This window comes from Equus przewalskii, chromosome X (genome assembly GCF_037783145.1).
Source record: "Equus przewalskii isolate Varuska chromosome X, EquPr2, whole genome shotgun sequence".
In the NCBI taxonomy this organism is placed as follows: Eukaryota; Metazoa; Chordata; class Mammalia; order Perissodactyla; family Equidae; genus Equus; species Equus przewalskii.
This window is the reverse complement of record NC_091863.1, coordinates 34,120,806-34,674,013: the sequence shown is the minus strand read 5'-3', so window position 1 is coordinate 34,674,013 and position 553,208 is coordinate 34,120,806. Positions and strand designations below refer to the sequence as shown.

The 553,208-nt window shown below is 38.8% G+C and overlaps 3 protein-coding genes across 31 annotated transcripts; 1 reads left to right on the top strand and 2 right to left on the bottom strand.

The window, feature by feature from the left end:
• Positions 1-172,796: 172,796 nt before the first annotated feature.
• Positions 172,797-534,539, top strand: CASK (calcium/calmodulin dependent serine protein kinase). 23 transcript variants are annotated; one of them, XM_070605844.1, is made up of 27 exons: positions 173,041-173,342; positions 243,632-243,762; positions 305,799-305,904; positions 350,396-350,473; positions 355,354-355,426; positions 402,399-402,501; positions 408,247-408,422; positions 412,903-413,025; positions 425,065-425,148; positions 440,551-440,650; positions 444,088-444,105; positions 453,886-454,007; positions 471,646-471,723; positions 474,050-474,130; positions 480,782-480,970; positions 491,680-491,758; positions 497,690-497,775; positions 498,848-498,916; positions 501,578-501,646; positions 503,048-503,083; positions 504,757-504,953; positions 508,723-508,838; positions 515,932-515,997; positions 516,103-516,183; positions 518,638-518,840; positions 528,999-529,082; positions 532,522-534,539. In XM_070605844.1, exons 1-27 carry the CDS (start codon positions 173,284-173,286, stop codon positions 532,696-532,698), a joined length of 2,784 nt encoding a protein of 927 aa, XP_070461945.1. In that variant the 5' UTR covers positions 173,041-173,283; the 3' UTR covers positions 532,699-534,539. The 23 variants fall into 23 exon arrangements, with proteins under 23 accessions (XP_070461964.1, XP_070461945.1, XP_070461944.1 ...); XM_070605843.1 differs by having other exon boundaries at positions 515,917-515,997; XM_070605849.1 differs by having other exon boundaries at positions 173,055-173,342; positions 243,632-243,744.
• Positions 363,026-378,521, bottom strand: GPR82 (G protein-coupled receptor 82). 4 transcript variants are annotated; one of them, XR_011536201.1, is made up of 5 exons: positions 378,383-378,521; positions 367,862-367,987; positions 365,593-365,660; positions 365,286-365,452; positions 363,026-364,237 (listed from the first exon to the last, which is right to left on the bottom strand). XR_011536201.1 is itself a non-coding variant. In XM_070605870.1 (4 exons), exon 4 carries the CDS (start codon positions 365,416-365,418, stop codon positions 364,408-364,410), a length of 1,011 nt encoding a protein of 336 aa, XP_070461971.1. In that variant the 5' UTR covers positions 365,419-365,452; positions 365,593-365,660; positions 367,862-367,987; positions 378,383-378,521; the 3' UTR covers positions 363,026-364,407. The 4 variants fall into 4 exon arrangements, 2 of the variants coding, with proteins under 2 accessions (XP_070461971.1, XP_070461972.1); XR_011536200.1 differs by lacking the exon at positions 378,383-378,521 and having other exon boundaries at positions 367,862-369,136; XM_070605870.1 differs by having other exon boundaries at positions 363,026-365,452.
• Positions 385,569-392,717, bottom strand: GPR34 (G protein-coupled receptor 34). Of its 4 annotated transcripts, XM_008507512.2 has the most exons (5): positions 392,587-392,675; positions 392,372-392,469; positions 391,588-391,680; positions 390,837-390,924; positions 385,569-387,322 (listed from the first exon to the last, which is right to left on the bottom strand). In XM_008507512.2, the coding sequence occupies exon 5, from the start codon at positions 387,242-387,244 to the stop codon at positions 386,108-386,110; it is 1,137 nt and encodes a 378-aa protein (XP_008505734.1). In that variant the 5' UTR covers positions 387,245-387,322; positions 390,837-390,924; positions 391,588-391,680; positions 392,372-392,469; positions 392,587-392,675; the 3' UTR covers positions 385,569-386,107. The 4 variants fall into 4 exon arrangements, with proteins under 4 accessions (XP_008505734.1, XP_008505733.1, XP_008505731.1 ...); XM_008507511.2 differs by lacking the exon at positions 392,372-392,469 and having other exon boundaries at positions 392,587-392,717; XM_008507509.2 differs by lacking the exon at positions 390,837-390,924 and having other exon boundaries at positions 392,587-392,672.
• Positions 534,540-553,208: the final 18,669 nt, after the last annotated feature.

Genomic DNA, 553,208 nt, shown 5'->3' with positions numbered 1-553,208 from the left:
GCGGCCTTAACTACGTAGAGTAGATGTTGCGCTGCACTGCCCAGATTCCCCCTTCAGGACTGAGGCACTCATTCTCCCAGCTGCTGGGAGCATCGGAGGCCAACAGCTCTCAGCTGAATCACTCTCCAGGAATTGCCCTCGGCTGAAGAGAGCTGCCTTGTGCCCACTTCCTAGGGCTTCCCATACCTAGTGACTGGTCAGTGAAAGGGGTAAAAAAGCCCAGTCACCTAATGCCAAGGTGGGACGGTTCTAGAGGGTCATCCCAGCTCTTCAGCATACCCCATAGGATCAGCTAAAGCCTCTACTGCAAATGCATCACAGTTCAACTTCTTCCGCCGGATCCTAATTCTTTCACTCCTCCCAGGTGACATTCCCAAAACCACTCCCCCGCAAAGCTCTTGCATGAAAATCTGAGTCTATTTCGCAGAGATCTTGACCTCAGATACGAGGGTTGCAATTTCACTAACTCATTGTGATGGAGGAAGAGAGGGGCAAGGGAACTGAAGGCTTAAGCAAAGGGTAGATCGCAAGCATATACCATGAATTCTAATCAAGGTTTCTAAGGATATCCGAGGAGGTGAAGAGGAGGTACAGTCAATGCATTGGAGGTCCTGGAGGGGTCGAAGAGTTAGAGTGGGTGTATTTGAAGCAGTAAGCTAGGAACACGGGAGGTAGTAGTCAAAGAGTGAGATGCTTGAGACTGAGAGCTTGAAGGAGGCAAAGCCGTTGAAAATGACCGTGACAAAATGTGGCTGAGATGGAGTGGAGGGCATAACAAGAATTTATGGGATCTCAGCCCTGAAGCAAGTCTTATATTTTATCTAGTCTAACCTAGAGTGAGGTTACAGTCTTACATTTTATATAGGTCTAGTCTTATATTTTATCTAATCTAGTCAAATCTTGTATTTTATCTAGTCTTTACCATTCTACAGATGAGAGAAGTGAAACCCAAAAAGCATCTATGAATCTCCCAAGGTCATGCAGTCACTCTAAGATAAGAGGCCAGGTCCGCTGACTTTCAGTGACATGGGGTGGACTTCTCCCCCTATAATTTCTCCCCCTATAAAGGATAACAGTGGTTACATTCTATTTCCCCAAGACATAGGTGATAATGTTCTGCTGTATTTTTTTCATTTTTATTCCCGGTGCCCACTTGTTGGAACAATCTCTGGGGGGGAAAAAGGATAGTTGAATAAAAGGATTGTCTTTGCCTATGGAACTCACACATAACACCCCACAAGGCATAAAATACACCTGAATCCACACTTACATGTATCTTTTTCAAAGCATCTTGATAAACGTTATTTTTTTTTTGAGGAAGATTAGCCCTGAGCTAATACTCCACCGCCAATCCTCCTGTTTTGTTTTGTTTTGTTTTGTTTTTGCTGAGACAGATTGGCCCTGAGCTATCATCCATGCCCATCTTCCTCTACTTTATATATGGGATGCCTGCCACAGCATGGCTTGATAAGCAGTGCATAGGTCCACACCCAGGATCCACACCTGCGAACTTGGGCCGCCAAATGGGAGTGTGCAAACCTACCTGCTATGCCACCCGTCAGGCCCCAATAAATGCTATTTTTTAAATAAGTTAGGCCTTTAAATTATTTGATGTGCTCTGTCTCCATTTGCTGCCTGTACCCATTTACCTTTGTTCTTCTGTATACAGTCGTGACTCAATCCATCATTGTTAGGACAAACTGTGTTACATAAGTTCAACTTCCAGATAACCGAAACATGATTCTTTGAGAAACAAGGCTTTTATGGAAATATGCTTTAAATGCACAATGATCTTCCCTACCTTCTAAAAGAGATATTTACCAGAAGTTAATCTCTTCATGACTGAAAGCCACCAGTAGCACCATCAGTGATCACACAGAGCGATAGAGTGACGCCCTCTTTTCTAAATGGCCCTACTCTGTTGATACTTGGGCTTACTTCTACAGCTTTCTCCATATCCTTGAAGGTCAGCAATCCGTTTTCACTCGTACCAGGGTGCATCCCCTTCTTGATGACCACTGATATCACCTTTTAGTTGTTTTTTTCTGATCACTCATATGCAAGAAAACCATATAATCAAGTGTGCTAAAAAATAAAGTGGGCTTGACTATGTTGGCATTGTGATAACTATTTCAAGTGCATGGGGATATATTCAGTATAATTCCATAATTAAGCACAAGTCTCATTGGAAACAAAAGAATTAAACATAGTACTTGATTATATTGGTAAGCCTTTTGCCCTATGAAAAAATTAAAGTAGGATTTCTATCTTATGTAAAGGAAGAAAATGTTTTGATTATTTGGGTATAAAATTAATCCCAAAGCAAAGTATTCTTTAACTGACCAAGTAATAGATGCAACACTTCTGGAATAGGATTATTTGAAATCTTAGGGTGAAAAAATGTTTTATGCTGCATAATTGTATGTATTTGCTTTTGAGAAGTCTAACAAGCAAATCTTCCAAGAAACTCCTTCTTCCCACTTAAGCCTATTTTATTCTTGGCCTAGGTAAGCGCTTCTCAAACTTTGGCATGCATTCAAATCACCTGGGGATCTTGGTAAAATGCAGATTCTAATTCAGTGGGTCTAGGGTGGAACTCAAGATTCTGCATTTCTAATAAGCTCCCAGATGAGGCCTATGCTGCCATTCTATGGACTCCGCTTTGAGTGCAAAGGGTCTACACAGCTCTGCTACCGCAGGTCACCAAGGCTTGCTCTCTGGCCACGTTCTCCAGAACCCACTCTTCCCTCTTTTGTCTTTACCACATCTGAACCACTTCTGCCTGAGCCCACCAGCAAGCCAGGAGCCACTGTACCTCACCTAGAGAATGGTTCAGGGCTTCCCAGTGCCAACCAACAAGGCTTACGGAAGCATGTAATGATTCCCCAGCTGTGCCCTGGTTTGGCATCCCTTTGGGTTCCTTTTTGCTGCTCCTGGCTTTGGCCCTAGCCGGCTTTCTATTAGGCCCTATTAAGTCGTTCCCATGTGATAATTTGTTCCACCTCTACTTGAAGATATACTCAGTTTATTTGCTCTCAGACAATAGACCATCTGTTCATACATTCCTTCTGGGTTCCTACAGTCTAGGTAAGAGCCCTAGGCAAGAGCCTAGAGCCCCAGGTGCTTTTTTGCTGGCCTAGCATGGGCCCTAGACTGTTGTGGCGTGGGCTCCAATGCCTCTCCTGGGCTCCTCTGGGAGTGCCAACAGCCTCACATCCATCCCACCTCAACCCTTCAAGAATAGTTGCCACTTCTCAATTCTTACTCTTCCTCTGCCCGCCCCCCAAATAGTCACATCTCTGCAAAAGTCATTATCATAACCAGAAATGATCATTGTTAACATGATGGAGCACTAAACATGTGCCAAGTACTTTATAAGTATTATCTCATATCTTCACAACTAACCAGCAAAACAAGAATTATAATTACATTTTTAAGGACATGGAAACTCAATCTCAAAGATTAACAAACTTGCCCAGGGTTACACAGATGAAAATGACAGCTAAGATTCAAACCCAGTTCTGTCTGATTGCAAAGGCATTGTGCTATACAGTCAGCCCTCGGTATTCACGGGTTCCACATCCACAGATTCAACCAACCTCAGATAGTGTACTACGTTTATGACTCGCAGATGCGGAGCCCACGGATGCGGAGGGCCAACTAAGGAACTCCAGCATCCGAGGATTTTGGTATCCACAGGGCGCCTGAAACCAATCCCCTGCAGATATCAAGGGACAACTGTATTGCCTTCCTCAAGGAATTTCGAGGAATATTTTCTCCAATATAGACCCAAGGACTGTTGTCAGGCTTTGGGTAGGCTGCACTGATACAGTGGACAGTTCTATCATCCTGACCATTTTGTGACTTAGTATCCTCCTTCTTAGCCAATGACTACTAAAAATCTAAGTATTTACAGTTTGCGGAAAGGAGCAGTAAGTGGGTAGTCCAGACTCTGTAGATATAATGCACTCTCCATCATGCCCACCAAGATATAGCCCACAAAGATAACCTGGGTGAAGAAAAAAGTTAATGTGCAGGGTGTAAGCAAATAACTAGAAATTCGTTAATTAAAAATAATAAAAGTAAATCCTTCACATCATACAGAAATATAAATTGCAGGTCAATAAAAGACCTATAAAGAAATCAACAAATAAATACATATTTAAAATTATTATAAGCAAATATAGAGTGATAGCTTTGTAATCTAAGGGTAGGGAAAGCCCTCTTAAGTAAGACTCAAAAAGCAAAAACAGTAAGAGAAAAAATCAATATATTTGACTACAGGCAAATTAGAAACTTCTATACGGCAAAAGACATCATAAACAATTTTAAAAGACAATCAAGAGACTGGGAAAAAGTACTTGCAATAAATATAACAGTCAAATAGTAATAACCAGTGTAAAGAACTCTTTCAAATTAACCAGAAGAAGACAAACAACCCAATGGAAAAAACGTGGGCAAAAGATAAAAAATGGTCTTTTAAGAGAAGATGAAATATTAAAAATCAATAAATGTGAAAATATGTTCATCCTCACCAATAATCAGGGGAAAATAATTTTTTATGAGATACCATTTTCAACCATAAGATGGGCAAAGTTAATGTTAGACAACATCAAATGCTGGCTAGGTTGTGGGGAAACAGATACTCTCATCCTCTGGCCAGCACTCTGCCAGGATCTATTGAAACTGAAAATGCACTCTGCACACAGAGTGCAGACACTCTGATGCAGCAATGCCACCTCCAGGCATCTCCCTTAGAGAAATACCTATACACATATACGAGAAGACATGGACAAGGATGCAGCATTGCTTGTAACATGAAAAAAACAAAGGAAAAACTCCAAATGCCCATCACTGAATATACCACATCAATAAAAAGTGGTATATACACATGATGGAATACTACACAGCAGTGAAGAGTGAAACTATAGGTATATATCCAGAGAGAGAGAGATCTCAAAAATTCTGTGTTGAGTGAAAAGTTAGCAGAACAATGTTTAAAAAAAACGATTCACAAAAATTAACTTGAAATGGATCATAGACCTGAACGTAAAATACAAACTATATAACTCCTAGGAGATAACATGGTGAAAATCTAGATGACCTTGAGTATGGTGATGAGTTTTTAGATACAACACCAAAGGCACAATCCATGAAAGAAAGAATTAATAGCTCAGATCTTATTAAAATTTAAAAACCTGCTGTGTGAAAGACACTGTCAAGGGAATGAGAAGACAAGCCACAGACTGGGAGAAAATATTTGCAAAAGACACATCTGATAAAGGACTCTTATCCAAAATACACAAAGAACTCTTAAATCTCAACAGTAAGAAAATGAACAGTATGATTAAAAAGTGGTCAAAAGACCTAAACAAACACTTCACCAAAGAAGATACACAGATGGCAAATAAGCATGCGAAAAAAGTGCTCCACATCATATGTCATTGGGGAATTGCAAATTTAAAACAACGAGATCTCACTGCACACCTATTAAAATGGCCAAAATCCAGAACACTGACCACACCAAATGCTGGCGAGATGTAGAGCAACAGTAACTCCTTCATCGCTCATGGGAATGCAAAATGGTACAGCCATTTTGGAAGACAGTTTGGCAGTTTCTTACAAAACTAAACCTACTCTTATCGTATGATCCAACAATCGCACTCCTTGGTACTTACCCAGATGAGCTGAGAATTTATATGCACACAAAAACCTGCACACAGATGTTTATAGCAGTTTATTCATAATTGCCAAAACTTGGAAGCAACCAAGATGTCCGTCAGTAGGTGAATGGATAAATAAACTGTGGCACATCCAGACAGTGGAATATTATTCAATACTTAAAAGTAATGGGCTATCAAGCCATGAAAATACATGGAGGAACCTTAAATGCACATTACTAAGTGAAAGAAGCCAATCTGAAAAGGCTACATATTGTATGATTCCAACTATATGGCATTCTGGAAAAGGTAAAACTACCAAGATAGTAAAAAGATCAGTGGTTTCCAGGGGTTGGGAAAGAGGAAGAGATGAATAGGAAGAGCACAGAAGATTTTTATGGCAGTGAAACTATTTTGTATGATACCATAATAATGGATACATGTCATTATACATTTGTCCAAACCCCTAGAATGTAGAAAACCAAGAGTGAAGCCTAATGTAAACTGTAGACTCGGGGTGATGATGATGATTTGTCCATACAAGTTTGCTTATCGGAACAAATGTACCGCTCTGGTGCAGAATGTTGATGGTAGGGGAGGCTGTGCACGTGTAGTGACAAAATGTATATGGGAAATCTCTGTACATTCCAGTCAATTTTGCTATGAACCCAAAACTGTTATAAAAAATAAAGTCTACTTTAAAAAAAAAGAATTGTCACACAGAAAATATCCTGTATATTTAATATGACTAATTAATTAAGTTACTCAAGAAACATTTATTAAACATCAACTACATGCCAGACTCGGTTGCAGGTACTGGGGATATGGCAATAAACAAGACTATGAGGTCCTAACAATGCCCTGTATTCAGGGGGCTTATACTCTAGCAGGAAGAAGTGGCATACAAACAAATAGACAAAGGCAAAAAAATATCCAACAATAATAAATGCCGTGATGAAAAGAAAACAGGAGGATATGTTCAAATGTAACTGGGAACTATTTTGATTAGATGGTCAGAGAAGGCCTGAGGCGCTATTGACAAAAGGATGCATCCACGTGGAGCTGAGGACAGAGAGCAGGCCATTCAGAGGGAACGGCTGGTACCAAGGCCCTATTAGGGGGAGAGGAAGCTTAGGTTTTTAGAGAAGCAAAGAGAAGGCCAGTGTGGCTGGACCTCAGTGAGCAAAAAGAAGAGTAGTCACAGTGAGGACAGAGAAATAGGCAGAGCTCAGCTCATATAGAGCCACTGGGGGCCATGTAGGAAACTTGTATTCTAAAAGGAAATGGGATGACGCTGGGGGGAGGGGAGATGTTTAAGTGGGGAAGTAGCATGCCCTGCATTATGTTTTTAAAATATCACTGCAGGGGCCGGCCCGTGGCTGAGTGGTTAAGTTCACGTGCTGTCCTTCAGCAGCCCAGGGTTTCACCAGTTTGGATCCCAGGTGCAGACCTAGCACTGCTCATCAAGCCATGCTGAGGCGGCGTCCCACATGGCACAACCAGAAAGACCTACAACTAGAATATACAACTACGCACTGGGGGGCTTTGGGGAGAAGAAGAAGAAGAAAAAAAGAAGATTGGCAACAGATGTTAGCTCAAGTGCCAATCTTTAAAATAAATAAATAAATAAAATATCACTGCCTTGTGGAGAAAGGGCTCAAGAGGGACCAGAGTAGAAACTAGGAGACCAGTTGTTTGGAGGGCACTGCAGAAGTTGGGAGAAGATGGTGACTTGATCTGGGATGGTAGTGGTGGGATGCAGAGATGTAGGAGGACTGGGGATCTGTTTTAGAGATAAAGTCAATAGGATGGCTGATGACTACATGTGTATACATGTAAAAGGATTTTTTTTAACTTTTTATTGAGATTATGATAGTTTACAACCTTGTGAAATTTCAGTTGTACATTATTGTTAGTCATGTTGTAGGTGCACCACTTTACCCTTTGTGCCCTCCCCCCACCCCCCCCTTTCCCCTGATAACCACCAATCAGTTCTCTTTGTCTATATGTTTAACTTCCACCTATGAGCGGAGTCATACAGAGTTCATCTTTCTCTATCTGGCTTATTTCACTTAACATAATACCCTCAAGGTCCATCCATGTTGGTGTGAATGGAACAATTTTATCCTTTTTTATGGCCGAGTAGTACTCCGTTGTATATATATACACCATATCTTCTTTATCCAATCATCAGTTGATGGGCACTTAGGTTGATTCCACGTCTTGGCTATTGTGAATAATGCTGCGATGAACATAGGGGTGCATGGGACTTTTGGAATTGCTGATTTCAAGTTCTTTGGATAGATACCCAGTAGTGGGATGGCTGAGTCATATAGCATTTCTATTTTTAATTTTTTGAGAAATCTCCATACTGTTTTCCATAGTGGCTGCACCAGTTGGCATTCCCACCAACAGTGTATGAGGGTTCCTTTATTTCCACAACCTCTCCAACATTTGTCACTTTTTGTTTTGGTTATTTTTGCCATTCTAACAGGTATAAGGTGATATCTTAGTGTAGTTTTGATTTGCACTTCCCTGATGATTAGTGATGATGAGCATCTTTTCATATGTCTACTGGCCATCCGTATATCTTCTTTGGAGAAATGTCTGTTCATGTCCCCTGCCCATTTTTTGATCGGGTTGTTTGATTTTTTGTGTTGAGCTGTGTGAGTTCTTTGTATATTATGGAGATTAACCCTTTGTCGGATAAATAACTTGTAAATATTTTTTCCCAACTAGTGGGTTGTTTTTTTGTTTCAATCCTGTTTTCCCTTGACTTGAAGAAGCTCTTTAGTCTGATGAAGTCCCATTTGTTTATTCTGTAAAAGGATTTTTTTTAATGGCCTGGAAACATATATGCTAAATGTATAATAGCAGCTACATCTCAGGTTTGGGACTAGGGTAAGGGAGTGAGGCACAAAATATAAGTGGGTATCAAAACACTCATTTATCAAGATAAATAATATTTTAGTGCAGAAGTTTTTTAAAAATCAAAATCAATGCAAAAATGCATGATGAAGAAAATATCAAAATTTTAAATATAGACAGGGTTGGTATTACTAATTTTTCCTTTTGCCTCAAGCTCTGCTATGACTTGGCACAGCACAGTTATTGATCCTGTCTGTATTTAAAATTTTGATATTTCATTCATCAAAATATCACTTTTTTGCACTAGTTTTGATTTTTTTTAAATATTACATTAAAATACTCCATATCTTGATCCCTGAGTTTTCTGGTGCCCTCTCACATTTTGCACCCCAGCCAAATGCCTCACTTGCCTCACCTTAGTCCTGGCCCTTCTGGAGTCACAGGGATGGGACTAGGAATGGAGGAGGTAGTCAGAAGAACTTTCTTTATAATATTCTAACACTTAGAAGATTATGCTCATGTTACTTGAGTAATTTTTCAGTATATACATAGAAGAAGGACAAGAACTGAATGCATCAAAATGTCAGCAGTGTTCATTTCGGGTAAAAGGAGTAGGGGGATGGTTCTGGGCATCACTGTACTTCCTGGTCTTGTAGTGGACGGCGCTGCATCACCAGATCTCCCCTTGGAGACAAGGCACTTGTTCTTCCAGCTCCAGGGAGTATTGGCTGCTGACCGCTCACAGCTGAGTCCGTCTCTAGGAGTTGCTCTCTACTGAAGGAAGCAGCCTCATCCAAGGCTACTCCACTTCCCTGGGGACAGTCCTCTTCAATCACTAGTCAGTATAAGGATACAACTTTCCTTAACTTGTCCCATTTTCCTTCATTTTAGACATATCTGAGGGGCCAGCTCAACTCTGGATCTGCCCATGGCTTCAGCTGAGGCTCCTGTTACTACACTGCAGCCCAGCTTCTCCCTCTACCTAACCCTGCTGCCCTCACTCCTTCACAGGAGGCGTTCCCGGGGGAAGACCCCAATGAACCTTCTGCATAGAAATCTCCATCTCAGAGTCTGGTTTCAGGAAGCCCATCTAAGTCAGATATTTTCCAAATTGCCCCAAATTAAAAAGCAGAAGGAAATTCATGTCCACCAAACATGAGTGATTGGAATTTTTTGCATTGTGAGTAAAGATTATCAAAAGAATTTTAGATGGTATTAAAACTAAACAAGAGGCCAGGGGTGATCTACTTCATTCAGTGAATATTATGATGAAAACAGGGTTAAACAGAGACAAGAACTGCTATCAGTGGCTCTTACTATAGAGGGCAGTTGTGGATCCCGTTTGACATGACCTAGAACAAAGGGCCCAGCGTGTCTCTGAGTTTAGTGTTTGCAGGAGGAAAACTGCCATTTGCCCACAATTATAGGAAAGGAGTTGGAAAGGGGTCAGCATTGCTCCACTCAATTTGAGAGACAGATTATCTTTTTAGCAGGAACAGCTGCCAATGTTAATTTTCAGTTAAATTAGATAGCCCGCCTCAGTTGACCATCTGTCAAAGAGAATCTCACAACACTTTAGAGGCTGTGATACAAATCAAACCATGACACCACATATTCTCTGTACACTAAAAAGATTTCCAAGTTCCAGCCCACATATTTCAAATGATACTTGATACCAATTCCAATACAACCAAAAGATCTGAAGCTTATTATTATGAGCTTTACTCATAATATTACCATTTTGTACTTTCATAAAATACCTTTGATTCAAGGATCTCTGAGAGCTTTACAGGCCTTAATTAATTAGACCTCATATACCCCTGTGAAATTATCATTGTCTTAATTTAAGGGTGTGTAATTATCAGGTAGAAAGATGGAGTGGCTTATCGTGTGTCTCAGCAACAAGTCAAAAGCTCAGAACAAAACTCAAGAGGGAGAAGATCTAAGACTTACACAAGAATCACTATGTCTGGGAGAAACAAATCGTTAAACGTGATTTCAGATTTTATTCCATCTCATTGATTTTATAGCATTTCCCTCAGAAACATCCAGTTATTTTACTAGAATTTCATTAAAAGGAGGTGGAGATTAGAGGGCCAAGATGATAGGCAGAAGAGTCACTGAGGGAGATTCCCTGGTGGGAAGTCCGCCTCTTCTAGAAACAGAAACCTGTGAAGAACCCATTTCATGTGGTTTCATGTCAATGAGAGGGCATGCGCCCCCAAGACTGGGTCAGGACACCGCTTCCACCTGTCATAGTTGACTCAGCGATGGGCACATGTAATCAATCAGGCAAACAGGCATCCTCTCTGGGACTTGGCTGCCAGAGCAATGGGGAGAAGGCACTCTCTCTACTCTGGTTGGTAAGATTTGGGGCCAGCAGTGGTCAGTCATTAAGCCTCCAATGTGGAAAGAGGCTGTCAAAAAGATGAAAAAGAAGGTAGACTAAACCCTGATGACCTCTTTTCTGTCTTTGTGCCTTCAGGCTGTTCTACCTCTGAACTTACTAGAGATTTTTAAAAGATGATAGATGGATGGATCATAGATAGATAGATAGATAGATCTAGATAAAGGGACCAACAGCCCACCAGAGTGGCATGAAGATTACTTTAAACTGAAAACATCTGAACAAGCAGCAGCCGCAGAAAGAAACCTTATTTAAACTTAGGCAGAGCCTCCTGAAAATACAGATGCCATTAACCTCCCTCCAAGAATGTTTCCTGTTTGGGAGAAGACTGACCCTTAGCACCCTGGAGGTGTGAATTCAGCTGCCATAAATCCCCCTCCGGAGGAGCTTCCAGCTAGGAACAGAACCTTCCTACTTTCACACTGAAGCCCTAAAGCACCCCGCTTTTGTTAAACTGGTACACAAACCCTTACCCCCGGCTGTTCAGCAAGCCAGCTTTTCTTAGTGTTCCCACGTGTACGTGAAATCAACTTTTCTCCTAAATATATCTGTTGCCAATTAATTCACAGGCCCCCAACTACTCGAACCTAAGTTGGTAGAGGAAAAGTTGTCCTCCCAACAATAGATAAATAGTTAGCAGTCCTTTTATACATTCCATGTATACTTAGCTTAAGCTGTCTTGAATTCAGCTTCTGTCTCTTATAACTAATAATAGTGAGTAGGCTGGGTTAGTGGCCTGTCATGGGTCCCCCTGGATTAGAGTCAAGGTAAGCGTAGGGTCCCTCTCTCCTCACAATTTTCCTTTCCTCCTCTGGCAGCCAATTCTATCACACCACTCAAATCCCTGGGATAGTCATATCACTCATGGAGGCAGTTCAATATTCATTCACAACTTTTTAAAAGGAAAAAAAATGGAGATTTTACCTTTATGTGCATTTGCCCCATCAAGGAATCCCTAATGCTTGTTCAGCACAGACAGTTCCTGGGAGATAAAAAGCGATGAGGATTTGAAGCATTGTAAGGTAGAGGAAAAGGGAGAACAGAAAGAGAAGTGACCAGAGGAGGAAGTGGCCCTTCCAGAAAGCGAGAATGGGAAGAAGCAGACCAAGAGGCCCAGGAGAATGTTCTAGTCATACCGCTTTCCTAATAATGTCACATTACGACAGTGGGGAGGTCAGTTAAAAAAAATCATCTTCACCTTCAAAAAATGGATGCATTCACAGGTCAAAGGATTTAGAAACCAGAAGACCATTAAATCAAGTGAATGTGCATGGTCTTTGACTATTTAAGGAGCTAAGGCAACATTTTGCAACTTTTATTCTGTTTCTAAATATGATGGGAAATTAGGATTAATACTATGGGCCCCTAGCTCACATTCAAACGGAACTCAGTGCTCATTTATGTGTTAAAATACACCCCCACTTTTCATGGAACCACAAAAGACCCCAAATAGCTAAAGCAATCTTGAGAAAGAACAAAGCCAGAGGCATCACACTTCCTGATTTCAAACTATGCTATAAAACTATAATAATCAAAATAGTGTGGTACTGGCATAAAAATAGACACATCAATCAACGGAACAGAACAGAGAGCCCAGAAAAAAACCCAGGCACATATGGTCCATTAATTTATGACAAAGGAGCCAAGAATATACAATGAGAAAAAGGAGAGTCTCTTCAATAAATGGTGCTGGGAAAACTGGACAGCCACAGGCAAAAGATTAAACTGGACTCCTCTCTTACACTATACACAAAAATCAACTTAAAATGGATTAAAGACTTGAATGTACGACCTGAAACTGTAAAACTCATTAAAGAAAACCTTGGGGTAAGCTCCTTGACATCGGTCTTGGCAATGGTTTTTTCATATTTCACAACAAAAGCAAAGGCAGGAAAGCAAAAATAAAGAACTGGGACCACATCAAACTAAAAAGCTTCTACACAGCAAAGGAAACCATCAACAAAATGAAAAGGCAACCTACAAAATAGGGGAAAATATTTGCAAACCACATATCCAGTAAGGGGTTAATATCCAAAATATACAAGGAGCTCATACAACTTGATAGCAAAAAAAGAAATAACCCAATTTAAAAAGGGGCAAAAAGCCTAAATTGAAATTTTCCCAAAGAAGACATACAAATAGCCAACAGGTACATGAAAATGTGCTCAACCTCACTAATCATCAGGGAAATGCAAATCAAAACCACAGTGAGATATCACCTCACACCTGTTGACATAGCAATTATCAAAAAGACAAGAGGGGCCAGCCCGGTGGCGCAGTGGTTAAGTGCGCACGTTCTGCTTTGGCGGCCCGGGATTCTCTAGTTCAGATCCCGGGTGTGGACATGGCACTGCTTGGCAAGCCATGCTGTGGTAGGCATCCCATATTTAAGTAGAGGAAGATGGGCATGGGTGTTAACTCAGGGCCAGTCTTCCTCAGCAAAAAGAGGAGGATTGGAGGCAGATGTTAGCTCAGGGCTAAGGTTCCTCAAAAAAAAAAAAAAAAGAAATGTTTAAAAAAAAAAGACGAGATAACAAAGGCTGGCAACAACCTAAGTGTTCATCAATGGATGAATGGATAAAGAAAATGTGGTGTATATATTTAATGAAATATTATTGAGCCTTAAAAAAGAAGGAAATCCTGTCATTTGCAACAGCGTGGATGAATCTAGAGGGCATAATGCTAAGTGAAATAGGCCAGACAGAGAAACAAGTACTGCATGGTATCACTTATATGGGAAATCTTTTTTTAAAAAAAAGTTAAACTCATAGTAACTGAGGGTAGAAAAGTGGTTGTCAGAGGCTGGGGGGGTGAGGAAAATGGGGTGAGGTTGGTAAAAGGGTACCAGCTTTCAGTTATAAGATGAGTAAGGTCTGAGGATCTAATGTATAAGATACTGACTATAGTTGATAACACTGTATTGTATAATTGAAATTTTCTAAGAGAGTGAAACTTAAATGTTCTCATCAAAAAAAATGAAAGAAATGTATGAGATGATAGATGTGTTAATTAATTCAGTGGGAGGATCCATTTACAATGTATACATATATCAAATCATCACGTTGTATACTTTAAATATCTTACAATTTTGTCAGTTATACTTTAATAAAGCTGAAAAAAAAACACAGCACCATTAACACCCTCAAATCCTTTTGTAGGGTGGGCTCTTTCATGCCAATAAGGAGAGTTTAGGGTTCAACAAGTGAATATCAAGGAATGCTCTAAATTTGGGGTTGCAAGAAACTGAAATTTCATTGCAATAAACACTTCAGCACAAACCTTGGAAATCTATAATAAGAAAGATATTTTCATTGTCATTGTCTTTCACTGTAATTGAGTGTAACATCTATTGATTATATGTATCAGGCAGCTTTTGCTAGGTTATGCTGCAGTAACAAATAACCTGAAAAACCTCAGTGGCTTACAACAACAAAGGGTATTTCTCACTTTAGATTTTATGTCTGCCATGGGTTGGCTCCAGCTCTCGGTTTTCATTCTAGGACCCAAGATGAAGGAGGAGCCCCTATCTGGGACAGAGGACAAAGAGTAAGAGAGGTGGGAAATGCACTTAAAGCTTCTGCTCTTATTTCATGAGCCAAAACAAGTCACACAGTCAAGCCTGGCAATGGGATGGGGAAATACAGTCTTCCTCAGGGAGCCACAGCAAGTTTACCCGGCAATAGGTGAGGATATATAATTCTCTTATAGGGAAAGCAGGATTGAATAATTGGGAACAATGATACTGTCATCCATGGTGAATAAAAATGAAACCCATTTAGTAGACATTCCTAATATCCCCACTCAACTAAAACATGCACAATAATACGGTAAAAGGATTATCATCCTTCTAGAACAATGAAAACAGTGGGATTGAAGAAGAGGAAGAAGGGAGGAGGAGGGGAGGAAAATGAGGAGATGACCACTAGAAATAATATTTATTGAGGACTTCATGGACCAGCTACCCTGTGATAAGTTCTCTGTAAATAGTTTCTCTGTAAAATAGAAAAAAAAAATTAGACCTCCTACCCTGACAAGGCCTGCAGAACTTTGATCACATCCTTACTCCCAGGCTTAAGTACAGTGTATACTGTAGTTATTTTCACTTCATAAATCATAAAGTAATCAAGCCATAAGAAACTCTGAAAGGTCGTCTGTTAAACCTTTAAACCTTCTCTCTTTAGTTAGAACAGTTGAACCATTCAAGACATTTTCTTCCTTTTTGCACAGAAAAAGAATAGACATTCTTTCCTTGAATAATTCTAGAGGTAGAAGGACAAATCCTTCCATATTTCAACATTTTAGCATCAACAAATTCTTTCTTATGTAACCCAAATGTCTCTTGTCCTCAAACAAGCTAATCATTAAAAATTCCCATCAGCATTGTTATAACTACTCTGATTACAGCCACTGAATATCTGGAGCCACACTTATATCTGTCTAGGCTGGCATGCTCTTTCTAAAACAGAAATCTCATCATGGCATTTTGCTGCTTAAGAAGCCTTCAGGGACTCTCCTATGCCTATTCTATTGGAGAAAGATCTGGTTACTTAGTGAGACCTACAAGACCTCCCGGCACCAGAATGTAAGCTCCTTAAGAAGCAAATTGTGTCTGTCTTGCTTGCAGCTGTAACCAGAATGCCTAGAACACTGCCTGAAACATTACAGACATTCAGCAAATAGTTGTTGAATGAATGAGTGAGTAAATGAATGAATGAATATAAGGCCGTCCATGACCCAACTTCATCTCCCACTCTAGTAAAACTGAAATACCAGGATTTTCCTACGCAAAGGCCTCTGTGGGTTTGCTTCGTGTTAGATTCCGTGGCCATATCACTCTTACCTCTTTTCTCAGCCAGGTTAACTCGAGTACATCCTTCAGGACCTAGTCCAGGCTATCCTCCTCCAGGAAACCCTCCCTGAATCTCTAGGCTAGGCCAAGTTCCCCTTTTCTGCGCGAGCGTAGTACTGTGTGCTTACCTCTATCACAATTCTTAGACCTGTAAACAGGTAAGAATGCTTATAGTTTCCAAATGACGAGCTGCCTTCCCTAATTTTTCTGTTACTCCAAAATGTTTATAATATCCTAAATAATCAGCATAAGTGTGGTTGTCAATGTTTATCCATTCCATTAAACGATATTCTGTCTTTTCACGTGTACAATCCCTGTGTCCTATATTTTGTTCATGATCCCACTGGAACATGTACCATTCCCTGTACACACTGGATACCCAAGCAGCCCTTGGGACTGTCAGGGATGCTGTGAAAATGAAAGAAATCACATGTAGAAAGTTCCTACTTCATGTGAAAACAAAGTTGCCAAAACACATCTGCCTACAAATTGTTCTTAGCTCTCCTGAGCCATTTACCACCATCCTAGGTATCTCATACCCTCCCTTCTGACACCAGAAGGCTAAAGAAAGACCTGACTAATGTGGCAGAATGTATTTTAATTTTTGTTGCAGTCACAACATATTTGAGGGTACCTACTATGTTCCAAGCACTGACATATTTATTCTTTTTCCTTTTTACCTCACCTCCTTTTCCTCATACACATTTTCATGGTTTGTATAAAGCACATGTTTCTTGACAGCAGAAATGGGTTGTTTAAGTATCCAGGGGCCCTTTATTTACAGTTTTGGTAGCTGTTGGGAATCCAGAGGCCACAAGGGATGGCCAGATGGATTAGATTACGGAAAAGGATTTATAAACAGGAGACAGCTCTGTTGAATCAAAAGAACTAAAGGAGGCCAGATTCGCTTAATCATTTTTATAGATGACCGTAAGATTGCTGAAAAGAAAATATGAAGCTTATAAAGTTATCTATTTAAAGCCTAGCCAGAGGTCTAGTATGACTGTTGGAGAGTTTTCTGACCAAATGCAGCATGAGCCCTGGCATGAAATTGGAAGCAAGACACCTCCATCAATCAGACATGGAAGAAACTGGTTGAACTGAGACCAACAAAAGGACCTAACCCTGCCCAAACAGGCAAGACACAACTGGAGGTTTCCTGGGGAGAAGAGCTTCCTCTGCTGTATCTCACAGGGCTGCCATTTCCATTGCCTTGGCCTGCCTTTTCAGTATAAGGGGGACTTGCAAATCCTATGGAACTTTCTGCAGATTGGCAATACGACAATTCCATTCTTAAAATGGTGGCCTTGAAGTCAGACTGTAAAGCCTAACAATATTTCAGGGTTAAAGGCTTCTCTTGACCCAGATTTTTCAGACTGTCTGAGTGAGAGGTTCTTTTCGTACATCTAATGAGGTGTTCACCAATATCTTGAAGACTCCAACATAGATTGACCCAGAAAAACACACAGACTTCAGGGAGTGGAAGGGGTGATTCTCCTCCCCAGCCAACACATGGATATCCCCATGACCAGAGATGACCGTCGCTCTGAGAGTTCTGCAAAGCTTCTCAGAGACGTCCTGCTACACCTCAGATAGGACTTCGAGAAATAATTTTTCTTTTGACTTTTTCTGGCAAACCTTACTAGAGAGTAATCTATGGAGAAGAAGTCATGAATGAACTTCACAGCATTTCCAGTTAATTGAGAAAAACCATACCTAAATTTTCCTCTTGGGCACAGTAGAAAGGGGATTTAAACACTATTAGTCAATAACAATTGGACAAGTGTTCCTTAACTTGACAAAGAAATTTACCATTCAGCCAAGATCAAAATCAGGCAGTTCCAGTCAGGTGGAGATTTCCCCACTTAAAAGTGGGTGGCAAGGGCCAGCCTGGTGGCGTAGTGGTTAAGCCCGCATACTCCACTTTGGCAACCCGGGGTTCGCAGGTTCAGATCCTGGGCGCAGACCTAGCACTGCTCATCAGGCCATGCTGTGGTGGCATCCCACATAAAGTGGAGGAAGATTGGCACAGATGGTAGCTCAGCAACAATCTTCCTCAAGCAAAAAGAGGAAGATTGGCAAGCTACTAGCTCAGGGCCAATCTTCCTCACACACGCAAAAAAGTGGATGGCAGAGAAAGTTCACATATAACCTTTTCTACTGAAAATACTATGTCAATATTTAGCTGTAACTAGCAAACTGCATGTGTATTAATTCACTATGCATGAGGTTTTTCTACCATTTTTTTCTTTTTATAGTTATGGGTTGATTTCATATCAACTAAGCTGATTAACCAGGCTCCTTCATTTTCCTATAAACTGAGGCAGAAAGAGGCAAAATGGTTTCCCAAAGGAAAGTCAGAGTATGGAGCTATTATAATTAACTCGCATTCAGTAACAAGTTGTGGGTGACTTGCAGCCAACATCTGCTTCCGTAACGATGCAGCTCCATTCATTCTCAGGAAAAAGAATTTGCAAAAATTCAGTCCCGTGGCAAAAGAAAGTTAATAATACATATTCCCACTGGGATGTTATAAAAGATAAATGAGATAATATATGTGAAATGCCTCAAGCTCCTCAGAAGAAAGGTACTATACAAATTCAAAGTATTGTTATGAATAATAACAATAATTAAAAATAATGCAGCTTTCTTTGGTCTACTCGCCTAAAATAAAGTGGCTCCTTTTGAATATAAACTCCAGGACTGTATTTCTCAGTCCACATGTCTGCCACTCAGTCATTACCAACAATTTTGTGTGAGTCTTCTGAATATGAACCATTGTAGCTTCATTATTTTCTATGATTAATAAGTTGCTTTTTCCGTAACAGTGCCATTTAGTGAAAGCAATTTTTGTCCCCGTTCGTTCATTTCCAATTGCCTCAAGCTAACAGCTCAGATGCCTAAAGATATCTTTGGTCAACACTCAAATCGTGGAAGAGTCTTGTTTCCTCTCTTCCTTTTTGCCATATATGGGAATCATTTGAACACATGCTTCGTTCTACCTGTCAGGATTATAAACTACTAGAAGGCGGGCGCTGAGACTTACCATCTTCGTATCACTCACAGCACCCCATGATGAATTTGAAAGCACAGCTGAGACCTCACACAACCACAAGGGCACCAGGTACTTCTCCTGAACTCCAGGCAGCTGTGCCCTTCACCTGGCCAACCACGGACAGAAAATAGCTTTGTCAGAGCTCCCCAGTGAGGGCGGCTGATTTCCTTGTGGCAGCACTGAGACCCTCAGCCACACCTGGGGCACCAAGATGCCCTCCAGCTTTTTGTCATTTTGGTTACAAAGGCTCTGTCTTATGTGTGTTATTGAGCTGGTTACCGCTGTGGGCAAATGGAGCTTAGCCCTGCTAGGGAACTCTGGGAGACGGGATGGAACACACCTCAGAGGTTTCCCTACCAATGGGCTAGGAAGCTGGGGTATTTGTCCACCAGCTCGTATCTGTCATTGTGGAGGGCTGCTGGGGGGTAAGGGAGAGCATGGGGAAATTAACTCTCTCATTTCTGGCCTGCCCCTGGTGCAGACCAGGCAGGTGCCCACAGCCAGAGAAAACCTGCTGGAAAAACTCACAGGTGCTTTCATTCGAAAGCTGGCTGGCCACTGGCCGTGCCCAGGAATGCAGACAGCCCAGTATGGTCACCCAGGGATGCATAAAGAGAAAGAAGCTGACATACAATCCCCTTCTCACTCTGCACAGGGCCTCCCACCTGCCCTTCTTCCTCAGAGCCCCAGCAATCTGAAGCAGGAGGATCCGAGGGACAGATTTTCCCTCTCTCCATTGGCACTCCCACCATGACCACCTTCTCTTCCAGGGGGATGTTATTTGGGACAAACTTCCCACTCTAGTCAGTTGAGAGCCACCCATCAATATAAAACCCAAAATGTTCGGACAAATCTCAGAGGCTGAGGCCCAGGAATACTTTCACCTCACAGATCTCATTGACACTTCTAGCAGAGTTACCTTCTCTCTCCTTTCACCACTCTTGCCTCATTCACTCCTCTAGGAATGAAGAAATAAAAGTAGACCTCCCCCAAAACATTTATAGACCATTACATATTAAGTATGAATTGTCATACTGGAAAACTAGAAGTAATACTGCTTTGTTTTTATTTCACAATTCTTTGGAAGAAAGTGTCTTAACTGATTTTTGCTCCAGAAGTTTCTGTGATAGCCTTTGGCTACAAGTACTAAAAGTCTAACCTATCCAGGTGAAGTGTCAGCAGCTGAAATTAAAATCCCATATAAGTGCAAACTATTTCCACTGAACTAACTCAGCAAATTCTTGTGGTGACAGGTCACTGCACATGTTTGAAGAAATATCCTTAGAGAGCTTGGAACAGGACAAAAAGAAAAAGAACTGTAAACATGGTCTCTTCTTTCCTCATTCCTGACCATCCCCACCCCCCACGCCCCACCACCCCAACGAATGTTCTGGGGAGGGCCAACGTGAAGAAAAGTTAATAGGGGCTGGGGAAGGGGCTTCAATGTTCAGAAATTGAATCACAGAGGCACTTGGTGGAATTGCTCTTCCTTCCTCCATATCAAGCCTTATATCTGTGGACAATCAGAGAACAGCCCTTAAGAGTCTATCAATCTATCAATCAATCAACCAATGAGGATTTAATGATGGAAGCAGCCTGGTATTCTGGATCAATGAAAGGGAAGCTAGGAGGCCTGGGTGCTCACCTAGCTTTGTGAAAATTGGGGAAATATGATGAATTTTGGACCCAGAAATGAGCCTGGAGCTCCAGGGTGCTGGCATTGTCACTTACTTGCTCTGTGACCTTGGGCAAGGTACTTAGCCTCACTGAGACTCACTCCTCAATCAGGAAAATAGGAAATAGTAATACCTTCATCACATCGTTGTTACATAAAGTACCTTACACATCTTGGGCACACAGTAGGTGTTCAATAGCTGCCTTCTTCCCTTTTACAGGGACCAGCATAATCAAGTTGAAAGAGCCCAGCTTCAGAGGCAAAGAGTTGGGTTCAAATCCTGGTGGCACCACTCACCTTAGGGCCACTGATCAATTTCCATGTGTACCGTGCCCTAAGATGATTTGATAACTGATGTTTTCCCTTCAAGCCCACGCTGGTATCTTAAAACTTACAAAAATAAATCCAATTGCCTTATATGTTCATTAAAAGAACAATGGGTTAACCATTCTGATAAAGTAAGGGGAACTATATCCTTCAATCCACCCCTACTGGTTCTCCCTAGGCAATTGGCTTCCTTAGGGAAGCAGGAGCTTGTAGCCACTTAGGGCTCCCCAGCCGAAAACTAAACCAGGCCATCCTCCCACTCATTCATCCTGGAAGAGCCCAGAGCTCCAGGGGCCAGAGCCTGCCAACATAGCAGCTGCCTGGAACAGGAGAGATTTGATGAAAGAGAAACTTTAAAAGGATTTTGGGGAAATTTTACTTGATATGTGCTTTGACACCCTCTCCTTAGCAGTCTCAAGAAAATTTTCATGAAAACAAAGTTGATTTTCACAGATCTTTTAGAGTCAGATTAGGTTTTTTTGGATGTGATATCATGCCACAATGGGTCCAGGGCCCATTTCATGAAGACACAAGCTGTGTAGTCCCAGAGGGGCCCATGCTCAGAAGGGCCCTGGGGCTTGATTTAATGTCCGTTGTCGCCATCTTGAAATTCTAAATAATTTTACCTTTAAACTTATGTTTCATAAATGAAGTCCAATGGGACAACAGAGCATGTGCGTGAGCTGAGGAGATATATGCAATATGAGTGTCCACTATTTTTTGCCACCTCATTCATGTATAGTTTTTGTGATGCCCCATAAGCACACAATTCCAATGGACCCATGACACATGGGAGTTCAGTGAGACTCAAAGCAAGTATAAGGCAAGTGTGTGATATCTATGACTAAACAAGTGGGGTTGCTGGCAGTCCCTAGAGGCCATGTTTCCACACAAACCAGAACTTGCTTTGAACAAAGAAAGAAAGCATTGACATTCCAAGAAATGCAAATACCAAGGAACCCTATGTCCTTTCTTACTCCTGTTACTTCTCTGTCTTAGCCAACCACTTACAGAGAAAACGATAACAGAAGGAAAGGGAAAAATAGGGCAACCCTCTTCCTTTCCTTCAAGGACTTCCTTACTCATCAGTAACCCAAAGGTAGAGAGTGTTGGTAGAAAGCATGGGCATCAAAAAGTGAATTAAAAATGGTAGAGTTCCTTTTGTGCAGCATTTCTGCCATTTTGGTAAGAAGGAAAGACATATTCACGAACAAGCTACAAAACACAAATTGTGCAATTTGGTGATTCCACATATGAGTTAAGTGCTGTTATATTTGCATTTAAAACTGTCATTGTGCAATATAAAAATGAATGGTAAAATTCATGCTAATAATTTAAATTTTTAATTTTTCTTTACTGAGAACCACATTAAATAGCAGATAAAAAAACACCATGAAAAGATTTCTCAAAAAATTAAAAATTGGGACTGGCCCAGTGGTGTAGTGGTTGAATTCACATACTCTGTTTTGGCAGCCTGGGGTTCACAGGTTTGAATCCCAGGTACAGACCTAGCACCACTCATCAAGCCATGCTGTGGTGGCATCCTACATAAAATAGAGGAAGATTGACATGGATGTTAGCTCAGTGACAATCTTCCTCAAGAAAAAAGAGGAAGATTGGCAACAGATGTTAGCTCAGGGCTAATCTTCCTCACACACACACACACACACACACAAATTAAAAATAGAAATACCATATGACCCAGCTATTGCACTACTGAGTATTTATCCGAAGAACATGAAATCAACAATTCAAAAAGATATATGTACCCCTATGTTCATCGCAGCATTATTCACAATAGTCAAGATGTGGAAGCAACCCAAGTGCCCATCAATGGATGAATGGATAAAGAAGATGGGGTGTATATATATACAATGGAATACTACTCAGCCATAAAAAAGACAAAATTGTCCCATTTGCAATAACATGGATGGACCTTGAAGGTATTATGCTGAGTGAAATAAGTCAAACAGAGAAAGACAAATACCATATGATTTCACTCATATGTGGAAGATAAACAAACACGTAGATAAAGAGAACAGATTGGTGGTTACCAGAGGGGAAGGGGGTGGGGGAGGGCAAAAGAGGTAAAGGTTCACATATGTATAGTGAAGGACAAAAACTAGACTATTGGTGGTGAACATGATGCATTCTACACAGAAAGTGATACATAATAACGTACACCTGAAATTTCCACAAGTTATAAAGCCAATATGACCTCAATAAAATATGTTTTTTAAAAAGAACACCATGTAAGTCGAAAGACGGATCATAGAAGAAAGGAAAAAGCTTTGTATTTTCATACCTTTAACTGCACTTTTTCCCCACTTTTTGAACAGGGGACCTTGCATTTTCATTTTACACTGGGCCCGCAAATTATGTTGCTGAGCCTGGATGGGTCCTCTGGTGAGAACTAGAAAACCCAGATTTATTGGGCCTATATTTATGTAAAATAACCTGTGTATTCCTTAGACTTTCACTGCCAAAAAAAATAGATAATCAGATATCTTGGTTGATTCTGCCATTACACCCCTGGTCCACCAGCACAAAAGTGGGGTCAGAATAGAAGGAAATACTGAACCAAGACATTTCTGAACCAGGTTCTCAATATTTACCCACTCTGTTCTTATATTGGTAGGTTTGAAAGCCAATTGCTTTAAATAGGAAGGAAAGAGTTGCCTCTCTTACTCTTCCGGGTAGAAGAAGAAGGAGAGGAGAGGAAGGCTGGACCCACTGAGCACTTCCTTCCTCTCTAACTGCCAGGGAACCTGGTGCATTTCATGCATGTCATTTAATCTAGAAGGAGGAGGCGTTCTGGGCAGCCCTTTCCTGGGATCCTATGGTGCTTGTACAAAGATTGCAAGGAGGGAATTGCCTTAAGCTTCTTTTTCTTTTTTCCTATTGTAGTAAAATATATGTAACATAAAATTGATCATCTTAACCATTGTAAGTGTACAGTTCTGTGGCATTAAGTACATTCATGTTGTTGATGTACAACCGTCGCCACCATCCATCTTTCAGCCTCTTAATTGCGGCTAAAACCTGCCAGTGGTTGTTCCTCTGAAGTGTCCAGCTTAGACTGCGCTTTCAAGTTAGAGAGGATAAAAGAAAAAAAGTAAAACGTGAAAAAGAAATTGTAGAAGTGGCTGAATCCGTGGATGAAAGAGAGCCAAGAATAGCAAAATGTCACCAGCGTGAATCTGAGAAAGTGAGAGATAAAAGGGATTTCCAAGAGTATAGTGTCCAACGACTCTCTTTTACATATTGCCAAGTCCTCCAAAAACTTCCAGAAAAAACCTGTTATCAAGCAAAGCAGTTTATCACACTCACTGCAGTAAGGGAGAACACCATCTTGACAGTTTTAGCAGTGTCTCAGGAGTCAGTTGTAAGGATCTTTATAGAGTTTGAGGGCCTGAGCCGGGTGATTATAAGGTAGGTTTCGCACGGTGTGAAACTGCTTGAGATTGGGCTGAGTTGATGGCATAACAGCTTTGGATTGGTGGACACAGCAAAAGAAGGGTTCTGCACAAGTCTTTATGAGTAAGCTGTTAGTCTTCATTAGTAAGTTATTTTAGTTAATTAAAAGTCATAGCTTCTAGGGACTATTATTTCCTAGAGCAAGAAGCTTAAGTTATTTGGCTTGTTCTCAGTATTTTATGACATGGGGACAGGAAAGTATGCCTAGTCTCAGTATTGTTAAACACAGGAACAGGAACTTACGTTGGTTTCAGTTCTCAACATGAAGAAGCTAAAGCAGGGAGGGGTTAAATAACTAGCCCCAAATTCCATGTCGTTGATAACAGAGCTGAGGTTGAACTCAGAGCCTCTGATTACAAGTTCACACACCCACGCACAAACACACACACCCTCAAACTACTGGAATCACCTGACTTTCTCTTCAAATGAGAAACTTACAATATAGTCACATCACAGAAAATTTGGAAAAAAGAAAAGATATCCCAAATTCTATCACCATGATATTAATCACCTGTTATTTCCTTCTAGTTTTTCTTCATATGCTGTTTTTGTTTTTGTTAGTTTGTTTTAATTCTGTTATTCACTTGCTTCCTTTCTACAGATTTTCTCTAATGCTTTTGCCTGGTTCCCCTTTGTGCTCTTCGCTACTCCCCATTATGGAAGAGAGTCCTTGCTTTGGTCAAAAAAATCATCTCAAAGCAGGCTTGGGCCACAGGGATTCTGCTAGAACCGTCTGAAAGAGCAGCTTTAACAGACATAGGCCCCAGAGAATGGCTTTTCCCACTAGTCCAGCTTATGGGGCCCAAAAATCTCCAGGCAGCTGACCAATGACGCCAAAGTAATGTCACTTGGCTCTCAGTCACACTCATTCCTTGCATTACTTTTTTTCGTCTCTCTCTGCTTTCATTCTCCCTTTTCCTACTCCCTGTTCTTTACGAGAGGTCACCTACACCCTTCCACATAAAATATCTCACTCCTTTGGTGGCCCTCATTCCAGTAATCAGCAAGACCTTTGCCAGAATTACGATCACATTCTACAATGGGAGCATGTAAGTGTTAATTCGTTCTCAATAACCTCATTCTCAGTAAAGGGGTTCTTGAAAAGTTGTAAGACAAATCCCTATTAACTTAATCATATTTAATATGCACTTGAGGACTTGCCAGTTAGAGAAATCTCACTGTGAGATCTCTTATATATCAAATAATTGCTTAAATTTCTTCATCCTCTAAATAAAGATTTTTCCCATATCAGGTGATCTGGCACTGTATTTGAGTGAACATTATAGAACACAACCTTCTGAAATCTAAAATGCATCCCTAAAATAAAACCGCATTCCAATGTCCAAAATAATACAATAATATAAGTCACCAGTACTCTGTCTCATATAATTACATTCCTATAAAAAGAGCCCTAACACTTCAGGAGCTGTGGCAAGATCTGAAATGCAGAGCAGATGTTGACAGATGTAAAAATCATTTAGGAATGTATCTCCAAAGAAAGACACCACTCCATGAGAATGGTATATTTCACCCCAGATCTATTTTAAACAATGCAAACTGGCATTATCTGACATTCTAATCGGTCCCATTTCATTGTTGACCAAACGGCCTATGTTCCTCATTATTCTAGTCATTTTGCACTATTCTTCTCAGAGCACTACACAGCGTGAGGCCCCATTACAAAAGATAAGATGTCTTCATTGATTGGGACTTCTCTTCACCACCCTCTACTTATTTGTACGTGCACTGTACACGTTGCCCAATCATCCTCGGCTTGACTTTGAGAAGCAGATTGCTGAATAAGGGTGTGGGCTCCGACTGTGTGGAGGCCAGGGGGTCAACTGCGAAAGGCCCAAGAAGAAGTGCTGGAATCAAATATTCACCTCTTTGTTGATTTCATGCCTTCATCTTGGATCCTTTGTTTGTCAATGGAGGCTATCAGAACTTAGACCCGAATCACAACTGAACAATTTGAAAACTTTCCTGTCAAAATTATTCCACCTGAACTGAGCCTATCCCAGAGAGACCCCCTGAGAACCCCTGGGGAAAATGAATGGGGTCCAGCCAAAGAGGCTGATATTGACTAAGTCAGCAGGGGTTTCAGTCAACCAGTCTCAGGAAAACAGAACTTCCTGTGGACAGAGGCCACTTACTAATCCTTGAAGCCAAAGCGCTTAGGGCGGTAACTATTAGGGACTCAATACTTGTTGGCCCATCTTATACAGCTCTTACACAGCTCAAAAGTCACTTTCTGAGCAAGGCTGTCTCACAGTCTCCAGGAGAGAGCAGGTAGCCCTGTTATATACTCTGATACTCCTTACACATTTCCTTCAAGGATTGTTTGTAATTTCAAAGGTGTATTTACTTCATTAATATCTACATTTCCCCACTAGACTCTAAGCTCTGTTCATGCATAGATCAGGCTTAGAGGCACTCAAATCATATTTGCTGAATGTTGTTGAATGAAAGTGGAAAACTCAACAGATATACCTTGGCTCCAAGCTAAACTGTTCTTTTGTAGATTGCCTTCTCAATAAGATCCATACTTTCTCCCATAACATTTGATAGCTTATAATGGCCACATCACTTGTTTAGTTTGATTTCTTCTTTGTAGTTTACTTAAAGCACCTGATGTTTTCCAGGTAGATGCTTACTGAAAATGAACTACTATTTCTTGCCTGCAAATATAACTGCGATTTCAAGCCAGATCCAGAGATGCAGAAGAGAAGTAAATAGAAACTAACACTCGGTTGACCTGCCAACTCCTTTTTTAACTTTATTCACAATAGGCAAGCAGCCTTTTAGAAATGATAAATGGGTCCTGAAATACAAGCTTTAAAACTGGAATAAAAAAACTTATACACAAATGTCCATAACAATTTTACTCACAATAGCCAAAAGGTGGAAACAATCTGAATATCCATCAATGGATGAATGGATAAACAAATGTAGCATATCCATACAATGGAATATTATTTAGCTATGAAACAGAACAAAGTACTGATACATGCTACAAATGGATGAACCTTGGAAACATTATGCTGAGTGAAATAAGCCAAACACAAAAGGTCATATACTGTATGATTCCATTTATATAAAATGTCCAGAATAGGCAAGTCCTAGAGACAGAAAGCAGACCAGCAGTCAGCAAGGACTGAGGAATAGGGAATAACTACTTAATGGATACAGGATCTCCATTTGGGATGGTGAAAAATTTCTGAAACTAGATAGGGGTGATGATTGCACATTATTGTGAACGCACTTAATGCCACTGAATCATGCACTTTAAAATGGTGACAGTTACAGTGATAGATTTTATAGCTGTGTATGCGTATTTTACCACAATAAAAAAAGAGCTAAAAATAAACTGGAATCAAAATTCACACGCTCAAAAAACAAAGAGAAAGAAATCTCCAGCTTTATAAGAGAAAACGATTCACCTAGTATTATTAATTCACATTTTCACACACTGGGTTTGGTTACTATCACTACTACTAGTACACTACCAATTCTACACAACCAACACTGTTTCCCAAACAATCCAAGGAAAAAAATTAATGAGATTTACTTGAGACCTAAAAGATCAATTACTGTGTTTAAATCAGTTCTTCTAGATTTAAGAAGATAAAAAATTAAAATGGCATATTTATAAAGGAATACATTTCCCTAAATATATCCATTGATATTTCTAAGCATACCAGCCAAAAGACCAAGAAGTAGCTTTGTGACACTAGGCAGGTTATTACTTACTCTGGCCCTCGGCTCTTTCATCTCAAAAATGAAAGGGTCAGATGAAAGAATTCTGCATTTTTAAGATAACCTCCTAAGAATTAGGAAAAGAAATTGATGGTATGGTTTCTCATGGCCACTATTCAGGGATTTTATTGGGCTATCCAATTAGTTGGGCCCAACCATTTCTAATAAAGGAAGCTGAGACCAGGAATAGCAAACTCAGTGAGGTATATGGCTCTACAGGGCAAGCAGATAATTAAATAAGTGAGGGATCCTAGGCGGTAACAATGATGAATTGAAGAGCTAACGCCCCACTGAAATGGGGCAGCCCCTACTCAACTCCAGTTGATTATTGCTACAAGGAAATATGACCCCAATGATGCCAGAGCTTCCTGAAAAAGGAAAAGATTTTTACACGAAATCTCCATATTTTGAAATGTTTGAAAATAGTTCAAATTTTTCCCAAAAACTTGTGCAAGCCAAACTAAACATTTCTACCAGACTGCATGTAGCCCAGGATCACCAGTTTTCAACCCCTGGTTGGAATATTTATCAACACACTTAGTTGGCATTGTTGGCGGGAAATCCACTGTGTACACCCAGGCTTCTCCAATACCCCTCTATGAGACACAGTATAATATAGCTTGGCTCAACCCATTTGTTCACGTATTTATTCAACACATTTATGGACACCAGTTGTACTCCAGACACTACCAAGCACTCTGGCAAGACAAGGGTAAGCAAAAATTGACACTGTTCCTGCCCTCATAGGACTTACAGCCTAGTGGGATAGACAAACCTTAATCAAAGAATCATAGTAATAGATGGGTCATTATAAGCTATGCAAAGTGCTCTCAAGGAAAGTTACCCAGTGCTAGAGGGACATATAACAAAGGGGCTCTAGCATGATCTAAATTAGGACATCAAGGAAGGCTTCCATGAGCAAGTGGCATTTAATTTGAGATTCAAACCACGAGTAGAAGTCAACTGAACAGAGGAGGGGGGGGGATTGTTCTGGGCAATCTGCAGCTGCAGAAGTCCTGTTGGAGATGCGGAAGTGGGGAGCAGGAAGGACAAAGAAAAAGTCTGAGTGGCTGGAGCATAAAGAGAAGGGAGGAAAGGTGGGGAGAAGTAAAGCTTAAGAGGACAGCAATGGCCAGCCCTTGTAGGGCCTTCCAGGACAGATGAACCTTTTGGTCTTTGTTCTATGAGCAAAGGAAAAATCATTGAGGTCTTTTAAGAAGAGAATAGCACGATCCTATTTAAGCCCAGAAAGTTTCACACTGGCTCCTGAGTGGAAGACATATTAAAGTGGAGGGCAGAGTGGGTTCAGATTCAGGTTGAGTTCATGATTGTGGCCAATATGGGAGTTGGTAGTAGCTTAGACTAGGGTGAAGAAATGAATGGGTTTGAGAAATATTTTGGAAAGTAAAATCAACAAGAAATTAATGGATTTGATCTGGGGAATTAGGAGAGAGAGAATGGTCAAGACTGTTTCTCCAGCTTCCAGAATGCAGACATTGATGGCTGGTGGTGCTACTTATGATAAAGAGGAACACTTTTGGAAGGAAGATATCATGAATTCAGTTTTGCAATACTGAGTTTGGCCTGCTTTTGAGACATTCAAGTGGACAAGTCAAGTAGCCAGTTGGTTTTATAGGTCTGCTGCTCAGCAGAGAGGTACCTAGGCTAGAGATAAAAATTTAGTTATCATTAGCATATACATCAAAATAGAAGTTATGAGTACCTAATGGGATCACTTAGGGAACGAGAAACAAAAGAAGCCCTAAAATTTCCATCATGTACTGGTTTAGCCGTGGGGAATGAGCTAGAAAATAAGACTGAACAGGAATATCCAGAGAGATAAGGAGGAAAGTAGGAGAAATGGGGTCACAGAATCCAATAGAGGAGAGCATTTTAAGTAGAGGGAGTGGCCGATGGCGTTGAATACAGCTGAGACTTCAGGTAAGAGGAAACTAGGAGAATATCCATTAACTCTAGCAACGTGGAAGGCACTGGTGACTTAAGGAGCACTGTTTCGTTGCAGTGAAGATAGTGAAAATCATATAAATGGGAGCTGAGTGCAGAGGAAGTAAACAAATGATGGTGATGAGAAAGTGCAACTTTTTCTAGAAGTTTGACATGACAGGAAAGAGCGAGATGGAACAGAGCAGGAAAGTGTGGGGTCAAAGAATGAGGGTTTTGGCTTTGGATGGGTTTTGTTTCTTAAGTAATTCCATGTTGAGCACGGCAGAATATTCCACTCTGAGTCATTCTGGCCTCTTACCCACAGCTCGGCTCCCTCCTCCTAAAAGGAAGGCGAGCCTGATCAACATCCACACCTACTCATGCAAAGTTTGGCTCACTTTTAAAATACAGCATTGTGAAAGAAAAGAGAAACTGCTTGCTTCTGTTCTGCCTTTCCTCTCCCTCCTTTTTCTCTCTGAACCCTCTTTTTTCCTAATTATTTCTCATATTAGCTATTCGCTCCTTTCTATCCCAGCCAACCTAATACATGCCCTCATTAATTCTTCCCTGGACTACTAAAACAGCCTCCTAAAACATTATCACACCTTCAGTCTTGCAGTTTACCACTGCCAGAGCAATCTCTGCAAAAGGCATCTCTGATTATGTTGCTCTCACCAAAAACCTTCAATGGTTCCCTATTGCCCACCAAATAAACAAAGTTTGCAACCCAGCTCCTGCTCTGGCTCTGTCCTCCCTTCTGATGTGATGTATTTCTACTTCTACTCTCCACACACCCTACGCTCTGCATCCTACCATTTGTAATTCCCTCACTATGCCCTAAGTTTTGCCTCTCCACACCTTTCCTTAGGCTGTTCCCTATTATTATTATACCCTTCCTGCATCTCTGCTACTAAAATCTTACCCATCCTTGCCTTAACCTAGGTGCCACCTCAAACTAGTAATTTTCTCTGATACCCACTCCACCCTCCATTTCAAACCCAAATATGCTGTCTTTTCAATGAAGAGTCATAAATGGTAGGGGCTGGCGTGGGCGGGGGGGGGGTCACAGACACAGGACAGTGGGGATTTACATGGTATTTCCTGATATTGTAGTTTTTTGTATATTTGTCAAATCCCTTACTGAATGCACTGAACTCTTAGAAGACTAGAACATGTGAAATTCATTTCTGAATCCACCATGGCACCCAGCCAAGGCCTGGCACAGAGCAGGGCCTCAGCAAATGTTTACTCACTGATGGATTAACAGAAGGAAAGAAGGAAGGAGTGGGGAGGGAAGAAGGATGGGAAGGGAGAAGGAATCCTACCTAACACCAGGTCCTCGAAGCAAGGAGCAAACAGAAAAGTACATTAAAAATTCTCATGTGGCAATTCATTTAACTCACGGCAAACCCTCTCATTCCCGAAACCCTCCCAGGCTCTCCTAGTAAATTTCTTCAACTATTTGCAGTGTCCACAATACAATAAGAGCTCTCTCAGGCAGATTAATTAAAGGTGACCACACTCCTCTGGTTACAGTTAACAGCAAGTGACTTAAATGCCGAAGGATTTTTCTAGATAGAAGAGATATACTGAGAACAGAGCTCAGAGTCTCTGCCAAACTCTGTTAAGTCACTCAGTTTAAACCTCTCCTCCCTAACAGCTCCTATATTGCCCCAGGCCAGGTTCTTGAGTCCTCCCATTGGCATCAGGACAACAGCTTTTTAATTGGTTTACTTGTGTCTGTCTGGTCTCCTCCCCCAGCCAATCCATCCTTTACTTAGTCTATAATTAATCTTTCTTTAAAAATTAAAAAAAAAAAAGAGGGGCTGGCCCCATGGCGAGTGGTTAAGTTCGTGCAATCCACTTCAGCAGCCCAGGGTGTCCTGGTTCGGATCACGGACGCAGACATGGCACCGCTCATCAGGCCACATTGAGGTGGCGTCCCACATAGCACAACCAGAGGCACTCACAACTAGAATCTACAACTATGTACTGGGGGACGTTGGGGAGAAGAATGAAAAAAGAAGAAGATTGGCAACAGTTGTTAGCTCAGGTGCCAATCTTTAAAAAAAAAAATTTTCACTGTGTACCCACCAGAATGGTAAAAATTGAGAAGACTAACAATACCAAGTATTGACAAGGTATGGAGAAATGCATCTCTCATCCATTGCTGGTCTGAGTAAAAACTGATAACAACTACCTCGGAGAACTATTTGGCAGTAACTACTGTAGCTAAGAATATGATTACCTTATGACCCAATGACCCCACTCCTAGAGAAACGAGTGCAAGTGTCCACCAAAGGACACACAAGAATGTTCACAGGTGTATTATTCATAATAACCCACAACTGGAACCAACTCACATCTCCTTTAACAGGAGAATGGATAAACAAATTGTAGCATATTCATTCAATGGAATGCTACTCAACAATAAAAAGGAGCAAACTACTTATCTCAAAATGTTAAGTTGAGTGAAAGAAGCTAGTCATAAAAGAATACATACTGTATGATTTAAATTTATAGAAAGTTCAAAAACAGTTCAACAACACTTCTTAATAGTAGTTAAGAGGTGAGGGTGGGGCAGTTATTCACCAGGAAGGTGCATAAAGGGCCCTTCCTGGGTGATGGAAATGTTCCATGTCTTTATGTCAGTGATGGTTACACGGGTAGAAGCTACCCATATAATGGTGGTTGCATTTGTAGAAAGTAATCACACTGTGCACTTAACAACTATCTTATTTTATATAAATTATACCTCAAGTAAAAATAAACAATCTCACATTAACCAGGAAAATAAAAAGTCTTTTGAACCTGCCTCTTCCCTAATTTCCAAATTAAATCCGGTTCCAAGACCTCTGCCTGGTTGTCAAGGTCCTCCATCCCCCAGACCTACCTGGCCCTTCATCACTTGGTCCCACTTGCTCAGTTTCACAAGTCTCCCTCTGCAATTTAACACCTGATGGAAAACCACCATGATATTGCTCCTACCGCTCCACCTCTCTGCACGACCTCCCTCTTTTCCATAAGCCGGATCCTCAGGTCAAGTGCTAAATTTACTCTCTCCTGAGCTTGCTCTACAGTGATGTTTCCCTTATTTATCATTCCTTTAGCATTACCACATATATCCTACATGACAATGCTTTACTCTGGCTTGCATTTAACCTTAAAATTAATTTTTAGTAAATTACAGAAACTACATAATCTCTGTAACTTCTACCATATGACTTTTCTCCCTGCTCTGTTATAAATTCTAGAAGACTGGGACTAGAGTTTCTCTACCTTCCAAATCCCTTTCCTGCCTCCCAGCGCCTAGCATAATGCCACATAATCAGTGGGTGCTCAAAAGTACCCCTTGAAGGGTCAGCCCGGTGGTGCAGTGGTTAAGCTCGCATGCTCTGCTTCCACAGCCTGGGGTTCACCAGTTCGGACCCCAGGCATGGACCTATGCACCACTTGTCAAGCTATGCTGTGACAGCCCTCCCACATATAAAGTAGAGGAAGATGGGTTAGCTCAGGGCCAATCTTCCTCAGCAAAAAAAAAAAAAAAAAAAAACAAGGATTGGTAATGGATATTAGCTCAAGGCTAATCTTCCTCAAAAAAAAAAGTACCCCTCAAGCCTCAAAGCCAAATTAAAAATAATAATAAATATTAGTGAGGTGGAATAGAAAAAGGCCCTCCATTAGAATTTTAAAATTATCAGATTATCTATTTGACATAAGCAAATAGATATAATTCTTAATGGTAATCTCTATGGATTATTTTTTATAAGTTATATATGCACATAATTTGATACATCAAATAGTTCTACAAGGCATATAAACAAAATCGGTTGTCCTCAAACACACTTCTTTTCCCTTTAACTTTATTTACACTAAATAACCTAGCTCCCTCACCCTTCCAGTGGGACAACTCAGAGTCATATTCTTCACTATCTCCCAGAGGTCCCCAGTTGGACTGAGCCCCAATTTCCCACACCAATAACCTGCTCATTTTTCCTTTCCTTGTCTCCCTTCCTCCCACCCCCTAATTCTTCTAATTTGATCACTTCTCAAATATACCCCTTGACCTCAAATCCTTATTTCAGGGCCTGCTTCTAGGGAAACCCAACCTAAGACCATGGGGAAAAGCATCCCTGTAAGTCAAAGTTGAAATATTTGTGAATATGGGGTTAAAGAAAGGGGAAGGACAGAGATAGGAAGGGAGAGTGAATGGAAAGGGGTACAATAAGAGCAGTCATGACAAAGACGCCATCTTTTATGCCCAATGCTCACAGGTACATCCATGTGAGACTTTCTACTAGACAAGACTCATCAGGGCCCAGAATTCTCCACATTAACACCAAGCACAGCATCTTGCACAATAAGACTCTTGATGGTGCTTTTTTGCTACTCTTAAAATTGTGTGTAATAGTTCACGAACTCTAAACTCTCCCCATACTCACTCGTAGCACCAACGGCCTTTGTGGGAAGTTTTCTGACTTCAGTATACATTGTAAAAGACTCTGGAGATAAAAGGGTGGTACAAAGGTTAAGTATTATTGTTTTAAATATCTCGGGAAAATGTCTTATTTAAGACATTTATCACAAAAGAAAAGCTGAAAAAAGAAAACCAGGCAAGTGATACAGGAGGAAAAACATATCTTTAGTAAAAAACAATGTGACCTTTCCTTCGTCCACATGACTCCAGGAAATCAGTATAATCTGGCAGGTGAACTTTCTAACAGTAATAAAGGAATCAATTTGTGCTTTAAGATACAGCAGAAGTCACTGGTAAAATCAGAAAGCCTTCTAGGAGTGGAACAATTTTCATAATCTTTAGTGAGAGTCAAGAAAAGAGAGCCTGAAATGAGGATTGAAGAAATTTCACATCAAGATATCACTTCCATTTACCATAATTTTCCCTTGTTAAAAGCCCACCTTGGAAAATATTTGAAGGAATACCATGGAGCCCATGGTTAGTGATGTTTTCTCTGGCCTACCATTGGTATTGCATTTTTCTTTTGTTTTTCTGACATTGTTTGGGACCAATCTCAAATAACCTAATGCCAGACATAATTTTTGCACCAATTAAGATTAGCTTTGCCAGAGATAGACAGAAAACACTTTGCTTTACAAAGGTAGACCTTTATTTTACTCTCCTATAAAACTCTAGAAATATGCAGGCCAGGGTTAATATGGCAGCCTGCTCACAAAGTCCTCAGCAATGCAAATTCCTTCCAACTCACTGCCCTACTATTCTGAGGATCTGGCCCTTATCTTTATGAGTCAAGATGGCAGCAACTGGATTATAGGAAACAGGCAGACAAAAGGATCATAAAAAAAGCTATTTAACACTTCTGCTTACAGCCCATTGGTCAAAATGTAGACACATAGCCACACCTAGCTGCAAGGGAGGCTGGGAAATGTATTCATTATTGTGAACAACACATGCCCAGCTACAAATCCCAGCACTATGAAAAGAGAGAAAAAATTCAAGGAAACTATATGTCATTGCTCCAGCTTCTTTCCTATCCTTCCTTCAATTCCATCTTAAACAACTCTCTGAGACAGGGGTCCACATAAGAGGTCAATATCAGGCTAACTTTGACCTGTGAAAGTGACCTCCTCCTCCAGGGTCACACTGTCTGCCGCCACCACCATGAGACCACCTCTAAAAAATTGCTTTGAGTGTATAGAGTAATGGAGACAGGAGAATGCTATAAAAAGCAGAAACAGATCTGGGAGCTGACCCCAGGGGCACAGTTTGAGATAGGACAGCCTGTCTATGTGGTACTCTCCCATACACACACACATCCACTCATTCACAGTGGTGAATAAAACAGATGATCTATATCCTCAAGAAGCTTACATATTATAGGGGAGGCAAATGACAAAGAAATAAACATAAAAATAAATATCTAATTACAAATTGTAACGCATACTAAGAAGGAAAAGAACAGGGGCTAGAAGGTCAAAAAGAGGAGGTCAATTTAGACAAAGGACTGAGCAAAGGCCTTCCTGGATGAGTGCCATTCGAGCTACCATCCCTAGGCTAAGTGGATTTTAGTCCATCAGAGTGGACGACAAGCTGTTCCAGGCAGAAGGAAAGACATACACAAAGTTCCTGAAGTGGGAAAGAACCTGGTGCATTTGAAGAATTAAAGTAAAACCAGTGTGGATGGAACTTTGCACTCAAATATGATTCACCCAACACACACTTCCTGAATTCATTTTGTTTTTATTATGCAGCCTGAAAACCCACCAAAGAGAGATTTGTTAATATATATGTAAGAGGTTCATTAGGATTAACTTTAAAAAATACACTATACTCCTCCAATAGCTCAGGAACATGTTCAGGGCAGGATCCTTCAAGGAAGAATCAAGAACACCCAAAGGAGAAGGACCCAGAAAAACCCTGAGCAGGCCCTGGAGGCTGGAAATAAGGGAAAGCACTCTTCATCAATAGGTCCCATATGTGGACAGGCCCGACCAGGAAAGTTAGTGGGGGCTAGAACATCAGTAGCTCCTGGAGTAAATGATATATCAGGGCTTAGTGTTGGGACTGAAGAAACAAAAGAATTATAAATCTAAAATTGTGGTGAATTAAAGATGGCTCCCCATTCTTTGACACGTCTCCCATCAAGAGGTGAGGTCTGTTTCTCCACTTGTTGAATCTGGTCTACACTGTAACTCCTTTGACCAACAGAGGTTGGCAGAAGTGATGCTATGCTAGTTCTAGGCCCAGCCTTTAAGAAAACAGAGGCTTCCAACTTGGTCTTTTGGAGCCCTGAATCACCATGTAAGAAGTTTGACTATGCTGCTAGAGAGACCCGGTAGAGAGGCTCTGAGACTACATAGATGGTCTTCCAACCATCCCTGGCGGTACCATTGGTGTAAAAAGCTAAACAGTTCCAGAAGAGAAAAAGTAGGAAGTGGGAACATGATAGGTACACAATCAGGGCTGGCTGGATGTTTGTTGTTGAGTGGAGACAAAAATGACCCTCTGCATAACTGTCCAGCCCAGTTAAGGAGGAAGGAAAGACTGCTCTCAGATAAAAGCTATTCATTGGGCTGGATTTTCCTCTTAAGCTGAATCTCTTTTGAAATACAAGAATGTATCAAATAGGGTTCCAGAAATGAGCAGCACCATACTCACCACCATTTATAAGATTGTTTCAGAACCAAATCCACTTGTAAAATGGTGACTGCCTGGTTTGCAAGCAAAAGTTGAAAAACGCTGTAGTAATAGACTTCTTGCTGGTCGGGTCAGTCTTTCATGTCCTCTGTGTCTGCTTACATTTTCCCTATATAAACACTTGGAATTTGCCCAAATTATTAATTATTCTTGGTAATTGGGTCAGCAGTGACAAGAATAATCGCAAAGAAGTCCCAAGGTTCAAATGAGCGTGTAGTTTCAAACCAAATATCAGAACTGCCTAAAGTGAGCTACCCTGCCTCGCTCTGCCTCCGTGCCTGGATTTATTCAAAATAATTTAATGGCAGGGGAATGAAAAGAATACAGAAGCACATATACAATAGAAAGCAGAAAGATCTAATAAAAGGGGTTAGAGAAGGAATTAGGAGACTTAAAGCCTCTAATTTTGCCAACAATTAGTAACCTTAGACAAACCTAATTTCCATGAATCTCAGTCTCCTCAACTGGCTACTGGGGAGAAAATCTTAAAAGGTCACAAGGTTGTTATGTAAATCTATGTGAGCTTTCGTATGAAAGTGCATCTCACCCAATGCACACACAGAGTTAAAAGTGTTCTGCGAATGTGAAGTGTTAACATAGAAAATCCAAAATTTATTTGCCATCGAAGAATAAACAGAGAGCTAGATAGAGATCATGTATGGAGATTATCTATTTATTTATTTTATTTGGCAGATGACAAAATTCAAGTCTAGAAGAGGTCAGTGGTTTGCAAAGACTGCAGGGTCATCGCCTGGAAAAGTGTTCTCCTCACACCCAGCCTAGTGCTCTCTCAGGCCCCCTGATCACCCTTGAACACCTCTGAGGTTGCAGGCGAGGTCTAGAATGTTCATCAGCACGTGTGTGGTTCTCAGGGCTTTTTACTGATTCAAGAGAGATCATGAGTCAGTCTCTGACCCTCGTAGCCAATCCATCAGCTACTGCAGCTAAGTTTACTTCTTAAATCTCTCTGGAGAGCCATTCCCTTCCCTCCGCTCACACAGCCAAGTCCCCAGACCAAGCCTTCATCCTCTCTCACCTGATCTACCCTAACTGTTCTCGCAGCTTCCACTCTTAGCCCCTCCAATCTATTGTCCATACCACAGCCAAAAGAACTTTCTCAAAATGAAAATCTGATCACACCCAGCTGCCTAGTATTCTTCAAAGATTTCTCATAAAAAAACAATGCCTTCCCATGGCCCGTCAGGCTCTACAGAATCTGGCGCCTGCCAATCTGTTTAGCCCCATTTCCTGTTCTCCTTCCTGTTCCAGGGTCAGGCCACACCCTGCCAGTGGGCCATTCCCTTCTTCTGGTATGACCATGACCACTCCAATCTCCTTTGCCTCATTAGCACCTTTCACCCACAAATCCAAATCAACTCAAATTCGCCCCTCCTCCAGAAAATCTTATGAGTCACCCTCTAGACTAGAACAGGGCTCAGAGCTTTCAGTAATTTCCTTTCCAGCTCTTTTCAGAGTTTGGCATCATATATTTATCCATATAATTATTTGATCAATGCCGATTTCCATTGTCATAAGTTGTGAAGTCCATGGGGCAATGACCATGTCTGTTTTTCCTACTATTTGCTCACTAATCAGTGCCTGACATTCAGCAGGTGCTCAACAAATGTTGATTGGGGAAAAGAATGGAAAAAAAGTTGATGACCCCAGGACACAATAACTAGCATTTTTTTCACTGAATCCTCTAAAAATAAATGGAAATAACCTAAAAAAAGTAACTAGTCTTCATTTCATGAGGACACTTTAAGCGCTAGCGATTCACAAAGTCCAATGGAAAGGAGATCTAACTTCTGAAAGGAATCCCCACTTTCAGAACATTACTCTATCTAAAGGTCTTCCTTTAGATCACCCAAGAGAATGTCAACTCCTCTCTCTCACCGTCACTGAGCCCAACAGTACCCTAAATCTAAGGTTGAAATGCGTATGAAAATTTAAAAAAATAGTGAAAAATAAATTTAAGTTAAAAATTTCCAGTTAGGCAGAGAAAGATATAGAGAGGGCCAAAACCCTCTCTACCCAGATTGTTCTAGTATAGACAGAGAAAATCCAAAATCTTTCTTTTTTAAAAGCAGGCGATAAGGAGAAACCCATTAGTCTCCAAGATTCTAACACATTTCAAATATGTGCTAGGTATTATCATATCATTTAATCCCACAACCATGCTATCAGTTGGGTACTATCTATTTTATACATAAGGAAGTACGGAAGCAGCTAACCCAAGGTCGCATAGCTTTATACATTGGCACAGCTAAAATTCAAACTCAAAGCAATCTGATTCTAAAACTTATCTGCCCTTTCTTAAACCATTCCATCACCTCTAAGAGAGTTGCACAGAAGCGCTTCCCACTGTAATCCAATTATGTTCATTTTCTCCCCCAAAACTATCTTCCCAAACTAATTTCTGAGCATTTGCAGGGAATAGGCTGGAGATAAATGTTCTCCCTGTACCTTCATTCATTCTGTGCATTCACGATCTTTGACTGCTGGAATCACTGAGATGGACACACACACATTTATTTATACCAGTCACACCTCTATGCCCAGCCTGCGAGCTCCCTTGAGAGCAAGAGCCATGTTTCATTCATCTTTGGAGCCCAGGTGCTGAGTGCAGTCTCTAACTCTCCATAAATCTTTGTTAAATTAACTGGATGAATGTAGACTGATGCAGAGATGAATAAAACATGGTTCTTGCCCCCAAGACATTTAAGATCTAATAGGAGAGAGAACACATACCAGAAACAATAATAGAGGACAGTAGTAAAAGTGTCACAGAGAGTTAAAAGACCAAGAAAAGGCTTCGAGAAAGAGAAAATGCTGGGCATGGCCTTAAAGATTTGGTGGGATTCCAACAAACCAAATAAGGTGGGAACAAGGTTCATGGAGGGTTTTCCAGGTGGACGAAAAACATAAAAAGAGGTCCAACAGAGACAGACTTTAGCTATGACCCAAGATAGTCTCATCTGGATGGAGCATAGAGTGCAGATAGGACAGGTGCTTGGCAAGTAGGCTGGAATCAAATTAGGGAAAGGAATCTTAGAAGACAGGTAAGGAGGTGGGCAGGGGAAGGAGCAGCATTCTAGGAAAGGCTTATTTGGGAACCATGTGAGAGAGGAACTGAGAAGTAGGAAGAAGTTAGAGCAATCCCTGTAGAGGGGAGAGTTACAGCTCAGGTCACAAGCAGCTGTGCTCCCAGGCCCTTCAACTAGCCCAGAGAACTTGGGCCCTGTAACTTAATGCTGCACCACTTTCTTCCCCCAAAGATGGAACGAATGGAAGTAGCTAAAAATCAAGATGGGCGCTGGCTCTCCTGAATGTGCCACTGTTTTCATTTTTTATCTAAACCAGCAGGTCTCTCTCTTCCTTGGTATTTATCATGAAGTTGGATGAAGCAAACGCTCCAGGGAGCTAATTCTCTTGAGATCTGCCCTCAGCAGATAATGGATGGGAGCTGGAGACCAAATATCCCAGCTTCCTTGTTGGGGCAACTCAGAGGCACGTTCCTTGCTATCTCCTACAGGTCCCCAGTGGGACTAAGCCCCAGGTGTGCACAGTAATAACTTGTTTGATATTACACCTTTATTGGCCACCTTCTCTTCCATGTGTCGCTTCCTCACTCCCTCACTGCTATTTCCCAGGATAAATTCCCAAATAAACTATTTGCCCTCAAATCCTTGTCTCAGGGTCAGCTTCTGGGGGAACCCAAACTAAGCCACAGGGATTCTCGGCTTCTTCAGGATAGTTAAGCTTCTACCACCAAAAGGAGGAAGACCCAGATAGTACTGGGTTCAGGACAGTGTGGAGTTAAGTTTGGCTTGGAGAAAACCTTCCCCAAGGCTTAGGACACCAGACCTGCCTGGGCCAACATAGGATGACACGCTTCCAAAAGAGAGAAAGGTATCTCAAAGGCCGACCAGTCAGTGAGCCATCATAAATCACTGACCAAACATTTTATGTACACCCATGGCTGCCACATTCAACAGACAGCCAAAGAAGGATATTGAAACTAGCATTTAGGTCCCTGTGTTCTTTTCCAATCTAAATTGCCACTCTCAAATATCTGGAGCTTCCCCAAGCCCTTTTATAGAAGCTTCCTGAAGGCTTGGGCTACCGTGGGCTGAAAAAGAGAGAGAGAGGCAAGAAGAGCTTGTGTATGAAACATCAAATGACTCTGCTTTTAAAACGGAAACGTGTTACCAGAAGGAGAAGCTCCTCAGAAAGGAAACTCAGCAGCTAAGTGGACTAGGAGGAGTTTCCAGTCAAGCCTTGGCTCTGGCCCCGAATCACGGTCAAGTTCTCTATGGGCACAAGCTCAAGAGGTAAGGGAAATACCTCATCACAACTCAGGAGGTAACTTTCCTAAATTGCATTTAGCTAGACAGTGCTAAAACATCCATCCAATCCCTCTCTTGGCAGCAGTTCAGAAGCAGGGAAACTGGTGTCCTTCTAAGTGACAAAAAGCATATATGTGCATATGGGTGTTCCCTCCTCTTCTAGTTTAAAAGCTACAGGCCTGGCATGTGTCCCTGAACCTTGCTGCCTGTCATGGTGTTAAATTAGGTTTTACTGTCCAAACACAACATTTAGTTCATTTCAATTGTCCAACAAAAGAATGCTATTTTCCTATTGAGAAGGCAATATTCAAATACACCAAATCTCTAAGGCATTGTCGCCCACAGCCTTGAAGAACTGGCAAACCAGAGAAACATCTTTATTGAATAATATATCAAAGGACAAATTCCACATCTGGAATTTTGAACATACCAGTCATGAGACAACAGGATCCAACAGAAAGCATTGAATCAAAATATTTAGATGATTAACACAAGAACTTGACATAGAGATCACCAGGAAAGAAGCACGCAATTTTAGATCATTTTCCATATGTTTAACGGCATGTAAATAGTTACTTGTTTAATTTTCTCTAGAGATAACCATAACTCCAGTGACTAAAATAGACAGCAACTTTTGAATCCATTGCAATGAAAAAAAAGACCATGACCAAAAGTCATTTAAGGCATAGCGTGTAAGTCAGGGTACACAGCACACAGCATAATTGTAAAGGCACAGAACAGCTGTCAAAGCTCTGAAACTCGATTATTATGTCACCTTATGTTAAAACAAGCACACAGTGAAGCTCATGGGCTTATAATTTGGGGCAGAGTTCTAGACTGATGCTTCAAATCTTTCAGATATATGAGTCCTCCAATTAAATCAATGCCACACTATGGGATAGGAATTTGACTTTCCATAGAACAAGAATGGACACTGCCTGTGATTGTTTGGCTCACACAGGCGAATGAGGCCCAGTCACGGTTTTGACACCCAGCTAGGCCAGTTAGCTCTGCTCCTCTCTGCTCCGCAGGCTGCTCGCCTGTTTCTCTTACCTCCCTGCCCAGTCCTTCAATTTCTTTTCTTCACTCCCTGTCAACCTGCCTCCACCACCTCCTCCCCCAAGACCTGGACCTTGGCTTCCTCTTTCTCATCTCCCTAATCTTCCTGCAGGGTATGATCGTCTCATATATCTTCAATCTCCACCTAATAGCAGATGTCTCCCAGACTTTCTCTGGGCCCATGTTGCTAGTTATTTTAGTATATCTGTCCCACAGCATCCTACAAATAAAATATCTAAAAGTAAGTTCATTGTTCACCTCAACTTCCCTCTTTTTAGGCTTCCCATTATCAAAATGAAGATTTTGCAGCTATGCACATCCCTTCCCTACTCTTTCCAAATTCCCACTCCAGACCAAGCTCACATCAACTCAAATGGAAATTATTGAAAAAAAAAATTTTCTAACCCATTTCCCTGTCTCTACATTCTTCCCACTTATCCATCTGATACTAAACTTGCATCTTACGTTCAAAATAACTAGCCTATTCTTGCACACTGAATCAAACTCAGACAAATTTTGGTTTTCAGAGCTAACCTTTCTTGTGTACCCAACAGATAGGACTAACCCTCATTGCATGCGAGAATAGCTGGTGTCACCCTTCACATAGCTCGCCTACTGATGATTATGGGCTTTGAGGGGGCCTCCCCCCTAGTACGAATCCGGCCTCTTCCCTTCACTAGTTTGCCACTTTAGACAAGTTCTTGAACTTCTGAGTCTTAACTTTTTGACTTGTACATAAAAAAAGGAGAGATTAATTATACCCAGCTCATAGTATTGTTTTTTTCCAACTTTATTTGAAGTATACTTGACAAATAAAAAGTGTACATATTTAAGATGTACAATGTGATATTTTGATATATGTATACTTGTGAAATGATTATCACAATGAAACTAATTAGCAGAACTATCATCTCTCATAGTTGCCCTTTTTTGTGGTGAGAACACCTAAAGGTTTGCCTTCTTAGCAAATTTCAAGTATACAATACGGTATTATTAACTACACATAGTTACTATGCTGTACATTAGACCCCCAGAACTTATAAATGGAAGCTTGTATCCCTCGACAAACATCTCCCCATTCCCCCCACCCTCCAGCCTCTGGAAACCACCAATCTACTCTCTGATTCTATGAGTTTGACTTTAGATTCCACATATAAATGAGATCATGCAATATTTGTCTTCATGTGTTTCACTTAGCTAACGTCCTGCAGGCTCATTAATGTTGTCACAAATGGCAGGACTTCCTTCTTTGTTAAAGCTGAATAATATTCCATCTTATATCTATACCACATTTTCTTTATTCATTCATTGATTGACATTGGTTATTTCCATATCTTGGCTATTCTTACAATATTGTTCTGAAGTTGGAATGAGTTAACATACGTTAAACTGCCTAACAGAGCATCCAGAAAATAGTAGAGGTTTAATTAATTAGTTTCCTTCTTTATTTCTTTCATCATCTTTTCCCCCACATCCCGACCTCCTTTAAAGCTGAGTGTAAAGCCCACTACCCTTGGAAACTTTTGCTTGGTAATTCTGGGCTCTTCTGGTCAGATTCTCTATCCTCTTTCAGGTAGAGTTATCAGATAAAATAAGTATACACTTATACTTTAAAAACTATATTCAAACTTAATGGGGCATCCTTATTTTTATTTGCTAAACTCCACAAGTCTTCTTTCAGATACGTATTGGCCTTTTCTAATCTGATACTTTCTGTAAATCTTTTAGGTTTATAGAATCTGCTTCATGACTGGAAGCACATCTTTCATTTCTTTCGTGGTTCACACAGCAGCTAGTCTATCTGTGTGCCCAGCCCACTCTCCAAGCCTGAGGCAAGGCTGCCTCCTCTGTAAAGCCTCTCAGGTTATTGCAGCAACCTACTGAGACCATTACATCTTCAATAATAGCGTATTTCCCACATGGTTCCTTTTGCAGTGAATCTGTTGCTTTTGTGACATTTGTATACTGGGATGTTGAATTGTTACTTCACTTTTCATGTGTTTGTTTCTTATTATCCTGGATCAGTCAGTATATTGAGTTGTCAGCAACAGAAACCAACTCTAACTGATTTAAATGGAAAAAGGATTTATCAAAAGGATGTTGGCTGACTCACAGAAATGCCCAGAGGTCTGGAGAACCCGGCACAAAACAATACTCTAAATCTTTCCACAGATGAGAGAATATTCTGCTGCTAGCCCCCCACCCCCAAGTGCCAGACACTGCCACTGCACTACCCACGCTGCTCTCTGGAAAGCCAAGAGTTTCCCCCAGTGCCAGCTTCTCTGAGCCACTACTCCCATGTCCAGTGTGGAAGGAGTGTGTCTGAATCATTGAGCCTCAGTCATGTGCCCATGCCTTAGCTGCAAGGGAGGCTGGGAAAGTGTAGATAGGGCATTTTAAATTTTTCAAGAGGGAAGTGGACCCTTCCTACCACCAAGACTCATAAAGGGGACATCTCTACATGTAAGGAGATTCAGAGGCTTAGTGCCAGAAAAGGAAAGCTGATAAGGTTTGTCTAGAGAAGAGGGACCACAACCCCACAAAAATCCCAAGAACGGCATTTTGCAAGGGAAGTAGACAAAAAATATTTTTTGATTGGATGATTGATACTGGCTACTCAAAATATGTTGCTGAATTTTTAAAACTCATTGCAGCTCCAGTCTGGGAATATTTGAAAGAGTTACATTATGCATTCAATTGCCTGGATACTATCATTACAAAGATAAAGCAAACTTTGAGCTCTAGGGGCTTCAAATGAAGAAGCCCTACTGGCAACATTTACAACACAATCAGGTAGATGCTCAGATGTAGGGAAAGGAGAAGGTACTGTGAGAAATCAAATAAAAGAGGCTCTAGCTCAGGGCAGGGGCTGGGGCATTTTCACAGAGGAAATAACACTGGAGCTCAGTTTAATATGGTAAACTCAGAGGTGGTGATAAACTGGTCATACAAGCTGAACTCAGGAAACAGCATCCACAGAGGAGAGGTGAAGTGAAGGGTGAGTGGTTGGGGAGAGGAATGCTTTTGGTAAACACACACAAACACACGCAGACACATAATGTCCTTTAGGGTAAGTAACACTCAGTTTATGCAAATGAGACTTCAGGGGAATGTGATAACTCTGCTGTGATATGTGAAATCCTGAGAAGGTGCCAATGACCCTAGAAGATATTTAGAGTAAATAATATTCAGAAACATGAAAAACTACCTGAAGTGCCCAGTTCTTGCTTTACTTCACAAGACAAGTCATTGCACAAAGACGGAGAAAGCAGTGCTTCTCAAACTACTTTAAATAACACCCAAAGTGGCCTATACCCACAAAGTTCAATAAAAAATATGACAGCTGCATGTGTGATTTTTAATTTTCTTAGTAGCCACATTAAAAAAGTAAAAAAAAAACAGGGCTCAAGATGTCAGTTTTTCCCAAAGTGGTCTACAGATTTGATGCAATCCCAACCAAAATCCCAGCGAGTTACTTTGTGGATATTGACAAACTGGTTCTAAAGTTTGTAAGGATGGGCAAAAGACCCAGAATAGCCAACACACTATTAACGAAGGAGAGCAAAGTTGGAGAACTGACACTGCCCGACTTCAAGACTTACTATAAAGCTACGATAATCAAGACAATGTGGTACTGGCAATAGAATAGACAAATAGACCAATGGACCAGAATGGAGAGCCCAGAAATAGTCCCATATAGATACAGTCACCTGATCTTTGGCAAAGGAGCAAAGGCTAATACTATGGAGAAAAGCTTGTCTTTTCAATAAATGGTACTGGAACAACTGGACATCCACATGCAAAAAAATGAATCTAGATAGAGATTGGAAAGGATGTAAATCCTTTACGAAAATTAACTCAAAATGGATCATAGACATAAATGTAAAACACAAAACTATAAAACTCCTAGAAGATAACATCAGAAAATCTAGGTGACCTTGGGCATGGTGATGATGACATTTTAGATACAACACTAAATGCACGACCCATGAAAGAAATAAGTGATAACCTGGACCTCATTAAGTTTAAAAAACTTCTGCTCTGTGAAAGATACTGTCAAGAGATTGAGAAGACAAGCCACAGACTAGGAGAAAATATTTACAAAAACATACCTGATAAAGGACTATTACCCAAAATAAACAGAAAACTCTTAACAACAAGAAAAAAAAACTGATTAAAAAATGGGCTAAAGACCTGAACAGACACCTCATCAAAGAAGATATACATGCAATAAATAAGCATACAAAAAGATGCTCCACGGGAGCATCTTAGGGAAACGCAAATTAAAACAACAGTGAGATACCAACTGCACGTCTATTAGAATGGTCAAAATCCAGAACGCTGACAGCACCAAATGCTGGTGAGGATGTAGAACAACAGGAACTCCCATTCACTGCTCACGGGAACACAAAATGGTACAGCCACCTTGGAAGACAGTTTGGCAGCTTTTTACAAAACTAAACATACTCTTACCATACAATCCAGGAATTATACTGCTTGGTATTTACTCAAAAGAGTTGAAAACGTATGTCCACTCAAAAACCTGTACACGGATGTTTATAGCAGCTTATTCACAATTGCCACAACTTGGAGGAAACCAAGATGTCCTTCCGTAGGTGAATGGATGATAAACTGTGATACATCCAGACAGTGGAATATTATTGATCAGTCAAAAGAAATGAGCTATCAAGCCATCAAAAGACGTGGAGGAATCTTAAATGCATATTACTAAGTGAAAGAAGTCAATCTGAAAAGGCTACATACTGTATGATTCCATCTATATGACATTCTGGAAAAGGCAAAACTATGGAGACAGTAAAAAGATCCGTGGTTGCCAGGGGTTAGGGAGTGGGAGGAATGAGTAGGCGAAGTACAGAGGATTTTTAGGGCAATGAAACTACTCTGTATGATACTATAATAATGGGTATATATCATTTGTCCAAACCCATAGGATATACAACACCAAGAGTGACCCCAGCGTAAACTATGGACTCTGGGTGATAATGAGGTGTCAATACAGGTTCAGCAACTGTAACAAATGTCCCACTCTGGTGGGGGATATTGATAGTGGGGGAGGCTATGCATGTGTGGGAGCAGTGAGTATTTAGGAACTTTCTGGACTTTCTGCTCAATTTTGCTGTGAACCAAAACTGCTCTAAGAAGTCAAGTCTACTTGAAAGTAAAAAGAAACAAGTGATCTTAATTTTATAATATATTTATTTAACCCAATAAATGCAAAATATTATCATTGCAACATAGAAAAACAGTATTAATGAGATATTTTATAGTCTTTTTATCATACTAAGCCTTTGAAATCCAGCATGTAGTTTACATTTACAGACATCTCTATTCAGACTCGCCACATTTCATGTGTTAATTAGCCACAAGCAGCTAGTGGTACCATACCAAACAGTGCAGGTCTATAGCCTGTTCAAGGAGATGAGTTCAGTGAATATGCACTTGGGTATCTTTGCAACGTCAAATTGCTATGACAGTTTTTAAAAGTTTACTCTCAATTTTTAATGTATCGTGGACCAGCAGTGAATAGTTCGCCAACCACATAGAATGGACCATACTTCAAGCAGCTGTGGCTTAGAAAGCTCCATTCTGCTCCAGAGAGCAGGCAATCAGTAACATAAGCGAAGACATGATGAGCATGGAGTCTTAAGAATTTTTGTTCAGGGTGAAGCCAAACAAGGCTTGTGAGAGGCTCTTATGCTAGGGAAGTACAGACATCTTTCCTTCCTTGCTCTGCCACCCAGCCCCGTGCAAAGAGAAATGGAAAACACAAAATAAGGCTCAGAACAGGGAGTTTCACACGGCCATGGATACCAACCAGCAAATTTTCTAAGGGGCTTGGAAATGGGTAAACAAAAGTGAGATTTGAATAGATAAAACAAAAATCAATTATTTTCAAATATAAGTTTGAATGGAGACAAATAAAAGAATTCTCTTAAGTAAAAATGGCAGTTCTGGGGAAATGGCCTTGTTTATAGATGTATTAAAACCATCACAAACCTGCAGGGAATCATTTTTCTGAGAAGCAGTTCCCTTGAAAATAAATAAACAAAACATTTATTCTTAAAGAGGAGGCAAAATTCACATAAAACAGCTTCAAACAGCAACTTTTCAGCCTAAATGAAACAGAAAAGCTTCATCCCTGAAAACCAGTCATAACGTAGCAAATCAGTTCTCAGAAAAGAAAGTTGAAAATACAAAAGAAATTTGAACAGAAAATAGGAACTAAAGGATGAAGATTTAAATGTCCCACAAGTAACCATTAAGAAGAAATCTCCAACTGAGAATAAATAACCAAATTTAACAGATCCAGTCTGCAGACCTTACAACGTCAAGAACAAGGTAACGTCACTTTGTGCGTATACAGTTATGTATAGTTAACTCTTAAATAGCTAATGAATAACAGCCGTGAGTGATTTGCCTAACTGATTACCTGGTGCTTGGATAATTACGTGAGAGCCAAACTCAAATTTAGAGTTTATATTATTATAGATTGAATTGTTTCCCCCTCCCCGAAGTTCATAGATTGAAGCCCTAACTCCCAACATGACTATATTTGGAGATGGAGCCTATAAGGAGGTAAGGAAGGTTAAACCAGGTCATAAAGGTGGGGCCCTAATCTTACAGGAGTGGTCTGCTTATGAGAAGAGGAAGAGATACCAGAGCTCTCTCTCTCTCTCTCCCTGAGCGTGTGCACAGAACAAAGGCCATCTGTAAGGGAGGAAGAGGGGCCCTCACCAGAAACTGATTCTGCTGGCATCTTGATCTTGGACTTGTAGCTTCCAGAACTGTGAGAAAATAAATTTCTCTTGTTTAAACCACCCTGTCTCGGTATCTTGTTATGGCATGCAGAGCTGTCTAACACAGAGATATTTTGGAAGTCCACAGTATACAAAGACAGTCCCAGACCATCTTTAGGGTCAGCTGGCACACAGCAGCAGCTAATTGGCTCAGCTGCTATAATGCTGAGTGATCAAAGTGCGTGTGGGCATGTGTGTGTTTGCGTGTGCGTGCATGTGTGTGTGCATGTGATATCTAAGGGTGATGATCAGTCACAAGGACTTTAGGCCTAACCAATCAATAGGAACTTGGCCCGCCGAGAAATAGGAGAGACCATTCCTGTCAACTAAAACTCGCCATCTAGTTAGGGAGAAAAAATAATGTGTATAAAGTACTTAATTATTCTCGCTGGTGTTCTTCATGCAGCAGGAATTCTCTTTTTAAAGATATAGGGTCAGGGCTTCCTTCACAGGAAGCTGGCAACAAAGGAATATCATTTGGTGCTACTGGTTCTGACACTGTTCCGAAAGACTTTCTTCATGTAATTCTTCTAATTACCAGAAATATCTGAATACACAGAGCACCAGGATGGCCAATGTAGCTCATTAAAACCCGGGTGATGATAGGCAGAATACTAATGAGATAAGAGTTAATTGTGTAATGTGCTCTAATGCGTTGAATCACAGAATGTTACAACAGAACGTTAAAACATTGGAACTAAACTTAAAGATCAAATGGTCCAAGCTCCCAATTTTACAACCCATCCTTCTAAGTTCTTTAAGGACTATTAAGAATTAAGTGCGCACAGGCTCCACATTATCAAAAGGAACAAAACGCCTTGAGACAAATGCTAGAGACTGAGAAAGGAGGAAGAACAAGGAAAGGAGTACATAGTGAGCATCTACAAAGCACCAAGAGGCGCAGTGCTCAATATCTAACACTAGTCATCTTATCAAAGTCTCTTCTGTACCCCTTAAGGGGAAAGGTATTGTTTACTCCATGTTACAGATGGAAAAGCAAAGGCTCGGAGTGTGGAAGTGACTTGCATACGGCTATACAGATACGACGGCCAGAACCAGTGTTCCGACCTAACCTCCATCCAGTTCTGAAGACCTCCCTGTTCTTTACCCCTCAAACACACCTCCGGCCTAATTCTAAGCATACCTTAGGGTCAAAAAGATGTTCAATGTAAGAATACCTCAAAAATAATAGTCTCTGAGAAAATCACCCAGATCCCCCTTTAGAGCCAAGGCGTTTATTCCCTGCTGGCCAAGAGTATTGGTCACTAAAGATTCCCAGCTGAGTGCTTCCCCACGATTTGCCCTTGGTAGCCAGGAACTGCAAAGTTATTCCCACTCCTTCCAGGGCAGCCACATCCAAGGACTGGTCCATGGGTGTGTGGTACAGAGGTCCAGCCTCCTTGCCTCAATTTGAGGCGACTCTGAAGAGCCCTATAAGTTTCAAAACTCCCCACAAGATCTGCTGAGGCCTCTGTTGTGACTGCATCACAGCTCAACTACTCCCTCTGCCCAACCCTGCTTCACTCACTCCCTTACAAATGATGATCCTGTGGGCACCGCCCCCCGACTCCAAGAAGAAGTCGGGAACTTGACCGAAGAAATATATCATTTTTAATTTTACCAAAAATTTTACATAATGCTTCTGAAACAATGTGGAGAAAATGTTGTTTTCTTAGCAACTAATACATAAAAATCACTCCCTCTTGATGGGAGAATATGTTGATAAATCCTTTGGGGGTGGTGGAGTGAGGAGAACCTCAAAGGGTATGGCTGGTTAACACATTAGGGTCACTGATTGGCTGAGATAATAATAGGACATTCAAGGACTGGGGAGAACTTGGTGAGCTCAAGTGCCGCACGGAAGGAAAACTGAAAGAAGACCCTGGACATTGGGGCAACAGTGAGAGGAAAGACAGGAGCTTGGAAGCAAGCCAACCATCCCAAGAAGATTTCAAGTTTGCAATAAGATGTGCAAGATCAACTCTTTCCTGTGTCTCGCCTGCAAAATCTTCAGCGAATTGGACACTGTTTACTTTGTATGAGTAGATTCCCCTTGGGGAGCTCAAAGAGGTTGCCGTGGAGGTATCTGGTACCTGGACTTCACTTTCAATGAAAAAGAGCCCAAGTTCTAGCACAGGAAATGGAAACACGAACTCTCAGAAGCCAAGGAGACAGACACACTGTGCCTCTCTGGTTGTAAGGATCTAAAGATGAAGCCCACAATTGATTGAAAGAGAAGCTACATCAATACACCAAAAAAGGACAAATTAAAAACAACAGCATGCCATTTTCGCTATCAGTCTAGCAAAGTGATTTTTAATGAAATTACCAATACAGGAAAAGAAAGTGTGTAGAAATTGACTCTCCTACACTATTTGAAAGATTGTGTGTTGTTACAACCCCTCTAAAGGGCAATGTGGTGATCCAGAGCAAGAAGCTTGTACATGTTCATGCTCTTTGACCCACTAATTAGCCATTAGGAAATGTATCCCACAGAAATGGTGAGAAACACAAAAACTTATGTACATGAAAACACTTTGGAACATTATTTACAGTAGCTAAAAACTATTCAACAGTGGGAAGATGTTTAAGTAAATTATGCTACATTACTGGAAATTCTTTCCTCAAAGAACATTTAACGAGATGGGAAAATACTTGTGATAATGTTAAATGAAAATATGTGTACATCAGCTTTCTATACACTAGAATTCCAATTCTGTTAAAAAGAAAAAAGTGTAAATCTTTAAACTGTTTGATCCGGGTTATAATATGTGTAGATGTGTAAACAAGCATATACATATACCTGTGTGGATATATACATTTGTGAACTAGGCAAAATGGGTCATGCGGGTTTTTTTAAAAGCAGAAAAAAATGGCATGGAAAAGAGAAATCAAACTAAAAGACAAAATGCAAAACCAAATCTCAGATTTTATATCCCTAAACATAAGAGTAACTTGTTTCTTCTCATTTATATTAAACAATCAAATAAGCCATTCGACCACTCGAACTAAGTATCTGCCTTGTTGTGTAAACCATAGAACTAATAAAAATCATCCCTTCCTATTTTCCCAAGATATGAAAGAAACAATTCCTAGGAAGTCCAAGTGTTGGGTCATCTTATTTAACAACATTTCACTAAAGGAAATGTGATGATGACATCCAAAACATAAAGAACCTTGATCACCGTTTTCCTGTGAGGAGGCTGCCTGGTCTTCCTGAGAGGCTTCCCTCGTGGCTGTCACTGCCTCCCTGACATGGCCAGCACTAATAGGGATGTTGTCAGGCAGAGAGGCATGTTCCAGTTTGCACTTTCACTTTGCCCTTCACTTTCCTATGAAATGTGTGAGAGCTCAGGCTTTCCATACACAAAAGGCTCGTTAAAGTGATGAGCCTTTTTCCTTGAATAAAAAATTGTCTTCCCCACAGATGAATCTCCTACCCCTCCAGGAACAATAGGAAACAGACAAACAAAATGTTATTAGCTTTAAAATAACGCTTTGTCACTCCTACCAAAAGTGAGATGAGATACCATTTCTCCCCTCCAGGACCTCACAGTCTACTAATAAAATTAAATGTGTAAACAAACAGTTACAACATGATGAGATAAATATTATAAACAAGTAGAGACAAAAGGTGGTGGGACCATAAGGAGTTTGCCTCTGTGTTCTCAGCGCCCAGTTTCTGGCTTATACAAGATACCTAATATTTTCTCAGTAAATGGAAGAACGGATGTCTGAATTAATGAATAGAATAGGAAATGCTTGCACACAAATTTGACCTTGAAGGGTATGTAGGCTGTGATAAATATAGCCGCTAGATTTTGTAGCTCCTCCCGTTGAAAGGTGGAGTCCATTTCCTCACTCCTTTAATCTGGACTGGCTTGTGTCTTGCTTTGACAATGGAATGTAGTGGAAGTGACACTGTGAGTTCTAGAGCCTGGACCTCAAGGGGCCTTGCAGCTTCCACCTTTGATTTCTTTGAATGCTCCTGCCACCATGTAAGGAAGCCTAGTCTAGACCACAGAATGATGAGAAAGCCAGCACCAAGAGCCAGGGCTCAAACCCAAGGTATGCAAGCAAGGCCATCTTAGACCTTCCAGCCCCAGCTGAGCTGCCAGCCGACTACTTGAGTGAGTCTAGACGAGACCACCCAGTTAACCCATAGGATTGTGAGAAATAATCAATTGTTGTTGTCAGCCAGTAATTTTTGGAGTAGTTTGTTACACAACAATAGAAAACTAAGACTTAGGCATTAACTGAGAAAGGAAGGAAGGAAAGAGGGATGGAGGAGGGAGAAGAAAGAGAAAAGAAAAGAAAAAAGTGGGGAAAAGACTTTCCAAATGGAGGAAAGAACAAGTGCAACATTGCCGAGTGTGCAAGAACGCAACATGTTTAGGGAATGAAGAGAACTCCAGGCGGCAGGAGTATAGGATTCCAATGAGGAAGTGGCAGGTGGATGAGGCTGGAGAGTTTGGCTGAAATCAGATTATGAAGGGCCTTGTTTACCAAGTTATGGAATACAGGGGTTGGGAAGGTTACATAGAGCACTTTCAAATTGATATGATTGGATTTGTTTTCTAGAAAAATGACCATGGCAGTGGCAAGGAGACTGAATTGGAGGGTGAGAAACCGGTAACAAAAGAGTGGATGTGAGACTGTGGCACAGATTCCAGCGTGCGAGAATGAAGACCCGAACGAAGGCAGAGCCAGTGCAGATGAAAAGGGATGGATCCTGCTGATGCTTACAGTGTTGACACACATGAACTCGATGGCTTCAGATCAGGGCTGGTGAGGTGGCATAAAAGAACCACCATTTTATGGGGCCAGCCCCGTGGCCAAGTGGTTAAGTTCGCGCGCTCTGCTTCAGTGGCCCAGGGTTTCGCCAGTTCAAATCCTGGGCGTGGACAGGGCACTGCTCATCAAGCCATGCTGAGGCAGCGTGCCACATGCCACAACTAGAAGGACCCACAACTAAAACTACACAGCTATGTACCAGGGGGCTTTGGGAGAAAAAGGAAAAATAAAATCTTTAAAAAAAAACACACCATTTTATTATGCACGTGGGTTCTGTGGGTCAGGTATTCAAACAGGGCACAGTGGCAACGTCTCTTCTCTGCTCCACAATGTGTGGGATGATGAATTGGACAGCTGAAGGTGTCTCAAATGGCTGGGGCTGGGGGATCCTCCTCCAAATGACTTCCTCACTCATATGGCTGGTGCCTGGCCTGGGACAGCTGAAGGACAGGCTAAGCTGAGGCTGTCTACTGGAGCACCTACACGTGGCCTTTCCATATGGCTTGCATTTCTCACATCATGGTGACTGGGTTCTGAGAGGGAATGCCCTGAAAAGGAGTGACTAGGGGGCTACGACTCCAAGACACCAAGGAAAAGGAAGCTGCATGGCCCTTTCTGACATGGCTCTTCACATGGCATCATTTCTGCTGCATTCTATCAATTATTAACCTTAGTAAATATTATAGATAGACAGACTGATAGATGATAGACAGATAGATAGATAGATAGATAGACAGATAGATAAACTTGACCAATAAAATGTGGTGTAAGTGGCACTCTGTGAGTTCCAGAGCCTAGACCTCAAGGGACCTTGCACCTTCCACCTTTGCTCTCTTGGAATATTCCTGACATCATGTAAGAAAACCTAGGCTAGACTCCTGAATGGTGAGAGACAGCTGATTAATAATAAATAATATTAATTAATAAGAACCTTAATATTCATTACGAAACAAGTCACTAAGGCCAACCCACATTCAAGAAAAGGGGAATTAGACTCCATCTCCTCATGGGGGAGTGGCAAGTCCCATTGTAGAAGAGCCTGTAGAATGGGAGCTTTTGTTGCAGCCATCTTTGGAAAAAACCAACTGCCACACTCAGTGACGTTGACAGGGAAGAGAGGAGGAAGCCAGGGCCAGGCAGAAGAGGGCCCGAGGGAAATGGACCTTCAATGGACAAGGCCCAACTAGCAGAACTACAGCTATCGTCGAAGGTAGGAGGAGACGATCCTTCACGGCTCAGGGGTGCAGATCCTGTGCACAGGGCATGGTTGGTGATTCTCGGAGTCAGTGGGAGGTGGCACCAGGTCAAAGCAATTCATCCATTCTCCACTGACCACCAACCAGCCAAGTGAGAGAAGTTTTAAGGTAGAGAAATCAAAGCCTATTAATTAACCAGACTATAGCAAAAGGTGGCAGAGGTAAGCTAGGCTTCGTGGTGACAAAAGCATGCAGAGTGAATACTTGGCCCAACCAAGAGCTGGTTTTAGGCAGCAATGTTTTATTCTAGGCCGCACTACACGCAGGGGCTGAGGCTGCTATAAGCCTCCTGTCATAATGATAGTAATGATAACTACTAGTATTTACTAATGTTTATTGAGCACTTAAGACGCATCAAGGCACTGAGCTAAGCACCTGACATACATTAAATCCCTGAGAGCTGGGTACTATTATTATAAGCATTTTTCAGAAAAGATACCATGGCTGAGAAAGGTCATAGGCTAGCAAGTTGTAGTGCCACAACTCGTACATGGATCTCAGTCAGTCCTGCTTTCTAGAAGCCAAGCTCTCCCGGTCCAGCCTAGATCAAGTTACATAGCTAGTAGCAAGGGGTGAAGTTGGGATGGGAGCCCAAGCTGACTGATTAAATGGAAACATTTTTCCATCAAAAATTTCTGCCTTCTGTGACCAGTCTGGGCAGCAAGGTGAGCCTCACCTCCAAGGAACCCATTCTACGAGTGCAGTGACTGAGAGCTGCAAAAGGCAAAGTCAGGGCATGGGGGAAGGAGCTGAAGGGGAGAGGAGGGGATGATTTGGAAGATTCTAGATTGGGGAACTGGGAGGATGTGGTGCTGTTACCCAAGATGGGAAATGCTGGAGAAGAAGGCAGTTTGGGGAGAATATAGCACGGGAGAATGTGATTTATTCACTTTTTGAACGTGGACTACAAAAGAATACCATCCCTCTCTTGAATTCCCTACTTGAAGGAAAAGAAAAAAGCTATTAAAGACAATTTGTGTCAAGCAATTTAAGGCCCCAAATATAGAACATGGAATTTCATATATGGGAAAGACCTTAAAATTCATGCGCCATCAATCTCCTCATTTTACAGATAAATAAGTTGGGGCTCAGAAAGGTCAAAAGTTTTGCCCAGAGTTACATATCCAGTGTAATGAAGCAAGGTTTGTTCACCAAATCATAAATGGCCAAGAATTTTTTCCTTCCTTCCTTCTCTTACTTGGAAATACGTGAACATTTTAAATCCCCAAACAAGGACTACAGCTATTTGGGGAAAACCCAAAAAAAGCCCCACCGTGGTTTGTGCTATGCATGCAGCTCTAAAGGAGCCGTTCTCCAATCACTGCAGTTGCCATAGCTCAGCTCACATCCTACATAAATCCCCTGACAGCAGCAGAAACTCAGCGCAAAGAGCCGGCTTATTCTGAACACTGTTCAGCACCAGACAGAGAGGGGAGGAGACACAAGCCAACATTTATCATTTGGGACAAAAGGCATAGTCAGTGGGAAAATCTGATTTTCAATCATTTAAAGGGTATTAAAGTGAAAAAGAGACCTGGAAAGATGTGTCTGAGGAAGCCTTTTTTTTTAATGAAAACAGCACATGGTGGGCTTAGCCACTGTATGGATTTAGATCAGATGTGATGTTAAATCTATACGCCAAGGGAGAGCATGAAAGACCCGTGGCTCATTGATTCCCCTCATTCAACTCCAGCTCAATATTATTTTTATTAGCTTGTTATTGATATTTTGATTCATGGAGCAGTGTTAAAATTCAGTACATAAGCATCAACACAGTGGAAGTGATTATTCGAACAACAACCAAAAAACACCCTAACATAAGGATGATCTGGGTGGCATCATCAAGTCTTTCAGCCCATCATAGTATTTTTTTAAGCTCTAGGGAAATAAAATAGAGAAATGGGGGAGAGGGGAGTGTAGGAGCTGGGTGAGTCAATATAGGGAGCTAAATAGATATAATAATTCTCTTCTCAATAGAATGCATATTTGTCCCCAAATTAATTTCAAAATTAATTGTTTGGAATTCATGTAGCTGAGAAGCTTCAAGACCTCATGAATAGCAACCAAGGCTTTCACATAGAGGCCTCACTGGAATTTGGCTCAGGGCTTGCAATAGAAAGAGGGGAGAATGGATTGGCCCTTCTCTCCTCACCCACACCCCTGTTAATAACACACCCTGTTAATATGGCCAAGCAAGATTGATCCATGCCCTCTCTCCCCACCCCATCATCCTCTGCCACTTTGGCCTTTATTCATGAACGTGGAAGGAGAAGAGAAAAGAGGAAAGGAAGGAAGAAGCAACAAGAAGGGAGATCTCAAGGGAAAGCAAAGATTAAGCTACCAAAACATCTGAAACACCTATTCCTAACAACTTCCCCCTAAAAATGGTTATTCCATAGTCTGGAGACCCAGCTGCCATATGCATGTTCTCTCCCATGAGAAGGTAGGGCCACATTCCTTTCAGGTTCTCAGACATCTGTAGATATGAGTTATGTCCCTGTGGCAAAAATGGTTAGCTGTCCACTAAAATTCTTGTTCCTCTTCATAGTATAGACTTGTTACTAAGATACACAGAACTACATTCCCCAGCACCCCTTATCATCAAGGTGTGGTCATATGACTAGCTGTTACTGATGGAATGCAAACAGAAGTAAAGTACGTCGTTCTAGACCAAGACCTTTAAGAAACAGGAATACCTTCGCCATGCTCTCTTTCCCTTTCCATGATTAGATGCAAATAATGAAGATAAGGTCCTAGGGAACAGTGGAGCTACAAGATGGAGGGAACGTGGGTCCCTGAATCAGCATATGGAAGAAAACCAACCATTGATGAGAAATACCCACTTGGAATGTTATTTGAGCAAGAAATAAACTTCTATTATATTGGGGCCATTAATTACACTGTGGTCATCTCACAGAAACAGAATGGACCTCCACCCAAAAGTTGGTTTGGATGTTGACATTGATGATGCCACACAAACATCATTAGCATCTAGAAAGATTATTCACATAATGAGGCTTTCTGAGGAGAGCAGGGCAGGGCCCCAAGGAGATCCGAAAATTGCTTGAGAGAGCAGAGAGGGGCAACTGGTTTGGAGTTTAATGGTGATTAGGGCATGGGGCTGGGGTGAGGGCTCCCACGCAAGGACCAGGGCTTGAGTGGTTTGATCTTCCCACCAGCATCAAAGGAGGGAATGCCCAGGCTTTCTCCTTGGCTTGCCCAGATGTGCAGTAGAAGGGGAAGGGGAAGGCTTGGCCTTGAAATCTGTCAGCAGTCACACATCAAAAACTGAGTCAGACTCTTTATTGCATTTACCCTTGATGTTTGATGACTGAAGTGTGCCATGTTTCATTTAGTTGAATGAATTTGTAAGTAAACCATTGTAGTGCTCTATGAGGCCTGTAGCCTAAAGCCTGTAAGAGAAGTAAAAGTTCTATTGAATGCTTTGTCCAAGAAACCAGCATTGTGTATTTTGAGAAGTAAAATGAGTGCCTTGGTCACTATCAATAATGTCTGGAATTCTGAAGGTGATAAGAAATGTGTTGGTGAGAACTTGTGGCTTTAGTATGTGCAGAGACATGTGTGACATTCATTTATACATATATGAGGCAGAAGCTTCCCAGAGTTCTTTAACCCAAAGAGGGCAACCTTGGACAAAGAATTGCTGTTGCCGTTGGCCAAGTCAGCCAGACCATTGACAATGGCCCATGAGTGTGTAAAATGTGCAAATAGGGCCAATTGCTGGCCAGGGCATCCATTGCTAAGATGACTGCCTAAAGTTCAGCCAATTGTGCTGCGATCCTATCCTTGATCAGATAAGATCTGGCTGCAGGATGAAAAGCAGCAACTCTCCCGCAATCTCCATCATGTGCAATGGTGGCAATACCATACTTAACAGTATATGAATTCCCATTGTTCGCTCGGTTGATCCTAAGGAGCTTCCCAGGTAGTCAATGAGGTCTTGGAAAGAGGTGACCTCCTCCAGTACCAGGGCATCTAGCAAGAAACTGAGGGCAGGAGAGACCACCCACCCCCCTGCAGGTGGGATACACCAGAAGACCCAGGTTTGGCTCCATCTGGTAGCAAAGAAGCCTCAGTGGCCATGCTAAGCTTGCAGGGTGCTGCTTTCATGACCCAAGGCATAATGGTCAGCTGGGTACAGAAAGTCACATGCTCAGGGCCTATGAGAACCTCCATCTTCAGAAGGGCCCAGTATGTGGCCAGTCCTTTTCCCTCTAATGGTGTATAATACGTGGGCAAGTAGGGCAGTTTCTTGTACCAGAAAGCACTGGCAATTTATGACCATCATGGGTGATCCAGAGACTCCAGGAGGCATGATAGGAGGTTGCTAATGCCTCTATAGTGACAGAGTCTCTGGGGGGCACTAATAGGAGTGCCAGTTTTATTTATTATAATTTGGACAGATTCTAGAGCCTTTTGTTGTAGATAACCCCAATCAAAGTGGGCTGATTTGTATGTAACAGCATAAATAGGCTTAAGTAAAATTTGAAAATGAGGAATGCACTGTCTCCAAAATCCAAAAAGCCTAAAAGATGCTGGGCTTGTTTTAACGTTATGGGCGCTGAGAGAATCAATAACTGTTTCTTGATAATGGCAGGAATGTCACTGAGGTGGCAGGGCCTTGTACTCTGTGTGAAGCAATGGCCCATTCCTCTTTTGTGAGCTCGATTGTGAGTGTATGTCCTGAATAAGTGTGTCAAATGAATCTCCTCAGAGAAGGATGTCATCAGTTTGATGTCATATCTGTGCTCCTACAGAAAATCGGATGTGCTTAAGATCTTGTAGGCAAGATCGTGTGTGACTGTAGGGCTTGCTGAGATACCCCAAGGGCAGCCTGGAAAAGGTAAATTGAGTCCTTTCAGAAGTGAAGGCAAACTGTGGCTGAAAGGCTTTGAAATAGGCACTGAACAAAGCATATTGCCCAAATCTATGACTTCAAAGTATTTACCGCTTGCTGATTGGATGGAATAAGTAATTTCAATAACATTTGGTAGGGGGCCCTCAATGGATGGGACCATGGAATTGTGGTTGGAATAATCCACTGTGAGGTGCCATCCATTCTTTCCAGGTTTAAGAATAGGCCAAATTGGGCTGTTAAATGGAGAAGTATTGGGGATAATCAACTCTTCTCTAAAACATAATGAGTTTCAATCTTTGAAGGCCCTGCTTTAATTAACAATAGGCCTCCAGACCAAACTCACCTTCAATTTGCATGTTTTTCCACAGCTGCAAAAGTGGAAACTATGAAAGGCTTCTTTCGTTTCCACAGCTGGTTGTTTGTATGATTACTTCACCCTACAAAGCACTCCAAAATCCAGACTCTGAGACAAGATGGCCTCCGAATCCACCAACCAGTTGTGTGGCAGCTTGTATTCTGTTATGTGCTGTCCTTGTATGTGGTGGTCACTTCCAATCCCATTAGGAACTCACCATCTAAGTTACCTGTTGCTTCCAACTGAGCTTGGAAACTCAGGGTGAGAAGGATTTACGCAAAGCTGAAGAGAAAGGGGTGAAATTTTCCTTCATGGTATGACTAATGCAACTTTCCTAAGGAGGAGACAGAAAGCTATGACTCACTCTCTGCATTTGTTTCCTATTATGGCATTTATTTATTGACATATGGCAGAGAAGTGTTGCCATTGATGAAGCCTCGGCCTGCTGAATGAAGCCAGCCTAAACTTTTGAGCATGGTGAAGCTTCCAGCTCTTGAATCTGGGATCCAGACCAACAGCTTCCACATGGAGAACACCATTGACACAGGAAGGAAAGAAAAAGCAGTCTGTGTAAAAGTCAAGCATGAAGACTCGGGTTAAGTAAAATAATGCTGACACGAGATTTGTACATTTTTGCTTAATGTTTTCCTCCTGATATGCTGTTTGCATAATTCACAGTGTATATGGCAGTTAATTTCTAGTTTGCAGGCTGCTTATCGTTTTCTTTAGAAAATTAAATTAAATACTGCCCCTAGTACATATGTATGGTGACGGATAAAAATTAGACTATTGGTGGTAAACACAGTGCAGTCTACACAGAAACTGAAATATAATAATGTACACCTAAAATTTACAAAATGTTATAAGCCAATATGACCTCAATAAATAATTTTTTAAAAATACTGTCCCTTGACTCATATAATTAGTAGGTATCCTTGGTATTTTTATCATGTTGTTTAATCTTCGACAAGGCCCAACCATTTGAGCCAAATGGTCTGCATGTTTTGACGTTGGTTTTTCCTGTGATTGGCTCCAGTTGCCAAGCCCCATTTCTCAGGAAAGTCATTTTCATGGCCCAGGTTTCCTGCTGGAAAATACAAGATCTCATAAACTGGGATTGCAGAAGCGCCTATTGCTTGTTAAGTAGAGAAATTAATGAAGAGTTAATTTCTACAAAGTTCATCACATCAGCTGAGAAACCCCTCCCTTCCTTCTGAGGATGCACAGAAGGGACTATAGGCAAAGGAGCAGACGTAACTGGGTTTGAACCCTGGTCTACCGTCTCATCATTTACTAGCTGTTTGATCTTGGACAACTTGACCTCCCTTGAGTCCCATTTTCCTCCTCTGGAAAAGGAAGATGATAACAGTGTCTACCTCAAAGGATTGTTATGAAGAACCTGGGAAACAATGTGTGTGTTCTTAGTTTTCTTGGGTTTGTCCCCTCCCGCCTATCCCATTCAAGCTCAGAGTCAACTTTAAGTTCCATACCTGCAGGAGGGGTAGGGAGAGGGGCTAAAAGCTGAAATAGTCTACAAGTTTCCTGGCTTTGGTTTCCAAAAGCTTAATCCCCCAGGACCTACATAAACAGAGAGCCTCTGGGGTACAGAACAAAACTTTGAGGGAAAAAAAGGAAGGAAGAAAGATTTCACGACCCAGACTAGTGCAAGATTCCTTTGGGAAGAGATGAGAAGAGAGGGGAAGAGCAGAGACACCAGACTATCTGATAGTGTGAGCCTTGAACCCTGCTCCCAGGGAAGAAAAGACCCTAGAGATGGGCCAGGACCTTTCCAGGGATTTGAGGGTTTGTCATTCTAAGCAATGACACTTGCTTGTCCTAACCTATCCCGCCTAAAATTTGCTACATTCTTTCTTCCTTCTTAAGCAAGGACCCTTTTCTTACTGACTTAGTCATTACGCACAGTCATTCCTGAGCAGCTCTAGTGAGTGATGCCTTTAGGTTCTTCCAAAATCTACAGGACCATTTGTCCCTGCATTCAATGGCCCCAGACCACTGTGCTAATTCATGCTTGAATCTTCTTTTCATATTTTTTCTCTTGTCCCCTGATCCCACACAGTCTCTTATCCAATGTCCCTTCTTGCCTGCAGTCAGCCATTATGTTTTCCTACAGCAGCTCCTCCTTCATTCTAATTCATTCTTACAAATTTTGTGTGGTCTTAGGAATGAAATAAAAATTTCTTAGAATTAATTATAGAATGAGGTAAACAGACCCTGAGCGAGGGACCAAAGGAGTTAGTAATGAACTTTGTAATATCTGTTTTGACTGTGTTATGGACTGAACAGCATCCCCTCCAAAGTTCATATGTTGAACCCTAACCCCCAATGTGACTCTGTTTGAAGATGGGGCCTTTAAAGAGGTAATAAAGGTTAAGTGAGGTCATAGGGCGGTGCCCTAATCCAAAAGGACTGTGACCTTATAAGAAGAGGAAGAGACATTGGAGCTCCCTCTCTCCCGACACCCACACAGAGAAAGGCTAGGTAAGGACACAGGGAGAACGTGGCCATCTGCAAGCCAGGAAGAAATGCCTCACCAGAAACTACCTTGACCTTGAACTTCCAGTCTCCAGAACGGTGAGAAGAATGAATTCCTTTCATTTAAGCCATCCAATCTGTGACATTCTATTGTGGCAGTCTGAGCAGACTAATACAGACTGCATAAGGAGCTTTTAGGGTTTTTTGCCAACCTTCAGGATCCTGCTGCCTGTGTTATTCAGAGTGAAGTTGCTGGATAAGTAAGAAGTTACTTTAAAAAATTCAAATAAAATATTATAAAAGAAAAATTAATGGAGATGCTCCAGTATGTGACCTATTAAAAAATATAAGGTAAAATTCCAGTTCCACAATTAATCTTCATCTGCATATTTGTGCAATAAATCCTTTTTGTCAATGTAAAGCACGACTGATTAGCACTCTGGTGATGCAAATAGAAGAAGGAAATAATATATTGGTGTGAAGCCCTTTCAGTGCCCATGTTTTAATTTCATTCTAACAGATTCTTACAATCATCACCACTAGTTGTCCCAATGCGCCATCAGGAAATGCAGCCATTTGGGTTCTCATCACAAGACCTCAGAAGTGCAGAAAATAAACCCAAGCTCCAAATATGGTCTGACAGCTTTGTTTTCTTTTTTAAGAGAATACCACCAACTAATCAAAAATAACTGTGTTAAGACAAATGATATTAATCATTCAGATGGGGCCCATTCTCACTGCCATAAATGTGCTTTTTTTGTTATTGTTTAAAAAGAAAAATAAACTAGCTACCTAATCCTATTCATGCATCATTTCACTCCCAAGGAAAAAGGTAATAATCTTCATTCTTTTCTGAATACTTCTAGATCAGGGATGGCCAACTATAGGTCACATGCCAAATTCTGACTACAGCAGTTTATGTAAGGCCTAGACCTAAGAATTCTTTTTACATTTTAAAGGACTGTTGACAACGACGACAACGACAAGGATAATGACAATGACAATGAAGAAGAATATGCAACAGAAATTTTATGTGGCCAGTAAAGCCTAAAACTATCTGGCCCTTTACAGAAAAAAATTGCCTGATGGTAAAATTATGTGTTGACTTTGGGGCAAGCCCTAGGAATGGTGGAATAACATATTTATATGAAATCACAAAACGGGGTTAAATGTACACGACTCTGCATACATTCATTCCTCTTACAGTGGAAATGTTGAATAATCAATCTCCACTAAAACGAAAAGTCTGGGGAAAAGTGAAAATATTTGTGAAAAGTACTCGTGGTTAATCATTGATATATCCCTTCCAATGCAGAAAGTAGATGGATGTTTCCAACATCAGGGTAGGGAAAGTGGCAGGGTAGAAGGTACAAAGGGCCATCACACAAAGTGATCAATTGGCTGCGATTGGTAGCAAATCAAAGAAAATTCAAGAGGAACACTTTCGTATAAGGCATTGCTAGAAGGCACACATCTTGACGAAATAGATCATAGATGTTAAAACCTGCCATTTAATTTAGCTGAGAAAAAAAAATCAAAAGCTAAAGACATTTGCATTATTCTTGGAAGGCTCTTTTGAAAGCGGAAATCTGTCTCTTCCTCAAGGACGGGTATGCCGAAGAACTCTTATTTATATTACAGGGGCTGAACTTTAAAAGGAAGGTTTTAAAAATAAAGACTGCTTTTGCTGTGAAGAGCCACCCCATGCAGAACATAAAGAAAAAAAGAGCATTCCTTTTCATTAAGTCTTGATTTGGATAGATTGAGGGGAGGGTATGAACAAAGGACGTAAAGATGTACTTAACATTAGGAAATAAGATATGAGAAAATGCTTATCCTCCCAAATAAAGAAATGCAATTTAAAGTAATCTCAAGGTATCATTTTACACTATTAAATTAGCAAGATTTTCTAATGGAAGAACAAGGTGTGCTGGCAAAGTTGGAGTAAAACTAACACACATCTACTGCCCTAGAGTGGGATGGGGTAAAGAGAATGCCCACTGAAAATTAAAAGAAATTTGGCCCCTTACATTAAGAGACAGAAGATGCTCCTTCCCTTTGATGTAGATGCTCACTTTGGGGGAATTAATCTTAAGAAAATAATTCAAGAGAAGAAGAAAATTCTTGAATCAAAAAGATGTTCACTGCTGCTCTATATATACAAAAATAGGTAATTAGAAACAACCAAATGTTCAAAACTGGGAGACATGAGTAGATAATGATGTTATATCCATTTGGGAGAATATTATATAGCCATTGAAATCCTAATAATAAAGACAATGTAGTAACATGGAAAAATATTTTAGGACATAGTCAGAAAGTAAAAAACAAAGCAGTATGTACAGAATGTTTATAACTATTAAATATGTGTTTATTGAACAAAAACTTAACAACCATACCCCAAAATAAAACATTGTGTGAGGGAGTAGCATTGTAAGAGGATGGATGTGCATATGAGCATTCCACTGAATGAAACTAGACCCACTGGAATTTAATACATCCCATCTTGGGCTCTTCTAGCATGTAGTAACGAAAAACCTAAAAGCGCCCACTCACATAGAAGAGTTTACAGTCTGCTTTGTGAGCCAACCAAAGACCTGAACCCAGAAACTTGCTTCATTTGATGTACTTTCTCCTTTTACTCTCTCGAGCTAGACTTTTATTTCTACTAAGAGAATCTTGCTGGGCTGGTATTTGAGTGTTACCAGGCAAGCAAATAAATTCAGCTTTGTTTCCAACTGCTTTAGTAGTCTTATCTGTCTAAAGCTCTCACTTAATATGTATAGCTCTCACTACTTTTGGGAAACTCCCTATAAGGACCACGATGACAATTTAACTGCAAAAAAGCACCCCATTGACCCCCACTTGTTCCAGGAAATGGCCAGCCCTATAAAACCCTCCACCCCAACACTAAATAATCCTTTCTCCTTTGAAATGTCCCCAAAATGCTCATTTGCCCCCTTTCAGCCCACCAGGAACTGCTAAGTATACCTAAAGACAATTAGAAAGTCTCCTCTGCTTCCAAAACTCCCACATTAATAGAATGCTTGCCAATTAGAAACTGTCTCTGTATTTCCTTACTTTCCGCCATAAAATTGACTCTCCTCTCTAACACCTTTGAACCCCTGCTGAAACCAAAGTGACATGCAGAAGGGTTCCCTTGCTGCAAGTTTATGAATAAAGAACCTTTGTTAATTTTGCCTCTGACTTAGTTTTGTCTCTGACACTTGATCTTGACAGTTTTTCTAATCTTCAAATAATTAAGATGATACAATTGAGGAGTAAAAACCAAGTGGTTCCTCAGGATTATAAACAAATCCCATTAAAGGAAACCGAAAGTCAAACTTCTAGTAGTTCAATTATGAAACAACCAAAGATGAAGATGAGGCAAAATTCAAAAACTTATGAATGTGAGATTTCAATCACCTCTCAAAGCTATTCAAATTAGAGAGAGGCATTTTACTCAAATCGTGGGTCATTGGACCAAGACTTCTTTCCTTCTGGACTCATCAAGAATTCCAAGAAAGTCATTTAATTGCTATTTCTTTGTCCAGTTGCAGCTCCTCTGTCTTCTCAGCTTCCTCTTCCTTGTTATGATCAAAGTGGCAGAGAAAACCCAGGACCAGGGCAGACCCACCCCCAGCATTAATGTACAGTGAGCAGCGTACCCCCAGGCTCTTATCTCTGCCCCACCTCCACCATCATGTCCCTGAGATTATGAAAATTCCTTCTCAAAGAAAACCTGCTAAAAATGCTTCCTTCGTACTAATCTATAAGTAACTGGAAATAATTTAGTGCTAACCCTTGTTGTGGGTTCAACTGTATCCTCCCAAAGAAATGTCCAAGTCCTAACCTTTGGTATCTATGAATGTGACCTTATTTGAAAATAAGGTCTTTACAGATGTAATCAAGTTAAGATGAGGTCATAAAGGATTAAAGTGGGCCCTAAATCCAAAGACTGGTGTCCTTATAAGGAGAGAGTGGTTTGGAGAGACAGAGACAGACAGGGGTGAAGATTAATGACTATGGAGGCAGAGATTAGAGCAATGGAGCTACAAGCCAAGAGACGCCAAGAATTGCAGGCAACCACCAGAAGCTAGGAGAAAGGCATGGAACAGAGTTTCCTGCAGAGCCCTCAGACTCTTTGACTGTGGCCCTGCAGACACTTTGGCTTCAGATTTCCAGCCTCCAGAACTGTGAGAGAATAAACTTCTGTTGTCTAAAGCCACCCAATTTGTGGTGCTTTGTTACAGCAGCCCTAGGAAACTAATATAACCCTCTTAGGCTATTTGCACTTAAAAGATGTGTAGCTCTAATGGTGAAATTGCAGGAATCAGCCATCTGGTGGAAAAGACTTTGAAGAGTCACAGGACCTATAGGCAATTACCCTTAAACTACACCATGTATTTTAAGGCAAAAACCAAACACTTAAAGGGACACAGACGTCAGTGTGGTCCCTGGAGTTGTGAGGATAGGGAAGAAAGGACATCTAAAGTGTTACCAAATGTTATTCACACATGGTATCACTGTATATATAACTTGCTATCAGTTACTAATTCAGGAACTCATCATTCAGGTTAAATTACATTAGTTCCCTAAATTCATCTTTACTTCTTTCTCTCTTCCTTTAACCACCTTACTAAGAAACTCCACTAGAGAGTAGGCAAGCAGAGACGAGAAACCTGTTCCGACAAGCTAATAGTAACCATGGAAGGGATATTTATTGATAAACTAATTTGATATTTTTCACTGTATATTTCCCTTCCCCAAGGAAAGGAGAAAGGCCTTTGTATTCCTTTGTCTAGGGGATAGGGAGATTGTGTAGGCAAGAGAGGGAAGTGCTGTTGCACAGCAGAAAGCAGGGTAAGAGGAATGTACATTTTTTGGCTTTTCTTTTCAAAACTTTCAGATTATTGAGGTGATTAAATTAGGCTCTAGAAAGGAACAAGCTCTCCCTTGTGTTGGGGTCAGGGGTTCCAAGAGTGGAAGCAGCTAAATCAGAGCAGAAAGCATCTCTGAGTCTCAGATGGAACCCTGACCCCTGACTTGGGGAGGACCTCAATGGGGAGAAGCTAGGGAGCCTCCAGGAGGCTGGGCAACCACACACAGACACACACCATGACACCAGAAACCCCAACAAAGTGGTTTATTGACCTGGAAGAAGCCTAGGCTTAAACAATGAGGCAGAATTAACCATGTGATCTAAATACCAGGCTTCAACACAGCCCAAGGGAGGGAGAGAAAAGGACCTGTTCATACCTAAGGTGGTATTTCCCACAGCCCAGGCAGGATGAAGAATAGAGTAAGATTTGATTTGATTTTAGAAAAATTAAAGGATGCAAGGTAATGTCTCTTGTCCATCCAAGTTTGTGGACCCAAGAAGAGTTAGTGAAAGGGCCAGGGGTAGTTAATACTTAAATTTGATTTGGGGAGTTATATGTAGATTTCAGTTCTGCAGTCTTTTTCATAGGTTAAGTTAGTACAGAGAATTAGTACTGACATGAATATAATTGTCCTTCATTTGTGAAGAGGTTTATTGCTGCCAAATAACAGAGACTTTGCCTGTGTGAGGGCACCTCTGTGTGTCTTTAACACACAAAAAAGTTACTAGAGATAGAGACAGGCACTTTATAATGATAAAAGGGTCAATCCATCAGGAAGATATAACAATAGTAAACACATATGCACCTAACAAAAGAGCATCAAAATACATGAAGCAAAAATTGACAGAAATGAAGGGAGAAATAGACAATTCAATAACAGAAGGGGACCGCAATACCTCACTTTCAATAATGGATGTAACAACTAAGCAGGAGATCAACAAGCAAATAGAAGACTTGAACAAAACTATAAACCAACTACATCTAACAGACATCTCTATAGAAAACTCCACCCAACAAGAGCAAAATACACAATCTTCTCAAGTGCATAGGGAACATTCTCAAGTATAGACCATATGCAGAGCCATAAAACAACCTCAATAAATTTACAAGGACAGAAATAATGTAAACTATGTTCCCCACTACAATGGAATAAAATTAGAAATCAATAACAGAAATGAATTTTGGAAACTCACAAATACATGGGAATTAAAAACACACTCCTAAACAATCAACAGGTCAAAGAAGAAATCAAAGAAGAAATTTAAAAATATTTCGTATAAATTAAGACACAACATACCAAAAGTCATGGGATTCAGCTAAAGTGATTCTTAAAAGAAAATTTATAGCTATAAATGTATTGAAAAAGTTTTTTTCAGGAATAGAAAAACCATCCTAAAATTCATATGGAATCTTAAGGCATCTTGAATAACCAAAACAATCTTGAAAAAGAACAAAGTTGGAGAACATAAACTACCTGATTTCAAAACTTCCTACAAAGCTAATCAAAACAGTGTGGTACTGGCATAAGTATAGACACATGAACAATTGAATAGAATCAAGATCCCAGATATAAACTCAAACATATATGGTCCATTGACTTTTTAAATAGACTTTGTTTTTTAAGAGTAGTTTTAGGTTCACAGCAAAATGTACAGAGATTTTCCATATACTCCCTGCTCCCACGCATGCATAGTCTCCTCCAAGATTAACAATCCCAAGCAGAGTGGTACATTTGTTAAAACTGCTGAACCTACATTAACACATAATTATCACCCAGAGTCCATAGTTCCCACTAGGGTTCACTCTTGGTACTGTACATTCCATGGGTTTGGACAAATTTACAATAACATGCATCCACCATTATGGTATCGTGCAGACTGGTTTCACTGTCCTAAAAATCCTCTGTGCTCTCCCTGTTTCTTCCTCCTAATCCCTGGCAACCATTGAACTTTTTACTCTCTCCATAGTTCTGCCTTTTCTTGAATGTCATATAGTTGGAATCATACAGCATATGTCCTTTTCAAATTGGCTTGTTTCACTCCATCATATGAATTTAAGGTTCTTCCAAGTCTTTTCACGGCCTGATATGTCATATCTTTTTAGTGGTGAATAATACGCCATTGTCTGGAGGTACCACAATTTATTTATCCACTCACCTACTGAAGATATCTTGGTTGCTTCTAAGTTTTGGCAACTATTAATAAGCTGCTACAAACATCTGTGTGCAGGTTTTTGTGTAGACATAAGTTCTCAGTTATTTGAGTAAATACCAAGGAGCGTGATCATACAGCAAGAGTATGCTTACTTTTGTGAGAAGCTGCCAAACTGTCTTCCATGGCTATACAATTTTGCATTCCCAGCAACAACGAATGAGAGTTTCTGTTGCTCTACATCCTCTCCAGCATATAGTGTTGTCAGTGTTCTGGATCTGGGCCATTCTAATAGGTGTGCAGTGGTATCTCACTGTGGTTTTAATTTGCATCTACCTAATGACATACGATACGGAGCATCTTTTTTTATGCTTACTTGCCACCTGTATATCTTTCTTGGTGAGCCATCTGTTCAGGTCTTTCACTCATTTTTTTTAATCAGGTCATTTTCTTATTGTTGAGTTTTAAGAGTTCTTTGAATCTTTTGAATAACCATCTTTTTTCAAATTTGTCTTTTACAAATATTTTCTCTCAGTCTGTGGCTTGCCTTTTCATTCTCTTGATGGTGTCTTTTGCAGAGCATAAACTTTTTATTTTAATGAAGTCCACCTTATCAATTATTTCTTTCTCTGGTGTCATATCTAAAAGTCATCACCACACCTAAAGTCATCTAGTTTCTCCTATGTTATCTTCTAGGAATTTTATAGTTTTGTGTTTTACATCCATTTTGAGTTAATTTTTGTGAAGGGTGTAAAGTCTGTGTCTAGATTCATTTTTTTTTTTTTTTGCATGTGGATGTTCAGTTGTTCCAGCACCATTTGTTGAAAAGACTATGTTTTCTCTATAGTATTGCCTTTGCTCCTTTGTCAAAGATCAAGTGACTATATTTGTGGACCTATCTGAGCTCTCTATTCTGTTCCATGGACCTATTTGTCTATTCTTTTGCCAATGCCACTATCTTCATTGCTGTAGCTTTATACTAAGTCTCAAAATCAGATAGTGTCAGTCCTCCAACTTTGCTCTTCTTCAATATTGTGTTGCTATTATGGGTCTTTTGTCTCTCTATATAAAGTTTAGGATTGGTTTGTTGATATTGCTCATTTGATTTTTGACATGGACGCCAAGACTTTTCAATGGAGAAAGTACAGTCTTTTCAACAAATCATGCTGGGAAAACTGGATATCCGCATGGAAAAGAATGAAGTTGAACCCTTACCTTACACAATATACATAAATTAACTCAAAATGGATCAAAGACCTAAAACATAACAGCTAAAATCATAAAACTCTTAGAAGAAAACATAGAAGAAAAGCTTTATGACAATGGATTTGGTAATAATTTCTTAGATATGACACCAACAAAAGCAACAAAAGAAAATATGAATTGGACTTCATTAAAATTAAAAACTTGTGTGCATCAAAGGACACTATCAAGAAAGTGAAAAGACAAGTCACAAAATGGGAGAAAATATTTGCAAATCACGTATCTGTAAAGGGATTAATATCCAAAATATACAAAGAACTGCTACAACTCAACAATAGCAAGCAAAACAAACATCCAATTCTAAAAGGGCAAAGGACTTGAATAGAAGTGTCTCCAAAGAAGATATACAAATGGCCAATGAGCACATGAAAAGATGCTCAACAGTATTAATCATTAGGGAAATGCAAATCAAAACCACAACGAGATACCACTTCACACCCATTAGGATGGCTATCATCAAAAAAAAAAAAACAAGCAAACAAAAACAGAAAATAACAATGTTGTCAAGGATATGGAGAAATTGGAACCCTTGTACACTGTTGGTGGAAAAGTAAGATGGTCCAGCTGCTATGGAAACCATTTTTGGTGGTTCCTCAAGAAGTTAAACACAGAATTTACCAAATGATTCAGTAATTCCAATCCTAGGTATATACCCAAAAGAACTGAAAACAGAAACTTAAACAGATATTTACACATCAATGTTAATAATAGCATTATTCACAATAGCCAAAAGGTGGAAACAACTCAAATGTCCATCAACAGATAAATAGATAAACAAAATGTGGTATATACTTACAATGAAGTGTTATTTGGCCTTTAAAAAGAATGAAATTTTGACACATGCTACAACATGGATGAACCTTAAAGACATTATGCTAAGTGAAATAAGCCAGGCACAAAAGAATAAATATTATATGATTCCACTTATATACCTAGGACAGGAAAATTTGTAGAAATAGAAATTAAAATAGAGGTTACCAGGGGCTGGGAGGAGGGAGAATGGGGAGTTATTGTTTAATGAATACAGAGTTTCAGTTTAAGATGACGAAAAAATTCTGGAAATGGAGAATAGTGATAGTTACACATTGTGAATATACTAAATGCCACTTAATTGTACACTTAAAATGATAAATTTTATGTTATGCATATTTGATTATAATAAAAAATACTTGTATTTGAACTTGGATCTCAAAATATCTGAGACACTTGTTAAAAATAATAGTATCTTTGGGGCCGGCCCAGTGGTGTAGTGGTTAAGTTCATGTCCTCTGCTTCAGCAGCCCAGGGTTCACCAGTTCAGATCCTGGGCACAGACCTACACACCACTCATCAAGCCATGCTGTGACAGCATCTCACATAGAAGAACTAGAAGGACTTACAACTAGGATATACAACTATGTATTGGGGCTTTGGGGAGAAAAAAATAATAGTATGCTTGTCTCATAGATGCATATCCCAGAATAGATCTAGGTAGTAGAGATACAACAACACACACTTGAGATCAGAGACACTACACAATTTATGATTGAACCAGCATGTCTGCCTGAGCAATATACCTGCCCCCACTCCCCAGTGTGCCCACAAAGTCCAATATTTTGCCTAAAACTTTTCTGATTGAGTGCTAGGAACTGTGCTAGTCAAAGTCAAGTGGCACATGTTCCCTGCTCTAGGTCAGGCTTGCTGACTAGCATGCTGGGTGCCATGAGAGAGGTGGGCATTGAAGCATAGAGGAAGTCCCACTAAGGCTGCTAAATTAGCCTGGACCTGGTCAGAAAAAGAGGTGGCATTCGATTTGCATTTTGGAGGAAGTAGGAGCCGGTCACGTGAGAACCCGAAGGAGGGCATTTCAAGAAAATAAAGAAACAATACATGTGCAACTATAAATAGTCTAAGACTAAGATTGGCATGTTCCAGAAACTACAAGTAGTTCAGTGTGCCTGGAGCAGCAGAGTAGGGAGAGGTGAGGTAGAGAGGCAGGAAAGTGCCAGATCAGAAAGGAATTTTTCCTTGACCTTGAAAGGGAAATTACTGAAGGAGCTTAAGACAAGGAGTGACAGATAATCTGAACTTCAGAATTAGGGTAGATTTAGTGGCAGCATTGAAGAAGGTAGACTAAAGGGAACTGGAAGACCACTAAAAGGCTCTGGCTATCATGGAGGTGAGGGGTAAGGCAGGTCTAATCTAAGGCAGTGGCAAAGGAAGGAGGAGAAAGAGATAAAGGATATATAGAAGGTAGAACCTTTAAGACTTGTTGGCCATAAGGATATCTGGCATGAGGGAGAGGGACAGCTCTAGAATTCTTTCATTCATTCATTCATTCATTCATTCATTCAATATGTGTTTCTTGAGTCCACCAGTGCCAGGCATACTCTTCTAGAATGAACCCCCCAGGCTTAGTTCGGATTTCCCAAAAGCAGATCCCTGAGTTGAGAATTTGTGTACAAGTGATTTAATAAGAACTTGCTCTCCAGCAACGCCAGGAAAGGAGCCGGGGAAGCAGGACAGAGACACGGAGGAAGTCAAGCAAGGGAATGACTTCAGGCAAGTCCCTCAGAGAGTAGCTGCGTTCTGACCCTGCAGGAAAGCTCCAGGGTGTGAGGTATACCTCAGAGATGTCCAGATCTAAGGCAAGGGAACTGGGCTTCGATACTCCTGGTGGAACCTCCACAGTGTAAGCTTTCTAAATGTGTCTTAACTTTTTTTTCTATTTGACTTTTTATTTAATTTTTTGACATACAAAAAGCGGTACGTAATTAACATAAACAACTTGATGAGTTTGGAGATAAATATACACTCATGAAACCATCACCACAATCTATTCCATAAACCTATCCATCACCTCCAAAAGTTTCTCCACAAAAAACTAAAAATAGAACTACCATCTGATCCAGCAATCCTACTTCCTAGTACATGTCCAAAGGAATTGAAATCAGGATCTCGAAGAGATAAATGTGTCTTAACTCTTAACCTATCTGTCTTCCTTTTTTAATCTAGTGAGTGACAATTCTACTTTATTGCATGGTTTCCTCTCACCTCCATCCCCAAACTCATCCCTGTTAATCCTCACTATCATTCTTTAAAGTTTTCTTCCCTACGCCCTCCACTTAGCTCAGGCACCCCTGCTCATTCATTCAACAGACAGTGATGGAGAGCTTCCTTGTGCCAGTCACTGAATTAGGAGCTGGAGGTAGAAGGAAAAGCAAAGATAAATAAAGTTCAAACCCTCACCCTGCTCCAGCCTCTGATGGCACCATGATGTTGTGGTAAGACCTCTAACTTTGTAATCAGACGGACAGAGCTCCTTTCTTACAGACAATCTTGGACCAATTCACATAACCTCTCTAAACCTCAGTTTTCTTAATCTGTAAAACGGGAATGCTAATTCCTCCCAATAACATCTATCACCAAAGGTTTTTATAAAGATTAAACAACGTATGTAAAGCACTTACCATAGTGTCTGGTACATAAAAATCACCCAGGAAAAAAATTTTTCAATTGCGAGGAGTTTGGGAAAAGGGAGGGAAACTAATTCTCTGTTCACTTTCAAATAGTTATAGCGAAGCAGCTGTAGTACAATGGAAAGATTAATCACAGACTCGGAAGCCCTGGATTTGAGTTCAACTCCACGCTTACCAGTGTCCTCGGACACATAAATTCCAGTTTCCTCATTGCGGTAGACTTTTATCAGTGGTTTAGAGGCTTCCTAGCGTCTGATCCCCCCTCACATTTAGTAGGGGACGAACTGCTAAATGTGTGAACCTTGGAGGAAGCGCCTGCAAAAGCCACAAAGCCCAGCCCTGGCAGCTAGGGCAGGTACAGGACGGCCCAGCCAATCAGAGACCCCTCCTAGGACTGAGCCAATGATTTGAGGACGCTGAAACAGTGGAATCTACCATTCTGTGGGAGCAGTGAGAGCAACATCCAGTGCTCCTGGGAGTGGTACCAACAGACGTAATTCAGGGTTCACGATTTAGAAAATGCCCAGGATACACTTTTCTGAAAATGAAGAGAATACCATTTCACAGGGTTTAGGGGGAAATTAAAAGTGAAAAAACTGATCACAGGGCCTGGAGCATAATAGATGCTTAATAAATGTTTCTTGAGTCCGTTTAAGAGGCTTTCCCAAGTTTCTCAAAAAAGGCTGAGAGTTTCTGGGCTGGCTCCACCTTAGCATAGAATTCCCAAGGATTGTTTTTTCTGTCGCTCATCTCAGTTATGTACTTCTCACTTCAGTTATATGTTTTCCCTTGCTCTCCACTATGAGCTCAAAGTACACTTTAGCTCTGATATGCAGAAGAATTCAGTTCATTATCGCTAGTATTTGTACATTCTGTCTTGCTCTTTGGTTAAAAAGTAACTACTTTATCTGGTGCTTTTTGCAAGGCAAGATTGGAAGGCTTTGGAAATAGCTTCTTGCTCTCTATTTTAAGGCCTAGGTGACGGAGAGAAAACTCACAACCAGAGAAATCATCTCAACAGCTACAATGAAACAGATAGCTATGTGCTAGATACGTTCTATGTCAGCAAATCTTGTCACAAAGAAGAAAAGTCTCATGTGACAATGTTCTATACATATGGGGATTCACCAAGGTCTGTTTCCCAACCTCTTCCTTGGCTCTATAAGGTTTCTCTTTGGGAAATCTCTTCCTTTTTTTCAGCTCTAGCCATCACCTCCAAGCTGGTGGCCCTCCAACGTGGTAATGCCTCATTTCCAGCCACCCGTTGTGCCCCTCCACCTGGTTCCACCCAGACCTCTGTACTGCACTCATTGTCTCCTACTTGTCCCTACCCCTTTTTCCAAACCACTCCTTCCTCTGAGTTCTTTATTTTTATTCATGATACCACCACTCTCCCAGTCACCCAGGCTCCAGGCCCTGGTGTTATTTCTATTCCTTGCTTCTCTTTCTCCTATAATTCATGCTTGGCATGGACGTTCATATCCACCCTCTCCTTTCCATTCCCACTGCCACCACCCTGGTTGAGGTCCAAATGTTTTTTCTCTCTCAATTATAACAATAGCTTCCTAGTTAGCCTTTATCATTTTTCCCTTCTTTCCTGGCTATGTGCTTCCCTCCTTACAGACCTTAAATGACTGAACATTGCCTATTCAAGCCAAGAAACATTTATTGCAAAACTAATTGTGCATAAAACTATTCTAGGTGTTCTCTAAGATTTAGTAATTGGAAAAGATAGCTCTTAATCGGAGGAAAAAATGGATTGTCTTTAAATTAAATTATTTTTTTATTTAACAACTACCTTGAGAGAAGTATACATACTCACATACATACGAAACACATCGGTGTTCAAAGAGAGGAATAAATGGATTTGGTATAAATTTTAAAACAAACTTGAAGAACTCCATTTCTATAAACTGAATGTTTGTGTTTCCCGCAAACTCATATATTGAAATCCTAACACTCAAGGTGATGGTAATAGGGGTTGGAGACTTCGGGAGGTGATTAGGTCATGAGAGTGGAGTCCTCATGAATGGGATTAGTGCCCTGATAAAAGGGACCCCAGGGAGATCCTTGCCCCTTCTGCCATGTGAGTTTACAGCAAAAAGATGGTGGTCTATGAACCGGAAAGCAAGTTCTCACCAGACAATGAGTTTTCCAGCACCTTGATCTTGGACTTCTCAGCCTCCCGAATTGTGAAAAATAAATTCTTGTTGTTTATAAGCCACCCAGTCTGTGGTATTTTTGTTGTAGCAGCCCAAATGGACTAAGACATCCATCATTTGTACAAGATCTTTGAGGATGAATAGGATTTTGACAGGTGGAGTTGAATAACAGAGAGTTAAGAGAAAGGGAACCACATTAGGAAAGATCCTGAGGTGAGAGCATGTTGGGGGAGGGGCATTTCAAAGAACTGCAAAGAGTCCAGTTAGGACAATTAGATAGAAGAAGGCAAGTACAGAGAGATGAGCTAGAAAAAGTTGGGAGAGCCCATATAACAGGGGGCTTTGAATGTAAAACTGAGAAGTTTATACTTCATTCCCTCTGCATTGCCTAACAGGTTTGGGGCATTTTGCTTGTTTTTAAGGATATTGAAGATTTTTGATCTTGGAAGTAACACAGGCAAAGCTAAGTCATGGGTCATGTGATGTTTGGAGAGAAGGAACTGGAAGCAAAGAAGTTAGGAAGGTTTTGCAATGTCACAGATCAGAGGAAATGAACACCTGAACTAGGGCAGTGGTTGCAGAGGTGAAAAGAAGAAAAACGCAAGAGGCATCATGAAAGTGAATCTGCAAGACTCAACAAATCATTCAAAGTGAAAGATGATGGAAAAGGAGAATCCAGGAGGGCTCCAGGTTGACTTTGAGAGTGGAAACTCCATTAATAGGAATATAGGCATCAGGATGTACTCAGGATTTAAGATGCTGCGGATAGGGTGATGTATCAATCTTAGCTTGGCATTCATAGTTATATGAGAGTCTCAGCAAGAAACAGAATTCATCCAGATGATTCAAATGAAGAGACTTAATGAAGTGACTATGTATTTACAGATGTGTGGTTAATGTCAAGGGAGCTAACAATGGATGTTGAGACAGAGACTAGCAACAATGGGAAGCTGTTAGCACCCCTAAGGCTGAAGGGACAAAAGGAAGGTATGGTATTGCTATAACCTTCTAAGAGCTGAAGCCCTGGAAGAATTGCTGTCTGGTGGGAGCTGAGATTGAGCAAGTGTGCAGATATTGCACCAAAGCAAAGAAGGAGTGGAGGAGAAATACCCTGAACTTCCTTCTGAATATTCCTTCCTGCCAATCTCCTGCTGGTGCCTCCCATTGGAGCTTTAGAGAGGAAATCCCAGGAGTCAGCCACCCTCAGCACAGGGCAGGAAAGAAAAAAGCAAAAAACAAAGTGGGGATAAAATTGAGAATAATAAAGAGAAAAAGCCAACACAACAGTTTTCCAAAATCTGCCTTTAAATATTCGCTAATATGCTTTTTTACTTCCCTGCCTCCATACATTTATTCATGCTGTTCCCTTTGCCAAGAATATTTTCTCTCTCTCTCTTGAAGTCCTACTTATCCTCCAAATCCCAAACTCAAGACTCTTCCTCCAAGGATACTTTCCTGATAAGTTCCAATCAGAGGTGACCTTTCTTACCTCTCAATACCCAAACCCTTGTACTGATCCTTCTGTGTTCAGTATAGGCCACCTTGAGTTAATTACTTATGGCCATCTTTTACTATCTTAAAGAAAATAAGCTCAATAAGTATAAAAATCCTGTTTCATTATCATATTGCTCAAAAAGTCTACCATATTGTTTTACTCATGGTAGGAACTCAACAAACAATTTTGGAATACATGAGTAGGAACTGAACTCTTTGCTTTTATCCCAGGATTTTAGCTAGCAATTTCTCTCTAAGCCCCTTATTCTTTCCCCTCTGGAGTATCCATTAATATAAGCTCCAGACCTAAAAACACAACAGAACAGCTCAAAAAATATCCAGGAGTTTGGAAAAGGACATGGTTAGAGTAAATGCTGAGTGGGAAACTTCCTGTTTCTTTTATTGAAGGACTTTAGCAGGAGCGTCTAGTACAATGGTTACACAGAGTAAGCACGCAATAAATATTAGATGGATGAATGGATGGATGGATGCTTGAAAGAATGGATAGGGAGGGACACTGTCAAAGACTTTTTTCACTTAATTTAGTTTAGAGAGGCTAGATATGAATTCTGGTTCTTCATTTCTTGAAGACTAAGAATGTAACTTTTTCATAAAAATGTTCATTTTTAACATTCATTTCAACCTAACAACTGGATATTAGGCAGGGCTCTAGGGATGTTACCTATTAGGAAAATGAGTAGATGCTGAGAGGCTGCCAAGTCAGAATGGATCCAGGGTGAATGCTGAAAAGTCAGCCAGCAGAGGTAACATCCCTGTCTTCAGAAGGAGAAAGACTAAGATACTCAGGAGGAGTAGAGAGGTCATTGCAGCGGAAGGAAATGGCGACTACAGCAAAGATTCGTCTGCATAGACTGATGAGTTTGGTTGTGTGCTTGGAGGCAATGCTACAGAATATTCAAAACTAGAAACCTCAGGAGAAACCTGATAAACTGGGTTACTAGGCATGAAGATAACCAAGTGTCAGCAGCTACATTACCTTTCTGGCACTGGGACTCAGGTTAATACGTCTAGAGAGATTTTTTCAGAAGTCCTCAGGGCCAGCCCCATGGCCGAATGGTTAAGTTCACATGCTCCACTTCTGCAGCCCAGGGTTTCGCGGGTTCGGATGCTGGATGCGGACTTGGCACCACTCATCAGGCCATGCTGAGGTGGCATCCCAAATGCCACAACTAGAAGGACCCACAACTAAAATATACAACTATGTACTGCGGGACTTTGTGGGGAGGAAGAAGAATAAGAAAACAAAAAAAGATTGGCAACAGATTTAGCTCAGGTGCCAATCTTTAAAATAAAAAAAAGGGCCTCATCTAATGTGTAATGTTCTGCTTCTTTATCTCATTGCTCTCCTTATCATTTGCGTTCTGTATAGAGCCTCTTGCTTTGAATTTGTTTGTTCTCTTATTCTCATGAATCTTTGTATTCATTAGGAAATGCCCTAAGTTTTGCTTTGTAAAGAAGGTAAAATTCTGACTTCTATCTGGTAGGCACTATACTCTAGGAAATGACTTCAAGACAACACTCTAAACTGGTAGTTACGCAGGGCAGAATGTGCGTAAGCTGCTATCTCCATGCGTGTTCATTGTAACATGTCAATGAAAGACCTGGTTCCTAAGGTTGGCGGGCTGAGCCTCCTGTTGCTGCCAAGTGTGGTGATGTTCAACAGGGACAGAATTTTTGACACTGACAGTTTAGAGTTCAGGGGCTGACCTTCCTAGTGGACTCGGAAAGGCATAAAATAAGAACAATATGCTGGATTTATTTAAAATGTATACCACCCATGATAAGCAGAACGGTGAGGTGCACAGAGCACCAGATGGGAACATAGGATGAAACAAAGACCCTGTGTTTTACGAAGAGCAAGTGGCTCATTTTGGCTGAAATATTTGAAAAAGGTAAGGAAGTATTAAGGATGAGGCCCAAAAAGTAGGATGGGATTGTGTTCTTCGAGGGCTTGTGTACCAAGGTGAGGAGCTGGTACTTAATTTGACAAACAATGGGAAGCCTAGATCGTGGGTTGTTTTTTCTGTTTTGTTTTGGGGCAATTAACTAATATGATTAGAGCTGCTTAATTCATTATCACTGCACGAGCAAACTTAATTAAGGAGATAGAGGAGACCAGAAAACAAGTTAGGAGAGTATAATAGAGACAGCTAGCTGACCGATAAAAATGATCCTTACATTTTGTGGTGTAGAGTTGGTGCTTGAGAGTGACTATCAGACAGACAATGTTAACCAGTACCCCTGCATCCTACCTCTAGCTGGGACTGTGTGATTGATTCTTGCCAATGGAATGTAAACGTAACTGACGCTCATCACTTTCAGATTAAGGTAGTCAAGTGTACACGATCCTCCATGCTTTCTTTTTCCACTATCTGCCAGCCACTTGACACCATGGCAAATCTGAAGCCACAAGATGGTCAAGCCATGAAATGGAAGCACAGATCTTTTCCCTACTCCTGAGAATTTTTAAAGTTGTAGGAACATGTTCAGGGCCACTTAGTTTAGATACAGCATGAGGCTCAGAAGCCATAAATCATAGATTTCACTTGCAAGGAAGCTAGTTTTTTTGCACAGAGAAAAGCTGGAAGCTACCCTTTCGACATTCCTATCTTTCTCTGTCCCATGTCTTTCTTACCATAGCCCACCTTAACATCTTGTCCCAAGGTGGACCTGATGAGGTAGTATGCCTCAGTCATTAAAACTGTAGAATTTAGAGAAGAATTGATTTTTTTTACTCATTTATGGTAGAATAGGAGTCAATTGAACAATTCAATGGCCCACGGGTATGTCTCACCCTAAATACCTTTCTTACATTATCTGAACTTCAAGCACCTAGAGATTCATTTATTTAAAATACAAATACATACGCACGTGCGCATGCACGCACACACACAAAGACACGCTTTCATAGGCTAAACTTCAATGTGTCTGCCCTAGCTTCTGGGAAAAGCACATGACCTGCAGCTCCACAGAAGAGCTGAGCCAAAGTGGCCATGTACAATACCATTTATAGGTATAGTGAGTTGAGGAGGACCAAGCAAAGGACCCCAGCTGGTCAGTACACTCAAGACCCCCAGCCTTCAAGCTAAAATTCCCTAAGAAAATCAGAATATGTCACCCCACAAAGTGACTTGGTGAGCCCTGAGTACCTGACAGCATCATGGGAAGCAGAAGTCAAAAGGAGGGCAAGAGCAGATCAGAGCCAAGTCAGGGCAGATCCCTGTGTGAAGCAAAGATTATGCACACAGAGGAGAGAACTGAGAAAGGGAGACTCGTTCCTAGAACCACATCAATTGCTGATGTCTTTCCACTCTTTATTTTCTAGTACATGGATCTCCAAAGAATAAATTCCCCTTTTCCCGAGGTAATTTGAGGGAGTGAATTTAAAAGTCAAACTAGCACAACATTTAAACAAGCTTACAGAAAAGGCTCTCGTAAGCTTAAATCACCAATACTGGTATTGCTCCAAAGTCTCTCCCAATTTTTATCAATATACAGGAATATATTTTTTTTACTTAGTTGTACCAGTATACACGTCCTATTCTTTGTCCTTTTTTTGCTTCACATTATTTTGTAAACATATTTCCAAGTAACAACAAATTCACATCATTTTTTCTATCTTTGTGTCATGCTCAGGTGTTCATATGTCTAGTTTGAAATATTTGTGTAGTTTTCTATGATTTGTTATTATGAATAAACAGTGCTATAAATATCTTTGGACAAATTTCTTTTTTAAAATTTCACTGGGATTTCTTCTCAATAGGGAGCTAACCAGGTTAAAAGATACAAACAAGATTTTCATTCTTATTATTTGGTGCCAAATTATTCTTCATAAAGATGCATATCTTGTCAAAAAGCAAATAACCCAAAATATATTAAATTTTTGCATTTAAAAGGAATGGGGGCATCTATAAATCTATCCTAAAGAAATAATCAAAAATATGTACAATGATTTATGTAACAAGATGGTCATCATAATACTATTTATAACACTTAAAACCAAACATTCAGACCACTGGGAAATGTCTAAATGAATTATTTCAATAGATATAGTGCATATGTGGACTTTTTATTGCCATAAAAATGATGCTTTCAAAGAATATTGAGTGTTTATGATATAAAGGCAAGTGAAAAATACATTACCAAACTCAATATGCACTACAATTTGAATTGTGTAAAGAGAAAAAATTATCTGCAAATATACGCATACAAAAAGACTGTAAACAAAGACACTGAATGTTAATAGTAATTATCTCTCAATATGTTTTTATTAGCATGTATGCATTTTAGAATCCAAAATAATGATAAATGTTATTTAAAAAAATAATCAACATAGTGAAATTCTAGACAAAGAATGACAAAGCAATAGTGAGGTGAAAATAGTGACACAGTCAAGCATGAGTGTGAACTTTGCTTCTAACTTAACCTGAAAGCATGCACATGTTACAACTGTAATAGAGATGAGGAACTGAGAAGATTCAGGATGTAGGAGAAAATTTTAGAACTTGAGGAGGAAAAGTCTAGTCCAGAGACTTTCTTTGGTCAATAAACTCAAACAGTAAAATTTTTATACTCAAAAATACGGCCTTCGTCATTTACCATTATAATATAATAAAGAACGTATCTGGTCTTTGACCTCCATTCCTGGCACAGAGCTTCAAAAATCCTTGGAATTGCCTGATAGGAGTGTCTTACCTAAGGGAACCCCTTTCATTCATACTTGTGTTTATGCTAACGAGGTGACTCATGGGGGGGTCCCCTAAACAGCCTCAGACAGGGTCTGGCTGCCAGAAAGACCAAATACATGATTAGAGGGTTGGAACTTTCAGCTTCACACCCTCTACCTCCAGAGAGGGGAGGGGGGCTGGAGATTGGGTTCAATCATGTGGCCAATGATGTAATCCACCATGCTATATAATGAAATCTCAATAAGAACCCTAAGGCTCAGTAGAGCTTCCAGGTTGGCGAACACATCAATGCTCTTGGAAGGTGGCGTGTCCTGATTCCACAAGCAGAGGGCATAGAAGCTCCGTGCCACCTGCCTCCCCACTGACCTTGTCCTATTCGTCTCTTCTATTTGGCTGTTCCTTGAGTTGCATCCTCTATAATAAAACTGTAATCATAAGTATAGCACTTTCAGTGAGTTCTGTGAGTCATTCTAGTGAATTATTGAACCTAAAGGGCGGAGTACTCATGGGAACCCCCAGATTTGTAGCCAGCCAGGCAGAAGTGTGGGTGGCTTGGGAATATCCAAAACTTGTGACTGGTGTCTGAAGTGGGAGAAGCCTTGTGGGACTGAGCCCCTTAACCTGTGGGGCCTGGGCTACCCCCACATAGTTAGTGTCAGAATTGAATTGAATTGTAGGACACTCAGTTGGTATCAGAGAATTGTTATCAGAAGACTACCATCATCTACATATACAAAGGACAAAACAGTTCTCAAATACGTTTAAGGAGAATTGTATTAGTTAGAGTGATGTTAGCTGATAAAACAGATAAACCCTGCAATTTCAGTGGTTGAATACAGTAGAAATTTATTTCTTGCTCATATGAAGTCTAAAATAGGTATTGCTGATTGAGTGGCCTTCCACATGGTCACTCAAGGACCCAGCCTACTTCCATCTTGGGTCTCTACCTCCTCTTGGGCCTCAGAGTCCTTCATACTAATCCAACAAATGGGGAAAGAGCACGGGAAGTTATATACGGGAAGTTGTTTGTGGGCCAGCCCTGAAAGGGGTACACTCTCTTCTCTTCACCTTTCATTGCCTAGAATTTGGGCCACCTCTCACTGCAAAGGATCTTGGGAATGCACTCTAGCTGTGAGCCCGAGAAGAGGAAATTGGTTTGATGTTCAAGCTAGTCTCTACTACAAGGATATAAAATAATTCCTTTATTTCTGAAAACGTTAATCACATAATCTAGATTTTAACCCGATTAATCTCAGTAGCCAAGAAAGACAGCTGTGATGAGGTAAGTTCTTCATTGCCAAGTGCCACACTAACATATTTCAAAATGGATCAGAACTCCAGTGTTTCAGTTCAGTGCAAGAAAGAGTTCTTCAGCACTTACGATGCAGGACCTACAATAAGCAAAGGGGATAGAAAAATAGCTAGATTTGTCCTGCCCTGTCCAGTAGGGAAGCTTACAGACCAATGGAACTTTGCATTTAGCTGTCATACATTAAAACTATATACAATCAATGCAGACAAAAAGTCCTTAGCAAGTAGAAGGATAGTTCAAACGTAGAGATGCTTTAAAAATACTATATCAATAGCACATTAAAAATGAGCATATTATTCAAAGTAATTGGATATATTGATGGTTGGATGGATGGACAGATGTTCTGGTATAATTTCAGAGAAAATTATTTTAATTGATGTAGCAAAACACATAGTATAAGATTCAAAAAGTATGGCTGACCTAAGGAAAGCAGAAGAAAAGCCACTTTTTGAAAACAGCTAAGTTCTTAGCTTCCAGAACAGGCAGTTCTCAACACAGGCATTGGATGTGTTTGTTTATCAGTCAATTACTTGGAACTCAGAGTGCATTTTTCCTTAGAAGCAATGTCATAAAAGGTTGTTTAGATTCCCAAGCAAAAGCAGAGCTGTCTGTCTATTTAACCCATAATGTATCTAAAAGATTACGCTGCACTAAGGTCCTATTTCAAGTGTAACTCAGCACCATCATCATTTCTACAAGTAAATGCATCTGATCTTCAACTCGGAAAACCGCTGTCAACATTCTAGCAAAGAAAATAGCAGGTGAAGAGGGAGAGACATTGTAGTCCAATTGCAGCTGAAGCAGCAACAGACTCCTTAAGATACCAGAATTCAGCATGGAACAAAGAGGTAAAGTTTCCATCAGAGAGGAGGTGGCAAGGGATAGATGTTTCTGGGCTTCTGTAGCTGGTTAACATCCGCAGCTCCAGTTTCTTTTGAAAGCCCAGAAGATCTCAGTTCACGTTCTCACACAGCAAAAATCAGATCTTGAGTTCATCCAGACCCCACCCTCCCTATAATCTTACACTGGCTCCCTGCACTTATTTAAGCTTCCTGTCCAGCATGGTCAGTAGTATTAAATGCTACAGAGAGCTAAGGGAAGATAAGAACTGGACTGACCTCAATTTACGGAGATGCTATGTATCCTGAGGGACTTCATGCCTAGCACGTACCTGTTTTCTCTGCGGAGATGTAGGTTCATCTCATCCATTGAAAGTAGAGGCGAGGACCTGGGGTAGGTGGATTGGTGTGGGCGGCATAGGCCAGTTGAAGTTAGAGGGTGTTATTACCTGTGGCGTTTTCCCCAAGGTTATATCACTTCAGCAGAGATTGACAGCTTGGATGTCAAAGTGGAAAACCGGAAACATCTCAACAGATTTTCATAACAGAAGGTACTTCTTGGAAAATTATTTCCCAGAATGTCCAAATTGGAGAGAAAAGGACAGCTATGTCTGAAAGGGGAAAAAGGAAGATATACAAGATTTTTCTTCACAAGCCACCATCGCTGGGTCTGTACGGGTCATCTTTTTTTTTTTTTTAAGGATTTTATTTTTTCCTTTTTCTCCCCAAAGCCCCCCGGTACATAGTTGTATGTTCTTCGTTGTGGGCCCTTCTAGTTGTGGCATGTGGGACGCTGCCTCAGCGTGGCTTGATGAGCAGTGCCATGTCCGCGCCCAGGATTCGAACCAAAGAAACACTGGGTTGCCTGCAGCGGCGCGCATGAACTTAACCACTCGGCCACGGGGCCAGCCCCTGTATGGGTCATCTTTTAATACAAAGTTTCCTTGATCAGGTTTTTAATCTTCCCAAGCAACTTGAACCAATACCTCACAGAACATGACAGATCCATGAAAATAAAATAAAGTTAGATTTTTTTAAATGAACTATTATATCAGGATGGCATAGTCTAAAAGAGTTTATTTGGGTAAAAAATGCTTCATTGAGGACTGCTTAAATCTTTTGGCAGTTTCGCATGATGAACACTTTTTAAGGAGAAACCGCTAAACAAAAGTGATCAAAGCTTTCCTTTGGGATCTTTTACAGAAAAAAATGAATATGACACAGAAGTTATTATGAATAAAGAACTTGAGGAAAAAGTGAATTACTCAAAGAATCTAGAAAAAAATTAATTGGCTCACTTGGAAAAAATCATTTCCAATTTGTAAATGGTTAATTTTAAATATTTTTTCCTTTATATTTTTATATATTTTATAGATGCTAAATAATAAGTAAAACATTTAAGTAAATTATAAAGCATGAGAATACAATAAAAATCAATTAAATCACTACCTAAGCACTATGATATTGTAAATATTATAAATACATCTATTCATGTATTAACCACTGATCAATCTTCCTATCTCCCTACCAGAAGCATTTATTATCCTAAATTTTGTATTCGTCATCCTATTCCATTGTTATGGTTTTATCAGTTATATATGTGCACCCTAACACTATGTTATTGAGTTTCCTTGTTTTGACTACTAAAAAGCTGTGTGTACCTGCATATAGTCTTTTAGAAGTTTATTTCTTCACTGAAGGTTATGCTTCCAAGGATAATTCATATTGTTGTTTGGAGATATAGTTCATTCATTTTCACTGCTGTATAATATTCCATTTAATACATATAACACTTTTTAATCCATTTTTCTGTGAATTAACATTTGGAGGTTGGGTTTTTTTCATATATTTTAGAGCACATAGAAAAGATTTTATTTAGGGTATTTGCATAAAAGGAACTGCTGGCTCATATGGCAAGCAAATGTTTAATTTTACAATATAAATGCCAAACTGTTTTCAAGAATGGTTGCAACAATTTATAGTCCACTAACAATATATGAGTTTCCATTAATCCAATCCTCTCCAGCATGGGGTATTGTCAGATTGCATTATTTTTACAAATGTAGTGGGTATAAAATCATATTTCATATTAATAGGCAAAATAATGGACAAATCTCAAAAACATTATGTTAGGTGAAAGATGTCAAACACAAAAGAATAAATACTGTATTACTCCATTTATATGAAACTCTAGATGATTCAAAACTATAGCAACAGGAAACAGATCAGTGGTTGCCTGGGGACTGGGGAGGGGATCAACTGCAAAAGGATGTGAGGAAACTTTTTAGGATAATGGAACAGTTTTATATCTTGGTTGTGATGGATGTTACATGAATGAATGCATTACCAAAATTCGTCAGACTGTGCAGTTAAAGTGAGTGAATTTTATTGCATGTAAAGTATACCTCGTATTAGTCAGCTCAGGCTGCCATAACAAAACACCACAGACTGGGTGGCTCAAACAACAGAAATTTATTTTCTCATAGTTCTGGAGACTAGAAGTCTAAGATCATGCTGCCATCAGTGTTGGTTTCTGGTGAGGGATCTCTTCCTGGCTTGTAGATGGCTGCCTTCTCACTGTGTCCTCACGTGGTCTTTCCTCTGTATATGCAAGGAGAGAGAGAGAGCTCTCTGGTGTCTCTTCCTTTGCTTATAAGGACATCAGTCCTTTCAAATCAGGGCCCCACTCTTACGACCTCATTTTACCTTATTTATTTCCTTAAAGACCCTATCTCCAAATACAATCACATTGGGGGTTAGTAGTTCAAAATATAAATTTTGAGGGACTCAATTTAGTCCATAACAAAACTCAATAAGCTAGAAATGAATAAATAAAAGGATTTTTAAATCATATTTCATTTTAGTCACAATTTCCATTTCCTTGATTACTAATGAGAGTGATTGTAATAGACACTATTAGTGCCCTGCCCAGATCCCCTTTACTGAGCCAGTGCATTTTTCCCCTAGATGCTGCTGGATTGACTGCTAATGGCTCTTCTTCTTTTCACATTTGTGGTGCCACCCACACTCCAGAGTTCCCCATGGGATCAGGCCAAAACCTTATCTCTGTTTAGCTCCTTCCTCTGCTCTATCCTGCTTCCCTCACTTCCCTAAAGGTTTCGCCTTCGAGCACTCCCTTGCTGAAAGCTTCTAGAAACCCCAACCTAACACGGTACCCATTTGTCCATCATGTTTCTTTTTCTTTATAAAATTCTCACTAACGTCTTTTGCCCATTTTCCTAATGGGTTGCTGTCTTTTCTTATTGATTTAGGAGTTCTTCATATATTTTGGATACTAGATCTTTGTCAGTTTTACGTGTTGCAGATATATTTTATTTATCTAATCTGTAGTTTATTTTTCATTTCCTTTTAAGCTGTCATTTGATAAACATAAGTTCTTACTTTTAATGCAGACGAATTTATCAATATTGTTTTTACAGTTGGAACTTTTTACCTTGTTTAAGAAATTCTTCCATGCCCCTAGGTCTGAAATATATTCTCCCATATTTTCCATGAAAGGTTTTTAATTTTTCCTTTTCACATTTTCCTCTCTTATCCATCTGGAATTGAATTCTGTGTATGGCGTGGGGTAGGGATAAAATTTCATTTTTTCTACATATTCATATATATGATAATGACCACTTATTTGATAATCTCCTGGAAATAGATTTCTAGAGTCAAACAAGATGGCAACATAGAAGGCTCCTGAGTTCCCCACCTGTCACAGATGCACCAAATGTACAGCTACACCTGGAGCAATTCCCTCTGAAAGAGATCCAGAAACTAGCTGAGTGACTCCTATACATTGAATGAATGAGAAACTACCCACATTGAAATGATTAGGAAAGACTGAGACACATTCTCACCATAAACCCCACCCCTAGCACAGCACCATACAATCAACAGGGAATCTCCAACTCCTGGCTTCTTCCTGAGCAATGAAAGGTTTGGACCTCACATCTAGCACCCCAACCTTTAAGAATCCCATCAGAAGGACAGACTCCCAAAACACCTAGCTCTGAAAACCAACTGGACTTTTGTCCACAAGACCCACAAGACTATAGCAAACAAAGAAGCAATTCTTAATGGGTGCACAATGCTCATCATGGCTATCTCCCCAGGGCTTATCACAGAGGGAGAAGGCAAAATCACCCATCTCTGTCTTTCCCTAAAAGAGGTTTACATACATACTTTAAAAGCTGCTGCCTGAGGGCCAGGTTTCCAATTTAGCAGGCATCTAGGTGCTGGCTGCAATCTCCCCCAGACACCAGGGAAGCCAGCAGATACTTCTCATGCCTTCTCCCTCCAGTTAGCTCCAATAATAAGACCAAGTAGCCAGAATCTCCCTGGAAGGAGCTTGTACACACATCTGGCACCCCACCTTTTGCGGCAGCCACCCAAGGGATGGGCCACTGGATCACCTGGTTCTAACAGCCAGTGAGACTTGCATTTATGAGTCCCACAGGACTAAATAAAACAAAAAACAGTTATTAATGGATGCAGGAGCATACACACATACACTCATTCTGTGGCTACACACTTGGGCCCCAGCACAAAGGGAGAAGGTAAAAATGCCCATGTCCCAGTTTCTCCCTGGAAGGGACCTAACTGAATACTTTCCCATATGCTGTCTGAGGGTCCAGATTCCAATAAATCTGCATCTAGGTGCTGACTGCAATCCTCCTCCTCTATGGGTCACTGACAGATCTTGGCACACCCTCAACTACTGGGAGGTACCAAGAACAAAGAAGGCAGCTTGGACAATCACAAAAGTTTGAGAGACAACCAAGAGCACAGTGTGGGCTGATCAGTGAAGTTCATCTCCTACACAAGACCATTTTGTCAAAACTGAGAGAGGTAGCAGTTTTATCTAATGTGCAGAAACCAACATAGAATCAAGGAAAACGAAGAAACAGAGGAATATGTTCCAAGCAAAAGAACAAGATAAAACTTCAGAAACAGATCTTAATGAACCAGAGATAAGTGATTTACCCGACAAAGAGTTCAAAATGACAATTATAAAGATGCTCATCAAGATCAGGAGCACAATGCATGAACAAAGTGAGAATTTCAACAGAGACAGAAAATACAAAAAAGTACCAAACAGAAATTATAGAACTGAAGAATACAATAACTGAACTGAAAAATTCAATAAAGAGGTTCAATAGCAGACTAGATCAAGTAGAAGAAAGGATCAGTGAACTCAAAGACAGGGAAGTAGAATTCATCCTATCAGAAGAGCAAAAAGAAAACAGAATGAAAAAGAGTGAAGATAGCTTAAGAGATTTACAGGACACCATCAAACAGAACAATTTACACATTATAGGGGTCCCAGAAGGAAAACTGAGAGGGAAAGGGGTAGAAAGCTTATTCAAAGAAATAATGGCCCAAAACACCCCTAACATGGGTGGTTGGGGGTTGGGGGGACAGACATTCAGATCCAGGAAGTGCCTAGATTTCTAAGTAAGAGGAATCCCAGGAGAACTGCATCAAGAAATATTATAATTAGATTGTCTAAAGTTAAAGACAAGGAAAGAATCTTAAAAGCAGCAAGAGAAAAACAGCTTGTTACACAAAAGGGAAGCCCTATTAGACTTTCAGCATATTTTTCACCACAAACTTTGCAGGCCAGAAGGGAGTGGGATAGTATATTCAAGGTGCTGAAAGAAAAGAACTGTCACCCAGGAATACTCTACCCTGCAAAGTTGTCCTTTGGAATTGAAAGACAAATAAAGAGTTTTCCAGACAAACAAAAGCTGAAGGAGTTCCTCACCTAGAGCAGCCTTACAAGAAATGTTAAAGGGAGTTCTTCAAGCAGAAATGAAAGGACGTTAACTAGTAACAGGAAAACATATGAAAGTATAAAACTCACTGATGAAGGTAAATACATAGTTAATTCAGAATACTCTAATGTGTTAATGGTGGTGGGTAAATCACTTATAACTCTAGTATAAAGGTTAAATGACAAAAGTATCAAAAACAAATATAACTACAATAATTTGTTAATGGATACACAATGTAAAAAGATGCCAGTTGTGACATCAACAACATAAAATGTGGAGTTTGGAGATCTTTGGTATGCATTCAAAGTTAAATTATTGTCAACTTAAAATAGATTGTTATGAATATAAGACATTTTATGTAAGCCTCATGGTAACCACAAAGCAAAAGGACAAAGCAAAAGCCTATAGTAGATACATAAAAAATAAAGGAATCAAAGCATACCACTACAGAAAATCATTAAATCACAAAGGAAGAGAGGAAGAAAGGAACAAAGAAACTACAAAAGAACTAGAAAAGTAACAAAATGGCAAGAGTAAATCCGTACCTACAAATAATTACTTTAAATGTAAATAGACAAAATTCTCCAATCAAAACACATAGATTAGATGAATGGATAAAAAATAAACAAGACCCAACTGTATGTTGCCCACAAGAGACTCACCTTAGCTTTAAGGACACATATAGAGTGAAAGTAAAGAGATGGAAAAAGATATTCCACGCAAATGGAAACCAACAGAAAGCTGGGGAAGCTATACTTATATCAGACAAAATAAAATTTATGATAAAGACTATAGTAAGAAACAAATCCCTGATGAACACAGATGCAAACAATCCCTGACAAAATACTAGCAAACTGAATTTGACAACGCAGGCATACCTCAGAGATATTGCAGGCTCGGTTCCAGCTCACAGCAATAAAGTGGATATCTCAATAAAGAGAGTCACACAAATTTTTTGGTTTACTAGTGCATGCAAAGGTTATGTTTACACTATGCTGTAGTCTATTAAGTGCGTAATAGCATTATGTCTAAAAAAACAATGTACATACCTTAATTTTAAAATACTTTATTGTTAAAAAATGCTAACCATCATCCGAGCCTTCAGAGAGTTGTAATCTTTTTGCTGGTGGAGGTTCTTGCCTTGATGTTGATGGCTGCTGACTAATCAGGGTGGTGGCTGCTGAAGGTTGGGGTTTTTGTGGCAATTTCTTAAAATAAGACAACAGTGAAGTTTGCCACATCAATTGAGTCTTCCTTTTATGAACAATTTCTCTATAGCATGCGATGCTGTTTGATAGCATTTTACCCACAGTAGAACTTCTTTCAAAGTCGAAGTCAATCCTCTCAAACTGTGCTGCTGCTTTATTAACTGGGTTTATGTGATATCCTAAATCTTTTGTTGTCATTTCAACGATCTTCACAGCATCTTCACCAGGAGTAGTTTCCATTTCAAGAAATCACTTTCTTTGCTCATCCATAAGAAGCAACACTTCAGCCATTGAAGTTTTATCTTCAGATGGCAGCAACTCAGTTACATCTTCTGGCTCCACTTCTAATTCTAGTTCTCTTACTATTTCCACCACATCTGTGCCTACTTCCTCCACTGAAATCTTGAACCCCTCAAAGTCATCCATTAGGGTTAGAATCAACTTCTTCCAAACTCCTGTTAATGTTGATATTTTGACCTCTTCCCATGAATCACAAGTGTTCTTAACGGCATCTAGAATGGCGAATCCTTTCTAGAAAGTTTTCAATTTACTTTGCCCAGACCCGTCAGAGGGATTTATGAATCTATAGAAATCTGGGAATCTATAGGAATCACTATCTACAGCAGCTATAGCTTTACTAAATGTATTTCTTAAATAATAAGGCTTGAAAGTTGAAATTACTCCTTGATCCAGGGCTGCAGAATGGATGCTGTGAGAGCAGGCATGAAAAAAACATTCATCTCATACATCTCCATCAGAGCTCTTGGATGACTGGGCGCATTGTCAATGAGCAGTCATATTTTGAAGGGAATCTTTTTTCTGAGCAGTTGGTCTCAGCACTGAACTTAAAATATTCAGTAAATCATGTTGTAAGCAGATGTACTCTCATCCAGGCTTTGTTGCATTTATAGAGCACAGGCAGAGTAGATTTAGCGTAATTCTTAAAGGTTCTAGGATTTTTTGAATGGTAAATGAGCACTGGCTTCACTTCAAAGTCACCAGCTGCATTACCTCCTAACAAAAGAGTCAGCCTGTCCTTGGAAGCTTTGAAGCCAGGCATTGACTTCTCTTCTCTAGTTATGAAAGTCCTGGATGGCATCTTCTTCCAGTAGAAGGCTGTTTCATCTACATTGAAAATCTGTTGTTTAGCGTAGCCGCCTTCATTAATCATCCTAGCTAGGTCTTCTGGATAACTTGCTGCAGCTTCTACATCAGCACTTGCTGCTTCACCTTGTATTTTTATGTTATGAAGACAGCTTCTTTCCTTAAACCTTACAAACTAAGCTCTGCTAGTTTCAAACTTTTCTTCTGCAGCTTCCTCACCTCTCTCAGCCTTCAGAGATTGAAAGAGAGTTAAGGCTTTGCTCTGGATTAGACTTTGGCCCAAGGGAATGTTGCGGCTGGTTTGATCTTCTACCCAGACCACTAAAACTTTCTCTATATCAGCAATAAGGCTGTTTCACTTTCTTAACACTCACGGCTTCATAGAGTAGCACTTTTAATGTCCTTCAAGAGCTTTTACTTTGCATTCACAGCTTGGCTAATTGTTTACTGCAAGAGGCCTAGTTCTCAGCCTAGCTCAGCTTTCGACATGCCTTCCTCACTAAGCTTAATCATTTCCTGCTCTTGATTTAAAGTGAGAGACGTGTGACTCTTCCTTTCACTTGAACACTTAGAGGCCATTGTAGAGTTATTAATGGCCCTAATTTCAATGTTGTCATGTCTCAGGGAATAGGGAGGCCCAAGGAGAGGGAGAGAGATGGGGAAATGGCCACTCAGTGGTGCAGTCAGAACACACACAACTTTTATTGATTAATTTTGCTATCTTATATGGATGCAGTTCGTGGTGCCCCAAAATAATTACAATAGTAACATCAAGGATCACTGATCACAGATCACCATAATAAATATAATAACAATGAAAAAGTTTTAAATATTGTGATAATTACCAAAATATGACACAGAGACACAAAGTGAGTAAATGCTATTAGAAAAATGGTACTGATAGACTTGCTCAACATAGGGTTGCCAGAAACCAATTTGTAAAAGAATGCAATGCCTGCAAAGTGAAATAAAGCGGAATGCAATAAACTGAGGTCTGCTATACATTAACAGGATCATACAGCATGATCAAGTGGGGTATTCCACGGATGCAAGGATGGCTCAACATTTGCAAGTTAAATAATATGATACACTACATCAACAATAGAAGTATAAATATCATCTGATCATATCAATGGATGCAGAAAAAGCATTTGATAAAATCTAACATTCTTTCAGGATATAAACTCTCAACAAAGTGTATATAGATGGAACATATCTCATAATAAAGGCCATGTATGACAAGCCCACAGCCAACGTCATACTCAATGACGAAAAGCTGAAAATGTTTTCTCTAAGATCAGAAATAAGACAAGGATGCCCACTCTCACCACTTTTTGTCAACATAGTATGAGGAGTCCTACCCAGAGCAATTACGCAAGAAAAAAAAATAAAACGCATCCAAATCGGACAGGAAGAAGTAAAATTGTCACTGTTTGCAGATGACATGATATTATATAAAGACTCCACCAAAAAACTGTTAGAACTAATAAACAATTTCAGTAAAGTTGCATGGTACAAAATCAGTATATAAAAATCAGTTGTGTTTCTATAAACCAAAAATGAACTATGAGGAAGAGAAATTAAGAAAACAATCCCATTTGCAATAAGATCAGAAAGAATAACATACCGAAGAATAAATTTAATGAAGGAGGTGAAAGACGTGTACACTAAAAACTACAGGACATTAGTGAAAGAAATTGAAAGGGCTCAAATAAATGAAAAGACATTCCATATTCATGGATTGGAAGAATCCATATTGTTAAAATGTCCATACTACCCAAAGTGATCTACAGATTCAATGCAATCCCTATCAAAATTAAAATGGCATTTTTCACAGAAATAGAAAAACAATGCTAAAATTTGTAGGGAACTACAAAAGACCCTGAATAGCCAAAGCAAACTTAAGAAAGAAGAACAAAGCTGGAGGAATCAGACTTCCTGATTTCAAACTATATTACAAAGCTATAATAATCAAAACAGTATGATATTGGCATTGAAAACAGACGCACAGACCAACAGAACAGAACAGAGAGCCCAGAAATAAACCCATGCATATACGGTCAATTAATTTTTGACAAAAGAGCCAAGAGTATACAATGGGGAAAGGGTAGTCTCTTCAATAAATGGTGCTGGGAAAACTGGGTATCCACATGCAGAAGAATGAAATTATACCCTTATCTCACATCATATACAAAAATCAACTCAAAATGGATTTAAGACTTGAACTAAGACCTGAAACCATAAAACTTCTAGAAGAAAACATACAGGAAGGCTCCTTGACATCAGTCTTGGCAATAAATTTTTGGATTTGACACCAAAACCAAGGCAACAAAAGCAAAAATAAACAAATGAGGCTACATCAAACTGAAAGGCTTCTACACAGCAAAGCAAACCATCCACAAAATGAAAAGGCAACCTATGGAAGGGGAGAGAATACTTGCAAACCACATATCCAGTAAGGGGTTAGTATGCAAAATTTACAAGGAACTCATACAACTCAATAGTGAAAAAAAGAAGTGAGCCAATTAAAAAATGGACATAGGACTTAGATGTTCCCAAAGAAGAAGACATACAAATGGACAACAGGTCCATGAAAAGGTGCTCAACCGCACTAATCATCAGGGAAACGCAAATCAAAACCACATGAGATATCACCTCACACCTGGTAGGATGTCTATTATCAAAAAAACAAGGGATAACAGATGTTGGTAAGGATGTGGAGAAAGGGAACATTTGTGTCCTGTTGGTGCAAATGTAAATTGGTGCAGCCACTATGGAAAACAGTATGGAGATTCCTCAAAAAAATTAAAAATGGAAGTTCCATATGATCCAGAAATCTCACTTCTGGGTATATTCCCAAAGGAAATGAATTCATTACTTTAAAGAGTTATTTGTACTCCCTTGTTCATAGGAGCATTATTCACAATAGCTGGGTATGGAAATTACTTAAATGTCCATCAACATGCAAATGGATAAAGAAGATGTGGTATATATATACAATGGACTATTATTCAGCCTTTAAAAGGATGGAAATTCTGTCATTTACAACAACATGGATGAACCTAGAGGACATTATGCTAAGTGAAATAAGCCAGACAGAGAAAGACAAATACCACGTCATCACTTATGTGGAATCTAAAAATAAAATAAACCAAAAGTTGAACTCATAGAAACAGAGAGTAGAAAAGTGGTTTCCAGGGGCTGGGGGGTGGGGGAAATAGAAAGAGGTTGATAAAAGGGTGGAAACTCAGTTATAAGATGAATAAGTTCTCAGGATCTAACGTACAAGATGGTGACTACATTTGATAATGCTGTATTGTGTAACTGAAATTTGCTAAGAGAGTAGAACTTAATTGTTCCCACAAAAAAATAAAATCAAAAAAGTAAATACATGAAGTTAATTAACTCGATGAGGGAAATTCTTTCACGATGTATACATATATCATATCATCTCTTTGTACACTTTAAATATGTTATAATTTTATTTGTCAATTATACTTCAATAATGCTGGGCAGAAAAACACACACAGAGAAAAAAATAATAGACAAAGTGGAAACAAAACTTTTTGTTCCATTCCTTTAAATGTCTTATGGCAACGATTGTGTGAAGCTAAATAATGTTTAATAAATGCTATAATAAAGCAAAAAAATCTCTCATTTCCCCACTCATCTGCAATGCCACCCACCGCGTATATCATAGTTCCATATACGCATGGGTCTCTTTCTGAGCTACCTATTGCATTCCTGGGATAGACCCAACTTGGTCATGGTGTATTACCTTTCTTATACATGGCAGGATTAGGTTTGCTAATATCTGTTAAGGATGTTTGCATATACTTAGCAATGAGATTGGTCTGTAATTTCCTGTTGTTATAATACGCTTGCCTGGTTTTGGTATCAAGCTTATAGTATAACTTGGTGAATATACCAATTCTTAAGTTTCCTAGAAGACTTTGTATACAACTTTGTATAAAATTGGAACGATCCATTGGTTACAATTTTAAGAAACTCACCTGTATAACCAAGTAGAACTGATGTTTGTAGGAAAATATTAAACTAATTCAATTTCTTCGATAGTAATGAGACTATTAAGACTTTCTTCTTGAGGTATTTTTGTAAGTCACATTTTTCTGGAAATTTTTCCCTTATGTCTGTATTTTTTTAGTCGATTGGAGATTATAATATTTTCATAATATTTTGTTACATTTTTAATCTCTACTGTGTCTACTGTTGTATCTCCTTTTTCATTCTTAATATTGTTTATTTATGCCTTCTCTTTCTTTTTTTGATCAATCTGATAGAGGTTTATCTTTTTTGTTAATATTTTCTAATAGCCAAGTTAGGCTTTGTTAATCTTCTCTACTGTATCTTTATCCATTCTCCTACTTTCTTTTATATGTTACTGTTTTTCTAATGTCTTTGTTGATGATTTCACTCATTAATTTAAAGTAGATTTCCTTTTCTAATACAAACATTTTAATATTATAAAGTTCCATCCTAATACTGATAATACTGACTTCTCTACCTCCCCAAAATGATATGTAGCATTGGCATTATTCAGTTCTAAGTATTTTTTAAATTTCTATTATGATTTCTTCTTTAATTCAATTACAAGAATTTTGGTAAATTCCAAATATTTGAGAATTTTTCGTTATTGACTTCTAAATCAATTACATTATGGTAAGAGAATGTGGTCCATATGATATTAGTTATGTGAAATGTTTTAAAACTTGCTTTATGGATTAGTATATGATCAATTTTTATAAATGTTCCACATGACCTTGAGAAATATGTATATTTTTTAATAATTGAGTGTGGGGTTATGTCCATTAGATCAAAATTTTTACTTGTGTTGTTGAAAACTTCTATGTACTTATTCTTTTCATATACATTGAGAAATGTATATTGAAATCTTCCACTATGATCTTTTATCAATTTTTGTAGTTCTATCAATTTTTGTGTTATATATTTTGAGGCTATTTTACTAAATGCATACAAATTTAGGATGTTTATATCTCCCTGGTCAATTGAGCTTTTATGATTTTGTGTTGATGCATTTTTTACTGCGATTATTAATATAAATGAACATGTTTCATGTCTTATATTTTTATTTATATGTAACTTGCTTTTACTTCTCTTTTCCCCTTTAATACATTTCAAGATTGATTGAGTCTATTCAGTTGATTTTTTATTCAATTTTATCCTTCTACTGATGTGGACTTTTTGTACTTTGTTTTTTATTCTTTTAGTAGTTGCCCTTGAATTTTTCAGCATTACCGTTTAACTTGCAAAATGTAATGATAAATAATATCTTAACCTACCTCCTGAACACTTTAATGATGATTACCCCTTTTCTGACTTATATACTGTTGTCCACATGTTTCACAATGTTATCATTGTTTTATGAGACAATTGTTGTTTGGATTTGCATACATATGTATGATTTTATTTATTCACCATTCCTTCGTGCATCTGATACTGTCCTTATGAGGTAATTTTCCTAGTTCACAAAGAATATAATTTAGAATTTCTTTTTTTTTCTGCTTTTTCTCCCCAAATCCCCCCAGTACATAGCTGTATATTTTAGCTGTGGTCCTTCTAGTTGTGGCACATGGGATGCCGCCTCAACATGGCCTGATGAGCGGTGCCACGTCCACACCCAGGATCCAAACCCTGGGCCGCTGAAGCGGAGGGCGCGAACTTAACCAGTCGGCCATGGGACCAGCCCCTAGAATTTCTTTTAGTGTGGGTATCTTGGAGGTGAACTTTCTTAGGTTTTGTTTACTGAAAATGTCCTTATTTTACTCTCAATTTTGAAAGGTAGTCTTCTGGTAACAATTCTAGTTAACAAGTATTTTCTTTGAACACTTTTGAGATATTATTCCACTACTTTTTTGTTTTCATTGTTTCTGTTGGAAGTCTGATGTCATTCTAGTTGTATTTTGCGTATCCTATTTGGAGTCTGTTGTGCTTTTTGAGTTTGTGAATTCATATTTTTCATCAAGTCTGGAAAATTCACATCCATTATCCCTTCAATATTGCCTTTCTTCATCCTTTCTATTCTCTCCTTCTAACATTCAGAATAGATGCATTTAGACAACCTTCTCATTGTATTCTCTATTTCTCTTCATTATTTCCCATTTCCTTGTCTTCCTTAACCACATTCATTAATTTTCTCTTGTTTTATCTAATATGCTGTTTAATCTGTCACTGAGTCTTTTATTTCAATAGTTATATTTTCCATTTCTAGGACTTAAATTTTTTTTTCAATTCTCTCTGGTCATTCCTGATAGTATCTTGCTGTATGGTTATATTTATTGTTGTGCCCTTTATTTCCTTAAACATTTCATACTCAACTGTTCTATGCTCAACCTCTGATCGTATTCATATCTGTATCCTTGAAGAGCCCAAATGTATTGTTTGTTGTTTCTGCTGATTTTCACTCATTGTGCATCTCCTTACCATGGGTTTCATAATCTTTGATTGTGAGCTCATTGTTTCAATTTAATTAGTGGGAGTTTTGTGGGCAAATTTTAGGGACTCTTTCTTCTACAGAGTGTTTGCTTCTGCTTCTTCCAGAAACCAAGGGTTGACTTCAGTCTGAAGGTTTTGCTCAGTGCAGCAATCCCTATATCATCTTCCCTACCTCCTCCTTGTCTCGAGGCTCACTACCCCAGGAGCAATGCCTCCATTGCCATATACTTTCAGGGAAAATCTGCATCTCATTGGACCCATTTCTCTGGTCCCAGTTCCCTACCTCTGCAGGTCCAGTTTGAGGTACATTGGAAGTGCTCCTTGAAGATGTCCCTTTCCTCTCATAATACAAGCAAAAACAAATGTGTTCTATACAGAATATGGTTGTTCTGAAGTAGCAGGGTTCTTCAAAGCTCTTATTTAGCCATAATGCCAGAAGTGGAAATCCAAGTAATTAATCTTTTTAAGTAGCCTTATTTAATTCACGTCAACAAATTTAGTTTATCTAACATTTATTGAATGCATACTATGTCCCAAGCAATATTCTAAGTGCTGGAGATATAAAAATAAAACTATTTCTAGGTAAACTACTCTATTACCATCCCTCGCTCAAAAAGTATTCTTTTTCTTCTTCACTTTCATATATTTCAAATTTATTGACCTATCTTAAAACTATTATTAACAGATTGAAAATCATGTCTAAAGTCAAACTCTGTCTTTGCTAAACTGATTCGTTCTCCATTTCTGCTCATGGCACTCCTATTCTTTCCTTTACAGAGAATAAAAATCTCAAGAGCGCTTTGACTCCTTCCCTTCATACATCAAAGTAGTCCCTGAAAACTTCCCGTTATAGCTCCTCTACCAACATCTTTTCCATCTGTCCCTTCTTTTTTCATTCCCGTAAACTCTGACTGCCACATACCTAGATTCTTAAAATTGCATTCTTCCTCTTCTCCATGTCTTTTTTGTTTCTAGTAAACACTCCATATTGTTGCCAGACCAATTTCCTTAGGCACAGCCCCAACTACGTCACTCATATCCACAAAATTTTTCAATAGGTTCCCATTACTTACCTCAATATTTCTCAAATTTTAGTACGGTATGGATGTCCTTTTAAAGAGAAAAATTTTTAATTATTCTTATCAGATTTTACTTACAGAAAATATAAAAGTATCATAAACTCTGTGTTTAAATGTTGCATATCACCATAAACTAAAATAACTTTACAAATTACATAAAAACAAAACTACCAAACCAATGAAAGTCAAATTAACAGCATTACTTTAATGTGACAGATAATAATTGGCTTAAAGTAAGTTATCATCTTAACGTAAGTATGGTACCGAATGCTACAGCACAGGTTTGTCTTTGTTGCTGTTGTTTTTTGGCACACGTATATTGCAATATACCTGTGATGACTAAATCCTCCCACTTCTCTATTCAAAACCCTGGGATATCTTCATTGTATACTGGTGATGTCATTTGGCTTCAACCAGGGCAAAGATATCAAGATCATTTACTTTCTCCAACCACCTCTGATTGCCTAGGGAGTGCTAATAAGACAACCCAGTGGTACTATTTGATGCTAGCTAATCACTGAAGCCAACGTAAGTTCTGAAATCTTATGGTTCTCAGTTTAAAGATGAATGTTCCGGTCATCCAAAATACCTCAAAAATTTTTTTAGATTATCATATAAACTAAAACATAAAACTTTTCAGTTCTCATAAACATTATTTGGCCAATGAAATGCATCAATTCTGAACAAAAGTTTTAAATGACATGGCACAGCTTTCCATATTCTTCTTTTCTTCTGCCCTGCCAACCAGAAATGTTCCAGATAGATGCTGTAGCAATAGCTTGAGTCCTAGAGGGAAGCAGAGCCACAGCTAACCCATAATGTAGATACAATGTAAACGAGAAACAATCTTCTTTGTTGTAAAAACAATCTAAAAGAAAAGACATAGGTCTTGTAGAATAGGTCTGTAGGTCTCATATTAAGAAATATTGGCAAAAAAATAAATAAGCATTCACACTCGCATGTTTTAAAAGCCTCGAATAATCTGCCCAATTAACATTTTTCAAATACCAAATCCTCCCTCATCACTCCCCTAAACAAGTCCTCCTATATTTTCTTACCATCGAGCTTTTGCTCGTGGAATTATCTCTGCCTACACATTCCTCTCCTCCCTCCTCACCTTTGCTCCCCATACATACTGAGAGAATTCTTCGATCACTTCAGTAGATTAACTACTGCACTTTATAGCTTTGTAATGACATGTATTACATCTTTATTCCTTTTTTTACTTTTTCTCTATGCATCTTATATTCCCTACCAGATTCTCTCCCTAAGAGTTGCAATGGGTCTTTTACATCTTTGTATCCCTACCAGTGACTAACACAGTGTGCTGTTTATACTAACTGCTCAATAAACAGTTGTTAAATAAGCGAGTTTATTTAATCTTTATTAATGAGTTTAACAACAACATTAAGATTAGTGAAAATGACAAATCCAGACCATGCAACTTTCTTTGTAATGCAGCTGCAAAAACTGCTGTCCTACAGTGACTGATTATGTTTTTGAACAGTTGTAAAACGTTAGCTATGGAAAACACCACAAAGGCAGAACTAATTTATCTGGTACTTAGTTAAAATTCCACGCAGCGTGAGGCAAGAGAGGAATTCTTTTAAAAGCTCATTCTTACAAATTAATTAATTAGCCCTTTCTACCTATAGAACAAAATTAATTTAGAAATTAATATTGCTGGCAAAGTTCTTTAAAATATAAACTTTTTCAAAGCTAGAAGTATTGGTTATTCAATCTCCTAAGAAGATTTAAAAATAATGCAAAACAGTCCCCTTCAACATCAAGGTAAGTTTATATCAGCTACCTTTGGGAGGTGGGGGTGGTGCAGACAAGCTGGGGAAGACAAAGACAAAGGATAGAGAAGGCATTAGAGTTCAGAGCCTTCAACTCTTTGCCCTCCCAGTCTTGCTTCAAAGCCCTTGACTGCTCTATGGTCCGTGTCCCTCTAGACCCTGATTTCTGGCCATCCTGACCTTGGTTAATGGCCAGCCTGTCCTCCAAGGCCCTGCTGTCACTCACTGTTAGTTTCATGAGAGTTGGGACAGCAGCAAAACAGAGAGTTCAGTCTTTCCCTACAATTCCTAAATCACCTCTCGGAAGCTAGCTGACGCTCTGGCGCCCAGTGTTCACCCCCATAGTCACAGCAGGAGACTAATGCATCAACCCACCCTGGAGTCTCAGTAGATTGAGAACTGGGGAGAGGGAGTCCCAAATACTCATATTCTGAGAAAGGCCTGGGGCATAATCTGGGGACAAAGAGAAGGAGACATACTGGTTATAGGCAAAGAACCATCATGTGTAAAGGTAGAGAGCTTTGTTACCTTTAGGAAGCCGTCGCATGTTCAGTATGATTGGGGCATACATGGAGGTTGAGGAATGATGAAAGACAAGGTTTGGGAATATCATGATCAAATGTTTGTTTTGCAAAGCTCCTTCTGGAATAAGAGGCCAAATTGGTGCCAGGGAAGTTGATTAGGAAGGGATTTCAGTCATATGGATGAGAGGTAATGAGGGAAAAACTGGGACAGAGAGAAGTGAACAGATCTGAGAAATTTATGAAGACACAATCGAAGAATTAGTCGCTGTGTTGGGAAGGGGGGGAGGATGCACGTTAAAAGCAGGCTGAATGGTCAGGTGGACCAGAACCAGTGTGTTAAAAGGCTCTGGATTCTGGACACACCATGGGAATAATTTCCCTCTGGTAGTCAAATATGATATCATTCCAAACTGAATTAACTTCCCTGACCAGGACATTTGCTACTCAATCCAAATCCTCAACACTCTAACAGCTCCACTGCCCACTCACTTCAGCTTCTGGCTCTTGATCCTCCTCCAGTCCAGGTCTCTGATGGTTTCTTAACCTTGTCTGTGTTTCTGACCCAATGATTCCCCTAGACCTTTCTCTACCTCAGCCTGGGGAACAGAAGATGGTGATTTGCTTAAGTCAACCAAGGCCACCCCTAGAGCTTATACTGGGGCCAGCTCTCCCCAACATACTTGGGCTGTACAGAAGAGGGTACAGTTAGAGCAAGGGAAAAGGGTAATGTGTCTCTTGTGAATATTTTCCTACCTGCCTGTTAAAATTCTACCCATTCTCAAGGATAAGACTCAAATGCTACCTCTTTAAAGAAATCTTCATATACTCCACCACCACACCACCAAACTTGAAGTGATTCTCCCTCTTTTATATTTTTTAATATTTTCTAACCTATCTTCAGGTACTTACATAGTCTATATTTTATAATAGTCATTTGACTACATGTGTTCTGTCTCCTACTCAATTATAAATCACTTAAAGTTGAGAACTATGTCTTCCTAATGTTTCATTTATTTGTTCAACAAATATTTGAGTGATTGAATGAACAAAGGAATGAATCTCTCTTTACTCCCCAGTGCCTTATATATGACATCATCCTTCCTCAGCAAATCTTCCCAGAGATATTAAAAGGCTACTTTTCATAGTCATGACTGTCACCTCCTTGTTTGGGGCTAGGAACAAAACTGCAAATAGCCAAAATAAAAAATGGAAATAGTAAAAAGAGGAGTTTGAAAGAAGTGGCTTAGACTTAATTCATCTTCCTCTTTCCTTCACACTACATTTTCCTTTTTTATTTTTCAAGTAATTGCTTTGAATCGCTGATAAAAACCCAAGGCTTCAGAGTTTTTATAGCCCAATTTGAGGTAAACGGTTGTTCTTTACCCTGTCAAATCTCTTCTCCATAAATATATTGAATATATTCACTTTATTTTCCTTCTCATCAATATAAGTGTAAGTGAAATGATTTACAAAACAATGGTCTGTAACAGTTTGCCAATATGTGACACATATTTGAAGCACTGTCATAATGGAATTTTTAAGTAATTAAAATTATTTCATGACTAATTAACAACGGTTTAAAACTCCATAAAGCATTCCAACTTAAGCATTTCTATTCATACTCCATCTGCCAAATATTAAGCAGAACAGTACAAAAATAGGAGAGGGGAAGCCATTTCCAATTATACCCCCATTTTTTACTTATTTATGGCAATAGCTTCACTCAGATTACTTCTCTTGATTAATAACATTTAATATATTAAAATGACTATAAACGTTCATTATGAATGCAGAAGAAACCGTTTTTTCTATTAAAAAAGCAAAAGGGAACTATCCTGACTTTTATGTTTATCTAAACAAAAGGCCAATACTAGTTAGAAGAAACATCTGTCTGAATAAAGTCAGAAAATTCCCAAGGATATACTTAACTACTTCTAAGCACGCCTTCAGAGCAGACCCACCCATACACGTGTCTCGCAGTCCAGATGGAATGATAAAATTTTCCAGCCCCTCCTGGCATTTATTTAAATGTTTGGCCACCCAGATACAAACTTCATCCAGCAAATGAGAATGACTGTTCCAAACATAAGTGATTCGAGCCATCCTCTTACTTGTAGAAGTAACGATTGAATTCTTCATGCGTTAAGTCATTCTGTGCTAATGCTGTTTCTGTTCTATAATTTGAAGACCTTCAGTCATTCAACAAACCTTGATTGGGCTCCTCTCCTGCACAAGTCACTGTGCTAATTGCTGCAAGCATATCAAGATGAATAAGATATGTCCTTCTATTCAAGTGTAAAATGTCTTGGTTAGAGAGCTAGAATTTAATTTAATTATGAATAACTATAATGCAACAGGAAATTGCATAAGAAAAGACCAAAGTTATTCAAGTAAAGGTACCAGAGTTGGTTGATAAGTTCCTCAGCTTCTTCACCTCTCAAGTAGAATATTCTATACTCTCGCCTAGAGGTCCTCAGCAAGCCTGATCTCCAATTACCCACATTAACGCACTCTGTGTTGGCTATTTTCTCTTCCCTGTCTCACTTCCCTATGTCCCTGGTAGTGCTTCCTGACATTACCTCTCATATAAAATTCTCCTCTCAGACCTACTCATAAGATATGCTTTGGGGGGAATTCAAACTAAAACACAATAGCTCAGCCAAGTGAGGATGTTGTTGATGACTAATAGAACGATGTTATTTCACAGGTCCCTGAAATAGAGCAATATTTCCCCAAAGAGCAATCACTAGACTATCTGTGACCACCGATTTCCCCTTGCTGGATATTTACAATACACATAAGGATAAGAAGGGTATTGAAAAGTCCAGCAGCAAAACAGAAACCTATTTAACATTGTTTAAGAGTCAAACAAACCTATATGGCGCCCTTATTAACCTGGTTAAAGCCAGTTTGGAAAGTGCTGGAATTGATATTGACACATTCCTAACTTTTATGAAATTTTATTTACTCTTCTTTCATGGGGACCCAGAGGGTACTAAAACATATTTGCCGGTATCATAATATTCAGAGTTTTAGCCAAATTTTTATTTTGCTAAAGTATATTTTAGCTTGTTAGCTAATGATGACAGACTGATTTTTAAATGCCTTAACCTAAGCAATATTTTTTTATTTTATCCCTTTCAAGGAACCTGCTTTTTTTTTCTTTTTTTTTTTTTTTTTTGCTGGAAAAGATTCACCCTGAACTAACATCTGTTGCCAGTCTTCATCTTTTTGTTTTTTCCCTCCCCAAAGCCTCTGCACATAGTTGTATACTCTGGTTCTAAGTCCTTCTAGTTCTTCTATGTGAGCTGCTGCCACAGCATGGCTACTGACAGACACATGGTATGGTTCCATGCCTAGGAACCAAACCTGGGCTGCCAAAGCAGAGCACACCGAACTTTAACCACTAGGCCATCGGGGCTGGCCCTTAAGCAATGTTTAATACTATTCAGACTCTCAGCTCACATGATTTTCTATGGACCAATGGCCTTGACCTAGTTTCCTATGGGAACCACTTATATTAAGAGGCGGGAAGGAGGTTAAAAGGGATTCTGGGACGATATCAGCAGAAACGTGAATCCCTACTGCTCAGTGCCTCACAGTGCTAATCCAAATGCCGCTTACCAAGTTCCTCTCCTGAGCAGGAGCATCCACAGGGCCTGGCACGCAGGTGGGGCTTAAGAGACTGAGGAAGGCCTGGCCAGACGCCTTAGAGCCCTGAGGAAGGAGCTGACATGGAACTTTGCTTCCCTACAGACCTAACTACAGTCTAGGAAATTCTGGTGGCAAAAAACTATCGAAGTGAGAACCAGAGCTTTTCAGTTCCTAGAGATAAGTTTGCTCCCTAAAAATCTCTGGACTTATCCCACCTCAGAGGAAGGGTAGTACGAGCCATAGGGAATGGTCCAGGGAGGACCCATGAGGAAGCTGAATCTGGAGGTGAGTCCTCCCTGCCAGAGGAGCAGCGAGAATCTGATCTTTCAATCTGAGAAGAGAGTGAGCAGTGAGGCTTCCCCCTGGTGCGTCTACAGAGGGCAGACCACATGCCAGAGAGGAACTACAACGCTGACACAGAATTACAAAAGGACACAGATAACAACATGGAGGAAAAGAAGGAACACCCAGTGATGGTCAGCCACAGTTCAAAATAAGACTTTCTGGGACCCAGAAACATGATCTTTTTTTCACTTTTTAAAAATCGGTGGATGAAATGAAAGAGAAGATGGTGACTTTTGAGACACATATTGATGGTCTGAAAGATGAACAAAGAAAAATATTACAAAACACAAAACAATGGACTTTGGCTTCCAGCCACAAAGGAGCAACTTGTCTTAGAATAGCCTTCCTGCCAAGAATGATTATACAAGCTGGGGCAAATGCATAAAGTATCCGTGTGAAGTCACTGGGGAATAACAAAGTAGGCAAGACTCCAGGAGTCAAAATTTCAGAGAGTTAGGAGGTACATTGAGGTGAGCCCCTCATCTGCCTTTGACTTTTCCTTTAGTACATTTGGCAGTTCACTGCACTGGGAATAGAGACCTAACAGAAAGCAGTGGTCAAGGATTGTGGAAATCTCTCAGGGTTACAGAGAAAATAGTCAAAGTATGGTGTTGCCAAGGAGACCACAACTCAAATAGGAGGAGGGAAGTGAACCAAAAAAATCTAGAATCAATCTCACCTTGAGATGTTTACTCATCCCTAAGTTGTGTGCATACTCAAGATGGAAGTCCCAGAAAACCAAGAAGAAAGCAACGTCTGGGAGGCTGAAGAGTTAATAAAAGACGTCAAAATTCTGATAGTGCTAGGGAATCAGAGAATGGAGTTCAGGCTCAACTAAGTGGGCTAGCCCTTTTAAACACACAAAGCTTTAAATTGAGATGCCAGAAGGGAAAATCTCTTAGACTAAGGGTGATACTCCACCAATAAGAACAAACTAGAAATAGACCAGCCACGACAAAGGCTAATGCCTGCCATCAACTGGATTAAGGTGATCTTTCAGTGCTGTGTCTGCCTGCCAGGAGAAAGTTAATATCAGCTGAAGCATCTACAGTTTTTCATACACAATGTCCTGAACCAGTGATCTTAGCTAGATATTCCAGATAACTTGCTGGCGCTTCTAGATCAGCATTTACTGCTTCCCCTTGCACTTTTATGTTATAAAGAAAGCTTCTTTCCTTAAACCTCATGAACCAACCTCTTCTAGCTTCAAACTTTTCTTCTGCAGCTTCCTCACCTCTCTCAGCCTTCATAGAATTGGAGAGAGATAGGGTCTTGCTCTGGATTAGGCTTTGGCTTAAGGGAATGCTGTGCCTGGTTTGATCTTCTATCCAGACCACTCAAACTTTTTCCAAATCAGCAATAAGGCTGTTTCACTTTCTTAACATTCACGTGTTCACTGGAGTAGCACTTTTTTTTGCTGAGGAAGATTATCCCTGAGCAAACATCTGTGCCAATCTTCCTCGTGCTAAACTTAACCACTATGCCACGGGGTCAGCTCCTGGTGTAGCACTTTTAATCTCCTTCAGGAACTTTTCCTTTGCATTCACAACTTAGCTAACTGTTTGGCACAAGAAACTTAGCTTTCAGCCTATCTCAGCTTTCGACATGCCTTCTTCACGAAGCTTAATCATTTGTAGCTTTTGATTCAACTTGAGAGATGTGCAACTCTTCCTTTCATTTGAACAATTAAAGGCCATTGTAGGGTTATTAATTGGTCTAATTTTAATATTGTTCTGTCTGAGGGAATAGGGAAGCCTGAGGAGAGGGAGAGAGATGGGGGAATGGCCAGCCAGTGGCGCAGTCAGAACACACACAACATTTATGTATTATAAAGTTTTGCTGTCTTATATGGGTGCAGTTCATGGTGCCCCAAAACAATTATAATAGTAACATCAAAGATCACTGATCACAGATCAACATAACAAATATAATAATATTGAAAAAGTTTAAAATATTGCAAGAATTACCAAAATGTGACACAGAGACACAAAGGGAGAAAATATTGTTGAAAAACGGCACTAGGGGGCTGGCCAGTGGCGCAGCAATTAAGTGCGCACGTTCCACTTAGGCAGCCTGGGGTTTGCTGGTTTCAATCCCAGGTGCAGACATGGAACTGCTTGTCAAGCCATGCTGTGGCAGGCATCCCACATATAAAGTAGAGGAAGATGGGCACAGATGTTAGCTCAGGGCCAGTCTTCCTCAGCAAAAAGAGGAGGATTGGCAGCAGATGTTAGCTCAGGGCTAATCTTCCACAAAAAAAACAGATAGTGGCATAGGAGGACTCTAACTGACCTCCTCCCATGGACACAACAAATTTACAAGTACTCTTGGAACAATTACCCCTGAGAGAGAACTGAAAACTGGATTAAAAACAAAAACCCACAAGAAGAGATAGTGCTGACTGAGATGGAAGAGGCAGAAATTCCTTTCTGGAAAGGAAAAAGCCACCTTCTAGCTGCAACACTTCATGGCTGGGAGCAATCTTAAGGTACAAAGCTTTTCCTGGAAGAGTGGAGGATCTGAGGGGGATAGCTATGCCACAATAAGCAGCTTTTGGACTCAGCACAACCAAGACAAGCGTCACAATATCTGACTTTACTGGATATTAACAACAATGAAGAATACCCCTAGAAAAGCTACTGGACATAAGGGAAAGAAAACTCTGCTTTTAAAGGGCCCACACACAAATTCACCTGTTTCGGAAAGCAACCTAAAATCATCAGAAAGAAAGGTGCACAGTCCTTTGGTGAAAAGAGACTTACTTGGTAGGCTCTGGGAGCATCTCAGGGAGGTGGAAAGTGGCTGAGACCACCTCCTCAGGGACTGAGGCATTGGCAGCAGCCATTATTGTGACCTAGTACAGATGTACTGACATAGATGCTGGCAGATGCCATTGGAGTTCTTCCCCTGGCCCCTTGGGGCAGGGGTCTGCCCCATCCACTAGAGCACTGATTTACTCCAGCTCAGACAGGGCAGACAGCCCACCCTAGGGACTGGCCACACCCACCAGCAAGCCCTCAGGCAATGTGTGGACCTGCATAGGCCGGGTGTGTGGGACCTCTTCAGCAGGGTGAATGGGTCCACATCTGCAGGGCAGGGTGTGCGTGAGGCACAAGCCTGCATTGGAAGAATGTGTAGGGCCTCTGAAGCTGGGCAAGTGGGTACATTTCAGTGTGTTGGGGTATGTGCATGGGACAGGACTGTGTTGACAGGGTGTGTGGGCCTGTGGGTGGTGGGGCTTGTCAGCTGCAGCACACTTGTGCTTCTCAAACAGCTACATGGGGGATTGGCCCCATTTTCCAACACCTGAAAGAATTGTGTGCTCCCATGCCTGGGGCTGACCCCACCCAGCTGCGCTCCTAAGAGAGCTGACAACAGCCTTGCAAGCCAGAGGCTTATAGGAATTGTAAGCCAATGAGCCTAACAACCAGCCGCACTGGAGCCCTACTCACTTAGCAGAAAAACTGAAGCAGGAATGTGCTAGTAGTCCTTGCAGCCAAATATACTTGGGTTCCTCATGCCTGATAAAGTGGCTGAAGGGACCATAGCAGCCACATGCAGCTGAGCATTACAACCAACTGGCCAGGGGGACTGCCTAGCCTCCCCATGCACCTGCAGCAAAAGCAGTCCTGCCACAACAGAAAGACACACATAAGTCCACACAGGGGGCCCTCCTGGAACATTTGGAACTGGTGACAAGAGGAAGGAACACTGCTGGGTATCATAATGCATCTCTTACAGAAGGCCACCTCTCCAAGATTGGGAGACATGGCTGATCTACCTAATACATAGATATAAGCACAGAGAAAGAGGGAAAATGAGGACACAAAGGAATATGTTCCAAATAAGGAAACAAGACAAATCCACAGAAAAAGAAATAAATGAAACAAAGATAAACAATCTACCTGATAAAGAATGCAAACTGATAGTCACAAGGATGCTCACTGATCTTGGTAGAAGAATGGATGAATTCAGCAAGAATTTCAACAAAGAATTGGAAAATATAAAAAAGAACCAATCAGAAATGAAGAATACAATAATGCAAATGAAAAATTCACTAGAGGGACTCAATAGCAGAGTAGATGATAAAAAAGAACAGATCAATGAGCTGGATGAAGGACTAAAGGAAATCACCCAAGCTGAACAGATAAAAGAAAAAAGAATTAAAAAGAATGAGGAAAGTCTAAGGGGCCTCTGGGACAACATCAAGCACACTAACATCTGTATTACAGGTGTCCCAGAAGGAGAAGGGAGAGACAAAGAGGCAGAGAATCTATTCAAAGAAATAGTAGCTGAAAACTTTCCTAACCCACGGAAGGAAACAGACATCCAGGTACAGGAAGCACAGAGAGCACCAAACAAGATAAACCCAAAGAGGCCCGCACCAAGACACATTATAATTAAAATGTCAAGAATTAAAGACGAAGAGAGAATCCTAAAAATGCTGCAAGAGAAAGGCAACAAGTTACACACATAGGAATCCCCATGAGGCTATCAGCTGACTTCTCAGCAAAACCTTACAGGTTAGAAGGGAGTGGCACAATATATTTAAAGTGTTGAAAGGGAAAAACCTACAGCCAAGAATACTCTACCCAGCAAGGTTATCATTCAGAATGGGAGGAGAGATAAACACTTTTCCAGGCAAGCAAAAACTAAAGAAGTTTACCACCAAAAAATCAGCCTTACAAGAAATGCTAAAAGGACTTATTTAAGCAGAAAAGACCACAAGTAGGAATAAGAAAATTATTTTTTTTAAAAAACAATAAAATCACTGGTAAAGGCAAATATACAATAAAGGTAGCAGATCAACAACCTATGAAGCTAATGTGAAGGTTAAAAGACAAAAGTATTAAAATTATCTATTTTCATGATAAGAAGGTAACAGATACACATGCACAAAAAAGAGGCTAGATATAATATCAAAAACATAAAATGTGGGAGGAGGGGAGTAAAAGAGTAGAGCTTTTAGCAAGAGGTCAAACTTAAGAGACCATCACCTTAACATAGATTGCTGTATACGTAGGTTATTATATAGGAAATTCATGGTAATCGCAAACCAGAAAACTATAACAAATACACAAAAAAATTAAAAGAAAGGAATCCAAACATAATACTAAAGAAAGCAAACAAACCACAAGGGAGGAGAGAAAGAGAATAAAAAAGGAACAGATAAGAACTATTAAAACACCCAGAAAAAAAGTAACAAAATGGCAATAAGTACATACTTATCAAAAGCTACTTTGAATGTCAATGGACTAAAAGGCCCATTGACTATGCTCCAATCAAAAGGCATGGGGTGGCTGACTGGATGAAAAAAATAAGACCCATATATATGCTGCATACAAGAGACACACTTCAGACCTAAAGACACTCACAAACTGAAAGTGAAGGGATGGGAAAAAATACTCCATGCAAATGGCAATGAAAAGAAAGGTGAGGTAGCAATACTTCTATCAGACAAAATACACTTTAGAACAAAAAACTGTAACAAAAGACAAAGAAAGGCACTACATAATGACAAAGGGAACAATCCAACAAGAGGATAGAACACTTGTAAATATCTATGCACTCAACATAGGAGCACCTAAATATATAAAGCAATTATTGACAGACATACACGGAGAAATAGACAGCAACACAATAATAGTAGAGGACTTTAACACTCCACTTACACCAACGGATAAGTCATTCAAACAGAAGATCAACAAGCAAATATTGGCTTTAATGACACATTAGACCAGATAGATATATACAGAACATTCCGTCCAAAAACAGCAGAATACACATTCTTTTCAAATGCACGTGGAACATTCTCCAGGATCGATCACATATTAGGCCATAAAACAAGTCTCAATAAATTTAAGATTGAAATAATGCCAAGCATCTTTTCTGACAACAACAGTATGAAACCAGAAATCAACTAATACAGGAAGAAAATCAGAAAGGCCACAAATATGTGGAGATTAAACAAAATGCAACTGAACAATGATTGGGTCAAAGAAGAAATCAAAGGATAAATCAAAAAATACCTAGAGACAGATAAAATGAAAATATGACATGCCAAAATTCATGGGATACAGCAAAAGCAGTTCTAAGAGGGAAGTTTATTGCAATACAGGCCTACCTCAAAAAATATGAAAAATCTCAAATAAACAATCTAACAGGGCACCTAAAGAAACTGAAAAAACAAGGATAAACAAAGCCTAAAATCAGCACAAGGAAGGAAATAATAAAAACCAGAGCAGAAATAAACGAAATAGAGACTAAAAATATAATAGGAAAAAATCAATGAAACCAAGAGCTGGTTCTTTGAAAAGATAAACAAAGTTGACAAACCTTTCGCTAGACTTACCAAGAAAAAAAGAGAGAAAGTTCAAATAAATAAAATCAGAAATGAAAGAAGAGAAATTATAATGGACACCTCAGAAATACCAAATATTAGAAGAGAATACTATGAAAAGCTGCATACCAACAAATTGGATAATCTAGAAGAAATGAATAAATTCTTAGACTCATACAACCTTCCAAAACTGAATCAAGAAGAAATAGAGAATTTGAATAGACCAATCACCAGTAAGGAGATCGAAACTCTAATCAAAAACCTCCCAAAAAAAAAAAAAAGTCCAGGAATTCTGGTGAATTCTACCAAACATCCAAGAAGACTCAATGCCTATCCTTCTCAAACTCTTCCAAAACATTGAAGAGGATGAGATGCTTCCTAACTCATTTTAGGAAGCCAACATTACCCTGATACCAAAACCAAACAAAGGCAACACAACAAAAGGAAATTACAGGCCAATATCACTGATGAACATCGATGCAAAAATCCTCAACAAAATACTAGCAAATCAAATACAACAATACATTAAAAATATCATACACCATGATCAAGTGGGATTTATTCCAGGGAGGCAGGGATGGTTCAACATCCGCAAATCAATCATCATGATACACCACATTAACAAAATAAAGGATAAAAATCACACAATCATCTCAATAGATGTAGAGAAAGCATTTGAGAAGATACAGCATCCATTTATGATAAAAACTCTGATAAAATGGGTATAGAAGGAAAGTACCTCAACATAATAGAGGCCATATATAACAAACCCACAGCTAATATCATGCTCAATGGAGAAAAACTGAAAGCTATCCCTCTAAGAACAGGAACCTGACAAGGATGCCCACTTTCACTACTCTTATTTAACATTATTGGAAGTCCTAACCAGAGCGATGAGGCAAGAAAAAGAAATAAAAGGGATCCAAATTGTAAAGGAAGAAATGAAACTGTCAGTATTTGCAGATGACATGATTTTATACAGAGAAAACCCTAAAGAATCCACCAAAAACCATTTAGAAATAATCAATGAATACAGTAAATTTGAGGGATACAAAATCAACAGACAAAAACAAGTTGCATTTCTATACACTAACAATAGAGTAGCAGAAAGAGAAATTAAGAATATAATTCCATTTACAATTTCAAGAAAAAAAATACTTAGGAATGAATTTAACCAAAGAGCTCTACACTGAAAACTATAAAACATTGTTGAAAGAAATTGAAGAAGACGCAAAGAAATGGAAAGATATTCTGTACTCTTGGATTGTAAGAATTAACCTAGTTAAAATGTCCATACTTCCTAAAGCAATCTGCAGATTCAATGCAATCCCTATCAAAGTTTCGACGACATTTTTCACAGAAATAGAACGAAGAATCCTAAAATGTATATGGAATAACAAAAGACTCCAAATAGCCAAAGGAATCCTGAGAAAAAAGAACAAAGCTGGAGGTATCACACTCCTTGATTTCAAAATATACTACCAAAGCTATAGTAATCTAAACAGCTTGGTATTGGCACAAAAACAGACACACATCAATGGAACAGAATTGAGAGCCCAGAAATAAACCCACACATCTACAGACAGACAATCTTTGACAAAGGAGCCAAGAACATACAATGGAGAAAGGAAGTCTCTTCAATAAATGGTGCTGGGAAAACTGGACAGCCACATGCAAAAGAGTGAAAGTAGACTGTTATCTTACATCACACACAAAAATTAATTCAAAATTGATTAAAGACTTGAACATGAGACCCGAAACCATTAAATTTCTAGAAGAAAACATAGGCAATACGCTCTTTGACATCAGTCTTAGCAGCATATTTGGAAGTACCATGTCTGACCAGGCAAGGGAAACAAGAGAAAAAATAAGCAAATGGGACTACATCAAACTAAAATGCTTCTGCACAGCAAAGGAAACAATAAACAAAATGAAAAGACAACCTAACAATTGTGAGAAGATATTTGCAAACCATGTATCTGATAAGGGGTTAATATCCAAAATATATAAGGAACTCATACAACCCAATAGCAAAAAAAAAAAAAAAAAGAGAGAAAGAAAAAGAAAACGAAAACAATAATTAAAATACAGGCAAAGTTCCTAAATAGACATTTCTCAAAAGAAGACACACAAATGGCCAAAGATATATGAAAAGGTGCTCAACATCACTAATCATCAGGGAAATACAAATCAAAACCACAATGAGATATCACTTCACACCTGTTAAAATGGCTATTATCAAAAAGACAAAGATAACAAGTGTTGGTGAAGTTGTGGAGAAAAGGGCAATGGTGGCAATGTAAATTGGTATAGCCATTATGAAACACAGTATGGAGGTTCTCCAAAAAATTAAAAGTAGAACTACCTTATGGTCCAGCAACCCTACTTCTAGGTATATATCTGAATAAAATGAAATCAGGATCTTAAAGAATATCCGCACCCCATGTTCATTGCGGCATTGTTCACAATAGTCAAGACATGTAAACACGTAAACGTCCATCAACAGATGAATGGATAAAGAAAATCTGGTGTATATATATACATATATGAATATTATTCAACCTTTTAAAATAAGGAAATACTGACATTTGCAACAACATGGATGAACTCGGAAGACATTATGCAAAATGAAATAAGCCAGACATAGAAAGACTAACACTGCATGATCTCACTCATATGTGGAATCTAAAATAGTCAAACTCATAGAAGCAGAGAGTAGAATGGTAGTTGCCAGGAGCTGGGGAGAGGGAAAAATGGGGAGATGTTGGTCAAAGAGTACAAAGTTTCAGTTATACAGGATGAATAAGTTCTGGAGACCTAAAGTACAGCAATGTGAATATAGTTAACAATACCGTGTTGTATACTTGAAATTTGCTAAAAGGATAGATCTTAAGCATTCTCACCACAAAAAAAAATGGCAACTACATAAGGTGATGGATATATTAATTAGCTTCATTGTGGTGGTGATTTCGTAATGTATACATAAATCAAAACATCAAGTCATAAACCTTAAATTACAGTATACAATTTTTATTTGTCAATTATTCCTCAACAAATATGGAAAAAATATAACAAGAAGATATCATAAATAATCTTTTTGGAAATTAATTGGCAATATTTATTAAAACTGTAATTACACATAATTTTCAACTCAGAAACCCTATTTCTTGGACTCTATCACATAGAAATAAAAACTCCAGTATGATAAATCTCCAGTATGTAAGGAATATATCCAGAGATATTTACTGTAGCAATGTTTGTAGTAGCACAAAAAAAGGAAGCAAAATTAATATCAATCAATTGGAGCCCAGAACATTAGGCAGCCATAGAAAAGAATAACACAAGTCAGTGATCCAGGGAGATCCAGGGAAGTACATTACAAAGATCCTGGTTTTTAAATAGTTCTTAACTCTGTGTGCATGTGTGTGTGTGTGTGCGTGTGTGTGTGTGTGTGTGTGTGAAAATTATATGATCATGGAGAAAGTTCCAGAAGAATAAACACCAAGTTATTTACATTAGTTACTAGGGATGTCAGTGAGAGGTGGGGTTATCAATAAAAAATTAAACAAAACTCAGTTTTTCAAAAGTTTTGCATGATTTAAAGAAGCCAGCATGTATGATATTATCTCATTTAGGCAAAAGTAGAGCTGTGAATACGCATGCATAAATGTGAAAGTACGGTCTCCCAAAACAGAAATGGTGAGGACCTGGGGTGGTAGGATTTCAGAAAACTTGTACTTTCTCTAGCACTTTTTTCCAAATTCTTTGAATTTTTCGGAAAGCAAAACTCAAAACAATAAAGCTATTTTCATTGTTAGAAACGATAAGTAAAAATAAAGCTAGAAAGTTGAAGAAAGGGAATTGATAAAGAAATCAAAGCAGAATTAGAAATCGAACCATGAAGCATCCCAGAAATATGGTAGGAAGATCTCTGTCTTGTTTGACTGGAACCTGTCACCATGGCGCCAGAGAGGAGGATCCCAGATAATCTTTTTTATTGTTCCTTAAATCATCCTCACCTCTATCTGAACCAGAGATGATTGATGATCTACACATGTATAATGATCCTGGGTCCCTCTGAGGAGCCAGGTGGAGAACCCAGGACATAATGTTTCTGGCAGGCCCCCTTGCTTTGTCAGCTTTCCTATGGTCCTACTTGGGGTGGATCAGTGTAATTCTTTCCTTAGGTTTGCTTGTTCAAGATGACATCATGGCCCATTATGCCCAGGTACCAGGTTCCATTATCAAATCCATCAATTTCTCTCTGTTCTTTGTGTCTCTAAAAACAACTCTGCCCCAGCCACCGCCCACCCAGGCTATAAAACAGGTTTCAGGCTTTCACAGTGAATCACATCCCTGAGATGTTACAGGAGCCGGCTTTTCCCAGACTGACACGTCTTTCCTTGAGGGTGACACCTTTCATTTTCTACCCACGCACCACCCATAAAAGTTCTTTAATCATCTTCAGTTCTGTTTGCTCTGAGTAAATCTCATTTGCAGTTCCTGATGGGAATGTGGGGTAGGAGGGTGCTATCACTTTTCCTTTGCCCAATAACAGTAACTATTTTCTCTTTCCTAATGACTATTTCTGAGCTTTTCCTGAACCACTGAAATCATGTCACATTAACTGTTTGTGAATTCTCTCAACCTCTTTCACTGTCATCTTGCTCAGGCCAAAAACCTTGAAATCATGCTTGACTCCTCATTCTTTCACATTCCACATCCATTCCATTGGTAAATCCTGATGGCTCTACTTTGCTCAACAACATTAGTCATTAGGAAAATACAAATTAAAACCACAATGAGATACCGCTCCATACCCACTAGAATGGCTAAAATAAAAAATGCCAACAATACCACATGCTGACAAGGTTGCAGAGCAACTGGAACTCTCATGTATTGCTGGCAAGAATGCAAAATAGCATACTCTGGATGCAAAATAGTTTGGCAGTTTCTTATAAAATTAAACATACAGTTACCATATATGCCAATCACACCCCCAGATATTTACCCAAAAGAAATGAAAACTTATGTTCATATGAAAACCTGTACACAAAGATTTATAGCTACTTCATACATAACCAAAAACTGGAAACAACCTAAATATCCTTCAGTTACTGAATGAAGAAACAAACTATGGCATATCCATAAAAGGGAATTCTACTCAATAAAAAGGAACGAACTGCTACATTGATTCACACAACAGCAGGGGTGAATGTCAAATGCATTTTGCTTAATGAAAGCAGCAAGATCCAAAAGGCTACATACTATATGATTTCGTTTATGTGAAATTCTGGAAAAGACTAAACTATAGGGACAGAGATAAGATTAGTGGTTGCCAGCATTTGGGGTTTGGGGGGATGGTGTGACTACAAAGAGGCAGCATGAAGCAATTTTTAGCATAATGGAACTTCTCTATGTCATGACTGTGGTGGTGGATACAGGAAATATAAGAATTTGTCAACCCTCCTGGTCCAAGCCACCGTCAACCCTTCCCCGGACTCTTACAGTAATCTCCTAACTACTTTCTTGCCCCCTCACAGTGTATATGATAGCCAGAGTGATACTTTTGAACCTACGATATATCATGTCATACCCATTCTCAACGGGCTTAAAATAAAATCCACTTTTCTTACTTCGGTCCCTAAGGCCCTACATGATCTGTCTCCTGCCTCCTTCTCTGACCTCATCACCTAGTACTGTCCCCCACATATTCTAGCCATGTTGGCCTCCTTGTTTGTCTATGAACAAGCCAAGGTCACTCTGACTTCAAGGTCTTTACCCTTGCTGTTTCCTCTCACTGGAATGTTCTTTGCCACTTACCTGCATGGCTTACTCCCTTGCTTAAAACTCTCAGTGGCTTTCCATTGCCTACAGGATAAAATTGCAGTTCCTCAATGTGGCAATTAAGACCCCTTGTGATGTGGTCCCCACTCATCTCTACATTCCTATCTGTCACACATTTGGGCCCCAAACACAGCGAACTCTGTTTCTGAATTCTATCCTCTTCTCCTTTTTTTCCTGGTGAATAAATATCTACTTATTTTTTTGAAATTCAGCTTAATCATCACCTTCGGGTAAAATAGACAACTCTCTTTCCATGTACCCGCTGTGCCCTGCATGTGCTTCTAGGTTGGCATGTGTTGTCATCAAGCTCTCCAGGTGATTTCCACGCATACTAAAGTTTGAGAAGCACTGGTCCAGCATTTACCATGTGTATTATATTTTGTGTATAATATCATATGTATTATGTTATATTTGATTGTACGTCTGTCTCCCCTGGCTGTCCTGAAAAGCCCTCAAGGCCTTTAATCTATCCCCACAGCCCAACACAGTGTCTGACTCCCAATAGGAGTTCAATAAATGTTAGATGAAAGAACAACTGAACAGATGTGTGCCTATGCTTCCTTTCTTTCTACTTTCATGTTCCTGACAAAATAGAGTTCTCTCCCTGTATTGACCACAAGCCCAATCAGAGATCAGAATGGCACAGAAGTGCAGTCGGGTCTGGCACAAACTTGCCTTCTGTTGTTGGAACCAGACTGTGAGTCACCTTTCTTTTGTCAGCTGGCTCGTTAGGCCATTACAAACTTACTCAGGTTGTTGATTATTTAGATAGTATTTAGTCATCAGACTTAGCCCCTGAAGTCTGAGTCTGAGGGTTACGTTCATTAAGTGCACAGCCTTAGTGCAAAGGTCTAGGGGTCACTGTAGATTTTTTAACTTAGAGCAATTATTTCACTGACTAGAGCTCCATCTTTATCTGGAGGAAGATATCCCTTAGATGTGGATATTTTGAGATATTCATGCTGGGTTCTTTTTTTTTAAGTTGAGCCATTTCATGGCTACTGCTTATGATTGGAGTTCACTATTCTAGGAAATAATGCTTTGAACAACATCTTTACCAATGTTAGTTTTCTATTGAATTTAATTTGTGCAAAGAACTTTAATCTATAAAGTCCTTGACCTTCTCAGATATTTACTGAAAGACAGCATAGGTTCTCTCCACCCACCGCCCTTTCAGTAGTATCATTAACTGTTCCTTTTCTGGCAGGAATGATGTATTACTGAACAAGGCCTTTGGCAATAGGGGTGGGGCACATGATATTGTTCCTAGTAATACCATTAATCCAGAGAACTGCCCTGAGACTTCATTTCTTTCACCTAACAACTTATCTCCACTCTTTCAACCACCAACTCCAACTCAAACGCTCTCCAGTAAAGCAAAGAGCTAGAAGAAATGGAAGGTGGGAGGGAGAGCAGGAGAGATGAGGAAGGAAGTGGCTTTCTGATTGTTGTAAGGAAGATGGGAAATCAGGAAGGGAAGGCAGGGGCTGCCCAGATATTTTGGAGTACTGTGCTCATGCCTACATCAGCCTGAATGTTAGGTAGGTGTGGCCCAAGGAAAAGAAAAGGTTTTTAACTGATCGTGACTCATTCCCACTTAGTGTACACTAATTAAGCTCCCACCCACTTATTTTTCCAGCAAAAAAAATTGATTCATGGCAAGATAGCCTTGGTCATCTGAACTGTGACTCAACAGTTTCTGTCTGTGAAACCCAAATTGCTGCAAAATCCTTAAGAGATTGGGATCATCTCTAGAGTTGGGTTATTATATATCAGTGGATCATCTATCCCCAGGTGTGTTTAATTTAATTCTCCCAAATAGATTCCTCCACTGGACATCAGGAGTGCACACAGCCCTTCTAGGTAGGAAATAGAGCAATCCAGAAGCATACCAATGCCATCTGACACTTTCCCTCTTGCATCCCCTTTATATGGGCTGTGAAACTCAGCTAAAAACTGACACTGATTTTTACATGATTAAAATTATTGCTGTATAAATCTTTTGTTATTAAGACGCTGTGGCTGTGTCTCCCTAAATCCATTCTCCTTGACTTCCATAGTGATAGCAATGGCACGTGACCACCCAGAATACATTACCCAGCCTCCTTTGAAGCTAGGTATAAAAAGTGATCCAGTTCTGGCTAGCTGAATGTGACCAGAAGTAGCATGTTCAACTTCCAGGTTGTGCCCCTATAGAGCAAAGGCCTGCCCTCACCTTACATTCCTGTTGACTAGAATGTTGGCATAATGGTAGGAGCTGAAGCAAACATCTTGGGCACAAGTTGGAAGCAATGAATTAAAGATGGAAGAGAAACAAACAAGATAGAAGCTACCTAGACTGTGATGATTGTGGAGCCACCTTTCCAGCCTTGCCATCTACCCAGATTTTTATATTAAAAAGAAAGAAACTTCTATCTTATTTAAGTCACTGTTACTTTCAGTTTCTCTGTTATAAGAGCTAGATGTACCAATATTGTAACTAGTATAGATATTTTCTTTTTGTTTTCTAAGCAGAATCAGCCCAGTAGCGGTCAAAAGTAATAAAATTTGAGATTAAACCAGAACATGGTCAGTAATGACAGCATATGAGGAAAAGACAAAGTATTATCTTAGATGGATGGGCCAAGACCAGGCCTAGAGGCTGAACCAAATTACTTTGGAGAAAGGGAGTTGCCAGCAGTCTCTGTGAGCAGAAAGGTGTGGGAGCCACAGCCTTTACTGGTTTGAAGGGAGGAAAGAAAGCGGTGCTCCTAAGTCCTGTGTCATGATGGGGTTGCAATACATCCTGAGGCTTCCCCTTCCTTACTGTGGGAGTCATTGTATTCCCTCAACTTCTACCTGTGTCCCTTCTCAAGCAACAATGACGAGGGGTGGGCCCCGTGGCCAAGTGGTTAAGTTCACATGCTCCACTTCGGCGGCCCAGGGTTTCACCGGTTCGGATCCTGAGTGCGGACATGGGACCGCTCCTCAGGCCATGCTGAGGAGGAATCCCACATGCCACAACCAGAAGGTCCTACAACTAGAAAATACAACTATGCACTGGGGGGCTTTGGGGAGAAGAAGAAGAAAAAACAAAAGAAGATTAGCAACAGGTGTTAGCTCAGGTGCCATCTTAAAAAAAAAAAACACAAATGACCAGGGTGGCCAAATTTAGGCTAATTTGAACATCAAAATAAATAATAATGGTAATAAATTACAACACATTCAACTTTTTAAAAAGTATCCATAAGTCTATAGTGATACTTGAAAAAAGAGGAAGGAGAAAAGGTTCTTTTTTCAGAAGAATGCCAGCTAATAAACAGAAAAGTGATAAAAATTGTAACTGTCATTTACAACCACCATTGTAATAATTGATTCAGACCTTGGTGAAAAGTTCTTGGAGAAGAGGATATTTACAGTCTCACTCTCTACACCACAGATCACTTTCTAGGCACAAAGCAGAAAAGGCACAATGGAGAAATCTGGCGAATTCTACCTCAACCAAGTGCTCAAAGTTAGCACAACAAATAATGGGAACGCGTGACACATCGTGCCTCCTAACGTGATGCCCTGAGCAGGACACTCTGGCAAGTCCTGCCGAAAATGTATAACCTGAATCTAATCCTAAGGAAACAATCAGACAAAACTGGATTGTGGGGCATTTCACAAGACAACTTATCTGGACTCCTCAAAAATGTCATTGTCATAAAAGCCACCCCCAAAAATGGCTAAATGGACTGTTCTACATTAAAGAAAACTAAAGACATGACAGCTGTGTGCAACACATGGTCCTTGAAAGCATCCTGAATTTTTTTAAATAGCTATAAAGGTCACTACTGAGAACAATTGGGGATATTTTGAATATAGACTTCAAATTAGATAATATTATAATAATATTAATTTCTTTGGTGTATAATAGGATTTTCATTATGTATCCTCATTATGGCCTTGTTCTTAAATACATGCTGAAGTATTTAGAGGTGACATGTCGTGATGTCTGCAATTTACTTTCAAATGATGTGGGGGAAATTAGACATATATGTACATATAGAGAGAAAGAGAGAGAGAGAAAACCAAATGTGGCAAACCATTAACAATTGGTGATTCCAGGTGGATGGTATATGGGTGTCCATTGTTGTATTTATCCAACTTTTTTTATTTGAATTTTTGTCAAAAACAGAGAAAAATGCGGGGCCAGCCCTGTGACATAGCCGTTAAGTGCCCACGCTCCACTTCAGCAGCCTGGAGTTCACCGGTTCAGACCCCGGGCAGGGACCTCCATACTGCTTATCAAGCCATGCTGTGGCAGGCGTCCCATGTATAAAGTGGAGGAGGATGGGCACCGATGTTAGCTCAGGGCTAATCTTCCTCAAAAAAAAACACACAGAGGAAAATGGCCATTTTGCCTAATAATCCAGATTTATCCTTATCCCACATCTTTTTTTTCATAAGCAAATTATTCAGGAAAAAGGGATTTCTTTCATAGTCACTCACAATCCCCTATCAATCTCCAAAAGCTATTATTTTTAAATGGAAGCCCAAAGATTATGAAATATATATCGTTATCGAAGATCCCACTGCTTATTCGACAATTAATAAAAGCTAAGGAGACCTTTAAAATTTTGTTTTGATTCTGATTGCCTCAGTCTAGTCAACTATGACAAGTTGAACAAAATCTTGGCTTACTTTCTGAAGAATCTAGGTAACTGTTTCTGCCCAGACCAGCAACCTTGAGCATCTATTAACACATGTGAAATAGCCATTTGAAGTCCTTGAAGCATGTCAATATTCAAGTTCTTGCTCCAAATATTTCCAGTGGAGGATTCGGCATTCTCTTATGAATGAGGGCAATTGGAATAGTGGCAAGATGGGTGCATGTTTAAATTTTGCTGAGGTTAAAAGAATATCATTTCATATGGATTTACCATATACTGATATAGTTCAGTACTTTTACAGAAAGATTGTCTTTGGAATGGTTCATAAAATCATCTTTGAGTCATCAAACGTGCCATGGGCTAGGCCAAGTAGAAAAGTGGACTCCATCTCGAAAGCCAAGAATTAAAACTCAAAGAAGTAAATATCTGACCAATGAGTTTCCATATGGAGAATGGGCATTATTATTTACTAGATATATTAATGATCTAAATTGTGGGGCTATTCTCCTGGACTAATGAGCCAAATCTTAGAGACAGTTAAATCCCTATTCCCTTCAATCTGCTGATTTGGATAGCTAAACTGAGGTACCTCAGTAGCTGTCATGATATAATAGAGCAGCAAGTCTTATTTTCACTCTTTTATCTTCCCAGGGCACTCTCATGTATGTCTATAACTTTGATTGCCATGTCTATGTGCTGACAATTCCCAAATCTATGGCTGCAGCCCAGATCTCTCTTCTAAGCTTCAGACCAATATATCCATTTGCCTAGATGACATTTCTACTTGGAGGACCCACTCCACACATCCAAAACTGAATTGGGGATGTTCTCCTTAAATCCTGCTACTCCTGTGTCCCCTCCTTCAGTGAAAGGCACCACCATCCACTCAGTTGTCCAGTCCAGACATCATCTGTGATTATTCTCTCCCTCACTCCCCACATCTAATCAATGACACGGGCTTGTAATTTCTGCCTCTTCTGCATCTCCCAAATCCATCCACGTTTCTCCATCCCCACTGTCAATTGCCTAGAACAGATCAGTTTTGGGAATTGACAGTTGGGATTGTAAACGGTGGTTGGATTCGGGAGATATACTCCAAAATAGGTTACTGCCACTCCAGTTTTGCCCTCTTCAAACCATTCTCCACATTATGACCAGAGTAATTTTCCCAAAATGAAAATCTAATTCTAAGCCTCCCCTGCTTGAAACTTTTTAATGGATCCCAATTGCACTTAGGATGAATTTCAGATTCCTTGGACTTAGAACGTCCTGTATAATTGGGCTCCTGCTAACCTCTTCCCAGTTCATCTCTCACCAGTCAAACCCTGCAAACCCCATGCTCTGGGAATACTGAGCTTCTTTCAATTTCTCAAAAATGACTTACTCTCACCATAGGACTCATCATACTATATTGTGGGATAATCGTGTGTATTGATAGTTTTCTTGAATGTATTCCTTCACCAGACTGTAAGATCTGTGAGAAGAGCTGTGTCTATCTTGTTCACCATTTTTTCTTCAATTCATATACAGTGCCTAGTGCATAGTAGGTGTTCAACAAATGTTTGTTCAGTGAATGAATGGTGTGATCTTCCAGAAGTTTGACTATTTCACTATTTATTTATTCTAACAAAGAAACTGATTCGGGATTTCCAAATCTACTTTTTCCCTTAATTTTGTTAGTATGGTAGAGGGCCCTCTTTCCCCTCCCAACACAAACTGAGAAACGAGGCATAGGAAGTAGATGGAAATGAACATGTCAGTTTTATTACTGATAAAGCTGATTTAAGAAACTCTCTTCAGAGCTGCAGCCAAATGGGTTGAATTAGACAGATTTGAGCCCCAACTGGACAACAGTGGGTCTCCAACACAAGGACAGTGACTAGTAGAAGATATGTGCAGCCTGTGGTCAGGGTGTCTCCACAAGAGAGAACCTATAAAGGGCTAGCAAAGTATGCTCAATTTCTTCTCCCAAACTCACCAATCAAGTGAGTTACTTTCCTCCTCTGAGAATGATTGAGTGAGGGGTGAGGAGGCCAGGAGATTTACTCTAGCAGAAACCCCTGAATTCTTGAGTTGATTGTTCATCTACTTTCATTGTGTATTATTAATAATAGGAAACATTTAAAGTTATACATGCCTCTGAATATAGCTATAGCAGCATCCCATAATATGGGCTGTTGTTAATCCATAAATTAGAACTTTATTCTTTGAAGAAATACTAATGTAATAGAATAGCTTCAAATTCCTTAATTTAAAGTTTGGGAGGTTTCTTAAACTACTGTAACCATTTTCTGGTTTTATTGCAATGTACTGAAGTGTATATACTGCCTGATTTCTGCTTTTTGAAATACAGCAGAGTTTTCTTTGAGGCCTAGTAAAATAAATTTTTGTAATTATGGCATGGCTAATTGGAAAGAAAATACATTCTCTGTAAGGTATAAAGTTCAATATATTTTTATTAAATTAACAAGCATATTATTCAAATTAGACACATCCTCTTGTTTTTATATGTTTTTATCTGATAGAGTTGTATTAAAATCTCTAAAAAGCTTTTAGAGTTATATGAGTTTGTCGATGAGTTTCTGACAGTTTCTGACTTATAAATATCAATACTAAGTTATTTGGTATATAAAGTTCATAGCTGTTATATCTTTGCTCTGTATAATGATTTTGCCTTCAATTCTGCTTTGTCTGAAATTAATATTGCCACCTCTTGGGGTTTTTTGTTTATACTTACAAAGATAAATTTTTGTCCATTTTGGGGCTGGCCCTGTGGCTGAGTGGTTAAGTTCACGCGCTCCACTGCAGGTGGCCCAGTGTTTCGTTGGTTTGAATCCTGGGCGCAGACATGGCACTGCTCATCAAACCACACTGAGGCAGTGTCCCACATGTCACAACTAGAAGGACCCACAACAAAGAATAGACAACTGTGTACTGGGGGGCTTTGGGGAGAAAAAGGAAAAAAACAAAATCTTTAAAAAAATTTTGTCCATTTTTAATTTTTAAGATTCAGTGTCTTTTTGTGTCTTACAACAATATATAGGTATATTTCATATTATAATCTAACCAGAGGGTATTTCTATTTTAATAAGAAGTTTAATAATTTTTGCTTGTTGTTATAACTTATGTTTCATTGATTTTATCCCATTTTGGGGGGTTCTTGTTGTTTCTTTAAAGACATATATTCTATGCATGATTTGTGTTTATCCCATTTAGTCATTTAGAAAATATAAACATTATAAACTTTTGTAATCCACATAGTAAATGTTTACACAGATGGAGTAGATCTTCAAGTTATTTTCTTCAGAAAGTACATGGATGGCATATTTTCTGAGTCTATAATACTCATGTCTTTCTGTTGCCTTCATAAATAAATATTGGCTATTTGAACTAAATCTTTCTCTCCAAATATTTCAGACGTTGTACTGTAGTCTTCTAGCGTTTATTTACTTTAGTTAAAAACACTGGAGTTAGCCTGATTTTTCCTTCCTTTATAAGTAAACTAATTAAATGACCCAATATTTATAAGATATGTTTAAATCCATATGATTCAAAATATGTCTACATGAGAATTTCTTTTTATTTTTTGTGCCTGGAAGATTCTGGACTTTCAATCTGCGCAATCAGATCTTTTATTGGCTCATGAACATTTTCTTCAGTTATGTCTGATTATTGCTTGTGTTCTAGTCATGCTGATCTCTTTCTCTGGTGTATCTATAATTTTTAGGTTTGATGATTTTTCTCTTTGCTTAAGTCTTTTCATCTTTTTCTACTTGTTCCCTAAATTCTGGGAAAATTTTTCATGTTTGTTTTCTGAGCTACCAATTCAATTTTTTGGCATCAATTCTGCTCTTTTCTGTCCCCAGAAAGGATATTTGATTCTGCCACTGCATTTCTATTTCTCTTACACTTTTTAAAATTTTTTTATTTATCTCAACCACTTTCCTGTTATTCTCCTACAGCTGTCTTTATTTCTGCTACCACTTTCCCTAAGGCTTCTAGTCCTGTTTCATAGAAGTTACATCTTCTCGTAACTTTAAGGATACAATTTTCTACTGCTTTCAATAGTAAATCGTTTCGCAGTTGGCATTCTTCTCTTGAGTCTTCAGGGTGGTGTTTCTCCTGTTTCGCCGTATTTCTTCACCAACCTGTATGTAAGTTGTTTCTATTTACTCATCCCCTAAATAAAGAGAGAGCTAGCCTGACCCAGTTCTTGCCAAAAGACAGACTTTTTTTGTCCTCATTTTCCCCTGGGCACTGCTCTCAATCCATTTTTCAGTGCCCAGGAGATATTTATTTTCAGCAGCTCTGAGGTACTAGGAACCTTCTCCCACCCCAATAGCTTGGTTTTATGATGCTCTAAATCAATAAAGAACATGAAAAACCATAACTATCAACACACACTATGACAGGGGTTCTTCTGGTCTCTTCAACTGCAATAAGATATTATCAATTCCCTCTATACTTCCTTGCAAATAGTTTTCTCGAAGATTTTTGGTCCCTACTAAATATAAGAGATATACTAACAGAAAAGGACACAAGCAAGGAAGAGTATTCTAGCTGTCTCATAAAAGCTCCCCACTAGTGAGTGGATGGCTACCATGTTTTCTGATAGGCCCAGATCTGATGATTTTGAGCCACCCAAACCCTCCATTTCATGAAGGAAGCATAAAATAACCTCTTTCATCACACTGGCAGATTTTCTTCTGTAACTGACAGCAAAATACCTGTAGATCACAAATTGTATTTTTGAAACAAGTACATCACTCTTACAATTGAGTGAAACTCTAAATAGGAGTTGGCAAATGACTAAATGTCAATCTTGATTTTCTTTGTTACTTTGAGTCCATCTTTTTCTGTGTTCATGATCATTTTAGTGACAAGTCAAGAATTACAGCATCAGAGACCACCAGCCGGACACCACCTTAAGACAGAAATTACACCTTGATTTTGATGCACCTCTCTCCAACCTGTCAAAAGAAAAAAGTAGAACCTAACCTGAGCCTGTGACTTTTATTCATCAGGTTTAGCTTGGGATGGCATTAAGCTGTTTCCAAAAAGTTAACTCATCCTCAAAAGATAAAGTATTGGCAACATGGACTGAATCAAAATGCAGGCCACAGGCTCCCAAAGGGCAGTTCCAAAGATTCTTTGAGTCATGGCCATATTGAAAGAATGAGTTGAAACAATTCCCATGAAACCACTTTGAAGAGAATTGTTCTCATTTGTATGCTGAAATTTTAGTATGTTGTTAAAAATTCAATCACATTACTTTATAGCCACACCTTTATACAGGTGTTTCTTTCTCACTCAGATACTGCCTCATTAACTGCCATTAATCAAGCACCCATGTTGATGTTCTTAGGCCTAATCTTTACTTTCCTTGGGACAAAAGTCTTATTTTTCTGAGTTGCTTGATGGCCTAATGTTGGTGTACCAGTTATTAAGCTGGTCTCTCTCAGCTCCAAACCCAGCCTTCTATACCTTGCTTTATAAGGCTGGGACTGGGATTGTGCCCTTTCAAGCTTTGCCCATACAGAGTGCTAGAGAGATGTAAGGCTGGAGGAGGAAGAAGGGACGTGCTCCTTCCTGTTTACTTCCTGTTTACTTCTAGGGGTTTCCTATCTGCTTCCTGCTCCTGTGAGAGTCACCCGAAACTCACTTTTTTTTCCCCCCAAAGTCCCCCAGTGCATAGTTGTATATTTTAGTTGTAGGTCCTTCTAGTTGTGGCATGTGGGATGCCGCCTCAGCGTGGCCTCACGAGTGGTGCCATGTCCACGTCCAGCATCCGAACTCGCAAAACCCCAGGCGCCGAAGCGGAGCCGGTGAACTCAACCACTCGGCCGCTCAGCCAGCCCCAGAACCTCACTTCTTAATCCCAGAAGTGGCAGTCCCTTCCCTAAGCAGCAGCCGAATCCAGTGTGCAGTTTTTCCAACACTTGCAGAACCAGTCTCACCATGTCCCTGCCCGAGACACCAGAACCAGCCCACTAGCACCCCCTCCTCGGGGGTCTGAGCCCAAGCCCCATGAGGTCTTTTCTTTCAACACAAAGACATCAGCACCAGCCAACTGGTGTCCCTTCCTCAACCATCTGTCCGTCAGCCTTATGTGGTCTCTCCTCCGGGTCTCTAAGTTTTAATAATTTCAACATCTTTCTTTTGTTCCCAGAGCGCTAGGGGTAGTAGCTGTCTCCTGAAGTTTCTACCTCCATGATACCTTAGAGATCCCTTTTTTCCTCTTCAGGTACTGCTATGGGTTGAATTGTGTTCCCCCAAAAGATATCGAAGTCCTTATTCCCGGTCCCTATGAATATGACCTTACTTGGAAGTAGGGTCTTTGAAGATTATCAAGTTAAGATGAAGTCATTAGGATGGGTCTTAATTCAATATGATTGATGTCCTTATAAAAAGGGGAAATTGGGTCACAGAGATAAACATGTACAGAGAAAAGACAATGTTAATACACAGAGAGAACACCATCTAAGCCAAGGAAAGCCTGAGGCTACCAGAAGCTAAGGGAGAGGCATAGGATAGATTTCCCCTCATGGGCCTCAGAAGAAATCTACCCTGCTGACACCTTGATCTTGGACTTCTAGCCTCCAGAACCGTGACACAATAAGTTTCTGTTGTTTAAGCCACCCTGTCTGTGATACTTTGTTATGGCAGCCCCAGGAAACTAACACAGATGCCAAGTTAACAATTTTATACCTAGTTAACAATTTTTACATTAAATTCTCCTGTTAAAACAACTGGCAGAATTCCTGTCTCCTGACTCGACCCTAACTGATATACTTGGGTTTCCCCCAGAAGCAGACTCTGCAAAAAGGATATGAATGCAAGTAATTTATTTGGAAGTAGTTTATTTTGGAAGTGATGCCAAGGAGAACTTGTAAGAGAGACAGGGAAGGGAAGGAAGGCAACGTAGGGTGGGTTAATGAAGTTGTAGGGCTTGACCCTACCGGGGACCTCTGAGTGACTCTATAGAACACGGCTCAGAATTGTCTCACTCAAGGAGTGATGAAGCTGGAGTATTTAGTCACCAACTCCTGTCCTTCATCACTTGAGGGCTAGTCCTGGAAACATTAACTCCCCAGCACTTCCAGCCTTCGTTGTACATAGTCCAAGCATGCTCCTGTGGCCAGAGAAAGCCCTCAGGCAGAGGGTCACAGGTGCTTATGGCAAGTAGCTGCGGGCATATATAGGAATGGTGAGAACAACAATAAACGTGGGCACCAACGTGGGCATCTGCTACGCTGATTGTTAAGTCTTCAAGGTCTAGCTATTCAAATCCTGAAGAGGCACAGGAGATTATGAAATGTGGACATCTTTTATTTTGCTGAGAAATCGTAGTGAAGCAGGAACATTATTGCCCTTGCAAATCAAGAGCACCAGCAGAGCTGCATGACACAGTACAATACAACTCCCTTTTCACTCTCTGTCTGAACTCATCTAATGCATGAAGGTAGATTATGAAGATATATTTAAACTATTTTGTTTGTAGTTCTGATCCTATAGCCTCTTTCCAATGACTTGACAGAACCATAGAATATAAGACCTAGAGGAGGCCTTAGAGATCAGCTAGTATGAAACTTTTAACTAAAAATTAGATTCAGAAACCTTTGTACAAACAAAATCTTACAGTCTGAAAAACAGACGAAAGTGGAGTCACTCTGGTTGACACTTTTGAGGGGCACGGGTTGAGGAAGCTTTACCTGTTGGGCACCCCCTCATCCCACTGGCACCCCTGAAGGGAGGTCACAGATTCCCCAGTGCTCACGCAGTCCAATTTGAAAAACAGTGATCTGCTCCAACCTTCTCATGTTAATGGAGAGAGAATCCCAATTTTTCTCCCCTGAAGTCTGCAAGACAATATCCATGATATCTAACGTTGATTTTAGCTTTCTTTTAAAAATCCTCATAATTTGAATTACACTAATTCAGAGTGGCTGACAGGGTGCTTACTTGAATGCTACTACTGAAAATGGGATTCGCAAAGCAAATTAATTAGATTAAAAATGTAAAGTATGATGACCATCCCCACTTAAAATTCATTCCGATCATTTTAGATCATGAGTTCTCATTTTTTTAGAAAATTGGGGAAAACATCTAAGCGGAGGGGTGGAACTGCAGAGTGGGTTAAGAGAAAGAATTGGGAGATACAGACGTAAGAATCAGTAAGTAATTCTTGAAGAAGGAATAACTTAACGTTGTGGATAAGCTCCCTGAAGGTATGAGGCCCAGAATGAAAAGAGCAGAAACCACAGGATGGGGCTTTGAAGACAACTACAGTTAATGGGGGAGAAAAATTAACAAAGACTCAAGAGAATCAAACGGATAAAAAAAAATTACAAACCAATGTAGTGTACCAGAATGTAAGGGAGAAAGATTTCGAGAGGCCAAATTATTTAATATAGCACAGCTGAGTAGTTAAGAATGACTGTTGAATTAGTACCACCAGTTTTGGCCAAATGGTCTTATGGTGCTCTTAAACGATGCAGTTCTAATGAATGATGATGCAGATTCCAGAGGTTCTAAAGAACATAGGTGTGGCCATATGTTGAGATCTTTACTAATCAAAAAATAAAAAGCAAAACCGTCTTTTGTGAGTTTCCTTTTGAGGAATCTCTTGTTAAACCTCACTGTTACCGATTGTCTACTTTTTCCCTTAATTTTGCTTGTGGTCAAGATTATGGGTACCAATTGTGATGAATCTCTGGTTCATCTAGAGGCTTTCCTATTTTAATCTGCATCACTACTCGTTTCTTGGTACAGTTACGTTTGTAGAATGCTAAGACTGCTTTTTATGAGAGCATTTCATTGGTTCTTCTGAGGATGACTTGATTCTGGACATAATTCTTTAACCTCATAATTTTTTTCAGTTTTGTATATATTGAACAGTCATAATTTAGGTCGTTCTAAAAGGCCTGCAGCAAGCATCAATGATCGTTTTCATTATTTAACAGTTTTTCATAAGAATTCTATACCATCGAATGCATTCTTCATAGGTACTTCAATATGCAGATCTGTATTCTGCTTTAGCCAACTGACAATAATTCTTGTGGGCTGGTCAGCCCTTACTCAGGGTCAGCCTGGCTGCACTAAACTGAAACTTCAATACTTTTGAGAATTACAGTGGTATTCTTCATAGTGCTGAGAGTGGCTATAGGGAGGCCAATCCCAAGCTTTTCATCAAAACAGAAGGGATCCTTTATTTCGATGCTGCTCCATAGAGATCATGCTGCTTCATGACCATGCTTCTCTCTTTCCCTGATTCCCTTCCATCCCTGGCAATCTGCATTTCACAAGTAACGAGGACCACCATTCCCCTAGCCTAGCAAGAGACTCTGTAACGATCTATGCCTCTTCACTCCCTTGCCTCCCTGTGGATGTTATTAAATTCTGTTTCTTCTTCTTTCACGCTTATTCTGGTTATCTATTGCTCTGCAACAAAATGCCCCAAACTCAGTGACATAAAACAACAACCAATTAATGCTCACAGATTCTGTGGGTCAGGAATTTAGACAGGGCCCATCAGGGATGGCTTGTCTATGTGCTGCAATTTGGGGGCACATAGATTCAGACTCAGCTGGAGATGACTCAAACGACTGTATATTGGAATTATCTGGAGGCTTCTTCATTCACCCATCTGGCATCTGGGTAGGGATGACTCCAAGTTGGGAATGTCGGCTGGAGCACCTATACGTGGCCTCTCTGCGTGACTTGGTCTTCCTCACAGCATGGAGCCTGGGTTCCAAGAAGCAAAGTCCTAAGAAGTAGCGTACGGAGAACAAGTATTTCAAGGGAACCAGGCGGAAGCTGCATGGTGTCTTTTCACCTAGCCTCAGACAACATGCGGGTTTACTTTGATTACATTCCGTTGATTACAGGTAAGTCACAACGGCCAGCCCAGATTCAAGGGGAGGGTTTTTTTTTTATTGTGGTCATAATAGTTTATAACATTGTGAAATTTCAGTTGTACATTATTATTTGTCAGACACCATATATATGTGCCCCTTCACCCCTTGTGCCCACCTCCACTCCCCTTTCCCCTGGTAACCACTAAGCTGTTCTCTTTGTCCATGTGTTCGTTTATCTTCCACAAATGAGTGAAATCATACAGTGTTTGTCTTTCTCTGTCTGGCTTATTTCACTTAACATAATACCCTCAAGTTCTATCCATGTGGTTGTGAATGGAATGATTTTGTCTTTTTTATGGCTCAGTAGTATTCCATTGTATATATACATGCCACATGTTCTTTATCCAATCATCAGTCGATGGGCATTTGGGTTGCTTCCATGTCTTGGCTAGCGTGAATAATGCTGCAATGAACACGGGGGTGCACAAATCTCTTTGAATTATTGATTTCAAGTTCTTTGGATAAATATCCAGTAGTGGAATGGCTGGATCATATGGTAGTTCTATTTTTAATTTTTTGAGAAATCCCCATACTTTCTTCCATAGTGGCTGCACAGTTTGCATTCCCACCAGCAGTGTATGAGGGTTAAAGAGAGGGGCTTCTTGATGGGAGAGTGGCAGGGTCTCATTGCAGAAGAGCACGTGGGATTGGAGATATTGTTGTAGCCATTTTAGGAAAAAAATAATCTGCTACAACACTTCTGATGGTCATTTTTTGCTCTCTGTTTTCTGATTACTCAGCAAAACTCCTCATCTGGGCCCTGACTGTCTTCTAATCACAGAGTAATAGCCACCTCCACAATAGCTTCTCTCTTTTTTTTTTGACATAAATTATTTTATAGTTCTGTAAACCCACACAGGTCTCACTAGGCTAAAATCAAGGTGTCTGCAGGGCTGTATTCTTTTCTGCAAATTCTGAGGGAGAATCTCTTTCTTTGTTTATTTCGGTTGCTGGCAGGATTCAGTTCCTTGGGGTTGTAGGACTGAGGACACATTTCCTTGCTGGATGTCAGCTGAGGGTTCTTCCCAGCTTCCAGAGGTCTCCTGAATTCCTTGCCTCACTGTCCCCTTCCCCAATCTTCAAAGCCAGCAATGGTGGATGGTTCAAGGCCCTCCCACACTCTGAACCTCTCCTGCCTCTTCTTCCATAGCATCTCTCTGACCTCCTCTTCTACCTTCCCCTCCTACTTTTTAGGCCCCATATGATTACAGTGGGCCCACCCAGACAATCCAGGATAATCTCCTAATTTTAAGATCTGTAAGGTTAATCCATCTGTAGTCTCTTTTGCTAGATAATATAATGTACAAAGGCATAAAACCAGAGATTAGGGTATGAATATCTAGGGCAGGGGGAGCATTATTCCATCTATCATAGTGACCCCAGGTGAGAGCATCACTTCTCCATTTCTTTTTTTTTTAATTATTGTGGTAAAAAAATATATGTAACACAAATTTTGCCATTTTTAAGTGTACAGTTCAGTGTCATTAATTACATTCACAGCATTATACAACCATCACCACTATCCATTTCCAAAATCCTTTCATCATTTCAAACAGAAACTCTGTAACCATTAAGCAATAACTCCCCTGCCTCCCCTCCTGCCCCCCAGTAACTGCTAATTTACTTTTTGTGTCTAGAATTTGCCTATTTAGATATTTCATAAAAGCGGAATCATACAATATTTGTCTTTTTGTGTCTGGCTTATTTCACTTAGCATAATGTTTTCAAGGTTCATACACTTTGTAGCATGTGTCAGAACTTTTCCTTTTTATGGCTGAATAATATTCTAATGTATGTATGTACCACATTTTGTTTATCCATTGATCTGTTGATTAACACTTGGGTTGTTTCCACCTTTTGGCTATTGCGAATAACGCTGCTATGGACATGGAAGTACAAGTATCTCTTTGAGTCCCTTATTTCCATTCTTTTGGGTAAATACCTGGGAGTAGAATTGCACGATCATACGGTAATTCTATGTTTAACTTTTTGAGAAAAGGCCAAAATGTTTTCCACAAGAACTGTACCATTTTACATTCCCACCAGCAATGTGTGAGGGTTCTAATTTGTCCACATCCTCATCAACACTAATTTTCCTTTTTTTTAATAACCATCTTAGTAGGTGTGAAGTGATAGCTCATGGTTTTGATTTCATTTCCCTAATAACTAATGATGTTGAGCACCTTTTCATGTGCTTATTGGCCATTTGTATATTATCTTCTTTGGGGAAATATCTATTCAAGTCCTTTGCCCATTTTTAAACTTGGGTTGTTTGTCTTTTTGTTGTTGAGCTGTATGAGTTCTTTATATATTCTAGATGTTAAATGCTTATCAGATACATGATTTGCAAATATTTTCTCCCATTCAGTATCTTAACCAAGGGCCTATGCTGTGTTAGACTGCATTATTCGCTCACAATTTTTCCTTCTTGCTATGTCTCCTCTCCACGGGAGGAGGACGCTTCCCTGTTCCATTAACATGCCTTTGGCCAATGGAATGTTAGTTGACATGACACAAGTAGAGGTTTTTAATGTGGCTGTGTGGTTGGCTTTCTACCTTGCACTTCTGCCATCCACCATGAGGGAGCATAGCCTGAGTAGCTTCTCCAGAATAAGGAGATATGTGGAAGAGACCTGAACCTAGCCTACAGCTGAACCCAACAGAGCCACAGTCTTGCAATCCACTGGCTTGCAAATGAGAAAAATAAGGGAGATTTGATAGTTATTTTACACAGCATTATTTCAGCAAAATCATGACTAATACGTACGACTAAGATGAGGAACAACCAGAATTCAGACTGCATATCCCACTTCAATTTGAGCCACAGCTCAAAAAGTACTCAGTTCACAGCTATTTGACATGGAATGCGGCCTACCTGTGTTCAAAGTATTGAAGCTTGAAAGCATGTCTAGTATATAAAGGGGATGATACTGCTACCATAAAGAGCAACTCAAGGCAGACAGCCTTGTACTTATCTAGACTTGCTCTAACTCCACTAAAAATAACTCATGGATTTTGCTCTTGGGGGCCACATAGCCCAATTCAATATATTCTGTAAACTGACTTAGACAAAGAGATGTGTAGTCAATATCTTTCCTTAGATTTACTAATGGCTTTATTTTTCTTTTGTAATAGAATCGTAAACTTGGGCAAGATATCCTGTTTTTATGATGCTACACAAAGGACATGTGAAGTCTTATAATAGTTCTTTCAAGATTTTGTCTCCTCCGCTAGCACCTGAAACAATGCTATAAATTGTGTTCAACTCTATGTGGCAACCATGAAATTTGGTACCAGCCTCAGCTCACTAGTCTGACTCGGCTTGTCTGTGTGGGGCCAAGTCAAATGGTGCCTTCACTCCCAGATGGCATCCTTGACACGCCTAGATGCCTGTCTCAAGATTTTCTGAGTCTTAGGTAATCAGGAATGTAAATCTATTCATTCACTCAGTAAATAATTATTGAGCATTTGCAGGATGAGGCATTGTGCTAGACAGGCACTGAAAGGTAATTTGCTATTTCTTCTACACCATAAACAAGCGACAAAAGAGGATGCAAAATTGAGAGGTGGGCAGAGTGAGCCTGTAAAGCTCTCCTGCCTCATCCCTTCACTTCTCTTCTAGTGAGTCTTGGCGTAGTCTTTCCCCCTTCCCCCCCTACCTACCCTCAAGTATCCTTCCAGTTTTTCTCAGCCCTGTCAGACCTCTGGCTACCCCCTTTCACTTCCACCCCACACATATGCCCTTTCCACAGGCTGGGGGTCTTGATGTACTCCCTTGAGTAATATCATTTGCCCCTTTACATGAATCAAACTGCCTTGACTCCAGTTCAGGGGTCTGACACTCAGGGACAGCTGATATTTCTGGCATATGTAGATAGGGCAAGGCCAGTGCTGGGGATGAGGCTGCTGTTGACAATGTTTCAGAGGCACAGGACATGGTGTGACTTTGGTATGCTCAGACTACCTTAACCTCTTTAAGCCTCAATCCTTTCACTTATAAAACAGATATACACACATGCACACACATAAAGCAACCTGAATGTCCCCCAGCAAAAAGACTGGTTAAAGAAAATATGGAATACACATACTTGGGAGTTCTATGCAGCCATTTTTTAAATAAGTTAGATTTATATGAATTCACATGGAGAAAAACTGTAAATTATTATTAAGAGTAAAAAGCAAGTCATAGTATGCATGATTCCGTTTATAATACAAAACATATATATTACTAGGGCTTACTATAGTCAAGACCTGTGCTAAGCACGCCTCATGTGTGGCCACATTTAATCTTCATGATAACTGCAAATTAGGTACTATCGTTTCCCCCACAGTACAGGTGAGGAAACAAGAGATGGTAAGTCACTTCCAAGACTAGAAAGAGTTTGGAAAAGGATTTGAACACCACACCCTCTTCTCTCCTGGAGGTATAAGTCTCCTGTAGAGACAAGGAAGTAAAAAAGAGAAAAGTGGCATTCCTAGTCTTCTCCCTGCTTCCAGGCTTTTAGTCCCTCCAGAAGAGTGGATTTCCTATTGTGTAAAACTTGTACTGCTGAAGGTAGGAGAGAGAATTTCAGGGATGGCTTTGGCAGGCCTCCCACCCTACATTAAATAACAGTATGCCACATAGTGAGAGCACATCCTTTGTTCTTTTTAATCCTCTGATTACATCTCTACTAAAGGCTCAACTCAGGGCTGGTCATTAACACCCCTAACACTTGTTGATCTTTTTCTTATAGAAAACCAACCTCGCACTCTGAGCACACAAGTGTTACCTAATTAGACTTTAGGAACATTGTGCTGTTTTCCTTATATTTATATCTGTGGTTATCTTCTATTTAAGGCAAGCGATACAGGGTATTCATTTATTGTAATGATAAAGTGTTTTGTCTTTTAAGGAAATATAGTTAAGACGTATCTTCATTTAAGTGTTAATTTAAAGAAAAATATTAACTAGTAGGATAAGTGGTAAACAAAAACAACAAAAGTCAGTACTTATGTGACTAAAATATTAAATACTTCACTGTGCTAAATAATAAGGCAAATAGCCCAAATATCCATGAAACTGAACTTCCCTGTCTACACACAGCAACCAATTGATGCCAATAAGAGAACACAAATAATATTTATTTTTATATAAATAGAATTTGAACAATAAAATGCAAATAAAAGTTTATACTGCCACTCGGTAAGGAACCCTAATGAGAATGTAGTTAATAACATAATAACTGACGCTTATCTATCACTTAATACAAGCCAGGCACTATTCTAAGTATTTTACGTATATTAACTAACAACACTATAATATGAGTACCATTACCTCCATTCTACTCACGAGGAAACTGAGATATAGAGAAGCTAAACAACATATCCAAAGTCACATAGACTATCAGTCTGACTCCAGAGTCTATGTTCTTAATCATTATGCTATACTATCTCCTCATAATAAAACTATTCTAAATATTTATGCAAATTCTTATCCTTCTTCCTAACTGCTGACTGGGACTCCAGAATCCCAACTTTTAGGTGACATACCAATCATTACTTTGCCACCCATATTCTCGTCTTAGAAAATCTGCATCATCTTCCACCATAGAAGTGTTATGGCACCCCCATCCTAGTCACAGGTAATTGGACCAGGGGTTTACACCTAACTTTTTCCTGGGACTTCAGAATTGGAACACTACAAAACTTAATTCAGAAACTGAGACACTGAGAGACTGAATCTTCCAAATAAAATCAGGCAGAGACAGGACAGGAGTCATTGCCATGGCAAGCCAACGCAACTCATGAGCTGAAGTTGTGGAGGTGTGAAAAAGTCACAAGAGATAGGACCAAGCAACTCTACCAAGAGAAGAAAGTGTGCTGTGCCTCCTTAAAAGTTGGCAGGACCCCCTACAGTACCTGACATCCCAGTTCTCATTCCTGTGTGACATAGCCATAATCCAGTTCTCATTCTCAAGTCCCCATGAGATTATAGCACTTAATGTTACAATAAATCCTGTTTCACTTCAAGCTAGCATGAGTAGATTTCTGTCTCTTGCTATCAAAACGTGCCTAGACAGAAGTGAAGTTGCGTACAATAGACCTTGAGTGAAACTGTGGAGTAATAGTAGGATTGGTGGTAATAAGGTGCCCCCAGTCCCGAGATGGGAAAATGGTAGTCCATGTAGGGTGGCAAAGCAACTGGTTAAGTTGCAGCCAGCTGACTGAAGGGTCTCTGAATGGGTACCCATCAAGGAGGAAGATTTGCAGGACTTGGTAGCCAAGTATAAGGATATCTGAGTGAGTTGGTTATTACATCTGGTGATTTAAGTAAAGAATATCAAGAAAGATAAATTCTTTCCAGAGTGCCCAGCTGGATGAAGATAAGGAAAAACAAGGCACTTCAGTAATTTTCACGGGCTGTTCTTCCTATCTGTAACAGTTTGTCCCAACGCAATACTGGAAACTTCCCCAAGGTTTGAAACGGCTTCAACAGGAAACTTTATCAGACTCTACTGAGTGATGCTTTGGAAAGTTGTCAGTAGGCCTGACAGTCGTAAATAAATCATCTTGCAGAAATTATTTAAATTATACATCATTGGTAATGATTATTCAGGTGTAATGAGTTTAATTGATTACAAGAGTATTTTTTTAAGATGATGTAATAACTGCCAGTGTTGGTTTGTTGTTTGAAGTGCACACTAGTGGGAATGATTTAAAATTTTAAATCATTTGATTTGCATTTGTTGTGAGAGATATTTTAAAATATGTAAACAGGATTGGTGCTGTCCCATAGCCTTGGATTGCCCTGTCACTAAAAGATAAGGCTTCAGTTAATGCTCGAAAGCTCCTATTTTGAGGCAGATATCTCAAGCAAATTCATAAAGGCCACTTAGTTATTGGCTCTTGTCTCCTCCAACCAAAGGGAAAAAAAAGAAGAAAGAAAAGAAATCTTGCCACCAACCAATCCTCAGCCAATTGAGGTCAGGGGACATCTCTCAGATACAGTGAACTATTACATAAGTCTGCCTTCCATATTCCTCCCTCCCCAACCCACCATGGACCAACCTGGAGATGCAGGGCTGTCAAAATGATGTTTAAGTGAGTATATGTTGCAGTCACGGAAGTGTGCTGTTCAGATCACCCTTCAACAAAGAACTTACCATTCAGTGCCAAGGAGCTCAATCAGCTGACAGCCTATAGCTGTAACATTTTCAGGATCCACCTCAGCTTTGGAGCTCCCAGGAAGTCTCAGCCAATGACTCGGCACAGCAGAAGTCCAGGGACTAGCCATTCTGCCCAATGCGGGATGCCTCCAACAGCATCTTTGCTCCAAAGCTCATGGTTGGGTTGGTAAGACTTTGATGGATCTGCATCTCAATCTGCAGACTTTCCATGCCCAATCCTGTTTCGGTCCCCTTTTGTCTTTCATAAGCCTTATCCTCAACAAACCTATTGCACTCCTAGCTCTATTTCCGTGTTGGCTTTGCAGAGGACACAACTGACACAATATAATTTGACTTTTGGCTGCTGCCATCCCTGAACCAAGACCAATACTATTTTTATGAGAAGCTGTTAGGTAGGAAAAGAACTAGGATTTTAAAAAAGGCTCATAAAATCTTCCACTACTGATTTTAAGCCATAATCGACCCAACATACTGGAGGTCTGAGTCTACTGGGACCCAAATGAGGAGACAGTTGTGAGCCTGGCTGAATCGCACTATCTGGCTTCTATGTTGTGCTGGGTTTCTTGGGTTAAAATAAATGCCGTAATTGGAAAAGACTCAAATCTTGGTGGTTGGAATGAGAATGTTATGGAAAAGCCAAAGAAATTGAAAAACTCTGAACTCTGGGACTCTCCAAAGCCCTGAGTCCTCCAAGTTGGACAAATGTGATGATCCCTCCAAACAGAAGACCAAACCTGAGATGCAGCTGGGCTGGTTACAAGCAAAGACCACCAAAGCCCCTCTTATGTGTCAAGTACCAAGATAGGCACAGGAAACATAGCAAAGGAGGGGAAAAAAAACACCTGCCTTTATGGAGTGCGCAGACTTTGACTTTGATAAGAATGAGGAGTCATTAGAGGATTTTGATCAAAGGAGCGACATGATCTGGCTTATTTTAACAGGTTCACTCTGACTGCTATGTGGATAACAGCCTACTGGGGAGTTAAGTAGAAGCAGGGAGGCAAGTGAAAGGCTACTGAAACAATTCAGGAGAGAAATGATAAAATGATAATGGCTTGGAACAAATGAGGTAGCAGTGGGGGTGAAAAGAAATGGTTGGATTCTGGATTTATTTTGAAGCAGATCCAATAGGATTTGCTGATTGCTTGCTTGCATGGGGTAGAAAAGAGGAGAATTAAGGATGACTTCAGGGGTTTGGCCAGAGTACTTGAAGGACAAAGTTATCATTTGCTGAAATGAATGACATTGTAGGAGGAGCAGGTTTAGAAGGAAGACTGGAAACTCCATTTGGGACATGTTGAATGTACGATGCCAATTATGCACTCAAGTGGACATGTTGAGGAGGCAGTTGTATCATCCAGAAAATTCTCAGGATCAGGCCAGCCCCAGTGGCCCAGTGGTTAAGCTTGGCACACTGTGCTTTGGTGGCCCACATTTGGCTCCCAGGCAGGGACCTACACCACTCATCTGTCAGTAGCCACGCTGTCGCGGTGGCTTGCATACAAACAGAGGAAGATTGGCAACAGATGTCAGCTGAGGGTGAATCCTCAGCAAAAAAAAGAAAAAAAGAAAATTCTCAGGATCTATTCTTGACTCAAACAAACCCAGCAGACAGTCTAGCCAAGTAATTGCTAGGCTTCAATTCAAAGGATTCCAACCCTCGCCAGAAGGAAAACGTTTTGATGTTACATCCCCCCGCAAGAAGATCCTCCCCAATTTTCTTCCTCCAAGGTTCCATATCTCAGTAAGTGGCAACACCGTGTGTCTTGAAACCCAGAAGTCACTATCCTCTCTCTAAATTCCCACACGCATATCTAATCAATCACCAATCCTAATTATTCTCCCTCCTCTGTATGTCTTAAGTCCATCTACTTTTTTTTTTTTATCATCACTGCTACCCTGCTGGTCCAACTTCCAACATTGTTCACCTGGACCACCACACCTGCTTCCTATTTTGTCTTCTTTGTTCTTTTGCCTCCCTTCTATCCATTCTTGATTCCACAGAAAGAGGCAAAGTTAACACACAAGTTTGCACAGGATTGCCCAGGACCCCACCCCCTCATCAGCCCTTGAGCTCAAAATCTAGGGAGTGGGAGGATTAGAAACTCCTAGATAGTTGTGTAGGAATCTGATAATATCAAGAGTGGTGTTGAATAGTGGCAAACGATGATAATTTACACACTTTTGAATTGGCTAATGACAAATAATGGTCACTGAATTTGGGGAAAAATTAATAAATTGGAATGAGCATACTGGAAAAGGATAAGTTAGCTGCTTTAGCTAAAAAGTTTCCTTGATGTAAAGCTGAGTTTGATCACAGAAAATAATGTTGTATTTCTTTGCACATCTGCATCATGGTAGGTGATGTCAGCCTGGCTCAACGGGCCATTACCCTTCCATCTGTACACACTCTTCCCCCTGCCTGACTGCTCCCTCCCCACCCCAAACAGATTGCTATTATCCTTCACTTCTCAGCTTAAATGGTTTCCTTAGAGAAACCTTCCCTGACCCAAGATTAGATCAGTTCCCCCTTATACCTGCTCTTAACACCTTCTGCATGTTCTTTACAGCACTTATCACAAGTGCAATTGTGCAATTACTCATTTAACTCACTGTTTAATGTCTATCTCCTCTAGAATGTAAGGAGACGTGAGCAGGGACCACACCTGTCATGTTCACTGCTGTATCCCAAGGGCATAGCACAAGGTCTAGCATCCAGTAGGTGCTAAATAACCATGTGTTGAATGAATAAATGGCTACGGATATTTCACAATAGTAATCTGGAATTTTTCCTTCATTTCTCTTGCCCACCTTCAATCAGACAGCCAGCTCTGTGCTTCAGAGGGGAAGTACTTCGAGGGGAAGGGCAGAAAGTCGAAAAAGCCTGCACATCCTCCTGGGTTTTGTTTTCTAAAAGCCCAAGTCTTTTGAAGAACATTCACAGGTCTATATAGTTTCTTGAAGAAAAACGTAAGGAAAAGGATTTCCCTCAGACGAGAAGAAAATTTCCAGAGACTAGCAGAGGCAAGTGTTTGTGGGTCTCTAGAGCAAGGAGACCTGCATCCAGCTTCTCAGCAATGCCCTTGGGGAGGGAGCAAGACCCCAGAGAGGAATGGGCACCATGTGGTCAGGGCCAGCATATGTCTCAGTGTAGACCAATCACAGGGGACTAGATGGACACTTACAGGCACACACAAACACACACACACCCCCAGTACTCTAACCCTGGGCAAGATCCCGGATGTGGATAACAGCCTGTAGGGAAGGGAAAAATGACTGAAGTGATATTTTAGAAAAATGGAAAGGTCATTTCTTGCACCCATGGGTTTGTGGAATGATACTCATTAATTCTATAGTCTTGCTTTATATACAATTTAGCTTTCACATCATATGCAGTTTGTTCTAGCCTAGTAATTTAAAAGTGGATCCCCCAGTGTGTATGGTGTTAACAGAACCTTATACTTTACGATCACATTTGTTCCTTGTCCTAAGCCCGTGAGATAGGAAGACTATGTGTTACTCCCGTCACCAACCCATTGTACAGGTGAGAAAACTTACTCAGAGAGGCCAAAGGGATGAACGAAAGTCACAAAACTCTGCTAGAAGCAGAGTTGATCTTCTGACCTCTAATTGCATAAAATCCTTTATGTAATACAATGCTACTTCTATTAATCAAAATGTTGATTTATAAGAACATTCGATACCCTGACCACATTAGACAACAATGAGTTTTCTGTATTTTGGATCAATTTTTCCCGGCAAAGTTAATTTGCATTTTTCCAAGTTCAGTTAAAATTTCAAAATAGTCTTTATAGCACTGATGCCACATTGTTTGTTAATTGTGGCTTAATTGTTGAATTTTCCTGTCTGTTGGTACAACTAAACTTTTTTTTTTTTTCCGGATGAGACACATTCTGCTAAAACTACCTGCTGTTGTTTGTGATTCTGGTGGTGATGCTGCCAGGTGGAGAGAGGGGAGGCAGCTTGAGTGAAAGTCTCATGTTTGATATCTTCAAAGTGGGGCCTGCAATTACTTCCCTCCATTTTAAATTTTATAACACAGTGGGGCTACTCAGGTTGTACAATGTGGTTCTAAGGTTTTTTGATGTTTCCCCAAAATCCAAGACTTGTTTTATAATCATGACTATATAAAAACTCTCAGTGGCTGAGCAGACTTACACGGCTACAAAGGAAGCTCGCTTCCATGGAATAAAAAATATTTTCTTTGGTATTCCGCTATGTTAATGCCATCGAGAGGATAATCCCATGTCAGTCCTTCACCTTAAAATTGTATATTATTATTACAAGAGCATCCCAAAGGCATTTGTCAAAAACAAAAATATGATAGACCACTTCATTTCTTTCTAACATCTTCACATAGAAGGACAAAACAGGGGCCAAAGTACTAAACAGAAATGATTTTGTAGATGCAAACATGGATCAGTGACTACTTGAACTATATGATGTAAACAGTATGACGGAAGACCTGCTTTGTCTAGTTTTCCATTTTTGACCCAAAAGCAAGTATGTGGTTTACAATGAAAACCAGTTTCACTGAGAGTATGACTATAAAAACAGAAGCATGTTGGTGTGGAGCAGAGGATTCTGGGCCAGAAGGCAGCCATGAGGGCTGCCTGCCCAGTTTTGTTGCTGGCTTGTCAGCAAACCAGTAACCTCTTTATGTGTAAGGGTCTCATTTGTGAAATGAAGATCCTTCCACCTGTTCTTAATCAAGTGTAAATGGATGTTAGGAGGATTATTCGTACAATCCCTTGAGCTCCAAGGGGGAAAGTGAGGTACGTAGGCAGCAGCCAAGTCTCTTAACTGGACGCTCTCTAATAGATCACTATAGCAGTAGGTTGCCTGTGTGTTAACACTTTCTTTCCCTTACTTACAAAAGTTAAGCCATAAACAGTGAATTTTCAAAGAATCAATAGCTTTAGAATAACAAAAATGTTAAGTATAAGCACCATTTATCACTATATTAGAAGCTCCTAATCAATTAATCCATCAAGTTAACAATGAAGAATAGAAGCACCGTCTAGAAATTTGCTCCCCCTTATTGAACCCTATGGGAAAGAGGGATATTATCCATGAACACCAAATTCTTAAGTCATACAAAGAGCTCAGTGCATAAGACCCCATGTTACCATGTGGAATCAGAAGGCAAAATTGTAAATATAAAATTTCAAGCAAATACTGTGTCCTAAAATGTCATCAATTTTTAAAATTAGACAAGCTATATCTGGTCATTATATTGTTCTTATTAAATATATTTTTAATGAATAATAATTGTTTTAATTTTCAGGGTTTTAAAAAACTAGACTAAGGCAATAATATGAAAAGAAGTCTTAGCCAGCACACTTAAAATATTTATAGGATCTATCAGTTTTATCTCTCAGATAAATGTTACCATATAATAGCTGGTCTTATACCCTTCATAAACTTTCAAATTAAGCTTCTACATGCTCTCCTGATTCAGAATTTTGTTCTTATGGACACCACTGATAGCAGTTGAAGTCAAATCACCTAATTGCTTTCTCTTTAGGAAACTCACTACTAGCTGCTCATCTAGAATGAACAATTATCTTTATAAGACATTGAAAATGCACTAAACACATTCAAAGAGAGTGGATAATGAAGAACAATAACCAAATCAGAACATGGAATCCTCAGTCTAATCTTCGACTGAGAGAGTTCTATTGTTTCTGAGTAATAGGTTGAAACTTACCAAAACTCACATCAGTGCTTTTAAAGTCAGATTCTGTCACCCGGAACATAATACAGTTAAGTTACTCACAAATTAATCAAAACTTGTTTTAAGAAAAGGAAAAAATTGTTTTCTTAGAAGCAAGCAATGGCCATTTAGTGAACGCAAGACCCTAAAAATGGAAAAGAAATATTAAGGTGCCATGGACATTCTTCTGCTTGGGGAAATTGACTTCTAGAAAGAAGATAGGCATTCAATCAACTGAAACACAAATTAGTGATGCTAGTGTAGTGTTAAAAGAGAGTAAATACTAGTTTTTGTTTTCCGTGGCCTATATACAACCTCATCGCTGGTTTATCTCACCGGACATAAGATTTACATAGTGTATTAGTTTTCTAGTGCTGCATAACAAATTACCACAAACCTAGTGACTTAGAAAAACACATATTTACTATCTCACATTTCTGTAGGTTAGGGTCTGGGCACAGTGTGCCTAGATTTTCTGCTCAGAGTTTCGCTAGCCAACATTAAGTTGTCAGTCAGGGCTGTGGTTCTCATCTGGGGCTCAGGGTCCTTGTCTAGGCTTATCGATTGTCGGCAGAAATCAGTTTCTTGGGATCATAGGACTTATATCCCCACTTTCCCACTAGCCATTGGCTGGGGACTGCTCTCAGCTTCTGAAGGTCGCCCCTTGTTCCTTGCCATGTGGCTCCCTTGGGAATTTACATGGATGTTTGCTTTCTTTGGGCCAGCCAGAGGGTATCACTCTGCCTTCCTCTTCTGTGACTAGCCAGAGAAAATTCTCTGCTTCTAAAGGGCTCACTGGATTAGATCAGCTTCACTGAGGATAATCTCTCTTGCAGTGAACTGTGCCATATAACATAAAATAACCATAGGAATGATATCCTATCACATTTATAGGTCCCACCCACATTCAAGGGGAGGGTATCATACAAAGGAATGAGTCATTGCAGGTCATCTTAGAATTCTGTCTACCTCAGAAACCTTATGTTTTTTTTTAAAAAAAAATAAGGAAACCAAAGTGGGAATAGGACCAAAAAGGGAAGAAACCATCAATTAAAGGATTCCTACTGTGTGCCAGAACGATACTTGGTGCTTCTTATGCAGTGTCTCTTTTCATTTTCACAAAATTTTTGAGATGGTGGCCTGATCCCACTTTTGAGATGAGAAAAACTAGGCTCAGAACAGATGAGTGATTTGCCCAATGTCACAGGCATGTGAGAAGTATAGCCAAGACTTGCACACAAGTCTTTTGATTCCAATTTCCTTTTGTTCTTTTTCTTTTTAAAGTGTTATTCAGTATAAGAACAAAATACTTCATGTAATGTGTGCTTGATAAAAAGAATACGATTAGAATCACTGATATAAGAGGGTCCCTGGGTGTGGCAGGTGAGTAGAAAACAGATAAATGTGCAAGTGTGATTCAAATACAGTGGTGGTGCTCAGAAGGGAACATAAGACCAGCCCACTGGACGAACTTTGTAGAGGCCAATTGGGCCACATCTATCAAAATTACAAAAGCACATGACCTTAAACTTAACAATTCCACTGCAAGAATGTATCCTACAGATATATTTGCTCATAGGGAAAATGAAGCACGTACCAAGTTATACTTTTCAGCACTGTTTGTAATAGAAAAGAATGGAAACATCCCAATTGTTCATCCATAAGGGGCTGGTTCAATAAACCATGACACATCTGTGCAATGGAATGCTATGGAGCCATAAAAAAGAATGAGGAGGCTCTTTATGCATGAAGATGGGGATTATTTCACTATTTTGTTAAGCGAAAAAAGCAAGATGCAGAACAGTATGCTTGGTATGTCATCATTTTTATAAAAAGGGGAAAAGGAAACACAGACATACGTATATAAACAATGTATATGCTTGTGTGTGTGTGTAAATTATATAGGCACAGAATATCTCTGGAAATACACACACACATGGAAACTGGTAACATGATCTAACTCCAGGCAGGAAAACCGGGTGGATAAGAATAAGAATTGAACAGAAACTTTCCATTGTCTAGACTTATGTACCTATTTGAATTTTGAACCATGTGAATATGAATATATGTATATCTACATACATAAGGATACAAAGGGAAGGAGAAGAAGATGCTCAAGAGACATAGAAAATATTTGCACATAGAAATCTATTTATTTGTCAAGGGACATGGAGTTATTCCTGAAATTTTTGAAGAGCCAGTATTTAAATTTAAGTCACTGCCTATGAAGTCCAAAAAGGTAATAGCAAAGAAAAAATAAAAGTGAGTAGAAGCCACTAAGAGAAGTAGGAACATTTAGAATGTAAATAAATCAATAGTGAAGCAGTGTAAGAAGTCGAACGGAGCCAGGAGTGGAAATATGAGAAAATCACTTAAATAAAAGAAGTTATTACTTTTGGTTCATGCCAAGCAAGTAGAGTAGATTCAGTTTACTATCTTAAAACTTATCCTTTTCAATAGAACTGGTGTGTTTATACTTTTAATTGGAACATAGGGAATAACCATCCTCTGTTTTCCTAAAGCAACTACAATTCTTGGGAGCTGAGTCAGGCGTGGAGGCTATCACTGACTTGGTGGCGGAACATGGGACAGAGAAAGAATTTAGATATCAGTCATCGTGCTCCACATGGGGTCTGTCTAGTGCCAGGAAAACCAAGCTTATCCTCAAAACTTCAACATAAAGGTTTTCGAAGTTTGGGGCTTCTGGATGGCATCTGCATTAAAGGCTCCCGGGATTTACACGCAGAAACTTCTCCAGATAGCAGTCTCTTTGAGCCCTTCTCCTCTGAGGCTGCCTGGTGCTATTTAATGTCACAGGGGGAGGGCCAAGTGGGGGAGAAACTAAGCTTGGCAAAAGGAGCAGGCCCAGAGGGTCAGACAGGATGCTCCCCTTCCTCCTGTTTGCTCTGTCCTTAAAGGCGTCATTGCCTCCTTTCGGGGCCAGGAATCTATGAGATTTAACTATAGTTGGATTATGCCCCGTGTACTTAGGCTGACACCAGAGAGTGTCTAGAAAGTAAGTTACTTGTTCTGTCATGCTTATGCTGTCCTCAGAACCTTGCCTTTCCGTTTTGCACCAGAACTGACCACCCAGTAGACGCTCATGGACCACTGGTAGTTTTAGACCTTATTGGGTGGACAATCTGCTCCAAAGTACGCTCCTCCATCATTTCCCTGAAAAGATCTCCCTTATTAATTTGTTTTTCTTATGCAAATGAAAAATTCCCCTGTAGGGGGCTGGCCCGGTAGCGCAGCGGTTAAGTGTGCACGTTCCGCTTTTCGGTGGCCCAGGGTTCGCCAGTTCGGATCCCGGGTGCAGACATGGCACCACTTGTCAAGCCATGCTGTGGTAGGCATCCCACATATAAAGTAGAGGAAGATGGGCACGGATGTTAGCTCAGGGCCAGTCTTCCTCGGCAAAAAGAGGAGGATTGGCAGTAGTTAGCTCAGGGCTAATCTTCCTCAAAAAAAAAAGAAAAAAATTCCCCTGTAGCTGTTATGACAACAGTTGTTCAGGTCTCTGTTTGCCCCGAAATTATATACATTCTTTCCACTCACACTGTTTCTAAAGAACTCTATTTCTGAAATGTGCCCTTTATTTTTGTCCCTTCCTCTCCCTCCCAACCCTCAGGTGGTGGACATTTAAGTAATTAAAATCTAAAAGAAAAACTCTAATTTGCATTTCAGCCTTAAGATGAAATCATTTTGCTGCAGAAAGTGCCACTGCACTATACATAAAAGTCATGACATATAATGGGACCCGCAAAGTTTTGTTGAAACAAATTAACTCAATGTATTGTAGCCTCGCAGTTCACAGGACAGTAGTAGCTTCATGGAATTCCATGTTTAATCAATCCACTGGGGACAAAGAAATCTTTTCAGTTTGGTCACTGACTGATTATTTGATGGGTTTAAGTTTGGAGAATCCAAATGAACCCTAAATATTTTCACTCACGTTGCTTGGGCAAAATTAGGCAAAAGAAAAGAGACCATTAGGTCTTTTAAACACAGCAGTCACGTAAGGCCACAGAGGGTTGTAAAGATTTAAAACTGGAGGCCATGTGTGCCAACTGTTGCATGTTTTTAAATCTCAGAGAACAAAGGGTACAATGCATCTGTCACACCTAGGATGCTAGAGGGAGAAAACACAACATTCAAATGAGAACAACGACCTTTACCCTTCAGAGGAAGATGATCTTGAACTACGGAAGAATAAATAGCATTGTGAGTGTTTTGAAAAGTTTCCTTTAATCTTTTAAGACTAAAATCTCCACTTTTCATTATGAACTCTTTGAATTTGAGAGATATTTTGAAAGTAAACTCTTAGGGCTCTACTCAACTCTGCTGACCCTTTGTTTCTTGGATTGCAAATTGCAGAGATTATGAAAGCTACATATAGGAGTAAGAATTACAGAGCAATTCATCAAAGTAAAATGTAGGTCAGGTATAGGCCTTAATTTGGGATCCCCAAAAGCAGACTCTGAGACAAGGATTGGAGTATAAGTAGTTTATTTGGAAGGCGAATGAAACACCCAGTAGCAGGGTGGAGAGGTGAGACAGAGAAGGGAAAAGAGCCAACAAAGCCACCTGTTTTCAGAGTGGACAACCTGAACTCAGGTCCACTGAGGAACTCTGGGAGCCAACAGAGCACATAGACCTCAGAGTTATTCCACCCAAGGGGCTAGAGAGCTGGGATATTTATACACTGATTCCTGTCATTTATTGGCTGAGCAATACTCCCAAAGAAGCATTAATTTCCTGGCATTTCTGGCCTGTTGCATGGATGGCAAAGCAGACTATGGAGGCCAGAGAAAACCTTCAGGCCTGGATGCTCTGAAGTCGTAAAAGCAAAGGAATTTGGGCAGGGCACCATTAGCAACTGCCACCCTCTCACTGTATGATGCGGTTTTCCACTGAAGTAGTAGCTATAACTATATTTACAAATCCTTATCAATGTCATTGCTGACCTCAAGTCCCCAGCCCTTTACACAGTGCTGTCACATGTCAGCTCATAAAACATATTGGTTGAATGAATCAACAAGTGATTTATTCCATCCACTAATATTACTATTATTATTGTAATTTAAAGGAAGCAAAAGTTTATCATACAATTTTGAAACTGTTTCCAAATGGGCTTATCTCCCAAATAGCATCTAAAAAACTAAGCAGTATCGCCAAGGGTGTGAGGAAATAGCAATTTGCACACTGTTAGTGAGTGTGTAAATAGGAGCAAGCTTCCTGGAGACCAATTTGTCAATATTTATCAACATTTTAAAGGTGCATATTTTTGGACTCAGCAACTACGCTAACAGGAACTTATCTTACAGACACATTTGCATAAGGGTATAGCAATATATGTATAAGATGTCCACCACAGCTCTTTTTAGTAACAGTGAAAAACTGGAAAATAACACCATGAAAGTTAAAAAAAATTATAGTAAAGCCATACAATGAAATGCTGTGGATATCATGCAGGCATTAAAAAGAGTGAGGTATATCCATATTTGACAGAGAAAAAGTCCAAGATATATTAAAAGAAAGTGCTAAATTTTAAATAGGATGATCCCCTATGTGTAAAATGATGGGGAGGTCGGGTATTTACAACATAGGTATGCTTATTTGGCCAGATAAAATACCTAGAAATCAAACACTGGAGTTTCCAAATCTATGAGACATCACAGAATCTTTTTTATTTAATCTGGCCCTTACCCTCCAGTTAAATTGATTGGCTATTTTAACAACTCTATTTTACATAAATTTCATCCTTACCAAAAAGTCCACAAAGTGAGCAGTAACACCCTCGGTAGTAGTCTCCGTCAGGGCCCCATTCATATCCCATGACCCACCTCAGAGGTCCCCTACAGAAAACTCCAGTAGAAGCCCTTTTCCTGCATCTCTTTGCTCTGGATGCAGGAGACCTCTCAGCCTGCATAAGGTGTGGGCTGGAAGTGTCAGGGAATGACCCTCGTGCAACGAGTGACAGGAGTTGGTGGATAAATACCCCGGCTTCCTCAGCTGTCAGGGGGAATGTTTCCAGGCGTGTTCTACACAGTGTCTCAGAAGCTCCCCAGCAGGACTGAGCCCTTGCCCACAGCAGTAACCTGCTCATCAACACGCCTTTGTCGGCTTTCTCTTTTCCTTATCTCACTGTCCCCACCCCTTCACTGGGCTTCCTATAAAATCCTCCCAAATGAAATAATTGCACCTAACTCCGCGTCAGAGAGCATGTTGACCAAATGTTTATCTCAGGGTCTGCTTAGGCTACAATACCATTTAATAGGTTAAGAAACTGAGACTCTTAAAAGGTTAGGTAATGCACACCAGGCCACATAGCTACTAGGTTGAACTATACGAAAATGCCATCTCTACAGGTCATAAATGGCCAAATATCAGCAATTTCATATGATTGGACCTAATAGTAAGTATTAGGGCAGAGGTTTGAATCCAGATTGAGAACAAAGCTTGTGGTTTCAAGAGTGATCCTAATAGGTGTGGCCCAGAGTAGACAGTAAAGGGATGTTGTACACATTTTCCACGCTGGTTGCAAGCATGGGCTTTGGATTGAGTCAGACCCAGATTCAAATCCTGCTTCTTATTAGTGTGCAATGGGGATCAAGTTACCTAACCTCCGGGAGCCCCCATTTTGTCACATAGATAATGAAACTACCTCATAAATCTGTGAAAATCATGTGAGATACCATGTAGCAAGTATCTGATACATAGTAAACCCTCAATAAACGGTTATTTGCTCAAAATGGAAAAAAACAATTTTTCTTTCTTTTGGTTACAATGGACAGAAACTTAAACAAGCTTAAGCACACAAGAGCTTGTGCTGGGTCATGAGATCAAACAAAGAACACGGGTAAGCTGGCCTCAGGTGACTGGATCCAGGAACTTTGGACACCCTCTTTCCGCCCATCATTCCTGCTTCTCCCTGTTTCATTCTTTGAGACATTCGTCGGGTGTTGGAGCCCCTGGCTGCAGGTGACTACTGATGGAAAGGGAGCTCTCCCCAGGGAAGGTCTCTGAGGGGTCCAGCTTTGATTCAAAAACTCTAAACTAACTCCTGTGGCCAAAGAATAGTGGCTAGGCCTGGGTTATTTACCCACTTACTGGGATTGGAAGAGGGGCCTGCTGCCAGCAGAGGCATGGAAAAGGAGCTCTTGGCAGACTGTTCATCTCAATTTTAACAGTCATTAGCATAGACTGAAATAGAGTTTTTTAATTAATAGATTTTTAATATTTAGAGCAGTTTTAGGTTTAGAGAAAAATTGAGCAGAAAGTACAGAGAGTTCCTATATACTCCCTCTCCCACCCTCCCACCCTCCCACACCCAGTTTCCCTATTATCAACATCTGGCATTAGTGTGGTACATTTGTTACAACGGAGGAACAATATTGGTACCCTATAATTTACCAACATCCATGGTTTACATTAAGGCTTACTCTTTGTATTGTACATTCTATGGGTTTTGCCAAATGCGTAATGTCATGTACCCACCGTTACAGTGTCACACAGAATAATTTCACCACCCTAAACATTCCCTGTGCTCCATCTATTCATTCTTTCCTTCCATCCTCTCCCAACCACTGATCTTTTTACTTTATCTACAGTTTTGACTGAAATATTGTTTTGAATAAACACTTGCAAAGGATTTGAAAATTATAGCATTTCGTTTAACCAAAATTTCGATCATTTTCAGAGGACAACATGGATACTATTTTACAGACCGATAAATCTGCTTTTTTGAATAGACAACTATACCAAGTCTTCTTGTGTTCTCACAGATTGTCTTACCCCAATTTGCCTCTTCTCATCCTTCCACACTTAAATGCCCCTCTCCCTTGTGCTCTAGCATCTTTTGAGCTGCAAAACCCATTGCATTTAGATTAATTTAGTGCCCGTTAATTGGAAATCAAAGTTGCCGTACTTGGCATGACGTTAGATTATTGGAGAGAGAGTTTTTTGCGGCTTTTTGTGGTGGGAAGGGTGGATATCTTCAGGAGGGCGGTAGGAGGGGGGTGTTGTTTGGCTTTTTTTTGTTGTTGTTTTTTTTTACATTTTTCTTCCAATTTTATTCCCAGTCCTAATTGCACTGGGAACTGATTTAGCAGCTGTAATGTCACTCACAGCCTCTTGACAGTGCTAGCAACTTGTTTATTTCTTCTCTTCATTGCTTCCTTCAGTTCCCCCAACCTGATTTCTCTTCTGAAGCATCTTGTTCAAAAATAAACAAACAAAAATGTATTATAAGGAAAACTCATAACTAAGAATCCACGCCGCATTCCTCATATTAAAAAGCACTTTGGGGATCGCCTTCATTTCTACCAACAAATAAACATTTTCCCAAGGTTTAAACAAAGGCACCCTTTAACAGTCTATAAAGAGACTGGCAAAGTCTGATACTATATTAAAATGCCAACATCATCATGTTAAAAAATTATACAGATAACACATAAAGATTATATTGGCTGAATAATTTGTTTAAAGGTATTTCAGCACCACCTTACTACATTTTTCTTTATTGGTGGTATGTTTAACATTAATAAGCTCCACAATGATTTTCATCCTATGTTTTTCTGTGAAAGGGAGAGAGAAAACCAAGAATAATACTGTATTCTTTAAGTCCATAGGAAACTGTTCAGTTCAACCAGTGTGGATTTGGTTTGTACTGTGGCAAGGTGCTAAGATTCACGAATACAAAAGCATAGTTTGTGTCGTAGACTGGATTCTCCCAAAGCAGACAGTCAGATGGAGATAGGGGTACATGATGGTTATTAGGGATCAACACCTGCAAAGGGAATGTGCAGACAGTAGGAATGGGCAGAGAGAGAAGTTGAAGTGCAATGCAAGTCTGACAGAGTCTCCCCCAACCCAGCAGGGAGCTCTGCAGTAAGAATTGTCCATCACAGTTGTCCTGAATCTGGCTTGAACTGGCTGGGACTTGATATCCTCAGCTTGATCAGTCACTGATTGTGGGCTGCCCAGGAAGAGGCATGACCTAGGGCCAGGGGGCTGTCTGTGATGGAAGCAGACGCTGAGGGGGCTGCCCACACTTTTTGCAGCTGGGCAGCAAGTCTTTCATTGAAGGGGGACCTGGGCAGCACATCTCTGTCTACCACAGTGTGGTGGGAAGAACAGACCCAAATATAATTTATCACAATGTGGCAAAAGTTGTGATAGATGTGTATGTAGGTTGCTACAGAAGCACAGAGCAGGAACTGAGCCAGAGAGGGCATCAAAAAGACTTCTAGAAAGAGGTAACCCCTCAGCTAAATAGGAGCTAGGGGCTGAAGAAGTGGAGGAAGATTTGCATTTTCAGAGCATATTTTATCTGAGGCTCTCCAAGTGTTAATTTCATTTGGTATCTCTCTGGATTGGGACTTAGAGGAATTTAATTATTTTCCTTTCACAGCAGCATGAAATAAGCTATTCAAGGTAATTTAAACCCAGAGCCAGGAAGAAACTTCAGCAGTCTTGGGAGTTCATATTTTAACTACTAACCCAAGAGCCAGACTCAAATGGTTTATCAGTTGAATAAAATATTCCAATCTGCTGAGGACAAGCTTGGTAGGGTGAGGGGTTCTAGAGGCCACACAGTGAGGTCGAGTCTAGTCATCAAAGGTTGTGCTTCCATTTGTTTGTTGCATAACATGTAATATCTAGCTTTAGGGAAAGATCTGGGTAACTGACTGAATGTTTCACATTTTATTATGCATTTTGGTATCAGTTAGAAACACACTAAAATTACTGTCAAAACTGTACAAAGAAGAAAACACCAAAAAGTGGCAAAGTGGTTATTACCACACTTAAGGCTTGTTTCTCTTCACCGAAATTTGCAGAAGCTAGTTCCAGCTCTCAGATTTTGCCTAATGTGATGAAAAGGCCATTGTAGCTATGTGTGACAAAAATGACAACCAGGGTTACCTTCATGGACATACGACCTATGCAGTCACACAGGACGCTGCACTTAGAAGGGGCCCCACGCTTCATTTAAAGCTCTGCTGTTGTTGCTGTCTTGGAATTCTTAAGATTTTAGAACCAGGTACCCATGTTTTCATCTCACCCTGGGCCACACAAATTATGTAGTCAGGCCCGATTACAAATAATTGCTTAAATTAAGAAGCAGGTTTGTTTTCTGGATCTATGCAAAATCTAGTGTTAATTGTTAATATGGAATTTGAATTTTAAGAGCTGGAAACTGGAACCATTTTACCTTTTTATCTTGTACTTTTATTTAATTAGAAAACTATGTGTTCCTTGTAGAACATTTGTTAAGTACGTAAAGTATAAAGAAAATCATCCAGAAATATTCCTTCCTTATGCCCCTTCTGTGATTGCAAAGATATTTAATATCTTTGCTTAATCTCTCTGATTATTTCCTGTAATATTTAAAACATTTCTAGAGAAGTGTGTTTTGTACCAGATTCCCAAACTGGGCATGCGCAGAGGATACAGAGGAGACCCACAAGAGTCCTCAAAAAGTTTTTTGAAAAAAGCGATGAGAAATAATTAGGGCAATGAAAACCTAAAGATGAGATGTGTGTTTTCAACACAGGTCCAAGCAGCTAGAGCTCAACTCCGCCCCTTGGGACTCCCCTCCCCCAAGTGTAAGTATAGTGGGGAGGTTTCAGAGGGAATAGACATATTAACAGTGTCTTGTTCACCACTGTATCTCCAAGTCTAGCCCAATACTCAAAAAATATTTGTTCGATTGCCATTGAATTGGAGGAAGATTTTGATATGTGGCTAGGTCATAGTAGACTACTTAGGCAATAGGAACAAATATGGTAAAGTGGGAAAGAGGAGGTGTGTTTGGAATAGGCCAATCAGAATGAAGCTGTGGAGGGCTGAATAATGGCCCCCCCAAAATGACCACGTTTTAATCCCAGAAACCTGTGAATATGTTACCTTTCATGGCAAAGGGGATTTTGCAGATGTGATTAAGTTAAGGATCTTGAGATCAGGAGATTATCTTGGTGGGCCCAATGTAATCACAAGCTTCCTTATAAAAGGGAGGCAGGAGGGTCGTAGACACAGAAGGCAATGTGATGCTGGAAGAACAGAGAGAGAGAGAGAGAAGAGAGAAGAAAAAGAGAAAAAAGAGAGAAAGAGAGAGAGAGGAAGATGCTACAATGCTGGCTTTGGAGATGAATGATGGGTTATGAGCCAAAGAAGGCAAGTGGCCTCTAGAAGTTAGAAAGGCAAAGAAGCAGAGTCTCCCTTAAAGCCTCCAGAAGGAACACAGTTTTGCCAACTCATTTTAGGACTTCTGACCTCCAGAACTGTAAGAGATGAAAAGTGTGTTAAGTCACTAAGTTTGTGTTAATTCGTTACAGCAGCAATGTGAAACTATTACAGAAGCTAAAGGTTAACTCCAGGAAATGCAGCAGACAATTCTGGAAAGATCAAGTTTTCAAGTAAATAAATATCTTTTATTCATAGTATAATGTTGAGCTAATCTTAGTCCCCACAGAAATCAGGAAGGGGCATACACTATAACATCATTAGGCATTTTCATTCATCAGAGAAGATTGTGGCATCATCTTCAGATGGAACTTAAAAACTGGAGAGGTTTTATTGACCACTCTGGTATGGTTTAGGCAATCCCACCAAACCAGGGCCAACACTAGACATTTCTGAGTTACACAGGTCACAAGCGACCTTTTGATAGATTTGCTTGTATTGCCCCATGATTGGAAAGGGTTTAAGAGTAAAGCCCAGGGGATGCTACCAGGGAATACATGTTAGCAAAACAGGTAGGGTCATTGGAGAAGGTCTTTGCCTAGAGTTTGGATCTAGAGCTTTACAAGTGGCTTTCCCATTAATATATTCAACAACAGAGTTATGGAAGAGGAGAACAGGGAAATTCAGAAGAAGAGAAAGGGAAGGTAAAAGTGGAATTACCAAATATTACTTTCCCATCACTGTTGTCTCCCTTTCACTATTGGAATCTTGCTGCTTTTGAAAAATCATAATTCTTGCAAATGATGAACACAAATATAATTTTCAGCTAATACTCCATGGCATCTATTTTGTTAGTGGTAAAAATAAAGGTACTACTACTATAGTATTGTTATGTCTATAAGTAATGCTTTTTACAATCACCAATCCTGCCAATTTAACTTCCTAAGTACATCTCTAATCTGTTTATTTCCTTACATAGCCTTCTACTACCTATGTTGTTGAGGGTACCAACAGGAAACATATGACACACTCAAATTGGAGGAGGGATTATTTACAAAGGAGTGAGCTCAGAGAAACCACGGAGTAGAAAATAGAGAAACCCTTGGTAGTAAGAGAAAAGTTATCACCCCTAGGGCTGAAGGGACCAGGGGAGGGAGCAGTTATCTAGAGAGAAAGAGTCAGGTACAGAAGGTAGATTGGAGAGGAGTATGAACGTCTGTTGAGGGACGCAGCCAGCCAGAGGAAACCCAAGAAAGAGTGAATTGGGAAAATATGTACCCTGACCTCATTCTCCTCCAAATTTCCAGCCTCCTACAGTGGTTCCCCATTGGCCAAATGCAACCAGTAGCCAGAGGACCCGGGATCTTGTTTCTGTAGTTCACACAGGTCAGCTTCCCAGGGCACAAGGCAGGATGGAGAAGGTGGAGAGTAAATTTGGAGGGGCAGATAGAGAACATTCAGCACACCGCCCTCTTACAGTTTATCATCATCTCTCTACTAAACTAAAGCCAAAGTCGTTTCTCACCATCCACTGTGGCTCCCCTCCAATATGTTCTCCAAACTGCAGTGGAAGTGATCTTTTTCAATATGCAAGTCTGACTATGGCAAATCCCTGTTTAAAACACATCAATTGCTTCCCAAAGGCATCAAAATCCTTGCCATGCCCCCAACCTCATCTTGGATTGCTCTCCCTCTCGTTCCCTTTGTTCCTGTCACACAGGCCTTCTTTCACTTCCTAGAATAAGCCACAAGGCCTTTGCATCAAGCTATTTCTTTTTTCTTTTTTCTTTATTTGAGGAAGATTAGTCCTGAGCTAACTACTGCCAATCCTCCTCTTTTCACTGAGGAAGACTGGCCCTGAGCTAACATCCATGCCCATCTTCCTCTACTTTATACGTGGGACGCCTACCACAGCATGGCTTTTCCCAAGCGGTGCCATGTTCGCACCCGGGATCCAAACCAGTGAACCCCGGGCTGCCGAGAAGCGGAACATGTGAACTTAACCGCTGCGCCACCAGGCTGGCCCCCAAGCTATTTCTTTTGTCTGGATTTCTCCACTCCCAACCAAACCCTGGGCCTAGTCCAGGACTCTGCTGGGGAAGCCTTATCTGACCTCCCCCAGCAGACCCCCAGTCTAGGTTAAGCTCCCACTTTACGTACAATGGTGTCTTCCCTGAGAGCACTTATCTTCATTTCCAATTCTATATTCCTTTCCTGTGATGCTTTGATGAAGCCCTCTTCCTCTGTTTTGTTCCCCCTGGTGCCTCCCATGCTGAGCACTGTGCCAGACACTTAGTAGGCACCAAAACAAAGAAAGAATGAATGATTGACTAATATTAACAAGTTACTTTAGAATTGAGTTTATTTCTTTGAATTCAAGCAGAAGCTAAAGTGGATATGGAAAAGAAAATTAACTTTAAAACCCAGTTATGTAGGAATTGGCTAAAGAAAGCCATTTATTCCTTGCCAAACTGTGTTCCATCCCTTCATTTCTGAGAGCGATGATGCCTTCCATCATTCTCCTGTAACCACTTTCTCCAGCACAGCCTCAGTGCCTGCTCTCCCAGAGGAGCCAATGCTTCCCACGAGTGCCTGGTAAGGTACAATAAAACTGCTTAACTGGAAGCCTCTCCCGCCTCCCTGCTCAACATTTGTCCTACCTCCCAGGTCATGAAGGATAAGGATTCATGACTCAGGAAATTTCAGCTTACAGACCAGCTGCAGTGTTTATTCCTCGTCAGTCAGAAGGCTGATGTTGAAGAGATCATAGTGGTATAATTATTTGTGTGTGTGTTGGTATGTAATGACTCTTAATGGTGGGTTTTATGACTTCAAATAACCCCAGGTTAAAAAAAAAATGACACCCTATGTCTTAATATTCCCTGAATTCTAGACATTCAAGTTTAGTGGGTTTTTCCACAAGCCTACTACTAATTTAGTGGTCTTAACTGAACTATTCATAAGGAAATGGGCCTCTTTCAGTTCGGCCTGAAGCCTCAACTTACTATTCCAAGTAGTCTATGTGGTCCTTTATGTGATAAATCCACTCAAATGATAGTCCTTGTCTCCTTAAAACATTCATTCCAGACCATCATGGATTCTAGTGTTCTTTTTAACGTTTGTTATATTGCTTTCAGAGAAAAGTAATTGTAAGGAAAATAGCTCACAGGCTAAGGGGAGCGAGAGTTTGCCCAGGTTTTTCTTCTTATTGAAAAGCATCACTTTGGGTAGAGAAGCTACGTTATCAAAATACCCAGAATCCTTTTTGCAGCTGTTTTTATATTTTCAAGTTCATAGTTAGGAAGAATTTCTAGAGAATTTTAGGCCTTCTGGGAATGAAGCTATAATTTGCTTGTGCAACTGTGAGCTGTCTCCCGTCTCCATGTTACCTGGGTGTTTTTGAGCTCACGGCAGGGCTGCATTCCTTTGCTTGACCAAAGCTCTGTCCCCGTTTGTTCCCGCTTAAGCAGGTAGCTCTTCAGCCTACCCCCAAGTCCATTCTTGCCACCCACTGCCTGTATTTCTCCTTTGGCCTAGCACACAGTCCTCACAATAGTATTAGCCTTGGTCTGCTCAACGGTATCAGCCTGGAGTGCTTTCTTTAATGTTACACTAGCTTCGCTCTAAAGTTCCTCGGAAGCTTCAACAGGTCATAGTCTCCGCCCCCACTCCCCACCTTCTGTTCTTCCCACTGCCCCCCACCCCAACTCCCAGGATCTTCCGGCCAGGGCATCTGTCACCTTTTGTTCTCCTTTCCCTGGAAAAAGGGCTCTCTGGCTCACATCTGCTAGTTGCCTTACTTAGGCTAAGGCAATCTGTGATTTAAATGGAACTCTGGGGTGTTAACCAAGGGCGTTATCTTAGGAACTCATGCTGTAGCTGCCATTCTGCCCTGACAACGGGCTTTTAAGGTAGCTACTGTATTAAAACTTTCTAGGCTCTATCGCTTTTTGGGTTTAAGGTGTTATCTTCAGTGGAGAAGGAAAGACATAGAAAGTTTATGGAACAGAAATAAAGGAAACCAAACTGCTATCTTGATTCTACACTTAGATGCAGTTCTCATCTCGGGGGAGGGGAGAGGAACTGGTAAAATCACGAGAGACAGGGCTTTTGTCAGCACCCTTGACACCCACTGCTACCCACACTCCACTCTCAACTGGGTGCTCTGTGATTTCTCCAAATGCAGTGACCAAACCCAGCAAGACGTGGTTTGGTTCACTTGTTTGAAGACTTGGCTAGCTAAATCAGGTGACAGTTTAGAGCATGAACTTTAGGTTCAGGAAATGGGCTCAAATTCCATCTTCACCCATCACTAACTGTCACCTTGGGCAAGTGATTTGGCCTCTGTAAAATTGAGTTTATTCTATAAAATGACCACAATAAAAAGCTCTCTCATAGAGTTGTTAAAAAGATTAAAGGAGATAAATGTTTTAATTATACATTTAAATTTTTAAATTTGCAATTGTGATCAAATATATATATAATATACCATTATAATCATTATTAAGTGTATAGTGTTAAGTATATTCACATTGTTGTGCAATCAATCTCCAGATCTTTTTCATCTTGCAAAACTGAAACTCTATACCCATTAAACAATAACTCCCCATTTCCCCTTTCCCCCAGCCCCTGGCAACCACCATTGTACTTTCTGTTTCTATGAGTTGAACTACTCTTCATACCTTATATTTATGAAATGATACGGTATTTGCCTTTTTGTGACTAGCTTATTTCACTTAGTATTATGTCCTCAAGGTTGATCCATGATGTACCATGTGTCAGAATCTCCTTCTTTTTTAAGGTTGAATAACATTCCATTGTATGTATACGCCACATCTTGTTCATCCATTCATCCACGGAGGGACATTTGGTTGCTTCTACGTTTTGGCTTTTGTGAATAGTGCTGCTGTAAACATGGGTGTACAAATATCTTTGAAACCCTGGTTTCAATTCTTTTAGATAAATACCCAGAAGTGGGACTGCTGGATCACATGGTAGTTCTATTTTTAATTTTTTGAGGAACTGCCATACTATTTTCCATACTGGCTGCACCAGTTCACATTCGTACCAACAGTGCACAAGGGTTCCAATTTCTCTACATCCACACCAACACTGGTTATTTTCTGTCTTTTCTTTTCCTGATAGTGGCCATCCCAATGAGTGTAACGTGATATCTCATTGTAGTTTTGATTTGCATTTCCCTAGTGATTAGTGAGGATGAGCACCTTTTCGTGGGCTTGTTTGCCACTTGTATATCTTCTTTGGAGATATGTCTAATGAAGTCCTTTGCCCATTTTTTAGTTGGGTTATTTGGTTTTTTGTTGTTGTTAAGTTGCAGAAGTTCTTCATATATTCTGGATATGAACCACTTATCAGACATACAATTTTCAAATATTTTCTCCCATTCCGTAGGCTGCCTTTGCACTCTGTTGATTGCATCCTTTGATGCATGGAAGTTTTAAATTTTGATGTTGTCTAATTTATCTATTTTCACTTATATTGCCTGTGTATTTGGTGTCATATCCAAGAAATCATTGCCAAATCCAATGTCATAAAGCTTCTCCTTTATGTTTTCTCCTAAGAGGCTTATAGTTTTAGGTCTTACACTTAGGTCTTTGATCCGTTTTGAGTTAATTTTTTATATGGTATAAGGTAAGGGTCCAACTTCATTCTTTTGCATGCAGATATCCAGTTTCCCCAACACCATTTGCTGAAAAGATTATCCTTTCCCCATTGAATAGTCTTTGCGTCCCTGTGGAAATAATTATGTGTTTGTTGTTGTGATTATTTGATTCATGTCTGCCTCCCTCACTAACTTATAAGCTCCAAGAGGGCAAGAATCATGTTGATTTTGCTCACTTAACTTGAGTGAGTACCCTCAGTGCTTAGTATATAATAAAGGCTCCATAAAGTTTTATTGAATGAGCAAACAAATGCTTGAGAAAAACTTAGCACAGTGCCTGGCACTAAATAAAATTTCAATGAGCAGGAGCTATTATTATTGTTACTGTTGCTATTCAACCTATTGTATGTACCCTTCGCCTGAGGCACATTTTGCTTAATCTGAAAAAAGTGAAAATAAAACTTATTGCCTCCAAGAAACATGAGAAAGCCAATATCAGAATGCACGATGATTCAGGCTTTGGGATCTGGCAGACTTGGTTCAAACATTGGTCCATCTCCTTCTGGCCTTGTAATCCTTGGCACATTACTTAACCTCTTCCAAGTCTCAGTTTCCTCATCTGTAAAATGAGGGCAATAATATTTACTTCATATAGCTGTTATGTGGATTAAATGAAATATGTATAACGTCTTTGCATAGTGTCTGGCTTTTATAATAAGCCCTCAATAAATGGTCCTTCTGTTATTTCTTTACAGACCATTAGAATCTCTATCTTTTCCCCTTAGTTTGGTTTTGCTATTGTCCTTTAAAAGGTTACTTTCTTAACTATTGCCTCCATTTACAAGACAATTTAAAATAGATAACAAGGGTAAAAAGCTTAAATGGGAAATATTTGATTAGAATACTTAAGGCAAAATATCATTGAAGAGTTCCTCTCAGATCTGGGAATTACCAAAGACAGCCTGTGGAAAAGTTAAGAGTTATTTTTCCTCTTGACCAAAATGGAAACCATCTTATTAGTGCAGATCCTGACACTATAATACATGAGAATGAAGAATAAAGATTTTTCAGGAAAAGAATCTCCATTGAAAAACAAGTATCATTTATGGGAAAGTATGGTAAGAAGGAAATATCTCCTTGAGAGTTTTACAGGCTCATACTGCCAGAAAAGACCCCTAGAGAGGATCTGCTCCATCTGTGCCCAGGGGAGGGTAAATGATTAAACCTACCAGTGTTGACAGGCTTGTATTTCATATTGGCGACTTATTCATCACTTGACCTTTTCTACAGCTCACTTAGCATATACTCCTTTCTATTGAAGTTTGGGTGACTTACATGACTCTTTGCAACTTAGCCAGAGCTGGGCTCAATATGTCACCCACTGGACATGTTGCAGCTGATTGTGCATTTTTACCAAGTAGTGTGACAGTTTAGTGGCAGCCTGGAAAGAAAGCACCAGGAAACCCAGAAAAGGAAATTAAGGAAAAGATACCAATTTAAGTCCCCACTTTACCTTTGAAATCTCTCATAGCTAAGACAGAAGGAAAAATTCCAAATGCTATGTAAGATTTTCATTTGTTTTTCTACACAAAAGATAGCTAGTAGAATTACTTTTAATTAGTAGAAGTAAATCCAATGCCCTTTTCTCTGTTTCTGCTCTCTTTAATACCTCTTCAGCTCTGATACTGTTGATCTCCCCTCCTCTGTGAAAATCATGTTTCTTCTGTTGTGCATTTTCTTCCCAAGAATCCAACCACTTTAACTGTTTCTGTTGGCTCCTCAATCTCTTCCTAATTATAAGTGATTCTCTAACACAGTTCAAGAAACATATAATCATTTATTTATTTATTTGATGAACATACGTGGAATACTGACCATGTTCCAGACACTTTCTAAGTTCAAGGGTTGAAAGAGAAAGGCTATAAACAAAACAAATAATTGAGATTTCCAGGAAGTGATAAGGGCTATGGAGCTATTCATTCATTCATTCATTCCTCATTCCACAAAATCCTTTGACTTCAAATATCTTGAATGCCTACTACACAGCAGGCACTGTTCTAGATGCAGAGAATTCTCTTCCATGGACCTGAATTGTGCCTCCCCATGGTGAGCAGGATGGGACAAGAAGTTGGAGGCAGGAGCCCAGTGGGTAAAGTGAGACAACATCTCAGTATGGGTTGATGGGGGAGTGGATTAGAGTGGAGAATGGAAGAAAAATTGACAGGATTTGATGACTAGCTGAACATGGAGAAAGAAGTAGAGTGCTAAGAAAAAGCCAACGCCAGTATTTGGGTGACTGGCAGAACAGGGAGCCTTCCATCATTCATTCTACCCTTCTCCTGCTGAAAGTGTCCTGATGTTCTTCTGGGGCCTTTTCCTACCCCTCCACTCTCATCAGGAGATTGATTCCCACATCCAGCTCAAGTGTGGGCCCTGATTGGTTAAATTATTCAGTGATTCTTATTCCATGGCTACAGTGATTTGTTCAGGAATGGTCATGTGCCTCAATACGAGACCAATGAGACAGAGTGAATCCTAGAACATGGGCAAGACCTACTGGATAAGATTCCTCTTCTCTTGTCCTGGATGCTGATATATAAAGAGGTGAAGTCTGGAACAGTGGCAGCTGTTTTGCTACTTCAAGGGGAGAACTTGGAACTCTGGGGGCCACCTTGTGAAACCTAAGAATGAAGCCAGTATCACAGAATGCCCAATGATGAGACGGGGAGAAAGTGCATCTTCAGTGACGTGATTTGAGTCCTGGATCAAGCCTCTCATGAAGCTGGCATACATCTCAACTTTTCAATTATGTGAGCCAAAGATTCTCTGTATTGTTTAAGATGGTTTGAGTTTCCTTTCACTTGCAACCAAAAGAATCCTGACTATTGCAAGCCCATTAGCACAGCACAGTGTTGAGTCCCAAGGAGGCCAATCACTACTTGTGGTCTTAAACTACTTGTGATCACACTACTTGTGATCCAATGAATGGATATCTTTTTATTAACTTTTGAGATACAACATGTTCAGTGTATACCAACACTATGTTGTGTCCAAAGGCAATCTTGTTTTCACTGTCAAACAAAAGTTCCCAGTCACTTGTTGACTGATAATAAAGAAAGAAGGGTAAAATGAATCTTTAGACAGAGGTTTACAGAAGCAAACACGTTTGTATTCAGATCCTCCTCTACTCCCTGAAGTGTTCTTTTGCGTTTCTTATGGGTTTCTCCACCCTAGTGATGAAGTCAGCCCTGGCCCCTTTTTTTTCAGTGAGCTTATGCGCAGCCAGTGTTGGGACAGTGGTTCTTAACTTTTAGGTGTACAAGACTCACTTGGGGAGCTTATAAAAATACAGATCCCTGCGACATGCTCCAGGAGATTCAGATTCAGTTAAGTCTTTGGTACTGCCCAGGAGTCAAGATTTTTAACATTTTTTCATAAGCTCCCAGGTGATATGGATGCAGTTGTCATTTTGAGAAACGTCACTATCTTACATTGGGTTCCCCTAAAGCAGATCCTGGTAAGGGGTTTCATAAGCGAATGATTTGTTAAGGAAGTAGTCCCAGGAGAAACCTGTTAGGGAATGGGAGAAGTAGTAAAGGGAAGGGGAGGGAGTCAGGCAAAGTCCTGCGGAGGGTCGCTGCAGCCTGATCCCAGACGCGGGGGGTCCCCCCCCCACCCCGCCACCGTCCCCACCTCCCCTCCCACCCCCACCCCCCACCCCGCATGGGAGCTGGGCTTTCACATCCTTGCACTAATAGCCAGGTGCGGGAGACCTAAGCTCCCAGGCATTTTCATGTAGGCAAAATGATTGCAATCGCTTTCGAGAAGTCCTCTGAAGTTACAGGCCTGGGCTTTGGAAGCAAAAACTTGCTGAAGCTGGGGGAGGGGCAGACAGAAATGGTAAAAGGGATTGGGGGGGGGGATTCCAGCGGAGCACCTAATAGTGTCGGCTCAAAGCATTAAGGGGTTTCATATTTAGTACAGGAGGATCTGCATTTTAAAAGTAACTAAGGCAGAGGACAGTTTGCACCAAGCTCGAAGGGAAGAGTTACTTAAAAGTAGAATTCCGTTCATGCATGGGTCTTTGGGGGGCTCAGTCTACACATAAGACTTTAGTGCCACTGAAATCCGCAGTCTTCTAACGAGTGAACTCTTTAAAATGGCGTTAGACACCTTCTGCTATCTGGCTCCTGCGTATTTCTCTAACCTCCTCTGGCCTCTCTCCTCCTACACGCTATGATCTAGCCATGACCTACTTCTCCAAAAGAGCACGTTCTTCTTCCAAAAGAGCATACGTATTCTTGGTCACCTCCAGGACTTCACAAATACTGTTCTCTCTGCCTAGGATCAACAGGTCCCCACTCCTTTCACCTGGTCAATGTCTATACTTTCTTCAGTCTTAGATTAAACATTTCCTCAGTTGGCCTTCCCTGACTCATAGGTCCCCTTGCTATTTGCTCCCCCTACTTCCCACACCCTACCGACCATCACTCTTCATTGTAATTACTTGCCTGATACTTGTTTTCTTCTAGAACAAAACTTGGAAAGAGCAGACACCACGTCTGCTTTATTTGTAGCTGTAGCCTTAGTGGCTAGCATAGACATTCATTGAATGAATATAAAATACAGTTGTCCCTGGTATCCGCGGGGCATTGGTTCCAGGACTCCCTTGGATGCCAAAATCCGCGGAAGCTCAAAGCCCTTAGTTGGCCCTCCGCGTCCACGGGTTCTTCATCTGCGGATTCAACCAACCGCGATCCTCGGAACACGCAGATACAGAGGGCCCACTGTAAATGACTTGCAACATGACATCGGAGTTTGTGTAGTACAGTAGCTTTTTCTGGAGAGACAGATGGTGTCTTTCATTTGAGCTTAGAGCACCCTGCTTATACTATGAGGCAATAACTTTATTCCAGTTTAGAACAGTGTCATTCTTAATTTTATCCATTAATTCAGTAATAGTTTACATTACTGAATATAATAGCTACAGAATGAGGCTGAACCTTGAATTGCCTAAATTAACACTGACCTCTGTGTTGTACTCATGCTAATATTTCTCTAGAGTGTGTCTTCCCCTTTTATGTCTGTGTCATGTTGAAATTATGTGGGAGCCCAACAACCTGAGACTGTCTAATGCAATTGTGAGAAAGTCCAATACCTCAAAATTATTGAAGATTTTCACTGACATCTGAGAATCAACTCTGTTTAGCACCAACTCCATCCTTGTGGGTTTTTAGATGTTTCTGAATTTTGAAAGGCCTATCAGTTACATACTCAAGGTATATCTACATTATGATGAAGATACAGAATTATTTCATTGATAATTTTCCTGGTATTGGAAATACTACTGTTTGGCTACCAAAGTGCATTCCCCACCTGCTTCTCCCTTGCGCACCTCCAAAGAGGAGGCAGGAAAAGTCAGATACTTACGTCCCTAGCTTCCCATGCAGGTAAGGATTGCCATGTGACTATTGTGGCCAGTAAGATGGGAAAAAGATATTTTCTTTCCCTAATAGGAGATAGAAGAGAGAGCAAAAGGGCCTTGCCTACCCTTGCTGCCTTCCTGATTCCTGCCTTTGAATGCAGCTTGATGTTGGAAATTGCAGCAGCCTGAGGATGAGAAGCTAACATGTCAAGGCTGGCAGAATGGAAAGAAAGAACCTAGGTCACTAATGACACTGTTGAGGAGCTGATCCAATGTTAGTAACCACCCACCTGCAGACTCCTTGCTCTATGAGAAAGATAAGCCCCCCCCATTGTTTAAACTGCTGTTATTGAGTATTCACTTATTAGCATCTGAACAGAATCTAACTGATGCACCTAGTTACCTTAACATTTTCTTTATAGAAACAAAAACAGAACTAAATTTTTTTTTTTTTTAAAGATTGGCACCTGGGCTAACAACTGTTGCCAATCTTTTTTTTTTTTTTCCTGCTTTACTTCCCTAACCCTCCCCCCCTGCCCCGTACACAGTTGTATATCTTAGTTGCAGGTCCTTCTAGTTGTGGGATATGGGACGCCGCCTCAACGTGGCCTGATGAGCGGTGCCATGTCCGCACCCAGGATCCGAACCCTGGGCCGCCGCAGCGGAGCGCGCGAACTTAACCACTCGGCCACGGAGCCGGCCCCAGACTAAATTATTGACACCTGATCATTTATACCGGCACTTATTTGGAAGAATACTGGATTTTTGGAAGAAACCCAGAGAAGAATTAACTTCATTTCAAAGGCTTGGACATTTTAATTGTAGAAGCAGAAAGGAGCTACCTCTAGCCGCAGTGCAGGGTACAAGTTGTGAGGGCTGTGTATTGCAGACAACGTCTGTATGACTAAATACCACACTGGGAGCTGGGAGATCTAGGTTCATATCAGATGTTCAGCTAAGTATGTGACCATTGACAGATATTTGTCTCTGAATTTGTTTTCTTGTCTGTTGTACCATTTGTAGGATGCTTTCTCTGAAAGTAACAGAAAACTCAACTCAAAATGGCTTAAACAATACGGGAATTCATTGCCTTATACTACCAGAAAGTGGAGAGTTAGCTAAACAAGAGATTGACAACGTCATTGAGGACATCGCTACCCTGCTGCCCCTCAGTTCCACCTTTATCTTAGGTCTGACCACCCTCATAGGTACGAGATGTCTGATGGCAGCAATTGAAGCTGCATACCTCTTTATTCAAGGCTAGTGTGGTGGTTAGAGGGTGGAGTGGAGAGAAAGAAAGTATTTCCCATCTTTAGGGGGGAAAAGTGCTGAGCTTTGCGCCGATTGGAAGACCTTACATCATTCAAGGCCAGTGACCAGGGAATGCCAAGAGCTGATTAAGTTAGGCCAATCATTGTTGCTAAGGGACTGCATTTATTAGTTTAATGAATCAGGACCCACCTCTCCAAGCGAGGCGGCTACAATGCCATCTCAAACCCAGAGCTGCTACCCCATAGTGGAGGGGTGGAACGGCTCCTGGGAGAGCAACCACTACATCATCCACATCTGTAAATGACTGAGTTGGACTGGCTGACTTCTGAGGCTCTTCCCAGATCTAAACCAGCTGGGATTCCATGAACACAGTGCAAACCTATCTCTGTAGTCATCTTTTTTATTCAACTCCCCTTCCTTTTATTTTATAATTGTCCTCTTTCACCTCTGAGCATAGGCCCCTGTAGAAGATAAGAAACCTCAAAATGAAGTCGACTAGCCTTGGCATAGCTCAGATTTGGGCTGGGGAGAGGAAGTGAAGCTGGTAAGGTGACTTGTGAGGGTCATTGTGCACTTCAGGGCAGAATGAAGTGATGACTTATTCATCAGGCACCAGGTGGACATGCCAACTTGGGGTGAGTGACTTGGAACTGTTGGATCCTCAACTGAGGCAATGTTTCTCAGGCTCTAAAGCTCCCTTCTCCAGAGAATGCACGAGCTCTTTGGGAAAGGAGGAAAACCTTCTCATACAATTATATGTTTCCTCTGATTTGCATTTTTTAAAAAAGGTTTAGTACTCAAATTCTTAACACTGGCAAATCTCTCAGCCTCTTGAGGGAGTGGTCAAAGGTTTGCACAAAACGTTTCTGAAAACAAAATGGGCTGTGGGTCTCCACCCCCCCAACACACACACTTTGGTAAATACTATCTTTGTCTTTTTTCTTACCGCACTGAGATTACCAGATGATTTCTAGAAGCTGACTTATGAACTAATTGGGCACTTCTACTGTGCAGAGGAACAAAGACTTTTTTTATTGGTCCTCAACTGAGGCATATACCTGTCTGATGGCGTTGGCTCATTCCGCACATGCCCAGTTGAACAGAAATCTTCATATTGAATACAACCTAGCACAGCGGCAACACCCAGAACCTCACTCCCTGGCTGACCCTGTGCGTCCACTCCCTCTAGTTGCATTTTTATCTGACATATCTAACATTTATAGGGAGTTTAGGGAGCAGAGTAAGTGCTGGGGGCTTGAGGGCGGGGGGTGGGGGCAATATACAAAGGGGCTTAGAGTCTCTGTGTGTCCTTGCTTTCCTGACCTGTCTTTGGGCTGTCTCTAGTGGGTGCAGGCGCTGGATATATATTTGATAAGTTTGGGGCAGAATGCGACAGAAGCTGTCTATATAAATTGCCATTTGTTGTTGCGCATCTTTCTGGACAGTTTTTGTTCGGTCCTTTACTTGTAGGTGGACGACCTCCCTTCTCCAGCCCTCCTTTTCATTAAGGAATGACAGAGTGGTACTAAGAGCGTCCGCCGCCTAGCACGGTCTGGAGTGGCAACCTCTCCACCTCTCTTCTCGCTTTCCCATTCATTAGGACCCTTTCCAGCCTCTTTCCCCGGCAAAAATTGGCAAACGGTTCCTGCAGTTACAAAAGAAGGGGGGGAGCGGCCGGAGTCCCCAGCCTTTCGCCGCAGAGAGCTGAGAACATGCGCCCGGTCGTGGACCTTTTGTCCCCAGCCCCTTCCGCGGCTTGGTGGCGGAGGTGACGACCCCGACCCGCCCCCGCCTAGGCAGCTGCCGCCCGCGCGCCCCTGCGGGCCAACCCCCCACCCCTTCCAGATTCCCGGCGCCCGCCCGTTCGCCGTGACGTGGCCGGCGGCGCGCGCATGCGCCGCGCAGCCCCGTTTCCTTTCCTGGGCCACCGCCTCCCGGCGGGCTGGAGTGGGCGGGGCCTGTGGTTCGGGAAGCCGCGCGGCCGTAGCGGGAGGAGGGCGTGTGTGCGCGAGGCGGGTACGCGGGGCTGGCGAGCAGGTCGGCGGCTGAGCGGAGGAGGAGGAGCTGAAGGCGGCGGTCGCGGCTCCCGCCCGCACGGAGAGCCAGTCCCGCGAAGCCCCCTCCCACTCCCAGGCGGGCGGCGGCGGCGGGAGGAGGAGACGGAGGAGGGAGCGTCTCTGCCGCCGCCTCCTGGTCCCCAGCGCCGATCTGCCGCCGCCACCTCCCTCCGCGGCGATCCTCCCTCCATGGTCCTGCCGCGGGCCCCTCTGTAGCCGGAGCTGCCCCGCGCCGCACCGCGCCGCGCCGGAGCCAGCCTCAGCAGAGGGAGCGGTCGCGGCCTCGCGGCCCGCGCGGGCTGACGAGTGGAGAGCGCGGCGCCGCGCGGTCCCCGAGGAGCCGCACGCCGGGCAGCGCGGCCCGAGCAGCGCGAGGAGCAGCGGGCGGGCGGGCGGCGCCGGGCCCGGGCCGCCCTCGCTCCCGCGCCCCGGCCCCGCCGCCCGCGCCGGGGCGGTCGCCTGCAGAGGAAGGCGCCGCAGTCTCCGGGCCTCGCAGCCCCGCTCGCTCGAGCGTCCTCAGCGCCGAGGGCTCGCGGGTCCTGAGGGGAGGAGGCGAGCAGGGGCCGGGCACTGAGCTCTTTGGCGCCCCCACCCCGGTTTTCGGAGCCCTCCACGCTGCGGCCGCTGTCCCCTCCGGACCATGGCCGACGACGACGTGCTCTTCGAGGATGTGTACGAGCTGTGCGAGGTGATCGGCAAGTGAGTCTTCACGCGAGGGAGCGGGAGTGTGGAGAAATGCAGTTCAGTGATGCCTGGGTCTTCCCGCACCCGCGCCCGCGCCGGGCCTGCCCCCTGCCCTCCCTCCCCTCCGCCTCCCTTGTCCTCCTCACCCGGGAGTATTTATAGACGTGTACCTGGACCTCCTGCCGGGCGGGGGTCTGGGGGTTTCTCAGCGATCCGTGGAGGCCAGCGAGCCGAGGTCAGCCACCCCGTGAGGCGTGGGGCCGGCTGAAATCTGCTGTCTGCATTTTATCTGACGGTTGCACAGGGACGTGGCAGAACCGATTTTATAGTTGCTTCCTGGGAACAGTTGGGGTTATTGTTACCTTGCGTGTAGCACAGACCATTAACGAAAAGAGCAGCTTGCATTTCCTTTGCTTGCGTGGAGAGAGAGAGAAAGAACGTCCAGGGTTTTTAATTGTGGGGTGTGTGTCTATTGTGCAGGATATTAGATAGATGCCTTTGTGTTCATCCCATGCGCGGATTGGAGGGGGTCATTTAAGACGGGGTGCGTTCAGTTTCAGCGAATTCCTCCCCTGGTATGGACGAACGTGGAAAGAGTTGGGGGTATCCGAATTTTTAATGCCTCGTTATGCAATGACTGTTAAATCAGTGTTCGAGGCTTCCTTCGACTGTTGTTGGGATGGTGGTTAGGGTGGTAGAGCCGTCTGCTTTGAGTCACCGGGCTGGTCTAGAATATAGAACTGACAGTCCAAATGCTCATCCTTTCATCTGCGTTGTATAATTACACTAGGGAAAAGCAGAGAATCAGATTAATCACAGTGCTGATTGAGAATTAAATCTGCAGTTCCTCATCTAATTGTCCATTCCTTAAATCTGTTTTGAATAGTTTCCTTTTCATTCTTGTCAAACAGTATTCCAAGTGCACAATCCTGCTAATTTGCTTGTGAAGGAAATGCTGGCGATCTGAAGTTGATTTCCTAGTTCAGTGTGTATTCTGTGGCTTTAGAAGTTGAGGAGATAAGATTTAAGAGCAATTTTTGCTTATTTATTGAGGATTGCTAGATAACTGCCATTGAAATATTTTACCTCTTTTTGGAAGCGGTGCTTTATTGTCTATTTTAAGGTCCGCAGTTTGGAAATGAAACCAAGACCTTAGAGCAGTTGGCTCGCTCTCTGTTAAGTTGTCTGCAGTACTGAATTTCAATTTGTTTAAGTGCTGATAACTCATTTTTTTCTTCCATGTTGAGGTATTTCAGTGTTGCCTCACATGGTGAAATTGTGGATGGAGCTTGCTACACACTTTCCTCAGACCCAATTGATACAAGGACATGTTACTCCTTGCATCTATTGTTACATGACCAGCCTGTCTACTAGAAGAAGGATGTCCAAATGTGCCCTGACAAAGTGCTTGTGGAAGTGCTCTAGAGCACAGCTGTCCAAAAGATATATAATGCCAGCCGCATATGTAATTTTACATATGTAAATTTTACATATGTAAATTTTCTAATAGCCACATTAAAGAGATTAAAAACAAAGAGGTTCAATTAATTTTACTAAAATATTGTATTTAGCCCAATAGATCCAAACTATTATCATTTCAACATGTAATCAGTATAGAAATTATGGAGCTATTTTACGTCCTTTCTTTCATCTTTGAAATCTGACGTGTATTTTACACTAACAACACGTCTCAATTCTGACACTAAGCTAAATTTTCATCGGAAATACTTGATCTGTATTTAGGTTTCATAAAATTTGCATTTGCAAAAGTAGATTCACATACCCAAGTTGTTCCAAACATCCCTAAAAGTTTTCTAGTTACTGAATCAAGTATCTCTTTCTAAATTTAAATTTGTTAATTAAAATTAAACAAAATTAAACATTCAGTCCCTCAGTTGGACTAGCCACATTTCAAGTGCTCAATAGCCATATGTGAATAGCACAGTTCTAGAGACAAATATGTCAAAACATCTCCTTGGTTTCTTCATTCTTAGCACCCACTGAAGGTAAATTAGGTGTTTCCCAAAAGCCCCCAAATGATTTTGTGTGTGTGGGGGAGTGAATGATGTTTGTTTTGTCTTGGTTGTATTTGATTTAAATGAGGCATAATTGGAATTGTGAAGTAATTGGAAATGTGACATTAAAAAATGTTAATTATATTGTGATGACGAAATATAGCCATCATTGAATCAATGTTAGTAACTCATTCTGATTCCTTAAGGTCTGGAAGAGTGATGATCTGATCTCTTTGGATATTGAAAAGAAGTGGTCAGCATCACATTAGCACCATGAGTATTCTGCTGAGATATAATTGATAGAATATTTTCAGGAAACACCTCTCCTAGAACTAAATTCATCTCTTCTGTTGCTTTGAAGCTGCATGAGGAGGGAGGGCAAGCTAATTTTGAGAGGATACGTATGCTATGGCTACCTTAACTACTATGAACGTGAAATCTCATTCATAGCCTACAAAATCTAACTTGGTCAGTGCCATTTATAATATGTTGTTCCATGAAATAATGAATTCAAGGTAGCCTTCGTGATAAAGAATGTAATGATAGTGTTCCTCACCCTGTGTAAAGGTTGAAGGTTTCTCCCGTAAATTGTCTCAGCATATATTGATCTGGAAATTGAAATTCACTTGAGATTTTCTTGCAGAGACCTTGACAGCAGACGTTTAACTTACAATTTGTTCAGCTCTGGATTTAAACAGAAAGGCCTTGAAGATGTTCACTTGTACTGAATACCTTTTTGTTGATTTCTCTCCAAATTCTCTGGAATTATGATTTTCTTTTATACCAAATTAGTATCACAAGTTGTTTTTGACCCTTAGGTCTTAATAGGTTGAAATTTTCACTGAGGTACTTTAAAATGGATTTCACTTTTCAGGATCAGTTGATCACCCACTCATTCCACTACGTCACTACTTACCTACTCACTCATCCACTATCTTCAAGGGAATGATGAGCTTGATTCATTATGGATATTGGGAGGATGCTATATCTTTTAAAAAAAATTTAAACTCTTTTCCTCTGTGTTTCTTATTTTTGAAAGTCTTACAAAAACTCTTCTGAATGCCTATTGTTTCCTTAACATTTTCCCATGTAACGTCTTTCAAGTGACTGAAACAAAACTCCAATGATGGGACCTTATCATAGTACCCAAACTTCTTATCTTAGCAAATGTGGCAATTACTAGAAAGGAAAGGTATTGTGCAAATACAAGTAATTGGCTAATTTTTATGTCATGATCATTTACTCTATCTTTTGCAAATTTATAGTTTTATAAGTGAATGTACAATCAGTAATATTACATGAAGGAAATTTTAAGATGATTCATCCAAATTAAAACATAGGAATGCCTACCTTCATGGTACAGCAGTTTTGTGAAAGAGAATAGCAAAACGCACACTATTTTCACCTTGTGTAGGCTGAATATTTGCCTGAGTGTTTAGTAACCTGTAACTTCTGATTTTCCTGCCTTGCTTGGTAGGACACAGACTAAAATTGGACTCATGCAGCATGACCCCATCTTTCTGCTCAAGGATGACATGCAAGTTTGAGGCATGCTGTATTTGCTTACACCTCAAGAGCGCTTATCATATTTAATTACAGTTACTTATTTATGGGTCTCTCCACCTAGCTAACAGGGAGCTTCTTGAGGGCAGGGAACATATGTTACACATCTTTCTCCGTTACTTAACACAGTGTCTGCATTGTTACAGTCGCTCATTAACTATGGAATGAATTGAGTAGTTTTAATAAAATCTCATTCAAAGGCAAAAAGCATGTTTATCAACCTCAGAGCAATAATTGTCTCGAAAGGCTGTATTAGTTTAAGTAGTGGATCTCCACCTGGCTGCATATTAGAATCACCAGGGGAGCTTTTAAAAAAGACCAGTGCCGGGGCTGGCCCGGTGGTGCAGCGGTTAAGTGTGCACGTTCTGCTTCGGTGGCCTGGGGTTCGCCGGTTCAGATCCTGGGTGTGGACATGGCACTGCTTGGCAAGCTGTGCTGTGGTAGGCATCCCACATATAAAGTAGAGGAAGATGGGCATGGATGTTAGCTCAGGGCCAGTCTTCCTCAGCGAAAAGAGGAGGATCGGCAGCAGTTAGCTCAGGGCTAATCTTCCTCAAAAAAAAAAAAAAAAGAAAAGAAAAGACCAGTGCCAGGGCCCTGTGTCAAAGCAGTGAAATCATAATCTCTGGGAGTGGGTCCTGGTTAGTATTTTTTTTTTCAAGCTCTGTAAGTGATTCTAATGTGGCAGCTATGACTGAGAATCATTGGTTTAAAACGTAAGTTATGTCTAATATTTTGGGACTGTCTTTTCAGAGGCTTACAGTTTTTAAAAGGTAGAATAAATGTTTTGGGGGAGGTATTGAAGCCAAAAGACCAAAACATGGATTTTATTTTCTCTACACTGTGTTTCTGAGCCTTGTTGTGTAAGAATTTTGTTTCAACCTGTGTTTGGCTTTGATTTTTGGGTCTTATAAGATTCGCATTGATTTATGGCACTCATTTGATGCTAACACGGTGATTGTCTGATGTTTGGAACAACACAGAACAAGGATTACTTCAATAACAGTTGATGATGGCTGTCTACTATAATGACTTAATTTAATATCAAGAAACTTATCAGTTTAGTATGGATTGTGTTTACACATTCACTCTATTAAAAGAGTATGGTTAAGTTGCTTATATACTTTAAATACTGTACTGGAGATTCCCATAACGGCTGTTTGCCAGATAATTGAGTTAAGTGCAGCCTTTATGTAAATATTGGGTTAATAATATGTAAAATACATAATTTAGCATAGAGAAGAATTTAACTTTACTGATTTGTACTAATCACTATGGCTTTCACATATATTAATTAGCCCAGTGATTTCGGTTTCTAGTCCCACAGTTGGGAATGTTACCTCATGTTGGAACATCTTTCTGGGAATTTTAACTGGACATTGTAGGTAGGTTAGTTTTTAATGTTAGGAAAAGGTCAAGTGTGAGCCTGATGGAACGAAGAATTTTCCAGAAATGAGTAAATGTTCCATGCAAGAAGTGCTTGATCAGAATGACAGTCATGTAACAGAAGCAACACAAAAGGTAAAAGAAACATAGTCACCAGCTAACCTGCTGGTGGCCCAGAAAGATCCAAGCCCGTGGGGGTTAAACTGAGGTTCTGCAGTGGAAAAACCTGTTAAACGTGGGGTGTGGATTCCTATCTGCCACAGGCTTTATTGGGAGTAGGTAAGCCGTGTTGATTCCTGACGATGGAGTTTGATTCTCGGACCATTTTGGAGGGAACTGAGCTACTCAGTTGCCTTTCTGCATGTGCACAACCTTCTCCCAGTCTCTTCATGTCTGTTTTCTACAGTCTGATTTAGGACTTGGAGTTTGCGAAGTGTCATTTGCACCTTGTCTTCGTAAATGCTTCCTGCGACTTCCTTACCTTCTGTATGTCCTTGACATAAGTAGTTCATCCCCCTCCATTTTCCCCTTGTGTCTGCAACAGTTTCACCTGACAGACTATGTCTCTAATGTCCCTTAAATTGTGTTCCTGGATAGTTCCTTTAAATTAAAAATTCTTTTGCCATCTCCCGTTGTAGCCCTACTCAATAAATTAAAGAAGCAAGTATACCTCACTTTTTGAGATTGTTCTTGAATTACTGCATTTTTGTAAATGTTTTCACATTTTGAATGTGGCAGAAGCACTGTTTAAGGGAACTTTGACATAAGATTGTTTATGAGTAAAAAAAAAATCTTTCATAACTTAATGCCTACTTTGTAAGGGAAATTGACATTTATGCCTTCTAATGTTAGGCATTTTACATATATTATCTCCTTTAATTGTACCCATTCTACTGAGAACACTGAGATTCAGAGGGGAGTAAGTAACTTACCTGAGATCATACATGGGATTCCAGCTGGTTCTAAAGTGCATTCATTTCATGCTGCATTGTTGATTCCAGTTGTGAAAGTGCTGCACTGGGTTTCCTTAAAAGCACGTCTTCATTTTCAGAGTTTATTTACTGCAAATTTTAATTGTTTGACACACTAGTTAAATTTCTTACCTCTTCAGCAGAGGTTCCATACTACTATTCATTGTTTCATCTATTTTGTTTTTCTTTTTGTCTTTCTCTTTAATGAAATATCAGCGTTTGCCACCAAACTGATAAGTCTGTGCATTCTTTAGCAATGGAAATATAGAATCTTGGCCATCCATCCAAAATATGATTTGTTTTGGAACTTTATCCCTTTTACTCTCCAAGTTTTTCCTTCCAATTTCCCTGCCCCAACAGACAGAATAGTTGATTGATTACTCCTAACTTGCCAAACCAGAAGTAATGAGGTTGCAGAGAGAGGTGTTTGTTGGGAGTGGGGTGGGGTAGTTTCCACAGGGTAGTTATTCCTGTATCCTGTGAGAAAAATACTGAAATTGTTCTCTCTGTCTCTCCGAACTGTGTACAGGATCACAGCAGCGGAGTTGTGAGCATCTCAGCTGTTTGTCAGCACCACACATCTAAGTAATCAAGTGACTGAGTCGCTGCTGCAGAGCAGGTACCTAACCCCAGCCAACAAGGTGATGGGGTGTGCACTGATCACATTTTTGGTTGTGCTTTTTAGTTGCAACTGACAGTGCAGATTCTAAGACCACCAAATATGGCTCTGGATTTATGTTACAGGGTTCAAGGTGCTATAGGACCAGCTCTCCTTTCTTTCTCTCCTGGGGCCACCCAGTATCTTGGTCTCCCCTCTTTCAACTCAGTACACTATAATTCCCCTGATGGCCATTGTGGTACTTTGGTATGATTGGTTGCAGAGTCCAAGTCAGTATAGGCAGAGTCTCTCTTTGGCTGTCTACACTGGGAAGATTTCATTTCTGAAGCTAGTTTGACTTAAAAGAAGTTAATGTGTATTTCCAATTTTGAGATTTAATAATTTTCTACTGCTTTCTCTTCATTAATTCATTTTTATAAAATTAATTTAAAACTATAGATGGTACAAGGGTAACTAGCGAGTCTCTCTCCATTCTCCCACCATCCAAGACCCCATTCTCCAGAGGTAGCCATTGTCTAGTTCTTGTATATCTTTCTGGAAGTTTTTTGTTTGAAAAACAGAAAAGGATCATATTTGTACACAATAGTGAAATATTCATTTTCCATTGAAAAATAGTATATCTGATGACCTTTCTGTATCCATCTATGTGTCTGTCTTAACTCTGTCTCTTCTTAGACTGCTGCCCAGTATTCCATGGTGTAGATTGGTACTTTGGCTTTGAATTGAGTGAAGGCCATTTCTAAGTGTACATTGCTGGAAATGCCTGACAGGAGTTTGAGTGAGACATCTGGAATGACAGTGAAGATTTGGGAATCATCTGGGGAAGTGAAACTATGAGTGAATGCGTTTTGGGGGGTTGACTGAGCTGGGGGATTGTGGCTTGGAGTGTAACTCACAGAGTTAGAAGAATTACAGTAGCCGGACATCGCAGAAGTTTCACAGTGGGGAGGATCAGTAGTGTAAAATGGCAACACATTCTGATTGAGGACCCAGAAAGGCTCGTCTATACCAGAAAGTCAATTTACATGAATATAATGTTTAATATTCAGTTCATGGTGTGACTGAAAAGCAAGGTGCTGGGTTCATTTCTGTGGATGTTGGTAATATACTATCTCTCTGTGAATCTTTCTCATCACCATCATATTTAGGGTAAAAAAAGGAGTAGATTTCTTTTTCACTATAGCTGTGTTTTGCAAATTCTCATGGCTGGCTTCTAGGCAAACCATTTGGTTTTCCTAAGATTAGGTCTTTTTGATTCCTGAGCTTGGTGCATAATTTTCAATTAAATGGAAGCCTTTAATGAAATGACAAAGTAAATTTTGGATACTATAAATTTACTTTGAGTTCTTGATATTTGTCAAACCAGTGTTGTTTTCTTAAATCCTTTCCCCCTGTAGGGAACTGAATTCTTCCTTGCCTCAAGGTTTTTGGTTCCAGTTGGTGAGTGTAGTACTCTCCTCCCCTTTCACATTGCTCTTCCCCCCAAACCCCAACTAAATTTGATAATTTGCTTTTTTTAGTTGTCTTCATCCATTCACAATAAGAAATTATTACTTTATTGCACTTAAGCCAATTTTTTTGTATCTAAGTGCACATTATTTCATTTCAGCATCTTGTGTTCTATTACTGGGCTGTTGCATTCTTTTTTTTTCAATCTTTTTTATTTCTGTTAATACACTTTTTTTTCCTGTTACCATTGTTTCAAATATTTGAATCATTTACAGATAGGAATTATGATTGTTCTCTCTCTCAGTGTAGTTTAATAATATCCAAATATACTATCTTGAGTCTGTATTTCAGGCTTTTAATTTTAACCCTGAGTTTAGAGTATTTGGGTGTATTTAGATCTAGGATGGAAGTATTACTGTTTAACCATATGCAGATTTTAATGTTTTATTAAAACACTTGAAGTTATTAATTCAGTTACAGAGGTCTCTAGCCCTGCTAAAATGTACAGATTACCATTATACCCCTGCTATTTTATAGAATCTAATTCGTGTTTTTAGGAAACATCATGGATTTTTTACCTTTCTGCTTACCCTTTATATGTCCTTCCCCCCAAACATATGGATCAACATTGCTTTGTAGCTTGTAAGGCAGCCCCCTAAGATCTGATCTGGTAACCTTTGGGCACAGGGTAGCCATTTTCTCCTTATTTATAGAAGGAATGATAGCTGCTTCGCAAGCCATTTCCATGGATTAGTGATTGTAAAGTGCAGCATAAGTATTTTTTATTTCCAGAATGTCTCTGAGATACTCAAATTACTTTTGGCAGCTATGTAGATAAGTTTCAACAATTTCTAAATGTGCACTTTCTCAGTGCTAAACACAGGCTCTATTACATAAATAATATGGTGAAGTGAACATTCTTTTCTACCACATGCGTAAAATTGTTAGTGGTGCTAACATTTATTCCTTTGTTCATTTATGCATTCATTTCTAGCTCTGTGGCCCTGGGCAAGTTACTTAATCTCTCGGAGCCTCATTTCTTTATCTGTAAAATAAGAGTGATTGTATATACCTTGCAGAGTTGTGAGGATTGAATAACAAGATCTATGTAAAATGTCTAAAGGTGGTTGTTGTTATTTTAATTGCCACTATCATTATCACTCACCAAATACTTGCGTTCTCTGGCCTCAAGGAGCTCTCTGTCAACGGGAGAAGTTGACAAATAGTTCAGATCTAATCCAACTAGACCATAAGGCCTGTTAAGGCCAGGGTCACGTCTGACTTGTTCACCTAGTATCCTCAGCAGAACTCGGTAACTGACGCGTAAGTACTCAGTTAGGAGTTGTTGAAGGAGTGAGAGTGTTAAGTGAGCAATCCAGAGACTGTGACCACTGAGTAGAAGGAAGTTGAGGACATCTTTACAGAGGAGGTGAGGCTCAAATGATTGGTTGGTCTTCTTGATAACTCATTTAATTATTTTAGGCCTGTTTGCTCATTTGGAAAAAGGAGTAGAGGAATACAGGTAGGGAAAATTAAAGAAATCTTAAGAAAATTCTTAAAAATGTTTATCCTGTTTTATCTTTTTAAATTAATAAACCTTATTCTTTTAGAGCAGTTTTAGATTCACAGCTCCTATTTTAGTTTTAGTGACCCAGGTAACATAAGAAATTCAGACAATAAGTATAAAGCTACAGTTTTCAGGGACAACTTGAGGAATTTTTTTCCTTGGTTCTCAAATTCTGTGGTTTGGGTGCTCATTATATGCTGGACATGGTGTTAAATTCTTAATATTTTTGTAACGGAACTTGGGCCACAACACTTCCCTTTGAGTCAGTCATCCCACTTCTCATCTTACAGTTGAGGAAACTGAGGAAGAGGGAGATTAGTAACTTGCCCCCGGCTAAGTGGCAGTAACAAGTGGCACCACGGGGATTCTCACCTGGGTAAATGTGACCCATCTAAGCACCTGCTCTTCCGTACTGTTTTACTTGTCATTTAGTATGAGCAGAGACTGTCTTTTAAGGAGTATTCCTAAATATAAGACTCTAATATTCTGCTTTTGGATGTTTTAACAGATTAATAGAATGCCTTTTTTTTTGGTAACAGCTTCATTGAGATATAATTCACATGCCATATAATTCACTCATTTAAAGTGTACAATTCAATGGTTTTTAGTATATTCACAGAGTTGTCCAACCGTCACCACAATAAATTTTCAAACATTTTCATCACCTCAAACAGAAACCTTGTATACTTCACCTCTCACCCCTCTATCGCTCCCGAGCCCTGGGAGCGACTCCTGTACTTTCTGTCTCTACAGATGTGCCTATTCTGGACATTTCAAATAAATGGAATCATACAATATGTGGTATTTTGTGACTGGCTGCTTTCTCTAAGCATAATAGTTTCAAGGTTCATCCTCGTTGTAGATATATTAATACTTCATTCCATTTTAAGGCCCAATCATATTTCATTGCGTGGATATACCATATTTGTTGATCTATTCTTCAATTGATGGGCCATTTGGGTGGTTTTCACCTTCTGGCTATTATAAATAATCCTACGATGGACGTTCATTTACAAGTTTTTGGGTGGACTTATGTTTTGGTATTTCTCTTGGGTATATACTTAGAAGGGGAATTGCTGGGTCAAATGGTAACTCTTTTTAACTTTTTGAGTTATGCTAGACTGTTTTCCAAAGTGGCTGTACCATTTTATGTTCCCATCAGCAATGTGTGAGGGTTAGAATGCTTCTTAATCAGGTGAGTACTATCAGAATTTGCCTATAGAGTCTGTTCAACACACTGTGACAGAAAGCAATTTTGTGGGTTGTTGGTCAGCCTTTTACCTCATGGACATATTCATACTGATTTTCAACAATTTTAGATATTGTAGACCAAGGGCTGGCAAACCATCTGTAAACTACCAGATAGTAAATATTTTAGGCTTTGTGAGCCATACAGCGTTTGTCATGGCTACTCAACTCTGCCATTGCAGCCTGAAGACAGCCATATGAAAACAAATAAGTATGGCTGTATTCCAATAAAACTTTATTTACAAAAATAGGTGGTGGGCTAGATTTGGCCCTTGGGCTGTAGTTTGCTGATCCTGGTGTAGATTAAAAATGAAACTAGAGCTTATTGTCCAGTTCCCGTTCTTGTCTACCCTCAAGGTTGGATGTTCTTTCAGTGGTCTGAGTAGCCCCATGGTGGGTAGGTTCTTTCTGCAAAATGTAAAGCTATTAAGACTGGTTCACTGAACTTTTTTCAGTGTTAAATGGGGGAAATCCTACCCATTTAGTCTTTTTTTTCTTTTACTGCTTTTGGATTCTCTTTCTGATCCTAGATTAAAGGGAAGAAACCCACAAAATTCTTTTAAGATTGTCTGACTGGAGGCAATATAAATGTGGAGTTCTTGAAAAAACTTATTTCCTTCATTCTTGAATATTGCCTGTACAATGGATGAAAATAGAGCTGAGAACATACTAGAAATTATCAGAAATGGAAGATTATTTAAAATAGCTTTAATAAAGTTGGGGGGAAAATCGCTTGCTAAATCTTCATCCATAATTAGAGAGTTGTGATGTGCCAACTGTGTTTATTTTATGGTTTCACCAAGAACCCTTGATAGAGTCATTCTTTGGGATTAGAGTGTGTGTGTGTGTGATGTAAATAAAACTTCAAATTCTATTTTGTGTCTGAAATCCATTTTACTCAATGTATTTCGTGGTAGTACACATATACTGTTTAGAGTGCTTTGTGGCTTTTAAAAAAACTGTCATTGCATCTTATGGTCATAGGAAAGATAGTATTATTTGAGCTTATAGATTTTTATAATTTGTTTGCAAGACTGTTCTAAATTCTAATTTTGCAGTGTTGTGGAAAGCTCCTAAGGTTATGTTAAAAGATGGAATTTTTTTTTTTTAAAGATTTTATTTTTTCCTTTTTCTCCCCAAAGCTCCCCGGTACATAGTTGTATATTCTTCGTTGTGGGTCCTTCTAGTTGGGGCATGTGGGACGCTGCCTCAGCGTGGTTTGCTGAGCAGTGCCATGTCCGCGCCCAGGATTCGAACCAACGAAACACTGGGCCGCCTGCAGTGGAGCGCGCGAACTTAACCACTCGGCCACGGGGCCGGCCCCTAAAAGACAGAATTTTGTATCACAGCTTTTATCTTTGCATTTGGGCATTTGACAGATGAATTAGTTGTTCATAGTGTGAAATTTCTTCAGAACAGAGACAAGGAAAATCTCAGAGTATATCTTTAGGAAGCAGCCATATACAGGATTTATGAATATTACACTGTTCTTTTATGTAACTCCCCCAAATTTTATTATGGCAGCAGTGTCCACATCTTAACAGCAAGAAAAATGAGGTGGAAAGATCCTAAAGTTGTAGTCTCTGATACAATTGGGTACTGAATCTAAATAACCTAAATTTACAGAACACATTTCATCTACTAGGTCATATTGCATTGTCAGGTGGAAGAATGATCATGTTGGAATCTATTTAGACCACTTACTTCGATGAAAATACTTCTTAGGTTGGCTTCAGAGGACAGTAAAAGGCATCTCCTCCTAAGATAATCCTTGGGTAGTGTTATTTAAAAATTTTATTTTTTTCCTTTTTTTCTCCCCAAAGCTCCCCAGTACATAGCTGTATATTCTTAGTTGTGGGCCCTTCCAGTTGTGGCATGTGGGACGCCGCCTCAGCGTGGCCTGATGAGCGGTGCCATGTCCGCGCCTACTACTCGAACCAATGAAACACTGGGCCGCCTGCAGTGGAGCGCGCGAACTTAACCACTTGGCCACGGGGCCAGCCCCGGGTAGTGTTATTTATGTTGCATTATTTAGGTTAGAAATTTTTGCTGAATTCCATTTGAGCCATTAGTTCAAAAGCAGAATAGTCAGCCTTTATTTATATAGAATCTTTACTGGTCTTCTTAGGCTTGCTATCATCTTAACTGGGTTTTTGTCCCAGCAGTAATATATGGCATTGAATTTGAGATTATTTTTTTAATAAATAATTTTTCGTTAGTCACTTGTAAAAATAATTATGTACTTATAAAACAAACAAGAAGGAGTTTTCACTGAGGACTTTAATTATATTTCATATAAATTAAAAAAATTGTTACTGGAGTATTCAGATCACAGGTTAGAGTGAGAATGTAATTATCTCACATTATAATCAACATATATAATACTTTCAAAGCTAATAAGGATGGAAAAAACCTCTACTGACCATACATATTGTAGGTTATGCTTCTTTCGTCTTTCTTTTTTTAAACATTTCCCTCTCATAATGGATGGGAAAATGATTTGGGTAAATATCTATTCAGATGAATAGACTTTCATTATCATCATTTCAGAAAGAGCCTGGGAATCTGGAGAGGGAGATTCTAGGCCTGCTGCTCTACTTTTTGGATTATCTCCATTAATAGTGTTTCTCCCATTGCTGAGTGCTTCTATTGTACTGCTGGAAGGGATCACCACACTTCCATAATCTATGACCCACTTGCACTAAAGGTCGAGTGTGCTTTAAATTGCCGTCTGATTAAAGTTCAGGCTTCTTGGTTAGACTTGCCAAGGTGGCTTCAGAACTAGGTCCACAAATATGAAATACAGACTTGAAGATCTTATTTCACCATAAAGGCACACTCATAGACATAGTCCTGAACAGATATTGTATAAGTTGGATTTGATAAATGCAGTTTAAAACTTACTGGGAAAAACAGTATTTTAAAGAAATGTTTCTGTGATTGTGTCAGATCATCACTTGGTTTGTTTTCTTCAGTTTCTTCATCCTGTAAAACAAGGATAGAAAAGACTACATTGTCTACCTCTTGGAATTCTTATGAACATAAAATGACATAATTCGGGGCTGGCCCCGTGGCCGAGTGGTTAAGTTTGCATGCTCCACTGCAGGCGGCCCAGTGTTTCGTCAGTTCGAATCCTGGGCGCGGACATGGCACCGCTCATCAGGCCACGCTGAGGCGGCATCCCACATGCCACAACTAGAAGGACCCACAAGTAAGAATATACAACTATGTACCAGGGGGCTTTGGGGAGAAAAAGGAAAAAAATAAAATCTTTTAAAAAAATGACATAATTCTTCAAAAGTCTTAAATTATCTTACATATATTTATTTTGATTTTATTGAAATGAGTCACTTGTAATTAGAAATGGGCTTTGTTGAATTTTCTTTCATTTTGCAAGGATCTTTAAAACTGAGTCAATTCTGTGTTTGATTTCTAGAGCTTAATGCTTCTCAGCTCTTTATAGGACTTGGACCATGTCAGGTGAAAATGTTGAATAAAGAGATTTGAGGATGAATTATGTGTATTTTACTGACGGGGCGATGTTTAAACTGAAGTCAAAGCAAAGAAAAAATCCTTTTTCCTCTTGCTTCTCTTTAAATTATCTCATTTTATTTGAGCTTTGAAGTTTGGAACTTACTACAGGTGACAAATTTTTTTTCTTGAGGAAGATTAGCCCTGAGCTAATATCCTCTGCCAATCCTCCTCCTTTTGCTGAGGAAAACTGGCCCTGAGCTAACATCTGTGCCCATCTCCCTCCACTTTATATTTGGGACACCTACCACAGCATGCCTTGACAGCAGTGCATGGGTCTGCGCCTGGGATCCGAACCAGCAAACCCAGGGCCGCCAAAGCAGAGGACAAATTTTTGTGGCCAACCAGTTGTGAACTTTGGCAGCTACTTAAAATGTTGAACTTCCTGTTTAGTAGTAATGTCTGGGGCAGTGGTTCTCAAAGTATGGACCTCATCCTGACCAGTAGCAGCAGTATCATCTGCGAACTTGTTAGAAATGCAGATTCTTGGGCCCCACCCCAGGCCTACAGATCAGAAGCTCTGGGGATGGGGCCCAGCAATCTCTGTTTCAGTAGCTCTCCAAGGGATCCTGAGGCACACTAAAGTTAGAGAACCACTGATTTAGAACTCTAGATCAGGGCTTAGTAAACTCTGGCCCATGGGCCAAATCAGCCCGCTGTTTTTATAAATAAAGTTCTTTTGGAATATAGCCATGGTCATTTATTTAAATATTGTCTATGGCTGCTTTCACACTACAAGGGCAGGGTTGAGTAGTTGCAGCAGAGACCATATGGCCCACAAAGCCTAAAATATTTATTTTATGGCCCTTTATACAAAAAAGTTTGCTGGTCCCTGCTCGAGTTGAAACCTTGGTACTGTGTTTTTACCCATAATACTGAACTGCAAATATCTGAAATCAGTAGGTAAACACATTTTTCTTTAGCCTTTACACCTAACTCTCTTATTTCTGCAAACCCATTCTTCTCTCTGATATCAAAGTATTATTCAGTGACTAGAGACTTGTGAGTGAGAATAATATACTACCGTGCCTTGTCCTCTGTTTCGTAATAGTGGTAGCGTGTTTAATAATTCTGCAACATTTCGTCACTGATTCTACACTGGTGTGTCCTTGGTTTTTCTGTACTCTAGTTTAACGTAACTTAATTATCTATTATGGTCTTCATTTCTCCCAATTCTTACTGCCTTTTTACTTCCTCAGGAGAAAGCCCACCTTGTGACCGCTAAGTTTAGGAATTCGTCAGAGCTGGTTGGTGTACTCTAAGCCATTGAAATAGTACCACCCCATCTGGAAAATTTTCGTCCTTGGTCTGGAGTGCTGTAGTCACTTGTACTTCATGAGGATGTTTGTGAACACATAGATATTATGGGCAATCTTAGACTGTTTACTGGACAAGTTTTCATTAGCCTTTCCTTAACCAAGGATGGCTATTTCTATTCTTAGTTGGAATATCATAATGCATTCTTGATATTCTTTTGTACTTGCTTTCAGTCTTTAAAGTGATTGTTGGTCAGTGACATATAAGATACAAGAACTGAATTTTCACATTGTTCTTATTGATGCATGTAGAATCTTTCTCTCTACCCACACCGCTGAAGGAAGTGTAATAGTTCTCGAAAAACAGGCCTTCTCGCGGTCTCCATTAGCTCTAGTAGCAAGATCAGGCAAAAGTGTTGTTTTTGCAGCAGTGATTCCATGGTTGTACATGACTGATGTTTTGAGTTAAGAAATATAACTTGGCCAAATGATACTGAACTATGTTACTGGTGAGTTTGGTCCTTGATTTCTTTCAGTACATTTGGGTTGAATGCCGGTTAAGACACAGGAAGTAGTGAGCTCGAAACTGGAAATGATTGAGTTAGACCTTTCATTTAGGCTTTCCCAATCAACTTAATTCATACCTTTTACCCTGCTTACTCATCCCAGAGGTGAGGTACAGAGAGAGAGGGTCAGGCAAAGGCCAGCCCTCAGAGTGTGGCTACTTAAGTCTATTGCCAAAAGCAACCCATCTGTAGGAGAATTTGAACTTTACTGTTTTGTACAATACAGTGCGGAAATGCAGTGTTTTTAAAATTAAATAGTTATTTATAGCAATGAATAAAATATGAACTCTTTAAAAGAGAGCGCTGTTCTGTAGCCTCATTGTCCCAGTCGGCACAATAGCCACCCACACGAATCATCTGAACAACCTCATCGTTTCTGTTTCATCCACCTGAAATGGGGGTCAGGAGTGGGTGGCGAGGAGAGCTTGGGAAATCACGCCGCGCTTTAGGCAAGAAAAATGCCCTGGTGACTCTTGCTGTGTCGTCCTCCCCTCGCGTGCCTGGGAGTCTGGGACAGCCCTGCAGATCTGGAGGTAAGCTTTAATCATGCTCTCCATTCCTTGGCAGCTGGCTGCCACTGCCCTAGAAGCAACTGCTGTGCACGAGTCCTGCCAAATCTGTGGATTTTGAGCCATTTTAAAAGCTATAATGTTCAGACTCAGAATTTCTTAGTAGGCAGAGAGTGTCATTTAAGGGTACTTATGCTGCAGGGATGAGGTTCATTATGAAGTAGACACTGCAATGAGACCTCCATGTGACATAAACTTGTTGGAGCTTGTGTACTTTTAAAACCATGTATTCCTTTAATATATATTTTAAGCTTCATTAGGTCAGGATTCATGGCTGTCATAGTCATTGCTATATCTCTACACCTAGGACAGCAAATGGCACATAGTCGATGTTCGTTATATAGTTGTTGAACCAATTCAAAGGGGAGGAAGTAGCTGAACATGGTAGAAAAGATAAAATCTGGCCCATAGTGCACAGAATCAGGAGTTCATATTTGCATTTCATGCTAATATTTTGCTGCCTCAAAAACCATCTAATTCTCCTAATGTCCCTTTGAGACAGGTTAGTAGATACAGAATTGTACAGTATATGCTGAACATAATGGTGAATCCTGACTAACACTTAGCTTCCCTAGTTGAGATCTGTAAGATCATTGATGTGATTAAATTAGATGAAGAAAAGAAGTTTCTAAGGCTGAAATGGAATGGAGAATTTTATAGTGAGTAAAATTACTAATACTTGCTTACCTGATCTGTCCAAAACTGCTTCCTCATTTGTAAGATGGAGACAATAGAATCTACCGGATAGGGTTGCTTATAAGGATTAAATGAGAAAGTGGGTATAAAGCACAGTTCCCGGTACTTTGCAAGTGTCCAATAAACACAAGTTGTTCTCATCATCAACAGTAAGGTTTAAGAGCTTTATAAGTGCCAGGCTCTGTGCCAAGTGCCTCCTCCTTCCAGGTGTTGCACCAATTTCCCTCTCCTCTCTCCCTGCTGCCTCACTCCTCGTTCTCTCTGGGGCGAGTCATGATGCTGGGCTTGACCTTCAGTCACCTAGCCAGTCCCACCTGACCTTGAGCAAAGGTAAGGGACTAGACACTAAATCTTGCCATCTGCCTAATACTGTAGCCAGTAGCCAGACATGGCTATTTAAAGTCAATTAAAACTAGATAAAATTTAAAATGCATTGAATAGAGATTTTTTCCAAAAAAGATTTAAATGGTAAATAAACACATGAAAAGGTGCTCAGCATCGTTAGTCATTCGGGAAGTGCAAATCAAAATCGCATGAAATACCACTTCACACCCACTAGGACGGCTGTAATAAAAAAGATGGACAGTAACAAGTGTTAGCAAGGACATGGAGAAATTGGATCTCTCATACATTGATGGTGAGAATATAAATGGTGCAGCCACTGTGGAAAACACTCTTGCCGTTCCTTAAAAAGTTATAGTTTCCATACAACCCAGCAATTCTACTCCTAGGTATATACCCGAGAGATTTGAAACACGTGTTCACACAAAAACTTGTATATCAGTGTTCATAGCAGCGGCATTCACAATAGCCCAAATGTGGAAACAATCCAAATGTCCACTGACTGATGATTAGATAAACAAAATGTGGCAGTTGTACACAATGGTATATTATTCAGCCATAAAAGAAATGAGGTACTGATATATACTACTTATAAGGATGAATTTCAAGAACATTATGCCAAGTGAAAGAAGCTAGACACAAAAGACTATGTATTATATGATTCCATTTATAAAATGTCCAGAATAGGCAAATCTATTGACAGAAACTAGATTCGTGGTTGCCAGGGGCTGGGGGAAAGGGAGGATGGGGAGTGACTGCTAATGGGTATGGGGTTTCTTTCTGAGATTGTTAAAATGTTCTGGAATTAAATAGTGCTTACTGATCGAGACACATATTTGTAAATATATGAAAGAACACCGTATACTTGAAGAGGGTGAACTTTATGGTGTATGAATTACATCTCAATGAAGATGTTGTTTTTAAAAATTCAGTTCCTTGTTGGCATCAGCCACATTTCAAGTACTCAATAGCGACATGTGGATGGATAGTGGCTACAGAGAGGATGGTGCAGACTGTGGGAACATTTCCATCACCACAGAAAGTTCTATTAGACAGTGATGACCTAGAGGAACTGAGTTTCTCAGTGGGACCAAAAAGAAAAGAAAAAACAGTCTAAAAGTCACAGAGAGAATGGAAGACAGATTATGTGATTATGCTTTGGAGAAATGTTACTTTTGGGTAATTTTACTCTTTGTTGCCTTCTGACTGTTCCACTGGGAAACCCCCAAATTATTTTCATTTAATTTTCAAAATAAACCCATGAGGTGTAGGTGCTATTATTCTTGCATTTTACAAATGAATGAATTGTGGCTTTACTGAGTTTTAAGAGATTTGCATAGCTAGTGAGGGCAGAGCCAAGTTTCTAACCTAAGTTGTATTACTGCAAAGGTACTTCACGTCTGTTATATTGTTTCCTCTTTTTATGGGTATTTGGTTTTCTTGCCATCCCTTCTCCACTCCCACTTTGTTGCTAGCCCAAGAGAGCTATTTACAGTACCCTAAAAGCACAGTGCTTTTTGTGCTTTAGCAGAAGCTGTTCTGTTAGCCAAGCCCCGTCCTCCTCCTGCCCTCTCCCAGCACTAGTGTGTACATGTGCCCCACTTACCTGAAAGCACAGCTCAAATATTCCTTCCTTTGTGAAGCTATCCTATACCCTTCCAGGCTTCGCAGCCTTTTTTCTGTGCTATTTCTGTAGTTAATTTCTAAATATTCCCAAAGTTAAGAAGGATTTATCTACTAAGGAGACAGTTGTGTCAAGTAGTTTGGGGGGCTGTGGTCTCAGCTGGTCAAGGTTGCGTAATGGATTGTTGGTTGTGACACATTGAGCCCTATTTATAGCTGCTGGTTTGGTGACTCTAACAAGGAAGTGGTCTTCTCATCCAGGCCCTTGGATTCAATGTATACATTACCTCCGCCTCTCTACTCACAAAGGTCTGCAGTCTCCATCCTCACTGCTACAACACTTGACAGAACTTTGCCTCTTAATATAGGTTTCTGCTTCGGCTCTTTGAATGAGGTAAAATGCTGCCATGTTTTCATACTTTTCTGTCCACAAAACTCTTGATGCTAAAAAAGATATCTCATTGAGTTCTGGAGTTCTTTCATGGCTTTGTCTGATTCTTAGGTCACCTTGTTCTAACTTTATGGTAACACCAGTTTACTCTCTGGTTTTGGTAGAGCATATCCTCCAGGAGCTTCTAGAGAAAGGGTAAATGGGAAGTAAATTTCGAGACTATGTGCAGTATGCTGAATAACTACATCCTAATTCCCAGAACCTGTGAATATATTACCTCACGTGGTGAAAGAGTCTTTGTAGGTGTCAAGTTAAGAATTTTGAGGTGGGGAGATTATCCTGGATTATCCAGATGGGCCCAGTGTAATCACAGGGTCCTTATAGGAGGGAGGCAGGAGGCTCAGAGTCGGTAAAAGGGGATATGGCACCACAACCAACCAGAGGCTGGAGTGATGCACTTTGAAGATAGAGAAAGGGGCCTTGAGCCAAGGAATGCAGGTGGCCTCTAGAAGCTGGAAAAGGCAAGGAAACAGATTCTCCCCCGATGCTTCCAGAAAGAATGCAGCTAACACCTTGATTTTAGTCTTCCAACTTCCAGAACTGTGAGAAAAAAATTTGTGTTTTTTAAGCCACTGAGTTGGTGGTAATTTTTTACAACAGTAATAGAAACTTATGAATGCATCATGTATGGAAATGTAACTGTTAGGCCCTTTGACTTGATTGATAGTTTAGGTAGACATAATATACTTTGTATAGGTGATGGGATATAGAATTCTAGGTTGGAAACGATTTGCTCTCCAAGTTTTGAAGGCACTGCTACATTGTTCTCTTTAAAGTTGCTAATCTTCTGTGACTGTTTTTTTCATTTTCCTCTCTGCCAGCTTTTTAGACTTTATCGCTGGGCTTCTCAGATTTCATGATAATATACTTTGGCGTGGATCCTTTTTCATTCACTTTACTGGGTACTCAATGGGCCCTTCAAATTGAAGACTCATTTTCTTCAGTTCTGGAAAGTTCTTATACTTTTTGATAATTTCTTCCCTTCTATTTTTTGGAACTCTTACTACTGGGTTTTGAGCTTCCAGTTTTATGTTTTCTCTCATTTTCCCTGTTTTTTCATCTTGTTTTACTTTCTGGGGGGGGTCCCTTCAACTTATTTTTCCAATTCCGTAATTTGTTTCTGAGAGCTGTTTTTTCCCTCTGATTTTCTTTCTTGGATGCTGCATCTAATGTCCTCAAAAAGAGAGGAAAGTGGAATTATAATTATTGTGACATTTTCTTTTCCCTGTATTGTCTGTTTTCTGTGATTTTCTTTCCCCAGTTTCTTGGTCTTGATGACCATCTTTTGTGTTAGAGGTGTTCCTCAAGCATCTTTGGCAGGTTGTTTCTGTTAAGGAGAAGCTGATTGGAAACTCATGTTCGCGAGTGGGTCTTGTTGACTGATGGGCGTGACTGTTCACTGTAGGATGAAGGTGGGGAAACCTGGGTACTTCCTCCCTGCCTGTCAGTTCTTCTTAAGCAAGTTTTTCTACATAGGACTCCTTGAAAATCTCTTGTGGGAGGGGATTTGGGGGTTAATAAGCTCTCATCTAGTATTCAGAAGCCCAGCCAGGGAGGGGCTGGATCTTTCACCATTGGCCCTGCAGACTTTTACTTTCTCCTCGTTTTTAGTAAGGCATCCTATTTCTGTTCTTAGGGACAGAATTGTTCCTGAGTTCAGGGAGTCTGATTCAACTTCTCCAGAGAGTAGCTTAAGTCTTCTGCTGTGTGGAGGAAAGGCAGTTGCCCAGTGCTCTGGTTGAGGAGAATCTGGAAGTCTTACTGCTCTTCTAAAGGATTTTTCAGCCCCCACCCTTTTAAAAAAAATTAATATTCCCTCCAGATGTCCCTGGAAGCTGCAATTCTTGAGCTTTTACCTTCTGCTTTTCCAGAGCCGTCAGGAATGAACCAGCGTACTAGCTTCAGTTTAGATTCCCCCACTGCAGGTACTTTGCAGAAAGAGGAAAGATACAACCAAGCTAGTTACCTCTTTTCCAAATGTTTTTCGTTTCATTTTATTTATTTATGTTTTTAAAGATTGGCACCTGAGCTAACAACTGTTGTCAATCTTCTTTTTTTCCTCCCCAAATCCCCCCAGTACATTGTTGTACATTTTAGTTGTGGGTCCTTCTAGTTGTGGCATGTGGGACGCCACCTCAGCATGGCCTGATGAGCGGTGCCGTGTCCACGCCCAGGATCGGAACCAGTGAAACCCTGGGCCACCGAAGTGGAGCGCACGAACTTAACCATTCGGCCACGGGGCCGGCCCCAAATGTTTTTCATTTTAAATTTTGTGAACATCTCTGCTTTGCTGTCAGATTCTCTCCCACTTTCTTGATCTTGTTGGTTTATATCTTTTCTAATTCTTCATGCTCCTGATTTCTAGGGGGAGGTAGATAAATGCTTATATTCAATCAGCTGTGTTTAATCAAAAGCCCCTCTCTCCCTTTAAACCCTCTCTTTTCTTGGATTTCTAATTACTTCTTGGACATCCGCTTCCACCATTAGAATATGAGCTTCTCAAAGGCAGGAACCAGGGTTTTTATCTCTCCAGCACTTGCATAATGTCTGGAGTGTAGCAGCATTATTAAATGAATGAACTTTGAATGTGTGCCCCAACCCATACATTCGAAGTTCAGGCAGTTTACAAGTCTGCCTTGGCTTTGACTTTCTGCTCGTGCAGAAATTTCAAATCAAACAGTGAAATCCTTCTGGGAGATAAGTTGGGAAGCTCTCCTCTTCCCTTGACCCTTGCTTATTCCTTCTCCACAATGCATCTAAATGCAGGACCTCACGTGCACCCAGCCTTCCAGAACCCCAAGAACGTGTCAGAGTTTTAACACCATATGACTGTCTCATTCCCCAGATCGTCCTTTTACAAGTTTGGCTGAATTCTTGTTTGCTCCAACTGGTATTGCAGGCTTAGACAGCTGTGATGTTTGATTGTTTGCTAATGATCCCTATTGTTTTCAGCAATGCTGCAGGCTGGGGCTTTCCCTTGAAGCTCTAGATCAGGTCACCTCCCTTTAAATGGCAGTGTCCACAGAACTACAATGCCACAGAATTGTAGTGGGGGAGGGGAGGGAAGCAGCCCCAAGTTAAGATGCCACAGACCCTGTTTGTCTTACCAAAGATCCTAAGTAGCTGAGGTCCTCACCCTGCTATCAAAAGTCCTGCTCCCCACCCCCTCCTTAGATTTTCAATGTATTTTTTATACCCATTTATAGTTTGATAGCTTTTCATTTAGTATAAGTACTTCCTCACGTCCTTGATAATCCGTTATAAATAATTTCTGATGGCTGTGTATCATCCCATCATTTGGATGTCTCATAGTTTATTTGCCAATTCCCCTGTTGTTGGACTTCAGATAATTACTTGTTTAATTTGTCTCCCTTTCCCAGCAGGCTCTAAACTCAAAGAGGGCTGGGACAGTTTTGTTTATTGTTTCATTGTCAGTGCCTGACACAATTTTTGTTGAATAAAGGTTTTTTCCCCAAAATCTTAAAATATTATAAATAACACTTTGAGGAGTATCTTACTGCCAAAGGTTTATCCAGATTTCAGATTATTTTCTCAGAATGAGCGTTCCAGAAATGAAATTGCCTGGTCAAAGGATATAGAGCTTTTTAAGCCTCTTGACATAGGTTGCCAGATTGATTTCTAGAAAGGTTCTACCAAAATGTCTTCTTTCAGCAGCAAATGATATGTCTATCCGTTGCACTCTGCTGCAGTTGCTTAAATTTTGCTGACCTGATAGGCAAAAAATGTTATCTCATTGAACTACTTTGTGTCTTTTTGATAACCAGTGAAAGTGTTCATTTTCCTCATGCTTAATGTTTTTTATTCCTTCTATAAATTGGCCATTTTTTCCCCATTTTCCTATTAGAGTTGGCCGTCTGTATCCACAGGTTTTCCCCTGTGGATACCGAGGGACTTCTGTAGTTGCCTAGTGTTTTTCTTGCTTATTTATGTAAACTTTACATATCAAACATATTAACCTGTTATCATTGTCTTTCAAATATTTTTCAAGTTCTTTTTTGCTTTTGTTCTTGATGAGTTTGGATATGCAGAAACTGAAAATCATACAGAAGCCTCTTTATTTGGTCTGATTAGATCTCATAACTGGTCTTTTGAACAGGAAGGGATATCCTAAAGAAGTTTACCTATTTATCTTCAACATTAAATCTTCAGAATACACGTTAGGTAGCTAATCCTTTTATATTGGGCTGCTCTTTTCTTTGAATATGAGTCAAATTGAATTAGAAATCTGTCACTTTTTTTTTTTTTTTTACATCTTATCCAAAATGCATCAGTGATTTTTTAGTTTTGGTCCCTTTAAAGTAGAGTGATACCTTAATGAGCTGTAATCAACGCAGAATCTTTTCAGGTATTTTACAGATCTCCTCAGTCTTTTGCAGGTTTATCACCATGTTTAGTTCAGCATCACCTTTATCTGGTCTTTCCAGCCAGTACCTCTCTTTTTGCACTCACATTCAATTGATGTAACATAATTAAGAAAGTAACAGGTACACAACCAGCATAAAAAGGAACAGATTTGGCAACAAACGAATAACTCTTGGCAAGTAGGCAACTTCATTTGTAGGGCTCATGGGCAGGGTGTACTACACAGTAGCCTGTTAGCACTGAGCAGTCAGCATGCTGTGGGCGTTCATTAGGTTTCTACACAGGGGCCGGGGAATGGGTCGGGCTGTGAAATTGGTCAAGTGACGGTTGATTAGGAGAGCTTCTACTGTAGTCAAAATCTGTCAGTCCTTCTCTTCGTTGTTTCCGTGATTGTTCTGATGCTTAGAAAGTCATTCCCTTTCTGGTAGTCATGTAGAAGTTCACCTACATTTGTCTCTGTGTTTTGATTTCTTACCTTAACACATCTGAAATTTATTTTGTTTCTCAGTATGAAATAAGGATCTAAATAGATTTTCCATCCTCAAATAATGTGCCAGTTTTTTTTTTTCCAGTAGAGCAAGTGCTTTCTTAAAAGCAACTGATCAAAAATGTCTTTTCTAGTTCTCAACAATTAGTTTAGTGTTGGGAGTAGGTCAGTATCATCCTTGGGGTTGGAGCAGGGCAGGTAGAGAAAAGAGTGGGATTTTATACACACACACAAGCACGCACACACTCACACTCACACACTCTTAAGAAGAAAAAGAGGACTGAGAAATTGGGTAAGAACAGAGTTAACAAGAAATGGGTATTTCTCAAGGAACCCCTTTTGGAACTCAGGCCCTGCCCTAGATGGTGATATGAAGGGGCAGCTGGGCTCTCTATTTGGATAATAGTGAGGGAAAGTAGTTTGTTAAGCAACTTAATAAACAGAAACAGTTAATAGGTAGTTTATTAATAAAGGGTATATCAATAAGGAAGGAATTCAAGTTCTACACATAGTGTCAAACTTGAAAGCATGATTTACCTCCATCTATTTTACCAATTTCTGCTGAGAAATTCTTTATGGTAATTCTTCAGTCCTTTGAATTATGGTGTATTTCATATAAGCCTTTCTCTGGAATAAATTGACCTCACTGTGTAATTACTGCTTTTTTTCTGGGCCATAGCATAAGGTCAGTTAGTGTAATACTGAGTCTAATAATGTTTAAGGCTGTGAGCAGCTTCCAAGTATTATATGGAAAATACAGGGTAAATATTAAGAAACTGCTATGAAGCAAATATTACTAGTGGAAATTTTTATTATACAGTGGTATTTATGCTGATTTTATATTTTAAAATGTTTTCTCTTTAAACAATCACTGTGTGAATTTTACTTTCAAATTATTATTATTTGGTGTCGATAGGTTGTATTTAATCTTCCCAATATTTATTTGTTTTATAAGTTGCTTCCAAGTGACTCATCAGCACTGTATTAAAGCAAACAGCCAACAACCAACCCACGTGGGAGATTGGTTTCAGCTGGAGGGCCTTAGTCTCTTAAAGCTTTCTTCTTACCGTGCTCTGGAAAGTACCAATTGCAAGCCCTTTTTCCCTTTCCCAGTTTTAGGTTATTGGGGGTTCCTGCAAGAAAGCAGAGCAGAGCTCATGCAGCAAGTGTCCCCAAGTTTTTCTGACCATCTGGAGCTACCTGTGGCTGCTGTGTAGCCGAAAACTTCAGATGGCTTTATGATCTATTGGCAGATGGTTAAATTGGAATCCTTGTGTCAGCTTTATTTTATCTTATTTTTTCATTCCAGAATAGAAAAGTGAAATAGAGAAAGAAGACATTGAAGGTTGTGATATTTTCTGTGAATTTGAGAAGTACTGACATTTCTCTGATAGAAGAATGTGACTATAGATTGATGTTGTTACTTTGGTTTTTTTTCTTTAGAGTTGCATTTCTTCACCTGGAATTAGCTGAGGAAAAGTGGCATCTGTAAGGGATTGATGGTTTCAGTAGATGTGATTTTTGCTTTCAGTGCCTTCAGAGACATGGCTTCAACTAATTAGAAAGATACCACTGCTTTGTGTAAGTCTCAGAGCATTGTTAAGCTTTTAATTCAATATTTGTTGAGCCCGCTATGCCTGATACATTAAAATTAAAAAGTCTCATGATTCACTGAAAAGGGTGAAATGGCCCTGATCTCAACCACTCTCTTGTACCCACACACCCTATATTGCTTACTGTCCCTTTTGAATACAAGGTGATTCCTCAACTTGATAGGTTAAGTTTTGACATTTCACTGTATGTCTAGGACATGTCTAAAATATTTAAGTGCATTTATCTTGGAAATGTACAGATGTATCATACCCAGTTTTATTTGCTTAGGTAGCAGATAAAGACTTAAGAAATATTAAACATTTGAGAATTTGGTTAGGAATTTGACGTTTGTACCAAAAAAAATGGACTCAGCTAGCCTAGAAAAAGATGGGTGCCTACTGATCAGAAGCCGGGGGAAAAACTTATGAGAACCTGGTTTGGGATGCACTTGTGATGAAGTATTTGCCCTCTGTCATGGTGCGTTTGGGCTGCTATTAAAAAAATCCATAAACTAGGTGATTTAAACAACAAACATTTATTTCTCACAGTTCTAGAGACTGGCAAGTCCAAAATCAAGGTGCTGGCAGATTTAGTATCTAGTGAGGGCCTGCTTCCTGTGGCTATCTTCTTGCTGTGTCCTCACATGACAGATGGGGAGAGAGAGCTCTCTGGGATCTCTTTTATAAGGGCACTAATCCCATTCATGAGGGCGCCATCCTCGTAAAATAATCATCTCTCAAAGCCTCCACCGCCAAATGTCATCACGTTGGGGATTAGGTTTCAACATGCGAATTTTAGGGGGACATAAACATTCAGTCTGTAACACTCTGATTTCTCGTCCATGTGGCTGATCTTGAAGATCACAGAATATTTTATTTTTATGTCTTCCTACAACTTTTATTTCTTCACCATTTTCTTCAGAAGGTGCTACTTTCACTTTGGCAAAATCTAGTAGAATTTATTAGGTAGTAGTATACAGATAACTTTGTACAGGAGAATATGCAATATATTTTAAATCTTCTGTTCTTGCTTGTGTGAGTCTCTGAATCATCCCAGATGGTGCCCATTGTGGATAGTAATAGCAAGGCAGAAAGCTGTTAATATCACAGCTTCTGGCATTTGTCTCCTGATTGCAGATGTATATGCCCGGTGTCAAAGGTATGCTGCTGCATACCTGTTATGTAGAGTGGCTTTTAGAAAGTTACTGAGGCTTTTCCATCCACATTAGCCGAGTAGGAGGATGGATTAGACAGCAGGATATATCTAGTGCTTTTATCTCTGGCACCTAGCTGTGTTTTTGAAAGAAGCTTTTATCTTCTCATCTAGCCAGAATGTTTTGATTTTAACTTGAAATTTCCTAACTCTGCTTGCATGTCCTTATTTGTTCGTTTTAAAAACTAAGGTCCTTTAACTTGTAGACACATTAATTTATAGCACTTGTAGAATGATCACTTGTGGTATCCGCATATATGCCTTTTATTTGGAATCTGTGTTATATTTATATATTCAGTGTGTAAGGTATTCCAAAAGTGATCTGAGCAAGCCTGACCTTAAAGATGTCTTTGTAACTTGTTCCACATTGTTACTGTTTCCTTTGTAAAGCCTACCCAGTTTCCAAGCTTCTATAAGTTATATTTCTAGACTTTCTAGGTGGTTTGAAAGTGTTGAAAAGGAAATTGAAGTGAGCGCTGGAAAACTTTAATGAACTTCAGCTGGGAATGTGTATGTAGCACCAGTTTTAAAAACCACTGATAGCGAGATGTGAATGAGTATATTTTTTTATATTACTAAATCTTCTCTAAACACTTTTTATCCGGGGTACTAAAACTTACATCTCAGGGGTTACTTCACTGCCCTTATTGAGGTGAGGAGTCGTAGGTTATTCATGATTGTAGTAGCAACAAGTGATTATATTTAGTAGACAATCAAATATTTGCCAATTTAATTAAACTTGCCTAGTTATTTTTACCTTATTGAAAATTTTAGTCTGTAGAACTGAAGAGATTTCTCTCCTTTGAGTTTAGAAAAGTATGCATGTGATAAACTTCCCCTTCCCCCATAATGAAACTACTTTTTCTTTTAGAAAGATTAACCCAATAGGGTAGAAACTAACTTCTTCCATGAATGCTAGTGTTATCTCTTTTTTTTTTTTTGAGGAAGATTAGCCCTGAGCTAACTACTGCCAATCCTCCTCTTTTTGCTGAGGAAGACTGGCCCTGAGCTAACATCCATGCCCATCTTCCTCTACTGTATACGTGGGACGCCTACACAGCATGGCTTTTGCCAAGCGGTGCCATGTCTGCATCCGGGATCCGAACCGGCGAACCCCGGGCTGCCTAGGAGAAGCAGAACGTGCGAACTTAACCGCTGTGCCACTAGGCCAGCCCAACTAGTGTTATTTCTGCCTGGTGGAATTAAGCTGTAGAAATGATTGGACTATACCCTTTATCTTTTTGTGCTTGCCCCACCCCCGTCCATTATTTCTTTGGTGTAAAATCAGAAGAATGAAATCTGAGTAGAGTTCTCTATATTATTACACAAGACAATATAACCATGTTCTTGAAATGAATTTACTGTTAGATGTTAAGTGTCTCTAATAGGTAGAAAATTATGTTAGTTGTGAATAATAAATTACATATTATAGATTTGTTCATAGTAATTTAGTACATGTTCATAGTAATTTAGGGTTCGAAGTTTTTTCACACTCATTTTGTACATGATCTTCACGTCAACCCTATGAGGTAAGTAGGTTTTCCTATTTTTTCCATCTCACAAATGAAGGACCAAGGTTTTTGAGAAAATGTGACTGGTCCAGAGTTGTAGAATTAGATTATATAATTTGATCTGAGTTACTTGATAAGTATAGAAATCTCGACATAGTTTCTCTATCGTAAGGTCTGTAATTTTGTCTTAGAATCCTAGAATTCTAGAGTGGGGAGAAAATGAAGTTGATGCAAATGGAAAATAGGTTCTATCTTGGGTGCTATTGAGACTTGGAGTTGAGACAGTTTTGTAGGTGTACTTCCAACTTATTGGGAGAGAATGCCCTGACTGATTAACCATGCCTGAAGGGGACATGAGGGCAACCTATGGCTGGCAGGTATGTGGCAGTCAGGCTAAGTAAAGGTACTTGATAGAGTTTTTTTATGGATTATATTTTGGCTAACAAACTTAAAATAAATTTGGTTAATTCCTCAGTGAGTTACAGGATTCTATGTGTATCAGTTAAGGAATTGAATTTCGCTATGTGGACCAGAAAACCAATGAATAGTGGTCTAAATAAATTTGAGTTTATTTTCCACTCATGAAATGAGAATTCCGAAGTTTAGCATTCCAGGCTTGGTAGAGTGTCTCCAAGGTGCCTTCTAGCCTTCTTCCCAGCCATCCTTAGTGTATGCTCATGGTTACAGGGTAGCTCCTGAGTCACCCCATCTGTGTTCTAGGCAGCCTAGAAGACGAGGAGGAGCAAAATGGGGCCTTCCAGATGAGTAAGACCTCTTTAAAGAACTTTCCTGTAAACCACATCCAATGAAGTTTGCTTATATATCATTGGCCAAACTATATCAACATAGCCACCTCATCTAAGCTGGGACATGCATTTTTGCTTGAGTACATTAGAGCCCAACCACTTTGGACTTCTGGTAGCAGGAAAGAAGAGGAGAATGGATATTAGGTGGATGATTAACGGTCTTTGCTAGAGTATATCCCTTTAGCTATCCAATCGTTAATCTTCTTCCCACACAAAGAACATGCTCACCCCCTCCTCAAGAAACACCTCCAAAGCCTTATCTACTTATTGTATCCCGTTTCTAAGTCCTCACTTTCTGGGTGATGTGCAGTCCTCTCCATTAAGTCTAGGTATGGCTTTCTGTGGTCTGGTGTTCCACAAAGTGCCCCTTCTCCAAACATAGGTAGAAAAAGAATAGAAGAACTATAGTGAAAGTTCCCACCCAAAAAGAGGGAGCAGTGACCAAATCCTACTGAGCAGAAAGAGCAGAGACTCCCTGTCCTGGCAGTAGAAAAAATTTCTTGGATGTCCTATCTAGCAGTCCTTGGTTCTGCTTTTTAGGGGGATTTCCTTTGCCTGGGAAATAAATTTGTGAGGGGAGCCCCAGCATTCTTGAAGAGCTCTGTGATTGCTCTTCCCTATAGGTCAGAAATTATAGTGGGAACTGCTGCCAATGAATTGGCAAACCTAAATACAGTGGGAGTAATTGGATCCTGGGGTGGCAGAGGCCAAGTGGCACTCGTCCAAGGTAGGCATGGTTATTTAAATGGACACCAGGGTCAAAGCAGAAATCAGAATAGTCTGAATAAAACAGGGGGGATTTCCTTTGGCCCAGAACAGGTCCCTGACTGTTCTCTAAAGAGTCTTTATTGTCCATTCTTCTCCATGGTCTCATCTGAAGCACTCATGGGGTAGCATACTTTTCTTGGGGAATGTTCAGCTTTCACGGCTAATGTCTGTTTGTGAGGGTTTGGGGCCACTAATTATTTTAGAGATTTAATACTTGCTGCTGCAGAGCAGTCTTGGGTTTCTATGATAATATTATTCCCTGAAAAACGTATAGGCTTTTGATATTTTTGCTGTTAGTAGGCTCCATGGAGGAGAAGCTACATCTAGACATAGTTTCTTAGCTTGAAAAGGCTTCTGCTTACTGGACTCTGTGCTCAGCCCTTTTCCTATAGCTTTTAAATTAATAGCCAGCTGCCTCGAGGTAGGCAACATCCTTAATCTGATTTTTGCTGGCTGGTTATTTTTTTTCCTTGTCCTGAAGAGAACTCTTAAAACAGCTTGGGGCTGTGGTCTTATCTCCTGCTAAGACAGCTACTTCTCTGAGTTACTGCTTATAATCACCTCAATTTAAGGTGCAGAGGCTGTTGATGTTTATAGCCCCGCAAAGCTTCAAATTATGTGAGTCTCAGTCAATCTGGATTGAAGGCTGCAGGCACAGAATGGCTAGCTGTAGTGTGATTTGGCCTCTTGTAGTGCTGGGCTCAAAAGCTGCAAGAAAAAGCCATCATGTGCTCCTATCCTGAGGTTTTCCTATGTTTCCCTGAACTGTCGCATCATTTGGCATGTGGTGTTATCAATTGTTTTGCTCTTTAACAAGAGTAACCAGCTTTAGGAGTCACTAACTTTGAGTTGGTTAGAGACTTATGGCATTAATTCTTAAGGCTAATTTTCCGTAAAGTCTTCCTTTTCCCTGATAGAGGTACAGGCATACCTCAGAGATACCGTGAGTTCGGTTCCAGACCACAGTGACAAAGTGAATATCACAAGTGAGTCACGCGAAGTTTTTGGTTTCCCAGTGCATAAACAGTTATGTTTACATTATACTGTAGTCTCTTGTGTGCAATAACATTATGTCTAAAAGAACAAGATGCACACTTTAATTAAAAAATACTTTATTGCTAAAAAATGCTAACCATCACCTGAGCCTTCAGTGAGTTGTAATCTTTTGCTGGTGGAGAGTGGTGCCTCAATGTTGATGGCTGCTGACTGATCAGGGTGTTGGTTGCTAAAGGTTGGAGCGGGGGTGGTCTATGGCAATTTCTTAAAATAAGACAACAGTGAAGTTTGTCGCATCGATTGACTCTTCCTTTCACAAGCATTTTCTCTGTAGCATGCAATGCTGTTTAATAGCATCTAACCAGCAGTAGAATTTCTTTCAAAATTGGAGTCAATCCTTTCAAACTCTGCCACTGCTTTATCAACTGAGTTTATGTAATATTCTAAATCCTTTGTTGTCATTTCAACAGTCTTCACGGCATCTTCACCAGGAGTGGATTCCATGTCAAGAAACCACCTTCTTTGCTCATCCATAAGAAGCAACTCCTCACCCATAAAGTTTGATCGTGAGATGGCAGCAATTCAGTCCCATCTTCAGGCTGCACTTCTACTTCTAGTTCTCTTGCTGTTTCCACCACATCTGCACGCACTTCCTTCACTGAAGTCTTGAACCCCTCAAAGTCATCCATCAGGGTTGGAATTAAATTCTTCCAAACTCCTGTTAATGTTGATATTTTGATCTCTTCCCATGAATCATCACAGTGTTCTTAATGGCATCTAGTATGGTGAATCCTTTCCAGAAGGTTTTCAATTTACTTTGCCCACATCCGTCAGAGGAATCGCTCTGGCAGCTATAGGCTTACGAAATGTATTACTTAAGTAAGAAGACTTGAAAGTCAAAATTACTCCTTGACCCCTGGGCGCGGAGTGGATGCTGTGGTAGCGGGCATGAAAATAACATTCATCTCATTGTACATCTCCATCAGAGCTCTTGGGTGATGAGGTGCGTTGTCAATGAGCAGTATATTTTGAAAGGAATCTTGTTTTCTGAGTAGTAGGTATCAACAGTGGGCTTAAAATATTCAGTAAACTAAGTTGTAAAGAGATATGGTGTCATCTAGGCTTTATTCTTTCATTTATAGAGCACAGGCAGAGTACATTTAGCATAATTCTTAAGGGCTCTAGGATTTTTGGAATGGTAAATGAGCATTGGCTTCAACTTAAAGTCATCAGTTGCACTAGCCCCTAACAAGAGAGTCAGCCTGTCCTTTGAAGCTTTGAAGCCAGGCATTGACTTCTCCTCTCTAGCTATCGAAGTCCTAGATGGCATCTTCTTCCAGTATAAGGCAGTTTTGTGTAGCCACCTTCATTAATTGTCTTAGCTAGGTCTTCTGGATAAATTGCCATTTCTATATCAGCATTTACTGCTTCACTTTGCACTTTTATGTTCAAAAGGTGTCTTCTTTCCTTAAATCCTGTGAACCAACCTCCAATAGCTTCAAACTTCTCTTCTGCAGCTTCCTCACCTCTCTCAGCCTTCACAGAATTAACGAGAGTTAGGGCCTTGCTCTGGATTAGACTTTGTCTTAGGAGAATGTTGTGGCTGGTTTGATCTTCTGTTCAGCCAGTAAAACTTTCTCCACGTCAGCAATAAGGCTGTTTCACTTTCTTATCATTTGTGTGTTCACTGGAGTAGCACTTTTAATTTCCTTCAGGAACTTTTCCTTTGCATTCACACCTTGGCTGACTGTTTGGCACAAGTGACCTAGCTTTGGGACTGTCTCAGCTTTCAACATGCCTTCCTTACTAAGCTTAGTCATTTCTAGCTTTTGATTTAAATTGAGACATGTGAGGCTCTTCCTTTCATTTGAACACTTCAAGGCCATTGTGGGTTATTAATTGGCCTAATTTCAATCTTCTGTGTATCCAGGAATAGGGAGGCCTGAGGAAAGGGAGAGAGACGGGGGAATGGCCAGTCAGTGGAGCAGTCAGAACATACACAATGTTTATCGATTAAGTTCACCGTCTTATATGGGTATGGTTCGTGGTACCCCAAAACAACTACAATAGTAACATCAAAGATCATTGATCACAGATCACCATAACAAGTATAATAATAACGAAAAACTTTGAAATATTGCAAGAATTACCAAAATGTGACACAGAGACATGAAGTGAGCAAATGTTATTGGGATGGGAAAATGGCTCCGATAGACTTACTGAATGCAGTGTTGCTGCAAACCTTCAATTTATAAAAAACTGCAATATCTGCAAAGTGCAATAAAGCAAAACACAATAAAAGAAATTATTCCTGTGTATTCCAAGCATTGATGAGTAGCTTGGGGGGCATTTGCTTCTTAGACTCATAAATTGGGAGAAATTAGGATTAGGGGGAGTGCTTTTTCCTAAGGACAGAAACATTTGGAAAAGACAAGGGAAGCGTATGAGAGAAGAAATATGTGAACATTATTGCCAAGAAGGGAGTTAATCAGTGATGGGTGAATGGGCAGTGTGTTCTCTGTATGATCCTGTTAAAGCAGAAAACATATTATGCCAGCCAGTTTCTTATTTTAGCCACCAAGTGATGCAGTTTACCCAGGATCTTGTGAGAGGTACCATGGTCAAGTAGAAAGTAAACTCACAACTTGTCATTTATAAGGAAGTCTAAAAACCACAAAGCAAAGGGCAAAACAGTTGACTAAAACTCATCATAAAGACGTGTAAGTAGAGTATATGCAATGCCTTATTATGTTAATTCCTACAAGGTGTCATTCTTAGGATTCAGTAAAGCAACTTGTGTGTTTTTACATGTTCAACAAACCACTCCCCTTATTTGAAGATGCTCAAGGAATAGTAGCTTCCTGAAATTAAAGCAAGTTGCATATTGCAAATACCCACAAGTCTTGAATTCACCAAATATTTCTGTTTAGGTTTCAAGAGGTCTCATGTTTAATCTCTCTATATTAATCTAAATGTTAATAAATGCTTTTATGACAGGAAATCCACCTTCATGTTCTTAATACTGTTAACTGAATAATTGAATTTTGGGGGGGGGGTTCATAATAGTTTACATCAATGTGAGATTTCAGTTGTACATTATTTCTTGACTGTCACCACATAAGTGCTCCTCTTCACCTGCTGTGCTCCCCCACCCCCCTTCCCCTGGTAACCACTGAATGAATAATTGATTTCTTGTTGAGTAATCATAAATCAAACTATATACTCCTGTAGCACTTTTTGAAAAAGATTTCAAATTTATTTAGTGTGATAACAGATTGCTTACCATTTCTAACAAATGACACTAGTCACTGCAATAATAATTCTGCACTTTTCTGTTGCTTCCAAATTCTTTATCATCTCCCTCTACAGTGTCTTATTGGATTCCCTTAGGATCTATTCTGAAATTTACCTGTAAGTGAAGATAGTGAACTATGGGTTTTAATTTCTGAAAAGTAAGGTCATTTTATTTGCGTGTTTTTCTTTTCGATATTTAAAATGATCTTTGCTGAGCTTAGAATTTTAGTAAATCTTTCAGTTTGATGATTTACTTGAGAAATGTTTAACATAGGCGGTACAGTTCTAAAGAATAAACAAATAGAGCAGCTATACTTACAATAAACATTTGAATATTGCCTAGGATTTCCAGATTTTAAAATAGAATTTGGAAGGAAAATTAGAACCAAATATTATTTAACTGATATTTTCATAGACAAGCTTGGGCATTCGAATTAGTCCCATTTGGCTCCATGTAGTCAGTGACTTCAGTCTGTTCCATTGGGGATGGCCAGCTCTGGGTCTCCAGCGCAGCCTGGGACAGAGTAGAGGAGGGCCAAATCAGCTAAGTACCTGTAATAACACTGCCCACAGTGTGTGCTTTGGGATGCAGGGCTCCTTCATTTGTCAGGTGACTCTCGGTTCCTTCAGAAAGCCAGTGTCTTTTCTATATCTTCTGGGTAGAGTTTAATTAGCATTGATAGATGCTTTGGAAGAGATATGTAGGTGGGTGTGTTTGAGTGGCCAGGTGTTTTCATATCAAGGAGAAACCTAGTCACTGTGAAGAATGTAGAATCTAGGTTTGCGGTTGCAGAGGGTGTCTTAAATGTGAATGCAGCATAAGGTAATTTAAAACACATCCAGAAAAAGAAACTATCTTAATCCTTGTCAAGTACTTGAATTTCTTGTAGCTGTTTAGGCAGAATTGAAAGGCTACCAAGTGTTCACATGGGCCCATGAGTAAAGGTAAACCCCTCCTGGCTGGAACAAGGACTCTCCCCTACAACATTAGAGCATGTCTTTCTCAGGCAACAGAGGCATGTTATTAAGACAAATCTACTCAGTAGGATAGGAAGGGATTTTTTTTTTTTGAGGAAGGTTAGCCCTGAGCTAAGATCCACTGCCAATCCTCCCCTTTTTGCTGAAGAAGATTGGCCCTGAGCTAACATCTGTGCCTATCTTCCTCTACTTTATATGTGGGACACCTGCCACAGTGTGCCTTGATAAGCGGTGCATAAGTCTGTGCCCGGGATCTGAACCAGCAAACCCCAGGCCACTGAAGTGGAGCACATGAATTTAACCACTACGCCACTGGGCCAGCCCCCAGGAAGAGATCTTTTTAAATTGTCCCTGCCATCTAGTGCACAACTGATAAAAGTTTGGAAACATTTATAACTAATGTCCCATGGTTTGCCATTGTAGTTAGTACAAGTAGATAGAACATTTCAAATTATATAAGGTGTATGTAATTACATTTTATATCAAATTCCCAAAATTACATGCTTGGTAGAAGGGTTAACAAAATGCTATCCTGATTGTTTAGCATAGGCTCACCAAAGCTTTCTGCCTTCAGGTTAGCAGAAAACCTATATAATCACTTCAGGTTGCCACCAAATCTATATAATCACTTCAACAGAAAGGTTGTTCCTGAAAACCGTAGGGAGAACATCAATCTTAAGGATATTTGTTCTTTAGGGTAGGAGTGGCATGTGTTTTGTCTGCCTATAATGTGTCACAGTCTTGGTCTTTGAAAATTCTTTGAGGCCATGTAATGAACATGTTCCATATCAGAACCTGTGTTTTCCTTTTTATATTTAAATGACCTTAAACTTTGTCAAATTTTGGATAAAAATGATTTGTTAGAATTTACTCTTTTACTTGAAGGGTCTGTTATCATTATACATTCTAATACATTTTCCTCCTCTTAAGAATCAAATATATAGTTAGTTGGTAGCTGTGCTTTTTGTTGACACTTTATTTGATGTGTTCTGAATTCAATTCAATTCCACAGGTACATGTATACTCCAGGTCTTAAATGAAGCTTTGGATAGCATCGCCCAAAATATGCTGCAAAGAATATTGGTTCCATTTTTTTTTAAAGATTGTGTGCTCAGAAGTTTAGGGAATGCTAGTTTCGATGAAATTTAACAAGTCTTTTTTCCATAGGACCTTGCAGAACCTTAAATTTGCTAATATGCATTGAGATTTTTTAATTTGTTTTTTGTGAGGAAGATTCACCCTGAGCTAACATCCGTTGGCAATCCTCCTCTTTTTTTGCTTGAGGAAGATTAGCCCTGAGCTAACATCTGTGCCAATCTTCCTGTACTTTGTATGTGGGTTGCTGCCACAGCATGGCTGATGAGTGGAGTAAGTCCGCACCTGGGATCTGAACCCATGAACCCGGGCTGCCAAAGTGGAGCTTGCAGAACTTTAACCACTCGGCCACAGGGCTGGCCCCTGCATTGAGATTTTTTATGATAGGGATGTTATAGAATATTTCCTAAATTTACTCTTATGGAACCTTTGAGTAGTAGAACATTTTGCAGGAATACTGAACCTCAGAACACATGATGGGAAATGTGATAGGAATAAAAAAGATGATTAAAAATATGAGTAACCGAGGGAGTATGCCGGGAGCAAAATGGCAGGGTGAGCTGACCTGGGACGCTCTCCCCTCCAAAGTACAACAAAGGACTGAAAAAAACCCCTGAATTTCAGCTAATGAACCTAATGCCAGGACTCAGACACCTACAGTATCAAAAGACAGAGGAAGGAGCCCCTGCTGCCTGCCTCGGAGGAGCTGGAACGGGTTAGGAGAGAACATCGCTCCATCCCCTAGAAACTGGGATTGCCGTGCGGGTCTGGGAAGGAGCGGAGGAGGGGCCACGCGACGGGGGGTTCATCTAGGACTCCCGCCACCGGTACAGTGGAAACTCACTGATGGGGGAAAGATTCTGTGCATGGGGACCCCATAAACGCAGGGCCCTGGGAGACCAGAGAACAGAACCGATCGAATCCAGATGGGTGCATGAGAGAAACGCCCCCACCCCAGCAAAGCACACTGGGTGCTGCCATCTTGCCTGAAGGTGGAGAGCTCAGAACGTGTGGCACTCGACCCTCATCTAGTGGCGGCAGGCTGTAACTGCAACTGAATTCTACCACCATGCGAAAAAACCACTCCTCTACCATCCAGCAATTTATAAAAGCCCCAGACCAGAAGGAAAACAATAAAAACATAGAATTAAGTCCTGAGGACTTGGAATTAGGTAAACTAAATGAAAATGAGTTCAGAGCAGCTATAATCAAAAGACTCAATGAGGTAGAGAGAGAGAAAACAAGCTGAGTTCTGTAGTTACTTCACAAAAGAGATTGAAATTATAAAGAAGAATCAAACAGAATTACTAGAGATGAAAAACACAATGGACCAGATAAAACAATACGGATTCCCTGAATGCCCAGGTAGACTCCATAGAAGAGCAAATTAGCATAATCGAAGATAGACAGGCTGAATGGCTCCAGACAGAGGAAGAAAGAGAACTAAGGATTAAAAGGAATGAGGAAAGTATTAGAGAGATAGCAGATTCAATGAGGAGAAAGAATTTAAGGATCATAGGAATTCCTGAGAACGTGGAAAAGGAAAATGGAGCAGAAAATGTGCTTAATGAAATTATAGAAGAGAACTTCCCAAATCTAGGGATTGAGGGAGAAATGTGTGTAGAGGAAGCTTTCAGATCTCCTAGATTTGTCAGTGCAAAAAGACCTACTGCAAGGCATATAGTAGTACAAATGGCAAAAATGAATGACAAAGAAAGAATACTCAAGGCTGCAAGACAAAAGAGAATTACCTCCAAAGGAGCTCCTATCAGACTTTCAGCGATTTCTCTTCAGAAACCTTACAAGCTGGGAGAGAATGGAGTGACATATTCAAAGCTTTAAAAGATAAAAATCTTCAGCCAAGAATACTCTATCCAGCAAGAATATCCTTCAGATATGAGGGAGAAATTAAATCTTTTCCAGACAAACAAAAGTTAAGGGAATTTGTAACCAAAAGTCCTCCGCTACAAGAAATCCTCAAGAAGGCTCTCATACCTGAAAAAAGAAAAAAGGGAGAAAGGGGTCACAAACCACAGAGTAGGGAGACAGAAAAATAGAACCAGAACAGGATAGCAAATATTCAACTATAGCATTAGGATAAAGGTAAGGAAACTACTAAAGCAAAGATGATCTTATCACTCTAACTACAAACTCATAACACAAGTTGGAACAAGAAGTGAAAATAATAATTTAGGAGGGGAAGAGCAAAGGGACTAAATTAGTCTAGACCAAGTAAGTAAGAGACCACCAGAGAATAGACTATGTTATACACGAGATTCTAAATACAAACTTCAGGGTAGACACTAAACTAAAAAACAGAACAGAGACACACAGCATAAATAAACAAAAATCTAAGAAACCCAGCATAAGAAATTGCAGTATCAGATGGGTAGGATAAAGCACACAGGAAGAGAAAAGCAGGAAAGCCAGATAATGAGCAACAGATTGACAGCTTTAAGTCCACATGCATCAATAATCACTCTCAATATAAACGGATTGAACTCTCCAATAAAAAGACGCAGAGTGGCAAAATGGATTAAAGAACAAGATCCAACAATTTGTTGCCTCCAGGAAACACGCCTCAGCCCCAAGGACAAACACAGGCTCAGAGTGAAGGGGTGGAGGACAATACTTCAAGCTAATAGCAAGGGAAAAAAAGTGCAGGTGTTGCAATTCTTATATAAGACAAAGTGGATTTCAAAATAAGACAGGTAAAGAGAGACACACAGGGACAATATATAATGATCAAAGGGACACTTGATCAAGAAGAAATAACGCTTATAAATATCTATGCACCCAACATAGGAGCACCAAGGTTCATAAAGCAGCTATTAACAGACCTAAAGGAAGATGTTAAAAACAACACATTAGTAGTAGGGGACCTCAACACCCCACTCACATCAATGGACAGATCATCCAGACGGAAAATCAACAAGGAAATAGTGGAGCTAAATGAAAAACTAAAACAATTGGACTTAATAGACATATATAGATCACTTCATCCTAAAACAGCAGATTACACATTCTTTTCAAGTGCACATGGAACATTCTCAAGGATAGACCATATGTTGGGAAAGAAGGCAAGCCTCTCCAAATTTAAAAAAATTGAAATAATAACAAGCATCTTCTCCGATCATAATGCTATAAGGCTAGAAATTAATTATAAGAAAAAAGGTGAGAAAGGCACAAAGATGTGGAGACTAAATAATACAGGACTGAACAAGCAATGGATCATTGAAGAAATTAAAGAAGAGATCAAAAAATACCTGGAAACTAATGAAAATGATAGCATGCCATACCAACTCATATGGGATACAGCAAAAGCTGTATTAAGAGGACAATTCATCGCAGTACAGCCACATCTTAATAAACAAGAAAAATCCCAAATAAGCAATCTTAAACTACACCTAACTGAACTAGAGAAAGAAGAACAAATAAAGCCCAAAGTCAGCAGAAGGAGAGAAATAATAAAAATCAGAGCAGAAATAAATACTATTGAAATGAAAAAGGCTGTCTAAAGGATCAATGAAACAAAGAGCTGGTTCTTTGAGAAGATAAATAAAATTGACAAACCCCTAGCCAGACTTACAAAGAAAAAAAGGGAGAAAGCTCAAATAAACAAAATCAGACAGGAAAGAGGAGAAATAACAACAGACTCTGCAGAAATACAATGGATTATAAGAGAATACTACGAAAAACTCTATGCTAACAGAATGGATAATCTAGAGGAAATGGATAAATTCTTGGACTCCTACAATCTCCCAAAGCTCACTCAAGAAGAAGCAGACAATTTGAACAGACTAATCACAAGGAAAGAGATTGAAACAGCAATCAAAAACATCCCAAAGAATAAAACCCCAGGACCAGATGGCTTCCCTGGGGAATTCTACCAAACTTTCAGAGAGGATTTAATACCTATCCTTTTCAAGCTATTACAAAAAATTAGGGAGGATGGAACACTTCCTAACACATTCTATGAGGCCAACATCACGCTGATACCAAAGCCTGACAAGGACACCACGAAAAAAGAGAACTACAGGCCAATATCACTGATGAACATAGATGCAAACGTTCTAAACAAAATTTTGGCCACCAGAATTCAGCAATTCATCAAAAGGATCATACATCATGATCAAGTGGGATTTATACCAGGGACACAGGGATGGTTCAACATTCACAAATCAATCAACGTGATACACCACATCAACAAACTGAGGCATAAAAACCACATGATCATCTCAATAGATGCAGAGAAAGCATTTGACAAGATCCAACAGCCATTTATGATAAAAACTCTGAACAAAATGGGCATAGAAGGGAACTACCTCAACATAATAAAGGCCATATATGACAAACCCACAGCCAACATCATACTCAGTGGGCAAAAACTGAGTGCCATCCCCCTGAAAACTGGAATGAGACAAGGATGCCCTCTATCACCACTCTTATTTAACATAGTACTGGAGGTCCTGGCCAGAGCAATCAGGCAAGAAAAAGAAATAAAAGGAATCCAAATAGGGAGGGAAGAAGTGAAACTCTCGCTGTTTGCAGACGACATGATCTTATACATAGAAAACCCCAAAGAATCCATTGGAAAACTCTTAGAAGTAATCAACAACTACAGCAAAGTTGCAGGGTATAAAATCAATTTGCATAAATCAGTACCATTTCTATATTCTAATAACGAACTAACAGAAAAAGAACTCAAGAACACAATACCATTCACAATCGCAATAAAAAGAATAAAATACCTCGGGGTAAATTTAACTAAGGAAGTGAAGGACCTATATAATGAAAATTACAAGGCCTTTCTGAGAGAATTGGATGACGACATAAGGAGATGGAAAGACATTCCATGTACATGGATTGGAAGAATAAACATAGTTAAAATGTCCATTCTACCTAAAGCAATCTACAGATTCAATGCTATCCCAATCAGAATCCTAATGACATTCTTTACAGAATTAGAACAAAGAATCCTAAAATTTATATGGGGCAACAAAAGACCCCGAATTGCTAAAGCAATCCTGAGAAAAAAGAACAAAACGGGAGGCATCACAATCCCTGACTTCAAAACTTACTACAAAGCTACAGTAATCAAAACAGCATGGTACTGGTACAAAAACAGGTGCACAGATCAATGGAACAGAATTGAAAGCCCAGAAATAAGACCACATATCTATGGACAGCTTATCTTCAACAAAGGAGCTGAGTGCATACAATGGAGAAAAGAAAGTCTTTTCAACAAATGGTGCTGGGAAAACTGGAAAGCCATATGTAAAAGAATGAAAATTGACCATTCTTTTTCACCATTCACCAAAATAAACTCAAAATGGATCAAAGACCTAAAGGTGAGACCTGAAACCATAAGGCTTCTAGAATAAAATGTAGTCAGTACACTCTATTACATCAGTATTAAAAGGACCTTTTCGGACACCATGTCTTCTCAGAGAAGAGAAACAATAGAAAGAATAAACAAATGGGACTTCATCTGACTAAAGAGCTTCTTCAAGGCAAATGAAAACAGGATTGAAACAAAAAAACAACCCACTAACTGGGAAAAAATATTTGCAAGTCATATATCTGACAAAGGCTTAATATCCATAATATATAAAGAACTCTCACAACTCAACAACAAAAAATCAAACAACCCGATCAAAAAATGGGCTGGAGACATGAACAGACATTTCTCCAAAGAAGATATACGGATGGCTAATAGGCACATGAAAAGATGCTCATCATCGCTGATCATCAGGGAAATGCAAATCAAAACTACACTAAGATATCACCTTACACCCATTAGAGTGACAAAAATATCTAAATCTAATAGTAACAAATGTTGGAGAGGTTGTGGAGAGAATGGAACCCTCATACACTGCTGGTGGGAATGCAAACTAGTGCAGCCACTATGGAAAACAGTATGGAGATTCCTCAAAAAATTAAAAATAGAACTACCATACTATTCAGCCATTCCACTACTGGCTGTCTATCCAAAGAGCTTGAAGTCAGCAATTCCAAAAGTCCTATGCACCACAATGTTCATTGCAGCATTATTTACAATAGCCAAGACATGGAAGCAACCTAAGTGCCCATCAACAGATGAATGGATAAAGAAGTTGTGGTATATATGTACAATGGAATACTACTCAGCTGCAAAACAGAACAAAATCATCCCATTTGCAACTACATGGATGGACCTTGAGGGAATTATGTTAAGTGAAATAAGCCAGTTAGAGAAGGATAATCTCTGCATGACTCCACTCATATGAGGAATTTAAAAATGTGGACAAAGAGAACAGATTAGTGGCTACCAGGGGAAAGGTGGGGTGGGGGGGCGCAAAGGGTGAAGTGGTGCACCTACAACACGACTGACAGACAATAATGTACAACTGAAATCACACAAGATTGTAACCTATTATTAACTCAATAAAAAAATGTTAAAAAATATGAGTAACCAAGTGTTTTATATGAATTAAAAAATGTATTTGGCATTCTTGAGCCGTGATGATTGGAAGGAAAAGAAATGGAGAACAGTACAAAGCGAATGGAGACTGTTGCACTTTGAGTTCCACAGTTCAAGCCCTAGCTCTGTTGCCAGCACTTTGTGTGTCCTGAGTGAGTGTTTTGAGGGATGTGGGAGGCGGTGGTTGTCTCTTGCCTTTTGCAGACCTAGAGTCTTCATCTATAAAATGAGGGACTAGATCAGGTGACACCTGGAGTCATCTCTACATCTGACATTTTTAATTCTTGATGAGCCTCACTTTACCAAAACCATGTACAGAAGGCAGAATGTTAAGTAATTTATGGGGCACTTGGCTTGCTTTGCAAAAAAAATATCCTTCACTGTAGAGAAATCACCTTTTCAAAGTGAGTTTTATCAGTTTTTCCCTCAAATTCATTCATATGTAGCTCACATATAACTAAGTTTCCAGAAGTCTAACATGTATAAGTTAAATCCACCTGTATCTGTAGGCATCTACTTCCTGATTCTTAGGAGGTTTTTGCCATTGTGTGATTGATGTTGATTAGTGCTATTAGTGAAAAAGTTGGTCCTTTAAAACTCAAGCATCATAATGTACTTACAACGTGTACTAGTTAATTTTTAAAAAGAGTACTCATGCCTCATGGAAATAAAATGCATTCTAAGTATACTTTTTTGTTCCTTCCATTTTTTAAAATTTGTGGTAAAATGTATATAACATGAAATTTGCCATTTTCACCATTTTAAGTGTACAATTTAGTGGCTTTAATTACTTCACAGTGTTGTGCAACCATGTTTAAGATGTATTGTAACCTTTTTGTTAAGTGAGGCTTTGTTGTGACTTAAGTTGGTTGTATTTTACAGCACTTTACACCAGGATACCTTTGTGCTAAATGACAAAAGCATCATTATCCTACTTAGATATTGTGGGAAGGGAGAGAAAGTCATGGTATAGAATGGTTAAATGATTTCTTAAGAGCCTAGTATTTTAGATCTGGATTACTAAATCCTTTGGTAGACGTTATAGTTTGATCTGATTGGTCAGAATTGAAATCAGCAAGTACCGCATTGAATAGTTGCTTTTGTTAGGCACAGGTATTCCGTTGCCGCAGCATACTTTTAAGGCAATGAGCATTTCAAGCAAAAGAAGTGTGGAGGTATGTCTAATATTTATTGATATACCTTCTCCATCTAGGCTTTGGTCTTTCCGGTGGTCTCAAGTTACTACTATAGGTTTTGCCCTTGCTTTTAATATCTACTTGGCAATCAGGCTGGAAGCTGGTAACTTCTATCAGGACAAACCTTTCCTCCACTCTGGAAGTGATGTGTCTTATGAATATTCTCCCTCTTGCTGCTGATAGTTGATCTTCAGTCTTTGGGTAAATGAAGTGACTTGTCCCTACAAAAAGAGATTGGAGACCAGTCTAATTCCTCTACTTGAGGGAAGCCCCAGAGAGTTGGAACTAATAGTGATGAATTTAGAACTAGAACACACATGTTCCAATCTCTAGTCAGAGAAGATGATTGTCCTGTGGTCCTCGATGAAACAGAGAGGGACAGGGTCAGTAGAAAAACCTATGAGAAAACCTCCAGTGCCTTATGGTTTTTTCTGAAGTCAGAATTTAGAGCTTGGCAGAATGAAAGTATTTATCTACTTCTAACACTCTCTATTAAAAATGAGGAGACAGGCGCAGAGTGACAATGACTCAAAAATATATAAACCATCAGTTTGCAGAGCCAGAACTGGGCACCCATATTATCTTGACTCTTGCTCTAGTGCCAGATATATGGGAGTGTGACTCCGTGTTTGCCTCTACTAGTTTGTTTGCCTAAAAAATACCTGGTAGAATTGTTGCTGCTAGGTATTTATAGAACTACTCCAGAAGAAGTATTTTTGCTATTCTGGTTCTGGGTCACCTTCTGACCAACTAAGAACAAGATTTTTTAGTGCTGCTTAATAGTGTAATCATTCAACAGAAAGGAAACTTAAGTCAGTATACAATGTTAATTTCACTTTTTTGTAAGTATGAAAATTTTTTTTAATAAACTTTTTTGGTTTTTGCTGGGAAAGATTTGCCCTGAGCTAGCATCTGTTGCCAATCTTCCTGTCTTTTTTTTTCTTTTCCCCAAAGCCCCAGTACATGAGTTGTATATTCTAGTTGTAAGTTCTTCTAGTTCGTCTATGTGAGCTGCTGCCACAGCATGGCTACTGATAGACAGGTGGTGTGGTTCCATGACCGGAAATGAACCCGGGCCACTGAAGTGGAGTGCGCTGAAGTTTAACCACTATACCATCAGGGGTGGCTCTGAAAATTGTTTTTAAACTAAACTTTGAATATGAAGAGAGATGTTTTCTACAAATACAGTATTTTTCTCATATCATATAAGTGAATACTTACTATATACTAGTTAAAAAGAAAACCCAAAGTACTAAGAACATAAATAAAAGACATGAGGCAACTGAAGTCTACCAAATTTCCTGATAAATGCAACAGGTGGGTTTTTGCTTCTATAAGGGGATAAAGATTGGATAACTTCAACAGGGGACCTTGGACATATGTCTGATACAGGTGTGAGGCAGGGATAACATAGCGATTAAGAAAGTCATGGGCTCTGGATCTGGAATTTTTGTGATTTGAATTCTGATTGAACCAGTTACTAGCTCTGGGGCTATGGTCAAGTTATTTAACTTCTCTGTACCTCAGTTTCCTCATCTGTAAAATGAGAATGAAGATATTGCCCATCTTATAGAGTAGTTATGAGAATTAAATGTTAATAATACCAGCAAGTCTTAGAAAAATGAGTGGCACATAGTGAGTGCTCAATACCTGTAATACTGATAATATACTGATAATATATTCTAATATATACTAATAATACTAATACAGTACCTGTTGCTAATAATTTCATCATTCTTGTTGTTGTCCTGTTGGAAGACGGTAAATGTGCTATGTGAATGGGTAATCCTTTTATGCTTCTTTGGTAAGTGCAGGACTTTTGACCTATGAAAGCTTTTGACTACTTCAGTGTAAATATAAATATTTTAATCAGAATTAAACCAATACTAATGAATTTTTTGTTGAGAAAGTATTTCTCAGCCCAGATGGTTTCACTAAGCCAACTTAATTCCTTGATCAATTTTTTGTACCATACAGTTAAAACATTTGTAATTTTTTTCTATTTATTTTCCTGAAAGTATTTTTATTGGGATTAGTTTTTTCTGTGTAAGTCCTAAAAGTAGGCTTTTTTAAATGTCAAATTTTATTAATTATGGCTTCCACTATTGTAAGTTTTATTTTGTATTGGAATTGTAAAACGTTATTTTTTCTTTATGATTTTACAGTAATATACTAACCAGTATAGTTTTTTTAAAGGAAGCGTTATTATGCCTTCCTGATTAGTATGCTTCATTTCACATGCCTTCTTGTTTCCCTGGCAGTCCTCTCCACCAGCTTCCCCCCACCTTGATATTGTTGTTAACATTACTTTCTTCAAAACGTCTCGATAACTCTAGAGTCAGAGAGCATAAGCAGAGGTAGATTGTGGCTCATTAAGTGACTAGGAGTGAAGGTGTCCCTGTAGTTATGTTTCTGATGACAAGGGGAATAGCATGGCTGAGGCTTGGAGTAAACCACGGTGTTCTGTATGAGGAATTAAAGGTGGGAGAGGGAAGACGGCTAAAATGGTTTTGCAAATGCTCTAAAGAAACTGAGTCGAGAAGAGAGGAAACTTCAACAGGACAAGAAGGACATAATGTTTAGTTAGGCCATAAAGAAGACTCGCCAGAATTTAAGGAAGAAGGAGAAAGGATTAGTATGATGGTTTTCAAATATGCATTGTTTCTGATCAGTTCTACTCTAGGCAAAGATATAAAGACAGAATTTCACTTTTTAAAGAACATCTTATTGAAACTATTTGCTTAGCAGTGACTTCCTGGCGTAGGGTCGGAATCTCTCCAAGATTTTAGATAAAGCAATAAAAACAGATTTGCTCTAATAGCTTTAGCATTATGTGCTGTGGTTGATAGTTCAATTTATTTAATGTTTTATTAAGATTGAAAAACATTAAGGCATTGTGTATTTGAATCAAGTACTAATCTAAACCAGTAAGCCTCTGTTACTATTCATGCTTGTCTCTGTTCTGTGAAAAGCAACATTATGGCAAGGCTCTGAAAGTATCTTGAGCAGCAGTTGAAATAGTGGCCTTTGCTAATTCTGTTGATCCCCACACCTGTCTTTATTTTCTGACCACTGTAATACATTTTACTTGCTAGAGTTAAGGTTTAAGCTGAGTGAGCTCTTTCGAAAAGAATTATTAGTCTTGATCAATAGTGTATTACCTGTAGATGAGATTTTTAGCCTAATGTGATTTCCTTAGCTGGTATTGAGATCCATTTTATCTGTCCAAGAAATGAAAGCAGCAGATGTATAGTACTTTGGATTGTTTGTATTACAGATCAGCTAAGTATTTGTGGTAAATCAGAGGTAGAAAACAAGCTAAAAAATCCAGTCATTACATGGAAGTAACAAACTGCAATCTCATTAAGGACAGTAATTCTGCATTTGTGTACTGTGGAAGTACCAGAATTTTTCCACAAATGGAATGGTAATGGCTTTTTTGATGTGTTCCCTAGAAAGAATTGTGGTCCATCATTTTTTTCAACTGATAAACTCTGTTATTCAGGGCTTTCAGTGTTATTTACTAATAATGTCACAGCCAAAATAGAATAGGGCTGTGCAGTGGAACTCATTTCTTCTCCGCTCTATGGCTGGCTCTGTGAAAGATGTTTGAGGAAACCCTAATTGCCTACAGCCCTACAGTGAATTGCACACCAGATGTACTGTTTTAAAGTCTTGGTTCTTGGTATGCGGTTTTCACCTTTACTGCAGTATTAGCCTTTTGTTTGGAGCACTTAATGTTAAGCTGTATCACTGTGTCTTTCTAGATGACATAATTGGATTCTCATTTTTTCCCAATGAAGAAAGCAGGGTTGGCATCAATTTTGCATTTTCTTCTCAGGCTGCTCCTTGAGTGAGGTCAGCATTGGGTCAAGGTCAAAAATAATGATTTCTTCTTTTTTCTAAAATTTACTAGTAGAATGACTAAATATTTTGGATAAAGAGCTCTTGTGAAAATTTATATTTTAGATAGTATTCAAATAGCATCATTTCAATCCATTTGTTTGTCATTACTTTTGGCAAAAGCACTCCTGTAAACTTTTCACTTATTTTACTCTTTGACTATGAAGTATTTGATCATATGAGGACACGGGAGGAAATAAGGAAGAGAGCTATGACCTCGACTAATGTCTTAGACATCTTATACAGGATTAGTTCTAGATGAGTCCCATGAGTGGATTTGAATTTTCCCAGCTGTTGGGTAACATTTGTCCTCATCAGCAAATCTGCCCCCGCCCTGAATCCTGTGGATTCTGATCTCCAGCCTGGTTTGGCCTGCAAGTGCCCATCTTCTCTTGGCAGTGGGGAGGTAACTGGCCGACAGAGTCCTCCATGAGCTCCTCCTAGAACAACTGCCACTAAGAGCTTTCCTTCTGGACTCTCTCTTTAAGGGATAGCCACCCTTGAAGGCTGCTTGTGTTGTCAGTAATTACTGGCAGCCTGCCAGAGGAAGAGAGGGCCACTGGCCGGCACCAAATGAGGAGAGGGGATCTGGAATGGGAAGAGAGTCAATGCCAAAGGCCAGCTTTATCGAATGCCTCGTTTCAGCCCAGGACCAGCTCAGGTTTGGGCTTAAAGGATTAGCAAAAGGTCCTTCCACTTACTTAACTCGCTTTGCTGATGATTGTGCTTCAGCAGCCAGGCCCTAGCTGCCAGGGGAAGTGGGAGTCACTGTGCTCTGGCCTAATTGCCACAGCCCTAAGAAAGGGTGCTAACCGAGTCCAGCATAACTCAACCAAGAATTCTTCGTTGTTTTCTTCACAAAATCTTATCTGAATTCATTTTGCGTTTTGGGGGTAGGGACGGATCCATTGGGTTGTGAGATGGTGATGGCTCCTCTGCTTGTACCAAATGGGATAAAAGTGCTAGACAGGAGAAATAGTCCAGAATCAGTCACATTTCGTTAGACTTTTTTGCTTAAGGAGTACTTACTTTTGGAGATTTTATTTAATTTGAAAATTATAGGATTTTTCCACTCTATGACATGCCTTCAGAAGCAATCTTTGTAAGAATTGCCAAAGTACTAGCAATGAAAAAAATTAAAGATACTTGTGGTGTTAATTTAATCCAAATATGTACCAGTTTGTATGGCAGGTAGAAATTTTTAGCTGATAAATATTTTTACTTTTACATGAATATTGATTTGAGTAAGTCACTTATTAAAGTAAGTAAGTCACTTGTTCAAATCTAATAACTAAGAAATAAATAGTACATGTGGATTGAACGTAGTGACTTCCTTCCAAAAACTACAGTATGTAAAGGGAGGGGAAAAAACACTTTACTTTGGAGAAACCTGACACACTATGTCAACCAGGTGATCAAGGTTAACATCACCAGTGATAAGGCATGTTGGCAGGGTATACCCTTGATATGATGTAATGAAAATGGCACTTTGCCTCTGTGGTCTTCCTCCCCAAAATGTATAACTCCAGCCTAATCATGGGGAAAACATCAGCAAAATCCCAGTCAAGAAATTCTACAAATTGCCTGAACAGTATTCCTTAAAACTGTCAAGGTCATCAAAAACAAGTAACGTCTGAGAAACCGTCACAGCCAAGAGGAACCTAAGGAGACATGACTAAATGTCATGTGGTAACCTGGATGAGATCCTGGAACAGAGAAAGGACATTTAGGTTAAAAACTAAGGAAATCTGAATAAAGAATGGATTTTAGTTAATGCTGATGTATCAATATTGGTTCATTAATTGTAACAAATGTAACATTCTACTGGAAGCTATTGCTGGGTACAGGGTGTATGGGAACACTGTGTATTATCTTTGTAATTTTTCTGAAAGTCCAAAACTTCTAAAAAAATTAAAAAACAATGTTATAAGAGATGTTCTGTCTAAAAAAATTAAAAAACAATGTTATAAGAGATGTTCTGACTTTCTATTTAGATGATCTCTTGGTGATGAGGTAAATAAAATATTTAAGAAAAGCTAAAGGAGCATAGGTAGGGATGTTCCTTGAGATCTAGACTCTGATAATTTTGGTAATCCAATATCAGTTGTTCGACAAGTACAATTCCTTATTCTAAGTAGAATTGGCACACTAAATTTACCCACGATAGAATTGAGGAGATAAGAAACACGGTCATTTAGGATAATCTGAAACCTTCACTCTGAACATGTTAGGTGATTGAGATCAACACTTGTTGGGAACATCTGAGGGGTGGGAAACCTATTTCTGTAAGTGTCTGAGTAAATATGTTAGTCTTTGAAGGCCATAGTTTCTGTCACAACCCCTCAGTTCTGCTGTTGTAGCTAAAAAAGCAGTCACAGACAATACGTAGACGAATGTCTGTGGCTGTGTTTACTGAATAGGTGGCAGTCTGGATTTGGCCTGTGGCCTGTAGTTTGCTGACTCCTGATCTAAGGGCTCTTGTTGCCCAGCTCTGTGAGGCACGCCATCATTTCTCCCTTAAGAATTTGTGAGGGAATGTAGTCTGAGCAAAATAGAATGATATTGCTTTCTGTGTCTGTTCAAGGAGAGTAGAAATGGCAGCAGTGTAGAGTTAGGTGTGCGTGGGTCACTGTGCCTTTGTAAGCTCCAAGGTATGTATATATATGTGTGTGTCTGCATTCACGGCAGTTTGTTAACCACGCTCTTTTTAGGTTTAGTCTGAGTATGGGCTTTTCATTTATTTGTTCTTGACTGATTTTACTATGACACAGTATTCAGATCCTTTAGGGAAACCCTATACCACTTCTCTTTTAGTCCAAATTTCTAACCAGGGCTGAAAGTAGTATTTCCTAAAGTGTGTGACAGGTATTGTGGTAGGTTGTATGATTTTAGGTAGTACTCCAACAAATCTTTAAGTAAACATTAATAAACAATTCTCTGTAGTCGTCTTTCAGTCTTTCTGATTACTCTTAATTGAGAAAGTCTAAGTTTGGTTTTAATATAACAGCCAACGTAGCCTCTCTTTTTTTTTCAAGTCAGAGTAGTCTTCAAGCTCACACCATTTGGAAGGAAGGCAACAGTACCTACCTAGAATTTTATAGAGGTGTTGTTTTAGTTATATTTATTTTTAAGATCACCTTCTATTTATGGCAAGTGATATTGTTTTCTGTTAATGGAAGTGGCATATTTTAAAAAATAAGCTTATTTAAGTAAAGAATATTGATTTAAAGGAGATTTCCTAAAGAAGGAGATTCAAATTGCAAGAGGGATGTGATACAAGAGAGGTTCTCCCTTGCTAGCTTGAAGATGGAAGGGGCTGCCTGGCGAGGAATGCAGGCAGACTCTAGGGGCTATGAGCCTGGCTAACAGCCAGCAAGGAAATGGATCTTTAGTCTTATAGCCAAAAGGAACTGAAGTCTGCCAACAACCCAAATGAACTTGGAAGCGGATTCTTCCCCAGAGCCTCTAGATAAGAGCCCCGCCCTGCTGACACTTTGATTTCAGCCTGCGAGACCTAAGCAGAGAACCCAGCTGAGCCATCTGGACTGCTGACCTACAGAAACTCAGATCAAGAATGGGTGCTGTTTTAAGCTGCTAAATGTGTGATAATTTGTTATGCAGTAATTAAAAATAAACCTAATGCAGCCTATAGGCTTCATTCTTATTTCTCTTCAGACTATTAGAGAGCAGGCCCCCCTCCTTCGACACCATGTCTTCCCCTAAAACAAAAAGACTGGGTTCAGTGGTAGTCTGGTTGTAGTTTTTCAGGGTACCCTTGGTACGTAGCATGGCTGGCTTGACAGAGTCAGGCATTGCATAAAAATTTCTCAAAACCACCGTGCCTGGAAAAATCAATTCAACTTTTGTTTCCTAGACTTTAAATTTTTGTTATATGCTGGGTGAATTCCCTCAAACAATATGAGAATCAAGACATTTCAGCTTAGAGAAAGGGAATGAGACAGGAAAACACAGAGTATTACCTTTAGATTAAGAAAAACTAAGATTTCTTGGACATTCTCAGGATGATAAGAAGAAAGAAAAGAACCAGTACAAACCAAAGCAAGGCAAGGGGAAGACCAGAAAGGTGACAGGAGGTACAGCTGTTGAAAGTGACTAAACTGGCTGCCCACTCTAGCCTGTAAACTCAGTTCTCTGAGCATTTTTCTGTAGCTGGTCGTTGATCATAAAATCTCTGAATCCTCAGTCAAATGCTTGTTGAGTGTCTTTAATGTGTCTCATGGCACCTACTGACCATTTGCTGACTCTTTACCTTCTAAATTCGCTTTTCTCTATTGGCAATAATGATTGGCGCAAGATACAGCATGGATAGTGGAAAGCCCACAGACCTTACAGCCAGGCAAATTTTATGTTAAAATCCTAGTTATGCAATGTATTAACTGTGGGACACTGGGTAAGATTTTAAAGTTAATGTTCTTGTCTGTAAAATGGGAATAATAGTGTCTTTCTTCTAGAGCTATGGAGAAAATTGCATGAGACCTTTTGCAAGTACCCAGTCGAATGCTTGGCAAACGATAGGTATCCAATAAATAGTAGCATTGCTGCTGTTGTCTTCATCGGGGCAGGTCCAGGATGAATGAAAGAACTCTTTCAGAAGCCCTCAAGGAAATAGGGGTGACAAATGTGGGAAGAGTACAATACATTGAAAGTAATGGTCCCTGCAATGGTAGCCCCAGAGCTGTGGCTGGAGGTCTGTGCCTTTAGGTCAGCTATAGAGAGGGACGGAGTCTTTGCTCAGAGGCCACCTTCTTCATGAGGCCTGACTACCCTATTTAATACTGATACCTGTCCCAAATTCACCTTAGTATTTCTAGCTCCTCAGCATTATTCTTTTTTCCTATAAACTTATCCTCTTTTAATGTGCTTTATAATTTACTTATTAGGTTTTTTTGTATATTTTTTCATGCCTCTAGCCCACAGTAATAATATATTTGAGTTTCAATCTCTTATTTTGTTCTTTGCTTGTCCTGACTGTTCTATTTCATTTTATATTTTCTCTTTCTTATGTGATTTTTTTTATCACTCCATTCCTTCCCCCGCTTAGTTTGGGATTTAGACACTGTGTTTCAATTCTTTTAGTGGTTATCCCTAAAATAACAACATGTATTATGCACTTACAGAGTGTAGTATTCATAAGTCTTATTACTCTTATCTCAGTCAATGCAAGGATCTTGGGACATTTTAACTTTATCCCTTCTTGATTTATATGTTAGTGTTTGGTGTACCTTTTAATTCTCTCTATATTTGTAAACCTAGAAGACATTATCATTGTTGTTTTACACAGTAGTTATTTAGATTTCTATCTCAGGTAATTTTCCTCTTGCCTGAAGTATCCTTTAGAAATTCTTTCAGTTTGTGTTTGTCTTTTGTTTCTTTTCATTATTTAAGTCCCTGGGTATAGAGTTGTTTGAAAGACACTTTATTTCATCTCATTGAATACATCATCATTCCATTGTCTTCTGGTTTCTGTTGTCAGCTGTCAAACTGTCACTTCTTTGAAGATAATGTCTTTTTTTGTGCCTCTGGTTATTTTAAGATTTTTCTCTTTGTTTTTTCTATGATGTGTCTATGTGTATAGATTTCTCTTTATTTATCCTGCTGTGATTCACTGAGAATCTCGAATTTGTGGATAGACATGCTTGATGAAAATTCTGTGAAAAAATTCTATGAAAAATTCTCAACCATTTCCTCAAATAATTACCTCTACCTCATTCTCTCGCCTCTCTCCTGCTGGGACCCCAATTAACATACATTAAATCTCATTATTTCATCTAAGTCTCTTACCTTGTCTTCTATGTTTTCTTTTTGTTTTTTTCTCCATGATCTATTTGGAATAATTTCTTCTGACCTATATTCCTCTTTACTAATTCCTTCTTCAGCTCTCAGTTGCTCTGAAATCAATCCATTGAGTTTTAAATTTTGGCCATTGTATTTTTTGTTTCAGTATCTCATGCTTTGGTCTTTTTCTTTTGTCTTTTATTCTGATTCTTGCTCATACTAAGACAACAGTATCTTTCTCAAGAGAAGATTTGCCTGACAGGTTTGTGGGGGAGAGTTTATGGCCCTAATCCAGCTTTAAGATTTGAGATTCCATGGACTACTAGATGAGAGGGAGCCAGGCTCCAAGTCTATGCAAGGTTAGGTTTTCTTGAGGTTCACCTCCACCCTGGGTACATAACCTTTCAGAAGAAATCAGAACAAAGTGAGGATTGGTTTATCAAGTTGAATGCAAGTCTTCTCTTCTCTCACCCATTCCTGTGATGCCCTATGAGTCCTAGGGGCAGTTGCCCCCCAGGCGTGGAGAATTGCCTTATAGGCAAAAGTGGCTGCGTATGACTGAGCTTACTGCTGTGGCTTCTCTTGTTCCCCTAGATCTTTAACTGGCAAAATTGAAGTACCTTATAAGGTATTTATACTTTCAAGAAGATGTGCGTGTGTGTATCCAGGTTTTATTTTGTTTTTCAGTAGGAAGGTTGGCCCAGGTTACCCACTTTGCTGTTGTTGGAAGCAGAACTCTCCCTGGTTCTTTCCTGATTCTTAGTGTTGATAATGCAATGGTACCCTTGTAGTATGGGAGACATTTCATATTTTTTAGAAGAGAAGTAGTGAAGAAGTGCTTGTCCAATAACAGATCACCCCCGATGAAGTCTCCTCTTGTGCGTATGTGCCAGGCACAGCCCTTTTTACCTTCTGTTATCCCATCAGAACCCTTCAAGGTAGCCGTTATCTTCATTTCATAGCTTAAATAAAGTGAGCCCAGAGAGATTGAATAACTGACCGAATGTCGTCATAGTTAGTGATGGGCAGATCCAGGATTCAGCCCCAAGTCTTTTGACTCTCAAGCCTGCGCTCTGTTTATACTGTCTGTGATGGCTTTCATTCAGAGGAAAAAGGTTAAAGTCTCTCAAGGATTAAAGTGCCTTCTCCTAAAGGAACTTTTTCATGCTAAGGGATGTTTGCAGTTGGAGTGTTTGTACTTCCAGGTTGCTTGGGCATGCCAAAAGGAAGTTGTAAGTTCATTATGAGATGTTAATGTGCAAGGATTCTTGACTAGTAGAACAAACTATTTTCCTTTAAAAATTTCAATGGTCAGGGGCTGGCCCCGTGGCGGAGCGGTTAAGCTTGCGCGCTCCGCTGCAGGCAGCCCAGTGTTTCGTTGGTTCGAATCCTGGGCGCGGACATGACACTGCTCATCAAACCACGCTGAGGCAGCGTCCCACATGCCACAACTAGATGGACACACAACGAAGAATATACAACTATGTACCGGGGGGCTTTGGGGAGAAAAAGGAAAAAATAAAATCTTTTAAAAAAAAAAAATTTCAATGGTCACTCAATGGAGCTTCCTAAAAAATTTGTTAAAAACATCTTGTTCTTCTATATGATCCATTTTGTATCTTAGATATTGTTCATGCTTCATTCTCCCCCCCCCCCCCATTGGCTGCTATACACTGAAGATTTCGTTAAAGGACAGGAAATAGTAATTGCATACTATTGATTTTTAATGAACTGATGAATAGTCATGGGTTAAAATGTTTCTAATTTTGTGATCTCATCCTATGTCTATTTACTGATTTAAGCTTGTGCTTAAAATTGTCAGTCTTAAATCCAGCATTAATTAGGAACCTTGAAATGTCTTTGTCTTCGAAGTCTTGAGTTTATTTACTTGTAATTTCACCCAAAAAAGTGATCATGTGGATAAACTAAGTAGTTTATTTCCATTTAGTTATATCTTGTGGTAAACTATTATAGTGATTGAGGCTTATATTTAATCTTGCCAGATTATACAAACTGAAATTTGTTTTAGTCAACTATTTACACATTCAAACAAACAAAAAGATAGAATTAATTTTGAGCTAATCAGTGTCACAGCTGATTTTATAAACTTTTAGGTTGAAAAGCTTTCTGAATTTTAGGAGCTACGTTTGCTTCTCTGCCATTACAAAATACTATCTTTGTAAAATGCCTCCAGTTTACAAGGCCTGTTTTAAATCATTAAACAGTGTTTAAGAACAGATGTTAGTACATGTTAAAAGTAAAAAAGTCTGCGTTTTGAGTTTTAATTATGGTAGCATTAGAAGAATTTTGGGTCAACATCTCTAATAAAACAAAAGAACTTTATTTTTGGAGAAGTATTTAAAAATTGACATTATGATTTTACAACTTTTTTCTACCTTTCAGTAATTGGCATTGACAAATTAAAATTTTTATTTCTACTAGATAAGTGAAAATCTGCCCCAAGAGATTAAAGAGCTACAAAAACTATTAAAGAGCTATAAGTTTAGGTTAACTGAAATATAATGTAAGTGTCTTAAAGATGACAGCCATGTTCACGTGTCCTAAACTGGATTTATCTGTCCATTTGGCCATCTTAAAGCCTTTATAGAGTCTTCACTAGCATAATGTCAGGCATAGTTCTACATGCTAGAGATACAGGATGGATAAGAGAAAATCCCTGCCCTCAAAGAATTAGTATAGTCAACCAACAGATCCTTTGTTAAAAGCTGACCTTCAGTTATGCATAACCTTATTTATGTAGATTACTATAACCCCTAACTTTTCTCACATTCTGTAATATGTAAGACCAAATAGTGAAATTGCTACTAAAAACACCATTTCTCCACCAGTGTGCCATGACTGAAATATGCTAGATAGACTGGTATCTTAGATCTCCTTTTAGACTCAGGAAGACTGCGAGGGTGAGTGTGTGTGTATGCCTGTATACATACACGCATGTGGAGGTAACAGAAAGGCACCCCTTTTCTAGTCTTCAAACCCCAAAATGTTGAGAAACATCAATTACTTGTTTGAGACCCTAAAATTCTGAGCCAGGAGTCATCGAAAACTATATTATGGACTTGATGAGTTTAATGGCTACTATTTTTAACTGGATATGTTGGACATAAAAGAACTGTAGCTTGTCTCCAACTTTTGAATAAAATGGACTCCTAGTGCTAGGCAGAATGAAAGAGGCTGAAAATCTACAGACTTCCATTTCTGGGACAAGATGGTATAGACTCAATTTTCCTTGCCTCTCCCCTAAGAATACAACTAAATGCCCTGGAAATTATTCAACTGACAAGAATAAAAGGACTGAAAATTGGAAAGAAGGCAGATTAGCTAAGGAACCTTGACACTTGAGGAATGACAATGCGGTGAGTTCACTGGGTTTTCTTTTTATTTTCCATTTATTCCTGGACTGGGTGCCAGAGAGACCTACTACCCAGAACCACCAAAGGGCGTAGAAACGAAAAACAAAAACAAGTCTACTTTTTCTGGCCAAAGGACCAGGAAAGGGGAAGCCCAACAGAGACCTAGTCGGGTTCCACATCTGGGACCCAGTGGGTAGTCTGATCTGCCCACAGTCCCAGCAGGAGCAGCAAAGCCCCTGGCCATCCTAGCCCCTGCTCCACAACCAGGACCCTGCAGCAGCAGAGACCTGGCCATTTCAGCCTCCATTCTGCAGTCCAGGCCCCAGTTGTCTTGTCTGCTGACAGCAGCAGCAAAAGCAAAGGCCAGGCTATACCAGACACTGCTCCGTCACCAGCCCCAGTGGGCGGTCTGATCTGTAGGCAGTGATGGTAGCAGCAAGAGCAGCAGCAGTGTGTCTCCCTCCCTGCTCTCTACCCCATGGCAGAAGGAGACCCAGGCCCAGTGGCTTCTGACCCCCTCTCCTTCAAGGTTGCTGGGGGATAGCAGGTGGCCCTAGGAAGCACCTTGTGTCCCTGCAGGTGGCATTAGCAGGGATTGACTGGGAGTCCCCAGCAGCACTAGCGGGATGAAGCAGACCAAAATAAAATAGCATTGCAAGGGCTCAGAAAACTAAACTGTCACTGGAACTTAAGCCTTCAAAAGTAGTCTAGAACTGGCACACTAAACCTAAACAGGGCGACTGCCTGCTAAAATAGAAAATCCTACGATCAAGAGTCTCCTAACAATGACCAAAATATCCGGGATACAATTGAAAACCGCTCATCATACCAAACACCAGGAAAACCACAGTTTGAATGAAAGAAGACATTCAACTGAGGCCAGTACCGAGGTGAATCAGATATGGGAATTATCTCACAAGGGTTTTAATTCAGCTGTCAGAAAATTGGTCTAATAATCAGTTATAAATTTTCTTGAAATGAATTAAAAGATAGACGATCTCAGCGAAGTAGAGCCAAGAGCATTTCCTAAAGAATTGGAGTTGGAATGTGAAAGAAAGAAAGGGATCAAGAATGGCACCATGATTTTTGACTAAGCAACTGGAAGGAAATATGGAGTTGGCCTTCAACTGAGATGGGGGGCGGCGGAGTCAGGAGTTCAGTTTCAGCCATGTTGAGGGATGTGATGACCCTTGCTCTTCTTGTCCTCCATGCTCTATCGTGTGCCTTATAGATTAAAAGGAAGTCCTTATATGAGCACTGAAAGGTTGATCCATCCTTGGAAAAACGGTTAAAAGTGAGCATTACTAACTTCCATACTCTTTGTAACATGCAGGGACTTTGCTTTCTTACCTAACTTGAAAAATTCCTCAACCGTTTGAATATTTGATTTTACTATCTTGCCTAAACAGTTATATCCACTTATTTTATACTTTTATTTTCTGATTTTTCCCCCTTAAAGCAATTATTTTCCAGATCATCTACTTTACTTCTTTAGACCTAGAAACTGATTACTACAATTACGATTCAAAACCTATTTTCTGCTGCCCTGCACTGAGCTGGGTAATTGGGTGTAAGTGCTTATTTCTTTTCTATGCTTCGCCTTTTTGTTAACTGTTTTTTGGTTAAAAGACCAGAGGTTGCATTATTGCCTGCTGAATATGCTTATATTAACAATTGTGAAAAGTAAATTACTTTTGGAAGTATTAATGAATAGGCATTTAAAGTGCATAGTTAAATCCTTTCCATTCTTTACTAAGCAAACAATTGGATCCCCTCCCCACCCCGTAAGAATTTAAACAACAATTTTATATGCCATGTTTTGGGGGAGAATATTTGTCTCAGAAAAAAGTTGTTTGAAATCTGAGTGATTCATAGCCATTACAACTTCATAATTTGTATTGTTTGTTATTCTAAATATTAAAATGTAGATCGTGTCCAAAGTGAACACTAATGATTACCAAGTACTACATGGGTGATGGAAGTAGAGTGTGGTGGAAGACAAAGATGCTTGTTTCCTAACTACAAGACTTGGCTGCTAATGTGTGTTGTGAATATGGGGTGGAGGTGGGGCTTGGGATCTTTTATATGGTGTTTCCCAAGCTTACTTGACAGAGAAACTTTTATTCTTTAAGGACTCCAAAGGATGCCAATTTGGGAAACCTCATTTTAGAGTGTTAGCTAATTACATTTTTGTTTCTGTGCTACTGTATAAATTTTGCATAATCCTGATGCAACTGAAAAGAATAACAGAGAAGGGAGTGTTGCTGGCTTTGAGATTTCTTTCACCAGCTTATTTAATTTAGATAATTTAATTTTATTTAATTCAGAAGTAGGTCTAACTTATTATGGAGATCCATAAAACATGGTGCTGAATGGGAAGAGATTAACAGTACTCTGCAACTTCTGAGTCCAAATATTAATTCCCCCTACTCTTCTTCAATGCAGAGTTGTAATTAATGACAGGTAACAATACTGTTATAGGATAGTGTAGCATTTGGAAAACAATCTATGTTAGTGGCATATTAACAGAGCACATTCCTGTTATAAATATGATTTACAATGTAATTTTATACTGCCAGACTTCCATAATTATTAGTTTCAGTTTATAAAGATTGCATTATGCAGACAGAATTTGAAAATTGTGATAATGTTAGTACTAGTTATAAGTAGTTAAGTTCATGAATGCTAGTAGACAAGGTTAGGAGCAAGTTTCTAAAAAGTTATTTCTCTACTAAATAATTTCTTTGGGCCAGTTTCTGATATATATAGTCTCACATTTAGACAATAGCAAAATGTGAATGTGCAGCTCTTAATTTAAAAATGAAAATTACACTTTTCTGGTGCCCATCTTGAGAGGAATGGGGAGAAGCTCTATGTTCGTCTCTAGGGCAGACCCCGCTAAACACTTGGTCTTCATGTCTGTATTTCTGCAAGATACTATGCTCTAAGAGCTTGCCTTTAGCACTTTTTTCTTTCTGGGCTTCTTGTAGTCGTTCTGTGGGGATGTTTGCAGCCATTCCTTTGGGAGGAGCTGGGACCTCTGTCTTCTGCCCTTTGTGATCTGTACTCTTGAGTATTCTCATTCACATCAGTGGCTTCAGTTACCTCCTGTTCACTCATGCTTCCTAGGGAGTATAGAAACTAGAACTTAGATGTTAGATTTCAATATGTCTAGGCTCCAGTCCTAACTCTACCATTTACTAACTGTTTGGCAATAGACAACCTGTCTTAGCCTCAGTTTGCTAATCTATAAAATGAGATCTAATAGTGTATTAGCTATTATGACAAATAAATTATAAATAATGAAAAAAATAGAGAATCTATGTAAAGTTCTTTGCAGCATTCTTGGTACGTGGTATGTTGTAAATGGTAGTTGATGTCTTCATCATCTACGTGTTGACCCCTTCCTTGAACTTTATACTCTTATCTAATTGTGCTCTATAAATCTCTGCCTGGATAGTCCATGAAAATCATTATTTTGTAAATCAATATTTTCAAAACACAACTGTGTATCTCCTTTCTCTCTCAGCCTTCTACCAGTTCTTTCTTCTGTAGCCGCTCTCTCATTTGGTGGTACCATTATTTACCTGGTGACTGTTGCCAGAAATCTGTAAGTCATTCTTTCAACTGACTCCCAATCACCCCCTAGCTAATCATTCACTATTTTGTCTTGTCAATTTGTTTTCTTAAGTATCTCTTGGTTGCCTCTACTATATCGGTTTGGGTCTTTATCATCTCGTGCTTGGGCTAATGTAATAACTTTCTGACTGGCCCCCACCTGCTCCTCATCCCATCCTCCACTCTTCAGTCACAGTGATCTCTGGCTCGCTCCTCTTTTCTAGCCACTTCTCATCCTCCAGTTTTTCATCCAGCAATACCAAACAGCTGGTAGTAGCCAGCACACACCATGGTTTGACTTGCTACTACTTATTTCTGGAATCTTCCCCTTTCTCTCATTGGCCCAAAAAACTTATTCATCTTTCAAACCCTCCTGGGTGTCTCTGTCTCATAGAGGCCTTCTCTGACCACCTTCCTATTCAGATAATAAACTCTTGGTGTTATACTATTTCAATCTTTGTTCTATAATTATGTACATATACCAACAGCAGTCTGTTAGATTGGGAATTTCCTGAGGGCAAGAATTGCTTTATTAATCATTTTTTGTTTGTTCTTTGTCTTTTTTGGTCTTATTTCCATTGGAGAAAATGAGGTAAATGAATAAGATAGAATGGAAACTATCAATAGAATTTTTTAATGTCAGTACTTCATATCTGTTTGTGAAAGTTTTTTATGTATTTAACTAAACATGTACAACCAAGCCAGAGTTCTTACTTTGGGATGTATTTATCTCACAATACTTTATATGCTTTCTTTTTCATTTCTTTCCTCCTATGTCTACTCGCCTCCTTCTTGTTTCTTATCTGTTACAAACATCTTTTTTCTTCCCTCTTAGCAACTCTCCTTGATACATGCTCCATCATATGTGAGCTAACAAAGACCTAGAGTCCATGTCCCTCTACCTTGACTCTAACTCCAGCCCTTTAAACACACACACACACACACACACACACACGTACACACATACACACATCAATCAAATTTTCCAGAACTTTTGGATCAACAGAGACTGCTATATATGCTCTGTAGTCCTCTCATAAAAGTAGTAAATGGTGAATGTATCATATGTAGACTTAGACCAGAGAATGATGTGCTACATAAAATCTAAAGCGAGGTCTGCTAAACTTTTCACTGAACTGTCAGGGTTTGACAGGGGTACCAATTACGCCAATACTGGTACTGGATTAGTAAATGCTAATCTTAACTCTGTGAATTACTCAGCTTTGACAGTTGAGCCAGATTTGTTCTGTTAGCTTATTGGAGATCCATTGCCAACTTTTTCAAATAAGCCTTGCTTATTTTCAAGGAACAATCTGAATTGTACTGAGCTTAATTCTTTGTCAGCTCTTTAATTGATAACATTTAGGCAACAGTTCCTGAGACTTTGATTTTAATAATTTTCTACTTTATGTGTGTTTCTTTAGCAGTAGCTATGATTAGGTGAACTTTTTTCCTTTGGTTTAGTCACTATACCTAAAGTAGTAACCCAGCTTGGTGTGTGTATGTAAGTGTGTGTGTATTGAAGGTGGGGTGGGTACCAAAAGAATTAAAGAGAAAAAAAAGCGTCAGAACATTTCTGTCTCCCTGTCACTATCACAAAGTAACAAGATGCAACAGGAAAGGTTTTATTGATGGAATGCTATGCATAAGCTCTTCTTTAGTGGCAATGACTAAACTAACAGTGTTGAAATAGGGGGAAAAGATTATCATTATCTTTTAGGTATCACTTTTATATACATGTATGTGTCTATAGAGTACAGCTTTCAAGATTTTTTTTTTGCTAATATTGTCATTATTACTATATTTTTGCTTTGTTTCCCTTTTACCCACCCACCATCTGTTTCCCTCAATTCCTAACATCAAAGCTATGCAGAAAGTAGTAGGAAGATATAGATTTAGTAAATGGGTAGAGAAATATCTATAAGTACCATGATTTCTCAATTTTATATACTCATATAAAATTGTGTGATAAGATAAATTTATCAGTATTTTGTTCATTTCTAGTTTATTTTTATCATTCACCAAATATTTATTGGGGGCCTCTTGTTCAGTTTATATTATAATATAAATACATAGAACATAATGTTACATATTATAAATATAATATAAATATGTACGTATGTGCGTATATGTGTGTGTGAGTATAGGCACAGTTAATGCTCATTATTTGCAGTAGTTACGTTCTGTAAAGTTGCTGTGAACACTGAATGAGTGAATACTGAGCCATTGCTCCTAAGGGAAATACAGGGTTAGGTTCCTGTGGGCCTCTGGTCACGTTTTCTTCAACCAATCAATACGTAACCTGTTTTATGTGTGTTTCTGTTTGAAAACACCTTATTTCATATATATTGTTGATTCATTAACATTGAACTTATGGCCAAGAGCCCTATAATTCATGCCTGAATGAAGCTTATTTAACACACATATTTTCTCTGTAAGGTACATCACAGCCTTCTTGTGCTTAGGAACACTAGACAGCTCTTCAGCACTACACTTGGGGGCTGTTTTAAACAGTGAAACCATCAACAAATCCCACAAAATGAGAAAAATTCACTAATTAGTTGGCAAAAAGGACACATTTACAGTATGAGAGCTGAAACAACAAGGCAGTGTCACCTTGTTTGACCTTAGCTGGTAATGGGTGCATCAGGTGACTCAGACTTTTCACTGCTATACACGCATCTACCAATGACCATGAAAGTGCCATGAGTATCAATTTTGGGTTACAAATAAATTTTAGTAAGTAATTGAATTTAAAAATACTTAATCTGCAAATAATGAGGATTGACTCTATATCAACTGTGTGTGTGCGCACGCATGTGTTTATGAATTTGTTCTTGATCTTCGCTCCCCCCCCACCTTTTTATTTCCTTTTGTAAATTAGTTCTTCTTGTTCACAGTTTTCCTACATCTCTTGTGGTACATTGCACAATTCATTATAAATGTAATGAAGCTCCTGGGACTCTGCTATGGACAGGAAGTTCACCCCATTTATCAAAGGGTTCATGAGATATGATGCGTTTTGTTTGTAAACCTCTCATAGGATGAGAACTTATATTACAGATGTCACCCCAAAGTTTACATGTAAGAACTTGAAGTATTATTTTAAACTTAGTTCAATTAGATGTAAAATTATAATTAGCGTAATTCATATTGACTGTTATGTTTGAGATGCAAACATCGTTTTTCCTCATTTATATATATCATGTCATTTAAAATAATTTGTTTCATACAGATATGTAAAAAATTAAGACCTCCTTTGATTAGCAAGATCTTAGGGATATACCTCTCAGCCATTAAAAACGTTATCTTTAACTGGGAAATATATATGTTGGAGGAGTGAATAAAGTGTGTATATGTATGTATTTTAAAGAAGAATAATAAAATGTGAAAACTCATGAATCCATCATCCAGGTTAAGAATAGAAGTTACTAGTACCTTTAAAAGCCCCTTGTGTGCCCCTTCCCAATCACAGTCCCTCCCCTCCCATAACCACTCTCTTGGCTCTTGTATTAATCATTCCTTCTGGTTTTCTTTATAGCTTTACTACCTATGTATGGATCCTTAAAGAGTGTATTATTTAGTCTTTAAAAACTGAGTAGCAGGGGCGAACTTAGCTGTGCAAGGAAAGGGCGACATTATCACTATTGTATGAAGACTCTCAGGAGTAGAGAAGCCGAACGGAACCTCTGGTTCACAGTCGGGCTTTGGATACCTGAGAGTGTATAGGAGCCCCTTCTGGGAAGTAGGTTGGCAAGGTCCCAAGTACCTCCCAGAACACGGGGCTGTTCACAGACTGGATATCACTGCTGTAGTGCAGGGCTGGGTACTGAACCTCCAGCAGGAACGCGACTTGGGGCATGGGCTGCTCTGCGTTTCTTGCTTTTCGGCTCACTGAGGCCTGCCTCCAGCTCTCGAGGATAGGCCAAAGGAGAACACTGCTGTGGAGTGAAATGAGAGTCCTCTACTGATCCAGGCAGCAGAGAAGAGTGGGAATCTCATCAGCCCCTGGTCAGAAAAGGCAAAATAGCAGAATCTGGGCCCAGCTCACCCTGTCCTTCTGTTTTCAGGTTAAAAAGGTGATCAGTGGCGGTGGGAATCTCTGACGGCTGTCAGTCTGGACTGGTTAACCTCTGTGCTCAGTGTATAGCTGTTGACCTGTGAGGTCTCCCTTGCTTGTACTCCTGGGGGTTCTCTTTGTGTATCTTCTGTGTGAGATCTCCTATTTGCTGTCCTTTGGCATCCTTTTTACTGGTTTACTCTTGTTTGGCAAACACACCCTACAATAATTTCATCAGAAAGTACATATTGCAAGTAATTGATTGAGCTCTTTCATGTCTGAAAATGTCTTTATTATTATTGATTTTTCTGGCTGGATGTAGAATTAAAGGTTAGAAATAATTTTCCTTCATGATTTTGAAAGTGTTACTCTGTTGTCTTCTTGCTTCTAGTGTTGTCATTGAGAGATTGGGAGCCATTCTGGTTCCTGATCCGTTGCGTGTGAATTATATCATCCTCCCTTCCCAGGGCACCCTAACCTCCATGTGGAAATCTGAAAGTCTTCTGTCCTGCGGTGTTCCTAAATTTCACAGTGGCATGTGTGGACCTGGGTCTGTTATCTATTTTGCTGAGTGCTTGGTGGGTCCTTTTAATTTGGGCAACTCATGATTTAAGTTCTGGGAAATTTTCTTGGATTGTTCCTTTGAGTTCCTCCCCTCCATTTTCTTTGTTGTTTTTGCTCTACTTTCTGGGAAATTTTCTCACTTTTATCTGCCAGCCCTTCTATTGAGTTTTAAATTTCTTCATGTGTGTATTTTTCAAGAGCCCTTTTTCTTTTTAGTCTGTTTCCTCTAAGTTGTTCTTTCTGTTTGTTTTGATCTCTGTCTTCCAAATTAGAGACCCTTCTCCATATGTCTTGGGAGTTTAGTTGTCTATACATCATTAGGAATAGAGCAGTGGTTCTTGATCGGGGGCAACTTTGTGCCCCAGGGGCCACTTAACAGTATCTGGAGACATTTTTGGTTATGAAAACTGGGTGTGAGGGGGCGCTACTGGCATCTAGTGGGCAGAGGCTCGGGATGTTGTTAAGCATCCTACAGTGCCCAGGACCTCCTCACACGACAAAGAGCTAGCCAGCCCACAATGTCAATAGTGCTGAGGTCGGGAACGCTGCAGTTGAGGGACTGAATAAAAGCTGATTGACAGCTCTGAACTTGTGGGCAGAACTTGTTAACTTTGGGTTTTGAGGCGGGATGATCTGGTTGAATGGTTTGAACAGCGTCATATCATTATCTTTAGCCCTTTCCTTCTGGGCTAGTCAGATATTCAATAGAAAATCTTTTCTCTCCTGCCTGAAGGGTAAGGATCTAACTTCTAACCTTCCCCCTGTTAAAATGCAAACGGACTGGGGCTGTCTGTAGTCAGTATGTGTGTGATCACATAATCCCCTTGCTTTCCATGTAACACCCACTTCCTCAACTGCCTTGAGTCCCCAGTTCTAACACCCTATGTTTTACCCTCTCCAGAGAATGGACCTCTTAGGATGAGGGTGGGGCAGTTACCCAGTGATAGGGAGTAGAGGAAGGGATCTGGGACTCCAACTGCTTCTCTGTAGATTTCATTCAAACCTTGTTGTTTTAGCCCCATCCTCTTTCCCTCTAGTTCCAGAGTTATCTGGTGCTACCAGTTTATGAACTTCTTGAGGATTCTGTAGTGTAAATGGGCTTGGTTCTGAACTTTTCTTATTTTTTCTTTACAATTCAGCTTTCCCAAGTCTGCTAAATCAGTTACCACTACTCCGTCTGCTTTCTTGCTTCTCAAATTTGATTATTACTATAGTCTCCTCTCTTGTTCTCCCAGTCCTTTAAAAATTTTTTTACTCCCTTTGGCATCATTTTAGTGGGATTTGGGCAGGAACATACATGAGATGCATTGTGCTAAATCTATCCTATTATTCTGTAAACCAACATACTATATTCTAGCATAATTTTGTTTAATTCTAGTCTCTTTGTTTGATGTATTTACTTTTAGTATCAGAATTGTTCATTTCCTAGACTTAACCTTTCTTCACATAAATGAAAACTAGAAGAGATTATTCCGTGTCTGCTTGGAGACACAGCTGCATTCTTCTCAAAACCTTAGGGATGTTATAGCAATATTCACTTTAACATATTCTGGTTTAATTGACCTTTTACTTAAAAGCAGAATTCTGCAGGCAGCCACCTGCCTCAAGTAGAACCTTGTGCCATAATCCCAGTCAATATTCAGTATTCTTAAAGAATTGAATAAAGAATATATATTTCTTCAAATCTTAAATGCCATCGATTATTTTATCATTCCATTTTGATTAGTACTCTGGCCAGAATTAGTGGAAATATGAGAAAGATAGTAGTTTATGGTAACGGCTTACTACTATATCAATATTTTTGGATCAGCTGTAACAGACTGAAAAATTTAAGGATGAAATTTCAAGCATCAAAAGAGAGTTTAGGCCAGACTGAAACCTAGGTCTTCTGAAATTTTGCTGTTCCTTAAGCTGTCATTTAAGTGTAATTAATAAGTGTAATACAATAGACGTTTTGTACATACTTTATTACACCTCCCACCTTTTTAAGGTGGAAAACCATGCCAGATTTTCTCATAGCCTGCCTCTCTTTAACGTATCGACCGAGTAAATGTAATTGAGCCCTGCTAAAATTGTAGACACCATATACTTATTTAAATTTGTATCAGTTTGCACTGAGTTTCTAGTTGATGGATTAAATCACAAAAAAAGCTTAAAGTATAATTTCAGTGTCTTTAGTGTACTGAATTGGTTCACCTTTGTCTAATCCCTGGATGTCATTGAGGGACAGACCCTTGAAATGTGACCTGTCTTCAGGTTATCAGTAGTTCATAGGTAAACTCATTTTCTTTGCTTCACATAATAAAATAAGCCTAAAGAATTGAGATTTGATTCAGTTTTTCTTCACAGATTTAAACACATTTCTGGGGTTTTGTGTTTTTTTGGTCTCAGTATTCCCTTTTCTCTCTCTTCTCCCTCGTTTTCTTCATTTCACTGTTATAAAATAGCCGGGGGAGAAGCTATGCTTTCTTCCTCACCTTTGTTCAAGCAGGAAAAAGTAAAGAATTGACCTGATAGACCACGAATAATCCCACATACAGATCTTGGAACGTTTCCAAAAAGATGTAGTGAATTGAAGCACACTACGCAAATATGTATAAATAGAGTCCCAAGGGTTTATGTGTGGACAAAAGCCAATTACGTTAAGCGTTTCCTGAAATTGCTTGCTATTGTCAGGATAAGTAATCACAAGTAAGATATCAAGATTGAGAATGAAAACGTTTGTGGGAGTCCTGCCTCACTTTGTTAAATATATTGTCTTCTCACAGAGGAAAATCTTTGAACAGTTTTGAGTGATAATCAAAAAGATCCTCTTTCTATTGAGTTCTGAAAGATGCATTATTACCATTTCTTTTCCTTTGTTAGGTTGCTTGAAAGAGAGAGATTTGAAGCTGTGGTGTAATTGATGTCCTGATGATAGCATGGTGAAATCAACTAATTCATGTGATCTTAGAGAAATGTTTAAGTCTGGGTTAGATTATATTCTTTTGCTTGTCCTCTAATTGAAAGAAGAAAGGCAAACTTATACTTTAAGGCAAGCAGTATCACAAGTGTCCTGGTGTAAATGAAGAACTTTTCTCTATCTGCTGACTGACCATGTGCATCCAGGTGTACTGTTTTCACCTGTAAAAGCCAGTGAAAGTGTTTTGGTTTTTTCCTGGGTAGGGAGAAAATGCACACATGTGTTTGTACATGGGTGGGTATTTAATGACTCAAACCATACTACCCTTCAAATAAACTACCGTAGTATCTTGCTATTGCATTTCATATTATTAGGTAGTCGATTCAAGCATGTACAAATCTGTCTTCGGATTCTCTTTACTTCATATACTTATTTGATAACTAATCACAAGGAACTGTGTGTGCATTTGTGTGTATGTATGAGTGTTTTTAATGCCTATGCATTAGTATTTTATTAATCATCCCAGTTGATTCACTTGTATGGCCAGTATTGAGAGCCGGGGACTAGGTAAGCAAATGACTGGACTAGTGGCTCTGCTGGTAGAAATTACTTCCTTTCCTGTCGCAGTTTAGAACAATTCTAATTTGAAGTTTGAGGAAGATGAAGGATTTCTCTGTGACTTCAGATGAGACTGGAGAGCCTGTTGGAGCCCAAATCATGCAGGGCTTTCTCTTTGTAAAGTGCCCAAGTGTTTTGCCCAGATTTTATTGGAGTGTATTTTCTTTCCTTATTTTATTTAGGAATTATTTATATATTTTGGTTCTTGACTAAATATATGTGTTGCAAATCCCTTCTTTCTCTAGGATTTTAAGCAGAAACATAATATCAGATCTTCATTTTTGAAATGTCACCACAAGAATGAATGGAAGAAACAAGTTTTTCAGTAGTCTTGGTAGAAGATGGTAGTAGCTTAGACTAGGGTATGACGCATGGAGAGAAGTGGACAGGATTAAGAGATATTTGAGATAAACTCATTAGGACTTGTTAGTGAAGATTAGATAAGTGGTGGGTAAGATGAGAGGAAGAGGTCAAGAATGACTTAAGTTTCTGGTTCAAAAGATGAAAGCTGTGTATAGTACCACTGTGATGGATTTCTTCTTTTTAGTTGATAATAGGTATAGAATATTACAAAGATTATTTGCCTTGAATATAAGACTACTATTTAGAATTTTAAAAAATGATTTTGAAATACAAATTTGTTTTGTTTTTCTTGTTTAATAACTTAAAATTATGAATGACCTACCTTATGAATTATAGAAAAATATGTTAAGAATTACCTAAATTTGATTTTTGAAAACTATGGCTAAAGTAGACGATGAAACATCAGTAAGATATTGAAGGGAAATAGGAATTTAAGGAAATCAATGAATTAACCTTGGCTTTTTTTTTTTAGGGGTCCCTTCAGTGTTGTACGACGATGTATCAACAGAGAAACTGGACAACAATTTGCTGTAAAGATTGTTGATGTAGCCAAGTTCACATCAAGTCCAGGGTTAAGTACAGAAGGTAAGAGATGGATTTCAAGTAAGTTATTTGATGTCTGGCTTTATTTCATCTCCAAAATCCATTTATCAACCTAACCTTCATCTGGGGGTGGGGAAGTGGAGGGTGTAATGTAGTGGGGAGTGGGTGGAGACAGTTTAAATTCCATTCTAGTTTGACAGAATTCTAGAACATAATATTTTAAAGATAGAGTAATTTACAGTTATAAAATCATCTAGGATTGCTATAGGCCTATGTTTTTTGACTAGAAAGAAAGTGAAATCTGGACATACAGTTTTTTAGGTTCTAACTTTGAGTCCTATGGTATGGAACATGGGATGGGAAGGGAGAGAGGGGAAATAATGGCAAAGATATGATAATTGCAGATTCAGAAGAAACTAACATGAATTCCCTCTAAGTCCATAGCTTACTACTTTTAGGATTATGATCTAATAGAACTGAAAGACTCATATATCACATTTGCCTTAAGTCACATATGGTATATATGTGAAAATTTGAAAATCAGTATTTGTGAGAACTTTCAGGACTTAAAATTTTATTTCAAGACATTCATATAGATAATTACGTATAAATATTTATAAACAGTATGTAAGTATTTTAAACATTTATTTTTTACAGTTTTTTTAAGCCATAGTTTTGTGTAGCCATGATTCACATATGCTCGTACTTCAGATGGCACAATTGATTATTTTTGTTTTAAAGATTTTATTTTTCCTTTTTCTCCCCAAAGCCCCCTGGTACATAGTTGTGTGTTTTTGGTTGTGGGTCCTTCTAGTTATGGGACGTGGGGTGCTGCCTCAGCTTGATGAGCGGTGCCATGTCCATGCCCAGGATTCGAACTGGTGAAACCCTGGGCCACCGAAGTGGAGCACGTGAACTTAACCACTCGGCCACGGGGCTGGTCCCACAATTGATTATTATATTTTCTAATTAGCCTGTCTTCTAACTTTAGACTTTTCCACAGTCCAGTAAAAAACTTATCCTTCTTTAGTCCTTTAGTTTTTGATCCCAAGAGTAATGCAGTTGGTAGTTTAAATTGGAAAAGCTAAGGCAGAGTAGCCTATTTATATTTTATCCAGTTATCTTACTTTGGGAAGTAGAATCCCACATACTGTGAGCTCCAAGTTAATCTGTTCCTGGAGATCTTTTTTCAGGATCATTACTTTTAAATACTTTTGTAACCCTTTGAATTATTATTATCCACATACCAATTATAGAAGATTCTTAGAAGTTGTTACTCACAAAGCATCACTGATTTTTTTTTAGTGCTTTAATCTTTAAAATCTTATGGTAAGATTTAGAGATTTTATATCTTATGGATTCATACTCTGGAATTGGCTGTTACTACTTTTGAATACAAATTATTTTATAAATTTAGCAGAATTTAAAATTTACTTCTAGGCAGACTTTATAACTAACTTATATTTCCTAAAACTTTTTAACTGCAATTAAGTTTAATAGACTGTGTTTGATTTTCTGTACCTCAGTTATCAACTAATAATGAAAACCTTCCTGAATACTGAGGTAATTTTTGTATAAACCTAGTTTATTAAACATAGAGATTTGTTGAATCTTTATTTCTCATAATTTTCTGATACTGTTGATGAACTTAGTAAGATTCCAGTTTAAGATCACAGGCCTAAATCAGTTACACAGTATACCTATATTATATTGATTTAGCTCATCATTATACCTCATTCTGAATCTCTGCAGGCTAAAGACATCTTTTAAGGAGAAAATTAATTACTTTCTCAGTTGGCTAAGGTTGTTTATTTACAGATTTCTTTAGCAAGGGATCTCTGGAGCTGTAGATTTGGACTGCCAGGCTGTATGTCTTTTTGTTGTCATGTAGCCAAGGAGTCAAATGCCAAACTTAAAAAGAGGGAATTGGCATGTCGTTCTTGTCTCTGAGTTTGTCTTATCTTTGCCTAATATGATATATGGGAAATTATAACTCACTCCTTCACTGCTTTGGCATTGCTTTAGCTATGTAAATGTCTTCAAATCTTGTTCTGAAGACAAGGCCAGGTCATTCCGTTGATCTTATATGGTAGGGCCACAACCTATAGATATTAAGTGATATCCAATTGAATTCTGCATATTACTCATGGCTTTATCTGGTTTTAATGAGAGTTCAATGTTATTCAAAGGAAAATGTGCAATTCGTTCTTTATATTTATGGCACCAAAATGTAGTTTTCCCATCTTCTTTAGCTCAATGACCAAGAAACAGAATCAAAATTTCATCTCTACCCCTACCTTTTTCTTTTTTCCAGTGGAGTCACCATACCCTCTCTTGCTCATGTTCACAATAGCTTGCTTTATTCTAACTTGGACACATTTTATTATAAGATATATATAACAAATAATAAATTATTTCATTATATGAAATCTCTTTGAACAGTATCCCTTACCCCTAAGTTCTTTCAACTCTTCCAGTCACTGCAGGGAAAACATCTTATCCCCTTTGCCCTTCTAGTCCATTTACAAGTTGTTAGATTCCAAAAATGACCTCATTCATGGCTAAGCATAGGAGATGCTGTATTAAGAAGAGACATATTTTAAAGTGAAATTAACACAATCCATAAGTTCAAATAAGAATATCCAGAAATACCTGTATTTACCATTATATTCTCTTCTAATTAAGCCTGTCTCTCAAGCATCGGATAATTTGAAATCTATTCTTTCCTTTTCTATTTTATTTTATTTTTATCTTTGTGGTTTAATTGATCTTTGTCATTGCCTCAATATTTTTCCTGTTTTCCTGGTGCATTTATTTCAAATACGTTATTGAGTAAAATAGGTTTGTAAACAGTCACGTGGCAACCTATCATATGCTGTTTAGTTGAATAGGTCATTATAATACAAAGACAAAAGAGCACCAATGCTTAAGAGACTTACAGTTTAATAGTCCCCAACTATTGTTTCTAACATTGTTTTTATAAGAAAAATATGTAATAAATTCTAGATACATAATTTACAAATTAACTTTTGAAATGAAATGTGTATATTAATTGGAGACCACCTATACTCATTTTAATGTTTTAAATTCTCGTTGCTCTACTGAAGATGAGATATTGTGATTATCTGTTCTATTTTTCCCATTAAAATCATAATTTTTTTGTTCAGCCCAAGTTCTTAACTTACAGGCTGCAGAGTATCCAAGAACCCCTTAAATTGTAAACAGAATTGCATATATATGTTAATTTTCCTAGGAAGAGAGTCTGAAGCTTTTATTCAATTCCTAAAAAAGCATACTATTTCTAAGTGGGTCAGAATTTCTTCTTTCACATGTATGAAAAAGTGAAATTGATGCTTATGAACATGAGATGAATAAGAAGTTTCTATTAAATGAAAGCTAAAATGAAAGTACCAGCTTTCATCTATTAGGATATTACTTCTGATTGGAGGATATTTTCATACTTACATATACAGCCTCCATGAATGAAATTCCTTGATTATTATCTTAAAACTTTTAATTAATACACACTTTATCTCTTACTTTGCTGAGCCACTAATCAAATTTGTCTTTCTTATTTTAAAAATAGGTATCAAAATTAATTCAGGCAAATTGTTGTAAGAAAATTTAAGGGAGGTAAGATGTACAGAATTGGAAACTGAATTTTCAGAGTTCTGAGTTCTTGAAAGGACTCAGTTCTTTATGGATAATTTTTTTTTTTTTTAAAAAGATCAAAATGGCGATTTTTATTTTGGAATATTGTTAGTTGTCTTCTAGAAAGAATGTAGATTGGGTTCCAGTTTGCTTAGTCTCCAAGATGATCTCATTCTAAAAGTCCCAGATAGAAGATGATGTCAGCAAAATTGGAGGAGTAAAGACCTTCAACAATTCTTATCTCCATAAAAGCAAAGGGAAAACTGGCAAAAATTGTCAGAATCAACTTTTTCAGAACTCTAGAAATTAATTAAATGCTTTCAGCTATCTAGGAAGAATTTATTCAAGAAAAACAACTGATTCTTGGTAAGAACAGTGAGCTTTGTGGCATTTTAACTTGCCCTGTTCCCATCCACCTCTCTCTAACTCCACGGTAACCTTGAAAACAAACAGTTCACAATCATGTTGAAAACCAGGAGCCTGGCAGCCACCAGAGGAGGAAGAACAGGGGTGGAACAAAGCCTCGTGCCCAGGAAATTGTCATTATTTGACCTATCTTGCTAGTTCCCTGGAAGATCCCACTTCTGCAAGGCTAGTCTTTATTTGGTCTGACTCAGAGATCACCCAGTACAAAAAAACCTTTTCCCCAAGGGCATTTGTTAGAAACTGTTAGAGGCAGTTTAACTTCACAGCTGCCTGAGGCTATAGATAACAGTTGGGGTAAACAAAAAACTAACCTAAAACTTGAAAAGCTGGATAATGAGATGTCTATAGGGGCTCTGTAAAAGCTGCAGCATATTCATGGGAATCAAGAAGGCCATGCATGTGTGTGCATGGACACTGCACATGCTCAGGAAAGACCTGGAAAGGCCTTAAGCTCTCAACTCTGACTGACTTTAGGCTGTGCAAGCAGGAATTGAATGCTAAGGCAGAGTTGTCAACTTCCTGATTGAGTGTTAAAGGTGTGCCCCAACACACACCCGGCCCCTGAGCAAAGACTAACCTAACCAAGAAGAGACTTAGTGGCCACATACAACAAAGAATGCAGACTTTACAGAATTAGTTCCAAAAACTCACTAAACAAATAAACAAGAACGAAAATAAATAGTGACAGTAACAGCAAACCCTGCAGGAGGGGAGATTCTGATTTCCAGAGTTGACACATTATTTAAAACATCTAGTTCTCAAAAAATTATGACTTGCAAGGGGCTGGCCTGGTGGCGCAGGGGTTAAGTTTGCATGTCCCACTTTAGTGACCCAGGGTTTGCCAGTTCAGATCCCAGGTCTGGACCTATGCACCGCTTGTCAAGCCATGCTGTGGTAAGCATCCCACATATAAAGTAGAAGAAGATGGGCATGGATGTTAGCTCAGGACCAATCTTCCTCAGCAACAAAGAGGAGGATTGGTGGCAGATGTTAGCTAATCTTCCTAAAAAAAAAAAAAAATTATGAGACATGCAAAGAAACAAGAAAGAATGGCTCATTAACAGGGAAACAAACAATCAGTAGAAACTACTCCTGAGCAAATTCAGGTGTTGGACTTATTAAAAGAAGAGTTTAAGTCAGCTACTTTAAATGTGTTCAAAGAAATAAAGGAAACCTTGTCTAAAAAAACTAAAGGAAAGTATGACAATGACACCTCGCCAAATAGAAACTATCAATAAAGAGATGGAAATTATCGGGAAAAAAAAAGAGAACCAAATAGAAATTCTGGAGTTGAAAAGTAGAATAACCAAAATGAAAAATTCAATGGAGAGGGTCAACAACAGATTTGAGCAGACAAAAGAAAGAATTAGCAGACCTGAAGATAGGTCCGTTAAGATTATTTAGTCTGAGGAACAGAAAGAAAAAAGATTGAGCAAAATTAACAACACCTCAGAAATTTGTGGGATACTGTCAAGCATATCAATATATGTATAACTGGAATCCTAGAAGCAGAGGTAAGGATATAAAGAATATTTGAAGAAATAATGACCAAAAATTTCCCAAATATGAAAAACATAAATTTACACATCCAAGAAGTTCAACAAACTCAAAGTAGGATAAACCCAAAGATACATCATAGTCAAACTTTCAAAAGCAACAGACAAGGAGAGTATCTTGTGAAGCACAAGAGAAAAGCAACTCATCATTTACAAGGTATCCTTGATAAGATTAACAGCAGATTTCTCGTCAGAAACCATGGAGGCCAGAAGACAATGGGATAACATATTCAAAATGATGAAAGAAAAAGATTATCTACCAAGAATTTTATATCCAACAAAACCATACCTCAAAAATGAAGGATAAATTAAGACATCCCCAGATAAACAAAACTGAGAAAATTCATCACTAGCAAACCTGGCCTACAAGAAATAGTAAAAAGTAGTCCTTTAGGCTCAAAAGAAACACTAGATAGTAACTAAAACCATAAGAAGAAGAGAAGACCACCAGTAAAAGTAACTGCGTATGTAAATATAAAGCATACTACAAATGTGTTTTTGATTGTAACTTTTTTTCTCTTGATTTAAGAGACAACTGCATAAACTAACAATTATCAATCTGTGTTTATGGGCATACAATGTATAAAGATGGAATGAAAATAACAGCACAAAGGAGGGAATGGAGCTATATGGGAGCCAAGTGTTTGTATATTATTGAAATTAAATTTATTTTAATCTGAGTCAGAATGTTATAAGTTGTTAATTGGTACCCCCAAAGTAAGCAATAAGAAAATAACCCAAAAAATATAGAAGAAAAAAAATGATAAAGGTGTTAGAAGGATACATTCAAAAATATCTAACACACAAAAAAGCAATAATAGAGGAATACAGGAACAGAAATGACATGTAGGAAACAAATAGCAAAACTGTAAACATAAATTCTACCTTATCAATAATTACATTAAATGTAAATAAATTACTCCAGTTAAAAGGCAGAGATTGGCAGAATGGATGAGAAACATGACCCCACTATATGCTGTCTATAGATATGCTTTAGATTCAGACATGAATAGGTTGAGAGTAAATGGATAGAAAAAGGTATACCATGTAAACAGTAACCAAAAGAGAGCTGGAACAGCTCTAGTAAGATCAGATAAAATAGACTTTAAAACAGAAATTGTTACTGGAGTTAAAGGACATTTTATAGTGATAAAAACGTCTATCCATCAAGAAGATATAACAATTATTAATATATGTTTCTAACAAAAGAGTTCCAAAATACGTGGAACAAAAACAGGCAGAATCAAAGAGAGAAATAGACAATTCAACAATAATAGTTGGAGACTTCAGTACCCAACTTTCAATTATGGATACAGCTAGACAGAAGATCAGCAAAGAAAGAGAAGACTTGCATAACACTATAAACCAACTAGACCTAACAGACACCTGTACAACACTCCACCCAACAACAGGAGAATACACATTCTTCTCAAGTGCACATAGAACATTATGTAGAATAAACTGTATGTTAGTCCATCAAATATGTCTCAGTAAATTTAAAAGGATTGAAATCATACAAAATATATTCTCTGACCACAAAGGAATGAAATTAGAAATCAATAATAAGGAAATTTGGGGAAATCATAAATATGTGGGAGTTAAACCACGTACTACTAAACCTCCAATGGGTCAAAGAAGAAATTGCGAGGGAAATTAGAAAATATTTTGAGAAGACAAAAACAACATACCAACATTTATGGGATGTAGCAAAAGCAGTGATTAGAGGAAAATTATTATTGTAAATGCTTATATTGAAAAAGAAGAAAGATCTCAAATCAATAACCTTCCACTTTAAGAAGCTGGAAGAGAAAAATAAACCCAAAGCAAGCAGAAGAAGGAAATAATAAAGATTAGAGGAGAAATAAATGAAATAGAGAATAGAAAAACAGGGGGAAAAAATCAAAGAAACTCAAAGTTTGTTCTTTGAAAAGACTGAAAAAAATGAATAGCCTTTATCTAGACTGACCAAGCAAAAAAGTTACCCAAATTTAAAGTCAGGAATGAAAAAGGGGACGTTACTACTAACATTATAAAAGCCAAAAGGATTATAAGAGAATACTATGAACAAATGTCTGCCAATAAGTTAGATAACCAGGATGAAATGGACTAATTCCTAGAAAGAGGCAAACTACCAAAACTGACTCAAGAAAAAATAGAATATCTGAATGGACCTTTAACAAGAAAAGAGACAGAAAGTGTAATCAAAAACTTACCATAAAGAAAAATTCAGGGGCCCGGTGGTGTAATGGTTAAGATTGCACACTCCACTTTGGTGGCCCAGGGTTTGCAGGTCAGATCCTGGGCGTGAACCTACACACTGCTCATCAAGCCCTGCTGTGGTGGTGTCCCACATACAAAATAGAGGAAGATTGGCTCAGCGACAATCTTCCTCAAGCAAAAAGAGAAAGATTGGCAACAGATGTTAGCTCAGGGCCAATCTTCCTCACCAAAAAAAAAGAAAAAAGAGAAAGAAAAATTCAGACCCAGCTGACTTCACTGGTGAGTTGTACTATACATTTAAAGAATATCATTCCTTCACAAATTCTTCTAAAAATTAGGAGGAACGCTTCTCAACTTATTCTATGAGGCCTGCATTATAGTGATACTAGAACTAGACAGACACTACAAGAAAACTACAAAACAATATTACTTATGAATATAAACACATTTATCCTCAAGAAAATACTAACAGACTGAATCCAGCAATGTATAAAATGTTTTATAGTTCCTCAGAAAGTTAAGGAGTTATCATATGACCCAGCAGTTTCACTCTTAGGCATATAGTCAAGAGAAATAAATGTCCATATAAAACCTTGTATATTAATATTAATAGCAGCATTATTCATAGTATCTAAAAGGCGGAACCTCAATGTCTATTAACTGATGGTTAGACAAATGTAGTATATCCATACAGTGGAATACTGTTCAGCCATAAAAAGGAATGGCATACTGATATAAGCTATAACATGGAGGAACCTTGAATATGTTATGCTAGGTGAAAGAAGCCAGTCACAAGAGATCGTATATTTTATATTCTATCATGTGAAATGTGTAGAATGAGCAAATGTGTAGTGACTGAAGAAAGTAGATTAATGGCTGCCAGGGTCTAGAGAAAGGCAGGAATGGAGAGCATCTTGTAACGGGTATGGGGTTTCTTTTCGAGGTGATTAAACATTCAAAAATTGAATGTGGTGATGATTGTTGGTGAATATGTTAACATCCATGAAATTGTACATTTTGCAGGCAAATTGTATGCTAATTATATCTCAATAAAGATATGTTAAGTATCATATACCATGAGTAAGTGGGACTTATCCTAGAAATGCATGCTTGGTTGACCATTTTAAAAATTCATTGTAATATACCTTATTAGTAGAATAATGGACAAAAATCATATGATTCTCTCAATAGATACAGAAACGGCATTTAACAAAATCCAATACCCTTTCATGATAAAAACACTCAACAAACTACAAGTAGAAGGAACTTCTTCAACCTGGTAAAAAGTATCTACAAAAAAACAATGACTAACTTCATATTTAATAGTGTAAGACTGAATGCTTTCCCCGTAAGATCAGGAATAAGACAAAAGTGTCTGCTCTTGGCAGTTTTATTCAGCATTGTGCTGGAAATTTTCATCAGGGACATGATGCAAGGAAAAGAAATAAAATGCATCCAGATTGGAAAGGAAGAAATAAAATTTCCTCTGTTTGCAGAGGACATGATCATGTATATAGCACATCCTAAGGAATTCACACAAAAAAAACCTATTTTATGTAATAAATATGTTTAACAAGGTTGCAGAATACAGGATTAATATACAAAAATAAATTGTATTTCTATACATTAGCAGTGAAAAATCTGCAAATGAAATTAAGTAACCAATGCCATTTAACATAGCATTGAAAGAAATAAAATAGGAATGTATTTAACCAAGGAAGTGCAATACTTGTAAACTGAAAAGTATAAAATATTGAAAAAAAATTAAGGACGTACTAAGTAAATGGAAAGACTTCTCATGTTTATGGATCAGAAGACTTATTATTAAGATAGCAATACTCGCCATAGATACTAAGATAGCAATACTCCCCAAATTGATCTACAGATTCAATGCAATCCCTGTCAAAATCCCTACCATCACTTTTGCAGAAATTGACAAGCAGATCATGAAAGTCACATAGAAAAGGAACGGATCCCAAAAAGCCATAACAATCTTGGAAAAAAAGGACAAAGGTAGAGAACTTAAATTTCCTGATTTCAAGATTTCCTGGAAAGCTACATTAATACACATAGTGTGGTACCGGCATAAAGATTGACATAGATTAATGGAATTGAATTTAAGAATCCAATAATAAACCATACATTTACAGTCAAATGATTTTCAACAAGAGTGCCAAGATGATTCACTGGAGAAGTAATAGTTTCTTCAAAGCAGTGATACTAGGACCACTGGACAAAAGCACGAAGGTGGACCCCTACCACACACCATATACAGAAATTAACTCAAAATAGGTGAAAGATCTAAAAGTAAGACTTAAAACTATAAAAGTTTAAGAAGAAAACATGGGCATAAATTATGACCTTGGATTAAGCAATGGCTTTGTAGATATGAAACCTAAAGCACAAGCAACCAAAGAAAAAATAGATAAATTGGACTTCATCAAAATGAAAAACGTTTGTGCTTCAAAGGACGGTATCAAAAAAGTCAAAAGATAAGACACAGCATGGGCGAAAATATTTACAAATCATGTATCTAATAAGGTTCTAGTATCCCAAATATACAAAGAACTCTTAAAAGCCAACAGTAAAGAGACAATTAAAAATGTTAATAGGTTTGAACAGACATTTCTTCAAAGAAGATTTACAAATGATCAGTCAATATGTCAAAAGATGCTCAGTATCACTGTCCATTAGGAAATGGAAATCCAAACCATAATGAGATACCACTTCACACCCACTAGGATGACTATACTCCGAAAGACAAACAATAACATTTGTTGGCAAGAATGTGGAGAAATTAGAACCCTCATACATTGTTGCTGGGAATGTAAAATGGTGCAGCTACTGTGGAAAGCAGTTTGGTAGTTCCTCAAAAGTTAAACATAGAGTTACTCTATGACCTAGCAATTCCACTCGTAGGTATACATCCAAAACTATTGAAAATATGTGTTCGTACAAAAACTTGTACATGAATTTTCATAGCAGCATTATTCATTGTAGCCAAAATGTGGAAAGAAACCAACTATTCATCAACTGATGAATGGATAAACAAATGAAACGTTGCTTACAATGCAATATTAATCCACTATAAAATGGAATGAAGAGTACACAATGCTGGTTCAACATTCAAAAATCAGTTACTGTAATCCATCATATCAACAGGCCAAAGAAGAAAAATCACTTGATCATATCAACAGATGCAGAAAGAGCATTTGACAAAATCTAATATCTATTCACGATAAAACTTTTGGCAAACTAGAAACAGAGGGGAACTTCCTCAACATAATAAAGAACATCTTCAAAAAACCCTATAGCTAACATCATACTTAATAGTAAGAAACTAGATGCTTTCCCCCTGAAATTGGGAACAAGGTAAGGATGTCCCTTCTCACCACTCCTATTCAATATCCTATGTGGAGCTCCTAGCTAATGCAATAAGACAGGATGAGGAAATAAAAGTTATACAGAGTGAGGAGGAAGAAATAAAACTTTGTTGCCAGATGATATGATTGTCTATTTAGAAAATCCCAAAGAATCAACAACGAAAGAGCTCCTGGAAATAATAAGTGATTGTAGCAAGGTTTCAGGTCACAAGGTTAACATACAGAAGTCAGTTGTTTTTCTTTGTACCAGCAAGGAGCAATAGGAATTTGAAATTTAAAATACAACACCATTACATTAACACCAAAAATATGAAATACTTATGTATAAATTTAATAAAATATGTACACAATCTATATAAAGAAAAGCTACAAAATTCCAGTGAAAGAAATAAAAGAAGATGAAAATAAATAGAAAGATATTTCATGTTCATGGCAAGGAAGACTCAAAATTTTTAAGAGTCGGTTTTTCCCAACTTGATGTAGAGATTCAGCATAATCCCAATCAAAATTCTAGAAAGTTACTTAATAGATGTTGACAAACTGATTCTAAAGTTTATATGGAAAGGCAAAAGACCCAGCATAACAAAGAACAAAGTTGGTGGACTGACACTACTTGACCTCAAAACTTACTTTAAAGCTACAATAATCAAGACAGTGTAGTATTTGTGAAAGAATAAACAAATAAATCAATAGACTAGAGAAGTTATTCCAGAAATAGATCCACACAAATATAATCAACTAATCTTTAACAAAGTAGCAAAGGCAATCCAATGAAGAAAGGATAGTCTTTTCAACAAATGGTGCTGGTGCAACTGGACATCCACATGCAAAAAAAATGAATCTAGACATAGACCTTACATCTTTCAGAAAAATTTACTCAAAATACTTTTCCTATGAGAATGGGAGCAAGGCAAAGATGTCCACTCTCACCATTCTTATTCAGCCCAGTGCTGGAAGCCATCACAATTAGGCAGGAAAAGCTAGATTGGAAAGGAGGAAACGAAACTGTTCCTATTTGCAGGTGTCATGAGAGTCTATGTACAGAATCCCAAAGATCTAAAAAAAAAAAAAAAACCTTTCAGAGCTAATACGTGACTTTATCAATGATATGAAATGAACATCCCCAAATCCATTGTATTTCTATGTTTCTATATACTAGCAAAGAACACCTGGAAACCACAGTTAAAAAGACAATAGTATTTGCAGTTGCCCAAAACAAAGTGAATTCTTAGGTATAAATCCCACGAAACATGTATAAGCCTTGTATGGTAAACACTGCAAAACTGATGAAAAAAATCAAAGGTCTAAATAAATGGAGAGAAGTACTCTGTTCATGGATTGGAAGACTCAACATAGTAAAGATGTCATTTCTCCCAAATTTATCTATAGGTTTGCTCCAATTCCAATTAAAATCCCAGGAAGATTTGTTGTGGATACAGAAAGCTTATCCTAAAATATATATAGAAAGGCAAAAGAACAAGAATAACTAAACAATTTTTGAAAAACTGTAGTAAAGTGGGAGGAATCATTGTACCCCATCTTAAGACTTATATAGCTATAGGAATTAATACAATGGTACTGGCAGAAGGATAAACACATAGCTCAGTGGAACAGATTAGATTGCCCAGAAGTAGCCCCACACAAGTACTGCCAGCTGATTTTTGACAAAGTTTCAAACCTAATTCAATGAAGAAAAGATAGTGTTTCTTATAGCAAATGGTGGTTGACCAATTAGACATCCATAGGCCGAAAATTGAACCTCAGTTTAAACTTCACATCTTATATAAAAATTAATTCAAAGTGGATCATAGATTTAAATATAAAACATAAAGCTATATAGCTCTTTAAAGAAAGCATACCGTAAAATCATCAGGACCTAGGATATGGAGTTCTTAGACATGACACCAAATGCACAATCTACAGATGAAAAAAACTCAACAGTTAAAAAAAAAAAAAAGAAGAAACCATCCAATTCGACAGTGGGTAAAAGACATGAACATTTTCCCAAAAAGGCTTATACAAGTCCCTACCAAGCCTGTAAAAATGTGTTCAACATCATTATCTATTTGGGAGGTATAAATTTAAACCACAATGAGATATCACTACACAACTGTTGGAACAGCTACAATAAAAAATAATGATAATACCATATTCTGGCAAGGATGCAGGGAAACTGGATCTTTCATGCATTGCTCGTGGGAATATAAAGGTGGTACAGTCACTCTGGAAAATAGTTTGGCAGTTTCTTTAAAAAACTAAGCATATATTTGCTGTACGGTCTAGCAGTTGTACTCCAGGGAAATGTACATCCCAGAGCAAAGAAAAACTGTGTTCGCACTAAGACCTGTAATCAGGCTTTCATAGCAGTTCTAGTTGAAATAGGTAAAATTTAGACAGAACTAAAATGTCCTACGATGGGTTAATGGTTAAACAAATTATGGTACATCTATCATGGAATACTACTGAGCAAAAACCAGGAAAACCTATTGATGCATGTAACGACTTGGATGGATTTCAAGGGGATTATGCTGTGTTTAAAACTATTTCTAAAGGTCATATACTGTATGTTTTCCTTTATGTAGGTTTCGAAGTGATAAAATTATAGAACTAGAAAACAGATCAGTGATTGTCAGGTGTTGGGGACCACAAAGTTTGTGTGAGGAGCACAAGAAGGGAGTAGGTGTTACTGCAGAGGAATAGTACGTTAGAATCGTTGTGGAGGATTTTTGTGTGACAGTTCTCTATCTGTTGTGGTGGTGACTATGTGAATGTACACATGGCGACAAAATTGAAAATCTCAACACATACATGCGAGTGCACGTAAAACTGGTGGAATGTGAATAAGGTCTGTTGATTGTACCAATGTCAATTTCCCAGTTTTGATATTGTGCTACAATTATATAAAGTGTTACCGTCAGGGAGAAACTGAGTTAAAAGTACACAGAATCTCTCTGTACTATTTTTGCATTTTCTGTTAATGTAAAATTATTTTAAAATAAAGATATTTTTTAAAGAGTTTCTTCATATCTATATGCTTATCTGCAAAATGGATAATTGCCCACAAAAATTTGGGAGTATAGGTAAAATCATATTAACTTGAGGTTTTGGTTTCCAGATAATCCAAATTGTTCTGTATAGTCAAACTCTGATTAGTGTAACTGTTAGCGTAATCAAAAACTGTCACTTGTTTTCCTTAGGAAACATGAATATTTAATAGATTTAATTTACATGGGGAATTCATGTTCATTTTGTGGGATAATTACCGGTCTAGCTAATAAATTTCTATCTCCTCCTTCAGAAAACATTTGCCAAAACCTTTTATTTGCAGTTGCATTTTCTTAGTGTCACCATTTCTTCCACTATAGTCTGCAGTTGAAATGGTTAGAAATAATCCAGCGACTTCCAGGCTTATACTTCTGTTTAATTTTGTCATATAAAATGCCATGAAATATGATTCTTCAACAGGTTGATAATGTATTTTTAAGTCTTGATCACAGATTTAATATATCAAATTATATTCTATAAATTAAGTATTTGAAATGGAAAGACCCGTTCTTGCAAACATTAATGAATTATCCTTTATGTGCCGGGTCAGAGACATGTGAAATATTAATTTTATTTTTGAGTTATCAGATAATCATTTCTGAGCATTGGTATTATTAATCATAGACTCATGGCCGATGAAGTCCTTAAACTTGGCTAGTAGTTTAAACACCATGTTCATTAATAGTGGTTCTATGAGGAAAATAGAAAGGGTTTTGTATTTCATGGAGTAGTTTGAGAAAAACTTCTGGAATCCAGCTTCTCCCTAGTGGAATAATTTTCAGCAAAACATCCCCTTTTCATACTTCCTGATCATAGTAGTCATTTAATTACTGTATGGCTCACTGGATAATATATAGTCCTAAAGGGGGTTTTCCCATTAGCTCTTTGTTTTTCTTTATTTTTAAAGTGAATATTTTTTAATATAGAAAATCATGTATTTCCATAGTTGTTAGGCAATAAATTGAGTGGTGTTTTAGCAAACTGCCTTGATGATACATCTTTGGCTGTTTTTCCTGATGGCTTTTTTTGTTACTATATTGAACCTTTTGAGGCCGAAGAGTCAACTTTGAAAACAAACATATGTTTTTTCATGTTTAGATAATTTTGCTATATTGTGGCAAGCATTTCTGGACGACTATATTTAAAATAAGATACGAATTTCCCGCACATCAAGTTTATAATTGTGTTGCTAGTCAAATCCTGTTGACAGTTACTGTTCTGTAACTGTGTGATGACTCTAAGGCTCTGAGGCATTTGATAGTGACTATCGTTAAGATCAGCAGTGTGGAAAAAGAAAATCCTGATTTCTTTCATCTCAATTTGATTTTTGCCTTTTAAAAAATGCAGAGAAGACTTAAGTCTGCATTACCTGCTTCTAGAAGTATGTGGCTGTTAAACTAAAATGACTCATACTTGTTCATTGTAATTCTAGATGCAAGCATGGCTTGATACTATGGATAACATGTTGGCCATAATCCCTAATGTCAACATTTTATTCATAAATATCTCTTAACCTAGATTTCCTATCTCATAGGACTTAGATATGGCTGTCATGTTTATATACTAGAGCTCTCAAAGCTCTTTGGCTTATATATTCAATTTCATCTTAGTATCACATTCAGGAAATGTAACAGTATGAAAAAATGTGAGATGAGAGACTGCTCATTTTTTATTCTGAAATAAGCAGCTTGTTTTTTGCCCCTCCCCCCCACTATATGGACTAATTTGTGCTTCATTTTTTAATCTTTTTTCTGTTCTCATTTCCTATATGAATAACTACCTATGTCCTTTCAAATCTCCATTTTGCTAGCTTTTAAATTATGTGATTTAAAGAATTCGTCAGCAAGCTGTAGAAATGGAAAATAGATGGTGGCAGGGATTTTGGTGGTTTGGTGTATGCATAGCCCTTGATATATGGGTGATAGTAGATGGGAAACTCATTCTATATCCTAGGTCACAAGGAGAATTTTGGAGTATAGTTACTAATTAAAATTTAAGTCTAAAGAAATAGATGAGGGGTAGTTCTTGAATGTATGTAGTGTTTGTGTTGCTATTATACCATCTATATGAATAGGCTTAGAAATAGCCTAAGAAATAAGACTTCTGTGAGTAAGATTATTCTGGAAGAAAGCTGCATTATTTAATTAAATAATATGTGTCAAATTGAAAACAAATTCCCATTTTAGGAGAGACTTTATTTGAAAAGATGATTTCAAGGAGGAGAAAGGGACTATAGCAATAGAGAGTGGAGTCTGTTTTACCAGAGGGAATGCTCTGACAATAAGATCTACAAGTATCTCAAGGGTTAGGCAAAAAAGATTTTCCTTTTATCAGGAGGAATACTCAAGGCTAGAAAGAACTGAGTACAGGGAAGTGGGAAGACCTAGGAGAAACAGAGAAACTTAACCAAAGTTTGGTTAACAAGCAACTGGTTCTGAGTTGTCAGTGGGAATGAGCGGTTCAGTTAATCACTTCTGAGAAAAAGACTGGGAATCTGGAGGATCTGCCTGGCTTTATCATAGTTAAACAAAGAGGGGGGTGTCTGGGACTCCTTTAAGTCACATGAGGAAGGTATTTTCTTGCAGTAAGCTGTCTTCCGGAGCACAAAGGGTGTGGGGATTTATTAATCATTGCTGTTTTCCAGGATCAGGGGGCTCGGGTAAAACTCAACATTTTCATCTGTGAGGGCTTTCAAGAGTCATATACAGTATCCAGTTCTTTTATTCCTCATTTATACAGAAATATTACTGCGCCTTGTTTTCTTCGGCAAGAAATAGTTTTTAATGTTAGCAAAATTTTATCCTTACTGAATACCTTTTTGCCTTTTAACTAAGTTCATGCTTAGTAATATGAAGGGGATACAAAGAATCGTAAGAGGCAGTCTGTCCCCTTGCAATGTAAAACATCTTTGGGATAGGATGAGGGTTGTAGAATTAAAATGGTAACTTGTACTACCTGCCAGTGACTAGAAGTCTGAATTAAGCTGATGGGGAGAAAACTAACCTTTGAGTTTTCACTCTTTAACAGGCACTCTGCAAACTGGGTACAGGTGCTCTGGATGTTCACAAAGACTGCTGAGCAATGTCAGACATGGATAGTTTTAAGGGAACCAATTTCCAAATTCTTCTATATGTATTCCTTCTAAAGTTGATACGCCCAAGAAAATGCCTGTAATGGACATATAGGTTCTCCTTTCTCATATTCCCTGTCACAATTTTTTCTTCTCTCACTATACAATGCACCTTCCTCTCCCCTGTCCAGAATCTTACTTTGATGAGTTGCAATATGTACAAAAGCCTTCAGGATGCCAAACAAAGTGGCAGTTTGAAAATTGACATTAGTGCTGAGAAAGTGAATGACCCTTAAAGATCAGGTAACGCATACTTTTTTCAAGTCAGATTGATTCTTGCTTTACTTTCAACAAAATTAATGGAACTTATCGACTTGTTAGCTGATGGATCATTAAAAGTAATTTGAAGTCATTATGCAGTTTGTGGCATATAACTGAGAATAAGTTTGCTTTAACAAAATCTCATCCATTTCCATCTACTTGGTTTTTTTAAAATAATAGCTTTATTAAGATATAATGCACACACCATAAAATTCACCTCTTTAAATCGTGCAATTTAATGGTTTTTAATATATTCACAGAGTTGTGCAACCATTACCTCTGTCTATTTCCAGAACATTTTCATCATCCGCAAAAGAAACCCCTTACTCATTAGTAGACACCCACTATTTTCCTCCATCCCCAGCCCCTGGCAAATGCTAATCTACTTTCTGTGTTTCTATGTATTTGCCTATTTTGGACATTTCATATAAATGGAATCATATAATGTGTGACCTTTCTGTCTGGCTTCAGTCACTTAACATGTTTTCAAGGTTCATCCATGTTATAGCATATATCAGTGCTTCATTCCTTTTTATGGCTGAATAATACTCCATTGTGTGGATATGCTACATTTTATTTATACATTCATTAGTTGATAACATTTGGGTTGTATCAACTTTTTAGCTATTATGTATAATGCTGCTATGAACATTCATGTATAGTCTATCCCCATTCATGGATTCTGTGTTTGCACATTTACCTACTCACTAAAATTTACTTATAACTCCAAAATGAGTACTCATGGCACTTTCACAGTCATTCACAGACATGTGCAGAAGAGCAAAAAATTTGAATTGCTCAATGCACACATTCCCTGCTGAGATCGAACAAGCAACACTCTGCCTTCTTATTTTGGCTCTTATACTATAAACACGTGCCCTATTTGTGATCCATTTAGTGCCACATTTTTTTGCATCCTGGTGCTTTTTGCTGATGAGTTTGCTGCTTCAAATGGCCGCCAAGCGTAGTGCTAAAGTACTGTGTCGTGTTCCTAAGCGCAAGAAGGCTACATTGTGCCTGATGGAGAAAATATATGTGTTAGATGAGCTTCCTTCAGGCTTGAGTTATAGGGCTGTTGGCCATGAATTCAATGTTAATGAGTCAACAATATGTGTGCAATAAGGTGTCTTTAAACAGAAGTACACATAAAATAAGGTTAAGACAAAAATGCGACCAGAGACTCACAGGAGCCAACCTTGTTAGTTGGAGCAGTGATTCAGTATTTACTCATTCAGTGTTCACAGTGACTATATAGAACATAACTGCTGTGAATAGTGAGAAATGACTGTGCAAGTTTTTGTGTGGACATATGTTTTCATTTCTCTTGAGTGTGTACCCAGAATTGCTGGGTCATATGGTAACATCTATTTGTTTTTGAAAACAAGGTTTCTCAGTGTTTACATCTATAAAAATGAAAACAGAAATAGAATTTATGCTGAACCCTGTCTTATTCTACCAAGTGCAAGGAAATGAGATCCTTGTTGGGTGGTTGTGAGAATTGCCCTGACGTGGAAGCCCATAACACATAGAAATCAATATCTCTTGTGACAACTCCATAGGCATAGCTTCCAAGGGCCCCTCAGGAGACATGCCCAACTACAAGAAATTGCCACACTCAGGGAAGCCCAAAGCTGTTCATTTACAGTTTTCCTGGAGTAGATTCCTTTCTTTGTTCATTATACCAGCTTTCCATCATCTGTGTCACTTTCCTATTGCCCGTTTCCTTCATGGCCAGCTTATGGGATTGAATCTAGAGGGTTTAAGCCTTACCCTCTAGGAAGGAAGTTGATGAGCATACTTCTGAGTTAAAGCTTAGTACTTTTTTAAAAGCTGATGTTTTCATATGAACTGTTTCTTTGTAATATCTTAACTGTTTACCTCTCCAGTAGCATGAATAATTGATTATATAATTAAAAGATTTTAGTAATACTGCATCAAGAAGAGTAGTATGTATAAACAGAAGGTTTTGTGCTTCTATTTCTAGTAAAGATTTCATCTATAACCAAATAAATAAGCATATTCCCCTTTTTAATTGCTGCCATGTACTGATCATCCACTATTTAAAATGCCAGGCATGTTGTTAGCTACTATTTGTATATGTCATCTCATTTATTCTTCAGAGAAATCCTGCAAAAAAATATATTATCTGCATTTTGCAGTTGAGGATATTGAGGATTAGAGAAGTTAAAGAACTTCTCAATTGATGCACAGAAGTGATAGAGCCAAGTGAACCCAAGTTGGTCTGTCTTTCGGACTCCAAAGCCTGTACTTTCCCCACATCTCGGGCTTAGTCCTCACTTTTTATACCCTAGAGACCAGCTATCCTTGGCTTTGTGTGCCCCACCCCCCCAAACAGAAAAGTTGTGTGTATGTGAATCAGAGGCAGAGATTTTTCTTATTAGTCTGAGCATCTAGCCTGGTACAAAGTAGGTGTTCAATAAATTCTTACTGAGTAAATAAAGGATTGTCATAAGTTTTGTGAAGTTATAGAGGATCCTGAGGATGGTACAATAAAAGAACATGTGATAGCTGATGAACAAAGGCAGATTTCTGCTTTTTGGCAAAAATTACATCTGTAAAAGGTAGCTATGCTGTGTTATACTTTCATGGTCAGGACTCCAAAGCTGGGCTATAAAAACATGTGATTCTAATACCATGTTTATCTACCCTTTCTTACCTGGCTAGCACTCTGCTTTGCTGTGCAGGCTTATTCTGCAGCTTGTTACAGTGAGGTCATGTAATTGGTTATGGTGGTGGATGATGACCCTTCTATGAGAAAGAAGTCAAGTCTGCGTATCCTCAAAGTAAATTCTGCAGTGATCCCAGAGACAGATCAAGAAGTCTCAGGAATGGACAAAAGATTTGGGAGATATTTCAGAAAAAATGTATCCAAATGATTGGTAAATGGTATAAAAATTCATTAGTCATCAGAGACATGCACATTCAAACCACGGTGTGATACCACTGATGGCTAAAAAATTAAAATGACAGACAATTCCAAGGTTGGTGAAGACATAGAGCCACCAGAACTCTTATTGCTAATAGGAGCATAAATTAGTTCAACCACTCTGGTAAACTGGAATAGCTGCCAAAGCTGACATACGCATACCTTATGACCAGCATTTCCACTTCTAGGTATATACCCAGCAGAAATGCCTTGACATATGTCCCCTGAAAAACATGTACAAGAATGTAAAAGGATGCTTTTAGCCAAGTTATAATAGCCCTAAATTAGAAACACCTCAAATGGCCAGCAGCAGTAGAATGGCATAAATTGTAGTGTGTTTATACAGTGGAGTACTACAAAGCAGGGAGAATGGAGGAAGCTTTGTTCTACATGGAACAGAGATGAATCTCATGAGCAAAATGATGAGTGAAAGAAGCCAGCCATAAAAGGCTACCTACCCTATGACTCCATTTATTTAAAGCACAAAAACAACATGACTGATCTATGACATTTGAAATAAAAATAGTGGTTACTTTTAGGGGGAGGTAGGTGATTGGGAGGGACCATGATAGGTGCCTCAGAGATACTGGTCGTGTTCTATTTCTTGATCTGGGTGTTGGTTACGTGGGTAAGTTCACTGAAAATTTATCAAGCTGTATACCTACAGTTTACATACAAGGAATAGGTATATGCTGTCCCAAGGGAAAGAGACTGGAGCAGTTTTGTTTTGTCAGCTCATGTGGTCAGAGATAAAGTTCCATGTAGACTATTTAGATGTTTACATTTTGCCTAGTGGGAGTCTGGTTTGTTAGTTCACAGAAGCATTCATTCAGTATCAGGGGGAAAAGGCTCATTAGATAACTAGTCTGTGCAGAATGCTAAGTACTAAGATGGGTATAGATAAGAATAAAACATAGATACCTTTAAATCCAGTAATCCAGACGGAAGATCCTTATCCTTGATAGTAAATAGTAAAGAGGGAGAGCAACTCAGGACACAGGTGAATCTTGTTTTGTTATCCTTACTAGATATTTAGAAAATAATGGCGAAAGGTATTTGGTTCAAAATGCATCTAAAGTTACAACAGAAGAAGCACCATTTCTGAAATGCTTTGGAAAGAATTCCATTAGCCTGTTTGAATTGGCCTTGCCTGTCTGGGGTATTTGCCTTTATCTTGGCTTGCGTATATTTCCTCCCCATCAATAGGGTAGATTTTGTCTATTTTGTTTACTCTTCAGAAATAACTGCCAGGGAATTTTAAGACTACTGTTTGAGGAATAATTTCCAAATTACTCATCTTTTGAGTGCAGAATCAATAAGCAATACAGGTTTTCTGAAAAGCTTTGCCAGTTTATAATGTGTATATATTTTTAACACTTCGAATATTCGAATGAAAATATTACCGAGTTTTTCCTGTATCCTCACCTTAATTATTTGTTCATGCAATGATTTTTTTTACTGAACTTTAGAAACTAACCTTTCGTCTTTTTAATATGATCATTTTCTCCCCTCACGTCATTTGAAAACATCGATCTCTTGTACAAAATTAAGTAAAGAACAGTACTATCCTGTAGAGTTCTTATTAAGTCCAAGGACAGTGTGAGGTTGTAAAATACTGAGTGGGTTATAGCTAAAGATTTTACAGTTCTTTTTAAAGATCCGTTGTAGTAGGAAAAGCATGGGAAGAGTTGGAGTCAGAGATTCCAAATCTGTCCTGCATGATGTGACCTTAAGTTCCATAAACTTTAGCTTTCCTAGGTGTCAAGTGACACTGTCCTCACAGAGCTGGTGCAAAGATTAAGGATGATGAGAGTTCTGATGTCAGCTCATGCTTAGCACATTGTAAGTGGGCTGTAATTTGCCTACCCTCTGTTGAGACTCATCCGAGATTCATTCTGGAGTTACCTTCATTTTGCCCATCTCAATCCCGTCTCTACAATTTCGATTTGTTTATTTTAATTCTTTTGTCTTCCTCTTATTTTTTTTTAAATAAAGCCTACTGTAAAGTAGTTTTTCTAGGCTCTGACAAGACATGAATTTTTTTTTCTTCTAATACTGTTAGACAAAACAAATTCCCAAAATTTTTTTAAAAATTAAAAAAGTCAAACATGCTTATAGAAGTTTTTGTCTTTTTTCAAGCTCTCTGCCCCCAGGGTGGCTGGTAAAATAAATTTTCCACTCGTAAGTCTGAGATCTTTATTAAGGACTGTTGATTTGGGGAGAATGGGCCCTTTTATGTTCGACTTAAATTTAGTTTGAGGACATTTTCGTGTTTATTTTTTTCTTAAAATTTCTCTCAGGACTATTAACTGAGATCATCGGATGAGTTTCCCTTTCCCATTTAGATTTTACATGGTGGCTACTTTCTGTTGGAGTTTTCTCTTAAGTTAATCAAAGTAAATGTATTACTAGTATCTTTTAAAACTTTTTTTGCCTGAATATACTGCTAATGCTTCAGTAAAGAGGAATTGAAACAGTTTTACCAATGCACGTTAAAAACAGTGGATATTTACCAGGAAATCCTATTAAATAATTATTAAAATTAACCCAAGAATAATTAAAAGGATAAAATACAGTAAAGTGATATTTATGTCATCTTTTTTTAATTAATTTTTTATTTTTTATTTTTCCTTTTTCTCTCCAAAGCCCCTGGGTACATAGTTGTATATTCTCAGTTGTGGGTCCTTCTAGTTGTGGCATGTGGGACGCCGCCTCAGTGTGGCTCGATGAGTGGTGCCATGTCCGTGCCCAGGATTTGAACTGACGAAACACTGGGCCGCCTGCAGCGGAGCGCGCGAACTTAACCACTTGGCCACGGGGCCGGCCCCTTTATGTTATCTTTTAAGTGAAATTTGACAGCTATTAAGCTAGCCAGCCCCAAAATCTGGTATTTTAAGACTAGTTTCAACCAAAGACCAGAGTGATGTGGTGCCACAGACCTGGGTAACATATTAAGGAAAGTGCTGTGGCAGGCTCACAGGGAAACAGGTGCAGTTTCGTTTCCACTATGTTTTACCGGTCAGAGAAGTCACAGAACCCACCTGGATTGAAAGGGATGGGATGTAGATCCCACCTCTGAGTGGGAGAGATGACAGAAAATGTCTGGCCATCTTTAATCTGCCATACCAAGTACTTTTTAAACTTAAACTTTGTTGCCTTAATGTTTGAGTGAGGTTGTAGTAGCTGGCGCTACTCTGTTCCAAAGCAGGGTAAAATTCTAGTATAGGATCAAATGTCCTCATTAGGTACCAATTCTGGATACGTATGACAGCAGTGTATAATTTGTCACTGGGAATAGGAGACTAAAATAAGGACATATTGTGTTCTACAATTAGAAAGAGACTATTTAAAATCTAGTCTGGCACTGTTTATTAAAACTGAATTTTAATATTTTTTGTAATCAAAAAGTAGGGAAATTATTTTAGGCAGGCTGTTTTTTATAATATGGTTCTGGCACTCTTCTCAGAAAAATAATATTATAAGGAAACAGGTGATGATTACCTTTTGAACTGTAAAGTGCTTTTCATTTTTAGGTAAGAGTTTTAGGTCTTGAAACAACTTGGAAGAACAAATCCTCTGTCGATCAGTGGTGGGGTGGCCACCAGGAGGCTCAGGAGTCCTGGAACAGGTCATAAAATTCTCCTGTGGGGATATCCTTAGAGCCGAGTGCACAGCTAGTTTGGTTTCATCGGAACGGGCAGGTAGAGATTGATTAACTAAAAAATTCATGAAATGAAGCAGACTTGGTGTTGTTGGTTTTATAATACGTTTTAAAATGTTTGATTCTAAAACTGTTAAAACTGTTTCTTTTTCCTTTGATTCTCTACGTGACCAAGTTAATTTCTATAATTCCAGACAATCGAAGAATTTGCTGGGGTGTAGAGCGAATATTTTATCACTTTAGGTAATCTGGTCACATCAGAGGCCTCATAGAGCCCAGTGGAAACAGTTTGGGGTTTTTTTTCTGGGTGAGGGTGGTGCATCAGTCAGGGTCCAGTTTGGAGACAGAAACTAAACAGTAATTCGAACAGGCAAAGTTTAATATAAAGAATTATTACCCAGAGATTAGACTATATTGACTAGTCAGAATTAGGCAACTCTGAAAAATACAGGCATAGCAGACATAGGGAACAGCTGCTCCCCCAAGGACTGAGATAAAACATTCCAGGAAGAGGGCTGAGGTGTGCACCTTGCTGGAGAGGGCATAGCTGTGGCTCACCTGATCACAGAGAAGGTCACTGAGTCACCTTGCTGGCGAGACTTGGAAACGTGCCCTCTGGAGACCAAGGGAAGCCAACCTTGGGAGATTCCTTACCTTTGAACTTGCAGCAAGCTGACCAAGGGAGTACCGGTGGAAGCTGTTTACGGGGCGCAGCCTACCAGCAGCACTCTGCTGCCAAGCCACCTGCCCATGGAAGGGCATGCACGCTGCTGGCCACTGGGCGCTGCAGGTAAACTGCACACGCTGCAGGAGCCTGACAAGAAAAACATACTGGAACCTGGAGGGCAAACCTCTTTCTCCTCCGGTGTCCCGCCAGTGCCCTCTACTGATAAAGTTTAATTTTGTGCCAGCTGGAAAAATATTTAAAGTCCAGCTCCAATAGTGTAGGGCAGGCAAGAAAGGGTGGATTTGGAGCTGAGAGACAATAGATCGATAACTGGCCTGGAGATGGTGTGTATGACAGTGAATATAGCTTTGATGAGCTGTTCTATCAAGCAACCCCATCTGTAATACTTGGCAATGCTTTTATTTTGCTTTTCTTTTTCTCCTATTCCTTCTTCCCCTTAAATGATTAGTAACTAAATATTATAGGTTATTTCAAAGTAGAATTTTTATATTGATTTTCATCACTTCAGCAAAACTAAATTTTAAAAATCAAATTCTACCTGAAAAATCATCCACTTAAATAGAATAGACCCATGATTTCATTTAGAATATTGGATTAGCCCATATTGCATATTTATTCCTGTGATATTCGGATTTCACATATGTTACCTAAACAGGTTGTGTAGAATAACATTGACTGTCTAAATGAGTTTTAGTGAAAGCATTATTACTCTGTATGTTAAAGTAAAAGCTAGCATGTTTCTCTGAAAAGAAAGTGAGTTTAAAGTACAGTATGAGGGAGGAGATGTGGTCAGATGGATCCCTAGTGTACTGTGTTGTATAAATGCTAACAGACGCGTTGTCGAGTAGTGCTACTAATCCTGCTGTTATTAGGACTAATGTATCATCTTTAATAACATGAACTTATACCCTTCTCTCTCTTTTCTATTCCCACTTAACAATGCCCCAATCAGGCCCTAATCTTTTCATTGCCCAACTACTACAAGAATATTCTTATTGGGTACTGTCGAGTCCCACCCCACCTCGAACTTATTCTGCTAACTACCGCCGTTTTTATCTTCCTTAATTACTACTTTCATCATTTTTCCCAATCTTGGGAACATGTAATTAACAGTGGTTTTCCCTGTTGCCCTATTGCCTTAGTATTGAAGTGAAATTCTGATGTTTGATTTTCTGGTGTTTGGTATCTAGACCCACATTACCAGGCTTTATTTCCCCTTACTTCCCAACATGAATCCTTTGTTAGATTTATTTAACAGATCTTTATTAACTTCTTAGTGTATGTGTGATACTGAGAAGACAAAAATGCACCTACCACAATGCAGTCAGGGAGGCATGCTTATTAAAATGATTGTTACAGTGTGTGGAAGGCTGAATATTGCTCCCCCACCCCTAAAAGATGCCCCTGTCCTAATCCCAGAACCTGTGAATATGTTACCTTATGTTCAAAAGGGACTTTGCTGATGTGATTAAATTAAGGATCTTGAAATGGGGAGAATATCATGGATTATCCAGGTGGGCTCAGTATAAGCACAAGGATATTTATAAGAGGGAGACAGGGAGATTTGACTACAGGAGAAGGTAGTGTGACAAAAGCAGCAGAGATTGGGGTGATGGAGCCAAGAACCAAGGAATGTCGGCAGCCTCTAGAAGCTGGAAGAGGCAAGTTGCTGATTCCCCCCTCCAGAGCCTCCAGAAGGAACCAGCCCTGCAAACACTTTGATTTTGGCCCTGTAAGACTCGTTGTAGACTTCGCACCTCCAAAACTATAAGAGAATAACTTTGTCTTGTTTTGAACTATAAGGTTTGAGTAATTTGTTACAGCCACAATAGAAAACTAATGCACAATGTAATAAATACAAAAATGTAAGCATTCTCTGCTGTAGCACAGAGGGGAAAGTGATAAATTCTGTTGTGACAAGACAGAGAATTCACAAATGGACTTGATGGGAAGTAGGGCATTGAAACTAAGGGAAAGGTATGTCCAGAGATGTAGAGCAGTGAATTATTAGCAAGACATGGTCAGGAAATTGCAGGTGGTTTGGTTTTGTTGGAGTTGAAGGGGAGGGGAGGGTGAGAGATACACCAGTTAAGTTATGACTGTCTTGTGAGCAATGCTAAGAAGTTTGAACTGCATTCTCTAGGCACTGGGGAGCTATTGGTAGGTTTTAAGTAGGAGCCACACAGTCAGGTTCATATTTTAGGAAGACTGGTCAGGTAGTATTGTGGAGGAGACTGGATAAGGAGAGAGAACCAGCTAGAAGTTGCAATGGTCCACACAAGAGATAGGTACCCAAGTTAAAGCTTTGGCACTAGTCCTGGGTAGAGAAGGGGGACTAAATAGAAGAAATACTAAGGAGACTCAATCAGTAGGACTTGGTGGCATAGGGCTTAAGAAAAAGAAAAATTCTAAGAAATACCCACTTTTGGGGTTCATGTGACTAACTGGATAGCAGTGCTATTTATTTTATTCAAATAGACACCATCAAATGGTAGGTGGGTCAGGGAGAATAAATGAGTTGAGTTTTGAACATGTTGAATCTGAGGAACCTTTGAAATATAAATGTTGATGATCAGAAGCAGTTAGATACTTTAGTCTAAAACTTAGGACTAAGGTCAGAGCAAAAGAGAAAAGATCTGAGAATCATCATCATGTCAGTAGTAGGTGAAACTCAGAACTACATATGATTGCTTAAAGACAAGACGTTAAAGGAGCACAATGAAAATTAAACACAGTCAAGGTCAGAATCCTGAGGAACACCTACCTTTAAAGAAAGGGTGGGCTGAGACAGAGGAACCAGGAGGAGGGAAGAGAGAAGTAGGAAAATTATCATCGGCGAATGCTGTCACAGAAGCTGAGAGAGAAGATTTTCCGTCGTCTCAAATGCTCTAGAGAGGCCAAATGAGAGGAATGACTGTGATGTTCATGGAATTTGGCAACATGGAAATCGGTGGGAACCTTGGCCAGAGCAGTTTCAGTGTTGCAGTGGGGATCGAAGCCAGACTGTAGTAGGCTGAGGAAGGAATGGTTAGTGAGGAAGTGAGGAAAGTAAATATAGAATACTTTTCAAGAGACTAGATTGGGAAGAGGAGAGACCATGGTGGGTGGAGGGGCATGTGGAATAGGAGTGGAGTTTAAGATGGGAGGGATTTCAGCATCTCTTTGTGCTGCATGGGAAAGAGCTAGCAGAAAGGAAAGGGATGCACTGATGGAGTGAGGTCTTTGATGGGTGGAGGATGGGTCTGAAGCATAGATCGGAGGTGGGCCTTTCTTCCACTGAGACAAAAGGAAGACAGGGTACAGATAGAGCTGGGTCTGCAGGCAGGAGGAGGAAGCAGAGGCCGTCCCTCAGCTGATGGCCTGATTTTCTTGGTGAAGTAGGAAGCAGAGCCATCTGCTTAGAGTAGCAGTGGTGGTGAGAGTAGAGAGATAAGAGCGTTTATAACAACACTTTAGAGGAGTAGAAGGGAGATATGAGGACAAATTGCTAGGCTGCCTCAAGGGCCCAGCCGAGGCTGGATACTCATCAGCATGCTGATAGACTTTCCCTCGGCAGCACTAATTAGCCTGCAATTTAGGAGATGAGAATTGTATGGGTAGATTGCACCAGAGTGGGAGGTCTTACACACAGCAGACATAATGGATGAAGGAATAGAGAGCTAAAAGTAATGGCAAGAAAAAAGATCGTGGAGCTGGATGGGAAAGAAAGATTTCAAAGGTACAACAAAAATATCCTAGTTGGTCAGTTTAGTCATCAGTCACAATAGCTGTGGTGGCCTCTGTAAGAGGAACTATATTACTGTGAGTAAGAATAAGGGGGTTAATTTAAGAAAGACTTAAGTTCAGATTTGATCTTGTGAAAGTTACTTGACTTTTAAGCAAGCTTGAATTTTTATACATAGTAAATGCTCAACAGATGTTTAAAGTAATATGTCAAGAAATGGGAAAGTACAATCTGACACATCACTAGAGATGCCATTCTAGCACAAAGAAATCAAGAATACATTTTCTTTTAGGGCTAATAGCCAGTTTTGATCAGAACATTTTGCTTCACCACATGGTATTCTAGGTACAATGACTGCATAACAAATTACCCCAAAACCTGTGGTGGAAAACAACTATTTAATATGCTCACAGATTCTAGGGGTCATCAATTTGGACAGAGCACAGCAGGAATAGAGTTTTTATGTTCTGTGATGTCTGGGGCATGAGCTGAAAGACTCCGGGACTAGGGGCTGGAATCATCTGTAGGCTCACTCACTCACATGTCTGGCGGTGGATGCTGGCTGTTGACTGAGAGACCTTAGTTAGGACTCCTGGCCACACTTCACATGGCCTCTCCCTTTTGAGAGGCTTTCTCACAGCGTGGCCACTGAGTTTCAAGGGTGAACGTTGAGCAAGACAGAGAACCAAGTTGAAGTCATATCGTACTCAATGTTCTAGACTCAATAGAATGGGAAATATACCATGTCTTGATGGGGAATGGCATGGTTCTAGAAGAGCATGTGGTATCAGAAATATTGTTGTGGCTATTTTTGGAAAATACAATCTGTTGAACATTTTTTCAAAATTAGATACATACTTTTAAAATTAATTTTATTGAAGTATAATTTGCTAACATACAACATAATGCACCTATTTTAAGTTTACAGTTCATTGAGTTTTATCCAGTACACACTTCTACATAACCAGCACCACAATCAAAATAAAGGACATTTTCATTATCCCAAGAAGTTCCATTGTGCTCCTTTGTGGTCATTCTACCTTCTCCCTGCCCCAAACTGATCTGCTTTCTGTTTTCTGTAATACTCATTACTTTTGTGTTCCAGAATTTCATATAAATGAAATTATATATTGTGTACTTTTGTGTATGGCTTCTTTTGTTGAACATAATGGTTTTGAGATTCATCCCCATGTCTATTATATCAGTAGTTATTTTTTATTGCTGAGTAATATTCCATTGCATGGATATACCCCAGTTTTTTAGTCCATTTTCCTATTGATAGAAATATGAATTGTTTCCACTTTGATGAATAAAGCTGCTTTGAATGTGTACAAATCTTTGAGTGGACAGAGATTTTCATTTTTCTTGCATAAATACCTATGAGTGCAGTTGTTGGGTCATTTAGAAACTGCCAAGGTATTTTTCATAGTGGTTGCTCTGTTCTTACCAGCAGTAATATGAGAGTTCCAATTGCTCCACATCCTTACCAATACTTGGCATTGGCATCCTTTATAATTTGAGCCACTCCAGTATGTCATGGTATATCTTATGGTTTTAATTTGCATTTACCTGATGACTAAAGATATTGTGCTTATTGGCCATCATATATCTTCTTTGCTGAAGTATCTCTTGAGATCTTGTGTCTATATTGTTTTTGTTGAAGTGTGTCTTCTTTGTATGAAGTTGTAGGAGTTCTTTATATATTCTGGATACACTTCATTTGTCAAACATATGTATTGCAAATATTTTCTCCCAGTTTGTGGCTTTCCACTTTATATGCTTAACAGAATCTTTCAAAGGGCAGAAGTGTTTAATTTTGATGATGTTTACCATTTTTTTCTTTCATGGTTCCTGGTTTTTGTATCTTAAAATTTCACGTCAAATTTGTGAAGATTTTATTCTATATTTTCTTCTAGAATTGTAGTTTTAGCTGTTACTCTAGGTTTATGATCCATTTTGAGATAAGAGTTCTGTATAGTGTGAGGTAAAGGTTGAGACTCATGGATAGCTAGTTGTTCCAGCACCATTTGTTGAAAAACTACCCGTTCCCTAATGAGTTATTCTGACATCTTTATCAAAAATAATGTGTTGGCTATTTCTGCACTTTCTGTTCTAATATATATGTCTATTCTTATAGCAGACCCACACTGTCTAGATTACTCTATATTAAGTCTTAATGTATCCTGAATCCTACAAGTATTTTCAAAAGTGTTGAGGCTATTCTAGGTCCTTTGCATCGCCATAAACAATGAATTAAGTTTGTCAATTTCTGCAACAAAGCATAGGATTTTGATTGGGGTTACTTTGAATCTACGTTTTAATTTGGGGAGAATGGAAATCTTAACAGTGTTGAGTCTTCCAATTCAGGAACACAGTATATTTCTCCATTTACGTAGGTCTTCTTTACTTTCTCTCAGCAATATTTTTGTAGTTTTAAGAAGAGAGACGCATATTCCACTAAATTTATTTTTAGGACCTCATGTTTTTAATGCTATAGTAAGTGGTATTGTTTTTAAATTTTTTATTTAACAATTGTTGATAGCATATAGAAATACAGTTGATTCTCGTGTATTGATCTTATATTCAGTGTCTTGCCAAATTCACTTATTAATTCTAGTAGCTTTTTAAAGATTCCTTAGGATTTTTTATTTGCATGTCATGTCATCTACAAATAAAGACACTTTTTATTTTTTTCAATTCTGTATACCTTTTGTTTCTTTTTCTTACCTTAATGCCCTAGCTAGTACATCCAGTTAAATGATCTTGGGGGGGGTAAAGCATTCAGTCTTTCACCATTAAGTATAATATTAGTTGTAGGTTTTCCATAAATGCCCTTTATTAAGTTCCAGAATATTTCTCTTCCTAATTTGTTGAAATTTTTATGATGGACAAGCATTGCTTTTTTTCTGTATTGAGATTTTTGTATGGTTCTTCTTTATTCTGTTACATTGATTTTTGAATGTTAAAACAACCTTTTATTCCTAAGATAAACCCCACTTGGTCGTGGTGTATTAGGCTTTTTATATATTGATAGAGTCAATATACTAATATTTTTAAAGGATTTTTGCATCAATGGTTATGAAGGATATTGCTTTCTAGTTTTCTTTTTAAAGTTTTTATTGGCTTTGGTATCAGTAGACTCAGGTTATACTGGTCTCATATAATCAGCTCCTTTACCCTGTATTTTCTTGAAAAGTTTATGTTGAATTGGTATTGCTTTTTTTTTAATTTATGGCAGAATTTACCAGTGAATCCATCTGGGCCTGGGATTTTCCTTGTGAGGAGATTTTAAATTATCTATTCAATTTCTGTAGTAGATACAGGGCTATTCAGATTTTTCTATTTCTTTTGTCAGTTTTGATAATTCGAATAGTTTCAGGAATTTGTCAATTTCATTTTATTTTTTGGATTTATTGATGTATCTTGTTTATAGTATTTCTTAAAATTTTTCTGTCTGACATAACTTTAGTGATGTCTCCTCTTTCCTTCCAATATTGATAATTTGTGTCTTCTCTCTTTTTCCTTGATCAGTTTAGCTAGGAGTTTATTATTTTTATTGATCTTTGTAAATAGCAAGTTTTTGATATCGTTGACTTTATAGTTTGTTCATTTTCTAGGTCATTAACTTTTTCTCCTATTTGGATTTAATTTGCTCTTTTTCTGTCTTAAAATGGAAACTTAAATCATTGATTTCAGGTTTTTAAATCTCTTCTAATGAAGCATTTAAAAGTATAAATTTCTGTATCAAAAATTGTTCCAGCTGCATCCCACAAAATTTTTTTATTAAGATCAAAATATTTTCCAATTTCCCTTGGGATGCCTTCTTTTCTTGTGGGGTATTTTGCAGAGTTTTTGAATTTCCAAATAATTGTGGCTCTTCTAGATACCTTTTTATTATTGCTATTTCAATTCCACTGTGGTCTTTCTAAATTTATTGAGACTATTTTATGGCTCAGCAAATGGTTCATCTTGATGAATGTTCCATGTGCCCTTGGAAAGAACGTGTATTCTCTTCTTATTTGGTAGATTTTTCTATAATGTCTCTTAGATCTGGTTGGTTTATGGTGTTGGTCAGGTCTTCTGTATTCTTACTTATTTTCTCTCTATTTAATCTGTCAGTTTCTGAGAGATGAGTGTTAAAGTCTTCAGCTATAATTTTGGATTTATCTAATTCTCCTTTCATGTCTATCAGCTTTTGCTCTCTGTATTTTGAAGTTCTATTATTAGGTCCATATATGTTTATTAGTATTGTATTTTCTTGATAAATTGATCCTTATGTCATTATGAAATGTCTTTCTTTGTCCTAAAGTCTATTTTTCCTAGTATTAATATAGGCACTTGAGCTTTCTGTGATTAGTATTTGAATGTTCTAATTTTTTTCCACCTTTAAACTTTAACTTATCTGTTTCTTTACATTTAAAATGTTTCCTATAGAAAACATACTATTTGGTCTGACTTTTAAAAAAATCCATTTTGACAATTTCTGTCTTTCAATTGAAGTATTTAGACCACTTACATATAATGTAATTATTGGTGTGGCTGGGTTTGATTCTCTCGTGATTGTATTTGTCTTCTTTCTCACATCTGTTCTTTGTTCTTTTTTCCCTCATTTCTTGCCACCTTTAAATTTGTTGAGTATTTTTTAATGTGCTAGTGATTTTCACTGTTTGCTTCTTAGCTATACCTCTTTTTTTATGTGGTTGTTCTAGAGTTTAAAATATATATTTTTAATTTATTGCAGTTTGCCTGCAAATAACATTTAAACACTGTACATATAAGCTCCTTACAACACTATATCTCCATTTGGCCTCCTCCTAACCTTTACACTATTGTTTTCATATCTTTTGCTTCTATATATGTTATAAACCCTAAATGTGTTGTACTATTTTTACCTTAAAGATCAGTTGTCTTTCTTTGACAGTTTTATTTCAGTATAATTGATATCCAGTAAACTGCACATATTTGAAATGTATAATTTGATAAGTTTTGACATGTGTATAAACCTGTTAAACCATCACTGCAGTTAAGATAATGGCTGTATCCTTCAGGACCAAAAGTTTCCTCATGCCCATTTTTAATCCCACCCCCCTATCTTTCCCTGCATCCCCCCCCCAACTCTATTTTCCACGCAACCACTGATTTGCTTTCTGTCACTATAAATTAGTTTACATTTTCTAGAGTTTGATATAAATGGAATCGTACACTTTGATCAGGCTGCTGTAGCATGTAGCAATAGTTTTTCCTTGTTTATTGTTAAGTAGTATTCCATTATATGAATATACCACAGTTGGTTTATTCATTGAGCTGTTGGTGGACGTGTGTTGTTTTCAGTTTGGGGCTATTGCAAGTAAACTTACTCTCTGAGATCCAATCATGTATATATCTTTTAATTTCCCTTGGGTCAATGACTAAGAGTGTAATGGCTGAATCGTGTGATAGGTGGTGTGTATTTGACTTTTGAAGAACCTGCCTAACTGTTTTTCAAAGTGTCTGCATCATTTTATATTTCCACCAGCAGTATATGAGAGTTCCAATTTCTCTACATCCTTGACAACATTGGGTATGATTAGTCTTTTTCCAATTTTAGCCAGTCTACTAAGTATGTATTGGTATCTGCCTGTGGTACTAATTTATATTTTCCTAATCATTAATGATGTTGAGCATTGTTTCATGTGCCTGACATCCATATATCTTCTTTGTTGAAATATCTGTTGAAACATTTTTCCCTTTTTATATTGAGTTGTTTTCTTATTGTTGAGTTATGAGAGTTCTTTATATTTTCTGGATGTAAGTTCTTTTTAAGATATATGATTTGCAAATGTTTTTACCCAGTCAGTGACTTTTCATTTTCTCAACAGTCTCTTTTGAAGATAGAAGTCATTAATTTTGATGAAGTTTAATTTGTCCCTCTGTTCTTTTATGGATCATACTTTTGATGCTATTTCTAAGAAATCTTTGCCTAATCCAACGTCAGTCAGAAAGGTCTTCTAAACTTCTAAATAGAAGTTTAATAGTTTTAGGTTTTACATTTAGGTCTATAATCCATTTTGAGTTAATATTTGTATATGATGCAAAGTATGGATAGAAGTTCTTTTTCTTTTTGCATATGGATAGACAGTTGTCAGCACTATTTGTTGAAAAGACTATTCTTTCTCCATTGAATTCCCCTTGTAACTTTGTTAAAAGTTGTTTGTACATGTAAGTATGGGTCTCTTTCAAAACTGTTTATTCTGTTCCATTGACCTATTGGACTGTTTTTAGGGCAATACCATGCTGTCTTGATTACTGTGGTTTTATAATAAGTCTTGAGATCAGTATCAGCACTCCAACTTTGTTCTACTTTATCAAAATTGTTTATGCTTTTCTAGGTCCTTTGTATTTACATATGAACTTTAGAATTAGTTTGTTGATTACTGGAAAAAAAAAGCCTCCTGGGATTTTAAATGGGATAATGTTGAATACAGATAGTCTTTACCTTTGCACAGTACTGTGTTAATTGAAACATGCATGTTGGAACCAAGGCTTCACCTTACATGGTTCTAATGTGCACGTTTCAGTTAACACAGTACAGTGCAAAGTAAGTACAGCCTGTATAGACAATAATTTGAGGACAACTGACTGCTATGGTCCAAATGTTTATGTCCCCCCTAAATTCATATGTTAAAATCCTAATGCCCCAATTGTGATGGTATTCGGTGAGGTCTTTGGGAGGTGATTAGGTCATCAGGGTGGAGCCTTCATGAATGTGATCATTGCTCTTATAAAAGAGACAACACAGAGCTCCCTAGCCTCCTTCCACCATGTGAGGACACAACTAGAAGGCACTGGCTATGAACCAGGCAGAGAACTCTTACCAGATCACGACCATGCTGGTGCCTTGATATTACATTTCCCAGCCTCCAGAACTGTGAGAAATAAATTTCTGTTTTTATAAACTACCCAGTCTGTGGTATTTTGTTATAGCAGCCCAATCAGACTAAGACCCTGACATACTAACAATATTTAGTCTTCCACCCCATCAACCCAATATCTCTCTTCTATTTATGTGTTCTTTAATCTTTTTCAGCATCATTTTATAGTATTTAATGTAAATGTTTTTGTATATTTTGTGAGATTTATCTCTGTGTATTTCATATATTTGATGCTATTTGTAAATGGTATTTTTTTAGTTTCAATTTCTGATTTTTTGCTACTAGAATATATAAATGCAATTAATTTTTATATATCAGTCTTGTATTCTGCAGTCTTGCTAAGCTCACTTAGTAGTTCTAGTAGCTTTTTTGTAGATTCCGTCTGATTTTCTACAAAAACAATTGTCAATTATGTCATCTTTAATACCATCAACATTACTTTTTCCTTTCCAATCCAGATTCCTCCTATTTAGTTTTCTTGCCTTATTGCACTGGCTAGAACCTCTAGTATAGTGTTGAACAGAAGTCATAAGAGCAGACATTGTCTTATTCCTGATCTTGGAAAACATTTGATCTTTTAACATTAAGTATGATGTTAGCTGTATGTTTTTTTTGGATGACCTTCTTTGGGTTGAAGTTGTTCCCTTCTATTCCTGGTTTGCTGAGAGTTTTTATCAGGAATGGATGTTGGATTTTGTCAAATCCTTTTTCTGCATTTATTGAGATGATCATGTGTATTTTTCTTTTTTAGTATATTAATGTGGTGAATTATATTGATTTTTTTATAGTGATAAACCAACTTGTATTCCTGGAAATTGGATATTTGTCTGTAGTTTTCTTGTAATGTCTTTATCTGGTTTTAGTATCAAGGAAATGCTGACTTCATGGAATAAATTGGGAAATGCTCCTTCCTCTTCAATTTTTTGAGAATGGTTTGTATAGAATTGATAGTACTTCTTTATTATACGTTTGGTAGAATTCGTCAGTGAAGCCATTTGGGTCTGAAGCTTTCTTTGAGAACTAAAGATTTTTTAACTAAAGATTCTGTTTTTAATATCGTATAGGACTGTTCAATTTATTCCTTCTTAAGTGAGTTCAGTAGTTTGTATCTTTCATGGAAGTTGTCCATTTTATCTAAGTTGGTGAATTTATTGGTGTGAAGTTGTTTATAACATTTATTATCCTTGTTATATCTAAAACCATCAGTGATGTTACCTCTCTTTGTCCTTAGTATTGTTAACTTGTATCTGTCCTCTTTTTTTATCCTAATCAGTCTGGCTAGAGATTTATCAATTTCATTGACCTATTTCAAGAATGTTTGGTATTTTTTTGAGGAAGATTAGCCCTGAGCTAACATCTGCTGCCAATCTTCCTCTTTTTGCTGAGGAAGACTGGCCCTGAGCTAACATCCATGCCCATCTTCTTCTACTTTATATGTGGAATGCCTACCACAGCATGGCTTGCCAAGCGGTGCCATGTCCGCACCCGGGATCTGAACCTGCAAACCCCGGGCCGCCGAAGTAGAATGTGTGCACCTAACCACTGTGCCACCAGGCCAGCCCCTGTTTGTTTTTTTCTATTGTTTTCCTTTTTTCCATTTCATTTATTCCTGCTTTGGGCTTTATTTTTTCCATTTATGGCCTTATTTTGGTTTAATTTGCTCATCTTTTTCTTGTTTCTTAAGTTGGAAGCTAAGATCATTGAATTGAGACCTTTCTCCTTTTCTAATGTAGGTGTTTAATGCTGTAAATTTCCCTCTAAGTGCTACTGTGGTGACATTCCATATTTTTATTCAGTTCAGAAAATTTTGTGTTTTTCCTTTTGGTTTCTGCTTTGACACAAGTTATTTAGAAGTGTGTTATTTAATTTCCAAATATTTAAACTCAAATATTGAGTTCTAATTTCATTTCATTATGATCAGAGAGCATACTTTGTATGACATGAATCCTTTTAAATTTATTAAGATTTTTTTTTAATGGCCCAGAGTATGGCTTACCTTGGTAAATGTTCCATGTGCAATTAGGTAGAAGGTATAATCTGCTGTTGTTGTGTGTTGTATTCTATGAATATTAATTATTTCAAAGTAAGTAATAGTGTTTAACTTTTGTATATCCTCATTGATTTTCTGCTTACTTATCAATTATAATTGTGGATTTGTCTATTTCTTCATGTACTTCTACCAATTTTGTCTTTCCTTTATTTTGAAGCTCTGTTATTATGTGCATATAAATTTAGGATTGTTATGCTCTCTTGATGAGTTGACCACATTGTAATTATGAACTGACCTTTATCTTTTGTTTTTCCTTTATGCAATTTTTTATTCCTCTGCTTTTAAAATTTTGTTTTTATTGCTGGTTTTATGCAGTTTGTTGATGATGCGACTTTTTAATTTTAATCTGCTTGAGATTCTGTGAGCTTCTTGTATCTATGGGCTTACAGTTTATATAACATTTGGGAAAATTTTGGACATTATTTATTCAGAATTTTTTTTCTGTCTTCACCTGCCTCTCCTCTCCTTCGGGGGCTCCAATTACATGCATGTTAGACTCCTTAATATTGTCCCACATGTCACTGAGCTTCCGTATTTTAATTTCAGTTGTTTTCTCTCTTGAGAAATGTGATTTACAGTGGGAAATTTCTGTCCCTATGTCTTAAAGTTCACTGAATTTTTTCATGTACTGTCTAATCTATTTAGTTCATTCAGTGTGAGCTTTTCATTTAAGATCATGTATTTTCTCAACTCTAGAAGCTTTTTGTTCTTTTTTATTTCTTCTATTTCTTTCCTCATAATCATTCTTCTTTTAAATCCTTGGGCATATTCCTAAGCTATTTTGGAGTTCCTGCCATGTAATGACTTTATATCTGTCATTTATAGGTCTGTTTATATTGATTAACTTTCCTTTTTGTTATGTTTTGCAGTTTGCTGCTTCCTTCATTAGTCCGGATCTAGAGTAGCCTTTATTCTAGGGCTTAATTTAGCTCCAGTACTTAGATGTGACCTTTCTGAGGTCTCTACTAATTGTCTTTAGTGTTCGGTGAGGTCTTTCTGCTGTGACTGGTTCGAACTCTAATGTCCCCCTGCTCTATTTGCCCAACCTCATGGAGTTTCAACCTATGTGTGCACAAATTATTATTAAGATAAAGACTCATAGTGTTTTTTGTGCAGATTTTTGGAGCTTTTTCTGTGCCTAGCTCCCTTCTCGCTGGTACTCTGGTAGCTGAACATTCCATCTCCCTCATACTTCCTGAACTGTGATCTCTGTCTCCTCAACTCAGTGACACTGCCATGCTCTGCTTTGTTTCCCTCCTTGTACTGGGAACTAGAAAATGCATTCATTTCCCTTCCCATAGGAATCGTAGTCCTTTACTGTCTGTTGCCCCAATGACTGAAAATATTTGTTCAGTTTTCTAGTTCAGTGGGCAAGGAAAGTTCTGTTCCAATTAAACTTTCATGGGTAGAAGCAAAAGTCATTATCATGGTTTTTAATGTGACTTTAAAGAATCTTAATTCTAATGACTTCACTTTCAGATAGGGACAGAATATTATGGAATTTTGTCAAATATAATGAGTAGAACTTAGCTTGTTTCCATTGATGCTCTGGTTGGAAGACTATTGCTGTAGTTCCAATGTGGTTAAGAAAAGAAGTTTGTGAGGTTGAAATAGAAGAATGATTTTAGAGTGAAAAGAATTAATTATACAATAATATACCAACAATAGCTAACATTTGTTTAGCATTTTAGTGGTGCAAGGCACCTTGCTAAGAAGTGTCTTCTTAGTTCTCATTACGATCTTATTGTATAGGTACCATATTATGTCCATTTTACAGATGAAGGAACTGAAACTTAAAAGAAGTTAAGTGACTTGTTTAAGCTGACATATCACTTGAGTAAATGGCAGAGCCCAGATTCAAACTCAGTTCCTTCAAACTCCCAAGGCCGTGTTCATCATCAGCATGTTATGCCACCTTCGAAAGAAATAGATGGACAGCTGTGACTATTATGGGATCAGCTTCAGAACTGGGAGTCTGGGATGCAATACTTTTGGGGCCCATTTCCAGGTTTTGTACAGCAGACTTTCTTGGGTCCCATTTTCACTGCTTTTTACTTCAAAAGGTCAAGTCAGGCATCTTTTAAGCAACACTTATGGCGAGGTTCTGATGGTGTCTTCCTTTTTTTTTTTTTTTTTTTTTTTTTTTTTTTAAAGATTTTATTTTTTCCCCTTTTTCTCGCCAAAGCCCCCTGGTACATAGTTGTATATTCTTCGTTGTGGGTCCTTTCAGCTGTGGCATGTGGGACGCTGCCTCAGCGTGGTCCGATGAGCAGTGCCATGTCCGCGCCCAGGACTCGAACCAACGAAACACTGGGCCGCCTGCAGCGGAGCGCGCGAACTTAACCACTCGGCCACGGGGCCAGCCCCTGATGGTGTCTTCCTTTTGTCTGCACGTGACTGGAAATCTAAGGAGAGGTTGGGTGGTTGGAAACCTTGTCATTGGCTGTCATTTTTATTGTAACTCTGCATTGACAGGTTTTTAAGAATGGTAAAGTACCATGGGAGCAGAATTACCTTACTAGAAAAGTGGTGGCTAGGTTTATAACAGCAAAACATTCAGTAATTTTCTAAGTCTGAAATTATTTCAAAATAAAAAGATTTTAAAGTAACAAAATTACTTAAAATTTTCTCTTTGTGTTTTAGTTGCCAACTTACTATATTATTCAGTTATTTGTTTTATTTTGATTTTAATTTATAGATACTGGGTTTTTAAAAGATTTGATTCAATTTTGTTTTATAATTATGTAAAACATTTACCTGGTTCCAAAAGCAAACTGTAAAAAAAAAAGAAGTGTATTTTCCATCCCTGTTACCTCCCTCCTCCAGAAGTAATCATTTTCATTAGCTTTTGGTTTATTCTTCATTGTCTTTTCTTAAAAATTATAAATGTATGTATTTGTAAACACATACATATACTTCCCTCTTTCTTGTGTCAACAGGGACATATTCTACACACTACTCTGCATCTTCGTTTTTTTCACTAAATAATATATATTCTGGAGTTCACTCCGTAACAAAAAAATATACAGATTGTCCTTTGTTTTTAAATATTCCATTGGATTCACAGTCTTCAAAATGTTAATTTGGTAAACATTATCTGCTGTATCTATCATCTATCAAATGTAATACATGGCATTTTGAAATAAACAAGGAATTTTAAAATACTTTTAAAAATATATACCTCTCCCTGATATACAGTAGCTGATCCGGCAATTTTTTTTTTCCTGAGGAGGATTAGCCCTGAGCTAACACATGTGCCAGTCTTGCTCTACTTTATATATGGGTCACCACCACAGTGTGGCTGACGAGTAGTGTAGGTCCACACCCAGGATCTGAACTCGTGAACTGGGGCTGCCGAAGCAGAGCATGCAGAGCTTAACCACTGCACCATGGGGCTGGCCCCCAGTAACACTTATTTTTATTTTTACCTGTCTACTTTTTAGAAAACACTGAGCAGAAGTTTTTTTGTCATTTATTGTTTCTTCAGTTAATATTATTTCAGTAGTATTTGTAAGCATCCTAGTGAATGCATCCCAACATTTAAAATATTTAGATATCTGATCATAAAATTTGTGGCAGAGAAGTAGGTCATGTGAATGTATGCTATTTCTAAATATTCCCTATTAATTTCAGTCCCTAGAAAGTCAGAATGTTCCAGTTGGTCTGGATTAATATAATTATACTGCCCAGCAGCCCTTTCTTTCCTGTATTGCTCTAACCATTTTCTTTGTACCATGTTCCTATTCTACACCTCACCTCTCTGCACTCTGCAATATTCCTTATTCTTTAATAGCCCCATGTCATAAGGTTGTGAACTTTCCTCTGAAGACTGTATGTGATGGCCATGTGGGAGTGCCAGCCCAGACTTTTGAAAGCAGCTTTCCTGCTTTCACAGCAGGTACTTTGTCATAGCAGTGGCCATATCTGTGCTAGGCAGTGCCCTTCCTATCTCTGTGTTGGCTCCTGGGAGCACCATCTTTATTTTATCTCAGGATCCTGGGTTGGGCTTTGCATCTTTGAATTTGGTGTCTTTCCTCAGAGTAATCTTCGTTATACCTTGGGTCTTCCTTTCTTTTCTTCTGCCTATCCTCCAGTGGTGGCCCTGAAGCCTATCCATTGTTTCATAGTATTGTTTGGCTCCTCGCAGTGATTCTATCCTGGACCTGTTAACCTAGTGGCTCCTAAACTCTGCACATGGTGCCCTCATCCCCTTCTCCTCCTCCCCCCCCCCCCCGCTCTCCTCGTCTGCTCTCTGTGTTTCTCATCTCTTTTCATTCATTATACATTGCTTCACTCAAGAGTAACCTTCATCCCCAAATCCACAAATATAAAGGTAGGAAATGTTGTCTGTCTAGTCTTCCTGGGGAAGGAAACTTCTTTAAGATCCTTGTATGCTTCCTCACGCATTGGAGGTCGCAGCAAGGCTAAATGGCTGAAAGCAGTGAAGGAACACGTGTCACGAAGTTTCGTGTGATTTCATTACGTAAATGTAGATTTGGTAATCTGGCACCTACCACAGTAATTAAAGCATTTCCTACAGTGAAGGCGTCTGAGAAAATAAATACTATGCAAAAAGTAGCCTCACAAAACCCGTTTTTAATTCAGAAAATTGATTCCATGCTCACGAAGTCAGCATTTTCTCTCAGCAGGCATCACAACTAACGACATTAATGAGACCCATGCCATATTTTTTCTTAAAAAAGGGAAAGGATAAAAATGGGAAAAACTGAGAATTTTAAAAGGGAGTTATTTCTAGTGGTCTGTTTGAACGTTGTAATTAACCAAGAAATAAAACAAGAAGAAAACAATTTTAATTGTGGTTTTTAGTACTCCATTACCAGTGGATTAAACGACCTATAAGTCAGTGTAGGATAAAATGAGTGCTGATATTAAAGTGGGAGAGCCATCAGTCTACAGGACAAAGCCTCATATTTAGTTCACAGTATCCAAGACCTGAATGTGTCTTACCACGGTTTAGATAATGCTTTTTAAATTTCTGTTATTTTACCAAAAGGTTTTTTCTTTTAATACTGTAGAGGAGAACAAACACTAAATTGCCTAATAAATGAAGTTTAAACAACAAATTAAATGGCTTGAAATTGCTTCCTTTTGTTGGTGCTGAAATGCTTTTGCAGCCCCAGCATATCACATCAGCTTTGTTTTCCTTTACAAAGAGCTTTCTAATTTGTAATATGAAAAATAACAGTTCCCAAAAAAAGTGGAGAGCCATGACCAGTGTTGAACTTCTTACAAAGCAAGCTTATCGGAGATCCCTGGTGTCACCTTAGTAGTTTTAGTTAGAAAGATGGACTTTCACAGCTATGCTCTCCCTCTTTCCCGTCTTCTATGTCTTAAGGGTTTTTGTTCTGTTGTATTTTAAATGTGTATGCATCTCTATGTATATGTAAATGAATATTCAACAAATGGTGGGTGGACACCTGTGTAAGAAAATCTTTGCATCCAGCTCCAGCAATCTAAATCCAGTTCAGTATGTCATAGGGAATTGGTGGGAGAATGTGACCAATTCAATTTTTTTCCCCAAATCACGTGAATATCATTGTTATACTTTTATTTCTTAATATATGGATAACTTATGCTCTTGTAAATTGGAGTATGCCTTGAAGTCCAAGAAATGAGTTAGGACACAATGAAAAAAGTACATCATACACTTTATAAATGAAAATTCCAAAAAATGGATAGCTATATATTTACTTGGCATCTTTAACATAGTTGTATGTTTTTTTCTAGTGGCTGTTATAGCAAGCAGCACTTACTTTTTCCTTATAGTAAAGTTTTTGTTTTGTTTAGTTTTTTTAATTTGTAAATGTTCAAAACCTCACCCATCTTGATTCTACTTATGTCTTCTCTTTCTTCAATAGTCATAAAAATATGGTTCTTGGTGGATTAAATATAAGTTTTATTCTGGTTCTTATGTATGTTTGTTGTACTTTTCTAAGTAATATAAGCACATAGATTTTAAAAGTTAAATCATACTACTTCTAACAACAACAAAAGGCAGTTTCTGTCCTAATTCATTCCAACCTCATCAGTCTATTATCTGAGGCAACCGCTTTAAACATTTTTTGCTGTTCCTTTTATGACTGACAACATATGCTTATATTACTATTTCTTGATTTTATCATTTTAGATACAGTCATGTGCCGTATAATGACGTTTTGGTCAGTGACGGACCGCATATACAATGGTGGTCCTATAAGATTAGTACCATAGAGCTAGGTGTGCAGTAGGTTGTACCATCTAGGTTTGTGTAGGTGCACTCTGTGATGTTCGCACAGTGATGAAATCGCCTAACGATGCATTTCTCAGAACGTATGTCTGTCGTTAAGTGGTGCATGACTATGTTATCAGTTACTGACTTACTGCTATGAAGGATGTAGCTCTCTTATGTTGCTACCCCCATCCCTCCTCACTCCCCCCCTCCATTTTTTTTTTTTAAAGATTTTATTTTTTTCCTTTTTCTCCCCAAAGCCCCCCGGTACATAGTTGTGTATTCTTCATTGTGGGTTCTTCTAGTTGTGGCATGTGGGACGCTGCCTCAGCGTGGTCTGATGAGCATTGCCATGTCCGCGCCCAGGATTCGAACTAACGAAACACTGGGCCGCCTGCAGTGGAGCGCGCGAACTTAACCACTCGGCCACGGGGCCAGCTCCTCCCCCCTCCATTTTTATAACATTATTTATATTTGAGTCATTAATGTAATTATTTCTTATGTAATTTGTTATACCTAAAGTAAATAGTTAACTTATTTCTTCGATTGCTTTAATTTCTATGTATTACAGCTAATTCATCCCCACACTGGCCCACTGAACCATATGACTTCTCTCAGTACATCAATCCCATTGGATAATTTATTGCATTCGATTCTTTTCTTGACAACACAGCTCCCTCCGCGAGCCCTTCGTCTATCTGTTTCATTCTAAATTGGTTGTTGTCTTGGCTTGTTGGACTGTCATCATGGGAATTCTCTTTGCCTTTCATCTGTACTGGATTCCCTGTTTCCTATTTTCTTTTTCAGCTTTCATCTTCGTTTTGGTAGTGTGTGTTTTTTAGTAACTTCTGGAGGAAAGATGCATTTTTTGGGATATCTGAAAATGTCTTGATTCTACTCAACAATTCGATAATTTGGCTAGATGTAGAATTCTAGGTTAGAAGTAACTTTCCCTTAGAATTTTGGAGAAGTATATCATATGGATAAAGGCTTATACTGTGCAACCAGAAACTTGGGTTCATGTCATACTTACCAGCTGTGTGGCTTGGGCAAGTCACTTAGCCTCTCTGTGCCTAAGTTTTCTCATCCAAAAATTGGACATAATAATCTTACCAATCTCTAAGTTATTGAGAAAATTAATTGAGTAACATAAGTAAAGCACTTAGAACAGTGCCTGGCCCTTTTTCTCTTTCTCTGAAAACCTTAATGATATTCTCTTCACCCCAATACCCCCAAATTTCACAATGCTGTGCTTTGATGTAGGCCTTTTTAAAAGTCATTAGGCTGGGTTCTTGGAGATCTTTTTGAATCTGGAAACTCATTGTTCGGTTCAGAGAAATTTTTTGTATTATTTCTTAGATAAATTCCTTTCCTCCAGTTTTTCTGTTCTTCCTTCCTGAATTGCTGTTATTCAAATAATATCAGGGCTTGCAGGATTGATCTTTCTCTCCAACCTTTTCCTCCCCAATTCCCCCTCTTTGTCTTTTTGTTCTCCTTTGAGATATTTCCTCAACTTGATCTTCTAACCCTTCTGTTTGAATCTCCTGTTTGGGCTCTCATTTTTTATTTTCAATGGCCCCCCTCCTTGAATGTTTCTTTTTTAAATCATTAGTATTATATAGTTTACTATTCTTGTTTCATAGGTTTCATATCATTTTTATCTATCTCAAAATAGTAAATTTTTTGAAATTTTCTTTGCCTTAGTTTATGCGGGAAATGGTTTCCTCAGAAATCTTTTTTTCTGTTTGTTTTAGTCCCTTTCTTTTTAGAGCTTTTCTTCAAATACCTAGTTATCTTTGGCTGTTCTTTTATTTTTAAGAAGGAAGTCGTAAATAGTTAGCTGGAAGCTCTGTATACATGGGTAACTTAATTATAGATGATCTGACAAGGACTGGACCATTTTTCATGACCCCTGTGGATACCAGTATGTGTAGGTCTTTTGTTCTTAAGCAGGTCAGTTGACAGAGAACAATCTTCCAATGTTACACCTTGGGCTAGGGTTGTGTGTGTAGGAATGTGTGTATTTGGAGAGCAGGGAGTGGCGGTACACAGTGGGCATCTAAGCCTGATTGCGGTGGTTCCAGAAGCCACTTTTGGGAAGGAGGCTGAGAGTCTTTATTTTAGCATGTTTATTTAACATGTGACTTTTACAGTTAATCCCCCTGTTTAAGTACAGCACCTCATTTTGACCTGAGCTATGAGAGTGGTGTCCACAGTCTCTAAAGAGTGAGGGAGGGATAATTTGCTTGCTCAAGGATCTGTAGGGTCAGACTGCTCCTGTAAAGGTTCAGCCAGTCCTCCTGTTTTCTTCTCCACCATGCACCCCTGTCTTCAAAGATACCTGCTGCTTCCTTTTCTTAAACCTTTCTTGGGAACATTTTGGTAGGTATGTCAGCTTCCTTCTTACTGGCTTGCCTTGCTGCAAGCTTTGTTTGTTAGTTCAGGTTCTACAAAAAGCAGATGCCAAGAAAGGATTAGATGTGCAATCAGTTTACTGGGAAACTACCTGTGAGTGGAAATGAAAGGGAAGGGAGCCAGAGGAGCCTGGGAGAGCCATCACAGGTTATGCAGGTCTGACTCCTTTGGAGGAGAAAGGGTAGGAAAAATCTTAGACTAAGGGCAGTTCCAAGAAAGTTTTAGTGAAGGTTATTGGAAGTCCTCAAGCCACTCTTGGCCTTGAGAGTCCCCTGTCTCCTAGAAATAAGCCTGCCTTAGTATTCCTGCTGCCCTTAGTCACTGGCCGAGAGTAGCCTGTGGGAAGCATGGTGTTGGTGGGAACACAGTGATGAATTCACAGTGCTGCGCCTGAGGGTGTCAGTCAGTCACAATCCTTGTAGAGATTGAGTCACATCGCAAGGGCTGCCACATTTGGGTTTCAGCTTTCTCTGATCTGCCAACTTTGTCCATTTACTCTCTACCATCCAAGATTTTGTTTATCTATCTAGTATGCTGCTGCCTCTTGTCTCATTCTATCTTTGTGAGTCTATGCCTTTTTAATTCCATTACTGAAATATTAGTTGAGCTTCAAACGGTAGAAGAGAAATGCATGCATTTAGGCTACCATGCTTCAATGGAAGTATTCGTTTACTTATTCATGCAGTTGAGTTATGATTCCCTAAATTGTTATATGTGTTATGTATTTATTATATTGTATGAATCTCTAGTTACCCTCTCCTACAAGATAGCCCTCTCTGGTCACATAGTGATCACCATTTGGAACTTTCTGGGAGCCACAAGAGCTAAGGATAAAGACATAAGCGGGGGCCAGTTCACTGTGGTTCTCATTCTTGACTGTGCAGAAGAATTGTTGGGGAGAAGGTGGGGCAGTGCTTATTGAGAGCACTGATTGACCTTTGGGCCCCTTCCTCACTGAGTCCAATCTAGTAAGTATGGAGTATGGGCCAGGAACTTCTTTTTAAAAATAAGTTCTGTAGTGACTCTAAAAAGCTCCAATGGACCAATAAGCCATGTCTAAGGGGAATAAAATTTGAGTACAGGATAGGGGACTATAGTCAGACATGATCAAATTTTCATTTTAGAAAGAACTCTTTGACTATAGTATAAGGATGAGATTGGAGGGCTTTTGCAGTAATCTAGACAAGCTAAATGATGGCCTCAACTACCTCCTAAGCCGCAACTGGGGTAGACAAAGAGAAACAGATTCACAAAGTCTTCAAGAACAGAATCAGATAACCTGGTTAGTATTTGAATATCTTCTACAGGGGAGGTTTGTCTATTTTCTCCCATTTGTTTATTTATTCAATCTTTATATTAGTATATTTTTCAGGTTTTCTTCTCTCTCCTCTTGGTACTCCCATTATGCATATGATAATGTGTTAAGTGTCTCACATTTCTCTGAGGCTCTGTTTATTTTTCCTTCATTCTTTTTTCCTCTGTATTCCTTAGAATACATAATCTCTCTCATTCTATCTTCAAGTTTACTGGTTCTTCTGCCAGCTCAAATCTGCTTTTGAGCCCCTCTAGTGAATTTTTCATTTTGGTTATTGTACTTTTAACTCCAGAATATACTAAATTTTGTTCTTTTTTTATAATTTCTGTCTCTTTACTGATATTCTCTATTTGATGAGACATTGTCATCACATCTTCCTTTAATTCTTTAAACATGAATTTCCTTTAGTTCAATGAATACACTTAAAGTAGCTGCTTTGAAATCTTTTCTGCTAAGTCCAACATCTGGAGCCCCTCAAAAGCAGTTTCTATTTTCTACTTTTTTCCCCCCAACCTATATAAGGGTTACACTTTCCTGTTTTTGCATGTCTCCTAACTTTTTTTTATAGCAGCTCTGGGTACTGACACCCCTCTGACACTCCAGGGCTTGTTGTTCTTGTTTGCTTGTTTATTTGTTTAGTGATTTGCTGGACTAGTTTATTGCAACCTCTGATGTCCCTCTCCAGAGGGAGCAGCCTTGGGCATGTGCACAACCTTCCTGACTATCGGGAATGACTATAGATTTAACTGGATTCTCTTTGACTATCTCTTCTCTTGATCTCTCATTACAGTGGTCCTACCTCTCTTGGTATCACACTGTACTAATTGCTAGCTGATTGCACTATTGTTTTTGACAATGCCCTGTGATATAAATTGCTCCATAGTCAGATGCAATTAAAATCGAGCCACTTGTTCAGGGACAGGGTTTGCTAGTCTGTGAGGCTTGCTGTACCCTCCCCAGAGCAGAATCTCTGCAGTGTGGAGTGAGAGCTGAGGAAAATGGGGAATTCACTCCTCCCTGGCTGCTCCAGAGCTGTGTGTTTTGGAGTTGGGGAAGCATAGATTGGTGCCCCCTTCTGGCTGCTACTACCACTTAATATGGATCTCCCACACCCACAGTCAGGGAGGATGACATCTGCCACTGTTCACCAGGTGCTAAATGTACTTGGACTAGTTCTTCTGCCTAGGAAGTTGAAGGAGATGGGAGCTGCCACGCGGCTGCTGAGCCCACCTTTGTAGCTCTCTTGCGGCACAGAGCAGTGTGGGAAAAGGGAGACTACACTCTTTACCAGCTGCTCCACCCAGATAAATCTGTATTTAGCTGGAGTTGGGGAGGCAGAGGGATGGGCACTGCTATCTGGCTTCTACCACCCACTTGATATAGGCCTTCCACAGCATGCAGCTGTGGGAAATGGGATCTTCTGATGTTCACCAGCTGCAAAGTCTGCCCCGAATAGCTCTTCCACCTCACAGAGCTGATCTCCGCTCAGTGGCTGGGCCCCTTAGAACACTTCTCCACAAGGCAGAGCTCTGGGGCACCGGTGCAGTCCCAATCTTGAATGCCACAGCCTCCCATTGTTCTTACCAAGTTTCTGTAGATTTTATTGACTAAATGCTTCTCAATTTGTTGTAAGCCCTTTGATCAATCTTCAGAGACTTTGATTGTTAATTTTGACCAGCTAAATTTCTCTCTCTCTGGGAGGAGGTTTCCCTGAGCTCACACAGCCATTCTGAAAGACTTGCCTAGTCATATTTCTAATGATTCCGCATCTTATAGAAAGCTAGTTTTTCAAAAATATAACCAGGTGTCTTGAATTGAAAGAGCTAAACTAAGATTTTCTTGAAAGGTATTATGATTTTATTACTGAAATTTGCTCTGATTGTACTTTGAAACTTTCTATTTCAATTTTTAGCAATAATGTGGAGAAATAACTTTTACCTATAAAGTTCATCTTCAGAATTGAGTAGTTATAGACCTAAGCAGCAGTATAGCAGAGTGTTAAGAGCATAAGTACTGGGGCCAGACTGCCTGGGTTCAAATCCTTGCTCTGCAGTTTATTAGTTCTGTGGATGAGTTACCGAACTGCTCTCTGCCTCAGCTTCCTCATGTGTAAAGTGAGTATCATCTACCTCCTAGAGTTGTTGTGAGGGTTAAATGAGTTGACACATCTAGAATAGAGCCTGACTCATAGTAAGCACTCAGTAAATGTTAGCTGATGGTTATTGTTGTTGTTAGACACGTCAAAGGCCAATAATCATCTCATCTGTGTATTGTATTATCGAGACCACTAATATGGTCTACAGCCAGAGATCTTGGTGATATTAGTTGTCTAACTAGCTATAATATGATCTTTAGTGTCCTCTAGTGGAAGAAAACAAGATGTGCTCTTTTCATAAATGCTGCTTTTGGAATTGTGATCATTTAACCTAATAAAATTACTTCTGAATAATTAACCAAAGACAAGATCCACATATAAATAGACTTAAGAATTAGTTAAAATTTACAGGAAACTTTAAATCTTAAGTATTCTTTCAAAACAAGACATTTTTTGGCCATGTAATTTATAATATTAAATAATATAGTACTTACACTATACAGTGACATAGAAATGTTAGGCGTATATTACTTTATTGAAAGCCAGTGCATTCAGTAGTGGTGGCGCCTTGAAGTTTTCCATTTTCAGTCATGGTAATACAATATAAAGAATAACATTAGCACCCAGTTATCTCCAAGTAGATGGCACTTTTTGGTCGTTCTCTGAAAATGCTTTAGTCAGTGTATGTATGTGCTACCTGGAATAGATTGTCTCAAATTTTGGACACTTGTAGAGTCCTCTTCTAATAGGGCCTAGGGTAACAGAAAGATTCCTAGATTGGGAATCAGAGACCTGAGTTCATCTTCCCATTGTGCTGTGAACTAGCTGTGTGACTTTGGGCATGTCACTTGCCTTCCTAGGGCCTCATTTTCCTTATGAGTAAAATGTGAGCATGTGATGATGGCTTCTTACTGTCTCTCCCATTTCTAACACTCTCGATTCAGTGATACATATACTTTGATGCGAGACTGAAGGTATACTAGACCTTGGTCAAGTGAGTTCTGTGTGCTTGGTGCCACCTTGCACCAGGTTGACAGGAATGTAAACCACCAGCAGTAGTATAGTCTGGGGAGTGCTGCGATACAGAGGCATGCGGGGGGGGTGGGGGGGGGCGGTTGTTAGATCACAGCGGGGCATGCCTACCTCAGCTGGGGAGACTGTTAAGGAGAACTTTGAGGCAAAGTGTGAGTGGAATTTGGATGAACGAGTTGGGGTTTACCAGCAGAGAAGGAAGCGCATGGAGTGTCAATCAGAGGGAGCAGCATTTTCAGGAGCATAGAGAGCATGGGTAGGGGAGGTTGCAGAAGCTGCAGGTAGTTCAGGATGGGGGTCAGGGAGGGTGATGGAGGAATATGGAAAGGAGTGTAGTATGTGTAACATCCAAAAGAAGAAGAAGAAGAAAGCAAACCTAAACTGCTTGATTAAGAAGCAGGAGAGCTATGTTCTGTTTCCAGTTATGTTGCTAAATAGCTCTGTGGATCCCAGTTAAGTTGTTCGACTTAAAATCATTTTTGGAAGGCTTTCCAAGCTGAGCTGAGGGATTATATGTCTTGGTGTATGGAATGGGGAGCAATGAAGGTTTTTGGAATAATATGATAATTCCTGTTTTAGAGTAAAAACTATGATGACAATTTAATCAGTGGAATAAAATAAGGAACTGGAGGCAAAGAAACTCATTAAGAGATCTTTGCTATGATCCAGACAAGAATCCACGAGGGTTGAAACTAGGGTAAGTACAGTAAGGAGTAGATTGTTTTGACAGGTATTGCAGAAATAGAATGACAGGTTTTGGCACCTGCATATAGGAAGTGGAGGAGATTTAGTAGTTGGTGTGAGGATGACTCCAAGGGCCATCTGGAAGAACAATGATGCTGGTAGTCAGTAGGCCACACACATGCAGCTACATGGATTCTGTTTTTGTTGTTGTTTACCAGTGTCCTTATTGTTAGACACGTCAAGTACACCTGTTTTTACTTTGTTTTCCAAATAATCCTATAGTCACCTTCAGATTCAGTTCTTTATGAGCTATATTACATGATTTCCCAAAAAACTGTAGATGAAAAACTGCAAAGTAAAAGTAGGTTTAGAACCATATAGCAGTGTGGTTTAGTAATTGGATGTTGACATTGCCAATTTCTTGTCATCAAACTTGGTTTGACTGACATTGGTAAAGGTAGGAAAAAATTATTTCCACCAAAAATGGTCAAAGAGAAAGGAAACAAAAGTTCCTGTGCACATGCTCTGTGTCATGCACCATAGCAAGCACTTTCATGTACTTTTATTAACCATCCAGGGCTAACTACAACCCAGTGTGGGAGCTGTTCTCTTCTCTTTCCATTTTATAGATAAGGACACTGATGTTCAAGTATATACAGCTACTAAGTGATGGAGACAAGACTTAAAGACATGTCTTTTGACTACAAATCTGTTGCTCTATCTACAGCCATGCATTGCTTAACGACAGGGGTATGATCTGAGAAATGCGTTGTTAGGCGATTTTGTCTTTGTGCGAACATCATAGAGTGTACTGAAGGGGAACAAAATTTGCCACCCCAAAATGTATCTCTTTAACATGAGGATTATTTTAGGCTGATTACTTTTAAGAGAAAAAAGACTCAGAAAGTTTTTCTTGTTACCTCCCCCTTAACTGCCTAGAAGAATTCATATTAAAAAAAACCTGTCTCAGGAAGTGAGCTATCACCTTAACACAACATGAACCAGATGGTAGACAGGGAGGAACCTAGAAAAGCCTGTTTGTTGGGCTCCCCTCTGTGTTCTTCTCTTTCTGTGTGACCAAACAAATGCTTGTTTTCCAAATGTTTGCTCCTTTTTCCCTACCTGTGAATTGCCTTCTTTCCTTTTGAAGTCCCTGACTCTCCCCACCCCCAACATCTTCTTTTGTCTGTAGCTGAGGATGGTGTTTAAGGTGAGGGCTTCAGCCATTTTGGCGAGTTACTTGGTTTTCCTGGGTTTCTCCCATGTATACATGTTATTAAACTTTTGTTTGTTTTTCTCCTGCTAATCTCTCTCAAGTCAATTTAATTCTTAGACCAGCCCGAAGAACCTAGAAGGTAAAGGAAAGTTTCTTCCTCCCCTACAGTACTTACACAAACCTAGACGGTATAGCCTACTACGTATCTAGGCTATATGGTACTGATATTATGGGACCACCATCATATATGAGGTTCTTTGTTGACTGAAACGTCCTTATGTGGTACATGACTGTGTTATATCATAACTATCTCCCTGCAGAAGAGTTTTAGCATTTGAAAAGATAAGTGCCAGCTCTGTGGAAATAGGGTGACCAACCATTCTGGTTTGTCTGGGACCCAGGGCAGGTTCTTAGGATATAGAATTTTAAGTGCTACAACTGGAAAGTCCTGGGCAAACCAGGATGAGTTGGTAACCTTTCTGGAAGAGTCACTTGTATGAACTAAGCCATTATCTGGAATGACTAAAAGGTATTGATTGTATTTGTTTCCCATAATTTTGAGACGTGAATTAGGCCTTTTGTTACTACTAAGTGACAAATGATTCTTAAGTGAAGAGGGATTAAGGCCCTGCCTGCCTTCCTTCTACTTGTTTTTACTGGCTCTGAGCATCCTGCCTTGCTAGGATTGCACTTAACTGTGTGTGAATCAGATGCTGGAAGCCTCTGCTTCTATCTCAGGTTTTAAGGAAACTTATGTTCCAAGTTTGATGAAATGGCAAAAGAGCTATTGAGAAAAAGGTCAAGGAAGAAGGCAGGTTGATTATAAATGTACATTCTTCAAAGAGTAAGAAAATTGTATATTCTGGCATTCAACCCACAACAAATAAGGAAGACCCTTAGCATAAATAGAAAATATGTTTATTTTATGTATGTGAACATTATACTCTAATAAGTAAGGAATTCATATTATTTCGATATCAAGATGGGAAACAGGAAATTGAGCCACATGGAATGTCTCCAAGGGAATTTTTTGTAATTTTTCCAAAAATAAAAAGAAGAAAAGCATAGTTTATGGTGGTTTCATGCATTTCACACAATAAAGTGCTAGGTTTGGCGCAGAGGCTAAAATGATATAGGGGATATACTTAACGTTTTTTATGTAAGTCATGGTTCTCCTCAAATTGTGCCCGTTATTTAGGTATACAGGGAGTCGCTAGCTTCTATGACTTTCCAGTCTCAACAGGTGCTCCTGTGGCCTCCAGGAGATGGGTTAGGTGATTATCTCTCATGCTCTTGATCCTTGGACAGCAGTATCTAGATCAGTTTCTTAAGCTTTTGTGCTTCCCTTAAATCTTACTGCAAACTCTTCTGGGGCAGAGTATCTATCACATTAACAGATCTATCAAATGATGAGTTAAAAATCACTTAGTTATGCTACCTCCTGGTTTTATAGAAAAGATTAAATGACAGTTTATTCTAAGGGGAAGGCAATATATTATTTACTTAAAATTTTATTTTAAAAAGGAAAGATATGGCCTTTCCAGAACTGCCTATGTTTCCCTTAGTCTGGAGTTTCACTGTGTATAAAAAGTATCCTCTCCTCTCTGCCACTTTGAACCAGCCAGTGATTCCACTTTGAAACAAAAAATTTCTGCTACTACTCTTTGAAGCTTCTTGCTCACTTTTTAAGAAATTAAGACTATAAGGCAAGCTATTTAAGTTACACACACCTGTTAGTCATTTGCAGCTATTCATACAAATCTGGGTTTTAGCAGACCAACAAAACAAAATACAGAAATAATTTGGTGGTTGAGGCCATGAGTCTGCAGGGTTATCCATAATCCCTGATTTTAAGTTGTTATTTATCAAAACAATTAGCTTATTGTTTTTGTTGATCCTTTTCAAAATAAATGTCACATATTGGTACTTATTTTTTACTCTAAATTTTTTTTTTAGTGTTTTTATGAAATTTGTTGACAAAATGAATCTACTGCGCAATGGGGAAACCCATATTATTTAAAAAAAAGAAAACTTTGATAATTATTTCACAATGCCATAAAAAAATCTCGGCCTCAATCATTCTTTTATTTATATGTTAAAACAGACTATAAATTGCTTTCTGGGGAGAATTTTGGTCCTCCTGGCAGTATTTTCTGGGCTGGCCTCATCCTGGAGGAAGAAGGTGTGGGGGGAAGTGGGAGGTAAGGAAGCCTATCCTGCCACATATCTTTGTTGAACTCCTCAGCTATCACTAAGTAAATAAAAATAGAAGGTAAATATAGATAACATAATTAGGACAGTGTAAAATACAGGTATGTGAATAACATTTTTTGACTTAGACATATTAGTTGAATTCCTGTCTGATTGCAATGTTTTTCTTTTTAAACTTTATTGAATAAAAATTTTTGCACAATAAAATGAATCCATGTAAGTGTACAGTCTAATGATTTTCAGTAAGTATGTATACTCTGTCATCCCACAAAGTTCCTTCATGCTCCCAACATGTATGTTTTTTAAATCTTTCATATTGAAAAGTAAGTGAAATATAGACTGGTATTTCTCTGATTCTGTAAAGTTAGGAGTACCATTTTGAAATGGAATGGCTTGGGTGACGAGCTATCAAGACTGCTGCAGAAGCGGTTTATTTGAGCTACACTGACGATCAGAAACTAGACACTGATCTTTTCATGATAAACACATAAGTATTTTCATTCATTTCCAAACAATTTCCAAGTTCTGTTAGAAACTCAATAGTTAACAAAATTCACTAAGAGCCGACTCAGGCTCCAGATGCACATAAAGAATATTCTAATCTAGTCATAGAAATAATTAGGACAAGTATTAATGTGTTCATTTGAATCAATATTAATAACAAATAAGTAAATGAAAGTCATTATTGACTCAACAGTTTTCCTTGGTGTACTGAAAATTAACGACCATATGACATTTTAAGAAAAGGATCCAAGCAGAACCTTGGAAGGATTACAGTAGCAAAGTCAAATTCTGTTGCTGAGTTCCACCTTTATCTAATAACCACTTTGAAGACTAAAGATCTCAGCTGCCTTTGGCAATAACACAGGTCAGGTTGGCTTTAATGAAGCTATCTTCCTATAAATCAGGAAAGTTGACCTTCTCAACTAGTGGATGACCAGAGGCCCAGACAGGCCCACACACCAATCTGGGTTAACTGCAAACTCATTATTTCTTTGATCTTTTAGACATTTCACTACCACCCTATGCATTTTATTATCTTTTTTCACAGACAAAAAGAAATCCAAACAGCTTTTCATTTCTTTGAATTCTTGCCCATATTTCTTTAATCCTATGGTCTAAGACATCACCTGTCAGGTGAATAAAGAAAGGAAGCAGTGTACCATTAATTGAGAATGTTCGATTAATGTAAAATTTTTTCTTAAATAGGCAAAAGTATCAGTTAGAAATCAATCTTAACTGTATTAAGCATTTACAAATTAAGGGGGTTTGGTAATATATTTCCCGAAGAATTTTCAGTTCTGATAAATGTGATGAATATATTAAGGAGCCTGTCGAGTTGAATACCAGATTTAAACTAAATTCAACCCTATATTTGTAAACAACTATCAGCTGTAAAATATAATACCAATTTCTATGTGAACTACTTGTCTTCCCTCTCACTCTTCATTAGGATGAGTTTGGTGAATAATTATCTAAAGTGCCGTTTATTTTCTAGGGACTTACATTTAAAACCTCCAGGTCATTCCTAACCAATATTGAAGTACCATAAATCATTGAGCTTACTGATTAGATATTAATAAAATTACAGGTGACCAGGTCAATGATCTTAACTAACATTTATCTTCTGAGGTGTTAAAATGTCCTCCAGAGAAGAGCATTTGCTTAAAAAGTCATTTGTGGATAAGAGCCAACATTAGGTTAAAAAGAAACCAAATTATTTGTCTCTTAGAAAATATAACTCTGAAGGTCTTCTATTCAAGGAGTTACTCAACCATGAATTTGGTGAAAATCTGTTTTGGACTCAAATAATAAAATAGAAAGATGTTAATTACATGGATATAAGGAAAAAGCAGAAGTGACTGAAATCCAAAACAAATAAAGTTCCACTATTAGAGTTTTTCTCAAATATCTGAATGACCATTATTAAGATATTTGATACGTGGTAAATCTAGAAATACAATATTTTAAACATTTCTAGAAGGTACAATTCCTCCCTTGTTTTTACTTATTTTGTTATTAATATTGATTCAAATGAACACATTAATACTTGTCCTAATTATTTCTATGACTAGATTAGAATATTCTTTATGTGCATCTGGAGCCTGAGTCGGCTCTTAGTGAATTTTGTTAACTATTGAGTTTCTAACAGAACTTGGAAATTGTTTGGAAATGAATGAGAATACTTATGTGTTTATCATGAAAAGATCAGTGTCTAGTTTCTGATCGTCAGTGTCGCTCAAATAAACTGCTTCTGTACAGTCTTGATAGCTCGTCACCCAAGTCAGTGTTACCACGTTAGCACTGTTGTGTGATTGGGTCTTAAGGGCACATATAAAAGCCGTGCAGTCCCAGGAGCCATTGTGGTGTGATGTAAAGAGCGCTAGACTTCGATTGTTAGTCCTGCTTCCTCTACTTATTAGTTGTGAGATTTCAACAACTTATTTATCTCACTGAACCTAGGGCCTCAGCTTCTTTCTCTGTAAAGTGAGAATAGATATATTTATCTTGCAGGATTATTATAATGATTAAATGAGGACTTATATAGGGGCACTTAAAATCTCAAATGTTACATAGTAAACTCTCACATGTTGCGCTGCATAGTCTAAGGTCATTCAATAAATTTTGAAGAGTACAGAGGGCTACTATACAGTGGATATTGGCTACTCTTTGCGTGTTTGGTAGATTAAGCAAGATAAAGTAATCAAAAACTACTGAACAGGGGCCAGCCCAGTGGTTTAAGTTTGCACGTTCCGCTTCTGCAGCCTGTGGTCCACCAGTTCAGATCCCAGGTGCAGACCTACGCACTGCTTGTCAAGCCATGCGGTGGCAGGCGTCCCACATATAAAGTGGTGGAAGATGGGCACGGATGTTAGCAGGGCCAGTCTTCCTCAGCAGAAAGAGGAGGATTGGCAGCAGATGTTAGCTCAGGGCTAACCTTCCTCAAAAAAAAAAAAACCCTGAACAAATGAAGGATTTAGATTAACGGTAGTGAAGAAATTGCAATTAGTTATTAAGGGATGGATTTGAATTATTAAAAGAAGCTATGATTTCCTTCTATGGAAATGGTTTTTAGAAACACATCTCTTTGAGTTTAGATTCTTTTTTGAATGACTGAGTGATTTTACAAATATCTGTGTAAGAAATACAGAAGAACTCCCACTTGGGAGAGGATAAGAATTAAAGCAAGTCATTTTATCTAGAGTTGCAGCGTTCCAATTTGGTAGCCACTAGCCACACGTGGCTGTTGAGCACTTGAAATATGACTCGTCTAAATTGAGATGTGCTATAAGTATAAAACACACTGGATCTCAAAGACTTAGTACAAAAAAAGAATGTAGGATATTTCATTAATAATTTTTAATATGATTATATTTTGCAATAATAATACTTTGGATGTATCGGATTGCATAAAATATGTTAAATTTCACCTGTTTCTTTTTACTTTATAATGTAGCAACTGAAAAATTTTAAATTATATATATGGCTTGTATTATATTTCTTTTGGACAGTGTTGATCTAAATCCTTATTCAATGGTTCTGGGCAAGCTAACTCTTAAATTTGGATCTTTTAAGTTCACATATTGAGGTTGAGATTGCTACTCTAATGCTAAGAATGTCAGAAATCATTCTTTTCTTCAGTCATATTTGTAAATACCCAAATTACTTTTGACCCACGGTCAACTTAGCTTGCTGCAGAGTTGTGGCACTCTGAAAGTGGCATCCGACTTTTAAAGATAGTATGAAGAATTTTTCTATTACAAGAACAACGAGTAGTAAAATGAGTAGTAAATACTTTCCCGGAAAATTCTGTTTAAAACAGACCACCTGAAACAGCTTCCCTAACTCTGCCTTATTTGAGGGACAGACTGATAGGTAAACCCTGGAGGGCACAGTTGCTTTACTGTTCCTGGATGGCCCAGACTTCTTAGGAAACTAGTAGTAGTTCTCAAGCCATATAACAGGTTGATTTAAGTGTGTCTCAAATTTTGGTCAGAAAATAAAATTACTTTCCATATTACTAGTGCCCCTGTCAAAGGGAAATATGTTGATTAAATATTGGCATATAAATATAAGGGCACTAAACATAGAAATAGATTATTTTAAAAATCTTTTAAAAGTTCTCTGAGAAATTACAAAATTAAAAAGTACAAGAAACAGTGTAGAGAGTTACCAGTTACCGCTTAATACAGACAGAGCAGCACTTCAAAACAGCCATGGTAACTGGGTCAGGCCACTCACAGGAATGTTCTGTGCTAGTATCTCTAAGCAGTCAGATAATCACAACTTCAGATCATATTATTATCACCTACTTTTGAATTCCTTCCCACTCTGCTTTATGAGTTGATTTGTAGGGAAATACTATTTTTAGTTTGTTATATCAAGAAATTAATAGCACTTAATACATATATCTTTAATTCACATTCACATCTAAAAACAAAGATTTTGAGTTTAACATTCCCAGAATCTATAGTTTGAGTGCTTGTATAATGCATTTGTGTTTTTTAAATGTGATTTTCAATTTGGGCTATTTAATACACCCATTTAATTGATATTTGAATTATGGAAAATGGTGCCACAATTATCCTAGGTTTAAGCCATCGTTTACATCATTGCCCTTATAATTTCAAATATGTTTGTATGTTGTTAGTTTTGTGCTATTCAATCAGTGTTCGACTTTTAGTCCCTGAAATGTCAGATCAAATATTTAAATTGTTTTAATCTTTGAAGGCAGGGTCCCTGGCAATTCTGCCTTCATTTTGAGGGTGGGTAAGCAATAGACTAGACCAGGAGCTTGTTCGGCCATATACCAAGCAAAAATTTGCAGGTCAGATGGAGACGTCTTTAGAATATCCATTTCTACTTAGAGTCTTTCAGTATAACAGGTGTGGCACATGGCAAATGTGAATATGGGGATTGAAACACACTGTAGTTACATGAAAGGAGCAAAAAAAATAGTAAACTGAAAACAGGAGGAAAGACCAGTTTTTGTGGTGGCAAACACTAAATCTCTGCTCTTGACTCTGATGTCAGAGCGTTGAGTTAAATTAGGCCTTTTTATCAGAATAGAAAGAAATGGAAAGAGAGAAACAGGTAAAAACAGAACGTATGAAAAGGGTGACTTCTAATAAAATGGGCAGCTAGAGATAAACATAAAAATGGGTAATAAAACTCTTAAGCTTTTCACAGAATCAAGAGGCAGAACATTCTTGAAGGGAGAGAAAAAACTGTGCAGGCATCTGATTTATGTTGTCTGGCTACAGCCTGGCTCTCCAGCACTCTTGTCAAAATCCTTCCTCATAGTTATGACTTCCCAGCACAAAACGCACACCTGATTCACACCTCTCTTCTCCTGCAGGACCTTTCCAGCCACTTTTGGAGACGGAGACCATCTCAGCTGTGCCTCTGATCTCTTCCTTTACAGTGAACACTGAGCCACCTCACCCCCTCAGCCCCACAGTGCTGCATTCCTCACAGTCCTGTCACATCCATTTTCTCATGTGAATCTTCCCCTTGCCCTCTGCAGTTGGTTTCGTCGACAGTGCAGTCCTGCATCATCTGTTGCCTTCCCCATTTCGTTAGCAGTAAGGAAGGCATTTGTAGAGGTTAGCAGTCGGCTGGCAAGTAGCAGTGACAGAGGCAGGACTGGCACCAAGTTTTCCCACCCCAGATCCTGTGGGTTTTTCGTCACTGCCACTTAGAAACACACAGAACATTCCCTTTAAAACAACAGCAAAAAGAGACAAACAAATCAAACCTTGTTTGACCCTGCTGTTCCTTTCCTACTGCCAGATTCTTGGATCATGTCTAAACCGGCATGGCATCGTAGCAGGACTGCTGACTTGAGAGTTGGACAGGCCAGGGCTCAAACCTACCCCCTTCTGATAGCTATGTGATCGTGAACACGTTTCTAAGCCTCAGTTTCCTCATCTGTAAAATCCCTACTTCACTGGGTGTTGAGACAGTAAACGACAATGATCATATTAAGTCCTTAGCCCAGTGAGAGACATGATAGATTTAAATTTGTTCTTACGTAATTGTCTCCTGCATACTAACTTCAAACTTAACCTTTCCACAGAACTTGATGTTGCCCAGGGTGCTAACGGTCTTATCTGGCTGAATCTTACAGCCTTTTCTCAGCCTTCTCCAAGTACTCATGCCTTAATTCCCTCGACTTTCTTAATATCGTATTATTGATTCTTCCTTTTGTGGTGGCTTCTCTTTTGTCTAATTTACTGACTTCTTTTCTTCATTCCACCCTTATGTAAGTCTTCTATGGTTCCATCTGCAGCCATTGTTCTTGTTGACAAGACTAAGTTGAGTTAATAAATCAGAGAGGAGATGATGTTATCTCTTTTGCTTTGTGCAGTACATCCTTAGCCTTGGTTCTTCTTTACCTGTCTTCCTTCTACTTCCAAATAAAAAAAACTTCACATTAGATTTTATTCATCGGCAAAAAGGCAAAAACTCCAGCGCTATTAACACAGGGAGGCTTTAATTATCTTGTTCCATGCACACATGGCAAGTGATACCTGTGCCCAAACTGTTTTCGTGTGATGATGGTGACAGTGATAATGACAGTGATGATATTAACAGTTTTATTCTCCAAATAGTATTATATAACTTACACACTAGTCTTACAAACATTATCTGAATTTGTTCTTCAAAATAACACTATAGGTAGTGTCATGAATTATCTAACACATCTTGTAGATGATGTAAAAAAATTTCTGACTTTGACGCTGGGAGTAGTGCCTTTTCTGATTAAACCATACCATTTTTTTTTTTGCCCCCTGTTCCATATAAGTTCCTTGATATGTGTCTATAAATGCTGGACTTTAGGCTAAAGAATAGATAACATATTCTTATCCAATCTAGGGAAAACTTAGAAAAAGAGGTAAAATTCAAAACAGCAAATTGAGTTACTTATTAGCAAATCAAGAAAGTTAAAAATTTTGAAACTTGATTATAAGAGTTTGCGGGCAGTATTTATTTGTGCTGTTTATATTTCTTATTAATAAGAGCTGACTATAATATATATAGATTTAAGCTGGCAAAAAATATGAAAAGTTATATTGTCAAAGATTTTAAAGGGTAAAAAGTTGAGCTTTGCCTAAATGGGGGATTTCATCTCTTTAGTTAGAGAAGTCTTCATGTTACCATAGATCACATCCATTCATTCATCATTCACTCTGGTTGTCTTTTGTTCCTACCTAACAAAGTATGTCATGTGTTTGTTTTTCAGATCTAAAGCGGGAAGCCAGTATCTGTCATATGCTGAAACATCCCCACATTGTAGAATTATTGGAGACATATAGCTCAGATGGAATGCTTTACATGGTTTTTGAATTGTGAGTGTACATTTTATTTTCTTAAGGGTTAAAGTTTTAAGCAATGATGTTTTTTGGGTAACGCTAACCTTTTCTCCTAATATTTAACAATAGTTGTGAACTCATCTATTTAGAAAGACCTAAATGAGCAAGAATAAAAAGATTATCTCATCTTGAGGTTCACAGCGGCTCAAGAAGCAAAAGTTGGGCCTGCTTAGTTACCCTCGCATTTTTAGCATACTTCAGAGAAGAGGCTGTAAAAGGACATAGAGTTCAGAGGGATAGGAGGCCCCAAAATATAAACTTCTGACCACAGGAGTCTTAGTGAAGAGGAGTGGGATGAGAGTAGAGGCCTCCATGTAGCAAGCCTCTGTGGCAACTGAAAACTATAACAGACTTACCTTCCTCTTTTGATATAATCACCATATTGGCATATGAAGGAAATTCTATAGATAACAGTGTATGTTGATTTCAATAAAGCACTTGACATGTTTCTCACAGAATTTTTGTCAGTAAGGTTGACAAAAGTGATATAAGATAATATAACTGGGTAGTTTCATAGCTGGTTGGATGATTGTGTCCAAAGAGATTGTATAAAGCTTTATGGGATGCCATCCTGTTCTCTTCAAAATTTTAATCAGAGACTTTGATTAGGTCTCTTACAATGTGGTAATCAAGACGTTGGCTGGTCCTCAAGTCATTTTAAGGCTCCATTGAGGATAAATTTTTTTCCAAGCTCACTCACATGGTTGTTGGCAATAAGCCAACTGAGGGCCTTAGTTCCTCATGAGCTGTTGGCTAGAGGCCTCCTTAGGTTCCTTGTCACTGGGCCTCTTCATAGAGCAGCTCACAACATGGCAGCTGGAGAGTGAGCAAGTAGGAGGGCAAGAGTACAAACAAGACGAAAGTCAGTCTTGTCACCTAATCTCAGAAGTCACACACTATCACTTCTGCCATCTTCTCTTAGTTAGAAATGTCACTAGATCCAGCCTACACCCAAGGTGAGGGGATTACGCAAGGGTACGAATACCAGGAGGTGGTGATCACTGGAAGCCATGGCAGAAACTGCTCCCCACGGAGGACTAGCTAATACATTAAATATCTAGATCAAATTTTTTAAATATTTTACCAGTTTGTAGCAAAGGAGCTGAAACAAGGTGAAATTTAAGATCAGTTAATATAAACTCATTCATTCAAATATGTAAGTGCAAGATCACTGTGAGCTTAGTTGTAATTGCTTATGTGAAAAAGATGTAAACGTTTTAGTTAGTTGTTGCAATACCTTAAAAAGCTTTAAATAGAACCTTCAGCTATATTAATTATAAGTATATAGTATTCAGAACCAAGCCACACTCCCACTGTATTGTGCACTGCTCATTCTTCTTGGAGTGTTCATAGTAAGCAGGATGCTGGCGCACTTCCAGAGGGGATAACCACAGTGGGAAGGAGCCTAGAAATTCTGTCATAGAGTCACAGCCTTCAGAATCTTTGTTGGCAAACCTACTAGAAGAATTCTGAAAACTGTGTACCACCTCACATATTTTTAAGTTGATATATAAAAACTTCTATTGTGAGGATGTAATTTTAAGTGTTTTATATATTTCTAAAAATATTTTCTTCAAAACTGTAGAGCTGCACCTTTATCTCATTCAGTTTATGGAAAATGTCTGCTATGTGACCTGAATGGCAGAGCTAGTCATTACTGTCAAACCAGTCAGGCAAATCAGACTTGCTTTCTGTCAGAAAAAAAAATCTGACTTCATTTTTCAAATAAAATTCGTGTTAATAGGCATCCCTGTGGCAATCCTCTTACTATTGATTTCTAATTCTAAAATAGATAAGGCTTTGCCATGAATATATTGTTTGGAAGAAATAAGGTGGCTCTTCCCTTTCTTTCCAGAGCTCTCTGCTTTGCTCTCAAGGGTCTCTCCCTCCCTCAGGAGCTTTGTATTCCCCAGTTGTCTCTTGGAAGCTAGGCAGGCTTTTCAGGATGGGTGAGCAGTTTGTCTTTTGAGATGGGTTCATATGAATGGAGATGTAAAAGGAAAATCAGCAGACCACAGACTTATTTTGTGACAGACTCGATTATGGCAGATGAAGATAGAGACATTGATTGCCTTAAAAATATCCTAATTCACCTATCCCCGGAAGGACTTTGGCTACTCCCAGTTTGAAGGCCACTTGCATGGAAGAGCTATTGAAAAGCCTGAGGCGTCAGTTACCCAATAATCTATTGGTTTTCTTTTTCTGCTAAAAGAGTCCTCGGAGCAGAAGCCCGTGGTAGAACATAATGGCTATCTTCAATTATTTGAAAGATCATCATGTGTAAGAGGATTATATGTTTTTTCAGTGTATGTAGGGTCAGGGACTGTAAATAAAATCAACAAGTGGCAGGTAGATTTCACCTCTAAGCAAGGAAGGCCTCTCCAGTTATTAGACTAACTCCGTGAATCCAGCAGGCTGTCTCAGAGAGTACACAGTTTCTCACTAGGAATGTTCAAGCTGAAGCTAGATCCATCCAAGGGGGCTGAAGATAAGGTTTTAATTTTGGACTAGAGAGGGCCTCTAACGTCCCTTCCAATTTTAAGATACTATGATTCTTTTTAAATTTTTCTTTATTGAAGAAATTTGTTTCTGTCCATATTTTCATTCACACCGAAAACTAAAAAGATTTTATCATATACTATGAAGTAATGAGCACAGAAAGCAAAATTTAGAAATTCACCTAAATTTCACCATGTTTGCTATCTGTTTCAAAGGGGTCGAAGTGACAGTATAGTAGAGACAAGATGGTCTTTGGGGTCATAAAATTTAGGTTAGTATCCCAACTCTGTCATTTTTACTAATTCTATGACTTTGGTCAAGTCTTTTAACTTCTCTAAGCCTGGTTTTTTTATCTTTAAAATCTTTATAAGAGTATGAGAACTAGATGAGAAAACTGTGTGAATTCACTTTGTAAAATGGCGAAGTGCTCTACAGCTGTAAGGTATTGTTTCTAGTAGATTTAACAGGGTGGTTTTGGTTTCTCAGTGTTGAATCTATATGGGATTTTATATAGCTAATTTTGTAAGATTCAGTTGTGATTGAAATAATTCATTGATGGTTATATGTCGAGATAAGACCTCATTAAAGTTGCATATTTACCAGTCGCCTAATCCCAGTGTTAACCCAAATCACTAGAACATGGCTTTCATTTTAATTTTCTTAACCTTTTATTTTGGAAATTTTCAAATAAAAAGAAAATAGTGTAATGAACCTCAGTGTACCTGTCACTGAGCATCAACATTTTGCCATTCTTGTTCTCTCTATCCTTTACTGTTGTCTTTTTTCATGGAGATTTCTAAAGCAATATAATTTCACCTATAAGTACTCCTGTTTGTGTTTCTAACAGATAAGGGAGATATATATGTATACACACACACACCATATGACTATTATCATACCTAGCAAAATCAACAGTCCTTGAATATCATGTCATATTCAGTTGATGTTCAGTTTTCCCTTTTTGAACATGAATTTTAAAGGACATATTTCTAAATTTAGAATTTTTTTAGTAGCTCTAGGGATCTGGAAGTAGATTATAAATTCACAGTTAAAATAACTTAGTTATTTCTCAAAAGGGCCAGAAACAAAATAGAAATATAAAAATGTTCTTTTGTATCGTTATTTTTTATAAATTCACCTCAATAGTTGTCCTTGCCCAGTTTTTTGCATTCTCTTTGACCTCCTGGGTTTAAAACAAACGAATTAACAAGAACCAAACGCATCGATTACTGTAAGATTTAAGGTCCTGTAGATCAAAGAGCAAAGCATTAAGTTTGCGTGTGCCTCCATCTACTGGCTAGGTAAGAGATTGTTTGTATAGCTGCAGTGTAGACAAAGCTGCTCTAGAATTAGTTCCATGTTTCTGGCAATAGATTTCGTGACCCCTGGTATCCAGGGGCTCGTTGTTCAGGTTATGGGTCGTCTGGATCCTTTCTACAGTTTTATGGCATGACACCCATACAGAGTAGACAAGGAAAGGGAAAACTAATGAAATAAGGTCACTTAACTTTGCTATTTGCTGGCTACTTGGAAACAGCTCTGTTAATTTTGATTGATGGAGAAAAGGCTAGACCAAACAATATGTTTGGGTTATCACTGAGTTTCTGAATATGATATCCATATCTGTCTTTGCTGTAGACTATCTATAACCAGATCTCCCTTTTTTCCCCCCCTAAACTGAAGTCATGAAATTATATGGCCAAATCATGTTGCGTATCATGTTAGAAAACCCTTAGAACTAGTTGAGACCCATTTAATTAGAAATGGTTTGTAAGTTTAAAGCATCCTCAAATACAGAGACTCACAGAAGCAGAATTTTAGAGCTGGAAAAGATTAGAATAGTACATTTCAAAACTTAGCTTTGGGAAATCCTGAGCAGAGCTTATTAAACAAGCATGTACCCAGGCCCCAGCCCTAGATAGTCACTTTCAGCAAATGTGGGTCCTGAAGCGGGAGGTCAAGAGATGATTGACCTTTAAAGTAGGGGTAATACTATTAGAGACTATGTTGTCATTTTCCCCAACACACAGTAGTTTATTAGAAATGTTCATGTATTTGCACTATATCCATTGTTTTGGGATTACATTTAAATTTGGGCTTGTCTGCAGCAATTTGCTGAAACATATTTTAAAATGTAGTTTCAATTTTGAAGACAGCCTGTGTGGTGTCATTCCCCACACCACCTCCCCCCGCCCAAAATTAAATGTGTATTTCTCAGTAACACGTCCGGGCTTGTCTTTAGTAGTGTGATACTTGAGTTAAGCTGTAAATCCTAAATTGGCTAGTCAAGGAATTTTAATCACCTTATTATAGAATGGTTGCATATACCACGGGGAGACTTTTACAGTAATTAAAGATGGATTTAAAACATATCTGACATGAAAACAATAGTTTGTATCTTTTAAAATAATATTAGCAATTTGTATTTTTGAAGCTCACAAAGGAGATAAACTGAAAGCTTTTATTTTTTTAATTTTATTTATTTAATTTTCTTTTTCATCTGGTGTTTATGCTTGGGGAAGGAACTGTTTGTGAAATTCATTTGTACTGATAGAGTAGAACTGATTACTACTTACCAGCAAACTTGCCACTTAGGGAAAAAGGTATTTGTTTCATATCAAGCAAGAAAAATCTGAACTGCAGCATTTTAATTTATGTGAAGATCTGTACATATTTTTATAGCTAGTCTTATCTATTTTGATTTTTTGTTTTTATGTATAATGACATAAGTTGCTGTTTATTCATTCATTCAGCACATATTTATTGAATGCCTACTTAGGTGCTGGGTAATAGGAAATGGTCAGAAAATATTGCTTGGTCCTAGTAAACATTAGAAACTTGACACTTAAGGTAATTCAATAAGATAAGATATATGAAAGGACCTAGCTGGGTGCCTATATAGGCCTTTGATAAATACTAGTTGAAGAAAAAACTTCTGTATCATTATAAACTTCTTAAAATTAAACGTTTCTTTTGACTAGCTTCATTATATTAAATATTTAGTTGTGTTTTAGTTTTAAGGACTATGTGTCAAGGGTCCCCAAGACCACCCCCAGGTTTGATGATTCACTAAGAGGACTCACAGGACTCAGCATGTAGTCACATTCATAGCTGTGATGTATTGCACCTGAAGGATGTAAAGCAAAATCAGCAAAAGGAAAAGGTACATGGGTGGAAATCCAGGGGCAACCAGGCGCAGGCTTCCGAGAGTCTTTTGCCGGCAACCAGTTGTGACAACACATGTGAAATGTTGCCGACAGGGCAGCTTGTTAGAGACTCAGCGCCCAGGATTTTTACTGGGGCCTTTTTGTGTAGCCACCCTCTCTGCCTGGCGTGTACCAAATTCCAGACTCCCAGAAAGAAAACAGGTGTTCAGGATAAATCATATTGTTTGCACAAACAGTTTAGACACTCTGAGCCGATTTTTTTCAGTTATGAGGGCAGGAACCCTCTTGAAATCCAAGTTCCCAGATGCCAGTCAAGAGCCAACCTTGTAGGCAGACCTTTCAAGCCTTTCAAAAGATATTAGTTTAGGCCCGCTATGTTAACTCTTTTCTGCACAAACTAAAATAGAGATCAATAGAAGAAGGGTTTTGAGTTGATAAACTCCTGGGTCTGCAAACAAAATATAATTGCCTGTAAAGATAATTGCCAAGTTTAGGTTTTTTAAAGACTTTTAACTGTAAATACGGTGTCAATTTGACATCTATTGAAAAAAAATTTAGGTGGTCCGATTTTTGTATAAAACAAATCCTAGATTGTGATATTACAGTGTGGAATAGATTTTAAGCTTTGGATGCTGCATTAGAAAATAAACTGCATTCTGATGCCTACTGTCTTAGAAATGCATTTGAAGTTGTCACTCTGGTAATTTTTTTGTATATGAAAGCTGATCTTCAACCACTAAAATAATTTTTAGTAAATGTATATACATATAAAATATGAAGAAAATTCACTTAACTTTCTGCTTTTTAAAAGAAGTATTTCATTAAAAATAAAAAATTTAAGTAGTTTTTAGAGTAAGCAACCTTTACAATACACATACTTTGTACAAATTTAGAAATTATGAGAAATTATAATGATAAAAATAATACCATTTGCAAAGGTTAATCGTAGTAAGCATTTCCTTCTTTTTATACTCGTTATCATAACTGCCCTAAATTGAAAGCATTTTATATATGCAATTTTGTTTCCTGATTCTTTTCACTTAATAATTTTAAGCATTTTGTTATACCATTAAATATTTTTTAGGTACAGTATTTTTTTAATTGCAATAACATTGGATTATAAAATTATATAGCTTTAGGATGTACATCATGATATATTTCAAACTCTGTGTGGATTACATCATGTTTACCATCAAAAAACTAATTATAGTCCATCCCCTCACACGTGAGCCTAATCACCCCTTTTGCCCTCCCCCCCTTCCCCCATGGTAACCACCAATCCAATCTCCATTGCTATGTGTGTGTTTGTCGTTGTTTTTATCTTCTACTTATGAGTGAGATCATACGGTATTTGACTTTCTCCCTCTGACTTATTTCACTCAGCATAATACCCTCAGGGTCCATCCATTGTTGTCACAAATGGCCAGATTTCATCATTTCTTATGGCTGAGTAGTATTCCATTGTGTATAAATACCACATCTTCTTTATCTGTTCGTCCCTTGATGGGCACCTAGGTTGTTTCCAAGTCTTGGCTATTGTGTATAATGCTGCAATGAACATAGGGGTGCAGGTATCTTTATGCCTTTGCGTTATCAAGCTCTTTGGATAAATACCCAGCAGTGGGATAGCTGGATCATATGGTAGGTCTACTCTTAATTTTCTGAGGATCCTCCATACTGCTTTCCATAATGGCTGCACCAGTTTGCACTCCCACCAGCAGTGAACAAGGGTTCCCGTCTCTCCACATCCTCTCCAACATTTGTTGTTTGCTGTCTTGTTAATTATAGCCATTCTGACCAGAGTGAGGTGATACCTCATTGTAATTTTGGTTTGCATTTCCCTGATAGCTAATGATGTTGAGCATCTTTTCATATACCTGTTGGCTATCCGTATATCTTCTTTGGAGAAATCTCTGTTCAGATCTCTTGCCCATTTTTTAATTGGGTTGTTGGTTTTTTTGTTGTTGAGCTCTATGAGTTCTTTGTATATTTTGGATATTAACCCCTTATCTGATATGTGGTTTGCAAATATCTTCTCCCAATTGTTAGGTTGTCTTTTTGTTTTATTGATGGTTTCCTTTGCTGTGCAGAAGCTTTTTAGTTTGATGCAGTCCCATTTGTTCATTTTTTCCCCTGCCCAGTCAGACATGGGACTTGAAAATGTGCTGCTAAGACCGATGTCAAAGAGGGTACTGCCTGTGTTTTCTTCTAGAAGTTTCATGGTTTCGGGTCTTACATCCAAGTCTTTAATCCATTTTGAGTTGATTTTTGTGCATGGTGTAAGGGAATGGTCTACTTTCATTCTTTTGCATGTGGCTGTCCAGTTTTCCCAACACCATTTATCGAAGAGATTCTCCTTCCTCCATCGTATGCTCTTGGCTCCCTTGTTGAATATTAGCTGTCCATAAACGTGTGGGTTTATTTCTGGGCTCTGGATTCTGTTCCATTGATCTGTGTGTCTGTTTTTGTGCCAGTACCATGCTGCTTTGGTTACTATGGCTTTGTAGTATATTTTGAAATCAGGGAGTGTGATACCTCCAGCTTTGTTCTTTTTTCTCATGAATCCTTTGGTTATTTGGGGTCATTTGTTATTCCATATAAATTTTAGGGTTCTTTGTTCTATTTCTGTGAAAAATGTTGTTGGAACTTTGATAGGGATTGCATTGAATCTATGGTTTGCTTTAGGAAGTATGGACATTTTAACGATGTTAATTCTTCCAATCCAAGAGCATGGAATATCTTTCCATTTCTTTGTGTCTTCTTCGATTTCTTTCAACAATGTTTTATAGTTTTCGGTGTACAAATCTTTCACCTCTTTGGTTCAGTTTATTCCAAGGTATTTTATTCTTTTTGTTGCAGTTGTAAATGTGATTGTATTCTTAATTTCTCTTTCTGCTACTGCATTGTTAGTGTATAGAAACACATCCGATTTTTTGTACGTTGATTTTGTATCCCGCAACTTGACTGTATTCCCTTATTGCTTCTAAAAGTTTTTTAGTGGATTCTTTAGGGTTTTCTAGATATAAAATCATGTCATCTGCAAAGAGTGACAGTTTCACTTCTTCTTTTCCAATGTGGATCCCTTTTATTTCTTTTTCTTGCCTGATTGCTCTGGCTAGGACTTCCAATACTATGTCAAATAAGAGTGGTGACAGTGGGCATCCTTGTCTGGTTCCTGTTCTTAAAGGGATAGCTTTCAGTTTTTCTCCGTTGAGAATGATATTTGCTGTGGGTTTGTCATATATGGCCTTTATTATGTTGAGGTATTTTCCTTCTATATCCATTTTATTTAGAGTTTTTATCATAAATGGATGCTGTATCTTGTCAAATGCTTTCTCTGCATCTATTGAGATAATCATGTGATTTTTATTCTTCATTTTGTTAATATGGTATATCACATTGATAGATTTGCGATGTTGAACCATCCCTGCATCCCTGGAATGAAACCTACTTGATCATGATGCCTGATCTTTTTAATGTATTGTTGTATTCGATTTGCTAGTATTTTGTTGAGGATTTTTGCATTGATGTTCATCAGTGATATTGGCCTGTAATTTTCTTTTTTTGTGTTGTCCTTGTCTGGTTTTGGTATCAGAATAATGTTGTATTCATAGAATGAGTTAGGAAGCCTCCCCTCCTCTTCAGTTTTTTGGAAGAGTTTGAGAAGGATAGGTATTAAGTCTTCTTTGAATGTTTGGTAGAATTCACCAGGGAAGCTATCTGGTCCTGGACTTTATTTTTCAGGAGGTTTTTGATTGCTGTTTCTATCTCCTTACTGGTGATCGGTCTATTCAAATTTTCTACTTCTTCTTGCTCCAGTTTTGGAAGGTTGTATATTTCTAGGAATTTATCCATTTCTTCCAGATTATCCAGTTTGTTGGCATATAGCTTTTCATAGTATTCTCTTATTATCTTTTGTATTTCTGAGGTGTCCGTTGTAATCTCTCCTCTTTCATCTGATTTTATTTATTTGAGCCTTCTCTCTTTTTGTCTTGGTGAGTCTAGCTAAGGGTTTGTCAATTTTGTTTATCTTTTCAAAGAACCAGCTCTTGGTTTCATTAATATTTCTATTTATTTAGTCTCTATTTCATTTATTTCTGCTCTGATTTTTATTATTTCCTTCCTTCTGCTGATTTTTGGCTTTGTTGCTCTTTTTCCAGTACCTTTAGATGTGCTTTTATATTGTCTATTTAGGATTTTTCTTCTTTGTTGAAGTAGGCCTGAATTGCTATAAACTTCCCTCTTGGAGCCACTTTTGCTGTGTCCCACAGATTTTGGCATGTCGTATTTTCATTTTCATTTGTCTCCAGGAATTTTTTGATTTCTCCTTTGATTTCTTCATTGACCCAATCATTGTTCAGTAGCATTTTGTTTAATCTCCACATTTTTGTGGCTTTTCTGGTTTTCTTCCTGTAGTTGATTTCTAGTTTCATACCTTTGTGGTCAGAAAAGATGCATGGTATTATTTCAATCTTAAATTTATTGAGACTTGTTTTGTGGCCTAATATGTGATCAGTCCTGGAGAATGTTCCATGTGCATTTGAAAACAATGTGCATTCTGTGGTTTTTGGATGGAATATTCTGTGTATATCTACTAAATCCATCTGGTCTAATGTGTCCTTTAAGACCTGTGTTTCCTTATTGATCTTCTGTTTGGATGATCTGTCCATTGGTGTAAGTGGAGTGTTAAAGTCCCCTACTATTATTGTGTTACTGTCTATTTCTCCTTTTATGTCTGTTAATAACTGCTTTATATATTTAGGTGCTCCTATGTTGGGTGCATAGATATTTACAAGTGTTATATTTTCTTGTTGGATTGTTCCCTTTATCATTATGTAGTGCCCATCTTTGTCTCTTGTTACAGTTTTTGTTTTACAGTCTATTTTGTCTGATAGAAGTCTTGCTACCCCTACTTTCTTTTCTTTGCTGTTTGCATGGAATATCTTTTTCCATCCTTTCACTTTCAGTTTGTGAGTGTCTTTAGGTCTGAAGTGTGTCTCTTGTATGCAGCATATACATGGGTCTTGTTTTTTTATCCAATTGGCCACCCTGTGGCATTTGATTGGAGCATTTAGTCCATTGACGTTTAAATTAGCTATTGATAAATGTGTATTTATTGTCATTTTGTTACTTTTGGGCGGGTGTTTTAGTAGTTCTTCTCTGTTCCTGTCTTTTCTCTTGCTGTCTTCCCTTGTGGTTTGATGGCTATCTTTAGTAATATGTTTGATTTCTTTTGTCTTACTTTTTTGCTTGCTTATTATAGGTTTCTGATTTGTGATTACCATGAGGATCCTATTTAATATATTCTATGTATATAACAGTCTATATCGAGTTGATAGACTCTTTAGCTTGACCTCTTTCTAAAAGCTCTACTTTTTCACTCCCCTCCTCCCACATTTTATGTTTTTCAAATCATATATAGTCTCTTGTTTAGTGTGTGTCCATCCATTACCCTCTTATCATTGAAATAGGTGATTTTAGTACATTTGTCTTCTAACCTTCATATCGTCTTCACAGATAGTTAATCTGCTGCCTTTACTATAGTTTTACCTTTACAAGTGATTTTATTGCCTGGTTTTTTGTTGTTGTTGTTTTGTTTTTTTGATAATAATTTTTTTTATCTCTATTTGTGGTCATTGCTTTCCCACTTAAATAAGTCCCTTCAGCATTTCTTGTAGAACTGGTTTCTTGGTGATAAACTCCTTTAACTTTTGCTTGTCTGGGAAGCTCTTTATCTCTCCTTCCAATCTGAATGACAACCTTGGTGGATAGAGTGTTCTTGGCTGTAGGTTTTTTCCTTTTAGCACTTTAAATACCATGTGCCGTTCTCTTCTTGCCTGTAGCATCTCTGCTGAGAAGTCCACTGACAGCCTGATGGGCTTCCCTTTATATGTCACTTGTGGCCTTTCTCTTGCTGCTTTTAGGATTCTCTCTTTATCTTTAATTTTGAACATTTTAATTATAATGTGTCTTGGTGTGGGCCTCTTGGGGCTTATCTTGTTTGGAGCTCTCTGTGCTTCCTGAACTTAGATGTCTGTTTCCTTCCTCAGATTAGGAAAATTTTCATCTATTAGTTCTTCAAATAAATTTTCTGCCCCTTTGTCTCTCTCTTCTCCTTCTGGGACACCTATAATCCGAATGTTAGCACGCTTGATATTGTCCCAGAGTTCCCTTAGACTGTTCTCATTCTGCCTAATTCTTTTTTCTGTTCTGCTTGGGTGATTTCCTCTAGTCTTTTGTCTAGCTTGCTGATCCATTCTTCTGCATCCTCTACTCTGCTATTGAGTCCCTCTAGTGAATTTCTCATTTCCCGTATTGTATTCTTCATTTCTGATTGGTTTTTTTTTAATATCTTCCAGTTCTTTGCTAATGTGCTCACTGTGTTCATCCAGTCGTCTCCCAATATCTGTAAGCATCCTCATGATATTTTGTTTGAACTCTTTGTCGAGTAGGTCACTTGTTTCTCTTTCATATAGTCCTTTTTCTGGGGTTTTGTCCTGTTCCCTTGCTTGGAAAGTATTCCTTTGTCTCCTCATTATGCCTCTTTCTCTGTGCTTATTTCTATGTATTAGGTAAGTTGGCTATGTCTCCTGATCTTGGAGAAGTGGCCTTATGTATGAGATGCCTAATGAGGCCCAGCAGTGTGCTTCCCTCTCGTCACCAGTCCATAAGAAGCAGGAGTGACCCCTTTGTGGGCTACTTGTGTCCTTCTGCTGTGGCATGGTTGTTCCCACTGCAGGTACCCAGGGAGTCTAATCTTTCCTTCCCTGGCCAGCTGTTTGTAAATCTGGTTTGGGGAGCCTCAGCACCGTTGGCTACAAAGTCTATGAGCACACTCCTATTGCAGTTTTCCTCTTAATTGGGTTGGTACCCAGTGTAGCTGGTTGCCAGGCTCAGGGGCTTACAGTTGCTATAGGCCTCAGGCCTACAGGGCTGAATGGGGCTGGCCCTTGGCAGGGAATACTCAATTGTTTCATGCTTTGGAATGTGGGGCTGATCCTTTTTATGACTATTTGTGAAGCACAGGTCTTCTGATAAGCCTCACCCCCCACAGGACCACACACACGTCAACACAGTCCTAGTCTGTGCAAATTTCTCAATGCCCTGGAGCGTACCCTGATGCCGCACTGCAGAGGCCCCCACCTCTCTACCAATGGCCCCCACAGTTCACCTGGTCCTCACACAGGCCCTGCCCCACAGAGGCAGACACCCTTGCCTGCCTATAGAGGATCAAGGCACCCAGTCAATGCAGGCTGAAATGTAGCCTGAGGGCTTGTTGTTAGGTGGGGCCAGTCCCTAGGGTGGTTGCCTGCCCTGGCTGAACTGAATTAAATCTGTGCTCTAGTGGGTGTGACAGACCCCTGGGCTAACAGGCCAAGGGATGAACCTCAATGGCGCCTACTGGGGTCTGTGTCAGCACGCCTGGACCAGTTCAGAACAATGGCCCCCAGCAATGTCTCAGTCTCCAGAGAGGTCTCTCCTCTCACCAAGATGCCCCCAGAACCCACCAGGTGAGTCTCGTTTCACCAAAGGACTGTCATCCTCCTCTCTGGTGATTTTAGGTCACTGCAATGAGTGAGTTTGTGCGTGGGCCCTTTAAGACCCAGGTTTTTTCGACTTTCAGCAGATAGCTTTTCTGGAGGTATCCTGGCTGCAGTTAATAGCCAGCAAAGCCAGACTGTAAGACCCCCGTCTCAGTTGGGCTGAGTCCGAAGGCTGCTTATCGCAGTATTGCCCCCACTCCAGACCTCACTCCTCCAGGGAGGTTTGCGTACCTTAGGGTGGCTCCAGGCTGGCCAGCTGAGAGGCTCTGCTGCTCCCAAAGGTGGCTTTTTGCTCTCCAGCAGGAATTTCTGCCTCTTCTGCCTTAGTCAGGACTGTCCCTGGTTGTGGGGGTTCTTTTTATCCAGTTTTCAGTTTTCTCTCCAGGGTAATTTTTCCAAAAATAGTTGGAACCTGGTTGTGTTCGTGGGAGGAGATGAGTTCAGAGTCTGCTTACACCGCCATCTTGACAAGATCTGGGTACAGTATTTTAATGGCTGCATTAAGGTGTCTAAATATATGCATGCGCCATATTTAATTTAATAATTTACCTGTAATTGGACATTTACACTATTTTGGTTTTCCCTATTAGAAATAATGTTATGATTAATATTCTTGTACATAATTACTTGTTCACACCCCCTAATTGCTTTATTTCCTCAGAATAAGTTTTTAGAAGTAGAATTACTGGGCAAAAGAATGTATGAATAAATACAAACACCTATATCACCCATAGATTAAACCTTTTATTAATAGAATATGTTACATTTAGAAAAATGCATATGCATAACTATATAGCTTAAGGAATTATTGTAAACAACCGTGTAACTACAACCCAGGTCAAGAAATAAAAGAATTGCAGCCCCTGAATTCCCCTTCCTGACCACAACCCCCTACTTCTCTCAGAATTAACTTTAATCTAGACTTCCATGTTTTATATCTACGCCATCCAAATAGATATCCCTGAATAACTTAATTCAGTGTTATCTGTCTTTTAAAATCTATAATGGAATCATACAGTCTATACTCTTTTTTGGTCTGTGGGATTGATCCAGGTTGCCTTGTGCTCCTTCATTTTATCACTACGTAGTATTGCAGTGGACAGACATTCACAGTTTATTCATTTTAGTGTTAGTGGGTATTTGAGTTGTTCCCAGATTTGGCTATTTTGAACAATGCTGTTGTAAGCAAGCTTGTACATGTATCCTGTTATACCTAAGGACACATTCATATAGGGTATAGACCTAGGAGTAGAATTGACAGGTTTTCGAAGATATACAACTTTAGTTTTCCTAGATAACACTAAGCTATTTTCTAAAGTAGGTGTATGTACTGACCCTTTACCAATGGTATAATGCCTCTCTAGGATGATCCAAGTCCTGGTTTTCCTGGCACTGCCCCTGTTTAAAAAGCCTGTTCTTGTCTTTATTAACAGTGCCCTCCTTTTATTCTCATGATTACTTATTTTCTATGCTGCACACCCTTGCTAATACTCAGCATTGTCAGAATTTTTAGCTTTTGCCAATTGGTGTGTAGTAGAATCTCATTGTGGTTTTTCCTGATTACTCTTCCCTAATTGCCACTTAGCGACCTGTCTCTTCATTCTTCCAGTGGTATCATTTGATTAACAAAAGTTTGTAATTTTAATATAGTCTAATTTATCAATCTTTTATGCTTAGTGTTTTTCTGTCTTGTTTAAGAAATCTTTACTACTCTGAGATTATGAAAATATCCCTTATGTTTTATCGTCCATCTGGAATTGATTTGGGGTCCACTGTGAGGTAGCAGTCCAATTTTTGTTTCTTTCCATGTGGATTTTCGGTAGACTCAGCATAATTGCTGAAAAGACTGCTCTGCTTTGCCACTTTTGCCATAAATCAAGTGTCCGTATATATGTGATTATTTCAAGACTCTATTCTGGTCTGTTGGCCTATTTGCCTGGCATTGTGCTAAGAGCATCTTGGTCTTATTTACCATAGCTTTATAATAAGTCCTGGTAACTAGTAGAGCAGGGCCTTCTACCTTGTTCTTCTTCAGACATCTCTTGAGGGATGTACTTGTCTCTGTATTTTCCATATACAGTTTAGAATCAAGTTGTCAATTTCCACACACACAACACTGTTGGGATTTTTGCCTTGAATTATTATATCAAATCTTTATAGCAACTTGAGAATAATCGACAGGTTTACAGTATTGTGTCTTCCAATTCATGAGCATAGTGTCTGTCTTCCCATTTATTTAGATCTTTGATTTCTTTCAATAAAGTTTTATACTTTTCTCCATAGAGGTTGTGTACATCTTTTGTTAGATTCTTAGGTATATGCTTTTAAAGGTAGATGAGTCTCTCTGTCCCCCTTCTCTCGATCCCTCTTTCCTTGTATAGACTTTGTATTCCTTTCTATTCATCAGGCTTCATCAATTCCAATGATTTATCTGTAAAATCATTTGGGTTTTCTGCATACCTGATCATATCATCTGTGTATGAAGAGGATTTTGTTTATTCCTTTCTTATTCTTTTATATTTTATGTCTTTCTCGAGCCTTTACTGCAGTGGATAAAACATCTAGAACAATGGTGATAGCAGTTATCTTTGTTTATTTCTTATCTTAGAGTTGCCTATGCATGAATGGATGATGAATTTTATCGAATTTTTTCTGTATATATTGAAATGATCATATGATTTTCTTCTTTAATCTGTTAATGCAATGAATTTCATTGATTCTTTGTGTAACCAAACTTGGTCATGATGTATAATCCTTGTAATCCTTTTTATTTTTGCTGGATTTGGTTTGCTTGTATTTTGTTTAGACTTTTAACATCTATATTTGTGGGAAGATTATGCTATAATTGTCTTGTGCTGTCCATATTAGGTTTTCATCTACATTATGCTAGGCTCATAAAATGAATTGAGGAGTGTTCTCTGTCTTTGTTCTCCTTATGTGATTGATGAAACTCACCTATAAACCCATCCAGGCTAGACTTTCTTGTGAGAAGTGTTTTCATTTCTGATTCAGTTCCTTAAATATTTATAGGAATACGCAGGTTTTCTGTTTATTACTGTGTTACTTTTGGTGAATTTTATTTTGCTGGAAATGACTGCATTTTATCTAAACTTTAAACAATTTCAGCATAAAGTGGTGCATAATATCTCTGCAGGGTCTTTTTCATTCTTGATATTGATATTTTGTACCTTTTCTTGTTCTGTCTCAGCCTTGCCAGATATTTACCAGTTTTATTAGTCTTTTAAACAATGGCTTTTAGCTTGGCAAATCCTTTATATTGTGTGTTTATTTTCTATTTCAGTAATTTCTGCTTGTTGTTATTTTTGTTCTAATACTCTGGGTTTAATTTTCTGGGGTTTATTTCCTTCCTTTTAATTTTAACCTTTTTTGTATCCTTGCGTTTTAGATATGTCTCTTGTTAAAGGCATATAGTTAAGTTGTTTTTTATTCTAGACTCTCAATCTTGGTCTTTTAATTGGAGCATTTAGTGCATTTACATTTAATTATGTTTTGGTATATTATGATTTACATCTGTGGTCTTCTTTCATGCATTCTGTTTGTAACACCTATTACATGTTTCTTTTCCGCACCCTCCCTGATTTATTTGGATCAATTGAATATTTTTTATCATTCCATTTTTCCTCTATTAAGGAAGTTTAAGCACTGTTTGCTATTATCTTTCAAAATTACGGTATGCCTCTCTAATTCATCAGATTCTAATGTTAATACCATTACTGTCTTCCTGAACAGTACAAGCACTTTAGAACACATTAATTCCGTATAATGCCCCCTTGACTTACAGGCTGATGTTTTCATGCATTTAAATTATACTTGTGTGTATAAATACATAAGTTACTTGTCTTTTACATCACTCCAAATTATTTTATTATTTTTATTCATTTAGATTTACCAACACACTTCTCCTTTCTTTGTTCTTTATTCTTTCATTATCTCTAAAGTTTTATCTGAATTCATTTTGCTTGTGTCAGTCTGCTGGATGCAAACTCTCCATTTTTGTTCATTTCAAAATTTCATTATATCCCCTTTAGTCTTGAAGGATATCCAGTGAGTAGAGAATTCTAGGTTGGCATTTTCTTTCTAGTAGATAGCATTCTACAGTAGTCCCCCCTTATCCATGGGGGCTATGTCCCAAGACCCCCAGCAATGCCTGAAACAGCAGATAGTACCAAACCCTATATATACTATGTTTTTTCCTATGCATACATACCTATGATAAAGTTTAATTTATAAATTAGGCACAGCAAGAGATTAACAACAATAACTAATAATAAAATAGAACAGATATAACAATATACTTATTACTATATATTATTAGACAATATTATACAATATTGTATATTATAACAATAACAATATAACAATAAAAGTTGCCGTAGATCTTGGCAACCTCAGCATATGATTTTTTTTCTTATTTTCAAGAACTTTCACCTTTTCACTTAAAGGAAGCACTTTAGGGCTTCTCTTTGGCATATCTGAATTGCCAGTATCACTACTCTTGTGCTTTGGGGCCATTAAGTAAAATAAGGGTTACGTGAACACCAGTGCTGCAATACCAGTGGGGTAGTGTATACAGAGTGGATATGAAGGACAAAGGGATGATTTACCTTGGGATGGCATGAGATTTCATCATGCTACTCTGAACAGGACGCAGTTTAAAACTTATGAATTGTTTATTTCTGGAATTTTCCATTTAATATTTTTGGACCGCAGTTGACCACAGGTAACTGAAACTGCAGAAAGCAAAACCGTGGATAAGGGGGAACTACTGTGCTGTCTGGCTTACACTGATGTTGAGAATTCAGCATCAATGGAAGCAGTCTGTCACTTCTCTGAGGCTAATCTGTCTGTATTTCTTAGGGTATTAGAAAAATATTTTCTTCATCTTTTGTTTTCTGTAGTTTTCTCTGGATGTGTTGTGTATGTGTGTATTTATTTTAATCCTGCCTTGGGTTCATTAGGTCTCTTGAATCAGTGTCTTGATATTATTCATGATTATGGAAAATTCTCAGCCATTATCTTTTCAAATATTGCTTCTGCCCCTTTCTCTCATCGCCTTTGTGACATAATTAAGTATAGGTACACTTTATGGTATTTTCTATGTCTTCTACCTTCTTTTCTGTATTTTGTTTTTCTTTTTAAAGTCTATTATATTACTTTTTATTATTTTCATTTCCTTGCAAAAAAAATCGTTTCCTTTTATGTCCTGGGACATAGTAAGTTTGATTATTTAATAATCTGTGTTGTATAATCTCAGTATATGAAGTCCCTATGGGTTTTTCCTTATCGTCTGTCCTTTTTTCTGGTTCATAGTCAAGATCTTTTACACCTTCATGTACCTGATTTATTTTGATTGTGTGCTGGAAAGCATTTCAAAAATTGTTGTCCTGGAATGATGCTTTCTTCCTCCAGAAAGGGCTTTTATTTGCTTCTGCTAGGCACCTTCAGGCACTAGCGGTTTGGGACTATCTTAATCAAGGTTCAAGGCTTAGATTTTCAGGACCCCTCTGCGATAAAGCCAGGTTGCAAGTATGTTAGGGGCCTGATTACTTCCAGTTCATCTCTAGCTCTTTAGGGTCCTAGCTGGATGTTGGAGAGTAGTTTATGAGATTCCCCTGAATTCTGACTTGTTTTCCCAGCGAATGTCCCCACGGCAAGAAGGACTCTGATTCTTGGCCTTACCGCTCTGAATTGCCATTCTCTCCCAGACTTTAGTTGACATTCCTGGCAATTTGGTTAGTATTTTGATGCTTTCAGGAAACTTTTTATCCAGGTTTTCTGTGTCTTCAGTGGGAGGCATCACCTAGCAGAAGTCTAGCAATCCAGTTGAAACTCCTTTTACATAGTGTCACATTACTCTCCATAAAGATTATACCAATTTATATTCAAACCAATGGTAGATTAGAACATCCACGTTTACATTTTGATAGGTCAGAATGATGCTTTGGTTTAATTTGCATTTATTTTGTTACTAGTGTGGTCAAATATTTTAAAAGTATGCTTACCAATTTCTTTTTCATTCCTTCCCTTTCTTTAGTTTTTTGCCATTTTTTAAGAATTCTTTATTTACTAAGGATATTTACCTATTTCGTGTATTTGCAAATATTTTCCCCAAATTTACCTGTTTAACTTTGTTTATGATAATGGATTTTTTTGTGTACTGATTTTTTTTAATATGCATAAGTTTAAAATTCTGAGAAAGAAGTTACAAATAAACAAGAGTGAAGGCTAGAATGAACCCTATGGTCCTGGATTAGAGTTGGAGATGACGGTATGACCTCATATTTAGTTTAATGTGAGTACACAAACAAGTGTGTGTACATATATGTTTGTCTATATGTATACATATATGTGCATGAGTTAGTACACATACATATATTTCCTAGCTCTGTCCTCTGAGAGGGCCTAGAAGCAGTGACACCACAGTAGTAATGAGCATACCCACACCCAGATCTTCATTTCTAAATATCATTCTCTGATAGAAGGAGCCAGGACTGCTTGGAGACATGATTAATTCTAGGACTGGGGCACAGAAAATACAAGGTGAGCCTGGAGCATTTTCATTACCTGAAAGTAAGGAAGTGTTCAAAAAACAAAACGATGGGGGCATGTCAAAGGGTCACAGGAACCAACCTGAAAGAGCTCCCAATGGCCAAACCTGGAACAATTTGGGCAACAAAATAAGTAACAGTATTGGATTACAACCCAAAGTATAAAATAAATATATATAAGTTCATAGTGATATAAATAGATTATTGAATAAATTAAAAAATGGAAGAGAAGAAACAAAGCTTCCTTGCAGAATTCTAAGTAATATATGTAGGTACTCCCACTCCAGGAGATGGAGATAATCCCCCTCCTGCCTTAAGTGTGGGCTGGACTTAGTGACTTGCCTTCAAAGAACAGAGCATGGAAAGGAGAACATAGTAACTTTACAGTGAAGAAACCTGGCTGATCCCCCCTTAACCAAGGAATCAAGTTAACATCACCAGTGCTAAGTCATGTGGATATGATGTGCTCCCTGAGGTGATGTGATGACCTCTGTGGTATCCTTCTCCCAAATCCACAACCTTCATCTAAAACTGAGTAAAACTTCAGACAGATCCAAACTGAAGGACATTCTACAAAATACCTGGCCAGTACTCTGTCAAGGTCATGAAAAATAAGGAAAGACTGAGAAATTGTCACAGACCAGAGAAGACTAAGGAGACTTGATGACAAAATGCAATGTGGTGTCCTGCACGGGATCCCGGAACAAGGGAAGTAGATTAGTCGACAAACTGGTGAAGTCCGGGTGCAGCCTGGAGTTTAGTTAATAGTACTGTACCAGGGTTACTCTCTTAGTCTTGACAAATGTACTCTAGTTACCTAAGATGTTAACGTTAGGGGAAGTTGGGTGAGGGGTATAAAGAAACTCTGTACTATCTTTGCAATTTTTATGTAAGTCCAAAATTATTCTAAAATAAAAACTTTAATCAAAACTAAACAAACAAAAACAAAACTGTGAGTTCATACCATTATTTCCAGTTTAAAGTAACAATTGCAGATTTTTATTTATGAGACACTTATTAGATAATAAGGAATTGTTAGTTTTTAACATGTAATTTTGGTATTGTAGTTATTTTACAAAAAGAGTCCTTTTGGGGATAAGTACTGAAGTATTTATACATAAAGTGATATGTCTGGGATTTGCCTCAAAATCACGTGAGGGGTGAGCAGTGGGTACTGGGTTGGAGTATAGGTAAGACAAGATTAGCCAATGAGTTGTTAATTGTTGGAGCAGGGTAATGGATATCACATGAGGCTTCCTTGCTCTATACTTTCTACTTTTGAAATTTTCCATAATATAAAGTTTTTTTTTTAAGTGAGAAAGAAATTACAGAGTTTTTACTTAACTTTTCAAATTTTATGTTTGTATATCTTTTCTCAGAAAATCTGGGTTCCTTGCCACATTAACATACTTACTTGCTTTATTTTACTAGTTTAAATATAACAAAAGTGAAACTACTGAAGGCAGATTAGGATTTCTTTGTCCTTCTTTTCATCCTTAGGATATACCCCACTAGGGATGTACAATCAAAATACTGTGTTTTAAAGTCACTTAAATAACTCTTCTCTTTGCTGTTATGCCACAAGCTTGATATAGAGTTAGGTTTGTTTATCTCAGTTTGCTTTTTTAATTAAAGTTTTTATTGAGATAATTGTAGATTCACATGCACTATAAGAAGTAATACAAAGAGATCCTTGTAGACATTGTGCAGTTTCTCCCAAAGTTAATATTTTGAAAAACTAGTGTAATATCATAACCAGGATGTTGAAATGGATGCACTCCACCAATCTTATCCAGACATCTGCAACAGTTTGTTTTTCTTTTCAAGTTTTTTTTTTTTTTTTGAGGAAGATTAGCCCTGAGCTTACTACTGCCAGTCCTCCTCTTTTTTGCTAAGGAAGCCTGGCCCTGAGCTAACATCCGTGCCCATCGTCCTCTACTTTATGTGTAGGACGCCTACCACAGCATGGCGTGCCAAGTTGTGCCACGTCCGCACCCGGGATCCGAACTGGTGAACCCCAGGCCGCCGAGAAGCGGAACGTGCGAACTTAACTGCTGCACCCCAGGCCGGCCCCTGCATCAGTTTGTTTTTAATTACAGGGATCGCCTCTTCTTTTCTTCTTTTTCTTAGCTCATATTGGCACCTGAGCTAACATCTGTTGCCAGTCTTTTTTTATTTCTTCTTCTTCTCCCCAAAGCCCCCCAGTACATAGTTGTATATTCTAGTTGTAGGACCTTCTGGTTGTGCCATGTGGGACGCCACCTCAGCTGGCTTGATGAGCAGTGCCATGTCTGTGCCCAGGATCCGAACTGGCGAAACCCTGGGCCACTGAAGCAGAACAGGCAAACTTAACCACTCTGGCCACCGGGCCAGCCCCTCTTTTTTCCTTTTTGATTTAATTTTGTTTTTAGATTATGAAAAACATGTAGGTGATTGCACAGTCAAACTTATGAATAAGGTTCATTCAGAAAGGTCTGGCTTGCATCCCTGTCCCCATTCACTTGCTTGCTTTAGAGAAACTAGTTTTTAAATTAGTTTTAATTTTATTTTCCATTATTTCTATTTCACAATATAAGAAAATATATATATATTTATATGTTTTTGTACTGCCCTCTTCTTACACACTCTCTTCTAAACCTTGATTATTTTAAATTTAACAATATGAAAACACCAAGAATCCCTCCCTAACAGTATATAGAAATCTTCTTCATTCCTGTTTATACCTGCTTAGTACTCCATTATGGATAGAGAATCATTTATTAAGCCAGTCCCCTATTGATGGGCATTTGGATCATTTCCATTCTTCTTCTGTTATGTTAATAATTTGTGCATACATCATTTCATACTATTGCTAATTTCAAATTCCTTCCATAAATGTTGTACCACTTTGCATTCCTACCAGCGTTGTGTGTAAGAGTTGTAGACTTTAATTTTAAATTGTGATATAAAGAGCTGAACTCATTTCTCAGTCATATTAATTAGTAAATACCTTATTTCATTCTAAAACTGTGCTTATGTGTATAAATCTGGGTAGAGAGAGTCATAGATAAATCTTGATTTAGTTTTATGGCCCCCATCTGTGTCTGCGGACCTGACCAGAATGCCTTAACTAGAGTGAATTTCATATCATTGTGAGGTCACGGGGGCCCAAGAGAATTTGTCAGACTCAAAGTAGAGGTAAGGTCATTTATCCCTCTACTAGCTGTTGACTTGAATCAGTAGGCAGTGTCTTTGAATATTAGTATGGGGATGTAAAAAATATATTCTATCTTTTTGCCAGACTCTAGAAAGTATTGCTTGTCTTAAAGATATTCTTCATATTTCTTGTGCACACCATCAAGGGCTCGAGAGATTTGCAAGAAATAGGGGCAAAATCTTGATGGGTCTTAAGACATGGTGAGGATTTTGGATTTTATCTTAAATAAGTGGATGCCATCACAAGCAAAATTATATGATCAGACTTCCATTTTTAAAGAATACTTTGGCTACAGGATTGCCGTAAAGTTGGATTGGATGTGGAGAGAATTAGAAGGCCATTACAATGATTTAGTATGAACATTGATGGCTAGAATAGATCAGTGTCAGTAAAGACAAAAGGAAGGGACTAGAACGTGAAGATGTTTAAGAATTAGAATGGACAGGATTTGATGATTGGATAAAGGAAGAAAGGAAGCAGGAGTCAAAGTTGACTCTCTGGTCACTGGCTTGAGCACTTACTATATCATGGTGCCATTAACTAACTTGGGCAACTCTGGAAGTAGATAATGAAATACATTTTGGACATGTTGAGTTTGAAGTTTCTGTGAGACGTCTGAGTGGAGTTGCTAAAGAGGAAGCTGAATATGTGGATTAAAAGCACAGAGAGAGCTCTTGGATAGATATAGAGACTTGGAGATGGTGGCTATTTAGATGGTTTAGAAGAGTATATAGAGGGAAAAGAAAAGAGGACTTGAGGACTGAGGGTCTCCTAAATTTGAAAGGTTGTAGAACAGGAGGAATAACTAGCAAAAGAGATAGAGAAGGAATAACTGAGAGACGGAAGGAAAATCACGGCAGCAAGGTGTCGCAGAAGCAGGGGAAGAGTATATCAAGGACAATATTGTGGGGAAATGAAGAGTTTGGGCGCTAAGTTGTTAGTTCCATCCTTCACTAAGCTGCTTGATTCCTCAACCAGTGTCCAGTGCTCATGCTGTGCAGAACTCCCATTCTGACTCAGTTCTGAGACATGCTCCCTATTTGCTATCTCTTGATATCTCTTTGCTCCTGTTTGGTTTCCCTATATGGTCACTCATTCCCTTAGTGAGGGAGATAGTGAGTGAAAGAATATTAAAGGACGAGTGGAGAGGCCTAGCTCTGTCACCAACTTTATCCATTTAGTAATTTTGTTTCTTAATACCTGTTATCTGTGAGGTACAGCTAGAAGCTCAGGACAGAGATGGATAGGCATGAAAACAATTACAGTGAGAGAGAGGGAGAGAGGAAGAGAAAGAGCCTTCACAGAGGAGGCGATACTGAGGCTTGAAGGATGACCAGGAGTGGCAGGATGAAACTAGACAAAAGTAGTAAAGAGGTAAAGATATGGAAACCTCATCAAATGTAAAGAAAGAAAACAGAATGAAACCAGGCCTCATAGGAAGTAGAAAGAAAGACTGAGGTCACTGCTCCGCTTATCCCTCAGGATTTTGTATCTACTTTGCCCTGGAAACACCAGATTTCCCTCTTTACTCAAGGGCTTACACATAACCCCAAAACATGTTCCCCAGTTCCCAAATCTGCATGACCTTCAAACTCAGGTTATTTCTTTCTGCTTCTCTTACTTCACATTCCAGATAGAGAGAATACAAATGAATGAGTGAATGGTGATTGTCTCGGTTTCTCCCTTCTTTTCTAGAATCCTGAGTATCCTAAATTGTTGGCCTGACCCCTATTGATAACCTCCTTTTGAATCAGGGAGCTGTTCCACGTCCAACCAGGGGACAGTAAAAGCCCACTGCTGTTTCCATGCTTGGGCTGGGGTTCTAGGTTGGGAGAGTTTAATAGAGTAAGGGAGGCGAATCGACTATATGAGTGGGGAAGGAGGTAAGCATTACAGGCAGGGCAAAGGACACGTGGAAATGCCAGAAATGCAAGTCAGCTTATGTGGTTAAGGCATTATTAATAATGGTGGGCTGTTACTCTGGAACAAGGTCCAAGGTGAGAGAATCACTGGAGGAGTTTAGATATGTAATAATAAAAACCATTGGCGATGTATCTAACTGCATGCTTCACTTTTTACTTTATTGTATCTCAATTCTTCTCAACAACCCACTAGGTTAATTACTATGCCCTTTTTACAGATGAGGAAAGTGAAAGCTTAGGAAGTTCTGACTTGCTCAAGGTCACAACGCCTGTGTGCTGCGGCCAGGATTCCAACCTAGGCAGTTTGACTCTAGTGCCCTCACTCTTAATTGCTCTTAATATGTCCAGGGCTTTTGATGCCATATTAAAGTTTTTAATTCATCCATTCACCAAATGTTTATTGAATGCCTACACTGTGCCAGGCACTGTTCTAGGTGCTGAGAATTTAACAATGAGTGATTCAAAATCCTTACCTGTGCTAAACGTGTGTATGTATATGTGTATGTATATATATATTTTTTTCTTGTTATGTATAACAAATAAATATGTAGTAATAATAGCAAGTAGTGATAAGTGCTAGGAAGACCAAGGACCAGGTAAGAGATAGAGAGTGATGAGGATGCTACTTCAGCTAGGGTGTTCACAGAAGCCCTTTCTGAGGAGGGGATACTTGACCAGACTTTAAACTTTATTCTATAGGCGGTGGAGTACTTTGAAGTAATTTTACCAAGGCAATAATATAATCATATTCGTACATTAGAAAGATACCCCTAGACTCAATATGAAAAATGTAGTAGAGGGTTGAAACTAAAGTCAGTAAAGGACTCCAGACAAGACATGATGTGGAGTAAAACTTCTTCATTGTAATAGAGACTGAAAGTCCTACAACAAAGGGAACTGGAATCTGGCTCACTGAATGAAATCCAGGGAAGGGACAGAGACGCTCAGCCTTGAACAGTGGCTGAGAGGGGCTCTAGCCATCATATATAAAGCGATAGTTCAGGGAGACAGAAGAAGGAAGAAAAACAAATCCCCACTCAAGAATAGTGTTCAAATGAAAATTTCAAAGCACACAAGGAAAATCTAGCATCCTGAAACAAGCTCAGAAGATAGGAAATTCGGTCTAAAGGAAATGGAAATAATAGAAAAATCTGAAGGGGACTTCAAAGTCCGCAAAAAGATCAAGGGAAGGGTTAACATCCATAGAACAAGACGCTATTCCATTTGGCAAATGTTGAAAAATCCTTAAGAAAATGTGTGTATGCACACATATACACCTGTGTGTCTGCCTGTCTTTGGCATCAATATGGCCAGATTAAAAGACAGTATTGAAGAACCAATATAGAACAAAGCACAGTTAGATAGAGATGGTAAGTATGAAAGAGAAGCTTCAAGTCTTGGAGGCCAGATTGAGACTATCCAACATATATAAACAGAAATTCTAGAAGTAGACCATAGAGGGAATGATGAAGAGGGGAGGCCTTACTCAAAGAGATAATAACCAAAAACTTTCCCAAATTGAAGAAAGACTATCCCCCTCAGATAGAAATAAGGTTTGGGGAAGAGACTTCCTAATTAACTTTTGGATCAACTGAGTTTGTGGTGATTTTGGGACACCTACCTATGGATGTCCAGTACACAGCTGCCTGTATGACTCTGACCCCCAAGAGAAGAAGCTTGGCTGGAAATAAGAGTTTAAGAGTCATTGCCATTGGCACAAGGCCCATTTCACTTCTTGGCACCTCCGTATCTACCCTACCAACTTCTGAGAATGAAATGAAATGTGAAAGTATTCTGGTAATCAAAACTCTAGATAGTCTTACTGTCACCTTCCTTGTCATTGTCATAGGTTCTATTTATTGTAGAGCCTCAGAATTAGAGGTTAAGAGCTCAGGATCCTGGAGCCACATTGCCTAGGTTCAAATCCTGGCTCTGCTACTTTCTAACCGTGCGACCTTGGACAAGTTATATAACATTTGTCTTAAGCCTCAATTTCCTCATCTGCAAAATAATACCTATCTCCTTGTGTTGTTTTGAGGATTAAATAAGTTATTACATGTAAAACACTTAAAATGGCTCTTGGTGTGTAGTTAAATGCTCAGTAAATCTTTGCTATTGGCTATTAACATATCTGCATTTAACAGGAGCCTTGAGTATCTTATCCCAGGGGAGTAACTAATGTGAAAATCATAGTCTATGAGGATAATAAATTTAAGTATCTTTGTCTTTCTCTAATACTCAAAGGATATGTCTAGTTAACTGCCGACTTTTATTTGTCCATGTAAAGAGTTTTGTTGCTGTTTGCAAATTGGCCATGATATTATTTGTACATTCAAGAACTCCTGTTTTTTCCTTTGTCTTGTTTGAAACTTGGAAATAATTCATGGGTATATAGAATCTTCTCATGAGGACACAGTAACAGTTCCATTTTTCTTGCTAAGTTGGAACAATACAGTCTTGGGCAGACCTATGCTTATGCTTCTGTCTTTGTTTATAGTTTTATAACTACCAACATTAACATTTTCATGTTAGCTAGGAACTTGCCTACAAGTAAGAATTACACCAACTAGCTTGGTTTCAGAGTGCAAATGGCAGTAAAATGAAAACAGAAGATCAATAGAGTCATGCACTGCATAATGATATTTTGGTCAATGATGGACCACGTATGCGATGGTGGTCCCAGACATGAGATTAGTACCATATAGCCTAGGTATGTAGTAGGCTATACACTCTAGGTTTGTGAAGTGCACTCTCTGATGTTTGCACAATGATGAAATTGCCTGACAACACATTTTTCAGAATGCTTTCCCCTTGTTAAGTGACACATGAGTGTAATTAATCGTGTGACTATTTTTTAATCCTTGGAGTATTTGTTCAAGATGAGATGATTTTCCAAATTAACTCACCTTCCTCATCTGCAAGACCATATTGGAGTCTGGCATGATTATTTACAGTTCTTTAGATATTCTGCAAGACAGATAAACATAGGACATGCCAGAAGTAGAACTGGCAAAAAATGACCCTGTATCCTTTCATTCCACAAATGGCTAGAAGGAACATGTTGGGGGTTTCATCTCTACGTTGTTTGAAGGTACATTGTTTAAAGGTATGTTCCCTCCTGTAGCCAGGAACTTTTACTGTTAGTGGTGGCAGGAGCTGCATTGAGGAACCTGTATTTCTAGTGAGAAGAGACAGAAAGAAGAGCTGGAGAGACTTAGGAAGAAACATAGATACTCACCCACACCAGAGTTATAAGAACTTATAGACAGTAAACTGATGCAGTGATTATGAATGATTTGGTTTTGAGTGGCAGAGGTTCTCACTGGGCTCTCACCTGCGAAAGTGAGTGGGACTAGATCAGAAGTCTAAGAAACTTACAAATAAATAACAAAATGTGTTTAAATTACTGAACTAATACATCCAGTAGATAAAGAATTGCATGTAAGATATTTTTGCAGCAATTATTTTTTTGAAATTAATGAAATTAAAAGATTTGAGGGGAGAGGCAAGAGAGAAAAGAGAAATTCAAGGACCTGGGCCTTTGGACACTTTACCCTGTGCAAATATAACTGGGGTCATGTGGTAACCAGTGTCTTAGATGAACTCTGTAGACCTCATGTTGAGAACAGAAACAATGGTGGCTTGGAAACTTAGTTCCTACCTAGCACTGTGAAACCATGTCTGTCTCCTGGTCAGAGGGGAAAGAAAACACAGGTGAGATTCCCTTCTCCACTTGTGAGGATTTGTAGTAATTAAAAAAAAAAAAAAGCCCCTTAAAGAAGTAGAGTATCACTATCCTCTCAACAAACTGTGTAAGTCCATGTCAGGGCAAGGGTAACTTCCTCATTCACAAAGATGAGCAGGAAACGTGGAGTTACACAGGGGGCTGAGAATCAAGAGGTTGAGGTTCTCATCCCATCTGCCGTTAATTAGTTGCTGACCTAAAGCAAGTCTTTTAATTAAACTTCCAGTTCTAAAATTCTGTGACGTGACTCATCGTGATTTATATCTGGAGGCCCCTCCGCCTTATTTTTTCCCCTCAGAGCCTTAACTGAAAGTGAAAGAGTAAGTGTGTATATGTGAATGTTGGAGGTTGGGGAGATAGGCGTTTAGCTGTGAGGATTAGTGAGAACCCTGAGGGCTCACAGTGAACAGAAGATACATGGTAAACAGAACAGGGATTGTTGCTCACAGCTGCCTTCCTTTCTTTTCTGGGAATTTCAGAAAACCATACAGAGGGTCATTTTAACATAAACAACTAGTCCAGAGATCTGCTTCTCCTGTCTTAGGATCATTTGCTATCTCTTGTAGCTGGGGTGTCCTCATCCACTAGGAGGCACTATTGTCAAACAACATTGATTAAAGGTCAAGAGATCTTGGTCGTTTAAGCAACTGGACGGGAAAAATGTTTGGTAAAAAGAAAAGGGTGGTAAATATCGGACCGTGGAAGTGGTGACAAATCAACCTTTGATATCTAGATAGGCATGAGAACAATACTCAGTTTCTACAACTTGATAAACAATATCTTAGACTACATTTCAATTTTAGAAGTGGCAAATTCGTTCAAGCCAGTCTTTTTTCAAAGAATCAGAATTCTGTAGGATATCAAGAGACCTTAGAAATTATTAAGCCAAATCCCATCATTTAATTGAAGAGTCATTGTCAACCCAGAAAGGTTAAGTGGCATGATTAAGGATCTCCTGGGCAGTTAAAGGTCAACCTGAGAATACAACCCATATGTGGAGGACATTTCTCATTGTTTTTGGCTATCCGACATGTGAACCCTCTTCTAGTATTTGGAGAATCTTTCATCTTAAGAGTCTTGATGGGGTACAGCCCATCTTCTACTATAGAAGATAAAGATGCCAGATGTTTTCTCTTCTTGGCAGTTAGGATACGGGCATATGACAGGTTTCATGAGTCAGACACATCTACCCATGATGTAGTAGCTAGTGACAAAACACATGGACCACGTGGAACTCCCAGGTGACAGCAAGGATGATTACCGGGATAGTTGTAGTAGCACTCAGGCTGACTTCCAACATCCACCAGTAACAGAGACAGCGGTGCAAGCTGGTATAGAACAGCTGCAGTGATGTCCTCATCAGATCTATTTGAGGTTTTGTTTCTGACCGCATAGCACCAGTGTTAGTTTTTACAGGCCTCCCTACTGCTCTGTGAGCAATACAGTGTCCTATTAATAAACTCCTTTTCTGTTTAAATCCACCAGAGTTGGTTTGCTTTTCATACCTGAGAACCTTAACTGACCCTGCATTAAGAAACAAGAATGAGTAGAGGGATGGCAGAAGACACCATTCTAAGAAGAAAAGTCAGTGGCCATGTTAAGTGGTTGTAAAATCTGTAGTTGAACTGGCACCTCCTGTACCTTGGGATGTCAACCATGGCCTAGCAAGGCTGTAAGATTAGGCATGGAGCTGGGGGTGGGGTAAGAAGGGAGGGCAGACCAAGGGCCAGATATCCCAAGATGCCATGTTTTGGTGAGGAACTCTGAGGAACACAAGAATTCTTAATGGAACCTAACCTGCCAGGTCCTTATGAATATATATTTGTCAAGGTGGAAGGGTAGAACATAATTAGTGATTTATAAGTTTGATATGTAACTTTTAAATATTTAGACATACGGTACTATGGGCTTTTGTTTGTACACTTGTCTCAGACCCTGTAAATGTTAAGGATGAGCCTAAACTAAGGGAGGCCACCTATAGGATGTGGACCAAGACAGCTTTGAATCTGTACCCTGCTGGCTCCAGGCAAAGTTGTAAGGTAGAAGAATTTCTTCGACGCGGTTTGCCTTCCCTCTCAGTGACCTTTTCCTTCCTTTGGTGCTCTGTCTCCTTGTGTCCATTCACCCTCAGCTGAAGGCCTTCTTGTTACATTCATTCCCTCAGTGAGCTATGAGAAACCCCTTTCAGATGTTACCTAATCTGCAGCACCCCTCAGTGGGAGTCTTCTTTTTAGGCACTACTAAACATTCAGACCTGCAAAACTACCAAAGGCCACACTTGACATCAGATGAAGGATACAGGGCAGGAAACACTGCGGCCTTCTTCAATGGGAGTCCTTTCAGCAGGGCATGCAATAAAGTGCACTAAATATAATAGGGAAAAGAAGGATTTTAAAGTAGTGTTGAGAAAACTAATTAGCAATTCAGAAGTCAATTTAGATCCAACCCCCCACCCAAAAAAAGAAAACCACAGACAGAATAGAGTTTATATAAACAAATCAAATCATAGGAAAGCTAGCAAAAAATAAGATTATTTAACAGATCTTTGGAGAGCTTTTATAACTTCAAAGGACTGGGATTCACAAAGGAAAACATCAATAGATTTAACTAAAATGAAAAAACTAGAAAATTAATTTGCTTCAATATTGACATAAAAGGATTACATTCTACCGAACATAGATAAGGAGAGCTCACTCCAATAAGAAGGGAAGATATTAAGCTTCATACACAAATGAGCAAGGACAGGAACAGACAGTTCCCACCGAAAGGAATATAACTGGTACATATGCATTTGGGGATATGCTCGGTCACTTTAATATCTTTGACAATATATCAGAATTGCTTTATTAAGCAATTCCTGTTACAATGAGCATCCCCTTTCCCCACTGAAAAGATTAAGGTTTCTATTTACTTGCATATCATAGTTAACAATCCTGTGTGAGTACCTTCCCTGTCTGAGTTCATAGTGAAAGAATTTGATCGCATTCTGTTTACAGTGTAGGTGGGAGAGAAGAGCTTAGCTTAAATTATAGCCCCTCAAATATTGTCATGCTCCACCCCAAACCCACCTAACATGTTCACTCATTTCCTCGTGCTCCAGGCCTTATTGTTGTTTGCTTGTCAGGAGAAATGCCTTGAGATGCTGCTCTCCTCTTATCTACCTTGTAGTCCCCACCACTCCCCCACTCACTCACTCTTGCTCTTGCTCATCCTCTACTCTTCCCTCTCCCCACTACTCTTCTTCAGGACCCATCTCAGAGGCTGCTTACTCCATGAAGACTGAACCCTTTCCCTCCATTGAAACTTTAATATGCACTGTTCTTTCATTTTTTATGTTCGTCTTTTTTCCTTATCTCCCCTTCTGTAGATAGAGGCTTTTAGAAGATGAGATCTCCATGTAACTGGTTCCCTCTATCCTCTACATACAGTAGATGGTTAATAAATGCATATTGAATGAAACTGACCACCCCCTAAAATGGAGCATTTTAGATGGGGGAAGGGTAAAAAAAGGTCATGTACACATGACTCCTCTCTCTCTTTCAGAAATGAATTCACCAGCAACAAATATTTGTAAATATTCATCAATATGTGGGATATTATTCTGATGATAAAAGGTCTCTTTATGCCCTCAAGTTGTTTCTAGTCAAATTGTACAGACCAGACGAGTGCTTATCCATGAAATAAATAATAATAACTGGTAACGTAGGTCTAAATGGCCATAGAGAGGCACAGATTCTTAGGGCCCTAAGAGATCAGTAGAGGAAATATTTGGGAGCTGGAACAGGCAGGCAGGCAGGCGTGTAAAAGTTGATGAAGGGCGTCGACATCAGTGTAGGAGAGAGAAACGGGGGGAAAGTGGAGAGAGGACATCCCTAGCAGGGGCATAAAGAGAGCAAAAGTATTGGGAAAAGATAGCGGTTATGGGAAATTTGTGAAGATGTCAAGACACTACCACAAGCAAAGCCCTGAATTAGAAGAAAATAAAGCAAAATTAAAGTTCTTTTTTTTCTAATTAAGAGATTGATTTGTATATGCAAGGATTAAAGCATTTATTGGTAAACTTATTAAATATAGACAATTCATTTAAACAGTATCAACCATACAGTATTCGCATGTATCATCCAGGGAGGCGGGATGGAGGCTGTGCATTTCAAAGATCCCCCTGGGTGGTTCTGGAGCATGGAGCCCCATAACAGGCATGAAAATGGATATAGAGCCCTCCCTTGTACTATGATTTTCCCTACCCAGCTGTAATCTCTTATTTTCTGTTAAGTAACTCAGAGCCTTGAGCAGAAGTTAGAAGTTCCCTCTTTGTAACCTGAGCATTTTTGTGGGGACAGTACGTGGACTCTAAACTCATACTGCTTGAGTTTGAATCCTGGCTCTGCCCCTTACTAGCTGTGCAATTTCTTGGGCAAGTTACTTAACCTTTGCTGTTTCTCAGTTTTCACATAAATCAAATGGGAATGGTAATAATACCTACCTCACAGACTTCCTGTACCCATTAAATGAATTAATGCAGGTAAAGCACTTGGAAAATGCCTGTCACTTAGTAATAAATGCTAGCTTTGATTATTTATTACAACAAAATGATTATTGCTTTTTTAACTATGTATTAAAGAAATCATAGTTTGTGTTTTGCTGTGTCTGCTGCTTTCACTGTTTTATCTTTAGAATTCAGCCAAATTCCTTTGTGTACATGTAGTTTATATCTTTTCATTGCTGTGTAGTATTCTATTGTATGAGTATACCAATGTTCATCCATTCTACTGCTGATGGACATTTGGGTTGTTGACGCTTGGTGGCTATTATGAACAATGCTGCTGTGAGCATTCAGATACACATCTCCTGGTCCACATAAGCACATGTTTATTTGAAGAGACTATCTTTGCCCAATATTCTGCAGTCACCTCTTTGTCGTAAGTCAAGCATCCATATATGTATGGATCTGTTTCTAGGCTCTCTGTTACGTTCTACTGTCTGTCCTAGTGTCAACAGTATACAGTTTTAATTACTAAGCTTTATATTACCAAGTTTTGAAATCAAGTAGAGCAATCTTCCCACTTCGGGATGTTATTCTCCCAAAATAGCTTGGATCTTCATGTCCTTTTGCAATTCCTCATATGTTTTAGATCCTGTTTGACAGCTTCCACAAAACCTTTTGGGATTTTGATTGGAATTCTGTTGAATTTATGCTTCGGTTTGGGAAAGATTGACTGTTTACGGTATTGAGCCTTCCAGTCTGTGAACAGAATAATTCTTTCTCCATTTACTTTAGTTGTTTAACTTCTTTTAATAAATATCATGCTTTTCTCCCTAGAGGTCCTGTACACCATTTTATTAGGTTTATTTCTAGATTCTTAAAAAACGTTCTTTAAAAATTTTCATGTGATTTATGATAATGATTTTGCTAAATTCTGATTAATTCTAACTTTGCCTTAGATTATTTTGGATATTCTGTATATGCAGGTATACCATCTGTAAATAATGACAGTTTGTTTCTTCCTTTTCAATTCTTATACATTTTCTTTCTTCCTTTTTTTTTTTTTTAAAGATTTTATTTTTCCTTTTTCTCCCCAAAGCCCCCTGGTACATAGTTGTGTATTTTTAGTTGTGGGTCCTTCTAGTTGTGGCATGTGGGACGCCGCCTCAGCATGGCCTGATGAGCGGTGGGTGCCATGTCCGTGCCCAGGATTCAAACCAGTGAAACCCTGGTCCGCCAAAGCGGAGCACGTGAACTTAACCACTCGGCCACAGAGCCAACCCCTACATTTTATTTCTTTATCTTGCCCTTACTGCACTGGCTAGGACCATCAGAATATTGTTGAATATAAGTTGTTGGAATGGATGTTTTTGTCTTGTTCTTAATCTAAGAGTTTCTTAAGGTATAAATACGTAATGTTATTAAAATTTTTTGGCATTTATTGAGATGATCATAATTTTTTCTTCTTTAATCTATCTCAACGTTCAGAATTATATTAATTGAATTCCAGATGCTAAAAACAGTTTTGCATTCCTCTGGTAAACCCAAGTTGGTCCTGATGTAATTTTTATATATTGCTGGGTTTGGTTTGCTAATGTTTTTGTTTGGTTTATTTGCCTCTCTGTTCATTAGTGAGATTGTCCTTTAATTTCCTCATGCTGTCCTTAACGGATTTTAGTATCTAGGTTAAGCTAGCTTCATAAAATGAATTGGAGGGGCTGGCCCCGTGGCCGAGTGGTTAAGTTCGTGCGCTCCGCTGCAGGCGGCCCAGTGTTTCGTTGGTTCGAATCCTGGGCGCGGACATGGCACTGCTCATCAGACCACGCTGAGGCAGCGTCCCACATGCCACAACTAGAAGAACCCACAACGAAGAATACACAACTATGTACCGGGGGGCTTTGGGGAGAAAAAGGAAAAAATAAAATCTTTAAAAAAAAAAAAAAAAAAAAAAAAAAATAAAATGAATTGGAGACTGTTCCTGCTTTTAATTCATTTTATCTCTCCTCAAAATGTTCTGTAGAACTTGTCGGAAATGCCATCTAGGCCTAGAGTTTTCTATGCCAGAAGGTTTTAAATTATTGATTCAATTCCTTTAATCAGTAAAGAATTATTTAGGTTTTCTAATTCTTTTTGTGTTCATTTTGATGAGTTTTGTTTTTCTAGGAATTTTTCCATTTCCTATAAATTTGTGTCATAAAGTTTTGATATGATTTTAAAGTCTGCAGGATATGAAATGTTATCTCCTTTGTTGTCCTTAATATAGACTGCTATATGCGTCTTCTCTTTTTTTTGGTCTTGCCAAAGATTCATCATTTCACAGGGAACAACTTCTAGCTTTGTTAATCCCTCTAATATCTGTTTGTTTTCCATTTCATTAATTTCTGTTCTTATTTCCTTCTAATTTGTTTGAGTTTAACTTGATGATTTTTATATAACTTATGGAGACGGATGCTTAGTTCACAGATCTTCAGCCTGTCTTCTTTTCTAATATATGCATTTACAGCAGTAAATTTCCCTCTACTACTTTATCTGCATTTTACAAGTTTTCATGTTATTTGTTATTATTTCATGTTATTAGTTTTATGCTTCAATTTAAAATATTTTCTTATTTTCTAATGATTGACTCTGAGATCTGTGTAGCAGTTGTATATTGTTCAATTTCCAAACACTGGGCATTTTCTAGTTCAGTTTTATTAATCATTTCAAAGAACCTATGTTTTGCTTTGCTCTTGCTCTATGTTTATTTGTCTTTTCTTTATTAATTTCTGCTCATTGTTATTTCTTTTTATCTTCATTGGATTTAATTTGCTGTTCTTTTAAAAAATTTCTCCCAATGGAACATCACTGACTTTCTTTTCTTATTTTCTGATATTTTACATCAGTATTTGTAATATTTGTTAAATTTGAGTAAAGTTTTAAAACTTACAAATTTATGGATACAAACTGCTTTCTTTGTAAATATTGTTTGAGCTGAATTCTGAACGGTATTTTTGCATTTTATTTTTTTAACATTTAGAACTGCTTTTAGTATGACAAAAGTAGTATGACAAAAAAGTAGTATGTGAAAAGACCTGTTCATTTTTTTTTTTTTAAAGATTTTATTTTTTTCCTTTTTCTCCCCAAAGCCCCCCGGTACATAGTTGTATATTCTTTGTTGTGAGTCCTTCTAGTTGTGGCATGTGGGACGCTGCTTCAGCGTGGTTTGATGAGCAGTGCCATGTCCGCGCCCAGGATTCGAACCAACGAAACACTGGGCCGCCTGCAGCGGAGTGCGCGAACTTAACCACTTGGCCACGGGGCCAGCCCCAAGACCTGTTCATTTTTAAAAGGTGAAAGTAAAAAGAAGAAAATTTCAAATACAGTCCTACCCTCTTTAAGACCCTGTTGTAATATCCAAAAACTTCTCAGTGTATCTACATACACATAAACATGCATATATATGTTTATACATCTTAATATATTGTGAACACCTTTCTATATCAGTAAATATACCTCTATAGCATCATTTTAATGGTAGCATAATATTCTACTCTGTGGATTTACCACAATTTATTTAACCATTCTCGTATTGTTGGACCTGTAGGTTGCTTCTGACTTCTTTCTATTATAAATACCTATGATAAACCCAATGATTCCCTTGGAATGAAATTATTGAGTCAAAGGACATGCACATTTTTAAGGCTTTTGTCAAGCACTATAAAATTGCCCTCTGGAAAGGTTGTACTTTTCCATCAACAGTCGATTACCTGATTCAAGAAAAGTGTCTCCAATGCTGAGGAGTATGTGTGTGTGTGTGGCTAGCTTCTCATACTGGAAGATTGGACCTATGCCCCAACTTCTCCTTTCAGCGATTTCTGTATTTGCAGGTCTAATAATGGCAACACTCCAATCTTGAAATGTAATGCCTCAATCCTGCACGAGTTTTGATAGGTACTATTTTCATTATCATTGTTAGAAATAGTTTCTAGTTTTCAATATGATTTCTCCCTTGATTCATAGGTTATTTAGCATGCAGTTTTCAGTTACCAAGCATTTGGGGATTTTCTAGTTGTTTTGTTAATTTATTTCTAACATAACTATATTGTGATCAGGAAACATGCTCTTAGTGCTTGCAGCCCTTTAAATTTTGTTAGATCTCAGAAAAGCATTTGTGTAATTTCTTTGAGTTATAAGCTGAACTAGTATTTTGTGTGTGTAACATCATTTTTACTTTAAAGAATGGCTAACAGACAAACCATGGTTACTCATACTTGGGGATGTGGCAGACATTTAATCAAAAATGAATGAAGTGAGCCTGCTACTTCAAGGGAAACAACTCGATAGTTGTCGCCAATGATGAAATTCACATTTTCAAGTGAAAAATTGAAATTTTGGAAAACTTGTAACAGCTTCCCAGGACTTAAAGAATGTAATCAGTGGTGATATTAATGAATGCATTTTTTTTGATATCATGTAATCAAATGTATCAATATTTGGAAAATCTGTATAATTCAATGGACCAGTATTTTTCAAATGACTAATGCATGATGTTACAAAGTCATGCACAGGTAAAAGATCTACTCAAAGAACAAGACAGAACATGGATTATAATGTAACAGAGTACAAAAAGTTCATTGATATGGTTTCAGATTCCACATTGCAGTTTACCTTTAAGAAACTAGCACTTCTTGATTCTTGGTGTAGTATCAAAGAAGAATATTCACAAATATCTGCAAGGGTTATTCAAATATACTTCCTTCTTCCAATTATATATCTGTTAGGCCAGGTTTTCTTCATTTACTTCAACCAAATAACATATTGTAACACATTGAGTATAGAAGCAGATGTGAGAATCTAGTTATATAGTTATTTTTCATGAAAAAATATTTATTAGCATGTAATGGGTTTATTGTTATTTTAAAATAAATAGTTTTTTACATTTCTGGATTTTAATTTTTAATACAGCAAATATTGATAGATAAAACCCACTTAAGTACAATCCCTTTGGGGTTCTCAATAATCTTTAAGGGAAGGTCCCTGACATCAAAAAGTTAGAGAACTTAGTGGTTGTCCTAGAAATTACAGTATACCTCTTGACTTATGTGTTATTGTTGTCAAGTATTTTTATTGAAAAATCAATCTGTCTCTCTCTCTGAGAATAGTTATTGTTTTATATGGTCTCTCCTGAAGAGAGTGAGAAAAGAGTTTTATACAATTATTGTTCATTTAGATTCATCTACATATTTACTGCATTTTATGTTTTTCATGCCTTGCTACATCTCTGAGTTTTCATTTGACTTCATTTTTCTTCTCCCTGAGGCATACTCTTGTATTTCCTTTAGGGATAGGTATGCTGGTGGCAAATTCTCTTGTTTTTTGCTTGTCTGAAATTTTTTTCACTTTCATTCCTTAAGGGTTCATTTGGTGAGGAGAATTTTAGGTTGGCAGTTATTTTGTTTTAAGATATCTTTCCACTGTATTCTGGCTTCCAGGGTTGCTAGTGAGAAGTCAGCTGTCAGTCTAATAGTCAATTCTTTTCTTTCACTGTTTTTAATATTTTTTATTTTTCTTTGGTTTCCCGAAATGTTCACTGATATATATCTAACTATAGATTTCTCTTATTTATCTTGCTTGATATTTATTGGGCTTCTCAAATCAGTGGATTGGTATCTTTAATCATTTCTGGGTGCTTATCAGGCATTATATTTTCAGTATTCCTTCTGCTCCATTTTCTTTTCACTTTTGAAACTTCAATAAAATGTATGCTGAACTTCTCACTGTAATCGTTTGTTTCTTATCCTCATTTTAATATTTTCCATGTTTTGTCTCTCCATGCCTCAATCTGATGTATCTTCTGGTTCACTAATTTTCTCTTCAACTGTCTAATCTGCTTAAGTTCCTAATTTTGATATTATATTTTTCTGTTCTGAAATTTCTATTTGCTGCTTTTTCACCTCTGTGGTGTCACTTTTTATAATTTCTTGTTTCTTGCTGAAGTTTTGAAGTTCAGCTTTTATCTCCATGGTAAGCATTGGGGTTTTTCAATGCTGTCAGTAAGACATACCAGAATATATTCTGTACCCCAGTTTTCAAAATGCAGCTCTTTATGGCCTCCTCCCAGAGCATGGGGTGTTTCATCAGGGCCTTAGCCTTTGGCAGGCTCTTCTGGGGTCTGCCAAAAGAATAGCTCTGTCTCTCTTCTTGGATCACCCTGGTGCAAAAGCAGTTGGACCCTGTCAGTCTCCATCTGACTGCCCCCACCCTCTTCTCCAGAGCTCCCCAAAAGTGCAACCCCTCCCTCCACAGCTGCCTTCTTTCCATAGCCCACTCCTTACCCTCAGGCCAGAAGCATCTCTTGCTCACCTCTTTGAGCTCTAATTCTTTCCCCATTCTCACTAGGTGGTTTTTCACTCTCATTGCACTGTTAATTCTTTAAAGCTTTAAAAAAGTTTTTTAAATTTCATCCAGTTTTTGTAATTGTTGTTTTTGTTACTTTCCGAAAAAAAGCTGGTCAGAGAAATCCAGATTCAGTTGTCCTATACGGTGTTCCTCAAAGAAGAGTTGTCAGATGAGTTCACATGTACCAACTGTTACCAGTCTGTAATAAGTACAGAAATTGAGAGTAAACATTGAGAAACTGTTAGAGCAATTTGACATTGCTGCGAAATCATAACACATGATTTTGTATTTTATAAAAGTATCGGTTCATAATATATCTGAGGGAAAAAAACTGGTCCTTCACCACAGTTAATTTGAGAAGCACTTCTTCATACAATCAGATGCTGGTCTTCTGCAAGCCCCCTCTTTCTCTGCTTCTACAGAACACATCATAGAGGAGGAACAAAACCTTTCCTCTACCCTCTTAGGTTAAGAGGTGGGAGCCTGTGAATTAAACTGACAGATGACGGATTAACAGGAGATTATACATTTTTTATATACATATAACAGGATTATACATTTTTAATACAATTGTTCATAACCAGGGATACCAAACAAAATCACCTGTGTAACTTTTTAAATATGCAGGCATGTTCTTGGAGGGGTTAGCCTGAAAGTAAGTCATCACTGTGAAAGTAATTTTCTATTATTAAAGCTATTTGATTAGTTATTTGTAACATTAATTGATATTAAAGTAAAAGAGGCAATCCACTAATTTTAAATTTTATGAGGTACAGAAATAAAAACTAAAAATACTGTTATTCATGCAAATTTTATTCATCAGAAATTTAAAATATACATATTCATAATACACACAATCCCGATATAATACCCTTGAACAAAAAGTTTGATGTCTCAAATCTTTAATAAACCTTATTTGATAATATAATGCTTCTTTTATTGCATTTCTCTTTGGCTTCCCATCTTGGGGTGTTTCTGGGGCTGCCAAGAAGCTTCAAACAGCATGCTCTGAATTTCCCCAGTTGGTTCCATTCTGAGGGAGTGAAATGAGAGGAAGAAGAAATCCTAGTATGGAAGAATATGGGGAGTGCTTCCACACTATATGCAGAGAAAAACTATGGGAGGTTTATTCTGAATTGTGAAAAGTAGTGGAATTATGAATGATCTTAGCTATCCCTCCCTTTTGTCTATCTGAATTTTAAAAATTTTATAATAAACATGCTTTACTTATATAATTTAAAGAATTATCCAAAAACAAATGCACTGAATAACCAAAACAAATCACAGGTCTAGAAGCACAAGGTATGGCTGGCTGTATGTTGAAGGGGTCGGAATATGCTACCCCAAAATATGCCACTCTGGCATAGGATTATTTTGAGCTGAAGGCAATTGAAAAACAGCAGACACAGGAAGAACTCTCCACTCTCCTCCATTGCATCTAAACACAGGGCATAAATGTCCCTTTGTAAAGGTGTTCTCCTCTCATGTACCAGGAAGAGGAGAACTACTCTTATCTGCATAACAAACCTTACTAAACAATTCTTATTTATCATACATTTCCTGGTCACCTTCCCACAATTTACCTCCAACCCCAGATGCCAAACTCCTCTCCTTCCTTTGTCTAGTCTCTTTTCCGCACTTTATCACTCTTTGTTAAAATGGTATATATGCCTCTGGGTCTAACTGCCCCTTTGTGGTTCTCACTTTTTTCCTGTGAGACTCCCACCCCTGCTGTGTGCCCGTGAACTTAACCAGTCAGTGATGGGGCCAGCCCCTAAGTTATAGTTTTAAGGCTTTTTTCATACTAGTTTCAAAAATTGATTATTGAGGGGGCCGGCCCCATGGCCGAGTGATTAAGTTCGGGCACTCTGCTTCGGCGGCCCAGGGTTTCGCTGGTTCGAATCCTGGCACGAACATGGCACCACTCATCAGGCCATGTTGAGGCAGCATCCTACATGCCACAACCAGAAGGACCCACAACTAAATATACAACTATGTACTGGGGCACTTTGGGGAGAAGAAGAAGGGAAAAACAAAACAAAACAAAACTATAACTTAGAGATATGACAGGAAATGGAGAGACATATCATGGTCATGGATGAGAATATTAGAAAAATGCTAATTTCTAAAAGTTAATCGATAAATATAATACTATTTCAACCAAAATATAAAAATTTTTTGGCGTTTGACTGACTTTAAAGTTCAGCTAGGAGAAAAAAAATCCTAATGTTGATAAACAACAGTAATGAAATGAGACTTATTTTTGCCAAATATTAAAATTACTATTACAGTATTAAAAATGGTATGGTACTAGATATAAGAATAGACAAGTCAGTGGAAAAGAGTGGAAAGCTAAAAATATCTGTGTGTGTATGTGTAGAGATTGTAAGTGCTAGGATTTGAGATATAACCAGAAAACAATGGATCAATTCATGCTGGTAAATAATTTCCAGTTCTTTCTCACTGATTGGTTCTCTCCTTAAGCATTGGCCTCTCACCCTGTTACTGCCTTCTCCCACCCCTAAGATTCTTCTTTCCCGTCTTCCAGGTCCCTCTAAAAAGCCTTCCTCTAGCTCTCAGGACAGCTCCCAGATTCTTACTGCTTTGTAATGCAGTAAATTTAGCTCTCTCCTTTGTCTAACTCCTCTCTCATCTAAATTGAATAATGCTTGTCCTCACATTTCACAATTAAAAAGGAAAATGCCTAAAGAAAACTGTAATTCCCTCACTATGAGGTGTTTTTTAGTCTTCATAGATCAACCAACCAGTTTAAACTGCAGCCAACTTTAAAAATCGTATTTTTTTCTCCGCACAATACAAAGAAATGGAAAATATTAAGCCTCTCTAGTAATCAAGGAAATGCAAATTAAAGCAATCATGAATGACTTTTTTTTTCTCCTATCTGATTGGCAAAAAATAAAAAGAATAGTCATCCTAGTGGAGGCAAGGTAGAGGAAAGGACATTTCACACTCAGTAGTAGCAGTATAAATTGTTGAAATTTTTCCAGTAGTGTGTGTATGAAAGTTGTTGTTGTGTATGCATGCCCCTTGACCTAGCAGCTCCACTTCTAGGACTTTTCCTATAGTAGAGGGTCAGGGTTGTTCACAAAGCTGCATGATCATGTTCATCCAGGCTTCATTTCTGATGGTAGAAATGGGGTGCTGCCATACTTCAGAGTAGACTAGGTCATCATAAAAATTATTTTGGAGAAGAATCCTTTTTTACATTGGAAAATGTTCATTAGCTGTGAAATGGAAACTAGGTAAAATTTGTAAATCCATGTATAAATGTGAAAGTATTTTCATTTTCATTTATATAAAACCATTGAACATAGACAGGGATTTGAATCCTGTCCCTGTCACATATGTCTACTCACTTAGACAAATTATATGAGAATGAAAAGCATGCTGACCTCATGAAGTGATTGTAAGAATGAAGAGAGATATAACAAGGAGTGCTTCCCATATGCTTGATGAACAGTGATATTAGTTAGTAATGATCATTAATATGTATTATTAATTGCAATAACTAATTAGTAATTATTAGTAATAGTAATGGATAGTTAATTCGTTTACATGCCCTTCTAGAAGTCTGTTTCCTCAGTATGGTACCCGCAGCAGATATATTGGAGCCTGAGCTACTGAATAAATGAATAAATAAGACACCAGATTTGAAGACACTTTATAAGCCTTAAAGCATTATGAAAATGTTAGCTAACTATTAATATGTGAATAATTTCGTTCATATATGTAATGTTATGGCAAAAGTTTCATGAATTACACGTATTTATGTGTATAAACATATGTTTGTATGTAAGTGCTAAATGTTATAGGCAGTATAGAGTTCTTAGAGAATTTAAGCAAAAGAAGGCCTTAATGTGGCTAATCATTGAGGGGGCTTCCTGGGGAAGGTGGGATTGGAATGGAACCTTGAATTAAGGTAAGTTTTGAATATGAGAAGCAATATATACAGAAGAATGTGGCAAAAAAGAAAGAAAGAAAATGGTGTGTTCAGGGAGTTAGTAATAAGACTAGTCTGCATAGAGCGTGAGGTATTCTTGAAAAGTCATAGACAGGGTAGGCAGAAGAGGCAGGGTGTGGCCACAACAAGAGGCCTTACTGATCTGATTAGAAATAGAGAACCATTTTAAGTGTGGGGGCAAGATGGTGGCACTGTGTCACGAACACATCAGTGTGTTAGAATATGTTTGTAGCAATTAATTTTGGTAATAGAAGTGTAAACAGAAGTAAATTATGGATTAGCTAATCATTTTTTTCGTTCCACAATGTATAGCTTGAATATTCATTTAGTGGTGAGAACTATAGCTAAATGTTTTAGAATTCTTGTTGGATTCTTAAAATATCACATGACGTGACTAGATATGTGGAATTTAACTCAAAAATATGCCCACATGGGGCCGGCCCCATGGCGAAGTGGTTAAGTTTGTGCGCTCCGCTTTAGCGGCCCAGGGTTTCGCCGGTTCAGATCCTGGGTATGGACATGGCACACTTGTCAGGCCATGCTGAGGCGGTGTCCCACATGCCACAACTAGAATGACCCACAACTAAAAATATACAACTAGGTACCAGGGGGCTTTAGGGAGAAAAAGGAAAACTAAAATCTAAAAAAAAAACAATATGCCCACAGTCCCCAGCATTGCCGTTTTCTGAGACTTCTTATTGTGATAACCTAAAAAAAATTTATAGTCAGTTTTCCATACCTTGTGTTATTTGATGCTACCGTTTGCTTGTTCTTCCTTTTTCTTTCCCTATAGATTTTCAGTGTTAAGATGGTTATACTGTTCTTTATAATTTGGCTATTTTTCATTGAAAGGAGATTTAAGTAATTTATTACTATCATTAGCTGTAAGTCAACTAATAACTTAGTTACAATGTATTCACTCTCAGTGTTTTCTTCCTGGAATTTCCTCTTTTCTTATTTTCTTTTTCACATTTCTCTACAGTATGGATGGAGCGGATCTGTGTTTTGAAATCGTAAAGCGAGCTGACGCTGGTTTTGTATACAGTGAAGCTGTAGCCAGGTATGTAATTTCTATTGACTCCCCAGAGGTCGAGGTGGAAGTGAAAAAAGGAAATGACAAGGAAATCACATTGGAGTGGACTGCTCTTTGACCTGATGATGAGCGTACTGCCACTCTTGCCTTCAAGGAGCGTATCTGTTGTAGGTGCTTTAGTGGGACCGAATAGTGACTGGAAATGCACAATACTGAACAGTGAATTTATCTGTTAATATGAGTTTACAGCTTAACATCAGTTCTGCTATCTTTCCGAATTCCAATTACTTTTTCTTACAAGGAGGGATTTGATAGATGAGGAACCCTGTAGAATTAAACTTGGCTTTTTTGTTTGTATATTTGATTTTTGTTTTTTGGCAAATGTGCCTCATTAGTTCTTCAGTTTTCCTTTTAGTAATAGCAAATTGTTATGTGACCAGTTAATCTGAGGAAAAGCACAGAACAAGAGGAACAGAAATAAAAGCAGTTTATCTGCTGAATGTATTTGCTTCATGCCAGTGTGTGATCTCCCAGTCAAACGGTGGCCATTGTTCTGAGGGAGGAGTTGTAAAGAACTAATGGCTCAAAACAAGGAGTAAATATGAAAAATCACAGGAGCCATGCACGGGGCCGCCTGCTTCTATATTTAGAGCAATACAGCTTTCTGCTTTGGTGACATCACTCCTACCATAAATACCCACTCCAGCGGGTTGCCTTTTTAATCCATGGGGTAACAGCATCTCTCCTCAGTCACCAACCACAATGTGTTGAAGATTTCAAACCCATGAATCCATTAGCATTTATTAAAACTTTCTACCATTTGAGAAAGTTACCACTAAATGATTACAACTTTCTCCCTCCTATCATTCCTTTTATTATTATGGCATCATAGACAGACAGAGCTGGAAACAGCTTGGAGACTACCTAATAGGACTTTGAGCTCAGAGTAGCTTGACTTTCTTCAGATTTGTTGCCCTGCCTCCGCCTGGCTGGGGAGCAAGAGCCCCAGTCTCAGGAGATGGAGCAGCCGTAGCTATTGCGCAAAATAAAGAATATGCTCAATTTGAGGTAGCTGCTTTTCTGTCCTACTGTGGCTAGAGAAAAGAAGCAAATGAAAGTCTATATATATTAACTATAATTACTTCTTTCAACTCCTGATGTATTCGTGGTAGAACTGAGGCTAAATATCCTCTTTTCTTTTGTGCCATCCTCACTAAAGCACATTCTAGGGTTTTTTAAATCCCCTTTTTCTCTCGTTTTGAGTTCTAATCACAATTTTAAATTTTTATTTTTTATTGTGCTTCAAAATTAAGAAGCATTCTTTAATAGCAAAAATAGTCAATACCATCTTGATTTTTCTTATGGCATAGTGGTAAACCACTTTATCCAACTAAACGAAACTCTCAGGCTTTCGCGTATCATTGTTTGAATTTGAGACAACTTGCCTTTTGTACTTTCCCATATTGATATCTTTCAATAGCAGCAACAAATAGAGAAAACTAAAATTCTGAATGTTGATTTTATAGAATAGTGAAGCTCACTGGAGGAAGATAACTATTTCCTTTTTGAACCGCAGTAACACTGGAGTACCCGGCATGTATGCTATCCAGTTGATGTTAAACCAGTACCACTTTTACTCTGTTCCCCAGTCATCTGTATTGCTTTTCTTTAACTTCGAGCCTGTCCCTGCCACTGGGCTGGGTATCAGGATCAGGAGGACAATAGTGTGTAGAGGTAATGTCATACAGTGAAATGACTTGAGATCTCTCTCAATCTTGAGATTTAGTGAAAAGGTAGATGTTTGTATATGTCAAGATAAAAGACTGTTGATTTTAAAATCCACATATATTTGTTGTTAAAATGGTGATTTTATTAAGGCAACTTTTCCAGAATGGACCAGAAAAGAGTAGCATTGGGACCAGTGGGGTGACACTGCAAAGAGAGAGGTTTGGCACAATTTATTAAAGACCCTTTCTAAAAATGACAAAGTGGCGGGGGAGGGGGCGCCTCAGAAAGTATTATTAATTATGTTGCCTATTGCGGAGGATCAATGACCATATAACAAGGGCACACAGATCCTTCCTTTGGTGTAGAGTGTTCAACCAGATGACTTCTATCCTTCCTTCCTCCTCTCTGATTCTGTGATTCATTGTTGGAAAATTCAGCTGGCATCAGTATTCTAGTGAGACCAACTGCAAGAAGACTGTGAGACACCAAGTAATCAAATTGATAATGTTTTGCTTCAACTGGCTGAGCTTCAAGAGGAGCAGCAAAGCACGGCATAAAATAAAACTGCGCTCAGTCCTTACAACCCAATTAGTGATTACCTCTGTTCTTTCAGGGATGATGAGTTGTGGAGTGAGCTAACATACAGGATCAGATTATCAAATCAAACTCGCACAAATCAGAGAGATCTTCTTACCTAGTACCAAGCTTTACTAAATAATTACAAGGATACAGGCAATCAAAAGGCTCAGCTGAAGCAGAGTGGTCTGGGCCTTCAAGGGTAGCCCCCCCCCCCCGTGTTATTCCTTCTCGCATCAGAAATGCATCTCTGGCCCAGAATAGATGAGGTCTCTACGTGAGATTTGTGGGATCCCACACACAGAGGGGAACATTTCAGTTATGAAACATCTCCACTGTATACCCCAGAGAGTTTTAGAGCTTACATGACATACTCCAGGAAGCCATCCATGCCTCAAAGATCCTGGCTTCTATTTACCATAAGTAATCCTTAGCCAGGGACATTCTGTTAAGGGCGCTTCAGAAATAAGGTCTCTTCTTCCTTTCAAAAAGCCTAGTCTCTTTACCCAGAGTTGACAAGGAGACTGAGTCACCTCCCTTTCCTTCCACCACCCTGGAAATGTGTCCTTCCAAAGGAAGTGAGTGAATTGCTAGCCAGCTCTTTCCTTCCACAGAGTTATCATTCCTGATCCTTCAGGAAGATGGAGACAACGTATATGTTGCTGAGTTTCTCTGAAAGCGTAGGCCACCATGATACTTCATGAAATGAAGCTTTCTGATTAAAGTTTAGTCAGCAGCTCTCTAGAACATGTGGGTGAATTTTGGTTCCCTCTTTATTCTGCTTGCGCTTGTGAACACACACAGGCTCCTGGGGTCATGACCAGGAGGATGGAGAAAGATCAGTTTAAATCTGTTATATCTGGGGAGAAAAAAATTCTGCCCTCCCTCCACACACCCCAGAGATTCTAATATGTATGTACATTTGGGTCAAATAATTGAGTACTCTGATATTCAGATTAAAGAATATTCATTGAGGTTGTTTTTCAATGAAGCTTTAAGATAGGAATTTTCTTTGGGCTAAAGATAGAAGTTGCTGTCTTACTACAATGTATCCAAAGTAGTCCATGCTGTAGGTATAAACTCTGTCCACAGTACCTAATTTAAATTTACCCACTATTTCAGTGTTCACATCCAGATGCACAAATAGGCTATCCTTAAATCTTTAACTAAATTTAACAACTATAATAATATTGTAATGATAGCAACTTACTTAACCTTTGTAGCATGGCTTAGAGTTTACAGAGCACTTTTACATCTGTTGTCTCTGCCATTTCAGGGAGTCACAGATCCTGCAAAGCCTCATTTAACCAGACAAGGACCACAATACCAGATTAAGAACCCCTAATTTAAGCAGAAACTTAATTACAGGCTGCACTGGCCCAGGCAAAGAGTATATATATTTTTTCCTACTTTTCATTTAAAAAATGGAACATTCTGATCAATTGTAACATGTGAAATAATGCATATGCTAATTAGAGGGACATTCATGTGAGTTCCCAAAGAGGAAACTTGATGGAAATGTCTTTTAATCGTAAAGCAGGATTGGGGATTTTTTTTGTTTGTTTTAAGTCACAAGGTCATTTGTAAGTACTATTAAATTAATTGGTTTTTATTGTAAAGTGTGAGGAATATAAGATTTGGAAAGATAAAACAAAATTCAATAAATACTGTATGATAAATAATGTTGAGTACTTTGCAGTTCTGTGGTTGGGATGGAAAAAGGAAAAATGAGAAAGGAAGAGGGATAATAGGAAAAAATAGCTATGAAGGGAGTAAAATGCAGAGGAAGAGAAGATGGAAAAGACACTCAGAGAAAGAGACGCAGCCGAATTACAGAAGACGGACTTTAGAATTGAGGGAAGGAAGTCAAAGTAAATTCTGAAGTAATAGTGAGTAAACTACTATTGTCACATCCTTGTTTCTAGTTGACTCTGTTACCACTTTTTAGCATAATTCTTTGAAATGCTAACTCCTCCTTTGTTCTTCACCTGGACCCAGTGGGGAACCTCAGCCGATCCCTGCGGCTAGTGAGGAGCCTGATCAGCTCCCTAGAATTTAGGCCCAGAATAACTCTGCTGTGTTCAAAGATGCCCCAACTCACACTTGATTATGTTGCAAAAAGAAATTGTAGGTATAAGGGGGCTCTTCTCTCTTGTTTGTCCTTACAGCTAAATGAAAATAAGGTAGAGAGCCAGCCTCCGCTGGCAGATAAAAGGCTCCCACCCCTTTAGCCAGAATTCTTGGTGTACCTCTGAGCACTTAGAAGCAATCCAGTGTAACTAAAGAGAATTAACTGAGTGTCATAGAATTGATGTTTTTTTCATGTTGTAAACTTACATTTTTAGTTTGCAGAGCTATTTTACTTATGAACTGTGTGAAATTCTTTTGACTTAGATATCTTAGAAAATACAGGACACATTATTCCTTCATGAAGTGCATAAAAAGTCTGCTTCGCATTCCACCAATCTTGTCTACTCAAATGAAAAATATCCATAGGCAGTGAATATGAAAGTGGAAGTTACAAGCTAGGGACACTGTATGTTAAGTTTTAGAAAATAAAAAGGCTTTTTTTACAGTTTTAGATTTCTTTTGTTTTTCTACAGTCATTACATGAGACAGATACTGGAAGCTCTGCGCTATTGTCATGATAATAACATAATTCACAGGGATGTGAAGGTAAGTCATTTTTATCACTAACTTTAATGTTTGTGAAGAGAAACTGACTTGTAACAATGATAATAAAAATCAGAAATTTTTCTTTCATATTCTTATGGAGAGCATCTTAAAGTTAATTTTACTTACAAATAAAAATTTATTTAACTGCTTTTTATGGAGAGTCGTACTAATTCTTAACAGGAACACTTTTTTGTAATTTCAATTTCCTTATTTTTATTAAAATGTACATGCATTTTAAAATCCTGTTATTCCTCTTTTGCCATTGTGTGTGTAAGAGAGAAATGAAAAATTTAACAGATAGGAAGAACCAAACAATATCCTATACTAAGTTAATTGGAGGGAAAATTAGAATTTGGTTTATACAGTAGAAGTTCATCATACACTTACATTTTTGTAACGTTGTGATCTAGAATAGTCAGCACTTTATTTTCTTTTTTTTTTTTTTTTTTTTTTTTTATTTTTTCCTTTTTCTCCCCAAAGCCCCCCGGTACATAGTTGTGTATTCTTCGTTGTGGGTTCCTCTAGTTGTGGCATGTGGGACGCTGCCTCAGCGTGGTCTGACGAGCAGTGCCATGTCCGCGCCCAGGATTCGAACCGACGAAACACTGTGCCGCCTGCAGCGGAGCGCGCGAACTTAACCACTCGGCCACGGGGCCAGCCCCAGCACTTTATTTTCTTTGCAGATAGTTTTTAAACATAGTCTGAAATCGTTATAAAGGTAATACCGTTTGTACCCTTGGAAATGTGAATATTACTATTATTCAGTCTTTCTGCCTGTTTGATCCCAGTATCAAGTTCATGAGCACTGTCAGTCTCTGGCTCCTAACAGTGTCAGGCAGGACATGGAGGCATGCAAGAAAGGAGACCACTGGGCCTTCCTCCTGATGCCCAGCCCCTTCCAAGGCCTTGAATCACTAAGAGCCCCTGAAGTCTCTCTGTCCCTCTTGTCCACTTTCACACTCTGGTGTTTTGTCACAGGCCTCTCTCTAACCCAGAGCATCCACAGACATGGTGCTCTCCTTCCCTCAAGACATACTGTCAAAGGTCTGGCTTCTTCAATGTGTTTTAATGGTTAAGAAAATTAAGTACAGTTTAGTTAAATTTTCTATAACATTTGGGAAATTTTAACTGAAATTCTTGTGGTTAAAAGCTGAGGGAAAGCATGAGCAATTCCAAAACAATCCAGTGGCATGTTATAATAGCAAATGAAAAATCATTAGAGAAATGTACAAAATACACATTAGTGTAAATTAGTTGTAAAATATTCATTCTTTTCAAATGTGGTGATAGGAAAATGATATTATTATTATCAACACTGAACAACCCAATGGATTCATAGCACTTTTATAAAAAAGTATTCTTCAGGAGCTGGCCGAGTGGCCAAGTGGTCAAAGTTCTGCCCACTCCACTTCAGTGGCCGGGGTTCCCAGGTTCAGATCCTGGGCACAGACCTACTCCACTCATCAGCCATGCTGTGGAGGCGTCCCACATACAAAGTGGAGGAGGACTGGCATGGATGTTAGCTCAGGGCTAGTCTTCCTCAAGTGAAAAAAAAAAAACAAACAGGAAGATTGGCAATGGATGTTAGCTCAGGGTGAATCTTCCTCACCGAAAAGAAAAAAAGTATTCTTCAGTTATGCAAACAAAATGAATAAGAAGTGTGGAAAGATAAAAGAGGGAAAATTGTCAATGATAGTAGCATGCTGTGTTATTCTTTTGCATTTAATTAATATAAGAAAATGCATATATACAGAGTAAACTGTATTTCCTTGTATGTAACATAAAACATATAATGACAGAAAGGCAATTTGAAAACTTAAAATGTGTAAAACAGATTCTTACTTCATGTAATAGCATTATGGTAAAAACGCTTTTGCTTAAAAGGCAATTTTATTTTGCATTCTGTTCTTGAAAGGTAATTATATCAACATCATACGATAAATAATGATTGACAACATACTCTAATACTTTCAATAATATAGTCAGCTTTTGATGAGCCTTGGTATTTGATATAATGGCAATCCAAAACCAAATAAAATCTCAAAGTGGTTATATTTGAATACGGGGCTTCACCTTCTCATTTACCTTCTGATTGATTGATTCAACAAGTATTCAAGTGCCGACTTGATGCAGAATACTGTGCTTGGAGCCCTAAAGGTATTATGGTCTCAGTAGGGAGATGAGGCAGTGTATCTGTTACCTACTGAGTGGGTGAGCACACACCAAAACTTAGTGACTTCAAACAACCACCACCATTTATTTGCTCACAATTCTTCAGTTTAGGCAGAGCTTGATGGAGACTGCTCAGATTCTGTTTCACAGGCTGTTGGCTGAGGCAGCATGGCTAATATCCACAAAGGCCTCACTCACTTTTATGGCATCTCAGCTGAATTGACTAGAACAGCTGGGAGCTGGCGGGGCTCTCCGTAGTCTCTCATTTAGGGCATCTCTGTCTCTCTGTCTCTCTCCGCCTGCTCCTACCTGGCCTCCCGTCTCTAGCCGGACAGTGTCTCAGGGCTCCAAATGAGCAAAATGGAAGTTGCCAGGCCTCTTGAAGCCTCCTCCTGGAATTGGCACAGTATCATGTCCTCTGCATTCTGTTAGTCAAAAAGTCACAGGACTAACCTGGATTCAAGGAGGAAAAATAGATTTACACCTTTTGGTTGGAGGAGTGGCATATGTGCACAAGGATAGGAGAACTTGTTTGTGGCCATCTTCACAGACAGGCAGAACAAATAATTATTGTCCAAGGTAGAGGATAGGAAATATCATTAAAAGACAGAGTCAGAGAAACTTCATGGAAGAGGTCACATTTGAGCCTGGTCTTGAGTCATGGGGTAGTTATATGGAGACGAGAGGACATTTCAGGTAAAAGGAACGATATGTGCAAGGGCTCAAAATTAGTTTTACACTGGATTTTATTAAATTAGTTTAAGGCACCTGCCAAATAATTTTAAAGAAGGGGAGAGGGAAGTAATTCTCAAACTGCAAATTAATAAAAGGAAACCACCAGAAAAGGCACCATTGCTCAGTTGGCAAATGGACTCAGCACAGAGCACATATTAATGTTGATGTTCTTTATATTTTAGTACCTGAGATCTATACATTTTGCATGGGTAAATGGAATACTCACATTTAGCTAACTGGTAATTTTGAATCTGGGGGTATTTTTCTTAAGAGTGCTTACTGTATATTGGGTACTATTCTTAGAACCGGAGCTACATCAATGAACAAAACAGGTAAAATCACTGCCCCTGTGGAGTTGACTTTCCTAGTTCACGGAGACAGACACTCATCAATGAGCATAAATAACTCAACTATATAGTAAGTTAGAAGGTGAGAAGGACTACAGAAAAAAACCAGAGCAGCCAAAGGGATAGGGACTGCTAGAGAAGGAGTTGCAATTTTAAAAAAAGTGATCAAAGCAGGCCACATTGAGAAGATGACATCTGAGCAAGGAGGAAAGAGAGTGGGCTAACTGATATCCAAAGGAAGAGTGTTCTGGATAAAAGGAACAGCTAGTGCAAAGGCACTAAGACAGGAGCCTTTTGAACAGGATTCCTGTTCGAGGAATAGCAAGGAGGCCAGTGTGGCTGAGGCAAAATGAGCACAGAGGAGAGTGGACAGTAGATAGGGTTAGAGAGGAAAGGAGGGGAGGGACTTTGACTTTTACTCTGAGAGAAATGAGGATTCACCAGAGGGTTTTGAACAAAGGCAGACTGTGATCTGACTTTCCGGGCTAACAGGACTACGTAGCTTTGTTGGTAATACACTGAATAGGAGTCTAAGGGTGGAAACGGGGAAACAGGAGTGCTAACAACGGAGGTGATAAAAACAGAGATTCCAGATATATTTTGAAGGTTGTGTCACAGGATTTCCTAATATAACTTCAGTAACTTAGGTAACCCGAAGTAGTTTTATTCAGGACCTTGTTATAGGGGTTTTCCAAAGTACTAGTAATTATAAAACTTTAGTAGTACATTTCACATGGCTAATAATTTAAATTTTCACTTGTTGTATTGTTAGTATTTTTGCTAATAAAACAGCCTATTAGCTTTTCTTCACATTCAGACATCTATTCAATGACTTGTCTGTATGTAGATTTCATTTGTATGTAGATTTTGGTTTTTATAGTTAAAGGTTTTGTCAAAGTTTTCTTTCCTTATACTTAGTAAAGAAAATAGAAGAGCATTGCAATGTTTCATTCCTTCTAGAAAAATTTAGATTATTTAATTACCTGTTTCATTCTAGCCAAGAATATTCTCATTTTCTCTCCCTCCCTCTTTCTCTCCCTCTCTTCTCTCTCTCTCATAATTCTTGGCATATGATCCTAAAGCATTAGGTTTCTCAAAGGTCCTAGCATTATATTGATGAATAATACTTTTTTCTTTACCTGGTAGGCAATTCTTTTTGAAATCATAAATTAGTCTAAGAATGTTTGATTTTGTCAAGTTAGATTTGAGTATGTGGTGCCACATGACCTCTAGTGGAAACTACTTGCTTTGGAGAAGGAGTTTCACATGAAATTGCATAAAAAGTAATTGTATAATCCTTTGAAATTCGAAGGGGTGTGCCATCATAGTACAGGGTCTCCCAGCAGCCACACGAGTGACATTTTGGACCAGGTAGTCTGTTGTGGGAGGCTGTCCTATGTGTTGTAGGATGCTTAGCAGCATCCTAGCCTCTAACCACTAGATGCCAATAGCATTTCCCCCCACTTGTGACAAAATGTCTCCAGACATTGCCAAAGGTCCCCTGGGGTGCAAAAGTCGCCCCTGGTTAAGACCCACTGTCATAGTATAATGTTATAATTCTCATGTTTTGCCTCCCTACAGGTATTAATTAAGGCATGCATGCAAATTTCTTTTTTTTTCCTGTTATCTTCTTCTTCCCTTTTATTCCTCTTTTTCTTGTGAAAGGATGTGAAAACTTCCATTATGTTTCAGTGTTTTTCTCTTTTCTTTCTCTAACCCCTAAATTAAAAGTACTATACTTTAGAAAGAAATAGCACAGTTGTCAAGGTAAATGCAACTCCTGGCTCCTTGCCTTCCTTCATTGGCTTTGTTAAGTACTGAGAGTTGGTGGAATTTTCTTGTCTCTCCTAACTCCTGGAAACAGCCTCACAATGTAACGGGGCGTGGAGAGACCAAGCAATCCTTAGACGTTTCTGTGGCTCTGACCTACTGGTGTACAATTTTAATAACTGAAGTTGAAGTTAAGCAGCTTCTCCGAATGCAAACTGCTCTACACACAGTCACTTTCTATTCTGAGTGGGGCCTGTGCCCGGGAAGTTTGGGGGCTCAGTTAGTTCTCAGAACTGTGCAAAACCCCACTCACACAGACACTGAGCCAGAAGCCTCCACCCAAGCGTTTCTGTGTGCTTCCTTTTAATGGCTTTCCTTGTTAATCCGGGAACACGCCTGGCTGCTCTTTCGTCCCCTTCTGGTCTCAGTTCTCCTTTCACCTGCATGGGGCCAGACTTGATTCTGTAAGGTATTCATCACATTACACTAGTTGCAGGAGCCTTGTGAATTTCTTATAGTATTTCTTCCTCTATTGCTCTTGGTCGCTGACATTTCTTTCACATCTGTTACCACAACTCCCAAAAGTCCCTCAGGTTATATAAAGAAATTGAAATTTTCATTAAGATGAAAGCTTATTTATTTTATTCTTTATTAGAAGAAGCACACCAGTTAATCTTCTGTATTACTTTTGTAAGGTTGTTGAACATAATGTGCATGTTCGGCTTGACTATGGAGTTTTAATAATTGTACTTAGAAAAATTGTATGAATTATAAGATGATCTTAAATTTATCTTGTATTTCTAACTGCTGTGCTTTTCTTCTTCTACCTCACCCTTCCCCTAAAAAAAATTAATTCTGATTTCAAAAGGAAAGAGTGATTCTTTCTTTTCTTTATTAGATGTAAATACTTTCACTGCTTCTCTCCTTCTGAGCCAGGGGTAGCAAGCATTTATGATATAGCTAAAGATTTTTTTCTATCAGGGTTTTATAACTCTTCCCACTGATATCAGTTCAATTTGAATTTGGGGGCAGTCAGAGGAAGATCTATGGCATTAGGCTGCATGATTGAAATGCTTAGCAAATTGCCAGTGTCCCTCTGTGCTCCCTTTGTGGTTTGCCAAGCAAGATTTCCTTTCAGCTTATCTTCCCACATTTGTTCTTAACAACTCCCACCCTGCAGACAGCAAGACCAGGGCTCAGCTGCAGCGGTCCTTTCCAAATCAGAACAGGATTGATGTTTTCCTCTTGTACCCGTGGAGTAGGAACTCACTTCTAGGTTGAGTAGCTGTCCTTAATTTTGCTTGTCTAGTCTTAATGGTTTGTGTTCCTGATTAATAGTTTGAAAGCTGCCTCAATGAGAATGTGTCTTTGGGAAGAATAAAAGAGGAAATAAACATTTGTCATGCCTGTTTTCTAGAATTAAGATCTTGTTGGCCTATAAATCAAAATTGTGGATTTCTGAAATTGTGTTTGACTATAACTCACAGATGCATTAAAAAAGACTGTCTTTCTGAAATGCACACTTTAAAATTAGGGTTAATTTAGGAAGTGATATTTCATATAAGATATTTACTGTGACATTAAATAGCCAGTTCTTCAATTACACAAAAAATTCAACATGACTTAGAATCGCCTGTTCAGGAAGGCATCTATGATATAAAGATAAACATGGTGCTGAGAAGCTCAGTGTACCGTTCAGTCCAGAGAATTAAAGTGGGGTTTTCTATCAGAATGAGTCACTTGAAGAGAAATTACATACCTCCTTTCCTGCCTTTTTTAAATGTAGGAAACTCTACTTTGGTAATATCTTTTATCTTTTAATTTAAAATTAGTGGCGATGAAAAGTGATTTTTTTAAGTAATGGTTTTTAGAAGTCATAGATATTTTTAAAACTCCTAAGTGCAGTGAGATTTCATACAGTATAGCTTATGTTAAATGCAGACTATTGATCATCTTCTCAGTTCCTCTTAGTCTAATGAGTTTTGGTTTAAAACTTGTATAAGAATAAAACTAGCGATAGAACCGTGGAGGAAGCTGGTGTCTCAGGAGCTGTCCTGGTCCACTCTGGGTCATTCTGTGATTCTCATGTCTATGAAGTTACTAGATTGGACACCTCTGTTTACAGCCAGCACTTAGGGAGTCACGTGGAGTTCCCAGGTCTACCTTTTTCTCTGCAAATTAATCAGCCAGACCCAGATTGCTGTAAGAGAATGGATAGACACTGTACATATCGGAAGCCAGCGTAGGTTTTTTTCAGACTTTTCTCTGAACATTTTCTTCTCTCAGTTAAGCATTGAAGTAAACAAGGAGAAAAAAATACTTACTGTTTGTTTTCTGTTCTTTTTTAATGAAAATTACTCAGATGTGCTGGAAAAATCTTTAGTGATTTTGAACACAAAGCTCTTGGGGAATTGGTACAGTGAATTGTTTCTACATTTTTAATTCCGGAAAAAAACATGCTATGAGATTAAAGATTTGGAAGCACTTTGTGAACTTACTTTAAACTTCTTCTTGAGCACTGAAGAAATTACCATGGCGAGAATAAATGAGTCTGTAAGCAGTCTCTAACGAAGTAGCAGGTTACAGTTCACGTTTATTCAACTTCAGTTTTATTCACTTGTTTTTGTTTGGTTCTTATCAGAGCAGAGAATGCCAGTACCATGGGAGGAGAAATAGAAAATGGACTATAGTTCCAAAGGTGCTTATGATCTCTTTTAGGAAGACAAAACACACATTTTTTAAATTATAATGTATATAATGCAGAATATAGATTCCAGGATTACATGAAAGAAAGAAATGACCATCAAGAAATGCTTACTCTTTAAATATTTACTTAGATATTGGAGAAAATTTGGGCAACTTACTTAACTGTGCCCTTCATTTTTTTCATCAGTAAATTGGCATATTTTAGGATTGTGATGATTAAAACAATACACGTAAAGCATATAAGCAGAGTGCCTAGTAAATGATAGCTACTCATAAAAAGTAACATCATCTGATTTAATAATAGTACCTATGAATTACGTAGTATTTTTCTATTCTACAAATGAAGAAATTAACACTTAAAGAGGGTAAGTAATTTGCCTGAGATTGTTCGGCTAAGTAAGAGGTAGAGCCTGGGAGTGAACCCAGGGAATCTAACTGCAGAGACCATCTCTCAACGCCCATACTATTATACTGCCTTATTAGTCATTTATTTCACAAAAAGTAATTGAACATATCTACATGCCAGGTACTGTTTGTCATTAATAACATTATTTATATTGAATACAGAGGAAAATATGCAAAATGTGGTGGAGATCGGCATTTAATGCATTGTTTTAGCTTTTTATTTTGACAACACCTAATCCAAATATTTAAGCATATTTATAAATAACATCTGTTTAATAAATATTAGAATGAATGAATATTGCTTCTCCCAGTAACATGAGCCAGATAATACCAAATGAATAATGTGTTTATACAACCTTGGATTTTTACCTGTTCATTTAGATGGGACTTACTTGAGGAAATTTCTTATTCACTTTTTTTTTACTCATTTTTAAAGTTCCCAACAAGACATTAACCGTAGATGGACCTTTGTATTCTAACAACTAGAAAGCAGAAGTCATAAACAATTTGCTTTTTTATCCTACAGTCGTGAAATACTGTGCTCTGAATAGAAGCATCCGCGATTGAGTTCAAACAGAAAATGGTCTGTGGGTTTCAGAAGCAGTGGGATCCTTTCAATATGCTTGATTTTTGCCTCTGAAAGTCTCTGCCATCTCAGCTTTCAGTATAAGTAGAACTGTAAAGTGATGTATATGATTATTTATTTATTTATGTATTTGTTAAAGCCAAAGAGGCTTTCTCGGTGCCTGTTATTAACCAAGCTATGACCTGGTAATCATGTAGTTTAGTGTCCCTAATAGAGTCATATGAACACTTTTCTATTTGGTGGTGGTTTCCATTCAGAAGTCAGCCATCAGATTGTGTATGGGGTGAATCAGATTTTGTAAAGAGATTATATAGTGTCTTCTTGAATGTTTTGTCTAAAAAAAGAAATATGATGGGGTCTGTGCTACTTCTGGCTGATGCAAGACAGGTGAGGATGTTTTTTATTTCGATTAAATAATTCAGTTGCTGACAGTCCTCTCTTTGGTGTAGAACATAAAAAATGGGTTTAAAAATGCTATAAGGAAGGAAGCAAACTATTAGTAGACTCTGGATGACCAAAAGATGCCTTTTCACAGAACTGTAAGTCAAATCTTTCTCCGTAATGGACGTACAGGTCCTTATTTTTCTCAGATGGCTGACAAAAGAGTAGTATGATGTTAATACGACTAAAAATGAAAATCCAATAAATGTGGTTCCAATGAGGCCTGCAATCTGAGAGATCACGGCTCCCAGTTCCATCTGCCGATTGTAGCACAGGGTCTCTTCTCCTTCTGTAGCCTCTACAGCTGAGTAGTATATGATAACTGGAATAATTAGGCCTAGTACAACTCCCCATATGTAAACGCATAGTTTTCTAGCAAAGTTGGGCTGGCGAAATTTTTTCAGTAATTGGCCATAAAATACCTTCTCATAGCATGAACTGGTCTCTTGCATGGAATCCTTTTTCATCAAGGTAGCATAGCGGCTTATGGCGATCCAACTTAAAATTAAGAGGCTGACAAACATACTTACATGCATGGATAGAGTTCCCAAAAAATTGACCACCCTGCATTGTGCAGATCGATATTCCCACTGAAAACCTTTCAGGAAATAGATACCCATGAAAGGCATAGCACTGCACACAAGTAAGTTTGCGGTCACAAGATGTGCTAGGTAGATGTGCGTTGATGTTTTCTTACCTATTTTTGTTAAAAATACCCATTGAGAGAGAGAATTTCCAAAGAGACCAATGATACAGAGGAAGGTATAAATAATTGGCAAAGCCATGGAGGAGATCATGGATGGATGAATGCATGTTGTGTTGTTACTCATTTATATCAGATTTTCTTGAATTTTGTCACAGGAGCTGGAAGAGAATTGCAGATATTTAATATTAAAGTTTTAGATGGTATTTAAGCTGAATAGTTCTTTTAAAGAAAGCATTGGGTGAAATAAAATAGTAACATAAATGTATTGGATAGAAAGAAAGTATAGATACCTTCTCACCTTTTCTAATCAGGATTATCCAGTTGAAATAAAAGCAAAAAGTTGATTATTGTGGATAGTGCCTTTGTCTAAAAAACAAAATTTGGTGTAAATAGTTAAATGCCTGAGATTTGTCATTTTATACCTGAGGAATTTATAGTTCTTGTATTAGATTACAGAGCAATTTGTAAACGATGATTAATTTTTGCCTAGAAAGATAATTAAAAAAAATTCAAGGCACATGCAAGCAATACGTACTGGCCAAAGGAAAGTGTTACAAAAAGTATTTTGTGGCCACATTAATAGAAGACTGATTTTTAATTATCACCTTAATTGCACATAAATACTTTTCAAAGTGTTATCTTTTCATGGCTAAGTTAAAGCACTTCTCTATAATCTACTATTAGAAGAGTCTCTTTTCATATTTCAGAAGTAAATTTAATTCCACATAAACAAATACCGAGTCAAGATCCTAAATTGAACAGAAGGAAAGTGTAGTGACGAAGGATAGACACCAAAATCCCAGGATCTTTACCAAAGGGTATCAATAATTTCTTATTTCAAATATTTAATGCTAAATTATCATACTTCAATAAAAAATTTACTTTAAAATTCTATGTCAAAACTAGTTGCTATGCTTATTGGTTAGAGCGCCCTCATGTGTCCTCGTGTGTAATTTAGTATCTTGGTTTTTCGAAGAATAAGATTTCTTTTAGAAGATATTTTAATCACAGCATAAATGCAAGGTGTGGTTTTTGCTTTTTTATGCCTTTAAATCTTTCTTGCTTCAAAGGGTACGCATGAAATATCGAAGAGTCATACAAACTTCTTTTCATTCTTATTTTTTCCTTTCCTTATTTCTTTCAGGTGGGACTAACAAAGAAAAGTTATTGGATTCTGGTCAAATAAGAATCATGAGCTCTATTCAGAATGTGCCGCATTTCTCTGAGTTTTTCACCATAGCTTTCTAGATTTTTATAATCTAGAGTAAGGATTCTCAATCTTCTTTTTTTAATCACATTCTCTTTTTTGATAGACACAAAAATTTTAGCATATGCTGTCTTCTGAGATTCTTATATGCTGTCAGCCCCTCAGGGCTATTTTACTCTTTACTGTTCTTAAAAATTACGGTTATATTTTTTGCATCTTGGCTTAAAGAAATAGGGATTTTTTTTTTCCAAACACACTATTATAATTTTGAAATAATTTTTTAAACCAAGCGATCTCCACCTAAAGACTTGAAAGCTTGAGGGCTGTGCAGTGTCTCTGGATTCAATTACGGAAACCTTTAATTAATGTCTACCAGTGTCATTATCATTTGCAATTTTTCTTTAGAAAACAGTCCATATGCTACAGAGTTAGTTTGTATCTGAATCCAGTGCAGTCTGACCAATTGGAATCTGGTTGCAGTTAGTGAATATCCAGTTGTAAATATATAAAACCTAATCTGTAACTTGACTGATTTAAAAATTAGTCAAAGAGACAGTGAAATAACCCAGTTTATTTCCTAGGAAAATTTAGCTGATTAAAGTAGATTTTTATTTTACGTAAGGAATGGAGCTTCCTTTTATGATGAGATTAAAGAAAAACACTAGCCCCCGCCTTGTGTAGTTAATGCATTATATACTAAAATCTGTAAAGGTAATAGTGCTTCTGTATTAATAGATAGTATTCCTTTTTGTTTTAAACCAGACCACTTCATACAGCATCTGCTGTCTCATATTACTCATTACCATTGCCTTGTTTTTCTATTTCACACTAGCAAATGCTCTAGAACAGAAGAGAAATAAAAAAGACTTTGACAGAGGCTAGCTTTATGTGACAGATGACATTGAGACTCTGTAGGAACTTTACTGTAACAAATGACTAGTTTGCCATCTTTAGCTTCCCAAACATCAAACTTGTATCTGCTATATACCTCTCCTTTAAAAATAATCTTTGATTATAAAACTACTAGATAATTATTGTCTAAAATTTGGGAAGTACTGTAAAGCTTAAGAAACCAAAAATCACACGTTATGTCTGCAGAATTGCTCCCCAGAAAATGTCTGCAAGTCTGCATTTCCCTGAGCAGAATGTCTGTCTTGAGTCACTCATGCACATATTGTGTCTGCTAATTTGACAAACACAAAAAGTTCTACAGCTCTAACTTGAGTCACTAATGATTATCTACATAATTAATATGCTGACTACCTTTCTTAATGATCAGTTTTCAAAATTTAAACATTTTCACCCTGTTAGAGTTTTTATAGAGTTAACTTTTAAGCTAAGAGTAAGTGATCAGTCTTACCTGTAGGAGTAGTTTATGCCATCCAAGGCTCTGTTGTTCCCAGGCAGCGATGCTAAATTTCAAGTTTAAAATTCTCTGCTTGTCACTTTTCCAGTATCTTTCAGTTTTAGTCAGTGTGAATAGATTCTTGCATGACACCAACAACAGTGGGGGGAAAAGGAAGTTAAACAGAGTATTGAAGAAATTTAATAGTTATGGTAAATGTAGCAGTTACCTCCTCAAAAAAAAAACACTTCATTTCTCTATTTCTGTAGCGGGAGGAAGTTGGTAGATGATATATACACTCTACTTCCTTATGATTATTTCATGAACCAATTACATCTCAGTTAGCTTTATTAGCATGCTTGGCTGAAGTTAAGGGTAAAGGTTTAACTCCCATGGCTAGTTAGTTTTATGTAACACAGTGGTAGAGGGAACCACTCCATAGTGTAGGGGAGGAAGACATTTCCTCTACCCGCTCTGGGTTCTTCTGGCTGGAGAACAAATTAAATTCACATGAGACAGAATAACAGGAGAAAATTAAACAAAGCTTTATAACATGTATACATGGGAGAGGCTCAGGCAACCTGAGCAACTCGCCAAAATGGCTGTAGCCACTACCTTAAATATCATCTTCAGCTAAAGACAAAGGAGGATGTTGGGAGTGGAGGGGGAGTCGATCATGGGAGATTACCACACAAGTACAGTGAACAAGAGTTAGGTTATTATGCAGACTTGAGTCCCTCCCTTCCACATTGATGAGAGTTTCTAGAGATAAGGTCATCCCTCCTTCCTGGTACAGAGAGGGAGACACCTTTACAGATGGAGATTTCCTTTACAATATAAATGCCTCTTAACAAAGGGTAAGTAAATTCTACTTTTCAGAGTTTCTTTCCTGTCTGCAGTTTTTAAAAGTAACCAGCCCAAAATAATCCTCATGCCAAAGAAACATATCTTGGGGTGGCCAATTCCAGTCCCCCACAATAGTAACCCAGTAAAATATTGGTACAAACTTGTCTGTAAAATCACTTGTGAATGGCTTACTTGCAATTCATCTTTATCAAGAATAAAGAGAAACAAAACTCAGTTTTCTTACCTGTAGCAGCTTACTAGAATCAAATATTATAGAGCTGGAATAGAACTTCATGATCATCTATGGGCGGAAACCCTTTGTTTTAAGGATAAAGAAGTGAGGCCCAGAGCAGCAGTTGTAAGCACAGACTGCACCCAGGGGTTTGAGTCCCAACTTGGTTACTAATGAACTAACCCATTCTTCTTCAAATTGCCCTGTGCTGCCTCCATTCAGATTCAAAGTGATACATTGTTTGGAGCATTTCATAATAGATTTGGGGAATCCTGGAAAGTGCCAGAATCTGAAGACCAAATATGCCTCATGTAAAATGAATAGTTATAAAGAATTGTGAAACCAATTTTATATAGAGTATTGTTTAATCAGTCTATGAACCATTAACTAAATGAAAGCTGAGTGTGTACAGCTGCGGAGTGAAACCTGCATCACGCACTACCCTACCTTGAGTAGTTAAACTAGTGGGCCTCTGAGAATGGGAACAGAAATCTAGTTTCATCAAACCTGAGCACTTTAGTTATCAGTAAATGTTCATTTAAAATTCATAGAAGCGTTTTGCCATTTCTCTTAACTCCCCATGCTTATCTTATTTCATGTTGATTGCATAAATTCTCCCTAATATTTGCTAATACTTCCAAACAGAAGTGAGAACTACCTGAGTGTCTAGATTTTGTTCTGTTGCTGTTCATCTTTGTTAATGCTTGCCATCATTTAATTAAGAACAGTGACACATCCACAGTTTCAGGGCCATTGATTGCACAGTAATTTGGCCTCTGGGATTCCTATCATTTTTTACTTCAACAATTTTTCATGTTCCAGGAAGGAATTACTTAGAACAAAAAACAGTTCGAAGTAATTTAGAGGAGAAAGAATGGAAATGGAATACTGTTTATAAGTAATTGAAAGGTCATTTTAATATTACCTGTTTGACACTTAAGCACCTTGGGTCCAAAAAATAAATGCCCTTGCTCTCCACAACTTTTCCTCCATTGTCCCCAAACTCAGTAAATGATACCATCACTTCTTCAGTTATTCAAGCCAAAAACCTAAGAATCATCCTTGATTCCGCTCTTTCCTTCGCATCTCACATCCAGTCACTGCTCCTGCAGCTTCTGCCTCCACCACCAGTATGAGCCCCATTTGAAATGGAAGCTTGTTATGTGCCAGGCATCCCGCTATGTGCTTTACATGCATTTTTGTTTAATCTTCACAATACCCTGTGAAATAAATACTATGAAATAAATATCCTCATTTTAAAGGTGAGGAAAACTGAACTTCAGAAAGGTCACATAGTTGCCTAAGGTCACGCAGCCATCCATCCTCACACCCGTCCTCACACCCTAGCGACTGGCTCCCCCCCAGGGCGAGTGATTCAAGAGAACAAGGCCATAGCTGCAGTGCCTCTTTTGATCTAGCCTCTGAAGTCAACACCCTCACTTCTGCAATGTTCTGTTGGTCACACAGTGTGGAGGGGTAAATATCAGGAGGTGATGATCATTGGGAGCCATCTTAGAAGCTGGCAACCACAGATGTTAATCAACGATTGGACTGAGGAAGAGTCAGAAGTACTGCTTAAAATGATTGCTACACAACTGATAGTTGATTGGGCCAGAATGCCTGGATAGGTGTAAGTTTTGCCATTTCTTCTTCTTTTTGATTTTTAGTGCTTTGTATTTTTCTTTAAATAGTGTAATTCATTTAACAAATATTTATTGGAGTGCTTATTATGTTTCTAGTAGCGTGTGGAGGTTAGAGAAGAAGTATATTAGCCACAAGCTAATTTAGGGTCTCTGAAAATTCAAGAGATTCCACAAGCAAGCCAAGAATTCAGATGAACTTGTGATGTGTGGTGCTCTATGAATTAGAAAAGGGAGGAAACAGTGAATCAAAGTAGTTCCGGAAGGAAAGCGAAGAGAATGCATGGTGAGCAACAGTTCTGTGCTGGGTACTGGCAGAGCATTTTATGTGTAAGAATCCTAGCGATGAGTGGCAGTAGTCCCTTTACGTGTGAGGAAATGGAGTCTCAAATAGGTTAAATAGCATGCCCAAGGTCACACACTAGTAAATTAAAGCACACATCTTTTTTTTTCAACTTCTGCCTTAGAAAGCAGAAATTACTGGTTTTTCTTGGGAGTCAGTAAAAGGTATCTTATGTTACTTAATGGTAAGTAAACTGGGGTCGAGTTTTGAATACTTTTAACTTTATTCAGACAGGGTTTCCTATTCTAGGCTCCGAGGTAGCAGAATTGACTGTGAAAGAAATAAAGCCCAATTTTTTTCTATCTTTGAAAACTTTGGGCTTCATTAAACTAATTTTTATGCCATCAATATCAGTATAAATTCTTTAAGTGACTTTGAGTTCCCTAATTGAAATATGAGGAAATTTTTATTTATATTTTTCTAAGCTACTAGGAAATATTGCAATTGGTAGAAAAGCATAGATATCAGAGCATACTGGATGAACAAATATAACTTGTCAGGTGTAAATTTCAGGAATTGCAAGTTCTCTGTAAAAGTGGCCCATCGACTTTTCTTACTCAGGTCACCGTTAGTTTTCTTTGTTCTCATTCATCTTTCCCATCCATCTCTTCTTCAAAGTTCTACTTCTGTTGTCCAAGTCCAAATGCTCTTGCCTAACAGTTCTAATTACTTCCTATTTCATCTGCCACATCCTGATCTCCTAAGCGTTCTGCTCTGCCCCTTATGTTTACTCCTTGAGGTGTTAGAGTAGTTCCCAAGAATATAAGTCCCACCTTGTGCTAAATTTCCTGCTTTTGAGATATTTGTGTGAGTATCAAGTGCAATTTTGACTCTGGTCTCGGAATTCATTTGGAGTGGTTCAGTAAGAATGGTTCTAAGGGCAGGCATATAGTAATTGTTTCGACAATTGATGGTGAGCTGTACATATACAATAGGGGTACATGAGAGCTTTCCTGACTCACACGGATTATTGGGGTTAGGATTAGGGTCCCTTATCAACTTCCCTCAGAGCCAGAACCCAGAGGACACAGGACAGCTCAGTCATACTTGAAACTTTGTGCTTCAACTAGACAGTTATTTTAGGCTATCCAAGCTAGTTTCTAAATTGGCTCCAGTTGGCCTTTGAAGTGCTCTCTCTGACCAGTTAGGAGCTCAGGGCATTGGGAGGTTGGTGTGCAAGATGAGAAGACATGCCTTATGTAGTCCCCATTAGAACATCACATTCGAAAGATAATTATTTCTCAAAAGAGGGGCAGTGGAACCCTTTATCTGGTTCGATGCACGCCCCAGGCAATGGTTACCTTTAGGAGGAGTGAGGCAGAGACCTGTTACTCAAAGCTGTGGTTTGTTTGAGGCTCTCTGAGCACCGTGCTCTCTTCAGGATGTGGTGTCTGGCCACAGCCCTGTCTCCAGCTGCACTGCTCAGGCCCTTGCCACCTACTATGAGCAGCTATAACCATGGCCCTCCCACTCTTACTTGGGGTGTGAAGAAAAACCTCTACTTGCTTGTAAGAGCTGATTTCTTAGCAAACCATGGGAGTATTTCCCTCAAGAACTATTTAAAAATTATAGTCAGAAATTCTAGTCCAAAGTTTGGAAATTTATAATAGCACAGAACAGTGCTTAGCTTTGTAAGAAAAGTCAATGACAATGTAAATGGACCTTCTTTTTGGTCTTCTGAGACCCAGTCTCCTACATGGGGGAGGGGCTCCCCACATCAACAAACAGTTCTCGAACACCAGCAGGGTGTCCAAGAATTCAACCTAATTCTGATGCTATCTACCCACAGATTCCACACGTTAAGGGTTAAGTCCTACAAGGCTGCCCCACACAGCCCAGGCTGCTTCCTGTGCTTCTGACCGACCAGCTACAGATTAGCTGTTGCTACGAACCCCTCCTCGGGTTTGATTAATTTGCTAGAGCGGCTCACAGAACTCACAGAAACATTTTACTTACTAGATTTTGTTGTTAGTGCCATTGAGTCAATTCCAACTCCTAGCAACCCTGTGTACAGCAGAGCTGAACCCTGCCCACTCTTTTTGCACCATCCTCTCACCTTCCAGTACTGTATCAGCCAGTGCCAATGCTCCGCTGCTATTCATACAATTTCATGGCAGATTTTTTCAGAAGTGAGTGGCCAGTTCCTTCTTCCTAGTCTGTCTAGTCTAGAAGCTCTGCTGAAACCTGTCTACCATGGGTGACCCTGCTGGTATTTGAAATCCCAGTATAAGCTTTCAGCATCACAGCAACTGCAGTATGACAACCAACAGACATGTGACATTATTACCTGACTGAGAAACAAACCTGGGCCGCAGCAGTGAGAGCGCTGAATCTTAACCACTGGACCATCAGGGCTGGCTTACTTACTAGATTAGCAGTTTCCTTTAAAAGGATATAGCTCAGGAACAGCCAGATGGAAGGCATGCATAGGGCAAGGTGTAGGGAAGGGGCACAAAGCTTCCATGCCCTCTCCAGGTGTGCCTGTCTCCCAGCAGCTCCATGTGTTCACCAACCTGGAAGCTCTCCAAATCCAGTTCTTTTGGGTTTTTATGGAGGCTTCATTCTATGGGCATGGCTGATTTAAACTGTTGGCAGTTGGCAACTGGTTTAACCGCCAGCCCCTCGCCCCTCCCTGGAGGTCAGGGGGTGGGACTGAAAGTTCCAACCCTCTGATCACATGGTTGGTTCCACTGGCACCTAGCCCCCACCCTTAGATGCTTTCCAAAAGTCACCTCATTAACCTAACAAAAGACACCTTTATCACTCTCAACACTTAGGAGATGCCAAGGGTTTTGGGAGCTGTGACCTAAAAACTGTGGCTGGTGACCAAATATATATTTCTTATAAATCACAGTAGCGCGGACCTGCTAATCAGAGTTTCACTATACTTTACCTTTGGCTTTTGTGTTTTCATACATGCTTTAATGCACTAGATAGACATTGTCTTTTAGAGAGGCACACCACAGAAACACTGTAGCAGTCTCAGTGGCAGTCATAAAATTGGAATGACCTCAGAGGTGACAGTTGGAAAGCAGATGGGAAATTAGCAGGTTTAGAGAAGGGAAGAAACTTTAGCATTGGATTAGAGGAGGCAAAAATATTTTTGAAAACAATCAAATTTTGAGTTTCAACATCTTCAAGTCAGTCAAGTTTGGTTCATATTATGCTTCAGAACCTACCTTTCTTTTTTTTTTTTTTTTTTTTACTGATTCTTTGAGAAGCCTAAAGTAGATAAAAATTTCTGAAAATGAAACATTTGATGATAGAATTCTAAAAATAATTCAGGCCATCCTATTGCCACAGGTACAAAACACATACACATACCTATACCCTGGGAAACAGCAACTTGGCTTACAGTGAGATTTAGGGAATTAGAAAGGCATCATATATCAGTGCCCAGAACTCTCACAACTGTCTCTTTCTTCCCAAGACCAAGGTTTCCTGGCCATCTTATTACCAATCACTTCTTTTGAATTTCTAAAATTGTCTTGAGGTTAAGTCCCCTGCTCCATGTCACTTGCTATCTTTATTCAAGGGAAAAAGAGAGAGAGAGACGTCAAGGGAAGACAAGGAAGAGTTGGGTATCTGAGGTCTTACATCGTGTACTCCTTAGTACCTGTATTCATTCTCTAATTAACAGCCCCAAGTATTGAAGTAACAAGCTTTCCTGAGAACTGCTTTTAGAAAATATATAATAATAATAAATGATAGCCACTGAAGTGCTTTTATATATATTAATTCATTTAATTTTTTAAATATCTCTGAGCTAGATACTGTTATTACTCTCATTTTCTAGATGAGGATATTTAGGTCCATAGAGGATAAATAACTTACTGATGGTAATGTAACTGGTATATTGTAGGGCCTAGGTTCGAGCCGAGGTAGTGTGACTTCAGAGCTTATATTCTTACCTGCTACCAGAATCTGGTTTATTGTTTTGGATAAGGAGACCGAGTATTCCCAGTGACCAAAAATATGTCTAATTTATATACCTATTTCCAGTTTTCAATCTGGACATGTATTAACTTCTGCCAATTCCCCATTGTAAAAGTACCTTTTCCCCTTTGATAAGTAATCTGAGGGTCATATTTTGAGACTCGAATGTATTGTTTCCCTTTCATACAATGGATTTTAGCATTATTGATGATGCTTGCCTAAATCAGTTCTTGTACTGATGGTTGCATCTTGGTAATCTTTTGGTGGATGGAGATATATTATACTTGACGTATCATTTTAAGGCATCCCTCTAAACAAGTCTTGGTGTTTTAGATATTTCTCAAATTGCACTATATGTGGCATAGTTTCTAATACTGCCGTTTTGTTTCTTCTTTCCTCCATCAAAAACCAACGTAAAATGTATTGTTTTAATAAACTTACAAATAATATATTGAAGCCAGGAAATAGAAATTCTCTGGAGTTCCATATCTCCAGAAATATCTACTAGAGAAAATTGGAAAGAAGAAACCACCATTGAATTTAACAATGAAAAGGTCTATAAGAGACTCATTTCTTTGGTGATGCTTTGGCCAGCAGAGGGCAATGTATTACCAGCCCTAGTTAAACCCTTTTTGCTATTAAAGCCTGAAGCATAAGCTGCCTGCGTTGCACTATTTTCTAACTAGAAACTTAAAACGATTTAAAAGTTTAGTTTTTTTAAGCCCTAACAAAATGATAAACTTCTTTATTTTAGTAGCCAAAAAACACTTTAAACGTGTTAAATTTCTTAAGATGTCAACCTAGTGCCACTCATCTGCCTTTAATAGGATATGTCCTTTGGGGATTTTTTGTTTTGTTTCATGCTAGTGATTATCACAGGAGTCGCCTTTGTAAAACATTCACAAGTACAATTATCCTAGTGGTAAGAAGAAAATCTGACATTTTAGTATGTGAAAGTTTTTATCATATCTTTTAGTTTTTCTTTAACCTTTTTTTTAATCATAGCAATTCATGGACGTAGTTTTAAAAGTCAAATAATACTAAAACGCTTGTAATGAATACAACATGTCATGTCTATTAATACATGCAATGTAAAGTATATTTCACCTAGTGAAGAAAGTATAGGAGAAATCACATTTATCTTCCACTGTAGCTATTTCTTCCTGTCAGCTTCACAAACTAGGCAGATTCCTTCGTCCTAAGAGACCACCTAAAGGGTTGCCTCATTCTTCAGCTATCTCCATCAGGGGGAGGATATGCTTGTTTTTATCTCTGAGAACACATGGTTTGTTACTAAATCTTTTTTTTTTTCCTGGGCTAACAACTGTTGCCAATCTTTTTTTTTCCCTCTGCTTTATCTCCCCAAACCGCCCCCCCCCCCGCCCCCGTACACAGTTATGTATCTTAGTTGCACGTCATTCTAGTTGTGGGATGTGTGTTACTAAATCATCAGTAACCCTGCCACTCCCCATCCTGTAGTGGTTTAGAAAATAGATATCTCTCCCTCTCTTTCTCTCTCTCTCACACACACACACACACAGCTTTCAAGTAAAATAATTTAAGACGTAGTCTTTTTTGTTAACGAAATTATATTCATTGTCACCTTTTTAGAAATTAATGGTACACATACATTTTATTTATATTTTATATGCATCATTTATCTTTTGCTGGGTACCGAACCATCCCCAGACTTGCTGGCTTATGACAGCAACCATTTGTTCTCTCTCAATTCTGCAATTTGTTCTAGGCCCAGCTGAGCAGTTCTGTCAGTCTCACCTGGGGTCATTTATACAGCTTCTTAGTCATCTGGCAGCTCAGCTGAGGCTGGATGGTCCACGATGGCCTTGCTCACATGTCTGGAGCCTTAGCTGAGATGGTTGTGCAGGCTGAGCATCTCTTTCCATGTGATCTTTCACCCTGGGTTTATTTACAACGTGGTGGTCTCCAGGTTCTAAGAGGGCAAAACTGGAAGTTGCAAGCCCTCTTAAGGTCTTGCTCAGATGTATTACAATGTCCACCACGTTTTATTGACCAAAGCAAGCCACAGTTCTAGCCCAGATTTCAAGAGGTGGGCAAAGACTCCATCTCTGGATGGGAGGAGCTGCAGAGAATTTTAATCTACCATTGTTAATCTACCACATTTCCTTTAATGTTCTTGCAATTGTAATGTTCCAACTGGATTTTTGTATTTTTCCCTCAAAGTGCAGTGTATTGGCTCTTTCCTTGGGGATTAATATAGTATGTATACTTCAGAGTCCATTGTTTCTTGGGTAATATTCCCCAAAAAAGGCTAGGTTTACTTTGTAAAGGGGCGCCCACTGTGTCCTACTATGGTCTTGGAGCTGTCATTTTGATTATTTTTTGTATTTAGGCGTGTCATAAATCCATGCTATTTCCTTTGTACTTTTTATCCTCTGTAAGTAACGTCTCCCTTTCTTTTCTATTTTCAGGATATTAATCTAGCTTTTCAGTAAAACTAGAAGAAAAGACGGTTTTTGCTAGTTTGCTCCTGAGAGCTGGATAAATTCATTGACATCCCCAATACTAGAGCCTAGAAGGAGGTAGAAAGACAATTAGTCTAGCTTGCCCCTTTGGTAGCTTTTCTCCCCACCAGGCCAGGTTGTACTCATCACTCAGGTTTCATTATTTGCAGGATCCCGAATGCAAACTATCAGAGCATGAGACCCACATTTACTTACTTAGCTGACTCCTCTCACTACTCGCCATATATATTTGGAACTCTATAATCAGTCCCCACAAGAGCTGACCCTGTGTGTTCTAGTGTTTTTCAAGTCTCACTGGCCACAAAGGGGAACTGAATATGAACATGCATGCAAACCTCATCAGTTCCCTTTGCAACCAGCTGAAAGCTGTTTTTAATATAGAGGAAACAGTATTTTTCTTTTGAATACAAACTGAATTTCCACACAAATATGAAGCTTTTTCTGCTTCTGACAGATCAGGGGACACACAAGAGAAGAGGGCACTAAATTGTGAGAAAGACAATTAAAAGAGAAAGTAGGAAAACAAAGACAAAACTGAATTGGGGAAGAGAAAGAGGTGCTGCTGAGTACAGGAAAGGAAAAAAGCGGGGGTGGGGGTATTGGGGGTACTAGAAAGTCTTCGTAAGTAATAGAACACGAGAAGAGGCAGGAAATGTAGAAAGGAAATGTCTATAACAGGAAATGGCCTATAACAGCATTGCCAGCAGTATTAGTGGAAGGCATTAAGATCTTTTGGTCCAGAGGTTTGCAATTGGATAAAATTTGAAAATACAGCACAGTAGAGTGATTACCATTCGCACCTGAGTTAATGCTATTGAGCCAGGTTTGCAGCAAAGGTACCTTGTCGGTATTTTAGAATGCAGTGTGGTGACCTGTTTGGCCACTCTGATTGCACAGAACAAAGCCAAGGGTCAGTAAGAAAGCAAAGATACCTCAGCACCTAACATAAACGTCACAAAGCTCCCAGAATCCATCCACTTATTTTAGACATAGTTTAAACAATCTCTCTAGCAATAAATATTAATGAATACCTACTATTTGTTGAGCAAGGGACACTGGACAAAGTCGCTACAAAAGAAGATTCAGGGAAACTGCTTGGGGCCCGTTGACTGTGCAGCCAGCAGCCTCCTTCCCCTCAGCTGCACACATCTGAGTAGCCCTGAGGGCACTGCTGTATCAGCACAATATGATGGCACAACATGATCGTAGGTGGCCTCTAGTTACCACTCATTAAGGCGTTGAGCGTTCTATAAAACCCCAAACTTCTATTAAAGGGATCTAAAGAACATCTAATCCAAACTTTATTAAATGCTTTGCTGCCTTCCCAGGCTGCTGGAGATCCATGCTATATTGAAATAGTTCTATTAGGAAATAGCTCACCGGCTTTCTATTCTGTCTGAGATCTGTAATTATTAGAAAACCCTCTCTTAGAATCTGGTGAAACATGCTGTTTGCAACTCCAGTCCTTCACTGGTCCTCTTTGTGCTGCTCTCTGAGGCTACCCCCACACACATTTTTGCTCTAATGTCTTTGCTTAATCTTCTGCTTTAAGACTAAATAATCCCATTCTTTCAACAGTCCTTCTTGTGGCATCCTGCAAGGTGGCCCACATTCTCCTCCTCTCCTTGCTCAAGTTTCAGAGTATGGTTCTGACTAGCACAGAATAGGATGGATCTGTTTCCGCTCCTGTCCTGGACATTGCTGTTATTAATGAAAGCTAAAGTTAAAGGGTTACTTGAGTTACTTTCCCCCCACCTCATTTGATCCAGATCAGCTTCCACTGTATATCTTCCTAGTTCTGAATTTTACCTTCAGCTTCTGGCCATTCCATTTTGTATATTTCCCCTCCCTTTCCCTTGGCATTTGGGTATTTGGATAACATATATTAGATGTTTCCTACTGGCCAGATATGTTTATTAACTCAGTTGGTCTTCATAACAACACTGAGTTAGGTACTCCTTTTATTCTTGTTTTCTCAGGAGAGGAAAGAGAGCTTGTCCAACGTTACATAGTAAGTGGTGGAGCCAGAAATTGAATTCAGGCAGTCTGGCTGCAACAGTCACCCTTTTAGCCTGTCTGCTATGCTGCCTCTCAGTTCATTATTTAATAATGTTTAATGTCATTGAGCTAAGAAGACCTATTAGATCCAGCCCCACCATAATCCTTGCCAGGGACTTCGCAATGGAATGGTAATACTCCTGGTCCATTGGTCAAGACTCTTCCCCTGGACTGTGTTTGGATGGGCAATACCAGCATCTTTTGTCTCTCCCTCCAGACCCCACATTTTTTCTAATTTTCCCTCGGTTACCTCCTAGTGAATGGCCAATTCTTCCTTTAAATATGTTAATACATTTAACAGGTCAACTCCTGGTCTAGGAGACTTTCAACACTTTAAGATCCTTTGCATATCAGTACTCAGATGTTTGAATTTTGTATTTTAAGTCTCAGAAAACAATTCTGTTTCTGTGTTCTCAGGGAACACCTCATTTTGACTCCTGTGTACTATTTATGCTGAAATGCCAAGCTGTCTAATTATAAGATAGTTTCGTCTACAAATTCTTGAGCTTGGTCCTTGAGGGGTGTGTGTCAAAGGGCCCGGGTTTATCTAGATTCATTGATTAGAGAATATCTTACTTTGCTTATAGTGTTTGGCAAAAGAAACCATAAGCAAAGTGAAAGATAAGTCCCATTCTGGTAGTAGTTATTTGCAACCCATATGAGCAACAAAAGATTAGTATCCAGAATATGTAAAGAATTACTTCAATAATTTGAAGGAAGAAAGAAAGAAAAGAATAAAAGATAAGCAACTCATTAAGGGAAAATGGGGGAAAAGTGTAGATATGAACAGGCCATTCACCAAGAAGAAACCTGAATGGGCAAAACATGAGATGATGCTTCTTTCCACTTGTAATCAGGGAAATGCAAATTAAAACCACAGAAGATGCCATATCACACCTACCAGCTTGGCAAAAGTTAGTAAATCAGATAATACCAAGTATTGGTGAGGATGTGGGTAATCAGGAACTCATATCTTAACTAGTACTGATAGGTCTATAAACTGATAGGTGTATAAAGTAATAAAATCACTTTGGGAAGCAATTTGTCACAAGTGTGATCAACTGAAGATGTACGTACCCTTACAACCAAGCATTTGTACTTCTAGGTGTCAACCATAGAGAAATTCCACTGGTTGCACAGGGTGTACAAGAGAATTCACTTGTATATGGTTTCTAATAGCAAAAAAGTGGAAACTACCTAAGGGCCCATTGTTAGAGGAAATGGAGAATTGAACTGTTGTTTATTTGTACAATGAAACACTGCGCATCAGTAAAAATGGATGAACGAGACCTACATGTATCAACATAATTTGAGTGAAAAAAGTTACAAAAGGCTGTAATAGTAAGATACTATTTGTGTACATTTTAAAAACAAAAACTCATACAAATTGTTAGGCATATATGTTATAAAAGTATAAAAATATACATCACAATGATATACGGTAACTTCAGGAAAGAGGCTACCTCGGGATGAGCTTTAGTATATCTAACTTTCTGGATTACATATGGGTACAAGAGAACTTTTAAGCAAATGCAGCCAAAACATTAACATCTGTCCAGTTAGGGTGATGGGTGCTTAGTTTCCTGTTATGTTGTATTTTCCCTTTTTTGTATGTTTGAAACATTTTATAACTAAAAAAAAATTATATGTGGAATTACCAAGCCAGAGTGTAACTATAACAGTTAACTGTTGCTTCTGAAATAACTTGCATGGCTTACTAAAGCAAAAAGAGATTCTATGTGTCATCAATGCCTGTATCCAAACTATAATTAGAAACCTTTTCCAAAGCTCATCTTATGATGGTTCTTTATGCATTTCCTGGGCCAGAAGCAAAATTAATAAGGGTGAGATGCTACAATTTGATTTCCCTTTTTTCTTTTTGTTCAACCTGTATGCTTTTGTACTGGTTTCAGGCAGAGCTTTCACAGAGTGTGCAAGTGTGTGATAGCTAGAAAAGTAGTCTTTAAGATTTTGGTTTTTTGACATCACACAATTTTGATGAGTGATAAGCAGAACTGTTTGCCCCAAAGACATATTAATGCCAATTTATGTTTTTTTAAAAAACAAAAAACATCTCAGTAATTACCACTGTGCTTGGGCAGAATGAAATGAAAGTGAAAAAAGCATTGACTTAGAGACAATGTCTATGGAGTGAAAGTCTACCAACTTGCATCCCCTCATATGTAAAATACAGTTGATGCTTACACCACTGCACTGAAGATTAAATGATAATAATGCATGTCAAGCACCTAGCACAGTGAAGGACACATAAATAAATATATTTTACTTTGCTTCCCATTCCCTTGCATGTGATCTTGAAGGGAAGAAATAAGAAGAAAAGTAAAAGTTTAGGACAAACCTAGCACTTCCCTCTTAGCTCTAAGTCTATTGTTACCACCACCCAACTAGCCCTCCACATCTTTATCTGAGAACCAGACTGAAGGGTGGCACTGCCGCAGCCGCTTATAGGCATGTGTTCTCACTTGGGCCATGGAGCAGTGGAAAAAAGACACCGCATCATCCAGCGTGAGAGTGTGCCTTAGTTTCTGTCTCATCTGAGCTGACATAATTCGGATTATGTTCTGAGTTTCAAATGCTTTCTTCTGATCAAAAATGCAAGTTTCTTTACAAGTTATGGTGTCTGTTGGTGCCTGACATAAAAGGCTCTCCAGTAAATGTCATGTCTGTTGTGAATATTTTTCCCACTTTGTGCTTTTGCTTTTATTTTTCTTTACGGTTTTTGACAAAAAAGAATGTACTTTTTTTAAGTCAAATCTATGCATTTTCCCCTATGGTTATTTGTATTGCTTTATTAATAGAAAGTTCTTTCCCATTCACAGATGAGTTATAGTCATGTATTTTTAAATCTTTTAATGGTTTCATTATTTACATTTAACTCTTTGATTCACTTATAATTTTTTTTGGTGTGATACAAGGTGAGGCTATAAATTGGCTTTCTATTTTAAATAAGCACAGCACTGTTTCTTAATCCATCCCTTCCTTCCCCGATCCTTTTGTGATGGCTCCCTTATTTGCAGTGATTTTGAGGGAGGATAGTGTATGAGAGTCACTCAGGAAACTTTTTAAAAATTCACTTAACCCCACTTTGCAAGATTCTAGCACATCTTGACTAACAGAATCTTACGTTTCCCTCTGATTTGTTCCTGCTCCTGCCCTCTTGAGAGCCATTAATTTGTCATATAATCTCATGCCATCGAGGGTCTGCTGAGCAATGTGTATTCTGTTCCACTGATAAGTTTATCCTTGCATCTGCTCCACAGTGTTCTCCTTATTGAAGGATATGAATTTATTTTAATATCTGGTAAAATTAATTTCCATTCGTATTTCAAAAGGCTAAAAAATAATTAGCCCGTTAACATGTTTCTGCAAAATCCAGTTTGCCTGTTGAGAGAACTCTATTTCATGCTGGTTTTCTCTTGTGGATAACTTTCAGTAAGGCTTTGCTTCAAAGAGTTGTAATTATATTAGTTCTACTTTTATATCAGCAGGACTGAAGAATCCATTTTAAAAAGAAGTTGGAAACAAAGCCTTCTGTACTAGAACAGAATGTTTTTTCTATGACCTGATCTTAGAAATTCAACCGCCGTCAAACCTGGCTCTGCACAGAATACTTTTCCAAAACTAACAGCAATACTCAGCATTTAGGTCTCACTCTGGCAGTCAGGCCTTTAATTTTGCCCTTGTTTGGTTTTGCATATGTGAGATGCTATTTAGAAACTTGTTGTGAATCTTTTGCAAGGTGAGGATGTGTGTGTACTTCTGAATTTCCTTTTTATCTATGCTTCTAGAACTAAGCGTTGGGTTGGGGGAGGTAGGGACAGTGTTCCCTGCTTGCATATACTAATGCTCAGTAAGAAATAAAAGATTATATGTAATAAATAGCCTGAAATTTGGTAAGTCAGTAGCATGTCTTTCTACAAATTTAGAAATATTCTTAGGACTCGGGTTATCCTAAGATATGTTATTAGTGAAACTTTTATCAGTAAACAAAATCCATTATCAAAATTTATTTTATCACAAATATTATAGCAAGAATTAACTCCATGTACTTTTCTTATTTTTTTAAAATGCCGTTGTGCAGGGCTTTATAGGGATCATCTCATTTAATTAATTAATTAATTTTTTTTTTAGATTGGCACCTGAGCTAACACCTGTTGCCAATCTTCCTTTCTTTTCTTTTTTATTCTTCTTCTCCCCAAAGCCCCCAGTACATAGTTGTATATTCTAGTAGTAGGTCCTTCTGGTTGCGCTATGTGGGACGCCCCTCAGCGTGACTTGATGCGCGATGCCATGTCCACGTCCAGGATCCGAGCCGGCGAAACCCTGGGCCACCAAAGCAGAGCGTGTGAACTTAACCACTCAGTCGTGGGGCCAGCCCCTCTCTGAATTTAAATAATGAGACAGCTTCTAGAACTATGAGTCTATTTGTTTCTTTTAATGTTCCATAAAACTGATAATAATAGTAGAGTGTAATTTAACAATTCAAACTGTATGCTTGTTTACAATAGAGACATGTAGAGATATGAAGTGTTTACCAGTAATGTAAAAAAAATTTTAATTTGGGGAACATGAGGGAAAATCAATATTGTCATATTTTAAAATCATACAAATGCTGAATTTCAGTTAGGTGGTATTTGTTGACATTGTCAGAGCAAGGTAATTAATATAAATGTTATTTTTTCTGAGCCTCTGATTTTTCTGCAAATTTCAGTTTTTACTCTCAAATGTTTCTTGTTTTTTAAATATAATTCTGCTTTGAACCTATTCTTTACTCAACCAATTGTGTGCATTTTCTGAAATATGGCTAACTGAGCACTAATTATATACAAGCCAAATCTCATTAAAACAAATTCAGCCCTAACAAAACTGATTCTTACTATTGATTTCCCAGCGAGTGGCCTACCTGAAGTTTGAAGTATCTGACTATAAAAAATTCTCATACTCTGTGACAGAAACTTATGAATGGATCCTTAGAGTTTGTCATAAGAGGCTTTTACATATTCACTGAACAGCATTCTGATCCTGTGTGTGACCAAAGGACTGAACAAATGCTGACCAAACTTTTGAGAATGGTTGCCTTAATTACAGCTGCTGATTACGATTGTATGATGTTCTGTGCAGCTGTATCCAGATACATTGACTAGGGAAAAAAAGAAATACACCCACTTTTTCAATTCTATTAAGCACTTCTTCCCTGTCTCATTCATCCATTCATTCACTCATTCATTCAATTACTCAACAAATATGTATTGATCTCCTGTCTGCCGGGCACTTCCACTAAGCTCTGGGGAGTCAGTGATGAATAAGAGCCCTTTCCCTTAGGGCTTACTCTCCAATCATTTTTGAACATACATGAAAACTTCAGAATTTGTTCCTTTTAATTCTAATCTACAGGTTTTCTTTGGTTGTGAAATATTTCAAACACTCAAAAATAAACCAAAAATATTCATACAGGTTTAACAGACATTACTATTTTACCATGTTTGCTTCAAATCTCTCCAGATGTGACCATTAACTTTAAGTTGGCGTATATGTTGTGTATATTAGTATACATGTTTTGCATTTTTATTGTATGTGTATAGATCCATAAAGAATATGGTATTGTTTTATGTGGTTTTGTATTTTACATGAATGATTTTATATGCTACATATCCTTTTGCAGCTTTTCTGTTGTCGTTTTTTATTCAACATTGTTTTTGAGAATTCTCCATGTTGGTGCATGCAGGTGTAGTTCATTTCATTGAAGTGCTGTGCAGTGCTCCATTTTGTGAATGAGCCACAGTTGATTTCTCCATTCCTTTGCTAGTACACACTCACTCAGGTTGTTTCCACTCGTTTAGTATTATGAGCAGTAGTTCACTGAGCATCACTGCATATGTTTTCTTGCATGCGTGTTTGAGTGGTTCTGTAAACTGTATACCTAGTAGTGGACTTGCTGGATCGCAGTGTGCGCGTCTTCCATTTCACTCTATCAAAGTGTGGTGCGAGAGGGCAGAATCATTCTTTTATAAATCTGTTTTAAATAAGGTGCAGTTTTAAGTACTGTTGCCAGGCTTTTGAGTTCTTAGCTCATCTGTTTGATTTTACTGTACAGTATTTAAATTCTTTCCATTTTATCTAAGCAGTGATAGATAATGGATGATTTCATTTTTTATTAGAATTTTATTATCATTTCATCTGTTATAGAGGTTTAGGCATAAATGAATACAGTGGCAAATCATACAGGCGCTTTTAAATGACAATGAACATATATTTTCTGACATTTTAAGTTGTCCTTGAATCATTTAACTTACTTTTAAACACACTTTAAATTAGTATTCTTGATTTTGAAGAACTTGATTTTGAATAACTAGTGATTTGAGAAACTGTGACATCTTCTTTAATTATTCTGTTGTTAAAGCCATAAATTTCACTTAACTTTATAATCTATGTGAAGTTTGTTAGCCTAACAATATATTTTGAAAAGATTTTACATACAGATTTAAAATCTAGTGATGAGTGTAAGCTTTTCTTTCACTTGAAATATTTTACAGTTAAGCAAAAGAAATATGACATAAGAAAAGAGCTTTAAGAAGATCTGAGCTTTATAAATGCTAGAGCTTTGTTTCATAATTTTTAGTTCTTCAAGGAATTAAGAGGCTGTATTTTATCATTCTTTTTAATATGTTTACCTCAAGTGCTTTAAGAAGTAGCCTGAATTTTAGCTGCAGCAGATGTATCATGCAGGGAGTATCCTGGTTTAAATTCTGAAGTGCTTTCACTCCTGCTCGCTTCCCCTTGAAATCGTCTAGAAAGAAGCTGGCACATTATTTTGCGGATATTACTGGACATCAGGAAATACATGACTGGATCTAAGCAGCTATTGAAAGATGAGAAAACCAGCATGATCTCATTGGTTTTGTGAACAATTTCCTTCCAATAGCAAGACGACACATTTAGCTGTGAGGAAATGTAGACAAATCTGAAGGCATGATAGGGAACAAAACACACGGTAAAAATGATTAGTACAATAAAGGAATTTCGGGCTGTAGTAGCATATTTACCAGAATTAGGAAATTTTGACCTCCTTTTAGAAATCCTCAATAGATTCTTGCCGATCTTAATATATGAAAGGATTATTAGTAGGAAAATTAGCCAGAACATTACCACAAGAACGTAGTTAAAAATTGCTTCTCCTTTTGCATTATGCTTATCTCTATAATGGAAACACATTGTGGAATTATGACCTCCTTTCTTAAGGGTTAAAATAATCATAGTTAAAAATCCAGCAAGCGCAACTGTCCATACTATGCAGCAAACATAAATACTCTGTTTGGTTGTTATTGCCTTCCGTTGTTGTATAGACCGATTAATTTTTATGTAGCGATCCAAACTGATGAATCCAAGCAAAATAATGCTAATGTACATGTTCATATAAAATAGTGTTCCCACAACCTTGCAAAGAACCACACCCAGCGTCCACTTGTTTTGGTTAAGGTGATACATTATTCGGAAAGGGAGGCAGAAGATAAGTAAGAGGTCTGCAATGGCTACATTAAGTAGGTAAATCTGAATAGAATTTCTTTTACGGTGGATACCCAGAAATACATAGAGGGCAATTATGTTTCCAACCAGTCCCACGATGAAAATAACAGAGTAGAATGTTGTTAACACACTAGAGAGTAATTTTTCGTCCATGAGACAGGCAGTAGAATTTGATGCTCCTGAGGAGTTGCGTGGCACTTGGCTGCTGTGATTAGTAATGAAGTGCACTCCCTGGGAGGAGCAAGGCCAGCTGCTGACTGAAGTGGTCGCCATTGTTACAGTGTGACTTCTCATTCTTCTGTAGGGATCAAATAGTGAAGAGGCTAAATGACATGTTCCTTGTGTGTAGCTTTTACGTCTTCAGATTTTTTCCTGCGACAGAATGCCAAACATTGAGTTATTTGCTATTTAATAACAGCTACTTTAACTCAAAGCGTAAGTAATGATTTGTTTTCAGATATCGTGAGAAACTTTAGTTTTATCCTACTTTGGACCATTTGGGTATCTACACTATATATGTGGCAGCGTTTTGGTTTCACAAAACAAGCAGCAAATATAGTAGAATCTTATGGAATGTCCTGTTCCAACCTTTCCTGTGGCTGTGGTAAATGTTCAAGGTTTGTTTCATTTATTATATTAAAATAAACAACTGAACTATGAGATCGTCTTTTCTTAGGGAAGTTGTTATGGGAATAGAGATGGAGGTGAAATGACAGCCCATATTTTTCGAAGGTGAGCATCAATTTCCCTAAAGGCAGTTCTAGCCACGAGTGAGCTGTGGGCCCACAGCTTCCTGCCTTGACCCCTTCCCTCATAATATGGCATTCGTTTATTTTGATGCATATTGCCACATGGCATGTGACAGATAACCTGTGGCAGTCTCATTCCGTGGTGGGAACAGAGGAAAAGGTCCTAAATTTCTTTCTTTTCAACCAAAGACCAAGTTGAGGGTATTAAAATCATTTGCCTATAGAGGCGTGCAATTAACATAACAGACCAAGAGAGCACACAGCCCCCGCCTGCCTCATTAGGCCGACTCTTGTAGCGCTGCACTGGAGAGCAAAGGAGCCAGACAAAGCCGAGTCTGCTCAGTCTCCTGACCTGGAAGCATAGAGCCCAGAGTTATAGTATCGATGGGAAACAGGATGTGCGATCCAAGAGTTTGAAAGTAGCTAACTGCAGTTTAAATATGCCTTGCGTTCGGTAATTTGAGACTTGCTAGAACCTTATAAGAGATAGTGTGTGAATTCTACTTGTTTGTGGCAGCAGAGAATGTTAGCAATACTCCTTGTTATTGGCCCTTTCCCGGGCATTGACTGCTATGAAAAGCTCAGTCTGAGAGGCCGTGATAAAGAGCTAGAAGACGTGAGGAGGGGATTCCAGGAGGTCTCATCACATTCCTTTCTTAGAGTGACTGCCTGTTTCTCTACAGCAGCCTCAGCAGGTATAACATAAAGACATGCAGAGCAAGGTTATCAAAATCAGGCCTAACTAACTCTGTGACCTTGGGCAAACAACTTAATCTTTTCTAAGTCTTCATGTTTGTAGAAATGAAAAGTGCATGTGAAGAATTTTACCCTGGCACATAGCAAGTGCTTAATGAAAGTTAGCTTTTAAAAAAACACCTTTTTAGTCTACACAGAAATCGAAATATAATGATGTGTACCTGAAATTGGTTAATGTTATAACCAATGTTACCTCAATAAAAGGTTTTTTTAAAAAAACACCTTTTGATTCATCTCATTTTAGTAAATATTTCACACCTGGCTAAGTGCTGGTTGAAAAACAAAGGTGAACAAGAGAGACCCTGCCCTTGGTAAACATTTTTTGCAGGAGTGTACATTCAAGCTCTGAATGCTACAATGTAAAGTGGATTTGAATTACAATAATTAATCTCCTGATCTGACATTATACACAGAGAAAAACGTGGAAGAACTTAGCCTTTCTTAAAACTCTACCTATAGTTTGATCAAAAAGAAACTATTTTGGTAGAAGTTAAAATTCTGATTTTAAAATTTTGTAAAGGGGAAAAGTTGATTCCAGGGAAGAGGAACTGGCTGGTGAAGAGGAAGTTATGTAATCACTGGTGGAAGCCTGTCTCCAGAGTTCAGGACAGTGGAAGGAAGGAGGCAGCAGCGCGGAGTGTAGTCTGTCGTGTGTCTCAACTGCAGGAAGACAGATTTCACAGAGTTTATAGAAACTTACAGGAATGTTTCTGGTGATCTGAAATTCTAAAAGGGCAATCTAGGAAGAATGGCAGGCTGCCAAAAAATGCAGCAATAATGTAATCTAGATCACCAGGAAGAGGAAAAGGGCACTGTAGAGGGACCTGTGTTGTGTGCTTACCTAGAGAACTCACAGAGGCTCAGGTAGAAACATCTCATAGCCACTGATGAAAGGGAGCCTGAGGCGTGACAAGTGATGTGATTTTTTTGAAAGCTGGGATAGCTGAAATGATTTTAAAAACTCATCTGTAAGTAGTTGGTTTTTTTCTTCCCCCGTGCTATATTTTAAACTCCGTTAGGGTTAGGAACCAAGACTGTTTTGTTTGCCTCTGTGTACCAAGTGCTTAGCACAATAAATATTGTGGAATGAAAGAGAGAATTTAGTAGAAAAGTATGTAAAGTTCTACAAGTGGATGTTATAATCCACCATTCAAGTACAGGAAGGGCTGTAGCTACATTGACAGAAATGCAATTGCAGTTGACTGCGGGTGCCGTATCAGTAGTGTGATGCAGCTGCAACAAAAACTAAGCCATTCTTTGGCTGAATTCATAGATATGGAGTGTCTTAAATGGAGATTGTTACTACTAATCTGGTTCGATCCCAAGCTGGTAGGACTGCACCTGTAATACAGTGTTTCATCCTCGCAGCACACTTAGAAAAGGCCAGAGAGCAAATGGGGAGAAAAGCCCAAATTGTGTCATAGGAGCAATTTGAAGGAAATAGGCACTTTACCCTGAAGATATGAACGCTTCACTAGGCCATGGAGAAAAGGATTTCACCTTGTGATATGTATCTTCAGAAAGCAGAACAAGGACCAGTGAGTAGAAATGGCAGAGACAGATGTTGCCTCCTTTTAAGGAAATGCTTTTTTAGAATGAAACAGTCTATCTTGGGAGGCAATAAGGGTCTTACCACCAGAGATTTCGTACCACCAACTGGGTACTTTGTAGAAGAGACTCAGTGGCTCTCAATCCTGACTGCATATTAGAATCCCCTAGAGATCTTTTTCAAGCTATCAGTGCCTGGCTCAATCCCCAGATCTTCTGATTTAATTGGTCTGGAATGGGCCCCAGGCAATGGTTGCCTTTAAAAGCTCCTCAGGGGATTCTAATGTGCAGTCAGAATTGAACCCTTGAGCTAGATGGCTAAACCATTAACTGATACTTATTTAGCATTTGCTGTGTACCAGGTGGTGTGTTAAGCACATTTATATTATTTCATTTGCATAATCCTTATAACAGTTGTGTGAAGTAGGTATTTCAAAAGAGGTAATGAGAGATCAAGAGGTTTTGATCTTTACCCATGACCACATAGCCCTTAAGTGGCAGTACCCAAGTTGAGACTCAGATCTGTCTATTGTTTAGAGCACATGGTCCTTTTCACCAAACCTCCCCCCTTCTAGTCACATATGATCAGCATTTTCTTTATTAACGATGAGTTCTGTCAGCAGTATTTTGACACAATTCCTTTAACATTCTCCATATTAGCAATTTTAAGAAGAGATTATGCCATCTAGCTTCACTTCTTTGGAAAACATATTAATCTTTTTTTTGTTTTCTATGTCCATAATTCTAATTAACTAAGTCTGGAGTTTACAGAATCACAAATCATTTATCAGAATGTTCAACACATCCCCCAGAGCGTATCTTTTCAAACTTACTTCTAGCCCTGATAGTCATAATCAAGATGTTTCTAGAAAGCTGTTAGCACAAAGCACATTTCCTGAAACCATTTGCCTCAGCTTTAATCTGCAAATAAAATAAATAAATAATGGTTGGATGAGATCACCAAGAAACCTTTCTGGTTTTGTTTTATTTCTAAGCTTAAAGATAATAAGGCAAAAGCAATGCATTTGTTTAATAGTAGCCATCTTTTAGAACCATGAATTAGATGGCTAGTGACCAGTCATTTATGGACAAATTAACAGATTAGATTCTGTTTTAAATTTATGGCTGATTTTTGGCCTCCTTTGCAATGTGTCAGTCACCCACTGTTCTTAAGGCCATTTATTGATGTTTTAAAAACTGCTTATTTGATTTGTTAAGAATGGCTAGTGAAGACAAGAAACAAACCACTGCATTCACATAGTGGACTAATTTCCCAGTGGACGTTACCTGTAACTCGTGTGCTATATTGAAGTGGTCACAATGGGTTTCTGATAGTAGATGGTAAATGGTTTTTTAATGTTATTACTTGGCAAATCTTGAAGTTTGCAACCCTGTGTTAGTGCTGCATTGTATCCACCACCACTCTACCCTTATTGATATTTTTCAACTGGCTCATGTAGAAGCTTCTGTACTAGAGGGCAGGACCAAACAGATTCCACTGTGGCCTCCAGTGAGCAAAAGCTTTTTAAATGCAGTTTGGGGTATGTTTACGAAAATATCACATTGCTATGTTAAAATACGTACCTATTTGGCAATGATAGCAACCTTTCACTGTTTGTAGTTTGACTTGACAATGACTGAATCATTCAGGCTATGCTTCAAAAATTGTGTTAATTGCTGCATACAGAATGAAAATTGAAAACATGTTACTTGGGAAATAATATTATCAGTAGTACATTAGGTTCTGTTATAAATTTAACTGTGTCTAAAAAAACTATCTTTTTGTGTGAATTTTTTTTCATAACCTTTTTATTTTTTAAATTATTTTATTGAGGCCATATTGGCTTATAACATTGTGTAAATTTCAGGTGTACATTGTTATATATCAATTTCTGTATAGACTCCATCGTGCTCACCACCAATGGTCTAGTTTTTATCCATCACCGTACATATATGCCCCTTTACCCCTTTCACCTTTCCCCCACCCCCTTCTCCTTTGGTAACCACTAATCTGTAAAAAAAACCATTTTTTAAAATTTTACTTGAATTAACTAAAGTGTATTTTGCTTTTTCTTTTATCTAATATTCACCTTATTTACTTCTGAAACACCAAACTTAAAGTTTAATTAGTCTGGTAATTACCATAAAATAGTAATAATATAATAAAGAAGAAAATACTATCTTTGAAAATAGGGAGACAGCATAACTTAACAAAGTTAATATTGTAGATCATTTATAATACATTGGTAATAAACTGTTGCATATGAAAATAACTTTTAATTGATTCAAGTATGTCTGCAAGTCTTTATGGCAATATGCAAAATACAGTATAAATATGTGATAATATTGATAGTATATGCTTAAATACCTCCAGTGTCCTAGAGTACTTCAAGTAACTAAGAAGACACAGCGTCAATTTGACTCAAGTCAAGGCGGAGGTATCATTCAAGCAGTTTACTCAGGGTTCTGAAAGCAAACTGTTGCTAGTCACCACGAAGCAGGTTTCACTTTTAATATTCAGATAATCAAATTTTAATTAAAATTAAAGGACTATTTATGTAGTGGAAATCAAAGAGTACTCACAGTTCAGGTTCTCTTGAAGTAAAAGGAGCTGAACCCCAAGCTTCCCTAGGACACAGACTGTCTTGGTGTGTCAGCTGAGCTCCTCCATCCGGTCGTGGTGCAATTGGTTGGGGTTGTCTCTTTTTTTTTTTGCATGTGGTAATAGAATTTTTTTCCCTTTTCTTTCTTTTTTCAATATGACAACTCTCAGAATCCGTCTGAAAATAGTGAAAAGCCCCACCACTATGCAACAACTTTATCTTTAAGTTCAATCAACATTTAACTTTAAGGAAATTATTTATATCTTTTATATGAATACTTTCCACCTTGACAATTGTGGAAACTTTTCCCTTCTGCTCCAAAATAAAGAAGTGTCATAAATTCTAAGAAGAAATATGTATTTTCTGTTTTTCCCAGGAAATGATGCATTGTATGGTATGTGGACTTTTAAAGCACAAGCATTGAATTTGTTTCTTTCTGGATTTGTTTTAGAAATTAAGTTATTCACGTAAAATGGCACTTCTGTATTGAATTATACTAACATAAGTTATGAATTATTTTTTCTTTAATTTTTTAAAGTATTACTTGATCTGTACATTATTTTAGTGTATTTTCATGTATTACTTTAAGATCTTGGATTTATTTTCTAAAACAATCTTATAATTTTAGGACCAGATAAGATTTGTGAAGGTCTTCTCCCCTTATTATCACTATGATAAACTCTCCCAAGTTAATTGAAATATCTTCTATATTTTAAGGAAAATAATGAAGGAATTCTGCAGTTTTTGATTTGCGCCTACTCCAGTATTTACTATCTGTCCGTCCATGTAACCACTGGCCCTGCAGTTTAGTGTCATTTCCCTTTTTGTTGTTGTTTGAAATGAAGAAAAATTTTTATCCTCCCCATAATTGTTGCCCTGCAGCTTTCTTTACTTCCTGCTAAATAATATTCATTGGGCTGTATCTAACATTTGAATTATTTCCAGGTACATACACTCTTCTGAACTCATATTCTCCAGAGCTCTTAGTTTGTTATAAATATGATACATGGGACAGAATGTTTTTAAATTGCTAGGATAAAAATATGTGGTAGCTCTTACTTCCCCCAAGAACTTCTGAGAAGGAAGATAATTACTGTATTGGTCTGCTATGATTACTTTATTAGTCCGGTAGGAATTTTGTGTGTGTGTGTGCGCTAAAAAACACATAACATTAAATTTACCATCATAACAATTTTTAAATGCATGGTTCAGTAGTGTTAAGTATATTTATATTGTTATGCAACAGATCTCTGGAACTTTTTGATCTTGCAGAATGGAAACTCTATACCCACTAAACACTAATTCCCCTGCCCCACCCCCTGCCCTTGGCAACCTCCTTTCTACTTTCTATGATTTTGACTACTTTAGATAATTCATTTGAGTGGAGTCCTTTTATGACTGGCTTATTTTGTTTAGCGTAATATCCTGCAGGTTCACCTATGTTGTAGCATGTGACAGGATTTCCTTCTTTTTAAGGCTGCTTAATATTCCATTGTATGTATATAACACATTTTCTTTATCCATTCATCTGTCAGTGGACATTTGGGTTGCTTCCACCTCTTGGCTATTGTGAATAACGCTGTAATAAACATGAGTGTGTAAATATCTTTTTGAGATCCTGTCAGGATTTTTTAATGACTAAATAGATGTTTATTAGCATTCTATTTCATAAAATATAATACAATCATTTTTTGTATTATGCTAGCTATTTTTCCACACCTGTCATCCCTTTTCAAAATACTAAATATGTTTTAATCTTCAGTTCCCTGGTGGCCCTACTGTGACCAGATTTGAATATAATCTTTTTCTAGTTCTTTCTTTATATGAGCTTTTTCCTGTTCTTGCTGAACTTTCTACTTTCTGTCTCTATGTTCTTAGCTCATTCCTGTATATCTCCTTCCGCTTCTTCCTTTGGTGGTATCTTAACTTTCTATTTATGTAAAGACAGAAGTACAAAAAGAAGAAATAAATGGATATGCTTGTTTGGTGCCATCTATTACTAATATCACCATTCTCTCTTTATCTAAATTCAACTCTGGTTGAATTCAGCCCACTACCTACTCCAGGCCCATGCTGGCTAAAATGAGCACTGCTGGGTACAGACACACAATCGTGCTGATTGGTCTCACTTCAGATTCTTGATCACAAACCTCAAGTGGCCCCTATGCTGCCAGCAGTCCTGCTATATTTCCTTAGTCTGGTAGTTCTCAAAGCATGGCTCCCAGACCAGTAGCATCAACGTCACTCAGGAACTTGTTAGAAGTGCACACTCTTGACCTCATCCCAGACCATGTGGATCAGAAACTCTGGGGGTAGAAGCCAGTAAATCTGTGTGATTCTGATGCTAAAGTTTGAAAACCACTGCCTTAGTCAATTCTTTCTCCTATTCTTTGAAAATACTTTTTCACACTTTTGCTCTTCTCAAACTGCCAACAACCCCCTTTCCTTCTCTATTCCTGCCTGATGATCACTTTTTATTTCAAAGTAAATAGAAAATAGAAGCGCTCAAAAGAGAACTTCCTCATCTTTCTACATCCACATCTGCCTGCATCTACAGGTGCCCCTGTAGGCTGCCTTTTTTGCTCTCTCTAGGGACAACTCCCCTCCTGACTTGGGCATTACACCCCATCCCCTCTCCTGGGGTTGGTTTTCCTCTCTACGGCATCTTTCCCGTCAGCACACAAATGTCTCTCTTTAAAAAACAAAACAAAACAAAACACAAAACTTCCCTGAAAATCTCTAGGTACTGCTATGGAGTCATCTATCAGACACATTGCTATGTGAAAATTTTGAATATTTATCTGTATTTTCTTATTTTCAAAATAAGAAACCAAAACAATGGAGGGATAATCCAAAAGCTAATACAAACAGTTACCAGTGAGGAGGGAGAGATTGGGATTGAGGACAGGAGCCAAAAGCTAGACCTCTCTGAATGGTATTTGTTTACAGTTTTGACTTTGTAGCTGTTGTGTACATGATTTATATAATTTTTTTTAGGAAGATTGGCCCTGAACTAACATCTGTTGCCAATCTTCCTCTTTTTTTCTCCCCAGAGCCCCAGTACATAGTTGTATATCCTAGTTGTAGGTCACTCTGGTTCTTCTATGTGGGATGCCACCACAACGTGGCTTGATGAGCACTGTGTAGGTCCATGCCCAGGATCTGAACCAGTGAATCCTAGGCCGCCAAAGCAGAGCGCACAAACTTAACCACTATGCCACCAGGCTGGCCCCTGATTTATATAATTAAAACATCAAATTATGTCAAAATCTAATTAAAACAAATTGACCTCACTGTGTAACAAATTGATAGCATAACCACAAGGAGGATTCTTTTAAGTGGGTTTTTTTAACATAATTTTAGACTTACAGAAAAGTTACAAGAGTAGTACAAAGAATTCCAGACACCTTCCACTCAGATTCCGTATATGTTAACATTTTTCTACATTTGTTTTATCCTTCTTCTTCTCTCATTCTTATCTTATCTCTTTCTGTCTATATATTTCCTAAAAATAAGGAATTCTCTTAATAGCCACAGTAAAATTATCAAAATCAGGGAATTTATATGAAAGAATACTATTATGTAATCTACAGACATTCTAATTTTATCAATTGTCCTAATAATATCCTTTATAGCAAAAATAAAAACAAGGTCATGTGTTGCATTTTAGCTGTTAAACCTCTTCAGTCTCCTTTAAACCCTTTAATCTGAAACAGTATTTGAAGAAGATGGACCCGTTACTTTCTAAAATGCCCCTCAGTTTGAGTTTGTCTGATGTTTCCTCATGATTACATCCAGTTGTGTCCTTTGGCAGGAATACCACAGCAGTGTTGCTGAGTTCTTCTCAGTGAAGGAAGCACAGGCTATCAGTCCCATTACTAGCAGTGGTAACTTTGCTAGTACTGTCTGCCAGGTTTCTCCTCTGTAAAATTACTATTTTACCTTTTGTAACTAATAAATATCCTGTGAGGAGCTACTTTGAGATTGTATAAATATCTTGTCACTCTTCAAACTTTCACCCACTAGTTAGCACCCTTTGATGGTTCTTACCTGAATCATTTATTATGATGTTAACTGCCAAATGGTGATTTTCTAATGCCAGAATTTCTTCTGCATTTATTAATTGATTTTCTACTTAAAGAAAAGCCTTTCCTTCTCCCCATTCACTTATTTATTTATATCAGCACAGACTCATGATTTCTTACTTTATTCGATAGTAGAGCAGTATTTTGACTGGATATCCCTGGTAGAATACATCCTAAGGACAAAAAAACCCACAAAGAAATCCTAAACAGCATATAGTGATTTTGTTGTTAATGGTAATGTAGGTATTGTTATTTTGAAACTTTTATACCAATATATACTAAAGGATAAAGCAAATGAGTAATTATTTTAATGTCATTAAGTACCAACATTACGTGACAAAATCAAGAAGTAAAGTAAAAACCCTATAATTAAGTAGGAAGAAGCATCAGTATGAATTGGTGATTTATTTTTCTCCTTCTAAAAAACATATATTTTCCAGCTCTGTCCACTGAAAAGTCAAAGCAGTGATAACCGAGTAGTAATAATATACCTAATACCCTGTTGTAGATTTAAATACCTTCTTCCAATAAACAGAAATGAGACTGAAGAAATGGCTGGTTTTAGATTTACGGCAAGAAATGAACAAGATAAGGCTCGAACATCTTCTTGTATCTGAGAGCAAGGAAGTTATCAGACTCCTAGAGTCTTACAAAAGGACATTAGATCTGACTTAAAGGGGCGCCCACTGCCAAAAATGCGACAATTTGAACATCAGAAGGAATAATGGGTGTAATTGATTAAAACATGCCAAATATAAAAAAATCTATAAATTAATAATACCAAAAAAAACCCTTCATTGGTCACCTTTGGAGGTTGCCCAGAAATCAACTTGTTATTCTGGAAATAGTTCATAGCAGCTTTATTCATTATATCCAAAAACTAGAAACAGCCCAAATGTCCATCAATAGGAGAATGGAGAAACTGTGGTATATTCATACAATGGAATACTTACTCAGCAATAAAAAATGAACTACTGATCACAACCAAATGGATGAATCTCAGAAACATACTGACTGAGAGAAGCCTTACATAAAAGGGTACATGCCACATGGCTTCATGTATATGAAGTCCTAGTACAGGCAAAACAAATTTGTGGTGAAAAAAATATCAGAATAGGGGTTTGCACTGGGGGCATGGCAGCAGAGGTTGAATGGGAATGGGATGAGGAAGGTTTCTGGGATGATGATAATGCCTTGATAGGGATTTGGGTTACACAGATATATGCAAGTTCTTGAAACTCTCTAACGGTACTCTTAGGATGTGTGCATTTCACAGTATGTAAATTTTACCTTAAACATAATTTTAAACAAATATTAAACTCTATGATATGTGTGCTAAAGTGTGAAAAGATAGATTGATGGTTGGATAGAAGGATGAATAGGTAGATATTTGATAAAGGGAATATAGCAAAATGTTAACTGTGGAATCTATGTGATAAATATATGGCCATTTACTATAGAATTTTTTCAGTTTTCTCTTTGTTTGATAGTTTTCATAACAAAGTATTAGGGAAAACCTCCATTTTGGAACCCCTAATTTTGAAGCTAGGCATCAATGGCTGCTAAAATCATTGAATGATAAGTTGATAGAGAACTTTATGATGATGGATCAAGGCAGACAACACCTGAACCCACGGATCAATCCTGTCACTAAAATTAGAACAACCAAGCATTATGTTCTTCCTGATGTATTATAGTAGATACACCACTCATGAAGTATTATTGCAAGAAAACTAAAATTGAATGTGAATCTAATCAAGCTTCTAGATCTAACTACCAATTTAGAGGAAATATAGGAGATTAAGGAACATATTAAATGATACCACGTAGGTACCATTAGTCAAATTCAGACTGCAAGGGCTTCCACAGGGGAAATTACCTAGTATCTTAACAAATCAATGGCATGAACATTTTTTAAAAAGGTTCCAGGGGGGTATGTTATAGAGCAAGAGAGACTTAAGAGAGACAACCATCAAATGCAGTGTATGGACCTTGAATATCATTTTGGACTAACCAACTATAAGAAGACATTTTTGAGACAGCCAAGAAAAATTGAATATGGATTGATATTAATGATATTAAAGAATTATTGTTAATTTTATTGGATGTGATAATATTACGGTTATTTTTTAAGTCATCTTAGAAATACTGAACTATTAACAGATGAAAGATATGATTTGTTTTAAAATACTTCAGCAAAAAAAGTAATAAATGATTGGGGATAGATGAAGCAAGAATGGCAGAATGTCAGTAATTGTTAAAGCTGGGTGACAGGTACATGGAGTTTTATTAATCTACTTTCTCCAATTGTAAATATTAAAAAGTGAAAAGAAACTTCTTTGGCTTCACGTTCTCTTCTAGCTACATCCCATTTCTCTATTCCTAGTACAGTAAAGTTTTGAAAGATACCTGACTTTACTATCTCTACATCATCTCTTTCCATTCTTTCTTAAACCTGGTCCAATGGGGATTCTTGTCTCTATCATAACACCAAAACCCCTCTTATCGAGGTCACCAGTGACTTCCAGGTTGCCAAATCTAATAGTCAGTTCTCAGTTCTCATCTTAAATGACCTCTCAGTAGCATTTCAGGACACCAAACCCCTCTGATTTTCCTCGTGCTTCACTGTCTCAGCATTCTGTTTCCTTTGCTGTAGGCCGTTCTCATCTTCCTGACCGGCACCAGGTCTCAGTCCTCCACAACCTCTTCTCTTTATCAGCAGTCACTCCCTAAGGGATTTCATTCATTATCTTGGTTGTAAATACTATCTATATGCTGTTGATCCCAAATTTGTATCTCTAATCCTAGCCTTCTCTGTCCTGTCTTATAAGATCTCAATCTGTATGAAACCGAATTCTTGATCCCTCTTGTAAACTCCTCTCCCTGTGTTCCTAATTTCAGTAAATGGCATCTTCATTTTCACTCAGTTGCCCAGAACAAAAGCCTAGTTGTCATACTTGACTTAGCTCTTTTTCTCACACCCTATATCCAGCAGCAGTTCCTGTCAGCTTTACCTTCAGAATGTATCCTGAATTTGGCCACTTCTCACCATCTCACTCTAGACTAATCCAGATCACCATCTTCTCTTGCCAACTTGCCAACCATCAACTCTTGACAACTGCAGGAGCCTCCTACCTGGTCTCCTTTCTTCCACTCTTGTGCCCTTGCAATCTCTTCCCCAGACAACAGCCCAAGTGATGCTTTCAAAACCTAAAACTGATCATAATGCTCCCCTGCTCAAAACTTTCCAGTGGTTTCCCATCTCACTCAGCTTATGGGCTTTATCACTGGGAGTTCTGACCATGGCTTCCAAGGCCCTGAATGTTAGGACCTTTGATCATCTGGATCGCATTTCCCACCACTCTTCCCCCTTGCTCTTTCCTTTCCCCCTTGCTGGCTTCCTTACGCTTCTCCAAACACACGAACCCTCCTCGTGCCTCTGGGCCTTTGTACTTACTATCCTCCCCACCTGGAACTTGCTTCCACATGGCCCACACTGCCGCTTCACTCTGGTCTGTGTTCAGATATTACACTATTAGAGAGGCCTTCTCTGATTGCCCCCCTTACTAACTAAGCTCCCTAGTCTCCAAACCTGTAAGACCTCCTTACCAGCTTAATTTTACCTCATAGCACTTAACACTATCTGGTCTTATATTCATTTGTTTGTATTGGTTTCTTTGTTTACTTTCTATTTTAAGTTCCAATTTTATGATTTGTCTCACTTAAGGATTTGTGGAGAATGACCGAATCCACACTCTAATAAGAATTGCATAAATCTCAGTGTAACATTAACTTAAGCATAAATATAGTCAGCAAACTATTAAAGGGTATTCTTTGGGATTCTGCTTTAAGCTTCCACTTCTCCTTCCTAAGAAGGTGACGAAAACCAGGGCCAGAAGACCCTGTCTGGGTCTAGTTTGTATTTTCTTCTTCTGCATCATGCCCATCCGTTTCTAGGCTTGTTCATTTGCTGTGCCACATGCTAGAATCTTGCTAGGGCTATTGCTTTCTTCATGATGTCTGTTGCCATCGGTCTCCATTTGAACCAACTGAAAGTTCTGACTGAGAGCAGTCTTTATCGGTTGGTTTCTGTAGAGGTTTGCTTGTTTTCTCATGACCCTTCTGGCTCCTTTGTGTCTTGCTGCAGTTTGCTCACCATTCATTTACACTTGCTTATCCTCTCCTCTCTTTCTCTCACTCACACACTCATACGCACATCTATATTTGAGGGCTCATCTTTTTTTGTGCTAGACTCTATTGTAAAAGTCTTTAAACATCTTTGGACAAAAAGAGTAACTTCCGAAGTAGAACCCTGATGCTTTCATTGGGCAGAGTAAAGATCTCTCCCACTTTTGTGTATCATCATCAAACATCTCTCTGGGTGTACCAGCTCAGAGTTTTACTCCTTTTGTTTGTTTGTTTTGGTTTTTGTTTTTTGAGGAAGATGAGCCCTAACTACTGCCAACCCTCCTCTTTTTGCTGAGGAAGACTGGCCCTGAGCTAACATCCGTGCCCATCTTCCTCTACTTTCTATGTGGGACGCCTACCACAGCATGGTGTGCCAAGCGGTGCCATGCCCGCACCTGTGGTCCGAACGGGCGAACCCCGGGCCGCCGAGAAGCAGAACGTGCGAACTTAACCGCTGCGCCACCGGGCCGGCCCCAGCTCAGAGTTTTATTGCACAGGTTTTTTCATGTCCACTATCACGTAGGCTAAACCTGAACTAAAACTGTGTCATTTTATGAATGAGCAAGTATAGGAGAGAATAAAAAGTACTTTTGTCTTCTATGCCCGAAGAGGCTTGCCTTTTTCACTAACCCGTATTTTAAGAGCAGGTCATGTGTAACATCAGTCATATTGGGGAGCATAGTATTTGAACAGAGATGAAAGGTCCTCACAATTAAATCCCTTCCTGACACCAGTCCCAACAAGGTCGCAGAAAAAGATAGATGGAAAGGACAAGGTCCTACAAAGAAACTCCCATTGTGACCACAAAGCATATGATTCTTAGGGAGCCCTGATCAAGCAGCCACTCCTTGTAGAGGATGTCTTTGCCCTGGACCAAAGGCCAGCCAAGTTGTCTCCTTCTCCTTTCTCATGTCCCACTCCCACAGAGAAAAAGGGCAAGTCCAGAGAAAAGACCTGCGGGAGAAGGGCATTGGATTCCCTAGGAGCAAGGCTCAATTAAAGTCATTCAATCTGACTCTTCTTACTTGAGGGTGGAATGAATAAAGAACAGAAAGAGGATGGTGGGAGGGTGGACAAGGAGAAGACCATCAGCATCCCCTAAGGGCCAAGATATAGTGGTCCTATAGGTAAAATCAGAGGTTTCAAGAAACATTTTGTCAGGAGGTGGAAAATGTATTTTTCCTTAAGTAAATGTAGACTGTCACTCAAAGGAAGAGAATATTGCATGAAAATGCAGAAAATATATCTGTCTTAGTTGAGCATCCGTGCTTTCTGATTCTTAGCACCATACCCTAATCTTTGAAAAAAATAATTCCTGAAAGATATTGGATAAAACAGGTAAGTCTTTGGAGAAATCAGCCAGAAGTAAGATTAGGACCAATAATTTAAGCATCCAAAATAATTCCAGGAGCTTTTATATATTACTATATGATGATGTTATTCCATTTGTGTAAATTGAATTGTTTATCTTCAATTAATCTTTATCTTCGGTTTGTTTGTTGTTTGTCTGTCTTTTCAGCCCCACTGTGTTCTCCTCGCCTCAAAGGAAAACTCAGCACCTGTTAAACTTGGGGGCTTTGGGGTAGCTATTCAGTTAGGGGAGTCTGGACTGGTAGCTGGAGGTAAGAATACTTTTAAAAATTTCCTTCAAAACTTGGTCACTTTCAGGCTGGTGTAAAACTTTCAAATTAAATATGAGCACATCCTCAGGGTTTCATACTCCATTCCACCCCACCTAACTGCCTCAAAAAAGTCCCATCATATATTTTTGAATTTAATAACTCTGTAGTCATGACTAGAATTTTAGTCCCTTAAGAAGAGACTCTGTCTTTTTATTCTTTGTATCCCCAGCGCTTAACAGAGAAGAGACCCTACACGCAGAGATTAAAACAGTGTTGGAAGAAGATGATATTTGGGGCAAAGTAACTTTTAAAGTTGAACTGGCCAATCGAAGTCAAATCTAAAATGTGTGGATTAACCACTTTCAGGTTTACATCTATGGCTAATTTTTAATTCCATGCTGTTTTTCTCTTTCCATTTGTGAAAGAGTCCTGCTCAAGCCCTCAATCTGAGTATTTGGGAAGAGCAAGCAGATGTGAATGCAGACTGATTTTATTCTTATCCAAAGCAGAACATAATTAGAAAGTTCCCGTGCCAGAAAGAAGAAGAAAAGTTAAAATAGAAACTTTCTTCACCAGCGTACAGAGGTGGATGCCAGTTACAGATTCAAGTATTTGTTTTTTTATTTATTCCTTTCAATGGCTCAGAATGCTGCTCTGTTTTTAGTTCTGTTCCTTAGTTTTGCAAATTATTTAGTTCTCCATTCTACAAACTATCAATCTTCTCATCATTGCCTCCTATTTTCCATCTCCAAATACCGGCAGCCTTCACAAAGAGGAAAAATATGAAAAATATCAACAGAACCTTTTTAAAGCTGTCAACTTTCAAGAATGCTTACATTAAATTCAAATTCCAGACAAATGATAGATATCAAAATAATCTGTTACACAGGATATTTCATTTATTTTGATTCACTGTTACTAAACGTCAAAGCGGTAGTACTAACATAGACCATCTTCTTTTTTTTTTTTTATTGAGTTATTGATAGGTTACAATCTTGTGAAATTTCAATTGTACATTAATGTTTGTCAGTCATGTTGTAGGTGCATCACTTCACCCTTTGTGCCCACCCCCCACCCCACCTTTCCCCTGGTATCCACTAAACTGTTCTTGGTCCGTAGTTTTAAATTCCTAACATAGACCATCTCTGAAAAGTGAGCCATGAGTCAGTTGTTTTCTTTAAACAGTTGTTTCACCACATTGCCCCCTAAAAATTAAATTATGTTTAGATTTTCTTCTAGTTTTACATTCTCTTCCAGCTAATCATTTCCAATAATATTAGAAACTGCAAGTTGAGTAGAGTTTTAAAAACTGATTTTTTTCCTAATTCAAACACTTTTCATCTGTAACTAGAAGATTAACCATAGGGACAGATAGTAACACATGGTTTAATTGTAGAATCATTGAATCTTCAGATTTGAAGGGGCCTTAACTTCTCCAGTCTTGTAATTAATGATTGAATTCTGTCATAAAATTCCCAGAAAAAGGTTGATCTCTAGTTTAATTCCTCAGATGGCAAAGAATTCACTATGTCCCAGGACAGTTCATTGCATTTTCAGAAAGATCGTTAGGTATTGAAACATTCATCCTTGCATTGAACAGAAATCTATTTTCCTGTAACTTCCACCCAGTGGTCCTAATTCTGACATTTGAAGCCACACTAAACAGTTTTAATCCTTTCACCTGATAGCCATTCAGGTTTGAAGACAGGTGTCATGTTCCCCTAAGTCTTAACCAAATTAACTTGTCTAGGTTAATGTAGCCATTCCTTATATAAACTGGTTCAGAATCTCCTCACTATGCACAAAGAACGGAGCCAAAACTGAGCACAACTACAGGTACAGTTGAGTGCACAGGAGCTTGGGGCTATTGCTTCTTTTGCTGTGGGTCTTACATTTCTCTCAGGCTCTCAATTGCATTTGCTTTTTGGACAACCACATAACACTGCTGGCTCATAATAATCTTGCAATCAACTACAAATCCTAAATTGTTGTTTTTAAACAAGTGTTGCTATTTAACTCTCTCAAATTCGATATTTGTACAGATCCACCCCTGTGTTGAGACTACACAATTATCACACATAATATCTGATGATTATATCCCCAAGGTTGATGGGATGAAATGAAACAAACTTGTGTTGTGTTATCTACTGACAGTATATAATGACTTTGTTTCCCTTGATCTGGATCTGCGTCCTGTTAGTATTCAGCATGGCTCGGGTCTCATATTTTACTGTGCTTCTTGATTGAGGGGGAAAAACAGATTCATTAGATTTACCTGGACATTTTCTACCTGTTAATCTATTTTCCTAAAGTCCATGAACTTTTCCCCTACACTGTATATTTTTAAAGCTGAATTTGAACACACAGTGTGTCAGTTATGCAAAATTTATTTTTCTCAGTGCTTCAAGAATTAAAATATTTTGTGATGGTCAAAATGTTGTCATTTCTTAACATACCCTTCCTTGCAGTCTTGAAATAACTACTTCAAGTATTACAATGTCTTTAAAAGTATAATGTATGTAGATAAGGGATAAGTGATTTCTCTTATAAAAAGCTTCCTGTTTGTTTAAGATACTTTTGAAAATTTTACTAATATTTATCAACTCATTTGCTAATCTTTAACAGAAAGCTATTTTCCTGTCAGAATCTTTGATCACTCAGTCCTCCAAATAGAAAGGAATTCTTTCCTTTATGTGTTCCATATAGTAAAAACCATTTACATACATTTACACTTCCCCTATTTGAAACTCAGCTGGAAAACTCACTTACCTAGAAGATACCTAGGAACCTAAAAAATAATTATAATAGCAGCAAGACATTTGATGCCCTTATACTCTTTCATGGTCCTCTCAAGTGAGCGTCTAAAGACACACTCTCTGAGGCTGACATGCTCCCATTTTTTATAAAGTTTTATGGATTCATGATCCTTCATACCTTGCACCTGCTGTTCCCTCTGGTTAGAATGCCTTTTGTCATTTTATGTATCTGGTTAACTCTTACTGTTCTTAAAGGCTGAGCTAACAATCATCTCCTCTTAAAAGCAGGCTGATCTTCACCTTCCCAAGTTAGGTAGCCTTGTTCCTCCTCTTCCACATTACTGTAACGGTCTGGGCTGCATACCTCCATGTAGCATTTGATGCAGGCATTTGTAATCGTATCAAAGACTGAGCTTTGTGAGGGCAAGGGGGACCATGGCTTATCCTCCTCTGTGCCCACAGCACCGACCATGGTGTCTAGAACCTAGCAGGCACTTAGGAAATTGTTATTAAATGAAAGAATCTGGTTGATAATTCATTTCCGGTTAATAGCAGATTTTATGCAACAAATTAGGAGAAGCCAAACCTGGAGTAAGTGTAGTGAGAGAAAAGAAATGAAAACCTGACAGAAAAAATGTGTTGAGCAGATACCAAAACTTGGAAAGCACGGCAGCCTTTTAATACCGAAGAAATCACCCCTTGTGTACCTCTGAAGTTCCTGAGAGTGTTTCCTGTTCGAAAGCATAGTTCTTTAACCAGTATCCACAATGACAATTTTGAGTCATCAAGAAAAGGTTAAATTATGTGTAGCATCTTGTGTCAAAGAAGTCAGGAAATTGTAGAAAGGTAGCCATCCAAAATTGTTAAAGTAAGAAGGTTTGGGTGCAATAAAGATTCAAGTCCTGAAGTATTGAATATGTAGCTATTCAGAACAATTCCTTCCCTGAGGTTCTAGATAATGAGCTTTTATTATATTATCAAAAAAATCTAACATTTAAGTATTTAAATGTGTATCTAAAGTATGTCATATACAGTTAGATTTAATTTGGTTTGGTAATTGACTTCCTGTTCTTAGAATTTTGTTGTCAAAGTCACAAAAACCAAGTGGAAAAAAACCAAGTGGAAAAAACCAAGAAGGAAAAGTCGAGTGATCACAAGCAGGGAGTTTGGGGAGGTTGGTGTATGTTAAAGGTTGACTCCAGTTCGTTCACGTTATACTGATCTGCATGAAGTAAAAAGATCATTCCTATATAGTCTTTCTACCATGGTCTTCCCCCCATCATCTGTGAGAAAATTATTGAACCAAAAGACATGCATCTTTCTCAAGGATGAACACTAATTCTCCAGAACAGGCTAGTCTTCAATCCAGGTAAATGGGGAGAATCCTCAGGATGGCTGAGACTGGCCATGGTGGCTCTGACTGTTCCCAAAGTGAGGCCCCATTTTGAGTAGTTTGGCACTTGTGTGGGCAGTGGTAGGAGTCAAATTGAGTTTCAGAGTCATCCAGACTGTCAGCAGGTACCCTGATCTCTTGCCCTGCTTTTCCCTACTCGTGCCAACTCCTGTCCATCAGAACAAGGTGAATTCTTCAATGGCCCCACCCGTCCAGGCTGTTAATGAATTAGGAGGTTTAGCTCTCATCACTTCAGCTTCTTTATGTTACTTGAGGAAGCAAAATGGGGCAATATGGCAATAAAAATATTTCCTTCTAACCAGTACAGAATTTTCATTGATCTACTATACATTTTAAATGAAAGTTTTTTCACTCTCTGAACCCTGAACTTAAACTCTTCTATTATGGAGGAAGGAGGGGAACCGTAATGATCTGCACAAAGGAACATCCCCAGTACACAGTGCTGCTTTTTCCTTCTCCATCCCCACCAAGTTTGACAGGACTTTATGGTACATTCTCTCTAGCACGATGAGAATATCGCTAAGGTCTTTTTTAGTTCTGAACCACAGTTCTAAGCTCTAGATAAGTATTGTGCAGTGTTCAAAGTTAAAGTTATCTTGGGCTGCATATGATGAGAGAGAGGAGAAAAGGAGGGAGCCTGGTGGGCAGTGCCTCCTCCCACAATAACTTCCCTACACTGTACAAGTCTTTCATTCTACAGTAGAAGAAAAGACTTCGTGTGGGATACTGAGTTAAAGATGGCTACTAGTGTGCAGACAGCTGCTGTCAGATTCCTTCCTGAAAGCTGGTTTTGATAGAGAGGGGAAAAGGAAACTTTAAAGAAGATGGAGGTCACGGAGAGTTGAATGGGAGGAGCTTCATGATTTTGCTTTGGTTTATGTCATACATTTGCTCTCATTCTCTTCAAATGTTAACATTAGGAGGAAGCTTAAAAGATCCTATTATAACAAAATATTACTAACCATTGTTAATTGCTATAGTCAACTCCTAAAATCAGTTGAACAGGATTTCAGATTCAAATTCCAAATCAAAGTTCTCAGCATTAGGTTTAATTTGAGAATTTCCATTTGGCAGTCAAAAGTAATCTTTTTCTCCACAGATTTTTTTTCTCACTCCTGCCCCCTTCCCTGCCCTCCCTGCCCTGCCCCGGGCAGACTGCTGATTCTTTCCTGGGCAGCTGCAGACTCTGCCTGCTGACTCTTCCACCTGCCTCTGCTCTATATTGTTAGCGATTTTCAAACATGTGAAACTTAGAAAATTTAAACAACTTCTTCATGAAGCAAAAAATAGGTATATACTTACCATGTACCCTGCTGAATTCAATAAATAGTACCAGTGTGAAAAGACTGAGTAGCTCTCCTGGGCTCTGTTTTCAACAGGTGATTAGATAAACAATTTTTTTCCTTCTGTGAACTTGATTTTATGAAAGAGGGGAGAGGGGGTAAAAGAATTTTTCTATTGTTAAACTTTTTGTTCAGACTGTTATAGTTCTATGATGAAGTTTTCAAATGGGAATAAAAGCCCATTTTATGTAAACATTTTTCCTTAATTTTGTTATTGTTGTTTTAAATGTAGGACGTGTTGGAACACCTCATTTTATGGCCCCAGAAGTTGTCAAAAGAGAGCCTTATGGAAAACCTGTAGATGTCTGGGGTTGCGGTGTCATCCTTTTTATCCTGCTAAGTGGTTGTTTGCCTTTTTATGGAACCAAGGAAAGATTGTTTGAAGGCATTATTAAAGGAAAATATAAGGTAATATGAATATTTTATTTTTCCATTGAGATTAAATTGTTCTGAAAAATGTGTTTTGAAGTTACTGTCTGTCTTTGGATTGCTTATTGACTGTCACATAGTTACCCAGTCAGAGAAAAGTGCTTGTTCGCGTCATTGATCCACTAGCCTTGCCAGGCAACATAGGCCTCAGGTAAATTTCTGAGTTGCTGTCAGCTGAACTGTCATCTAGGTGGCAGAGAGGAGACTTACTTTAAAACAACCGTTGCTATCTGGTGACCGAACCCATTTATTCAGGCTAAGCTAGAAAATAAAGTTATTTGGCTCTTCTTTGTGTAATTTGAGAAAAAGCCTTTATTTTTAAAGCTTTTTGCTTAATTTGTAAAGTTAAAATGGAAATTTTATCCAGGTAATTGTAGTAATTCTTTGTCAGATGATTTAAAGATTTATTGTCTATTAGCCTTTATTTATTTTGCTTTATCACGTATGTTTATTGCATTTTATGTAGTCAGCCAGCACAGCTGAAAAATTTGCCATTTACTTTCCAGGATAAACTGAAATGCCAGTATCACAACTGCATTTCCTAATGTAATTTGGAGCCATTTTGCTGTGACTTAAACATTCATATTCTTCTTTGGTTACTATGGATTGGAAACTGCATGCACTATTCTCAGACTGGTGATTAGTACATTATTACTTTCATTACTGAAAAATTAAAAAGTCATTACTGACATTGTAATGGCCATACCAAAAAGACCTAAGTAATTCTTGGAAATAAATAAGCTTACGGTTGGTCTCACTACCCCAGCTCTTAGACTTTTTTGCCTTGTACCACCATGAGTGGCTGACAGACTAGGATGCTGTGTGTGGGAAGCATGGGGGAGTGTTTGACTGGATATCAGATCAGGGCTGCTTATGTTGGAGAAGTTCCTTTTCCTCCCATTATTCCTGAACTCTGTACTTTCTATTCAGTAGAATCACTGTTTCATTTTCAGCCATGCCTGGCAACATAAAACCAAACACAGGTTTATATGACTTCAAAACTGTGAAGCCCCTGAAGTTTTCTTTTCAATTCCTCAATAATGTTACAATTTTATATGGGACTTGAAAAAATATAAAGAAAAAGAAATGAAAGGTATTGTAGTTTCAGAATTGCTGCCTTAGCCTTTTAAGCCGTAAATGAAACTTGTGGAGGTGAGAAGCTGAGAATGGTTTATCCTTCTTTTCCCCTTCAGCCTTGTGCGCCATCAGCTTGTAAAGGCATACAGGTTGCTCTTTTATTTTATTTAGGTTAAGATATATGCCAAAACTTTGTTAACAGAGAAAGATGTTTTAAGTATAGATTTTTCTGTTTCTCTTAGAGTCAGTTGGCCACTGGGGAATAAAATCAGTCCTTTCAGGGTGACTAAAAGTTTCAGGAAACCGCTTGTAAGTAATCACCCGCCTCCAATCCCTGGAAATTGTGAGTGGCTATCAGGAATGCATGGTCATAGCTTTCTGGTTGAATTTTGCCAAGTGAAGTTACAGATACTAACATATGAAAAGAAACACAATTCGTAATGCATCAGCGTAATAATAATACTAGCAATAATGAGAGCTAATTCGTCCATGGCACCTACTGTGTGCCAGAAACTGTTCTAAGGTCTTATGTTAACTCCTTTCATCCTCACAGTGACTTATGACGTAGGTACCAGATAATAAAATCTCCCACCTGCCTTTTTGAGTTATAAGCATTTGTTAATAGAATTATTCCTTTGTGTTTGTTCAGTTGCTAACTTTCTGGTTTCCAAGGCAATGTGCTTCATTCCAACAGCTTCTGGTATTTTATTTTGTCTATTTTTAAAGCATTGAATAGTTATTTTTGTTTCTTTGTAAGAAACTTGGATAGAGCATGTGTCCAAAATTAAATTATTTTAAAATTCCATATTCTTAGTATTAAAGTCAGTCAGATGGATGGTGGCAGCTATATCATAATTTCTGTAACTGGCGTTTGAGGTTAATAACTTATTTGCTCTTTTACTTGGCTAACCCCACTTCTCTTATATTCGTGGCTTTCCTTACAAACACTCCAGGTTTTTGGCAGCTTAGTTTGAAGTGTATAGATCCATTTCTGCCATCAATGATGAACCTAGTGGGCCTTTTTTTTCCCCCAAATATACTGTGCTTTGATGGTGTCAGCGTTTATTTTTACACTTTTTTTTTTTTTTTTTTGGTGAGGAAGATTAACCCTGAGCTAACATCCACCATCAGTCTTCTTCTTTTTGCTGAGGAAGATTGACCCTGAGCTAACATCTGTGCCTATCTTCCTCTATTTTATATGTGGGACACCTGCCACAGCCTGGCTTGATAAGCAGTACGTAGGTCCATGCCCAGGATCTGAACCTGCGAACCCCAGGCCACCGAAGCGGGCTGCACAAACTTAACCACTACACCACTGGGCAGGCCCCTATTTTTACATTTTTTATTATTGAAAATTTCAAACAAATAAAACTAGTAGAGAAAATAATATAATGAACCCCAAGCTTTAATACTTATCAGCTTAAAGCCAATCTTGTTTAATCTATATTCCACATACTGCTAGATTATTTTGAAGCAGATCTCAAAAATATTTCATCATCCTGGTGGTTCTTAACAAAAGAACTATTAACAAACTTCCTTGATCTCAGTGGGTATTTTCAAGAAAATTTTGATGACATATTTTAAGTGTAAATTTAAATTGTCATAGTTTATAAACTGCTACTGATCTTAAATTATTTTAACTTTTTATTTTCATTTACTAGCTTTCTTTTAAGTGCTAACATTTAATTTCAATTAACATGTTTATAAATAACAAAAATATATTTCCCAAAGTGTATAAAAGATGCAGTGTCATCTTATGTCCTTTGTTTCGGGATAGCCAGTTGGTATCTACACAGCAGGAGTCTGAGCTGCCTGGCCGTAGTATTCAAATAGGTGAGACTGTTTTATAAGCCCTGTTTTGTTCCACTTTACTCAACCTCACAAATTAATTTCAGCTGCTCTTCACAGCCAAAGGAAGAGAAAATCCTGGATTGGACTCTCTCGTAAAAAGGAGGGAGGCGTATACTTCTCATCTTCTACTCACTCGAGAAATCTTACCACCACCTTTAGATGATTTCTCAACCCCTTTCCCGAGAACAAATCATTCCGACTTTAAGGAGCTCATCAGCTCCGGGTTGGGGAAGAGGGAACGAGGCTCTCTAAGCCCTGTCTAATCACTCACCTCCTTATTTCCGACTGGTCAATTGGTCACAATTTCAGTAGGGTGACAGTATTTCAACAGTCTCATGGCATTCATTTTAATTGAAGGAGCTAACAAGCAGAAGTGACTATCGTTTGGAATTCTGCCTGTTAGAGAAAGAAAATGGAACATTTTCCACTCTCCATCTCAAAGTACAAAGCCTCACGTTAGCCAGAGTAAAGTGTCTAATGCTCACCCTTGGCCAAACTGTAATGCTTTATATGTCTGTGATGCAATTTGTGATTTCATTTGGCTATAAATTGTTGTGGTCTTTATTCTCCATCTTTTTCTCTTAGAAGGTGACATTGGTCTCTGCCAGTTAAAGCCACGGCATTGCTTAAAGCTCCTGGCACCAGGCAGCTCCCATAAGCTCCCTCGATCAGTCGGCTTCCTGATATTAAATAGAGAATGAGGCCCTACTCCGTCTCCACCCTCCTGTTTCCACTTGCCTTCCCAACTCTAAGCCCTAAGCATTCCTTTCCAGTTTTTTCTGGTTCTTGGTCTCAGACATACCCATTTTCCCAGGAGCCTTCCAGCTCTTTTCCTCACAGATCCACGGCCTTTCTCACAAATCCTGTGCCTTTTGAAAAACTCATAATTGTTTTAGTTTGACCTTAGTCAGTTTACCTTGTGGCTTGGTTGTCTCACCTCTAAAAGAGGAACAAAAGTAACTTCACTGAGGACAATATACCAGTGAAGTGGGTATTTTTGCAGGGCCTATAGTAATAGTATATTTTTACCTAAATACTGAAATTGATATACTGTGACCAAAATATCCTATTAATAACTTTGTATAGCTTCACAATTACTGCTAATCCTAATTTTTAAAAACAAAATGTTAAAAATATTTCTTTAAAAATCTTAATTTTTAAATTCTATTTTAGTCCTTTCTGGATCAAAGTATTCTAGTCTCTTTCGAGTCTAGATTCTAGACTATTTTAGCTGAGGTAGAACCTGGAATCATGAACGTTCTATTCTTCAATTACTAAAAATATAACTTATGTAATAACAAGAACATATGTAAGGAATGTTTATTGATACAAAATCTCATATAACAACCAGCAACAAGAAAAGAATCGGGTTTGTCCTCTTCTTCCTTAGAAAGCAAGCCTTTAGAATCAGATTTCTCTTCTTTGCTCTGAGAACTTTATTCACATTGAAACAGCACAGGAATATTAAATAATAGTGAATGCTAACTTCTCCCAGAAAGTGACCATGTAATTTTCCTTTCCTCCTCTTCAGATGAATCCAAGGCAGTGGAGCCACATCTCTGAAAGTGCCAAAGACCTCGTACGTCGCATGCTGATGCTGGATCCAGCAGAAAGGATCACTGTTTATGAAGCACTGAATCACCCATGGCTTAAGGTACGTGAGCTCATTGGTGGCCATCTACTCTTCATTTGAACATCTCCAGTGACAGGAATGTATTGCTCTGCAAGGTGCCCCTTCCACCTTTTGTTTTTTCTGAGCATCTTTTCATTACAGTTTTGCTCATCTTCTTCGCTGTTTGCTCACATCCTCTGTAAATATCGGAGTGGAGCACATACCATTCGAATGACATTCAGCTGTCAGACAGAGGATACAAAAGTGGATTGAGACAGAATATATCGGGAAGGAAGGCACGTTTGTACTTTACCAACACATGTTCCAAAATGTGCAACATGAACAACTGAAATAGTACCGTGTTATAATAACAAATGAATGATCTTTATTTTGGGCATGACTATCTGCTTTGTAGCACTATTTTTATTTCAATAGATACTAGATATGGAGTCATTATTTTAGGAAAAAGGCAGAATTCCTAAATTCCTTTTATATCCCATCTTGTGAATGAGTATTAAGGAAAATGATAATTTGGGACTTCAATGAAACAGTATTATTTGATGAAGACATTATACAGTTCAATAATTCCAAGAAATTCTCACTTTACAGAGGAGAAAAGTAAGGCTCAGAGAAGTTAAGAATCTCGCCCCAAGTCACAGAAGCTCTCGGTGGGGGAACCAGGATTTTAGTTCATGCCACCACAACCCTTTCCTTTGTACACGAGCTCTAGCCCTTCATTTACTTAAAGATACCACTCCAGCAGTTTTCCCCGTCCTGCATCCTCAGTTCCCTATCTCTCTTAACTCGAACATGCTACAGTTTATTTTTATTATACATGCACACATACACACACCTTCTCCTGACCCTACAACCCCCTCTAGCTTCTACCCTATTCTCTGCTCCCCTTGATGGCAAACTCCTAGAAAGAGTTGTCTGTGCTCACTTTCTCCAGTTTCTCCCATCCCTTTCTCTTGAACCCACTCTCCTCAGGGTTGCAATCCTACCGACTCCACTAAAACAGCTCTTGCCAAGTCACTAATGACCTTCACATTGCTAAGTCCAGTGGTCAGATCTCAGGCCTTCTCCCTCTTGGCGTATCAGCAACAATTGACATCCATCCTCCTGAAACACTGTCTTCTCGTGGCGTCAGGATGCTCATTCTCCTGGTTTCCCTTTTATCTCTCTGGCTGCTCCTTCTCAGATCGTGCTGATCCTTCCTCCTCTCCCCCCACCCACCTCTTCACAATGGCACCCCATAGACCTCCATCCTTGCTTCTCTTTCTCTGTCTACACTCAGGCCCTTGGAGACCCATCTAGTTTTATTTTTTTTTATTTTATTTTTGAGGAAGATTAGCCCTGAGCTAACTACTGCCAGTCCTCCTCTTTTTGCTGAGGGAGCCTGGCCCTGAGCTAACATCATGCCCATCTTCCTCTACTTTATATGTGGGACGCCTACCACAGCATGGCGTGCCAAGTGGTGCCATGTGCGCACCCGGGATCCGAACCGGTGAACCCCGGGCCACCGAGAAGTGGAATGTGCAAACTTAACCGCTGCACCACCAGGCCGACCCCCCCATCTAGTTTTTTTTTTTTTTTTAAAGATTTTATTTTTTCCTTTTTCTCCCCAAAGCCCCCCGGTACATAGTTGTGTATTCTTCGTTGTGGGTTCCTCTAGTTGTGGCATGTGGGACGCCGCCCCAGCGTGGTCTGACGAGCAGTACCATGTCCGCGCCCAGGATTCGAACCGACGAAACACTGGGCCGCCTGCAGCGGAGCGCGCGAACTTAACCACTCGGCCACGGGGCCAGCCCCCCCCCCATCTAGTTTTAAAGGCTTTAAATGCTATCTGTCCACCAATGACTCCTGAATTTATACCTTCAGGCCAGGCCTCTCCTCTGAGGTATTCTTTCTTAATCCAATATATAATTTTGCTCCCTGATACCGCTCTGATGTCACCCCTTACTATTCTCCTCTTACTCTGTTCTCCTTCTGTTGGCCACCTTGCTGTTCCTCACGCAGCAGGCACGTTCTCCCTTTAGCACCTCTGTGTTAGTCGTGTCCGTCCCTAGAGTACTCTTCCCCTAGGTATCTTCATGGCGTACTCCCTGCCCACTCAATTTAAAATCTGGGAGAAGGAATGCCCCCTGCTGCCGGTATTCCTCTCCCCCTTCCCCACCTTAGTTTTCTCCATAGCATTTGTCACCATAAGTGTACTTATACTTATTTATTTGTTGTCTGTCTACCCCAATAAAATACAAGCTGCATAAGAGTGTGAACTTTTAGCTATTGGTTCACTTCCGTCTAGCACCCTAGAAAGTTTCTGGCATATAGTAGGTGCTCAATAAATATTAACGATTGACTGAATGAACAAATGAATTATACCATGCTACTTCCCCAAAGATTATGCAAAACAGTAAGATATATTAAAATGTAGATTAATAATGTATCTTATTGACAGTGACATGGAATAATAATATTACAGAACAATTTTGAAATTCCAATGAATCTTGATTCTCCTTAAGAATATTATTTCTCAAATCTGCATTCAACCCTCTGATACTCAGTTCTAATTATTTTTGACTAGAAATATTCAGTCCTAGTTATTCCTGATGTCCCCCAGAAAAGAGTAGGTAAATAGTTCTTAGATGCTTTCTTAGTATTTTTTTCTCCCAGAAATGAACAGTGTAGGGGGAACTTCTGTCTCTCCTTTACTTTTCTTAGCTTCTCCATAATGGGGATCTTTTGTTCATTAGAAGCTAGCTTAAATGCCAAATAACAATGAAAATGGCAGCCACATTAGTCATTTCTAAGATCCTTTAGAAAATTTGGCTTTTATTATCATGCTTGTCTTGGCTAATAACATATTTATTTTTGGAAACCCTTGTCCCTGCGATGATTATAGTTCTCATTCTAAATATATGAGCTTAATAAATAATAGATTTCTGGCACCAGAAAGACAAAAGACAAAAAATGTCAGTAACTTAAATGAGAAAGTTCCAGAAGGCTGTTTGAGCTCAGTGCCATGTACCATGTCTGAACTACAGTTTACCTTCACTGCTTGTGTGTCATCTGAAGATGGAAGAATTCAATGAGAATGTTAACTAGCTGATGAGAACAGGCCTGTTATATTAAATACTTACCCATGTATACTTGTACATCATTGCTGTGGATGTAAGTGGTGTTAACTTAGTAAGGGCTATGGTTTAAACATAAAAAACTCCTGAATAACTGCAAAGTGAAGAAATAAGATGATGAAAATCCTTGTAATGAAGAGTACCCAAAGTCATAATGCCATTGCTTTATGTCAAAAAAAAAAAAAACCCAAGAATTATTTCTTGCTAAAACCACAAAAAAAGTCCTAGTTAATCATTTCATATCAAAAAAGAATGAGTAAATACGCCAAGTAATATGTGAATGTCTTCTGATTGTTAAATCAAACCTGTTTAACACCTTTATCTATCTAAATTAGTGATATTTGCTGTGAATATTTATTTCAGCAAAATAAGACCAGCTGAAATTGTGCTTTCTTCATAGACAATTTAGCTCTTTTCACACCCTTTGTAGCCTTAATGTGTAGACCCTAAAGTATATTGGCTGTAATAAAATATGAAAAGACTATTTCGGTCAGGCTAATCAATTTGAATTTTGGAAAAGTCAGTCAACACATCAATTAAATGTATATTCAGCATCTAGTGTGCACAAGGGATGATGGATCAAGTTCTTCATTAAAGTGCAGGGCACGTTGCTGTGGAAAGTTTTCTGAATTCATATCACATTACTATTCATTTCAGGTTGGACTATTTAATCCATAAAAACATTATTTTTATTCTTTTGTTTCATTTATAATGCCTTGGGTTTTGTTATTGTTTACTTGTTTTCTGGTAAGAGAGACTTTAATAGACTTGTTTTTTAATCTTGTGATTTTATCCACTTAGAAAATATCAGAAATCATAATTTTAAGCATGATTTTATTAAAAACCAAGTATTTTTTGGTTGTGTCTTTATCTTCTGTGTCCTCTCCACTTCACCTTTGTGAGTGTTGGTCGGAAAAGGTGTCCACTAGAAATAAGAGTTCACAGTAGGCTATGTACTAAACTTCTTGATCTGGTAGAGAGAGAACGGCGTAGTCAGGCTATGAACTGGATTTTCAAGTGCCACTAATATAAAGACACAGAAAGATAACCTCAAAGAAGTCACACGTGGGAAGCATCACAGACGAGTACAGAGCTGTGGGCTCGGAAGGACTGATGAGGAGCGTGAGCCATCACTGCAGGCTGGAGCCCCAGGGAGGGCTGCGCATGTTAGTGGGACTAAAGGGGGTCAGGTGCTCCACGTGGGACGTGCAGGGGAGCACAGGCAAAGCGTTACAAAGTGCTCAGGGCAGACGGGGGCAGGCAGCAAACTGGTGTAACACAAAGGTCAGCTATCTGGAGGATTGTAGCACTAGTACACTGGAAAATCTGGTTTGAGGAAAGAATATATAGTCTAGAATGCCACATTGAGTCCTTTAGATACTAAAGCGTAAGAGTGAAAAGCTACTGTAAGTTTTTGAGCGAGGATACAGCACAAGCGGCATGCTCATATAATTCCTTCAGACACTGTGTCCAGGTGGGTTGCCTGTCAGGAGGCAAGTAGTGGAGGCCAAGAGATCCTACAGAGCGATCGCTGTCCAGTCAGGAGGTGAGAGGGGCCTGGACCAGGGACTAAAAGTGGAAGTGGGAAAGAAGTACCCAGACTGAGAGATTTTAACAAAGGAAAATTAGTGGGGCTCAGTGAGTGATTTGGGGTATTTGGAATTAGGAAGCCTATGGGAGGGTTAAACATGTAGACTGGAAGTGATTTATTTTAAATTTTTTATTTTGAAATAATTTTAGACTCACATAGAAGTAGCAGAAATAGTACAGATAGTTCCCGTGTACACTTCACCATTCTTCTCTCCAATGATAACATCTTATATAACCATAACACAATTGTCAAAACTAGGAAATCGACATTGGAACACTACTATTAACTAAACTACAGGCCTTATTCGAATTGCCCTAGTTTTTATATGTATTCCTTTTTTTTTTTGGTGTATAGTTCTATGAAATTTTTTTTTTTTTTTGAGGAAGATTAGCCCTGAGCTAACATCTGCTGCCGATCCTCCTCTTTCTGCTGAGGAAGACTGGCCCTGAGCTAACATCCATGCCCATCTTCCTCTACTTTATGCATGGGACACCTACCACAGCATGGCTTTTGCCAAGCAGTGCCATGTCCGCGCCCGGGATCCGAACGGGTGAACCCCAGCCACCGAGGTGCGGAACGTGCGCACTTAACCACTGCACCACCAGACCGACCCACCAGTTTCATTTTCAATGGCTTGCAGTACTCATCTGGTCAGCCCCACTTGTGTGCTACCTCATTCGAAACCTGAGGAGGTATTCCATGCCGTAGATTAGTCTCACAGCTCTTGCTGTGTTGATTCTGGTTGGTTTTACACTTGAGTGTGTTGGGAGTGTGCCAAGGACTTCATATAGAGATTTAAAGACTCCTTCCCCAGTTCCCTTCTCTTTGTAATCCTGCCCCTGCTCTCTGCGGGGGTGGGGCCCCACCTGCTTGCTGCTGTTTGCGTAAGGCAGGGCTGGGATGGTAGAAAGAGCTCTGAGGGGGAGGAACTTGGCTTCTTTCATGGTGTTCCCCTGGAGTAGCATGGGTACAGTCAAAAGGATTCTGTGCTGCAGAGCCAACCTCTTCTCAGTCCTTGGCTAAAAAGAGGAGGCGTTTCTTGGGAGTCCATTTGTCTGCGCTCCTTGTCCTTGGAGTTTCCAGGTTGCGGGCGGCTCTCACAGCCAGGCCAGGATATGGTAGGAGGCAAAAAAAATCCCAGCGATATTGCCACAGGATCGCCCCCCGAGTCCTGGGACTCCCTCCCCAGTCGGCCTTTTCTCCAGGTTTCAGAGCCTTCTGTTAGTTGCTTTCACTTTTGAATCATCAATTGTCTTGTTATCAAGAACTCTAGAAAAGTAGACTTTGGAAAAAGAAGTATCTATTCTATAGAATATGGAATGCTTTAAAAAGCAGCTCCAATGCCCATTTCTTGCTCTGGAAACCAGGCATGCCATGCATCTTTCAAGCCACTTTCTCCAGGCCCTTCTCTCTCACATACATTAGGTGTCAGCCAGAGGGTTGATCTCACTTCTGAGGAAGGGAATGAAGACCCTTCAAAGAAAAAAAATAGTGGAAAATTTTTCTGTCACATATACCTAAAATGTTAAGCAATTTCATTTTAAGCAAAATTCAGTTAGATTTTAGCCTCAATTCGGTAGTAGTAATAATGAAAGAGAGACTCCCTACTAGCACTGTCCAATAAGAGCTTTCTGCCATGCTGACAGTATTTTATATCTGCAGTGGCCGGTACAGTAACCACTAGCCACAAGTTGGCTATTTAGCACTTGAAATATGTCTAGTACAACTGAAAATCTGAGTTTTTAATTATATTTAATTTTAATTTTAGTAGTCTTATTTAGTGGCGACTATACTAGACAGAGCAGCCTTAGACTCTTCATTCAAAAATACTCTGTGATGGGGCGGCCCCATGGCCGAGTGGTTAAGTTCGTGCACTCCACCTTCAGCAGCCCAGGGTTTCACCGGTTTGGATTCTGGATGCAGACATGGCACCGCTCATCAGGCCATGCTGAGGCGGCGTCCCACATAGCACAGCCGGAGGCACTCACAACTAGAATATACAACTATGTACCAGGGGGCTTTGGGGAGAAGAAGAAGAAGAAGAAAAGGAAGATTGGCAACAGATGTTAGCTCAGGTGCCAATCTTAAAAAAAAAAAAATTCTGTCTCTTGGTTCACCCTTTTTGGAAACAGTTGGAAATGGGTCACAGGTTTGGTCCTCAGTGATTTTCACTAGGTTTTATTTTTACCTTTTTCCTTACATGATAGGAACACGTTTTCAGTTGGAAAAATAACAAAGCTTATTTAGAAAGCTATTTGTTGATACACACGCACACACACTCACAAGAGCTCCTAAATTATTTTACGTCAGAGGTTTCTACATCTTGACTATTAAGAGTGATTATTAAAACTAATCATGTACCTATCCAGCACCTCATTTAATCTCCACAACGAGCCTGTAAGATTAGTTTTCGAAAAGAAACAACTGAGACTGAGAGAACGTAAGGTCACACAGCTAGTAGCTAAATGACTCAGAACTTTAACAGAAGTCTTCCTGACGACCCGGACCACTGTCTTCCTGCTGTACCATGCAGTTTCTTTTTGTTTGGGGTTTTTTCTTCTTGTTTTTAAGACCCTCCCTGTGTTTTTTTTCCTATATTCTATCATGATGCAAAACAATTTTTATCCAAAAAATAATGCAAAGGCAATTTCGATGTTTCTTTTTCAGTATATGTTAAACATCAAACATAACAGAATTAAAATTTGTAATCCACAAACAGTAATAGCACTCCATTAAAAGATTCCATTGCTCATTCTTAAATAGTAATTTTGTCCTTCTCTCTGCTGGTTAATTATTTGACAAATTCTTATGTCTTCTGTATCGGTGAACCTGTTTTTGCTCAATGCAGGAAAAGGAGGTTGTCACTAAAGATAATGAAATCATTTCCAAGATATTTAATATATGGAGAGATGAAAACTGGAGTCATTTTGACATCAAGTGCTGTGTGTGTACTTGAGAAAAATATTTTGCTCTCCAGTAGAACTCTTGTCACTTTTAGTCATTAATATAGAAAATAAATTTTAAAGTGTTTGTATTCATTCCTTAGGAATTTTCACTGATAAAATAAAGGTGAAATTTTTCAGAACTAACTGCAAAATCCTACATTTAAATTCAAAAATAGGGGCTGGTCCCATGGCCAAGTGGTTAAGTTCGCGCCCTCTGCTGAGGCGGCCTGGGGTTTCGCTGGTTCGGATCCTGGGCGCAGACATGGCACTGCTCTTGAGGCCACATTGAGGCGGCATCCCACATGCCACAACTAGAAGGACCTGCAACTAGGATGTACAACTATGTTCCAGGGGGATTTGGGGAGATAAAGCAGAAAATAAATAAATAAATAAATAAATTCAAAAATAAATTGTGTAAGTACGTAATACCAAAATATTGATTTTATTGATTTTGGAGGAGGAGGACATAGACTTTTTTTATATATCAACCTTGTGTATATATAAAAATGCAAATAAATTAGTTAAGAAATGCCTAAAATTTTCTTCACATTCAGAGTCTAACCCTTCTGAATTAGTGTTCATATTTTTCTGCACAGCATTATCCTGTGTTGATGATGAAACATTTCTTACAAATGCTACACTATTGGCTCCAGGTTTTCTTCCAAGATGTTGCCACCCATTCTAAAAGGTTTAATGTGCCAAGAATACTTGGCATGTACTAACAGGCAATGCCTTCTTACATAAAAGATTTTATGATTTTAGAAGTGGCTCACATACAAATAGGAATTTTAGTTACAAAATAATAATAATAAGGAGGAAGAAGAGGAGAGGAGGAAGCAGTGGTGGTGATGATGATGATGACCTTGAACTTTACTTATAAATACTACATAGTATCCAGATCAAGGGAAGTAAGAGGTCTACTTCATACTAATTAATCCTCATCTGGTATAATGCATCTCATTTTCTCAACTGTATAATGGGATAGTAATGATATGTACCTCCTAGGATTGTTGTGAGGAATAAATAATATAAACATGTAAAGCACTAGAACAGTGCCTGGCACATAACAAGCCCTCAGTAAATGCTAGCTATGATGATGACAATTATGTCCAGTTTGAACCATGACACTTTGAGATAACTAACGTGTGGTATTGCCTCTGCTATCTTAGATAGTTGTTTTAAAGAATAAATGGGATAATGCCTATGAAAGTCCCAGATTCAGTGCCTGGGACATAGTTAAGTATTAACTTAATACTTAACAGCTTCTAAATTTTTATGCTCCCCCCCCAAAATTATATTTTCAGCCCAGACTTCTCTCCGAACTCCAGGCTTGTATGTCTGAGTACCTACTTGAATCTCAGCTTGAACTTTAGATATCTCAAGCATAACATAGCCAAAACTAAAGTCCTGATCCCCTCCCCATCTTACCCCCTCAAAAAAATCTGTCTGCAGTCTTCCCCAACTCAGTTGGTGTCAGACTTCTGGTCGTTCACACTGAAAACCTTGGTGTCATCCTTGACTCCTCTCTTTTTCTCACACCCCACATCCAGTCTGTCAGAAAATTCTCTTCTCTCTACCTTCAAAATATGTTCAGAATTAAGAACTTCTGGTCTTTGAAAGAGACTGTTAAGAGAATGAAAAGACAAGCCACAAAATGGGAATAAATATTTGCAAATTATCTGTTAAAGGATTTATATTCAGAATTCTCAAGACTCAATGATAAAAAAACACACAGCCCAATTTAAAACGGGACAAGATTTGAACAGCCACTTCAACAATAAAGATATATAGATGGCAAATCAACATCATTAGTCATAAAGGAAATACAAATTAACACCACCGTGAGATACCTATACACACATATGTCAGAATGGCCGGACTCACGAAGACTAACGGAACCAAGTGTTGATGAGGCTGTAGCACGGCTGGAACTCATGCAGTGCTGTGCGAGTGTAAAATGATGCAACTGCTTTGAAACCAGTTTGCCAGTTTCTTAAAAAGTTAAACACACTCCTGTAATATGACCCAGCCATTCTACTCCTAAGTATTTAAGAGAAATGAAACATATGTCCATACAAAAACTTGTACAGTAATGTTCATAGTAGCTTTATACGTGATAGACAGAAATTTGAAACAACCCAGGGTCCGTCAACAGGTGAATGGATAAACAAATTATGGTATATTCATACAATGGAGTACCACTCAGCAATAAAAAGGGCTGAACTATTGATACCCACGAGAACATGTGTCAACTTCAAAATCTTTATGTTGAGTGTAAGAAGCCGGACAATAATGAGTACATACAGTATGATTTCATTTACATAAAATTCTAGAAAATGCAAACTACTCTATAGTGACAGAAAGTAGATCAGTGGTTGCCTGGGGAGGGGGATGACAAAGGGGCATGAGGAAATTTTTGAGAGTGATGGATATGTTCATTATCTTGATTGCGGTGATGGTTTCACGGTTGTATACAGATGTCAAAACTTATCAGATTGTACATTTTAAATGTGCAGTTTATTGTATGCTAATTATACCTCAGTAAAACTTTTTGGGGAAAACAAAATATATTGTGAGGCTCTCTCCCTTTCACCCTTTTTGTTGTTTGCATCTGGTTTCGTCCACCAGCATCTCTTCCCTGGATTACTGCAGTAGCCTCCTGACTGGTCTCCCTGCCTGTGTCTTAAACCTCTCCCCCTTCCAATCTGTTCTCAGCACAACAACCAGAGTGTTCCTTTAAAGTTGTCAGATCCTGTCCCTCCAGCTCAAAACCCCCAAGTTGCTCCCTCTGCCACTCAGAATAAAAGCCAAAGGCCCTTTATGGCCTACCCCAGCCTTGTCACCTCTCTGATCTGATTTACTGTTTACTCCACACACATGGGTCTCCTTGCTAGTTCCTGAAAATTCCAGACACGCTCCCTCCTTTTGGGCCTTTACACTGGTTGTTCTCTCTGCCTAGACCACTCACTCCCTCACCTCTTTTGGATGTCACCTTCTCAACTGGGGCTACTTTGACCGCCCTATTTTAAATTGCAATGTACTCAATCTCTCTTACTCTCCTGCACTTTTTGTTTCATTGCTTTATTTAGCACTCCATAGCACTTTTAACATACTTTATAATTTACGTATTTTGTATTTTCTTATCTTCTCCCACTACAGTATAAGCTACACGAGGACCTGAATCTTTGTTGGTTTTGTTTGCTTGTGTAGCCCAAGTGCACAGAACAATGCCTGGCACATGGTAGGCTCTCCAGAAATATTTCTGAAGTGAATACTTATAGCAGACAAATCTTAAAGATACATTGACAAATTAGAGTAGAACCAAAGGTGGGGAATAAGAAAAATAACAAGAGGTTTGAAATATACTTGAAGAATGGGTGAGGCAACTGGAGACATGATCGTAGAGAAGCATAGATTTAGTGGAAGTGTGATTCCCCTCTTAACGACTGAAGGCTTATTATATGGAAGAGGTAGTATGTGTGCTCTGTGATGCCCCAGAAGACAGCTAGCCCAAACAAGCCAGATAGGGGCCCAGGCTAGGTACGAACTTTTTCATTTTCTTAAAATTATAATGGGTTGCCATAAAGTAATGATCTCCTACTGGATGAAGTCAAAGAGAGTGATCATCCATCAGGGATTGAAGGGGATCCCACATGGGAAATATGGGAATTAGGTTTGAATTGAACTAGATGACCTCCAAAAGTTTGTTCTAGTTTGAAGATACTGTGATATCTTTAAATCCAGTTATTCCTGACAACTAAGAATGCTCAATCAGTTGTGGAGTTAATATTTCAAATGTTCATTTTACCTGACAAGATCACGTCAAAGATAACTTCATACTTTCGAAATAATTATGATTAATTATTTTAGCCACATACCCAAATATCTGAAAATTACATGACCTATTATTTCAGCCCTTTATCATTGCTGAATATAAAATATTATTTCCTATCAGTTTTGACCTTCATATCCCTCATTTGAGAATGTTTACCAGTATCATGGAATAAAATCTCCAGTCTCCTAGAATTCCATGTAAGTTTCACATTTAAGAATTTGGGCTTTATTTAAAGTTTGCTTTAGATTAAGCTTTTTCACGTTTTTAAAAATTTTTTTGCTGAGGAAGATTCACCCTGAGCTACCATCTGTTGCCAATCTTCCTCTATTCTTTTTTTCCTTCCCCAAACCCCTAGTACATATTTGTATATTCTAGTTGTAAGTCCTTCTAATTCTTCTACATTAGCTGCCACGACAGCATGGCTACTGACATGGGTGGTGTGATTTTGCACCTGGGAACTGAACCCGGGCCACTGAAGCAGAGCACACCAAACTTAACCACTAGGCCACAGGGGGTGGCCCGCTTCTTCACTTTTTTAAAGGGTTGTATATGTTCATTATCTTTCTTCTTTTATAGGAACGGGATCGTTATGCCTACAAGATTCATCTTCCAGAAACAGTAGAGCAACTGAGGAAATTCAATGCAAGGAGGAAACTAAAGGTAAATTAAAGAAATCAGCAAAAAGCCAGACAGATGCAGTTGATGATAATGTTTTTATTCTGTTTCGGTACCCATAAATATATCCTAGTGTTGGCCATTGTTTTTCTTTTAGCTAAATTTTCACTTCCAAAAATTACTACCATTTCAATAAGATTTTGGTTTTTTAAATCATTTAAGGCAGTATCTAAGTGTGAATCTAAGTAATAAGTTATAATAAATGGAAGATTAACCATATTTTAGATTTGTATTGTCTTTAAAATTTATAGCATGGATATAATTACTTTAAAAATAGTAATTTACTATTATTATCCATGATTGTTAAATATGACCATAGGCCACATTTTCTCAAAGTTAAATATTTTGGCAAAAATATGTGAGTTTAATGGAAACAACACGAAATTAGAATGGGAATTAGGATTGAACAACCATCCCAAAGCAGTAAAAATTCCCACTACCTTGGTCTGCTGGAAAATATTTTCAAATTACTTTTCCACCTTTCCTTTATTCTTCCTACGTACTTTTCTGCTTTTATCACTCTCCCTATCCTCCACCCCACAAAAAAAATGGTAATTACCCTATATGGGGAGCCCATTTGACTTTAAAAGGTTTTGAAAAAGATCCAACATAAAATAATGGAATCTTTTCAGCACTGGGCGAAAATTGTATGGGACAGCATTTTCCCCCTCCCCTCAACAGAGGGAATTATTATATTATGGTCTTAAAATTAACTTAGGTTTGACTTACTTTCAGTTACTGTAAAAAATTTTAACTCTGTCCTCTAAGTGGCTGATTGGATAGTAGTCTTCCTTAGCCGTGTGATTCCTGCCAACTATAAAACTTTTCTTTGTAAGTATTTTCAAATATGTCGTAAGTTGCAATAATATTACTCATTATTATTCAACCCCTGAAATATGTGAGTGATTGTATACAACTCTAGATTTATAAGAACATTTGTATGAATTTTGGGGGAACTATGTAGGCCACGGTATTATCCTATAGAGCTGAACTGTCCAACATGGTAGCCACTAGCCACATGTAGCTATTTAAATTTAAATTAATTAAAATTAAATTAAATTAAAGGGCCAGTTCCCCAGTCACACTAGCACATTTCAAGTGCTCAATAACCATATGTGGCTAGTGGCTACTATATTGGACAGCGCAGATGTAGGACATTTCCATCATTGCAAGAAGTTCTATTGGACAGTGCTACTATAGGGCATGGAAATTTTAACATGTCATTCTTGGGGATGCTTATCCCCACTTAAGCCTTTCTTCTAGTTCTTTTTGCTGTCAGAGGTTCAAACTGCTCTTCTCTATTTGCTTTGAAAGTCCTTTGCAAAAATAATTATTAATGACGTGCCATTATTGAGATGGTACCCAAAGCAGTTTCCCAAGACTTCTGTTTCTTTGCTTTGATATACACCTAACCCAGTGTAGCCTACAAAAGAAGCAAATCTCATTATCCAAAGTGAAATTTGGCCAGCCGTTTTTGAAGCTAGTTTCCTCCCCAAAGAAACCATTAATTATACTTCTTTCTCAATTCTTCCCTAAAGTCTTTTTAGCTCTGATGCTGCTTTGGCTTATGTGACATTACCCTGTTTGGCGTTGAACCTTTCATTGCCCATGTACAGGCCTGTTACCACAGGGCTCAGGCTTGCCCCATCACAAGAAACACTTGCTGTCTTTCTCCTAGTGCCGCAAAATCAGACTTGGGCCTAAAATAGCCAAAGTGGTGACTAAGATTCATTTGGACAGGGCCAAGCTGTCACAGCAGAGAGGGGTCATGGGAACTTACCACATCCCTTTGCAGGGCTATTTAAAGTTTCAAGACCTACCAAACAACCTAGAATTGGGAACATCAGCAGGTTTTTTCAGCTTCTGGTAAGACTGTATTCCTTTGAGTGATTCAGCCACCCTGGTTAAAGCATGTTAGACCTACCCTCCCCAAGGAACTAATTCTCCTCATTCTGCCTCTTCTGCAAGCTTCTAGAACAGAGATTGCAACTTCCCTGGCTTTCAGAGCCCACCACACAACGTATTTTCACAAATGAACAGCTAGGTACCCATCCTTCTACCCAGACACTGTTTTTAAGCTCCTCAAATGGTGGGCAGCAACCTTATTTTTATGACTCCCTTTGAAGTGATTAAAAGGGAAGATCACAGACAGCAGTAGAAAATTGCTTTTGTTACTTCGTCAGAGGTAGGAAATTTTTATTGTTGGTAGCAAGAAGAAAGAGAAGGAGTTAGAGCATTATGAGAAAGAGTAGGCTCTGGACCTACGTTGCCTTGGGTGAAAACTGCCTCTGACACTTACTAGCTGTGTAACCTGGAACAAGTGATGGAAATTCTCTGTGCCGCAATTTCCTCATCTGTAAAGTGGGGCTATGATAATCGCTAAGTCATAGGTTATAGGGATTCAATGAATTAGTATATTACAGCAGTTAGAACAGTACCTGGCAGTCATAAGTGCTCCATAGACATTATTTGCTATTAACATTATTGTTGTTATTGTTTTATTATGATTTTGATGTTAATACCTTTGATTTGGTGCTCTATTTATAAACAACTATAATTCCTAAATAGATACTCCATACCATTTTAGCTTTTTTCTTGTCACTGACATTAACACTTTGAGGTTTTAAAAGGCTTTTAAAAAATATATAAACCACCAAAAATTTCACTGGATAATCTCTATGTATTTCTTCCAAAGAAATTATGCTTAGACTTTTCTGACCATTTTGATCATCATTTTCCTTCACAGTATCTAGAAAGAGAAGATCTTATACTTGTGATATATTATAATATTCACTTCCCTTTCATTACTTTCCTCTGATGTCATATCCATTATATGGCTCTCCAAGTGTGGTCCCCAGACCAGCAGCATCAGCATCACCTAGGTACTTATTAAAAATACAAATTTTCAGCCTCTAATACAATCGGAGAAGAAAACAAAATACAGAAATACTTCATTTTATTGTGCTTTGCTTTACTGCCCTTCACAGATGCTGGTGTTTTTTTTACAAATTGAAGGTTTGTGGCAGCCCTGCGTTAAGCAAGTCTATCAGCCGCCATTTTCCCCACGGCATTTGCTCATTTCGTGTCTCTGTCACATTTTGGTAATTCTCACAATATTTCACACTTTTTCATTATTATATTTGTTATGATGGTCTGTGATCTTTGACATTACTGTTGCAATTGTTTTGGAGCACTGTGAACCATGCCCATATAAGGCAGCAAACTTAATGGATAAATGTTGTATGTGTTCTGACTGCTCCACCAACCAGCCATTCCCCTGTCTCTCTCCCTCTCCTTGGGCCTCCCTATTCCTTGAGACATTTGGTCTAATATTTAATTAGACCAATTAATAACCCTACAGTGGCCTCTAAGTGTTCAAGTGAAAGGAAGAGTCACACATCTCTCACTTTAAATCAAAAGCTTGGGGCTGGCCCGGTGGTGTAGTGGGTAAGTTTGAGTGCTCCACTTCGGCGGCCCACGGTTCATAGGTTCAAATCCTGGGCATAGACCTACACACTGTTCATCAAGCCATGCTGTGGCAGCATCCCACATAGAAGAAGTAGAAGGATTTACAACTAGGATATACAACTATGTACTGGGGCTTTGGAGAGAAAAAAAAATCAAAAGCTAGAAATGATTAAGCTTAGTGAGGAAGGCATGTCAAAAGCCAAGATAGGTCAAAAGCTAGGCCTCTTGCACCAAACAGTTAGCCAAGTTGTGAATGCAAAGGAAAAGTTCTTGAAGGAAATTAAAAGTGCTACTCCAGTGAATACATGAACTTTAAGAAAGCAAAGCAGCCTTATTGTTGATGTGGAGAAAGTTTTAGTGGTCTGGATAGAAGATCAAACCAGCCACAACATTTGCTTAAGCCAAAACCTAATCCAGAGCAAGGCCCTAACCCTCTTCAATTTTGTGAAGACTGAGAGGTGAGGAAGCTGCAGAGGAAAAGTTTGAAGCTAGCAGAGGTTGGTTCATGAGATTTAAGGAAAGAAGCCGTCTCTGTAACATCAAAGTGCAAGGGGAAGCAGCAAGTGCTGATGTAGACGCTGCAGCAAGTTATCCAGAGGATCTAACTGAAATAATTAATGAACTACACTAATAATCTACACTAAACAACAGATTTTCAATGTAGACAAAACAGCCTTCTATTGGAAGAAGATGCCATCTAGGACTTTCATAGCTAGAGAGAAGTCAATGCCTGGCTTCAAAGCTTCAAAGAACAGGCTCACTCTCTTGTTAGGGGCTAATGCACCTGGTGACTTTAAGTAGAAGCCAGCGCTCATTTACCATTTTGAAAATCCTAGGGCCCCCTTAAGAATTATGCTAAATGTACTCTCCCTATGCTCTATAAATGGAACCACAAAGCCTGAATTGACAGCACATCTGTTTACAACATGGTTTACTGAATATTTTAAGCCCACTGTTGAGACCAACTGCTCAGAAAAAAAGCTTTCAAAATATGACTGCTCATTGACAGTGCACCTGGTCACTCAAGAGCGCTGATGGAGATGTACAATGAGACAGATGTTTTCAGGCCTGCTAACACAGCATCCATTCTGCAGCCCATGGGTCAAAGAGTAATTTCCACTTTCAAATCTTATTATTTAAGAAATATATTTTTTGAGGCTATAGCTACTGTAGATAGCGGCCATTCCTCTGATGGATCTGAGCACAGTAAATTGAAAACCTTCTGGAAAGGGTTCACCATTCTAGATGCCATTAAGAACATTCGTGATTCATGGGAAGAGATCAAAATATCAACATTAACAGGAGTTTGGAAGAAGTTGATTCCAACCCTCATGGATGACATTGAGAGGTTCAAGACTTCAGTGAAAGAGGTAACTGTGTATGGGTGGAATTAGCAGGAGAACTAGCGTTAGAACAGGAGCCTGAAGATGTGGCTGAATTGCTTCAATCTCGTGATAAAACTTTAACGGATGAGGACTTGCTTCTTATGGATGAGCAAAGAAAGTGGTTTCTTCAGATGAAATCTACTCGTGGTGAAGATGCTGTGAAGATTGGTGAAATGACACCAAAGGATTTAGAATATTACATAAACTTACCTGATAAAGTGGTGGCAGTGTTTGAGAGAATTGATTCAAATTTTGAAAGAAGTTCTACTCCGGGTAAAATCCTATCAAACAGCATCACATGCTTCAGAGAAATTGTTCATAAAAGGAAGACTCAATTGATGTGGCAAACTTCACTGCTATCTTATTTTCAGAAATTGCCACAGCCACCCCAACCTTCAGCAACCACTGCCCAGATCAGTCCAGCAGCCACCAACGTCGAGGCAAGACCATCCACCGGCAAAAAGATTATGACTCATGAAGGCTCATATGATGGTTAGCATTTTTTAGCAATAAAGTATTTTTTAATTAAGATATGTGTGTTGTTTTTTTCGACATAATGCACACTTAATAGACTCTACATTATAGTGTATACATAACATTTACATGCACTGGGAAGCCAAAAAAATTCGTATGGCTTGCTTTATCATGATATTTGCTTTATTGCAGTGGTCCGGAACTGAACCCGCAATACTTCCGAGGTATGCCTGTAAAAGACATCCTCAAGAAAGTAAAACTGTGTTTCTTTACTGATGATGTGACCCTGTGTGTGGAAAATCCTAAGGAATCCACAAAAAAGCTGTTAGAAATAACAGACAAGTTTAGCAAGGTTGCAGGATGCAAGATCAGTATACAAAATTGAAGTGTATTTCTATATATGAGCAATGAACAATCTTAAAATGAATTAAGAAATAATTCCATTCACAATAACTCAAAAGAATTAAATACTTAAGAATAAATTTGACAAAAGTAGTGCAAGACTTGTAAACTAACATTGTTGAAAGAAATTAAAGAAGATCTAAATGAGAGACATTTAATGTTCATGAGTTGGAAGGCTCAATATTGTTAAGATGCAGTTCTTTCCAAATTGATGTATAGATTCAACACCATCCCTATCAAAGTTTAAGCACAGGGGCCCAGCCCCATGGTGTAGTGATTAAGTTCAGCATACTCCACTGGTTCAGCAGCCCAGGTTTGCAGGTTTGGATCCTGGGTGTGGACTTACACCACTTGTCAGCCATGCTGTGGTGGTGACCCACATATAAAGTAGAGGAAGATTGGCACAGATGTTAGCTTAGGGCTAATCGTCCTCACGCAAAAAAAGAAGAAGATTGGCAACAGATGTTACCTCAGGGAGGATCTTCTTCAGCAAAAAAAAAAAAAAAAAAAACAGAAATTGACAAACTGATCCTAAAATTTATACAGAAATGCAAAGGACCTAGAATAACAAAAACAAACAAAATTAGAAGACTCATACTTTCCAATTTCAACACTTACAATAAAGGTACAGTTATCAGGACTCTGTGCTATTGGTATGGGATAGGGATAGACATGTAGATCAGTGGAACAGAATTGAGAGTTCAGGAATAAACTCTTACATTTATGGTCAGTTAATTTTCAAGAAAAGTGCCAAGGCAATTCAATGGGGAAGGAATAGTCTTTTCAACAAATGAAGCTGGGAAAATTGGAAATCCACATGCAAAAAGAGACCTAAAAGGCCACATAGTGGATGATTCCATTTATTTGCAATATCTAAAATAGGTATTCATGTCTATAATTCCATAGAAACCAAAAGCAAATTGGTGATTGCCAGGTGCTGGGTAGTGACTGCTTAGTGGGTATGGGGATTTTTGGGGGGGTGATGAGGATGTTTTGGAACTAGACAGAAGTGGTGCTTGCACAACATTGTGAATGTACTAAATACTGCTGAATTGTACATTTTAAAATGGTTAATTTTATGTTATAACCTGCTTGTTTTTATACCGTGTGACGAAATATATCCTTAAATACTGATTTCCACTTCAGCACACTTGAGGGATATACAACACATTCCCACAGTAACAGTGGCTCAGTGCACCACTCAACTCAGCTGAGAGACCACTCCCCCCTCCTTCAGCTCCGGGTGTGCAGGAGGTTGGAGGGGTGTGTGTTTATTGAAAAAGCCTCATGGGTGATTCTGATGTGTGCACCGTACTGAGTCATTACTCTAAAGCACAAATTGTAATGGTTCTACAAAATTCCATCATATTGTACATACCATAATGTAGTCAGCTTTTGGAGATGGAGGTTGCTTCCAGTTTTCCATGGTCATAAATACTACTGCATTTATTATTTTCATTAGTAAACCTTTGTATACCTGTGATTATATTCTTAGGATAAGCTCTCTGCTACTGGAATTGTTAGCATCAAAGTATATATATATATTTAAGACTTTTGTTGTGACTTCTTAATTTTATTTTATTTTTTTAATTTACTTATCACAGTCATATTGGCTTACAACATTCTGTAAATTTCAAGTGTACTTCACTATATTTCAGTTTCTGTATAGACTGCATTGTGTTTACCACTGACAGTCCAGTTTTTATCTGTCACCGTACACATGTGCCCCTTTACCCCTTTCACCCTGCCACCACCCCCTTTTCCTCTGGTAACCACTAATCTGTTCTCCTTATCTATGAGTTTGTTTATCTTCCACATATGAGTGAAATTGTATGTTATTTGTCTTTCTTTGTCTGACTTATTTCATTCAGCATAATACCTTCAAGGTCCATTCATGTTGTCACAAATGGCACAATTTTGTCTTTTTTGTGGCTGAGTAGTATTCCATTGTGTATATATACCACATCTTCTTTAACCATTCATCTGTTGATGAGCACTTGGGTTGCTTCCACATCTTGGCCATTGTAAATAATGCTGCGATGAACATGGGGGTGCATATATCTTTTTGAATTATTGATTTCATGTTCTTTGGATAAATACCCATTAGTGGAATAGCTGGATCATATTGTATTCCTATTTTTAACTTTTGGAGAAATCCCCATACTATTTTCCACAGTGGCTGCACCAATTTGCATTACCATCAGCAGAGTATGAGGGTTCCCTTTTCTCCACAACCTCTCCAACACTTGTTATTTCTTGTCTTGTTAATTATAGCCATTCTGACGAGTGTGAGGTGATATCTCGCTGTAGTTTTGATCTGTATTTCCCTAATCATTAGTGATGTTGACCATCTTTTCATGTGTCTGTTGGCCATCTGTATATCATCTTTGGAAAAATGTCTTCATGTCATCCACCCATTTGTTTTTGGTTTTTAGTGAGGAAGATTGGCCCTGTGCTAACATCTGTTGCCAGTCTTCCTCTATTTTTTGTATGTGGGATGGCGCCACAGCATGGCTTGATGAGTGGTGTGTAGGTTCATGCCTGGGATCTGAACCTGCAAACCCCAGGCCACCAAAGTAACGAGCAGGAACTTAACCACTATGCCACCAGGCTGGCCCCTACTCTGCCCATTTTTTGATCAAGTTGTTCATTTTTTTGTTGTTGAGTTGTATGGTGCTACTGCCAGAGGAGGAGGAGGGGGCTGGGTCACCAGCTCCATTTTGTGTCATGCAGCCTCAGGGGAGCAGGGCCCGTTCTGCGAGTGAGTGTCACTGCTGTTCATGCAGCCTCTGGTCATTGGTGGTGTGCTTTGAATCCTCAGGTCAGGGCACCCCACCCCCCACTGGGGAAATTCACACCTTGCATGTTGTCCCCACTGCTGGAAAGACCAGCACCACTGCTGGGGGAGGGGAAGGAGGCTGGGTCGCCAGTTCTGTTCTGTGTCCTAAAGCCTCAGGATTTGTGTGCCACCCATCACAGCTCCAGGGGCAGGGGCCTGAGCCTCTGGTCACAAGCACTGGCACATGCTGGTGTGCACTGAAACCTCAGATCAGGGCATCCTGCCCCTTCCAGGGAAATTCACGTTTTGGATGCTGTCCCCACTGCTGGAAAGATCAGTGCCACTGCCAGGGGAGAAGAAGGGGGCCGAGTCACCGGCTCCCTTCTGTGTCCTGAATCCTCAAGACATGTGGGCCACTCACCACCTCTGAGGGGAACAGGGGCCAAGCCAGGAGTGCCATCTTTGCCCTTGTAGCCTGTAGTAGCTGGCCTGCAGCTGGTGTGAGGATCCGTATTTGGATTGCCACTACTGGGGGCATGGGAGGGGCTGCTCCCCCAGTTCCACTGCCTCCCAGAGGTCCAGTCCACACACCTTCAGAAGGATAGCTGCATGCATCACTCACAGGGTTCTGGTGTGCTGTGCAGGAGTCCTTTGTCGATCACAGGATGTCTGACTGGTTGTAACTTAGAGGGGAGAGACAAAGGGAACAACTCACTCTGCCATGATGCTGACGTCACTCCTAAGACTTGATATCTATAAATAACTTGCCCTCCAAAGGGCTTATACTGATTTGAATAAGTGTTTATGTATTTGTGGTAGTAAGTTTTCTTTTTGAGCTTGAACCTTTTTCTTATTCTGAAAGTTTTGTGAAACCTTTTTGTGCCAAAATATAAAACATTACTATTTTACTTTGCTGAATTTTCAAGATTATTACTCTTTATTGATTATAATAGCATCAGTACTCAACAATCAGAAATTGTTTCTTCCCATATTCGTACATTCATTTTGGCATTTAACATCTTCAGCAGGCCACAGGAGACAACATATCCCTAATGAGAAAAATTATTGAACAATTAGAAAGCGTTAACATCATTTTAAGACTTTATCTTTCAAACTGTAGATTAAAAAAAGTTAATATAACCCTGAATGTGATTTGAATTATCACACACTTCTTTTTATTCTCCTTTCATTGTTATTTTTTTCTTTTTTAAAGATTGGCACCTGAGCTAACATCTGTTGCCAATCTTTTTTTTCTTCTTCTTCTCCCCAAAGCCCCCCAGTACATAGTTGTATATGCTAGTTGTAGGTCCTTCCAGTTGTGGCATGTGGGACGCCGCCTCAGCGTGGCCTGACAAGTGGTGCCACGTCCGCGCCCAGGATCCAAACCGGCGAACCCCGGGCCTCCAAAGCGGAGCGCACGAACTTGACCACTTGGCCATGGGTCCAGCCCCTCTCCTTTCATTATTTTATTTGATGTCTGTGAATAATAATGGAAAATTTCTTTTCCCCATTTTAGTTATCAGACATTTCATTTGTTGGAGTTTTTTCCCCCTTTTTATTTCATACTAGGCTCTAGAATTTTAGCACTACAGTTTAAAAATCCTCTAGCTACAATACTTCCTTTAATAAACTACATAGGCCTGAGCATGGGACTAGATATGAGGAACATGTTTTCCCAAACTGAATGTTAGGATGCGTGGGACAGGCTCTGTGATCTAGGCTGTTGGGAAAATCTCTGCCCTACGAGTATGTGCTCTAACCCTGGGTGCCATCTATTTGAAGGAGTTACTGAGCAGAGGGAGGGGGGAGGGGCTAGGGTGGGTGCTGTGAGTGTCCAATCCTGTCTATCTAGGGAAGAGGCTTAGGAGGGAATTTGTTGTAGAAATCATCCCCTTCACTTCATGAATTATTTCTACTTCTAGAAAGCAAATTTCCCTATGATGAAGTATGTTTAAGAAATTCTGTATTAGATAGAAGCAGTGTTCTGTATTTGGGTAAGTTTATTGCAATTAGTTCAAGAAATAGTGAGTTGAATCCATGTGATTCAATTTAGAGAATAAAACCATTTATTCCTTGTATATACAGAAAGTGAGGGAGATTTCTGATAACTTTCTCCAGTTTTTCTTTATTGACTTTGCAAATTGCAAAGGTGGAACCTGCATGCTTCTCTGATTTACCAGTTGGTCTCTTGGGTTCCTGAACTTTGCAGAACTAGAAACAGTTTGTTTAGGAATGCTATTTTCCAGTACTTTATAGAGGTGCACTATCTCATGCCATAGCTCTGAGCCATATTGTGGCTACTTAAATTTTAGTTGTAATTAATTAGTATTAAATAAAATTTAAAATTTGATTTCTCAGTTGCACTAGCCACATTTCAAGTGCTCAATCCCACATGTGGCTGATGGCTATTATGTTGGACAGTACAGGTGTAGAACATTTCCATCAGAACAGAAAGTTCTCCTGTACAGCACCGGATCCCAAGTCTTGGCACTGCCAAGAGTAATGCCGATACCTACTTAGGCGGCACCTTTTGACAGGTCAACCAGGAAGCTCTAATAGCCGCCTTTTGGCAATCCTCCCCTTTCCCTTAATTCACCAAGAGCTAATTTAAGGATTTATCAAGGGCCTCTGTGCCCTAATGAAAGCCAGCCTTTACATGTAGTCCTCTCCTGTAGCGAGGGTTTGTGCAGAGGCAGTAAGCGCAGCAGTTGTGGGCTCCAGCTACTCAGAGCAGTAAATCTGGTATTCAAAAGTAAATCTGGTATTCAAAAGGCACCAAAAAACTGAAAACTTATTCTGGTATGAACAGTTACATAAATACTAATTGAAGTGATTTTGATCTTCCTATGTTGATTTTTACAAAGTAATTAATTTCCAGTTCTGGAATATAGAATTTGTTTGTTGGTTCCTAACTTAGGCAATCTAGCTTTTGAAAATTATTATGTGCATTAAAAGACCATCTTTATAAAATACTTTTACAAAGACCCAAAAGGATTCCTAAGCTATCTCTTCCATGCAGTTGCTCTTAAATATAGCCATATCTACTGCACTTCCAAGTCCCACTTTTCATCTTCTTCAGAGAAGATAACACATCCTCCTTTAGTCATGTATCCTGACTGACTGTTACGCAGTCTTAGATTTTAGACCTGTGTTTAGGTTATCTTTGAGTATCATATACGTATAGGCTATGCTGACTAAACTGAATGATAACTTTGGTTGTGACTATATGGAGAGAGATCAGAAGTTCTGATTTAATCAATGATCTCACCTCATTATCATCTAGGACCTAATTCTTACATGTAGTCAGCTCACATCTTCTAACATTTCTACCTTGAAATAATTTTCTAGCCTTTTAGTCGTCTCTTTTCAGCCTCAACCTCTCCAAGTTCTCCACTCTTTTTAGGGCTTTGAGTTCAGGGTTTTGAATCCTAATGAGATGATTGTCTCCCAAATTCTATGTCACACTTGTGTTTGTATGTCCCTGTGATGGGTTTTGCCCCCTCAGTACATTACGGTATGACTGGGTGTTACCTTGCCACTTGGATGCAAAGTCAATTATTCTACATCTCATACTTGTGTGTTTCGTATTTAGACTTTTTAAAATATCCCTTTGTGCCCTTGTGCCTGTCAAACTTCATGGTGCTTATTTCTGAGCTCAGTTTGGGGGCATCCAGAAAGGGAGTATGGGCTTTTGGCTGTTGTCTTCAAGTGGCAGTTCACCTGTGTTCAACTCTCCTGTTCCTTACTTGATAACTTTGTTGCCTCCTTAAGTGCAATCAGCAGTTTAACTTAGCAGAAGTCTGAGCTAACCATTTTCTTGTTTTGCACTTCCTTAAATGAAACACAGAATCATCTAGCTGGAACATTCCATTTTGATGTTTGACATATTAACTATAATTTGATTGAGTTAAGTGTTAATCACTTGTAGTTTTCTTTTTCTTTGAATTTAGAATCTGCCTTCTCCTTTCTAGATTAATTTGCTTAGTAGAAAATTGCATCTTTAATATTAGGTTTTAATATTAGTTTTAATATTAGTTTTCTTTTTCTTTGAATTTAGAATCTGCCTTCTCCTTTCTAGATTAATTTGCTTAGTAGAAAATTGCATCTTTAATATTAGTTATCTTAAAAGATTGTAAATAGTCTTCTTGACTCAAAATTGTTATGTTTCACTCTCAAAACATACTAAAGTATACCTCCTAAATTAAAGTAGATAGGAAATGTCTTTATTGAGGATTTAAACTGGGAAGTTTGAAGAACTACTTGTGTAAGATCTGGTTTCATGTTGTTGTTGTACCCACAGGCTCTTTAATAGCAATAACATAGTACAGGGGTTGGCAAACTAGGACCTGGGGACCATAACTAGCCCACCACCTATTTTCATATATAAAGTTTTATTTGAACACAGTGATGTACATTCATGTACATCTTGGCTATGGCTGCTTTCATACTACAATGGCAGAGTTGAGGAGTTGCAGCAGAGAGAATAAGCCTTTCAAGCCTAAAATATTTACTGTCTGGCCCTTTACAGAAAAAGGCTTTTGACCCCAGGTATAGTAAAAACCTTTCAACTGGGGAGAGTAGTCAGAGGACCTCAGTTCTTTCTTCTCTTGATTCTAAGTTGGCAGCAACATTTAACAGGTTGCTAAGCCTCTCTGGACCTCGGTTTCCTCATCTGCAGGAATCATCTCTAAGGTGGACTTTCAAACTCTAATAAAATTCTATAAATCCATAAACTGTTTTGGAACCATTGTGCAGTTTTACATAATAGCTTTGTATTTACTATGCGACCCACTTGCAGTCACTGAGTTTAGAGAATTAAATAAACTGCTAACCATAAGACAGAAACTTGCTACTATTGTTTCAAAAGAATTTACCTCTCACAGCTCTTTTAAATAGTGCTTTCCTAGTATAAATATTTCTAGATCTTTGACTACAGTAGTAGCTAGAACAAGCCTTGAAACATAAAATTGACATATTAAGAAACTCAATTGAACTTCACTTGGAAATAAAAATAAAGCATCTCTAAAATTTTAGTTTCAGTGTATGGGAAATACGTGATTTGATATGTAAAAATCCCATTCTCACCCAGCTTTTAGGGAACATGCATAATATTTAAAGTGAAATAAGCGTCTACTGTAGAAAGAAGAACTCAACATTCAGTACTGTTTTTTCATCGTGGTAGCTGACCATAAAATTCCACTTAAGAACCTCTCATGCATTAACCCTGGACCTTTGGAAATCTAAAGAGTTGCCTGGGATGGTATCATCAAGATCACTTCTCATTTTTTTTGCTCTTCCCTTTCTGTGGTCCATCTCTTTTTCAACTTATATTTGTAGGAAGAAACCCTTACATGACCTCCTCCCCAAAAAACAAACCTTGTGGAAATGTATTTCTATTAATCTTTCCATATATTTAATAAATGCCTATATACATAAAAGATTTATCTTTCTTTTCAGGAAAATCCAGGAGTTCAATATTTAAATTTTAGACTTAAACTACTTAAGTGATTTGATACTTAGACTACATAAATGAGCAATTCTACCTAGACTAGCAAAAGGCTTTGCTCATGTTCTCGCTATATATTAATAGGATTGGTAATGATTTGCATTTACAAAATGCTTTACACTTTGCAAAGCACTTTTATATACATATATGACTTTTGACAGTGTTGTAAGGTAAGTTATGTGAATTTTAATATCCTCACTTTACAAATGAGAAAACCTCAAAAGGTTAAATGATTAACTCAACTTGAGAAAACCTCAAGAGGTTAAATGATTAACTCAACTAGCATCGTGCAGCCGGAAAGTGGCAGAGCCAAGGAACACACCCACATATTCTGACCTACACTTGGTAACTCGTAGAATTGAACACTTTTACAAAATAACTTTTATCATTCTTCTTGTTAGTGAAACAATAACTCCCAACCTTTTTCCACCCAGTTGTCCTAAAGAATGTCATGCACTCAATGTGACAGTGATACTCAACTAGGACTCAGGAGAGGCTGTGCATGTGATATAAGTCATGTGTAGAGCCAGACTCGGTGGTCTAGTGGTTAAAGTTCGTCACTCACCACTTCGGTGGCCTGGGTTCGCTTCCCAGTCATGGAACCACACCACTTGTCTGTCAGTTGCCACGCTGTGGTGGCAGCTCACATAGAAGAACTAGAATGACTTACAACTAGGATATACAACCATGTACTGAGGCTTTGGGGAGGGAGAAAAAAAGAGAGAGGGGAAGATTGGCAACAGATGTTAGCTCAGGGCGAATCTTTGCCTGCACAAAATAAAAAAAGGAGCCATGTGTAGTTGATTATGCTGTGTGGCCTGTTTGAGAAATACTGTACAAGAGTAACACCTAGTCACTGTTAACAACAAAAAGAAAGAGGAAAAGAAGATTAAAAAAAGAAAAATGACTTATTTCTACTTCCCAGAGATAATTAATACTATTAATATTTTGGTATATGTTCAGTCTTTTATATCTGTATTAACCTTGTATTTTTTCAAAAATGAGGTCATACTATAGATTATTTTAAAACCTTTTTTATGTAATTCATCACAGGCATCTTTCCGTTTCATTAAACATCCTCCTGCAGCATCATTTTATAATCACTGCAGAATATTCCATTGTGTGGTACATGTTTGAGTTCAAGACATAAATGGTTTCATATACTCTTACAATCCCCAACAGTGTTATTCTGGTAAATGCACGTGTGATTTATTTAAAAGAATCCAAAATTGTTTAAAAGCTACCTTTCTTCTAGCTGTCATGTCCCATATATTTGGCTTTCTGAATAATCCTTAAATAACCATTGCTTAATTTACTTTCTTAGATTTTTGTATTTGTTTTAATACTGCATATTTTTCATCTCTTTGCTTTAGGGTGCAGTACTAGCAGCTGTGTCAAGTCACAAGTTTAACTCATTCTACGGGGATCCCCCTGAAGAGTTGCCAGATTTCTCCGAAGACCCTACCTCCTCAGGTAATTGCATCATCCATGCACCAGTGTGAATCATTTGGTGTCTACATCCTTTCTTTTCCATTGTGAATGCACTTTCTCTGTGATTCAGTCAGATTCTCCAAGAGATTCTAAGGAAGTTTGTCAGCAACCAAATCCCATCCACGTGTCTGGTTCCTTTTAATTTTAATAGCAGAGTTGCTTTCCCCTACTGCTGCAAAACCAACATTTCACATTTTTTTTTTTTATCTCAGAAATACTTCTTCCCCTTCCCCCACTCCAGACTCAGCATTGCACTTCATCCACTCCAATGTCATAGTCAGTCTTTCTGGATCTTTCTGCTTACCTTCTACCTCAACAAAAACTTCTGATGTAAGATTTTCCCCATGTCAACTGTAGCAGATCAGACTTCAGGACAACACTGCTTTTAATTGAATCTTTCAATGTAAAGCTGTCTTGTGAGTTCTCTCTAAACCAATTAAGTTCTCTTTTTATAAAGTCTATAACACATGTATATAAGCATTCAAGGGATAAGAACGTAGAAGAAGAGTTCCCTATTTTGATGAAATGTCTATAGGTACTCCTGAAAAAAACTCACTAGTGTTCACAAAATTATTGTATAAAGTGCTCAGATTTCCATCTTACCAGTGAGGTATTCTCAAAAATTATTTACTAAAAATCCATAGGACCCATTTATATGTATATGTAAATGCGTGTATGAGTGTGTTATAGTTTTTAATTTTTACTCGTGTATTTTTTTATATACTTCTACATCATGTCCTCTGGCCTCAGCTTTTTTTCCTTCTTTCTTTAGAGTCACTCAGTGTTTGTCATATGGTTGACCTTGTTTTGCACTGGTGATTTGAATTTTGTACTCCTGGACCGGCTCATTCAGTATTCATGTATTACCTTTGGAATCAAGGCTCAGGGTCCTTCCAAAAGCATGAATTGTTTATTCTTCACACTTAGAAATATAGGAAAAATGGAGGTGCTAATACTTCTTTTAGGTTGGAACCATGAGTGTTTGTCAGTATTTATGCTTCTTCCTTCCTCTTTTATACATGTATGTGCACATACATGCTCACACACACACACACATACAGAGTTTCTTACCAATTGGTATGTGCTTACATACCACTTTGTGCAACATGACAGGATCAAGTTTCCCATTCCACCATGTATATAGTTCCTTGTTTTGACCTTTACCAATTGGGATGTGAATCTTCCTCTTTTGAGTGAAGGTGATTTCCAAAAACATTCAGAAATGGGAATCTTAGAGAAGAGACTCTGAGAGAAAGGCCTTGCTGTTTCCTCTTGTGCTGACTTGGTAATAATCCAGAGCCCTTACCACGTGACAGGCAAGGCCATAGTTGTGTTTATAGGTATGTTCCCCAGTGCTCCCTGTTTCATGTCTGTCCTTTTTCTTCCAGTCCATTGTATTCCCTCCACCTGTAGCTTTTTGTTATTGTTTGTTACCTCAAACCTCTTTCTTCTCTTCTTACACTCAGGTTACAATTGGCTGTCTAGGGGGAGTGGATCCACTAATGGTTTTATGTTGTACTGTGACTATGTGATATAGTCATATACTTGGAATATATTTAGAGGTTTTAGGTCAAGATCTCTGATACCATTTTCATCTTTAGAAATCGGCCTAGAGAGCAGGATGGTCCTTGCAACAGCTTCGTAATCCTAATCTTTAATGTTGCCCCATACTGTTTGCCTCTGCCTAGTCTTAAATGTTCCTTTCTACGAAGAGGTGGATTTTCCTTTTAGGGAAAGGAATTGTCTGTAGTTATAGACATGCTTATTTTCTATTAAGTACATTTTTGTTGCCGAATATTTTCTGTTTTTCAGTACAATCTCTAAATGATATGGTTGAAAATTTTATGATTACAGTACTTGCTTTTTAAACAAAAAGATTTCTTACTCTGTCTTGCAGGTAGCCTGCAAGCCCTCAAATTAGATGTTCACAATTTAGCATTCCTTCTTGCTTCCCTTTCCTGCAGTCACGCTATTTTTTTTTTGTCTTTTTTTAATGTTTCTGGATCTTAATGCTCTTGTAAGCAATATATATCTTTGATGTGCTAAATGTCTATCTCTAAAATATTTTAAATGGCACTGTCCAGCTTCTACAAATGCAAGACAGAGTAATTATTATGCAATGTACATATCTGATCATCTGCCCTAAATGAAGACAAAATTTTTATATACTCAGAAGTCAAACACAAAATTTTGAAGAAAATTCTATTTTCCTAAACTTCACATGGCTATCAGGGATTATTAATATGTTCCTAAAATTAATTTTTAATACTAAGCCATTTAAAGGGAGGCATTATACTCTTATTATCAGCATTATTTATCAAATGGCTATCTGCCACAAATTTTCTTTTCTGCAGCCAACGTAATAGTTGTACGGCTGGTTGCAGAAAGCCTGTTATATATTTTATCTAGACTCACATAACAGCTTTACCCTTTCATAAATTAACACATCTATATTTTCATTTTTATTTCGTTTTTTAAAATATTTCCATTAATCTTCAAGCCTAACTCCTTCTCTATTTAATTCTAATCCTTAAATTCTTCATTTATTTTAAGTTGATCATTTATTTTAAGTTCCCAACCTTATCCTTTCCACTGTCTTTCTGTTTAAATTTGCATAGGTTTGTTTTATAGTACAAGACACCAAAACACTTTTCATCATTACCTGAAACTTCTAGGCCCATGGCGAAAAAAGAAAAGTGTTCATAGAGCGTGTGCTTGTGGTAGAGTGGGGGTGAGGGGGTGGGGAAGGAGGAGTTAGAGAGAGAAACGTGTAAGGTCACCACTGCCCTTTCTTGAGATGGGCAGTCTGCTGTTCATCTTTAGATAATGCCTTTTTGTATTCTTTCTATAAAATGATAATAAATGGTAGGTAGTTAGATTTTTTTTAATGACTTTGCTTGACAAAATTAAAAGCTGGCGATCTTATTTTGGTCCCCCGAAAATTCTATTTAAAACCACAATTTAAAAATGAATTTAAAACAAATCAGTTTCCCAATTTGTCATCTAAAGAAGAGTCTAAAATGTTTAGGTATGCTGTTTACATTGTAAAACAATTTTTATATGAGATTTTTGTCTACGTTGATTATTGAAATTAGTTTATTATACGTTCACTAGAATTTGTTAAGTTTTATTTTATGATAGACAGTGGATTGTTGCTGTGTTACTTACTAATCCAAAGCGGGAATGTTCTGTTCTCATATTTCAAATCAAAGAAGTCAGAATCAGAACCCAGTGCGTTGGTGACTGAAATCCTGAACAGTCCCCGTGATTGTGCTCATGGAACACAGGGGCTCACTTTGGGCTCCACCGGGGGACCATGCTTCTTGTGGCTCATCTGCTGGGCCCAACTGTGGCTTGATAATCTGCTTGCTCTAAAATCATACTGTTTGTTGTTTGTCCATATGCTGCCTTCCTCCTAGGACTTCTAGCAGCAGAAAGTAGGTACCCCTTTGTTTTCCTCTAAGGTTTATCTTTTATGCAAAAGTGTTTGGCTTTGCATGGTTCGTAATCAGCTTGACTTTTTCCTTGGCTGTTTGTGTTTAGATGTTTAATTATGAATTTTAACACTGCCTGATCATAAAATAAAAACTTGGATATATTGATTTCCTGAGGCGTTGTTATACAAATAATATTAACTTCTCACTTCTTTCATAAGAGGAAAAAGAGGCAGTGTTAAAATTTTAACTGTACTTAATATTATTTCACATCTGAATTTCAAGCACAAATACATTAATTCTGGGGAAAGGGTAACATTTTATTTTATACTTTGCTTTCAAGAAAACTTTCAGGGTAAGTGAATTTTCCTTTGACAATTACATAATCTATAAGCAGTTTTTATTACTCTGTTACTGACTCTATTTTAGGTTTATTAATGTGGAGCTGTGAAATAAACCCCTGAATTTATGTCTCTTGACAACTTGTACCATCAGAAGAACATTTATAAAGAATAATATAATGGCTAGATTTTAATTACAAAGGAATGTAATTTGAGTATGTGAGAATATTCAAGAAAAAAGTATGTAAGAAATTACACATACACACACTCAAATAAGTACAAGGGAAACCAAAGCAGTCTGAATAAGATGGGTGGATTGTATCAATGTCAGTCTTCTGGTTGTGATATTATACTATAGTTTCCTAAAATGTTACCAATGGGGAGACTGAGCAAAGTATACAAGGGATCTCTGTATTATTTTGTACAACTGCATACGAATCTACAATTACCTCAATAATAATTTCAATTAAAACAATAGAATAAACCCATTCCTCAGTGTTATGGGGGGAAAGTATATGAGACAAAGATAAATTAGAAAATCTGGTTGCTAATAATTGAAGTCATTGTCACACCTTCTTGCATTAGTTACTGGTAGCTCAAATTGCAGCTGATTTAATATAAAAATCTCACAGTATATTAGTTATCTGTTGCTGTGCAATGAATAACCTCAAAGCAGTATTTATCATCTCATAGTTTCTATGGGTCAGGAATCTGGGGGTGGCTCAGCTGAGTGCCTCCGGCTCGAGATCTCTTGTGAGATTGCGGTCAAGCTGTTGTCCAGAGCTGCAGTCTCATCTGAAGGTCCAACTGCAGGGGGAATCCTCTTCCAAGCTCACTCATGGTTGTGGGACTCACTGGCTGTTGGGCCTCTCCATAGGACTGCTCACAACATAAAAGCTTGCTTCCCCCAGCATGAATGATCAAAGAGGGAGGGCAAAAGTAAGAGAGCGCCCAAGGCAGAAGCCACAGTCCTTATAACCTAATCTCAGAACTAACATCCTATCACTTCTGCCCTATTCTGTTCATTAGAAGTGAGTTAATAAGTCTAGCCCACTCTCCAGGAAAGGGATTAATTATACAAGGCTGTGAATACCAGGAGACAAGAATCTTGGGGTCATCTTAGAGGCTGCCCGCCATGCTCTTGTTTCTCCAGATTTAGCACCCCTCTCCTTTTTTTTTTTTTTTTTTTAAATCAGACCTATCATGTCATTTGGGAATGAAAGCATCTTGGAGGTATTAAGTAGTGCTTTTCCTTAGTCATAAAGTTTTATGTGAATGGGCACTTAATAACCAGCAGAATGGTACTTAAAGTACTTTGACACATTTGTGTCCAACAATGTTGCTATTCGGAAACATAGGCTATTTCAACAAGCATAATGGCATTTGAATTATAACATCTGTGCTCTGACAGAATGCATTTGCAGAGTTTACTTCTTTTAACTAATAAATTTTGAGGCATTAGCACTATAATCTATGCATAAAGAATCTAAAGCATTTATCATCATGCATAAGTTTTCACAACTTGAATTGGATATAGCACAAATACTTAAGTCCAAAATCCAGTTTCCATTACAGGATTCATTATTGCTTATAACTTGATTGATAACCAGAATTTGCCTTGTACAGTGAGAATAAAAGCTATCGTCCTTGAAGTGGGGGTACAGGGAAGAGATTGACTGCAAAGGGGCAAGAGGGGAACTTTTTTGGAGTAATGAAAATGTACACTCAAATTGTGAATTTTAGCTTAATAAATTATACCTTAGTAAGCAGATTTTTTTACAATGCTGTTGTGCTAGCAAGGAGAGGCTTTGATTGAGTGGGTGATCTGAATGTGCGCGTAGTGATTCAGTGTGGTGTAAGTGGGATAGCTAATAGGAAAGAGGTTATTGACAACCACAGGAGAAGGTAGACGAGGTTCAGATGCTGTGTTTGCTCAGTGACATTGCATTTTATAGCTATACAGATCATTTTTTAAATATACACATACAAATCTTTGTTACTGAAATAACAGATGTATGTAATGTTATCAGATGTATGTAATGTATACATTTATCAAAACTCATTGAATTGTACACTTAAGATTTGTGTATTTTACTCTGTGTAAATTTTACCTGAGAGAGACAGACAAGTGTTAAAATCTATGCTGAAGCGTTTAGGGGTAAAGTGTGCTGATGTGGATCACTCTACCACTTATTTTGAAATGAATTAATGGATGGATAGATGTGTGATAAAGCAAAAATTGAAAACTGTTAACAACTGGAGAATCTAGGTAGTGAGTACAATTGTTTCAACTTTCTATAGGTTTGAAATTTTTCATAGTAAAACATAAGAGGAAACAGTTTTCATACAGACTCAGGCTACTTTGACACTGAGAACTTTTTAGTTTAAACATTCTGCTATTTATTTTTCTGTCCTCCTTTCAGGTTATTTTTAACTCAGTCAACTTTTTTATGAGATTTTTCCACTCTTGTAATGAAATTGTTCTAGACTCAAAAAGTTTTCATTGACCTTAAAAGCATATTCCTCTCTAAAGAAATAGACTCAGAAAACATTTTTAAAACAGTTGACATATTTATGCTTTTTTGATTATTATTTCATAATAGTAACGGAAAACTTTTGAGAAACTGGTTTGTATTAGTGAGATTCTTAGAAAAAGTAGAAATGTTCAAAGTTAAAATGTATAAAATTATCGACCTAATTTTTAGATACAAACTTGATTACCAGATTAATTATGCAAAAATTAAAGTGAAATACTATTCTGAAGGCAGTTTTGATTATTTTCTCATGAATTTATCGTTGTGAAAGTTTGGACCAAGGCCTAAGAAAATAAACCTTATATGGTAACTAAAATTGAAATTAAAGAGAGAATAGAAACTGGATATCATCTTATTACCAAATGCAAATTATTCAGGTGCCTTGCTGAGGATGAAACATCATTTCAGGAGGGGCTGGTCTGTAGTGGAAGGCCTAGGTGTCAGAGACTTGCATTCTCGAACTTGCTCTTCTGTTCACTGCTGTGGCCCCAGGGTCATTTAACCCTGCTGAGCCTCTGATTTTTCACGTATAAAAACACTTGTATACAGGACAGAGTTATTGTGGAATCATGTAAGGTAATAACTGTAAAAGCACTTTGGAAATTATAAACTGTTATACAAACATGAATATTAAAATAATTTTCATTATGACTTTAAGGAAAAAGCACTGTAAAATCAGCTGTTTTCTGCGGTTATTTTGTTATAATACCTTATATTCAATTCTTCAGAATTTGCTCAGAAAAAATAATTTTAACCAAACACATTTTATTGTGTCTTTTGGTACCAAGCACTCTGCAAAGTGCAGCCAGGAATACGAAAATGGATAGAATAGCCTACAGTCCTGCCAGTAAATAAATTGCCCTCTGAGGTGAACTCATGTACTATTTATTTATTGATTTTTTTCCAAGGTAGTTACGAGTTTATTCAAAAGTTTTATAGAAAAAAACATCCTTTTCAGTTTTTGAGAAAAATGAATCGTTCTTTCAGATATGACAGTATTGATCAACAAAATAAGTACTAGTAGCAGCTTAGGAGCATGCGTGTGTGTATCATTGTGTTGTGTTGTATTAATTATTACTTCTGCCTCAGTGTTTAAAGCAAAAAGCAATGGAAAAGCCCCAGAAATGTCTTTGTGTACGTTTATATTTTATAATGAATTGAAAAATTATGGGACTTTTTGATGGGCTTGGATTGAACTGCAGGTATAAATTATACACATCTATCAGACAAAGAATGTGTTCTGTGGTTCTGCTGGTCATACCCAAAGGAAGAAATAATGGAACTAGCAGACGTGTTAAATGGCTCAATGGAAGGTGTTAAAATGATCAAGGGTGAAGAAAGATTTTGAAGTTAAACTAAAAACATATGTTTATTCAACTTGGAAAGATGAAGGAGAAATGGAATAAAAACTGTAGTTTTCTTACCTAATTACAGAAACTTAAAATTAGGGGCACTTTTCAGAGCTTGAAATAGGCAACTTGAGTACAGCCATGGAAATGCTTCCTTCCATGATTGAAAATCCACAAAGTTAATCACATTGGGTATAAAATAAGACTGTAAATCAGTTCAAAAAAGATGACAGTCTAAGGAGGTTAAATAGACCTGTTGACCTGGTGGGTCTTGCCTCCTGGAAACACAGGCTAACAGATGCCTTTGTGCTTTCCATCAAAGCATCCACTGGGTCCGTCAAAGCAGATTAGACCCTGGGTGGTGTTGGATTCCTGCTCATCCACCTCCTTTCTGAGGCTATCCCAGCTCCCCTCTGGGCAGCCTGTTTCTGTGCTGCTTTTTTTTTTTTTTTTTAACCTCTTCTGTGTTGTTTACTTCAGTGTATAGTATTGCCTCCTTCACGCCCCAGCCTGAGAGCCCCTTCCTCGAGGCCAAGGATCACACCTGTTTTCTCTGAAGCTCCTGCCTAGCACCTGGCAAAAAGCAGGAATGTTCAGTAAATGCTTTGGTTATTGTCTGACCCAACAGTGTTCAAGTTCTTTTCTAACCTCCATATCCATGCATAAACCACACACAGCTGTTGTTGAAGGTTCCCCCCATGTTTCCTAGTACGACCAATTAGTGTAGTAAGTCAGCCAGAGCGTAGACTTCTGAACCAGACACACTGGGATTGAGTTCTGGCTCCACCACTTCCAGCTATAACCTTCCTTGGCCTCTCTGAACCTCAGTTCTCTATCTAGAAAGGTTGGGTAATAGATCTACCTCATTGCGTGTCCTGAGATGTGCCTGGCCCATGATAAACACTCAAGAATTGGGAGCTGCTGTTATTACAGTCATGCGTTAGGTAACGATGTGGATACATTCTGAGAAATGTGCTGTTGGGCAATTTTGTCATTGTGCAAACATCATAGAGTGTACTGATGGGAACAAAATTTGCCACCCCAAAATGTGTCTCTCTAACATGAGGATTATTTTAGGCTGATTATTTTTAAGAAACAAAAGACTCAGAAAGTTTTTCTTGTTACCTCCCCCTTAACTGCCTAAAAGGATTCAGATTAAACAAACCTGTCTCAGGAAGTGAGCTCTCACCTTAGCACCGCATGAACTAGATGGTAGACAGGGAGGAACCTAGAAAACCTTGTTTGCTGGGCTCCCCTCTGTGTTCTTTTGTTTCTGTTTGGCCAAACACTTGTTTTCCAAACGTTTGCTCCTTTTCACCTTCTGTGAATTGCCTTCCTTCCCTTTGAAGTCCCTGACTCTTCCCACCCCAAACATCATCTTTTGTCTTTAGCCAAGGATGGTCTTTATAGTGAAAGCTTGCACCATTTTGTCAAGTTAGCCAGGTCTTCCTGGGTTTCTCCCGTGTATGTATGTTATTGAACTTTTGTTTCTTCTTCTCCTGTTAATCTGTCTCATGTCAATTAAATTCTTAGACGAACCAGAAGAACCTAGGATAGAGGGAAATTTCTTCCTCTCCTACAGTACTTACACAAACCTAAATGGTATAGCCTACTACGCACCTAGGCTATATGATACTAATCTTAGGGGACCACTGCCGTATATGTGCTCCATCATTGACCAAAACGTCATTATGTGACACATGACTATATTATGTTTCTTTAGTAATTAATTCAATGCATACTTTGTGGATGTTATAAAATGAATCAAATATAGATGTGCCTTAAGGACCTCACAGCACAGAAAAGAAGAGTGAACAAGTGCACACATAGGGTACCTCATGGAGTCTGCTGATGGGCCAGGAACTCTGGGAGTTCACAGACCAACAAATGATACGTCCATGGTCTGGTGTAGCCAAAACTGCTTCCCAGTGGTTAGACTTGCCATCTTAGTATTCGATATATACAAGATTGCTTTATTTTAATCTTATAGTATTAATAAACTGCTACCTAGATTGTGTAACACCATAAGTGATGGTGGATAGAGACAATAAAAAAATCTAAAGATTCCACTAAGCTAACCGAATGAAAATGATAATTGGGTTTCTGTGGTATCTGTTGAATTTTTTTAATATACCAAAAAGACCTTCATTAGTATTTTTGTTATTGCTATTTCATAAATCCAGAAGTTTAGAACTGGCTTTGGTAACTTTATAGACCTGGTATCATTTAATTCTGCTGTTGGTGATGTGCTGGAGTCAGGGGTTCAGTGGGACATTTGGGACTAATTGCTTCATATTATCTCTTACTTTCCAAGGCTTTCAATAAGGCATGACGAGCGAGCTGGCTTTGAACTAATTTCCAGAGTTTTTTTCCTACTCAGAACAAAGTAAAAGTCCTAAGAAGAGCAGGTAGAAGGAAATGGGTTCGGTTAATACCTTTTCAGGGACAGCGGGGGAAATGAGAACTGATTTCTGCCTTGTACCTTTTTTATCCCACTTAATATCCACTTAATGTTTTCAAGGAAAGAATACCAATAGCCTGGCAGGTGTGACTATTCAAAATCAGAAATTATCCACAGTCCCTTCAACAAATGAATGGTCAAACTGTGGTACATCCATGCTGTGGAATACTACCCACCAATGAAATGGATTAAACTGTTGATACACACAACAACCTGGGTGAATCTCCAGAGAACTATGCTGAGTCAAAAAAGCCAATCCCAGGGGCTGGCCCAGTGGGATAGTGGTTAAGCTGGCACCCTCCACTTCAGCAGCCCAGGGTTCGCAAGTTCGGATCCCAAGTGCAGACCTAGCACCACTCGTCAAGCTACACTGTGGCAGCATCTCACATAAGAGAGAGGAAGATTGACACAGATGTTAGCTCAGCGACAGTCTTCCTCCAGCAAAAAGAGGAAAATTGGCAACAGATGTTCGCTCAGAGCTAATCTTCCTCACACACACACACACACAAAGCCAATCCCAAAAGGTTACATACTGTATCATTTCATTTATATAGCATCCTTGAAATGACAAAATTATAGAAATGGAGAACAGATTAGTAGTTGCCAGAGATTGGGGTGGGTAGGGTAGGAGGGAAATGAGTGTGGCTATAAAATGGCAACATGAAGGATCCTTGTGGCAATCGAAATATTCTGTAGATTAACTGTATCAGTGTCAGTATCGCAGTTGTGATGTTGTATGACAGTTTCACAATTGGGGGAAACTGGGTGAAGTGTACATGAGATCTCTATTATTTCTTACAACTGCATGTGAATCTATAATTATCTCATAATAAAAAATCAAATTTGGGACTGGCCTGGTGGCATAGTGGTTAAGTTCGCACACTCCACTTCAGCAGCTCAAGGTTTGCAGGTTCGCATCCCAGGCCTGGACCTGCACACCACTCATCAAGCCATGCTGTGGAGGCATCCCGTATACAAAATAGAGGAAGATTGACACAGATGTCAGCTCAGTGACAATCTTCCTCAAGCAAAAAGAGGAAGATTGGCAGATTGTAACCTATCATTAACTCAATAAAAAAAAAAAAGAGGAAGATTGGCAACAGATGCTGGCTCAGGGCCAATCTTCCTCAAGCAAAAAGAGGCAGACTGGCAACAGATGTTAGCTCAGGGCGATCTTCCTCACCAAAAAAAAAAAAAAAAAAAAAATCAAATTTAAAAAAGCCACAGTAATTTCCACATGGATAACCACTTGATTTGTAGCTTAAGCCCCAAATCTTAAACATAATTAAATAGTACTACAAAAAGCAGTTGCTTATATAGCAACCTTCTTTTTCTATTTTAGAAAACTCAGAAAGTATGGACGAGAACAGAATGAAGTATAAATAGGAAAATAAAGATAACTACTGTTACCCTTTTGGTGTATTTCATTCTGTTTTTTCCTGAGTTTGTATTGTATCTTTTTTCAGTCATAATTGGGAATATACAGTTTGTATGGTTTCACATTCTGCTTTCTTGAATTTTCTATCATGAGAATTTCTGTCTTTAAAATCCTTCAAAAACAATTTTCATTTGCCTATACATTCCGTTATATGGATGTTCTATAATTTATGTAGTCATTCTATAATTATTAGATGTTTTTTCCATTTTATATGATAAATATCCTTAATACATAAATCTTTTTCTACCTTTCCTATTGTTTCCTTAGGCTGGTTTTTTGTAAATGGAATTAGTGAATCAAAATGCATGAACATTTTTAAGTCTCTTTGATATATGTTACCAGATTGCTTTCTGGAAAAGTGGTACTAATTTACATTCTCACCAGTAAGTGCCTGTGAATGGATGAGGGTCAAGACCAGAAGTACTTAAAAACAGCATAGAGTTCCAGAACAGGAAGATTGAAGATTTTTATCTTCATCTAAAGCAGGGTTTCTCAGCCTCAGTACTATGAACATTGGGGCTGCGTAATTCTTCCTTGTGGAGGGCTGTCTTGGGCATTGTAAGATGTTTAATAGCATCCCAGGCCTCTACCTACTAGATGGCAGTAGCACAACCTGTCCCCTGCCCCCCCATCACAGTTGTGACAGCAAAAAATGTCTTCAGACATTGCCAAATGTCCTCTCGGGGGGCAAAATTGCTACTGGTTGAAAACTGCTGGTCCAAGACGTACATGTGCGGTGAGGGGCTTATTGTTAAAATTTCTCTAACATTGTGTACACAAATGTTCTGTAGCCTAGCCTCTCCAGGTTCTTTTCTTTCTCTGGAGTATGTATGTGCATGTTGTCTGCAGAATGATAGGCCAGCCATGTCTTCAGTGCTGTGTAAGTGACTTTGTTGCTACTCAGTACGCATCTTTCCCTACTGACACCTCTCCGGATTCCTGGTTATAAGAGGAAATTTAAAGAAAGTGACCACACTACCATTTGCTTTGCCCTGCAAAAATGATTTGCCCTAATATTTAATATGGTATTTGGAAGTGTCAGTCAGCAGACGTACCCTTTGTCTTTCTCTCCTGAATAAAGAGCCTAACAGGCTGAGAATGATTTGGTTCCCTTGACTTTGTATGTAAAGGAAGGAAAAAGAAAGGATTGGGATTTTTGTTCACTTAAATTTGAGCCTTAAAAATCCTAAGCAGCCTGTTTCACACAGCAGGAGCTCCCGGTTGAAGGTTTGTCCCTCAGATCTACAGCTGGCTTTACCTTCAGTTCTTGATGGAATGCACCTGTATGAAAGGCTCCCCTGGATTATTCCTGTAATATTTTAAAACGTCATGGGATCGTGGAACCCGTACTCTCTTCCTGATAACTTACTGCACCCAGATCTCCTCGTAGCTCAAATATAGTTGATGAGTTTCCTTAATCCAAGTAAGACAAGCTTCAGTTTACTTTGAAAAATGAGGAGCACACAAATACATTAAGAACATAAACTCGCTGAAAATACTCTGTTCCTTAAGTGATACGAAACTCATTCAAGTCTGTCCTTCAGTAAAGACGTGAACCTTTGAAGTTCTCTTTGTTCTGAATTGTAACATTGAAGCTACAAATGATAGTTTGACATTGGCTTTCTATACTGGCTGTTTCTTTTCTGTTTGTTCTCCTCAGGAGCAGTCTCACAGGTGCTGGACAGCCTGGAAGAAATTCATGCCCTTACAGACTGCAGTGAAAAGGACTTAGATTTTCTACACAGTGTTTTCCAGGATCAGCATCTTCATACACTATTAGATGTAAGTCTTTGTTTTTCTTTTTATTTCTTTTTGACAAATTGAATATTCAGCATACCTTTTTACTTTACATGAATTCCAGATGTCCATCATAACAGTCCTTTTTCAGTTGCCTCAAGTCTGTGAGAAATGTGGGAAATCATCCATCATAGATTCATAACTAAAATAAAGTATATTATATACAGAACAAATGCAACATAGCCCAGCAAGTCACAATGAAAAAGTTATATGTGTATGTTTATATGTGTGTGTGTGTGTGTGTGTGTGTGTGTGTACGTGTGTTCCTATTAGGAGAAGCCGTTGATCTTAGCTGTGATTACTTTTTATTGCTTTAAACATTATTTTAAAACATTGCACTTCGAGCATGAGTATAGGAGAGAGAAAAATAAATAAGATATTGTGCAATGGACTGTTTTCACACACACATTTCATATTTAACATTGATTGTTTTCGTAGGCTCAGTGTCTTCTTAAAACATAAGAATGTATTCCATCATTAAATATGACAGGTTCCATTGACAGCAGATTGAGATACAAAGAAAAATCAACTGACAGTTCACATCTGCCTTCATTTCAGTGATATTTTGAATAAAATACCTTTCTTAGAGAACTTGGTTAACTTCAGCAGTGAAAACTTTCTTAGTACATATTAGTCTTTTTATAAGAAAAACTTTCCCTTATTAAGCGAATGATATTTGCTTTGGGGTGCCTGGAACGTTTTGGTGCTAACTCTGATTAATCCACCATACGATACAAATTAAACTAAAGCAAAGTTTCCCAGAATGTGTTCTACAGAACATTGCTCTGGGAGATAGTGGTGGCTATTGCCATAGGGGAAGGGGATAGATCTTAAATTTATTGGTTAAATGATTTATTGACGAAATAAATTTGGGAAATGATACATTCTTTATTCCATTTATACAGATTCACAATGGATGTTAGTATATTAACAGCTCTGAGATGTCCTATAGCAAAGAAATCTGATTAACTCTGATAGCATTTCTCAAACTAATTTGGGCACAGAACTTTTGTTTACAGTCCTGTTGAATTGATGAGAACTAGTTTGGGAAAAGCTAAGCTAAGAGCGTTGCATTATGTTTCAACTTCACACGAGTGCAGTCATAGGTTTCTAGCAGCTGCTGCTTTCCATAAATTTGACCAAATCAAGTTAACTATCAAATGTTTAAATTTACTTTGGCTTTTTTATATAGTTTATGTGTTAATCAGGGCTGACTAACTGCTATAGCATGCAATCTTAAAATTTGCATGGCTTAACAGAGCAAAAGTTTATTTCTTGCTCACATCACAGTCTAATGCAGGTAGGTGCAGGGGTGTCTTCCACAGTCATTCAGGGATCCAGGCCTCTTCCACTGTGTGGTTCTGCTATCTCCCAGGGCTTTGGAATCTTCCACTGCATCCTTTGCATCCAGCCAGCAGATGAGAGAAAATGGAGAATTTTGCAGGCTCTGGGTTGGAAATGGGCTATATCACTTTTGCCTATATATGATTGGCAAGCACTAGTTACATGCCTACCTAGCTGCAAGATTGCTGGGAAATATAGTTTTAAAATGTGCTAAGTGAAATAAGCTAGACAGAGAAAGACAATACTGCATAGTATCACTTATATGTGGAATCTAAAAAAAAAAATTGAACTCATATTAACAGAGTAGAATGGTGGTTGCCCCAGGCTGGGGGGTAGGGGAAATGGGGAGAGGTTGGTCAAAGGGTACAGACTTTGATTATAAGGTGAATGAGGTCTGAGGATCTCATGTCCAACATGATGACTGGAGTTGATAGCACTGTATTGTATAATTGAAATTTGCTAGGAGAGTAGAACTTAAGGGTCCTCACCAAGAAAAAAAAAGATAAATATGTGAGGTGATTGATGTGTTAATTAACTTGATTGTGGGAATCCTTTCACAATGTGTACATTTGTGAAACCGTCACATTGTACACTTCAAATAAATTACAGTTGTATTTGTCAATTATACCTCAATAAAGCTAAAAATGTGCTCAGGGAGATAAGGAAATGAGTCTTCTCTTTAGTGTAATTTATTTTAAGTAATTTGAGGACATTTCAGATTAAGTTTATTTCAAATAGCTGTTAACTTTCTTTAGGAACCAAAAAGCCCTTGAAATTCATTCCATTTTGTGGATAACCCCTAGCATTCCATTATCATCTTCATCTGCTTCTTCTTCTTCTTCTCCTCATTCTCCTCCTCGTCCTCCCCCTCCTTCATGATCATCATCATTGTCATTATTGTCATGTGTTATGTACTGTTGTATTATTTGATTTAGGGTTTGACCTCTATTCATTGGCTATTTAAATATCTATTGTTCTCTATCATTGCTTCATATGATGCAGAAAGTTTTCACAGTTGTGAATTTCCCACAGAAGTCATACTCTTTTTCTAGAAGTAGTAAGTGTGGGATATTTAAAAGAAGCTGCAGCAGAGCGTGGAGGTTTGGTTTATTTCAATGTAGTCCGTGGTTAGGTAATTGCTAAGATTTACTGACCTTCTTTAGATCAATGAGTTTTTGTCATTTAAGGCCTCAGAGAATCCCAAATTGGTTTTCAAAGTTATATTTTTCTTAGTAATGTGAGGAGGTATGTGAGCACACCAAGCTTGAGACTGCTGGGGAAATGCAAGAACATTGCTTGTTTCTACCAGGAAGTGCAGATATTCAGATATAGACTGGACTTTGGAACTGAGCCAGGCCGCCACTTATTGCTCAATGCTAAACTCCTCAGACCTCCCTGAAAACAGTTATTTTGAATAACTGCTGCATTCTTGGGTAGACATTGTCACAACTTCAGAAGTGACTCATAGATCTTAGTGAGGAAAAACATGCTTAAAGTTCCTTTGGATTCTTATGAATTACGAATTTAAAGAAGTGTCTGCAGTACCAGCATTTGCCCTGTCAGTGCATCTCAATTTGAAAAGGAAGCTGCTGGACTGAAAATGAGCTATGCCCAATAAAAACATGGCACGTCTGCAGAATTTTGCAGACAAGTGCTACATGTGAACCCTGAAACTCTCCTGAAATGACTGACTATAGGGTCAGCCTTGGGCAGTGTTGGGATGCATTTGGTTCTGAAGATCCAAACTGAGCCATCCTTCACTGAAAGCTTTAATCATCATGAATGACATAAGCCATCATTAGAATGTACCCTCATGATCTGCAGCCCATAAATATGGTTCATTAAGCTCTTATTTCAGAGCTAACAGGCTACATTTCAAGATTGTAATCAATGAAGTATTCAAGTGGCTGCCATATAGAGAAAACTAACCATTAAAACAATGTTAATACTTAAATGCATATGGTACGCATTAAAAAAGGATCATGGCGTGACCACCTCTTGAGAAGAAGCTTTTTAATGAACATTCATTTTTCTTCCTTCTAATGTTCCATACCCCGTGCTTAGATTTGGATTGTTTTGTTTTGCAGAATCAGCATTGGTTCCTTTTTAAGGATTCCAAGTACTGACACCTAGTGGCATAGTTTTGTGGACTATGAATTGATGGTTACTTAATCCTACTGAGCCATGTTTTGAAATATCTTTATTGTATTTAGTTAATTCAATAACACTCTAAATAGCTAAATTTGAGGCCATAATTTTTAATCTGACAAAGAGAAACAGGACTGAGTTCCTACAGAAGACTAAAGATCATGTAGTACTTTATCTGTTCTAGTCATGCCCTTAAAATAGCAACAAGTTCAAAGAAACATTAGAATTTGTTTGGAGGAAACAAAACATGTGTCATGTTGAAAGAATTTACATTAAAACAAAAGGAGAAATACTGTGGTTCCACTGAGGGGGGGAATGCTTTCTGATTTGAATTCTAGTAAAGAACATCTAGTTTAATCTGCAGTTAGAAATAGATCCAGAAATCTCTAAATGTTTGCTGCCTAACCAGTTCCACTTGGCACGCATATGCTGCTTCTCATTTTATGGGGAGAAATAAAGAGGCTTGAGGAAGAACTGTGCTTGGTCCAGCTTGTTCCAATATGTCTGCTTTTAAAAATTAAAAGCACTGGTCCAGAGATGATCTGTGTATGAAATATTTAGATCAATTTTAGTAAAAGACAATTTGGTGTATATATATTAATTTTCTAAGGCTGCTGTAAGAAAGTACGACAAACTGGGTGGCTTAAAATAGCAGAAATTATTCTCTCACAGTTCTGGAAGCTGAAGTCCTGAATCAAGGTGTCAGCAGGGCCACGCTCCCTCCAAAGTCTCCAGGGAAGAATCTTTCCTTGCTTCTTCCCGCTTCTGGGAGTTGCCGGTAATCCCTGGCATTCCTTGACTTGTAGCTGTATCTACTCTGATCTCTGCCTGCAGCTTCACATGGCCTTCTCCTCTGTATGTGTGTGAGCCTGTGTCTTCACATAGCCTTCCTATAGGGACTCCAGTCATTGGATTTAGGGCCCACTCTAATCATCATAACTACATCTGCAAAGACCCTATTTCCAAATAAGGTCACATTCTGAGGTTCCAGGTAGACATGAATTTTGAGGAGACGGTGTTCAACTCTGTACATCATGGAAACTGATTTTGCCCTGAATTGATTCTTCAGTTGTGAGTGCAAATTACACAAATCTAGTAGAAAATAATGAAATGTTACCCTGTGATTCATTAATTAGGCTTTCTTGGGAATTGGCGTTGAAGTGTTGTTGTGTCCTTTAATGATATTTTGAATCAGTTTTGGATTGGAACTTGTATGTGATACATTGGATGGTCAGATGATGGATGCGTTTGGACAGACTGAAAAATCAAGGCTTTTTCAGATAAAAAGCATTTTGCAAATGTTATTTGGTGGTGATCCTCCGTCTTCTTAATTTCTTGTAGAAATTTTCCTATTACACAATAAATATTTACTTTGTAAGTCAACAATGTTATAAAACATTGTTAAATGACACATTTCTCTTTCTGTCTGCCAAACTTTGACAACTAAGTTTTGAATGTTCACCTACCATCTGTCATACCTCTGAACAGCTGTTAGCATTGGTTACAGACTGCTGTTTCCATAGGAAATGTGATGCCCCACCTAATTAAGATTATTTTTGTGAGAAGTCCTAAGATTCTGTTTTCTAAAAACATCATCAATGATTAGATTAATAAAGCGAAACCTAACTGCAGTAGCAACTTAATTTAGCAGTTTTGATATTAATTTATATGTAGATTTTTATAATAGATTAAGTAATATTTTAAAATATTGCTTTAGAAATAACTTGGTGTCTAGAATGCTCCATATTTTGTATTTCTGACATCTTTATTACCATTTTTTACTGTTTAGGGAGAGTTAGAAAGTTTTTCTATCTGACCCAAAGTTAACACTGGAAAACGACAACTCTTAATTTACTGTTTTGCTTTTTTGAGTTGATATTAAATTAGTAGTCATATTTGGGAAGAGCATATTTTTAGAACTCAAAAGTTTCGTAATGGGAAAAAATGGAACTTCTGCAATAATTTGATGTTTCTGAGCAATTTGAGGTCTGAGAAGTAAGTTAATACACTGTTAAGTTTGGATGTTTAAATAGATTACCAGTCAGGAAATGCCAAAGCTAAGTTTCCCATGAATTTGTAGTCCAGTCGATTTGCACTAAAATGTCTAGAATAATAAGGTTTGTCCGGGGACCTTCATAGGCTGAGCTACTGGTACCTTCTCAGGGTCCCATCTAGTCTTAAGAGTGAGCTTCAGCAAATATGAAACCAGCTAGATATTGGGCCGGTGGTAGTGGCCCTTGTGCTACTTGCCTCCTGGGGCTGGAGGTTGAAGTGCACTGCTGCTTGCTTTGGGTACGGGGGTCTGTCATTCCACTGTTTCTAACTAGATGGGCAAACCTCCCATATGTTTCCATCAGTGTATCAAAGTATTAGTATCAGTAGAAAAGTACCACATAAAACAAAATTCCTGAGGTAAAGAGAGCTGGAAATATATGTCCTGAATATTTTCAAAGTAGTTTTTCTTTATTCGTTTTTTTTTTTTAATTTTATTTTTCAGGTACATAGTTGTATATTTTTTTTTTTTAGTTGTGGGTCCTTCTAGTTGTGGCATGTGGGACGCTGCCTCAGCGTGGCCTGACGAGCGGTGCCATGTCTGCGCCCAGGATCCAAACCAGCCAAACCCTGGGCCGCCGAAGTGGAGCACATGAGCTTAACCACTCAGCCATGGGGCCGGCCCCAGTTTTTCTTTATTCGTAATGTAGATATCGATAAACTTAGCAAAAAAAAAAACTATTAAGTATCTGGTCATTTGTTAGGCAGCAATGGAAAACTAGTACAACTGGAAACAAAGCAAAGATTATCCCCTCTTACCACTTCTATTCAACACTGGACTGGAGGTTCTGGCCAGTGCAGTAAGGTGGGAAAAAGAAATTCAAGGCATGCAGATTGGAAAGGAAGAAGTAAAACTATATTCATGCGGAGATATATTCTTGTATGTAGAACATCCTAAGGATCTACAAGAGATCTACTAGAACTAATAGGCAAATGTAGCAAGATCAATATACAAAAATTAACTGTGCTATATAGAAGCAATGAATAATGTGAAAATAAAATTAGAGGAATATTTACAATACCATTGAAAAGAATAAAATATTTAGCGAATTGAACCAAAGACGTATAGGGTTCGTATACTGAAAACTACAAATGTTGCTGAAAGAAAGTAAAGAAGATGTAAATAAAATAGATATTAAAAAAGTTGGAGAACTAATTTCAAAGCTTACTATAAAGCTACAGTAATGAGAACAGTGTGGTATTGGTGTAAGGATAGACATATAGATCAATGGAACAGAATAAAGTTTAGAAATAAACCCTCACATTCATGGTCAATTGATTTTCAGCAAAGGTGCCAAGGCAATTCAATGGGGAAGGAAAAGTTTTTTTTTTTTTAAACATGGTTCTGGAGCAATTGGATATCCATAGTCAATGAAATGAATTTAGACCCCTACCTCACACCATACACAAAAATTACCACAAGATGGATCATAGATCCGGTGAAAGCTTAAAACTATAAAACTTTTAAAAGAAAATACAGGAGCAAATCTTCATTACCCTGGGTTAGGCAAAGAGTGCTTAGCTAGAACACAAGGGAACTTTGGGGATGAAGGAAATGCTCTAAAACTAGATTGAGATGATGGTTGTACAACTGTATGAATTTATTAAAAATCCTCAAACTATGCACTTACCATGGGCGAATTTTACAGTTTATAAATGATACTTCAATAAAGCTTTTAAAAGTGAAAAAATGAGAAGTAATATATTTCCTTTTTACTTAAAAAATCTATTTTACTCATTTTGTATTATTTTAAAGTAAAGCACTGTTGGAAGTTCCTTGCATGTGCTATGGGTTATAGTGCGCTGTGGATCCCATAATGTCATTTGTAGTCCATTGCTCCCACTACAACAGCAGTTTCCAATGTCTCCTGGCATTGTCCCTGTGTCTATCACCAAGCCAGCAAAGCCAAGCTGCCTGCCCTCTGCAGTGCCCAAAGCCCACTGAAGGGGTCATCCCGGTAGATTTCACCGGGTCGTTACACTGATTTCCTCATCTCAATATTTAGCTTTATGGCTAAGAAGTTACCATCTGCTGACTTAAAAATACCAAATTTGTTTTTCTCTCTCAAGAACTGTTTTACTAACCAATGCATAGTTGTGCCTTGTGGAAGTCCAAACTGTCTTTTTTTGTTTAAAAACATTATGAATTACATAATTTTGTATATTTTTCAATAAGGGGGTGCACCTCAGAGCAATATGTTTTAGTTTATTCTTTTAGTTCATTTCTTCTACCTTCAAATACGTATTTGTCATATCCCAAAGTTCATAACTTTTTTTGCAGATTTTATTTGACATAATCTTTTTTTTGTATTTTACTGTGGTAAAATATATACAACATAAAAATGGTTAAAATGGTAAATTTTAAGTGTACGGTTTGGTAGCATTAAGTACACTCACATTGCTGTGCAACCATCACTACCATCCATCTCCAGAACTTTTTTCAGCTTCTCCAACTGAAATTCTGTAGCCATTAAACAGCAACTCACTGTTCCCTCTCTCCGCAGCCCCTGGCAGCCACCATGCTGCTTTCTGTCTCAATTAACTTGACTACTGTAGGTACCTCATATAAGTTGAATTATGTTGTATTTATTCTTTTGTGACTAGCTTATTTCACCTAATGTAATGTCCTCAGGGTTCATCCATGTTATGAGATGTCAGAATTTCCTTCCTTTTAAAGGCTGAAAACTATTCCATTGTATGTATATGCCACATTTTGTTTATCCATTCATCTAATATCAATGTTTTATGGTAGACAATTATATAATAGGAAAAGCCAAATTCTCAAAATGAAAGTCTCCAATGGTAGAGAATTCATCCTTAGTTGCATCCCCAGGCAGTTGCTCAGTCTGGGCTCCAAGTTAGCTCCTATGCCATACATCTTTGTGAAAGGAATGTGTGATTTTCACTGAAAGTATTACTAACTACAGGAGTCCCTCTAGTTCCCTTATTTGTTCGTATGAATTACTTCTTTAAACAAGGATTGGAATTTACTCTAAAATACCAGGAATAATGAATCAGTTTGTCCCCAGTATCTGTGTTTCCCACTGAGTGCCATTCTCTTTTTATGGCACCATAGTCAACTTACCAGAAGGCAAAGGAATGTTCAAAAAGCCTTCAAAGTGCAAAGCACTGATTCTTCTGCATGCTGTTCTCAAGGAAAGGGGAGGGGTTTCCCCCTAGAAAAGAATGATATGCTCAGTTGAAGAATGTTCCATGAGGTTGGCTTATAGAATTCACAATCCAAGAACATAGCTGCTTTCTTTGTGGCCCTTCAAGCATTAGCTCATAAAACCACTTGTGCCAGACTGCCTTTGTTTTGTTCTCTTTTAACTTTCCACAACAGAAATTCGTTTGCCACAGCTACTTGTACAAATGCTTGGTGTTTACCTATGCCAAATAAAAGCCATATCATAAGTCAAAAATTATTGTATTCATCAGTAATAAAATATTATGTGATACACCTAAGGTAAATGTTTTCTTTTAAAGCAGCAAATTAATAATAGGATATTCATTTAGTGTAAATATCATTTAAGTATTATTGTAGATGCTTCAGAAGCATACATTAGGAAATGAGGTTTTAACACTTTTTAAAAATGTTTTTAGTGGTTTTTTTTATGGAAAGGAAATTCACATCATAGTGAAATTTCTCACAATTGGGCAAACTCTTGGATCTAGTATTAAAAAGTACCCCATTTCAGAAGATTTGAATAAAAGCAATGCAAAGCCTACTTATATCATCTAACTGGTTGTTTTTCCTCGTGCTTTCTTTTGCTTGCTCAAGAATAGGTGCTACGATTTCTTTCTTACAGGGCTTAATTTTAGAGTTATTTGCCAACTGAAAAAGGCCTAGAGAACAGTCAAATTAGGTCATCTGAGGCCAGTGTTTGAGTTTCTCAGAAAGAGCTGTCAACTGACCAGAAATCCACCACAGTGGCCTATATTGTTAGGCCCCCAAAGGCGCAGTCTTTATAGATTGAACTAGGAGGTCAACCAAGTCTCAATTTCTTGGATTCAAAAATAAATCCCTGTAAGTGCAATGTTCTAATGGGATTGAAACAAAAGCAGCTCTCTACACAGACAATTAAAACCTAAACCAAACAGGGCCTCCTCAGGTGTGCTTTTCAGGGTCAAGATCCAAAGTATTTTGCAACCCTTTCAGGAAATCTTGAATTGGCCCAGATGTACTGATTTTTCAATTTCATATGTGCTGTCAGAAGAAAACTTTCATAATGGATTTAGTTAGAATTGCATATTACTAGGCCAGCTGAACCCCTTCTTAAGACTCCAAGTAAGGACATATGCCCCACCATGATTTTCTAAAACCTGATTTAAGCTATCATCTCACTGCTATACATTAGGCTAAAGCTTTTCTGGAACATCTAACTCAAGGACTTCCAAGAACATTCTTCTTGGCCACTAAATACGATATAAGGTCCATCAGATATCCATTTCTAACTCAAGGTGCCCAGTATAAACTGGGCCATAGTATTGGTAGCAGCCCTGAACCTTTCTCCAGGGAAAATCTAAATTCCAGGATGGGACTCCTGCTACTTCATTACAGTCACTAAATTTGTAGATTTGACAGACTATTTTTTACGGGAGAAACCAGTTAAGTTAAGGTTTTATAAAAATTTAGCTATTTACATGTTTTCTGAACTTTTAGAGGGAAAGTTAGCACATAGCAAGGATAATGTGCAAATAAAATGAAAGTACTCTTTTCAAATGAATGGAGTGCATTATCTCTGTACAGATAGAACATCCTCTGCATGACTAATCTTTGAGTGCTCTCTTCAACTATTTTAAAAAAATTAAATTGACTTTTAGAAACTTTAAATTTTCAGGAAAAACAATTTTTAGTGCTGATAGAATAGGCATTTTTTTTGCTCATAAATAAAAAGTGCCCTCAGTGATTTTAATTTCTTTTCATAAATCATAATATATACTACTCTTCTCCAAGTTTGGACTATGTCGTTTTTAATGATGCCGAAGAGCTTTGAAAAGGCATTTTCATATTTTTAACCTAAAGACAGTAAGTGCATATATAAACTTGAGCAAGAAAAATAGATTTTTAGATCTCAGATTTTCTCCAATCTCTAACTTTAAAAAATCGGCTCCAGTATAGTACAGCAGTTGAATATCAGTTCCTTATGTTTTAGTATTAAATCACTTTTCCCTAACATTTTGCCAGATTTCAAGTGTATTTTTAAAAGTACTGTTGGATATTGATGTCTGATCTGCTAAGTTCACTGAAAAGATATGACACTGGAACTTTGTTCTTAATTGCTCAGTTTCTTCACAGACAATTCATAGAAACTGTCACGAAAGTTCTTAATAGGATAGTCTGTGTTTCCAGAGAAAGTCATTTCAATTCCCAGTATTACTGTACAGTGTAAACTTGTGAACACTGTTATTATCTGTTTTACTAGGATCGCAGACACATTTCATTGCATACTTTGCAGCTAAACATTTGACTCTTGAAAACTTGACTTCTTTTCTGGCAGGGAGCCTCTTCAGTATCTCTGACGTAAGTGGTAAGATGGTGGTTGCTGATGAACTTAAATGTTCCTTGCAACTCTACAAACCCATTCATTGTTTGGCCTAGGTCTGCGGTCTAGTTTCAAAAGTTGTAATCTGGGGCCAGCCTGGTGGCATAGCAGTTAAGTTCGCACGCTCCACTTCAGCGTCCTGGGGTTCACCACATCGGATCCCAGACACGGACCTACACACCGCTCATCAAGCCATGCTGTGGCAGCATCCCACATACAAAAAATAGAGGAAGATTGGCACAGCTGTTAACTCAGGGACAATCTTCCTCACCAAAAAAAAAAAAAGTTATAATCTTTCTCAACTAATATACGTTCTGGTCCTTAGATTTGATTTTTCTCTGTGCTGAAAAGTTAGTGGGACACATAACCCAGTGATAGTAATTTTATAGATTCTCTGCCAACCATTCCATTTTAAATGTTGATCTTGCTAATTGCTATGTATAAATTATGAGCAAAATGAAGGCTTCTGTTTGAGGACTAGAAATAAGAGTGAGATATAATGGAGTATGGTAAAAAAATGAAACTTGATTTAGTGTTTTAAATGTAAATAAAAAGTGACATATTAACTGATTTTGTTATCTTTATGTTTGGAAGTACAATCTCAGGAGAGTTGAATTTAATATTACCACCACCTTTGTTCTGCTTTGTTTAAAACAATTCTGCTTTGTTTAAAACAACCCATCTCAAATATAGAATGCAGCCTCCTAATGGAACCTCGAGACAGAAAGATGAGGCATGTCCATGTAGTTGTGTGTGTGGTCATATCTGACCCACTGCCAGAGACTGGCAGAGAGCAGGGCTGTCTGTGAGTGAGATGGTGTGAAACAGTCTGTTCCCCTTGCGGCTGTTCATGTTTCCTCCTTTCGCCTTGTTGTGTTGGGTTTTTTTTTGATAAAAAGTGCTGAAGTTGGGTAACTATAATTTCATCAGAAAGAGAAAACAAGCAGTAATAGATTCATTCTTGTTCTCTCTCTAGGGATAATTTATTAACTTTGTTCTCTCCCTCTGCCTCACCCTCTACACTGCAGCTTTACAAATACACTTGACACCTTCAAAGTTTAGGAAAGCAAATAGCAAAAGGAAATAGATTTTGTCATTTCAGTCCTCCTCGAATTTAAGCTTCCAGAGCAGAGGTGGGCAAACTATGGCTCTCAAGCCAAATCCAGCCAGCCACCTGTTTTTGTAAATAAAGTTTTATTGGAACACAGCCATGCCCATTTATTTATGGATTGTTAATGACTGCCTTCGCATCCACAGCAGGACTGAGTGGTTGTGACAAAGTCCGTATGGCCCACAAAGCCTGAAATGTTTACCATCTGGCCAGGAAAGGATTAGGATTCTAAGGTTCTTGATAACAGGGCAAGGCTTGTAGTTGATTGGCTAATATCTTTTAAGTCATATTTAGTATGTTTTTTTCCTACAGCCTATAAATGGCATTTTCTGCAGTTCTTTCCCCAAATATTTGCTGAAAGTGTCTCCCTGGCACAAGGTTTCCTGCATTGCTGAATTCTAATACAAGCTGAGGAAATGAAAGAACAGCGCCTCCAGAGGCCACGGTCTAGTCCCTGCTGCTCTGGCTGCAGGACCCCGAGTGCATCACTTCACCTCACTGGACCTCAGCTTTCTCCTTCTTAAAATGGAGGCGTTGAATCATGTTGATATCTAGGTTCTAGTCTACTTTGAAAATTTTATGAAGTAAGTCAGACTTGAAACATACCAAAAAAAAGAAACAAACTAAATGTGGTCAAAATATATTTTTTAATTTTGAAGGAAAGTTTTTAGCTATGCAAGCAGGACTGAAGACAAATGATATCTGGTTCCTAAAGAAACAAGCTAAGAAATAGGTATTCCCGCTCTATTTACGTTACTCTGAATTTTTAAGAAATATCTGTTTACAGTAACTGTGCACCAGCTCAAGTGCTCATTTGTTTTTTGAAGAAACATGTATTAAACATCTACTGTGTACTCAGCCCCATGCTAGGTGTTGTTACTGAATGGCAAAGAACTCGAGTCTGGGCATGGAAAAGAGAAAGAAGCACTTAAACAGTATGTTCTAGAATCATGTCCGTCGGGCAGCTAGTGCTCTCTTGGCTATTGATGCCCTTGATGTGGCAGGCATCTAGATGTCTGCTCTGTCCTGGTTGCTTCTGCATCATCAGTGTACCCTGCAGCTGGCCTCAGCAACACCCTCTCAGCTCCTGCCCCCAGGTGTCACCCCACAGCTACTTACTTCTGGGTTCCCTTGCTCTGTGCAGACAGCCCTCTTGGGCAGGGTTCCAGTAAGATGGCTCCAGCCAGTTACATTCTGAGGCAGCTCCTTGACTCATGGGAAACACACACATTCTAGCCCCAACATAACACTACAAGTGTGGGCTGCCCTACTGCTGGCGTCACCCTACCGTCAAAGGCTGCCCAGGTGGCCCCCAGACGGGAAAGTGGCAGACATCAATGTCTTTTCACTTAGGACCCCAAACACTACGTGTCAGGCTGCCCCAAGTACTCTCTCACACAGGTCTCTTCCTAGTGCACCAAGATAGACCTCATAAGTTGCTGCAACTCAGCAGACATCCCTCCAGAGAATGAGATAGTGAGCTCTCCTTGCTGGCACCTCCAGTTTCTATGCATGGTTCTTTTGGAGCATCCACCATCCTTCACTTTGCATGAGAGAGGGAGCAACTCCCTCACCTTTCCTCCCCAAGAAGAAGGAAGGGAAAAAATCAAATACTTCTCTCCTCATCCTGTAACTCCTACAGATTCCAGGCTTCTGCCTCTATAGGAAAAATAGGGTGCTAGGGTGAATATGGAGGGACCATTTTGGCTTCCTTTCAGCAAGCCCTGGAGGGATGGTCTCGCAGCTTCCTAGTGGACTTGGTACCACTTACTTCCTGTTGGCCTTAGTTCTGGGCTTCAGCTGAAAGTCCAAGACAACAGGCAAAGTCCCAAATCACATTATTCTGTATATTCTTTATACATGATGGACTCCGGGACGAGTAAAGGGTGGTAAAGAGAAGCTGCAGTTTTCCTTTGTTCTCAAAACCCAACCACTTCTCACTTACCCCCAGACCTTGACACAACTCCACCTGCATTTGAACTTTGAGTCTGGAATTTCATCTCGTAGGGAGCATACAATATGAAGATGACCAATAAGAATAAGAAGTTGAAAAGCTGCATATTTCTGACTACTGTTTTAAAACACTTTAACCCTCAAACTTTTCTCCATTGATGACTTTCTATTTACCTGCTTTGCCGCATTTCTCAAACAGTTTGTATTTTGTTATGGGTATCCCTGAAATATTGAGTATCTAAGGCAAAAATACAGTCAGAAACTGAGGGGGGAAATGAAGGTTGGCATGTTATGCATACACATCCAGATAGTCCCCAACTTGTGGCTCTTCACTGAGATCCTTTCCAGTTGATATTGCCGGGAACCAAACTACTCTCTGGTCCTTGAAGGGATCAAGCCATCATATGTTTCTGGACCTTTGGTTGTTCATGTCGTTGGAATTTATGAGTTCTTTGAGGTCAAGAACAGTCATCTTTTTCATTTTCGTAACCGCAGTAAATTGAACCCCACTGCCTAGTACCTCAGGAAATGATGGATGGGTGGATGGGTGGATGGGTGGGTCGGTGGGTCAACAAGAGGTCATTTCTTCCCACTGATAGTGAAAAAGTGAGCCCCTTCCTGCCTTGATTCTCACTTGCCCTTTTGGTTAATGAGCAGGCTGTTGAGAGCCACCATCTATTCTTAGCCACATGGACACCATCCACTCCATCCCATGCCTGCCTTGAGAGCTCCACTCCCATGCTCTTCTAGCAGCTGGAAGGGCAGCACCCAGTGTCCCCACCTCAGGCAGAAGGCCCCTTCTTTTAATTCCGTCCTACTGTATCTGCCTTTGATATTTAGCATCCTACCACTAGTTCAGCTGAACTTTGGTTGAAGGTGGGATGAATTGGATCAGGCCAGCCCAAAGAAGCAGAGGAAAGTTTGATCTGAGCACTTTCCTTGGAGCAGGGCCTTGAAAATATTGAAACTCCAGGTGTCTGCAGCCTGTGAAGTTGTAAGGCTAGAATGGTAGTTCTCACTTTACTACTCTATGCCTCAGTTTCCTGATTTGTAAAGTGGGAGAAGTAGGGGTATCAACCTCATAGGGTTGTCTGAAGTTAAATGAGGGAGTATATATTAAGAACTTTGGTAAGTAGCATTTAATAAGCGCTCAATAAAAACAGCAATTATCGTTGTTGTTATTAGTACTACTAGTGTTACTCTCAAAAGTTAACACCAGGGGCTGGCCCCGTGGCCGAGTGGTTAAGTTCGCGCGCTCCGCTGCAGGCGGCCCAGGGTTTCGTTGGTTCAAATCCTGGGCGTGAACATGGCACTGCTCATCAAACCACGCTGAGGCAGCGTCCCACATGCCACAACTAGAAGGACCCACAACAAAGAATATACAACTATGTACTGGGGGGCTTTGGGGAAAAAAAGGAAAAAAATAAAATCTTTTAAAAAAAAAGTTAACACTGGGCATAAGATTTACAAATACCTAAGGAGTTTATTAATGCACAGATCTCTGGATCCCCTTTTCAAACTCTGATTCAGTAGGTCTAGAGTGGGGCCCAGGAATCTGGATGTTTAATAACCACCCCAGCTGATTCTGCTACAAGTCCTCGAGAAACCACACTGACATAAGACCTAGGGACCCATTTTGGCATAGTAAGACCAAACCAAAAATAAAAAGTCTCCGCTGATACAGTGAGAGCAATTCTGGGAACTATGGAATTTTTGTTGCTTTGTGAATAAAAGCTAATGTGCATTTATTAAATGTGTAAATAGAAACTAATCCTAATCATAGTTGAAAAATTTGAGAGTAGTCTTAGTAATAGCTCTTGGTCAAGAAAAAGGCAAAACGTTTTTGTGGTGAAATTCAGCAAAGTGATAGTGCCATCAACATGTAAAGCCTCAAATTAAATTTGCTTTTTTCCCCAAACAGCAGCATTCAAGAGTTTTAAAAATCTTTTGATTAATCATGTAGGTTTTTTATTTTGTGTGATTATGAATATTATGACATGTCAGGTGATGGCTATGTCTATTTTTTAAGTGTTCATGTAGTTTAAATGGTTGTTTTTAACTTACAGTTCCTTACTTTTAGAATGTTGAGGTTTTTTGTTCTATTTCTATTGCATATGTACAATATTTAGTTTATAGACTAGTCTGGGAACCTAACACTGTGTAAACATTATTTGTATGGGAAAATATATTCCCTAGTTCCAAATCTGCAAATTTACAATCTTTAGAGATAGAAATCATTGAGAGGATGAAGACTGCCCACATGTATTCTGTAGGGATTGGGGCAAACTTTTGTGAACCAACCACATATCACTAGTCCCCTAAATGTTAATAAATATTTTAAATAGAGCAATATTTTACTAGCTGGCTTTATACTATTTAACCTCTGATTTAGTAGTGCTTTCTTAACGTCATCATTTAAAAATGGTCACTGCTCTATCTTCATATTGCTTGAATTAGGCCGTTTTTAAAATTTATTGATTTATCATTAGGCATTTTTATGTATGATGTGGCCCAAATATTTACAAATCATAAAGCTGTATCTTGCATCAGTATAAAGAAACCTACCTGTAATCTGAAGAATGTTTACAGTCAGTATTTGACCTCTCACATAGCATTGCTGTGCATAGTAGGGGAGGAAAAAAAGAACAAAACCAAAACCAACCTCAAAAATCCCCACCTATTTTAGAGAAGTTAGGAAATAGAAGTGGCAGACTCACCGAGATCATTTTCAACTTTTCACTTTTCAAAGCAGACTATTGAGTGAGATATTGCATCTGAGGTAGAAATTAATGCTTTAATTGCATTTCTATACTACAGAGATTTTTCTCTAAAGAATTAAATTCCTTTTCTTCAGAAAGTTAAATTTTGGATCTTTTAGGTTTATGGGGTTTTTTAAATAGTCTTCTCATACTCTGTGAATTTGCAGACTAAAAAGGAAAAAAGTTCATGTCCTTGATTTCCTGCTGAAGGATGCCAGCACTGATGCTGTTAATGAACGGCGCTAGTGAAAAAAGCACAAACCTTCCGTGAGAACCTTCCTTCCTAGAAGGAGCTGGGTTTGCCCTTTCCCAAGACTTAGATTTCTGTGAAAATTTTTTCAGTCGTGTCTTGGCCAGAAAGCATTCTTTCATTTTACTCTGTATTCATCTTTTTTAATGTTGCTTCTATCAGAGGAAAAAAATAATGTGATTTCTGAAATATTGATGAGTTTAAAGTGACAAGGACATTACCACATTGACGGAATTTTGGACCAACTATTTAAAGATGATATTTTTAAAAGATATGCATAAGACTCATTCTCCGACAAATTTCATTGAATGAATAGGAGATTATTAACAAGAAGATCCCACTGAAATCACCAGTCTGCTTTTTTAAGAGGAAAATATTGTTTAGTAAAATAATAAATATGAAGCTCTGAATTTTAGCAAAGAATGATGAATGTTGATTGGATTTTCTTCTTTGCCTTTAGCTGTATGACAAAATTAATACAAAGTCCTCACCGCAGATCAGGAACCCTCCAAGTGATGCAGTACAGAGAGCCAAAGAGGTAAGTGACATGTTTTGTAAATGTACTTGGGTGTTAGATTTGCTGCCTTTATTGAAAACATTTCTGCTGCATGGTAAGAGACAGTTGCCTTCGAGTCACAGTTGGACCATTATGCTCAGATTTAGCATTTCTAACTTTATCACTGAGCATTTACATACAGAAAAGAAAAAAAATCTCAGCAGCAACGTTGCCTAGATTCTAGTTCTGGTTCTGCTATGTAAACTTGAACACATTAACATATCAATTTTACTTCTCTTTTTTTTTAAAAAAAAGAAAAGAAAGAAGGAAAAAGGTATTTTACTGTACTTGGTGGAAATATGCACTCTGAAAATTTGAGTTGCTTTTTTAAGGTAGTAATGTTTGAAAGTTAATTAAATATCTATAGCAATTAAATATACTGAGTTCAGAGAGAAGTCATTTTTATAAGTTGTCAGTTAGTGTACATCCTGTATCCATCATAAACTTATTTTTAACTTTCTTATTATAGAAACATGACATTGCAGAAAGTTTGGAAAAATAAAAATTCATCCGTAATCCCATCACCCTAGCACGCTACTTTTCATTTTTGCATATCCTTTTCCAATCACTATCCATTTGTATATAAATTTAAATATAGTTGCAATCAAAATGTATCCTTTTGTTTAACCTGACATCATATGATAAGCATTTTTCCATGTTTCTACTTGGTCTTCATAAATCTACATTCCAACGACGGCGTAACTTTTCTTTGCTATTACTAAATTATAATGAATTAGCAGCTCTTCCATTGTTAGACACCTGGTTTTTCCTTTCACCTTTTGATGTTATAAATATCTTTATGCAAATAAACATTTCCCTTTAAAAAAATGATTTCTTAGAAAGTGAGATTACTAAGTGAAAGAATATGAAAGACGCAAGACCTATACCAGAAAATGTCGTATATTCACTGAGAAGCAAGACTGAGGCCGGGGGGCTGCTGGGCCCCATATGGTCAGGGCACCAGCTAGGAGAGATTCTCTCTGATTTAGGAGACTACATCTCCATGTTTAAAATCATAGACTGTGAGAGTAGCAAGGGACCAGAAAGAGTATTTAGCTTCATCCTTTCATTTCACTGGTAGAGAAACTCAAAGCATAAAATACACCAAGGAGAATTGGCTTTTCATCATTAAACAGTAGGAATTAACAGCGTAACCAGCACTCCTTAAGGATGCATTTAGATAAGAAAGAACACCGCCCCCCCCCATTGTTGTTTGTTTGTTCATTCTTCCCTGAGGAGGTGGTTGAGTAGCACAGAAGTATGCCACTGAAATCTAAACCTTAGGCTAAGGGACCTCATAGTGTCCCTTCCTGCACCAGTATTAAGATTCGCTAAGGTGAGGCGAGAGATTCCTACTCGGCAGGTGACTTGTGTGCCCCTGCCATCCAGTCCTGCTGAAGCAATCTTTGACTGGCTCAACTTTCAGAAAGGAGTGCAATGTGTAGAACCCCTCTGTGAGTCCAGCCATCTGCGCAGGACCGGATCGGTATGCTTGCTCCGAAAAAGAAGAGGCTTTCCCCTGGGCTCGGGTCACATAATCAGATTTTAATTGGAGAAAATCCATCCTGGTGGTAAGGAATAACTCAAAGAACAATTTCCTTTGAAAACAACCATTTCTACCTGTACTGAGAAAATGTTAACAACTAATTAGTGAAGAAAATTGAGTGGAAAGAGAAAAGGTTTTTGGTTTTTGTTTTTTGTTTTTTTTAATTATTCTCTGATTCCCTGGCAATTAACCTTAGGAACCATTGGCAGAGGCATAGTTCTCTCTGTGTGAGGAGATGAATGTGGAAAATAACATTGATTCGGCCAGCCTGCGAGGAAAATTACCTAAGTGTTTTTCTTCTTTAAATTGTTTTTATTTGAGCCTATGCCATTTTAATCTTTCTAAAAGGAATTGACAGTTTTGTTAATATAAAAGAAAGCTTTATTAACTTTTATTACAGATTCATTTTGATGGTTAGTTTGGAAAAAAGTTTGAGGAATATTTCTCCATCAAGTTAATTAAGTTTCTTACACCTGTGATAAATGTGGACTTATCATTTTGTTTTGTATTTTTCAATAACCTTTTGGGTTACAGTTGGCTAATGTAGGCAGAGACTATTATAGCAATTTGTTTTATTTTTATTACCATCAGTGTAGTTCTTCTATATATTAATAACCTTTCAATAAAATGATGAATTTTTTCTGAAATAATTGTTTTACCTGCCATAAAAATTTATTCCTAATTTTTTATTTAAAAGAATCCTGTATTTTCAAAATCTTGCATCCTGTTTGCACTATTATGTATCTTGCTTTTTTTTTTAAGGTATTGGAAGAAATTTCATGTTACCCTGAGAACAATGATGCAAAGGAACTAAAGCGTATTTTAACACAACCTCATTTCATGGTGAGTAACAGTTAAACTTCCACAGAACTGAGACCTGACTTTCCACAGCAGTTTTTAATAGTCCTCACCAAGCAGCCATCTTCGTCAAATGTGTTTTTATCCGTATAATATCAGACTGTTAAGATTATAATACCAGGTGACACCAAATACATGAAGATTCTTCTGTTTACTCTGTGTCGCAGTTGTAAGGATGCTGTTTGTGAGGTGGAGATTCCAGGACTGTGTAGTCATCAGACAAGGGGTTTGCTTCCTCATAGGACGGTCCTTAAGTCACTGGAACTGTTTATGTTACTTAAACCACAGAGAGCTCAAAGTGGAGACAGTTTTCACTAATAAAGAACTCTCTGTATCTAGGTGGTATACTGGAAGAATTCTAGCTCTTGACAATGCAAAACTCAAACTTTCTTCGTTTCTACTGTATGGAAAATGGTGATAGCACCCGTATTTAGCCACTTTGTGTTAAGCTAAATGGTTAAACAGAACTCAAAATAGATGAGACGCCTTTCTGTAGGAGAAGGTCCATAGTTGTCTACTTAACTGCAAAAGCACAATTACAGATGGAAATTCATGTTGAATATAACATTTTTAAAACATTAGCCAAATCAGTATATGTGAAGAGCAGAAAATCCAGGTGACTGCCCTTTGGGAGAAAATCTGACTTAAAAGCCACATTCTTATTACTACTATTGAGGTGATAGTTTTAAAATAACGGTAACAGCATAATAGGTATGTATATAGGTATATACAGTATATAGGGATAGTATAATAGATATCATATCAGCTACCGTCAGTTTTAGCACACATGGTACTTAATAATACAATGTTTTTAAAACTTTAACCCAGTCGTTGAAATAGAATTTTTTCCTCAAAGTGACCACCCAGGAAGAAGAGATTACTTTATTCACCCTAAATGTCCCACCCAAGCATTAAATGCTGAACTCAGATATAATCCTTGAGAATATTTGACTTGATTCCATATGATAACAACACTCTCCACTGAGTTACAGGCAACCAGGTTCTGTGCCTGTGGGTGAGTGCATTTTTACGACTTAGGTGTGTAAACACAGGACTCGCTCAAATCCCACCTCTGCTGTCAGAATCTCTCTAACAGCTGTAAAATCCACATTGGCCTCTTTAATTTTTTCTGCACTTGTTTGTATTCACCCATGTAACATTCTAATGCACTGCCTGCTAGAGCAGATCTCTTCACTAGTGAATGGGCACATCTCAGCTCAGTTCTGTTGTTCTCGTTGAACTTATGATCTCGTGTAATCGTTGTTGTTATCTCTGTTTCACAGACCAGGAAAATGAAGAAATTGTGTGCCTTAGTAGTATCCTCAACTTTGAAAAATCACAAATATCGGGAGTTAATTACCCTTAATATTATCTGGTTCCCTGATTGTTTCATATGTGTAGGCCACGTTTCCCCCAGATTATAATTAATTCCCCTTTAGACATCATGTCTTACGTAGTGTAAAAGTGGTTAAAGCTGTGAATTCAGAGAGACCTGGGACTGAACTCCAGCCTTGCCACCCTAGCTCTGTGAACTCTGACCCTCTAAGCCAACTGCCTGGAGGTGGAACAGGAATGAAGTAGATGATACATCTACCATGCTTAGCACGATGCCTGACGTATGCTTAATGCCTGAGAGATGTTAGCTAATGAATACTGTTCCATGTGTGGGGTACATAGTAAGTTCGCAGTAAAACATTGACTAGATTAGGAACTTGCCCGTTTGCAGATAGCTTAGCCTCGCCTCAGCTAACTGTTCTGTGCAGTGTTTTCCATAGATAGAAACCTGTACTTTTTGGACGGACACGTCTGTCTCTGAATTGCTAAGTAAGCTCAGCTTAATTCAGAGAATGATATAGGACCATTTGAGACCAGTAGATCTTTCAGATTTGACGTAAGCTAAATAAAGAAATTAACATACCTAAGAGCCTTTTTTAAGGTTAAGTTTTTTTTCAAAATCATTAAAGCTCAGCTAGCCCCATGTCTCACAACTTACCTACCTTCAAAGCCTTGATTTATTTTGCATTTCTGAAGTCAGAGAGGAGTTAATATGTGTACTGCTATTAGTAAACATTTTCAGAAATAACTAATTCATATAATTTCTGAATACCTAGCTAGATGCTTAAAAGACATTTTCATTCATTCATCGAATTTATAAATGCCGGGGCCAGCCCCGTGGCCGAGTGGTTAAGTTCACACACTCTGCTTTGGTGGCCCAGAGTTTCGCTGGTTCGGATCCTGGGCGTGGACATGGCACCGCTCATCAGGCCACACTGAGGTGGTGTCCCACATAGCACAACCAGAAGGACCTACATCTTTCCATTCTAGTGGGGGGGGAGGTGCACTGGATAGGTGAGCTAGAGACAGTGAGCAAGTAAACTAACAAAATAATTTCATATAGTGATAATAACTATGAAGAAAAGAAAGGATGATAGGGCAGAGATGATAGTGGGAGCTACTTTAGATAGTCAGGGGAAAGCCCCCCTGAGGAGTTAAAGTGTGGAATGAGACTTGTTCTATGAAAGAACCAGCCTTCTGAACATCCAAACATGGGAAGAGCAGATGCAAAGGCCCAGAGGCAGGAAGGAGCTTTGTAGGGTCAGAGTACAGAAGTGAGGCCATTGTGGCTGGGATATAGTGAACAAGGGAGAGAGTAATACAAGAAGAGCTAGCAGAGCTTGGCAGAGGCCAGACCAAGTAGGGTTTTCCAGACAACGGTAAGGAGTCTGGATTTCTCCTGATTGCAGCAGGATGACACTGAATGATTGCAAGTGGGAAAATATCGGATTTGTGCTTTAGAAATTGCTGGGGCTGATGTATAGAGAATGAACTATAAGGGAGATAAGAGTTGAAAGAGGGAGACCAATTAGGAGGCTGCTGTGAGACGTGATGGGGATGAGAAGGATGGAGAAGGATGGGGCTGGCGGAAGATGAGAGATTGGGATTCTGCGTTGGAGATGGTTGGATACAACAGGACTTGCTGAGATTGGGATGTGAGGTGGTGTGACTAACCCCATTTTACAGTTCAGAGATGAAACTGTGCCCTAGAAAGTAAAGAAGCTTGCTTAATGTCACCTACCTAGAAAGTGGCCTGGCTGAAGTTCAAAACCCAGATCTTGGTGGCTCCAAAGCCCGTGCTCTTAAAAGTGGGTTGACTTGCAATGAGGATTCATTTTCCTATAAACTTAACTTGAGCTCATTGGTCATTCCCAAATAAGCATATGTTTGGATAATGTCCCATGTGGGAAATATAATTCTGAGCTATATATACTATGTTAAATAAACTTTTAAATGCTGGAGCTTTCTATCTTATAAGCCTTTTAAAATTGTGGTTTCAAAATCTTGGTATTTTTAAAGAAATATTAATAGCTAAAGGGAAATATTTTAAGGCTTATAGTATGTTTTAATTATACCAAGGTATGGTGGTTGTTTTTAGCATATTTATAATTTCACATTTATTTGTCCAGTTATCTGGCTTTTTCTTTGCTTTCTGATCATTAAAAAAATGCAGGTTTAACAATGAATTGCCTGACACTTAAAAATACAGATGTAAATATTTACAGTAATTAAAGAAAGAGTAAAAAAAAGTGAAGATTTAAATGATTTTTTAAAGTCTGTGCTCTACTTTTGGAGGTCATACAAAATATTACCACACTAGGGGCGGGCACGGTTGTGCAGCGGTTAAGTGCGCACGTTCCGCTTCTCGGCTGCCCGGGGTTCACCTGTTTGGATCCCAGGTGTGGACATGGCACCGCTTGACAAGCCATGCTGTGGTAGGCATCCCACATATAAAGTAGAGGAAGATGGGCATGGATGTTGGCTCAGGGCTAATCTTCCTCAAAAATATATATATATATATATTACCACACTAATTCCTTTTTCAGTTATTCCATTAGAAAGACTGATTTTATAAAAAGAACAGATCCTTTGCTTACTATAATTGTAAAATATGAAACATTAAGAACAGATATTAATATAATAGAAAGGTAGTGGGTTTTTTTCTTTAAGAAATAGGATCTAGAACAGATTTTAAACGCAAATTTGTATCCTACTTTCCCAAAAAACAAGATGATTAGAATCACCTTAGGTTGTCATGAAAGTTTCATTATTAAGTGGTAAATTTTATGATTTGTGATTAAGAAGCCAGAGGAACCACTTTTCAAGTGTAAAATTTATATTTTTCCTATTCATTTTTAAATAGTTGGGGATTTTTTCTCACTCTAGTCTGAAGTTGTCAGTTGTCCGTATCCTTACTACAGTACCAAAAGTGAAAGTATTTCTTTCCTATTACATGATTCTTATGTAATTAAAAATAACAGCTGTTTCAGCTTAGTAACAGTTGCTCAATCATACCTCGTCACATAGTTGAAGAAAAATATCCAAACTTTCATTTCCCTATTTTCTTAATTTTGTATATTCTTTTTTTTTTTCTTTTCGAGGTAAGATTAGCCGTGAGCTAACATCTGCTGCCAATCCTCCTCTTTTTGCTGAGGAAGACTGGCCCTGAGCTAACATCTGTGCCCATCTTCCTCTACGTTTTTTTACATATGGGATGCCTGCCACAGCGTGGCTTGACAAGCGGTGCGTGGATCCGAACCCTGGACCACCAAAGCAGAACGTGCAGACTTAACCACTGCGCCACCGGGCCAGCCCCTGCATATTCTTTTTAATGGCTTTTTTTTAACAATCTAGAAGTAGCCCCTTTTTTCTGTTTGCATACGCATTAGAACTTTACGTTAAGTTTTATTTTGTGGCAGCAGTCTTTTACAGTGGCAAATTGTGGTTAATATCAAGTGTGACTTTATTTGGTGACATAATTTGAGCATTTTTCTTTTAAAGTTCAATTTGAGTATTATTTTGTGATTGTGGACTTACCCTTCTTTATAAATAATACATTAAATACAAGTGTTTGTTTATATAATTTAAAGGGATGAATAGAAATCATTTGTAAAAAGCAACATGAACACTTTCTCCAACCCATGTAACTGACATTCTCTGGATCAAAGCTTGATTCTCTGTTTACCTGGCTATATATCCTCCAGTCATACAAAGCATGTTTTTTAAAATTCACTAATTATGGAAGACACATCTGTAGTTGATACAATCAACCTAATTTTAGCATATGAAGTTTTTCAGTTTATCTATTATTTTTGCTTTTTGCCCTAAATCTTAGTCTCTTAAGTGGCCACAATTAGACCAGGAAAGGAAAAATGTACCGACATAGCACAACTTCCATACCCAGGCCCCAGGGTACCAGTGCAGGATGTAGTCAGGGCAGTGGTCCAGAAGCCAAGATCCCCACAGCCATTGTGGAGCCCTGTTCTCAAGTTGTGCACTGCTTAGTGCCCCTCGGCGCCCCTCGCGCAGACCCCAGTTTAGTCTAGTCCTCTGAGATCTTAGAAATAGCTGCCATTTCCATTAGAAACCCAAATGCATGTACTGCTCCCAAGCACATGCTCTCGTGATGACAAATCAACCCCATCTTCTTTATGATTTTACTGCATTGTTTCTTTATTTTTGCCTCGTATGCATGCCTTTAAAATTAAAACAGCCATGTCATGACTTTGATAAGCCTTTTAATTAAATAACTTAATTTGAGATGTTAAGGGTTATACTTTTAAGGCAATTTTAATTTCATTTCATTATCTCTAGATATTTCATTACCACACAGACCACAGACTAAAATAGAACTGAATGTATAATTAGCATACAAGAAAATATCTGTGTGAAGCTCCAAACATACTTATATTTAGCTGTAAAATTCTCTTTGAAGTAGAAATATTCAAATATTCATGCTTACTGAAAACTTAAAATGGCACAAAAAGTACAGTAAGTAGAGGGATATCTTTTTTTAGAGAAACAAGGGATATTTATTATCCAGTTTCACCAAGATGACATATACAGATATCAACACAAAGAAATCACTTTTTCTTTGTTAACAGGCTTTGCAAAAAGAAGTCATAATAATAATTGTCAACTTATTTTTCATTTAAGCAATGCTCCAAAAAATTGAAATGAACAAAAACATTAAATAGGTTTAAATTTTGAACTCCATATCATATATGATATTTTGGAAAATTACATTTTTTTCAAGTGCACTTGTGTGTGTTTTTTTTCTTTTACTGTCATTTGTTATCAATTATCTTCATCCTTTGTCATATAAAAGAATTATTGTTAATACCATCAATGAAAGATATTCGCTCAATATACCAGCTATTGCACTGTTTCTTTTTAAATCTGTTTCCATTTTAAAGCCCCAGCACAGATTTGCCACCTCTATTTACACATGATTGTTTCTGCTAAGTTATTTTAGACTGCATTCTGTCAGTCGTTATTTGAACAAGTTAGCTGGGTCCTTTTTCATAGCGTCAGGCAACACCTGTAACCAGGTAATCAACGAACGCATCCATTCAATGATTCACTCACTCACTCATTCATTTGTTCATTCTTTTTTTTTAAATCCATCTATCATGATTATTTGTCACAAAGAAATTAGGATATAGTTGTATCTAGGTGTAATGTGCTTCGAGTTTTCTGTAAATGAGAGATGCTTTTGAGAGACAAAGAATAATTTTATATAATACATTTCTGCCGAAATAATACTATTATTAATATTTTACTTCCTTCATAAAATACCAGGCCTTACTTCAGACTCATGATGTAGTGGCACATGAAGTTTACAGTGATGAAGCATTGAGGGTCACACCTCCTCCCACCTCTCCCTATTTAAATGGTGATTCTCCAGAAAGCGCAAACGGAGACATGGATATGGAGAACGTGACCAGAGTTCGGCTGGTCCAGTTCCAAAAGAACACAGATGAACCAATGGTAAGTAGAAAAAGAAAGTTTTCTACACTCTCATAAAATCCAAGCATGAGTTAGAGCAGCTAACTTGAACCTGTTACTACTAGGAGGTGAGGAGGAAGGAGAGCATGGATAGTTTTAAAGAAATCAGTTTCCAGATCCTCATTCCACCACCACCCCCACCCCTGCCAGAGTTGTTCTGCATGACACCACGCCTAAGGCATGTTGGTTCTCCTTCCCACCTCTCCTTTCACAATTGCTCTACAACTTGACCATAAAAGGACATACCTGGTACATTACTCCAGAGTGTAAAAACCTCTGGGGCATGCACTCTCCAAGTTGGGGCAAGGGGAAGAACCGTGAACAATGGAAGACAAAATCCACAGTCAAACCTGTCCAGAAGTTGAAAAAGTTGATGATCACCTGCAGGGGCACTTGCATGACCAGAGATGTCTAAAGAGAATGGAACAATGATATGAGCATAATGCCTGTGAAGATATTGTTCATCCAGACCAAGATCATTTTCCTTTAAGGCAAAATCATGGAAAAACTCTGAAATCAAATTTAAGTTTAGTCAATCAGAACAGAAGCTGTGAAATAAAAAACTGTGTTGAGCGTGAAAAAAAAAAAACAACCTCCGGGGCAGCAAAGAAAGGGACAATTTGAAATATTGGCGTTGGTGTTGAAAAAGTAAATGTGTAAACATTCTTTTACAAGTCTGGTGATTTCCAGATCTTTTGCCTGCAATGAAATTACAGGAAGACTAATTCAGAAGGCGTTCAAAGAATTGAGTAACATTACTATAATAAAATTCCTTCCACTCACATCTACCTATTTAACATATATTAATTTTTGCAGTGCTTAGGAATAGCATTGTAGAATTAATGCTGAAGCTTGCCTCATTCTGGTAGAATTCTCGTAGTTTGGGAAGATCAAGGAAAAGCTCTTTAATGTTAAACAAACATAGAGGGGCTGAGGGAATGCAGACCATCCAGGCAAATCAAGTAGCATTGGCGGAAACCTGGTAGTGAAAAGGCTCTTGGGATAGTTTCAAGATGGAAAGAAAGCACCACAGCTGGACTATAGAAAACAAGGTGCATGGCAGGAAGGAGACCATACAAGTGTTGAAAGACATGTTAAGGATTCTGTTCTTTATCTTAAAAACAGTAGGAGGCTATTAGAAGTCATAAGCAGGAAGATAAGGTCAGATTTTCATTTTAGAAATAATTACTCTGGAGAATGGATTGGAGGGGGACAAGAGTGGATATAGGGAGACCAGGTAAGAGGCTTTTATTGCAGTAATACAGGGGAACTCTGGACTAGAGGGATGGATGTCCAATGAAAAGAAGTGAATATATTTAACAGAAGAGTAAAATTAATAGACCTCGATAATGGATTGACAGTGGGGACTGAGGGAGAAGCAAGTATCAAGGATGACCCTAAGCTTTAGGTTTTCACAACTGGATGGACAAATGATGCTATTCACTCAGTCAGGGAATATTGGGAAAGTTCTAAGTTTTGGGGAGGAATCATATCTTGCGGGGGGGGGGGCCTTCAAACTTATGCATTCATATTTTTTCCCCAGAGCATAGAAAAGGGATATGAGATATAGAAAAACAAATTACCTACTTACGAAAGTTGCCCAGTTACTTTCCACATTAAAGGAAGAGTTACAGAGCAGTGATTCCATGACCGCAATTTCCGGAGAGCCCTCAAATCTAGATGTTTCAGGTTGTAATACTCATTTACTGTTCTTTGCCATTTATACTATATTATCCCAGCACTTGCAGCAAGCAGGGCACGTGCAAATCACCCTACCCCTTTTGGTGCTCTCCAAGCAACTCTTTGGCTTAAGAGCACGGGCAATGGCAGCTTCTGGGTACCTTGGGCAAATCACTTCATGTCAGTGGGCCTCAGTTTGCTCATACTTTGCTTAGCAAGTATTGCCAAAAGCATACTTGACTGAATGATCCCCAAGATCCCACCTAGCTCTGAAAGTCTAATATCCATTCATTCATTTTATATATTCATTCACTCATTTAGCAAATGTTTGTTAAGTGCCTACTATGTGCAAATCACTGTATTAGATGACAGTGACATAGTGCTGGATAAAACAAGGCTCCTTCCTGAAGCTCTCTTTTGGCAAGGCTGCCTACATTAAACAGGTAAATATGCAGTTCAGCATAGTTTAACAAAAATAATTATGACAGAGCTATAGAGGAGAGGTGGCTGTGTCAGAGAGGCAGGAAGAAGGGGTGACGGTCAGCCAAGCAAAGCAGACAGGAAGGTGGAAGAGACCACAAGATGGAATCCCAGAAATGTCTTGTGATCATCATGTTCTAAAGCAGCTCAGTGACACTTGCTTCATCTCTTATATGAAGGCTGACTCCATAAAAACATAGACTAAGTAAAAATGTAAAACTGCGTCCCCGAGTTACTTTTTTCAGAAAGCATAAAATGGCCTTGAGTCTCCCCTAGAAGTCTCCTTAGAGAAACCCTTCTCTTTCTGTCTTCTCTGATCCTAGTGAAGGTGTTTATTTCTTCTCCTTTTGACTGGTTGTCATAAAAATGGGAATTATTTTTTGTAAAATATATATTTTCAATAATAGAGTATAGTTCTCTATTACATTTAATAGGGCTTCATTTGCTTGCTTAGTTGTCTTATTAAAAGCATTATATTACTGTGCAGGATATACCCACATGATCTCTTTTGTTTTTTGGACCTTCTACAATGTGTCCAACTATGCTAGGTCCACCATCCGAGGGTGATATACTCCCTTTATGCCCTTTTTCCCATTTGTAACATCGCACTTGTAATTATTTCTCTATTCCTTGGGACTCCTTTAGTTGCAAGTGATAAAGACCAAACTTGAACTAGCTTAGACAATAGGGAAAAGGCTTATATAAACAAGGCAAGACCAGGAGTTTATCCCAAGCTAGGATAGCTTCGGGAGTAGGCACCCAACCCAAGCTGAGCCAATCCCTTCCCTGGAATTTGGGAACAGAATATGAGTCAATTCCTCTCTGCAGAGAAATGTTTGGGACAAACAAAATAATAAATGTTAACTCCAGTTGGTTTGAGGTGAACTTCCCCTAGCCATGAGAGACCCTGTTTGTTTCATTCACTACTGTGCCTAGCAGAATGTCTGCCACATAACAGGTTTTCAGTAATGTTGATTGAATGAATACATTAATTTATTAATTTCAAGGATAGAACTCTCATTGTACTATCATTTCCGTTATGAAATTAGATAGATTTGACTTACACATTAATTTACAGCATTTTTCCAGAGACACTGCTCTTGGCACCTGTTCATGCTGATTAAATGTAGAAGTTGGAAATGAAACTTGAACATTACAGTTCAATGTTGGAACTAGAAACATTTTGATAAAGCAGTTTTTTACATTGCTTGCCTACCACTTCTAAGAACTGCAAAATAGGAACCATGCAAAGCTCTGTTCTGTAGAATTGTACAAATTCAGACAGAATCTAGATTATAAAGTCTCAAATATTTTCATGAAGCTTTCTAATAGAGTGTTACTCTCCAATGAAGAAGATAAGACAGAGTCCCCCTACTCTTAATCATCTCAAATTCAAGACGAGTTTTCACCAAGGGAACTTTTTAAAAATATAGATTTCTGGGCTCCATTCCAAACGTCCTAAATCTAAATCCAAAGAGTAAATTTAAAAGTCAGTTTTATTTAAAAGATACCCGTATGATTCTTAGAATCAGCCAGGTCTAATGCAAAAGTATGTTTATGAAAGCTTGTCATATAATGGTGAATAATTGAAAAACAAAAAGTAATCTACTCCATAGAATAGTATTCTGGCATTAAATATGTAGAGCTTCCACTTCTGGCCAAGATGGAGTAACTGGGAGTAGATTTACCCTTTCACCAGAAACAATCAAAACAAATTTTAAATAGACAAAATTACATGAAAGAACAGTTTTCAAGACGTTGGACATCAGACAATAAAAGACAGTGATTCCTATGAGACAGGAAGCAAACAAGGTAAGCCCTATGATTGACTTGAGAGACTTTCCAGGCCACTGCACAGGGAGGGGAACTGAGGCAGAGCAGGCAGACTCCCTGCATTGAGGACACAGAGCTGAGAGTCTGGGGAGACCAAGGCACCTAAAGTTCATAGGACAGAGTACTGAAGAGGAGAGAGCTGCACAAAGAGAGAACCCCAGAGATCTATAGAGAGTCGCCCTCAAGTATTCATCTCAATAATGATCAGAGATTATGAGAGGGAACTACCAGAAGCCAAGGAAAGACCATCCAAAAGGATTAGAGGGAACAGTGCTTAACACCCACTGCTGTTCCCACCAGCCAGACTGGAAAAACAGATTCATGGGGCATTGTGTAGAAAGCTCAGGACAGTCTTGCCTCAGTAATGAGGAATAATTAGCCCTAGATGGAGAATTGCTCCAGACATGCCTAACAAATCATGAAACCAAGACCCAAAGGATCAAACTATTTCCAAGTAACTGAACTACATCCCAGAACAAAACTTAAGAATATTTATAAGAATAAAAAAGCATGCAACAAGATAAAATTCACAATGTCTGGCATCTAGTCAAAGGTTACTAGGCATGTAAAGAAGCAGGAAAATGTGACCTATAGTATGGAGAATAATCAAAACTGACACAGAACTGACAAATATATTAGAATTAGCAGAAAAATGCACTATGAGATTAATGACAGATTAGACATTTTGGAAGAAAAAATTAGTGAACTCAAAGACATAGCAATAGAAGCTATCCAAAACAAAACACAGAGAAAAGGAATTTTTTAAAGTGAAAAGAGCATCACTGAGCTGTAGAACAACCTCAAGCAGCCTAATAGATGGTTAATTGGAGTCTGTGAAGGAGAAGAGAGTGAAGAAGAGACAGAAAAAATATTTGAAGAAATAATGGCTGAAAACATTCCAAACTTGATTAAAACTATAAATCTGCAGTTGCAAGAACCACAATGAGCCCCAGGCACAAGAAACATGAAGAAAAAAACATGAAACTACATCATAATCAAACTGCTTAGATCCCATGGTAAATGGAAGATCTTAAAAATAGAGAAAAGCCTGGTCAGACGTGGGACTTGAAAATATGCTGCTCAGACCAATGTCATAGAGCGTACTGCCTATGTTTTCTTCTAGAAGTCTCATGGTTTCGGGTCTTACATTCAAGTCTTTAATCCATTTTGAGTTGATTTTTGTGCATGGTGTAAGGGAGTGGTCAACTTTCATTCTTTTGCATGTGGCTGTCCAGTTTTCCCAACACCATTTATTGAAGAGACTTTCCTTTCTCCATCATATGCTCTTGGCTCCCTTGTCGAATATTAGCTGTCCATAAACGTGTGGGTTTACTTCTGGGCTCTCAGTTTTGTTCCATTGATCTGTGTGTCTGTTTTTGTGCCAGTACCATGCTGTTTTGGTTACTATGGCTTTGTAGTATAATTTGAAATCAGGGAGTGTGATACCTCCAGCTTTATTCTTTTTTCTCAGGAATCCTTTGGCTATTCAGGGTCTTTTGTTGTTCCATATAAATTTTAGGATTCTTTGTTCTATTTCTGTAAAAAATGTTGTTGGAACTTTGATAGGGATTGCGTTGAATCTATAGATTGCTTTAGGAAGTATGGACATTTTAATGATGTTAATTCTTCCAATCCAAGAGCACAGAATATCTTTCCATTTCTTTGTGTCTTCTTTGATTTCTTTCAACAATGTTTTATAGGTTTCGGTGTACAGATCTTTCACCTCTTTCGTTGAGTTTATTCCTAGGTATTTTATTCTTTTTGTTGCAATTGTAAATGGGCTTGTATTCTTAATTTGTCTTTCTGCTACTTCATTGTTAGTGTATAGAAACGCAACGGATTTTTGTACATTGATTTTGTATCCCGCAACGTGACTGTATTCCTTTATTATTTCTAAAAGTTTTTTAGTGGACTCTTTAGGGTTTTCTAGATATAAAATCATGTCGTCTGCAAAGAGTGACAGTTTCACTTCTTCTTTTCCAATGTGTATCCCTTTTATTTGTTTTTCTTGCCTGATTGCTCTGGCTAGGACTTCCAATACTATGTTAAATAAGAGTGGTGACAGTGGGCATCCTTGTCTGGTTCCTGTTCTTAGAGGAGTTTCTGCACAGCAAAGGAAACCATCAACAAAACAAAAAGACAACCTAACAATTGGGAGAAGATATTTGCAAACCACATATCAGATAAGGGGTTAATATACAAACTATACAAAGAACTCATACAGCTCAACAACAAAAAAACCAACAATCCAATTAGAAAATGGGCAAAAGATCTGAGCAGAGATTTCTCCAAAGAAGATATACAGATGGCCAACAGGCATATGAAAAGATGCTCAACATCATGAGCTATCAGGGACATGCAAATCAAAACTACAATGAGGTATCACCTCACTGTGGTCAGAATGGCTATAATTAACAAGACAGCAAACAACAAATGTTGGAGAGGGTGTGGAGAGAAGGGAACCCTTGTTCACTGCTGGTGGCAGTGCAAACTGGTGCAGCCACTATGGAAAGCAGTTTGGAGTATCCTCAGAAAATTAAGGATAGATCTACCATATGATCCAGCTATTCCACTGCTGGGTATTTGTCCAAAGAACTTGAAAACACAAAGGCATAAAGATGCTTGCACCCCTATGTTCATTGCAGCATTACACACAATAGCCAAGACTTGGAAGCAACCTAGGTGCCCATCAAGGGACGAATGGATAAAGATGTGGTATTTATACACGATGGACTACTACTCAGCCATAAGAAAGGACGAAATCCAGCCATTTGTGACAACATGGATGGACCTTGAGGGTATTATGCTGAGTGAAATAAGTCAGAGGGAGAGAGTCAAATACCATATGATCTCACTCATAAGTAGAAGATAAAAACGACAAAAAAAAAAAAACACATAGCATTGGAGATTGGACTGGTGGTTACCATTGGGGAAGGGGGGAGGGGTGAGGGCAAAAGGGGTGATTAGGGTCACATGTGAGGGGATGCACTATAATTAGTGTTCGGGTGGTGAACATGATGTAATGTATCCAGAATTTGAAATATGATGTACATCCGAAAAAAATTTTTAAAATAATTTTAAAAAAGAAAATAAATTACTGTCTAGGGCTTTATTTCATTTGCCGACAGTATTTCAACTTCCTTAAAACAATGTTTGTTGTGTTTGGTGATATAAAAACACATGCCAGCATTATGTTACAAATATATATGTAGACCACCACTGAGGTTTTGAATCATTCTCCCCAAATTATTAAACACAACTATGTACAAAAAAAAAAAAAATAGAGGAAAAAAAAAAAGAAATGTTACCATACAGAGTAACAAAAATAAGGATATCAGATTTCTTATCAGAAACAGTACAATTAAGAAGAACGATGTCTTTACAGTACTGAAAGAAAAAAACCCTCCTCAACTTAGAATTTTAAACCCAGCAAAGGTATCTTTCGGAAAATAAAGGCAAAATAAAAACATTTTCATGGGCCAGCCCAGTGGCGCAGCAGTTAAGTTCATAGGTTCTGCTTCGGCAGCCCAGGGTTCACCGATTCAGATCTGGGGTGTGGACATGGCACTGCTTGGCAAGCCATGCTGTAGCAGGTGTCCCAGATATAAAGTAGAGGAAGATGGGCACAGATGTTAGCTCAGGGTCAGTCTTCCTCAGCAAAAAGAGGAGGATTGGCAGCAGATGTTAGTTCAGGGCTGATCTTCCTCAAAAAATAAAAATAAAATAAAAACATTTTCAAACATATGTGACATGGTATAACATCACTTAAAGGTATACTGTGGTAAGTTAAAGATGTATGCCATAAACCAAAAGCAACCACTAATACAACAAAACGGAATTATAGTGAATAAGACAACACAGAAGAGAAAATAGAATAAAAATAAATTAATCCCAAAGAAGGCAGAAAAGAGGTAAAAGGGAATACAGAACAGATAGTACAAATAGAAATCAAATAGCAAGGAAATATAGTTACACTTGACTGTATCAATAAAAATGTTAAATGTAATACATAGTCTAAATTCCCCCAATTAAAAAGCAGAGATTGTCAGACTGGGGGGAGGATACAGGGGAAAGCAAGACCTAATTATTTATCACCTACAAGAAATGCTTTATACATAAAGACAAATAGTTTCAAAGTAAAAGGATAGGAAAAGATATACCATGATGACGTTAATCAAAAGGAAGCTGGAGTGGCTATATTAATATCAAAGTATATCCTCAGACCACAATGGGATTAAATTAGAAATGAGTAAAAGAAAGATCTTTGCAAAATCCCCAAGCACTTGAAAACTAAGTAACACAATTCTAAATAACCTATGGACCGAAGAAGAAATCAAAAGGGAAATTAAAAAGTATTTCGAAGTGAATGAAAATAACACCACAACATACCAGAATTTGTGGGATGCTGCTAAAGTAGTACTTAGGGAGAAATGTCTTAAATCAATGACCTCAGCTTCTACCTTAAGAAACTAGAACAAGAAAAAAAGCAAATTAAACTCAAAGTGAGTAAGAAAAGAAATAATAAAGACCAAAGTGGAAATCACTGAAATACAGAACAGAAAAGCAATAGAGGAAAATCAGTAAAACAAAAACTTTTTCTTTGAGAAGATCAGACTGATCAGGAACAAAAAGACACTAACAGTATTGTGCATAAGAGAAGTGGCATTACTACAGATTCTACAGATATAAAAAGGACCATAAGGAAATATGGTAAACAACTTTATGTCAATAAATTCAACAATTCAGATAAAATGGACAAGTTTCTTGGAAGACAGAAACTACCAAAGCTCACTTAAGTAATAAACTGAATCGCCTTATACTATTTAAAAATGAAATTTGTAGTTAAAAAACATCCCTCAAAGAAAACTCCAGGCCAAGATGGCTTCATTGGTGAATTCTACCAAACATTTAGTAAAGAAATAATACCAATTCTACACAGACTCTTCCCAAAACTTTGAAAAGGATGGAATTCTTCCCAACTTACTATTTTTTATTACTATTATGATGATGATGATGATGATGATTATAGCATTATTCTGAGACCAAAACCAGATAAAGACATTACAAGAAAACTATAGACCAGAAGCCCTCATGAATATAGATTAAAAATTATAAACAAATCTATATTGTAAAAAAAAGAATGTGTCATGACCACGTGGAGACTAACCCAGAAATACAGCTTTATTTTAATAGCCAAAAGCTAGAAACAATTCAGTGGGTGAATGGATAAACAAAATGGTATATCCATACAATGGAATACTCAGCAAGAACAAAGAATGGACTGTTGATAATGCAACAATGTGGTTGAATCTCACATTGTGAGTGAAAAAAGAGCAGCAAAAAAAGAGTACTGTATGAGTTCATTTAAGGAAAGTGCAAACTAATCTATAGCCAGCGAGAGCATATCAGTGGTTGCTTGGGGATGTTTGGAGCGGGGGAGTGGGCATGAAGGGATGGGAGTAGGTCACCAGCGGGCACGAGGGAACTTTGGGGAGTGATGGATATATTCACTATCCTGATTGCGGTGATGGTTTCACACATGTATACATATATCAGACTTATCCCATTGTATACTTTGTGTATGTCAATTATATGTTAATAAAAACTACTTTTAAAAAATGATGAGCAACAAAAAAACAAACAACCCAATCAAAAAATGGGCAGAGGACATGAACAGACATTTCTCAAAAGAAGATATGAATATGGCCAATAGACACATGAAAAGATGTTCATCATCGCTAATCATCAGGGAAATGCAAATCAAAACTACACTAAGACATCACCTTAACACCCGTTAGATTGGCAAAAACATCCAAAACCAAGAGCGACAAATGTTGGAGAGGTTGTGGAGAAAAAGGAACCCTCATACACTGTTGGTGGGAATGCAAACTGGTACAGCCACTATGGAAAACAGTATGGAGATTTCTCAAAAAGTTAAAAATAAAAATACCCTATGACCCAGCCATCTCATTACTGGGTATCTATCCTAAGAACCTGAAATCAGAAATCCCAAGAGTCCCTTGCACCCCTGTGTTCATCGCAGCATTATTTACAATAGCCAAGACGTGGAACCAACCTACATGCCCAGAAACTGATGATTGGATAAAGAAGATATGGTATATATACACAATGGAATACTATTCAGCCATAAAAAAAGACAAAATTGGCCCATTCACAGCAACGTGGATGGACCTCGAGAGTATTATGTTAAGCGAAATAAGCCAGTCAGAGAAAGACGAACTCTATATGACTCCACTCATAGGTGGAAGTTAGTATATTGACCAGGAGATCTGATCGGTGGTTACCAGGGAAAAGGGGGGGTGGGGGGAGTGCACAAAGGGGGAAGTGGTGTACCCACAACATGACTAACAAAAATGTACAACTGAAATCTCACAAGGTTGTAATCTATCATAACATTAATAAAAAAAAAATGATGAGCAACATAAAAAATAAAGCAACATGGAAAATAATTATAAGAAGAAGATTAAAAAGCACTATATAAAATGTTTGTTTACTATTATAGCAATAAAAATACCAAAAATAATGTTTTTATCATGACATGGTAGAGCGATGGATGATTTTCCGTATTTTCTTTAATGTTTTCCTAACTTTTGTAATTAAAATTATCAACAACAAAATCACGATATAAGAAGAAGTGCCCTCTGATAGTAATTCTATTTTTACTTAACTTTTTACAGGGAATCACTTTAAAAATGAATGAGCTAAATCATTGTATTGTTGCGAGAATTATGCATGGAGGCATGATTCACAGGCAAGGTAAGTTTCATATATACAATTCTTCCTTCCTTCCTTCCTTAACTTTTTCTCCTGTAGCCTAGTGGAGGAAGTACTTTTATGATTTAGATAAAAGACTGTTTAATTTATGGTCCATGCAAACCATCTGTTTAAATTCTCTACCTTTGGTTTTAATCACTGTTGGCCTCCATTTTTTCTTATTCATCTGTACATGCTCCAGCCTGTACATAACGGAGGGAGGGTATATATTACAGTTCCGTTGCTGGAGCATCTCTGAATCTCTGTTTAGATCCTGACTTATTAGAGACCATGGGAGATAAAGCAAACTATCGCATCGAGCCCCAGGATATATGGAAGACATCTATTCTGGGATATAAGATACATATATAAAGTTAAATGACACTTCAAGAATTACTCTCTCATTCATTCAGAAATGAGATACGCTATTTATAAATTAGGAGATTAATGTTTGATAACAATATAAAATTTAAATGGTAAAATAAGCGATGTGAAATCTGTTATTAAGTTCTTAATACCTACTACAGTAAGTGCAGTCATTATGAGGAAGGAATTCACTAAGGACTGAAGTAGACAAAGAATAATTTTTTGAGAAAGTGCAACTTTCATTAGCCCTCAGGTAGACAGGATTTGGACATGTAGGTTTAGGCTCCTCTTTGAAAGGGCTGAATTATATGTACTAGAATATAGAGGCTGATCCAAAAATGACTCTCGTGTCCAAAAATTAGACTTCCTTTCTTTGAGATAGGGTTATTTTTATGCTTAACACCTCTTTTCTTAACCCCAGAGAGCAAGAAGTAACACTATAAGCATTTTAGCGCCTTCCTGTCCCCTTTAGAGATGACTGCTGTGTACACAGATGGGGTCTGGCATTACTGCTGCCTTCAGGGGCATCTTTATAGACTTTGGGAGTTGACTGCACTCACACGGGAGGATGTTTGGGTTTAGATTCCAGTATTAATTTTTTGTTTATTATTTTTAATAATTTGCCATAAATTCAGTAATGTCACAACATCATTAATCTCTTTTTCTTATGTTACTGCACTGGCTAGGACCTGCCATCTTTAATGAAGTGGTGTAGTGGACAACCTTGTCCTATTCTCATTTTTAAAAGGTAGCTTTCCAATGTTTCCCCACAAAGAATAACTTTTACTATAGATTTTTAGTAGATACCTTTCATTAAGATTGAACAAGTTCTCTTATATTCTTAGTTGCTGGACATTTTAATTATAATTGGGTTTTGAATTTTGTCAGATGTTTTTTCTGTATCTGCTGAGATGATCATTTGGTTTTTTTCTTTTTATGGTGAATGACTTTTAAAGATTTCCTAAAGGTAAACCTCCCCTTGCAATTCTCAGATAAATACAGCCAAGTCATTGTGGATACTAATATTTTGTTTAGGATTTTCATATTTGTAATTATGAGTGAGACTGGCCTGTAGTTAATTTTCCTTTCTTGTGTTTCTCTGTCTGATTTTAGTTTCAAAGTTACACTGGCCTTATAGGATGATTTGGAGAGCCTTCTCTCTTCATGAGTTCTTTGAAAGACTTTGTATAACACTGGAATGATTTGTACCTTGAAAGTTTGATAGAACTTGCCTATAAAACTATCAGGGCCTGATGTTTTGTTTTTGTTTGTTTTTTTTTAGGAGAGTTTTTTTTTTTTTTTTACAACTGCTTCAGTTTCTTTAACATTCTTAAGGCTATTCAGGCTTTCTATATCTTGAGTGAGTTTTGGTAAATTACATTTTCCTGAAAAATCTTGCTTTTAAAAATTATTGCAGTAAGCTTCTTAGTGTTCTTAAACCTTTTATTCTCTGCCATCTCTGTAATTATGTCCCCTTGTTTGTTCCTCATATCGTTTATTTGTGCCTCGTCTTTTTTCTCTTGATCAATTTGCCGGGGGTTTGTTCACAAACCCACTTTGGGTTCTAGTAATTCTCTCCATTGTATATTTATTTTCTATTTCGTTGTTTTATGACCTAGTTTTTATTATCTCCTTCCTTCTACTTGCTATTGGTTTTATCTGACTTTTTAAATTAGACACTTAATTCATTTATTCCAGTCTTTCTTCATTTCTAATATAAGCATTTCAGACTAAACTCTACCTCTAAGTACTGTTTTAACTGTATCCCACCAGTTTTGAGATGAAGCATTTTTATTATAATTCAGATCTAATAAGATTTTATTATAATTCATTTTTATTATAATTAAAATTTCTATTATGATATTTTTCATTGACCTTTAAGTTATTTAAAAGAGTTTTTTATGTACTATATTTACGAGGATTTTCTATGTATCTCTTTTTATCATTTACTTCTAACTTAATGGCAGTGTGGTCAGAGAATGTGGTCTGTATGACACCATTTCTCTGAGGTTTGCTGAGACTTGCTTTACAGCATAGCACTTTAAATCATTTTTGTAAATGGTCCATGTGTACTCAAGAAGAATGTTTATCCCTTAATTGTTGCATGCAGGGTTCTCTATATGATGATTGGCTTGGGGTTGTTAATTTTTTCTTTCAAATCTTCTATATCTTGAATAATTTTTTGTCTATTTGACCTATCAATAGTTGTTGAGATATCTCATTATTATAGTGGAGTTTTTCAATTTCTACCTATAGATCTCTCAATTTTGGCTTTATGTATTTGAAGCTGTTTTATTAGGTACATAGAAGTGCCTGGTAACCATTTCTATCCTTACTAATGCTTTCTACTTAAAACCTTTTTTACATAATATTAATTTAGTATTTGCTAGCATGTTTTCTTCCATTCTGTTATTTCCAGTCATTCTGTGCTTGTATGCTTTAGTGTGTCTCTTACAAACATTTCCAAAGCTGGGTTTTTCATTTTTTAGTGCATTCTGATGATTGCTATCTTTTAATGGGCAAGGTTAGTCCATTAATATTTATTGTGATGATTTCTGTCATCTTGCTTTTTTATTTATATTTATTCCATTTTTTAATTGATTCTCTTGTTTATTTTTTGTTTCTTTTTTGTCCTCTGGAAGTTTAGAATTTCAGCACTCTATTTCCATTTTTTAGGTGGTTACCTTGAAATTTTATCATGCACATTTAACTTTACATATACTAAAGTGAAACAGTATCTTACTCCCACTCCCAAAGAATACAAAGACATTGGAACAAACACTGAATTTGATCACATTCCTGACTTGCATATTATTCTGGCCCAGTATTTTAGTTCTGTCCTGTTTTAAATCCACAAATTTGAAATTACTGTTAACATACATGACCATTTTTGTTTGGATTTATATAAATGTTTATGATTTTATTTGCTCACCATTCCTTCTTGGATCTCAGACCATCCTTTGGGGACCATTTTCCTTCTTTCTAAAGTAAATCCTTAAAAGTTCCTATAGTGTTAATCTCTTGTTGATAAACTCTTTCAGGTGGTGTTTATCTGTAAATATTTTATTTCAGCCTTAATCTTGAAGATTTTGCTGAGAGCACAATTTTAGGTTGATGGTTACCATTCTATTGTCTTTTGGCATCCATTGTTAGATACTGAGAAGTCTGATGTCACTGCAATTTTCCTTGCTTTGTAGGTGATCTCTCCTTTCTCTCTGGATGTTTTAAGATCTTTGTCTTTGATATTATATAGTTTCACTACCTCTCAGCATGGATTTCTTTTTATTTATCCTGTTTTGGATACATTATTCTTTCTGGATCTGTGTAATCATGTTTTCATCAGTTCAAGAAAATTTGCAACCATTATTTCTTCAGATATTACCTCTTCTCCAATTCTCTCTCTTCTCTCCTTCTGAACTCCAGGTAGATGTATGTTAGACATTCCCTGCATATCTCTTAAGATCTTTTTCCTATTTTTTTATTTTTTGTTTCCTATTTTCCTTATTTCCTTGTTTCTCTGACCTGCATTCTAGATAATTTATCTGTTTTATCTTCCAGTTCACTGAAACTCTCTTCAGCTATATCTGAACTCCCATTCCGCTCATCCAGTCAGTGGCTTGTATCACCAGTTATATTTTTCTTTTCTAGAAGTACTAGTCATTTCTTCTTATTTTTATTTTCAGATCTGTCTGTTCACACCTGATATTCTCTTGTTGCATACTCATCCTTCTAATTGAGTCCTTAATTTTTTCCTAATATTTAACATATAGCTATTTTATATTCCAATCTGACCAGTCATTCCAGTATCTATCCTCCTTGAGGATCTAAATCTGTTTTTTATGTTTCTGATGGCTCACATAGTAGTTTGCCTTATTTTGTGTTTGATGATCTGCAAGAGGTCATTGCTTATCTAATTAGTGGAAGTCCTGTGGGCCTAAACTGGGAACGCTTTCCTCCAGAGAAGGGTTGTTCCTTTTTCTACCAGTTGCCGTGGATTGCCACTGGTCTGGGTCTTGACTTCCTGTGGAATCCTAGGCTCAGCTTCTCTAACTTGCTGTTGGCCCAAGATTCAGAATCCAGCTAGCAGCATTGCTACTGTGGCATTCACCCTTCCCACTATTTCATTCCACCCTTAGTTTGCCACCGCTCTGGATCCAGTTCACAGGGTTTTTTTGTGTGGAGGGGAGGGCAGGGGATGGGAGTAGGAAGTGTTCTTGGGGATTTGCACTACTTTTGTGAGACCCGTAACACTTCAAGAGGTGTGCCCTAAGCAGCATATAGTTATGAGAAAGTCTTTGAGTGACTGATCAGCCATATTGGAAGCAAAAGTGCCCAAATTTTTGTTTTATTTTTTATTATGTTCATCTTCAAACATAAGTAGAGAGAATAGTGCAGTGAATTCAAGTTGAGAGAATAGTGCAGTGATCGCCCATGTGCTCATAACCCAGCTAGAACTATTGTTAATTCATGGCCACTGGTTTCATCTGTACTTGCTCTACTGCCCACTCCCTTGGGTTATTTTGAAGCAAATCCCAGGCATCTTATTTTATCTGTATGCATTTTAGTGTTACCTCTACAAGATACTGTGAGCTTTTCATAACGAAGTCAGATCAGTATGTAAAAATGTGCACAATTTATAAATAAGGAAGCAAAATTTTACATAACTTTCTATTTAAGCATTGCTTCTCAGTCACTTTTTCCAGTTGAAGTATTACAGGACTCTGAAATGCCTATCAAATTATTATTAAAAGGTTGTGTTATGTCTAATATAAGTTCAGTGTTACCTAGGTATTATATCACAATTCTTTGAAAATCAACAGCCTTTGTGTCATATTTGGTTGATAATAATAACAGCAAACACTTGAATGGGACTTGCTGTGTGCCAAGAACAATTTTAAGCCCTCTGCATGTATTAAACTCATTTAATTCTCAAAATAATCCTATGAGATAGGTACTATTTTCATCTCCATTTTATAAATGTGAAAACTGAGACATAGAGAGTTTCAGTAACTTACCCAAGATCTTAAAGCTAGTAAGTGATGTAGCTGAGATTTGAACCAAGACAGGCTGGATCTAGAAGCCATAACTTTAAACCACTATACACACTGCCTCTGTCAGAAAAATAAGCCAATTTCCACAGCCATCTTTCAAAACTGTGTCTTCCATAAGTAGGTGTATGTTTTGATGAGTTTACTGCATGAGCCAAACTTGTACCTGTTTCTGAAATATTGGCCTTCGATATTTAGCTTAATTCTCTTTTTTCAAGATTTTATTTTTCCTTTTTCTCCCCAAAGCCCCCTGGTACATAGTTGTATATTTTAGTTATGGGTCCTTCTAGTTGGGACATGTGGGACGCCGCCTCAGCATGGCTTGATGAGCGGTGCCATGTCCTCGCCCAGGATCCAAACCGTCGAAACCCTGGGCCGCTGAAGCAGAGTGCGCAAACTTAACCACTCAGCCACGGGGCCAGCCCCTTAATTTTTAAAAATTACTTACATTTGTTGCCTTTGGGTTTTGTTATTAAAATGTATGTATAATTTCATGTTTATAACTTTGTGTAAATCTTAGGTACACTTCATGTTGGAGATGAAATTCGAGAAATCAATGGCATAAGTGTGGCTAACCAAACAGTGGAACAGCTGCAAAAAATGCTTGTGAGTAAATGAAAGTCTCTTTTTCTAAGGTTGACTTTCAGTTTGTTAGCTTGTTTTTTAATACACAAATAAGGGATATTCTTTTATAATCAGAGTATTTCTGGTACCATCGTTTGTTTGGACTTGAATTTATACAACATTCCTAAGAACTGACAACTAGGGAGATGTTTACATGCAGCAGAGTTTGGAAACATTTTGCCCATCTTTAGCAGTGTGAGCTTTAATACTCTCCTTTCATCCTTCATCTCCTGTTTCTTATCCAGCAGATGTTTAAAGAAAACCTTTCCAGTTGTGCATACATGTGAACTAGTTTCTCACTGACCTCAGCTCTGCTGACATCAGCCATGTCAGAAACCTCTTTCCGGTTTAGCTGAGTCATAGTCAGCTGTATTGGATCTCTCTAGAGCACAGAGGGTAGGAAAGTCACAGTAGGGCAGGCCATTTTTGACCGTACATAACCAAAATATGTGTTCAAATTCGGCTTTGGATTTTTTTTTTTTTTTTTTAGCAAAATGACAGGCTCTGACGAGCAGAGGAAGGTGTCTTGGACCTCTGATCCTGGACCTTCTTCCCACTGCAATGTGGCAGCCTCCCATGCTATGAATATCTATTAAGTGTGAAATACGCACCGCAGACTCACTACAGTAAAAAACATAAGGCCAAAATTGTGAAATAAAAAGTAAATTTTATGGAGTGCACATGGTAATGTAGCCTACCAAATATAATTTTTATGTAATTGCTTGTTCTACTGTTCGATTCAATTTATATTCACTTTTGAAAGACATGTCACTGAGAGGTTTTTGTATTCATGTCTATAAAACAGTGACCGTTGGAGGTCTGTTACACCACTGCTGTGTGAACAAGGCAGTCAGCCTTGACTTTGCAAGGCTTCTCCCAGGAACGACTTCTACTGTTTACTGTGAGCGATCCCTGCTTTGTAACTCAGTTTCATTTTAGGCCCATGCACTCTCAGCTGGCTTGCATTAATTGCCCCCACACATTTTGAGTGGTTTCTTACGCGGTTTTTTGTGCAACATTTGTTGGTTAAGAGTCTCCTTTTTTCTTCCTCCAGCGGGAAATGCGGGGGAGTATTACCTTCAAGATCGTGCCAAGTTACCGCACTCAGTCATCGTCCTGTGAGGTAATAGCTCTAACGAAGCTCTGTCTCCTCTGGGCTCTTAACTAACTGTCTGCTGATGGCTGAATGTTTTGGCTTTCTGGGAAATTGTTTCTGCCTGTGCTGTTGATCACTGCACACCAATTTTACAACAAAGATAACGGAACAGAGTAGGTCCCATCCACCTACTCAGCCCTACTTCCATGGGGATCTCCTCAGCACTTGAACTTTGTGCAGGCTGGAATCGAAGCGAACTGTAGAGAAGCTACAAATAATGACATAAGGCTTAATAAAGAGTAAATGAAGTTTCTTAGGAAAAAAATGAAGATCGTAATGGCATTAATATTTCCAGGAAGTACATTCACTTCCCTTGTTAATAAATCTCATAGACAGTTCTTCTTTCCAAGAATCTGAGAAGCGATCATTTCTGTTAAGATAGAGTCGTTCAAATAACTGTGACAGGTCTCTAGATGGATATTAAGTCCTTGAGGAATTGATAACTGACTTTATTAAAGGAATATAGGTTTTTGCAACCTTCTATGAAATTGTTTAAATTTGGAATGTTATGTGATTCGTAAACAAGTAAATTTTCTAGAGTAATACAACCCCAAAGTTTCTTTCATACAATAGGCTTATCCTATCGAAATTGTAGCTTTTCCAACTTATATTATTCAGTTTTATGTTGGTTATTAAATGAGATTCAAAAATCTATTCTTTTTATATTTGGAAATACAAACTGGCATAAATGGTATCATCTTTGGTCATTGCACATTTGGCTTGAGTTTTATTTTTTGAAGCTTGTTCTTTCATGTGCATCTTCCAAGTATGTGTACATCAACACGAAGTACACATTTCCTACAGTTAAGTTTTAAGACTGACAGGTAACTTATTGGAACTCATCTAGAAAATTGAATTTGTACTTAGGAGAAGTCGAGGGAGAAATTATAATGCTTCTTCCACTCTCTAGTAATGCTCTAAATTTCACAAGAAAAATCTGGCTTCAAGATAAATATAAGAATTTGTAGTTTTGTCAAGTGTATTTTTAGTGAGCCATGGCAATTGGAGTTTCTGTTATGTCAGGTCTTGAGCTCCTCTTGGTGGATTTTTATGGAACTTCAATTAATACTATATTTGAAAAGAAAATGGAGAACTGCTTCTGCTCCAGGATTCATAGTTTTGAAATTCCTTACCTAGAACACAATCCTTGCTGGGAAAGAGAGGATGTCACATGTACATTTTATGAAGCATTTTAAAACATTATTTAAAGCATCTAAAATCACAGATGGTCCTCATACCACTTCTCATCATTGAAGAAATTTAGTAAATATGATTGATTTTTGTCTTTTTGGCTAACTAACAGAAGGTACTGTTAGTTATTAATATAAGTTTCACTTGTGTTTTTTAAGTGGTTGAACTAGTTTTGGGATGAGAACAGTATTACACATGTAAATTCTATGCTCTCGAGTAAGAAGAGCCCCCCTCTTACCTTCTTTACCTCTGAATAGTAGAAAAAGTAATACTCTCCTCCTAGCCCCACCCCCAACCTATTTGACCCTCCTGTGCTCTGGCAGAATTCAAGCCTGTGGTTGAACTTTTCCCAGCTAGGGCAATACTTCCCACAGAAAGACTCTCTGGCCACCTGCATCAGCATCCCCCTGACCCTTGGTAAAAGAGGGGACCCCTGCCCCTACTGACTTGAGTCTCTTGGGGGGTGGCACCTAGAGATCGATCTGTTCACTAATGTTTGAGAATGCTCATCTAAGGGATCCTGTTATTTAAAAGGCTAACAAGTCCCAGAAGTTTTCTTTAAATCTTCTAGAAAAATAAGTCTTTTGAGCAGACATACACATTTCAAAGGTTTCAAAGAACTCTATTTAACCAAAAATTTAAAAATACTTATTTTCTTCCTCTCCTTCTTATCATTAAAGTTGATTTGGACAATAAGGGAATGGAGCCTGGAAAGGATTCTGAGTGTGTCAAATAGTATAGGGAGTGCAGTGGAGGAGCCTGGATCTAAGGAGAGTGGCTGTGGCTCCTGGGATCTTTGCCAGAAATGTAATATTTTTAGAGGCTCGAGATTTTGTTTTAATCAATCTGCTAAAGTGATCTAAAGAATAAAGGTTTCTTCTCTGCTATGTATGTATCTTTTTACTCTTACTAGTAATATTTGTCCTAGAAAGATTCTAAGGTGATTACCACATAAGAAGTCTTTTTTTTAGGTTCGTTTCACTGCAAATTGAGTCATTCAGTAATTTTTGACACTGAAGTACCTAAAAATTATTTAAATACTTTTCAAACCTAATTTTTAATAAAGATTAGGCAGTTGGGATCTTCAGCAAAATAATTTTATAGTAATATTTGTCAATTTACAGTACTTGGTAGGATTTTAATATCAAGTCACTCTTCTGGGTCTCATTTAAATATTTAAAAGCAAAAGTTGTAGAATGTTGGAGACAGAAAAGCAATGATTAATGAATGACACAGTCATCACTTACAGTATGTGAATCTTCAAATTGCACAATTTTTTTCGTACTTCTGTGAAATCCTGCAAGTCAGTTAGTATGGCACCTTTACAGCTAAAACCTCAAAGGAAATGGTTGTCGGACTGTGGTTGTGACTGTTGATGTGAATATCTCTGTTTCTGTGCCAGTGTTCTGTGTTAATGAACCTTGTGTCTTATTTCAGAGAGATTCCCCCTCCACTTCCAGACAGTCCCCAGCTAATGGTCATAGCAGCACTAACAATTCTGTTTCGGTAAGAACTCTAGCTCCACACAGCAAAGTGTGACAATTTTGTTGGTGCCACCTGCCATGAGTGTTCTAGTTACATGTGTTCAGTGGAAATATTGTCTTCTGCCGATATACAAGGCTACTACAGCTACAATGCAGTTTACTCCTGGAAAATCTTTTTCAACTTTTTCTTCTCATTAAAAATCTCTTTCATTAGTTGAATTTAAAGAATTATAGTTCAAGACTATTTTGGTCATTCTCAAAATGTTTCTGTATCACCCCACTAGTATTGATGACTTTGCTCAAACTTATGCAAAGGATGTAAATGGAAATTTGTTGAAATTTCTACATATTTTTTTAATTTGAGAAAGATAAATTTAAGGATTTTGCAGAGTAGGCACTTGGGTATTCTCGGGCTTTGTAGTTGTCTATTCTGAGTGATATCAGCACCATGTTTTAGTTTCCGCTATCTAAGTTTACGAATTGGTGTGCCCTCTGTTATTGTGGTACGTGCACATATTTTTGTGAATTATAAGCCTTGCCTGGATATGAAAAGCAAAAGGAACTGGCTTCAAACTGCACTTAAGCCACGCTGTTATCACATCTTTAACACAAAGTACTTTATATTTTGACTTGAACTTGGAATTTTACACTTTTTTCAGAACTATCCATTTTGGAATATAAAAAGAATTATTTTTCATTTATTTAAACAAATGGAAGCACTTATAGGTGCAGGTGTGCAATATTCTGGGGTAACAAAATCTTCTCTAAGTTGCCCATATTGCTGTTAAATTATTGAGAATTCTAATAATGAAGCAGTATCGCTTTTTTCCTGACTCCTGATTTGCCCTTTAAAAATATGTCAACTTTTTTATCAGGTAAAATTTTAAATAATTTAGAGATTATCTCAAATGGACTGATATCAGTAAGAGAAATCATGGAAGAAAATTTCCTATGATTTTTATTTTTGACTTCAAAATAGGCTACCAGAGGAACTCATTTATAGCAATTAACATTTAATACTTTTAAGATGGTGAATATTCATATAGCCATTGAATTTTTCAAAATCTAAATGGTTGCAGTGACTAAGTTGAAAAGGGCAACAAACAGCTCTTCTAGTTTTTTGGGGTTTTTTTAATAGGCTATTTCACTTGCAGTGGCTTTTGTGTTGAAGATGCTGAGTTGTTTCTTAAGAACACATTTTCTCTCTGCTTAAACTGACCTGCTTTCTTCAGCTTGCTGCTAAATGGCCTGGGTTTGATTTTTTTGATAACTCAACATTTCTGAGAAATGGAATAATGTATATTATCTATTTAAACTTAAATCTAGCTCATTTTTTAACCATATTGTAACAGAACACACAAATTACCTTGTACTCTTGAAAAGTAAATGAAAATTTTTCTCCTGGGTTGGCTTTATTCTACAGGACTTGCCATCAACTACCCAACCAAAAGGACGACAGGTGAATAGATATCCTCTATAGAAACTTCTCTAAACTGAGCTGCTAATAGCCAATCCTTTATTAACCCTTTCCATCCCATAATGCCTGCATTTTGGACCATAACATTTGAGCGTTGAGAGCTTGTACCATTTCATTTTAACACATTACACATGACTAATTCTCTATAAAGATTTTTTTCCTCACATCTTTGTAGCTGTGATGGTTATTGTAATTTCAACCTGATAATTTTGTGTTGATGGTTAAGAATTCAGCCTTTGGGGGTCTTATGGGCTTGCCTCTGGGGTGGAAAATAATTTAAAAGGTTACAAAATTCTTAGAATTCCAAGAAAAACTAAAATGTACATGCTGATGAACATTTTTAAGCAATAGTTTTCTGAAATTTGAAGGGTTTTTCTTAATTTGTATTTGCATGTATATTTCTAAAAGCCATTTGCAATGAAAAATAAGAACATAGATATCCTGGCTTTACGTCCTAATATGACTCTGTTGGTTCAAACATGAAAAGTTATGTGCTGCCTACCACTAGCAAGTAACTTTCTATTTGCCAGCACTTTAAAGTATGGATTTTAGGTGCAAATGCAGAGACTTGTTAATTTTATGGGCTGGATTTCTGAAAAGAAAAACAGAATAATCACACAATAGTTCCAATGCCTTCAGGTTGGTTTTACAGTGACTTATACATTAATATTCAAATTTAATTTCAAGAAATAGAATTTTTATGGGATTTTTCTTGAAATGTATTAAAAAATAATCAGATTTGGAATTAAGATTTGCATAAATTAGCGGCTGATAAAGTTCACCCACAGTTTTGTCTTAAGGCTGCATAATTGACGCAGCATTGGATATATCTAGCACCTTATTTTAAAGCATTTAGAAATCCAGTAATTTGTAAAATGCTGCCATATGGTAACCCATTGTATGCTAATCTGTTTTCTCTTTTAATATTTACTAATTACGTTTACATATCATAAAATTGAGAGCCTTGAACTCAAATGTGTTCTTGAAGCTCTTTGCTGATTTCAGGTGTTACATTGGCAAACCTAGGATTCAAATTCGTTTTTCTTCTCTAAGAGTAAAATACAGATTTAAACCTAAATCCTTTTTAAAACATAAAACTATTTTTTTAAATGCTTTAAAAAATTGAATTACACTTCAGTTTATCAGCAGTGTGTAGACACACTGCCAGTTGTCATGTAGGCATTTTACAGTAAGATACCAACACAGGGTTCTTGCTAGTTTTATATCATGTACTGCTTTAGAGTTAAAACCTACCCTGAATGCTTGTGTTTATGGCTTAAAGGCTGCCACATGATCATGACAACTTATCCATAACATCAACTAAATATACGCAGATTTAAAAATGGTAGGCGTACTTCTCTATAATTATAGGCCTATTCTGTTACTGTAAAAGCAGAAATTAAGTCCTTATTTTTATTAAGTATCTTAAGCGTTCCCTCCAAATAAAAACAGCAAAGATTTGAATCTGTACACATCAAAGGCAGTACATTGTTTCTAGTGGTAGCAGTTTTTTGTGTCGTATTTCCATGCATCGTTTTTCCTTTCACCATCTAATGTCCTGTTTGTATTGTAAGTGTTGGTGTGTGGTTATTCGGTTAGAGCTGTTCTCTTTCATATCACCATGGCATCCTTTCTTACAAACTCCTGTTTTATAGATCTATGTAAGAGCACAATTTGAATATGATCCAGCCAAGGATGACCTCATCCCCTGCAAAGAAGCTGGCATTCGATTCAGAGTTGGTGACATTATCCAGATTATTAGTAAGGATGATCACAATTGGTGGCAGGGTAAACTGGAAAACTCCAAAAATGGAACTGCAGGTCTCATTCCTTCTCCTGAACTTCAGGAATGGTACGTTTTTGTTGTTTTGTTTTGTAATAAAAATGAGGCTCCGCCCACCATTTTTCAATTTTATGTTATTGTTTTGTAGTATAAAACTTGTTTGATAGCTTCCTTGCTCTAGTAGGCAGACAAAATTCAAATTAGTCATCCACAGCATCTGGTGAGCCTCCTACTTAGAGAGCCAGGTGTCGGTTTCACATGTAAGGAGAGGAAAATACAGAGAGACGTTGAGTGACTAGCCTCAGGTCGCGGTCTCTCAGCAGAGCCCTCTGCTCCTATATGCTGTTTCAGTCCTTTTAGAATTGCATTTTTTTTAAATGTACCCTCTGCTTGCCCTTCTGCGTGCTCTCACCACCCCTGTCCCACTCCATCACCAGCAAAAAACTCAAATGCAGTGATTCAGTGTCACTCGGGGTATTTGAAGATAAACTGTGTTTCACTATTAGAAGTAAAAGGCAGTCAGAAGCTTCATTCTTTACCTTACCAGGTCTTAAAAATGTATGTCTATTAGAAAGATTAAGCTTTGAAAGCAAGTTGAAGTCAGACAGTTTTCAGACATTGTTTTTAACTGAAAGAAGGGGAGTCACAGACTACTATATATTTTGCTTAAATCTGTTTCTGCTATTATTGTTACAGTTTGCCTAGTTGAACTATTTTTTGAAAAATGTTGATGAGTTTACCTTTGTTGGTACTTAGGCAGTATATCAGAAATCTAGTGCAAAAGAGAGAACTTTATGTCTGAGTTTTGTTTCATGTGAGAAAAAATAACAACCATTAGACGTTGTGCTAGTTCCTCCCAAAACACTTGACCCTAGCTAAGAGACCAAAGGCACTGAGTCCACAGATATTTATAACTATTTTTTCACTCATTTTTCTCACTAATGAAAGGGATTTTCCAGTTAATCTCTTTTGCTTGATTGCCTCTTTCAGCTATCCCATGTTTCCCAGAAATATTCTTAAATTTAGAATGTTGGAGCTGATAGCTTCAGATGCCATCATTTTACCAAGGAATTAAGGATCGTAGGCGCAGATAGAGGAAGTAGCAGCCTTCCATCTGGCATTGTCTTTCAGCCTGATCTTCAAGAAACAGTTGAAGCATTAGCAGGAGTAAAGTGATTTCTCAGTCACTTTGATGATGCTATTATTACTGATATTTATGTTTTACAAAATGTGTTCCTGAATGTTGCCGTGCGTTGTAAGCATTTATTGAAAATAACTATGTAGATTTCAGACCTCTTCTCCCCAGTCAGATCATCAGTATAAATCATGTCTCTCCAATACCTAGAACTTGAGTCCTCTGGAAGAATCCTGAGAAATGGCAGTGGAAAAACCATATTTGCTTCCTGTTTCCTGTAAAGGTGGACTAGGTTATTGGAATCAATCCTCCTGCTGAAAACAATGAAAAGTGCTGCAGAAAATATGCTTTTGAAAATTACCTTAAAAGCATTGAGTAGCTGAAGACATATTGGGGAACTCAGTGACCAACTTTTATATGAAAGCCATTAATCAGAGGGGTCAAAATTAGAGTACAAATTGACCCGTTTTGCCAGGAGGGCATTTCTGTTATCGAAAACTTCTCTGCCAGAGAACCAAGGTTAAGCCTGAGGCCTGTACCAGTAGGGGATTCTGTTAGGAGACCCATCCCACATCATTAGGACTGCAAAAGGCTGTTCCCCCAAGTGAAGAGCAAACAGCTAAGCATGCCCCTTACCGCCTTTCACCACCAAGGGACTGTAGAGAAGACTGCCTTGTCACTGGGCAAAGCAAAAGACAAGAGTAAAAGGAGAACAAAGTTCCCCTGAAAAACTTGTGGCCACCAGCCTACTTTGAATGGATTTGCACCCAGGGAAACTCCAGCCATGCGTTTGATTTGAGGTTTTCCCTTTACTAATAGTTTCGAATATCTGTTATAAACAGAAAGAAAGTCTCTGAAGGAGAACGCTTACATCCTAGAGCTCCTCCTAACCCGGCCACATAAACTTTGTCAAGGGCAGTGACGAGCAAGTCAAAATAACCAGGGCCACAAGGAAACAAAAGGAACTTCCAAGAACAAAAAATGCGGTAACAAAAACTCAGTGGCCACACACCTACTAGAATGGCTAAAATTTTTTTAACCTTTCATCAATAGGTATATAGATAAACAAATGATGGCATATCCGTACAATGGGATACTATTAAGCGATAACAAGGAATGAACTGTTGCTGCACATAGCAATATGGATGAAACTCAAAATCATTACGCTGAGTTTCCAGGCAAAAAAGAGAACATACTGTGTGGTTCCATTTATATAAAATTCCAGAAAATGCAAAACTAATCTATAGTGACAGTGGTTGCCTGGGGATCCGGAGGTAGAAGGTAGGGATTACAGAGGGGCATAAGGAGATTCCTGGCGTGATGAAAATGTTTGTTATCTTGATTGTAGTGATGGTTTCATGGGATGTATGCATATGTCAGAACTGAAACTGTACATTTTAAATATGTTCAGTTTATTGCAAAAAAATAAAGGTTACAAAAGAGGAAATCCAACAGCCAATAAACATGAAAAAGTCCTCAGTCTCATTAATAATCAGTGAAATGGAAACTCAAAACACAATGTTACTCCATTACTTGCCCACCATGGTGGCTAAAATTAAAGACAGATAATCCCAAGTTTGACAAGGAAGTGGAACAATAGGAGCTCTCATACACTGCTGGTGGGAGTGTAAATCAGTACAGCCTCACTGGAAAATGACATCATTTTCAATAGCATTGTATGGCATTCTGATAGTGATTTTGGATTCTCCTTATATGTGACTCATTCAGGGACCTGTGGTTGGCCCACAAGCAAAATCTTTAAGTAAGCAAAACTTTCTGTGGCAATATCCTGAAAGGCAAGTATTTGCTTAGACTAAACCTAAGAGAGCAACTTTGTAACAACATTTGTATATATGTTACCAGTGCTGAATACTATAATCATGTAGAACAAAATTATAATTTTCTGATTGTAATTCTAACTGTGGATTTAATCATAGCATTTTTTTCTATCTTAGACTAGAATCGCCATGTAGTAGTAGTTTACTTTTTTGTTAAGCATCTTATTAAGCATTTTTATTAAGCATTTATTAAGCATCTACTGTGGCTACCACTGTACTAGGGATGTTATTTATGTTTTTTGTCCTAATCCTTTATTACAGCCATCCAAGAGGCTCCAAGAGGTTAGGGAACTTGCCAATGGAGGGTACTGGCTAAGAGCATGGGCTCTGGTGCCAGACTGTCCTCACTCTCCCACTTATTAGTTGTGTGATTTGGGGCAAATTACTTAACCTCTCAGTCCTTCATTCCCCTCATCTGTAAAGTGATGACACGATTTCACGTGTCGATAGAAAGATTAAATGAGTCAATACATGTAAATTCCCTAGAAAAGCACCTAACACTAAATGGATTGAAGCTAATGAGAGAGAGAGAGCCAGGATGCAAACTAGACCTGTCTCGACTCAGAATCCCATGCTCCTTCCACTGTGTGTCATGACCGTATGTTTATTAGGCTTCTCATCTGTGTTACCAGTTAGTATACGCTCAGGGAATACAATGTTTTTTTATTATAAACCTGTGTTTTTAAATACTTGTAGGAAATTATCGTGAAAGCCAAAGAGCAACCTTTATCTGAATGATTTGAAAAAACTGAGAGGAGTATGTTCATGCAGGTTCATGTAAACTCTCCAAATGAATGATATTTTTCAGTTTTATCAACATAAAACTATACACATGAGGGTTTTTTTCTCTTTCTTTGTGTGCTAGGCGAGTAGCTTGCATCGCCATGGAGAAGACCAAACAGGAGCAGCAGGCCAGCTGTACTTGGTTTGGCAAGAAAAAGAAGCAGTACAAAGATAAATATTTGGCAAAGCACAATGCAGGTAGGGAAAAATACAGCTGTTACTGAGGATGGTTACACAGCTCAGACACTGAAACAGGCGTCACATCTCAATTCAGTCTTCAGAGTTCTCTATCCAAAATTTCCACCAATGGGATCTTCATCAGCTTGCAAAAACTTTAAGAAACCCCTAACTTCAATTATTACGTTGCTTATGTGCCAGATATTTTGCAGAGCTGTACTTTATAGGAAGAAAATACCATTTGGAAATGGTATTCTCCGGAGCTTAAAAGAACCCAGTACATTAAGTCCTCCCCTGAGAAATGAGAGCCTGAGCGTTTGCTGAGTCACCAAGATTCTTGGCTCCTGGCTCCTCTCCGGCCCTTGGACATGGCCCTATGACACGTTTCTAAGGGCAAAGATGCACTCTTAACAAAGAGCTGTGCTGCAAATGGTTTGGTGATTGGTTTGAAAGAGCACAAATGACATTGGATACTAATTTGGTTTGATCCATTTCTGTGACTAATCTTCTTCCCTCATGGTATTTCCTGGCTCCTAAGAGACCAAGAACATTATCTTGGCCTTCCCTTCACGGAGTGTTTGTCTATATAGAAGCTTTCATTCAACTTAAGTCAAAATATTCACTCCTTTGCTAAAAACTGAAATGATAACCAAAAAAGCATGATCTGTCATTGCAGTAGAATTCCCAGAAGACTCACAGGATGTCACTTAAGTTCAAGAACGTGCATGATGATATACAGAGTGGGATTTACTTATTTTCAATAACTTCTTAATATGACTCTTTTTATAAGGAACTTTTTCTGAGAAATTGCAAGCCCCAACATTGGCATTAGATTAGTTCCCAAGGTTTCAGAAATAAGTCCAAAAATGAAACATGTGGCAAAAAACATCAGGTGGATGCAACCGTGCATACCTGATTTACCAGTATAATGTTTCTCTCTGTAGGATGTAATGTATTATTAGTATTCACTAGGAAAAATGACGTAGAGACTCTTAATTGTTCATTTCTTAATCAGAGAGTAAAAGTAAACATTTTGAAATAGTGTATAATACGGAATGAATGTGAGTGGCCACCTGGGTTCATTTTAAATGGTTCAGTTAAATGAGGAGTCTTTTCCTTCATGTTAGCTGCATTGTACTAAATTTTTATTTCCAAGAAAATATATCATTTCTGATTATGTACCACTACAGAGCACTAGTCTGATAATGGCTTTTTTTGTTTTATAAAGGGAAGAAATATTTAAAGCAGATTAAACATAATTTAGCAACTATTAACTATGAATGCTCGAGTAGTACTGTTTGAAGAAATTCACTGTAGTATCAACAGAATGTTGTTTAGCATGGAATGTCAGTGGTTTTTGCCAAGTCTCCATGGTCCCTTTTATTTCCGTCAGCTTCTGACAGGCTCACAAGATGTGTTGACATTATATATTTATAAAACGTTTTAGTGTTTATAATAATTTTTTTATTTATTTGAGGAAGATTAGCCCTGAGCTAACCACTGCCAGTCCTCCTCTTTTTGCTGAGGAAGACTGGCCCTGAGCTAACATCCGTGCACATCTTCCTCTGCTTTATATGTGGGACGCCTACCACAGCATGGCTTGCCACGCAGTGCCATGTCTGCACCCGGGATCGGAACCGGCGAACCGCAGGCCACCGAGAAGCGGAACATGTGAACTTAACCACTGCGCCGCTGGGCCGGCCCCTATAATAATTTTAAATGATATATAGATATGGATGGCATTAAAATTAATTTAAACCTAGAAAAGCAAAGAAATGGCTGATTAAGGCTGTCAATTCATCATTAGCTTTATAATCCACTAATGGAGGGCATGTAGACATGAGGATTCAATTTGCCACTATTTCATTCAGTTCTGAGGGAAAATAAGAAGCCAATTGATTCAAAAACTAGAATCTCTAAATTCTGACGAAGAATCCGTTGAATCATTCACTTAAGAATTTTGCCAGAGAATTAGCATCCAATCTGGCAGCCGGTGTTTTCCACAGTTCACTTTTCCCGTTCTCTGATCTTCCATTGTTCCCATTCTCTCTGACTCATCATGGGTGGTGCTCAGTGGTCCTGCAGATGCACCTGTAAGCTTAATAGGTGACCTGAGTTAGGACCAGGAATTAGTACACCTAAGTAACCGTGCAACTTGGGCAAATCACTTGGCTCCTGTGGGACTCAAAATGAGGGAATTGGGTTAGTCAATCAAGGATATCTTTTCTAATTCTAAAATTCAGTGGATCTCAGGTTCTTTCATCACTGGGCCTGACAAATGGGTATCATTTAATGAAGCCAAGTACTCATTTACTTTCCCTTATCTCAGGCTTTGGCTCTGGTAAACATTGCCTATCAAGTTTGAAGGGTATCACCCTTGATATAGAAGGCAGGAGCCTCATGGGGATGGAATAGAACTGCTTTTTCTCTGTCGTCTTGACATTACACCTCCTACCCAAAACCAGAGACCTATCTAAGTTCTGGTAAACTTAGAACTGAGGAGGGCGAGGAGGGAAGACTCAGTACCAGCACTGTTTTGTCGTCGTCAGCATTTTCCTAAGCGGTGGCCTCTGGGCCTCAGAGCCTTCCTCATCATGCTCACAGTTCCTTCTGCATGTCAGTATTTGTCACTGCACATGAGACCCTCCTTACATGCCCTTTGATAGAAAGTCTGAGCTTTTTATAAGGTCCTTGCAGAGCCCCTCAAGTTTCTTTGTAGAACTTGTGTTTAGGCTTATTTGTGATTGTCTAGTTAGAATGCCATTGTTAGGGTTCCCTCTCCCACAAAATCGTCATTCATAAGCTCTCCTATTAGTTTTTCTGGTTAGGAGAAGATGCCCAGCTTTTTTCCTGGACTTTCTGAAGTATGCTGCCTGACAAGGCCTTTCTGTTACCATCTCTTCAAGTTTCTTCCCGTTCACCAACCAGCTCTTCCATTTTACTCATTATAAAGTCCAGAAGAACCATTTGTTTAGTGATTACCTTTACCTTGCAAGAGATGAGATTGTCAAGAAGGGAAGTCCAGGACTGTGTCAGCTATTCTGCTTTAGCTGTGATGGTGGTTCATCCTGATGTGCAGCATTGCCTCTATAGAGAACTGCTCTAAAAGAGAAATAAATACTGTTGAACTCCATCAGCAAGGCAGATACTTGGAGAACTTTAATGTATCGTATTCTTTAATACCAAGAACTAACCAAATGGGCTCAGGGGCCACAAATCAAACTATATTTCTGAAGGATTTTTCTGGCTTTTTCCGAAGTTAATTGTAAAATACTGTGGGGGATCTCCCCCAGTCCTCAGTCAATTAAAATAAGGGCCGTATGTTTTGTTTCTTGCTTTAAATCTTTGAGAATTCAGCATATATCGATGGCAAGATTCAAAATTTATCATCAAATTCTGAAGTTGCTTATATTTGTAGTAAAGATGAAGGATGGGAACTTGATCGATATCTAGAACTGATGGGAACAATAATACTAGAATTAATTCCTTCCATTTCTGTCACCAGGAAATTCCACACGTCTAGTTAAAGCAGAATTCTGTTCAAACTATGTCACCTACATCTCACATTATAAAGTGGCAGTCTATTAGCTGGGTATGACCCATAGATAAATTCTGTTTTTCCCCATACACACACAGTGTTTAAAATAATTTTAATTAGTTATCACATTTGAAAATCAGATATTTAACATAAAAATCTGAGTTTCTGCTTTCCCTTGAAAGAACAGAGGATGTGGTGACACTAGGCCCGCTTTCTCCCTTCAAGACTCTGGGCTATTGATGTCCCTTTTGGATGGACACTCATTCTCTAGGACCCATCGTCCCCCCCGGCTCCGTTCTTGCACCTGGCCCACTCATTCAAACACATTTGCTGCCTGGCCGCTGCAAGCCTTTGAGTGTGCACCCAGCCCAGTGTTACCAGCGTGCCATGTCTTCTCTAGTTGGAGGTTTTTACAGTATTTGAAGATACTTGTAGCTTTTCAAACTGAGACAAGGAATCGATGTTAACGGCTTATTTATGGAAAAAAATTCAACTGGAAAATAGTTACCTAAATACTTAGAAGTGTCATGAATATTGAGTAGCTTACCAGGAAATCACGATAATATGAGTAAACTATGCCAGAGAGTATTTCTGAAGCCTTGGAAATAGATCTCATTGTGGTGTGTGTACTGTTTACAGCAAATACATTCTCTGCAATGCATAAGAGATTTTTAGCCATGTAAATTTGATGTGAAAAGTGCTGTCGTGCTGCTAGAAAAGCTATACCCTTGAGGCATTGAGATTCCTCAGCCCTGGGACTTCCAAAACCAGTTTAAGATCAAGTTACTAATGTAAACTTTAAAAAGAAAGTCTTCATTAATTCATGTTTTTAAATGTTAGAACCCTGAACAGTGGTATTTAAATATCCTGAGATACGCTATTTACATACGTACATATGAACACAGAGGATTTCTACAATACCATTCATTGGTGTGTTTAAATTATGCTTAATACCACAAATTAGCATGGTTGACTTTACAAAGCTATTACTTTTTTCTCCTTAATACAGAGAACTCTAAAGACACCAAAAAGTGGCCCATAATCTCACTGCCCTGTTGACATTTTTTTAAAATAATAAAAGTAATAGGCACATGTGATTAGAAATTGCAAACAGTATAGGAAGGTACAAAATGAAAAGCAAAAGGTTTCCACACTTACACTCCCCGAAGAAGATTTCTTATAACTATTCCCAGACAAAATTTCTATGCATATGCTAGTATATATAAAACCCGCTGGCTTTTATATAAGGATATTGTTGAATTTTTATTAAAATGAGTTTGTTTCTTAATGTGATTTATTTGCCTCGTGTTTAGAATATTGCATGGTAAAGTTTCTTTTGTGCATATTATACTTTTATTTTACTAATATATTAAAAGCCATATTTCAATGACCCCTGTACATTTTTCATGCTGTCTTACTCCCAATGGCCTCTGTGCATGTAAGTAACCTGTTGAGTGACTATGCCTCTTTGTTTTTGACGGTTTCCTTTCATTAAGTTCTTTTTTTTTAAATCAGCAAACAAAACCTTTAAAACTTCAATCTTTAAGTGTTCTCCTTATATTCCTTGTATGTCTCATTTTAAAATATCTTTTTTTATTGTTTCTCAATCCTACAATCATGAAATCATTTCATTTAGACCAGAGTAACCTCTTCATGCTACTCATTTATGGTTAAGATATTGATGTGTAACATATCTGTTCATTTGTTTGTGGTGTTGATTGTTGATATCTAACTCATTCTTATGTGTTTTAAAAAATGACAAGTCTTAATTCAGTAGAATTGGAGTTAGAGCTCTGTAGAGGAAAAGGGATGTGTATACCACTCAGAAAACTTGTGTTGTCATCATCTTGCTGTCCTGTGAGATGCTTGATTATTTTTATATATTGAAATATATCAGCTTGTGGATGCACCTCTTTCATAAGCACACTTTTTCCTGATGGAAATATCACTCAGAGGGCAATAGGTATAAAAAGCAATGCTGTCAGCACTCCTGCTTTTATTTTTGCAACTCTCGTCACTCCATTACCATTGCAGCATGAGTAGCTAGCTCTACCACGCGGAGAACCTCATGTTCATTTTGGTTTTGTGAGTCTGCCATTCTAAACACAGAAAGCATTCCTTGGTTTTTAGCTATTGCTAGAGAATATGCTTTAGAGACTTTTAGCCAACCTTTATGGAATCAAGTTATCAAAAGAAAACAAATGTACAAATACCCATTAACATGCACTAACCCTTATTTTAACATACTGTATTTCTTTTTTTTTAATATTTTGGGAATGATACTTTTGTTTGTTGTTTATTTCTGATCTGCATTCCAGGGTATCCTATTTTGCATTTTAAGGTTCTTTGCTACTGGGAAGATCACAAATGTTAAGGACTGAGCTGATATTCAAAAGCATTTGGCCATATTGTTTCAGGGAGTAGAAGCTTTTCTCAATGATTGAAGCATCCCAGATTCCTTTATTACACCATAGAATCAATTTTATTGAATTTATTTCAACCCCCCTAAAATCCAGGGCTTATTCAATTTTCTTTAAAAAAAGAAATTTCAGTGTATGCCTGACGACATTTGGGTATTACTACACAGAAAAATATTACAGGAGACATAAATGCATGATTTTAGCCTTCTTGTGAGACTTTTCAAATGTATGTGAGAATTAGACCACCTTGAACTTCAACAGGAATGCTCATCCCCCTCAGGAAAGTTTTTCTAATAATTTTGTTGAGACGCAGTTTTCCAAAATATATTTTTTAAGTATTTCTTCTCAGTCTGTAATGATTAGAGAACTCCCCTTTTGCAAATGTTTCCAAGCTCAGACTCTGCTTCATGCTTCTTTCCATTCTATCCATCCTGATTTACTGCACACAGGCTGACAAAGGTTGACGCCCAGGAAAGCATGTTCCCCTACTTACATACCCAAGACTTTCCATTGAATGGATAACTGGGTTACAATAAAACTTGTGAGATGCTCATTTCAAAAGCTTGTGAAATCACATTTACAGACCTTGACTTTGAAAGAGTCTAGCATGCTACCTTCAGCAACTCTCTTGAAAGAAAGAACCACGAAGTGAAAGACCAGCTGTCCGTGCATCTCTCATCCATCCCTAGAAATAATCTAGCTGGCCTCCTTCTTGGTTAGCTTTAGTTACATTCATGCTGTATTCGTGTTGGTCACTGTCTGCAGACTTTCTTTTTAGTATTGCCAATTTCTTGGAATTGCAAAAATATGAACAGCATGTGGTTTTGAATGAATTCATATGATTTGTTAGATACTGCATGAAAAGATATGCAGTATCTTTTAGAATTGGACTTTTATGCATGTGCTCAACACATTTTTGGATGCCCCTGGTTATAAAGTGCATTTTCATGGGCGTAAAAATGAAATTTTCTCCCAAAAGGTTATATGACTTAAATTACATGTAAGCTATATATAGAGTTGGATTCATATTTTTTAAGATATGGTTTTACTGTAACTTTAGTTTTGCCAGTAAAATTATAATTTACATACAGGAAATATTCCTTCCATAAATTTACCTTTCTTCCAAATCTTTGCATTTTAGTGTTTGATCAATTAGATCTTGTTACATATGAAGAAGTAGTAAAACTGCCAGCGTTCAAAAGGAAAACACTAGTCTTATTAGGTAAGTTTGAGTGAATAAGTGACTTCGTTATTCTTGTCTTCGAAACATTTTGTGAATATTATTAACAATTGGCAATTTTAACTTCCTTTTTAAAAAATGACATAGGTGCGCATGGTGTTGGGAGAAGACACATAAAAAACACCCTCATCACCAAGCACCCGGACCGGTTTGCATACCCTATTCCACGTAAGCAACGTCTCACTCTCTTTTAAGTATATTTCTCCTAGTACTTTTTTAATATTGTAATTGATGTATTTTTTCTGATTACATAAGTAATAACTGTTTGTTATAGGAAATTTGGAAAATCCAAAAAAGAACAAAATGAGTTAACGCTAATCCCAACCCCACTCCTCCAATCACAGTGCTTTCATTTTTTGTTGTATACCCTTCCTGGCTTCTCTTAGTGCAAACATACGTAGTGTGTGTATTTGTTTGTTATTGTTTTTTAACAAAACTGGGCTCACCCATTCTGTTTGTAACCTAATTTTTCCAACGGTATGTGATAAACATTATTCACATGAATTATTCTTCAGAAAAATAGGTTTTAATAGTGGTATAGTTGTCTCGATATAACAATATTTTCCTTAATCAGTACCTAAATTGTTGGCTTTTCTCACTTTTAAAACCAGTTGATTTGCTATCGGTTGTTTATTATAAAGAATTTTAGACCTGTAGTATTTTTATTCCCCTCGTTTTCTCTATCTTCTCCTTGACTTCCTGCCCACTTTGTTTCCTCAACTATAAAATGAAGTAATTCCAGGAAAGGAAAGAGGGTTCGAGATCATGTGAAGTACTTAGCAGATGCTGAATCAATAGTAGCCGTCTTACCACTCTCATTTTATTATTATTATTCCAAAGTGTAAAATTTGAATCCCAAAAGCTTTCTAGCAGTTAAAGCTTTGTTCAGGGTGGGAAGAGCTAAAGGAGAATGAATTTTAAAAGCAACAGGAGAAAATGGGAAGATTAGCCCCATCCTGTAGGGCCTTCTAATGCCTTCCTGAAGCCATGTCAACACCACTTAACTGTTTTCTCAGCACCCCGGAGAGCCACAAGGCTTCATAAGACCGGCCTCATCCCAGAACCTGTCTGATTTACACCAAAAAAGAAATTCATCAGATATCGTTTCAATTGGTGCCACTGGGATTTTCTAGTAAACACTTTGGAATGTTCTTTTAATTCTCCTTATGTCTAGATCATGAGTACAGCAGAATTAGCTAACATTTAGTTTCTTCTTGATCACATAACAATTAAACTTCCATGTTGTTAAGTGGCCAGATAACTAGCTTGGTTTTAAAGCTTACTGTTGCTGACCTCAGCCATGTCTACTCTCAGATATTTGACCCCGGATCTGTATATAGCATATGTTTGCCTCCCAAGATGACTGAAGATAGTACCGCGTCAACATAGCATGCCATTTCTTCAGTTTTTCATGTGCCTGGAGAAAGGGTTCTTCTAGAAAACATCCACATTTTGATGTCCATGAGCACTTGGCAGTTCCAATAGTCTCATTGAGACAGGAGAGGGGGAATCCCCATGGGTCTGGACTCATGTACACAGAAAAGAGTAGCATAAATTTGTCCTTGCTCAAGGAAGGAAAGACAGACAGAGAGGAGAAAGAGAAGGGGGAAAGAAAGCAAAAGAGAGGGAGAAAGAGGTGGCAGGAAAGAAAATTAAAACCAATGTTTCTGACTTGTCTAGAAAAACATTTCCTAAAGTATGTTTTGCAGAATACTGATCCTATTAGTGTCCCGTAGCACTCGGACTTATTGGCAGATAGTTTACTATACACCCGCTTAGGTCAGGGTTCAACACACCTTTTCTGTAGAGGATCAGATAGTAAATATTTGAGGCTTTGCAAGCCAGGTGGTCTCTGTCACAGCTACTCAACTCTGCCATTGTAGCATGAAAGCAGCTGTGGACAATATATAAATAAATGAGGGTGCCTATGTTCTAATAAAACTTTATTTATAAAAACAGACAGTGGGCCATATTTGGCCCATGGGCCGTAGTTTGCCAATTCCTGGTTTACGTCTTCCCTGACTATTATGGCCACATCTGGCTAAGATCATTATGTTTTCAATATGATGTACCTTTTGCTGTATTCTAACTTTCTCCTTTTGCAAGATGCTGTAGACCAGCACTGTCCAGTACAGTAGCCATTAGCCACATGTGGCTATTGAATCCTTGAAATATGGCTAGTGAGACTGAGGAGCTGAAATTTTAATTTTATTTCATTTTTCATTTATTTAAATTTAACCATATATGGTTTTTTACTTTTTTAATTCTTTTTTCCTTCTGCTGAAGACCTAACTACATTAAGGCATACAGTAAGTTTTGTTAATCTTGGGTCATTTAATGTCTTTCTCCTGTGGTGACCCAAGAATAGATGAAATAGGTATCATCTACACTGAAAGATTCACCAAACCAAACAACTAACCAGTTCCTGTGATCCGATGTCGCACAGATAAATATGATTTCTGGAATTTAGTTTTACAGAGCTACAGGGGATGGGAACAGGGCATGAGACATACACTAAAGAATCCACAGCTTTTAAGAAGAGATGGGGTTTCAGTAGGTCCATTGGGAGCATCAACCCATAAGCTCAGCCTTTTAAACCTCTCTTGACATGTGACTTTACAGATACAACCAGACCTCCAAAGAAAGATGAAGAAAATGGAAAGAATTATTACTTTGTATCTCATGACCAAATGATGCAAGACATCTCTAATAATGAGTACTTGGAGTATGGCAGCCACGAGGATGCAATGTACGGGACAAAACTGGAGACCATCCGGAAGATCCATGAGCAGGGCCTGATTGCAATACTGGATGTGGAGCCTCAGGTAATGCGCAGCCACACCCAGCCCCCGTCATCCTGCCTGCATGCTAAGCTCAGGTTCTGAAGTCAAAAATGCCATCAGAACATCATGGGTCACATAACATGATAAACTACAGGAAGGTATCAGTAATGAAGGTATCGTGGGTTAACAGTCTAGAATGCAAACTGACTAATCATTGGACTCAGTGTACACACCGTGTATTTAAGAAGCAGAGACTGTTCTCTTATGAGATTCCTTATACTCAGAAGCTCGATAAAGTACCTGATTGGGTCTGTGCCTGCCAGAAATCCTACAATAATCTGACCTCAAGATGAGACTCTGGCACTTTGGCATCACAACAGCCGCCTTTCCTCTCTTGGTACTGTTCAGGCTGGGCCATCAGGGCCTCTGCCAGCATCTTATACTAATCACCAGTGAGAAACTCTGATCCTGGGGCCTGGGCTGAAACACAGCACTAGCTTTATGAAGGCAAGCGTGAGTGAGCCCCGGGGGATGTCAGATGGAGCAGGAATGGAGACCCGTGGTGGTTCTCAGCCTCTGCCATCTCTTTACTGAGGACGATGTCTGGCCCTGAGCTGAAACTAGGAGGGCTATGGAGAACTTAGAGAGGACTCAGAGAGCCAGACGCAGAGATGATTAGATGATTTGTAGATAAGTCCTATGCTAGAGGCAATAGAAATTATTAAACTTGAAAAAAAGAAAACCGAAGGCCTTACATCAGAATGCTGACAAGCAATTTTTTCATCTCTGAAGACAAACCAAGCAGAAGTGGGCCTTAAAGCCCGGTAGGAAGGATTGGGAGTTGTAGATTGGGGGAGGTCATGGGACAGCTTTGTGGGTGCCTGTGTGACTCCGGGGCCTACCATTTCTAAGACAAATCTGTACCTAAAGTCCCTTATCATTTATGAATAGAATCAGTATACCACCTGCTGGAATGGTCGACCAGCTCCCCTCAAGCAGGCTCCATTTCATCAGGAGGCATACCTGGCTGTCCCACGCAGGGAAGATCCTTGTTCAAGGGCCACCGTATGAGACTTGGCGCCCTAGCCATCCCAAAATTGAGGACGGAACCTACGTATTCAGGGTCTGTGTGATCTGGGGCCTGATGACTCAGTTACTCGGCTCCAAGATCCTAACATCGTGGTCACTGGGTTCACCCGTTTCCATTTCACAGCAACTGATAGGGTTCTTGAACGTGGAATCTGGTTAAGGGGCTGGGGAGGAAAGCCACAGTAGGGTGAACACTATATAGTTTACTTAACAGTTAACTTGGACCTTAATAGAACTAAATATATGATGTGTAACGCAGATTGATTTTTGTTTAACTACTAATCCCTCCTTACTAGGGATTGGAAAAATCTTCTGGCCAGGGGTGGCTAGAGGCAAAGTCTCAATCCTGGTCCTGGTCTTCGACATCCTCTCCTTGGGTTCCACACTGGTCTTCACCTGAACGTCGTTTTCTGCTGGTAGTAATGTCTCTAGCAGTATGCTGGCTGCAGGGCTCCTCAGACCCCTTCTGCATTACCTAAGTCCACTTTCAAGGGCTTTCTGCCTTACTTGCTGCTGCTGCCGCCGCTGCTGCCACCGCCACCACTGCCACCGCTGCTGCTGCTGCTTCCGCTCCCCTCCTGGCGGCCAGCTTTCCCTGTGCCCTTGCCCTTGCCCAGTCATGCATTGCTCTGCACTGCTGAGCGGGAGACACTTCTCTCAGCCTTACCAGGACAGCCACAGCAGTCACTTTTACATGTGGCACTGGGCACCAGAGCACCCCTCACCCTGGACTGGGCACTTACCCTGCTCCCCTGACTGCTGGATGAGCTCACTGCATTCTTCTCTCCCGCTTCCTGTGTCCCTGCCTCTCAGAACCACCTACCCCCAAGGGCAGGCCATAGGCGTCCTGTTCTCTCTCTGAGACTCTGGGCCTGTGGCCCTGGGGACAGGAATCACCCAGATCTTGCTCCTCCCCTTGGTCTGGTTGACCACCCTGGTTCCAGGCTCTCCTGCCCAGGGCCCTCATGCCCAGTCCTGCTGTCACACTGACTGTCGTGTCCAGTGGTACAGCTGCAGATGCCCACAGGGTCTGCACCAACTAGACTGCATCCTCGGGCGTCTCTCCCTTCAGCCCGCTCTCTCCCCAGGCTGGGCAAGGCCCACATCCTGCCTTCAGGATGCCCGTGGACCTGACCGACTTGGTGTCAGGCAGAGCCTCGTTTCTCCGGGTAGGCTCTCTCCTTAGGACATTTTTCTCCACACCCTTTTCCTGCCCCAGCCTGTTGGATTCCCCCTCAGCTTATCTCACGGACAGTTCGATTCAGCCAGCTTGTGTTAAGCACTTACTATATGCCAAGCTTTGTGCCAGGAGCTAAGAATACAAATAAGAGTGCAAGTCGTGAAGATGAAATTCCTTCCTCAATGTACGTCAAAAACTGCCCATAACAGGAGAAGTGCCATGTGGCATTTTTTAAAACCTTCTCCTTCTACCACTGCTGACACCACTTCTGCTACGTGTAGACCTTAGAAAGACCACCTGACACTGGTGTTCAGCTCGTTGAGTTGAGGTCTAATACTCTGTGCCATCTCAACTTACTTTAGACAGTTCAGGCAAGATTGACCACATCTCATAATACTATGTGATAAGATGTTGCAGTCCAACCTTAAACCTAGAGGACTGTGGTAAAGACATTAAACTAGAGGGAAATTAGTAACCTGGCTTCTTTTAAAATAATAAGAATGGACTGTGTTCCTATAGTGCTCTGTATTTTGCCAAGCCTTAGTACTCCTTACCTGATCCTCGTGACCCTGGGGTAAAGATGTCAGTATTTACTTCTGTAGATGAAGAGACCAAGGCTTAGCGTAATTGTGATTTGACCAAGATTTTACAGCCTGTTGAAAATGAGGTTTGAATTTGAACTGTTGGTTTGGGTTTGGGGTTTTTTATAATAAATCCTCCTTTCACTGTACCATCCTAGAAGAGTTGACCCTAGGAATCCTTAAGCTGGTCTACCTTGTATATAGTAGTACAATTTAAATCTTTGTTTTTTATTAACATTTAGAAAAATCTAGGAGGCAGTCAAACCTGAGAAGAACTATGGAACTTACTTCTCACGGAAATAAAGCCATGGCTCAGAAAATAACCTGTGTCCCTGATGTTGAAACTAATAGCTCCAGTGTGTGATCAAAACTTACTGTGACAGTTTTAGATTTTAGATTTAATTTTATTCTGATTTATCCATTTGCTGCATTAAAAAGTTGAGTTAGCAGAATATTTCTGGTTTTGCTTTTGCCCACAGAGGGAGAAGCAGTCATCAAGGTGTGGCTGCTGTCGTGTTAGGAATCTTTACTTAGAAACAAGAACCAGGTTCTGAACCAGGGGCTGTTTTGTGAAATCAGTTGGCTCTCTTAAAATTGTCTCTGGGGTCATTGTGCTTGGTCTTCCTTAAACACTTAGATTTTGGTACAAAATGACTCAGACACTTGCCCTTAGGTACTTTTTAAGTTTGCAAACCAGATAAGTCTTAAAGATATCTGCATCTTAGACACTTGGTCAAATGAGATTTTATTCCTTGAGGATAGGCACCTGAGATTAATTATTGGCCATAGACGAGCCATAAAATCAATTTATCTCCACAAAAGAGCACTAAAGAAGTAACTTTAAATGTTAAATTAATATTACTTTGCCTCTTTGAACCCAACATATTTTCATTGATCTTTCTAGACTCTCTCTCTCCTCTGTGGGATTCAGAAAAAGATATTTGCCTGTAAATATTAAGAAATTTGTGTCTTATCTTAAGTCAGAAAGGAAGAGGGTTTAGAGATCAACCTAAAGTCACCTATGAACAGCCTGAAGGAGGGGAGTCCTTGTGAAACAATTCCATTTCCTGCCCGTGAAGTGACCCTGAGCCTCAGGCAAGCTGAGACTGCACAAAAAACGGCACTCACTTGAGGCCCATAAGCAGAGCAGAGTATGGGGACAGAGCCCTTGAGGAACAACTATGGAAGTGTGGGTGCCTCCGCTGAAGATGTGAGGGGGCTAGACAAGAACATCTCAATCAGGATTTGAGGCGTCTTATAATTTTTGAAAATGCAATAATATAGGATAGGAAGAGAAAATCAAAGCCATGAAAAGGAAGAGGAAGCAAACATTCTAACCACAGAGGCTACTGTAGTTACTATGAGGAACCTGAAATTGGGCTCTGAACTTCCTGGCAACCAGGACAAAAAGGGGAAATGTCATGGATCACATAATTCTCCTCTAACAGAAGTATGCCGGTTCTTCCCTTGGAATTAATTGCTAAAGGAATATAATGTGATTCTTAGACACAAGAGGCCTTTGGCAGTGTAATGAGCACAGTCCTCATTGACAGTTTTATGCAGTGGGTACAGAATGACCTTTGTGTCTTCATGGATAAAGGCAAAGGGCGTGCGTGAGTGCAGAGAAGGTTATCTGCAGGGCACTGATGTTGTCCAAGTAGTGTATTTTCTGCTACTGTAATATGATAGCAGGCTAGAACTGAAAGTATTCAAAGAATTGGGTGGCTGTCAGGCTGGGGTCACTAACAGAGAAAAGACCATTTCACACCCGGGGTGTCATGCTTGACTTCCTCCATGGCTTCCATGCAGCATCTGGGCTGTGTGGACGTCCATGTGGCACAAGGAGTAGCTTTAGGGATGGAAGCAAGGGTAGGAACTGTGCATTTGGATTTTTTTCCCATCTCAGTTGCACAGAAGCTGGCTGTGGGTGGGTGTGGGGTGAAGAGGAAACCTTATATCTCAACCGACCTTGTAGTCACCTGATTTATGAGCACAGGAAGGACAGAAAAAAGGCCCAAGATAATATTGACAAAAAGGACATTTCTAAGTGAAGATCCCTCTTAAGCTCAATTCAGCTATATATGGACTTTCTCATGATATTTGTTCTTTGCTCAAGTCTTCAGTCATAAAAGGATTGGCAAAAAAATTGCCAGCTACTTCTTTCAAAAATGAACATATGCAAGCTTGAAGAGCTCTCTCACAAGAGGAAGCATTTTGATAGACAGGTAAAACAACGTGCCAGGTTCCCTTAACCCACAAGGAGATACTGTGTAACTAAAATTCAGAAACATAATCCTACTGAAAGTGAACCTTGCAATAAAGAAAGTTAAAACCTTTACAGGCATACCTCAGAGATATTGCAGGTTCAGTTCCAGACCACCACAATAAAGCGAATATCACAATAAAGTGAGTCACATGAATTTTTTGGTTTCTCGGTGCATATAAAAGTTATGTTTAGGGGCCAGCCTGGTGGCATAGTGGTTAAGTTTGGCACGCTCTGCTTCAGCAGCCCAGGTTCATGGGTTCAGATCCCGGGCTCAGACCTACACCACTCATCAAGCCATGTTGTGGCACCGCCCCACAATATAAAATAGAGGAAGATTGGCACAGATGTTAGCTCAGTGCCAATCTTCCTCAAGCAAAAAAAGGAAGATTCGCAACAGATGTTAGCTTAGGGCCAATTTTCCTCACCCAAGAAAAGTCATGTTTATACTGTAGTCTATTAAGTGTGCAATAGCATTATATCTAAAAAAAATAATGTACATACCTTTTTTTTTTTGAGGAAGATCAGCCCTGGGCTAACTACTGCCAGTCCTCCTCTTTTTGCTGAGGAAGACTGGCCCTGAGCTAACATCCGTGCCCATCTTCCTCTACTTTATATGTGGGACGCCTACCATAGCATGGTGTGCCAAGTGGTGCCATGTCCGCACCCGGGATCTGAACCAGCGAACCCCGGGCCACCGAGAAGTGGAATGTGTGCACTTAGCCACTGTGCCACTGGGCCGGCCCCCGTACATACCTTAATTAAAAAATACTTTATTACTAAAAAGTGCTAACCATCATCTGAACCTTCAGCGAGTTATCTTTTTGCTGGTGGATGGTCTTGCCTCAATGTTGGTGGCTGCTGACTGATCAGGGTGGTGGTTGCTGAAGGTTGGGGTGGCTGTGGCAATTTCTGAAAATAAGACAACAATGAAGTTTGCCACCAATTGAGTCTGCCTTTCACAAACGATTTCTCTCTAGCATGCGATACTGTTTGATAGCATTTTACCCACAGTGGAACTTCTTTCAAAATTGGAGTCATTCCTCTCAAACCCTGCCACTGCTTTATCAACCAAGTTTATGTAATATTCTAAATCCTTTGGTGTCATTTCAACAATCTTCACAGCATTCACCAAGAGTAGGTTCCATGTCAAGAAACCGCTTTCTTTGCTCATCCATAAGAAGCAACTCCTCATCCGTTAAAGTTTTATCATGAGATGGCAGCAATTCAGTCACATCTTCAGGCTCCATGGTTTTTTTTTTTTTTTTAAGGAAGATTAACCCTGAGCTAACTACTGCCAATCCCCCTCTTTTTGCTGAGGAAGACTGACCCTGAGCTAACATCCATGCCCATCTTCCTCTACTTTATACGTGGGACACCTACCACAGCATGGCTTTTGCCAAGCAGTGCCATGTCCGCACCCAGGATCCGAACCAGCGAACCCTGGGCCACCAAGAAGTGGAACATGCACATTTAACCGCTGCGCCACCGGGCCAGCCCCTCTGCTTCTAATTCTAGTTCTTTTACTGTTTCCACCCATTTGCAGTTACTTCCTCCACTGAAGTCTTGAACCCCTCAAAGTCATCCATGAGGGTTGGAGTCAACTTCTTCCAAACTCCTGTTAATGTTGATATTTTCACCTCTTCTCATGAATTACGAATATTCTTTGATGGCATCTAGAATGGTGAATCCTTTCCAGAAGGTTTTCAATGTACTTTGCCCAGATTCATCAGAAGGATCACTATCTCTGGCAGCTATAGCCTTATGAAATGTATCACTTAAATAGTAAGACTTGAAAGTCAAATTACTCCTTGACCCATGGGTGAGCTGCAGAATGGATGTGGTGTTAGCAGGCCTGAAAACAACATTCATCTCGTTGCACATCTCCATCAGCGCTCTTGGGTGACCATTTGCATTGTCAATGAGCAGTCATATTCTGAAAGGAATCTTTTTTTCTAAGCAGTTGGTCTCAACAGTGGGCTTAAAATATTCAGTAAACCATGTTGTAAACAGATGTGCTGCCATCCAGGCTTTGTTGTTCCATTTATAGAGCACAGGCAGAGTACATTTAGCATAATTCATAAGGGCCCTAGGGTTTTCAGGATGGTAAATGAACACTGTCTTCACTTTAAAGTCACCAGCTGCATTAGCCCCTAACAAGAGAGTCAGCCTGTCCTTTGAAGCTTTGAAGCTGGGCATTGACTTCTCCTCTCTAGCTATGAAAGTCCTAGATGGCATCTTCTTCCAATGGAAGGCTGTTTTGTCTATACTGAAAATCTGTTTTTTAGTGTAGTCACCCTCATTAATCATCTCAGCTAGATCTTCTGGAAACTTGCTGCAGCTTCTACAACAGCACTTGCTGCAGCTTCTACAGCAGCACTTGCTGCTTCCCCTTGCACTTTCATATCACGGAGACGGCTTCTTTCCTTAAACCTCATGAACCAACTTCTGCTAGCTTCAAACTTCTCTTCTGTAGCTTCCTCACCTCTCTCAGCCTTCTCAGACATGAAGAGAGTTAGGGCCTTGCTCTGGATTAGACTTTGTCTTAGGAGAATGTTGTGGCTGGTTGATCTTCTATTCAGAGCACTAACACTTCCTCCATATCAGCAATAAGGCTGTTTCACTTTCTTATCATTCATGTGTTCACTGGAGTAGCGCTTTTAATTTCCTTCAAGAACTTTTCCTTTGCGTTCACAACTTGGCTAACTGGCTCAAGAGGCCTAGCTTTGGGCCTGTCTCAGCTTTCGACATGCCTTCCTCACTAAGCTTAATCATTTCTGGCTTTTGATTTAAAGTGAGAGACGTGCAACTCTTCCTTTCACTCAAACACTTAGAGGCCATTGTAGGGTTATTAATTGGCCTAATTTCAATAGTGTTGTGTCTCAGGGAATAGGGAGGCTGGAGGAGAGGGAGAGAGACGGGGGAATGGGTGGTCACTGGAGCAGTCAGAATACACACGACATTTATCAATTAAATTCATCTTATATGGGCACGGTTCATGGTGCCTCAAAACGATTACAGTAGTAACATTAAAGATCAGTGATCACAGTTCACCATAACAAATATTATAATAATGCTGAAAAAGTTTGAAATATTGTGAGAATTACCAAAATGTGACGCAGAGATACGAAGTGAGCAAATGCTGCTGGGAAAATGGCAGCCGATAGACTTGCTTGACCTAGGGTTGCCACAAACCTTCGATTTGTAAAAGACACGATATCTGCAAAGCACAATTAAACAAGGTCTGCCTGTACTATCCAATTTGCCTCTTAACGTGCCTGTGTATTCATAGAGCCAAGAGATTCCCTTCAGCCACAAAAGCATAGTCCCCTCTAGTCAAACCTGCCTCAGAGGCAAGATAGATTTTGTGTAAATTATATGTACTGCTCTTATATTTTCATTTTATCATAAAAACAATTTATGCCAGGTGCCATACTGGGCATGAGGGAGACGACAGAATGAGACATAGCCTCTGCCCTCAAGAAGCTTACTCTCTAGTATCCAGGCATTTCCATTTCCAGTGTGATGGGTACTACAGGTGCATAAGTATGGGTGTGTCCGAAGCACGCAGGAAGGGCGCCTGACCTAGACTCAGAGCTCACAAAGGACTTTCCAGAGAAAAGAACATCAGTACCGAGTGCTGAAGGATCACTCAGCTAAGCAAAAGGGAGAGTAGGGGTGGGAGCGAGGGGTTGGAGGGTCCAGGCAGAGGGAGTAGTAAGAAAATAGGCCAGGAGGCCAGAGAGAGTTTGGCCCTTTCTGGAACTGACAGCAGTTCAGCAAAGCCAGTGCCTGGAGGGGAAGGGGCAGAGAGAGGCTGTCAGGTAAGCATGGGCCAGCTCATGAGGGAGGGATCGGTCAGTCATTCTAAGGAGTGTACATTTTATCCCAAGGCCAGGAGGGAGGCAGCTGCCGAAGGCTTCGGGCAGAGGAACAGCCTGTGGGATTTGCCTTTCAGGAAGATACTCTAGTGACAGGGTTTGCTATGGAGTGCAGGGCAGCAAAACCGCAAGCGGAGGGACCGCTCTAATGGCTACTATAGGAAACCAGGCAAAAGAGGGAGGAACAGGAGTAGAGCACAGCAAACAAACTGAAAGGCCATTTAGAAAGCAAGATGTGTGGATAACAGAAGGGACATATTAAGTGCCTGTATAAAGGACAGCCAGATATTTATTCCTGATGCACCTGAATTAATTCTGTGTCAGTCACTTGTGAAACATGCGCCTGTGCATGTTGGGGTTTGTTGTGTGGTGAGGAGCTGGTAACCCCTAGGAGGGCCACGTTCTTGCTGGGGGACTGAGGCGGTGATCCCTTACCAGAATCAGCTCATGCAGCATCGGATGGCTGCGCTGCTGTGTGTCTGTGCAGACTAGGAGCTTGCGCAGTGCAGGTCTGTGATGCCTTGGAAGGGAACTGAAAGGGGCTTAGAGGGCCCTCTCCCTAGAATGCAGTGTTGTCTCTGGACCTATGAACTGCCCACAGCCACACAGCTCCTTTAGTGGCAGAGCCACGACAAAAAGCCCGGGGCTCGTGGCCCCAGCCCTGGACAGGGTCTCCCTTCCCCGTGAGTCCCATGGGGGCCTTTCATCAGGGCATCTCAGACGGCCTGTGTAGGTGTGCACCCAACCATCACAGTGACAGCAGCCAGGATTTGCTATCCTTGTTAGCAATTCGAAATTCGAAACCCGGTGTAGTGGGCTGCACATGGGTGGTGAAGCCAGCCTGCTGGTCCAAGCTGCCCCAAAATGCCTTTCCTGTCAACTAAAATTCAGGCGACAATTAACAACCAGGTTTAAATGAACATTAACCAACATAATCAGTGTTAACTTTTCTAAAGAAAAATAAGTCAGATTAATTCATGAGATTCCTAAGAAAAATGTCCAGTTTGTCACCTTTTTTTTGCTGATGGCTATTGTCCGCCCTTTGGAAGAAAAGGAGTAATATAAGTTATTTATAAAGTTGGTAGATTTAATAATACCTTGCCAAAAATTTGAATCGAGGGCATTTTCAGTTGTGTGATTTTTCATAGATTTATTTGAAAGTTTGATTAGTTGTTTCTTAAGTCTCAATATTTTTTTTTTACACAGGCGCTGAAGGTCCTAAGAACTGCAGAGTTCGCTCCTTTTGTTGTTTTTATTGCTGCACCGACTATTACTCCAGGTTTAAATGAGGTGAGAGTCATTCAGTTTTTCCCCAAATAAGCACACCCTGTTTTAAGGATCCATTTGTGTTGTGTATTCCGGACCAAAGCCCCTTCTCGTTAAGACAACTTAATGAAGCTCTGCTTTGTTTTTGATGCTGGCCGTTAAGATTTCCCAAGCTTGAGGCCCCCTTTCAGCATTAGGAATTAAACAACAGAGAGAGGTGTGGCTCTTCCCGGGTAAGAGTCATTAGGCAACTTTAAACCTTAATCCCCATCACGGTCAACCTGTGGCTTTATCAAGCAGTCTCCTTTCCGGGGGGCACTCCCGCTCCTCTCCTCAGAGGGACTGTGCTAAGAAAGAGGCGGCCCCCAGGCGCAGCTCCGAGCCAAGGATTGCTTTGCCTGAAGAGAACTCTAGGAATCCATGACCCTGGCTGAGTCCAGGTTCCCCTAGGCAGCCTCTGGAGTGGAACCCACGCAGAATTTCTCTCCAGGCCCCTGGAGACTACCAAGAAATGAGCTCTGTCCCCTTCCTGGCCAACTCAGGTCAGCAGCTGCCACAGAGATGGCGCCTGCGAGGGTTGGCTGCACCATCTCCTAGCAGGCTGACTTAGAAGGTAGTTATCATGAGTCTGGTAAGTGTTTCTCTGTTGTAGGGTCATTCTTAAGAGAAGACTCCTACACAAACTTATGCTGAAGACCGTTACTTCTACAGGGTCTAGAAACCACCAGAGGGCTCTTGGCTCTGTTCAGTAAACTCAGCCAAGCCTATGACAGTAAAATTAAGACTCATAAATTTTCACTCTGTGTACCCTTAAGGAAGATTGAGTATTTAGATTTCTTTGTTACTCATATTTTCAGTCATTATTTTTTATTTCATTTGCAAAAGGGTATTCCTTTGTAAATTGTCTTTTTCCGTCTTGTTTAGTACACAAACATGTTTGAAACTCCGCATTGTGGTTAGCTCTTATCCTTTGGTTGCCATGTATTTTTCTTGAATTATCATCTTTGCTTTGTTTTTGTTTTTGTTTGCCTGTTTTCCTGCCCTTTTACTAATTTTCCATAGCTGCCAAAATGGTGCAGAAAATTGCCTGTAAGTACCAGCTAGGAGGTGATGAAATACAGCCTTGTTTCCTTTCATAGATTTAGAATGTAGACATTCTGTTCCCACAAATCCTTGCTTTTGCTGTTAGAATAGAGGCATTTTGTTTTCACTGAGTTAAGTCCTGCTCACGTGTGAGTCCGGCCCACAGACAAGCTGTTGTCCAGGAGGAAAGTGACAAATACAGCTTCATCTTATACGATCCTTAAGAGGGAACTTAATTTTTCTGTAAAGAGAACTGCGTTGAAAATGTGATGCTTTCAGCCATAAATTTTCTTGAATGTTTTCATCAGCCCAGCTTTCTGAGCAAATCGTAAACTCTGCTAGTGGTTTCTGAAGCCCAGGACTGTATGTTGCAGTTGAATCCCCTAGCCCCGAGAGTGACGTGGTGGGAACCGTTCCTTCTCATACTGCTAGGAAGCACTCCTGTCTTTGGGTGAATGCGTTTCCTAAGATGGGGCTTTTGCATTGTGTTTATTGTAAAGTAAAGCCACAGTGAAAATACTATGCTTTTTAAGTGCGAGCAGAAAGTGTGTTGATAGGACCTTAGAAGGTGATTATTGACTGAAGTCTTATCTACACTGGAGCAGTTAACCTAACATCCAAAGCATGCCATGTCCTTTGAAATTCTGGTAGAAGATGACAAAACAGGTAGGACACTGTCCTTTCACAGTGTCCTGATAGAAAAGATTGAGTTCCCAACCTCCCTGTTGTCTGTCCATCCCCACTGCAGTGCCGTGATGGAATTGATCGAGTGTCATTATTTCCCTTCAGATCCTCTTTCCAGAAAGTTGCACCCACAGGCTGAGGCTCATCAAGAAGGGTCTCTTATAAATAACAGATGGGCCTCAGAGAAGAGGAGGGCCACTAAGCCAGCGCCGGGTGCCACGGCTCCCCGTCCCTGAAGGCACTGCATCTTTTCGCTTTTCTGGAGCTCTGTCTCTGTCGTCATGGACCCATTTCCTAGTAGAATTGTTCTGGCTCTTGATTATAGATTTAACACTCATCAAATCCTGTAATGGCCAGTATTAGCCAAGTGCTTGTTCTTTCAGTACCATTTATTAAGCACTTACTTTGTATAAGGCACAATGCCCAGTGCTGGGCACAGTGTGATGACAGGGCACTCGAGACAAGTTTACGCTCTAGTTGGGGAGAGAGATACTAATCAGATAAACAGGGATTCAGTTGTATCCATATATATATTTAAGACTCAGCCCAACAGCGCACCTATGTAGTGCTGTGGGGGGGCGTTAATCTGACTTACAGAGTTCCCTGGGTTCACATTTGAGCTTATGCATTGGAAGTTCAGCGTAATAAGATCTGACCAGTGAAAATGCAGAGGCAGCCTTTGTGGTGACTCGTAAGAGATCCCTTGTCTTGAAAGAGCTGCCATCCTGAAGCTAAAGTCAGACTCCATGACAAAGTAGGGGCCCTGAATTCCCTCCTCCTGTGGGCTCACCCTGGTGAGGGCTCTCAAAATGGGTAGCAAGCTATGGAAGTTGAGAGAAAGTTCTTTACTGCAGCAGAGCTCCCTAGAGTTCCGCAGCTGCTTTTCCTTCAGAGGCTTTTCCATTAGAGGTGCAGCTACTTAGGAACAGTGACATTCGTCTGGCCATTTCCAGTGCAGACCAATGTGAGGGATTCATCAGATGCCATTGCCGCTGTGTCTGGGAAATGACCTTATTTCATCCATTATTTGTAGCATCCAAAAAGCTTTTGCCTCTGGCACCTGCTGCTATTGAGTGGGGGCCATTATATGTAATTGAATTCCTGGAACATGTTGAACCTCTAAGTAGAAAAGGGAAAAATACAACTTAATTTGTTGTCCAGAGGCAGGGGCTTCTTGGTGCAAATGCAGCTGGGCTCTGGGGCCCGGCCGAGTGAGTGCAGCCTGAGGGAAGGGGTGCAGGGCTCTGACCTCGCCCCGAAGCCAGAACGGGAGAGCGGGAGAGGCCCGGAGGGCAGGCCTGGGTGAGAGGAATGAGGGCGGAACTGCCTGGGCCATACCCGTCAGTCCCTGGACTGACCCAGGCACCTCTAGGCCTGGTGGGGCTGTGTGTTTGCTGGAGAGTGTCTGTTTTCTCTGGTCCGTTCGGTTTGGCGTGGAGCCCCCTGTTGCATGGTGAGCAGTCCCAGTTGGAAGCAGTAGTTCTGTAACCCCGCCATCCCAAGGACCGTCGTCTCCTCTGTCACAAAGCAGACTTGGCCTCATGCCCAGATGTGGCACGTCAAGGTCTGGCCTTGCCTGTTTCTGACACTGGGACAAACAGAACCGTGAAAAGAGAAAGAACCCAGCTGACTTCTCTCTTCTCTTTGCTTTTCCCTTCTCCCATGCCCACCCCATCTCCTCCCCATCCCCATTTAGGATGAATCTCTTCAGCGTCTGCAGAAGGAGTCTGATATCTTACAGAGAACATACGCACACTACTTCGATCTCACAATTATCAACAATGAAATTGATGAGACAATCAGACATCTGGAGGAAGCCGTCGAGCTCGTGTGCACAGCCCCGCAGTGGGTCCCCGTCTCCTGGGTCTATTAGGCCCCGCCCCAGATATCTGACGCAGACCTGGGAGCCACCTCATCCATGGAAAAGCCTCTTTGTTATCGGCCTTGTGTCAGCAGGTCGTGGTCCCTAGAGACTACCTAGTTGTAGTGTGACCTACATTTATAATTATTGTCATGTCCGAATAGATAGGAGGAGAAAAACAATTACACACTAATTTAAAGAGACAGTATCTTTTTTAATCAGTTCTCCTAAACTTTAATAAAATGTATCTTTAAATGTATGTATTATTCAATCCTTTGGAATGTTATATTTTTGGAAATCATAGCTTTTTATTTCCAAGGCCCCTAAAAACTGCACAAAATAGATGCTGCTTTCTATAATCTATTTTAATAATAATAAACAATGATTCTGTTACCTTGACTGGGGGTGGAACACTACATTCTTTTTAGAGTCTGATTTTATGGATTGGAATATCTTTCTTTCCTTTATTTATTTGAAATAATCAGTCTAGTGATTACAAAACAGTCATAAATTTTTAAAGGCCTTTTTTCTCTCTCTTTTTTTTTTTAGAATAGTATTTTTTTTAAGTCCTTTATGTAACATCCAGATAATGTGATACTGTCTCTTTGAAGCACCCTGTAAACCTTGTAGAGATTTGAACTTGGGTCTTGACTCTTAATGCATGTGGACAGTCGCGAGCGTTTATGCTGTCGGTGTGTCTGTGTTGGACAAAACAGTCTGTAATCTACAGCAAAGTACATTCCGTTCACGGGGCACACCCAGGGGAATAAGAATAAAATGCTATTATGACTAAGTTGTAAACCTATGCACATCCCTTGCATTTCGGGCAACTTTATAAAAAAAAAAAGAAGAAACTGATTTTTATTAATAATAATCATGTAGTGAAATGTGTTTGTAATTTTGTCTCAATTTAATTTGTTGTAAGGTGGGAGGGGGAATTGCTGGTTTCACCATTTCAGATCTGTGTTGTCTGAGAGTATTAACGTTTTAATTAAGCAAAGAAATGAGGATTTTTAATATGTATGTAATTGTTTTAAAGTACCCATTTTAAGAGAATATACTGTGCAATGAAGAAACCAGTTTAGGCATTTGCTATAAACTGAATTATTCCAAAAGAATAATCTATAACAGCCCTGTAAATTCCTTTAAAATGATAACTAACAGGACAGTTTGACCAATTTTTTTTTAAATATACTTCCTTTTATGTGTTCAATAATTAAATGCCTTTGGGTCCTTCATTTCATTATAGATTTGTTCAGGTTTACGAGCCGATAATCTTTTAGATTTATAATCCATTAGATGCTCATTGAACCATCGAAGGCCCAGGAGTGACTATCAGTTGGCAGAAAAACAAAATACCCTGCCAGAGCGCAGCTCGGACCACGCCTGGCTCCCAGAGTGCAGTGCGCCCGATGGCCACCAATGTACTGGAGGCCATCTGTGGTTTCTCCTTCCTCTTGCTATATCCCTTGGCACAGGAGAATCATCTTTCCTTGTTGCTTAGAGACATGAACCATCTCATCACCCTTCCATGAGGTCACATTCTTCCAATGCAGGAGATTCGGACTGGGGGTTTTCTGACTCTGCCAGAGGTCAGTGGAAGGTTTTTCATTAGTGTGTCAGGGTGTGAAGTGGTTCTATTAACCTGTGATCCTTGAAAAAATACCGTTGTGTTTGCTTCTTGTGGGTTAGAAGGCCTCATTGCTTCGTGCCTTGGCAGGGTGTGCAGGGGTGTGTTCTGAGCTGACCTGCTCCTCTTGAAGAGCCACACAGAGAAGGCATCTGTACTCCTTTCACGGTGTCACCCTCCCCTCCCACCTCCTCTTATTAAACGATGCTGATTTTTTCTCTGATGTTGTCCTTTGTCAGTGACCAGATGAGTCTGCAACTTACTAACAAGGTGTTGAGTGAACTGCTTCTGTTGGGGCCCCACAGCAGGGTGACCAAACCACCAAACCGGAGACACCCTGGATGCAGAGAGAAACCCCAAGCATTGTTTAGGGCTGTGTTAGGATTGATTTAAATCTAACTGATGCCAAGGCCAGCCAGTCATTCCTGTAATGGTTCTGGGCTCTTCTCAGTGTCAAAGTGCCCGTTCTACCTCTTTTCCAATGAAGCACAAAGAAGGCTACAACTCACACATGGGGAACGGAAGCTCCCTCCCTCTGGTAGAAACCCCCACACCCCTACTTGCCCTTTGAGACCAAATCTCCAGAGATGCTGAGGATGCCTGTCTTAAGCCTTCCGCCATGCTGATAAAGGAGGATCAAGCAGAGGAAGAGAAAAGCTATGCCGCGGTAAATACCCGCGGCCCCAGGATTGAGGAGCATTGTAGCGCTCATCCTCATCCCCGTCGCTTTGTGCGTCCTCAGAGAAGCACACAGGCATCCGTTGTGCGGATGGCAAAATTCCTGTGCCCAGAACTCCTTCTGACTTCTCAAAGAGGTCATCTGTTCCATTCCACTAATACACGTCTTCTCTAAGCAGTGTCTTTATGACCTAGCAGAAAATACTTAAATTTCTGAATTCAGAGTAATTTCGGTACATTGCTGCTGCCGCTCCGTTACAATTGTCCACTAAGCAATCAGAGAAAATTGCCAGAAAGCTTCTTTACTGCTTCCATTCCATCTGCAAAACCATTTGTTTTCCTTTTAAAGACCAGAGCAAATGATTAGATTATCAAATCTTATCCCAGGTCGACTGAGCCATATCCTGAGGGCTCTCTCCCCACGCCAGCCTCACTACCTACAGCCAAAAACAAGGTGTTTTTAGCATGTTTAATTATTTGTTAAAAAGAAGAAATGTCCTGATTAATCACAAGGCAGTACTTTGCACATGCAGCATATTCATTTTTAACACTAAAAAGGAAAATGTCACTCAATTTAATTCATCTGGAAGTTTCCCAGTGTCAAGATAATATGGTAGCTTTTTAAAATGCAATTAAATGTATCTCCTGTCAGGTGAGAAGGTTTAAAATATTTCCTCAGCGAGGAAAAGAAAGAAGTGGCCTACTTCTTGCTGTTTGCATTCAGAAAGCATCCTCTGAGCCCATCCTCTCGGTGGCAGAATGGCTGAAGGTGTCTCAAAGCCCTCACGGTGTGAAGGATGCAGCAAAGGCTCCTCTTCCCCGGGTTCCAGTCCATCTCACGCTGCTGCGGCCAGCCGGTCAGGCCTGGATTCCTTGCCACGATTATCCCTTTAAGGCCTTTGAGCTTATTACTGCAGAGGAGGGTTTTTGTTTGTTTTGAAATCGCTTGTAGTTATCTGTTCGTTAAGGCTTCAGGCTCATTCCTTGAAAAAGTTTAATCAGTTGAGCCACCCTCGAGGAAATGACACTGGAAATGCCCACAGTGGACATTGCCCCTTAAGGACAGGCAGCCCAAAGCAAATCGTCATCTCCCACTCGTGGGTTGTCCTTTTCTTTGGTTCAGGTCAGTCTCTTAACTTGGGGCAAAGAGAACGTGCTGCTAAAGCTAGCAAGAACATTTCTTGATTAATCAATTCTTAATTATAACTTCTGGTCCCATGCTGTCTCCTTGGAAAGAGGTGAAGGCACCTTGCAATCCGCATTCCAAAATAAGCCCCTCACGTCCTCATCCCTCCTCCTCGTTTCCTCTGACCAAACTGGTGCGTGTGCGCGCGCGCGTGCGCGCGCGCGAGCACGTGTGTTGGGGGGTGGGGGAGGGGTTTGATTGTCCAGAATTGAATACAGCCTCCTAATTCCATCCTCTTTACAAGGGCTTATGATACTGAGGCTGATGACGGCATGTCGTGGCCTAAAGGTCCCTGAGCGCTTTTCTCTTGTTCTGCGCCTCTAATTAATTCTTAGATATTTGGCTTCTCCCTGCAGCTTACAGAAGGGCTACAAGCGTGAATCATTTCATTTGGTAGAACTTTTCCTTTTCTTACCCCTTTAGAAGTAAGGTTTTCCTCTCCAGTTGGTGTCTTCGGTTACAGGACTGTCCCCACAGGACTTAATGCTTGATTGACTTGGCCCACGCTCTCTTAGCAGTTGGCCATCAACCTGGAGTAATTGGAAGTCTCAGGTCTTCCAACTTAGTGGGTCAAGTGTAGCTGTGACACTCATCCAGGAGGTGGAAGAAAGGGAGAAGACGACTGTTCACCAGTCCACGTCCCTTTCACCTGGTCTTTTCTCTGCCACTCTTGTGCTACGGACGGTAGGCAGAGCCAGCCCACAGAGCGAGGAGGAGGAGGCGGGCCATGCCAACTCTAGGACGAGCACTGCCAAGTCTTAGCTCTCGAGGGGATAGGAGAATCCAGAACTCCCAACACCTCTCACCTGACCCTCCATCAACTCTTTTGAACCTGTGCAAATGGACGGAGCAAAAGAAAATGGAAAGAGAGATGTGTCACCACACGGAGACCTCATTTCTGGCCCCAAGCACAACTCCATATCTATGTATATATGCTCAGAAATTCGGAACCATGCTGCCACTTACATGTTACCTCCTTTCTCTCTGGCACTTGACCAAGGGAACATGCTGGTGTTCTCACCAATGGAGGCCTGGGGGTGACCATCTTGGGACCCAGACGACGTGCAGTCTCTTAGAAGGAGTTCTGCTTGGGTATAGAAACAGGTGTTCCTCCACAGTGAGTGGCCCCACCTGTCTTTGTTTTGTTTTGTTTTGTTTTGAAGAGACCAAGAATTGGGGGAAGTGACTTCCAGTCTCAGCTGTGTCCTGGAATGGCCCCCATGCAGGTGGGCGGGAGGCTGCGAGGGCAGCAGGCAAGGTCACTGATGCGAAGGCCACACAGTCCTCTCCTGCTGAGACCACAGCATCACGTTTAATTGCAATGCGGTCGCGTCGCCATTCAAACTCAGTTCTGGGGTTGTTTTGCATAAAGTTTTGCCAACGTGTTCTTTTTTCTGTATGTATAATTGCCTTTTTATAAAAGGTTTTGAAGTATTGTCTCAGTGATAAAAAGAGAGCGATGTGAACGGTTGTTGTATATTTCACCGTACCCAATTGTAAGTATTTGCGGGGTCCAGAAAGCCTTAGCGGGCAAGAGCATTTGTGCAGGAGGTGTCCTTCGACACCCAGGAGGTGAAGGGATCAGAAAGGTTCGGATTCTTTGTAAATGTCCCGCTTTTCTTTCTCTCTGTGTGTATCTATTTACATGCCTTAGCACACGCCCTCCCGCCCTGATCCCTTTGCCCTGTCACCAGAACAACCAGGACGCTGGTGCACTGCCAGGCCAGTACAAGTCGATGGAACCCTAATCCGTTCTCTCTTGTGTGACAGGGGAAGAAGAGAAACTCCATAGTATTCTTTGTAGAAAATACATACCTGTAGGATGCTGTGTAATGGGAAACCATAGAATTGGGCTTTTGTCATTTCAAAGTTGGAGAAATGTATGAATAAAATGTATAAAACACGAAAAGGCAGTTGTCTCCTCAGATTGCAGGCCAAACCGCTTGGGAACCAACCACACAAGGATTAGAGGGACAGGGTTAGGCCTTGTAGACCTTCCCACAGGGCCAGGGGCAGAGGGCATCCCGCCCTCAGAGGAGGAGCGTCTGAGGCTCCCAGGGTCCACCCGGGCAGTCTGTGTCTTCAGCCTGGCTGGTACGGACTGTGTCTCGAGAGCAGTTCAAGCTCAGTTGCTTGCATTGGAATGCAGATTTAAAATAGCTTCAGGTTTAAAAAAAAGAGAAAAAAATCCAAGTTGTGACAGCCCCTAGAAATAAAAGTCTAAATTGTTCGGAGTGGTGTGGGCTCCCCGCATGGAAAGCTTGTCCCTTGTTTGACATATGCAAGAAAGCCTCAGGAGGAAGCCCACCGCCCTTGCTGTTGGGTGGTCTGCTTTAAGTCTCTGCCTGGAGTCTGGGATGTGGCCCCTGGCATGCCTCAGTGACCTACTTTACACCTCCCTTCCCTGCCCTTGCCCTAGGCTCTGCCCAAGCAAAGAAGCATGGCGCCTTCAGACACCCACACTTACTGTGTCCAAAAGCACACACCCCCAGAAACAGCCCGGGCCAAATGTGCTCACATGGCTCACGCTAAGAAGACCCATGTTAAGGAAATATAAACCAGGAATGATTATTTGCTTTACTCAAACTTGACCTGACAAAAAATACAGAGAAGAGTCCAGATCACATTCAGACCCAAGACATAGAGCCCCTGGCCTTTTGATTAGGGAATCCCAGGTCATCTTTCTGCAGACTTCTTACCCTCCGTGCACAGAGGACCAAAAGCATAAAGCTACCATTAAGCTTATTTTCTGCACTTCGTGGCGTTGAAAATACATCCAACATGTCAATATTAAGCTGGTGGAAATGAAGAGAGACATGTATTTCTGTGTTTTTCCCAGTTTACTGTAATATGATATGCCGAATAAATACCACTGGGTGTCATTCCGTGAACTGTGGCAGCGAAGACTGGGGATCCGCCAAGAGAACGCAAGATTGGTGAGGGGTAGGAAACAGTGACCTTGAGTTCAAGGTCATCAAAGGTAGTGACCTTGAGTATCCTGAGGGTAGCTAGCCCCCTAAGGGACAATGTAGTAGTGCAAGCTGGCAACCTAGCCAAAGGCGAGGAGTGTTCCAGGAAAGAATGCTCCAGAAGGTGGCATCTGACTTTATCAACGAATGAGCTCATAGACATGGGGCCTGCAGACACCCTCCGTCGGGGGTCCTGCACCCACCGCACCTCCCCCGCTTAGCCTTTCAGGGCTGATGCCCAGAAATGGTTTTGCCGTAGACATTCTTACGCTCCATCACTAGAAGCTTCAAGCTACTGCCATGGCCCTCTTCACGTCTCAGAAGGCAGCTTTATCTGACCCTCCCCTTGGCCACTTGCCCTGCAGAGGATCTGGCTCCCTTCTGCCACCAGAGTGGTCTGATGGACACCTTGAGAGGGGACAACCTGTTGGGCCCTCGCATGTGGCTCCAGGCCCTCAAGATGGTAAACTGAGGCTGGACATGGGGAAATCAAGACCATGCACGAGGCTGGTGGTGGAGGTTCGGCCACACAAATCAACAGCTTATCACAGAATTTCCCCTAGAACTTTCTGGGGTGGTGGAAATGTTCCATTTCTTGCTTGGGGTGATGGTTACATAGGTATATGCAATTGTCAGAACACATCAAACTGAGCGGCTAAGATGTGTGCATTTGATTGTGTGTAAAATATACCTGAGTTTTACAAACAAGAAAAAGGAAAAACCATATGATCATCTTCACAGCTGCCAAAGAAAACATTTGACAAAACCCAACACCCAGTTCTAATTTTAAAACAAACAAAAACTCTTAAAAACGAGGTAGAGGGGCCCGCCCGGTAGCTCAGCAGTTAAGTTCACACACTCTGCTTCTCGGTGGCCTGGGGTTCGCCAGTTCGGATCCCGGGTGTGGACACGGCACCACTTGGCAAGCCATGCTGTGGTAGGCATCCCACATATAAAGCAGAGGAGGATGGGCACGGATGTTAGCTCAGGGCCAGTCTTCCTCAGCAAAAAGAGGAGGATTGGCAGCAGTTAGCTCAGGACTAATCTTCCTCAAAAAAAAAAATTAAATAAGGTAGAAAATATCCTTAGCAGATAAAGAATAGCTATTTCAACCCACAACCAACCTAATCCACCTAAAAGTGACACAATAAAGGCATTAAAATTGCCATTATCTTTTAAATTACCTAAAAAACACACGATCTTCATTGAATGAGTAGAAAATATGGATAAACAAAAAGTAGATATTCAACCAAATTCTGCCACTCAGAGACAACTGCCATAAACACCTTCTGTGGATCTCTGTCAGGCTAGGATTTTTCTGTGCAAATATACATGTATCTTTATTTATTTATATTTATATTTTTCAACGCAGTGAGGGGGTCACACTAAACACGTCGCTCCCTGCCTTATTCAACGTCGCCTCCTCCCTCCGTGATTCTGTAATGTTGCTTATAAGCACTGCCCAGAAACAGAAGAAAGAAGTATAAACACTGGAAAAGATGAGACAAAATCCTCCATATTTGGCCAATAATATCATTATGCACCTAGACACGCCAAAGAGAACAGTTAGACATCCATTCAATTAATAAAGAGCAGATACAGAAGCACAGAACTCAACAGTATTCTTACATATTAGCAGTCAAGTTAGAAAATTTTAAAGGTGAAAAGATGCCATTCTCAACTGCAGCACGTTTTTTTAAAAACCAACAAAATCCGTGGGATTTCTATGAAAAGAAGACAAAGCGGCCCTGAGAATATAAAAGACTTACAAAGACAGACAGAAATGTGCTTGGATGGAACAAGTGAATATTTTAGTGGCATCAATTTTTTCCAAATTAACGTGTAGGTTAGTAGAGTACCAAACCAAAATCCACCAATTTTTTTGGACCTTTACAAAATGGCTGTTCATCTAGAAGAATAAACAGTGATTTTTTTATCTTAATTTTAATTAAGGACAAGGGGAAAAAGAGGAAATGAGAGATGAACAGCCCTTCCAGTTTTTTTTTTTAAAGATTTTATTTTTTTCCCCCTTTTTCTCCCCAAAGCCACCCGGTATATAGTTGTATATTCTTCGTTGTGGGTCCGTCTAGTTGTGGCATGTGGGACGCTGCCTCAGCGTGGCTTGATAAGCAGTGCCATGTCCGCGCCCAGGATTCCAACCAATGAGACACTGGGCCGCCTGCAGCGGAGTGCGTGAGCTTAACCACTCGGCCACGGGGCCAGCCCCCAGCCCTTCCAGATTTTAATCAATTCTAAAGCTAAGACAATGAAGACCTCATCCAGCAAAATTAGTTTCAGACAAAGAGTTCAATACAAAAATGAAAAGAATACAGAATTAAGTAGTCAGTAAAACTCTGGAAGAGGGTAACTTTTTAAGTTTATATAGAAGAAAGAAGTCACAAAACAACTGAAAGATTTGACCCCGTAAAAATATAAACTTTCCTATGAAAAAGTTGTAGAGGGGCCGGCCCTGTGGCCGAGTGGTTAAGTTCGCGCGCTCCGCTGCAGGCGGCCCAGGGTTTCATTGGTTCGAATCCTGGGTGCGGACATGGCACTGCTCATCAAACCACGCTGAGGCAGCGTCCCACATGCCACAACTAGAAGGGCCCACAACGAAGAATATACAACTACATACCAGGGGGGCTTTGGGGAGAAAAAGGAAAAGATAAAATCTTTAAGAAAAAAAAAAAAGGAAAAGAAGAAGTTGTAGACCACAAACTTGGAAAGACATTTTGTAGCAAATATGATATATAAAGAGTTAATATATTTATTACATAATAAACTTAGAAAAACTTGTTAAAAATACTAACATCCCCATATCTGAACAAAAAACATGCACGTTTACCAGACTGAAAATAGAGCTACTGTTAAAAGCAAACACTGAGGGGGCCGGCCCAGTGGCGCAGTGGTTAAGTTGGCACGTTCTGCTTCTCGGCGGCCGGGGGGTTCACCAGTTCCAATCCCGGGTGAGGACATGGCACCGCTGGGCACGCCATGCTGTGGTAGGCGTCCCACGTATAAAGTAGAGGAAGATGGGCACGGATGTTAGCTCAGGGCCAGTCTTCCTCAGCAAAAAGAGGAGGACTGGCAGCAGATGTTAGCTCAGGGCTAATCTTCCTCAAAAACAAACAAACATTGAAAAATATCTCAACGATCCAAGAAATGCAAGTTAAAATTAAAAAAAAAGACCTTGAGGTGTTACACTGACCTGCTAGTTAGCAGATTTAAAAAATCTAATAATACCCCGAGCCAGTGTGTGTGGGTTGATGAAACCGGCATTTTCAACCTCTGCTCACAGTAACAGCAAGGAATGTGGTGACATCTATCAAGAACCATAAAAATTAAAGTCCGCATTTTTCCTACAATAATTCTGTTTCTTGGAACTAATTTTAATAAAAGAATCTGAAAAATAACAGGCAGTGAGTGACATTTACTGAGCGTCTCTCTGATGTTCAGGCACCGAGCGCTTTGCACGCCCTGGGTACCTTTGTCCCTGTCAGTCGTCTGACCTCGAGCTCTTAACCAAAAAGAAATATTCGCCAGCTCAAACAGTGGTGGTGTTAGGAAGGTAGGATAATAAATGAAAATTTTCTTTATTTTACAATTTTACTTGTAATATTTTTTAAATATATATATTTTAATGTCTCTCCAACCCTTTCCCTTGCTCCTGTAGCTCAGGTGACTGTTGGGGCAACATGGTAGGGACAGTTCCGTGGCTCGGTCTCCAGGTCTGTGGGTTGTGTTCGCCTCCCCCACCCTGACCTGGTAGCACGGGGTTGTAGCAGCGCGAGTCCAAGCCGTGTGCAGTCCGAGGGCCGCCGCCTCCCCCAGGGTACCTCGGCACCTGGGTTAGCCTCGCGCGCTGAGTGTTCCCACGGATACAACACAGAGAAGAGCGTCCCCGTGATTGGCTGCTTGTAAGCCTGAGTGAGGAGAGCGTGCAACTGCTGGGACCATCCTTAGCCCCCTTCCTCCTCCCTGAAACCCCTCTGACTCCCTCTTCCTCCCCATCCGGATGTGTACGCCTAATACACAGGCTCCTGCTGGCTGTAGACCATTTTAGGGGAACACACACATGATGGTTTTTTAGTTTAATAGTTTACATTAATGTGTACGTGATTACATGTGTAACGATTACAGCTATCATTGCTCCAGTGAAGCTAAGGTAGGTGGAATCTCTTTAGGGTTTTGTTTTTGGGGGTTTTTTTGGTGAGGAAGATGGGCCCTGAGCTAACATCTGTTGCCAATCTTCCTCTATTTTACGTGGGTCGCTGCCACAGCATGGCTTGATGAGCGGTGCTAGGATCTGAACTCACGAACCCGCGCCACCCAAGCAGAGCGCGAGAACTTAACCACTACACCACCAGGCAGTCCCAATCTTTATAGTTTTTAAAGTGAGTCAACCTGAGCATTTCACAGATGGCTGTCTGATGGGCCCACATCAGAGGATGCGCATGCAGTGGCTGAAGGCAGCGGGAAGCACCATGGGCTGAGGTCCACAGCCCTCCGAGCCTGCACCGGCCCTGTGACCGGGCCTGGCTGCCACCATCAGACCCTGATTCCTCCAGAGCCAGAGAGCCTCCCACTTCCCTGTGAGGACAGCCCTGCATGAGGAGGATCACACAGTGGCAAAGAGGCAGCGCGAAGTCAAAGGACACCCCCTAACAAGTCATGCAATTCAGCCCGAATCGTTCCCTCCCTGTAAGTGCTTTGGATTCCTGCCTGAGGACTCAAGCTGTCAGCTTCAGCTCACTGGGCCACACAGGTCACGTCAAAACAACCTCCAGCAGCAGAGTTGTACTGGGTTGAAACGTGCAGGGGAGAGTTGCTCACCCTGAAAACAAAGTGTAGGCAAGAGCTTAGCTGAAGTAACAAAGGCAGTGTGCAGGGAGAGACACGTAGACCCACAGACAGGAAGAGAGCCCTCAGAAACAGATCCACAGGTACCCGAAAACTTGACTGTGACAAAGATGGACCTTCAATGCAGTGGTGAAATCATGGACTATTCTATTGAATTATCCATGTGGAAAAATGTTAAATTAGATCCCTACCTCACCATACACAAAAAATACAATTTTTGATGGTTAAAGGACCTAAGTGTGAAAAGCAAATCTTTAAAACTTAAAACGTTATATGTATACATATGTCTGAGTGTGTCTGTATGTATAAAATACTTTTATGACCTCAAGCTAAGGAAAGATTTCTTAAACAAAACCCAAAATGTATAAACCATGAAAATAAAAGATTGATAAAGTTGAATTAATTTAAATTAAAAACTATAAGTTCTGGGGCCAGCCCCATGGTCAAGTGGTTAAGTTCGCATGCTCTGCTTTGGCAGCCCAGGCTTTCTCTGGTTCAGTTCCTGGGCGCAGACATGGCACTGCTCATCAGGCCATGCTGAGGTCGTGTTCCACGTAGCACAACCAGAAGGACCTACAACTACAATATACAACTATGTACTGGGGGGCTTTGAGGAGAAGAATGAAAGAAAAAGATTGGCAACAGATGTTAGCTCAGGTGCCAATCTAAAAAAAAAAAACCAAAACTATAAGTTCTGTTTACAGAAGACACTATAAACAAACTAAAAAGATAAGCCACAGACATGGAGATGATCCTATTGGTGTGTATAACTGACAAAGAATTAGCATCTATAATTTATAAATAACTTCTAAAAGTCACTTTGAAAAGAAAAATATGAGCAAAGATATGAACAGGCAATTCACAAAAAATTTGAATGGCCTTCCTTGAATCTGACAAATGATCAGGAAAATTCAAAGTTAAAGTCTTAATAAGGGATTTCACATTCCACTAATAGCAGACTGTGTAATTTGGGCCAACCCTCATACCCAAGACAACTGAAACAGCTGATTGAAATATTAAAAACATCTGTTTGGAGACATTAGTGAACTAACAAGATAGGAAAGAATTATAGGGCCAGAATTTGGAAGAAAACTGATGCCCAAGGGAGTGAGTAAGCATTTAGGGCCACTTTTCTTCTGGGGACACGTGCCCATTCCAGAGGAGGAGGCTGAGCAGCACTTGTGACAACTTCTCAAAAGTGGGGGAAGGGATTGGCATCAGGGCGGGTCTGGGGGCTGAGGAGGGGCTAGTGAACTTCTCTGACTTTTAGTGGGGACCTTGAAAGTTTGCCTCTTAGGGGTGAGGATGAACCACCAGTAGAGAGACCCTCAGGCGCCTGCTCAGCTTCAACTCTTCCAAAGCCAGTTGACTGAGGTGATCCTAGCTTGCTTGTGCCCAGGTGCCTCACAGAAGAAAATGTCATTTGTCTCTGGAGGAAGATAACACCATCCTAGGCCTCAAATACTTTCTACAAATAACTTAGCAGATACAATGTCTGACAAACAACCCGAAATAACTAGACACATGAGGAAAAAAAAAAAAAATGGGTAAATGGCTACATCTGTATAAACGAACAACAATAATGTCTTGTTGGGTTTTAAATATACATAAAATTAAAATTCATGGTAACTCTGACATATAAGTTGGAAAGGAGGTAAACAGAGTTAATGTATCTTAAGGTCTTTACATAGTTAAGGGAGAGGATATTAGCATTAACTAATGTTAGACTTTTGTAAGTCAAGGATGCAAGTTTAGGGTGACCAGTAAAAGAAAAATAAAAGAGTGTATAACTTCCAAGCTAATAGAAGGTGGAATAATAAAAAAAATACTAAATACAAAAGAAGGCAAGAAAGAAGAGAAATAGTCATATAAAACAGGAAGGACAAATTGAAGGCTTTTAGTAAAAAGGTAAATGCAAGCTCAAATATATTTTTTAAATTTCATTAAATGCAAATAGACTAAAAATTCTCCAATTAAAAGGATGCTCAGACTATACTCTTTAAAATTTTAATCTCTAGACTTAGACACATCTTAAGCGTAGGATAGACAAAGGTTTAAAATAAAAGGACAGAAAAGATCTATTATGAAAACGCTAACCATGGGGCCGGCCCCATGGCCGAGTGGTTAAGTTCGCGCGCTCCACTTTGGCAGCCCAGGGTTTTGCTGGTTCAGATCCTGGGCACGGACATGGCACCGCTCATCAGGCCATGCCAAAGCAGCATCCCACATGCCACAACTAGAAGGACTCACAACTAAAAAATATATACAACTATGTACTGGGGGGATTTGGGGAGAAAAAGCAAAAAAAGAAAAAGAAAAGAAAACACTAACCAAAAGAAACTGGTGTCACTATATTCATTTTAGAGAAAATAGACTTTAAGGCAAAAAGCATTATTAGAGATCATTTCATCACAATAAAAAGGTTCAATTCACCAGGAAGATATAACAATTCTATATTGGTAATCACCTAATAATCTAGCCTCAAAGGAAAGAAAAAATTAACAGAACTTCAGGGAGTAATAGACAAATCAATTTAATAGAGGATATTCTAACATCTCTCTCTCATAATGATAGACGAGCAGACAAAAAACTGCTGGGGATTTGCAAGATTTGAACACCATCAAACACATAGGAATAAGTCTAACAAAAGACGCACAAGAGTCCTATGTAGTTTATAGTTTATAAACATTATTGAAAACCTTGAAAGAAGATCTAAACAGATGGAGAAATATACAATAGTCATGGATGGGAAGATGCAATACCGTAAAGATGTCAATTCTCCCCAAACTGGTCTATAGATTCAATGCAATCTAATTCAAAATTCCAACATGCTTTGTTTGTTTTGTTTTGTTTGTGGAACTTGACAAACTGATTATAAAATTTGCATGGAGATTTCAAGAACCTAGAATAGTCAAGGCAATCTTGAGGGAGAAGAACAAGGTGTGACAACTTCCTCTGACAGCTTTTAAGACTTCTTGTAAAGGGCTGGGCCCGGGGCCGAGTGGTTAATTTCGCACACTCTGCTTCAGAGGCCCAGGGTTTCGCGGATTCGGATCCTGGGTGTGGACATGGTACTGCTCATCAAGCCATGCTGAAGCAGCGTCCCACATGCCACAACTAGAAGGACCCACAATTAAAAATATACAACTATGTACCAGGGGCTTTGGGAATAAAAAGGAAAAATTTTTAAATCCTTAAAAAAAAAAGACATTGTAAAGTCACAGTAAGTAAACTAGTGTAGTATTGGCACCAGGATAGACATATAGACCAATGGAATAAAAGAGAGAGTCCAGAAACAGCCCCAGCATATTTGGACACTGGCAGAGTGGTGGGCAGTGGGCAAAGGACAATCTTTTCAATAAATAATGTAAGGACAATTGGATAACTGTGTGGAAAAAAATAAATCTTGATCCTTACTTTACATCATATGCGTAAATCAACCCTGGGCAGAATATAGATCTAAATGTGAAAAGCAAAACAATAAAGCTTCTGCAAAATAGTATTCCAGAATATCCTCATGACGTAGGTAGGAAAGATGATTTAAACAGAACACAAAAAGCACAAAGTGGGGCTGGCCCAGTGGCATAGTGGTTAAATTCATGTGCTCTGCTTTGGTGCTCTGGGGTTCACAGGTTTGGATCCTGGGCGTGGACCTACACACTGCTCATCAAGCCATGCTGTGGTGGCATCCCACATACAAAATAGAAGAAGATGGGCACAGGTGTTAGCTCAGTGACCATCTTCCTCAAGCAAAAAGAGGAAGATTGGCAACAGATGTTAGCTTAGGGCCAATCTTCCCCACCAAAAAAAAAAAGGCACAAACCATAAAGAAAGAGATTAATAAATTAGACTATTAAATTTAGGATCTTGAGAATGAATTTAGACTATTTATCAAAAGACGTGATCAAGAAGCTGAAAAGGCAAGCCACAAAATGGGAGGAAATATTGCAAAATACATGTCAAAGGGTGGTTTCCTACAAATCAATAACACAGACAACCCAGTGGAAAAATGTACAAGACTTGAACAGGTACTTCACAAAAGTGGATATCCAACTAGCCAGTAAACACATGAAAATATTCTCAACCTCATTAGTAATCAGGGAAATGTACATCAAATGTCAAGATACCACTATACACTCAACACACTGGTGGTATCAGACAATAGAAAGTGCTGACAAAGACGTGGAGCAATGGGGACTTCATACACCAAGGAAGGGAATGTAAATTGGCAAACAGTTCAGCATTATCAACTAACGTCGAAGATACAAACACCCCATGACCTGGTCATTCCTCTCCTAGGTATATATCCAACTGAAATGCACACACTTGTACACCAAGAGATATGTACGAGAATATTAATAGCAGCATTATTCCTAAGAACCCCAAAGTCGAAATAATCCAAATGTCCATTAGCAGTAGAATAAATGAATGAATAAATAAATAAGTTGTAATATATTCATACAATGGAACACTATATAGCAAGGAAGATGGGCCAACTATAGCCACACAGAACAACACGGATAATCTCACAAATATGCTGAATAAAGAAGCCAGACACAAAGGAATATGTACAGTATGATTCCATTCATATAAACTTTGAAAATGAGCAAACCATAGTGTTCAAAGATGTGTGCTATAAAGAAAAACTAGAAGGTAGTTGCCATAAAAACCAGGAGAGTCCTTACCTCTGAAGGGGAGAGGAGGCAGGGGAGAGATGGGAGGAGCTCTGAGGAGATGAGGTTTCTAGATCTGGGTGGTGGTTGCATGAGTATTCATTTCGTGATAAGTTATTGAGCTGTACATCTTTTCTGTGCGTTTTGCAATAGGAAGAGACCTATTGGGACCTTTGGGTACTGTGCCAGTTATCAAGTTATTGTCTCTCAGCTGGTTGGTCCCTGCCAACATCTCCAGGACAAATGTCCTCCTTGATGTGATGATGCACTTATAAATGAGGTGTTAGGAGAAGGCATACAGCCTTCTGCCCTAATTCCCTGCCACACTATTCTGTCACCTAGGAAAACTTTGGCCGTAATAGAAAATTCAACCAACACTAGTTAGGACAAGCAGGAGTTTCTTTTTCTTAGATACCAAGAAGGTGAGAGATAGCTGGTGTTTGGTATCAGTTCAGTTGTTCTATCTTTCCTTGCCACCTCCCTTGGCACACTGGGCACACTGACCTGTTGCCCCCTGGTCTCAAGATGGCTGCCACGGTGCCAGACATCATGTCCTCACAGCAGCATCCCAAGCAGGAAAAGAAGCAGATACAAAAGGCTTTCTCCTCCCAGGGTTTTCTTTTTAATCAGGAAAGAAAGGCTACCAACAGACTTCCCCTTATGTCTCATGGCCCAGATCTGAATCACATGCCCACTCCTAGCCTCAAGAGAGTGTGCACAAGTATTTTGCAAGTGGCCTCAGTAGTGAAGTCAGGCTAGAAATAAGGGGACAAGCACCAGCATCTGTCCCAGCCACCAGCACAGAGTTGTGCCTGTGCTATTACTCCAAATACTTAAAAAGTACTAACAAGTATTATGAGGGTAACTCCAGAGAATTAAAATGTAGGAGACAAAAACCTGACAACTCATTTTATAATTCAATTTATATAATGCACAGAGCAAGAGAAATCAATCTATAGTGTTAGAAGTCAAGATAGTAGTTACCCTTGTTGGGGATAGGAGCTAGAAGCGGGCTTAGGGGGACTTCTGGGGTGCTGGCCCTGTTCTGTTTCTTGATCTGGGTACTAAATGCACAGATGCGTTCACTTTGTAAAATTTCATTGAGCTGTACACTTATGATCTGTGACTTCTCTATGTGTATCTTATACTTGAAAAACAATTTTAAACCTCTGATGACTGTAGCCCCAAACCAACATCACATGGAGTGGAAGAAGTTTCCACATGAATCCAGTCAACCTACAGAATTGTGAGCAATAACAAGAGGACTGTCATTTAAGCCTCTGAGTTTTGGGGTGGTTTATCATGAAGCAATAGATAACGAAAACAATGATAAATAAGAATGCTCCTAATTTCTATAAGTTGATTTTTCTATCTGCCCACTTTGATGAACTTTCTTATTAGTTTCCATAAGCCTATTAATTTCAAATCAGCTTATTTTCTTAAATTTTTCTCTGTAGATGCTCATATCATCTTCAAATAATGACAAATTTGCCTCATTCTTTCCAATATTTAATGTCTCATTTATTTTTCTTGTCTTATTGTGTAGGCAAAGGACCACCAGCCCAATATTTATCACAAATGATAGCAGGCATTCTTGTCTTTCCCTAACTTTACTGGAAAATATTCTAATGTTTCAGTAATTAGTATGATGTTAGCTGTGGATATCTACTAGAAATACTTTATATGAAGCTTCAAGTCCTTCAGTAGTGGAAGTTTGTCATACTTTCACCTCCTAAACCTCTCTCCAATGTGTCTCCTCACCTCCAGTGCCTGTTGATCCTCTGACCTTTGGGGGTTTCCTTTGAATGGGAGGACAGTGTGTCTTTTTAGTGCTTGACAGTGGTCATTTAACATTGTTTTATTCCCCTTCCTATGTGCGGAGCGGCGGAGGGCGGGGCAGGCATTACAAGATGGGCAGAGAGGCAGAGCCCTGCCTCCCGCTTGGGAAACCTCCATCCTTTCATACGGAGGCCTTGGAGATGGCACACTGACCTATTTCCCTGTCTCCAGCCTCACCCCATCTGACTTCCCAACTCACCAAAGCAATATTTCTAAATCACAACTCATCCCGTTTCTCCTCTACTTAAAAGCTTGCAAGGCCCATCAATCGATGAATGGACAAATAAAATGTGGTCGATCCATACAATGGAATATGATTCAGCCATAAAAAGGAACCAAATACTGACACATGCTACAATGTGGATGAACCTTGAAACCTTACGCCAAGTGAAAGAAGCCAGGCACAAAAGGCCACATCCAAAATAGGCAAATCTACAGACACAGAAAATAGAAGAGTGATTCCCAAGGGCCAGGGGAATGGGGAGTAACTGCTAATGGGTGCAAGGTTTCTTTTGGGGGGTGATAAATATGTTCTAAATTGATCGTGGTGATGGTTGCACAACCCTGTGAATATACTAGAAAACCACTGAATGCTTTTAATGGAGGAATTGCATGGTATATGAATTATATCTCAATAAAGCCATAAATAAATACATACATACACATATAAATAAATAAACAGCAAGCTTCTGAGGGTCCTCTACACCACCAGGAAAAAGTCTTACTGTTTGAGAAAATAGGCCCTGGGGTCGAACAAACTTAGTTCAAGTTCCAGCCCTACTAAGTCCTTGTTGTATAGTCTTTGCCAATATGCCTAACCTTCTGGGTCTCAGTTTATTCATCTATAAAATGGGGATAATATTATCTACCTCATAACATGGTTGTGAAAATTCAACCAATGTCCATAAAGTACTTAGCACAGTACCAGGGGCGTAGTAAGTGCTCACTAAATGTTTCCAATCTTCTTCTGCCTCCTCTCCAGTCTCATTTCCCATCATTTCCAGCACGCACCAGTCGTCCCAGCCATCCTTCTGCTGCCTGCACTGGGCCGTGTTCTTCCAGGCTTCCGTGGCTCTGCTCATGCTATTCCCTCAGCTGGGAACACCTTTTCTCCTCTTCCAGCTGGGGACCCCTGCCCCCTTCAGAACCCAGCTCAAGAACCATTTCCTTTGTACAGCCTTCTCTGATGTCCACCCTCTGCTGAATTCGCGCATTCGTCTCCCTGAATTGCAATGCTTGTGTACATGTCCGCCTCCCGTACTGGGCCTCTGGGTCTTATTTTTCACCCTCAGCAACCTAGCTCAGTGGCCAGTACAGAGCAAGCGCTTCATAAATGTGGACCGGTTGAAGAATAAACAAAGGTATCTGACGTTGACAGGAGCCATTGCCTTCCCTCCACGGCCCTGGATTTGTCCCTGGCTTTGAGCTTCACCTTTCCCTTGCAAAGAATTGAAAGGTGGGCAGCCGATTTCTGAATTGAAACATAAAAAAGTTTCATTTGTGAACTGGAATATGGAAAAGTTTGAGTGGTTGTCGGGAACAGGGCTGAACTGAGGCCCTGAGGCCCAGGCCTCCTGCTCCTCCAAATCTCTCTGATCGCCTCTGGCCCCAGCTGCAGGCTCTCCTGCCCTTCTTGGGGGGATCCTAGGCCAAGTTTGCCCTCCCTTCCGCAGCCCCTTGCCTACTGCTGCCACATGTGTCGACGCCAATAATCCATAATCAATCTATAAATCAAAATTGGGGTGAGTTTATTATGGGCTAGTTCAGAGGACTGTAGCCCAGGGCCTTCCTTCCTTAAGGAAGGAAGGGCACCAAAGAAGTGGGGTGTACAGAGTGGTTATATGCCATCTTGGAACAAAGAGCATCCATCACATATGACAGGAATGTCTCTTTTACTACTGTCACGAGATGCTTAGCTGGCACAGCAGGTCGGTGGTCAGCAGGTCAGTGATCACAAGGTGAGCACAGCAGGTCAGTAATTAATCCTTAGTTCCCAGGAAGAGATGCTTATCCTTGAAGAAATGCTGATATGGGGGGAAGCCACATCCCTATCTTTAAGGGCATCATTCTTGTCTTTGGGACATTGTAAACGTTTAAATGTTTTAAGACAAACGTACAATGCATGCTCAACAGGCCACGTGAAGCCTTTCTGGAAAAACAAGGCCAGGCCGGATTAGTTTTAAACCAAATGACTTCCGGATATACTCCAATATATCCTACTGCTTTTCATTTATTTATCACATGCATTCTCTGCCCCTCCACACCTCAGCCCAGGCCAGCTGGGTGCCAGTTGCCTGAACATAAACTGATGTTTTAGATCAGCTCGAAACGCTGAGACATCACAAGCCACCTACTGGAAAGTGCTCACACACGTGAACTACCCCAGGGGAGGGCAGGCCTTAAAAATTTTTTTTTTGTTTAGTTTATTTTTTTTAATTTAAACTTTTTTTTGAGGAAGATTAGCCCTGAGCTAACTACTGCCAATCCTCCTCTTTTTGCTGAAGAAGACTGGCCCTGAGCTAACATCCATGCCCATCTTCCTCTATCTTATATGTGGGACGCCTACCCCAGCATGGCGTGCCAAGCAGTGCCATGACCGCACCCGGGATCCGAACCAGCGAACCACGGGCCACCGAAGCGGAACGTGCGCACTTAACCGCTGTGCCACCGGGCCGGCCCCTAATTTA

Coding starts and splice junctions, on each gene's coding strand:
- CASK (XM_070605843.1), top strand. CDS start 173,284: ATGGCCGACGACGACGTGCTCTTCGAGGATGTGTACGAGCTGTGCGAG. Junction 491,759..497,689: donor AGGCATGATTCACAGGCAAG/GTAAGTTTCATA, acceptor TGTAAATCTTAG/GTACACTTCATGTTGGAGAT. Junction 501,647..503,047: donor GCACTAACAATTCTGTTTCG/GTAAGAACTCTA, acceptor TTTATTCTACAG/GACTTGCCATCAACTACCCA.
- GPR82 (XM_070605870.1), bottom strand. CDS start 365,418: ATGAGTAACAACACAACATGCATTCATCCATCCATGATCTCCTCCATG.
- GPR34 (XM_008507511.2), bottom strand. CDS start 387,244: ATGAGAAGTCACACTGTAACAATGGCGACCACTTCAGTCAGCAGCTGG.